At 46.0% G+C, this 539,263-nt stretch overlaps 1 protein-coding gene and 3 long non-coding RNA genes across 14 annotated transcripts; 2 read left to right on the top strand and 2 right to left on the bottom strand.

The window, feature by feature from the left end:
- Positions 1-96,097: 96,097 nt before the first annotated feature.
- LOC308199591 lies at positions 96,098-119,037 on the bottom strand. Of its 2 annotated transcripts, XR_013954724.1 has the most exons (4): positions 117,359-119,037; positions 98,927-98,994; positions 98,445-98,529; positions 96,098-96,652 (listed from the first exon to the last, which is right to left on the bottom strand). It is a non-coding gene; the product is annotated as an uncharacterized lncRNA (long non-coding RNA). The 2 variants fall into 2 exon arrangements; XR_013954725.1 differs by lacking the exon at positions 98,927-98,994.
- Positions 119,038-144,764: 25,727 nt separating this feature from the next.
- Positions 144,765-532,335, bottom strand: LPP (LIM domain containing preferred translocation partner in lipoma). Of its 10 annotated transcripts, none has more exons than XM_080603963.1 (14): positions 480,918-481,054; positions 458,224-458,329; positions 454,023-454,126; positions 416,383-416,482; positions 385,715-385,779; positions 361,865-362,066; positions 332,864-332,973; positions 314,393-314,515; positions 276,419-277,087; positions 230,303-230,426; positions 203,743-203,912; positions 164,646-164,824; positions 161,777-161,897; positions 144,765-159,706 (listed from the first exon to the last, which is right to left on the bottom strand). In XM_080603963.1, the coding sequence occupies exons 6-14, from the start codon at positions 362,055-362,057 to the stop codon at positions 159,578-159,580; spliced, it is 1,818 nt and encodes a 605-aa protein (XP_080460089.1). In that variant the 5' UTR covers positions 362,058-362,066; positions 385,715-385,779; positions 416,383-416,482; positions 454,023-454,126; positions 458,224-458,329; positions 480,918-481,054; the 3' UTR covers positions 144,765-159,577. The 10 variants fall into 10 exon arrangements, with proteins under 10 accessions (XP_080460089.1, XP_080460090.1, XP_080460091.1 ...); XM_080603964.1 differs by lacking the exon at positions 480,918-481,054 and adding an exon at positions 480,646-480,723; XM_080603965.1 differs by lacking the exon at positions 480,918-481,054 and adding an exon at positions 480,208-480,530.
- Positions 277,098-314,021, top strand: LOC308199593. The gene is made up of 2 exons (XR_013954727.1): positions 277,098-285,205; positions 286,038-314,021. It is a non-coding gene; the product is annotated as an uncharacterized lncRNA (long non-coding RNA).
- LOC308199592 lies at positions 480,963-482,218 on the top strand. The gene is made up of 2 exons (XR_013954726.1): positions 480,963-481,092; positions 481,775-482,218. It is a non-coding gene; the product is annotated as an uncharacterized lncRNA (long non-coding RNA).
- Positions 532,336-539,263: the final 6,928 nt, after the last annotated feature.

Below are 539,263 nucleotides of genomic sequence, written 5' to 3'. Positions count from 1 at the left end.
GGACACAGCCTAGAAAATGGAGAGATTTCTGTGTAATGCCTTTACTTTTTGTGGAGCTGCTTTCAAAATATCTCTAAAGTTTAGACTCTATATTCTTTACAGTTCTTTAGAGCACATTAAAGTGTAATCTTAACCACTTCCTTTTTTTTTTTTTCCTTTAATTTTAAATTAGATTTGGCTTAAAAATAAGTTCCCTCAGCTTTTCCTTGCAATGGAGCTGATGGGATGGTATTTTAGGAAAGCCAGCGTTGCTCCCATGCCTGTGTGTGAGAGTTGGGCTCCAGCAATATTTTTTTCAGTCACAGGGCTGTGTTTCCAGAGACTGCTACGAGGGAGTGGAGAGGTGCCCAGCTCCTGTAGCCTGAAGAGCTCAGCCAGTCCTTGATACAGCAGCTTCTGATGCTTTCCAGAAAATTGCCCTGGGTACAGCCAGCCAGTGGAGATAAATTCGGTATTAGGGAAGTAAAACCATGCTGTCCTACATTACTTCCTCCTCAACCAGCGTGTAGAGAAGGTTTGTGTAAGATTCACATGGGTCTAATAAGGCATTTGCCCTGGTAGCAAGTGGGGCTGTATCCTTCGGGCACTTCTTATTTCTCTCCGAATGTGAAGGGACCTTACAGCAGCCAGGGCAAAGCCCAAGAAGCACTCTGGGGCTGATGCAAAAGGACCCTGCATCTGGCAGGCTGTAGGAAGAACCTACTCATATCACTCAGACTGTGTGGGTTTGGGGTTTCAGAGGTAGTACTGATGAAGATGCCATAATTAGAGCACCCTAGAAGCTACTTTAAATTATGAAATCAGCTTAATTTGTCTGCTGCGTTTGGAAGGACAAGAAAACTTCAAGCCACCTTCCTCCATTCTGAGGTTGTGTATCTCCAGCACACACTGACAGAGGATTTCTGAGACAACACCCTGAGTTGCAGTGCTGGCAAGGCACAGGCCTAAGGCTCCCTTGGCTCTGTATTTGGTACCAGCACCTCCTGCCAGCTGCCCACCAGCACAGTGCCCTTGTGTTTAAGCATACAGCTTGTGATTGTTACCAAATTCAAAATCCCTAACTCACTAAGCAGCCCTAAGATGTCTCTTTTGTTGTCTTCGGTCGTAAAACCTAAAGCATTAGCTCATCATTCAGAAAATGCCCCATATCACAAAGTCTCTCTGAAGTATGGTTTGCCCCAGTTACAAAAATCAAACAATCAAAATTAACATGTATCCAGAATCATTAATTAAAGGTTTCCTTTGCTTCTCAGTTTCTTTGCTTTCAGGCAACACATGGTTCACCTTTTCAAGCTTCCCTTTGCAAATCTGGGAGCTAGACATTCACTTTGATCTTAATGAACACTGAGACTTGGGCAGAGAAATGCAAGTGACTGACGGGCCCCAGCTCCACGTGTAAGTGTTCCCCAACTGAACTGCAGCCTGACCACGCTGTCACTGCTCACCCACCCGGACCACGATGTGACAGCTCGGTTCAGTGGATGTTCTCTGCTCTGCACCAGGGGAAGCACGTTACTCTGAGAGCCTGAACCTTCTGCTCTGCTTCTAGAGGTGGCATGCTACAGAGGGGGAGAAAAAAAAAGAAAAGGGAAAGCAACATGAATTTCCCAATTCAAATCGCTGAACAGTGACACTGGAACTCAAAGTCAGGCTTTATTTTCAGCTTTGATCCATGAAAACCTACAGTTGTGAAACGGAGGAGAAAAACAAAACTGGAGGGGCTGTTGCCATTCGGTGGAGCTGCCTGATCATGAGGACCCTCCTTCCTGGCAGCTGTGGGTGCTGCAGAGGTGCTGAGGAGCCACACAGATTGTTGCTGGCGTTACTGCATCTCACGGTGGGCAGACCTCGCCAGCTGGTCCATCAGCTTTCTCCTTTCATCTCAAAGGTCCCTTATCTTCACACGCAACTGGAAAGAGAGTGTATCAGACAGAAATCAGTCTGTGCTGCCCTGGTACCTGTGGGTAGCATTCAATAATAAGTGCTGCAAGCACAGGGCTGCTGCTGCCCTTACCCTCATGCCATAAGTCTGTCAAGCAGCTGCTCTGTCTAAACTGTACCCTGCTTAACAGAGTACAGTGCCTTCCTTTTTTTCCCTTCTCCCCCTCCAGGGGCTCATATTTCTCACCTCCCACAAACACTTATTGGAAAGTATATCCTTCACCTCTGGCCTCAGTGTCCCCTTCCCCAAGCTGGAAAGTCACTGACGATGGGGGTGGAGAGTGGCAGCTTGTTCTCAGCTCATCAATCTATTACACATGTCACAAACCTCTGCAGAGGCAAGCTGGCTCCAACCCTCATTTATTTCCAAGTGCAGAGGATGTTTGTGTTTGATCGGATATGCTGGATAAATGATTTCAAGCCGTGGGTTTCATTTCATCACTAATCACAGATACGGGTTGCAGTCCTGTTCACGAAGTCAGCAGCTAAACTTCTGTTGACCTCCCTGGCAAGACAGGATACTGGTCACTCTGAAATAAATGATGGAAAATTAAACTAAAGGGGCCTCAGCAGGGGGATACGCAAAACAACAATGACATTGATATCATCTTTAACTTTGCTTTTGGTCTGTGCATTCACATATGAAAGGGAAATTTGCTTTCCCGGGTTAATAATAGCAGCAAAGCAGAAACATATCATTGGGGAGCCTCACAACTCCAGCTAAGACAAACCCCAGAAGTTTCTAAACAAGGGCCAGGATGCTCTTATAACATCAGCCGGACCTTCAGCTTAGCTGATAGCTTTGTTATCCCTCTGCCTCCCCACAAGGTTCCCTCCATCCTGATGGAAGTTGCACTGCAGCACTTAGGGCTGGTGGCACAGCTTTCTGCCTTCAGCATGGTTTCCTTCCCTTTTTCCCTGTGCCCACAGAGGAGATGACCCAGGCTCCCTTTCCGAGGACATGAAGGGACATTCCCCCTCCAAACTGGTAAATCTTTCGGGTGCTCAAAACAGAGCTCCTCCCACGAATCAGGAAAAGCAACAAACTCATTTTGTTTCTTACTCTTCTTTCCTTAAATGCTACTGACTGTGAGGTAGGAGCTATATATGAACACTTAGCTCTTTTTTCACAAAGACCCAAAACCCCCAGGTCAGAGCAGGAAATTAGTTACTAAAGCATTTCCTCACACCTCCTCCGTGCCGAACCAGGCTAGATGGACAGTTTTTAGTGCCCTGTACAAAATGAGCTGGTGAGTTCTCAGGCCAGCCCCTGAGCATAGCCAGGGGGTCCTCAGCCCCCTCTTTGAACAAAGTCCCTCTATCAAGTATAACATCACAAAGAAGTGACAGAGAAGAAAATGGAGGTAAATGGGCAGGAGGAGGAACAGAGAAGACAGAACAGCAAGGAAAAATCAGGACCTGTGCCTATTACTAGTGCAGTAACACACATCTGCATTTCACAGCTTGTAGTCCATGCTGTGGAGCTGCTGTGAAGGCCCTCTCCAGCCAATGTGCCATGACATGCCACATCCTTCCCTGTGCAAATAAAAGGACACTTAGGGAAGAGCTGCTCAGCAGGGCAGCAGTTCCCTGGCTTTACAGAGAAAAGCCTCAGTGGTGCAGCCACCAGGGACAAGCGCTCACCCACACCTCTCCATGGCGCTTCGCTGGCCTCCGGAGCCTAATTCCTGAAGTTAGGTACTAGGCCAGAGGTTTTTGGTTTCCAAAGCAGACAACGCACTGGAGAGTGGCCAGAGGCTGTGGGTACACCGAGTAAGGGTGGGGTAATTTGGGGGGAAGCTTTCTGCCTACAGGGAGAGCAGGATGCGTGAGAGCAGGTCTACAGCATTCAGCTGGAGCAAAATTACCAGCAGATCACCAGCTCGATAGCAGGATTTAGTGCAGGGAGGGCCAGGCCTGGTGAGTCACCATGCTGCCGCTGCCAATCGCCGGGGCTGCTGACTGCTGCGATACCCTGAGGAACGTGGAGCAGGGACTGGCAGGGAGATCGCCAGGTGAATTACAGAGCCAGGCACCCTCGAAAGCTGGCAGCTGCTGCCCATGTCCGTGCTCCTTTGCAGCACCAGCCCCTGAGGTGGCAGAGTACCAGCGCCAGAGACCTGCCTGCTTTTGCCACTTGTCACTTGGGTGGGCTGCGGCCTGTGCACGGCACGGCCATTCCCCAAAGGAATGGGGAGAGGAAGCAGGCTTTGCTCCACCACGAGCTCCTCCTCTGGGGTGCACACGAGGAGCTGAACTGTGCCCTACCCCGGTGTGGCAACGGCTGAACTTGGCTCAGTGAGCACTGGGGACCTGAACCTGCGGCCTAGCTTCTGGGCAACCCCAGAACCAGACTCTGAAAGAACTAAAGCAGAGAAAACAAACAAAACCAAGAACCGATCACTCTGGTTTTCAAGATCACAAGACCACTAGGCCCTGGTAGGACAGGCCCTTCTGGCCTTTGCTGTCTTCAGCTCAGTCAGCCCCTTGCCTCAGCAGATAATGAGCTCAGGTCCTTGCTCATTACTTCACACCTTGCCTATCCAGCAGCCTTCTCACCTCAGCAGGTACCGTCACACCAGCTATCATTTTGACATACTGCTATTTCACTCTTTCTCCATGCAGCGCTGGGATGGGCTCCCAAACAGTCAAGCTCAGCCTATTAATCAAGGATCACATCATGCCAGAGGGTGTGGAGAGGCCCTTGACACCAAAATGTTTTGACAATCAAACAAACATCCCCAAGCGACTGTAGGCATCGAGCACAGCTGATGCACGGGTAGCCAAAACAGCTTTGAACTGTCTAGCCACACAGCCACATAACAGAGAGCTCTGCAAATCCTCCCTGAGAAGCTGGGTGAACTCTTGAGTTACTGCTATGCGGGAAGCCAGCTGTCCTGCCTGCACATCCCGTGCTACCTATGCTGCCTGGTCTGATGCTAACTCCAGTCCATGCAAGCTGAAACCCTGGCACAGGCCAGTGTTGCTGCGTGGTTTTAAGGTATTACATCCACCCTATAGAGTATATTGAAGCCATCACCCTCTGCATGCCCTCCCACCTGGCCAGTGCTGCATCCACCAGGCCTTTCTCACCAGGAAGAGAAACACAGATTCTTCACTGGCTGGGGACACTCCTCTAGCAAGAGCTAAAGATTTCAGATTCTCTGTTTAACACTACTGCAAATCCCATTTAAGAGCAGAGCTAGCCACTTCCCCTGCCTTGCAATCAGGGTCTCTGCTCCACGGATGCAATCTGAGCCCAAATACACAGCCCACCCATCACTGGGGGTCCCCCTTCCTTCTGCTTCAGGTGGAGGTGGTGACTGGATGCAGTGAGGTGGTCCTCGGCCTGCAAAGGCTTTAGATGTTGCAGTTGGTTGCACAGGGGCTGCAGCTGGACTAGATTAGGTTAGACTGGGCTAACCAGAGGGATTTTTGCTGGGTTTCTCCAGCACCACGTTAACCACAAATCATGAAGTAGCAAGAAAGACCTAAGGAAATGCTCACATCTGAAATGCTTTCTCTCAGAGCAGGTCCAAAAAATAAAAAGTCCCATGAGGTCAAAACAGAAATGAAAAGTAATCATTGGGGTCTGAGGTTCTACAACACACAGAGTATTGAAATGACTCACCCAGCCACAATAGAGCTACCAGATTTCGTGTTTGCTCAGCCCCAATCTTTGGGTGTTTTTCAGCAACTGGAACTATGAATTAAAATGCTACACTAGAATACAGCTAGTGGCAATGGAGGTGGGGTAATTTCATGAGGTAACCGTGACACACCAATGCGAGAAGGCTTTTGATCCAGTTTTGGTTTTAATTCAGAGACTAAAGTTCACCTCAGTCCTTATTTTGTCCAAATGGCTTATTCAGCTCGAGTACATATTTTGCATCCCTATTTCCCCCTGCTGCACGATGGAATATGATGCCATGCACTCTGCTTGTCATAGCTCAGATCCTGTCTTACATTTCTCTAATGCTTTGCATGCTGGAAAGTCTTAGAGTGTTTCACAAGCTGCTGCATACGTAGCCAGAATCAGACATGCAGCCACTTCTGGGGTGGAAGACAGCAATAACTGCATGCGCTGCACTAGGAGGAATAAGATTCTGTCCCGGAAGAGATACTTTTGCATAACATGTCATTAACGTCAATCTCTGAACACCCCAGCAAGCTGCTAGCTACATGTTTAGCTACATCTGAAGGACTGGAAATATTACTGCTGGGATGTAAACTTGCAGTTCCAGGCAATCTATTTCTGCTTAACCTGTTGGCAGCTGTTTTCATCACTTAGGTACACCATAGACCAGTAATAGATAAACATCAGTGTAGACCAACCTTCTGTGCCCTCTGAGAAGGGTACTGCTTTCTTGAAAGATACCTTCAGTAAAGGATCCAATGCCAGGTGGGACAGGAGTTAAATTGCTGGAAAAAGTCATCTTCTCTCTCCCATCTCTGATTTGCTCCTCACCGCCCAAAAATGTGGGGCTGTAGGTGGTGGAAAAGGCATAAGTGCAAGTAGTCCTGCAGAAATTGCAGGTTGGGAAGGAAAATGCAGAGCTGCAAGGAGGTTCAATTTGTAGCTCGTGGTCTGGGCTGTGGTTCTCAATGAGCTGAATTAGCAGCAGAGACTGAGGAGTGTGGAGCAGTAAGGGTGTGACACCAGCTCTGTTCTCCCTGTGCCTCCTGCAGCCCTCTCAGTGCCTTCACATCCCTCCCCTGTCTGCTATAGCAGTGTGACAAGTCAACTGACTGTCACAATGCAGGTTTGGTGCTTGGAGCCGGCATATCCCTATTGAACAGACTTCAATTCAGGCTTCCAGTCCTATTCCTGCACCAGATGCAGGCTCTAGGCAACCTGCAGCTTCAATAACAGCCACCTGGAGCCATCCACCACAGCCTCCCTGCGCATCTCTATACTTTCTTCCAAGAACCTGCATGCCAAGAGCACATTGTGCCAATGGTCCGAGAAGGAGGCTCCAACAAGGGTCCTGTTGAGATAGCCACAAGTTACCTTGCAGCACTTGGGATGGTGGCAGTGAAAAGGCAGGTAAAGCTAAGCAGAGACGAGGCTGACCAAGAGCACTTGTGACCTACTCTTAATGCTGCTACCAGCTCCTTCCTTGACTTTTAGCTTACTTGGTGTCCTGTTTTTTGACAGGCCTACAAACTGACTATTCTTAGGGAAGGAGAAAGAGGAAATAAAATCCCTTTTTCTGTGCCAGCCTTTCTTAGTGTCATCCTGAAACAAAAGAGGGGAGAGCAATGCCCCCTTCTTTCACACCCCATAAGGCACAGAAGAGCAGTTCTCGTGGCCCTGAGCACTGCCTGGGATGGTGGCTGGCAGCTAAAGAAGGCCTAGTTTCCAGCTGCTCACCCAGCTGCTGTGGCATGCATCCTACCTCAGCCTGAATCACAGATGCTGGGAGCTAACTTTCAGGTTTGCAGGGGAGCACTGCCTTCAGCTGCACCAGCTCTTTGCTTTCAGGAAACCACAGCCCTGGTTTGGTGTTGTAGCTGTTACACGGGCAAGTGTCTTTAACCATATTCACAGGGGGCAGACTACAGCTGTTTTTCAGAAGGCATTTGCATTTTCGAGGGGCAAAGGATAAGAAGTGCTTGCCTAAAAAAATAGGGTCTAGCGCAACGCAAAAAATGATTGCTGCTGACACACAGTAGCCCTAAACACTAAGTCTGTCCCTGGGTCCATTTGTGAGCCCATGCACCAGCCCATCCTTCTAGGATGCTGTGGCTCAGCTGGGCTGAGGGCTAACCTCCACTGAAGCTGCCATCTGTATACTGATGCTTTCTGCTCCTCAACAGCATCTCTGACCCTTACAGTGTTCCCCTTCATCTTAAAGATGGGTGTGAAGGTCTGTGAGGCAGCAAGGCTCTTGTCTGGTGCCTCACAGACACATTTCTGCCTTGTGCATTTCTGCACAGCCTGAAAAGCCACTGATGGGGCAGCCCTGGGGTAGTCCCTACCTTCATTCCTGCCTCTTCTCTCCGACCACACGCAAACCCGGTGCCGGCTCAGGCCAGGATGTCCGTGCCAGCCTCCAACAATGTTATTTCTTCCATTGCCCAGACCTGTTGTTTTCAAAGGAGCAAAGGGCCAAGAGATCTATTTGTTGTTGGTGTGTATGTTGGTTACTATCAGGACTGGCAGTTTTAAGGATTTTCCACGTATCGCGTGTCCCTCCATGTTGCAGTGCACTGACCCAGACACAACACTGACAGCTGCAGGGTAAATAAATAAAAACAGAGTATTTTGATCTTGGAGGGGGAGGTGGTTCAGAGGGGAAGGGGGGGCCGGGGGTGTCAGCCAGACAGAACAGGGTGGCCACAGCTGTGATGGGAACAGATGCGGCACAGGGAGCGGGAGCGGGGAATAAAGTTCTGCAAATGTAAGCAATGCTGGAAAGTCTTGGAGAATGGCACGCATATTTGGGACAGGTGGGAAGTGTTTACATTGAAATAAGAAGGACAACGGTCTGAAAGAATGCTGGTCACATTACCTGTGACCCAAGCTGACCGATCACAGCTCCAGAACATCCCAGACCATCATTTCTCTGTCACAGCAGAGCCCATCGAACACACGTAGGGTCTCGGCCAGCGCTATGGGCATCCGGTGCTCTGCAGAGCTCGTAGGTGTTTGGTCCCTCTCAAAAGCAAGCTGACATTGGCTCTCAGCCAGCCTTTATCCCAGTCTAGCTTATAGCAGGGCTTTGTAGTACCACTATGTAATCCTTGGACCAGGCGGGTACGAGGCAGGATTGAGACCAGACTCACCTGAGCCAGCAAAGCTGGCAGTGTGGTCTGCAGCACAGCTGGCATTGCCTAAGTACACCTGTACAGCTGACCCCAAACAGCAGCCCTGCCGTGGTGGGGACCAAGCTTGGTAAGTTCTGTTTGTTTAAAGCCTAGCAGAAGCTCTTTCCCAACTGACATTTATGCATTTATACCGTGGTGCAACCAGAGTTGCAGATCTTTTAATTTCCGGAAGTGGCTCTGCTGGCAGGAGCCGCTCAGCAAGGCTCGTGCAGGGCAGGTAACCTGCTGCTAGCCACTGGCCACCTGAGATCATCTTCTGGTACAAAGCAGTTGTGCTGTGTGCTCTCTGCTGATGGTCATTACAGATAAGAGGTTGTGGCTTCTTCTAGGGGATCTTTGCAATGCTTCACTGAATTGCCTTTACCATTTTGGAAAAAGGACTCATCAGAACTAATGATATGAACAAAATCCTTCTTTTCTCCTGGCACATTTCATCCTTTCCCTAAAAGATTAAAGGCTGGATTTTTCAAGAACCCTAGAGGCACCTGTGACCCTATTTAAAATCAATGGAGTGCTAGGAACCCATCTCCCTAAGGTGTTATTGAAACCCCAGCTGAGCCCTGCCCACAAAAGCAAATGGTGCAGCTCTGGAGTGCAGGATGGAGTAACAGGATGAACACCTGCATCACACCTACATCATCCAAGAGTGGCAAGGAGACTTGTCCAAGGTCATTTCATGTGGCAGTGAGGAACAGAGACCAGGGGCTCTGCTTCCCAAGTGGCTGACTGCTGCCCCGTGTGACCCACGGGAGAAGAAATCCTTCTTAACTGCAGCTATTTCACCAGAGGATGCTCGAAGGCAGCTTGCAAGAAAGTTTGAGCATTTCTAATCAAGTTAAAGGAGGGCTTACAAACACAAAGTCATGTTGAGAGACATTCTCTGAATTTATTCACACCCTTGCTCCTAGATAAAAATAGCTTTATATGTTAACTTTAGGTCCACAGAGAGCCCAGAGGATAGCAAGGGATTATCACAAAAGGGCAGCAAGGCAGTCAAAAAGAGCCTGGGGGACATCTTGTACAATTTCCATGAAGGGAATAATTAATTCAAACTGTATACAGACTGCTCTGGGAGTGTCCACTCTGGAGATTTTCAAAGAGTCCTTTGCCGCTTTGGGCTCACTTTAAATCAAGTGTCCTAAAAAAACACTTCAGCTATGCATTTCATTTCAGTTATACGGAGTGTTTAAATGCCAAGGGATGAGGGAAAACTTCGTTATTAAAGGGCTGTAAGACTTTAATAAGGTACACAGTCATTAGAAAGTTGTTGAGTCATGAAAATAGTCTCAATAATTTGAAATTAATGTTTAGTGTATGCTCTACCATAAAATGCTTAGATGTTGTGGCCATGGATACTAAAGAAAAACCTTAAGGCCATGACTACACGAGCAAGTTACCGCAAGGTAAGCTAGGGTGTAATTTCAGAGCACACCACTTACCTCAAGGTAACTTCCCATTTGCAGGCTGTTGTCCCAGGACCAGGGGAGGCAGCGAAGCCCTTGCTGAACATGGCACAGGCTGCCCTTTGTGGGCTCCTGGCTGAGGGCATGCATGTGGCTGGGTACTGCAGAACACATAAGGTGCAGTAAATCTGTGCAGTAACACAGCTTTGAGTAACTTTGCTCTCCAGCATAGACGCAAGGATGGATGGACTATATGTAGCAATCAATACAGTAGAAATGGGCACAGTTAGAAAATCTAGAAGTTCAATGGGAAGGGCTAGAACCTGATATGGAGATTCTGCTTCATGATAATATTAAATATATACATTAAAAAATGCTTGCAAGTAATAATCAGGGCTGTAGCATCCCTATACCTCTGTCTCTGTCGAAGAGGTAGGGAAAAATGACTAACTACCAGAAGTTCCCCTCTCTCCTCTCTTTTCTGGAAAAATACAACTATTTGAGAATTGAGTCTGCTTCTACTGACCTGCCCTTTCTTTTCCATCCCTGCTTCCTGCCAAGCAAAATTCACCGAGTTCCACTTATGACTTTAATGAGACCAGAATTTCTGGATGTAGTTGTTGTGGAATGTGTTCCTGATAAATCATTTAAAACCCAGACAACAGAGCTCCTATCGCAGATTAACAATTCATCCTGGAGCTTGCCCTGAGCGTGTCCAATGCTGGGTGGAAAATCACTGCCCTTCTAACCCCAGTGACTAGGGGCATCCCAGAGCCTGGAGATTTTTCATTTCAATTCAGTAATTCAATTCACTGCACGACTTTTCTTTCCTTCCTCCCACTAGGTAGTTCAATGAAGGGAGAGCTGTAAACTCTACAAATTTTAGAAACTGTTTGTACCTCCTATTGTAAAAAAGGGAATGGACCTTCACCAAGAGAGCCCAGTTACTGCACAAGTGGGCAGGAGGAAGCACACGCGTCCTCCAGACCAGCACTGTAGGCATTGCACACCACTTAGTCCTTTCTAGATAGAAGGAGAGAGAGAAGACAAATAGGACAAAGAAGAAAAGTAAGGTTTTCCCACATTGTTTTCCTTCCTCATACTCATATGCCCCCTCTCCTAGCATCACCTTTCTGACCAAGAGGAGTAGGATGTATTTTGCAGCCATCACACCTTATGCAGCAGAGGAACATGCCATGGTGGGAACTGCCTCGTACCCCACGTGGACGCAGGGAACAGGTTGCTGATCCCAGTCAGTGCAGTGCCTGAAATTACATAGAAATTAAGCAGAAATTATGGTTCCCTTGCTAGGATAGAGTAACTCGTATTTCTACTGTTGCCCAGCTCTACAATGAAGAAACATCACTATGATGTTTATCGAAAATACTAGTCCACTGTCTGGTTGACTGTGGGCAGCTGTTTTCTGTAGGTAATCACAATATCAGTGTCTCAAGAGTTAAACTACCTGGAAGAAGGGGATTTTAGTAGAAGATCCGGAGTGGCAAACATTATCAGCAGTGTTAATCTGTCACATCTTTCCTGGACTGTACATACCACGCTCCATCACTTTGGCATGTCATGGCCTGCATTGTTACAAGATGTACTGAAGCTGTAGCCAGCCATAGTTTGGCATCTCAGTGAACCTTCTGATCCAAGCAAATACGGGAAGGAAAAAAAAAATGATGCCATTTTCAAAACAAAACAAAACAAAAAAATAACAAACCAATCCACCTCTAAAAAAGTAACCAAAACTAACCCCAAAACTTCTAAGCAAGTACTAAGATAGATTTTTTTTTTTCAGATGCAACTACAAAACAAATCTGTTTGAGTTGAGGGTGAGCTAAACCCTTGAATCCACACCACTTGAGGGATGCCGGATGGCCCAAAACCTACAGCTTTTCTTTGTCATGTTTCTCTCTTATTCAGACACACGCAAAGAAAAAAAATAAAATAGAAATTTGTTTTCCTGGTTCTGGCTAGAACCTGGCCCACAACCAGGCTGTCCTGAAAACATCCCATATCTGAGCCTGGAAACGCAGCAGACTCAAGCTGGACCAGTCTTTGGAGTTGACGCCACCGGGGTGCCCAGAACCCACAGCCCAGAGCCCTGCCCTCCGAGCAGACACCAGACTGCAGACACCAGATGAGAGAGAGGGAAAGCTCTTGGCTCTATTGTTGTTGTTGAGCTACTGGAAAGGAGCTAGGGAGAGGAAAAATGATCTGGATAGGAAGAAAAAAGTCTCACAGGAATGGATGATCTCACTTGTCCACACACACACGCCCAGACGTACAAATATATATAATTAACTGGAAAATACTGTGTGGTATAAAGGTTTCTTCAGCTTGGGTACATCATAGTTGGGCTAGTCAAGTTTGGTACAACCATAACAAAGAGTACTTCCCACACACCTCCTGCTAAGAGCTCTCCTACCACATCATAGCATTTTAGTATGAATTTACATCTGTTGATAGGTACCCCTAATGCTTTTCATACACAGAAAACTAGACATGTGATACAATTATTAAATGTATATGTAATAGCCTACGCAGTCATCAATAGAATATATACATTTTGTGCACATACATGTTGTTATACAGGCAATTTGTTGACTCCAGCAAACTGCCACAAGGGTATATAATGGGCAGGAGATGAAAGCAATATCCCATTCAAATACCATAAAGAAGACAACCCAAAGGTTTCATCAGCTTTTGTCCCTACGCAGGCCACACATGGGGGAACAGAAGGACAGCAATTCTAGTAGCCCATACTATGAGATTTTAGGGTTTCTTAAGCAGCCCCATGACAACTTGGACAGAATTTCAAAAAGCAGCCCAACTTGCAGCCAAAACTTATTTGTTTCATGGGCATCACAAAAGATTTTCTGAATCCTCATTTCCTAGACCATGCCTACTAAGGGACACAGCAAAAAGTGCTTCTTAGACCCTTACCAGCATGCCAAAGCAGTGAGGCCATTTCTATGCATTACTACAATGACACAAAGCATGATGACATATAGCGTTACATAAAGGCTCTTGTTCTACTTTGTCCCAAAGAGCAAACTTTTTTCTGGGCTTGTTTTACGTGAAGCACATGGCTTCAGACATGAGCCTCTATTTGTTTTTGTTTGTTTTATTTTATTTTAAGGACATACTGTTAAGCAATCCCATGTACTTTCTGCTCATCCTGCAGATGAAGTTGCATCCTTGAACACAGCTGGTGGTACATATTGTCTCCACCCTGGATGTGCACAGGTTCCCTAATGGGGACCGTCTGCTCTGACCAGGGCATACTTAAGTATACTCCGGAGCCACAGTCTGACAGCAGAAACAAACTTTTTCCTTTCCTTTCCTTTTCCTTATCTATTTTCTTCTAGAGCCAGGACTGTCTTAATACAACCAAAGAATGAGGGAGCAGGGAGGAGAGAGGAGCTGCGCTAGGTACCTCCAAAAGCTACAACATGGTTGCGGCATTAACGGAAATAGTTAACTACGTTCACTGTCTTGCTAGAGTAGGAGCTGGTATGTTGTTTGTTTTGCACTGAAGAAGTAGGCCAGTATTTCTCAACAGGAAGGCCCGTCTGGATCCCAGACAAAGAGGGCTCAGGAACACCAGCCCTCAAATAACCTAACCACTCGCTCATCCCGACCCTTTACACATTCAAGAAAATTTACCACCACAGCTGCAGAGTGGGTCCAGCTTCCCCACAAAACAGTTAACTTGATCCCTTAGCAGAGACACTAATAAGAGAAGCCAAGAATGGTAATTTTTTAGGTAACAAGAATGCCCCAAACTTTGCTGACCTTATGTGACTTTTAGCTTCTTGTTCCAAGCGCCAAGCTACTGAAAAGCTTGTCTGTTTTTTAAGACTCCAGGTCATTCCTTTCTCTATGTCCAAGCTGTTCTTCCAATATCTTTTTAAATCGGCTGCTTGTTTCCAGTGAGTAGACTCTGAGAGACAGGAAAAACTCTGTAAGAGAGATTGTCTTCTTGCATATAAATCTTACTTTGAAAGCAGACGGTATTTTTGGAATTCAAGGGTTGGGGTTTTTTTGCTGCAATATTTTTTGCTCTGTCACTTACAGGAACCCTGTGTATCTAGAATGAAGGTACTTATTCAACTCTAACCTAAAAACAAGGGGCACAAGATAAAAATCTCCTTTTCCTAAACATATTTTCTAGATTAAGGAGGTATTCCCCTTTAGTTTGCTCAGGACTTACTTTATTTGTCTACATCCAGGTGTGCAGGTTTCTGGGAGGGAATTTGTCACCCACCTAAACACAACATAGCACAGGTTGTTGTTTTTTTTTGGTTGGTTTGGTTTAGTTTGTCTCACTCTAAGATGCCCTGTCTGTTCCATGCTTCCCCTGCTTGTGTATCAGGAGCAATGTTAGTCACGGCACAGACAACTCAGAGGTGCTTTGAGGTTCAGTTCCACGTTTTAAGAGCCTTGACCAAAAGCATTATTTATTGCCAGTTACTCACAACAATAACAACAACAACAACAACATATGTAAACTTGCAAGAATGAGTTAGGAGTGTCAAAGGAAGAAAAGCTCTGCCCTCAAGGCTTACATTTTATAAAAACCTGATGGTCAGAAAGAGCACAACACAGTCAGATTGAAAAGCAGCCCAGAAAAGGGCTTGTTTAACACCACAGGTGGTGCACGGGTTTCAGATGTGTCCACCCATACTCACTAAAGCCAGCTCCTCATCCTTGATGCCTTCCAGCATCCATCCCTTGGTCTACACTCCACTGCTCCAGCTGGCAGAGCCTCTGTCACTGGGGTCTGGAAGCAGCACAGAGCTGGAGAACAACTAGCAGGCCCCTGGCCACATGCTTAAAGCCACTTTAAATCCCTTACAGTGACTGAAGCATGGTGCTGTGGGCTTTTCTTCATCGTGGGGCCCAACGTGCCCCTGGCACAACAAGCTGAGGCACGGTTTCATGCCTGGGCAAAGAGGATACCAAGAGATTTGAGGTCTTTGTGTGTTATTGATGGCAGCTCTCAGTAGTCTGACATCCTAGAAAAAGCAAAGTTTTTTCCTGCCCAGCACCTGGTTGGTTGCACTAGCAGCTGAGGCACACCTTGGTGTCCCCCAGCCACACTGGTAAGGTCATTATAAGGCAAAGAGGGAAGTATAAAAAATTGAAGATGGGTCACTGGCTAATGGCTTGCTGTTCCTTTCTCATCCTCACAGACAGAAGGAAACCTCTAAGATGGGGAGAAGGGCAGAACAAAGCAGCTTTCTCATCTGTTAATGCTCACGTAGCCACATTTAACACCAGAAGAGCAGCAGAGTCCAGTTTGCCTTGCAGTGCAGATACCTCTGCCTGATCTGAGCACTCAGGGCTCACGTCATTGCTTCTGGAGAAAAATAGGCATTTTTAGGAGAGATTAGCAAGGCTTGTTTGGGCTGTCAGGTTAAGGTGACTCAGCCCCTAGACACACCTCTTGCTCTCTGCTTAATTAGAAGGGGCGTCTAGACAGCTCGGGTCTGGGCATTGCCATGTCCACGTTTGGTGGAAAGAATCCCCCTCAGAGAACCACACGCTGTGCCAAGGAGGCTCTCTGATACCACCTCAGTAAGCAGGGCAGTGGACTACAATCAGGGAAAAGAAGTCTAGACCCTCATGGGGATTTAGCAGCCTCACTCCTGGCTGACTTGCAGAGTCAGTCGTGGGCTGCACAGGGAAACCAGCACCCAAATGCCAGCTTTCCTCCGCTCCTGGTCTTTCAGTAACTGCTGCTCCCTTCTTGGAGCTCTGCAGAGACAGCCAGGAGCCAAGGAGGGAGGGGGCCAGGTGCTGACGAAGCTCCCAATTAACCCTCCTGACGGATGGGCTTCTCCAAGCAACCCTCAGCATCTGGATGCAAACAGGCACGCTGCTCTCACTGCCGCAAGGTCTCCAGGGCAACATCCATGGATGTGTACACAACAGGACCGTCAGGTAGCTGCTTGTGTGCCACTGAACGTCATCACAACATTTTATTCTTGTCATCAGGCTCATAGAGATGAATGAGGCCGATATGAAAATGACACCACCCTGCTGTAACGTGTCTCCTTCTCCGGTGTCATTTTCAAAAGCCGATTGCATGTCTACATGCATTTATACACAGACACGAACACACCTCACTGTTCTCTTTCATAAAACCACTCAGTTGTACCTGCACTGCTCACCCAGGGAGTTAAAGTCCAAAATCTGTACCTAACACATTACAAGACATAAAAATCTCTCATTTTTATATATATTTTGTTTGTTTGTTTTCACTGCTTGGGGTCCAATCCTAGTCAGGGCCATATGTAGCAAAAGTCCGTAATCATCATGTTTGTCTTTTGGTAGTGGGCTTAGATAGCTTGGTACTGAATAATGGTAAGTGAACAATTCTCATTAAAATTTCTAAACGCAAACATAAATTTGGAGTCCAGTCCTGCTTCCATTCGCAGCCGACTCCTTGAGCAGACAGGCCCAACAGTAACTCTCCAGAGAGAAAACAAGTGAGGTCTAGATGATCCTGCAGACAAGCTGCATGTCTCAAACACAGGCAGGATTCCAAAGAGAGGATTTAATGAACGAGATTTACCGCCTCACACAATGGACATTCACATTAAGAACTTCACCCTCTATGAACCAGGTCTACATTTTACCAAGCACCCTGTACTCATGTCTGATTGCTTCTAGGCTTTAGTTTTCCAACCCTTGGAAAGAATTGTTAAAAAAAAATATTTTTATTCTTACCACACATATCAAGGTTCAAACAGATGAATCTCTTTTGGTAACTGGACCTGTGATGATCATGAACTTAACTGAAGAACTTTTCGACCATTAGGAGCTGTCCCAGAGAGATGACAAAAATGCAGCCCTGGAAATCAAGGGACAATGAATGCACTGACAAGTAGGTAGACAGGGATTCATGCAGAAATATCTGCATGTGCATGTGTGAGGGGAAGAGACAAAGATGAACTAATCCATTTCCTTGAGGCTACGTCTTTACTCTGTCAGACTGGCACGTGTCTCCTTTGTTTTCGATAATAGAGGTAATTATACCTGAAATGTTGAACTGTAAATCCATCACACAATTAAGGGAATTCAAACTGCACAGAACTATGGGAACATTTAAGGATGGATTATGGTCAGATATTCTGAAAATCACCCTCCATGTTTTCCATCCCTTGACTCAAAGACTCAGACAGCTTACTGCTTTCCCCAGGGACCTATCTTCCTGCCACAAGATAAGAGAACCACACGCTGATTCTAGCGAGAATCACTAGTGCACTGTGGTGGAAGAAAAAAGCCTTCAGAGAGGGGTTTATGGTTTGGGTTTCCTTTAGATTTTTTGACCCTTCTTATCACTAAACAAAAGCTTGTGGTCTTTTTTAGATCGCCTACAATTAAATTCTTATAAAACCACATGCCTGGATAAAGCTGGTCTTATGCAATTTGGATGAAGCATTTTTCCCACTGTAATTATTATTGAAGAAATCTATCATTATATTTTACAGGGAAGCCTAAAATGCACAGCACTTAGTAAAAATACAGCTGATCCTCTGTATTTCCAAATCTTCCCACCCTCTGCCATTTATATTTGAAGGCAAAAGAAAGAAAGACAGAAAGAAAAAGAAAATGTACTAAAAGAGGACTCATTCTTTGCACATTGGATCACCAGTGATGCTCACTTTCTGTGGGCAGTAAAGCAGGGTGTGCCCAGGCTTACCTTACAGTTTTATCTGCATGGAAGCCTCCACAGTTCAATACTGGAGTGATGGTGCTGGTGAAAGCATGGGTCAAGGGTGGTCTTAAATGCAGAGTTTGTTATCCTCTGTGCTTCTTCTCCGTATTTGTGGCTAAGAGCTTGGCTTTGGGCCCAAGGCGTTGGTCCTTGCTTAGGAAGAGTGAGCGTGGACTTTGTGCTGCTGGGCTGGTGCACAGCTGGACTGAGCTGCCAGGCCAAGTGCGGGGTAGGTACTGTGTTTCCTCCTCAGGAGAGGGGCTGCCATTTCATTGCTTGCTTAGAGGAAAGGAAGAAGAGACTGGTTTGAGCACAGCCTCAGGTTTGGGCTTCACCAGCAAAAGTGAGACAGAGTTCAGGACTAGAGATTGCTCTGATCCCGATGGGTCCATCTGGTTCCTGATGCACACATGAGCTGTATCTGACATTAAGAGCAGAGACGAAAGTCATTTGCACCTTTATTCCCAGCAGTACTTTCTCAATATGAACAAAGTGTGATTTTTTTGGTGATCTTTGGGGAAGGAATGCCATTACTTACACCACAGTCACTTGGGATAATATTTATTACCAATAGCGTTCTGCAGGGCAAGCTCAGGCAAGAAAGACCAAATCTTTCCTTGAGGGCATCCATTGACTTACAACTGCAGAAATGCCAACAACAAAAAAAAAGTCAAAAGAAAAATGGAACATGAGTGTACAGGGCTTGACTGAGTAACCATAAGGATTGAGGGAGGCTTTGCTTTTGTTTGTTGTTGTTTGTTTTGTTCATTTTACTTTGGGATGTACTTAGGTAACATTCTACATAAGTGTAAGGGCTAGAAACTTTTTTTTTTTTAATGAAAACTGAATTTCTTATATAATAACAGATTATTTTTTTCCAAAAGCATAGCATTGCAAAATTCATAAAATTTTGAGAATTGGCTACATAGTAAGTACTACTCCCACTTCTACATGCAGCATTACACAAATCTTTAGTTGATTAAAAACTAGATAACTTTCTTCCACTCACCACACTTGGATTGTTAACCAAACCAAATATCTGCATGTTCTGAGTGTCACCCAATCTTATTTGAAACCTTTTGGCCAGCTGGGTTTGTTTCTTTGCTGGAATGAGTGGGACAAGTACTCCACCCCTCCTTTTAAATAGACTTAAGCTGTATCATCTAAGCTACTTGGAACATGGTGCAGGGACCAGCAGTAAAGGATTAACTGTAACAAAATCTTTGTGAGGTCAAAAACTGGACAAGCTGGCCCTTCAAACTTTGTGATGGGCTATTCGCCTGTAACAAACCAACCTTCCAAAACCCAACCTAATTACATGTGTCTGCTTTAAAGGTGATGCGTGAAGGTTTCTGTGGTCAATGGAAGATGCCCCAGTGGAAATGCATCCAGAAAGCTGTTAAGAAGACACCATCTCAGACACAGTGGACAAGTGGACTACAGACTAGGATTTAATTAGTGAGAGGCGTTAAAAACCAGCAATCCAGCCCAGCATTCCCTGGATTTTGTCTCTGGCACAGGAAGGGTTTGCATGTTTCCCGCCTGTGGCTTCTATTTTCGCCTGTATTCATTGCTGAGATGCTTCAGCACAGCTGTGCTGGTTCATTAACTGAACAGCATGTCACTCAGACCAAGCAAATGGCTTTAGGGCAGTGTTTTCCTCAAAGGAAGGGTAGACCTCTGTGAGGAAAGGAAGGTGTTGGTGTAGGAGATATTTAAGAATCTCATGAGATACGTTAAAAAAGATGACCTGAGAAGAAGAGAAGAAGAGTCAAGCAAAAGTAAGAGAGCTTCTCACAGCAAAAAGGCTGGCACTCACATGGAGATTTCACCAATAATCCTCAGCCACTGAAACCCTACTGAGACACCAGTAATGAACAGACAAATGAACCATGATCTTCCTTTGCGTTACAGCCACCATCTCCAGCAGAGAACTCACCTCTCCTTCAACTTTCCCTACAGGCCAAGAAGTAGACACTTGGCAGACACTAAGGGGACACCAAAAATGAGAGAAAGTAATTCCCAGCCTCCCCACCCTCTTCTACTCATCGCATCCTGCTCTCAGGCAAGAGCCACGCACAAAATTATAGCACGCTCAAGCCTTGCCCTTGAATGCTTCAGTTAGGAAGGTGCCCTGCCCTATTCCAGAAGCTGCGTCAGAGATGTGCTGAGCCGTGCAGCTGCTCGTTGGGCACTGTTTCCAAAGAAACAGGGTCCCTATCGTGCCGCAAATGACTCATGCTGAGATCATCCTGCTCAGGAAGAGACAGAAGGAATGGTCCCACCTCTTCCTCCAAGGAGGGATGGAGGCGTGGAAGGGCAAAGCAGGTGCTACAACAAACAGGGAGGTTCGGGGCTTCCCGATGCCTTGCCCCTTGGATCCCTGTTTTGTGCAGGGCAGAGGGAGACAGGCCATGAGGAACATGCTGTCCGCCAGCACACGCTATGGCATCCATCACAGTGACAGGCCTTGGCCATGGGTGGCCTGGGAGGGGTATCTGCGGCACGCAGCCCCAGCATGCCGGCGTGCCTCCGCTCCTCTCCCCGGGCCCCGCTGTGACCACGGCGTTGCCCAGCCATGACTCAGTCTCCCTGCCTCACCTCATGAATGAATACAGCCCCTTGTTACCGCTCACTTCATCCTTCACACAGGTAGTGCCTGGAAGACCACTGTAGGTCCAGGTGGTGTAAAGGGACCTGGCTTTAAAGGGAAGAGATTAGGAAACCCACATGGCACTGTGGGAAGCACAAAGTCCCCATGGCTATTATCATGCTGGTACTGACCCTATCTCAATAACCACCTGTGGGGTCACTCATCAAAAACATTTCTCAAAGTATCTAAAACTAGTTTAAAAAACATGAGTTTTCTTCTAAAAACCTGGTTCAGGCTCAGGCAGCTCAGCAAGAAGGGACACCAGCAGCCCTAGCACTCCCAGCTCCCCCTTTGTAGTTCAGTGCTGTTCAGCATGAACCATTTATATGGTGCATATGCATTCTCCAGAAATACAGCTGCTTGAGAAAACAAGTCTGTAATGCTGTTTCTCAGTCCATCCTGATCTGCTCATCACTGGGTTGTTCCAGCCTTAGACTTGCATTGTTACAGCTCTTCCCAAATGGGTTTCCTTGGTAGTTGCCTCCCATGCACATGCACTCACACATGTCTGCAACATGCAAGCTGCTTACGCCTGCTCTTCCAGGCAACCATTGCTGTTCAAATTGCCCATTAGAAACCCAGCTTGGCCCCAAAACTAAAGAGATTGACAAAAACACATTTTACTGCTCTTCCTGCAAAACTCTTGAACTCCCGAAAGTTGAACACATGAAAGCAATCTGAGGTTAGCGTGTAATACACAAACCACATAAAAGAGATAATTTAGCATTAGACACATGTTACCAGAAACAGGTTGAAACTAATACAGGTTTTGCATTCAGGTCATAAAATACAGCACTTATATCATCTTGTGAGGCATCCCTACTTAGTGTGCCTTGATGGGGGATAACTACAAGAGCTCTTCTGTCTACACGAGCTGAAGACAAAAATGCCCTTCTCTCCCTCCCCCTGAGAGACAGACACATTTGCAGGACAGTCTCTGAAGTCCTTGATTGGCAACAGACAATCCACAAGAGATGAGCCAAAGCTCTTTTCTTTTCTTTTCCTGTTCCAAACCTATTGAAAGGTCATGACAATGGACTGAATCCAAACACTGCTTCGCATCCAGATCCCCCTCTACTCTGCTCACATGAAACGCCACCGGGAGCACTGTGTTCAGACTCTGGGGCCCCAGCACAAGAAGGACATGGACCTATTAGAACGAGTCCAGAGGAGGCCATGAAGATGATCAAAGCACTGGAGCACCTCTCCCATGAAGGCAGGCTGAGGAAGTTGGAGTTATATAGCGTGGAGAAGAGAAGGCTCTGGGGAGACCTTACAGTGGCTTTCCAGTACCTAAAGGGGGCCTAAGGGAAAGCTGGGAAGGGACTCTGTCAGGGAGTATGGTGACAGGACAAGGGGGAATGGCTTTAAACTAAAAAAGGGTAGGTTTAGATTAGTAAAGAATTTCGTCCTAACATCTATGAGGGTGGTGAGGCACTGGAACAGGTTGCCCAGAGAAGTTGTGAATGCCCCATTCCTGGAAGTGTTCAAGGCCAGGTTAGATGGAGAAGGCCTTTGGTGATAACACTGTTGTTTAGCACTGCCACAGTGTGTTTTAAAAACTGATGCCAATGATCCAGATGGAGCAGCAGCAGGGACAGTTGGGCATGGAGGGATGAGCACAGAGATCAGCCTACAAGAGATACTAAGCAACCCATGTGAGATCTGTCTTCTGTGTGAGCCCCATACAACCTAACAAAAATGACTTCTGCAAATTTTTGATCCTGTAGGATTCAACCATACTTCCTCTATTTTTACATATCTTGATGCCCAGTCTCTCACAGTAAACCAGAAAGAACAACAAATTCAACATATTTCAAACAAGATGGAGTTCTGAAAATAGATCTGTATTGCACCTTTAAAAAGTATGCTGGCTGACAGACTGGCTATACTTTGAAAGTTCAGTATGAAAGAGCTACACAGCAAAATGCTAAATCCCTCTAGAGAACAGAATGAAATAAAAGCATATTTTTCTTTCCTTAACACCTTGTCAGCAAAATCCTGTTTCCTGGGCAAGTTTTTTTTCTCTTTTGCAAAATTATGGTTCTAGTTTGCCAACGATGCTTTCCTAAGAAAAACTGCCTAAGCAACATAGCAGCTTTCTCATCCTGCCTCTTCCAACACTTTAACACTCCCTCCTGCAGCCCAAGTAGAAAATTCTTTGCCTTGGGGCCTGCAGTGAAACTCATACAAGTTACCAGGAGAAAATGCTATAGCGATGTAGAATCCACTTCCCTCTTTCTTTTGTCCCCCCACATTTTTTTTTTCCTTTTAAGTTCCTGGCCCCAAGTTTCAATTACCATTCCAGCTAGAGTCTGAGAAATTGGTTTGATTTGAGATATTTCTATCGATGTATTTTAGATTCATACAAACCCATTAAGGGGCACCAAAAATATGAAGACCTATGCTGAAAAAATTTCCAAAGTGACCAATGGCCCAACTTCCCTTTATTCCTAATGATAAGCTGGGCAAACAGGATGTTTCAACAGATTTTGTGGTCTGCATTCAACTTACTCAGCCATTTGAGGAAAAACTTGGATGGAAATGTGAATTTCAATCAAAGCATACTATCACTGAGAATGTTTAGGACCTGCCTGTAAACTGGGCAGTCACTGAAGACTACAGAAAAAAAGTCTACATCCTGTTTTTTACTTTTTTTTCCCTAGCCTAGAATAGCTGGAAGAACAGCAAAGATATCACACACTGACCTTAATTAAGAGAGTGATTCACCCTTTGCTTTCTGAACACAAACAGAACAGCTTGGTGCTGGAAGGCTTACTGGCAAACAGCGTTTGGGTGAAAAGGGCAAAATTACCATGCAGGGCCTCTTTTGAGGCAGAATAGGGTTCCTGAAAGACACGTCCCAGAAAATAAGCATTTTTTTTTAAAGCCCAGAGAAAAACAAACATTGAAGATACTGTTTTGATACTTTTTTTTTTTTTGAGAATTTGGAAATCCCAAATTAACATAACTTTACCCAGATACATATAAAAACTAGGCCTTCTTCAACCTGATGAAACAATACATCTATTTTACAATTAAAAAAAAAAAAAGATACAGAAAACAAACGTATATTGGGATTCTTCCCCAACTCTTTTTTTTTCTTTTGTTCAAGGCAAAATACTTCTCCAGAATATCTCCAGAAAGAATGTTTGCATTGTAGACAAAGTTCATTTCAAAAATAATCTTGTCCTTCACTAAGGAGACCCAACATTGACAATATAATGGAGAAGGGAAAATTTCTTTCCAGTTTTACCACTGAGTTGTTCCAGAGGTCTCCAGATGAACCAAAACAAATTTCAAACAAGGCTCTTTCAAAGAACAGGAAATGTGCTAGAAATATCACTAATGATATTTCTATGATTGACCTACAAATCTATTATATGTAATCATTACACGGTCTATCCTGAGTGTCTAAAAACTGTCAGTAACTAAAATATTCAACTCAGTTTAGAGTCATGAGAGTAAATACCTTCATATGAATGAGGGAACACGTTGGTAAAGAACACTTTCCTACTGTGTTACAAAGCTCCTGGATTTTGATTTTAAAGATTTCATAACAACAAGGGCATTGAGGACAACGTTGATAATTTGGTGTACAGTCCAGTTTTTGCAATCCAAGAGCAAATGCTCTTACATTGCTGTTACAGCAATGGCATGAACGCTTGACAGTGAGCTAGAGCAGTTAGCACAAACTCAGAAACTGCAAACACCAAGTTCACAGATGAACCCCTCCAAATTGTTGGCACAGCATGTGCCCTGGACAGCATCCCCATCAATTTGGAATTCTGGTTTGGACTACTTTCTATGAAGAGAAGATGGAGGGTTTACAGCTGACCAATACTTACATGCATTACTGATGAAAATCCCATGAAAAAATGTGCTCAGGGAGTGAAATTCAATCCCGGCCAGAAAGCCAGCATAGCGAGATCACCACTGCTGTTGCATGGATGCTTCCCAATGCTGCCACAGACATGACCTCCGTGGTGAAAGGCTGTTTGCTGCCTTGAAGAAGTGTGTATTCCCTCCTTAAATATTCACATAAAACAATGTTATATTTGGGATTTAAAAAAAAGAAATGAACAAGAAATAGGGAAAACTAAGAGTACAGAATCAACTCCAATCATAACAGAGTCAGAATCTTACAAAGAAGCTTCTGGAGAAAGCATTCTGACACGGAAGGGAGCGAAAAGCCTTGGAATAAAACATTTCAGGCCAAAATGTCAACAAAATTTCCAAACTTTGTATCTTCCAGGTGACAACGCCTTACTGTAGAAGGAGGCAAAGTGGCCTTTCCGGTAAACTCACAGCTCAGAAATCAAAGCAGCCCAGTAGGGAAGCGGGGAAAGCCACAGATCTGGTCTGATTTGAAGACTTTTAAGTGGTCCTAGAGAAGCAGACCAGAAAGTAGCATTTCTAAAATGGAAAGAAACCAAATTCAGGGCTCAGACATCCTCCAAATTTGAGGTTTGATCACATTTAAAGAATACTTGGATTCAATCCTAAATTCAGTGAACTGTGAGACATGGCATACCCATTTCTATTTTAAGGGTTGGGGAATATTTCAGGCAGACTTCCTTCTCGCAGAGCACGAACAGTGTGGGCAGCAGAAAGGCAGACTTTCTCACTGTGCCATTGCCAACGTGCTTTCGTGCTGCCCAGGAGAAAACCCCTTCTTAAAAAGAAAGGCAGGATAATGGCCACAGGTCACATGCATAGACTGCCCAGTAGTGGGACTGCAAGCATGGACTTTGTTAGAGGGAATGCTGGCACCAGACGCATGGGTCTTCTCTTCCCCGCTCTCCCTAGTCCACTTCACAAGTGTTGGTGGATCCTTCTGCCAGACCATGACTTCTTTGAAAAAAGAAGCCTGACTCTAACTGTTCATTTGAAACCTCCTGACCTGTCCCCTGCCAAAGCCCGCATGCTTATATGGGAATTGGAGACATGAAGAACTGACTTTAAAATGAAGATCTAATCCCTAAACTTTTCACGCAATCACACAAAATCTCACATACAAATACTTCCAACAAAATCTTGATTTTCCTATCCAATCCTATGGTGAAGCTGGAGAACAGAGTTTATCATCCAGATCAGACAGCAGAAGATGTATGAGAAGGATTTTGCTTATTTAGATTATTAACAATTTGGAGAGAGAAGTCTGATTTATAAATTATCAAAGCCAGAGAGAACAGCTGTGGACAGCTAGGGCTGGCTTCTGAAAGGATGCCAGCATCAAGGCTGCTCTGATTGAAAACCTGCATGAAGCAGGTAGAAAAAGCATCCAATCTCTACTTGCCAATGACAGAACAAATCACAACCCTGACTTTTGCTCCAAGAACGGTGTCCACTATCAGAAGTTGAAGGCTTATGTATGGTACGAACTCATCCAACTTTTGACTACTGATTCTCATTATTACTAATACCCAAAGGGGCTTCTGGTTTTGAACTTACGTTCCTTATATAGCTTGCTTGAAAACCGGACTTGAGCTGCTGCTTGGTAAGATAAGTAGATGGGCTCCACTCCTAAGGCATGTTTTCCAATCTTTCAGTCATTCTTGTGGCTCTTCTCTGAAACATCTCCAATTTTTCAACAACCTTCTTTAATTGTGAGTACCACAGCTGGATGGAGTGCTCCCAAAGCAGTTGCACCTATGCCAAACACAGCAGTAAAGTGATCCCTGGGTATATAAACAGGGAATATCAAGTAGGCGTTAGGAAGGATCCAAGTATTGCTTTAGCCCCCTTGGCCACAGCACTGGAGCAAAAGGTGACATTCAGCCAATTATCCATTCAAACTCTCAACTGTTTTCCAGATTCCCGTTTCCGAACACATTCTATCCCATCTGGTACATAAATCTCAAAGTGTTAATTTCCTTTACCTGTAGCATCCTGAAAAATTATTTGCCATTTCCACTCTATTGAGGGATCCAAACTCATCTAAGCCAGTCTTTCTGCATCTGCTAATGTCAACAGCGTGGAGTCAAAGTCTCCTTCCAGTCACTGCTACACCATTAAACAACTCAAAGCACAGACTAGATGACTGGCAGGATCCAACTAGGAACACAGCTAACTGATGTGTTTACACTTCAAATCTATCCAACAAATTCCACTTTGAGATCTGTAACTGGAATAACTGGAATCCATGTAACTTTTCCTGTTTGATACTCTACCATTTGAGTTTATGAAAAATACCTGTGGGAGCAAGTTAAAAGCCTATAGGAAGTTCTTACATCAAGATTAGTATACTAATCAAAGAGAGGTCTTTTTTTTCTTAATCCATCTGAGTTTGACTGAAGTTATTTTCTAATAATCCACACTAAACGCCTCTTCATAAGTCACATTGCTTTAGTATGTTCTTTATTGTATGAGTGCTTTTGAATTTCCAGGGATTAGTATTAATTACGGATCATAGCGATCTATTTAAAATATTGATCCAAAATTAGATTTCCTATGTCTCTAGAATTTCCCCACTATTGGAGGGCTTACTAGTAATCAAACTAAAAGGCTTAGGGAGCTCTTCATTTTTGTAACTCTAGGACTTAAATTAAAAAAAAAACAGCAAACAACTACTACAAAAAAATCCACCACAGTGATTTGCATACGTAACTTTAGAACGTGATTGTTAAGTGTACTCCCAAGTATCAACAAAGTGAAAGTTTCTTCCTTATCTAGAGAAAACATTCATCCTCTGTTTATTTTCAAGATAGGAAGACGGCCTTTTTTGTGCCCCTCTTGCCAATTCTATCACAGTCAGTCAACTGATTGAAAACTCAAGGATTATTTAGTTCAAAATCTATTGTTTTCTTCATTTAGCTGATTTTGTGACAATGCTCTAACCAGTCTTTCTTTGAAGCACCACAACACAACTGTAATTGGGCATTCATGGGCAAAAAAGCAGAGGCATTTTTCATACTTATGAAAGCAACGAACTCAAGCACCCTGAAAAGATCTGATGCACAGTATTTTTTCAGGCCACAGCCCTACTACGAATGTTCCCATATTTCATTATTCTCCAAAAAGCTGTAGGTTACCCTCTGTCTCACTGATGATTGAGTCTCTATGCTGTGGGCTGCTGCTTCCGTGAAAACACAGACCTTCAGATCACCAGCAGCTGGCTGCTGAGGAAGACACTGTTTCAGAATTGTTAAGCTTGCGATTTTACTGAAGGTCATTTTCTCCCCATCTGCAAGCAAGCATGGCCCAACTGGCGGGTGTATTAAAATAAACAGATGCTATCAGCACCAGCAACAAATTATCTTCTGAGGCTTTGTAATTTCTGGAGAGTGGCAGGTTGTGGCAAGTCAATTTACATTTAGGATGGAGAGGGAGAGAAACAGAGTTTACACCAGCATTAACATGTAATTCAGTACAAGGGAAAACGAACAGTAAATTGAAGCTGGACATCTAGACTATGAAAGAAGCTATTAGTTGTGCACCCACCTCACTCTTAGTGAGGCACACAGCACGCCATGTGTAGACAAGTAGGCTTCACACCTGAAAAGAATTTGTGTTTTGTGCTCAATTGATAAAAGCCCAGAAAAATCATGTGCACATGAATGCTTTCCCTGAAGATGCAACTGTTCACTTCAAACACTTCCTTGCACCAGAACTTCTGGGTGAGTTACAGGGGGCAGCTGGAGAGGAGCACCCACTGCTTTCTTCCCATCTCCAGGAGAGTACTTTTCTATGTATGAGATGCCAGTTCCAAAACCAGAGATCTTAGGTGGTATAACAGAATTCAAGAATCCTTTCCCTGCTTCTCTACAAGAATGGGTGGTTACATCTCCCTATACATCTTCAAATGCACGAATATTTTAGCATATACTATAATATATATATATATGTACTTGGAGAAATAGCTGACTAGCTACCGGAGTGCAGTTCTTCCTTTTTCAAAGCCAGGAATGCAACAGGAGGACTGAAGTTTCTCACAGGTTGTGACAAACAAGTTGGCTTCATATTGTTCTTGGCCAGGAAGCCTTGATTGATCTCACCTGTTAAAGTTGCTCTTTCTATCATAAAGCTCAGGATATTTAACCTTGAGATAGTTCCACACAGGACCATCCTCCTTCAGGTATCTGCAGGTTTCACCTGCTGTCCTGATTAGTCATTTCCCTTACCTGTCAGAGCACACTGAAACTTCCATTACAATTCCTTGCCTGATGTTCATTGAAGGTCTCGCTGGGGACAGCTGTAGACCACGGGTTTCAATGGAACAAGATCAATCCTTCCTTCAAACAATTCAAGGGAATTTGCAGGCCTTATCATTTTTCCTACTAAACAACCAATTCAGAATAAAGAAATATATTCAGTAAGACGACTCAAAACTAGGAGTTCTCAACCATTTCAAGTAAGTAGCCATTCAAATTCCAGGGCAGTAATTCATGTGCGTCTGAAAGCAATCTGGAAACATCTAGATTATTCTACGAAGAGTCAATCACTGATTACTCTGACATCTCCTTTTCAAACTCATGGTTCAACTGCAGCGCAAAACAAAATTAGGCTGCTGATTCTATGATTTAAAGAGCATCCAACGCTAGAAATCAATGAATCCAGTCTCCTGCCTCATTTATACGCCTCTGGACTGGTATCAAACCTGGGGTGCAGCATCTCATCTTTCTAGCATAACATCTACAAAAATCTGCTATTTCTCTCTCAAACACTGCTGAGGTTCCTTGGTTTTCAGTTCAGTAGAAAACAGGAGCTGTATTGTTTCCTTCCATCCCCTAATACCTGCTTGTATGTTAGGGAAATCTAGGTGACATGGCTTGTGAAATGGCTTTCAAGGGTCAGGTCTATATATTTTATTATAGGCAAATCACTACATCTCTCAACATTTTAAACGATGTTGAAAAAAAAACTCACCGGAGAAAGAAGTCCAAATATTCTCCCAAGAAAACTGGGCTAGCACAGTTAAAGCACAAAAGTTTCCATAGCCAAAAACATTCACATCTGGATGCTTTTAACATTGTCAGCGTGGCCAGACACCCACTTGTATTTGGGTGTTGTGCAATTCCAGCATGAAACTCAAACTCACACCATGAAACCAGAAGAAGCAGCCTAACACTCTGCCATCACACCCTTTCTTGTAAATATTCAGTCCTAGAGAACTTCTTCCAGCTCTAGGGTTTGGAATAACTTGTTTTCAGACCAAAGCTGTCTTCTCCAAACCAAGTCTTGTATCCTGGCTGAGTTAGCTGAAGTTAAATCAGCATAAAATTAAAATAGCACAATGGAAAGTCAAGGCCTAGTGTTAAATCATGAATCTATTTTTACCTGGCAAAGCATTTAAACATGTGTTTGAGATCCAAACATCTTAAGCATACACTTAAATTTAGTCCTGTGTTTACATACATTGTTAATCCGGATCTCATAAATCAGCTGATTTTGTGAATGCAGCTGAAATTTTGAGATTTTTAAAAGGAAACACACAACATTGATCTCCACATATGAAAAAGTACTCACAGGCTCAAATGCAGAAACTTGCAAATGAAGCAGAAGAAGCTGAGTACTTGCAAGTGGGCCAAAAGCTCAGGCAAACCTGGAGAAAGGAAAAGAAATATTACAAAGAGAACTGAGATGGCACAAGGGAAACCAAAACAGAAGCAGGTTCAACCTCAACAGCAAAGGGATACACAAATGGTGGTGCATGGCAGAGAACAGCTCTAGCTAGCCCAGCAGTTTACCTGCACCACCATCCAGAAGGCAATACTTAAAACATGCAGGATGCAGGCCTTGCACAGAGTGACCTTTTTTGGCCACTGCTTTCCAGTTTCTGGCCGTCCACAATTTAGGGATTTGAGGCAACATCCAAACTGATACAGGTCGTTGTGTTTAGTAGCCTATATGGATCCTAGGGGATTTTATTTGATCCTATTCTGAATTTATTTTCATTTTGCTATTTTCTATATCCATTACTACTTCCACAATATAATCACTAACAATACTGCTTTGATTTTATACTGTTGCCCTTTTAGTTTCTTTAGTACTCCTAGTTCTTGTGTTAAAAGGAAGAGGGAATGATCATTTCCTACCCACCTCCTCCATACCACTCACGATTTTATAAGCCTCTGTAAAATGTTTAAGTGTTCAAGGCTGAAAAGCACTACTTTATTTAGATTTCTCCCTAAAAATAAAAGAGAGACATTTCAGACCTCTGGTTACTCTTATTGTTCTTTTTTATGTCTTTTCTACTTCTACTGCGGTTTTTTTTCCCAGTTTGAGTGAGCAGTCCTGCACACAGCAGGAAAGATGCAGGAACATCACAGGGAAACCACTACCTCTTTATTTCTAATGGGTCTATTGCAATAGCATAAGCTATTAGTTTTCTTCTCAGTTATTCCCAACTCCAAGAATTCCTCTTGGTCACTTACATGGACTGCTAGCACTGGTCTGATATCTGTGGAAAATCAGCAACAAAGGCTTTACTGATCATGTTCCTGAACACAGAAACCATAGCTACCTAGAGGCATGAATGGTCAAGATTATTTATTTGTATTATTTAAACTTTTTGACATTGACTTTCATCTGCCACTTCATTGCCCAGTCTCTCAAGATCTAAAGATCTTTGTGTCTCGTGCTTCTCCAGATGCTTATTCATTCCTTCAAAGAACTTCACAGTTCGTGATGCAGTGATGCATGTTTATTTACAAAGGCTGTGTTCACACATCTGCAATATAACATATTTATGTATGCAGCCACTAACTCTGTTATAATTTCCTCCCATTTTTTGTCTGGTACTGAAGCCAGACTTCAGTAGTCTGCAGGTTTTTTTAATCCCTGCTGGAACCCTTTTTAAGATTGGTGTCACATTATTTACCTCCTCTGGGATCAAGACTGATTGAACCCAAAATTTCATACCAGAGTAATTTACAACATTTGAGTGAATATCATTTGTCCTGGTGATTTGTTATTGTTCATTTCATTGATCTGTTTTAAAAGCTCTTCTATTAACAATTCAATTAGAGGCCATTCCTTAGGCTCAAACCTTGGAGGACTTCCTATTTGCTATGCATCCATTGCCTTCTGCTATTTGTTACACAGTGACCTTATTGACCTCGATTGCTCCTTTCACACCTTGGTCATTTGCTGATCCCACCATTTCCAGGCAGACTTCCAACTCCTGTTGCGTTTGGAAGAGCTTTTGTTATTAGTTTTTGTCTTTTGTGAGTCACTCCTCAAACTATCTCAGTTTATGCTATTATGGTTTTACATTTAACTTGGCAGACATTATATTCCTCGCTATTTTCTCCATTTAGGCACGATCTCCACTTTTTAAAGGATACCTTTTTATTTCTAATAGTCCCCCTTGCTCTACTATTTAACTGTACTAAGCTTTTTAAGCTTTTTTTTTTTTTTTAGTTGGGTTTATTTTTAGAAGAAGTGAGATATGTTTTCTTTGATTTACAGGGATGCTACTTACACTCTGCTCATTTACATGCTCCTTTAGTGTTATTTAAACCACTTTTCAAAGAAAAAAAAATATTGTCATGGTGTTTGTTTCTTTAAAGGTATTATTCCTATGAAATTATTGAATTTGACCACGCATTGGTCACTACTGCAGAGCAACCTCAGTACAATGGTTATAGTTAAAACTAGGTCTCAGTCAAAAGTGTCTTTCCCTTTTACTGGTTCATGAGTTTCTTCAAGAAAGAAGTTTAAACATGTTGACTAAAACTTACTCTTTATATCCTACATAGGACAAATCTTCTCCAGTCTCTCTCCTTCCATAGTCTCTTTCTACTGCCTGTAATCTTTCTTAGTATTTCATGGACATTGTCACTGCCGTGGCCAGCTGTTGACAAGGGTAACCTTTTAAAACGTTTTTTTTTGATTTGGCATAGCAACTTTCAAGAAAAAGTGGGTGGTAAATGAAGATACAGATAACCGATTTATCTTATTGGACTCTGATTTCCAACATACTGTGAGTCACTCCACCAACGGCAAAATCTATTCTTGTCATTTCTACATAATAAGTATCCTGATAATACAGCTTCATACTGATTAGCTTCATTCAGTAAGATTACTGGGAGGCCAGTACATTACAATTCACCCATTCTCATTTTATATACATTTAACATTTATAGGAAAGAACAGATAGTTTTGATCTTGGTCTAGTTGCCAATATGTATGTGACTTGTTTAACTGTGGAATTGCTTAGACTGCTCTATTTTATTTATAACTGAACTTCATTGGTGGTTGTCCTATCCTGCCACAGGGGCACAGGGCTTTTCATGTTCAACATCAAGACAAGTGTGTTCTTTTCCAGGTCCCCATTTCAAATAATTTTTAAGGACTCCCCTACTATTTGTTTTTGTTTCCAGTGCCACTAACCTAGCTCTTGCTATTTTGGAAGAAAACAACTATCCTGCAGAATATCTCCTTCCATTCCTAGGGTCTCTCCTGTTCTAAATAGTCTAAATAATTCATTGTAACCACTTCTTCAGCTACACACTGCATTGCTGATTTTCTGGGTGACCTTGCACATGCTGCTGGAAGCGTTTCTTTAATACTGTAATGGAGTTCCAGGTCTTTACCATCCTTTCCTATCAAAATGTTATGTTTTGCCTCCTGGAGCCCTCCCCTATCTTTTGTCAGTGCTCATACAACCATGACCAGACATGATGCACGAAGAAGGTCACCGGCTCCTTTCCAGTATGCTCTAAAAGGCTGCCCAGACACCACAAAATACAAAACCTCCAGTGCTTAGGCAAACCACCACGTGCTCCCTTCCTGGCCTTGTATTCCCAGTTATCAACCCCACACACCACCACCGCACCCTGCCTCTTCCTACCCAGCGGCATTGTTACCCTTTCCTCGTGCCTTACTTGAGTGGATGCACAAAGTCACCTTCCAGCAAGACAGAAGGGTCACATGGACAGCAACTTTTGCAGACATTTATTTACTCGTTCCGTCTGAAACACAATTTTATGATTTCTCTTACTGCAACGTTCAAGTAGAACAGCAAATCAAGAAAATTTTCCTGACCAAATCCTTTCTAAAATGCTCACTGTATCCAGCTTCCAGAAAACAGAAAGCTTCCCTTACTGAACATCTAAGCCCAGCACAAAAACAGGTGAACCTGTGTTTTCCAGGAAGGAAATCTAGTGCTTGTATTTCCTGTCACCACAGTTCTCACTCTCCCGTGTTTAGGAAAGTTTTCTTCTGTCTAGAAGTCCGTGTTTTGGGGAACACAATCAGGGGTTTCACATTTATTTTATTTTGTAAAGACTGACCCTGAGTTTAATTTGCAGAGAATACATGGTATAAAACAGATCAGAGAGTCTGGCACAAAGACAGGAGGTGCCTTCACCCTTTGGGCAATTATATGTGAAACGTAAAACCCAGAAACAAGTCTTGCATTTAATCCTCTTTGCACCCCTTAGCCCCCTGCCAAAGACTAGAAATCCTTCTCCTTTTAAAAAGAATAAAAGATTTCAGAACACATAACCGACTCCTCCCTTCAGCCCTCAATACTGACAGTTTTATCTCTATAAACAAAGCTTCTCCCCCTTCCTCCAGCCTGGCAACAAAACCCAAGCTCAATGAATATTTTATACGTGTGTGGTTAATGGAGCATTCTGGCTCCAGTCCATTAGGAACCTTACACAACGGCGCATTAACTGCTTCTCAATGTAACATTTTGAGTCTGTCCAAAAGAGATGTGTGTTTGCCAGTTGAGCCAACATACTATTATTGTCTTCTTCAGCCTAGTTCCTGTCTTCAGTTCAAGAGCGGGGTCCCTTGCCACAGCACTTTGCCACCATTGTGCTCCCAGCAGCAACCCGAGAAGATTAGCCCAGATCCAAGCTCCAGTCTTCCCTCTATATTTTGAAGTCTGTGTCTCAGGTGGGGTGGGGAATGCCTGCAGTCTCTCCTTCAAAGATGTACACAGGGATAAGCAATCACATCACAGATTAACACAAGGGTAAATATAAAGCAATTAAGACGAGATCTTTAATTCTGATGGGAACCAGGCCTCCATATTCTTTCATCAGCTCTGAAATTTTGGCCTTAAAATCCACCTGATTGAAAAATTGATAGCAGAATGACGATGTTTGGCAAAGCATTTATCTTCTCACTTTAAAAACCTCCTCTGTTCTTTAGCTAAACAAGGGCCATCACAGACAGAACACCATCCCCATCAAACCCAGCACAAAGTTATCTCAACAGAGAGATGGGCACAGATCGCTCCCCTTACAACAAGTGACATTATAACATTACACTGCACATAAACAACATCCATGGTAAATGGGGGGAAGAATATCACTGATAGATTTGTCAGATGAAGAGCTCTGTGAGAGTTAGGGGTCTAGCTTTGGCCGCTCACCTATGCCTCCCTGACAGTTTGGGTAGAGTTCAGGCACTTCCAAAGCGTGAATCATCCCAACCTAAGGCAGATGTCTAGAACAGGTAAGATGAATGGCATGGGTTGTTTATCACTCCTCACCGCCCGAAGAGAGAGCATAGATGAAAATCTTAGACTTCATGTCTAAGTTTTAGATAACTAAAATCAGGTGAGATGATTCCCAACCCCAAGGTTTGCAGACTCATTTCCAGATGAGCCACAGAACCTGACAGACTAAGTAGGGCAGAAAACAACAAGATAAAGAAAAGTGCTGATGTGGAAGGACTGATCTCATTCCTTCCCTGCCTGAAAGCAGAAAAAGCTTAAGTTTCAGATGGCAAAGCCCAGCCTTTGCTGTCACGTCACAATGGAAGAAAGGAGACACCACTGTTTCACTTTGCAGGGCCTTGTGGTGCTTTCTACAACATCTCCAGGAGGTAGTCACCATTCACAAGGTGACTGGGTATTACAAGCCAGTGAGCAAGACCCAGTGGAGACACCTCTGAAGTAAAGGCTGCTTCTCCTAGGGGCACACACAGCAAATCAGTCATTCTACCAACAGATCCAGTTATCAGCCCCCTTTCTTCTCCCTCCCTGATCCCTCAGCTCCCCTCAACATTTTTTCCCCCTTCAGAGCTATCATCAATGGAAAGTTTTGAGATTTAGCCGAAAGCAGCCAAAGCACCTAATTGACTGAAGAAGGGAAATGGCAACTTCCATCATCTCAAAAAAGCTGCACCTTTCTCCTACTCATCTCAAAGCTGAATAAAGGAATTAAAAACATAGCCCGGGGCAGCCAGCAGAGATTTACAAGAAGCAGACATTAGTTCTCACTCTAAAGGCTGGGCGTGTATGCATGTGAGCCAGAAGGAGCAAACACAGAGAAAGGGAGCAGAAACGTACAGTCTTTGCATTTAAAGAGGAGGAAGAAAAAAAAAAGACCTTTAAACCCTTCCTAATGAAACAAAGATCATCCTGGCAACATGAAATGCTACCCTACTTTGTTTATTTATCGACACAAAGAAAGAAGCAAGTTGGCACCTCAGAGGGTATTAAATGCTGTTTTTTTGCTGACTGAATGACCTCAGCCGAAATATTTTCCATGACAAGAGCCCAGAAGACGCTGGCACAGAGTCAGACAATAAGATTTTCAGAGTGTATTTACATTCTATCCATGGCCCCAGGCTGTTCCAAACCCATAGGCAGGTGCTGCCTTTATCTGTTTTTTGCTCACCTGGCTCCCTAGCAAAATGTTCTGAGGCCTGCGGCTCAGCTGTCTTAACTGTTTGCTGCCTGGTGCTCAAAAAGCCAAGAAGCTTCAGAGACATCGAGGAGCCTGGCAAATGGAGACAGCTACTCTGGTCACCCTTCGTGCCTGACCTGAGTGATGTGTAAGGAGATTTTCCAACAAGCAGACAGAAGACAATGGTGGTGCAATAGAAAAAGGCAAGTAAATGTTTGTTGAATTCACGCTGAAGAGAGAGACCCTCTAAAAGAGGAAGGGAAAAGGTTGTTCTTCCAGGGATGCACTGCATTCTCCATCGCTTGGGGATCTTTAAGCTAGGTATGGATAGCTCCCTGAGAAAAAACTCAAGATCCTGCAGAAGACCAGAGGAGAGGGTCACAGTTGCACCTCCTACCCTTGAAATCTGTCTAGGACAACATGCCACTATCAAGAAGAGGGTGGCCACCAACCCACATCTCCACAGCAATGAACAAAAGGGACAGAGGCAGGCTAAGCCACAAAGAATTGCAGGCTTGCGTCTTCCAGCTTCGCAGCTCTAATTCCCTACATCACAGGCTTCCAGCTACATTTTCTCCCCATAGACCAGCTCCTGACCTGGTCTCCAGCAAAACGATCTGTTCCATTCCTGTGGTGGAAACAACCTTCTCTTTGCCCAGTTTAACTTGGCTCCCAGTGCACAACTCCTCTCTCTTGAGTAATAAGCCTCCAGGAGATGCTGCGAGAGGATACGCCCTTAATACCGCGCAACCAGGAAGAATGATAATTGCACTTTTAACAGCACTATGTACAAGGCAGCCACCAAAGCAGAGGAAGCATGAATTAAAGCAGGATAAAAAAGGAGGGGCTTTACCATCTACCTAATAAGGTATTATTCATGGGTTTGGAAATCTTCCTTGCAGAGAGATAGAGAGAGACATAATGGGTAGTCAGAAGCAACTGTGTCTGGAAAAGCGAAGGCCTGCCTGCCATCTCACAGCTCCCTTGTCATGCTGGACTCAGCATCTACCTTCCCAGCCTACAGCTCCCCTCCTTTTTCCATCTTCTTATCACACATCCTTTTAACCCATTTCATACTCAATTCTGCTCCCCCCTGCCCACATGCATGGCTCAGGTCTGGCCCGCTCACACATACCATTACACCAATTCCTCCAGTCCCGTTACCTACACCTAACCAAGGAATTTTTTTTTTTCCATTCTTCTTCCCTTTCTCTCATTCCTGTCTTCCCCGCAGTGTCATTCAACTCAAATTTGCTCCGGCTTGCTGTGGACAAAGCCTGTCTCTCTTCACATCCCTGCTCCAAACCACACTTATCAGCTCACTAATGCCACCCCACATCAGACACGATGCAGACATCTGCTAACTGTGCTTGTAATGGTACTTGTGTAAGGAAAGGCTTTTGTCTGGCTTCATTCTCCACCAAGAAAGCAGAAATGCGACCTGACTCTCCAACACGCATTTCATAATAAAAGTTTCATTCATAGTCCCAAAACAATGCTGAGCTTTACAAATCTTCCCAGAAGTAAATTAACCAATGATTACTTATATAATCTCTTTCTTTTTCAATCCTGACCAATTGGTTATGACAATTTATAAAGATCTTTCAGCCTTTGCCATTGCTGAGGCTGTTTCTATATGTACTCTGTGAGGGCTTGTCATGCTGGGAATTGCACCTCCAGGAAGCCTTTCCTAGCAGGCAGAAAAACAAAGGAAAAAAAAACCTCTGTCTACTCAGATCTTATTTCATAAGGCTCTCAGGTCCACAGCAGATGGACCCCTAGTGGGAATTTCAAAGGATCCTGTCCAAGTTAGACAATTGGATACCCCTTGGGCTGAGGCACTGTGAGAGCTCTGTATGCATCTTCAGGAACAAAAAATGCCCGTACAAACTGAAACTAGGTGTTAAGTGCTTAACCAGGTCTGTGGAAGCTCCTTAGTTCCTATTTCTGGATGCACAAATGCAAGGGGTAAGACTAGTACACAAGTAGAAGTGCAGAAAACACCTTTTCTAAAGGCTTCCCTCTACTGGCTCTGCACTACCAACCCAGCATCATTATGGACTGGCTGGAAAAACAAACAAAGAGAAAAAAAACACCACAACCAAACAATCTGCAGTCCTCCTCGGATGAAACAAATACGGTATGAAGAGCTCCTCTGAGTTGGAACAGTGAGGGTAAAAATGGAAGAAAACACAAGACTAAGGAGGTACTGCACATGGTGTCTGCAACCTCCCAGCCCCAGCAGGAACTGCACACAATGCTGCTGCTGTCCAACCCAAGGACATCCTCTTAAACAATGCCTCGCTGTGATAATCCTGGAAGGATTTTCAACTCTGTCCTGTATAGCGTTTTAATTACTCACGCTGTTTCAGGATCTCAATCATGTACAGAAGGTATTTTCATCCCACTAATTGTAGGTTTCCCAGAGGACTCAATACAGTATTCATATCCTCAGCGCTATTAGATGCTTCAGAAAAGCATCCAAACTTCCAGAAATTAATTTTTTTTAATGTATGTGGACATGGGGAAGGAGAAAAAAAAAATCAGGATAAAGGAAGATTTTTAGGCCTTAAACAGAAAAGTTATTCTGCCTGTCAGCTTTCAGGGAGAAAAAAATAAATAAATAAAATAGGATAACATTATAACAGCCTCATCTAAGTCAGCAGCAAGGAACCTGTCATTTCTAATGGTAACAGCATGCAGCTATACCCTTGCACATACAAGAGCAATTTAATTAGTCAGTAGCTAAAGGTTGTACCCATATCACTAATGGCATCCACCCTAGGAAGCAGTTCCCAGCCTCCCAGGCCAGGCAGTACAGAACATCCCATGCCAACACCGCCCCAGGCTATCTTGGCTCTAGAGCAGGCTGGCCATGCCCATAACGTACGACACTTGGCCTTGTGGCCACAAGACATGAGTTGCTCGTGTGCATGTGCTTTAAGTCAACAAGCCTAAAACAATTTGAGAATGGTGCTGCAGCCCGCGAAGGCAATGTTTTTACAGCTCGATGCCGACAGGCTGCGTTGCGTGCCCTGCAGAAGGGGGTGGTGTGGGTGGGGTGCACCCAAGAGCACAAGGTCTGAGATGGCGTGGAAGGACTGTAAGGGGCACAGGGAAGCCAAAGTAGGCACAGTGCTGTGCTGCCTGCTGGGACTAGGCGTGACGGTCTTCTTGTTGGGTTCAACCCAATGTTGGACATAAAAACGGCTGAGGGAGCTGAGATGTCCAGCAGTGCAGACTTATTTACTGCAGGCTGTCATCCTCCTGAGCATTGAAGAGTCAGAGACCTGCAGGCTCTGAGTGCATTAACTAGAGCCATGTATTTTGAAAGAACGGAAAAAAAAATGGAGATTTCTAAGTGTATCTGTACAACATATCTGAAAAGTAATAATCATACACTACTGCATTCCCTGGAGTAGTGGTAACATCATCCCCTCCCACCATGCCAAGGAAACTGAGACACAGCCCAAGGAAAAAACTGTGATTCTAGCAGAAAAAAGGCGGAGACCTGCCAAGTTCCAAGAGCTCACAGGGCTGGGAAGGGGATGAAGACTTAGTGGGTGGGGGGTCTGTAAACCGAAGTTGAGCTCCTTTTTCTAGCCCCTTCCTATTAGTTACAAAGTGCTTTAAAGTGAAGATAATGTTCGTCCCACAGATTAAGACACTTGTTTGTGCATTAGCTGAGCAGTGATAACCCTTCATACACATGATCTTAGTCATACAAAAGGTAGCTTTGGCACCTTGGCTTATAAGTGGGTCTGCAAGCTGATCAGAGAGATTTAGGTTGCTGTACCTTAACTGTGACCTCGAGTCCTCAGGAAAATAATCCTTCATAATTATGATCTCTGGACTATTGTGGTATGCAAATCCCACGAGGCAAGTCTGATTTACTCTGCCTCTTAGTGAACAAGAATCTGCGTCACAAAACCCATTATCACAGTTGGCATTAACCAGCAAGCATCCTGCTAATTATCTCTGCAAAAATACCCAGTTGAAATGGTCTGGGCAAGCCAGAAGACCCCTACCTGCACAAGAAATGTCCTTGCTGATGTGAACTGGCTGATCAGGACATGAGAACATGCAGCATCTCTGCCAGTGCTGGAGAAGGATTTTGTAGCTCATCATAAACATTTTTTCGGTAACAATTAAAGGTGATGGATCTTAGCACTGGTCAGGAGTTAAATTGAATGGAGCTCCCCAAACCAAATAAAAAATAAGGGCAAGACACTCTGCTAGGGACTTCAGAGATCTCAGGACTTTGGGCGTGTTTCCACTCAAAAGGATGATGTGGATTGAAAGAACAGGCCGACAGAGCCAGTCACCTGAAGCAGTGACCTGTGGGTCCTGTCTCCACCAACAGCAACTTTAGCTGGAGGGAATTCACTCATGCTGCCTGCAGCCCCAGCACTCTCACCCAGCATATCTGATTGGGGTGGACCATGAAATATTACAAAAATGGAACTTTTACATTCTCCGCAGGGGTACAAAGCACAGAGAAAATGGCATGACTCAGATACTGCCTGGAACATATAATGAGGATATTAAACTAGATCGTCATTTTATGGGTTACTTTATTTTTAATTGAAAAAAAAAAAGAAAAAAAAAGAAAACAGAAGCCAACCAGCCTACATATTTGGCCTTCAGATGAATTTTTGGTTTTACGTGACAGCTTTTTCCCCTACTTAAAAATTTGCATAAATACTGTCAAGACAGGACACGCATGGTAAAGAATATGCAAAAGTCAGAGCTAAGCCCAGCTGCATGCCTCTCTCACCGTGCTCTGCCAGGACAGCAGAAGTTGGCCAGGGCTGGCACTGGGAGCAGTCCCCATTTCTGCGCGTCACCAGGTCAGGGACTTGGTCCTGCCAGCACACAGCCTTCTCTTCAGTGAGCCCTTCTCAACTACAAGGACCCTAAACTGAGAGCCTAGTTGCAGTCCACTCAGCCCTTTTCCTGCACCATCACTGTGGTGGAGACAGGAGTTTGCTTATTTTCCTGCGAGGTGACCTCCCCAGCAGGAAGCTGCTGCTGTTCTCCTGCCAAGAGGGGAGAGCAGGAGCAACACAGTGGGGAGACACAGAGATGCTGGAAGGAAGGTGTCACCGTAAGGTTGTGTTTACCCATGCAAGGGCACCTCTTCAGCTCTGGGTGATTTCACGCAGATTTAAGTCAGCTGGTTCAAATGCCCATGCAGCCACTTAACTTGGGGTTCAGGATTTATTTCAGCTAACAGGATTAAGAAAGGTTTAAGCTAAAGCAAAAGAGAAGAATGCACACAAGCACTTTCACAGCTTAGCAAATAAACAAACACAGAGCAAATCTGTCTTTAGCCATGGCCAAAGTAACCACAGCTCCCATCCCAGCAACACTCCTCACAGAGAACATTTTATCTAATGCCATCCTCTTGGCTGCTTTTCCTGCTGCAACCCTACCTTACCACCCACTCGGCACACAAAATTGCTGCACTTTGCACCTACATACTGCTAAATAGCTTACATCACTCCAGAATTTGGCCCAACTAGCCACGCTGGTATAGGAAGAAGTGTACAAAACAGCTAAGCGAATGTTTTCTGTCCTGCTAAGATGGCAGCGGGCAGCAGTGCATGCCTCTGATAGGGGTGCCTGCAGAGGGAATGTGCTGCAGTGGGAAAAGCTAGAGGCAAAGAAGAGGGAGCCACTATGCTGCCTGAAGCATGGGGAGGCTTAAACCAGGCCCCACCAAGTCTTCCAACATCCCTACTGGTAGGAAAACACCTCCCATTTAAACAGTCCCTTTTCACTGAGGACACTTGCACAACTGAATTGAAAGGGCAAGCAATTCTGCTGCCATCTGAGCTCTGCAGCAGTTCAGCTGGTGGTACAACGTGACCGAGCAGTGAAAGCAAAGTTTCCTGCATCCTCCTGAAAGGGCAGGGCGGATCTCCATCTGCAAGGTGCGGTTGCCTTGGGATGGAATTTGGTTGGGACTCGGGGGTAATAGCAGGAGTCCCGTGATGCTCAATCTCAAGAGGTGAGGATGTTGGTTTTACATTTCTTCCAAAAGGTTAGGAGTTGTGGTGAGCCTAATCATTCCGGCATGTCAGCCTATGCCATCTAGGGGGAAGAGCACCACCTTCTGAATTACCAAGTCAAATTGACTGTAGCAATCAACTTTTCCTTCTAAGTCCCCCATCCAAAAACAAACAGGCCCAACCCTGCTTGACTTATGAGATAATAGCCCAAGGCACTGTAGCTCTCTGGGACATCACTGCCTCACCCATCATCTACAAACATCAGTTGTGCAGGGATCGTATAGATCTCTCCCAAATTTTACATACACAAAGATCTCTGACCAATGACACAAGCCCATTAGAAAGTGCCTGCAGCACCTCTCCGAGGTGGTAGGTAACCAGCAGAGCCATGGAAATAAGGACAGAGCGGTGGAGTCAGAAGGAACACGCACTGCACAGAGCTCTAACCTCTCCTGGCTGGCACCCAGTGAAAACCTCTTGCCCAAGCTGGTGCTTGTCATTCAAAGGCTGCCTTTTGTGAACCCTGCCACACCAACACTTTGCTGCTGCTCAGCTCCACTCTAAGTAGCATATTCATCTTCCCGTCATCACTTCAGAACCTATTTGCATTGTTAAATCACTAAAAGAAATTGTTTTTCCCTTGGTATCTTACAATCAAAGCTGCCTGGGCTAGAGATCTTTCTTTTGTTAAAGCATGTTACTGCCCTTAATGGGTTTCTCAAATGCATAATCCATACCTTACACTTCAGAAGTCATAAAGTCTTATTGTCCTGTAATTCAGGCCTGGTTCAACACCTACTGAAGAGAAAGCAGACAGTTCTCATTGATTTTTTTCCTGGGTCAGGCCTCAATGCAGAAACCTTCACCACTACTGAAAGAAACAACTGTACTCATCCATACCTTACAGGTGACTAAACAGAGGTACGACAAGCTACAGAGGTCTGCGAGAGGTCAGGTGGTGACTCTGACTCTGTTTTAAGACCAGAAGGTCTGGACTGTGGATCCAAGACGGCTGCTTTAAGCACTACCTGCCGCTTCCCTTCAGGTGCTTTGCAACATTAAGGGAACCATGAAACACAAAAAGAAAAGGAGAAAAGTAGCTATTAATCTTCTCCTAGCTAGGGCAAAAATGCTGCTGCCTGAAGTATGCAACTGGTACGTGTGATGACCATTTCGTAAGTGTCATAACCTTAGATTAGCCTTATACCTCAGAATTAGTTCCATTCAACAGCTTAACAAAAAAATCAAATGAAATCATTGAGAATATGAATACTGCTTCTGCACACAAGAAAGCTAGGAGGGGCTGACATTATATAGAGCAGAGGATCAGAATTCATATGACCCTGATGGTCTGGAAGAACTGAATGAGGGGAGGAGGCGTAATTCAGTAAAAATCAGTGCAAAATGTTACACTTGAACAGTAGTAATCAACTGCACAGACACAGGACAATAGACTGAAGGCGCGTTAGTGGCTCATGAAGTGAGCATCAGCAACACTGAATGGGCCAGCGAGACAGAAGCCACTGACCAGCACTCCTTCAGTAACTCTGTAATAATTTCAGTTTTGATTCCTGGTAATATTTCTGTAATAATTGTACACTTTATGGTTAAGAAAGAAGCTTGAAAAATAGTTTAAGGGTAATCTAAAGGTTAAAAAAGTTGAATCTTTAAAAAAAGCTTGAAAAAAGTTTATCTTATGTCATGATTTGGCTCGCGTTGGATGAGAAGATCCAGGATTTTTGATCACCATTTGGCAATGCTTACTTGCTTCCCTAAAGGGTTTTAAAATGGCACCAACATTACAACAACAGTGTTACCTCCTCCTATTGTCTCTGTCTTCACCACATGGATATCTCCAGCTTGGTGCAGCTCCCAAAGCACCCAGCCTGCACAGGGGTAAAAAGCACCTCCCTGCTGTACCGCAGCTCAGCACCAAATTATTCTTTCATTTTCTGCAAAACTTTCTAAAATCTGATCTAATTCACTCTGCACTGTTGTGTGTAGGTTTTGCAACACTCTCCACCTCCCAAATTTCACTCTCTGTACACAGCAAATGTTAACATTCACAGCAAGTTTTCCCTCCAGGTATCAGCCTGGCTTTCTTTCAGAGCAATCTCATTTTCCCACCTTCATGCACACTTGTATTTCCTTAAAGAGCTTGAACTCCTATTAATAGAAGAGTCTAAACAACAAGTGTCAAAAAGGATTTTTTTAACCTGTTTTCCTTCAGTCAGCACCCTCCTTCCCTGCAGACTGGGCACCATCTCCAGCCTACTCAAAAAGCTGTGACCTTACCGACATCAACATCTCATTTTTATCCTCATTTTCCATTCCTTGTAGACAACAGAAAAATATCAACTTGTGTGGATCACATCTGAAACCACGTGCATAAGTTCAAAGATAATTAGCCTTTTAGTTACTTAATGCTGTGCAAAGCACACATTTAACAGCTAAAACTGATTTTAATCTTTGCTTAATTCTTCTGCCAGAGAGTCCCATTCATAGTGAGGCAGCTGTCTAAATATCTCGGCCCCTTGGGGCGAGGAGACAAGCGAGCCTCTTGCAGTGCTCTTGAGTGACCCCAGCTGGCTACTGCCCCCACAGCACCCAAGAGCCCCTTCCAACTTTGGGGCAGAGGATGCAAACGGGGCTAGATCCCCCCAAAAGAGGACTTATCAGGGAAGTGCAAAAGCTGTCACTCTCCTTGGTTCAGATAACCCTTCTTAAAGCTGTAGCAGAAGGTTGGGTAGCAAGAGTGGTAAAATTCATGCAAAGCAATGTCCTTATTAGTGAGGAGTGCATGGATTTACACCGCTGTCACACTGGCTAAGCACAAAACTTCACCTTTGTCCCACAGGACAGTGAAATGGGTCTCTCCCTTCCGCCAAAAAGGCCCTGAAAGACCAGAGGGCAACTGCAGAAGGTGGGACAGTCACACGTGGTTGTACCCAAAGCCACAAGACTAATTTTTTTTCCCTTCATACCCCTTTGTATATGCTTTGCCATGCTACGAGCACCTGCTTGTAATAATACTCCCCAAAAGCAAGCAAATAGGCTATTTTTTAATCATCTCAAATGGCCTTCTGCAGAATGTGATTAGACATCAGTGCTTCCTCCAACAAGCAGCATGCATACATCCGCAGAAAGGGATGACTCGAGGACACAACAGCAACAAAAAATGAATGAATCTGTTCTCTGCAACAGGCAGTAGCCTACATCAAGGTTAATTTATTCTGGTGTCTTAATACACTCCAATATTTAGAGTACCAAGACATAACAGTGTAACCAGATGATTACCCTCGCATGTGGGCTATGTAATGCATGGCGATGAGAAGGAGCTGAACTAAGGAATATGCTTATGCCTGTGGTGCGATGACAAGATATACTTTGCTCCTTCTCAAGAAGGCTAATATGCAACTCATCTTCAGACCAAGGCCGACTATCATTTTGGGATTAAAATGCCCATTATCGCATTTTATTTCTGCTTGATCGGTTTCTCTCAGTTGGCCCTTACATTCTACAAAACAGGGAGTAGTAGCATAAAAATTGCATTACTTTCAATATGTTGCTGACTTTTAATCAGCAAGGCTGCCAGTTATAACCATTCGATAGTTTTTGCCTCCCTGAGATGTGAGGAGCTTGAACAGACAGCCCTGTGCAAGGAATTGATGCAGGAGCCGGGAGGTGAAAGCATGAGAAGAAAGGACCCAGATCGCAAAAGGCATTCATTCGGAAAGCAAACAGCCAGAAGAAGATATTTTACTTTCAGACTGGTGTTCAGATAGCCTAAGTGTCAGTGTCTCTGCCAAATTACTTCCCAGTGTGTGGCTCTCAGTGGCTCCCTGCTCAGTACCTTACTTCAGACCCAGGACTGACTCCTAAGAGACACGGCGCTGATCGGGAATACCAGGGGTTTAGGAGGAGTTCAAATGCCCTTCAAATGGCAGGGAGTTTTATTTACCTACTCATTTACTTAAGCTGTGCAGTTACCTAATAGCTTGCACAGCACTTTGAAGCAGAAAAGCTCTAGAAAGGAGCATTAGAATTAGTCATAAAAGCTATCATAAAGAAAAGGCTCTCTCTCCCCCTCTCCCCAGCTTCCCTATAAACCCAACATCTCCAGCACTAAAAGAGTATTACCTCACACAGAAATGATAGAAGCCTGATCTTGAATAAAACAACGAACTGGACTCACAAATCATACCTAAGAAACGATAGTGAGGCTTGCCTAGAAACTAAGATTTCAAAAATAACAAAAAATCCATTTGGGATCCTCCAGACTTGCATCTGAGCCTTTCAGCCCCCTTGACAGGAATTTGTACCGACAGTACAACTGTACGAGGCTCTTCTCTTGCAAAACCAAATGCAAAACACAGGCTATCACAAGACAGGTAACAAAACAATGAGGTTGACAGCTATACCCCTTAATATTGCTACTTTTCCAAATTTAAGAATTTTCTCAGTATTATCATTTAGGACACTCTACCCTTTCCTTCTCGTGTGAGGTTGACGGGTGCTAAGGGCCTCCTACAGCTCACTGAAGTGCTCAGCACTTGCAGGATTCAGTTTTGGATCAATGTTCTCAGCCTTGCAGATAAAAATACAAATAAATCAAGCCGCAACCAAAAAAATCCCTCTGGTAACCCAGAAGAAAGCTAATAGTCATTATATTCATCTGCAGGAAGTGAACTTTCCCTGTCCTTACTGATTTCTCTTATTAAGCACTCATCAAGCACTGATAGGAATTTTTTGCAGGAAATGGGAGTACAATGTGTTAGTAAGAAAAACACCAATAGAGCAGGCAGCCAATATGAGCCACTTGACATTTCAGGAAATTAAGTTATACTGTGGTCCCAGCTTATAAGTTCAGCAAGACCCACAAGGGAACCCTTCGGAGACCTGCTGTGCTTTCATTTCAAATGTGCCTGCTACATGGGCTAATTGAGGGCAGTAGCCGTGTGTGCTCTGTCACAGCCATCCTGCTGCCCTTCCCCTCTCACAGTGGCTCCTGTGCTGCTTGGAGACTGCATCCCCTCACAGCTTTGTTCTTTAGATGCTGAGCGTGCTCTTCTGGGGGTGAGGAAAAAGAGGATTTGGAAGGTCAAAAAAAAAAAAAAACAGTGAAAACAAGAAAAGAGTTTCAGAGAAAGACGCTGAGATCTCTGTCAAACAGAGCTGAATATATATATATATATATTTTTTTTTTCAGGATGGAAAGTTCAAAGTCCAAAGGATCTGGCCCCTGGATGACAGATCACTTGGGGACTGCGGGTACTGCAGGTACAAGCTGGTGTGCCAGGATCGAGGAGCGAAGCTCAGAAGTTGAGTGGCTTTATAGGTTGCTCTTGGTTCCATGTGATCATGGGCAGAAAGGAGAAGGTTGAGCAAAAGCAGTATTCAGGCCAGTAATGTAGGAGAGACAAGCATCCTGAAATGAAGGCAGCAGCCACCAAGGATGGTGTTTGTTCAGCCATATTCCCAGGGCATCTCCTGCTGTAGACATGGGTACAGATGACAGCAAACCACCTCATACAGACATCCTCTTCTTCCCCTAAGTCAAGGTTGAAGCCAGCTGGAGAAGCCGTGAGCTGCCACCCACAAGCCAATGTCCCAACAGGTTCTCAGCTGTGAAGATGGCAAGAGAAGGAGCTATAGCAAAGCCAAAACACCCTCCCTTTGCAGGGAGGACAGAGAGAGGAAGGAACTTTGGAAGCTCCTAGGAAATGTGCCCAGGCAGCCCCTCTCCCAAGGGGAGTGCCATGCTCTCTCTGCCAGCCGAAATTTGCTTTGGGAGACAAAGGACTGCACAGGTACAAACACAACTTGGGTCCCCAGGGCTCTACATTTTCCAGAGCATGCTTGGATCATTTTGGTAAGCCAGCAGGATTGCAGCCAATACTGCTGCTATTCCCAGTTAAAGGTACCTTCCTCTAAGGTACCACACAGGAAACTACTCCTTCCTCCTCCTGTTAAATTGGTGGGTGTTGATGATCTTCCTTTCAGCCCACTGAAGTGACCAGAGCTTGCAGGATAGGGCTTCGGCCTAATTTGGGAGAGGTAGCTGGCCCACTGTTGTCTCACTGTTGCTCTGTGTGCATAACCTGGCTAAGAAGGGCTTCAATACCCTGCTTAGCCATCAATCTATTCTCTGACACCAGGCAAGCATACAAAAGGTAGGCCTGAAGAGCTGAAAGGACCTGCTTGAGATCACTCAGCTGGTCAAGGGAGGGTAAGAAGCAGTCAAAACCTCCCCTTTTCTCTCCCCATCCTCCCAGCAGAGCCCTGCTCCTGACAGAGGAACAGTCAGGGATGAACCAAGCCCGGAAAGCTCCACCCGATGAAGCATTATGAGACTGTAAAACAACCCAGCTACTGACCAGCCTGACTGAGGAGCAGCCAAAACCTTTTTGGGGAAGGGGCATTGGGAGTCCCATCATCTTCCATCCCCTGCAACATCTGCTCCAGCATTTGCAAGGTGCGCAATACAGGGAAGTCACGGGAAGGTAAAGCAATTAAAACAGTAATGCTGAAAACATTCACCTCCATGTAGGCGTGGAAACCTTCAAGTTTCCTTTTTATTATACGGATGGGATCCTGCTTTTCACTGGCACAATAGAAAATAGCCACAAAAATTCCACACACACAGCATCAGACCCTGCGACCAGCCTCGACACGCAGAGCGTCAGTAATAAAACACACCCCTACAGGGATTTAGTGCTTTGGCTTGTGCTCAGCTGGGGGGCTTGGGCAGGACTTTCACTCTTCAGACACAAAAAATATTAATTATAATCAGCTCTGTCATTATTTCAGTCCCAACACTCCCCCTTCCCTGTCAGCAAAGGGGAAAGGAGCCATGCGCTGGTAGAACCATGGGTTTTGCATGAATGAGGCCATGCGCATGCGTGCATGTGCATCTGCCCTGGAAATCAAACAGAAGCTTTGGAAAGGGCATCCTGGGAAGGGTCCCCAGGTGCCAGAGGAGAAAACCGGGGAAATATTCTTTTATTAGAACAATTACAACAGCTGCTACATGTACTTCCTTGTGCGCACACAGGCGCAGCCCTCTTCCTGCCTGTCACACACAACCCCTCTACCACAGAGCCTCTTGCACAACCAGGTGCTAAAGTAGCTTTCAACTGAAATATGCGCAGAAGCCAGGGCCCTTCTCTTACCCAAGTTCCACACATCCCTGATATGTTTGTTCCCCCTGACACCTACCTCCAGTGAATGTCCCGCCCTGTCCTGTCCCACCACAAGGAAGCGAGTGCCCACAGTGCACGCTTAGGGAAGGTTTTGTGCTGGCACCACAACAGGTCCTGCAGTCATCAGGACAAGCTTGGAGTGCAGAGGGTCTGAAATGGCCAGCCAAGGAAAGGACATCCCAGGACTCCTCAATTGCTCTCCCTTCCTATAGACTCCCTTTTCCTCCCTTTCTAACTGACTTTTGCCAAGACCTGAAGTAGTGGTGCCTTGCAAGAGCAATTAATCAATGGCTAAGTTCAGGGTAATGCAACGAAGTCCAAGGCTTAGCTGTTTGTCAAACACCTCTATGCTTTTTCATTTGCATGGAAGAATAAAACAACAAAAACTATCAATTTCTCTATCAGAATTTGCAAAGCTGCTACCGCAATGCCTGGAAACCTTCTCCCCTTGGGTCCTGGTTAGACTAGTTGCAAGGCACAATTCCTGATTTTCCACTACACCCTTCCATTTCACTGTCACTTTCTCCTTCCAGCTCTACTCCACCCACCTGTCTGAGCTATTCCACTTCAGCCTTTTATCTGGTATCCAGTCTGAGAGTTTGAGTGGGATGGTCGCCTCAGTAGCTGTCTGTGTAGCGCCCACCAACGCAGCATCCTGATCCACATCTAAAGGCTCCAAGGGGACATCCGCAAACCTGTGGGGACACAACTGTGTTGGCTTTCATCAAAAAGCCTCCAAAGGCAGGAAATACACATAGACCAGTGTTCCTCCCCCCCCCCCCCCCCCCCCTTACACACACTTCCTTCCTTCCCAGTTAACCTGCAATGCAAATAGAGCTTAGGAAGAGCTCCAGGCAGGATCCCTGGACAGTCCAAACTACCCCTGGACGTACTACATGGTGGCACTCCTCCGTGCTCCCGCTGCATGTAGCTGCAGGGCTTAATCTGCAAATTGATCCAGATGGACAATTACTGGAAAGATGGAGCTGCGATACAGTGAGTGAGACAAGGGGGACAGCTACAGAGATGTGCTGGAGCCTATCAGAAAACCCATAGCTTAGAACTGCCAGCTTAATTTTCACCTTCAGTGGTGCTGCTTACACTTTCACCTGGCCGTGCACCCAGCCACAGCTGATGAGGTCCCAGATGCTGCTCTTCAGGTCTGTTAGCATGATGCCTTTGCTTTGTGCAGGTGTTGGCAACCACACTTGCATACAAAGCAGGGCAAGATCAGCCTAGTCTGGGGAGCAGCACTCCAAGATCATCACTGGAGGCTACATTTCAGCTTGCAGGCCCCACCCCACAGGGTATGGGATGTCCTCTCCCTTCACACAGTTGCACTCCATCCGTTCCCAGCAGGCTCATGTACCAGAAACAGAAAGATATTCTGATCAGGGCTCAGAGCAAGGCCCAATGAAAGTTTAAGTTGAAGAACTTTTCTGGTTAGACTTCCTTGGGACAAACCACTCCACTGCAACTCACTATGCCTCAGCTTCTCCATATGGATGTTGGAGGGATGTCAGACTTCTGAAGCTCCAGAAAATCTAAAAGGGTTAAAGAGTTAAAACGCTAAGGGCTGCTGATGAAGCCCAGTAACATCCCAGCTACCTCAGCAGCATCTGTCCATGTGCAATTGATATCCAACAAGCCTTCATAAAAAGAGGTTAGTAAGAAGACAGACAACCTTTTGACCTGTAAGACAACCATGATACTTCCAGAGGCTTGCAAAGTGCTCAAGCACCTTTAACAACACTGCGTCAGTTCTAAGAATCGAGGAAGAGTAAAAGCATTTGCAATGGGCTCATAGCAGGATGCATAAAGGTCTCCCAGAAACATGACACCTAGATAGGCAAAGCATGGGTGTCTACAAAGTGTTTCTGCAGAGGCAGAATATTGGCTGAGCTGTGAAAGATGTAGCTCAGCAGCTCGCCCCATTGCCCTAAATAACAAGGTGGTGGCATCTGGGATCCTCCCCCACCAGGCCCGCCAGCAAATGCCCCAGCAATCCCTGCCTGTGTGCACCCCTGTCATCACGCTCCGCCGGGCATTAGTAGAGGACAGCACCCCACCCCAAGAAGACATGGGGCATTCCTGGCACCTCGCCCCGAAGGCAAGGTCATCAGACTCTATGACAAATTCTTTGCCTGCCGCATCTCCGGTGGTATGCAGGGGAACACAATCCTGCCACGAGCAAGAGCCAAGTTTGATTAGGGCTGATCACTCTCAGATCCTTCCTGCGAGGATCTCGCAAAAACGGAGTTACTGGCCACCCTGAACGAGCCCAGAGGCAAGGACACGAAGGCTTGGAAGGGAGTTTGGACAAGTCTCGCGGAGATATAAAGCAGAGCTGCAGAGCCCATCAGAGCAGATGCTCTTCCTGGACAGAAGCACAATGGAAAGCTGCACTTTTCCCGGTGCCCTAGAACCCAGCGTGCACAAGACACCACAAATGGACATGGCAGAGCCTTCCAGGCATCCGTTCCGACTTGGCACTGACATGGACCTTGGAACAGAGCAACTCTGGCCTTTTCCAAAATGATTCACTTGACACAAGGCTCAAATACTTGGCTGAGCAGAGCAGGGATCCACCCTCATTCTCCCTCGGGCACCCTCTGTGGGACCTTGAGCGGGTCCATCTCCTCTACTCCGTGCTTCAGCTCCCTGTTGAGGACAGCAGCCCTTTCTCACCTCGAATGAAAACTGTGACTTAAATCATTACACAGAGGACACTTGGGCCATGGTGATGGCCTCATTCCCCCCAGCCAGCTCTGGGGCACATATCTAGTGAAGATTTCCCTCCTTGTGCTCTGCAGCAGCAGTGTACAAATGCCATCAACCACAGATACTTCACGGATCTGATGAGCCTATAGGGCTCCAGGAGTCAGAAGGGCCAGGCCAATGTGCAAAGCCTCCACAGTGCCTCTAACTCAACCAGCCCTGGGAAGGGGAGTGTCCCACCTCAGCAAAGAAGCCCATGAAATGATAGCACAAGTCTAGATTGTTTTTCCCTGTATCCAAAATGCATCTCTGTCGTATGTGCCGTCTGTCTTCTCTCCGTGATGCAAACCCACCCTGCTTCAGCCAGCAAACAACAAAGGCAACTATAGAGACAGAAAATATTAAGAAAACCCTGTCCTAAAGTCTCCTCCTGGCCACATTTTCCCTGCCACCATCTGTTTCGCAAATGCAACAAGCTATACTAAACAACCCCCCGGTAGCTAAATTCCTTGCATCTCAGAAAACTACATGCATCCCTGTGCCAAAGTAAACAATCTCACAGATAGTTTACATCAAAAAGAGCACTAATTTCATTGTAAGCAAAGGAACAACAAATTGGTTCAAAGCCTGCCACGGTGTGCTGCGAGGAAACTTCTCCCAGCTAAGACAACCATAGTTCAAGGCACACTTGTGCTTTCTTCATGTGGAGCTGCCTTTTCTCCCGTGTTCACGTGCAAGGTCAGAATTATGGGATATAAACAAATATCCAACAACTCAATCCCAAGCTGATCCGCAGACAGTGGAGACCACCAGGTTGAGAGGAAATGGTCAGGGGAGGGGAAAGGTGAGCCTCCTGTTTCCACTTGAGGCTGGGAGCTGGCCTAGCTTTGGCTCTGACAATTCCTGAGCTGGGGGGATCGTCTCCTCTGGGAAGAGTCTTGGAGCCATTGCTCCAGCTAGGATCCCAGGTTTGGCTGGATGCAGGCTGAGGACAACCCTGCTCAGACTGCACTGCTCAAGAAAGCTGGGGGATTTATGCTGGTCATTCATTAACTGGCTCTAGTACCAGCTTCTTTCAAGTCCTCCATGCTCATGGCATGTTTCAACCTCTGGGACCCATAAAAAGAGGCTTTTTAATCTGGACTATAAAGAGTTGCAACCTAAAAGCATGTCCCAGAGGGCTGAGCTCACCCATGGCACTGCTAGGCGGAGAACAAAAGGTGCCTCCCACGGAGCAGAAGCGGGCTGCTTGGTGGCACTCCCCCCGCAGATCAGTATGGCGCTTTTCAGAAGCTGTTATGGAGAAAAAGAAAAGGAAAGAAAAAAAAACACCCTATAATCACTTCAAAGTGCATTGATTTGGAATCAAAATGCAGAGAACAGATTATTTTCACATGCTCCAGCTCCGGCAGAGACCCATGTAAACCCGCGCAACACCCCAAGGCGAGTGCAGAGACTTGGGAAACAGGCTGAATCCCAGGGGCTTTGCTAAATATCACAGACAATTCTCTCTGGTACCAGTTACAGCAAAGGAACCAGAGAAGATGAGACACTAAAGAAGGGCAATAAAAAAACGTTTTTCTTTTTCCTCTCATTACGTACTCCTGGAGGTGGCATACTGCAGAGAGCAACTAAATTAAGCAAACTCATTCCAGTGCTTTATACGTATTGATTATTTGACAGTCTCCTGTTAAATCAGTAGCTTTAAAAGCTCTTATGTAAAGGACATAGCAGAAATACATAAAGCTTGAGTTTGATATTGTCTATGGTAGTGTAAATCAAAAACAAGTCCACAGATAAGAACAGAATTAGAGTGGATACAATAAGTACACAAAAAAGGACTCAAAGCAGCTTACAGATTTAATGCATTCTGCTGATGGGGTTGCGGGGGGGAGGGAGGTTGTTTGTTTTTTTAATCCACAGAGTTTTCATGCATACAGAAAAACAGAAGTAGATAAGGGATCTAAACCTAGATCCCATTGCAATCTGAGGAGGTTTGCCTATCAATTTCTGCGGCTTAAAGCACTTGGTTCTGAAGGCAAAGTTCAAATGAATATTGCCCAGGTGGCACTGCACAGCCCTCACTTCGCTAATCGTCATGCTGGAGCAGCCGATAAATTGGCAAAACTAGTTCGGAGGGCAGTCAGGGGAGGGATGGAAGCAGCACACAGTTGCCTTGGAGTTATCCAGGGTTATCTACACATCACGCTGTACGCTCCCTGCTTCTCATAATTAGAGTGTCTAGACAGGAGATGATGCTGGTGAAGCAGCAAGTAAAAAGGTTTTGCAGAATTTTTCAGAGGAGCCCAGCTAAAGCAGTGATTACAACAGAATGACAGGCACAAGACTTGCAGAACCCAGCTGAGATTAGAGTCAATTTTGACCTGAGTAAAGGTCCTTTCATAACCCTTCACATCCCAAAAAAGCTGCTGAATCAGAGCCCTGATGGCTCAAGCACTCAGGAGGGCTCAGTTTTTGAACCAGCCTCAGACTGGAGGTTTCTGCAAAAGTAATTGCAGCTGTGTCTCAGCTTCATCCAGATGCTGGCATTTAGCAGCCTCAACTTGTGTAAACCAGCTTCACTCCACTGAAGTCAACAACAATTGACACCAGCTGAGAATCTGGCTCTCGGTGCGGTTTAAATATAGTCTAAAGAAAGAGAACTTACAGAAGGATTGCCCAATTCCTCATGTCCATTTCTCCCTTGGGGTAGGGCTGAATAAGATGATTTTCTTCTTTTTAATTTAGCCCCAGTTATTTTTAACAACAGCATTATGAGCTCACATTTATTACAGCACCTTCCATCCTGCAGGAGCCAGGCTGCATTTCAGGCTTCACCAGGAATCACCAAGAGAGACGGACTTGATGCTCTGCACAGCACCAGGAAGGAGCCACCTCTGAATGCGACGTAGTGGATGCTCAGTGTGCACAGAAGCCTGGCCACAAACAAAACAAATCGTTGAGGGTACTGAAACAATTCAGCTTCAGCATTGCAAGAGCAAGCCCCAGCCATGTGCACAAGGAAGCAATCCAAGCAGCAGTTTCAAATCTTGCTTGAGCTGGCCAGGAGATGGACACGATGTTTTCACAGCCATGCAAGGCGCCACAATCACACACTATGGCCCTATAAGCACAACACAAGGACAGATTACCACACGTACTGCTGGGGAAAGGCAAACATTAGTGAGTTTTGGGAAAGGAAGAGTAGCTTGATCACTCCCTACTGTGACAAACCAGCACTCCATTGGCATTCCCTTGTCTCTCTACCTCAATCATCTCTGAGAAAGTTAATGGATCTGGCTCATTCATATGCAGTCTTCACGTAGACATTACCGGGTTCTAAAACTTCAGCAGCACTTATTGCCTAACTAAGGTGGGGGGCGTTGATGCCAGTGGCAGGCAGAGTGAAGGCGTAAGATAGATTTGATTCAGAGGACCCTTCAGAAACCTGAAAGGTCTGACAGCCCTGTTTGGGAGCAGGTGGGATAGTTGCCAACTCTTTTTTTCACTACAGGGGAGAAACTGGGAAATTGGAAGAAGAAAAATAAATTGTCTCATGGTCTTAAATCTGTGTGGTTATGCTAGTGATAGGGCGATGGTGACTTTTGTCAACAGCAGTACGGTTCATTTTTTCTGGGCTCAGACTAGGAAACCAGGGCCCACTTAGATGCTACCATATGGGAACTGCTGGGAAACAGCATCTTCCAGAGAGTTCCCCTCAAGCCACCACAGAGCAATGGAAATGCAGCAAATAAAAGCTGCAGCCACCACCCAAACGCTCCATCAAAGACATGAACTCTGGCCTTTTTTCTTTTTTTTTTTCCTTCCTTTTTTTAAATAAATAAAAAAAAAACACCACCACCACAAACAAAAAAACAGATCCATTAATGAAAAATAAAGCATAAGGCAAGGGGTGATGAAAACAAATAAAACTAAGGCTGTGAAATGCCTGGTATGTAAGATGTGTTGAAACTTGCTGCTGACAGCAGCTTGAGCAGACATTCACATGCAGCCATTCATAAGATGCACAGTAATTACCTTCTCCGGGAGACTGTATTATGATGATTTCTTTAAGCAGAGCACAATATCTCTAGCAACAGGATATAATTACAGCAAAGGATATGCCTCTTAACCTCCCTCCACCCCCCACAGCTGGCTCAGGGAGAGAGCTGAGAGCCAGGGGCTCCATGGGGAGGGCAGAAGAAGTTTACCCTGTGCTACCACACTCGTTACCTGGAGTCGAGCACACGTTTGATGGGAGATTGCGGTGGCATTGCTCCCACAGGAGCCCAGCCTCTCTCCCCCTTGGCTCAGGGTGGGAACACTCCCAACACAGCAGGACTTGGATAGAGCTGGCAGCAGCCACGAGGCCACCAGAGGAGTTCTGCACAGCCAGCCTGCTCTGGGCTGACACCTCGGTGGTAAATAAATAAATACCATAAATAAACAAGCAAGGGAATGACTCAGAACTGGAACGTGCTGGCAGCACGGTGAGGTGGCGGCACTTCCCACCTCCAGCCTGCAGACCAGGACCTGGCTGGCCCCAAATACCCCAGTGCAGAGCCTCTTCGGAGACCTAGCATGTACTAGAAAAAAAAAAAAAAAGAAAAAACAAAAAAAAAAAAAAAAAAACAAGGCTCCCTGATAAGGACTGGCACCGTGCCCAGTATGGGCTGGGGCATCTCTGGGGGATGGATGCCACCTCCTGGTGATTACCTGGCCCACCTGCGGCAGCTGAAATGCCAGAGTTGGTCCTCCCAGCCCAATTTCCTAGGACTGGCCATTCTGTTTTACGCCATGCACTTTTCCTCACTGTAGCAGTTCACAATTGTTCAGACATTGCTGCCATATACAAACACCCTCCTAAATGTTTGAATTTAGGAGATACGCAGTGGAAGCAAGTAGCACCAAACCCACCTACTTAAACTCCTGCAGTCCTGGTCCTTGAGAGAGGCACAGGAAATTCTATTGCTGTAACATGTTAGATTAATGCACGTAGTGTCCAAATGCCCAAGGCAGGGATTTCCATAGTGCTTTGTACTAGATGGATCCCAGAATTGGATGAAGTTGAAAGCAATGGCAGAGCCCAGACAGCTGTACACTCAGCCAAGGCACTCAACCTCTCGCTGCTGCCATCCCCTCCTGGTACTCACTTCTCCAGACACATCTCTGGGATGATGAAGCAGCTAAAACAGTTGATGGGGGTGAGCAAGATTTGTTGTGCTCAGAAGCTGCTCAGCATGGTTAAGTCACATCTGCAGAGCAGCAGGTAGGAGGACACAAGCAGCACCACTTGCTTCTTCTCGTTATTTCTGTGAGTCCTAGGAAGACAATCAGAGAGTTAACTCCCAGCCCCATGTCTTCCCACCCCACACCAGAAATGCAGCACTGCATCTGACCCAGGGCTGTGCTGTTTCTATCCCAGGCACTGATTATCTGAAAATCAAAACAGGAGCTCAACCTTCATTTTGCAAAAGCATCCAGAGTAGGAGCACTCAGTGGCTTGGACTGTCCATACCAGATATTGAGAGCAGAGAGTCAGGGAGGTTTTCAGATCCCCTTTTCAAGATCTAGACGAGTTTACTTCCCATTCCATGGTAGAGAATGTTTTATTTTAGATGGGAGATTGAAAAGCTCCTCTAACATAAAATAACTAAAATTAAACAGTAACCAATGTTTTCTTCATTGGCCTGGAAATTGTCTTACAAGTGAGAGTCAGCTTGGTGCAAGTCTGGAGGCTGTGATATCAGTAGGAGAATTTCCCTTCCATTTACAAAAGGAAATGATTTTTGCATCCACCGGATGGCAGTGTAGGGAGAGCAATCATATTAATCGTAGTATTATTTTCCTTTTAAGCCTCTCAGAAGCGATTGCAGACACAGTATTTCATTGCTTATTAAGATCTCCGCACGTTACAACCAGTGAAAGAAATCTAGGTCTCATTAATAAACTATCTTGTAGGATCTCCATAAGAAGACAGACCTGATTAGCCAACATCATTCAATACATGATTTGGCTTGCCTGACAATAAATAAATAAATAAATAAATAATAATTCATTGGAAGGGAGTGTGTTTTACACAGTCCACTCTTTACAATAAAAACAAAGCTTTTCTTTAGAAATACAAATAGTAAAAAGGCAATATCTCTAATACAACAGAAGATAACCTCGTGCATCAGGCTGGTCCTTGCTGACTGTACACACTAAGTTCAGTTCAGAGTTCAGATTCTGCAGAACTCTGAACTATTCTAAGCCCAAAAAGGCGACGTTTTCTTCAGCTTCTGTTGTCAAAACATTTGGATGAGCAAGAAAGGAAAGTCTATAATGCCCTGCCATATCTAAGACTAGAATTTATCTACCGTAGAGAGCAAGTTTTCTTTCCTGCGCAGCATTAAAGCTCTAAATAATGAAGCTGAATGCTAAGATCCAGGTAAGTAATATTACTGAAATCCATCGCATCAACAAGACGACTGCCCCAAGGTACCAAGTGGCGGAATACTAGCAGAAAACAAAGCATTTTAGAAAGCCAAGCCAGCGGCTGTCCTATTGCCACTAGAGGGCAATAGCAAACAAGCGACCAAAAATCTTTGGGTGAGAAGTTGTTTGCAGGAAACTGGTAAAACTGTCAAGCTGTCTTCAGTGGGGCAGCGATCCCGGGAGCAGCCTGTGATGATGATGAGCATCCTGTGCCCACCAGCACAGCCCCACTGAGGCGGGCAGGTAGCTCCTGCTGTCAGCTTCGGGTTTTGGTTCATCTGGGTCAGTCAGTGGAAAATATTCACTGATGGTTTGGAGCTAGAGAACAGCCACAAGTAAAAGAAGCACTTTTAACGGCATGTATTTAAGCATCATCAAATGGAAGGTGGTCAGATGCCGTTCTGAACAGATGACTGATCCAACATAGCACATCATTTGATTCCAGATGTGGCAGAGAGCAAGAAAGGAGAGGCTTCAGCAGCCAGATCTATTTGGCTTACCGAAGGGAAAGCTTGGAGGTGATTTGATCTAAATCTATCAACGTGTCTCAGCTGGGGTGGTGGTGGTGGGGAACACAACTGTGAGAGATGCTAAAAGGCTCCAAGAATCCAGCAAACAAAAATATAACTAGATCCAGAAGCTGAAATTAAAAGCCGGATAAAATCAAACTGGAAATAATACGAGCTTTTAAAAATTAAAACTTGCAATAATGCCAGTAGTTAATCACTTGAACAAATCATGTAGAGGAGAGTTTTATTCTCCACCCCTGGAGCACTTAAAACAAGATTTGCTGTCTCTCTAAAATATGTGCTATAGCTTAACAGTGAATTATTAGCCTTGATGCAGACATTATGGGTCCAGGTCTCGTCTGAATGAAGCAGAAGGTGAGACTAGATTAGCAAAATGGTCTTTTCTTGTAATTACAGTCTACAAATACCAAGGTTCTTCTTGCAGAGAATTGTCTCAGTTGTGGTGGCTGACTCCCACCTTTGGAAACTCCCTTCACAGGCTGTGTCAATGCAGAAGTGGCAGCAGCTCCAAGAACTCCACCACAAAAGGAACAGAGGTGGCCTCTGGCCGTTGGGGCAGCTTCTGTTGCCCAGTCATTACCCATCTCTTCAAAAAAAAGACCATGGACCTAAACAAACCATTCTCCTGGCCAAATTGTTCAGGGCCAACAGCTGCTGGGTCATGCTGTGCCCCCAGTTGGTGCACCAGTTCCTGGGCTGTGGTGCAAGCTGGGAAGAGACTGGGGCAGGAACTGACATACGACAGTGATGGAGAAGAGGTCTGGCCCAGTTTCCAAGTTTTGAGCCTCCGAAGACATTAGTCACACCGGAGTCATGTAGCAAAGAAAGTAATGTCTGTAGTGCTTACCCTCTTTGCCCCCAGACCTGGGCCACAGGGAGATCTTTATTGAAGGAAAAGGAATTTATACTGGATACAGCTCCGGGGGAGCTGCGCAGACAAAGACAGACCTGTGACTCAAGCATCTGAAAGCATCACACCGCAGAAACACCCCCAGCCTCAGCCCAGCCCTTGTGTGCTGTAGGACAGACAACACCAACATAAACAAAAGCTCAGCCTTTCCCACCAGAGGCACAAAGCGGTGCTGTTTCAGCTACAAACTATTTCCAACCTACCCAAATGTCAGTGCTTTACAAGAGTGGACAGTTATAAAACAGACAGCACGCGATGACAGCGCGCTGGCCTTTGCAGTAACTCATGGGCACTTTGCTGCAGGAGTGAGGCAGGTAGAGAGCACGCAGAGAGCAGCAGAAGCATACGGCGCTCGTGCTCCTCTGCGGAGGGAGGGCTTGCAGATGTTTTTAAGTGTTTTGTCAAGGCTGAAAGGTGCTGTCAGTGACGGAGGGCGCTCACTGCAACACACTGCAGACATAGATGTGACATGCTGCTCCGAGCAGTGGATGATGGCCACATGTGCTGAAGTGTGGGTGCTGGCCCAGGTGACGTCTGCGAGGCCTCCAAAAAGCTGTCTGCCTGCTGCAGTGAGGGGGAGCCCAGCGTGCTGGGCTGACGGCTCGGTTTTCTGAATTGGAAAAACAAATGAAAAACAACAACAACCCACAAATTAAAGCAAGAGGGTCTGCTGTGAGAAGGAATGTGACAGAATGTGTTTCTACATCACACTGTTTTGTAGGACAAGAACATGCCCTGGTCCAACCTCCTCCAAGCATCCCTCCCCATGAATCATGTGCAGCAAGTCTCCTCTTCTTCCTCCCACTAACCCCAGCCCCACGTAAGACCCTTATGGGTGTTATTCCTTTCTTCAAGCTTGAACTCCCATGTCTGTTCACACGTGATCTCAAATGTCTGCACCCTACCCCAATAAAGAAACCACGTATGAGGGGGGCTCCTGTTTAGCCAAAGTAATCAGCAGTTAAAACCCATCTTCTAGGATCAGCCTACAATGCCTCTCTTCTTCTGCTGGCGCGTAACCAGAGCAGTTCTGCAAACCAGCAGATCTGCAAATCAACAAGTTGTACTACTTCTCCTGGCGGGTCACCTCCAAAGCAGAAGGCCCAGAGTGACAGTGGTTCTTCACCTTTCCACGACCAGCAGCACAGGGGGTGCACCTTCGTGTGCACTTGCACAAAGCGCCCACCATGATCATAAACATAATTGCTGGAGATAAGACCATGCTCCTGCACTCCCCTGCTCAATTCACAGAAGAGGAGGGAGGAGGTTATGGGTCAGCGAGTCTGATACAGGCAGCTGTCAGACTGCCACAGCGCCGGTGCATGTAGGAAAGCGAAAGCATCTAGGTGGGAGTGCACAGCCGAATGAGGGGTCAAAGGGTTAAGAGAAGAGAGCCCATTATTCATCACTACCACTGTGTTCCAGGCATAAGAAACATTTGGAGCTAATTAGAGGGAGAGCAGAACAATGCACTAGAGAAAGCAACAATGCCTTGGTTCAACCCAGCAGATGAGCTCCGTGCTCAGAGCAAATTGGTCTAAAATGAGTATTGCTCCATCTCAAAACCAGGAAGGTGTGACCTACTTCTCTGACCCTGGCATCAGCTGGCAGGAAGAGAATTGACAGAATGACTCTTCATTCCTTTTGCAGGAGATTGAGCATATTCAGTCCCATGTCTCAGAAATGAAAGGCAGCAGCTTGTCCAGCTGATTTGGGGTAACTAATAACACAGATCTGCACTCATTAACTAAGCTGGCTTATATTGCAAAGATCTCCAAGCCAACAACTAAACAGGCTTGGTACGTAACTTAGGAACCTAACTAGTAGCCTTAATATTTTCAGATGTAAAATATATCCAGCGTTTAAATGATTTCATTGGACATTTGGTGAGACTTCTGCTCCTGAACAGCGACAATTTCCCCAGCTGAGACTATGGCACCTGAACGCTACGCTGTATGCGAGATCCGGGAAGCACTTTGGGCTGTCTCGGATGAGCACTCCCAGAGAATTGCAAATAATTAGCTGTAGTTCTGGAAGTTATTTTCCAAAGCCGCTTAGAATTTGTGGTGTCAGACTTGATTTTATTGCAAGCCGACTTTTTGGGTGTCATCTTTTAGTGAAGCCACTCTCAGACACTCAGTCTGATCACAGAATTCATGCTCTGAAGAAATGATTGCTTCAAGTTTTGATGCCTGGGAAGGAGGGAAAATGATGAGGGCTCAAAGGAAACCCATTTATCAGTGGAATTGTGGGCTGCAAGGAGGTATTTTTAGGTACCCTGACTCCCAAGTATTTGTCAACATCGAAATCTTGAAAGCTCCTGTGTCAGAGAGCGTCCCAGAGAAGGCGGCATGGGCACTACCTCTATTTGGTAGCCACTCAATAGGCAGCTTTAAAAACTTCTGTCTATGGACAGAAATTACAGCATCAACATCTGACAAACACCAATGACCTTTTATAATGAATACCCACCAAGCACTTTCAAAACTTACACGAACTACTGCTGTACTCGAACTAGCTTGAAAGCCCCTCATTGACATACCTTCACAGAACACAACAAAGCGCAGGGCCTGGAGGATGGCAGCAGGCTGTCCCAGGGAAGTGAAAATTGTCACATCAGCCAGCCTGACATCCTCAGCAACTCGGCTGCGCTTCCTTCACAAAAGGAAGAGCAGGTCACATCACATTTGCCCTCCTTTGCTAGATGGGCTATTTAAAAATAAAGCAAAACGCATGATCACTAGGGCAGACAAGCGCTAACTCAAGCATCATTGCTAAAAGGAAGTATTACCTCCACTGGTCCAGAATGTGGACGTGCCTGACAGCAACGAAGGATCACAGCACCATTCCCTACCCACAAGGGACCTGCACTGTCACTTCCAGTTGGCACTTAGCCTATCATTAGGCTAAGCAGCCTGCAGTATTTGCCGTGTAATTACACTGCCATGGTAGTATGCACCCAGCCATTACAAGATAATTTCACTGCAGTTACCATTATATGCTAGAGGCTTTAGTGTACGGATCATAGCCCCGGGGCTGCCACTTGCCAGACCAAACACCACTACGATATTGCAGAGTCGGCTGCCTAACTAATTTCTTCCCTAAAATAAAATTAACACACACACACAAAGAAGGGGAAGAAGTTGAAACAGGAGGCAAAATATTAATAGCAGGGATGAAATTCCAAAAAGGAAAGAGAAATGTAGTTTATGTGTGCAATGGAATCCACAGATCTGGATTCCTATCTCTGCCAAAAACTCCCAGCATCACAAAGCCTATCCAGTACCGTGGTACAGATCCTGGGGAGCAGCGATGGAGTGGACATTTGATGAGATGCCTGTGCTGAGGACAGTGTATCCCCAAAGGAGGTAGAAGAAGCCTAATGACAGTGTATCAAGTGATCGAACCACCTGTTGCTGGAATCCAGCTATATTCCCTACCCTATGCTGGCCACAACAACTGGATAATAGCAGTGTTTTTGAGTGCAGATACCCATGTGCACCAACATCAGCATGAAACTGGCTTACAGAAAAGGACCTCCTTTATCCCCTCTTTGTTTGGTCTGTTCCTAACGTAAGCTGTTTGCATAAGGAACTGAACAAGGCTTGGGGTGCATGTGAACACCATCTAGCACCAGGAGCTCCAGCATCAGCTTTGGCCTCCTGTGACAAGAATACATAAAAGACAGACTTGGCACCTTCAACCTGGGATTTAGCACCAAGGTGTTTCTGTGACATCTGGGATGAAAGCCACGTAGTACCGGCTGTCTGCTAGGTTGGAAGATTTTTATATTGTTTTTAGCAAGACCAGCATCTACAGGTGGGAAAGCCATTCACTCAGTCTTCTCTACTTTTTTTCTACCTTCACCCACTCCACTAAGATCAGCTGATGCTTTTTGTATGAAGTACCACTTCCTGCAAAAGCAGAAAGTGATTTTTGGTTACGGACTTGGCCTGAGCAGCAACCAGGTGTGAAATCGCTTGGTCCCAAGTTCAGGAAAACTTGGTGAAAAGTGAGAGGCATTCACCGCCACAACACTGCCATGGAGATAAATGCTTTGCACCATTTCTAAGCTAAGCTTTCTCCTTCTTTCAAAAGTCTTTTCAAGCACGTTGAATAGCAATAGTATGAGAGTGAGAGAATATATCAACGCCAGTTTTCCATCAGCGATGCTGGCTCCTTCAGCAGCTATCCATTCTGTTACTGGCATAAATGGTCACCTGCCTCCCAGCTACATCAGCCTCCACTAACTCAAGATCAGGCAGAGACTTCTGTTCTGCTCCTCTTTAGGATGACAAATAGAAATATGACAAGTTTTTCAGAAAGTATCACGGGGGAGCGGTACTTAAGAGTTGGAAAAAAGGCCTTCTCGCAATAGATGACATTTCGTGAATGATGTCTCATGCTGATATACAGCTGTTTAGCACAAAATGGCTTTCAAAAGCACCTAAACCTGATCCTGCCAGTATCTACTTCTGCACTTTTCAAATGGCTTTGGGAGACCTCAGAAGTGTCAGGAACAGCAATAGATGTTATTCTTGTCTCTGCTAAATCTAGGGTGCCACCTGCGAAGATCCTTAAGTACAGAACATTTACACTCCCAGACATGAGTGATGTGCCACCTATTAGACAGAAGAGTTGTCATTTGCCAACTGCTAGGATTTTCTTAACTAGAAATAGGCACTGCAGAGAAGCACCAAGTTCCAGCAAAAAGAAGAGCTCTGGCATCAACCTTTATTGTTTCCTTTAAAGAAATTGCTAGCAGAGACCTTTAAAGTGAAAATCAATAATGATTCAAGTTCCCATCTCTCCTTGCCAGCTCTAAGCAAATCACACATGCACTGACGTTGACGTATCTTATCTAAACAAAGCAAATAGTAATAACTTCAAAAATGCATCCAGAACTTGTAATCAGTAGGTCTCCATGTCCTTTTCAAAAAGGACAGTGTAATTATCTCAGTTTTATGGGTGATTATCTGTATTTTAATGGTGGAATAACTAAGGCACAGGAAGAGGAATTAACTTTCTCAGATGGCCAATGAAATACCAAGGAACAGAGCCAGAATTCCTGAATCCCCATCGAATGCCCTCCAGATAACACTCTTGTTAATATAATCAATTAGAAACATTATATATCACCCATCTTCAAAGAAATTCAGTGAACAGCTATCACGAGCATTAAACCACACTGCATCTTGGTATCCCATTGCACCACCTGCTTTGATCATTTTTGCTCTGTGCTTCTAATTCATGTAATTAATAGCTTCAATTCTAAGAGGAGTGATATAATTGACTTATCTAGCAGTCACTTCAGAAAGAACATTATTGGCAGTAGGTCTGCAGTCTAAACACATGCCTGCTTCTAGATGAGCCAGGTCAAATACCACCTCCTTGTGAAGCAACAGTAGCACAAAGACCAGCATAAGCCAGCCGATCAGGCATTTGTCCTTAGCTCACTTACCTCAAATGCACCACTGTGATGGATCTCTCCCAGGCTTCCCTTGTCCTCTTTCCAACAACCCATCACACATCAGCACCTCAGCCAGACTCCATATGTACCTTTGTGACCTCTCAGTCAACAGCTCTGGGAAGTTTACTCTGAACTCATCTCAACATAGACCTTCTATGGTTTGTTTGAACACTCCTGGCTAAAATGAGGGAACATTGCAAAAGATTACTAAAATAAACCTGACAATAAAAGATAACAGCTAAAATACGACTAGTTCTGCTTCAATTCCAGATCATCAGATGGATTTCATGTAAGCGGTGCCCTCATAGAAAGCCATTAACGTTAGTTTGCCTCACATCCTGCACTCTGTAGTACCCGAGTCAGAATGACTCAGCTAGCTCATCTCCTGTCCTCTATTTGACTAAAAACATCTGTGTCCCTACAGATCTTGTGCAGATGGCAACAGGGCAGCCATGACATCCTCACCGACAGCCCATCATAGGATTCATCACAAGGTGAGACATACCAGCTCTGAACAAGCAACTTCTCAGTCACCCGAAACAAAACATTAAGAACTACCAAAGCAGTCTCAAAGATCTTGCCTATTTCAACAGAACCGTTGGTAGGAGGGCAGGGAACCTCAAGAGTTACTGCAATCATCTCCTGTTGGTTTGTAGAAGTTTCTAATACATTTAACTGGATTCCTTGCAGCATGTTACTTTGGCAGTTTTCCTGAAACTACTTCAAATGAGAAGACAGAGGAGAGGCTGATTCTGTATGGAGCATAAACATCAACAGTTGATACCAATGACAGAGCCAGAGGGGAAGGTATGGAGCAACTGGTGGTCTCACCTGAGGTATGGGATGGTATGAGAGTTGTGTGTAGCCCCCAGACCCCACATGATCTGCCTCAAGAAGAGAAGGAAGTAACATTTTTGCATAGTCTCATTTTAAGACCACAGACCAGCTGCTCTCTGCCTAAAAAGCCCACAACTTTCAACAAGAGCAGCTTTGCAAGTCAGTAGCAAAATGAAGAACCAGGAGCATTTTTGATTGTTTCAGCCTCCCTAATACTCCTCCTGAACAGCTCTGATTTGACTGTATTGACCATCTTTACCCAGAGGAGATAGAACTACTTTCCACATAGATACGCAAGGTTAAAGGACTTGACAAAAAGGACCATAATAAAGCCATTTTTTTCTCTACTAGCAAGTAACATTCAGTTCTACAAGGCACTTTCTACACCTTTAACCCCCCAAACACCTCTGATACACCTCGCCTTTGATTCAAAGTCAGTAAATAATGAATTTCTCACATAATCATAATATTTGAGATTTTAACCATCTACATTTTAACTCCTAAAATGAAAGCTCAGTTACACAGGGGTTCATATATTTGATTTCATGCATTTATATTTTTTGACTCACACAGGCAGAGTATTATCTGACTGAGATCTCCAGATTGGTTTTTGGGAGCACGTAGCAGGCCTGAAGTGGCAAGATCCAGAGCTAAGCACAGGGAACTTGCCTATTAGCGTGTTGCTGCTTCCAGCACAGTGCAGGCTATGGCATGGCAACGAACAGCCATTAATCGGATAGTAGCAATCCCATGGGTTTAGCTTCATTCCTCTATACATCACATGTTCTTAAGTGTTAAATTCAGGGATAATTATTTCCCCCCTCCCTTTGTCTACTGGGTAAAATAGCTCCTGGACAGCCACTGATGGCTGCCTACAAATGATGAGTATGGCTCTCCTGAGGTGGAGTTTTGGAACAGCAGTCTCCAAGACAGAACTGAAGACCACATTCACAACATGCCAGAGATTAGTGGCTTTCAATGCTATTTTCTTCCTTCCAGAAAGCCTCTCCGCGCATCCCTCAGATCAGTACAGGAACTAAGCACACAGGTGCAAGGTGCCAAGCAACTTCTGTCTTCGGTGAAAGCAGCAGGAGTTAAAAGCACTGGGAACTGAGCCCTTGCAGTAAGTGGCTGACATGACAAATGGCAGCGATCAGCCAAGCACCCCCTAACACCACCCTTGTACTTTCCCACATTACTTTCACCAGCATCAAAGAAGAGGTCACCAGGTGCTGCAGCTTGTCACTGCAAAGTAATTTCAGTTCCCTCTACTGAACTTTGCTTCCTAAGTGCTAGGGAATAATCCATCTCCAATATAACAAATCAGACAGCAACATACGTTAGGAATTTGCTGCAACTCCAGCCCTCAATGACCAGTACAGTTTCAACTGTAAACAAACAAAAAGCTGCAATTTGCACCAACTGTTTACTCTGATTTTAAGTCAGGGTAAGCTTTGCCAGGACAAATTATGCCTTCCTTTGTCTTCAAGAAAGCTGGCCATAGACTAGAGGAATTGCGACTTTTTTAAAAAATTGTTTTATTACATAAGCCATCTGATTAGATAGATCCCTTTTCACCAACTTTTACTTCTCCATAAATGACCAGGGATTTTACAGCTGTTATTATATACCTCATCTTCCACCATTATTCATATATCAATTTATAGCCTGTATGCTCACTAGAAGTTAGGATAACAAAAAAAAATCAATTGCTGGTGAAAATCGCAGTACAAATGCCAGTGAATGAAGTCAAACTCATGGGCACTTCTCCCTGTTAATGTAAGTAATGAAGCTCCAATTCAAATTTGGGGTTGTTACAGCAGAGTGCTTATGATTTTCTCAGCTGTGTAAAAGCTTAGTATTCTATGTGAGACTCCAGCTCCCAAACAATTCCCAGCATAGATGGACTAGTGAACAGGGAAAATAAACTGTGGCAGGCTTTGCTTACCCTGGTTATGAAGAACTTCCTCAAGGCATACTGCTTTGCATAAGGCTTGAGCAGTGATTGGGCTGGGAAGTCACAGGTGAGGACATGGGACTCCCAGCTGAGAGAATCCAGAAGTTTCCCATTACCATCTTCAGCATGTTTCTCTTCCGACTGCCCCATCTGGAACTCTTGGTTGTTTTTACCATCTGACATTTCAACAGCCTAAAAGAAGCAAAACAACCCTTTTAAACAACCAAAACGTTTGATCAGATCTTTTATATAAATGAAATGCTAGTGTATGCCAGGCATCTGAACTTGGTAAAAATAAATGAGTACTTCAAACCCGCTATTGTTCTCAAGGTCTCTGACCTTTAAAACGCCATTCTATTCTATTTGTAAACAACTCTGACATGACAGAACATGTGAATACCACTTCACCCTTTGGTAGCAGCATCTATCCCAAGACCTCAAAGTGTTCTGCAAATATTAGCTAAGACTCATATGCCTCTAAAGAACTACTCTTCTACAAATATTAGCTAAATCTCATGCCACACTACTCACCTCATAGGAGGCCAGTGCTATTCCCCAAGTTCAGAAAGGTTCAATGTTCTGGTTAAGGTTACTCGAGAGTTCTGCACAAGACATCAGCAATAGAAATATGAGATTGTAAGACTTACATATGCCTGAACCTCCAGCAACTTGTCCAGGGTATTGCCCAAGTCTGCATTTCGCTTTGGACAAGTCTAGTAACACAGGATCCAAGTCTAAAACAATCCAGATTTAATCTATACAAGAGAAAGTAGCCAGGAAAACTAAAACAGTAGTTTAATTCTCACCTATCCCCCACCTTTAACTCTGATAGTCTTTTGTGCACAAGGGAAGCCAACAAATAGGAAGCCTCAACTTACATTTAGCAATAACCAAAAAGAGGCATAGGGGGCTGAGTACAACACACCACACTGTTACAGCAAGCAGTGATGAACTCTGAGATGAAGTCACCCAGATTTCAGGCAAATAGCAGTTTAGCATAGCTGCATTGGCACAGCCAGACTGGTTGCTAGCCAACAATGGACAGACTTAAAGATAAGGCCATGACAACATCTTCATGGTAATCAGCCTAAACTGCCTAGGATGACTCTTTGGAAGCAACTCATTTCCAAGGAAGAGAAAAAAATGCTTGACTTTCACTTCTGCCTCTCTGTTGTAAAACTGGTCACCGACATTCATGTAATGAAACTTTTCAACACCTCTTGTCAGAGGACGTCACTCCAAACTCTGCCCAGAACCACATTTTATGCTGATTTTGATTCCCTTTAAGGCTATGCTTCCAAACACCCTTCCCTTCACCTTGTTTCCCTACACCTTGTTTCAGGTAACCTAGAATTCCCAAGTGGCCTTTCTACTTCAGGATTACTGAAAGAATTGATAAGCCTCACAAAGCTGAAAGCTCACAGCCTGAGCTTGCAGAGTAGAAAAACAGTACAAACATATTTTTTTTTGCCTGTAAATGACAGTTTATTTCCATTAGTTTAAGAAGAATATCTTCCTAAAGGTGTGATGCTACTCTTTAATAACACAAAATTGTACCAGTCTAAGATGATAAATATGATGCCTAGTCTCCAATTATAGATATGATGTTGTTTGTGTTTTTTGTTTGGTGATATTTCTCCAGAATTTTCTCCTCTGTGTTTTATGCAGCCTGCAACACACATTGAATGTAAACTGGAAGTGCTGAGTGATGCAAGCAACAACAACAGCAGACAGCAGGAGGTTCAAGTTCTTCAGGTGGTTACTTTATTGTTGGATAGAAGGGGCTGCTCCACGTGGGTGTTGGCTGGTGGCCTTTCTGTAACATATTGTTGACTCATGGAGTGCACTGTGAAAACTAGACAACACTGATGAGTGTTCCCAGAGTCTTCCAAACACTGCAGGAGTAAAAAGAGAAGGTCTATGGATGACTTCATGACAGTACATTGTTCGTATCTGTTTCCCCAGCAAGAAAAACTATTTGTTACTACAGTGCATGTAATGTCACAGGCAAAATGCTGAACAAAAAGCAAGAAATAGGAACCTGAGACAGCCAGCCAAACTCAGAAGGAAAACAAAACCTGCATCAATAACTTGGGGTGGAGTGGGATGGTCCAAAACAAGCGAAGTGATGGCTTGTTTCCCTGAATGCGTGCATCTCAAGACTGGGTACCTTCCTGGGGCAGAACAGAGTTCTCAGCTTTTGGTGCAGTGGTAACTACATATTTTGGTGGTGACTTACGGAGTTGATCAGACTAGAACAATCTTAGTCTTTGATACAATGCTTCAAAGTGGGGAAGGAAAACAAACAAAACCAAAAGAGGTCTGAAAGCCATTTTCCTCACTCTACAACTCAAATTACTAGAAGGATGAGAGTTCTTCCATCAATAGACGTGATTTTTCAATCAGCAGAACTGATACGTAGGCCAAAAGGGTTGAAAAATGCTTCTGTTCTTAACAAGAAGACAAGACTCCCTCTTCTAAGAGATCTGCTGGAGATGCTCTCAGACTGTTAACTCTGCTCGCTTCCAGGTAGTTTGGCTTTGCCTCTTGGCCATTATGTGCCCTGCTCCCAACCCCTTCACCACCTCTCGAATGCAGTTGTGCAGCTGAACACGGCGCACCGCCAAACACGGTTACTCACTTTCATGCAGGAAATGCTTCTTGAGGCAACACGTTGGGGTTGAGTCTCACAGTCCTGGAGAGGTTCCTTTTCCTCAGAAATAGGGTAGGGTCTCTCTTATAGGTCCCTTCAGCTCATAATTCCCTGGCTGAGGAGCAGCTCTCAAACCTTGTCTCATCATGAGTGATGGAAAGTGTCCACCTTCTCATGCTGTCCCATGGTATACAGTGCAGAGATGTGCTCAGCTGGAATTACCCAGCATAAGGCACAGAAGGACTGACAGCCCGGCTGCTGTTCCTCTTCCCCTGGCTGCACAGAGCCCCAGAGACTGCCTGTGAACCAGCCCTGAGGGCCCCAGACTCGCGGTGTGAGCCCCCCTCCCTCCCACATGCCCAGGTTAAGGCCAGCACTGCCACAAGGCCCCAGCACCACGGCAGGTTCCTGTTCTCCAGGATACCCTATAAACGTGCGCTAAGACACTCCCTGGCCCAAAACGCTTTATGCTTAAGCAGACAAGGAAAACAAAAGATAAAAATAAAGGGGTGGCCTTAACAAGTGCACACAGTTAATCTGAGAACCGGGGCTTTTGTTGCAGAGCCACTCAAGGCTTACCACTGATGCTGCCGGTGACTTTCTAATAGCCCAGTGGAGCCGCAGCACACCTGGATGTCTCATGCTTCCCAAAGCCTGCGCGTGCCTCCGAGGAGCATGTGGAGCTAGGTGACCTTGTCTTTGATGTCGGGTATTGGGATGAACAGAGGATGCATTTGTCTTCAGAGAGGTATCTTTCTACCTATTAATTTATGCCACACCACAGACTTCTTTTGAAGCAAGAGCGGTTGCAATGCACAGCTTTCTCATCTTCGCTTTCCTGCTGCCCTATCCAGCTGTCCACAAGGAGGTCACATCCCCTCTAAAAATCTTTGCTTTGCAGCTTACTTCTGTTCATTTCAAAGTTGCTGCCAGTGTTACATTCTTTTTGGAGAACCCCAGGGAACTTCTAACCTCAAAATTAAGCAAAACAAAGTCCTTTGAATATTTTCCAATTAACCTGAGATTGACACTAACGTTTTGCTTTCAGTGCTCCCAGTATTTGAACAATTGGATTTCTTCTCTATGCCCCAGCTTCCTGGCCTTTGGCAGCATCAAAGATCTAAGTAATTCCTTTCCCAGAGATCACTCTGGTTTTAAAACAGAGAAACCCTTTTCTGCTAAGTTCACTTTTACATTGCTCTTCCAGGCTGTGTCATTTAGCTGCAGAGATCAGAGAAGCCTTGCAGCAGCACAAATCCAGGGAAGATATCAAAGAGGAGTCAGCACGGCACGTTTCTCACACACTAGCAATGAGGGCAAAGATAATACTGTTGAAAGTCTTCCAGGTTGCCTCCTGCTCTCGGTCTCACGGCATAACATCCAGAGAAAAGTCATGCTGTCATGGCAGAGGGTTAGTTCTGAATCTCCAGAGCCAACGGGGAGCAAAACTGCAATGCCATAAAAATATCAACATTTGTAATTCATGCAAGAGAGCGGGGGTACCAGGCAGAGTCCCAGGCTGCTGTGAGCAGAAGCACGCTGGCCTTTGGGAGCCTGCGGGCACCACAGCCCGCTAACCAACCTTCATTCGAGCTGATGGCGATGCTGGAACATGCGACCCTTGGCAATGCACACACAAACTCTCTCACTCAGCTGGAAATGCAGTTCTGCCAAAGTCACAGCTGGACTCTGCACAACCCTAAACAAAGGGAGAAGTCTCCCAACACGTAGTAAAACAACAGCACTCCCTGCAGATACACACAGCGCCTAGGGAACAGCCACCCCGTTACAGACAACGTGTTTATACCGTGTATTGTCCACTGTCGCTTAGGTAAGGCCCACCTAAATGCTCCTGGGTAGATTGCCAATGTGTCCCAACTGTGAAGTGGGGAATTTGAGAGCAAATTGAGTGCTAGCCTGCAAACATCCCTCTGAAGAAGGCAAAATTGCCACCCACACTGTATAGATAAGAAAACCGAAGCACAAGAGCCAAGTGTACCAGCGCTCCCCCTCCCTTCTTTCTAAACCACAGACAACAACAATCCTTCCCCCAGTTACTGGAGCCGAAAGGCTATTTCAGAAAAAGGGAAGCTGCCCCTTGCCTAGAACCAAGAAGCCAAGAGTAGCTAGAGGTAGCAGCCTGAAGCCTACACAGTGCCTTCCATAGTTTTACCTTGAGATCTTTCCTCCAGCACACCCCTGGGGTCCTTGCTTGTACTGAGGAAAACATGCTGTGCTCTGTATGCTCAAGGAGTTCACCTTCAATAAATAATCCAAGCAAAGGGAGCCAGTGCTGGCACAGTTGCACAGGTTGCTGGAGGGAGAGTTTGCAGCAATGTCAAACTCACCTTTGCTGGTGGCTGCTGCTGCCACTTGCTGGGAAGGAATCCAGCCCCCAAAGGGGAACACTTAGGAATATCAAGAGCCAAGAACAATTTAGCCCCCATTAACTAATATCAAATATAAAGGACGCGTTCCAGCACATAGCAAGCAGCCATTACCTCCTTGAAAGGCAGTTAAGATAGATCTGGGGTTTAGGACCCAGAAATGATAAAATGGAAATACATAGATTTTTTTTTTTTTTTTTTACCCCCCCCCAGAATGATTGCAGGATACTATTGCTCAACAAACATCAGTAGTACCAGTAGCGTGCAGATTTCTGCCTGGAAAAGTCCTGGGTCAGAAGCATATTGTTGGCCCAAACCAGAGACAAAGCAATGAGACCCATGGGCAGCACTGTTCCGGATGTTAGGCAAGATGAACATTAGCATCTCTTCTTGCCTTTAATAAAATCAAGTTGCATGCATTCTCCCTATCCTGAGGAAACAATACGCGACAGGTCATTCTGAAGGAAGAACAAGATCCAGGATTAAGCAATAAAGGCATACCAAAGTACTGCTGAAACTCCCAAAAGCAGCTATGAAGCAGGACTATTCAGCTTTCAGGTCGAGATCCCTTGGGGCACTTCGTTTCATGCAGCCCTGAGCATACTTTGTGTGGGATCAAGACACCAGCCTGAGACTCTTCTGCAGAATGCAGAAGCCCATAGGTTTTAGCCCATAGTTTAGCCCATAGGTGCACTACAAAAGCTTTCCATAGCCAAGGGTGATCCTTCCCAACGCTGACTTTGAGAGGATGAAGAAAAAGATGCTTTCACATTCACCTCATTGCCCTTGAGATAGTTGCAGCCCTACAGAAAAGCTTAGCCTTAAATCTTAAATCTTTCCAGAAAGTTGGTAACAGGAACATGAAACTTTATAAAGGTAATGGTAAGCCATCAAGAACAGCGACAGCTTGTCTGGAAATGTGAGTTTCTAGCCTGGTTAACACAGAGCTGATGGTGAAGATCAGACTCATCCTTTGACTCTTTAGGCCCTCCAGGGCCAGCAGCTGTGCCACACCACTGGAACCAGCCCCAAGCCATCTCACAGCCTGCCTTTGTTTGGGGCAGGTCAAAGAAAAAAGCTGGTGAAGGGGACATAGGAGTACAGCAAATATTCACAGACTAAGGACAAGGGACCCAGAAAATTCCTGACTTTGGGTCTCCTACGGACGCTCTCCATGGCCTTTTGCAAAACATCTGCCTTCCCATCCTTCTTCATCCTCTCTTCCTGCAATCCTTTGTTACTCTACCTGGAAAAAAACAGGAACAGAAGTATTTCCCTCTTTTCCATGAGTCAAACACACCGAGGCGTACAAATTTGTAGCTACCTAGAAGAGGAGCTTAAATGGAGCTACCACCACGCTACCACCACGCTCCTGGTGCGGTGTAGAAGTGTGAGCGTTTCTGACAAAACCTGGATCAGAAACCAACTCCACTGCTAAATAAGTGCTAGTAGCAGTAGGTAAACAGCCTTTCATTCCATCCTACTCCCTGAAAGGCTGAGCATGCCAGCAAAGACAGCACAGACTCTCCAGAGCAGTAAATAACCAAGTAGGCAAAGCAAACAAACATTTGAAACTCCATATGGCAGAAAACCTCTCTTTGGAGGGAGGGGGTGAAAACAGTTTTGTCAGAAAGGAGGAAGTTTTCTCCCCTCCCCTTCTCCCCACTTCCCCAGCCCTTCCTTCCCTTGTTTACTTTGTTTCCCTGATTCTAACCAAGTAAGAGAAAATCTAGTATTTGTGGAACTGGGCTCTTTCTGTTTAACTCCAGCTGTACCCACAGCCCACATACTGGCTTGGTAAAACTCGCCCAGTCTCACAAAGTGGTTTCTCTAGCTTGAAATAAAACCATAGTGATTTTTACACTACTAAAATGACTGGTTCTTGATGGGGCTAGCAATTATCCAAAGACAGACCATGTTGCACAGCTTAGGGATGCAGGGGCTTTCTGTGCTCTTTGCTCTGGCACTTCAGCCTCTTGAAATAAGACAGCACAGGGAGCTCCACGGCAAAACATAAAATCTCACAGAGCACAGCTCAGAAGATTTTTACCTGTCATAGGTGTGGGGCTGGAGGGAGCTCGCTGTTAGTCTCAGGTCAAGGAAGAAGCAGCATCCAATTTCAGAGAAAAGCTCTTGCCAGAAGCACCAACCGTGAGGCTCCTTGGAGAAGGTATCTCAGGTACCTCAGGGTATCTGTACCACTTTCTCTATGGGGAATGCCTGCTTGCATAGACACGGATTAGAGGAAGGCAGTTTGTTTCCTTCTGTTTGATTTAGGAGGAGTGGTTGTTTTGGGATCAAACAGCCAGCTCTTATCAGAGAGGGTCTGGGGCCTGCAACTGCATAATCTGGTATCAGAAAGTCCCCTTGGGCAGGGACTGTGAGAACAGATGCTGACCTCAGCCAGGCAGCACAAAAACAAACCTCAACACAAAAGGCAGAATGTCATGAAATAAAAGTGCTTGGGAAAGGAAACAGGGAGAAACCGAATCTGAAATCCTGATGCTTCTAGGAGCCATGCAGAGGGATTGCTGAGCAGAGCGAGACGCGGCCAGCACAGGGTTGCACGAGGGCAGGCTGAGGGTCTGAGCGTGGCCACAGCCTGGGCCAGCTGGATAAGGAGCAGCAACACCTCTGCTGCAACCCAGGGAGCTTCCAGGGTGGCAAGCGAAACCTGTCAGCGCCAGCCACGCTGCTGCTTTCTGTTTGTGCTCTTGCTGAGGTCTGGCAGACAGACTCGCCCTTTGCCGTCTGCCTGGTCAGCACCCAGCACAGCACCAAGGGCTCTCAGTCCTGCTTGAAGGCAGAACAAACCTCTGCCCGGGATAGCAGGGATGAGACAGGCATGGGGAAGGTAAAGTGGCAAGCCCATTTTGCTTTCATGTCTTTTCAGACCGAACGTTTTGGAAGGAAAGTTTGCCTCGGACTGAGCCTCTGTCTGGGATTAATTCAGCTCAAATTTGTAGTCACCGCAGGCAGCAGGGAAGCTGCAGTAGCTATTAGAGGACAAGCCAAAGAAGTAAAAGCAAGCAGGCACAAAGAATAGCCCTTGCCCTCCCCTCCAGAAAGGAGGGCACAGAGATACAAATTAAAAAGCAACTACTGGTCACCAACACTAGCCAGTCACTGCGGGCTGGCCCCCAGTGGGACGGCGGCCCCAGCCATAGAGGCTCTGGCACGGGGATGATGGCACACCCTGCTCTGGCGTTCGAGTCCAGCAGAGCCGCCCCGAGCTGACTGGGAAGGCCAGAGGAGCTGGGAGCAGCCTCGAGGGGAAGGAGGGGAGAAGTTCTGCCCCCAGCTCCAGCTGCTGCCCTGCCCCAGGGGATGGGGAGAAGTGGCCGGCTCGCTTCCTCCTGCCAAGATGCTGGCATTGGTATGGCGTTGGCCGGGGGACCTGTGGGGCTGAGAAGGCCAGAAAGAAAAAAGCGCAGAATGAAACGAGGCCGTTGCGTGGCAGAGACAGGGTAAACACAACAAGACAGCTCAGCACCCAGGCATATCACTCCAAGCGACTGGCCCCCTCACTGCCTTGCACACACAGCACTGTGGAAGCCCAAGGCGGTGGCCGTTTCCCCCCTGAAGGCTGTAGGATTTCCCACCGGCTCAGCGAGGCTCCCCTGGCTGCATGCGGGCACCAGGCAGCGCAGTGCCCCCGCAGCAGCTCCCCGCATGCCATCGCCTGCTCGGACAGGAGGTGGCAGCAGATGGCTGCCGATAGCACCCAGCCGGGCCCAGGAGCATCGCCCACAGACACCCTGGTACACGGGGCAAAAACCCTCCCCGGGCCCCATGGCCAGGGCAGGAGGTGCTGCCCCAGAGCAGCCGTCCTCCCCGGGGTTTGCCTTCCCCCCATCCACACGTGTAACACCTTGCAAGTGCTTTGCCTCAAAACAGAGATGTTTTTCAAATTCGGCCCCTATCACAAAAACAGATGGCGGCAGCCAGGAAGCCCTGATTATTATTGATTAACGCAGGATTACAGGCAACAGGAGATAGCGGGAGCAGCAGAAACTAATGCAGGTGTTAGCAGCAGAAGAGGACAAAACACAAAGTAAAAGCACGGGAATGAGAGGTGCCCTGCGCAGGTTCCCTCGCACTCTCAGCAATCAGGAGTCATCCTCAGATAACACCGTGCTCTGCAAATGTTCATCCCCTACATCACCTGTGAGATTTCGCCAGAATAAAACTTTTTCTGAAGTGTAAAAAAATTAGTGACTTGAATTATTTTCCAACACCTTGAAATTTCCATCTGCCATCTTAGGAAATGCCAATGGGCAATCAGCCCAGCTGAAATAGGGAGCCCCAGAAGTCCATTCCCTCTGAATGCCTTGGGCTACCTTCTTCGCCAAACCTCTAAAACCTGAAAAACATCTGGATTTCAGAGTGTTCCTAAGTCATCTCCCTAGAGCTGCAAAGAAAATTTCAGGGTTGAGTAACAGTGTTGTAAAACAGTGACACGAAGCAGAATGGAAACGAGCAAAAGGAACGGACTGGAACACCACTAGCCAACCACCAGCTTGACCCCTAACCTTTCATTCTGATTTTTGCCGTCTCATGCCTGGGTCATTCCAGGCTCTGGCCCCATTCAGATGCCCATTTCACAGCAGCTATCCTCCAGGCAGTGCAGCACTGGCTTAGTTTGCTCCTGCAGCATCAAATGAAACTTGATCTTTAGATGGAATGCAGTTGTGGTGATTGAAGTTGCTCCTTCAACCACCCCTTTTTTGTTTATATGCTGGACTCTACCTCTCACATAATATTTGCCCTTCCAACAGAAGAGATTCACACACTGTTGTCAGGAATGTCACCAAACAGAGAGCAACTTCGATATGCTCTTCCTAGACAAAACAGACCTACTTCCTGGGAGAAAGCCCTAAGAAACAAGGTGGGTCATAGAAAGCAGTGCTGACTAGTAACTCAACAGGTCACCAATACCATCCCCAGTGTCCTAAGACGATCATCTGCACTTAATTCGTGGTCTGTTTTTAAAGATCTCCAGCAAGGAAAATTGTATAATCTTGTTCAAAAATCCAATAAATATTAACTCCTCTTACCCACAGAAAACACTCTCTTGTCTAGGCTAAACCACATTCTCCATTTCAGTGTAAGCCCAAGATTTTTGAGCCTATCAATGGGCTATGTAAATGCTTTCTTCTTGCAGTATCTGTTTACATATTTGAGGACTACTCATGATTCCCCGGCTTGTCATCTACAGATAAACTGTTTAGGTAGAAACAGCTTGACGTAATGGCAACTCAAATCAAAACTCAAATCAAAATCAAAGTCAATACATTTGAACATTGCTGTTATTACAAATCGGAGGAAGCAGGGGGACAGATCTTCAGCCCACCAGCTCTTTAGAAGTAATAGAAGCCACATAACCCAAAAGTATAGTTTGTTTTCTTTTTTAAAACCAGATTTACAATCTGTTTGTTGAAGACAGTATCAGAGTGGAAGATGTAGACTTGCCTGCTTTACAGGTTACTATGGAGACATCCTTCCCTTCATTATTCTGTAAACAGATCATATTACACAGAAGTGAGAAGTTCTAATTTTTGGCCATTCAGAAATTGCCCATGGTCAGAGTGTTTCACATGCTATGAATGAACAAACATCTGTGGTGAATCGGTTTGTTTCATCCCAACTTTGGCTAAGGGGAACTCGGCTGACCAGGAGATGAAGTTCAAAGATACACGTCATCTTTTGAAGTCCCATCAGAGAACTGATGGCTTCCCTTGCTGTTGAGTACCCCAAAACTTTGATATCTGTCCCCAGAATAACACAGGAAAATCCCATCAAGCACGATGAATCACACTCTTCTGCTCAAGCATAATTCTAAGGAATTATTGTAAATTAATTTGGACTGTGTCAGAGTTTGAGAACTAATGATGCCAAACATTTGCTATCAATAGCAATGTCTGCTGATTCCCAACAGCATTTAGGCCACAGTTACAAGATTATTATTATTTTTTTTAGATAACTACAAGTAACTGACAGCCCTCTTCTGTAATCAATACCAAAGCAATGCAATGAACTATGATCTTTGCATCTCTAAAAATATGCCTTCAACTTTCCCATTTTTATTTCACCAGCACTCTTTAAATGCCCAAGGAGTAGCACCTGTTAATCTTGGACCTTCGTACTGCTTCCCTCTCTATCAGGTTCTAAACTGATCACTACAGTTTGCAGAAACTATGAGAATTCTTATCTATTTCTACCGTTTATGCTACACTTTTCTTCCTAGAAATCAGAACTAGAAATAGGACAGTCAAAGCTGCAGGGATAGGTTAGGATACAAACTGAATGAGAAATAGATAGCAAAAGTTCAGCAAAATTTAAGCAGAACAGCTAATGTACTGTGGAGGTGGCTCAAACAGAAAACTTCAGCTAGGTTAACCAAGATCGAAGTCACAAGCCATGTACCCAGCACCCCTGTTTGGCAGTCTCCGTTTGGAGAGATGGCCACAAACAGGGCTGCCAATTAAGCAGGGGTGACTCCTGTCAAAGGCACCCAAAGCCCGAGCATTTTTGGTCATGAGAAGTGCTAAAACCATCAAGCTGACCACCAGTGACAGGACAGAGGGGGTCTGCATCCACCTCCTCCCTGCATACCATACCTCTGCAAACCAGAGCTCTCACTTTTCAAGGCAGGGACAGCATTTAGGGCAGGGATTTAAGTCATCTGAAATGAACTCTGCCAAATTGAATCCACAAGCATTTGGGAGCTGAGAGCTGTAGGTATTTCCCCAGCACACAGTCCTATTAGGGCCAACAAAACCTTGTGGAGAGCCTCACAGGACTTGCCTGTCCTTGTCACAGGAGCAGAGTGGAGTCCAGCACAGACAGCTAAAGGTCTCTGATGACGGGGCCTGAGGATATAGGTTACAAACAAAGAAAACGCCTCTTCAGAAAATAATCCTCCCTTCTTCCCTCTCAAGATGCAGAGAGTTTCTGCTCAGTTATTTACTTTGCAAAACCACAGTTATTCCGATGATTTTTTTTCTTACATGGAAATGTGGACGATTACCAGAAAAACAAATAATTGGGATGGAGACCAGTTGGATATCACTGAGGCAACTAAATGAGTATGCCTTGTGGAGGAGGAGAAGAGAGTTACACAGTTAGGAACTGTCTGTTGTCACATTTAGGATAAACATGACAAGCAAGAGCTGCTTGTCCTCCTGCTACCGAAGACAAACTAACCACTCACAGTCAGGAAAAAAATTGACATCCAGGTTTTTTTCAGGGAAAAAAGGTTTAAGAATATGACTCAGGAAGTTATTTGGATATAACTCTTTTCCTACCCACATTCATGTAAACAAGTAAACACACATGCTTTTTTTAATTTTTTTTTTTAATCCCATCATATTTTTCAGGATTTAAACCTGTGCTAAATAGTTTCTTGAACTGCATTTTTATCTTCTTGGATTAAATTTGGATTAGTCACCTCCTGGGGGAAATGAGATGTGTCTTGGTATGCTCTGTTCTCACAATGGAGATTACCCTCATTTTCACCAGCCACAGTAAGCAAACACTGCGTACAGTAGCCTAGAGCTCAAAAAGGAGACCCTCTTAAATTAAGAATGTGAGGATTGGCCTAAGTAAAGGAAACAGAGGAAGGTGAGGTCGGGATGAACACACCTATTTTCTTTCTTCATGTAAAGTACAGACAGTTTTGTCCACGTGAACACACATGAAATATTCTGGCCATCTGGAACCGAGGAAGAACCAAAGACTCCCTCATCTGCTGGCTGGTCCAGGTCTGTGTCCTGTCTACAACAACTCCCTGAGAACAAACCCCAACAGCTTGTTTCCATCTTTCTCACAAGTTTGCCTACAGTAGTCCCCTGCTCAGAGTGCCACAGCATTATAGGTCAGGACTCTAAAATATCCCCCAAATGGTTTTGCAGGTATGAAAACTAATGACACAGCCAGAGCCCAAGGTTGGTAATATACAGTCTCCTAAGTCTTAGCTCTGCCAAGAAGAACAGAAGAGTGTAATAAGGAAGGAAGCAGCTATATTCAACAGGCACATTATTCTCACTTAAAGATAATATTGCCAGGAAGCACTTTGGGGTGCTACAGTCACTCGTAGCTTCAACCCCACAGGACTGAATCTTCCTGGATGGAGAAGTAGCCTTTGATCTGCTGCCACCTTTCACTCCTACATCTCAGGACTCCAGGTATTACAGTCCCAAATGACTGACATTACTATATTTCCAGCACTTCCCAACAACCAGACACAGGCCTCGACTGAAATAACTTCCACTCATAAGAAATTGTCAGAGAAGCCTCAAGAAAAAGCAGGTGTTAAGATCAAATGCACTCAATCACTTTTACTTCTGACCTCAGCCCAGGAGCTTCGCTCTAGGATTCTTCACGCATCAAAGGCACAGGGCGCCGAGCACAAATCGGTGGTTTTGCAAGTAAAAAAATAACATGAGTGTGCACAAGAACAGATGCTTGTGGTCCTCGGGGTGAGATTGACCAAAGAGAGCTATGAAAAAGCCAGAACTGCAAGCTCATGACTCAGATGCCCATGCCCCTGCTGGCCCATGATGATAGATTTCTTGCCTCAAATCCAATTCACTTCAGATACAGATTGCATCTTTTTCACTAAGGCCAAAGCCCTGAGAGCCTCAGGGAAGAAGAGCTGAGGACATCCATCAGAGCTGACAGTGAGAAAACACTGTGAATTATTCATAACACTCAAATAGCAAAATTAAAATTAAACTACCTTACAAGACAACGGGAGATATGCTAACACTGAAGAAATTCCAGGGCTGCTTTTATGTGCTGCGCAGCGAGCTACAGCTGGAAAGAAATACTTAATGGATAAAAGCCTTGTCTGTTTGTTTTCTCTGTGGATGGATGCATTTCTTGTTTTGCCTACATTTATACCCAACCTTTACATAACTGTTGGCTTCATACCCGAGGCTATCCTCCTGAATCAAAATCTCTCCCATATTGGTAACAGAAAGATAGGCTGCTTCTGGCTTTTTAACTTGTTAATTATGAACTTACTCGTCTGATTCTCTTTGTCCCCTTCTCCCTGTGCAATACCTGCCTTGGGAAGTACATGGCTTTTGCATCAGTGTTCAAGTCAGTTTTCTGTACTCGCTTAGCATGCTGTCAGGGCTAGTTTTCAAGGTACAGTCTCCTTTGATAGCTCCCGACAAGCTCTGCTAGAAGACAGCCAGTTCCTGAAATGTATTTCACTCACTTGTTTTTTAGGGTTCTCCACTCTGCAAGGATTGACAGTGTGGTAAAGAGAGGCACTCCAGACTGGATTTAATGCTACCATATGCTAGACAGAATGAGAATCCATACTGCAGGGGAGCAGCCGGTACATTTCCACGTTAACAGAAGCCTGATTGCAAATTACATTTAGTCTCAACAGCTCAGTTCAGTGCACACAGATGCCATGGGGGACTGTAAAGTTAGCAAGATGTGGGGGAGTACGGCTGAATTTTTGAAAAAGCCTTGGCTGATAGGATGCCACAGACATTTGGAGCTGATGCCACGGAAGAAAGTTGCTGCTGCATTTGTTCTGCCAGAAATAAATAATAAGAGTAATGTCATGAGCTGTTAGTCAAATTACAAATTCTTGCTAGGCTGGTGATTGTCTGATGATACAAACGGCAGTATCGGCACTGTCAAATGCTGCTCTTATAACTTGACAGCCAGCACGTAAATACAGTCGAAGCAGCAGCATTTACTCTTTCAAAATAGGTCAGTATGAGATGAGATGGATTTTCAGTCAGTGTGCCGTGTCTCTCCGGGCTGGCTGCAAAGTGCACCTTTTAGCTCTTGCAACAGAGTTCACGCAACCAGAGGTACGACAAGACTAAATGACTTGGGCAGGTTTTGCTTCCGGCTCACGGATCTGCTCAGTGCCGGTGCGGAGTGAGAGCTCTCCCCTGCTTACTTGGGCACGAGCAACCAAATGACTCGGGGGCCTCTGCCGCAAAAGTACTCAAGCTCATCCTACCGGGCCTTTGGATGAGCAGGCTGAACAAACAGGGTGGCCAAGGACTTTTTAGTGGCCTAAGCTCCTTGGGCACAGGTGCAGGACAAGGTAAAGATACCTGGAAATGTATCGGTCTGTGGTCCAGAAGCTTTCACTCCCTGGAGCTACCAGGCTAGCACCAATGCACAGGTAACTGCAACACTTTCAAATACGAAATGAAACCACAGGTGCACAAGTACTGTGTAAACACAGCCCTTGTGCTGCAGTATAAATGCTCTACTCCATGTGAATAGGGCGAGATCTCTTCATCCCTCCTCTGTCCTGCTCATAGAAGACATCACACAGCTCAGCTGCTCAGATCAGTGCTGGTAAGTGAAGCAAACAATCTCTCAAGGCCTCTTTTCTAGCATGACATCTCTATGAGGAATTCCAACATTCCTGAAGAATAAGGAAAAGCTTTCCCCACCCCCACTATACAGCCAGCCTGCAAAATTCACTGTTACCGAAGGTCACCAAGTCAAATGCTGCAGCTGGGTCATTTTATAGCCATTAATAATCATTGTAGCTTGGAGAATAAAGATAAAAGTGATCTAAATCCTGCTCTCCAGGACATGAGCCAATCTTCACCAGGGTCACAAAGGAATTGCTCCCACACATACATCACATAAGGGATTGCACTGCCTGCCAGGTGCATGGCGGGGGTTCCTTTTTCCCCCTCTTCCCCATTGTGTGTAACCAGAAACAGCAGGGGCGGACGGGAGCATGCTCCATACCGCACGTTCATATTTTCACAGATGAGTGACCACCAGCCAGAGCATCCAGGGCTCCAGGTTGCTCAGACATGAAGGCGTTCACATAATTTCCTAAAAGCCCGTATCAGCGAGGTGGAAATAGCTCCCATGTGCAGCGAACTGCCTCATACAGTTCCAGGAATAAAGCACTATGGCTCAGCAGTCCCCTGGGATGCTGGCTTTACATTTCTGGGCAACAACTTCACTGCTAAGCAAAAGGCATTTTTCAGACTCTCCGTCTAAGCACATTCCCAGGAATCAAGCATCCAAATGAAGACAGAGAGACAGAAGAGCTAGTTTCCCAGGAGGTCTCTCAGTCAAGTCATACTCACACTGCCGGGGCAAATAATGCTCAAATGAAAAACGGGTTTACAGAGAAGCTGGGGATTTCAGACAGTAAGAAGGGGAGAAGCACTCTCCAGCTCTGCCCACACCAGGGGCAGAATGGACACTGAAGATGTGCTGGCTGACTGCCGTGTCTAGGGAGCTAGGGTCTTTTTATGGGGAACAAGGATGGTTTGCAGAGGGCTACTGACCATCAAGCTTCCCCATAACAGCCTCTTTTCCCAAAAAGCATCTAAAATACATTAGCCACTTGTTTAGGGATGATCAAGGGACGAGGACAAAGCTCCCAAGCAAGACCTCAACCCCTCAGTGCACAAGCAGCAAAAAGACGTCCTACAGAGCACAAACATCTCCTGCAACACCCAGCCGTTGTCTTGGGAAGTCCCAGAAAAAAATACAGCAGTGGGAACTGTGGGAAGAGGAAGGCCAAGTCCCCAGGTTGGCTGGCCAGTCAGCATGAAGCTTTACATAGGAAGAAAACCCACTGGAGAAGGGAGCTGCTGAGCCGGCTGCTGGTAGAGCCACGGAGCTGGCAGCATCTTGGGTTTCATACAGCTGAGCAAATCTGTTTAGACCTGCACAGAAGATATGAACGTGGCACCCAGTTCCCAGCTGTAGCTGAATGTTCCCACTGACATTGTTCTGTGCTTCCAGACATCCATGCTTCATCACATGAAGGCAAAATCCTTGTGTTTTTGTGCAGACCTTGGGTTTTGTTTTCCACCTTGTGCTATATAAACTGGGGGAGGTTGGGGTTTCTTTCCACTGCTCAGACGTCTTTAAAAGACAGTTGACTCCTTTTTAACATGGACGGTTGCGTTGTGTTCTTGCAGCACCCTTTTTGCATGCTGAGCAAGCCAAGAACTAGAATGATGCCAATACTGAGTGCAATACTGAGTTTAGCGGTCAGCTCTCATCAGCTCTTTCAGTCACACCACAAAGCTCAGGCATAATCACAGCTTTCAGAACTCCAACAAGACACCCAGAAACATCACCCTGTGAAAAACAACATTTTCAAGACCAACCCCCTGTCCTGAATTCCAGAAGCATGAGGGGAAGGAAAGTGGCTTCCTGAAGCTCTTAGAAGAATTCTTGCTCCAAGCAAAGTTGTGAAGCTACAATGAACCATCTCAGAGATGGTGCAAGATCAACTTTTTTTTTCTCCAAGACTGCAAGCAGAGGAAACCAGAGATCTACTAGCATAGCCTGCAGCATGGAGGCCTCCTTCAGTCTGTGTCTTATCAGTGAATTAAGAAACTAAGAAGTTTAATTTAGGCCTCCGACACAGAAGTTCTCTTCATGATGAGATCCATGGTTATTTCCTGCACTGAGCCATTCTTCTTCTTCCCTAACCCATTTCTTAAAAAGTTGCACCAAACAAGGGAGAGGTACCAATAACCCTGGAGGCTTACCTGTTTATACTGATACCAGCAGCAAAACTCCTACTTTTTTCTTTCTGAACAGGAGCCTACAGAAGGGCTCTCCCTAGACTTAGGGAAGATGTGTCTAACCATCATGTAGGGAACGGTTGTTTCTGTTGTTGTTATTTGTTTGTTTGTTTTTGTAACATCTACTAGAAAAATGAGAACTGTGTAGCCTATATTCAGTTTTTCCAAACAAGATGTTAAGATACGGGTTTTCCACACTTTGGAACAAGGCTCTGAAATTTAACTCTAGTGCTGTGGTTGGGAGTATCTGTCAGGCCCCAACCACGTCCACCTGACTGACACATCCCCGACCCCAGATCCGGAGCCTGGCCCCACGATAACTCCCCTTCAGCTGGCAGAAACCACACCAAAGGCAGACCTGCTCAGCCTCACCCCTATTCCCATCTCAGTGAGGGAAGTCTCAGGAGGATTTGTTGGCAGGCTCTATTGAACATGCTGAAATGTATTTTTCCCCCTTCCTTTTGATAGGCAGGGGGAGGGAGTGAGAGAAGATTTATACTTTGGCAATACACAGCTTTCCATACATATGTCATACAAGGCACCACAACCTTAACACCATGGGGACCCCATGAACTCCTCTATCCTCTGAAGTCCAAGGTCCAGCTCTAAAATACAGAATTTGAAGAGAACAATTAAGCTTATTTTTGCTATTAGCAAACAATTTCCAGTCTTGTTCTCCAAAACCACTGAATCACTTTAAATGAACTTTCCAAAACAAAAAGAAAAAAATAAAAACAAAACCAAAATTGAAGAGAACAGGATTTTGCACAGTCGGCATCAGCTGAAGAAGTCAACTGCAACCTATAAGCCCCTGAAAACATAGGCTTCAGAAAGAAGCCTATGTATGTAACAGAAAGGCATTAGCTTTGTTGGTGGTCCTAACAGCTCCACCTGTAACGTATATGCCATAAATACTGGCAGTACTGGCTACCGAATGGTCTGCACAGCTCGGGAGAATTCACATACTTCTGCTGCATAAAGGATAAGTCCCAGGCCCACCAGTTTTCAGCAACTGTCTTGGCTGCAGGTGCAATGTTTGACTCAGTTGAGAGCAGCTTTGTTTCTGCCCTGAACGAAGTATTGCAGCGTGCCCACTGGACCACTATCACCACATTTCATACCACACAGAGAGAAGTTACCCTAAAGGTTACAAGTATGACAGATCTGGATGCTAGACAAGCTTCCTCATGAGATGTTTTCAGGAAGAAGAAAAAAAAGTGCTGTGCCTGCTGCAACTCTAGAAGTCAGGTCGCCATAACCCCAGTAGTGACCCAGCAGCAAACATCAAGCATCTCAGCTAGTTTTAAGTGTTTGCTTTACCTCTTCATCTGGTCTTTAAAACTTCTTTAATTTCTTGGACAGGAAAACTTTCCCTCCAAGTTGTACTCAAACTCCAAAGAAAAAAACAAAACCACTTGATACTGCCTAATAAACACCTGTCGGCTGTCTGCTTTGAACTCTTGCTGTCTGTTACCTACAGAGAGCATCTGTACCTCCTTTTGCCTCCTTTCTTCCACACCCAAACGTACCAGCAGGTCACAGTCACAATAACCAGAGCACAAAAGATGAATGACAAGTTGTACCTGGTTAGGTGGCAGAGATCAACTCAGACCGGATCTTTTCCATGCCTTCAGGGTGATACGCCAGCCGTGTTTCCACAGGACAGCCCGTTGACTTCCATTCTGAGACCTCTTTTAATACTGCAGATGCCAGAGAGAGAAAAAATAAACAAAAGTTCCACAAAGCGGAAGTTACTTCATATTACCTTCATTTATGCACTGAACAGCTCAGTCCGTGAGAGGTTTGGGTCCTGTCTACAGCACTAAAGTCACTCACTACTAAACCTCCCCATAAGTGAGTTTTGTGACTTGAGAATTTGCTTTTAGCTTACTGCTGGCTGAGCAGGTTGCCATATACCACCCCATCTTTCTAGGGGCACAGGAACCATTTTCCTACAGAAAATAGACAATTCTTGTTGCTCTGAGGAGTTGTCAGGGGTAAGCTCTCTGTTTTTGCTTCTCTGATGTCTAATAATGAGCTAGGAAATGTTTCAGTCTTTTCCCCACTTTGGAACTACTCATGCAGCATTTCTTTTGTCTCTGGCAACCCTTTCCTTGAAACCTTGCAGGAACATAATACCTCAGTTGAAGGTTCAAGAACTTGCAATACGGGACTGGGAAAATGTGCTCCATCCTTCCTTCCATTTACATCATCTGCAACTCATCTCTACAAACACATGCTTTTCAAGGTGCAAGCCCGCTGATCATTCTCCACCTCCATCTGTACGAAAGTCACATCATCCTAATAAAAAATCTGTCTTATATAGACTAAGCTTATCTAGGGATGGAGCAGGACATTCCTCCTGAGACAGTCTCTGGTCCTACACTAAGACAATAGACGTATGCTGTCCTTCACTGCTCTATGCATGCATTGTGAGCTCTAGACATAAATGCACCTGGCTAGAAATTCAACAGACAACTAAAGGTTAATTTGCACTTGTTCGATTGTCAAGCACCTGAGATATGACGACAACACATTGGCACACTGTAATTGCAACATATTATTAAGTACCTTCAGTCCCCAAGGGCTAAGACACTTTTAAAAAATAATAAAGCTAATGCACATAATAGCCTGTGTCTTGTTATTTAAGAAACCTCTTCCCGGCATCGGACGTCGACAGTACGTGTAAATGCACTTTCTCCAATAACTACGCACAAGGAGCAGTTTGACGGAGTGCCAAACAGCACAATGACTGTTCTACCTTAGCAATGTACAGCATATGACATGTTCCCTTTAGAACTAATTGCTTTATTTAAAATAAATAAATAAATAAATAACAAAGCCATTTGCTAAATCCTAGCCTGGTCCCTTCCCTTGATGAGCAATTTCAGACTCCACGTTGGACCTTCAGTTTGTTGTTAAAAGACAGGGACAGAAAAGTGTTTTGTTAAGCCATTTTAATTTTCTTATTTAATGGAAGAGTTCAGAAGGGTATTTTTCATTTTATTATTTGAACATCTGCATTATACATTCCGCTGAGCCTTCCCTTATGTGACTCAAGGCTGACAAGTTCAGGCTGTCAAACACAACCCTTTGCATCAAATAAATTACCCTACACCAAGATCCCGTTATAACTATTGACACAGACCAAGCCACACATCTGAAAGTCAGAAAATTCTTAACTTTATTATTACTCTTAGTGTGCGTTCTCACGTGCATAACACGAAAACACTTTCAGAACAGTTCCCAAAATTCATTCTTAGTGTCAGACTGCTTCTCACCTCCCCACGTTAAAAAAAAAAAGACAGGAATTCCTTTTCTTGTTCCTTCAAGAGAGGAACAGCTGTAATGACTTCACAGACAAATCAATGCCATTTCCAACAGAATTATTTCATTTTTCTCCCTACTTCGAAAAAATTAGAACAATTTCACAATAAGCCCTAGGGAATGAGCTCACGAAAATGCACAGAGCAGACAGCATGAGGAAAAGTCTTTGGTTATGTATTTCAGGAGGCAGCAAATAGGCCTCTCTGCTGCTCTGTGAGCTGTAAGGGTAATTATGTATGCATTTGCTGTATCCCATAATCATCACTATCACGGAGATGACATCTCATAGCAGAATTGGGAATATGCCTTTCCCAAAATTATTTTTTGTTTGGAAGGAGAAATTATTCTAAATAACGTCTGGGGAAAGATAGATATAGGAGAGCATAGATTTGAGAGTCGGACACTCTAGAGCCATAATCCTATCGCTAGCTTTCTAAACGATAGAACAGAATTATTCAACTCCACATTTGCAAAATGGTAACACATCTGTCTATGGCAGAGGCCTAGGCTACTGATGATTTCCATGAGATATTATGAACTGGCGTGTTAATGTGAACTAGTCAGATCACGTCTTTATGGAGGAATTGCTATGGGCTTTGTAAACCCTTGGCCAGATTGGAGGGCAAGGGGACTCTCTCCATTATCCTGATGAAAGTGCTCCAGGAGCCAGGTCATTGCCTGGCCATAGAACAATGCGCACAAGAGATGTAGAGCACCTGAAGAGTTGAGTTTAAGTGCACCTCTGCTTCCCTCAGACAACCCCGAGTCATCTCTTAGTTGATAGATGAAGGAAAGGACAAGGGGAAGGTGGAGCAGCTTGAGGCAGTGTGGGTTCAGGGAACATCCCCTTCTAAGGACTATTTCTACCCCCACGGGACCAAGGCTGGCACTCTCAAAGATGCACCAAAGGCACTGTTATCAAGACCCAAACCACAGGCAGGACCTATCCAGGTGGCTCTGGCTGTACACACTGCTGAATCCCTACGGGCACAGAGGAGAGGCCTAATGTGTGACAGCATCAGGCAGGCCCACATACCCTTGTCCATGAGTCTTTTCCAGTATCCTGGTCTGCCTTCCAAAGGAAATCAGTTTGTCCTACTAGTTCCACATTAGGCCACATTAACTGTTCACAGAGCCACATCTTGTACACTCATCCCAGTATTTTTCTTGCTGGGAAGTGTATAACTGGACATGTGTCTTCCTTTTGATAAGCTGGGCTGCCATGCAGGAAGTCATGGCTCCTTCTGATCATAAGGTCTCAGGTGAATTATTTTCCTTCTTCCAGTGACCCTGAAATATGGCTTGTGTATATTATTTATATGTATTGCTCGAGCTCCAGAAATCCTTGTAAAAAATCTAGTTTCCATTTTCACTGCTGTGGCAAGACAATGGGGCTTAATTATGAGAGGTGTTGGAACACTTTAAATAAACCTGAGTGTAAATGAAATCATTGCCTCTAGAAGAGCTGCGTTATATTAGGCATCACTCATTAACAGTTGCACTGGGTAAACATCACAGCACTCCTTTGCACAATATTCCAGTAGGATTTTGGCTTTGTAATCCCACACCATCTTTCCACATGCAAGAGGTTCATACATGTGCAGTGGGCTCATATGAGTCAGCTAGGATCAAACTGGGCTTGATCAAGTGCAATTCTGGTTTGAAAAGAGCTAATTAGAAGTAGGTAATGCCTAAATTCCTATATTGGGAACGCTTATCTGCAAAAACAGTCTTAATACACTGAAGGCTCTATCACTAAATTACCCATGAGCTTGCCTAACACACAGATCAGCAATCTTTGCTTCTCTGCTACCTAAATATGTAACTATGTGCAAATGCAAAGCATATTCTCCAGGTGTCCTGTACAGTACGTGCTGTGCAGAATACTGCTACCAAACTTCAAGCCAGGACAAATTGCTGGCTGGACAATAAAGCAACACTTACCCAATGACATGATGTCACTTATGCATATGGGGGAGGAGGAGAAAAATCTTTATTTGTTCTGGCCATAGATGAGGGCACAGCTTGAAATTGATTGATTGCGGGTGCATTCAGAGTAACAGCCTGATCCAGTTCCAGCAAAATCCAATGGCAAAATTCTGGTGCAAGACTACACCGAGTACAACAGACTTCCTTCCCAAAGACTCTGGCTCATACTTGACTGTGCAGAAGCAATCAGACCCTCCGTCACCTCACTCAGGGAAGTTCCGAGTAGGTATTTAGACCTGAGCTCTAGAAGAGGTAGAGGGATGATAGGCTGATGTTTAAAAGGTTTTCTTTGTTATACAAACATTCACAGTAGAGTGAGTAAGGTAACCTTGTATGAAGATCATTCTGTCAGGAACTCAGTCCACAGATCTTTCTTTCTAACTGTATCACCTCCACTACCCCAGTATCATAGCATTTTAAAACTTCATTTTCCAACTACTCCATGAGGCAGGAAAATGTTTGCTGTCCCCTTTCAACAGATACAGTTCTGCAGAATTAGCCTAAGTGTCCTACCAGTGGTATTCTGCAGAGTAACCCTTTTATCTCACACATCCAGTCTACATTTGATGCAACAGTTTTTCCCTAATGCTCACTTTTCCCCCCCGCTGATGACTTACATTCAACTTGGAAAACAAGGCTTAGCCGACCTGTTTCACTCCCATTTAAAATTATGTTAACATCCTGGCTCTGGAGCACCTTTTGCTATGGTCAAGACCACCGCAACACAGTTCTGTTTAAATCAAAAATAATACGCTGACATGGAAATTAGGCCATTGTTCTTCTCACACTAATAAAGCGAAGAGCTGAAAATTGAAATGGTCAACCTAGCAAAATGGTCAGGAGTAGCTATGTTTGTCATCTCTTGACAACTCCAGATGAAGAGTACTTAATTCATAAAAAGCCAAAATATGAGTTCTCTAAGTACCAATGTCACAAAATTGGAATCAGTGTGTTTTCTTAGAGCTACTTAATAGAGAGAAGTGCCTTTATTTAGCACCTGTCATCTCAAGCTCCCAAAATGCTCTCTCAAAAATTAAGTTTCCAATAAGCTTCCTAGCCAGACATCAGGCTCCAATTTGCAAGGGGTAAACTTGCTTAAGGTCACCCAGCATGGGAAAGAAGAGCTGGGAAGCAGCTCCAGGAATCCAAAGGACCACACCCCTCACTAGCCACTAGACCACACAACTGTCCCCATTTCACTCGAGCCATTATTAAGCAGGATAGAAGAACACTGTGGTTTTATTTTGTTAGCTGAACTCTTGCATTAATGTTTTACTGTCCCACTGATGTTTTGCCTAGAACATTCTGTAATCCACAAAATTAATATGTGAAGAACATCCAGTACAGTTTGGAGCAAAAATTTCAAACAGCAATAGAGTTTTGATTTCCAGCAGTTTCATAAATCAGAAGAGCTGGAGAAAGAAGGTTCCTTATTTTATCACACATTGCCTTGTGTAATGCCAGCAAAACCACCGCCCTTCCCAAAACCAAGCAGAAACACTATTGTTGCGGCAAACTCCATCTGGTCACTTAGAGAATTTAAAGCCTTGCATCATTCAAGTAGTAGTCTGTTTTGCATAGACAGAAAGGGAGTATGGCTCCAGATACATGACAAGGGCCAAAAATAAGTGTGCTCTACCTATGCACAGTATCTGACATTTGTTTCCCTGCCCTTATTCCTCATTTCATGCTTGATGATCTTGACTCTAGCTTCTGGGATAAGGGCTTCTCAAGCCTGTAAATCCTCCTCTATTTTGATTTTTGTTGAATCACTTTGTTAAAGGATTATTCCAGGTAGAAACAAATCCTCCCCTTTTACAGACAAGTCCCCACTTCACTCAATGCAGTGAAGTGGGAATCTAAGACAACCCTGTCCATGCTCAAAGTCTTTGAATAAAGTTGCAGGAAACTTATTAATGACAGTAAGACTTGGATTGGGCTTAGACCCTGCTAGCTAAGGGCGCAAAAGCAGCTGGGGAGGAAGTATCTGACCACAAAGGCATGCCTGGTCAAGAAAAGCCATCACTTGTCAATCAAAATCCAATGCCCCAGCCTGACTCTGGAACCCAGCATGGAGCTAGGCAGAGCGTAAACTCTAATCCGAACAAAATTATTTAAAATCTGTCTAAGGCAAACTAATTAGTAAACATCTCCCATCTGCCAGATAGCATCAGATGTTTCGCATCAGCACCGCCTGGAGCTGCGATCCCCGCAGCCCTCGCTCCGAGCCGAGCAGCACAGCCTGATTAATGCCCTGCTGGAGCTCTCCCAGTGCTGAAGGGGCTCCTGCTCGCAGCCAGCCGACGGCACGCGGAGCTTCAGGCTGAGCACAGTCAAACATGAGGTTTGAGTGAAGCTGCAGGGGAAAAATGCAACTACGGGGCTGAAACAAGAGTGAGTCAGTAAGATCTACTGACAAAAGAAGAAGGGGAAATGCCAGCAGGGGACATTGGTATGGCCAGAGTGAACTGGGTGGAGGAGAACAGGAGCGTGCCCTGTGTCATGACTTCCAGTAAGGTGCCTTGTGTCTTCTGTCTAGCCTCTTGTACCCTCTACTCACTAAGACTGTGCTCTCCCCTCGCAAACTCAAGAACAGCATAAAAAGCTTCACAATGACAACAGTTTAGGAGTAACAAAGCTAAGTTCCTCTGGCCATTGAAGGTATTGTACCACTTTACCCAAAAGCAGGCCTGTTAACGTTAGTGTCCTTGGCCAACTACCAGCTCAGGTCAGAGTCTGTGCGCCTAAAATCAAATCACTGCAGTAACCAGGGAGGCTGTCCTGCTTTATCTCTAACATATAAACATCGTTCAGTATCGTAATTGCAAACAGAGGTGGACATGTGTGCCTGGGCAGCCAGCACTCTGGATGAGCTTCAGGCATATCTACAATGGAATAAGCTAAAATACAGATTAGAAAGCCAAGAAGTAGTTTTAATGCTCCTCAAGCAGGCATGAATACAGCATAGCCTTTATGCCCTTTGCCAGGGAATAGAGGGGCTGAAGGAGTGTGACTCCTCTTTGGTTCACCTAGAATGACAAAACTGAGCCCTGATGTCCAGGTCTGAGGCAGCAACTTCCTTACCAAGACTTTCATTTGCTCACAATTTCTTCATCCTTTATGACCACCCACAGACTGACAGGAGCAATTGACACCAACACTTATATTCTCTGCCCTCGTTGGTATTTCCCCCAGTGATATTCTGTGTCTTAGGCCACTTCTGGGATACAGCAGCTGATGCATCCTCAGCACTACGCTGCTGAAAGTTTGGATTTTGCCAGCCTGCACCACTCCAGAAGCAGCATTGGTAAATGCAGAAGCCAAAGGGCTAATGCTGCCTTGTACTGCACAGAGGACTGGAACATCAGAGTAGCTCTTACATAACAGCCCAAAAAGGAAAACAAATTTGGAAACAAGTTTGAGCACTCTTGGGATCCTAACAGGATAACCACTGGATGATCAATAGTGTAAACTGATACAGGATTGCACCCGTAATCACTTCTTCAAATGGGAAATTGCATAATAGAAGCAATTTTAATAGGTCAAGCACACTGCAGACATCCCCACTGCATCCATCAAAAATGTACACCCAGTGGAAGCCAAAATATGACCTGCTCCACCTCTGGTTATTATGAGGTCTCAGAGCACAGGCAGCTACCCAAGTGATTATGTATATTACTATTGTGCTTGGAGGCTGCACCTGAGTTCTAGTGGCCTTATAATTAGACCTACCTAATATAACGAAATCTGTACTGTGAGCGAAAGTTTACACAAGTTTATAGGCTATTCCCCACCAAGTGACAAACTATGACTGAGTATTGCAGGAATAACACAGCTAACCCCTTTCTTCAAGGGCTTTAGCACCTAGATAGACAAGGGAGCCAGAAGACAGACTGGCAGAACAAGGTAGACTGAAGAAACAGTTGTAAAGAAACAGTATAAATGTGATGGTGATACTGCAAGCTGCTGGATTAAAATAAAACCTTTGGTGTAAGTAATAAAGGACTCAGAATCAGAGGCAATCAACATCATAGAGAGTATTATGGCTGGGTGCAACTGCAAGCCATCTAGGTGGCAGAGAGGGTATGGCACTGAGTTAGGGAAGTCTGTGCCAGTGACTCGATGGACAACAACACGTTATCCAGATGTACAAGGACTGCTTTCCTTATGACAGTAGCAAAAGGCAGCCAACCTTGGCCAAGTACATTGAAAGAAAGTGTCCAAATACTGAAAAAGGGGATGCAGTAGGAGTCTGGCAGCTCCTCTGCCAATGGCTAGGCACATTGTCCTCCCAAACACACAGCTGATGGCACCAGGGTAAAGGAAGTTTTGGTAAAGGATATGGATTTCCAGACTAATTACACAGTTGAAACAGGTGAGCATTATTTGCTGTTTCATGACCAGTAATGTCCAAGTGTTTGGCCCAGAAACCACATCTACTGCACTAGACACTCTACAGACATTAAGCAAGGGGTAGACTGTTCCAAAGAGCTTGAGATTCAAAAGACAAGGTCACAGGTACGTTTAATGGCTTGCCTGTGTCAGAGTCATCCGTAGCCTACTCAAAAATCCAGCTGATCTCCTATAGCATCTCCTGAGCTCCAGTCTAGCATATTGCCTAAACACCCCACCTTCTCTTTAGCCTTTTCTCAAGAGCAGACCACAAAGATAACAGTTCAAGCTACAGTACAGCCTTTGCACTGAAAAGAAAACATTTAAAGGAGGTCAGCAATTATGTTTCTCCATCCACAGTCAACTGATTCATTTCTTAGGTTTTTCCAAATCTCTATTTGCAAGTAAAACCTCCGAAAGTGCTGAATTACAGAGCACCTCCTACTGCATGCCAACACGCTCCTCACCCAAAGGAGGAGATCCATCTCCAACAGCGATGAAAAGCTGCTTCTGTAGAAAAGCTCAAAATTGCTATTCTTGCCACTCGTCAGTGGCAATCAGTAAGGTCACTGCAGCATGAGCTCCCATTGAATGTCTAAAGCCATTCCATTAATCTTAGTTTGCTGAGAAATCAGAGAATTTAAGTAAGGCCAAAGAGTTAAAAGATCAGGAGACTTTTCAGGAAGTATCATGTCAGTGGAAATGTAGAGCTGACACAGACATATAAATTACTCCACTGACAAGAAAATAAGGCTTTCTGCCATCAAAACCCTAGCCATATATACATATATTTGAGCACGTAACAAAACATCTGGGCAATGCACCTCATCTCTGCTTGCTGCCCCCCATTATTACAGTGGTCAGACGTCTTTTCGCGGGAGAAAGACTTTTGTTTTACAAATCATTTGTGCTGTAGTCACCAGAGGGTTATCCAGCCAAGCTCATTTGCTCCCTCAGGTGAAAACTGGACAGCCACAGATGGACTGCTCCAATCCTGGGGACATCTTCAGCAAAAATGCTATCCCAGACTCCATTTTCTCCACTAGGTCTTGGATAGACTTCTTAAATAGCTTGGAGCTCTTCACACAGAAAAAAAAAAGCAATAAATGAAAATAAAGAGCAGGAAGGGTACAGATCATAATGACAAAAAAAAAGAGGGGAAGCCACATAGAAAGCTCCAAGCCCATGGAAACAGCCATGCAAAGCAGACCCAGACATTCCACAGGTGCTGCACAATTGAACTTTGTCTGGGCACATTAAAGCATAAGAGACCTGAAAAATCTTCCCTTCATCCAGGCCCTGCTCCCCAGGAAATCCACCAGCATAACCCTTATTTCTCTGTGCAAGGGACAGACCATACAGCTGAGGAGCTGAGAAATGCAGTACAGAAACCAGGCAATCAGAGCAGGAGAGAATTCCCCACGGGGAACAGCAACTGGGAAAGAGTATGTGCCAATGAGAAAGAGCTACAGAACTCATGGATCCTGCCCAGACAGAGGCAGGTAACAGGACATGAAAGTGGCCTCAGAAATGCACCAAATCCAGGTGCTCCCATAATCACAACTGCCCCCTTGAGATACGCAGTACTCATGCATGACTCAACTACATGCATTTGCTTAAGCATGTGTTTGAACAGGCTTGTGCTCAATCTAGAGTTCACAGCTGGCATCCCAGTACAGGGGAGAACACTGGGGACTAGCATGGAAGATACCACCTTTTATGGCTTGCATTATATTGAAGGCAGCACTGGAACAGCCCAGCCAAGCACGCCTGCCAACAAGCCCAGCCAGGGGTGCAGGGATCTGCAGTCCCCTCCCAGGTCAAACCTCAGCGCATAAGAGCTGAACAAGACAGCATTCAGCCTGACAAATCATCAAGCTTTAACTAAAAGGATCTCAACAGCCTTCTATCAGGCTAGCTTTCATTATCACTGCTTGGACCATCTCCATCATCTGCTAATGCAGAACAGATTAGAGGGTCTATCTATATATTATGAGATTCTTCCTGCTGATACGGGAATGCATTTCAGTAGTTATTATAAGTGGCAGCCACAGAAACCCAGCCTTTCTGATCATCTTACAATTGCATCCTTGTAAACAAGGAGACAGATGTTGCTCTGATCACCAGCAATGGGAAAACAGCTCCTAAATGCCATGTTGAACACAAAGCGGTGCTTGTATCACCCCCGCAGTTGCATACGTAGCAGAGGATTCCTGGCAGCTTCCCTAACAGAGAGGGCAAGCCAGGGCATGGAAGAAAAGTGGCAGGAGTGTGATTTTACCAGCAGCATTTACAACAGAGCAGCCTACAGGCAGCTCTAGGATTAGCTAGGGTGGGGAAGCAAGGGATGTTGATTCATTGCAAATCCTTGCTCCAATTTCTATTTCTTCTCTCCTCAGCTGTACAGGGGAGCTGGGTGAAGGGAAAGTCTGCCCTTTTCCTGGGGACAAGGCAGGAGGCTATCGGGGAAGGCAGCACCTCCGTCTCCTCCACCAAGTGTGGGGGGGGAGCTGTTATTCTTCCAAAATAAGCATACAGGGCATGTAACAGCACTGATTGCTACAAACAGCATCCCCTCCCATCTACCGGGGAGAAGCAGCTATGAAGATGGAAAGGATAGAAAGTGATGGTAGGTGAAATGGTCCTGTGAAAGCAGCCCACTAAAAATATTGACAAGGGAAATCATTAAGCATGCATGACTCTGGACACAGCCAGTGCTCCCAGCAGGCCAACCAGAATGAATCCTTGCATCAAGACGACTGCTAGCGTTTATAAGCCTTTTGCCAGGAGATGCTAGTATCCACAACGTCTGGATTCACACAAGCTCCCTCTTGCAAATACAAAACACAATGAACAGCATCCCCAATGTACCTGCCAGCTCTTCCAGGACAATTGTATTTCCTTGCTGTCCAGCGTCATTAGTCAGGCACTGTTCCTTCAATCGCCAATGCAGAGCCTAGCAGAAAACAAGAAGAGCTTTATTCAGGAAGAAGTTCAAAGATGCAACATCATTTTGGGAGGACACAGCAATGATTTATCTCCTTAAGTGATAAATACCCTTATAACCTTGGCAGCCATCTGTCAGCAGCATTCCATGAATGCTAGTGGTCTCACAAGCAAACATTTCTTTCACTTCACCTCCTTCTCCCATCCACTAAACCCCACTCATGGTTTGGCATCAGTGGGCAGCTGCAGCCTAGCATAGAGAGGTAACTTGGGGAATGGCTCTGTAGAGAGTCTTACAAAGTATTTGCTATTTTGTCGTGAGAATTCACCACTTAGCCCAGCTACATGCAAAAACATTGTGAAGGGAGTCACTGGAACTAACTCTGCTCAGCCCTCTGTAATCTCACCCAGAATTTCTGTTCAGAGAAGTGCCTCTGCTTCAGCTTTTGTTGAAGGCTGCCATCAAATGCAAAGCCTTGAAAAGGAAAGAGTCAGTATTACACAAGAGCAGAGAAGAGCCCTTGCTACAGAGAATCCATATTCTGCTAGAAAGTAAAAGCTACTTCCTCACTTTGTAATTTAGCTTCCATCACCCAAATGTTTCTGAGTCACACTACAGCGATCCCAAGGCATCACAAGAAAATGTGAGCACCTGACCTGTATTTCCTCATCTTCCAGAGTTTGTTTGCGTAACATTTATGCCATTGTTTTTTTTAGCACCTCACATTTTTCAAAGCTTTTCCCAAACCAACCCCCCCCCCCCCCCCATTCTCTAGAAAGACATCTCATCTCTATCCTACAGTCATAGAAACTGAGTCATCAGTCAAGTGACTTCCACTCACCAAAGGACAAACAGGCACTTAGAGGACCCTCCTCTCAAAACCCCTCAAACACACAAGGTTGATGCAAGCCCAGCCCTGGTGTCTCTGGAGTAAAGCCTCCAAGATGAGAAACAACACCAAAAAGATGTTGCGTAACACCAGCACAGAAGGCCCTGGTGTCCATGGGTGTTTTTTTCTGGTATTTCAAGGAATTACTATCTTGCAAACACAAGGCTGCAGTTGCAGTGTGAGATTTATTTCAAGGGTGACCTTAGCACTCATTTAACAAGGCAGACCCAGCCTGGCAGCTTGGCAAAGGCAAGAGTATGGCAGCCGCTTAAGCAGCTTCCACATTACCGGTTCTGTTCAAGGCAGACCAAATCCCTGAAGACGAGAAGTGCAGTCTGCCACCCCAGGCACGACCACAGGGCTCACACAGAAGAGACCCTGCCCCAGCACAGCCAAGGGGTACTTGCGAGGCCTCAGCCATACCTTGTGTAGCAGAAACAGCTCCAGATACTCTGTGCCCTCTACACCGCCCAGGCTTCACAAAAATCCTCCCCCCCACATTCGCAAGCCTGCTCCATGTGTGTGGTTTTGAGTTGTGTTTTTTTTTTCTTAAATAGCTCACCTCACTTCACACCTGCCTCTTCAGCCTGAGGGCTGAGACCAAGCTGGCAGAAGCTGGAGGAGCTGAGAAGCGAAAATACCTGACAAACAGGACCCTCCTTCTCTCACCAAACAAACCAAAGCCTAATGCAATTCCCACCTCGCAGGCAACACACCCAAAGAACAACACAAACAGAAGCAAGCCTGCAAGCAACAAGAAACATCCAAGATTGAAAAGCGTGACTTGGCTTTACTGAGTCGTGGAAGCATTAACCTCCTTCAAGGTCAGATCCCACATGAGCTTATTATCAAAGGACTGAAAGAGGCATTGAAGAGGCACCAACACCTGACAAAAAGGTCTGAGCCCAAGCCACACTTACCCTTGGCCCTGTGTGGCCACTTGTCCCTAGTTCTCTTCCCAGTCCCAACTTTCTAAGTGTCTACACAAGCCTCTTGCCAGGCAGTGACCCCTTCCGTGTCACAGGTGCTCTTTGTTTCAGGAAATAAGCAGTGGGTTATTTGCTCTGTCAATTCATTAATTTCTACCTGATAGTTTTGGAAATAGCAGGCTTAACTTGGCTCCTAACAAGTCCCACAAGAAGCAAACCACAACACTGAGAAGGACGCCTCTACCCACTACTCAGATTGAGAACTCTGCTCATGAGCTGTTATTATAATCATTATGGGATGCTATACACCATTAGTACCAAGCTACAGGTGCATTTTCTTCCACAATTTTATCCTAAGCCTTGGCTGAAGTTCTCCACATATCCTACAGTGTGAAAGTTAACATCACAGTGAGGCTTCAAGCTGGGAGAAATTTAATGCTACTTCTCATTAATAGTAAGTAACACATCGGACAGCCAGAAGAAAGGTATCTACCCCGTGTACACTGAGCAAACAAGGTCACGCACACTCAGATATTAATATCAGTACGGTGTCACACTGAGCTGGAAAACCTCCTGAAGCTTCTCCTATCCTTCCTTTATACCAATTTGTAACTGAGGACAGACAGGAATGAAAGGACTACAGATATTGATTAGACCCAAACCGTAGTCTAATAAAGCTCATCTGAGCAAAGAGGGATTTGAGACCTGCTTTGGTACCTTTTCTTGCATGTTGGTCTATTCTCATTACGCTGCTGCCTCTTCTGTGACTGCGTGACAGAAATAACCCCCTAACCAGCTGTTACAGATGCCACACTGCTTTCTAAAGGCAAAACAGCAGGGAGTCAGCTGTGATATAAGCACTTTGCCAGAGCACCTGAGACTAATTGCTGACCCGCAGTTTTGTTATAGACCTGAACTACTAACTTCCAAACAGTCACTTATGTGCTTAAGCCAATTGCTTCAGTGTCACTTGCTGAACTGCATGCACACAGCATCTCTGAAACCCTGGCCTGAAACTAGAAAGCATGAGTTGAACTAGGTCCTACCCCCTGCTTCAAATCCCAGGTCAGAGCATCTCAGCAATTCCAGTGGTTCCCAACAGCAGACCTCAAAATAAAGTTAACTCACGTACACAACAAGCCAGCGACAAAATAAGAAACCAAACCCAGTTCCGATGCCCCAACTGTATGGAACTTATTGTCTCCAAAGCGTACAGGACCTTACATTTTCCAGCACTTTGTCCAATCCACTTTTAAATATCTCCCAGAGGGATAAATATGTCATGGTCTAATAAGCTTCAGAGTTAGGAAAAGTCTGCTTACATTTCCCTCTGGGGTTAATGTGAACTAAAAACACCATGAGAATTACACTTGCATCAACTTCATCTTGCATGATTTCAAAGCAAGCTCTCAGCTCAGGTCTCAGACCTCAACTCCTCAGCCACCTGAGCCTGGTTTGCTGTCTCTATGCCACCCTCAAATCCAAAATCTGATGAAGTCAATAGAGGAGGTAGTTTACCTTAGAATATTTTCTCTATTCTAAGGCTTAAGGTTTGCAAAGATGCAGATATTACTTTTTCACACCTCAGAGAGTTTGAGGGAAGTATTAGTTAGAAAATGATGTTCTAATCGAATATCAGACACCGCTGGTAGCTGAGCACAAGGTATGTCATTTTTAAACATGTTCAGGTAACTGAGTCTTTACCACCTGTAGTGATCAGGAACTCCATGATATTCCCAGGTGCTTCAAAGTGCTGCATCAACATCCTTACCACTAAAATTATGACAAGATAGATCAAGAATGGACACTTCGGAAAGTTTTGAAGTACATTATTTCCCATCCTACTTCCATTATTCTGGACAGCAGTGTTTTCCTCCTTCTGTGCATGAGTATTTCTATATACTTTGAAGCTTCTGTTGCTTTTTAATTCTCATTTAGTCATGAGAATTGCTTTGAGGTTGTGCTTTCAAGATCTCCAATTGTTCTCCCTGTTCTTTGGCATCTCCCCATAGTCCACATCATCCCCAAAGTATAACCAGCAAATTGTACACAATGCTCCAGCTGTTTCCCCAGGACTGTACAGAGTAAAAGAATTATAGCTGACTCTCCTGACACTACATGAGTACTTGTAGTTCTTCATGATTCTAATATTTGTTCATTCTCCTGCTGTTACATAGCAAATCCAGATACTGTCTTCTGTTCTTGAAGATCTGGACTAAGTAGGCAAACAAAGCTCTTCAATACTACAGCAACAGACATCGAAAAGAATCCCAATTTAAGGGGGTTTCATTAGAAGTCATCATCATCATCCTTTGTTTAACGGGGGGAACCTCTCTCCATCGTTTCACCAACACATCTGCGCTTTGTGCCAGGTCTGTTTTTAAGTACACTGAAGCCTGACAATACCACCGGAGGAGAAAAGAAACAAGCTATTCTCTGGAGAGGTTATTATGAATTGCATGTTTTCCTATTTCCTCTGGGCCCATTTTATGAATTAGACCCAAAAAAGCAACTAAGTCATTCAACAGTCTCACTATAGAGTTACTCCTGAGTTCAGGTTTTTAATTTTAGCAGGACAGAGCTTTTAATTCTGTTTCAGAATCACTGTTTCAGCATCAAACTGAAAATTTGCGTAGCACAGAACATGTAGGTTAAGCTTTCTTCCATATTCAAGGGACAGCAGCATTGTGCTCTAGCTCATCCTAAGATGGCTCCTCTGCCAGCAGCCCCAGCACAAAGAACAACAAACCCAGACTCAAAGTAGGTATCAAGAAGTCTTTGTACTTTACACACACTGGATTAGAAGCATTGACCCCGGATTCATCCCAAGACTTGCTATCTGTGTCTCTTATTCAGCACAAAGCAATGGTTAAGCTGCTGTCCAGAGAAAAATGCACAGAACTACTGTTATGCACTTCACAACGGGTAGAGTCAAAACAGGTAATAAAAACAATCCAATGTGGGTTAAAATATAAAAGCCAGGTCATTAGGCAAAAAAAATATAAAGTTGTTTGCAAGTTTCGAGGGGCATGCATAGCTACCTTCATCCACCACTTCAGTCCTGCAAGCTTGCAAAGATGCACAGTTCCCACACTTTGTTTTTTCTTTATATGCTTCATCAGCCTTTGAGGTGGGTCAAAATAGATTTTCAACAGGAAAGGCTAATACTGACTATTGTTATTCAATGGAGCTAGAGGATAAAGGAAAATGAGCTTCATATTTTGGGTGCAACTCCTAGAATTATGATCTAGATTCATTTAATTGTGCTTGGATCCAGGCAATTAGTTACACCCATTGTAACAAATTGAACCAACTGCAAAATTTGGAATCCAATCCAACCGCTGATGTAGGATTTGTTGCGACTCCTAACATTTAAAAAAGGAGAGAAGTTAGTAAAAAAAAAGATTTGGCACAACAGCCCCCTGTAAAGTCAAAATCCTGAATACCAGAACACCTCCTGATCACCAGGAACACAAGATTAGAATCAGAAGTGACACCAGCCAAGCTTTAAAACATGTTTTTGATTAATAATGTAAGGTACTAAAAGAAACATTAAAGCCATTTCTGTCTTGGTTGAACCCAATTCAGTAACCTGATAGGATTTATAACCTTGAATATAATCAGGGGCAGCCTAGAGACCTTTGGGTAAGCAACATGAACATCACCTGTACTTTGATATCATTTCATCTACTGCTGCTTCCCAAAGGCTCTCTTCATCCCACTCATCAAACCCAACTCATCCCAAACACCACCATTTCCATCTCCCAGTCTCATGAGATAGAGCAGCCACACAAACCATGCGGTGCTTCCAAACAGTGAGAGCCGAAAATAGCATGCATTTGGCAAGCAGAATATACCAAGTTTTGGCAACTCCAACTGAGTCATTATGTTTCAAGAAGTTCATCTTACACCTCAGCATTTCAGCAAGTTGTTTTCAAGCTCACAAACAGCGGATGGGAGAAGCAACAGTTGCCTACATAGGTGAGCACTGTGTGCTGGTTCAGATTCCTCTAATAAATCAGACCGGTAACTCAAGGACAAGCAGTGCCGCTGGGAGAGGAGGCACAAAGTTGGCAGGTACATTGAGCATGGCAGCAGAAGCCAAGAACGCACACATGGGGATGGAGGTGGGCAGCCTCGTCCCTTCACCTCTTGTGCCCTCCATGACTGGAATGAGACTAGTCCTGCTTACCAGGCAGCCTTCAAGGGGCATCAAAGCTTGCTAACGCCTGCACAGCATTCAGAGAGCCTTGAAGCTAAGATCTTTTACAAGCACAGAGTAAGGCTAGAATTTTAAGTCAGCCAGTTCAAACATAGGACATTTATTTTTAACAGGGGAGGCATAATTGACAGTTGGCACTGTTGAGGTTCTCACTCTGGTTGGGAGAACTTGCTGCATGCCATGGTCAAGCTCAACCACCAGACACGGCCTGCCTGTAAAGTGCCTGGCTGTGGATCTCTGGCCTGTGCCTATTAGCTGATGGCATCCTCCTGAATCCTGCTCTTTCTAGGCAGACCTATTTTAAAACTAACTTTAAAAATCTGTGCCACAGAGCCAGCAGCAGGCAAAAACCTTGGTTAGATTATAGACTGCTGCCTGCACCAGTCACCAACATTTCCAAGCATTTGGAAAAGTAAGCAGGCTGAAAAACAGGAAAGGGTGCAGGCATCAAGGATGTTTTAGACACAGGATTTTAGCACTAGTTTCCCTCTGCATGGTCAGGCAGCAGCAAGTGTTAATAATGCCAGGAGGCTCCCTGACTGTGCTCTACCAGCACTTTTTTTTCCACTCTTTCATGGTAATAAATAGAGGATTTCATCTTGTTCAGCTCCCAACCCCTGGGCACAAGAGGTTTGCTCCGCTCCAAGTTGTGGAGGAAGCTCTTGGAGTCAGAGGGTGGGAGCTATGAGCAGGGTTTAAATACCAGCCCTCCAGAGAAAACTTTGGGTTCTTGCAAACAGAACTACAGAGCTAATCAGGCACTCCAGACTGAAAGAGGAGCCTAGGTTTTGGCCTTGACAATTTGAGCCTTCTTTTCCCAGTGCCACATGTGCTCTGAAGGACTGGGAGACTTGCAGCATGCATTGGCCAAGGGTAAATTCAAAGTGAATTCATTCTGAGTGACGATGCTGCAAACAGACTGACAAAAATGAAAAAGTTACTGTGCCTACAAGATTACTGAAAGAAGATTAGGACCCCAAACTCTCTCAGCAGGCACTCCTTTGAAACACTTACCTTTTAAATCTTTTTTGTTGTTGTTGTTGTTTATTTTTTTAAGTGGGTTAAAACCATTAATTAGGAAAGCAGCCAAGATCACCATCCACACCGGAACTGTGAATGGTATCCCAAGTCAGTAAATGGAGAAGCCAAACCTCCAGACCTGAATCCCTCTCCTTAAGCACGAGGGTATCTTGAAATGCTGCCTCAGATAAGGCAAGACTTGTGCCCATCTTTCAAACAGATCTATTCCAGGCCTGGTGAGTAATGCTGGGTGAGAGTCAAGAGCACATAAAAAAAACTCCTTTTTCATATGTTAATTTGGCAAAAAATAGCTGAAATAAACCAAGGGACTCATAAATCTGTAAAATTCAGGGAAAAAAAAGATTTGCAACTAAGGATTTTGGACCGCTGAAAGCTGATTTTCCATGCGTGTCTCATGCTTTCTGCATTGCCTATTTGAGCTGAACTGCTGAGGGGATTTTTTTTCCCTTTTTTTTTCTTTATTAAAAAAGCACCACCCCAGCTTGCAAAAGGCAAGATTTGGGGGAGGACTAGGACTCACCTGTGCCAGCAGAGGGCAGCCTCGGTAGGCGCCTACCAGGTCCCCGGGCAGCAGCAGCCGGGCTGGTGGCACCGGGCGCTGTCACCTGCTGCCACCGCGGTCCTGCGCTTCCACCGGGCTCCCCGCTGAATTCTTTCATCCCTGGTTATCCCGCACAGCTGGGCGTTCATCTCCAATCCGATGGCTTTTTTTTCCTCCGCTCGCCCAGCTCTGTATTAACGCTCAGCTGCCTTACGTGACACCATGACCTACTTTTTCCCCCCCTCCCAGAGAAGAGCGAAGCGCTGCTTCAGCGTGGCTTGCAGGGAGGAAAGCGAGGCGAAGCTGAGGAGTGCTGGCAGAGCAAGCCAGGGCCCTTTTCAAAAATTCATGGCTGCTTGCGAGGAGTTAGGCAAGGAGAGGCAGGGCTGGCCCAGGCTCACCAAACCGTGCAGCTGAAAAGGCAGGAGCAACAGTGAGAGAGAAGGGTCTTGTGTTTGGAGTCTGAAAGGACAGCCCTACAATAGCTTCCCCAAAATCAGATTGCTTTCCCACCTGGCTCCCCCAGACAGAGCTTAAGTCAACTGATCCAGAGACAAGGGTAAGAAATGCTGTCATGGGCAGCAGCAGTGACTCAAGCAAGAGCAGAGCGTGGCTCAGGAGACACAGGCTCATTTCCATGCACCCCTACAGACATGATCTAAGGAAAGTGCCTAGCCTCAGAGCCTCCAGGATAATCAATTACATGCTTATATACCAGAAAAGTCAATCAGCTTAACCCTAACCCTAGGGAAATGCTGCTATCTCCACCAGTTTTCAGTGCAAATTACAAATCTACATTCCTTTGAGGATGTGGATTTTAGCCTGTCTCACTTCCCTGGTGTTTAGAAGGAGATAAGATTTCCCTAGTTCTGCAAGGTATTCTGTGCACCAGACTGCCAGGCATGCCTAATAGCTCAGCAAAGGGGTACCTAAAAGAATAAAGTAGAGACATCTACTCCTAAAATAGCTAGAATTTGGTCTGTTCTGTAAGGCCAAATAACCCTATGTACTTCAAGGACTTTTTGATCCTCCGATCCATCCAGACATCTCTAGTTCTTGAGCTATCAAAAGCTTATATAACATGATTTCAAAGGTACACTGCTCTGGCTTACCAAGGCTTTCCTCAAATACATGAATGGTTGTCCTTGGTAGCAAGCTCAGAGCACAACTGGAGCAAGGCAGCAGCATCAGTCTGCCCTCTGGCAAGACAGAAGAGAGGGATCACACTGCTTCCAAGCTGGCATTTGCTTTCTTCATTGCTGGAGAGCTTGCAGGACAAACAGAATGGATTCCCGTGCTTGCAAGTCAGGTCCACAAGGGTCCTCATGACTTTTTTCTATTTTCACTTCAGGACTCGGTTTGCAATGGAGCCAATACAGACACTGCTTGGCAAGAAGGGCACAAGCTTTGGAAGCAATTGGATCGCATTCGTGGGCCTTGGGATAATGCTCACTGCACTCACTGGTAGAATTGTAACCCTGCACCAGGTTGTAAATGCCTGACATAAGGAATAGCTCCAGTCACCTGCAGCAGCTGCAGGCTTTTACATCTTCACTCTCAGAGCTCTAATCACTACAGCACCTGCTGCTAGGGAGGAGCAGAAGAGCTCAAAGATGTAGCACTATGCTTTGAGAGCTTCTTACAGCCAAGTTCAGAACTTGGACCTGCTGGAAATCACTGTCACTGTACTTACTACCCACCGATGCAGAAGGGTTAGGCTGTTACTGCTGTTCAGGGAAAAGCATCTTCATTCGCTCACCTCCGAGGGTTCCCTTAGTGGTTATTCTGTGCTGAATATGTCAGTACCTGGAGCAAGAGGTGCTGAACAACCAACCTGTCACCTAACTACAACACAACATCAAAGCCCCATCCAGTTCCACCCACCACCTACCCCAAGCTGTGCTCAGCTGCACTGGCCCACAGGGCTGGAGCAGGAGCTGCTGCAGCTGGGAATGTGCCCCACTGGAGAGCCAGCTGCTGACTGCAGCCCCCTATCACATACCATCCACTTCTTCATATGCGCTTCAGTGGGTTCCCCATGTTAGGAAGAGTTAGAGGAAAGAGCCATCACTGATACTGAACTGCGTTACAGGATATATTAGTGAAAAGAAGACAGGCCCCAGAGCTCACAGCCTCACTTTTTTCTTCAGCTGCCACCAGCTCTTTAATTCCCCTGAACAAAAATAACCATATTTGGAATCTGCTTCCAAGTCCAGAAGACGTTGGTCCATTCTGAGCATCTTTCATATCTTTTGGAGCTTTCCTGGAACCCAGCTGCTCTGCTGGATCCCTGCTCAGGGACAGCACACAGCAGCCCAGCAGAAGCTGCTGTTTTCCATTGCAATTAGCATTGGTGGTGTTTATCTTATTTTAGAATGACCTGGCTCCTCTGGAGAAAACCCATGTTTACAATTCATTCAGAAAAAAAAAAAAACAAACCAAAACAGCAGTATTCTCCTCTCAGCATGAAGTGACCTTGCAAGTGGATGGGACTGATGAGTACAGGGTAAATGAGAGTCACTCCCACCTAGGCAGTCAGTGGCGCAGCTATGCAGTGAGCAGGGACTTACTGCACTTCGGTTCACGCCCCAGGGTGATCTTGGAGGATGCAACCTGGATTCCTTGCAGATGAATCCAGAGTGGGAGATCCATGCCAGAGCAGCTAAGGACTGGTCCTCCAAAGCAGAGCTAGTCCAAAGAACCCCAGCCCCCCTCAAAAACACAGATGGAACATCCCCACCACCACTTGATGTACTCACACCAGACCTCACAGCTCAGTGGGGCGCTCAGTCACTCAGAGCCCTTCCAGCTATGCTCTGCTCCCACCCATCTGACTGCTTTCACCTGTTTCTTTTGCCTGGTGCTTAGATGATCTGTCCTTGGAGACAATCCTTCAGCTTTTATTACATGCAATTGCAACAGCTATTCAAATAGGGCCTTTAGCTCTCCCTGCCTGAGACATCCGAATAAAAATCAAATTAATTCATTGCAGTTTTTACTGCTTCCAAACTCGCTTTCTACAGATGTTTCCCCCATTTCACCAAGAACCATTATACTTCAGTTTCAGTTGCAGAGACCATTAACCCATTATGAATTGGCAATATTGGTCTCATTTGAAGAGCTGGTTCTAGCTCCTCCGCCACAATAAACATTAGCAGTAAAGCTGCTTGGCACTAGCTGCCTTCTGAGAGGCTATTCATGTTTCAGTGTTTGTGCACACTGCATGGTTTACGGCAGGGATTTTGCATTGTTTATTTTCTGTTCTTCTGCAGACAGTGGCATTGTTAAACAGCATGTGTCCGAGAGAATCCACCCTCTCCATGGGATCTCCTCCCAGCTATTACAGCACTTCCCAGAAACCTACTGAGCTCTGGAATAAACAAATCTCAATGGGGGGACTGAGCCCACACCCAAGAAGTAGAATGCCATGAAGCCTCCATAGCAATGAAAGTAACTTGGCTTTGCATGAAACCTTCCTTTTGCCTAATGAAAACCCTGTGTTGTCACCCTTCCTAATGATGGTCTCTTGTCCCTTGCAGGCATAAGACTGAATAATGGACTTTTCTCTGAATTGCTCCAGCTGTAGCATGAGCCACGAGAATAGGTTTCTCCTCCTCCTGACCCATGAGCTTGAGCACCCAAAGTGTTTCACCTTGTACAGAAGGAGTAGCGAACAACCTTTGGCATAGATGAGCACATGGGGGGCATGCTAGGACTCCTCCCAGTGCTGAGAAGCCTCCCACAGCCTCAGTTGGTTTGTTTTTCTCACCCAAAGCCAGACCAATTACCAGCTTTGGGAACAGAACGGAATCTCCTCCAAGTCAGATTTCAGCAACCATTATGTAAATAACTTGTTAGTCCTTGTTCCTCCTGCAGTTTAGGACCTGGTACATCCTCGGTATCATCTAGCCATTCTCTCTTGGCAAACACCCTCCCACAGCAACGCTGGGAAGCCTTCACTGGCATTCTGCCTCGCATACATACACTCATCTTTTGTCATGGGATACGGAGAGATGCTTTGCAACATGCTATATTAACAAAGGTCAGGAAGCCCCTGCTGGTCTAAATATCCCACATGCAGTAAATTAGGGCTGTGGCAGCTTTTGATTCAGGCAGTGCATTTCATACTTGCATTCCTAGGTTTTTGCTCTGGCTGACAGCAGATGTCCAACATTTCTGCTGCACAAGCAAATCACTAGCAGCTAACACAGGCTCATTGTAGCATCTGTGGCTGGAAGCCCACCTCTCTTCTGGGCCAGAACAGGTCTAGACCAGCAAGCAGTGTCAGCAACGGGTCTCTCTATGGCATGACAGAGAAGTGTTCTCAAATCTCTTTGTAAGCAGGATGAAAAACAGCCCTCCATTTCTAAGCTTTTACCATCTGACCTTAGATTTGCTCTTTTCTATTTGCTTAGAACAGCATTTATCCATCTATCTGGATCTTTCGGTTTCGCCATGTTTACAAGGCATGCACGTTTTGCTCCCCCTCGTAATTCATTCACACTATAGTCTAGCTCACACACAATCAAAGCAGAAGCCCTTCAGAAGCACTAAATCCAGTACTAGGTTGCATAAAAATGATAGTTCCCATATGTCCTTGTAAACACCACGCCAAACTGTATTTGTACTCTATTTACATTGTGTTAACATCTACCAAATTACCAAGCCAGCAGGAGAACATACACCCATTCACATTTCTAAACAAGGCTTATAGTCTGGGTGAGCATTAATCTTGCCTTTTTTTTTTTAAAGCAACTTGTATTAAAAGAAAGAAAATTTTAGCATAATCTTGGCCTGTAGTTTCATGCTACTTGCCAGAACTAAAACATCTGCATCCTGTGGTATCAGACTGCTTGGGGACTTGGTTAATTCAGAGGCAGCTAAATCTTGGATGGGATTACCCCTGGGAGAGCTTCCCATTCTCCTGATGTTTCACATTGTTCATAAGAGGAGAATCTAAGCTACCACGACTAAATTCTTTCTTGTCCTTTACAGCTGAGTTTATTTTCAAGCATACCTTTCTCCCAAAATGTGGAACCAGGCCCATTAATACCATCTGAGGATCTAAAACAATTTGAAAAGTTCCTTTCCTATACAGGGATATTTCCTGGCTAGCAGACTTCTGATTTTTTCCTTGGCCAGTGCCTTTCTTATAGCTAGTAGCTGATCAATCTCAAAGCTTGTAACAAGAGACCCTCACTGCAGTTTTTTCAGTTGGCAACCAAACATGAAATTCACTCTTTGGGGGAGTCACAGGAAGTCAAGTGTCAAACAGATCAGAACAATAGTGTGTTAAACCTGCCTTACCCTAACAGCAGGGGAAGACAGATTAAATAACCTCTAGACCTGCCCAGGACCATGAAAGCTTTTCCTGGCTGTAGGAACTGGACAATCGATTGTATTTTTAGACAAAGGGCTGGGATCTTTCCTTTTTGAGCTGTATGGATACTGCCAATACCTCTATTACTCAGAGCTGTATACAGTAATCAATAAGATTCATCCCAAGACCTTTGCGTTATCTCCAGTACTCCAGCAAGCCAAGTCACCTAGCCCAGGTTAGAAACAGAGGCTGAGATCAGGATGCAGTAAAGTTATTTGGCCTTGTAGGGTGGGTATTACAGCTTGACTGTGCTACAAGTTCTGGCAATCACGGCTGCATCCTTTCTAAGGTCATCTAGGACTACCTTGCTACAATTTCTGCTAGCCAGATCCCTCTTCCTACTCATCACAAGACACAGACTTGGACTAAACCTAAGGCTGAGTCAGTATTGTGGAAGTGAGCAGCAGAAAGGCCAAGTCCTCCTCCAGAACTAGACAGCTTCCAAGAGTAAAGCTAAATGGTTGTCTGAGTTCGGGAATTAAAATGTCTTTAAGTATCACCACATACAAGGTACCAGCTTGTAATAAGTCTTTAAGCAGCAAGTTCTAGTACAGCTGCAAAAAAAGCTTGATGAGACTGCAAGGTAGACATTAGCTGTCTGTTCCCAGTAGAAAGGTAGTGTTTTTGAAGGGAGCTATGAGGAAAAGCCTGCCAGGAAAACCCTCATCCTGTTTTGCACAATATGTACAGCACTATTGCTCACACATTGCCACTCTACATTGGCAAGAAGACAGGTTGTCTTCTAGTTCTATTTAATTTCTTGGTATCCCCATCATTTCCTGGCCACTGGCAACACAAATGGCTCTCCCAGGGCAAAGAGATGGTCGGCAGGACTCAAGCAGCAAGGCCGTTGGTGCCCAGAGCAGTCAGGGCAAAAAGCTACAGACAGTGAGGGGCAAACCTGAAGCAGACGATAAGCAGTTCAGTGGGTCATACCACATTGCACAGACAAGCTACGTGACCTCAGAGTATTGATATGTAAGTGTTCCATAGGACCATTCAGGCAGGCTTTGATTATAGACTGGTTTTCTCGCTGTTTACTCAAAAGTCATTGCATCCTGGCTTCCCTCGCACAGCTTGCTGGATAGTGACAGCTTTGTCTGCTCTCTTGGGCTTGATGTAAATGGACAGGCAGAAAAAGATGAAAGACCTTCAAGTGTTGTGTAACTGTCCAATAAACCTGTAAGACCAGAGTGGAAGAGTGTTAATAGGCCCTGATTCTTCAGACACTGACTCCATGCATCATTGTGGCTTCTGAAAGTACAAATTCAAATTAATTTGTCAAACTAGTCCAAGTAGTACTAGTTTATAGCTATTATATTGATGGAGGAAAAGCAAAACAGCGATGTTTGGAATTCATCATATATGCCTTATAAACTTCCTGCTTATTCTTCACACTTGAGACATTTGTCAGATCTAGAACAAAATGAACAGACCCTTCTTTCAGGCCAATAAAATCAGGAGATGATTTTCAGATATTTCAGTTTCAAACTACACATGCATTTGGTAGACAATACAAGTGAAAAGCTTTGTAGTTAGGAACTCAGGGCACAATACACAAAGGGAGTTCCTGGGTGGTCATGTCCAACTCTCCAGCCAGCCATATTTTACACAGCATTTTGGAGCATCTCTGCAGGCAAGTTCATGCTTGGGTCTTGGATTTCAACCAGTATTTTGTCCTACTTTTCTATTTGTTATGGTGATGCTAATGCGTTCTCACTTCGCTGTCGGAGCAGCGTACATTCATTGTATAGGGAGAGCAGAGGCAAGGTATGGTTGAAGAAGAGATCTTGCACATGAAGGATTTAAGTATGACTATCAGTCTTAAAAAAAGACTGAATTTTGCCAGGAAACCTTAGCTGCATTAATGCTTACAGTTGTTTCATGCTACTTCAGTGCTGAACTGAAAAACCATACATGACAATGCCCTTTGCTTAGCCCCCAACACCCTTCTCCCTTCTTTCTGAAGAACTCAATCTGAAAAAAAGTGACCACAGGAATAGGTAGGACATGCCTGTTCTGACAGCCCCAGGCACGTAGGAACTGTGTGCCCAAGAACCAATTCACCCATTCCTCAGCGAAGGAAGCAAGACACAAAAACCTGCCTGTGGTCTACAGCTTAACCATAGCCACAGCTGCATTGAGAGCTCAGGTCCTCCTGGTCACTAGGAAAGCACGGTCTGAACACCATCCATCCATTGGAGGATTAGTTAGGTGGCATCAATCCTCCCCAGTCACCAAGCCTTAAAGAAAAATGCTTTTTGCCTCCTCCTGAGCCTAGATTTAAGTGCCTAACAGTAAAACTTTCAAAATGCCCTAGTGATTTGGGAGCACAAGGCATCACAGTGTCTATGTGAAATTACTGGGAAAGAGTGACCACTGAGCAGCTCCTAATATGGCAGAGTCAGATCACTGTGATTCCGAAATATGGAAAGGAAACAGCTAATCTCCAGAGAGCCTGAGTATAGCCTTTGAAAAACATCTTAGTAATACTTTGTCATGCATAGCATCAATGCTGGAGTTCCTAGAACTCATTCCTCTAGGACTGAAATTCTTCTCACCAAAGTGATATTTAAACCATATAGCCATTGGTTTTGGAAACAATTCCAGACATTCCTTTTCCCTTCACATAAATACCTGTTCAACCTAAAATTAAGAGCTGAGAACTATGAAGGACTTCTGATAGGTGAGCCTAACTGCATGAGAAAAAATTCAGTAAGGGGACCATGAAGTCAAGGAACATCCACTACCTAAACTGCAGATTTCAATTAAAGTAACAGAATATCTTAGAAAAGTTCAAATGTAGCCTGGTATTTACTTGTGTCTTTTCTGATGAACATACTTCTTAATATGGGAGCAAGTCCAGTTTTCTTAACACCTACCCTGTAGTTCTTTCATCTAAAAGGTCTAAGACCATGCAAGGAGGCCCAAAATTCTGGCGTTATGTTCACAGTGTAGAATAGAAATCCCACCCCTCCTCCTTCCATAAAAGCTTTGTGAAATGCTTCAAAACCAGGATTTGATGCTATCAAAAGCCTAATTCCAAGTAACCTCCCAGGGGCAGTCTCACAAGAGGAAAGGCTCTCCAAGACAAGATCTCTTCCAACCAGCTGAAAAAGCCCTTCATCTGCATGCTTGCAATCACTAGTTGACAGCACACCATGCAGACACATGGTGGGGACAGACCTGCACCTATACATGTTTGCATATCAAAGCAGAGTTGACTCTCTCTCATCAACACAAGTCTAACTCAGACCACTACTAAAGAAAACTCAGTGACCTCCAAGAAACAAAACAAGAAACCCTAATAATGAACTGTTTGTTCAGCAAAGAAAAGGCCTGAGCACCTCAGGGATGAAGGCAACAAGAGGCAGATCATAAAAATGAAAGGCCACAGCAGACAGACTTGGCAAGACCTCCACACCAGCTGAGCAGCTCTAACATCCGAGAGCCATGAGAACATCAGATCATGGGCTTACAGACATGTACACAACACTATGAGCAAAGCATTTCAAAGCAAAGAGTAAGGAGGGGCCAATGCTGAATTTACTTACAGGCTTTTACCAAACTTGGGCTGACAAAAGGGGTCAGGGAGCCAAGCCAGTCCAAGAGGATGGCCAGTTATTACTCAGCAGGCTGATACGGAGCTCTCTGGCAGCCCACTGTCCACTTCCATCAGGGTGTCAGCTCCTCCATTAGTGAGGCCAGGTTTGCTGCATTGGCACTAGTGATTAGTCAAATCACAAAGCTGCTCTCGTCAACCTACTAAATCAGGGTCTTTCCTCAGGGCTGGAAACAAGAATAGAAGCATTACAGCATAACTTCTCCACCATCTCAATAAAGTAGGAAGAGGTGGCATCATCAGTAGGACGTTTGTAGGTGTGCCCTTTCCTGTACTTCGTTCCTCACCAAAAGCATCATAGAAACAGCTGACATTGAACAGTATCAGCACCAGGCATAAGAAAGGGGCTAAGACAGCCACAGGCCTTCTTGAAACATGGTGCAGCCATCAGGAATAGAAACTAGAAGTTCTTTACCTTCCACATGCACAAGCACCACATTCTCTAGAAAGCAGATCTCTAGATCTCTAGAAAGCAGAAAACCAACTTTTTCTGCTCCTTAAGAACTGCCAGTACTTCCCAGACAGGGAAGGGGGAGAGGGTGTCAGTCAAATACCAAAAACCCCAAGTAACTTGAATGACAGATGTACATTTTGGCACACAAATTACCTCTCCAGTCAACTTCTGGAAGGCCTAAGCATGCTAACAAACATGTGAAAACTAAGAAAATTGCAAGTGACAATGAACTATGCTGCTCTGAATTCGGCCAAGCCTTCCTGTCCTGATTGCTGCTGATAACCCTGACTTCAGGCTCTGCCTGACATCAGGGAAACCTCCCACCATACTGCTCGTTTACCTGTGACAGAAGAGGGCTTTGTGATTAGACGGCACCCTAGGCTTCAGACAGGCTGGGGTCAGCTCCCATCCCAGTCCACTGCTTGCTCCCCATGGTCTTCCCACACCTCCACTTGTACAGGCAGGCAGTAAATACCTTAGCAATCTACACTGTTCTGGCTCAGTTATGACAAGGGCCATAAAAAAAACACTATAAATGCATCAGAGTCTGCAAATCTCTCCTTTCCTCCCTGTTCTGCCCTAGGCTTCTGTTTTGTTTTAGCCCTGTTTCCCCCCTCCCCCCTTTTCCCAGGAAATGTGATGAAGGAGGGTGGGGTGGCTCAAGCTATGTACAAATATTCAGACAGTCTCTTAGCAATAACTGGGTCTCAGTCAGTTCTATTATCTGTCTGGCTGTGGCTCTTATTATCTGCTGTGAATTGTAGCAGCGATCTCTGGAACAGCATTCAGACACCATCATTACCAACTTCCACACCCTCCAAAGACCACACTATAACAAGGCTTGCTGGATAATACTTGCCATTAGAAGAGGGAACATAAAGGATTCAAGCTATGACTAACACAGTAAAAGGCTCTGCATGAGGCTTTACATTCATTGACCCTGGTTTGTTATTAAAGAAAATTCTAGGTTCAAAACCTAGACCTGCATTTTATACAGCGCATCAGCTGATTTGTACAGAAAACTGATTTCATCCTGTTCTTGCTCACTCCTCTCACCATCCTACATTTTCACGGGGGACTGCAGCAGGAGAGGCCCAGCACAGGCCTTCAGGAGCTCATGGTGCCCAGTTGGGGCCAAAAGCCCAGGGTAGCAGCAGGGGCCTTCTCGTACCACACAAAGCAGCCTGGATCCCATAATGGGGCCTAGTAGTTCAGCACTCAGCTAACTCCTTACAAAGAACAGGAATCTGGGGATCCAAAAACACATCTGACTTCTGTGTGTTTCTCACAAGGCCTCCAGTTCAGTTGGGGCCTGCCTGCAAAGCCCAAATTGAAACCCAATACCTTCCCCCAGGGTAGGAGGAGGGCTTTGAAAGGCAACCGCTTAGGCCTCCCTCCCTTCTCACAAGGCAAGGCCACAAACATTAACTCCAGCAAAGCTCATTTTCTTATGGGTTCCTACCTAGCAATGGATTGGTTTCTGCCTCTAAGGCACACAAATGCTCAATGGAGGTTTTGCTGAAACTGGGATATTTCAAAAGCCTCCCTGCTGCAAATTCACTGGTGCCTTTTTCATTCAGGCACCTACTTCACAGCAGGCCTTAATGTCAAACTATTACACCCCTCATTCAGCATGGCTAAAAAATTAGTCATCGACCTAAAAAGTTATTAGGAAACACTTGATACTATGATTGCTTTCCTGTGGAATGAGGGAAAGGAAAGAGGTGGGGGAGGGAAGGCAGAGGAGCCCTTGCACTTACAGTCAGGAAGGTTTCTCCAGGGCCACCAGCACAGGCACACCACTCCTGGAGACCTCAGGATGGAGGACATCACCCCCAACACAGCTACCCCCACCACCAATAGCCCAGAGGGGGCTGGCAGATACTGCCTTAAATAGAGCCACCACTCCCTGCAGCCATCTCTCAGGGCAGCACCACCCATGCTTAACACAGTCCAGCTGAAAGTCATTTTTTGACCGGCAATTGCTCACAGGATCAGCCTGGGAAGGCAGCTGGGGCTGCTAGGGGGTCTGCCTGTAGGCATTGGGGTGCAGAGTGGGGCTGGCTGTTGCCTCACCCATGCATGGCGCGGGATGGGGATGGAGGTTGAAAGTCCAGGGAAAGGCTGCAGATGGGGAAGGAGCTCTGAGGTGCCAACAAAAAGAGAGGATATATCTCATCGAGGGGGCAGGGTTTGTGTGCTTGTCTCTGCAGGGAGTCACTTGGGCAAAGAACAGTGCCCTTGTCCCATGTCCTCAGATAGCTTGTGGCTACCCCAAGGTGTCACCGCTCCTCTCCAGCCTCCTGGGGGCTCCTCCAGCTCTGCAGACACCATGATGTGCAAGCCTGGGCTGGTGATGAGCAAAGCTGGGCTGGAGAGAGCATATGGTGCTGGATGGAGGGAAGTAGGAGTACTGAAAGAGGCTACATGGGGTGGCCACTGCCTCATCTGTGGAGAAATCACAGAAGGCATGACAGAACATAGTATTGCACCTCTCCATGGCCGTTTTCAGTCAGTGCTCAATCTAACTCAAGTCAACCCAAAAGCTGGGGTTGGAGAGAACTGTAAAGAAGTTACCTGTTGGTAACTGTTGTACAACAAACAAGACATGGCATCTCATTGAGCAAGCTTTTCAGTGAGGTGGAGCACAGCCATTGTATCTACCCACTCAAACCCAGCTGCCCTACAACTGAAAAGGCATTCGCTGGGCAGGGGCTGTGCTGGCTAACAGCTCTACATGGCCACAGCAAGGCTGGATGGAGCTGGCAGTCAAAAAAATGCATTTTAAGTGGCTTTCTGGCAAGCAGTGCCAAGCATTTGCAGAAGATGTTTTGGGAAGGCAGGGGGAAAAAAAAAAGGCCCCCTCCCCCATTTTATAGTAATAAAAACATATTTGATTTGTATACAGTTTATATGCTTCATAAAAATGCTAATTACTCTCCTGAAGAGAGGAGAAACAGAGCAATTTTGTGCATCCCACCCTTCCCCCTGCACTATCCTTTATACTTTTATGACGCAGCATTTATTTAAGTCGGAACTGTGCCCAGCTCTTTCTGCCTTTCGCACGGCACATCCTCCCCTCTCTTCCCACTCGTAAAAAAAAAAATAATAATAACTTGCAAATTTATTTCAGTGGAAATTTGGAAAAAACACTATTAGGAAAAAAGAAAAAAAGCCTCCAAACATAAAGCACACAAGGACTCCAACACTCCCCCCTCCCCGATATTTTTCCTTTGGTGCATACATTTTTCCAAGGTCACCTCGGAGGCTTTTCCTAGTTGGCTATTAAAACAAACAACAACAACAACAACAAAAAACGCCTGCCCCAAGAAGCACATGAAGCCATCGCTGTGGCTTGGACTGCTTCCCTGTGTACAGATGCCACGGGAGAAGAAGCAGAGCAGGGGGGGAGTGTGCTGATATTTTTCCAAGACTTTTTCTCTCACCAGAGAAGGAGGATGAAGATGGAGTGATGAGTGAGGTTCCATTTGTCCAGCAGCATGAGTCACTCAGCAGCAGTTTCCGATACACTTTTTTTTTTTCTTTCCATTACAGAATTTGGTGTCATTTATTCCTTCCTCCTCCTCCTCAGAAAAAAATAAAATAAAAAATCCCGCTACCGTTATGTGTAATTTATTCTGGGAACTTGTTTGAGGACCCACCAAACGTGGTGGGGGAAGGGTGATTTGAAATACAATCCAAAATATAATCGGCTCTGGAAGCTTTTAAAGAGACTCCTTTAAGGCTGTGCCAAACCTTAAAGAAGGAAAATACTTCCACTAAATCCCTCCCACCATGAATGGGATCCTGTATGTCTGAGGCTTTTTATTGGCCGGGTTTTTTTTGTTTTGTTTTGGTTTTGGTTTTGTTATTATTTTTTTTTTTTATATCAAAGATGTTACTCTTTCAAACAGGGTCTGAGTTCTGTGGCTTTTCAGCAGGCAGTGAATTCTTGCTCCTTGGGCACGCGGTGATCTGACACAGCCCTCCCCTAGGGTGGGTCGGGTTCTCATGCTAAGATCTGGCTCCTGGAGCTTGAGCTGTTGTTTTTTTTCTGGAAGCTGTTTTTTCCCCTCTTCACCCTTTCAAAGTAAAACTAAACAGCCCTTAAAAAGCTCTTAAAAAAAAAAAAAAAAAGGCCCAAATTCACAAGGCCCAAAAAGCCAGCCTGGCCTCCCTACACCTGAAATATCCCCATCATCTGCAGGATGCAGGGAAATGCAGCCCGTGCTCCTCTGTAGCCAGCTGGCACCGGGAGAGGAGGCAGGAGAGGGTTCCATCAGTCACGGGCTGAGGACATGCACAGGACATCACTGTCGCAGAGCCAAGACCACCACATCAACAGTTTTATGAGCAATGTGTGGACACGCGTGGCAACATTGCCTCTTAATTTCTCCCTCAAGTCAACCTGCTTGGTCTTGCTCCACATCTCAGATGAGCAAACCCAAGCAGTTGCTCTGCTGTGCCTCCCCTGTGTACGTTCTGACAGAGCTGGATCAGGCTTTAAATGGTGATGTTACCTGCCTCGTCCCCTGTGTTGGCAGAGAGCAAGGATGATTGCAGTGTTTATATGTTCCTTAATTTTGATGGAAGAGTATTTCAGGGAGCTCTGGAAGCAGTTATATTTTATCTGCTGCCCTGTAGCTCTTTCCTTCCAGCTACACTTAAGCCCAGGCCTGGAAACACATACCACTGCCATTTCTTTCTTGGAATTAATGGCCTTAACTCAGACACACAGCCTGCGCTGTGCAGTATTTAATCCTGATTCTTTACTCTTTCAGATGCTACATTTAGCTTCTGCGGCTCTGTCCAAGTCAGTGTGAGCTCCACCAGTCCACCCCATGCAATGAGAGTAAACAGGAAAACTCGGCAGCAGGAAAAGCAGTGCTCTAGGAGCAGCAGCCCCGCTTCCAAATTCAAAAGGCACAGAGAAAAGGCTGCAGGGAAAGTGGCTGGAAGCTTTATTGGAGCAAACCCCATTTTGTCTGAATCCAGACATACTCGGGAGCCAAAAAAGGGACCTTTCTCCATTAACCAGGAGGTCAAAGACCTCCAGGCATCTTGACTACAGCAGCCTTAGTCTTCATATGCCATAAGCAACTTCTCTTCTGCATTTCAACTTCGTCCCTAGTGCGACCTTGCCGAAAACTGGCAAGGCCCATCCTTGTACTGGTGGCTTTTCTCATACGGACTGGAAAACCAGTCAGGAACACTGGCACCCTGATGCTGTTTTCTACCTAATTAACATGCTTCTTATAAGGGACAGCTGCAGTTTAACTATTTTATCACCGTTTCTGCTGCTTTCCCTGGAGGGTCATGTGCTTTTGGAGCGCACTGGCAGCTTGTGCAATGGCTGCAGCAGAAGGGAATTGGCTGGAGCCGGAGCTTCCCTCGCTGGTGTGGGGTCACACCGGGGAACACAGCATTTCGCTGCCCAGCTCACCAAGCGGCCCCAAGCAGGCCACGTGTTATTTGCCATGCTGATGCCTGACTGCTGTTTTCTGCTTGGCCGTTTGTAAAACATTTGGTCATTTAGGGCCCCAGAACAACTTCGGAGACCCCACGAGAAATACACCCACTCGGTTCTGATTTCCTGTTTACAATTACGTTTTGGGATGTGTTTCCAAGTCTGTGTTTAATCCTTTTACTCTTTCACATTGATTTTGAATCATTCTAGTTTAAGTGTTTTGAGTACCAAGACAAATATTTTTCATGAGTCTCAAACCACAAGTATCTTTATTGACCATATTTTTAATTTCATCATGAATAATCCCAAGTCTAACTCGACAGGATACATCTTCCATAAGGTATCAGGGGCCTTCTGATTTAGAATCAGACTTGTGAAAGCAGCCATTTAGCGGCATTTCAAGGCAGCTCTGAAAGGAATCGGTTCAGAGCTCCTACCCCACTGTAAAAAAAGACTTGTAACCCCCCTCCAGGAATGCAACACAAACTCCGGAATAAAACTGTGTTCATCTAGCTTTACATTTCTCATGCATTATGTTTCAGTAGCTACCCAAATATGACTGGCATTTCCAAAACACAATCATTATTTATTAAAGGAAATTGGAGTCCCCTCCCGTAACAGACGAAAGTCTAATAGAGCACAACCCAAACAAAACCCAGAGCACTCAAGTACTGCTAAACTCTGAGCACCTGTCTGCAGGTTTGCAGCTGTTTGCAGCTCAAGACATGCTCAGTCCACTGGCTAATTACCTCTGCACAGGAACACTGTGGGTTCTCCATAGGGACAGCTTGAGGGGGAACACTCGGTGCATTTCCTTCCCCATTTAACAAAAGTTGTGACTTGAGGCTCCAGCGTGACCCAGCAGAATGTGCTTTTTGAATCTGTGTAGAAACCCAATTTAAACACTGTAAGTTAAAAAGGAAGAAAAAGAAGCCAACCTCACATCAGGCTTCCTGTGCCAAACCTCACCATATAGAAATGTGCAATTATGGAACTTCCTGAAATATATTTTTGCTAGAAAGCGAAATGGATGAAAGTTATACAGGACTCTAAAGAGCCTCAGGAAAGGATTCAGAATCATAACCAACCAACCCACTGAGTGGGGAAAGAAAACCACGGTGCCCAATTTTAGGCGGCAATCAAAGTCCGAGCTCTCAAATATATGTTATTTATGATATGATATACAAACTTATGATAAAGGAGGTCTACTCCACATGCAACACATGCCAGCATGTTTTCTTGAAGCACTGATTAGAACTGGAGGCTGTGGGCCATGCGTGCCATGCTGCGGATTGCGTGTTACTGGCATGAACCTGCTCATTCATTCCCAGGAAATATACAAACAATTTTATTTTATTATTTTTTATATTTTTCTTCCCCACAGCATGTTCTAATCTGAACTTCTCAGGCCTTCTCCTAAAATGTCAGCACTTCTGGTCAACTGCTCAGTATCAAGAGAGACCTGGAACCTCTCCCAGCACAGGCGCCCGCATCTCACCCCCTGCGGGGCCCTGGGACAGGCAGGATTTCTTCAGCCCTCGGTTGAGTTCCAATGTGCTCACTCACACAGTTGTTCATGTTATTTTTTTAAGGATTTTTTTTTTCCTCTGATCCTCATGAACCCTAATTATGAATCCAAGGTCATTTTCAGTGATGTCAATTATCCAACGGCTGAGCAGCTGCTCCCCCTATTGCTGGCCTAATAGTGCCATGTTGAAGTAGATGGCAGAATTTCTTGTGCCATTGAAAATTTGCTATATCATGAGTTTCCTTTCAATTGCAAAAGCAGAAAAACAGCTTGAGTACTTTTCCTCCTACATCTTCACTTCAAGCTGCTTTTACTGTCCTCAGAACATCCTTCAGCATCTCCTGCCTTAAAAACCTATCCCAAGGGGAATAAAGGCAAATTCAACAAAGAACAATTTTTCCCAGATGGTACCCATAGTCTTCTACAAACACAAAGGTAGGAACTGCTATAAAATAAACTCTAATGGAGATTTTGGCTGTGGGAGTGTAAGGCATATGGCCATTCACGTGTTAGGAATCGCTGTATTTGGCGCTGAGATACAACTCCTTCAGGGTGAGAGCTCAGCAGCAGTTTAACAGCGCAGAGCGGCCACAGATAATGTTGGAGTACTGGAAGCAGAGTGGTTATTTTGCATGCAACCGTAACGAAAAGAGCCTTTCTTCACCTTGATATATTTTCTAACAGTTTAGATAACTTGAGCGAGGTAGCCCCAACAGCAAACTATCACAGTTATCAGCGATTTCCTCTTCAGTGCACGGGGTGAGGAGTGTGGTGTGCCACATCCCACCACGTAGGAAGTGCTAACAAGCGCTGACTTGTTCATGGCAGGCACCGTATAGCTAGCAAATATCAAGAGAGACCCAATTCCTCCCCTTTCGCATCTTTCTCTTATTTCTTTTCTTCTTCATCTCAGCAGATGAAAGAAGGTAGGTGAATTCACACGGGGTGACCTGCTCCGTGACTTCCTTTGCATGGTGTCACACACTCGCACTGCTGGGAAACGCCTATTTGCCAAATCTAAAGTTTGTGGAGGGATCTGCTTCAGTGCCTCTTTTATGTAAAGCAACGCTAACGTCACGTTGTGCAGAGGAACAACGGTTGTCTTTTAGTCTGTACATCAAACGCTCATAAATTGATCTATCTTTTACCGAAAAAAAATACTTGCCTCCTCTTCCTCCCAACCTCCTTGCTTCCCACTCCCTATTTCTACCATGCAAAACTCCTTCTGAGGTTTGGGAGTAGAATTGGGCTTTTCCTTGTTAATTATTATTCCCAGCAAGGAAGACTGATGGGCCAATTTATCATCTCGTTGATGCTTGCACAATCCTATTGCTGTCCCTGTCTTTGCTGTGCCCCCTCTACTGTACTAATGAGGATAGAAAGCAAATTAAAAAAACTTGCCTTTGTCAGTGCAGCCAGCAGCTATGACTCAGAATCCAGAGAGCCTGCAGATCTGGTGAGTAAGATGGAACTTCCCCCCACTACCTATCCCCCCCCTTTTTTTTTTTAAATAGTCATGATGGAGAATAAAAGAATTCTATTCTTCAAAGAATAAACTTCAAAGAATTTGACTCATTCTCAAAATTACTGGAAGATTAAGGATTTCTGCTGTAGCCACCTCTTTGGTTAACTCCAGTGACAGCTGAGGTTCTCCATACTGCCAGCTTTGCATGGTCTAAACATTTCCAGAAGCTGAAGCACCTCTCCGAAGTCCTCAGGCTTTGCACATCTGGGCTTTAACCATGCGAGATCCAGAACCGTCGGTGTCTTCAGACTTTGAGAACTTCCTGCTCAGGCCAGGGGGCTGCTGTCAAAATAGGCTTCTTTACCGAGTGACTCAGTGCTGCTTTCAGGCCTTGCCAGAAGCCAAGTACAGAGGCACGAGGAAAACAAACAGAAGTTACTGAAGCATTTCTGAGCTTTCAGAGAAGTTTGGTTCAGTTTTAATTCCAGTAAAGCTCAGAGAAGGATGAAGCAGGAAAATATTTCCTAACCAAATTTCCCAGGCAAAGGCTCTTAGTAGACAAGCATGTGTAAATTTTACAACAGTTCTGCATTCCTGGTCGGGACCTGTGAGGCTCTGCATCCAGCCAGACAAGGGGAAGGATGATGCACATACAGAATGCGTGGAAAAATGCTCTGTAGATACCAGCTCAAGATCTGCTCCCCCAGCCAACAGACATCCCTGGAATTGTATGTTTTTCAGATCAAAATCCAGTCTTTTTTTTTTTTTTTTTTAAGCATTATAAACACTTTACAGAACTTCACAGAAGAGCCTGGCAGACTCTGAGGGCTGCACACACAAGCATGCTTGCTGGGAACTCTCCTCCAGGAATGCTCAGCTTGGATCTGGCCAGCTTTTCATCTAATTCAAACAGTAGAATACCAGTTTTGAAAACAAAACAGTCCAAATATACTTGTGTGAAAAACAAAGCTAAATTTGCCTTAAGTTAGGGAAAAAAGATTAAACCTCAGAGACATGCTCACAAAATACGCACGAGAGCCTGTCTTGGACTCCAGTCTATATTCACATACTCTGTTGTAGGTTGTTTGTGATTAACGTCAGTTTAGCACTGGGGAAAAGGAAACCATCAGATATATCGTCAGCTTCTTTCCCCTGCCGCCCCCCCAGGAAGAGTACCATAGCTCAAAGTAGGACAGCAGAGCAATAATACCGTCACCCCCGAGCTTGTAATGATGCCTCAAGGGGAGAAAGCACAACCCAAATGTTGATATACCATGTAAAATGTTAATTTCACCTAATCTGGGCCACAGAACGCCAAAATACCTTCTTCATGACGATACAGTTATTTCATAACACTGCTGAACAGCAGAGGGAAGCTGAAGTCCCTGAGAGGACTGCTACAACGATATTATTTTAACTTCACTCTTTTAAGATTTCTTTTAAATATGACTCTGTACTTCATGGGGTTTATGACACTGTGACTTGGAATATTTCATCTTGCTATTTATTCTTAAATCATGATTTTCATATGCACGTACACACGAACTTAAATCCATCTTAATGAGAATTCCCTGATCTTAAGAATTATAAAGAAAGCTACAAAACCAAGCAGAGAGCTCCAGCCTGCAAACCCTGCAGGACAACAGGCCCTGCAGATGGGCACGGCCACAGCACCTCCGGGCACAGCCAAGCTGTGGACATGCTCAGCCCCTACCTCCTTGCACCAGGCCCCCGACACCTAACGGCATCAGGCATGCACAGCTGCAGAGGGAGGGTGGTCGCATCCCCCCAGCTTTATCTTGATCAATGGCCCAGCTGCAGGTTGGTTAATCCTAGCAGACGGTAACCAGCGATAACATATCTTCACTGCAAGCCCACGTCTTTAAACACAGCTGTGCACACGGTCGCTCTTAATTTCGGCAGTACAGCAAGCCTAACACTTTTTGTTCCATCTTTACAGTTATTCAGAGTAAAAGCAGCATGTTTTCCCCTCCTTTAAAAAAAAATAAAAAATAAAGTTTCCTGTAATTCAAGCCTAATAACATTAATGAAGCAACTTTGAAGTTCCCTGGAAATCCACATGACATGCAAAGTCCAAGGGTTACAAGTTTAAGGAGACTGTTAGGCTATCATCTTCCTCGTGCAGGACAACAGGAGTTAAACTCCAGCTTTTGCTACAAAATAGAGCCTCTGATTCATCCTTGCACCAAGCGACTAGCACAGTAAGACCAATTTAGGCAGCTTCTAACAGACTACAGAACCCAATCCAAACAGGCAGCAAAATTAGACCTCTTCTTCAGGGATGGTTCTGACCCAGCTGAAAAATAGCAACCGCAAGTTTAGGTTGGTGATTATAGGATCACCCTTCCCTTATCAAACTCACAGGAGGTCCAGAAGACAACTTCAATGCGTTCTCCCAATTAAACAGCTCGTTTGGATCTAATACGATGTTTATTGACTCCTGGGCCTGTATTGATTCTGAATAGGCTACAGCTAAGGTTTAGTTAATGCCTTGGAGATAAATCAGCATGCAGGTAATAAACTGCAGATCGCATAAGCAAACATTACTTAATTATATTCCTATTAATATATCGAGTCTGTAATGAATTTTTGAGGCATTTAATTATCAATTTGACAAGATAATCTAGGGGTAGTTAATGATGGACCAGCAAATTGTTAAAAAACTACAGATGCTTAATAAGTCTCCTAACTGACAGTGAATTAACTTGCTTTAGCTGTCTGGTTAAATAGACAGCAGTTAATTACAGAGTGCTTAAACAGTCTCACAATTTTAATATATGACCCTCTTTGCTGTTCAGTAACCGTGCAGCTGGAGACATGGGGTTTTCTCTGTGCATTTCCCTCAGAGAGCTGAATTACTTGCTGTTGCAACCACTTTGACTTCAGTCAGATTCAGCAGTTGGGACCTTATTCACAAATGCAATGGACCACTTGGGATCAGAACTTGCTGTGGTTTAGTCCCCGCAGAATTAACAACTAAAGGGGAATTTTTCACTCATGGGAAGGGTGACACTTCGGAAATGGAGGGGGCCACCATCAAGCTCCAAGTGGTCCCAGGACAAACAGAAACAGTTCTCAGCTTCTGGGCTAGCCGTGGATGGCTGAATATCACTGACTAGATATTCATGTATATCCAAGAAATGCTTTGCCCTGTGTCGAAGCGCAGCTCCTTCTTTGGATAAAATCTGATACTTCACTTCAACAACTGGTTCAGCACTGACTCACACAAAGACGATCACTTGCCACAGAGTTTTAGGATTTATTTTTATTTATTTTTAAAAAGGCAAGGAGCCAGCAAAGGCAGCACCAGAGACGAGCATTAACAGTTCATCACACAGGTTAGTGGATAAGGGTAACCTACAATAATAGCTGTGACACCTTCTCTAGGAATAGCCTCGAGCTGCACTGAGGAAGCACAGCTTCCCTGAGCTGCTGCAGAAGTCTTGGTAATGGTTGGTTTGAAATGTAAAACACTGCTGATAATCCCAAGTTGTGCATGAATAAAACATTGTAGATCCTTAATCAGCTGCAGAAAACACATGCAGATCCTTTAAGAAAAAGTCATTTCAGGAAGTGGAAGCGATGTTGTTTGACTCCAGGAGTTCAGAGGCCCCGAGTCATCAGTCTCTCCTATCATTAGCATAAAGAGAAATTTTCAAGTGGTGGTTCTTTTAATTTATTTACTTTGGGGAGCCTTTAATGATCAAGCCTTTTTCCCTCAGTAATTATGCAGCCTAAAAGCCCTTTCTCCAGAAATAAATAAAAAACATTCATGCAATAACACAAATCCAGGAAGAAGGGCCACCAAAAAGCCACGAGACTGAAAAACTTCAGCAAGGACCCTTACTCAGGTATTTGCATCACAGGGCAATGACACCGGCAATGTTATTCTGGGCTGAAAGTCACTAGCAGCTGTGGTAGTGTTAAGTAGCAGAGTTAGCAGACAGAGTCCGTCCATCACAGCCTCATTAAAGTACAAATTTAGGAGAGACAAACTCTCTGTCTGGGAATGAAGAAGTCACCATGAGCACTGGAGCCTGTGTCCCCAGCTGCTTTATTTAAGTCACATCGTGTTCTTCAGAGCTAGGACAAGAAAGACCAAACAGGGCTCTTGCAAGGCACAGTCCCCAAGGCATCATTCTCCAGCTTCGCCCAAGTGAAGGGAAAACATTCCTGCCACCTCTGCTTTGCCAGCTGGGCTGACAGCAGCTTCAACATCTGAAGAGGCTCTGCTGGCCACAGAGGACAGCACCATCTTCAGCTCAAGCAGATGGAGCCCCAGAGGGGTCCACAGGCTCAGCTGCAAGAGGTACACGGCACAGCTCAGCATCCCTGCGAGGCCAGCACTGTTTTTGTGTTCAGCACTGCTAAACTGTTCCTGCAGACCTGTTCTGACCAAGGAAGGCAAGAGAAGCCAAGAGGCAGCCTCACCACCTCCTAAGTATTGCTCACTATATATTTATCACTGACACAGAGGGAGGAAAGGCCCACATCTTCAAACACAGGTGTTCTCAGGTCTTGCCCTCTCCCCCAGCTCCACCCAACTTACCTCTGATTTCCCGTCTGCTGAGCAATGACCTCCCTCCTAGAGACACCTGGTCAGTTTGGTTCAAATCATGGCAAGACCAGGATCCACAGTGATGGCTCCTCTTTCTGGAGCAGCCGTTATGGCTGGAAGGCATACCCAGCCCCTCAGCTGGTGATGGAGGTGATCAGACCATGGCTGATTCACAGACCATTCCCTGAACAGGGTGAAAAGGAGAAGCAGGGCTGAGTTTAACCCTTTGATTACTGAAAGCGAAGGCAGAGCTTTCCCTGTGCTGACACCAAGCCAGCGAGGTCACTGGCAGGGCCGTGCTCTGCACGATGTTTGCTCGTGCAGTGCCCAGTTGTTTCAGACATGCCCTTAGAGGAAGTGTTTTGCCAGAGACATTGTCAGATTTACTGCCGGCTCCGCATGTGAAACAGCACACGCATTACCACTGTGCAGCAGTGTGTTTTCCAAAGCTGCTTTTGGTCCCAGCAACCCTTGGGATGTCCAGAAACAGCCCCTCACCTCTCCTCCACCACGGCCGAGTGCTGCAGCCTCCGCACACCCCTCTCTCGCCACGGGCGGTTGCCGGGGTTTCTCTTTGGCTGCCGTTTTTGGGCCCAGCTGCAGGAGGGCTCTGCTCCAACACAGGCTCAGCTGGGCTAGCACAATGGGAAAACAAAGGCCCGCTCGCTCGGGATCTGAGCCTTTTCAGCCCCGTTTCCTTTTCCGATGCTTTCATTTCCTCCGCGTGAAGTGCTGCTGAAAGGAGAACAGTGTCGCTGGGGCTGCTGCAGTAGGCATGGGGGCTTGGATGCCACTGGCTGCTTCTTCATCTGGGTCACTGATTTCAAAGGGGCCTTCACTCAGCTCCTCCCTTAGAAATAATATTTCTTCTAAGAAGGCTTTCAGAGGCGATCAGCAGATACTTGAGCCCACTCCCCCTTAGAAGCAGCCGGCTTTGCCCGGCCTGTCCTCCTGCACCTCGTCCCACTGAGGTGCTGGACGTGGTGGTGTGAGTGCAGGTGAGACGGAGCCTGGCAGAGGTTTTTGGGTTTGGCGCTTGCTGTGCAGTCTTCAAGGCACCCGGCAAATCTGAGGAAGCGTTTGGGGAAGTCGGGAAGACCTAGGGTAGTCTCTGCTTTGGTGTTTAGGGTACGGGGTGGGAAAGGGGAGGAGGGAATGAATGTGGCTTGATTTATAGCACAGTTTTACTGCCATGCCTTTGACACTGAGGTGCTAGGGGAATAGTGGGGAGGTCATGTTAATTTAAAAGTTTTTGGCGGCTGACAAAGTTATCCTTGCTGGGAGGTGTTAATTTGCACATTCACTACGGAAGAATTAATATTCCCCGAGCTCACAAAAACTTTTACGCTAAACCAAACCATGCCGAGCCCTGTACTGCCTAGAGGTGGGCTTTCCCCAGACCCACTGGGGGGGAAGGCAGCAATCCCCTCTCTCTGTGGGGGCTTTCCACCGCCTGTCCCACTGCATATCCCGCACCGGGTCCATCCCTGTACACTCTTGAGGAGAGAAGAAGAACCGGGCCCGGGCCCTCCCCATGCCCTCAGCCGCCTCACACCCGGCCGGGACCCACCGGAGTCCCCCCCATCGGCCGCGCCGCCGGCCCCTGCTCCAGCCCCGGCTCGTCAGCAGAGGGCACTCGGGGAGCGGCATTGCGTGGGGCCGGGGGAAGGGGGAGACTCGGCCCTGCCGCCCCCGGCCCCGGCTCCGTGGCTGCGGGGGACGATGAGGGCACGTCCCGGCCGCCAGAGGCCGGGGAGCGGCTGCCGGGTTCCCTCGGCCTTTCTCCGGGCTTCCCATGGCCGCCGACACCTCAGCGCCCTCGGGGTGGCCTGGGTGCTGAGCTGCGGTCACCGGCTGACCCCAAAGCGCTGCGAGGGGCTGAGGGGGAAAAGACAGGTTCCCCGGGCGCCCAAAGACAAGCTGAGGTTCCCCAGGGGCCCATGGGTGGGCTCTGAGGGTGTGGGGAATGGCAGCGAATGTCCTCATCGCCAGGTCGGGCAGGGTGCTGTCCTGCTGCAGGGCCCCACGTGCCTCAGGGGTGCGGCTCATTTCCAACTTGTCTAACCTGGGTCGCACGGAGAGATCCAGGTTTTGAAGGCAGCGCTTTCCCCTGTCTCTCACTAGCTGGGAAGTGTTACGGCTTCTTTTGAAATGGGGGATGGATTAAGAGCAAAGGGAATGTGTGTTTGGGTGGAAAAACTCGTGGGGGGTCCCAACATGATGGCATCAGGCACAGAAGTAAGCTGTGGGGTCCTTGGAGAGCCCAGCCACGCAGTTTCTAAGGATGGATTTCCTCTAGAGGAGAAGGATGAAAACAACACACCTCTAAGGATCAAGTCCAGCCCTGTGACACCTTTATTCCCCTCTCCAATCCACCCCACTAACCTCCATCCTGTGATCTGCTCACCAGGCACCTAGTGTGGGTTGTGGAAAGATTTTGGAGATGTAACTCCTCCTCCAACCTTTGGCTACCCCTCACCAGGGGGTACCCCATACCCACCCACTCCCACACAGCAGAGGGCTCGTTTCCATCAGCAAACAGGTTTCACTTCATTCCAAGCTGCACCAAGTGGCATGGGGAGGGTCGTTTGTGCTTGAGGCCCTCCTTGGCACATCTACTGCCGTCTTGCCGTGCGGCACCCCAAAGGGGACTCAACCACTTCTGCTTGGCCTCAGCACCCGATGGCAGCTCACAGCGGTGGGGTGGCCAGAAATGTGGTGTGCAGCTCTACTGGGACAGTGAGTGGCTTGGCTGCCCACTCCATGGGTGGTGGCAGCGTCCCCGTCCCACCTCGCCCAAGGGTGGCAGGGGGCTGCAACATATCGGCAGGGCCCTTCCTCTGAGCCCCTCTAGCAACGAACGGCAGGAGCAGTGTGCCTCTGGAAGCGACTGGTTTGCTCCAGTAGCCTCTTTACAAGCACCAAGGGACAGCTCCGCGGGGATCGCTGTGTTTTTAAAAGGCCACTTATAAGCTTTAATGCTGCGCTGGGGGAGAGGGTTAGGAGAAGGGGGGGTCGGGGAGGGGTGGTTGCGTTGAGTGCTTAGGACTTAAAGCTGTAAACCTCTTCTTCCCTCGCTCGTTGCTGGGACATTTTTATTGGCGAGATGAAGGGAGACAGAGCACAGCTCCACAACTTGCTCTTCTTCTAGAGGTTAATGACCCAGTTAGCAGCTCTTGGCTGCATTTCCCGACATTTTGCAGACATCAAGACCCGTCTCCCTGCCAAGTACATTCTGTTCCCTGGAGCTCGGCCAATGCATCTCAGATTACTATGTAATGCGACAAAGAGGGAGAGCTGGAGGTGAGGGTGGGGGCTGGAGGGGAGATACAGGAGCCGTTGGGAAGGGGGCAGGGAGAGGGTGGGAGAAGGGGAAGCACCACTTCTAAATTTAACATCTGAGATGGAAATGAAGCTCCCAAGGTGCTTATTTGCTGGAGAAAAACGTGAATCCCAGGATAAATTGGAGTGATGCTTCTGGGAAACAGATGCAATCAGCAAATGATTTCCCCCTAGGGACTGTGCAGGCCTGCGCTTCCCGGCTCTGCTGGCAGTCATGCTCCTGCTTCTGATGCCCTTGTGCCCAGGACAAATACTGCTTGGGACCTGGGACTGCCTTGCCGAATCAGGGTCCAATATCCCAAGTGGAACATTGGCTTAGCCAGGAAAATGGGGAGTGGAGAGAAGAGGAATAAATTCCTGCGTGATCTTTTACTTATCCTTTTGCACCTGGGACCAGAGATGCTGCTGAGCTGCACCATTATTGGAGATCTTGGCTGGAAGATCCAGTCACTTGCACAGTAAACGGAGGAAAGTCAGCCCTTAGGGAAGGCTCTGTTGGCGGGCATTGAACTTGCAGCTCAGAGTGGCTGAGCTACCAAACCTATCAGCAGCAGGTGTCTGCCATTGCTCGAGGCCAATGTGATCAGAGACTCCACATGTGTCCACAAGCCTTTGCCCAGTGAGCAGTCTGGTGTCCTCTCCTGAGCCATGCTGGGTCTTCTCCTGCAGCTCTACCAAGCCCCAAGCCCCTTTGCACACCTCCTCTCCCAGGCATCCTGTGCTATGCTTCTGAGAAAAAAAAGTATATATATATATATTTTTTTTTTTTCTAAGTGGTTCCTTAAACCAGACGTCTTCACATTTTGGCATCAAGAATCAGGATTGGGGTCCTGACCTGCAAGGAACCCTTGCAACCCATCCTCCTTGGCTGGCATCTCCGGTACAACTTTCCCATCCTACCTAGGTGCAGTAGCTCCTGCTATTTCAGCTCTGGCCCTTGCTCCCATTTGCTCTGAGAGCCTCCCAAGCAGACCTGCAGCTCCATCAAACCCTGGGTTCTTGTGTAGTGCCCTGATGGGCTGCAAGCCTTTCCCTGCACTCACACACAGCTGTGCCAGCTCTCAGCCCCAGCCTTTGCCAGGCCTGGGCTTTCCTTCCCTCCTACCACTGTGTTAACTCCAGTTGCATGGCAGCAGCTCGGGGCTGCCACCCTGCTCCTGCCAGCTCGAAAGCCCCTCCGCACGATCCCTCAGGATGCTGTCTCATGTACTGCAGGAGCAGAAACATGAGAGGTCTGGCTCAACGGGACTGTTTATCTACCCGGAGCGGAGCCCTCCCTCCTCTTCAGGAATTATTTCCTTGAAAGACAAGAAGCAATGCAAAACTCCCTCTTGCTCAGCTCCATCTGCCATGTGGGGGCTGGGTACCGGGAGGCCACGATTGCTCATTGCACTTGCCAGACGTGGCTTTAGGAAGATTTTTCACCACTTGCAGCCCAAGAAAGAGATGAGTCGGATTTACCTGTACCAGGAACTGCCCAGGAAAAAAAAAAAAAAAAAGTGTGTGCCTCTGTGGTGAGGAGCTTCCTCAGAAACCACAGAAACTGCCAACATCTGAAAATCTGGCACTGCTTCACCTCACTGCTACACATCTGTCCTCAAGGCCAGCCCCACAGAGAGAGTCATCAGGGGCCAAAGCATCCCTCTAAAACATAAGCCTAGGCTAACCACAAACATGCAACCCTCCCATCCTCTAAGCCACATGTCGGAGTCCTCCAGTGGATGAGAAGGTCCAGCCACAGTCCTGTGATGTAGGGCAGCTGGGAGGAGGGACAGGTTGAAGGAAGGAAGCAGAAATTCCTCCTCAGGAGCACAGTTGCAAGAGGAGCCGGGTGGAGGCATACGTGAAAACTTGGTTTTCCAGCAAAGCCAGCCATATCTTCCTTGTCTGGCTCACATTCTTCCACAGCTGATGCCCTGCTATGAAGGTGAACCCACATCACAGCACGCTGAGTGAACCCAGCATGAAATGACAGTCCTGGCCCAAAGCATGTGCCATTTTGCCACACAGCAGAGTTGCTTGTAAGCAGAACAATGTTCAGTCAACAGGGAAGGCACAAATGATGATGGTATGCAAATGGGGAAAAAGTTGCCAGAGGCATCTCAGCATCTGGTACAATGCTGAGAAGACTTAATTTGGGACAACTACAATTTAGTATTGCCACTATTACCAGTGCCAGAAAGAAGCACTTGCCCCTTATCAGGGTAAATAATAGCAGGCAGGTGACTGCTGAGTTCATACTACTTGTTTCTACCCTTCCCTTTTCTGCACTGGAGTAGATACCACAGCGGTGGGCAATCATCTGGGCCAACAAGTATACAGACAGTGAAATTTTACAACCCTACGTATATGGAGCAGGTCAACTGAGGCACACACTGGCTGGGTCCCTCGTATGATTCGTCCTTATCCCAAAAGCTGAGACTTTTGTTGATTTAGAAGACTAAGGAAGGCCTCGGTCATCAGCTGGATCCTGAATTTGGCAACTCTTGGAAACCATCAGGCAGTATTTTTGTAACGACTGTGGCTAGTCCAGGCTAATTTCTCAGTGGATAGCATGACCCCCCCAGATCCACCTACCAGAGGAAGAAGTAACCCAGCTCGAGTTCAGGCTATTAGCCCATTGTGGGCAGGGCAGGAAATAATAAGCTTAGAGTGCATCAAGGAAGATTTAACTTTGGCACCATCTCTAAATGTCTCAACTAATGAACGCAGTTTAAGCACTGAAAAGATTGCTTGGGAGACCGTGCAGTCTGTAGCCTAGAGTGCTTTCACGAACAGGACAGAGGCAAACATCTGCCTGGACTAGTTTGGGTCCAGCTGGTCCCATCTTGTGGCAGGGCACAGGCCAGGTGACCTCTTGTTATGCATTGGCCTTTCCCATCCCAGTTTCTAGGTGCGTTTGTTCAGCTTTGCACCGTCACACGCCGTCCCCTCCCTGTGAGTTCACAGGAAGCTGGCACGCTGTTGAATGTGATGCTGAGCAAGCTGGCCCGGCTCGTGGAATCATTTTTTTTCTTTCGAGTAGGATGAGCTTTGAGATATACATAAATGTATAGAATACCAGAGAATATTTATTAGGGCTGAAATTAACATTGATTGGTTTGATTTTTGCTGATTAGGTAATTATGAAAACTAAAGGGGTAATCACCTTTTCAACGAGGAAATGAAACAATCATCCAAGCTAGACAAGTCCTGAGTTTCTAATTAGAGCAGGGGAAAAATAAAAGCTACGGGTGAAGATCAAAGAGCCATTTCTATGCCACTTCATCTCTCTCTCCAAGCAGACGTGGGGCTGAAACTTTTCCTGTCGTGCTCATCTCAGCTTTATGCATCTGTACAGTGCCTTGCAAGTGAGGGGAAACAGAAGAGTTAGCCCATGGACTAGATCACTGCAAGGAGCTGCTCTTGGCTTACTTCATGCCCAGAGGAGGAGGAAGTCTTCCCTAGGGCTCTCCAGCTCACCAGAAGCAGGGCCAGACCTATTAGGTCACTGACAGCTGAACACGGGACTCTCACAAGCCCTGCCCCATTCCCTTCCCCAGGTTTTCTCCCTGGAGCCACCTTGCACATCTGCAGTCCGTCAGGGGCTCTCTCCCCAAGGTGACCCCATGTGCCAGACCTGCTTGCTCGAAATCTGGTACATCTCCAGAGCTCACATCTCAGCACTCCAGGATTTCTTTCCCAGCTAGCGACATGGGAGGAGGCCACCAAGTGCAAACCTTAGCCTGACGCCGCGTGCCCTGCGACTGCAACCTCTCGTTGGTTTGTGTGTGGCTTGGACACCCATTCAAGTGCTGTAACTTTGTTCCCACCTGTGTTGTAAGCCTCCTAATGGAAACCAGGATGAAGGGAGGTTCTGGAAAGCCAGCTACCATCAATCCCTTAAAAATAAAACAAAGGTCTGTTCTCAGCTGCAGTGGCAGGAACGGAGCTTAGTCCCCCTGGCCCTTCCAGGATGTGGCTGAGATATATCAGGGAAGAGCAGCTGTCAGCATGGACGTGCCTAAAATTAGCTCAAAGAGAAGGTTTCCTCCATTTATTTATTTATTTGTTCATTAAAAGGCCCCCTTCTTATTAGATGCAAATTCAGCACAAAAGCTTCAAGCCAGTACAAAGGCGCTGCTAATATTTATCAATTACACCGAGAAGGAAGTCACAGCACCTTGTGTTTGAACTTCTGTTTAGTTCTAGATGATCTTGGGATAGAGGCGGTAAAGATAATGTTGATTCTTTGAAAGTCTGGCTGCAGGAATATCTTTGGAAGAGCTGTACTAAATGCAGCAGCTTCAGCTGAAGACCACTGCATCATTTATTTAGTGTTAGAGGTTCTCCAGGAAGGAATCACGGAAAATGAGTCTGTGACCTGAATTTATCTCCTTTCAGATATACAACACTTCCCCCCAGCAGGTTTCTTACTACACATAATGGCATTTTCTGCTTTCATCTGATAGCCAGCTTTTCCGTACCATCCATCTTTCCAACCTCCTGGTACCTTCAGGGCCTCCTTACCAATTTCATCCAAACTGGAGGGGAAGAAAGAAGATGGAAAGGTCGTGAAGATGCTAGATCCCTGCAAGTTTTTGTCAGAGAGAAGTACCTCAGGAAGGCCTTCTATGAGCAAAGAACTGCAGAGTGAATTCACTCCTTCTTAGACAGCAAAGAACCACATATGGCACAAATTCATAGGAAAGCAGGCTCGATTGCTTCTGCTGCTCAGGGGACCAGTTGTTAATTATAGAGCTCTCAAGAAAACCTTGGTTTCATCTCCTCTGTTTGGCTCATGCCACAGGGATTGAAATGAGAGTACCTATACAGACATTTCGAAGTAATGAATAAAAACCCACAACAACCCTTTGTGGAAAGACAAAGCAAAATTTCTTGTAATGTACCGATTGCATCCCACATATCCGTCTTAAAAAATACCATAATATTTCTTTGTGTTTATTCCTGGAATGAGCCTAAAAGGACACAAGTATCTGCCTTCAAATCCTTCCTGAAATCTCACTTTGTAGTGACCCACAACCATCTGAGAGCCAGTTTCCTGAGGCTGCTGCTTTGTACTGACTTGCTGCTCTCACAGCTGCCTTCTCCTGCTGCCTTTCATTTCCTACTGTGCTACTACTTTTTTTTTTTTTTTTTTTTGAGGTGAGGATTTGTCTTCACCCTTGCAATAAAGCTCTGGGCAAGACTGGGGCAGCTGGTTCCTACTGCAATATGAAGAGTCAATTAATGAAGCAGGCAGTAGTAGCAACAATAATTAATGTGGCTTCACAGCTGGAGATCACCGCTACACACGGTCGTGCTATCATACTGCATAGCCTGGACTAGTCTAGTGGAGCCATGCAGTCGTCTTTGTTTGCTGAGACTAGAAGGATTTGGACACAGGTTTTGATTTGTACAAGCACAAGAGGCCGTGGACTATGGCTATGTGCTATCAGAGTATAGATAATAGGTGGGCTGGAGGGCTGACTTGGGCCGGTCTCTTCTACCTAGAGCCAGTCTCAATATTCAAGGTCCAGGAGCAAAGTTTCCAGACCGCAGCTTCAATTCTTTTCTGAACTGCCGAGTCAAGGGGATGTGCAAGCAAGCTAGACCCTGAGGAGCTTATGGCTTTTTAATGAGAGTGGGAACTATTTATACTCTGCACAAGCTCTTCCCTTGAGACAGCAAGCCAGGTGAGGGCAAAAGGCCTGGTAGAGCTACCTGCCTGCCGTATCGTCATCCTCCTTTCCAGGAAAGTACATCAGAGAGCAGAAACTCAGGCAGCTCACGGTAAAACTGGCTTGAATAAAAACATCCCCTCACCCCATATCGCTCATCCGTCTGCTCTGATGGCATCAGCGTTGCTCTGAACAGCGCTGCGAGTAGTGCTGATTGCAGAGCAGCAGCAGGAAGATGGGAATCATTAAAAAGACTCAGCCAAAGCCCTGTAATTAATTAGTTAGAAAAGCATCTCGGCATTATTAGAGAGGCCTCAGCAGAGGAAGCGACACCTCCGTTCTAACAGACTCACCTTCCGCCAGAGCTGCTGCTGCAATGTTTGACATTGTGCTGGTGCAAACAGAAACTGGACGTCTGCGCAGCAGGGAGAGCAGCAGCTCGTGGGCTCTGCCCTTGGCCTGGGCTGTCCTGAGTGCTGGGAGGTTTCCCTGCTCTGCTGGTGTGCAGACAGCAGATCCTGGAAACGGCTCAGGTAGGGACGATTGCTACTCAACCAGGAAGACCCTGCTTTTTGCTGTGATTAAAAGCAAGCCCAGATTTCCCAGAAAGCTGTTTATCCAGGTGTTTGTGGTTATAAACAGCCAAGCATATACAAAAATGTCACCCAAGGCACTAGGAACTGATGTCTCCTGGGATCTAGACGTACGCAGGATGCTGCCATCCCTTGCAAACATGCACAGGCCGGCTGCATGGAGAACTGGGCCATGCTCAGAGCTGCATATTCATGGCATGCAAATGTTAAGCTACTTGCAAACTCCCACAGCTGTCATCAGCACACAGTATCATGACCATGAGCCCCAGAGATGGAATAATATCCTATGGGGAGCAGCAGGATGCTGCAAGATCCGCGTGTTGCCGAAAATAAGAGCATCAAAAGGAAGATGGAAACACAAGACTAAAATAGCCAGGATTGCTTTAAGGACTCTTAATTTCCTTTGGGGAAGGAGGCCAGACAATGTGGCTAGTACATGGGGCGAGGAGGCAGGAGGCCTGGCTCTCCCACTGACCTGCCGTCATACCTTTGGCAACCCTCTTTCTTTCCCATGTGCTAATTTTGCCCTTTTCCCACTTGGTACTGTCAGCCCCTAGGAATTCATAAGACTTCAGTTGGGCCTCCAAACACCATGATTTTGGCTTCAAAATCAAGAGTTATAAGTATATACATATGAATTATGGGCCTTTTTAAATGGTCTTGTGGTTTCTGACTCTTTAGCGATCGTATTTCCAACTGAGCGGGTCAGATTTTTATTTTATTTTATTATGATTATTATTATTTTAAATGAAAGCCAAGAATTTCACATAAACACAAGGCTCTGGCAGCTTGAGCTGGCAGTGCTGCCTGCTCTTCGTGTGTCCTGCCTTCTTAGACTGGGAGCGTCTGAGACATGGGCTGTCACTAGCCATATCTGCACAGCATCAAGCAAAACCTCCCCAGTCTCGGCTGGCTTCCCGCACTTCCCCTGGACAACTGAAAACAACCAGCCACTCTCCCAGCAGTTTACAGTGGGGATGGTATGGGGGATAGCTTCCCTGAGTTTAGCTTGCTTTAGGTTGCAGGTGACCAGCAGACTGGAAATGACCCAACAGTAAGCTCTTGGGGGAGATTTTTGGTGCATCCTATTTTGGCCCTGCTGCTGCAGCCTTGCCGAGGTGTTTCAAGTGCTCTTCAAGGCAGCAGAGATATTAAAAACCAAGAACATGTCCGTGCATGCAACTGCTGTTTTGTCTGCTGAGTTTCAGTCAAGTTCCCAGTCATTCTCTGGGCAGAGGTTTGAGTGGAAGACTGTGCTTTGCTGAGCTGCCTTGCTCATCCCATGATGTTGAGCAGCTCAAATCCCCCATGTTGTACCTTGCACATATGTAGATGTATCACGGGGAGCTCCCTGGCTGAGCAGCTGTCGCCTGCTCCACGATGACAAGAAGCATGTCTTCAGCTTTCAGCTCTGAAGCTCATCTCTTTACAAGTGGCTGCCAATGAAGATGTTCTCTGAATAAATGAACAAACTGCAATCTTTAAATGAACAACACATTCTTCCTCAGGTCAACTTTGCAAAGAAAGCAAATATTTCAAGAGAATATGGTTACTGCTCATAGCTCTCTGGAGCCAGCCTGCTAACTCTACTGCGGTGGCTGTAAATCTGACGGTGGTTCAGTTTAAGAACCTTACAGATGCTATTTCAGACTGATATAATGTACCATAAATGGGATTGAAAGCTCCCATCTATAGCAGACAAAGCCTTTCTGGTTCATTCAAACACTGAAGAAACAGACGATTGTGTATATGAGCATTTGGGCTCCATCCAAAAGTGAGTGATAGCCGAAAGAATTTACACATTCCTTGGCTGGGGAGCATGTTGATTTCAGAAGGCAGAAAAGGTAACACGAGGATACCAAGAGGCTGCCTGGCCTCACATTTCGTATTTGAATCTCACCCTTTGACTCACCTCAGACTCTCCAAAATGGAAGAGTCCCAGAAGGACTGAAGAGCCCTCGCCATAGATGAGGGTTTAAAGGCAACAAATCAGTTGGTCTCCACGGGGTGGCAAGTGAATAGTTAGCAGCTGCTCCCACAGCCTCAGGCTGGATTTGAGGGGGTACCTGTCAACTAAAGAGATAAACCAACATACGTAATATGTCAATCAGCTTGTGGAATGCGTTTCTATAAAACACCACGGAGAACCAAGTGACTCCTGAAAGGCTTCGGGGTTGAGATTCATCAGCTCTCAGTAAAGGCAGCAGCCACCAGACTGCCCTATAGCAGGAAAGGTTAAAAGCAAACAAGCAAGCCCAAATGCACACTACGGTGAGGGGCGCCTGCCTTCAAAGCGTGAGACCCCCCTAATTAACGGGGCTCAGGGGCAATGTTCCCCAGGGCAGACGGGAACAACGCGGGTACGAGAGGGCATCCTGGGAAGCCGTGGTCCTGGCGTCGGTCCCACGCGGGCCATAGAACGAGAGGGATCCTTGGGCTGATCGTGTCTGGCAGTTTCTGTGCAAAATGGGGCCAATTTGCTGGGAAGCTTCCCACCCCCAAGGAGGGAAGAGGTGGGCTGTGAGTTTAACAAACATTTTGGTATTTGGAAGTCATTCCCAGCTCTCGTTTAACACACAGACTGCATTTCCCATTGCTAACTGGCAGCAAAGAGCTCATCAACATTTAAATAAGAGGCTTGTTAATGCCAGCGTGAGGCAGGTTTGCATGCCAAGGCTGGCTAAGGTTTCGTGCCAAGGATTTTCTAAGAGAGAATTTCTCTAGGAAACTCCTTCAAAAGGAAGAACTCACTTCTGGTTAAAGAGAGCGAGGGCTTAATTTGAAGAGGTACTGAGCTGGTTAAGTCAAATGGATAGTGCAAGAGCTTGAAAGCCTGTGAAAATCAGACTCCAGCTTTTAAATCAATTAGCTGAAGAATGGCATGTGGTGTTTTGCAACTGATTATGCTTTCTGCAATTCAATAACTGAAAGAAAGAAAAGGCTGCACATAACCTCTTCCACCAGTGCCACTGATTTGCCCACTGATGCTCAATATGCTAGGGTGAGGCTTCAACTGCACCTGTTACCCTAAGCGTGGGATTATTATTTTCTACATATGGTCAAATGCACCTTAGTAAAGGAAGGATTTGCAATATTTGGCTCCGTTTCTAGATCTCAAATGGGTCATATGTATTGTGAACAATTTCCACTGTGACCTTCTTTTGAGCCTTCCCTGTGGAACCCGAGTCCCCATCTGAGCGCGAGGGGTGCAGGTTCTGGCAAAGCTAAATGCAGTCCTGTACTATACGTCTCTATAGCATGGTTTATTGCCTTTCCTTGTTCTGTCATATAACAGGAATAATGTCCGTGGTGTCGGAATATGCACATGGTAATTGGCTTTTGCTGTAATTAAATGCCTCGGTGCCAGCGTTTAATCAGCCGCCAAAGCCGTTTATTGCCTCATATACTGCTGCACCATGAGCATTACCCCTTAATTAGTTGCTGAAATAGTGATGATTTAGCAGCGTCTTTATATTTATACTTTAAGACAGCAGATTCAGTCCAACATCAACAATATTGCAAGATAAAAAAGCAGCACATTCTGCTATGCAGTGATTTGGCCTTATTTATTTTCCCTTACCTTGTGGAAAACAGTGTCATGTGCATCTCCTGGTGATGCTGCACTGGAGGTGCAGCTAGCACTTTGAAAGCAGTTGCTACATCTCTGCTCTGCTCCAGGATTGACCTCGTGTGTTTTAACTGGATTTAGCATCAATAAAACATTGCCTTTGTCCCCAGAAACTCTCAGCAGCAGCAGAGGTGCAGGCCTCCCCCACTTCGACTCCCTGTTACCCCGAGTGCCTGGATTTGGTCCAGCAGAGCAGGGGCAGCGAGCTCCCAGTCTTCCTCCCGAAAACTGCCTGGGAAAGGGAGCTCCCCTGTGTCGATGGAGGAGCAGCACCTCATCTTGCACAACCCCGGCAGGTTGTGACGGGTGACGCTGACAGCAGCAGCAATTCTACTGACAGCCTAATACAAACTCCTCTCCCCCCTTTCCCTGCTTGTTTGTGCAGCGGAGGTGGTGTATGCAGCAACTTGACGTTTGGTGAGAGTAGACAGTGGTGAAAGAGCCTGCTCACTGTGTCCTTTTGTCTTCTCCAGTTGCAGAAGTCTGGTCTGTGCTGGTCTCTCAGAGCCCCTCGACAGCATGAGAGGCATCTCTGGAGGACACTTCACCCTACCAGGAAAAGGTAATCCACGAGATGTTGGAGGAATGGCCCTTAGGAGGTGTCTCTCCCAGAGGGAGCCCTACACTCACACTGGACTCTTTTGTCCCAAACTATTAGAGATAGCAGAGATGAACCCCATCCAGAATGCCAATACTGCCTGCTAAGACACTCTCTGGGCAGATTCTCCTGGCTTTCCAAGTTTCACCCTGGCTCTGAAACCCCCAGGGAATTTTACAAAGCCCCTGCAGTCTCCTCAAAATTGTCTAGAAAGGAAGAGTCATCCTAGCTCCGTAATAAAACCCCACTTGTGATACAGAGGAAGTTAGCCTAGATACCTTTGAGACAAACATACAAGACCCATCTTTGTTTAAAGCCAGGTGGTTAAATCTGTAGTAGCAAGGATTGAATACAAGAAAGCAGCTGCATGATTGCTTCACCATTTGTCCAGGAATATCACCAACAGGGCAACATGTGGGGCAGCCAAATATTCTACACCACCTTCATCCCACGCTGAACCCTTGGTACAGCTAGCCTTGACACCTGGCTTAGATACACTTCACTCCCAAAGCTTTCATTGTCTTCAAAGGATTCCCGTTGCCTTTGATTACAAGAAAAGCAGCGCCAAACTATCAGACTGAGAGCTCCCCCACCCTTGGCCCTCACCTCTGGCCCTTGGCCTGCTAATGCATTTTGATTTGTGCGTGGACAACACATCCCTGGAACTTTTCCATCCTAACAAGTTTAGGAAAAAATACCTTGTGCTATAAAGGAAGTAATAATATTGAGTTTGAAAAAAAACTATACTGTAGTTTGAATTGACTTGAAAGCCTACAACATCACACTCCCTTTACTGCCAAGACAAAGCCCTTCAGACTCCCGTGTCCTGTAGGATCAAGCTGCGGGATTCATCCCTTCCTGAGGGAGAACACAGGCCCTTCCTAAAGTCCCCTGGGCACGGGGAGAAGGAGCTGGGAGTGAAGCTGCTGCTCGCACCTCCTTCCATGGCTAACAAAGCATCCCCTGACAAAACATAACCTACTAAGCAAGTCCTTTGTGTTCACTGGAGGTAGGAAAGGAAGCATGGGATTTAATTGCCAGCCAAGAATATTTAGCCTGGACATTAGGAAAAGCTGTCCAAGGGTGAAGACATTGCAGCTATGGAACAGACTGCAAAGGGAGGTTGTGGGATCTCCATCTGTGGATGTCTTGAAGGAGATGCCAATTAAATTTTGTAAGGAGGGACAAAGGGGAATGAGTTCAGCTATATTGTATGCCTTGGGATCTTTCCACAATGCTGCGAAAAACGGTTTTAAGAAAACTACCTTTGCTGATATGAATGCAGGACAGCATTCACCTCAGCTAACCCTGAAAGAAAAAAACCACAAAAACGCACAGCCCCCTCTACAGATTGGCTAATCAAACACTCACTTAACAAAGGGATGACAGACCTTCTCCACAGACTACAGAAGACTAGAGGGCCACCTCAGACATCAAATCTCTCTTCTAAGGCCACTGAGGTTCACCAAGATTAATCCCACCTGAAGACAGCCTGTGTAGCTCTGCACAGAAGATCTCTGAGAACAAAAGGCTTTTATAATAAGGTCCAAGGATAGAAAGTATAGGGAAACAGAAGTTAAAAACAGGGCACAGATATTTAACGAGTAAGAAGCAGCTTACCTGGAGACACACTGGATTCTCTCTCACTTGAAGCGTTTTGGTCAGGGAAAGAGCTCGGTGAGGGTTTGGTGCTGTGCCAGTTGCTTTGACTGGAGAGGTGAAGGTCAGGCTCTGCGATGAGCAGCAGTATTTTTTTTAAGCAGATTGGACTGGATGAGGAACAATTCAGGTTATTTACTGCAGTGAAAGCCTAGAAAAAACTTCCTAAAAGAGATACGCTTTGCAAACCACACTTCTACCCTCCCCGTAGTACTATGAATAATGCTCCTCCGTTCAGCTGCAAAGCAAGGTGCTTGGCTCTGCTGCCACCCCATCACAACTCAGCCTTGAGAATACTTGTGGGCAACCTCTGCATGTTAACCCACCTCTGCAGATTACCTCACGGCTCAGGAATGGAGTGCTCTCTTCTGCGAAAGCACACGTTTGTGAGAACAGCCCCGAATTTGTATGAGATGGTCAGTAAAAGCAGGGTGTAGCCTCTCTTGTGACATATCTCTAGCATCCTTGCTTCACCCAGCAGTGAAAAAGGCTCACTCTGGAATTAAGCATGTTAAAGAACCGCACAGTGAAATTTTGAATGTGAAAGAGAAAGATGAAGGATATGAAGCATAATTGCAGGTGGAGGTTGGGAGAAAGTAAATACCATTCGACTTGAAAAAATAATTTCACACACTAGCAAACAAAAATGAAATTTATAAGGAGTTTATTGGATTGGTAAAATGTAATAAAAAAGCATTTGTGATACTTCTTCTGCAAAGAAAAAAGGCATCTGGCGATTTTGCATATTTATTTTCCCTTACAAAACATTAGAAAAGCATAACTGATAAAATAAGGATAACAACTGAGAGAGCAGAGCAAAGAGGAAAATACATCTCAATATAATTGGATAATGCATAATAAAAATACAGAAAACACATGCTTAAAACAGCTTTCATTCTCTTACAGTAAAAAGTCATTTTACGTGTTGAATAAAAAATATACGCCGGTTGCTCTGAAAATTGCAGTTTAGAAGAGGTAACTAGCTGAGAACAAAATATATATATCTATATATATTTATAAATATAGAAAATGTGTATATGCTGTATCTGTCCTCAGAACAAACTGGAATAAATGGTTTTCAATTCATGCACACAAGTTACCAGAGAAAAAACTTCATATATAACCTAGCAGACCGATCCTGTAAGGTGCTGATTGCATTTCCTGAGTGCCCTCAAAGCCCTGTGGAAGTAGTCAGTGAAGGAGCCGAGTGGGCTTGTGGGTTCAGTGAGAAGGGAGGGGACTCAGCCTCTCACGGGAGGTGCATTCAGCAACTCGCAGGATTCGTGACAACTCCAATGACAGCAGGATCGGGCCCCTCACAGACTTGGGTGCTGCTTGTGCTCAGCAAGGGGTAACGCTCTGGTCCCCCCATGCTCTGACAGACAGGAGACCAGTCCCAAAAGCTCAAGTAATGTTACTTCGTTAGGATCTGAAGGCACGGAGTTTGCAGCAGAAGGCATCCCTTGTACAGGGAATGCCTCCTCGCACCCCTCTCTTGCCCAGATACCCAGGCTAGTGATTCACATTTAAAGGAAGATGCTTCCCATACCACTGAGAGCCTCTGTCTGCTGCTGCAGAACCAGGAGAAGGGCGAGCAGCCACGCTCCCCTCCCAGCTGCACCAAAGGAAACAACACAAAACCCACTCTATCTCAAGGGCTAAACCAACAGCTACCAGAAAGCTGAAATACCATCTCAAACCTGGCCTAATCATCCACGACCCATTAATATCCACCCAGTAAACATCATCACCAGCGAACCCTAGAGCAGACAGGTCCTACAGCTGGCAGGGATAGGCCCAAGCATAGCAGCAACAGAGGGCAAATACATTCCTGGGGGCATGCCCTCCTTGCAGTTTGGAATAGCTAAGCAGATCTCCCAGCCCATGAGGCATTTAGCCAAGAGGAATCCTTCTGGAATGACCCACATGTGGTTCGGACCCCCTGGTGTCAACCCACAGGTAAAGCCAATGTTAGGGATTAGGCTCTGAAATGCAACACATCTCTGCTGTTGGTTCTGAGCAGGAAGGTGCCGTTACCGACACTGCACTATCGGTACTCTGCCTCTCATTTCACTAACTGGAAGGAAGGCACCTGGAGGCTGCCCTCCAGGCTCTCTGGCAGTCTAGAACACAAACCACGGTGTGGGAAATTATAGGACCCTTAAGAAAGTTGAATTTTCACCAAGGCATATCCTATCTAGCAAGGTCAAGAGAAAATCCAAGCATGAATTTGCTCTGCCCATACCTCGGACGATTCTCAGTCCCCACTCTTCCAGAGGGACAACGGGGGTCATGGCGGTGCAGTCCCAAGCATCAAAGAATCACAGAATCAGAACCTTCCCTTTGCGGCATTTCCAATAAAGCTTGCATTTCCTCTCCAACTGCAGCTGGAAAAGAGCTTCCTAAAACATCTTTTTGGGGATTCAAAGTGAAAGCACATCAGCCTTTTTAACACAGTAGTGCCAGTCAAACACCCAGCCTTTGGTTCACCTTTGAATTTTCTCTAACGTTGTACAAAAAAGTGGATAATGGAGACCTTATAAAAGCCAATATTAAGCAAATAAAATCTCCAGATATGAATGACTCTGGAGCTCTGACAAGATTGAGATGTTGAAGGAGATACACCCTAGTACCTCCACTGCTGAACAGTTGTCTACCAGACAAGGTGGTGTAGTAAACAAGACAACAAGCTTTGCTCATCCCAATGGAGAACAAACAGATGCTCAAAATTAACCGCCTACTGCTTCTGTTCTGTATCACTCTCATGGTTCTCATCCCTGCTTGGCATTAGGGTTATTTCTCTGCTGCCCATGAACGACTACCACAGGTCTCTGAAAAGGCACATTGTGAAGAAAGTGGAATATATTTTTTTGTAAAGGCAACTCAGTTAATAACCTACTCCCCATCTTGCTGGTTGTGCTGCTTAGATGCTTGTCAGGTGCTTAGCTACTTGGCCACTGGGCACATTAGAAATACTACTTCTATATGGATAGATCAAAGAACTAGATCAGGCTCAAAGGACAAGGCAGAAAACATCCCTTTGCCCAAGTGGAATTGGCTTCCTACCCATGCAGAGCTGTCAGTAATGCACTGGCAGATGTGAAGCAGTGCCTCAGTTCTGTGCTTTCAGTCGGTACCATCTCAAATTGAAACAAACCACAACCTCTGGCTGTGCATTTCCGTAAAGCTGCTCATCTCACACAGCCCTGAATGAAACGTTAGCACAAAGGCAGCCTAATTGGAGCAGGATCCCCCTCCCCTTCCCTGCAAATCTTAATCACTGCACAGAAAACCCAGAGCTAACGGCAGAGAGAAAACACCTGTTTCTGGCAAAATACCTGCACTACAAAGACAGGATCAAGCCCTAGACTGGCTGCAGACTCAGCACAGGCAGCAGCTCTGGATATGGAGAGGATGAGGTGGGCCTTGGTTCATTAGGAGGATTTCCTCAGCCCTAGATCTGCACGGAACAGGCTACAGCGGTGTGGCAAGCCGGAGCAAACATCCGCCGAGGAGGTGCTGGGCTCTAGTTTAGGCAGCATGCCAGAGGGTGGCTTTTTTCTCATTCTTGATTGAGCAGCTGCCACCAAGGAAGAATATAAAAGCAATGAGGAACTACAATGAATGCCCATCTCCCTTTCATTTTGAAATCCGAGCACTTTCCCAAATGAAGGCATTCCTCCCACATAGACTTCATATTTGGAAAACTTCCCCGTATCAGAACTGGAAAATATTCTGATTGCATTTTCTAGTCCTAAAATCTGGGTGTGCTTTCCTGAAGAGTTCCTAACTTTGTTTTAATTCAGTGCCCAAAACAAAATGGTTCCGGACCATATAAGGACCAGATCAAGCCTAGGACCCAGCTAGAAATTGAATTAAAAAAAAAAAAAAAAAGACATCACTAAAGAGCACTTGGTCCTGACTACCAGAAATGCTGAAAAAGCAAAGCTTCTGTACAACAAAATTAGCACAAAAAGCAGAAACTTAGCCACTAAAAAAAAAAAAAGAGCAATTATAACCTTTAGTCTTTGCCATGTTTATTATTTTCACCTCTCTGCTCCCAGATGAAATGGGGCTGCTCAGTTCTCTTTCCAATTCAAGCCGGCCTTGCTCGCTGGGCTGTCCCGCTGCTGGCACGGACCTGCGGAGACACGACTTCCTGCACCTCGGGGGAATGCTGAAGTGGGGCTATTTTTTAAACATCAAACTATTCCTGTTCAACATACACTCTGCTACCAAAAATAAAACAAGCATCCGAGTCTTTAAACAAGCGGACTGACCCTTTATAGTTTCACAACAATATTTTAAACCTGGGGTAGGCGGGATGGGAATGGGAATACATTTTCCTACTTAGGGCAAATAATGAGGAAACCTACATTTCTGGATACGAAACGCTGGGTATTAACAAATCGGAGGGCTGTTGCTGAGCCCGTTCTGCCAGCCAGCCCCTGTGAGAAAAAAACAGCAAGAAGGGTTTTTTTTTTTTTCACTGATGAACTTAGAATGAAAAGAGGGGCAACACGCGGGAAGGGAAGAGGAAGCCAGGTACATGGCATGGAAATGACTTGCCTGGAGCAAGCACACAAGTAAGCAGAAAAACGGCAAATACAACCTGTCTCCTTATTCCCTTTAGCCTTGTTCCCCCAAACTAGTCTGGGAACAAACGGTGGGAAGAGGAGGGGGGAGCAGCAGTCAGAGCAGGGCAGATGCTCCAGTTTAAAGCGTATCTTCCCGAAGAGGAACCGAGGCTGGGGGCAGGGGAGATGGCTATTATTAATGTCCTTCCGTATATAGCAAAGCAGACATCCTGCATAATGGCAACACAATACATCAATAATAGCCCAAGAATAGCTTCCTACCGTTTTTTTCCCCTGACAGTTAGAAACATAAAGAGAAAAATCAAGCTGCTGAGATAAATAGCTGAGTCTCCACCCCCACCTCAAATTGCCTTGGCATATTTTAAGAGATAAATGGTTCTATGAGAAATTTAAATAGCTTTCTCTTTTCTTTTTTGGCAGCTGCAAGAACTGGGTCAGGTGTAGAAATTATTAATTTTGAAGCCTGAAAAACCCATGTTTGAAAGTAAGTTTTTTTTCCCTTTAAAGCATCAACTTTCTTAGAAGTAGAGTTAGAAAAAATTAAAAAATAATTGTGCTTTCTTTTTTTTTTATAAGTCATACCAAAAATAATTAAATAACAGTGCAAGCTGCAGAAAAGGGATGATTTGCATAACGCTTTAATGGACATTAAATGTATCCATAGTGGGTTGCTAACATTTTTTGCACAGAATAACAGTGTTTGCACAATGGCTTTTGTTCCTCTTGATCAAACATAGCGCTGGGAATATGGCTTGAAGGAAAAGACTGGGGGACACCCCTCTCAAGTTCTACCCTGACTCGAGAACACATTTTAAAAGAGAGAAGAGACAACCGTGGGAGCGACCAGCACCAAGGACTTTCGCAAGGAGCTCATTTCCTCATTGCCAGGCCTCAGGACTGACATGCCAGGGAGCTGACCTGCTTGAGGCCTGCTTGCTGGTGCTCAGTGCTGGTCAACCTGGTGCTGAGCTGTGGGTAAATCGCTGCCTTCCACTTCCACTCAGGTTACTGTTGTTTTACATCGGTATCAGCATTTGTAGCTCAGCTACTCTGAATGCTGCCAAAAGCCATCTCCCTCCTTGTGTCATATCTGGAAGGATCTCTTTGCAACCATAAGATCCTGAATCTTACAAAAAAGCAAGGCGAAATCCTGTAGAAACAGCTTGGAGCAAAGAAAAGCTGATACATAAACTCCCTTGCAGGATAGTACACTAGTTAAGACCTGTAAAAGGTTCAAATTTCCAGTCCTACAAAGACTCCGAGATCTCGAAAGATACACAGCTGGCGCACAGCCTGCTCCCTTTGCTACATGCCTGGTAAAAATCTCTTCTGTGTCCCAAAGCAGGCAGATATGTGAGGAGGAGCATGCCTCATTGCTGGATCTCCGCAGGGCTCGCCGCTTGTGCTGTTCTTCCCTTAGTGACCAATCAAAAATTTAAAAGGTGACAAAGACACATGTAAATAGAACTGCAATGCCTAGAAAGTCAGAGCACAGATAGGATCAGAAGACAGACTGTAATTACAGGCCCTGCTACTTATTACATAGGCCAGTTGTGTTACATGAGCTTTCTGTGGAAACTTCCTGTGTAATTAATAAAGGAGAAACAAAATACTTTTGCAATCACTTTTCTAGATTTCACTGTGGGGGTCCAATCCTGCCATCCTGGATTAGCTCTAATCATAGTCAATCTTTCTCTGCATAAACTGAAGGCATCTGTTCTGTAAGACGTGAAAAAAAAAAAGAAAAAAAAACTTATTGCAAACCTACACCACGCAATCAAGAAGGAAAGGAAATCGATCCTGAAAACCCCCACCCAGATTGTAATCTGACAATGTTTTCAAGACATCTGGCAAAAAAGGAGAAGAAAGAAGAATGTTATGAAATATTTAAAACCCTACTTCCGTCAGGAATACATGAGAGGGGAAAGGTGAATTTGAAAAGGCTGCATTATTTTTAAGCCAAAAATGAAAGCACCACTGTTTGCGTAGGAGCACAAGATGCCCTTGGCCCAAGCCAGAGCTGTCCTGAGAAAAAGCACCAGGCACTGATTTAACAGGGGCTGGCATGACGAAGTCCAGGCTGCAGATGAACAGGGCCAAAGAAGCTGTCCTGCACACCATGGCATGCACCATGGGACTTCAAGGATAAGGCAAATGAGAGCGTTGATAATACAGTAAAATATCTGAGTGTACACAGCCCATCACTGATCCTCATCTAAAGCTTCAGTCAGATTTTCAACAGAGATGGGAAACAGATGCAAGGAAGGATTTCTCCTAAAAACATTTCTCTTACTACTGAGATTCTTACTAAAGACCCAAACTGCCCTGCGAGATCTGAGATGCACTGAGTGGCACTTTGCTTTGTTCCTGCATCCAGGATCTTGCCCTCTCCACCTGCAAATCCCCACCAGCATGAAGAATGTCTCCAGAAAGATCTTAGCCAAGCCTGACCGCTGGGCTAACCGGCCAGGCTGAGCAACCTGCACCACCAAAAGCAGGTTGAGGCTGTACATCAGGAGGGGAGCAATGAGGCAGACAGATGTGCAGGAGTTAGGATGCTCAGCAGCGCCTTTGCCTTGGTTACATCCACCTGCCTGCAGTACAGTTCCAGTGGAAACCATAAAAGACTTCAGGACAAGTGCTGGGCATACAAATGGGATCAAAACGGTCCTGATAAGCTGAAACAAAAGACACTTTGGAACAAAACTGGCACGGCCACAATCCCCACAACGCTTGTGTAAGACAGCAAGAAAGAACGCCTAGAACGTATTTATCAAAAGCCATTTTATGCAGATTTTTCCTTCTGAATATTTAAGATGTGGTGAATATTAAACTTCAGAGATTCTTAATACGTTCCAAAGCCCCATGGACCTTTGAAATGCTAGCTCATCAATATGCAACATCTAATCTTGTCAAAAAAAAAAAAAAAGAAGGGAAAAAGAAAAGCTATTTATCCTTTGCTCGTAGAGGTTACAGAAAGAATCCCAAGAAAAAAAAAAAAAATACAAACAAAAAATCAAACTTCCAGCATCTTATGCAATAGGTTAAATTTGCACTGGTTAGGAAAGTTTCACTTTCTGCAAGGAAAAGGGAAAGTGCCTGTATGCGCGTTGCTGCTGGAAGCTTCTTCTAAAGTGTGAGGCTGAAACTGTGTAGCTGGATTACAGTAAGTAGTTTATTAAGAAACCAAGGCTTGTGGCTTTGCATCCTGTTTCAGTCAAATGTAGTCTCAGGATCCCCCCTCCACAGGCCAGCAGACAGTGCGCCACCTAAAAATCCATTCTTGTCCAAAACACTGTGGTTAAAATGGCTTTGCTTGTTTATAAAGTTTAGTGTTTCGTATCGCTTGCATCTGACCTTCAGCAGAAAGAAAAGCTCAGTTAAATTGTGCAAATATGTACCAAATGGGAGCAAGGGAAAGCGGCCAAAAATGCTGCATGAGCTTTTGCAGGGCTGCAGCCTTTTAGGAGCACCAGTGAGATGAACTGGATGAGAGGCCAAATTGATTTAGGCTGCAGGCAGGGGCTTTAAAACACCATGACATCCAAATTCACAAAGAAAATGTTCTGTTACTGCAACCCCAAATTTCCTGCACATGAAAACACTGTTTTCTTTCATCTTTGGGAGATGCTCATTCTGTAATCCGACATTTAAAAATGAACAAACAAACAGGAGTCAGCTGACAAAGGATTCTTGCTGGTGAATGGAAGTAGGTCACCGAGTGTTCTGCCTTTACAGCCTGGCTTAATATTAGTGTCGTACACAAAACAGTAACAAAACTGTGCTGGAGACAGGGAAAGGACTCTAATTTTGTCTTTTCTATGAAAATTAGCATTAACATTCTGCATTAATGTGCAATGCCTCCCCAGTACCCGATATCTGGATAATTAAAAAAGAAAAACACAAAGCAAACCACGCACTAAATTAAACAACAACAAAAAACCCTTACTGGTCAGCCTGCATTTAAAGACATCTAAGTATGAGTAATCGAGCAGAGAGGAATTTTCCTGAAGGAACATAAAAGAAAATGAAAGCTCCACATACAAGACCAAATAAAATCTTCTGTCTCTCACGAATGCAAATGTTGGCTGCCCTTTTACACAAACATATTAAAGGAATAAAACTGGAGGAAAAGAAATAAAAGAGGGAAAACTAATAAATTCATTTTTGGAGAAAAAAGATTTAAAAACAAACTATCCTTCAAACAAATTTCTTCATGATAAGTCCCTGCAATCATGTGGTTCTAAATTACATGGTTAAATATGACTGAAAAAGTAAGGCACAATTTCACAATCATTTTAAAAGCAATAATTATAATCATTTTCTTTGATATCCATATGGCAGGCCACTGATACTATGGATGCGCAAAACTACTTGATTAAAGATCTGGAAAAGTTTTTCCGACTACTAGCTAAGCCTTGCAATACCTCTGTGAAGTAAGTAACATACCATCTTCACTACAAGGACGAGAGCATGTTGAGCAAATGGAAAAAGAGGGTAAGATTGCCACTTGTGGACAAAAGGGAGGGCAGAGACAAAGCAGTAGAGCCTCCAAGCACCATGTTCCCAGTGAGGGATGTTAACCCCTGGAAATGTAAAGGTAATGACACCCCTGGGGCTTTTGTTTCCTTCCTCATTTTATGAAAGATCTACGCGTGATGAGAAATGTAGACAAACAGCAAAACAGGAAAAAAAAAAAGAGTTTGGACTAAGAGCTCTTGATATCAGCGATCAGCCCATGGGATAGTTGCCTATACACGTAACACGAAGCCAAAAAGAGACCAGGAACACACAGCCAGGAACAAAGTCCAGTGGGTATAAGTAGCAGTGCTTAATATTTCAGCCTAAACATTTCTTAGTTGTAGCCCCACAACCACCTTACGTGTGCACGTGAGTCCGTATGCCAGAGTGGTCTGCAGGTGTTTGAGCTTAGTGTTTGCAAATCACAGCAGAGAACCTGCAAGCTGAAATGAGAGCTGTTCCCCAAAGGCCTTCAGGAAACCTACTGAGCTTATGGCTTTCTCTTGGGTTTTTATATGTCAGGAGAACTTTATAATTCCACAAGTGTTAAGTCTTCTCTCTCTCGCAGCACTCGGAAGCACCAAATGCCAGACAGGCAATTGACTGTTGCAAACTCAAACTTGAAATGTTGAGGAAGACAGGTAATATTTCAAGAAACGTTTAAGGAGAAATGCCATTCCCAAGCCCAGAATGGTGAGGAAGTTCAATCGTACCTCTTGATCTTCATGGCAGCTGCAATAATGTGCTTATATTTTTCACTAATTTTAAGAAAAAAAATGCAATTGCCACATAAAAAGTCACAGGCACTCTCCATAGCCAGGCAGTCCATGGCTTTAAGAAAAACAAACCCAACAGAAGTAATGCTGTTATTTTAAGAAGAGTCACATTATTTGGATTGTTCTGGCAAAGGAAACAGTGACTTCAAAGTTAGTAAAGCCAGTCAAAAATAGGGGGGTAAAATACCTTGTGAAAAGTTTCAAAGCTTTTTTTCTTAAAATTTTACTTTACCAGGCCTAATACTGAATCATTTTCCAAGAACACGTGCTTTAAAAAAATAAAAAAGGGAATTTTTATCCAAAAAAGTTTTCAAAACCATTACAGAAACTTTAATTTACCAGCAGAAGAAACCCAAGAACTACAAAAAATGAGGGAGACATGGGTTTTTGAGAAATGAAAATATTTGTTAACAACTCTGAAATCTATTTAGATAAAAATTCAATATGGTTTTAATTATAACAGCTAGAAAAACTGTTGTGGATAACACTGAAAAGAGAGTATCTCATTTAAAAAACGGCACTTCTGACATCACATAATTTAGTGTAAAAATTGTGACCAGCTCTAACTGGAAATAGTGTTCTTGCTCACAGCTCTCTTAATTTGTACATTACTAACCTCCAGATAGTTCTAAGTAGTTCCTGCTATCCTTTGGCAACAAACCCTCAATTACCATCACTAGTGTTTTCTCTTGGGAATTTCACCACAGTGAGATTCTTCAGCACATCCCTCTGCTAGCCCTGACTTACAGTATTGAAAGTTATATCAAATGTAGTCAGCACAACTCTGGGAACAAATAGCAAATCAACGTGACGAACCGACTGCTGGAAACAGATATCAATAAAAAAAAAAACAGTTAAAAACTCAAATCCTTTCTCAGCCAAGGCATCAGGTGTCTAACACGGTTACTGAAGGAAGGTGAAGACACAGAATTTCCCTCAAAGACTGTCTCTGGGGGTCCTGTTAGCCCACATTTGCCGGACCGTCTCAAAATCAAAAGGATCAATACCATAAACCCAGCATTTATCAGCCCTAAGCTAGGCTTGGCTCACCACGGCCTAGCAGGAAGGAGCAGATTCAAAGAGATTTCAGTATGATTTGTTGCGTACTCTCTTCAGCTGCCACCAATTCTCTAAAAGACACCTTTTCCTCATTCTTCTCAGGCACATTTTGCTGGTAGGCAGAAAGTCAACTTGAGGCCTGTGTCTCAGGGAAGCCTTGCTCCTGCCGTCAGGCTGAACACTATCATGTAGAGTTCACTCTGATAAACACTTTGCTACTCCCACACCTCTATGATGAAGTCATTACCCAAGTGTTTTGCAGCTGTGATAAAAATCTAAACTAAAATATTAAAAAAAAAATTAAAGGTGCATTATCTGATATGCTAAAGCAATGGTGTTGCTTTCTGTTTTTAAAAGCAACGTTCAGGCAATGATTAAGGTAAGTGACAAAAAAACCCATCACATTCATAAAATACTAGTGTTAACCTTGGGGATATGCTTAAGGATTGGGCTGTAACCAAGGCAACCCAATCTTTCGGAGAAAGTTTAAGTAGTCACTTAAAGCCATGGTTCAAAGATACAGTAAATCTGGCTGGAGGGCTACTTACGACATAGGGAAAGTGCCACAGCCACCTGACACGAAGCACTGATCTTGTAATAACTCACCCCCCCATTCTCCACGTGTTGCATTGGGTCATCTCCTGTTTGCCCTCCTCCAGCCAGCATGAGGGCGACGCAGGAGCTGCATCGTGTGTTCAAGCTCATTTGACAGAAATTTGTGCCCACATCCTACCCAACTTGAATCTGCCTGACTGGGCGATACAGAATCAGTCTGGTATCAATGACTGTACACCCATGGCTTATGTCATACCATGCAATGGCTTTAAGCCTATGCTTAAACAAACCCCGTGGGCTTAAGCATTTTGCTAAATTAGAACCTGATCCTGGCCCCTCTTGGGCGCTATCTGGCCACACAAATCATCGGATCAGGCCCTACTCGCCAACAAATGCTCAAAAAGCCAAAGCAGCACAAGCAAAACCTCTGTAGACTCAAACAGAGATGTGTGATCTTCCAAATCTTTCTGAAAGGAACAGTTTCGACATTACCACAGGCACAAACGAAGTGATTTTTATCATGGCTAAGAAGTGCACCTTAAAAAAGCAAGGCCTCTTTGGCAAAATAAAGTCCTTCTTTGGAACAGATAAGTCAGGTTATATTACAAATATGTGATAAATATTGTGATGTAGCAATATCCCAGGGGTTCTTAATTACAGTTCAAGTAAGATAACTCCACCAACATTTCCTAATTAAACCCTGATGCATCAGAGGGGAGATTTCCATGCACAGGTGGGTGATGAGACCCTCAGTACATACGTGTACATATATGTATACATACATATATGCACTACCTTTCAAATATATTTATAGCAATTTTAGAAGCCAAAAGAACGTGCATTAGAGAAAATGAAGATGAGCTTTTTGGACACTCACTCCTTCCAACAGGCAGATGGCTTTGGTGTTTCAGAAGTAAAAACAAAAGCACGACAGTACCTTTGCCCAGATATATCAGGTAGAGAAATTAGCCACAGTACCTCATATAACACTGCCCAATCTTTGTCAACTGCTTTCCATCCGTGGGGTATTTTATGTGTGAAAAGTTTGGCTCTCACCTCCCTGCACACCAGCCCAACTCACCACAGCACCCTAATAACACAGAGATTCAGATCTAGACCTCCTGGCTGGCCCTTGGCTTTGAAATGGGCTGGAATCCCAAACCTACATACCAGCAAACTTTTCTGGAAAAAGAAAACAGAACTCCAAAATCGGTAGTTTGGGCCAATCCATGATTAGTTTAATTCCCATAGCATCCCTGGGAAGTTGTAAAGAAACCTCGTGCAGAAGATGAGAAGCCGTATGACTTGCTCCAAGTCCAGCCTATGGCAGAGCCATAAAAGCCCAAGGGGCTCTGGACTTCAGTACTCCTGAGTCGTGCCTGCCTGCAGACTGTGGCCAAATTAGCTCACTTCCATCAGTTACCCCACTGTTATTTATGAGAGTCTCATCAGCCACCTGATTTAACGCTAACAAGGAGGAAGTTCAGAGCTGTGTTTGCAGCCTGATGAATGGCTTCTTCTGTGCATGCCTGCAGAAATGTAAAATCCTCCATAGGGATACAACAAGTGTTAGCAATCCCAGCTCTGAACTCCGGCGTTTCTATGGGGTTAATTCAAACTGGATTTGCTCAATAGTTGCCAGGGTTTTTGACTGGTGGTGGTGGGGACTGCCTGTAAAGAAGCGAGCTCAGAAGTATCTTACGTGCCATGGTTCAGGGAGCAGGAGCCCAGATGGAATCTGGCAGAAGCCACAGTGCAAAAAAAGTCTGTTAACGTATAAGGCAGTAAAATTCTTGAAGGCCAGGGTAGAAATCTAGTATAAAAAGGCAAACTGCTTCAGCACAGTCACTACGGTGGAGAATGATTTCTATTGCTTAATGATGCCACCCTTCTACAAAGAAGGATTCATTTTGAGCTGTGAATTTTGGGAGTCTTCCCTGACACCAATGCAGCTTGCCAAAATACAGAAATACCTATCTGAAACCTCTGTTCCTTACACAGTTTGTATTTGAATTTACTGTATACAGCTAAAGCTATTACAGTTCACAGTGTTCTTCCATAAAGGTTAGTGCTAAACTGAAAGGAAATGCACCATTTGCCGGAGCTGCAGTGAGTATGTCATTTTTTTCTTCTTTGTTTCTTACCAGCCTAGCTCATCTAACTTTCCTTTTTTTCCAGCATTAGTAGGTATAATTATATCAGGCTTCTGTTATAGAGATTAAAGATGAAAGCACCGCATTCTCATTGCTTTTCAGTGGGTGCATGAAAAAAAATTTCTTGTAACACTGTTGAAAAGTGCCAGTTTGTCACTAATATGGTCAATCAGCCTGCAAATGTTTCAGTTCTGCTTCTTAATTTGTTAAGTGCAAATAAAGGTATTCTCTTTGATTACATCTGCAAATAAGATATTAATGTCAATTCAGTGATATGAAAATTACTCCCTCACTATGTAATTTGCACCTGAGTTATTAAGGGTTTCATAAACAAGAATATTATAGCTGCTCAGAGTGAGCTGCAAATTTATTATTTAATTAACAAAACAACAAAAAACACAAAAACTCCATCAACATGAGGGGAAAAAAAAAAAGGTTATCTGTGCCCAGCTTTTTATTTACCTTGGCATATGTATTAACTCCGGACAGGAGATGAAAGTGCTGCTCCTGGCCCAGCACTCTTTTGCAATGACATTTTACCAGCGAGAAGTAATAAGTGGCTGGGATGAAAATGAAAGAAAAAAATGCTTGCTTTTTGGGTTGGCACAGAGAACAGTTTAACACCTTCTTTAACTTTTTTAAAGATAAAAATTGAACGACTGCATGTATTTAGAAAGGTCCTTTTGCCGTTGTTGAAATAAGATACCTTTTTTAATGAGAACTCCAGATTGTGCACGTTACCATCAGAGAAACATCTATCCCAAGGCCTGCTTCAATCCCTGTTACAGTTGAAGAAAAATCCTCCCCATCGCAATAAACAATGGAACAAGACTGCACTGCTTAAATATCTACCCAGAAACCAGCGCTGACATTGGTCCCACTATAATGAGTGGCATAAGATGTTTTTGAGCATCGCTTTCTGCACTGCAGTTCTATGTAGTCTTTTTTTTAAACTACTGGGATTTTTAAAAAGTGTTTCCAGCCCCAGATTCTTAAAAGACCTTCTCAATGAACAAGATTGACTTATACCTCTAGTAAATCAAAAGCACATTGTGTGTGTGTGTGTGTAGTGTATTCAAGCTTATGTCTTTCTGTGATTGCTCATTTTGTGAATTGGAAGCATCACTACTGAATAAGTTTATGCAATAGCAAAATATAATTTCATAAGAAAAAGAAAAAAACCTATAGAACTGGAAGGGAATGGAGACAAGTAAGGGCCTAAGGCAAAAGATTCAGACAACAAATCTGTGTCCCAAATATACAAGGTCACATCTACACTCTTAGGCGCAGCATGGCTGAAGTTGTATTGTTTGTGATGTAATGAGAGGAGCACTGGTTCTACTCTCATACTGGTTTCATACCTTCTGTGACAGTGGAGCTACTTCTGCTGTGACCCAGATACTATTAAAGTCAAAGAGAAGCTCCCCTGTCTTCAGTGAGAGCTGATCAAGTTTTCAGAATGACTTAGGAAAAGGGTCTAGCTCAGCCACCTTTCACCAGTTCAGACCTCCTTCTACAGGCAGATAACTTAGGTGTTATCACCACTTGTCACCATCAACTGCAGAGACAGCTGGTGGTCTGACTTGCCACCATCCTGGAGAATCACGTCTAAATTAGGTGCCTATTGCAGGCAGTCTGAACGTGGCCTGAAGAACTGCCCTCTTGTTCCAACGCCTTCCAGTTTTACCTTTTTTTTTTTTTTTTTAAACAGAGTTTCAGACCCTAGGCTGGAAAGAAATCATGCAAAGCTTGTGCAATTCCCCCAGAAAGGCATCCTGGGGAGGGTCACAGTTGATACTCAGAGATCAGTGCTGGCCTTGGCAGTCAGAGCCTGGATCCGAGCCGAGTTGCAGGTCTTGCAAAGGATGTGCCCGTCCAGAGGGTAACAGCCCTGATTGTCCCCTTCAGACAGGAGGCCGCCGCAGTCCTAGGAAACAAGCAAACAGCAAAAGCAAAGTAAATAAGAAATAAGAACAAGATTAAGCAAAGAATCTCTTAGTCAAAGAAGCTCTCTCCTCACTCTCCACCTTGTAACAGGATCCAGCCTGAGTCAGCGTAAAGCAGAAGCTGAGGTACGTGATGTCTTTCATGATTAAGCCATTTCCTGATAAGAGACAATGCTGCAGAGAAGATGGGTTCCCAAGCTCTCTGCTGAATTTAATCCAATTGAAAATAAAAGGAGATTACTCCCTTCACATTTCTGAGGAAGGAAAGGTCGTTGCATTGAAGAAAACATCAAACTTAAGCACATATTTAATAATGCAAAAAAAGATAAAAAAAAAAAAAAGGAAGCATCCCCAGGAAGGAAGTTCAGTACTAATATCTGACTACAGGTAATCTCCTTGGAAGAGTTAATGCCACAAAGCTACAGCATCCTTTCCAGGGTGACAGCTAAGCAAACTCCCTGCCTGTCTCCCATGACCAGAACTGCCACCTGTGTTTGTATTGCTGTTGGTGCAAAAGGGTGTGCCTGAGAGGAGGATTTCGCTGAGACAGGAACAGTGGAAACCCCAAAAAAAGGCCCAAGCACTGTCCCAGAGAACTCTATCTATATATTTTCAGGCTGACTTAAGTATAGCTGCTAGGAAGACTCCTCATTGCTCCTCACGGTGTGTGTGATCAGGCAATCATTTGGGCAAGGACTACTGATGGAGCTGCAGCGAGAGGATTACAGTTTGCTTAGAGGCCATGCTTCTTCACGATAAATCTGTGTTTGTAAATACACCTGGCAAGCAAGTGGTAGAAAAAGGAATGTAACCATTGCTCCACTTGAAATAGTTGAGGCACGTGGAGGTGAAGGCCAAAACACACAAGGATTTTCAGAGATTGCAAAAGGCTTCTGTACCTCACTGGTGTGGGAGTCTAGCTCTCATCTTTGTTGTCTTACCGACATGCGGTGCCTGTGGGAAGACCTACATTATGCAGAGATCATAGCGCAGCAATCTCTGGAACAGCAAATCCACACGAATACTTCAGGTCAAGCCCGCAGCAGTTCAGTTGCCCATGAGATGATGCTCCAAGCTAATAATGTACTGTTTTGGGACCTATGTTGGACTTCACTGAGCCATGTGTCTGTCCTCAGCTATCCACTGCACCTACTCCTGACATTCATGTATGAAGCCTAGGTATCTCAACAGCCAGCATGAAGAAATGCTGTATGATGAATTAGACTCTGCAAAATTTAGTGTACGAATGCCCCAATGCATTATGAAAACTAGGCTTAAGTAATGGGCTGAACCCTGGATGCCAGTGTCAGACTGAGAAGTGAACCAGATGCCTCCAGTCTTAGCCAAGATCTTTAAGCCAGAGTCCATCCTTCTTTCCACTTGGATATTAAAACCTGCAACTGCGATAAGAAATACGTTCGGTCTCATTTTCTTACCCTGCCATCTGGCTGATATATTATCCAGCAAGTAACACTTGCATTGAGGAATTCTTGAAGGTTCTCTAACACAGCTGTTCTCACATGTTAATTGCTTTAAGGTGATTTTTCTTCTGTCTTCAGATTCTTACCATCAAAATTATATGAAGTGTGTAATGAAACTTAACAGGAAAGTAGCACAAAAAGCATTGCACTGAACAAGAATGATCATGTTTATGTGTCCATTAAAATTCTTCAACCCAGAGCCATATGTTGAGTTTCCTGTACAATCTTGCTCAAATTCTAACACACATTAGCTTTCATTTTAAGAACATAAACATGAGCAACGTTTGTGTCCAAGCTATAATTTATGATGCTCTCAAATATTAAGCTCTAATTAACTGAGTCACATTCTCTTGCTCTCCTAATGAACCTGTTATGAATAAGGGACCTGATTTTCTTCTCATTTGCGCTGATATAAATGAGGAAAAATTCCTTGCATGCTGGAGTCAATGAAGTAATTTGATTGTAGAGCCAGTGTTACAATAGGGTATGCCTGTCGTGTTTATAGCGTGAGGCAGCGATGAAATTATACCAGCCTTTGCTTTCTCTCCTTCATGTGATTAGAATACTAACCTCACACCGGTAGCACTGGACATGGAAGTCACGATCCAAGGCGACAATGCGGACAGTCTCCTCTTGTCCTGGGGCCGGCATAATGGGCTCCTTACACACTGAACATCTTGGTGCAAATTTCCTGAAGAAAGAAGAGACGGCCCCAGTCATTCTCAAGCTCAGAGCAAAAGTTTTTGCTAACTGCACCAGCTAGGCAGAAATATGTGCCTGTGTATAAATGGCATACGCACGTGCACGCATCACATTTTGCGGCTTTGCACAGCTGCCTCCTTGGAAAGAAGGCAGGAAGGAGCACTTCAGTCTTACAATGCAATTTCAGGCTTGCAGAGTATTAAAGAGCATCTTGCAGACTATTAGGAAAGGTCTTAAAGAACACCTGACAGTCAGCAAAGCGTATTTTACCTGCCCTAATTAACAACTGAAGTACCTGTTGAGTCACCCATGACCGTGACACCTATGCACTGCCACAACCCTTAGGCTCAACCCTCAGCCTAACTCTAAGAAAGTTCATCCAGTTCCTAAGGTTAGAAAGATGAGCAGGATCTGCTCCAAAAGCATCTCTTGGAAAAAATAAAAATCAAATATTAAAAACAGGTGATTGGTGAAACAGGCCTTTGGTAATACAGGCAAAACAGGCCTTTTATTTTCCCACCTTATATTGTCCACTGCATGAACTTCTGGTTACTTCATGTATGTTCTGGTTTTGCTCCCCCATCTGCCCATGACAAGGGTTGATCTCTGCTCCCAGGCAGGTGGGCGTGCATGGGAACATTTAGCCTGTGGTGAATCATTACTTGCTGTTTTGGTTCAAAACATATTGGTACCAATTCTCTGGCTTCAAATTCTCTGCTCAGAAAAAAGAAACTTACACCTACAGAATCTGCTGCCATTTAATGAGAGACAGGGTCATGGGCTATGGAGTGACAGAGGGTAATGCTTATAGCAAACATCAGAACACAAGGAGATCAAAGACCCTTCTCCTCTGAAATATCTAGGAAAGATTGACTTTGCCACCCAGCCTGTCACATGAACCACCCCAGAATTAACTAGCTTAAAAAAAAAATCTATCTGTACTAGGAATAAAGAAAAATATTAATTTCACTGGCAGCAGATGAAAGATGTCTGTGTAGCTGCGATCTAACAGAAAAATGAATTAAACAGTGGCGATAGTGAGCACTCTGAAAAATAACTTAAATGGATCAGGATATGACCGGAGCTGTAATCGCAGTTAATTATATGCTGCTTCATGCAGGCGCTTCCTTGTGCCATTTAGCTCAAATGCAGTGCTTAAAAATACTTCAACATTTCGCTGTCCAGGCCACTGCGGGTAATTCATTATGAGCCAAATATTAACTTCAGGGGCCCAGAAGTGACTCTTGCAGATTTCAAGGGAAGTGGATGTGCTCCTGGGGGCTCCAAGCTCAGGGGGTACCTAACTGATGGCATGAGCATCAGGTACCGTTTTATTATCAAAACAATATACAAGATGCAGAATGCTTGACCTCCAGACCAGAACATCATTGCTGATCAATTAAAAAGGGGCTGGCCAAAGTCCTGCTGAATGCATGGCAGCCGGGCCAAAGACCTTCTGAATGTCCCACTAAGTCTCCTGCTACTCCCCATTATCTTTCCCTCAACCTTTTGTTCAATGATTTTATGTCCTTTGCTTGGAGTGATAACATCCCATTTTCCACTCTCAGAGCCCTGAGGTCCAGATCTGTTCACTGCCAAAAGACTTGAAGATGGACATCAGCTCTTGCTCCCATCCTTTCTCCAGAAGGCATGTGAACCTCAAGGCCTCCAAGGACTTGAAGAAGGAGCAGCCTCCAAATCATACCTGCTTTGGAGGAAAACCTTTCATGAGCATAACTGGTGCTTTAGCCCCGTGTTGGGCCTCTGCTCAGGACCAATTTTTATCTTACTCGTCTTCTGACACAGAAAAGCAAACCAGCACACAGCCACTTCAGCACCTGTCAATTAACCCGACCTATCTGAGCTCCAGGGAACATCCTCATGTTGGATTTTAACATGCGAGTTGATCGTGGCTGCTTCCCTTTCTGTCAAGTCAGTTTGCTTCTTTGAGCTTTCAGGCCCACGCACCGATGTCACGAGGCTCTAATTAAGTCTACCCCCTTAGAAATTAAGAGATAAATGGTTGAGATGTAAACTCACATTTGTCAGTATTGATTTCCTCTTATAATTGAGGGGTGTAATGTGTCTGTCTTTTCCATACAGGGGAAACATTTGTGCTCTGATTATATCTACCTGTCTTCCTTAGATTAGCTGTGATGATGGGGGTGGTAGCATGGCAATGACAGAAGCTATTTGCAACTATACCTTTCAACTTACTTTAAATAGCGGTTTCACTATAAATTATTACCACAGCTGTATTTTTAGCAGCTTTAAAATCTAATTAGCAACTAGAAACAAGAGGAACTGTGAGCATCCTGTGGACACCTAGATCCCTCTAGCTGGTAAGCAAATACCTGCAGAGTCCAACTGCACAGGACCTCTCTTAATTGCTTGGTAGACAAAGGGGAGAGACATTGATGTGGAAGTGCAGGTACAGCCAGGGAAGGGAAATGTGCACGTGCTGCAGGGTGAGTGCAAAGCATTTAAAACAGACGAACACAGGGGATATTCATAAATTCAGATCTAAGCAAGATCAAGCATCAGCAGCTGCTAATCAATTAATCTTGCCTGTCAAAGCATGCCTGATTGAAGCAAAGCTCTGATGACTTCTTAAGAGTCTTCAGAGTAAGCGGCAGAGGGTCCAGAGCTTTTTGGACACTCAGCAAAAAGAAAGGGAGGATTTTTAAGAACAAAAGAGAAAGACAAGCAAAGCCACCGAGAGCAGCTTGGGACGTACTTATGGAAATCCTCGATGCAGTGGATGTTCCCACCGGCATCCACAGTGAAGGGGATCCCATCCAGGCTGCGATGGCACATCACACAGGTGAAGCAGTGGGGATGGTAGGCCTTCCCAGTGGCTCGGAGAATCCTTTCCATGATGGGCTTCGCACAGACACTGCATTGCTCCAGTGTGTTCTGCAAACCAAACATACACAACCAGACGTGAGCGTCATCTCAGCAAGACATTTACCATCAGGTGGGTGTATCCGAGACACTGCAGCTTCTATAGCCAAGAACACATGAGAGTTATGCAGCCCGTGCTCCTGGATGCTTTGCCTCCATACTGCCCAACCTGGATGACCTTTTGCAGCTGAGTTATCAGAGACAACCTCCATGATGTGCAGTGCAAAGCTGAAACTCACACTCCTGGGGCTGTACAGAGACGCCTTAACTGTTCTGCAAATACACGTCCCATAAAGAACCTTTATCTGCCTTGTTTGTAAATCTTAATCTTCTCCCAGGAGGGAAACTAGTGATGAGTCTGGGGAGAAAACAAAACAGTGTCCACAACAAAAGCACCACAAAGACTGTTCAGGATGACCTCGTGATCACTTATCTCTATCCCCCCGTGTCTGAGATGACTCTGAAATGCCCGCTCCAAAGCCATGCTCTTTTGCCTCACAAGTTTGATGTACCGACCTGCTCCTGAAGCACTAGAGCCAAAAAAACACCTTTCAAGTGGGCTGCATTGAGTGATTCATCCCATTTCATCTCTCACTCAGCCCTACAGTCAGTTAGAGAAAGACCGACACCACTGCGCTTCAAACAGTTGCCCAGGAGGCACTCCAGCCCCTCTGCCACCAATGGGCAATTTACTATTTCAAACCGAGCACCCAAAAGGCACATGCCATGACTTGAGGGTGCAACACACATAGATGCTACCAGTAAATCTATGGCAATGTCCTGGGTCATTTCACTGGACTTTAGGAAAGCAAATTTCTCTCAGTAGTCTTGCTTGATGAACCCTAGAGATTTCAAATGATGTTACCAATCAATGTTTGAATCCTGGATGAGACAGAACACCTATGATTACAATACTGATTATGACTGAAATACACAGAAATGAGGAGAGTAAAAAAAAAGGAAAGGAAAAAAAATAATGGCACAGAAATATAAAAAGCTGCTGAAAGGCAGCTCACGTTGACAAACACAGGAAGGCTGAAGTTCTGCTTCCTCATGCAACAAAATTCCCAGGGAAAATAGTGCTTTGACTGACCGCACTGTTATTGCTTCTCTGAGCCAATATTCTCAGGGGTAAGATCCAGTCCTTACATGTGCAGCCAAGACGTATTGTCAGGAGATGAATCACCCAGGAACTCAGAGAGGTTACTTCTGCACTCACACATACGCTGTTGGACATTATCTCTAGGCTGCAAATCACCAGTGCGATACAAACATATAAACACACAGGTTCGTATCAGAAGATCAAAAGGATTGTTTTTGGAAAGCCTGATACGAAAAGTCCTGAATTTCAACCCGTTTGAGAACTGTCTAACACATTTGTAAAGAGAGCACAGCCAGACTAGCCTTGGTTTCAGACTGGATTTTGCTTTATGCTTTGTAATAATGGGCAGGAAAGAATTATTGCTGGCCTTTCTGTCTGGTTACTGTCACCATCATCATCATTATAACAGTAGCTGGTATGCCAGAAAAAGCAAGGTCAATAATTTTCTCCTTGGAGGAATAACCTGGCAGAATTACCATTTCGCTTTGCATAAGCAGATCACATCATCTCAGTCCACATCCCTGCTGCTCTCTGTACTGCCAAGGAAGGAATGCTGTGTATCTGCAGATGCTGAGGGAAGATTGTGCCACTCGTAAGGCATCTATGACAACTTCTGAATACGTACAGGTACGGAGCATTTGCCTCACCAAGTCACTGCTTGCCTCGTTTCCAACGGTTGCCAGCAACAGAGGCCAAGGGCAAATGAAATCAGGACAAACACAGTAATTGCTGAGGATGTGCTCCCAGCCTCCAGTGATTTCTGGCTTAAGGACTTCCTAAGCCAGAGCTCAACTTCTCTGTGCTCAATAGCCTTGAGTGGATGGTCCTCCCATGGAGTTTCCTGATGGCTTTCTGAATTCTGATAAACACTGAGCACCCACAACCTGGAGTTCCATGGCTTACCGATGTATCCAGGAGCTGCTCTGCTAAGCAGTTTGCCTGGTCTCCAGACAGCAAAAGTGAGCACAGTCTATATGGTGCTGTGAGCAGAGCACAAACCAGTAGCTGCAACCCATCCCACAAAGGGATTTAACACCAAACAGTGTTGCCTGGAACTGCTCTCACTACAGACCTAACACAGCTCCTACTCACACATTTCAGAGAGAGTTAAGACTTCAAGGGGATAATTGCAATCACCTTGTCTGACATCTCATGCTGTGCTGGCTGTGGTAGGAGTTTTGCAGTGACCAGGACGGCAGGTAACCACGTTTCTGGATTATGCCTTCAGAAACAAGTCTTCTGCTCCCATATCTCAGCTCAGTCACACTGTTTGACATTCTCACAGCCAAACACGACAAGCATTTTAAATTAACCAACTGCTGATTAAACCTATACAATCCGAAAATCAGACCTGAGAAATTTATTCTTTTCATCCTTCCAAGTCTGTACCAGCGAGGAAAAACAAAGTCATTAGTTTCAGACTACAGCTCACTCCCTGTCTGGGAGTATATTTGCTTAAGCCTTTTCCCTGCTAGAACCCTGGCTCGAACCCTTCTCTTCAAGGTGTTACCACAAGATGCCAAAGGGAAAGCTTCCTTGATTCACGCCCATTTGACATCGGGTTGCTGTAAGGCAGGATTTGGCCTGTGGAGCTAACAGGGTTTTCTTTGATTCTCTAATCAGGTTATCCCACATGCCTAAATGCTGCCCCAGCAGCTAACAACCTGCACAAAGGTATTTCTGCACATTATGGGAATAGCAGCGCTGTAGGTTTTCAAGTTCGGCTTCTTGATTTTGCTCTTTCATAGTTCAGCTGACTCTCCTAGCACTTCTTGGAGCTTTTAGGCCTTCAGAAGGCCAAGCAAGAGGAAGAAAAAATAAAATAATGGTGCTGTTTTTTTTTATTTACTTTTTCTCCTGAGCTTCCACTGCCAACCCCAGGATGCACCTGATGAACTACACAGAGCATCAAAGTAAGGCAAAGAGAAGAACCAGCCAGGAAACATCAGACCTAGGTGTTGTGGTTGAATTCATATCACAAGAATACAGCCCACTACCCAGGAAGGGCTGAAGGGCAAGTTTACCACCGTTTTCTCATATTTTTGGCTAAAAAGCAGAGAGTGACCATCTTTATTGGAGACACTTGTGTCTCCAAATCTGATTTGGGGGGGGGGGGTGTTAAAAAGGCCAGGGAAGGAACAAGTGTCATAATCCCTTTCTACATGGGAGGTTGGCCCCGCATTAAACATTGAGTCTGGGTCCAGGCCTCTTGTGAGCAGAACTGCTCATCTGTGGCAAGGAAGAAACAGCTCAGCTAGGGAGAATAATGCAACCTAATGCATCTGAAAAGCGAAATAACCCCAAGAGAACATGCACTAAGATGCAGGCAATGAACAGGTGAAGTGAGCAGGATGTCAATTAGTAGCTTGTAGGTAAAAACGCAGAGACTTAAAGAAACGCAGCCCAACCAGTAACAAAGTGGGAATACCTACTGGAAAATAAGTAGTGGGGGGAGTCATTCAGTACCTCCCCGTAGCAACACTTGGCCCTACAGAGACACAGAAAGCCAAAGGGAGCTGCTCTGCAGATGGTGGGATTAAACATGGGAAACAAAATGAAAATCCAAGCTGCTGGGGAACGCTTCTGGGGTGCGAGGGCTATTAAAGACTGGAAGCGGTTGAAACCCCTCCTGAAAACTGAACGTCCCAGATGGAAAGCTGGCAGACAGCTTCAGGAGCAGAGCTGCAGTGACAGCCAAGCAGCCTGTGGGCTGCAGCACATCCTGCTTCCCTGCTCTAGATTAAAACCCCCCAGAACCAAAGTTTGGGTGACAGCAAGAATTCACAATATGGTGCAGCGCACGGAACCTCCCACAATGACCTAGCAGTGAATGCAGAAGAAAAGCCACCGAGATTAGTCACTGCTTCGTATGCACTGGCAACTCATCTGGAATGCTAATGAACGTAACCTCTCCTGCACTCCGCGTGGCAGACAGAGGAGAGCTCATGCACTAGGACACGAGGATGGTATAGCTTGTTTTGCTGGGAAAGGGGAGGGAAGTTGCTGGAATAAATTATATTGGCAATTCATGCGTAGGGACATGAACTCATTTTGTGAGCACTGGAGAAGAAACATTTTTGGAGTGACTGCAGAGGAGATGGTATTAGCTGCGGGAACCAAAAGTGACTGTTGTGCTAAAAACAGGCACACGGTCAACTACTGTAGTTGAACTGTAACTTAGTAAAGTGTGGTAAGTGAATTGCTTTAAATCTTGTGACTCTGTCCTTCATTTCCTCAGACTGTGAGGAGAGCGGAGCAGGAGACATTTTCCCCATTGTGGGATGATTTTTGAGGCTTGAAAATATTTCCATACTTAAGTGAAGACAGAGCACTTTAATCTCAAAAAGTCTGGTGAATTTATAAACCCCATATTAGATCAGGTCAATTGAAACGCTGCACTTCAAATGATTTCAAATGGTTTCATTTAGGGTTTTGGTCTGCAAATATATAGTTGGATTAGAAGTTAAATATAAAGCAGACATTGGTGGAGGGGTTAAGTGTCAAGGTGTAATTTCAACACTTTCAAAACTTTTTTTTTTTTTGGTAGAAAAGGAACATTGAAGACCAAGACCCCAGTTCCCTTCCCAAAGTCCTCAGCCATCCCCAGTGATGATTTACCATCTTTCTCCATAGATGGGTAAATCTTGGCATTTGCATTTAATTCACTGATGATCGGCATGAAATTCTCTCCTCTGAAGAGAAAATCTGGGCACATGTGGGTTAACTTTTCCTGCTTACCTTACCAACTGGACGCATTATTAGCAGTGGGTGACACTCTCCTGCCCTTCGTGCTGCTCTCAGAGGGGTAGGTGCTGTAGGCAGATCTCAGCTGGATGCCTGACACTCAGGTCACATTGCCATAGCTGTGCCAGTGCGTATGGGGGGGGAAGAGGCATGACCCCGACAGCCAGAAATAATCTGGATAAAGTCCCAAATTCAGCCACAGTGGTAAGCAGTGAGGGTGCTCTTTAGGTGGTAGAGTTTGTTTTCTTGGGAGAGGGGAGAAAAGGTGCTGGGATAAATTACCTTGGCAGCCCTGCAATGCTACCAGTGTGATGTGGGTCTGTGCTGAGCACGCAGCTGAGCGCAACAGGCTCAGGCCCTGGAGGTTGCTGTTTTCAGTGGCTTTCAAACAGTTCTTCCATTCGGCTCAGTTTTCAGTGGCTTTCCCAGCACAGTAGCAATACCATGGCTGGCATGTTTCCCCTCTGCTGGAATCTGCTTTTCTTGTTAGGATCAACCCAATGCAGCTTTGTGTTTTTGGACTCTGAGCAGCTGGAGGTGAATCTGGCCCAGAGTCCTCCCAGCATACATTGTGAGAGTCCCTTCCCCTTGCCCTGTAACTATTAGAGACAGACTAATGTATTTTTATGGCTTGCGTTAGTAGTAAAAATGACAACAACAGGCAATCGAGTCCACAAATGTGCGGTAACACCAAGGCCGTGATTAAAATGGAGCAGGGTTCAAGAAGAGCTTCATGGAAGATTATCAGGTATGAAAATAGGCTCTACAGCGAGAGGAAGGAGCTCTATTTGCTCTTCCCTAAGACAGCTATCTTACCAAACGGAGGTTAAGGGATTGCTTTACTATCATCTGAGCATGCCCAAGGGTGGAGAGGAGACCTAGAGAAGGCAGCTGCTGGATCTGGCAGGCTCACAGGCTGCCCATGCTAACTAGACGTAGATATTTTTAACAGTGAACGTAATTAAAATGAGGAACAGGGTGATGTCTCTCTTGCTCAGCCCTGTTTTATAGAAGACCCACGGCCATCTCCAGCACCAACAAGTTGAGACCCATGCTGGAACACCAGGGTTAAACGATCTGCTCTGCATTAGGCTCAGCGTCCGACCACAATCACACTGACTCCTTCCAGCTAAAAATCCACAAGCTGCCTCATGTTGGAAGTTACTTAACTGCTCTCTGGCACTCGAAGCTACTCATCTTCTGTGCATTCCTCGCTCTGACAACACTGGGGTCTTTGTCACTTTAACATGGCAGCGCTTAGAAATGTAACAAATGAGGGACTCGTACTGTAAATTTTTGGGCTGGAAGGTGAAATGCCTGATTTTACTTCTGCTTTTTCTACCATGTAACTGACAGAGACAAGACTCCTCTATGCTCTCTGCCTCAGTTTGCCTGTGAATTCAATGGCTGTAGGAGTTGCATAACCCTGTGAGAAACACGATGCTGCTACGTTTGATAAACACTTGTGAAGCGGTCTGTGTGCCCAAATTGTTACTTGATGGAAACGAGATATTTAACAGCCACAATTCCAGCTTATCTTTAATGATTGCATGCATCTCAAAAAGTCACCAAGGTCTGACTTTGGGAGGTGCAGGATGGGGGAATAGGTGTTGCTGTGCTCCAATGTGGCTGCTGCAATTTGCAAGAGTAAAATATTTAAATCTTGAGGAAATGCTCTCTAACTCACACAACTTTTTATTTTTTTATCCTCCAAGTGTAAGAATTTTTTTTCAACAACAATAATTGTAATCACACAATTCTACAGTAAATCAAGTAATTGTTAAGGATGCTTTCAAGTGCTGTGTAGAGGAACTTTGTTATACAGCTTGGTAATCAGCTCCTGTTCCTTCAGTAATTTTCCTTCTCACATCTTGACATGGAAAAAAGAGGAGCTGCACATTCCTCACAAAAAAAAAAACACAACAACAAACCAGTGCATCCTGTACGCTGGTAAGCGCTGCTCATGCTTTCTGTTAGCACTGCTGACCACAGGTACAAACCCCAGTGTAACCGTGTGAAGTCGGTCGTGTTGTGCCAGGACTGCAGCTGGAGCAGCAAGCATCCCACCGGGCTTTTGGAGCACTGAGAGACGAGCATCAGTAAAGCACAGCAACACCAGCAGAGCACCAAAGAGGACCCTGACTTGTCTTATCGGATCACCCACCTCAGATTTCTTCAATCCGAGGAGATCCCAAGCTCACGACAAGCCCTCCAGCCCTCGTTCCAACCTGCTGCATAACACAACGCCTGGAGTGAGACGCTGATTTTCCAAGATTTCTGATTTGAAGGAAATCCCTCACAATCCCTCCCAGAACACCGGAGGTAAACAGCTTGTTCCAGGCTTCGGTGGCTCAGGAGACCTGGCACAGAGCTGCCACTAAAATCCCTGGACCCCGATGGCAGCTGCGGCCATGCCTTGGAAGATTAGCATCGCTTCAGACCCCAGGGTCACTACCTAGGGATGAATCACCTGCCGGCTGTGCTGACTGCAGAGCGACCGTCTTCAGCTGGCTCAAGGATTTGTTGGGATTCCTTCTAAAGCTACTGAGGTTCACTCCACTGTGAAATAAAATGATGATATGCCATTAGCTTTGCTCCTCAGGGATGGGAAGAACACATTGCACATCTTGATAGCCTGGGCTTTTACCTATGATTAACAACACGTCGGGTGACAGCACCTACAACCCAGTCACAACACTGGGCTGCACCGTACAAAGTGCTCTAGGGGACAAAGCAAAGCTGTTCCCTACACCCAAGCGCTTCCAGTCCTTGCACTACAGATGTTGCCTTGCTTGCCTTACATGTTCTCACCATCAAATCCATCTCTTCCCTCAAAACACGATGTGCCTGACCTCGTATGCCACCCTGGGAGTTTTGCCTAAATAAGGCCTGAAGGATCTGTCCCATCGTGATTGCTTTCCGCGCAGGCAGCAGAATTACACGCAGCTGGGAGATGTGGCAAACAGGGAGCAGCTACACTCTGCTCCTTGTTTAGATACCATTGTGGACAACACAGAGATTTAAAGCTTAATTAGCAACGCTGAGGAAGCTGTTAGAGAGGCATTTTAAACCGCTTGCAGTTTAAACTGATTAGAACTTTGTGAAAACAAAACAAAATTGTGTAGCAAATCGTTAGGCCAAAATCCAAGTCCAATTGAACCACATCAAAGGAAAAACAAAGAAGTTACTATCAGCAAGAAGTGGGCTTTTTTTTTTATTTTCTTTTTGGTAGCGAATTTCATTTCATAGCCTTTAATAAACCTGATGCTCCAATCCAAGCTTGCCACTCTGGCAAAGCGCTTAACCAAAATAACACTGGAACTCATAGTTGGCAGACTGAAGAGGCTATAAATTGGTCAGATCTGGGTGGAATACAAGAAAAAAATCCAAAATTCCATTCAATCTTCCTGTTTTAGAATTTTGATGTAACTGACCATTGACATGGAAATGTTATCTTGACCTTAACTGCTAAAGCTGACTTGCGGAGGAAAAAATGACTGACTCTGTGACATTTCGGTGGTTATTTATAGTTCCCCTCACCCTCCTCTTTCTTGGTCTTCTTACATTAGAAATGAATTCTCGCCTGCCATGCTTTTCCTGAAGGACTGAGCAATGAAAGAACTTGTGACAAAAACTATCAAGAAAACTGAATCTCGATTAGCATGGAAATAAAATTTTAGTTGAAACTGTTTCTGTCAATAAGGCAGCACCCAGCAAAGATGAGCTTTCCTATTTTTTGTTACGGATTGAACACCAGTAGCCTTTTAACCACCACCTATTTAAAGCTGGCATTTTATAACTCCCATGTTCTCCAGGAGAGATTTCATGGAAAAAACAATGGAAAAGACGGGGGAACTGCTTAAGAGCCTGGATATTTCTAGAAGTTAGAAGGAAAAAAAGGCAGAATCCTTCCCCCTCCACTCTTCAAGAATAAAAACCTCACCTCTTTAAGCCACAAGGAGAGGCACACAATCCATTTTCCCCTTCCTATTTCAAGGCACAGATAAGGGCATGTCTAAGCTGCTTCTAATAGCTACCAAAGGTTCAATATTTCAGCTGAATATCAGTTTAACATCTCTGCTTTCCACCTAAATTACTCAGAGAATGCAAAGCTCGTATTCCTCTCACCTAAGTCACAAGGGACAGTCATGTTTTCTAGTGGCAGGGAAAGAGCACTAGGGACTAAGGATGCCTGGCATCTGTCCTTGGGCTCAGCAGTGACTCAGTTTCATTTTATTATTTTCCATCTCTGTGCCTCACATTATCTGCAGAGTGGGTTCAGTGTGATATTGGGAGGCCTGTGATGCTCTGACAGAAGTAATGTCACCGGTTTGAATGCCGAAGTTGACACCTAGAAGTACCAAGAAGTCAGCAAGTCGCCAGACCAATACAACCAAAACCAGCAAGAAGAGTTTTTTTTTTTCACAAAATTTCATAGAGCTGCCACTGAAGCACCTTTTGAGTGCAAGAGAATTTTTTCAGTGTATACATACAAGTTGTGAAATACAGGTCATGGCATCAGTTCAGCATAAAAATAGCTGCTTTTAATAGATAACGTAATCCAATATAAAGCTTGGAAAAAAACTCAACAAAACTCTCAATGCACTTGGATGCTGCTGCTACCTGGACTGACAGTGAAAATATGATTCTTCCAAATCTCTGAAGTGTTCTTCAAGAGCTGCCAAATGCATTTAAGTCCCTGATGTGAGGAGAACATGTTAGAGCCTTTAGGGCACTAGGAAACTTATCTGTGCCTTGAACACGAGGGCTGAAACCTCTGTAGGTGCTCTGAGATCCTTCCAAATTGAGAGATTTTTTTTTCTTGAATAAACTTTCTTGAGTGAAACATATTTTAAAGACTTTGGAAGAACATTGGGCAGGGATGACTGGCAACAAGCACTGGCCACTGTCGAGGATAACAGCAAGAAGAATTTAGAGAGTCAACATAAGGCAAGAGTTGTGTCTACTCTCTTTCCCCACCATGGTGAAGGGGGCAGGTCATTTTTATTTTTTTTTTTTTGGCCAGGATTTCTTCAGAGGCTTGAATCGAGTTATCCCCTGGAGCGACACCCATTCTTCTGTCTAAAGTCAGGCTCCAATTAGAAATAAATGCAGGCTGCTGAGTAAGTCCAGGGTCAAATATATCCCCTAGCAGGTACTGGGATTATTTTTAGATGTAATGACATCCCTAGTTCTTTTCATTCAGGTGACCTGGATGTTTGCTTCAGTTCCTGGTCTGGAGAAGAAAGTTCCAGCTGCCTGCTGAGACGAGAGTGACAGAGGAGAGAGGGATACAAAGAGGAAAATGGAGACAGCTATATAAGGAGAATCCAGACAAGAGATGGAGCACATGAGAATTACCCAAAGAAGTCTACAGTAAGATGTGAGAAAAATGAAAATCAACCTGCTTTCTAGCTGGAGACTGATACTCCACCATAAGCATCCATCCATCACCTTCCTTCCTCCACTACAAGATATTCTCAGCCAGAGAAAGATGTGGAGATGTAGACATCAGCCCCTCTGCAACTCCAGCCAACCTCTGGGGGCAATTCTGCCAGAACTCTACTGCTATGGACTTCACTGACAGACAATGACATAGGGTTAGGAGAAAAAGGATGGTACATAATTTCTTCTAACCCTACAAACCAATACCTGTGCTATAGACCAGATCCTCTGTGCCATCCTTGGATTGATGTGTGAGAAATGACTCGGAAGCTTTGGGCTACTCTTCCATTCAAATACAGGGGTGGGACTGGTGGGCAAAAGCTTCCTCGCAATGCGATTGCCTATCTAGTTTATCTAACATCTTGGTACTGTTCTGTTACTCTTGAACTGGAAAAATTAAAGTTCCTTGTGAAAAGTTTCCTTATTTTGGACAGACAATATGGATACTTGGACAAATTCTGAATGGCAAAACCATCAGAATGCAAATAAAAACAGGCTCTGTGATTTGCTGTCGAGAGCAGATGGACGTATCTGAGTAGGTGGTAATTCTCTGGTGTCAGCAAGGTTAGTCAAGGATGTTCGCTCTAAGTCATTTCTTTCCCTTTCATCACCACAAGAAATTCTGGATTAATTTGGAATATGAAGGACACTGGTCTGAGCTGTCAGGAAGGTTTATGTCAGAGCAGAACAGACTGAAAATCAAGCTGACAGTTGGCATTTCTTTACCCGGTCTTTTACATCACTTGAGGAGGCTGCCCTGTGTTTTATTTAAAGTTGAAAAGCACAGGCACTGAACATTGTACTAGTCAGCTAAGTGTCAGCTCCTAATATACATTAACCAGATTACTCCTTAGTTTGTGAAAGCAACACCACCAAAGGCTTTCAGCCAAGTATTACATTAAAAAAAGAAACAACAGTCGAGAAAATACAGTAAACCCCAAAGGTGAATGGAGCGTTTGAAAAGAAGAAGAGATTAACTTGGGCACACAAAGCAGTAACAAATGCCACGGTCCTGTGACAACGCTTGAGAATCAACAAGCAAAGCAATGCAAAGCAGCAATGGAAGCAGCAATGGAACCAACTTGTCCAGCCTCACTGTTCTCCTAGTGACACAGTTACATAAGGAATGTGCATTTATATAAACACGTTGAATGTATAATAGATATTATATAACGTGCCCATTCTCCAGTCGATAGCGTCCTCCTGGCACATGGACTTGTGCTAAAATCACAGTGCCTATGGAATATAGAGGAAAAATGACATTATTCCAGGATGACTGTTCTGTAACTTTTCCATTCTGTTCTGGGGATTTTATTTTCCACAGTTGTGGAAAAAAAAAGTGCTCTGGTGCTTCACATAGTATTTTAAAACGTCTGAGATCTTTCACAGTCACCTGCACCAGTGGTTGTTTCTTATTAACTGCTGAATTGCTCATTTCCATCCTAAATCAAGTTACTTCCAACTTTCCTTTCTGAATTCCAGAAATTGTCTTTTCCCCATCAAGAACATCTGAACACCCAAACTAATCTAACCCTTGCCTTCTGCCAAGCAGCTCATGCAAAGTAAAACTGGTATGGTTCATATCTTTCCATAGCTGCTGATTTAATGGCTCTCCTAGGAACAGAAGGAAAGGCCATCCTTCACCACACACTAAATATGGATCAGGTCCAGGTGCAAAGGTGCGAGACATCCTGGTAGCAACACGTGGCTCATATGCCTGACCAAGCCAGCTACACACATAGATGAGCACCGGTGGTCTCCTAATGGAAAAAAAGCATTTTGTTGCTGGCACCATACTACCCTACTGTGCAAAACGATCCCTCCTGCCCTCCCGTACTGCTACACCAGCTTCCAAAGAGATGAGGGAAAAGGACAGAGGGACAGGAAGCAGTGGTGAAGGGTGGGGAGCTAGGAAGTGACCTAGGACTTTCTGAGTCATCCTCTTTTTTCCGGGTTTGCTACTAGGGCAGCATAGCCCAGCTCTGCCCTACCTGTAAGCTTTCCTATGGAAAAGTTAATGTTGGCTCCTTCATATGCAGTGCGAGTCCAGCGAGCATCCTCCTGCCAGTTCTGCAAGGGCAGCTAAGGAGTCTTGCTGGAAATCTGGCCCCAGAGAGAAACAGCAATGGAAAGCAGCCATTTCAGAAGCACATTATTAAGCCATCAGACCAGTAGCTACAGGATCCCCATGGAAAAGTTGATCCAGGCACTTCGTATAATTACTTGAGCCCTCCCGGAGTCATTTATTCCCCTTTGTGGTTGGCAGGGAAAGTCAATATCTTCTCGAGCTGCGAAGTCACAGGGCTTTTTAAGAAGCCCAGTTTGTAGGTGAAGATGTTTCTCTTAGCAAAGTCTTCACTTGAGTACGCTGCTCAGGAGCGATCCAGGCATTTCACAGAGCTAATGCAACAAGTTCAGATGAGCATGGCATGCAGTCAGGTTTATGCTTTCCATTTGCTTTACCTACATATGTTTTAACGCTCACATTTTTAGATGAAGAGGAATAAAAATAGATTAATTGTACATACTGCCTACAGTACTGCTGGACTCCACCTGTGGGAAGGAATTGGAGTTTAAATTTTATTAAAGTTGCACATGTTTCCAGGAGGCTGCTAATTATCCTGTGTCTTTTATACAGTATTTCTGGCTCCAGGGTCTCTCTGTACTTTTCTGAAAGAAACCCAACACAAAAATATTTGAGCTGAGATCTGGAATGCGTGACTGAAAACCTTGCACTCACTCCAGGGTTCATCTGACCCTACATATCCTTGTTCTTACCAAGCTTTGGAAAATGCTTTGAGATCTGCCGGTGAGAAAATACTGCCTGGATACCAAAGACCTGTCTTTCCAATTCAGTTCTTCTGCTTCTATGAACTTTAAACTCCACTGTTTCTCTGGCATCCCTAGCCTTACAGCTGGGTGTAGAGCTGATCTTTTCAAGGCCTGATGTGTGAAGTAATTCACTTTGGGTACAGACTTCCTTTTAACTGCTAATCGCTCACAGTCACACGCAGCAGTGTCCTCAGGGATGGGGTGTTCTACATTTTAGGGTAGTTAATTTGAGCTGTCTTTTCTTAAAGACATTCTATGCCTGCAGCTTGAGTTGGGGTATGTTCAGCATCTTAGAAAAACAGAAAAACAAAGCAGCCCATAGTCTCTCACAGACAAGACAAACCACAAGATGGCCAGAAAGAAGGCCAATTTTTGGATACATCAGCCTTTACCTCTTCTGACCGAGGTGGCTGACCACTCCAAGCACCACCTCCATAAGTGCCTTTCTTCTGCTCCTTGAACAAAGGCAGACAAATCCCCAGCAGCCATAAATCATCATCATTCAGTGGTATCGGCTGGATTTAATGACATCTGGACCTGCCATGGCAGAGGTCTAACAGGAGGAACGTGTTAGCTAGCACCCTGCACAGGACACAGGGACCATGCCAGCATACGATGTGCACGCTTCTCATCTTCCAGCCATGCCTGGGCTCTCTGTTCTCCTCTGGGAAGATGACAAAAAGAAATCAAGGCACCACCCTTTCTACACCAGCTCCACAGTTTGTGAGGTCCTTGGCACCATCACAGCATTTTTTCTGTGCAGAATCCCTGGCAACCAATCCACTTCAGACTTGTAGTGCTTTACAGGTTTAACATCAGCAAGCTGAGCTTCTTGACAAAAGATCCATTAGTCATCTCACGGGACCTCCTGCACATCACAGACCAGAGCCATCACCCCAGCTCTAGCAGAAATTCATCGAGAGCTGTTGAACTAAGTCAGGATTCCATGACAGCGTTCAGGCCTAGTCTAAAACCATCAAGAGATGAAGACTTATCACTTACCAGTCTTTTGTACCAGTAGTAACCGGTCATACTGTTAAATTGTCTCATTTCTGCTGTGAATGTGTTTGGCTACTGCTTCCACCATTGTTCTGCCTTTCACCACTATAAATGCTCCTTTAATAGCCAGTACCTCGCCTTGCACATTACATCATGCCACCTCTGGGAAGCTAAACTGTCTGAACTCACTTTCAAGTATTTTTTTCTCCCACCTTTGGCTGCTTTCTTCATATTCTTTGGTTTTCAGTATCCTCGTAAGAAATGGGGAGCAGACGAGATAGGGGATTCCAATCTTCCACCAACACTGAACTTGGATGTAAAACCACTCTTCAACTTACTCCCTTACGGCCTTTACAAGTAGGCCTTTTGCAAGAGTTGGTATCAGCCCTTTTTGCTCCAACACTGGAAGGCTTCCTTAGCTGGCTGTATGGAAAGCTCTGCTCCTTCCTAAGGCAGGCACTTTGTAGGATGAGCCTCCATCTGTAGATAGAATTGGTGTGCCAGATTTTTTTTTTTCCCCCCTGGAAGAATAGAAGGCCTCCCTGTTGGGTGCATTAAACTAGTTTTGCTCAAATGAGCCCAGGATGTTCTTCAGTCCATGCCTCTCTATTGCACTGACCTCTTATTAACCTGCTATTTTCATCAGAATTTTTTTCCAGTGTTGTTAACAACAGATTACAGATAAGTCTAAGAGTACTCAATGCTTAACAGCTCTGCAGAACAGCACCAGGAATCGGTTTTAGCCATGTACTTTCACATGAAGGGACATGTCCCTTTCTCTTGTAGAGAGGGTCACACTGGCCTCAAATACGTTGTTGGGAGAAAAGATGACATCTCAGGCTTCCTAGGTACTGTCATGAGGAGTCTTAAGCAGAAACCATTAATAAGCTGTATCATTTAATGGCATTTCTAGGTTTGTATAAAGAGAGGCAGCTACTTCACACGAGATAAAAAATTCAGCATATAGGTTTTGCAGAAAGATTTAAGAATTGCTTCAACAGGAGAAAAAAGTGTTTTCCCTTACTACAGACAAAAAACATGCTAACCACTCTGACAAGCCCCTGAAAAACAAAAAGCCAGCGCTGGTTACTATCCTGTAGGTGATAGCTGCAGTTAGGCATGTCTGAGAGGCAGCATTTTCAAAGCTACTCGTCAAGCCTACTTCTGCCATAAACGAAGGACTCAAAATCAGAGATGATCCTAGGGTTGGAAGAAGGGAGAGACCTTGGAGGCTGACTGTTCCCCAAAAGATAAAGCTGCAATATGAAAGAAAGTATATTCCCAATGAAAAACCTTTCACAAACAGAAAAAGATGGAAAGATCCCCAGGGAGAAAGATGGGAAGCATCTGTCACAGCTGATACAGAGGAAGGGGAACCTCTGAAACTAATCTAAGTATACGGGAGTTTTAAGCATATGAAATTTCATCTTTGTAAGTTATAGCGTTATAAGCCCTTTTAATTATTCAGTGTCTTTTGGATGTTACACTTTTGTCTGCTGTAACCTTAACTCGCTTTGAGTTAATGGTGATAATACTACATCAAGGTACTTAAAGCTGGAGTACCAAGAGGCTAGTGATGGCCTCTGTCAATAACACACTGCTCCAGCAAGAACATTTTCCCCAAGCTGCTCCGACTACACGAGCAGACAGCAAGGCGTAGAAGAGAGGACCAGCTAGGAGAAGCTCCCAGCACCCCATGAACAAAGTGCTCAGCTGACTGGATGGCCATGATGTCATTCCATGCACATCTCAATCGACAGCTCATTAACACCAACCCGTTTCTCAGGAAGGAAAAACTGAGGCATACTGAAGCAACTCAAGCTGAACAAAACCAATATAAAGCAGCAGTAGAATTCAAAGTAGGAAACCAGCTGCGAGATATGGACCCAGGACCCTGTTCAAATAGCTGAGCTCCAGCTACTTTACCTTAACCACCTTTCCCATTTCCTTGCTCCAGGAGGCTTTCAGCAGCATTGGCAGGCTCAAAGCTAGCACACAGACTGAATTAGGGATCCTGGAGCTAAGGGAAGAACCGGTAGGCACCTGAACAGCCATAATGATGCTCAGGGCTAGGTGGAGCAAAGGGCAGGAGGAGGAAAAAGCTATTTCCCAGCTGCCTCCTAAAGCACAGACATTATAGGGTACATGATACAACTCAAACACCAGGAAGACATTCAGAGAACAAGGACAGAAAAACTCAGCTGAACACAGCTCCTGCAGCCCAGCCATGCCACCCCAAGAGCTGGTGCTGACAGTGGGGCCTGAGATAGCTTACTTCTCCATACATCCCACACAGGGTAAAAGCAGCACTATAGGGCCTCTTTCCCATGCTGGGACCATTTTGCACTGTTTCTGCCCATGAAGCACCAGGAATTCCTTCTTTTGACAGACATGTGAGTGGCTGGTGATGTTTTCCTCTCCCCTTCTCACAAGGGCTGCCATTTGGCACACACAGGGGGCACCTATCAGCTGCACATGCATCTGAGCTTTGTGCGTCTTGCATAGGAACGTGCTACCTCAGACACGCGGGATGAACTCAAGGTGTAGAAGAAGAGTGGCTTAAGTGGATCCCCATTTTCCAAATCTTTGGAAAGGATTTCAGAGGGTAGGATAGAGCCTTCACCCTGTTCTCATATGCCAGGATAATTTTCTAAATGGCTTGTGTGTTAGAACCCATATACTTAAAAAAGGAAAAGAAAAAAGGACATTTTTTTTTTTTTTACCCAAACCTGGCTGGAAAAACAATCTATCAACAGAAAGGGACAGCTATACCATGCACATATGCACAGCTGAAGATCTTTTCTGTACGACTCCCCCGACCGTGTAGAGAGCTGTTAAGATGTCAGATCATGGTTTGTTGCTCTCAGGGAGGCTGCTGCAGCACTCAGTCAGAACAAGTTTACGTCTTGGAGGAATTAATTTGTCTGAATAATGTCATCCTGGTTAAACAAAATGTTAGGGAAAATATTGCAGTGTTCTGGTGCACCTCCTTGAACTGATGCCTATATATGGGGATTAGCCAGCGTGAAAAGGATCCTGCTGAGTCAAACTAGATTATAGCAGCATTATTTTATAGAGGCAGAAGAAAAGGGGAGGGAAGGAGAGAGGGAAGGAGGAGCTAGGGAAACCTTGCAAAAATGCCAGCTGTTTGACATGTTAAAGCAAACAGCAAGGAGATGAAAAATGCTACCCACTTACACAAGTGCAGAGCCAGGTCGGCTGACAGTAGCAACTGAGGCTTTTATTCCTTCCAGCTTTACAGGCAACGGAGTTGTCAGAAAGCAGAGTAGGCTCCAATCCTTTCCTGGGCATCAGGATGAGCTGGCTGGGTTCCCACTGGGTACCGGTGCCACAGCAGCATCTCGGTGGTGAGGAAGTTCCTCGCACAGGGAGGATGTCCCCGAGCGCCTCGCAAGGCGCTGCTGAAGAGGCACGAAAGGAAGGAGGGAGCTTGCAGGCTCAGCTCTCGGAGCCCCCGGGGAGCTGGTGCAGATGGCAGGGAGGGAAAACACACAAGCTTTCAATAAAGTCCCCGAGGTGCCTCCATTTTTCATCACCAGGCATTCGCGCAACCATTCACGCGCTGATGGTTCAATGCTGGCTGGGGACTCGGGGCTGGTGGCAAGTCATAAATGGAGCATGCCCTTGGGGGTCTTGTTTGCAGAGCTGGGTCTGCAGCGTATTCTTAGAGCGAGCCTGGAGGGCTGGCCCCCTCTCTCCAGCAAACAGCTTAACCTTACAGCCATAGCATCAATTCCTCTGCCTGTCTCTCTCTGGCCCAGCAAATATTTACCTATGCAAAGCAGAAATGCTTGCCCAGGAGAAAGCAAGAGCTGCCTCCATCAGCCATCTGCACCCTGCAGCACAGGGTGGAAGGCTGGAAGCTGTCTAACTCTCCCTTCAAAACCAGCCCTAAATATCCTCTATTTAGGTCACTGCTCTAAACAGCGCAATCATGGGAAGGGTCTGTGGGTAGGTGAAAATCCCCTACCCTGATTATGTTATTATAAGAGAGACCCCACCCTAAGCACAGAACTCAGGCTGGGAGGAAGTACCTCTTTTTCAGGCCAGAAGGAGATGTCAAAGCAAGAGGTGAGGCTTGTGCCTCTCTTTGAAGCGCTTATATTCAGCAGTGCTGGCCTCAGTGGATCAAAATCCCTGTGCTTGGTTCTCCTGGAGAGTGACAGAGCATAACTGAGCGTGGTGGATCGTGCAAAGAGTTGTGCTTTACAACACTAAGCTGAAGACCACTGTGGTAGCAGTGGAAAAACACTTCTCCATCCTCTACTGCCCAATGCTAGAATATCAAATGCAACACGAGGCTAGCCAGAGCATACAAACACATGGTTCAGGGGGAAAAATTCAAATGGATTTGAGTCATGGGAGTAGAACAACAAAAAAACAATTCCCAAAAATACAAATAAAACCTATCAGTCATGTTGTAACTTCAAAAGCCAGAATTTCCTCCCAAAGCCAGCAGTGAAACAGAAAATTTCCATGATTACAGGATACATCTCTCTCTGGAGCTAATACAGGCTTTTTTTTTTTAAATCCAGGTTTTTCAAACCCAGTAAGATTTGTGTCTGACAATAAGAATCCCTCCTGGCCAGCTAGCCAAAGCAACCTTGCCACACCTTTTTGACCCCCTTTTCCTACAGGTGGCATTGCAGCTTGTACAGCTGCACCTCTTCAGCACCACTGCCCCCATCCTGGTGCTCGCCATGGAACAAGACCCACATCCACCTCCTTTTGCAGTCAGCAACATTAACCCTGTGCTTTTCTAAACAGAGAACTGGAGCAGGCTGGAAGCCTGTGGCAGGAGGACAAGAGCCAGGGATGTTCCTGACCCACATCTTCCCGAGGATCCCTCCCCACCCCCTGCGCATCCCCAGGGCACTTTCTGCACGCTGGTCTCAGCGAGACCTCTCCTCCAGGCAGCCTCTCTGCTCGTCTCCCCCACATCTCCAAGAAATGGTAGCTTTGGGGTGATTTTGCCCTCCGACTGAAGAGGTTTCAGAGGCCAGGTCAGCCATCTCTAGGGAATGCTTCCTAACCACACAAGTCTCATAAAATGTTCCGGGCGTACCGCACCTCCACTTTCTTTTCCTGGCTGTGTCTCCAAAGAAAGTGGTCAGAGCTGCCTTTTCTGGTGGAGTCAGCCCCGAACGAGGGTGAATTAGAGCATGACTAAACAACCAGGCCACTGAGGAACTATAGGTGGACGAAAACCTACTTTCTAGGTACTCAGATGGGGTTTGCCTTACATACACCAAGCAAACGTGACACCGACACCAGGGCGATTGCAAGAGGGTTGTAGGTAGGGCTGGTTAAAATATTCCTCCCTGAGAGCTGCCAGCAGGTCTCCACCCTCACTCCTAAGAGCCATGCATGTTCGACCAAGTATGCAGCTTCCAGCTAGATGAAGTTATCTGGGATGAATCCCACCACAGGCATCAGACCCGTTTAATAGAAATCCAGTTGTCTCTGAATCACAGACAAAAAATGTGCTCCCTTAAAGGAATAACAACAGTAAAAAACAAAGCACCCCCCCCCAACTCCCTGTGTGTAAACATCAACAAAAACTAAGTTGTTTAATACATTTTATACAAGTAAAACCAGAATAAATGCTTTGCCTCCAACACATAAGGAACATATTACTACCACATTGTCTTCAATGATTATTCAAGCAATGCATTTAAACATTCAGGGAGAAGAATGTTTGCTAAAATATTGTTATGTAACATGGGGAAAATGACTAATTCAGCCCTTGATCTTTTCACATTTCGCTCCAAGTAAGAGTCGCTAGATCTTATTCTCTGGTCAAAGCAGCAGCATAGCCGAATTCTGACCCAATTCCCCCGGTGGCTTTTACAGTGGGCCATTCCTATCCCCCCCCACCAGCTGCGTTCCTGAGCATAACTGATTTCTGAACCAGTCCTTCAGGGCTGCACATTTCCAAAGACAGGTGGAATAAACAGAACAGACTTCTCTCTGCTTCCTGATGGAGGTCAGAGATCATTTGCTTCCAGTTCCTCACGGCTTGCATGGAGTCGGGAGCCTTGCACGTAAGTCAAGCAGCACCGACTCCGTAAAGCCATCATAAGCATACTTCAGCAACTGCTGATTCAGAGTGGGTTTGCTGCATAAATTCCTCTCCTGATAGCAGGCAGAAGTTATTGAAGATCTGTCCCGTGGGTATCCTTATTTCCAGTTCATTTGCATCAAGAGTATACATAAAAGACAAATAGACTTGTCTGATCTTACGGACACCTACTAGAAACTTTCATTTTCCCATCCCAGTGTGCGTGTGTGGGGAGGGTGATACAGAAATTCAGGGCTTATAGACTTAAAAAGCCATTAGTTTTATCTTGAAGTTTTGTTTGGTTTTTATTTTTATTTTTCTTTAAAGCTGTGACTGAGTCCAACTTGTATTGGAATGAAACCTGCTCCACATCCACAGAATGAAGTTGACACTGACCCTAAAAGGGCCATAGTTAGGGCTGGTGAAAATACTTTGATTATAGCTTCAGAAATGCCCTAAACTTCCCATTCCAAATGGAAACTTCCATGGGAAATATCTGATCCTGACATGCTTCTGAGAAGCGCTTTTTCACTAGTGGGGAGAAAAAAAAGAGGCTGTTCTTGGGGTTTTATTTCCAAGCTTTTAGATTCCATCCTTCAAAACATGTGATTTTCCCTTTTGCGGGAAGGGGGTAAGTGGGTGAAAACATCCATTCCCAACCACCTTCAGTTGAAATCCGTTTCTTTTGCAATTCTAAGTACATGTCCCTGAGTGACTGGAGAGGCAGGGGGAGGTTTCAGTCCTCACTCTGATCAACACTGGCCGTGTTGCCCCATCAAGTGATGCGGTCACAGCTCAGGTATCTGCAGTCCTCAGACTGGGATTGTGTTTATCCTTCCTCTAACCTCCAAATAGAAGCATAATGCCATGCGTGATGAGATGGGCTAGATAAACCTAGATCTTGTTTAGCTTGGAGTTAGGAGGGAGGAAGGTTATTGAAATCAAATGTTTGGGATTTATCCAGATGTTCCCACAGCCAGAATCCAGGCCCTTGGTGCCAACCCTATAAAACATTCGCCATCTTTCCCTAAGGGCTTCCTCAGATTGAGGTTCAACAGTACTCACAAGGCTCTGTCACCATACGAACCTGTACCAGTGTGATTTACCCAATCTGCCACAGGGGCCCTAATCATCACCCACTGAACACCTGTTACAGCACTTTTGTTATTTTTAATTAATGACAGCCAAAGTAAAATCATCAGCTCAGTCCTCCCTGAATCTGCCCCGAATCCATGCCCCCCTCGGTAACAGCCAGATGTCCTGGCAGCGGATGAAAATGCAAAAATCTGCTAACAGTGAGGCAGAAACCCCCCAACCACACTGGAAAAAGTTTCAGAAAGCAAACAAGGTTCCTTCCCCAGCTACAGCACAGCTTATTTTGCAATTAGGAAAGAGAAGATAAAAGGATGAGTGAATTTCCTGCTGTGATGGGGCATTTGCAATAGAGTCCCTATAACTACATCTTGTTCCTAGCGGTACCAATCTACACAGTGCTGGGTTATTATGTAGTGTCTTGGACTGCTTGGAGGTAATAAGCATTCACCGAAAATGGACTGCTATTAGCCACCGGCAAAAGCTGATTATAATAGTGCCAGCACTGGAATATGTTTTCCACCCATTTACAAGAGGAGTAAAATAACAGGAGGAAAAAAAAAAGATTCACATTTGCCAGTGTTTGGAGCGTAGTGTGCTCTACATACAATTATCGAGAGAATGACAGGAAATTGACCCATTTACGCAGAAAAGTTCCTATCGTGTTCTGCACTATTTCATTTCATGCCCATTTGAGAACAAGTCATTTCTCTTCAGGGCAGAAGATAAATTGTCAGCTCGTACACACATCTCTTTTCATTGCCAAGCACAAAAATATCACAAAGAAACATTTCCCTGCCCTCTGCTTAATTTTCTTCTTCTTCTTCATCTTCTCTAATAAATGGTGCTAACTATAAAAGTCAACGGACTGTAAATAAACTCAATTCTATTCCTACCTTACCTTACGATTGATTTTTGGACATAATGTATTCCACCCACAAGGTCTCTCGTCTGATTCAACCACTTTTCTCAGCACCAGAGAAAAATGAGATAACAGCCTTGGTGGAATAGCTTTATATAAAAACAGAAACATTTGGCAACTACGGTTTTCTTAACAGCACACTGTAATACATGCTGCACCACGTTACAGCCCGGTGGACGGGCTCTGTGTCAGTACCGAGGATGTTTGTGCTGCTGCAGGAGTCTCTGGTGCAGTGCCTTTGGTGTGCGTTTTGGCAGAGGTGCTGTCAGCACTGCCACGGCAAAAGAGGCAGCGTGAAGTGGTGCTTAGCCTGCAGTGGATTTGTGGGACAAAGCCAGGGAGCCACAGCCATCTTCCCAGCTCCGCCTTGCGACTTCACCTGCTATATGGGAATCAATCACCTCTCTCATCAAGTACTTGACTGGGGGCAAAAGCAGCGATGGGGTCACCATAACAGACAGAAAATGCATATGAGAAGAGGGAGCAGTGACCTGAAGACAGCAAGATCCAGGGAGAGAAGCAGCACGTGTGGGTGAGAAGAAAGGACATCACAGAAACATCTACCTTCTGGGCTCAGCTTTCTAGAGAACTGAGCGCTTGCTCTCTCCCTGCTGCTTTCAAGGGACAATGCTCAGTCCTGGTTAAAATCAAGGACATAGACGAACGCAGGATTAAATGCCACACCTGCTGGAAGTGCCAGCAGCCCAGGTCTGCAAGCAGAACGCAGGTGTCTCCCGCCTGGTATGACCAGAGAACTGCTAATGTAATGATGAGCCTCAGGCACAGAAGAGCCAGCGTGGCAGTGGTTTTGTGCTTCCCAGCTCCAGCCATATCCTTCAAACACCCTTCCAGTCCTCAGCTTTCTTTTCCAGTTCTTTTAGGTTTAAATTAAAGCAGCCCAGCAAGCCCTGCATTCACACCACCTTTCCTGCAGCTGGCGTCCTAGCTGGCACACCGCAGCTCATCCTCCCAGCCTCTCCTCTTCTGTACATCTGCAGAGCACAGTGCTGAACACACTGTTCATTTGCTCCAGGACTTCATATTCAGTTTGTTCTCTTGCCACAATTCCGTCACCTGGATATTGGCTTCGCTGTGCTCTTCCATCCTGGAGCATCATTGCCAGGAGTGAAATGCAGTGACCATTTGGAGCAGGAAATGAGGTGGGGAAGGAAGCCCGGAGTCAGAGCCACCCTCAGCAGTTGCAGCATTTCATTACTATGCAAAGGGCAGAAAGCTCATGCTCTACACAGACAGCAGTCATGGGAAATGCTGCTCTGAGCAGTTTTGACTATGATGGAGCTATATAGAATATGAACTTGGGAAGCGTCTTGGGAAGGAAAGAGCCTTTCTTCAAAAAGAAGCAAAATGTTCAAGGTCCTGGTAACTCACACCCAGACTATATTTCTTTCCAAAGACTATTTCCCAGTTAAGACAGGGGATTAGCAAAGTTACAAAAGGAGGAGTTCCCAGGTCAAGAATCATTTGGAAATCATAGCCAAAACCAAATTGTTGGGGTCTGCTCTTTGTCCCAGAGAAATGCTGTTTGCTGCTGCTTCACACAGAACACAGCTGCCTCTGAAACCCAGAGTCTGTGTATGCCTACAGGGAATGTGAAAAAGAGGTGGGGGAGAAAATGAAAACATTGCTCTGCCTTTCAGTGAGAGGGTTTTGTTCCTCCCTGGCTGACAGCACGGACACTTGGACATGTTGCAAGAGAGCAGCAGAGAGCATTACCTGCTTGGAAACTGTACCGCTGTTCCCCACCGTGAGGGCAGATTTACTCAACTCCCTAGAAAAACAGTGAAAGCATTAAGAGACACTTTTACCTTCCTGTCTTCATCAGCTGAGGAAAGAATTTCCTGTGGCTAATTACACATTTTAGCACCAAGATAGTGATTGTCCTCTAACTGCAAACATCTGCCTCCAGCCTGGGGTAGAGCCCAGCTCTGACCACAGGACCTTGGGCACCAGCACCGGGACAGGATGGTGGTCCCCTGCCTCCTGCCCCGTGACGCAGGCACAATTACGGGAACGTGAACCTTGCTGAAACGGGATACAGTCCTGGAGGTGCCAGCTGCTGACTCTGCAGCCTCCTGCTACATGCCAGCCTCATCCAACCCTCACTCCAGCCACCCTCCCTGCCTGCTCAAAGCTCATACGTGAAGCCTCTGGGTTTACTAGCTACCAGGAGGAGCTGAGCTGTTCAGCTCAGGTCAGACTCAAAGCCCACCAATCCACATACTGGTGACAGTTTTTCCACTGGTGGGATTTGGCTCAAGTTTTTTTCTGGTAATCACTCGCTGCTTATCCACAAGCTGGGTTTGTTGGGCTCACTCTTGGAGCTTCAGAAGGTAACCAAGCTCTTCCTAACACTGAGGAAAAGGCAACAGGGTCCTTCACATGCATACCCTATGACCCTTATAGACGTATGAATAGGAAGCACTGGGAGGGGGAAGTACAAGCCAAACAGTGACTGCTGTCAGAGACCTGAAGTCACATTGATCCCCATGCAAGGGTTAGAGCTGGGATGGGTCCCATCCACATCCATGCAGGAGCAAACTCCTTCGACGCAAGGAAACTTGCTTCTCAGTTCCCTGTCTCACTTCAGACATCAATGCTCACCTTCTCAACGCAAAAGAAAAAAAGCAAGAAAGGTAACAAACATCTTCTGCCAACACCTACGTGCATACACATGCACAAATATTTTGGAGAAACTGAAGAATCTGTAGATGGAGGGGTTAGTGCCAGATTTTTAAAAATTATTAAACATTATGTACAAAGAAAACATAATTAGCTCCTACGGGATGTAAAAAAAATTACCCATGAATGAGGGGAAAATGGATAACCACTCCTGGGCTTGCCACTTGTGAATTATTTAATAATCACTCCCCAGCAGATGGAATATATTTATCCACCCCATTGGAGCACATTTTGCAATTTATTTACGCTGCTTTAAAATGATTATTTATTTAAAAAATAAACAAGGTATCCACAAGGGAAAATGGAAGTAAACACAAACTAAAAGAGAAAAATGCATCTTTTAAGCTTTTTCAGTTAATTTTAGGGAATTTCCACTGAAAATCACTTGAATCCTCCTTACTTATCTTTGGCTTTAGAGAACAGAAATTGAAAAATGTTAATGGAGTCAGTCTAGAATCCTCACAAGAGGGGCACTTTATGAGATAGGAGTCTGTGCCTCTTACAGAGTCATTAGCCACATTGTCTTGGGTAACAAATCTGATTCAGCTCCCATTACTATAACAGAACACATTCACATCAGGATCACTGGGAGCAGGCCCATGGCTTAGACTACTTTGCTTTGTAGGAACAGCTCTCTTGTCTAACCTAGACTGACTCTACACCAGTGGCCCAAACAGCGCTTAGCCTTGCCATTTGATTAGCTTCTTATTCTAAAAAAAGGGTGCCATTTAGCAAACATTGAAAATGCAAAAGGTATTATTTAGTACTGTGTAAGCGTATGAGTTTACTGCCTGCTTCTGGAATTAAAATAGCAATTCTGAGCAAAAGGCCTTGGCCACCCGACAGCAAAGTGTGCTACTGGTAACTACAGAGTAATTGGGACAAACTTGAGAGAGGTCCCCAGAAGAAAGACCTGATCCAGGCAGATAAGTCATTACAGATGGATTCAGGCTTCAGACTCGTCCTGTGCTGGTCTCTGTGTACGTACAAGTATGTATTAGCTCTGTAAGGTTGCACAAAAGCTCTACTACTCAAGTGGGCACAGATTGTTTAGGAAACAGAAGTCATCTGGGAGAAGTCAAGAGACTTCCTGACCCAGAGCATAATACAAGTTTCCATACTTTGCCTGCACTAAACAACAACAAAAAACCAGCCCTGAAATACTATCCCCTCACACAAAAAAAATGCAAGGAAAGAACAACCAACAACAAAACCACACACAAAACTAGCTGCTGTTGGTGAAACCTTTTCAAATCTAATTTTTCCAAGAGTCTACTATAATTTTCTTGAAGACCAGGGTACGTTATTAATGGCTATCAAATGCAGGAAAGTCCCGTGACAAGATCATCATCAATGGCTGCTGGAGAAAATACTTCCAAAAGTGAAAGAACCACCAGATGACTTAGTTGCCAAGAGTTCAATTCTCATTGTCAATAGCAAGTTAAGAGACCAAAAAGCAGCAAGTTCATCAGTCACTTATGTGCTTTGCAGAAATGCTTCTCCAAGTCCCAAAGATAATGGCTTTTCTCATACCTTGTTTCCCTTCCCCAGACCAAGAAAACCCACAACTAATATAGAGCAAAATGTATTTTGTAGAAGAGAGAACAGAATTGCAGACATGGATGCCAGGGCTTTGTCAGATGACTAGTTTGGTAGAAGGGCTATGCTACTTTAACTGGTATAGTAAATGCTGTATGGTTTTAATCTTAAAATGAACTACTAGAATAATACTAGTTAAAAGAGTTCTGACTGAGAAGAGCAAATTAATGTGTTCTTCTCTTTGCTAGGAAATGGCTCAAACATAAGCAAATCTCTTGAACTTGGGCTTCTACACTTTTCAACAAGCAAGCCGCATGGACCTCAAGAATTTCAACATCCTGGAAGGGCAGAAGCAAATTCACCGCATATTACGTTCGGAAAGGCAAATCAGATTTTAGAAGTCATTTCCATCACAACAATCTAACGTATGATTATGGACACAAATACAGATGTGCACTTCTCCATCTCTGCCGGGATGCGGACGCTGCAGGCAAGGGAGTGCAATGCTCCTCTGCCCCCTCCTGAGAATGCAAAATGCAAGTGTCAAACGCTTCATGTGGAGTTATGTGCTCATTCATTTTAAAGACAGAAAGGATTAAATACATCTACATAAAGGAAAGAAAAAGTGTTTAAACAACAATAAAAGAAGATTTAGTGGTATTAATAAAGAACTCCCTTAAACCAGCATGTCACCATTAAAGTAATTAATAGGGCATGCAAGACACTTCAGCAGAAAGCGAGCAGAGCTCACATTAGAGCCTTTTAAGTTTTCACATGACCTTAAGATAGACTATGGCATTTCTGTGCAGAAGTACCCTCTAAAATAGAGATGGGGCATTCAAGTCCATAAAAAAGTGATTTTAAAATTTAACTGATATGGTGCAAGTCTAAAACGCAAAGGTTAAGGGAATATTAGAAGGGCAATAATTCTATCTGATTAAACTTTTATCTGAAGTGACAATAAAATGTTCAGAATGAATTAAGGATTTTATTAACAGATGCAGCAGCTCTATAAAAGAGATCAAAATCCAAGTGGCAGAGAAGAGAGACTTTACTTTTTTTTTTCCTAGTCTGGATGGAGGTAATATTACTATAAAACTTTAATCTTATTGCCATGCCACAGTGAGAGTAAACCTGTCAGAGGTAAAAACAAATCTAGACAGCTTTCTCTTCCTCCTCTATGCTGCAAGGACCTCTTTTCAGCATATAAGTATGAACACACATATTCTATGTATGGCTTTGATCCTAGAGGTGACAGACAGGCAGACAGGTTACGTGCTGGCAATTCACCTGGACTTCTGCGGGTTGCGACATTCCCCGGGTGGTAAGTACAGGTAAGTTATATGGACCGTTCCGAATGAATACTGAGCAGAAATCGGTGCTATGCCACTGGGGACCCTTCAGCACATTTCAGCCTTTCCAGAATGGAATTAACTGTTTGAGGACTACTTCGGGTATTTTAGTTAACACCTCTGTGCAATAAAAGGATCACACTGATTTCTGAGCCCTTGAGCAAATGCATTTCACTACCGTAGGCGATTAAATTTACACCAGCCATAAATCTGTGGAACAGGATAAAATAAAAGCCTCCTGTGAAAATCCTCAGCCAAAGCAAGGCACGTATCACTTAGAGCAGGGCTCAGTCCCATCAGGGTGGTTTAGGTTCGGCAGTATTTGCCAGCCGTGACTTAGGCCATCACTGGTTTTTCCCTCAATTCTGGCAACTCGGTTGCCTTGGTGATGGCTGCAGTGCCTGTGGGAGGTGTGCTGCAAAACGCCTCCCACCCGTTTGGCTTTCCCAGGAAATCCGGAGCCTTTTGCTGCTGGCAGCAATACCACAGTGGCTCTTCCACTGCCCTCTGCACCCACCAGGGGCACAGCCTGGCCCCCAACCCATCCATCCCACACCATAGCCTCCATGCAAGGACCCAGGGCTCAACCCCTCTTTAGCTCCCTGCAAAGCCACACCACATGCTACAGCCCTACCAAATGCTGAGGAGTGAGCCCAGGAGAACCTCAGGGATGTCCAAACCTGATGTGCATCCTTCTTTTACTACTCTATCCACATGGAAAAAAAAAAAGAAGAGTGGCTCCAAAGAAGAGCAACCAACTGCAAATTGCCAGGGAGACTAAGATGTCAAACAAATATTTTTCTTTTCACAACAGAACATAAATATTTGGCAGCACATTTAATTTAAAAAGTCTAAAAGTTACTCAAATAGAGGGAGGAACGTTGCTATGATGTTCGCTTGCTTCCTAAAATATGACCAGTCACAGATGGCTTGCTGTAGGAAATATTAAATAAATTTTTAAAAGTGTTGTCTGGCTTATGCACAGATTGCATTTACACAGATACCTCTGTTGGTGGAGCGCCAAGATGGTGTATTGGTTCAAACATGTCCTTAAACAAAAAGCTACGTTGTCAAGAGCTAATGGAATATTCATACTTAAAAGTCTCAATTCCTGATAATAATCAGTGTTGAAATGTAAATTAACTTCCAGATGTTATTTTTTTCCCCACTTGCTGTATTTCCCTTTACAAGCAAGGGAAACTACCCAGGTCAGTAGCAACTTTTTAGTTTTGGGCACCGTAACCATTACTTGTTCAGAATTTTGGAGCAGTTTGAAAAGGATACCTGTATGAAGAGCACCAGGTAACATTAGAGTTGTACAACAACCTAAGGCCCACGCAGCAGCATTAGAGAGCCCAAGAGCACGGATGTAAAGACAATGAGCCACAGCACTGGACTATCAAATGTTAGCAGATTAACTACAGCAGGAAAACGAAAACCAAAACAATTGACGCAATACAAAGATCTTTTGCAGTCCCCAGCATTTGCAGCAGTCCATTCCTATAGTGCTTGAAGAAGCCTATCAAATTCCCGCTTTATACTTGATTACTGTTCTAAAAACAACCATGTTCCTAAAGGGTCCTGTTCTACAGAACAAGAACATGTCACAAAGCTTAGTTTTTGATGACAGCGAAGCCTTGGACGAGCTGGGCATGGTGCATAACATTTGTAACCAGTTTCCATGTCCCTGCACTTATTGAACCGTCTCAGAGAGCTGGGCAGTAAATCTGCTCAGAGGGCTACAGCGTCAGGTTGCTGTGAAAAACCCATGTGGTGCTTGGGTGTGGAAACAACAGGCAGGGGAAAAGAAGGGGCAATGCTGTGCAGATCTCATCACATGTTTTAAGCCACCCAGATGCCATGCCAGCTCCCTGCAGCACGGCAGGCTTGCTGATGTGCCCACCGGTGCCATTGTTGCCCTGACACACACGGATGGTCCCCAAATGATGGACAAATGGTCCCCAAATGATGGGTGCAGACACACTGACCACAGGGCTCATTTACTGCGTTAACCAAGGTGTACTCTGCTGCAGTGAGAGCTGCCACCAACCAGCACAGTCATCGCTTGTCCCCAGCAAACACAACAGCTAAGCAGTACCAGATTCCAGCTATAATCTGGTCTTCCTTCTGCCCGAAATACCCCAGCAGATGATTTACCTTTTCTGTTAATATTGTACTTGGCCCACACCTTTGTGATCAGTGCAGCTGTGAGAGAAAACACTTGCAATTTGCTTTTACCCTCTATAAGCACCAAACACTCATGGTACTCTTAGAATCAATAAACTTTCTCTCCTGTCATCATTCATGCTTGTTGTGCTTTCCCTAAACTGGCATGAATTTGTTTTTCTAACCAGAAATCTACCGAGCCCATTGGGGTTTGTGCGTGTGTGCGATGGCAAGTTAAACAGTTTCCTCTACTGCAAACAAACATCGCACGCAGGCAAGCTGATGTCCTGGAGTGAAGAAACAGAGGCAGGACGCTAGAGGGAGGATCGACTCACAGACTGAGCTTCTGCCAGAGCAAATTCCTCGGAGTGTGGCTTCACCACGGAGACGGGTTGAAGTGGCAAGCTGCAAACGCCTGCTCGCCTCCCTGGCAGTCGGGCTTGCAAATTGCTGTCTGGACCAAAGCACGAGGACATCTTGAATAAGAGCGAGCGAGACAAGGCTTTCTGTTTTCTGAAAGGCTGCTAAAGGTAAATTGTACCTGCTAAATCCACACACAGCCCAGGACAGAGTCAGCTCTGTTACTGGCAGCTATCACAGCCTGGCTGCAAGGCCCAGACTTTACCAGCAGCTCCACAAGCATAAGAGCCATGGTGTAAAATAACCAGAAGGTTTGCTAACTATATTAACCCTCTATTTTCTTGTGTGAATTCTGACTTATCTGTGGACGCTGGCATTTTGACATTACTGTGTTGAGCAGGACCGAGCAAATTCAGTAACACATGGATCTGATGGAAATGCACACCTAAATTACAGGACCTATTCCAAACAAACCACAGCCCTTCAAAATAACTGCCTTCAGTGGTTTGAAGGGACAAATAACTACGTGGGATTATAAGCAAGCAGTAAAACTCATGGAAAGGAATACTGTCACAGTACCTCCCACCCTCCTGAGTTTTTTGAGAGCCCTCACTCAACTTCCAGCTGCTCTTCACATTCACCTCATACCAGTGCCCAAGTCCCCAGAGTGCAGTTGTTTGAGGAGGGGAAGAAAAGAAAGGTAACCCCTTCACTTGAAGATCTCTGCAGGCTCAACTGCAACTAGGCAGTGTGTTGGGACGTGGAAGACCCACACTGCAGGCTGTGCCTGTGGTCCTGGACAAGTTGCTTGAGCTCAGAAGTGGAGCACCCAGGGCTAGGAGACGACCCCTGGACCTACCCTTACCTAGGTCAACCAGACCTAAACCATTCTTTAGAAATGCCTGCACCGCCTGTCCTTGAAGGCTTCCAACAATATTCATGGCCCTTTCTAAACAAGCTGCATTTAATCTCCTTGGGGACAGCTGACTGCTTGCAATAAGCTGACAGTGCCACCGCCCTTTCCACCTACCTGCTGCTGTTTACCAGTAAGTTTGTACTGAGGTGGAGGCCACTGCCTGTCATTCACTGGCTCATCATAAGGATAGTTTATTAGAGATGGATCTCTAGATGCTACTCAGGTAGCAAAAAGGATAAAAGCAGTAAAGAATATGCTGAGAAGGCAGCAAGTTACAGCTGAAAGTAAAGCAGAGGTGAGTGCTACAGGCTTGACATCTAATATTCATCCATACTTAATTGCAAATGAAGATTCTCCTACTAATGCTGTGCGTAAGACTTTCTTCTTGACTTATAAGCTGTTTCTGCTAGTTCTAGAAGGCATATGCAAGAGTTGGACTACCTTCTAAAATGAAATCTCAACACACAGCTTGAAGTCATTGCTAAATGAATTCACTGTCCCCACTACTGCAGTATGATCCGTAAGCAGATGTATAGCCAGGAGCCGTAATGGCTCTACAGAAAGGGAGACTATTATCTTCCTAAGAATACACAATTAGTCAGTGGAGTTCACCCTGTGAGGTGAGAAATTCACTGAGTGGCAACAGCTGGTCCTTCACAATGTCATCTTCATTCAGATATGACAAGAACTCCCTCCACAAAGTTCCCAAGGTCTAATTTTTCTAGATTACACATGTCAAAGCAATGCTTCCTTTACATAATCAAATATGATAAACATCCCTAATTATAGGAGCTCAAGGCAGAGACAAGAAGACAACTGAAGATTTTGGAGATGCCAACACACACAGGAGGAAAGATCTGGATTTTACTAGGAAACCACAGAAGTCCCATACAGAAACCCTAGTGTAGAGCAGGAGCCTTCACTTCATAAGGACATATAAATGTCCTTGCAGATATCTGTCCATGCAGATAAACCACGCAGAGGAGTGGTTTCCATCCATCCATCCTTAGCAAAATTTTGGCCTACCAAGACATCTCCCACCTAGTTAATCAGCCCTACTTCATGGCCAATCTTGCAACACCGCTGTACATATTAAGATGCTATCCAGCACTGTGATGACTTTTCCAGAAATATTCCCCTTATAACACTGGTACCATCACACTGTTTTAGCTCCGCAGTCCACAGCTGGTCTTTCTCTTAAGCAACACTCCACTCAACTTTCTGGAAAGTCAATTATACCAAGGTGGGGCCTGATCCCCTTGCTATCTGTTTCAATGTCAATCAGCTGCATTTGCAACAGTCAACAACATGAAGGCAAACATCAACTGTAGGTTGAAAATAGGGTGCACAACACCTTTAATCCCATCCAGTGATTCAGAATGGTTAGCCAAGCAGATCCTGCTGTGCTGAGAAGAGAATAATTTTGTCTTTAAGCCACCCTCAGCACAGAGGTGTCTGGTCTAGCTCAGAGAATCCTCCACCAAGGTGAGCCCAGTGCAATTCTTGGCAGGGCTGTTGCTTCAGTATCTTCTAAACTTATTAGGAGTTATTTCTTTTACAGCCTCAGTTCAGACACTTCTTTGTCCTGTCCTTGCTGGGCAGTGAGATGAATTGGCCCTGTCCTCTTTGATATGCCCCTCTGAGTCTCCAGAGGGGCTGCTATCACCTCAAGGTATGCTTTCTCCCCTTCCTTTATCATCCTGGTTTAGAAAGGAGGTTACTAAAAAAACCCTGCCTTCTCACTCAAAAAGGAAACTGGAAACTTTTCCTTCTGATTAGAGACAAAACAAGAGGCATGACCCAACCCTTAACAGCTGATAGTCCACTAAAAAAAAAAGTTCATACTTCACATGGGTCAGCTAAGATCAGCATCTGCCCCAGTTTTGATAGAAGCTGTTTCACTGACATTCTCTCAGGCATTTTTGTACCTCCTAGACTTGAACTCCTGAAAGCTCCAGGTGTAGCTTCTGTAACAGCACCCTGTCCTCCTCCATTTTATGCTCTGATTGCTGAAGACCATTTACCAAAGCAGCAGTACTGAGCCTATGCCCCCTCCCCTACCTCAACTTCCACCTGTATTTTTTTAAATATATCAAACGAGTTGAGTGGAAACTAACAGAAAGAGCTGTTAAACTCTTATGGATTTATTCATTTTCAGTTTTACAGATGATCAGTTTACCAGGAATGACAGTCATCTTTACCACCTTTTTTTTTTTTTCTCCAAAGACATCACCAGTTGGGTCTAGACTAGCAAAATTATCAAAGCTAATAATCAATAGGATCAAAATGTGCCTGCAAGCAAGCCAAGACTCTGGGCCCGTTTTATGTCTGCTATGCCCACAGGCTTCCTCCGCCGAGGGCATGAAACCCAGGAGGCAGGAGCTGGCTGCACCGCAGCAGCAACGCTTTTAGGGTCACAGGTTCAGCTCCCTGCTGCCAGTGACTCAGGCAGGAGCTCAGCACTAAAACAAGCAACACCAGCTTTTTTTTTTCCTAGGAGAAGACTGAAGAAGAGCATTGATCTCAATGAAAAATTTCGAGGGCAGAAAAATTCCACCACGTAAAGAGTGCGTGACTTCTCTTTATTTTATATTTTTGTTCCAGTTGTCATTTTGAATTCAAACTCTTTGGAAAGCAGGCATAATAGTCTTAATGATCCCATTGAGCAGTTTAAATTCAAATTGTGGAGCACTCGCAATACCATGCTGGCAGCACTTTCCATAAATTACTCTCAAATTCAATACGTTGCTTGACAAAAACAAGAATAAAGGGCTTTTTACTTTAAAAAGAAGAAAACTTGTATCATGAAAAAAATCTTTAAATTATAGTTTCTCTTTTCTGGTCCAATTTAAATTGTTACATGGTTGCTAAATTAGTGCTGTAATCTCTGCTTACAAATTGCAGAATTATTTTTAAAAATAGATATAATTTTACTGCAGGGATCAACCTCACGTTCAGCTAGATGTGCTGGAGGTGCCTTCTCTGGAGCAGGTTTTGAACAGCCACATTCTTGTGCGCGCACAGGATGAGGTTTACGACACCAGACACGTGAGAGCCGACAGTCGCTTTACCAGAGATTTCCAATGAGCACAAATTGAGTTAACACTGAGATTTCCTAATGATCAACAAATTTAAGCTTCCGCAGGATGCTCTGTGGCACCAGCGGCTCTAGTTGTACCGTTTCATGAAATATCTGGATTTCTCCTTATTATGGCCTGACCTATCTCCTCCTACTGCACTACAGCCTCAACAGGCCAGAAAGTTAGAAGCTAGTAAGAGGTAGAAACCTTCCATTTTTTGTCTATGTGCACCCCCAAAAAAACCTTAACTGATGAAAGTGGAGCACTATAACCCTGCATTTAAATCTGGGAAATGGTGATCAAGGCATGAAGTCATGCGCAATTCTTCCTCCTTCAAGCCCTCCCAGTACTATGGAAAGACGAACCTCGCCCTGCAAAATCCCTGCAAGTGATCTCTGGGGTAGGTTTTAAGGTTATATTCTCATATCTGGTAGCATGCAGCAGCACCTGGAAGCTTCCATCACTGGGTCTCCACATGCACTTCCCTCAGGGCCCAGCAGTAGGTTGCATTAACTTGGGCATGACAGGAGAAGTCCTCCGAGGCCAGGAGCATCTGCCAGAGCTTTCTGTGCTAAGTGCAGGTGCTCAGCACCTCTCAGCCCACAACCTCACAGAAAGTTTATCTCCTACCGTCAGCCACTGGACTGAGGGGAAAGGGGATAAAGAATGGAGGGAAATTTCCATGTTCTGGAGAAAGTCATCGGGACATCAGAGAACACCCCATTCACAAAACAGCAGCATCACTCTTGCCAGACTGGTGTGTCTGGTTAACCTTGTGTTCAGTCCTTACAATAATACTGTATTTGGAAAGCAGACAGCTGGCACTGCTCTAACATCTTGCTCTTCAATCTTTTACAACAACAGTTCTACTGATATTACTCTTAACCTTTTCTTTGCACCGAGCCCAGTGCTTAGATCTCTTCAACTACAGAGGAAGCAAACCAAATGTTTTTTGTCAGTAACTTGCCCTGTAACAGAGGAGCAAAGTATACTGATAACATATTGCAGACAGCATTCTTCACATGTACAGCAGTAAGCTGGTTACACTGGAAACCCTATCGTGATATTTCAGATGTTACTTGCCTGTCGTAAGGACTAGGAGACATCTGCCTCCTATTAATGCTTTATTTCTTACAGTTGCTTTTGGTTGAGCAGAAGCATCTTAATGGAGAAGACTGGTACTCTTTTAGAAATAACATTAATAATGAAAGAATCCTTGGATGCAGAGCAAAACCAGCAAACATTGGCAACAAAACTCTCTGCATTCATACAGAAGTGATGGTGACTGGCTTTTGGGTGTTTTTTTTTTTTGTGAAAAAATTAACTCTGGTACTCACGTTTCTCTTAGTAAATGTTTTTACACAGGTGATTGACTTCCTTGGATGTTAGTTCAGACTTTTGGGGAACTTCATCTTAACTGGGTCACTAATAAAATCAGAAACAAAAGCAAAATACAACACTTCTGCAGGCTATTTAAGCCTGGTATTGACTAAATACTAATTAAATACAACTCTCCACAGTAATCTTAATTACTCCACCACAACTAAGAGTCACATAAACTGAGAAGATTAGCCAACTCTAATCGTTGAAAAAAGTGCATTTTTGATTTTGCACATAGTTTTTGTGTGTATGGCCATGAGTCACACAAGGGAATTATGAAAAACAAGAATTCATGAATTTGTATACCAGGTCTAGGCAAATATTAGAGTCGACCTTCTTTAATGTAAATGCAGCAGCTTCGTCTAATGGCCTACATAACAGACCAAGAGTTTTGAACACAGAGAGGTGGGGATGTGTGGTGGAAATCAGCATGAATTAGACCAGTAAATAAGCATCATGGAATTATTCAGATTGATACCAGCTGAGAACCCTGTTCCCAGAGCTGGCTGCAGCCGCTGATTAGCTGTGAAGCCTTGGGCCAGCCAGGCAGGCTCCACCTTCCATGGGAATTCAGGCCCCCAGGAACCTGGGTCTGGGATCTTCAGTCCCATTGATTTCCTACAAAACTCCATGCATCCAAGTTATTTTCTGATAGCAGGACTTGGAAAAGCTCAGAAGAAAACCAAACTAGTCTTCAACTCAGCAAAATCCTTAAGCGCAGACTAGATTTTAGGCAAGTGATTAACTCTCATTGACTTCAGTATGACTGCACCCCCAGAGGGATATCTCATGCCACTTGGTATCATGCTCAGCTACAAAAGCTGGGGGAAGGAGGAGGAAGAGGGACATGCTTGGAGTGATGGCATTTGTCTTTCCAAGAAACTGTTACAAAGGATGAGCCCGGCTCTCCTGGAAGTGGCTGAACACCTGCCTGCTGACGGGAAGTAGCAAGTGAATTCCTTGTTTTGCTTTCTGTGTGGCTTTTGCTCTACCTAGTAAACTGTCCTCATCTCAACCCATGAGTTCTCACACTTTTACCTTTCTAATTCTCTCCCCCAACCTAACTCGGGAGACTGCGCAAGCAGCTGCATGGTGCTAAGCTGCCTGCCAGGTTAAACCACAACACAGGCTATAGAGTTTAATTTTTACTTGTGTTATTTATTTTTGCTAAATCAGATTGCCAGATTCCTGCTTTTCCATTTCCCATTCATGGTACCAACCGTCCAGCTACCCATCAGTAGGACAATCCCTTCCCCTTCATGTGCAGCAGCATCCATCAATCCTAAAGTGTTTTGGGTTGAGTCCATAACCATTTTTTGTGGATTGTACGAGTGAACATTTAAAGGCCCCTTCTGATTATATAAGAGAACGCTATTAAACGTTTACTCATTCCTCTCTACTCAGAGCTGCAAAGCCGTATTGCAGAACATACAAATGCAGATGCAACCAGGCAATTATCATTCCTTTATCCCTTAAATAGATAGAAGACAAATTTGAAAGAAAATGAGGAACAGAATCCTTCTTCCTTTCCTTTTTTTATCCTTTTATCTCCCAATGTAGGAAGTTTACTGAACCCTTGCCAACAATTCACTCAGGCTAATGAAGTGTATAAGTAATGGGATTATTTAATCTTAAACCATTACTACAGTGGCTAATGCAGATGTTTTCCCAAACTAAAGCAGATGAGTGGCAAAGAATGCGTGCTTGATTTAAAAAAGAAAAGTATCAATCTGCAAGCAGATGAAGTCATTTCCATCCTGAAGTGAATAAAATGTTTAACTCCAGTTGTATGAAGTTGTTCCTATCCCCTTATGAACGCACCTTCCTGAAATCTGCAGTGCTTTGCACGTGGTCAAAGTTCCCACAAAATTAACCTTATAGTTTTTATGGTACAATCATTTCAGTGCAAACAAAAAATGGAAATGTTTAAGAAGTATATTTTTCAATCAAAAAATCACTTAGTTTTTGAAAGTCAATTCCCATGGTTCATCTATCACTGCCACTGTAAATAAGACAGAATCTTCCCTTTTTATATTCAATATTTCAGCAATAATCCCACTGCAAAGACTCCACAGAAACAGAACGAATAAAGGGATATTGGTAGCATTTACAGAAATACCTATTATTTCTTTAATTATTGAAATACCAGAAATGTCAAGAAAAGCAATTTCTGCTTTCAGAAGTGCAGTCTAATTCTGGAAAGGCCTCACCCTCCCACCCCCTAAAAAACAACAACAACCACCCATCAAATATCTCTATAAATAAAAGATGCAATACAGCATACTGGTGGTACATTGGCCTTCACAGAATTTTACCTTTTTCTTGCAGAGTTAACAGGTAGAACTTGAATGCTACAGTTACCAACCTTAAACTAGACTTTGGTTTAAAACAAGCTTAATTTAACAGTGTGCAAAAAAAGTAAGGGCTTATAAAAAGGACTCTGAATTTGAGGTTTACAGGAAGATCCATCAATGCTTTAAGAATGTTCTGGTGCTTTCCTCATTCTAAATTATAGGGATTATCCCAACATATTGTATGCTAAGGTCACAGTAAAGTAAGGCCTCAGGTTAGGTGATGTTCCTTTAATTTGCAACTGTACAACTGGTTCCAATTGTCTTTTATATGAGCCTCTTAAAAGGTGCAGCTCCTCAGAGCAACTGTTGATTGTTTGATTTAAGAGCTTGCTGGAAGCATAAAATGAAATTTTAGGATAAGGTAAGCTTCAGAAAAATATCCAATCCAAAAGTTCAGTGGAGAGACTTCCATTAATATTAAACAACACGAAGGGCAGTTTTAGAAGTTTTAATGCTATCTTGAGTCCCATCTTTCATTTTAGTGCGCATCAACATCTGTACGGGTTTTGGTATCAGGTTTCTCAATGCAAAAAGCTTCTGAGAACAATACTACCTCTTAAAAAAGGAAATAAATTGCTGCACAGTCCTTACAGGGCTGAAATAATCACAAAAAGCACCTCTTTCCCCTGCTTTGGCCACTTCATTTTGCAGCTTAAATAGCACAGAAAGTAAAGTTAACCTAAGAAGCTGAAGAGATCTGAGTTCTTCTAAAGACCACAGAAAACTAGTGCCTACAGTATTGCCATGAGATTTAACTGTAAACTGAGGCTTTAACTGTAAGGTGGGAGTATTGCAGTGAAGGAAATAAATGTTTCCACGTGTCTGAGCATTAAAAATCAAAGGGCAAATAAGCACGGGTACTTACGATATAGCAGGGTTCACAGTAGGCTTTCTTCTCCACTGCGTAGAAAGGCTGCCCCCTCAGCTTGTTGTTGCACATCATGCAGGTGAAGCACTCCACGTGGAAGACCTGGTCCATGGCCGTGCAGCCAGTGCCTTCCCCAACAACATTCTCCCCACAGCGGGCACAGCGGCCTGTCACCAGAAGGAAGGGACACAAGTCAGTGCAAACTCCCATCCTCAACTGGGAAGAGGGTGCTCCTGCATGTCTGTACTGAAAATCCTGAAAACATTATTGCTGGTGCTAGTAACCAGTGATTATCATAAGGAACCTGAGCCCCAGATGCAAACCATTCAACTATCATCTAACCCAGCTATATAGTCACCCTCAGCTCCTCAGCTAGATGGGATAAACCTGTGTTGAAAGACTTGCCTCTACATGAAAGGATTTTGTGGTACGAGGCCTCATAAAGCTGCCTGGTGGCAGCACAATTGTTACCATTTAAAGAGTAGTTTTTGCTTGTACAGCTTAAACCAATTCTCTCAATGGAGCCAATTATACCAGCAAAAAGACTTCACTTTTATGATATTGCTAGTATAGCAGTATCAATCTGTGCTCTTGCTAACGTGCTGATGCTGACATAGTTCCTATTTTGAATAAAAAGTAGTAGCTAAGGACCGAGTGATCACAAAGAGCGCAAAATCATCTCCTACATAGAAAAATTACTTTTTTGTGCTTGAAGATTATTAATATGGATTAAGACACTATGTCTATTCAAAGTAAAGAAGCTGATCTATGAATACTTGATTCTTACTATAATTCAAGAAAGGTGTATCAGAAGCTGCTAATAAGGACTCTAAGTAAAGAGAAGCTCTAAGAATTCTGTTTCTGAAAAAGGTCCCTAATGCAATACACAAATACGTAACACAAAAAAATCTGTGTGCACAAACATACAAGGCTTGCTACCTTGTCTACATCGATGCTGAAGAAGTTACGGGGCAGAAGTGAAGAAGGGTTTTTAGAGAAAGAGGATTTCTTAGATCGTGGGGAAAAGACATTTTCCTATAGAAGACTGTAGTGCAGAGATGATGGAAAAGAGTGGGTGAAAGGCACACCTTTGCAATTTTGCTCATATGCTGAAAGGCAACAATTCATTTTAAACTGTGATATCCCAGGCAGATTTGAAGTTCTTGGCCAGCAGTGTTGAGAGTAGTTCGTACACAAAGCCATGGAGGGAAGTTAGGATAACAACCTCAGTCACCCTGCACAAGATAGCCCTACCAAAGGCAATGGAGCATCTATGGTCTGGGGCCTTATCCTACCCAAACCAGTATTTTTCATCTTAAGAATAATTGTGGTGTCCCCAGCTGTAGGATCCTGCTTCCCTCTACTGTGCATGGAGTAATGTGGTCACTGAGGGTGGGAAGGAGGGGAAGGAAAACAAGACCTGAAGTGAGAGAAGGAAGGCAGATTGAGCTCAAAATGGAATTACGCAAAAAACATACAAATAAGATGTACCTAATAATATTTGAGTAATCCAACAACGATACAGCGTTCTCTCACACCATGCTCTGTGTTTATTGACTTTTTCCAACAAATACTGCAAAACTTCCTAAGAGGACTCAGACACATCTTGTCACCCGACAGCAGGGCTGCTGTCCCTGCATGGAACAGCTCCTAGCACCCATGTCCCCACGCTCACACCTTTCTTCCCTGCCTGCCCCAGCCTTCAGCGGGCTACACCCAGTAAACGAAGCACGTAAGCTGCTTTTGTATCCCTCAGGAATGTGGCAAGATCATATAGATACACATTTGAGATGCATTAGGAGAGTTTGGAAAAGAATCCAGATCATTCTGATTTGCTACCGTGGCATAACTGTAGTTGGCACAACACTGGGCAGATAGTTCCTACTCCAACAGCTCCCAGTCTGAGCAACGTGGAGAGAGAAGTTACCAGATAAACCAAGACCAGCCTGGAAACCCCTCCAAAAAGGAATTAATAGATGTTGTTTTTAAGCTTAACTTTCTTTAGCATTTGTTATTAACGTTTTGATCGACAGTGCTGGGCTTTAATCACTCCACTGTAATGCTTCTTGTGAGGGCTCCTTTTTTACGAGCAGAGGAGGAATGCAAGCTTCCCAGCATGGTGATGAGGCCACAGAACATGGGGGAAGAATGGAAAAAACCATGAGGACTAGGACCAAGCGAAAGAAAATCCCACTGGAGAGAACCAAGGCAGCAGTATTGCTACGGGGAAGAGGCAGGAGAAGCCTACTGTATGTAGCACAGGAGTTGCATGTACGAGGGGAGAGCGCTGCTTGGTCCTGCGTGCAGACAAGACCGAGTGTGCTGCGGGGCCTTCTCCAAACTGCTCATGTAGCTGGGCTGTAATATGAAGAGACGTCTGGGGAGCAGTTAATATCTCTATATATAAAACATGAAATTGAAAGCCATTAGTGTATTACTTTACACAGTGTTTTTCCAGCGGGAATATTCCGCTGAAGAATTTATTTTCCCTGGTGTGCCATTCTGTGATCATCCGGTATTATTTTTATGAGGCATTTGGACACAGAATAATGTAGTGTCTATGCAAACACTTCTCAGCTTTCTTTGTTAACATCAGAGTAGAACATGTGGGAATCTTTTCTTCCCCTCCTCCTCTTCTCACATTCATAATTTAGCCACTCTTGCATACTTCACCATTTATCTTCCTCCTTGACCAAGGCATCTCTCCGTTTGCTGCAGAAACTCTATATGTGGCCCATACTTCTGGCTGCACTTATTACGTCAGGAATTTTGGTTTGCTTCCTAACTTAGATACGCACTCTTGAAATGCCTGGCAACTCACTCGGTGCCTTTGTAGCTCTGTCCTCTCTTTGAGCAAAGGGCATAAAGACATCTTCTCTGCACCAAAAGGTGCCCTGAGGCTACATTCCTCCACGGCTCTGAGGCATTCCCCAGCTTCGCTGCTGGTGGCCAGGTACAGACCAAAGAACAGCACAACAGAAATCTTAGCCAGCTTCTCCCCTTGAAGTTGGTATTTCCTTAGGCTTTCCTTCCTCTTTCTGGGTTTTTCCACAGAAGATTCCCATTCAGGCAGCAACAGACTTAATTCATCTACATTTATGAGAAGTCCGGCTTCTGCTATTATGTACACAGACAGAAATGCTACTGTAAACGCTCACATAGGAAAGCTTAAAGAAAGCTTCCTTTTTCAGAAGTTTATATGCAAATCGTAACGCTGTGGCCTGGAGCAAACCATGTTTTTCATGAGACACGGCCACTCCAGTGAGAATCAAAACACAAGCTCCGTGCCTAGCAACACCACCGACTGACTCACTCGCCCGAAGCGTAAAAGCAAGTCAGCCAAAATATTCAAATTTGGGAGCTTACAGCTGGGCGTCTGGATCCATGCAAAGGCACACGGGCGAATGTGGGACTGATCTGGTTTGCAGGGATGCAGCTGTTAGGGCCTGCGCCTTCTGCGGGCTTTGGTGCAATCCGTGAACTCACGGGACTTCTGTGAACCCCGTCCGCTTCTCCTGCCTCCTGCCTCTCACTCAAAGTTGGCTGAAAATGGCTATCGGTTTCCAGAGTTGTTGGTAAGGGAGGAACTGACAAACAGATAGGCACATGCACACAGGCAGTGCGATTGCTCAAGCCTCATTTCCTTAGAAAACCAGAAAAACCCCACCAAAAACAATGCATCTATCATTATGTCTGATAAAAACAAAACAAAGGTCTGCTTTTCCTGTGTGCCAATTACCAACGGCGAAGGTATTTGTGGTTGGATTTACCACAATTAAGTGCCCACACATGTTCCCCATTTTAATATTTTCACACTGGTTGAAATAACCCAGTCCGTTGTGTGCAGAATGCCCATGAGTGAACACAGAACAAGTTGCGCTGCTTATTGGGAAAGAAGTAGCAAAGGCGAAGCTTGCAAGACTCAAGAACAAACAGATTGCACAAAAAAAGATTACACAAATAATCTAAGAGAAAAATAGCAGGCAGCGTATTACAGTAGAAACACAGAACAACGTGACCCATTTGCTTCCCACAGAGACAAATAGCACTTAAAAGGCAGCTTAAAGACAAAGGACAAAATTAGTACTAAACTGCACGAAGACGAAAATCTGTCATTTCAACATTCTTCTTCTGCCCCTCCAGTCCTTTTTAGGCCCTGGTTCAAGATCATTTCAGCAGAACTAGAAGGTGATAAGTTGGCAACAAGCCTGGGAGACCGGAGTCCTCTATTTTTGCATGAAAGAGGTTCGTAACCTTGGCTGTGACCTTCCTTCGTCATAGCCCGGCTGCCACGTGTTGGGCTTACCTTGGGGGGACAGATAGAGGTGCCCACAGAGGCTTCCCTAATAAAACTGCTGGAAATGCCATCTTTACTCAGTGGATCATGGGGAAACACTTCAGCAGCTGAAAGGGAATGTCAGCTCCTACACTTTATTCTGAAATCTCCTCATTTACTGTACTTCGTAGTATAAAAAATGTGAAATATTGCAAATCTGAAATGAGGGGGAAGGGAGAAGAGGAGCTCAAATTGCACGTGATGCCATGTTCTAACTTTTTGTTATTTTATTACTATTATTGCCTGTTTTTTGCTTGTACTACCACAGGCCCTGGGTGCTCAAATTGTGGAAAAGCCCCCTCATGCTGGGTATCAGACAAGCACAGAATAAAAAGAAGGGCCCAGCTGCAGAAGTTTACAACCTATTACAAGCAATAACAACTGCGCCCAGATAGGAAATACAGAGAAACAATCAGATAGAACTGGTCAGCAAAGAAAATTGTGGTCTCAGCACTCTAAATGTTTTACTGTTGACAAGCAGCCTTTAGACAGCCGAGCCAAGGAAAAGGTTAAGAAAGAATTTGAAAGAGGATCTGGAGGGAGTTTGAGGGAAGTTTAATGGGATGCTTCTGAGGAAAGGACAAAGAGAGCACAAAAGGGAAGCGTAAGTGCTTGAAGATTGAACATAGATACCTGCAGATGGGACGGATGAGCTGATATGCCTCTGGAGATTACGAGAGAAAGAAAGGGTGGGAATAGGTCATTACAGGCCATGCAAGTAAAGACGAGAAGCTTCTGTTTGATACAACACAAAAATGAAAGCGGAGGAATGATTAAGAGGCAGGGACAATCTGGTCTAAGTGACAAGCTAGACGGCGATCTCTGCAGCTGCATGCCAGTTGAGCATGAACAGGGAGAAACTGCATTTTTAGAAAAGTATGTTGCAGAGATTCAAGGTCACTGGAGCTTGGATGCAGGTTTTATCTGTGAAGATGAATAGGAAAGGCCTTAATCTGAGCTGTTATTCAGCAAGATTCTTAAGATTTGGCTAGAGTCTGGGTGTGATCTGGAGATGAGGAATTAGGTACAGGGTGTCCAACCTTATCTTGGACATGAGTCACTTTTAAATATCAGATTAGGAATGTGAGCCAATCAAACAAACATCTACCACCGAAGATGGATGATGGAATACGTACATGCCATACTAATGCTTATGGCATAATATTCCGATAGCAATCACATCGGAGCCAAATACAGAGGTAATGTAACTCCATCCAGCTAGCTTGAGATGGTCCTGTTTGTACATCCCAGGGCTTCATTAACCTTTTTTAGGCTACAGCATTATCTGTCTGTCATACCTACTTAGACACTAAGCTGTTGGGGGCACAGATCATCCCTTGCTATGTGATTTATAGTGCCTAACAAAGATAATTCAGGCAGTAATTAGAGATACTAAGAGCGAAGAGAGCAGAGAGAAAATGTGCAAGCCTTCTCTCTACAAAAGGTTTAAATTCATGAATTCAAAGCATGCGTTCTATATAGAGAGGAGATAGGGGATAATTTTCTGATAAAAGCATAAAAGTAGGAATGTTTTGCATTTGCTCAAATGTGGGGAAAAAATGTTGATATCTCAGAAACTTCTGCATGATGGAAAAAACTGTTTCCCACCTAACTGTACTGTGGGAATATACCACAAGGTCATATCCTCACTGCCTATCAATTACACAATTTCCCTTGATCAGCTAAGTGTATTCCCTGGTTCTCGCTGCAGCCCTGATACAATATGCAAGAAAGAACTAAAGAAATACAGCATACTCCTTTTACAGAAGTGTACTAAGAACATTTTTAAAATATGTAAATACATTGGACAAAATATCTCACTAAAAGTTCCCCTGGCAGCCTCAAGACACCCAGTATTTCCGCTGTGTTATTTTTCTAACCATCTCTGTTTAGAGTCCGCCAGCGAATGCATTTTAGAGATTCATGACACATTCTGCTTTTGGACAGCTTTGAATCAGCTGGCAGTAAATGTGGAAAAATCATTATTCCTAATGAAGAAATATTGATGACAAAACAGCATTTCGAGGACAACGTTGACCATAAGTCAACAATGTAACAAGATTTTCCCCTCTCCCCCTCCTCTTTCCTAGTGACTTTTATCCAAGGGTTTTCAAGCATTTCCCAAGCACATGGGATTCCTCAGGGCACCTAAGCCAGACAGCACAATTATTCCATTTTAAAGGGATACATGAACAGAGGTTAATCCATTAGGCCAGGAGTGTAAAGGAGACCTTAACTGCCAGGGCACCTTAATTGGGTTAAATCTCAATGGCAGAGGTCCTGTAACTTATAAGCATCCAATGGGTTCCTTGATTCATCCAAAGGGAATAAAATAGGAATCTTTGATCCATAAGGTAGCGTTTATTCCATTTCTGTGGAGCATGGGAGGCATGTGTCCAACTGTGATTATGTTTGGGAAAGATGCCTTGACTGTATCTGTCCTACAGCTATTCCAACACTCCGGCACCCAGGGCCTTTAAATTTCAGGGTGCAGGGAAACCTAAATGTAATTTGTGCATTTTGTAGGAAATTATGATACTTTTCTCAGTTTATCCTTGCCTTCCTTACCTATCCTTTTTTGTTTTTGTTTTTGAACTCAGACTTCTGAGTGGGAAGCCCTTGGCAATGGTTTATTGTGCCAGGATCCAAGCTTGGAGTTTCGCCGTTTGACAGTAGCAGGCTGTATGCATCGGTTGTCTTACACAGCCTTTGGACACGAGACAGATTAATCTTAATTCCTTCTTCTTCAACAGACGTCAGAAAACACAGTCTTTCACAGTAAACAGAGTTTTATGCTGCAACGTGTGCCTGTAACACTTCATAAATTAAATCCAAGGCCGTGATTTAATTACTGTGTCCTGGTTATTCTGGTTTAGCTGCGTTGCACTTGTACTCCAGATGTACAGGTCCCTGCAGTGACCTCCTTGTCATTTGTACTACGCTCGTCCAGTAGTAGCTGCGCTCTCCTGTTGTTTGCATCCCTTTCCTCCAACCACAATACAACTTCATCTCCTCACTTTCCTTGGCTGCAAACCTGACACATTCTCAGTATGCCCCAGAGGTCTCATTCCACTCCGCACAGCAAAAGCACTGCAACTGTGTGGGCTCAGGCTACTGACACTTTACCGTACCATTTCAAATGCTTCTCCGTGCTGCACAGAGCTGAGCTTACTGTCAGAGCTGGTCACTAGCCCTAACGGTGAATCCTTCCAGCTCCTGGGGAAGGTGGAGGACTCTTAGGACACCCAACGTGCAGATGGGGAACTGGGACCCACGTAAGTTATATTACTTGCCGAGGGTCACACAAGGAGTTTGTGACAGAGCCAGGAACTGAAACCACATCTTCTAAATCCCAGTCTAGTCTCTTTAACCACAAGACAATCTCTAAAAAGGCCTGATGGTGAGACAGGCTTACAGCACAAAAACCCCTCCAATTCAGAGGGATGTCCCAGCCCTGCTGGACAATCCTACCCTGGGACAAGGCCCTTGTACAGGCTGTGCCATCGCTCCCCAGCAGCCTGGCTGAGCAACACAGTGATGGAGCATGAAGAAGTTCGTGCCTCTCCAACTGGTTGGCCTCTGTTCAACAACAGAGAAGGGAAGGTGTGTATTGCCTTCAACATCCAGGTGCTGATGGCCCTTGTCCCTTACTCATCTGCATCATCCTCTCTCTGAGACACGAGAGACAATTTAGCCTGCTTACGATATAAAACAGATTACAGCATGTGCTTACCAACACGATAGAGGCTCCTTCCTGAATTATCAGAACTTCAATGCATCAGTGCCAGAAAACAAAGGTTCGGAGAGGAGCCTTCCTGATTTTTCCACAAAGATATACAAACTCAAGTAGAAGAGGATCTTGAGAGATTATGGAAACTGCCTTACTGCCTCGAAGGCAGGATCAACCCTCTCTACATCATTGTTGGCAGGTACTTATTTAACCTGTTCCTAAGAACCTCCAGCAATGGAGGTTTCACCAACAACCTGGGCAAAAGGTTTCAGTGAGTACCTGACCTTACCACGAGCAAGTCTGTTCTTCCATCAAACCAAAACGCCCCTCACAGTTATCTAAGCCAATGCCTTCTTACTCTACTCATGGTGGACACATGGGACACGTGTGGGCTTGGTTTGGTCTAACCAGTCTTATGGGAAGCTTTTGAAGGATGGATCTGCATGAACCCTTAAAAGAAGTTGGCCCCCCTTCCTCCCCAGGCAAGACAGCTGCTGAGGTACTTTTTTAATGCTTTTCAATGCAGGCAAATGTTGATCTGATCGCGTTCCCAACTCATCAGTGAGGTACCAGTGACCCAACTCGGGTGATCTGCAGTGAGTGTCCCGGCCCAGTGGGGGTCAGTGATGCTCTACAGTATTTACGGTCCCAGATACTTTTTGAAGCACGCTTTTTTTTTTTTTTTCACATTGTGTCAACTTTTTGGCACATGTTTTACCATGTGCAAAGGGGTTGAAATAGAGCTTCAGTAACATCTGGAGATGCGAAAGAAAGGGGGTGAAAAAAAGTGTGAGACAGGAAACATTCCTCTCTTTGCTGATTGATCAAGGAAATGCAAGGGAGCAAGTAAAATGTACTGTATTTCCTTTATAAATGTTCCCTTTAATGCTGATGAAAGTTGCCAGATGACAGAGACTACAGTTGTATATCCACTAAAGACCCCCGGCTGGGGAAACAGAAGAGCAAGCCGTTTGCATAGCTTTGCCAGGCACTTTTGGCTGGGGCACCAGCTGTTGTCTATAGAAGCAACAGCAATTCCTCCTCCAGCCAGCCTGCCCCACGGCTCTCCAGGACTGCAAACAGGGTGTCATGTCCCATATTGCCTCCTGGACACTACCTGCTTCTCTTCACTACTTCTCCCACTTTGGGCTCAGCATTAGGCGTGGAAATGCCAAAGAAAAGGAGCTTTAAGTTGCAAGTATATAGCTGGATGAAAAGAAGTAGAATTTTGCAACTACATTTTAAAATTAAAAAGATTTTTGTGTCTCTGGGTGAGCACTGATTTGCACCCCAAAAAATCTGCCAATGAACACTTAACTAAATAAGGAATGCAATCATTTCATCTGGTAAAAAATAAATGAACGAATGAATCTTACTTTCACAGAAATCCCCCATCTTTCTGTGCCCATCATTCCTCTCCATCAGGGACATCCAATAACATATAGGAAATCAGAAAAGCAAGAGACATTAAAAAAAAACCACCTCTGATTTCCCTCTTTACTTTTTCCCAAAATAAAAATGGGGCAGAATCTTTTAAAGTTGTGAAAAAGTGGGGCTTTCCATGCTTTCAAAAGCTGAGAAAGCTCTTCTTCATTTTACTTCTACAGGAAAATGAGAGTTCTTAAAACAAAGATGACTCTTCTCCTTGGAACATATCGCTAACACTGAGATCTCTTTTTAAAATTTTTTTTATTTAACGAGACTTTACCATTACATGGCACCCAGGGAACAATCTCAGCAGCTCTTCACTAACTTCTGGGTAACAGGTGAAGGTGAGGGGATCAGCCAATTCCTTGTGAGGCTGGCAGAAAAGCTTTCTCTGGGCAGTTTATCCCAAAGCTGGTACTGTGGGGTTTTGCCTTTCCTGGGAGGGACCTCAGCAAGGGAAACTGTTGCTGGTAGAGTTGTGGATTAGACAGGGTATTTTGGCAGTTCTGGTGATCCTAATAGCGGCAGCCACTGAGCCAGCTCCCTTTGTATTCACACTTGCAAAGCCACATTCCCTGGACAGAGGAAAGGACAAATATATGGCGGCACACAAGCTGTACATTTGCCTGAAACTCCCACAGGAAAAGGAAGGCAGGATGGGTGACAGAAATCACTCCTCCTTTCACCCTCATCTTGGGCTGATGAGGAGGGAGGGTTTTCCTGGGTGATCCTCCAGCCCACCGGGCTTACTCTGTAATTCTGCGCCAGATTTCAGGATCCTCGCTGGGAAAAGCACCTCGCAATTATTGAGAGGGCCAGTGGCAGAAGTCCCAGCCAGGGACTAGGTGGGGGAGCTCTCCCCGGCCTGTCTGGGCTCCCTCGCAGGTGTCTCTCCGCGCGCCGTCCCAGGCTGCTCACCCACCGACTCAGGATACCAGACGTGCTGGTCGAGCAGCGGAGGGTAGTTTCAGGGGCTGTTGCACCCGACCCCGTAACATAAGCGGTAGTTGCAAAACCGAGCAGGTCTGGAGGGCAGATGAGCCGGCCTCCTCTTCAGATGCCTCGTGTTCGTTGTGCAACGGTTGGTGCACCTTCGCCCACCCACTCCTCCAGGTGGGGAGGACCAGCGACCGCCTGCCCCCGGGATCATGCCGCTGCTCAGTGCAGGCGTGCCTCAATTGTAGATCAAATTCTCCTCAGCATTTGGTTTCTTAAGAGCTGAACTGAGAGTGTAGTTAAGGCTCAAACTGATATGGGTAAGCAACCTTTCCATCGAGGTCAAAAAATAAGTTGCCTTGTATTGCATGCCCAAAGGAGTTTTCATGATGAAAGTGGTCCCCAGAAGCCCAAGCAATGGGTCAAGGCCCTGCAGTGTTTGGTGCTGAACGAAGGCAGAACAAACCATGTCCCACTGCCCAAAGACTTTCACATCCAACTGTTTCTGTGTTGCGCAAGGGCACTTCAAACCGCTTCTGTCCCCCCAGCCCAGCCAACCCATTTCATAAGCCCAGGATGGGCGCCATCAGTATGTTCACCAGACTCGAATCCAGCCAAAAATCACATCCGCTGCTGGGCATGAATGACTCAATTCACTCTTCCATAGCTTGGCTATGCTCCAGACAGCATTCGGCGGCTTGTCTCTGCCTCTCTGCATCACCGTGAGGGTGGTGGCACGAAGAGATTTTTACCAAAGGTTCTGTTCAGTGGAGAAGGTGAAAATGCCTGAGTAATGGCAAAGTTTTGAGTCAGAGATGCTTCCCGTGCCAATGCTCCGGCCTACCAGCCTGGCATGCCTCCTGCATGCCTGCCTGGGGAAAAACGTCTGACAAAAAACAAGAAACAGGGAGGGAACCTGTCTTCCCCCTGCCAAAAGTAGAAAGGAAAAAAAAAAAAAGGTGGAGAAAGGCTGGATCCCACAAAGAGCAGAGTCCTGAACAAATGATAGCTCTCATATTCCCCGCGGCTTTGAGGCTTGGAGTTTTCAAAGGTGTCTGACTGCATTAGGAGAAGATGTCCCACCAAATTTCAACTGGCACCTCATTTATTTAAGGTCTTTTAAAACCCTGCCTTTCACAATCCGGCACCAGCCCAAAGCTTCCTCGCTGTTTTGAAACATGCGCTGTCTGCGTGTCGACAGCAGCCTTGCCGTAAATCACATCCATCAGGCGCTGGAAAACGCCTCACCTGTACGCTGACCATCTACCACCCCCTGCACTGAATTCCATCATCCCAAATTTCTCAGCAGCTGGAATCAACTAACTCTGTTTTTTCTCATTAAACCAACCTACCGGACAGAGGTTTCCTTCTTTGCCCCAAAATCTGGGACTTTTCCAACCAGGTGCAAGGTCCAATATTTGTTTACTCTCTTGGACAAGCAACAGGAGCTTTACAACCTGGGACGGAGAGGCACTCCCATTCTGGCGGGGATGTGCAGCGCTTGTTTCTACTCAGGATGACCAGACATGTCATATCCTTAAAATGGGACACTGGTATTGAGAGCAAAAGTCCTTTTAAAATAACACTCGATGTCGGTAACACCATATTACTTATACTCATGTAACCATGCAATAATTACAATTCTGCTCATCCTCTGGTCATGGGACCTGCTTTTACTGGCTGAGGTAGATGGAAAGTAATACTGAAAACTCTCCCAAGTATTTTCAAAATGATCTCCCTGTGGCACATGCTGCATATCTGGAGTCCATGATGGCGCAGTTTGGTATCAAGTATCCACAGACCATTATTCTCACCTGATCGTCACATTCTCAAAGTTTGATCAACAAGAAGTTTTCTTGCCTGGCCTCCACTGGCATTGAATTAGTGCAAAATATGAGATACATATTTATAAAAATTATTTTATTTAAAGAAAATCTGTGGAAAACCCATCTGCACAATTGCATGTGTCACCCTCACACATCCTACAGCTTTTGATTCATAATTAGCAAGGCTTAAAAATAATAAGAATTAAAAAACAAAACAAAACAAAACAAGAAAACATAAAGCCGAGCTCTTTAGTGGCCTTAAGACTGCTCTGTTTGAGGCTAGGGCCTGTTGACTAACATAGGAGACATTGGGAATGTCAGTTAGGATCCAGGTTTATCATGATACTGGAAGGGCAAAATAAAATCCCAGTTTTGCCAGCTGTACAGATTGTCCTGACATTCAACCCGAAGTCCTCTATGAAGAGGCTCTGATGTTGATCAGTATCTATGAAGACGAGTCCAAAGTATTACTCTTATCACATTTCTAAGATGGAAGGTTCTTGCTAAATTGACTTTTGCATGAAGGGCACCAATTCCTGTCTCCTGAATTATTCACACAATTCTTGACCTGAGAATTTTGCGCTGATGGAAACTGAAACCCCAAAAGCTTTCGCTCCTCGTGATAGGGCAGAACCAATCAGAAAGGACCGATCCGATATCCAGAGGTCATGGTGAGTCCTGCCAGTCCAATGTCCTTCAGCGGGCATTAGAAAAGACTATCATCAGCAGGGATTATATGCGTTTGCCAAAAACTCAGCGTTGAAAAACCTCCTGAACATCCCGAACCAGTCACGGTAACCTCCATACGGAGAAGGCTGACAAATCGTTGTGCTCTGAACTTTCAGGGTGCTCTTTATCATTGTGCTCTGAACTTTGAGGGCACTCTTTACTGGTTTCCTTCATACAAGGCAGTTCACTGTGAAGATGGTAAGTATATTTAATCCTCATTAAGTGCTTTGGTATGACAGCAGGGAAAACTTATGGACTTGTTTACATGTGATAACAGAATCATCTGAAAACCACTAGACCTCCAAATTTAGATCTGAGGTATGTGTAGAGACACTCATTTCAGTTTAGCCCAAGCCGGATTTTAACTGATGTCAACGTAGGCAACTTCAGGCAGTTTTGAATATACATGATCAATCCCAGAAAGTCAATGCTGGTTTATCTGAGTTGGTTTCCATTTGCACCTAAAATGATGCAATTTTTTTATGTTGACAAAGTCAGATGTGATGGGTAGATTGGGGAAGCTATTATTCATACCCCGACATAGGAAACCGTGTGGGAGATTTTCACCCCAGTAAAAGGCTACGGTTTGCAGAAGCTAGCATCCAAAACACAGAATTGCAGCAATGTAAGGTGAGACCCAATGCAAATGCAAATTTTTAAAGCTTCAAACATTTTGGAAATATCTTTCATTGTTTTGTACTGCTCTAAGCCTCCCCTTTGCAGCCCCTACACAGTTGATGACCTGTGAAATAATGTGTATAATGCAGCTCCTGGGAAGTCTCCAGCCTGCATTTTAGATCAGATGACTGATGAAGTGTTTGAATTAAGCTTTAGATCCATGTCTGAACATTAGAAAACCTGGAAAAAGTCTGAATTTTACTATCCCAGTGCTTATCATTTCAGTATTGCTTCACAAGAAAGTTGAAGCAACTTCTCTATAACGAGGAAGAGACAGGCTCGTGTTTTGGAGACCACAGACTAAAGACCTATCAAACTTCTTTTCCTGCAATACAGTAAAAGGCTTTTCCATGGAAAAGCTGGGTTTGAGGTTCTAGCGGTCACCATAGGATATTCCTAGCTAAGAGGGAGATAAAACAAGTAAAATGTTTGCCCAGGGGAAAAAATATGACTCTCTCATTTTATAGTGATATTTCCACTACGTATTGTTTTGCTCTCCCCTGTCCCCAGAGCACAAGCATGAAGCCACTGCACACACTGATCTCCTGAGAGCTTAGGCTATATTTAATCAACCAGACCTCTAGCCAAGCTGATGCCAATTTGAACATCTTCTAGTCAACACACACCTATTGAGATGTGACCCACTATGTGTCATGATTAGACCATGCTCCAAAATATCATCCCGTAAAACCTTACTCATTTTTCCGAACAGCTGCAATTTTCCTGGGCCAGAAGAGCTCTTGTAATCAGACATTTGCTGGATGCACACCATTCCTAACAGCTGTTATTCACGGTCTTGGGACTTCGGTCATTTACACAAGACCTGAAGTCACAGGTCAGCCCCTTTCCCTCCTAAATGAAATAAAGTTGTTCTGCAATGGGCAATAGGCAGTGAGACTGTGTGAACACCTTGCAATTGGATAAAACATAAGGAAAAGCCAATGCTGGCACACCTGAAACAGTTTAGCTACAGATCCTCACCTGATGGCCTCTTATTTCAGAACAAAGATGTAACAGGAAAAACATCAAGATCCTAAGACTAATTGGCTTTTTATGAAGTATTGTTTTTGTTTGAAAGACCTAGTCAGACTTAGATCAATGGGCCTTACAAACAATGTAATTTAGTCATGAACATGGCATGACCAGGACTAGCTCAGGGCACAGATCTGTGCCCCCAGGACACCCGTGTCCCTCTGCACTAAGCCTGGAAGAGGTCACTTTTCTGACACTCCTGCTAAGGCTCCTGAAGCTTGTGTTATCTGCACAGTCTTTCATCTGAGTACTCCAGACCTGAAAGTATGTGTCTATCTCCTTTGTGAGCAAACAGAGCCGTTTTCACTCCTCACTTGGTATCCTCATGGCTTTGCACAATGAGACTGAAGGAGTTTAAATGACAAGCTTTCACTAGGAGCTGCCCATATGACTGACATAGCCCCTCCTGGCTCTCCTCAGATCCTCTTCTGAAGGAGGGGTGCTGTAGAGATAGCAATGCACCAGCTGTGCACATCTGCAGTGCATGTGCTTCATTTTCTTCACCTTTTGAATTACACATGAGAAAAAAACGTGCAAATAATTCTGATCGTTAAGCAACCTCCCTGTTTCACTTGCCTCCTCTCCTTGTGGCCTTGCCTGGACATTGAGCATACATAGTCTAGGAGGTTATGGCTGTTGCAGCATCAGTAGTGGCTAGTTAGGAATTACACAAGCACAGTGCACTGAAGCCTGTGTTTTGGCATTTTATCTTTAGGAGAAGCCATTACTTTTGACATACACAGCCAAATAACGGAATGTTTAAAAATAGCCCAACTCACTTCCACATCCATTCTTACTGTAGCCATAGCCTTCTCAGTCCTGTCCCAATCTCCAAACTTTCCTCTCTGCTTCATATGTGCATGTCAGACTTGCCAATACTGGAGAGATATTCACACTTCACAAGGCTCTGTAGGCACCAAAAGCTGGATCAGTTGATGTGAGATGTTGCGATGGAGAATGGGAAAGAGGGGAATGCCATTAGAATCCAAGGTCCACGCAGCATCCTGCACTATATATACACACGCCATACGTATGCCTTTTAGGATTCTCACTACTTCCAGCCACAGGAAAGAAATGAGAAGCAGCTGCCCAGCTTGTGGACGTGACAACGAGAACATGTGACCAGAATTAGCTCCACGCTGGCAATGACGATTGCTAGGACTTTCCGGTCCAGAAGAGCTGGCTGCACGTGACAGTGCACTGCAGAGCATAAGTGACCTACAAGAGCATCCCTTCCAAATGTCTCCGTCTAGGAAAGCTTAGCTGGACACAGTTTCTTAGGTCACGTGATGACACACAATCCCTGAGATAAAAAGAGGTGGAAAGTCAGTATTGTCATGCCCCAGCCAACCATCAACTCAAGAGTAAAGTCAAGATAGAAGTCATCTGGCTTCCTGCAGGTTTTTTGGAAGCCAGCAGCTGAACTCACCTGGCTTTTAGAGCATGCAGATAATAAGGAAATAATGGCATTTAAAAAAAGCTGTTTTTTTCAGAGTATAATTTTAAATGACAAAAAAAAACAACAACAAAACCAACCAAACTCCCCACAAAGACTTTCCCCACTCCCTCCCCACCCTCATATGGGTGCGCATCATCTGTTTGGTCTACCCCAACAGAGCAGACAGAAATCAGAACATGCACTTAGTAGATAGAAAGTTATTAACCTCTCAAGATACTGTCTGGAATCAGAATTTGTTGAGTAAATTGCATATTAAGCTGAATACTGCTGCTAACTGAATACAGCCTGATTCAGAGCTTTAAACAAATAACTTTGCGTGGCTGGAGCAGTGATTTGGAAGGACCTATGAGAGAAAACCATTCATATTCCAAGTCCAGGTGCCGGTCTTTAGCTGTGGAGGGTGTCTTACACTTTGGATGATGGTTGCACCCCTCTAAAATCTCCACAAATGTGTCTGTTATTGCCAGGGTGTTTTACTGAACCACTGTGCTCAATGGGGAGACTCATTTCCTCAGCTTCTCAAACCCATACACTAAGCTGTGCTGTCCCCTTTTTACCCTGGTCCTGGTGCTGTGAACATCCTTTTTTCAGGGGTTAAGCTCTCACTCTTAGCTCATACCCCCAGAAGTAACTATTCCTACATCTCTGTGCATGCCTGGGAAGGCACAAAAGAAAAAAAAAAAAAAAGAAAAATTAATGCAAATAAGCAAGTTCATAAAATAAAGTTTTTATAGCTTTTTTTTTTCTTTTCCCTTATAAAGAGAGCATAAAAGAGGTATCAGGTGTGGTCTCCTATCTCTAGTTTACACTTATAGTGATCCTATAGCTATTTAAGTTTTCCATTTCCCTCAGTAGGACTGGCTCAGGCGAGGCCATGGGACAGGCACAGTGGTTTGCCACACTGATAAAAACTGCGCTGGCACAGTCCAGGCAGGTGACATCTGACAGCAAGTTTCACAAGTCACAATGGGTTTACCCTCGGCTGTTGGTAGCGTCCCAAATGTCTGCAAGGGCTGGCTGCTCATGATTTCCCTGTCAGTTTGCGATGACAGTCTCCTGACTTCTGAGCACAGGCTGTGACCTAGGGTTGTAGCCAGAGACACAAAAACTGTGTTCATGTCCAAGATGACATGACGAACAGCAAGGTGCGTCTGCAGACATGAAAACAGCGCAGCCCACTAAAAGCAGCAGGAAAGTTTGGCTACTTCTGCTTCTTTTCAGTCTTCCAACACTCCCCTACCTCTTTGCACCACTGAGAAACACTCTGTATTGATTATGCTGACACTGACAGCAGAGTTGGAATTTTCTTTTCTTTTTTTTTTTTTTCTTTTCACATCTGAGATGAGAAAGTGGGTTATGATTCATCTCACACAATCTGAGTCAAAGTGATTCCTTGAAAAATAAAGAAGAGAAAAAAACCACACAAATAGTTTTGATGCATTTCTATCAGAAGAGAGCAGGCTGGAGAAGAGCGCTCAGCACACGAGAGAACCCTGCTTAATTCTCTTTCACCACATTTCACTCAGATAAAATCAGGCCTTCCCCCCCCAGCTAAACTTCAAGTGACACTCAAAACACCCCCAAAAGTTACTGGCAAGACACTAACCACCATATCAAAAATGATAGCATGAGGCAAACGCCACCAGAAGAAGAAATAATAAATGCCACACCATGCCCCCGCCCACCCCCATGGGATGCTGCTTGCTAGACTGGAAAGTAACAGATTACTACGGTGAATTATCAATTTTCATAATAGCCATGAACTATCTAAATGCTAAAGTGCGATAGCATTAGTGGGTACATTATATTAACAGCAGTTAAGATTACCAAGTGTGGTCCTGGAGCGCTTTTTTTCCCCTTTCTTATTTTCGCAGCCGTGTTATTAACCCTGGAAAATAGGGCCTGTGATCTAAATGCTGGGAAGAGCCTTCAGAGAGTTGTGATTTCTCATCAGACAAGGCTCACAAGCCCATTTGGTTGCTTTTCACATATAATAGGAGTGAGGCCGTGGCTGTGGGTAAGGCACGGGACTTGGAGGAATTCTCGGCTCAATTCCCACTCTGCTACTGTTTCTCTGCGTGACTGTGTGTGACTCAGCTCAGCTCAGCTCAGCCAGTCAGCCCCTCATTTGTGAATTAAGGACAATAATAATTTCCTGGTCCTTGCTGTATTTTGAGCTTGGAAGCTCAGAGGGATGCATACTGTTTCCTCCTTCATGGTTAATTTGCACATAGTGCAGCACGACTGCAGTCTCGCTAGCAGGCCTCAGATATCGCTGCAGTAAAAAAAAAAAAAAAAAAAGCCACGAAATAACATGGAAGCAATGGCAAATTTACTGCAACCAGCTTCAAACAATAGGTGAGCTGTTTTCAGTTGTAAAAAAGCAACAACAAGAAAGGTTCTTCTGTGCCAGGTCATGTGCATAACTAACTCTAAACAAAGAAAAATGAAACTGTTTTCATGTCGCTGGAACAAAGAGTTGGCCAAGACTGCATGGTTGGAAGCGTGGTTTCTAACCCCAGCTCCAAAACTGGCTGCCTTAATATCTCTAAACAACTCAGCCTTAAGTTATTACCAAAAAAAAAAAAAAGAAAAAGAATTTTGTGGCTTAAAACACTCCAAACCACTATCTGAAGTGAAAATTATTTCTATAAAACTACAATCCAGAGAAACATTCTCACTCCTTCATAGACATACAAACATACAGCCCCTTTTAAAATACCTGTCAGTGAGAATTTAGTGATTATGGAATCCTGGGTGGAAAATCCTGGTTTCACTTGTCTCCATACAACAGATCAAAGAGGAGGAGAGGGAGAACAAACCTCCATCCCACCTGCTCCTAGGCTAACAGTCTGCCTTCAGCTTCTGGCCTCCTCGTGGAGATTCCCAACGAGGGGTCCTCCGGGTGCCACGATTTATGTTTTTGGTGAGGTGATGACGTACCCACAGAGAACCCCCCTGAGACCAGCCAGCTCATTTCATATGGGGCAGGAAGCAGCCATAAGGTAGGTCACACTTTCGGTTCTTAATGACCTGAGTTAGCTACGGACTAATGACCTGCAGACGAAGTCTTCATGGCTCATTGTCAGTTCTTCAGCCATTTCAGTCCACATACAGTTCAGTTTGAGCATGTAAGTTTATCATGGAACAAGCTGGATTCTCTTTCAACTGCTTCTCAGTTCGAGATAGAAAGGTTTACTTTGTTTGCAAATACGAGCTATTAACTTTTGGGGGTTTGAGTATTAGCCTCATCTTTGGCCAAAGTCTTTTCAGAAGGAGACTGAGCTTTGCTATCCATTTGGTACAGCATCTAGCACAGTAAGGGCCCTGTTGCAACATAAGAAATGACTTCCAACTTCACAGAATATGTTTTTTCATGGATATGTTCATTTTTAAACATGCTGAAGAAATCTTGTATAACACTGCTGTACTTTGGAAAGACATTTCACTATCATGTTTCACCCCTCTTTGAAGACACCAGGAAATTGTCAGCTTTCATTTTCTGACTGTTGCTTCAAAAATAATTCCATTCACGACCTGAAACCCACCTTTGTTTCACAGCACATAGGTGATCATCAAAATCCCTTTGCTAAAATGCTAGCTTGGTACTCTGCACTTATTCTCCATTAAATGACTTCTGCATCAAATCAGTGCTATTTAAAAGTAAAAAATATGTCTAGATTGACTGCCAGCAATTCAAGCTAAACGAGGGACTTAAAAACACCAAGGTTGTCATGCTGCCTTTTACCTGCTTCAGCTGGCATTTTATCACCTACAGCAACAACGGGTAATTTTATTTTTGACGCAAGATTTAGACCACATCTGTGAAGCAGTGCTGGTCTCTGAAGTGACTGTACTTCAGAAACACTCATGATGCAAAGTCTCGTCCACTCCTGGGTGGATATGAAAAGAAAGAAGGGAACACGAGGCTCCTGCCTCATGGCACATGTGGGTAGCAGGTGCTCAAGGCTCACAGGAGTGCAGCCTCTCCTCAATCCTGACCGCTACATCTGCTCGATCTACATTAAAGGACATACGCTCAAGACTTTACAAGACTAAGATCCCTAGCATAAAAAGATATGGGTGCTCGGCTTTCCAAAACATTGTTCCCACAACTACTCCAGAGTAGGATGTGGACTGCATCACTAGCAGGAACGATCAAACTTTTGCACGCTTTTGAATGCTGAAAAACAACTTAAGTCAGTTCACAGGCTCTGCATCCATGTTTTCTCATGCCTTACTCATGGCTGGAGATAAATGCATGCAGACATGGTATGCTTTGCTCTCCAGCCACTCATGGGGCTCCTCTTTTTCACTCCGCACTTAGGAACTGCGGGCCAACTGTAATCATTGAGACTACCTGCATAAATTCACTCTCAAACACCTACCTGCACTTGCTATTCCAGCAGTCACAGGACTCCCTGAAATAAAGTCAGATGCGGGTGGCAAGCACTGACAGAAGTGAGACTGAAGAAACAGGCTCTGAAAGCCATTTACCAGGGTAATTAAAGCCCCTGGGGAGCAGAGGGAGGATGTCTCCCCTTGCGGCAGGCCACAAGAGGGCAGCTGGATGCTGATGGTACTGCACCACGACCTACCCGAGCGCAGGCTGCTCCCAGACACTATAGCTTGAGCGTAAATACTAGAATATGGCTTGAGCATAAAAGACAATAACTTGAACTACAGTGGAGGAAAGGGTCCCCATTATATGTATGCTTTTCCTGCTTTTGTGAGTGGTTACATAACAGAAAATGACTGTCGGCTCATCAGTTGTTGAAAATCTAACCTACTATTTTCTGACCCAGATGTTGTTCAGATGAGGATGTATGCTCTCTTGCACCAGAAACCCTGCCTTTAAACAAAAGACATGATGACGCATCATGTTACATGGCAAAATTACAATGCAATTATGCTCTTTTAATAATAGTTGCATCTCTTAATAATAACCTTTTCAGAAGAACCTGGCAAAATACATCGACTTTCATTTTCCTTTTCTGGTGGGAATTCAGATGAAACTAAGAGGCTACCTGAGCAGGCCGAAAGTGATGTCTTGCAGAAATACCGAGTGAAGACAAAAATGTGATGCAGACCACGTATGGTTTAGAGACACTAGAACTGTTTAGCCCACAGAGCTATGTCAGGAAACAAATATATGATGAACTGAAGGAAGCCATACCTGCACAATCTCTAGTGAGCCTCCTCATCTCCAGCTTCTGTGAAGCCATCACAGTCTTTCCCATACCTACCTTGGTCTGCTACCTGTTAACTTGTGTCCCATACCTTACTTGGTCTGTTACCTGCTAACCTGTGTCCTGCTCCTCAAGCAGCAAAATGAGGGGACACCATTCTGACATCAGCCATTCTGACATCACACTTAGCGCAGGCGCAAAGCCAGTAGGTGGAAAGGTTGACAGAACAGTGACAGGTTCAATCCTGGTGGCACTTACCGTTCTTTACTGTGACAGTGCATCTCAAAGAACTGCTGGAGATGAAGGCTTCTCCATGGGGGATATTCACCGAGCTGCTGCTGTGAATCAGCTCCTGTCTGAAGGACTATGCACATTAAGTGCACTGAAAATTGGGTGAAAGGGCAAAAATGGAGTCTGCAAAGGTAAACTGATCTGCTACAGGTCTCACAAGAGGTCAGGATGAGAATCAGGAAAGGAAACCAAGCATCCTGCTTGCTAGCCTTGCTCCTCACCATGTTCTGCACCACCCCTACCATTGCTGAAGTCAGGACGTAATGTAAATATGAAAGAAGAAAACTGTACCTCCAGAACTGTTAGCTCTGAGACAAATCGAAGTCCCTTTATTGCACGAATTGAGTATTTTCAACAGGGCCATCTCAATATCTCTCTTCTCCCCATGTGCATCCCTACACTACCTTGGAACTACAAGAGGAGACTGCCGTGTTATCAACTACATAAACTGGTGGCTACTTTGGTAGCTCTGAGTGCTTACGGTAAAATGCCAGTGAAAGTTTCTTCCCACCAGTTAGGGTAACTCCTCCGTTGTGGGGAGTGACTCAGCTGGGACATAGTCCAGAAGGCAACAGGAGATGAGGGGCCCCGATGGCAATTTTCCAGTCTTAATCAGCACTGACTGCAGGGCGATAGAGACTGATAAGCTGCCAGAAGTCATTTCTTTCTATGAGATTTGAAACGGTGGTCCAGAACAGTTGTGATCTTTGTGTGTGTGTGTGTTTTAACAAATGCAAAATCAGGGGCTGTAGTTGCCCACGGTGGCCAACAAAATACTTTGACAGTTTCATCCTAATCTCCTGTAAATCGCCGTTTCTCCTCTTCCACCCTTATTCAATTTCCACTCCACACAGTATTCTATTTTTCCTTCAACATGCCTATCTGTAATCATGCATTTAGCAACAGGAAGGGCTGTGACAGAGAGAAAGCATCCTTACAGCACAGTGCATAACACGTGGGAATCCTTTCTAATAAAAAGGGATTTGATTAAAGACTGCCAACTACCACAGATCAGCAACTGAATCAGCAGTAAAGAGTAGCCTAGACTTAGGAGACTTCAATTTGCTGATCTGCCAAGGACTTCTGAGGAAAAGTCACTCCATAAGTCATTCTGTAACCTACAAGAGGGTAGAAGGTGATATAGACCAAAGATCAGAGCTCTTAGATGTAGTATAGTAGAGTGGGCTTTCAACAAAACGGAGGAAGGCAGAATAACCAGCATGCATGTTTAACTCCTAAAATATATATTTTTTAAATTATGTTACTCAGTTATGATACTTCTGTGCTTAAACCTTGCCTTGTCAGTGGCAGCTAGAGGATTTCCCAGTGAGTAGATCGTGGTGGGGCCCTACGTCTAGGCAACAAGCAGCTGCAAACTGTGATCTTGCTGTTCCCAAGTGTGCCTACAGCACGCTGCTTTCTGGTTTACCACGCACCCTGGCTCCTCAGGAATGCAGCGTGAACCCTGCCATGGTGCCAGCTGTGTGTGCTTTGGTCAGCGATCGCTGGCTAGAGCAGTTTCCCCGTCTCTGAAACCACCTTCAGTAATTTGCACCCAGGGAAGCTACTGAGAGGTGCTGCGGTGAGCACAGACGTGATGGAAGTGCGGGTTGTCCTGCTCCTGAGCTCAGCTCACCCAGTCTCCAGCAGCACCAGCTGGTATTTCCAGGGCAACGAGCCTTTAGTGGCTCCTACTCCTCTTCCCTCCCCAGGAGCCCCCACTCTGCCCACGCTGAAACAAAACAGCTTGATTGCAAACCAGAGATACAGAAAGTGAAATTGCAGAAGGAAGATAGTTATAGAAAAGACCCCAGAGTGCTGACGGGCCAAGTAAAATGACCTTTCTCCAGCCTGACAGTTCAAATGTAATTATTCCAACAAATTATTTTCATGACTTAATATAACGCCTTGCAGCTTTCTAGCAAGGTTAATTAGATTCCTCAATTCAAAACCTATCTGTTCTTAACCAACTTTTAATATGCTGAAATCCAGTTTTCTAAATTCAAACTAATAAAAGTGATTAGCTGACAGCTATCTGGTATGCTACAATTACCATGGCATTTAGACCTCAGGCAGAAGATATTTAATGCAAATCAGAGTCAATGTCTCTGCCCATTTGTCCCTTTTCTGATAATTGTATCAATGTGCCATATGAATCTTGTACAATCCACGCTACCATGCTAAACAAATAAAGAACAAAGGCAGAGATACTGGTTTAGACAGTTAACCAAAGTTGAAAGACTCTTTTTTTCCTCCCACACTTAATTTCTTCCTTCCGCATGAGCATGAAGTTGTGGAAAGGCACTAGGCTGACAGCTCAAGTAGATGGGTATTTAGCTCTGACATAGCCAGAATTAGTACAGAACTCCTGGCCCGCACTGCCATATCAAAAAGCCTCAACCATTGTGATCCCAGAGACCATTTTCCCCTGAGAGTAGCTTGGGCTGGCACAAACCTAAGAGGATGAGGGCAGACCACCTCTTTGATTTTATCCAACCATAAAAAGCAGTTGTGCCCCAGGACTGCTGGTTTTGTTTTGCGTTTTTCTTGGTAGGTATATAATTAGTTGTGGCTATGCTTCCCAAATTGCTGCATGGGGCACAGCATGCTTAGAGAGCTGACGAGGAGTTCAGCCTGACATGCAGTTCATCTGCACATCAAAAATGCCAAGGCTGGAAACCGTTTCAGAGATGACCTTCAGTGGCATAGATTTAATGCAATTAGATCAGTCAGGTGCAGCTTGTAATTAAGCATCACCTGCCCAAGATAAGGACTAAGGTTGTTGGGTTTTCATCTTCCAGCTTGCATCATGAATCACTCTTTGACCATGCTACTGCTTGTAACAACAGCACTCTTAACATTTCTGAATGATGTGGAAGCTTCTTTCCATCTCCTGTTCTCCTGCAGAATTAAGAGCTATTGGCATGGCATTGGTCTGACCTCCCATCTGATAGCTAAATTGATGACCTAACATTGAGAGACTTTATGTTCCAACCCTCTGAGCTATGCATCCTTTTTGGAAGAAAAAGCTTTGATGTACCACACTCCCAAACGGAGCAGAGCCATCTTAGTGATACATTATTAGTCTGCAAAACCCTAGCATTTTAGCTTCATAAATACAAGTGCTAAACAAAACTAAAGCTCCACTTCAGGAAGCAATTTCTGAGCTGTGAGGAAAATTAATCACAAGAACAGCTTATCAGGGTAGGTGGTTGACTCACCATTGCTTGAAGTCTTTAAGATAAGATTAGATTTTTTTTTTTTAATTTTTTTTAAAGTCATGATTCAATCAAGCTTTCTGGGAGAAACTGAGACTAGGACATTGGGCTGTATAATGGCAAGGTCCTTTCTGACCTTGGATCCTGTGAGTCTTCAAATTCTTTGTTCAACTTGACTACTTTCTTAGGCTATAGGAAGAGTGGGGTGGGCTTCAGTCCGGCTCCTGCCACTTATGGTTCTGCATTAAGAAAATGACTGTAATCAAATCTCATGCTTTACAGCCTCAGCCATTTGCCTGAAGGGAGCAGGAAAAAGGTTTCTCCTTTTTGCCTGCCCACGCTAATAGCTAAATACATGTTATGTTTGTTTGGTTGCCGTTTCCCTTTTAAAACATCAGAGAGTGAATGCAAACGGGTATGGGGCAGAGACGAAGTCAAATGCAGCAACACAGAAAATGCTCTCTGGTTATCCTCCTTTCAGTAAGTTGTTCTCGCTTACATCTCAGATCCGTGCTTCTCATCAGCCGATGTTTACAGAGAGGACATTTTGGCTGTGAGGGTGGAGGCCATGGAAAGCAGAGGGTACTGATGGAGCACAGGGACTGATACCTACTGCATCTCACAGGGCAATATTTATCTGATGAGAACATCTTGACCTTCTCATGTAATCAGATCCTTGTCACTGCCAGATCCTGTTTATTAGCTAAACCTTGGTCCTACCTATTTTTCGATTACACAAAACCACTGAAGTTTCTTTAAGCCAGAAATGCTTTTGTCCAACCAAAATCTATAACCAATAGACCTATGGGGCAATCTAAATGAAATTTTTCAGAATTGCTGAAATAAAGGAAGGCAGAGAAGACGAAATGAATGGCCTCCCCTAGCATTTAACTCTACAAACTAAAGCAGTTTGTTTCCTAACAATTCTATCACCCAAGCCTGTAAGAAACTAAACACACAGGCAAGATGTATCAAATATGCCCAAGTCTCTTGACTTTAATGCAGAGTTCAGCCTGTACCACCTGTGTTTCATGTAGAAGTAAGATATGTATTTTATCCCTATAGATGTCTGAGATAATTCAGTTATACAGCATTTCAAAAGGAAATCAACTGCTTATCATTTTGCCAGGCAAGGAGGATGACATGGTTATACTCAATCGGTTATACTCAATCAGTTCAGATTTGTCTTCCTCATATTTGCTGGACCCAGTTCTGGGCTAACGGGTGTCCATATAAAACTAACTCGATTGACTCAAACTGGGTTTCCTTTTAATCTATGCCAGCACAGAGAAAATGAAAATCCATGCCTCAGAAGCAGAACGCATTTACATTGCCAGGCTTTCTGCAGATGAAATGAGAAGGGAGGAGTGGGGCAGGTGGGCAGTACAGCACGCAGCACCTGAATTCAGCCTGGTAATACAGAAGCTGGGTACAGGTGGTGTCAAAATGAACCAGGCATTAAAAAATTCCACTTTATAACCAGGAAGACTGTAAACATACAGCAAGCGAGCATGAGATTTATGCTGAAATTACAGAGGAATTCCTATGGATGATTACACTTCCAGCCCAAGCATGGAAAGCAAATCTATCAATAGGAATGTCACTACATTAATAGTGCAGCTGTCAGGCTTTCCCGTTACCAAACCTGGTAAATACTGAAAGGGGCTATGGACAGGCTGATTCAACGTGGCATAGCACTGCTCACCAAAGTAGTCATCAGAGGGAGGATTCTCCATGTCATACAGCATTTTCTTGGTCAGATGTTCCAGCTCATCCTCAGGCCTGAAGGCAGGAGTGCTTGATGCGGGTCCAGAGCTTGGATACCCACCCTAAAAAAAACAGAGAACAAACAGTCTGTGATGTGGTATAACAGAATTCCCCTACAGTAAAAGGGTCTATTGACTGTTCAGTGTTGAACTTCATTCTTTGTCTTTTTGCTTTTTTTAAAACCCAAGGGATTCATACAAGTAAACATCCCATTTAATGTAATGAAAATGGACTCCTAACACATCCAGTGAAGTGCTATATATCCTATTAGAATGAGAAGTACTCTGTGCCTCATAATTAGGTGTCTGCTGGGTAGCACATAGCAATAAATAAAGAAGAAAATTATTCCAAGGATAACTTGATACAAACATTTTCCAACGCTGAAAAAGACTTTGGAAGCTTTTCAGTTTGGATTTGGCAAAAGCTTCCATCATTTAACAATGCAATAGAAGAGATGCTAGAACAATCATTCCTACAGTGGTGGAGTATATAGACAAAGACAGATAATTCCAAGCTGCTAGTTATGTTCTCTTCTTGTTTGTTTTGACACAAATCCCGCTGTTAACATTAGTGAGAGCAGGAGCTAGTCCACAGATTTTTAGTACTGGGGATACAAAGGTTTTAGTACGTGCTTAAAAATTGAGACCTCTTGGCCTTCATGTACTAACAGCTGGCATTAAATATTTAAAGTCTGTCTCAGTGAGTCTTCTCCCTGGAAAACAGCAGAAGTACAGGCATATTTTGAGAAGCACAGAAATAGTCGCATGCCTAAGAGTTTCTTAGAAGAAGCTAAGTTTGGTGTCTGCAGCGAGAAACTCGGTCATTTCAGGATTAAAAAATGCTGACAGGAGCTTTCCTCGTGTGCACTGCTTTCTTGAAAGAGTTGCATGGGAAAACTAACTTATTTATGAAATGCAGTACTCAGTACAGGAAGTTATTTAATTGATCAATTGCTCTCTTCATCAAAGATTGGACCTTATATATGAAACTTCTGAACACCAGCCTATAAGGAAGCACTTTTCATGTTCTTTACCTATTTACATGGGGAGAAAATGTAAGATTGAAAGAGAAACAATACATCGGCCACCTCCATCTAGCTTATACAGACTACACCTGAAATGACAAATCCTTATTGAGCCAGTCATGTTCAACAAGAACAGCAGCCTTAAAGCACTGCAAGAGAATTACCTAAATGTTTTCATGCTTTTTTCTTTCAGGCAAGAAAGAGATTTCAAATGAGACATCAATCCATGCAGAGGTCTCCAAACAGCGCTTAGCAATAATATTTCAATCATCCACTCCAAGAAACCAAACACTTGCACGTTCCTGACCTTGTCGTATTTATTTTTCTAGGGCCCGTGCTAAACTGCACGCCATCACTCACCCCCCTTTGCTTGTTGACCTGACCTACCTCGCATGTGCTGCACCCAGGAGTGCAGTAGCATGACTGCACTTCTTGGAAGTGCTGGATTTGCTGTGCACACACAATAGGACAGCTGTACCTGCTGCCTGCCCATCTCTTGCTAACGGAGCAGCATTGCACAAAGGAGATGAGTGGCACGGTCCCCTGGAACAAAGGGCACCTGGAAAAAGCCCCAGGCTGGATGAATGTCCCTGTAAGGCTGTGCAAGGTCTATCTGCCATGCGTCCAGCATCCATGACTGAGAATACAGATTGAACTGACCGTACATTTAGGTTTTCCCAGGGACGTTTTATTTTTCTGCTGAAGACTTTTTCCTGAGCAATACTCAAGGATTTTGTACCCTAGTCCAGGATTTCTAGATGCCTAGCAGTTGTTCTGAGTAAGCTGTTGAACATCTGGAAATCCTGAATGTCCACACATAGCTCCATAAACTCTATTGTACAAATGCAACCATGCTGTGTTTGGGTTACCACAACTTTTTTTTTTTTTTTTTTCATACGGGGAGACATGCCTGTATGATGCACAGGGTTTGCACTTGCTTTCAAAGTCATGTAAGTGCCACCTTGGTGGGATATATCATTTTGGTGTGGATAAGGCCATGCGCATGACTAAGTTTCAGAGCCAGGTACTTGACCCAGCATACCCAGATGCCCTTGGCCAGTGTTTTGTGACTGTTTTTAGAAGGCTAGTTAACAACTGTTTCATTAGAAATAATAAATAACATAACCCTGAAAAAAAGGGTTTATTAATAAGCCAATTAAGGCTGCCAAATATAAAGCATTTCATCTTGGAAGAACAGCATTTTTTTCCTTTGCTCTCTTGTTCCTAAGAGCTGATCATGAATCTTGCTTGAACATATATTTTAACACAGCAAGTGCAGCCAAGGATTTATTAGCTTGAGAAATCAATCTGGCAACTGAGCATCTTAAAATATTATTCCATCCTCTTTCAGTTTCCGTGCAGAAAGGAATGACCATTGCCACCCCGTTGACTGGGACTTCTTCCCTTTTCACAGAGAGGATGGTTTGCCCAAGCTGATGATGGCTCCCGCCCCTCTCTCTTCCCTGTTAGCGATCACCAGCGTGGCATGAACACGTGCAAGCACCACGCTCCAGCCTCTTCTGCTGGGCTCCGTCCACACAGCATCTAAAACATTGCTTTTACCCTCAGGCCTGATAACATAAATGGACCAAAACAGAAGGCATGAGCTGCCGTCTGTTCACAGAAAGGGAAGCAAGATGCGTGGAGCTGAAGTGATTTGCCACACGCAGGCTCTGAGGCAAAAACAAATCCATGCTCAGGGTGCTGCAAGTCCTATCCCCATGTCTCCAGCCGCAGAGTACTTGGGCCAGACTCAATGTTGTAGACATGCTCGGGCTGTTCTCCAACCCAAGGCCACCCCACACGCAGACACCATCAGCACGTGCCTCCTGGCCCTGGTGCCAGCCAGGCTTTGGTGGGACACCCGCGGCAGGCGATGTGTGACCCCTCTCCCTCTCCTTCACACCGGCTTCCCACTTCTCTGGATCAGGGAGCCCATTCCTGTCTGCTTCAGTAGGGGCTCGGGCTGTGCCATTTAAATTGAAAGACCCAAACCTGCAGATTTGCAGACCTGTCTGACTTTCACTGGTTTTGGAGACCACATAGTATCACACACACAATAAATAGGCTGCTCTCGTATTTTATCTACATTGCACTTTCCCAAACTGGGCAGATTTCTTATCCAGTATCCACGATCAGCAAAAATACCAAATATGAACCACAATGTTAGAAAACAGTTCAACTTATTTTGATTAAAATGCTATGCTTTTTTGACCAACATTTAAGCAGTGCCAGGCACATCTTTTTTCTCCTAGCATGGCACACGCTGACTATATGCCTCCAGGAAAATGCACTTTATGCATATGAACATGCTGTTGAGTTTGCTGGGACATGCACGCACACAAACAGAGAGAGAAAAGTGTATCCTTAGTCGATCTAGAGTGCTTGTTTCAGCAAAACAATTTCCTTCCTCCTCCTTTGTTAGGTCAGGGTACAAATATAACTCTGGCTTTCCTTACAAAACAGAGCTATGTTGTTTATTAAACTTCCTCTATTTTTTCCTGATCTGTGCCATGATCAAGGCTGTCTAGAAATCCAATTTACTGTCTAATCTAGCACAGTTATCTTCATGCATTTTCTTTTCTCCACGACGCCTCGATGCACACACTAATGGACACTGCCTGAGCTACAGAGAGCTGTGGCCCGTGCCGAATGGCAACCTGGCCTTCCAGACCCTCCGAGCATCACTCTGGCTAATCCCAGCAACATCATAGATGATAAACTGGCCCACAAAATAGAAAAGAGCCATGGTCTGCAAGCAGGGACCATACTTTGGGAGCAGGAGCACCCGAGTTTAATCTTCACTATTGCCATCAAATACAGAGCAACCTTGGGGAAGAGCGTGACAATTGTGGTTGCCTTTGCAGATGCAAATGTATTCATGAGTAAACACTGTCCTGCGTGCTTAATTAATGGTATGCCTAGGAAAATGCCAGCATCCCTAGGGTTAAACCCCATGGCAGAAAATATCTCCTGCTACAAATGAAAGGAAGTGAGTTAATCGCTTGTGCCACTCCAAGCGCTGCAACAACATCTGGCTCATCTTCCTCATTAAAGTTCAGTTCCTAAAAAGCCAGGTCAAAAGAAGCAGTCGCATGGAATGGCTGCACGATTATTTTGGTACATGGAGTTTACATTTGCTTCAGCACTTCTCTGGCTTGTGCTCTGTACACCAGACCTCACTGGTAATCAGTTGTCTGGTGCTCTGCTGCCCAGAAAAGGGAGCTCTGGAGGCAGTGCGTTGCATGCTCCAACACAAACCTTCCCCACCTGCACATGAAGGTCTACCCGAATGGGTAAAAATCACAACACAAGATCTACAAAGACATCTGAAGATCACGCTGTCATGAATGCGCCATCACTCAGAGTACACTGTATGTGGTCATTTTTCTTGTCCATTTGCAAATGCTGTAGAAGAAGTTTCTTCTCTCTGAGAGAAAATAACTTCAATTATGTGTTCCCAATTACAGAAACGTGGAAATTATCTTCTTTTCAGAAGGTAGAATTAGCCCAATTTGGAATTGAAAAGCAGCCAGAAACATCTCTCACTGATACTTACTTTCCTTTTCATTTTTTTTCTTTTTGTTCATCTGCATGAAGTTAGCACTTTCCTTTCACTTCACTCACCAAAACTGATCATCAGTTAAATAAACAGTTAAATAACATCTCAGCACATTTTTTGTTCAATGGCCTGACAAAGACCATGCTTTTTCATTTAAGTTATTGACTGTCCAAAACAATCGCAAACTTTCAGACCAAAAAATTCAGCATGGTGCCACATCTCTCATGAGCTGAACTCCCAAAGAAATATCAAGATTGCCTGCAGCTGTAATTCAGTCTGTAATTAAGGCCAACTGAACCCTCTTACAGAGGAGATGCACTGGAAAAAAATATTTTAATTCTTGATTTATTTTCCCAGTGAAAAGTCACAGCTGTCCAAGTACATACACATTCCTGAAAAGACGACTCTGCCTAGATTTCTGCCGCATGCACACTCCTGGGTTTACTTCTTCTTGAAGAACAATTTGTCGCATCCCTTTGAAGAAGGTGCCCTGTACGAGGGGATACCCACCAACCTCCTGAGACCTCCTGCCCATGCTAGTGGCCTGAAAACACAAGTTTTTGGGCAGACAGAAGAGAGGTCTCCCTCGGGTTGAGCCGGAACGGGGCAAGCCCTCGGTCCCCTCGCAGGCCATGTGCCTTGCCACTGCTTCCCGAAGCAAACCAGGAATCCAGAACGGGCAGCTCTGGCAGCAGAGCCCTCATTTATTAAACACTGGCATGCTTTGAAATAGGACAGTTTTGTAACTACTCCAAAGCTCTAGAGGATATTTTTCTTTATTTTTAAACTTCATTATTGTAACTCTATCCTCACTTAGTTATTCACGCACATTCCTGTCCTATTCAAATCCTGCTAAGCTTCTAGTTTCAAAAATCTCTTGTGACAGTGTTACACAAAATATGGGTAATAATAATATAAATGAATTCTTTCTGTCTGTTTTAACTTGGTCAGCCTGTGATTCTGGCCAAATGTCTCTTTTTCCTACACTTTGAAACAGGGATGTGGACAGGTGGAAGGGGAGGCATCTTGTCTGATAGTTTTAAAAGCCAGATGATAGAGCCAGAATGCAAAAACATTAAATAGCTGAGAAGTTCCCAAGCCTTATGAAAATTAAACTGCCTATTTTGACTACCTGGAATCCAGCTTTTAGCTCACGGTTATGAAAACCAAGTCTTGGCCTCTGTGCATCGATACTAAATTCAACAGAATCACCCTAAATAAACCTCAGTTACCCTGTAAGATGGGTCTAACGATATTTCTCCATTAATTAATCAGTGCCTACAAAGCTCTCCAAGCTTCTATGATGCAAGCAACTATACAGAGACTGCTTTATTAATCATCAAGCACGGTAATAAACAAGCATGACTGTTTTGTCCTTGGATTGTTTGCATTCTATTATATGCAAACAGACTAAACAGCTTTTCTTGCTATTCTTCACGTTCTCACTTATGTTTTGAATGGGGAAGGGCTGGTTGTTTCTGCTAGGTGTTAGCGAAGTTGGATAATCTGTAAACACCGCTGGCTGGTGCTTGCTTCTGCGCTGAGCACGATTTTGTTAAATGACAGCTTCCACTTCTGCTGTGGAGGGTCATTGTTCCTGCTGGACACTGCGGTTTGTTTACAATACCCGGGGTTAACAGGAGATGAGCTAGGCTTTTATGGAGCAACATTGGCTGTTTCTAATTAGGAAATGCAAAACAAACAAATCTCCAAGTAATGCGTCTTTGACATGTGATAACATGGAAACAGCAGATTTAAACTACATTTCAAATAAGAACACCTATACAGCACTACATGTTAATGTCCCATTGCTGCTTAAATGTATATACAGAAACAAGTGCAGCAGTGCCTGATCTTGCCTGGGGCCTCCTGGCTCTATCATTACACAAATACGCTTTACCTGTCAAGGCTTATCTCATACAGAAAGGGGAGCGGGCTATTTTGTTTCATGTTTTCCTATTAACCCTACTTACTTGGGTGGTAGACATTTTAGTAGCCAGGAATTCAAGGCACAAGCTGGATAATACTATTGAGAGGGGGAATGAAGCATCACTGCTATGTCAGTATATGGATAAGTAAACTGCATTGTTTTGGCCCTATGTTTTTGGCTGTAAGACCTTATTCTGCTTCATAAAATTAGATCAGGAAGTCCTATGTTTACTCTTTTATTTGTTTCAAGATAGAAAGCTTTATTCTGCTCTAGCTGCTTGCCTTGCCACGTCTTTGGGCTCAGTCATGTACTCTCTCATTCCCACAAATCATCACCAGCGGTAAAGACCCTATAGCCTGCTTATCGACTCCCCTTCTCTTGATGTCATAACAATGTAAGCTTCCAGTGGTTGCCTTTAAAACATTAATTAATTAAGCATTGTATTTACTGCTATCAGCAGCTCAAAATATGCATTTCACAGCAGGAGCCATAAGCATCCATAGCAGATGACAGTCTCAAAGCCTTGGTCCCAAGCTGCATAGGGAAGTGCTGTAGATGGGCTTGAATTAATTTCTTGTCATTTTGGCTATATATCTCGGGGTACATAGTGCCATCTAGGGCTTCTTATCTGGGGAGATGATGTACAGAACATTGTTGTAAATCCACGCTAGCACTACTGAAAGACATAGGGCTGTGGGGGTCTCTGGTCACAGCGGCTGGCACCCTGTAGTGGCTCATGGTCTCCCAACCAACCAAGCCACATCCCTATCTCATAGGTCAAGCACAAGGACACACCTGGTGAAAACGAGAATGCTCCAAAATTTGTAATGATGAAAAGAGACGTGTTTACTCACACCGAACACAATTAGCCCAAACAATTCATCACCACAATAAAACCACTTTAGAAAAGGACTCTCCTTCCAAACCCCATCCTTCCAGAAGCATCCCTAACCCACAAGGAAATAACTGAGCTTTGCTCTTTCTGAAGTTTTTCTTTGTAAAGCACTTCACCAAGGCAGAGCTCAACCATTCTCGCAGACGATGGGAAACGACACGACGGGCGTGCGTACACACACCTCGGGTGCAGTGCCCTCCCTGGTGGACCACAGCGACGAGGGAGCTCACCGCCATTCACCAGGCGGTGACGGGGGTTTGGCAGGGTGTTTGTGCAAGGAGCACCACCTGCCCTGCGGTTCAGGTTCGTCGCCCGCTGAAAAAATACGCTCTCCCAGCTGCAGTGCCTTATCAGGTAACAAAACCAGAAGTGCTGGGGCATCACTTGTTTCAAAAGAAAAATAAATCTCACCATTTTAATGGTACTAATTTTGCATGTGAAACTTGCATTCATACTGTATTAACAGTTTAAATATAGCTTTCTTGCCAGATGCCTGAATATGCTAGAAAAGATACTTAAAATATGCAAATGGGTTTCTGTTTTAATAAACAAAGAAACTTAAAATCACATCACTTTCCATCATCAAGACAGGTTTCAATCTAAGTTTTTTTCATGTGAAAACTATAACAGCAAACAAATGGTTAACCAAATGTGTTTAACCCACTATCTGCAGTCTCACTTTTAGTCAACTGTGACACGGGCCATTACACTTCCCAGGACGCCAGTGACTTAAATGAAGACTACACATTTTGCTTAACATTGAAAGACTATATATTTATATATATATATATAAATTACAGTAAGAAAAAAAGCTTCTCAGACTGGAGCGGGCACTTGGTTCAGCATCCACAGGATTGGAGGGCAGGATTCCTGAATTTTATCCTCAGCAATATGCTTAACCAGTCTGATCCTGCACCCTGCTGTTTTAAATGGTCTTCAGAATGCTTGGCTGTCTCAAGAGAGTTTGAGAGCCTCAGTGAACTCATGATTACAAAATGCTTTGAGATCCTTGAATGAAAGATGCTGAATGAGTACAAATTATAACTATTATTAATTATCTTTGGTTGCCAAGTTGTGCCTCCTTCCACTCAATGTGTCTACGTTTTGTCTTGTAAGATTATAATGTCTTCAGAAGAAACACTGCTCTCCCAACATGCCCCTCAGCTGCCCAGGAGGTGTCTTGTTATATAAATAAAAGCTGTAAGAATAATATTAGCTAAAACAATAGCGTGGCAAAAGCAAATTATATTCCTGCAGCACTCAGAAATGTCTTCCTTTTCTCAGGACAGGAAGATTTCTCTGTTTTACTCATGTTCTGATCCCAAAATCATCTCTTCTCTGTCCCTCATGTGCAGCTGCTTTCTCCCTAAGAGCTTTGCTGTTTTTCTTTAAGGTTTGCACAGACCCCATCTCTTGAAGTGGTTACTGCATGGTCCGAAGCCCTTTTAACAACACGAGTATGAGTTCCTTTGGAAAGCAGATGGGGAGCTCCGAAGACGTCAGAGAGCGTAAGCACTGAGTACGAGTCTTCATTTGACTTTCAGCCTCCCAGGTGACTGAGTCAAGGGAGAGAAGGCAGAAACGTAACAGACTGTCCAGACAGCTGGATTCTGCCCAAGCCATATAACTGCCTGGCTCCTCAGCCAAGCCACACTTCAAAGGTGACCAAATACATCCAAATTGATACCTTTTCTAGTGATGCAAGAGAAAAGAGAATTTGCAAATAGTAATGAGAAGACAGACTGCTATTCTTCAAAGTCAAAGGACAGCTCATTTGCTTGCACCTCAAGACGTTGCGGTGAAAGATCATGGAGAAGAGTATTAAAAGGGCAGTGACACAGCTCAAGACAATATGTAAAGCAGTAAAGATCAGAATTCATTCCCTAATTTCTGCCTCAATTAGAGTGTCTCTATATTTTATCCCATCTACGTGGATGGTTGGATGGTTTTGTTGCTGAATTGCTTTATACTGAAGCTTTATTGCATTTAGAACAATTAATTCTTCTCGTGAAGAGCCCTCTCCAGGTACCTCTAGGTTGCCTGAATCCCAGCTCAGCCATCTAACATCCCATCAAGTACCACTTGCAATGACCATCTGCAATTTAATTCAAGCAGAACAATCTCCCTGGACGTGAGCGGTAACTCGCAGCAGCTCCCATACACCACTTCTACCAGCAAGCCCTGGCCTCTCTGCATCTCCAGCCCCAGCTCTGACAATGGCCTTTTAACAAAATTACCCGACTGCAGTTGATCTTAATGACCGGTCATTAAAAACTTTTCAAAGATCTCTCTCCCTTTTGATGAAACAGGGGTGTCCATCAAAAGTGGACAGTTTGCTTGTAGACAAAATGCTTTTTGCCTGTTACAGCCCAGGAAAGTGTTCAGCAGCAATCTCGTGGTGCAGCCCGCATCCGCGAGGCATTAGATGTACTTGCAGATGCTTCTGTAATGCCGAGCGCTATCAGGCAGAGGATACGACACATTAGCAGTAAGGGAAAAGGTGGTGAAACTAAACAGTCCCATCAGGAGCAGAGGGAGTAATGCACAAGAAAGGAAGCAGGAGAGAGTGAAAGGCTGCAGTCCCCAGTGAGTTTCATCTCAATAGCCTGAGCACTGCTGCTCTAGAAGGGACTTGTATATGATGTTTTACTATCAATTACCCCAGGATAATCAGAAATAATATTTTCAGAACAAAGCAGTGCCAAATTCTATACTGCGCTTGGCGAAAAGGCCAGGGCAAATGCCTGTCATCTAGATGATCATTTATTTCATCCAATGTACTTATGAAAATGATCCCTCATTTGGCTCACAGCAGTAGAAATTTCTCAACAAAGTCATAATTCTCCTGTAATACAGTCCAGGGCAGTTAAGTATTACTCAGATAAAAGCTTCAAGTCTCCCTTGAAACACTGCCCCTGCTTAGGAATTTCCCACAATCAGTGGGAGGTGGGAGCCGAGCAAAGGGCAGCAAGAGACGAGGAATGATTTTCCCTTGGAAGGAACCACGGGCTGAGGACCCAGCACGTCCCACCTGGTGGTCAAATTGTGCCAGGGAGGCAAAGAAGCAGAGTTTATAGGCTACCGAAAAATGCTGCAGGAAGCTTCACTGTGGGTATTAAATATTCAAGGGGTCTTTGCAACGTGCAGGCACAGGGGTGAAGATCGGAGATGGCTGTGCTGTTGCGGTGATCCTGCTTGCAGAGAGAGAAGGAGACGGCCCTTGGAGAACAGCTGCAGGAACAGTGAGGTCAAGGTCAGAGATAGAATGAGGGCACTGGCAACATGGGGAAAGAGCCAGCGGAAGGAGCAAAACAACCTTTTCCAATGCAAAAATAACAATTAAAAAAGGAAGAACTACAAAGGCAAGAGAGAAGTGTTGGCAAAAAGAGGAAGGGCACTCTGAAGGCAGTGTGCAGTAGGGGATTTGAGACAGACCCCAGCGTTGGAGGAGAGGATGTGACGAGGCAGAGAGGAAGGAGAATAAAGTGCAACACGGCTAGGAGCTTCCAGAGCTGGCAAGAGCCCATGGAGAGCCAGCTGTGTGCACCCTGTGCATGAAGGAGAGTGGCTGAGGGAGGACCAATGTGCAATGGAGCAGTACGAAATAGAAGGATGTACTACCAGCATCCTCAGAACAGGGAGCAGGCAGGAAAGCAAGAACAAATGTGAGGTATCAGCATCAGCTATTTTACTGAATCAGCTCCCCCGTATAAGACCTATCCAACGCTAACCAAAAAACGACCAGTTTCAGACTATGGGATTGGTCAGATGCTTCTGGATACATGCACAGCAGGACACCTGCAGGCTCACTTCACTCCCCCAGTGAAGGGTTATGCGGCGTTCAAAGGGCACAGGTTCCCCTTTGGTTCCCCCGCTGCACCTACTGCGTGATCCCACATCCACCAGGGGCACATTTTTCAAACGCAAAACTACTTTGTGGTCACAGTGCTCCAGATGATAAGAGCATAGGTGCTTTTTCTGTGGTGACTCTGCTGTGTCCTGCAGAAGTACCTCTGACCTCCAAGCCAGATCAGGTTTGGAATGAAGAGCACGGGGTCCTAGACCAGTGCTAGGAGCCAGAAGTGGATGCAAGGCTTCCTGGATTCAGAGCCATTCTGCTCCTTTCCCTGGTCCCCTGCTTTTCCACTGGCCTCTTAAAAAAAAAAACAAGACCTTGGCAGCCACACAGGCTGTGCACTAAGGGAGGGAACGTGAATTTCCCCAGCTGCAGCCTCCAAGACCACTGCCAGCCCGGGGGCACAGCCACTGCTCTGACTTGGAGACCTCACGATCTGCGCTGTTCAAGGCATGAAATGCTTGAAGAAATTTGCCCAGCTCAGAAGGCCACGCTCGAGCTGTATTTCTGTGCTGTCTTTTCTGCCAGGCTGGGACTGACTTTGAGGAGGTCAGGAAGAGCCTGATGACTCAATAAATAAGAAACACTTGGGAGAGTGAGCAGAACTGACAGCTCAACAAGATCCATGTTTAGCTGTCAAAACATTCCTCCATGTACAGAGACGCAGCGAAGAAGGCTATCCACATAGCTCCTGGGCTAGAGACGAACTTATCCCGCTAATTGGCCAAGCAGTACTTCGTGCAGGATGGGGCGCACTGGAGGAGGCGGTGGCATGTGCAATTTCAGCTGAGGAGGCCGAGGGCTGTGGCAGGACACAGCGTCGTGCCTGGACCACTTTGATGTATTTAAAAGCTCGCTTTGTCCGCGAAACGTTTTCATGTCCTGTTCAACCACAACAACAGCAGCAGCCCCCTTCTGTTTTTTAATGATTAAGCAGCTCGCAGGTTGACTGAGCAAAGGCTGAAGGGGAAGAACAAAAAGATAAATATAATTCTGCTTGCAGAATTTACTTGTAGAGGATGGGCTAGACTTTCAGACAGTGCAAATCAGTCGCTCTAGGGAACTCGCTGATTTACACAGCAGCGGAGGGTCTAGCTCAGTGTGCCAAAGTGAGCAATGTACTCAGGTGTACATAGGCTGGTCGAGAGGCACTATTTGAGTCAACGAGGTCAACGCAGGGAGAAAACCGGCTCCCAGTCTGCCAGACCAAAAGCAAGCACTGCAGACTTAGACCCCACTCTCTCTGGGGATATGGGTGATTGAAACCTGCTTCCTTGCAGGTGACACTCTAGGGCTTACTTAGCTAAAGTCCCTTGTGCTAACTGTGGTGCCCCTCTCAGTCTGGCTTTCATGAACTACCACTACCACTTCTCAGATCAGACCAAGCTGGTCTTCAGGGCTTCTTCTCTCCTTGCTCCATTTGAGGAGCCAGTTTCCCCTTGGAGCAGCCCTCACAGCAAGCGTGCCTCATCCACCTTCCTTCTCACCTACCTTCGTTTCCAAGGGTAGCATATTATAAAAAAAAAAAAAAAGCAGATTTCAAAAGCTTATCTATAAAAATGCCGTGAACCTCAAACTCTTTGCAGACACCTCCCTCTTCCCCCCAAAACTACGTAATCTGCTGTCCATGTTCCCTTCCTGCCCCCCTGCATTTGTTTTACACTATTAAACAGGGGACTCACGCCCCTCCTTGTGCTGGACACGTATTTGACAATCACCCAGGCATTTTGAGGGGGTTTGCAGTGTGGAGGAGGAGAAACAGCGAGGACAGCAAAGTGCTGGAAGACATTGCCTTGGGAGAAGCTGTAATTTCCGTGACAGAGGCTTTTCTGAGTAGGAACAAATATTTCCGAAGAATGGCTTAGGCAGAGTTGATCCTGTGTCTGAGCAGCAGACAGATCTTCGAGTGAGTTCCAGCCTTATTGTTTATGCTTCTGTGATTGTGATAACGGTTGTGACAGATTCTGCAACGGAGCTGAGCAAAGCCAGCTGAAGGCCCTATGGATCATCTTCAGGGCTGAAGCTGCTTACAGGAAAGGAAGCTCATGTGTGAAGTGGCTTTATGGTTTTGTTCCAGACTCTAAATCAAGGAAACTTTGCTCAGAAGTGGTATGACAAAGAAGCTGGGTCCTAAACAGGCACAGAGACTGCCCTCCTTTTACCGTCTCCAAAACATTGCGTCTCCAGCTTAGACTTCAGGTACAAAAGGTTGCTGGAATTCAGAGGACCCACTGTGTGGGCTGTAAATACTTGTGTTCGACAAATGAAAGGTTTGTCTTGTCCAGGTTCCTGGGAATGCTCACCTGGCACTCGGTGCTGAATCTCCACTAAAGCCTCAGAGGGTGCAGTGAGCCTGGCCAGGAAGCATGCGGTAAATGAGCACGAGCGCCCCAGACAGCAGAACGCTCCGCGTGCCTCTCGTGCAAAGACCCACGTGTGTCTGCAGCAGCTGGCAGGAAAGGGAGTTACTCCAGAAACATCCATGCGAGCCCATCCCTGTGATGCCACCTTACAGGGAAAAGGAACGGCAGGGGAGCTATCTCATCTACTCATCGCAACATCTTTAAGCCACAAGATGGTATTTACTAGCCGGCACCAGACAACATTCAAGCAAGAACAGAAAGTCACTTTCCCAGCCCTCCCTGTGAATTGCTCCCATCTGTGCAAGAGAGCAATCCAAAAGTCCTTATGCCCATGACAGCGCCGCAATCACACGCTTCGGTTTCTAAACCCAAAATAGCGCGAGCCAGACCCCGGCGAGGCTGGTACATCGCATGCAGCTGCGCTGATAAAGAGGAGACGTCGCGAGCGGCTCTCGGGGCCGCGGGTTGCTAGGGAACGTGGCGAAGCCCCGGCAGATTTCGCTGCCACTTGCTGGCTCTTTCCCCTCTTCCCACCTCGCTCGCGCTGCGCCAGCTTCTTCGCCCCGCGAGCGCCGTTCCTCCCGGCTGGAGTGCGCAAAAACAAATCTGCCGGCAACAATGGAGCGCGATTGCTCGGCGCGTGGTTCCCCAGGAAAGAAAGCTCGCTGGCCTTTCATTTTCAAAGGCAGCCAGATGATGGGCTGGGGAGAAACACTTTCGCCATTTTCTCTCCGTCGCGGTATTTCGTTCAACCCGCGCCATGAGGAAGGGTGGGTGGCAAGGCCGGGTGGTGCAAGGCAGCGGGCTGACTTCGTGGGGGCCGTGCCGGCATGGAGGCAGCGATGCGGTGCTGTGCCCTCCGTCCCCCTGCTGCTGCCCAAACGTGCTGCTCTTTGGGAAGCTGCTGCAGGAGCCAGCGCAGCTCGCACCGCTGCACCTCGTTAGCAAGGGCGTATGTGCAAGAGGTGGGCTGCTGGAGAACCAGGAGAGCAGGAAAGGAAAACCTCTGCCTTCCCCTAAAAGCGCTGCGGTAAGGAGAGACCGGTGACCAAGGTGGAAGCGAGAAGCTTTCCAGTATTAATCAATCTTTAAACAATTTGACTGAATGATTAGGAAATGCAGTGCTCCCTACTGAGGCATTAGGGATTTATATTTACGTGTCGCTTATTTCTTTCCACCCCATGGTATTTTTAGCTCCCGGTTGATGTCAGGCCGGCGGTGGCTGCTGCCGGATCGATGAGGCTCTCCCACGATGGCAGCTGGGTGAGGGATGGCAGTCGGGAGCGGGATCTTGCTCGCCCCGGGATGCTGCCTGTCTCTGCACTGCATGCAAGGTGAAGCAGCGGCTGCTTCCCCAGCCTCACCTGCACGCCGAGGCTGCAGGCCTGGTCAAATGCCCTTCAGTACCAACGGGGACTTAATTAAACTCTGAAGGCAGCAGACACTTAACAAGCCCATACACCTCCAAGAAATAACAAGAGAGAACAGATCTGGAACTGACTTAGATTGCTTCACAAACTTCTTTGTCCCACGAAGGAGGAAAACACGGTATATGTTTGAGGACCTATTAAATGCAGTTAATTCTGGAGAATGAGGAAGTAGCATTTCATTTTCCTAGTAATTGCACAGCACAAGTCTTGTGTGTCCACAGTGCTTGTACTCACCATACCCTCTAGGCAAGGGGAAACTCATATAATCTCCAGGGCAGAGCAGATCTGTGGCTTCCACCTACTCTAGGCTCCTGTCTTTAAGAGGGACCATCACCTTGATGATGTACTGTACAAAATACATGCAGCACAAAACAATAAAATACGAAATAGTGTGTCAAAAGCCTAACTTCCTCCCTGAGTCCAGGTAATTTGCAATTAGGCTGCTTAGGGATAGGAGGATTTATGTTTCGTCTCAAAACCAGAGATCTTATGCAGTGTGACAGCACACATTCTTCTTCCTTGACAAGCCAGGCAAGGGTTGTCAAGGTCTCATCTTGAACTTTGCTCAGCAGCCCGGCAGCAGCATGCCAATACGCAAATACCCTCCACGGATTCATGTTCTGCATCACGTGTTGTGCTCTACACAAACAAGGATGATTCTCACTTTATGAGGGAATACAAAAAGTTGCGTGCAAGTGTATGTCAATACAGCAGCATTCCTACAGAGAACTTGCCTGCACTGCTTCATCATCCTCCAGCAAGCCAGTGGCATGGCCTTAAAAATGTGAGGCAGTGCCAGCATCTCCTTCCTGGTCTATTTGTGCTAACAACACTAACCCACCTTCATTTCCCCTTTAGTCTACACTTCAAAAATGATATTCATCTGCAGAGACATGCTAGGTTGATACATGCCAGGCGCAATTTATTCCTCAGCTCAAGCCATATGGTTCTAATAATAGTGGCTAATAAAGGAAGAGTGTGTTTTCACCTGTAATTTTTCAAATCCCATCAAAAAGTGGTGCACCACAGAACGCAGCAGACTGCAGCACAGCACATGTGCTCAGTCACATTCTGCACTGCTCTGCACTTACTCTGCTAATGGCTCTTAATTAATATGCACAACCAACTCAGCATCAAGGGCAAAGAGAAAGCGGTGCAGCTTTGTGTTTGCAGAAATTGCACCTTAAATTAAAACAAACAAACAAAGCAACTGCAAGTTTATTAAAAGTGATTTTTGGGATCTGAGCCCTGTAGCAGACCTTGGAAATAACCAGCAACAAAAGACATCGAGTTATCTAATGGGGTTTTGGCAATCATTTTACTTGCGAAATAAATTTTCCGGTAGTACGGAGACAAATGTTCAAGGCCAACCTTGACATCTTGGTCTTGGCATGTCTCAATAACCTCTGTAGTTAAAATCATCCAGTGGGCACTTCCAGGAAAAAGAGCCAGTAGATTTCTCACAGAGGAAAACGGGCAAGTAGCGACCATAGCTAACTCAATAAAGCTTAATGGAAAGGAAGCAAGAGATATGGTTGGTATTAACACCCTGATCAAGAGCTAGGGGATTTCCACCTGATTTACTGTGGAAAAAAGTATCATTCACAAAGTCATCCACAGAGTACACACTACAACGCAGCGTTTAATATAATAGCTTGGCATCATCTGACTCCAGATGAAAGGGTAGGAGGATATATTTACACCGCACATGACTCCAGCCTCCAAGAATGCCCCTCAAGGCAGTAGCAGTGTGGTCTTCTACCCAATGACACCCTAATCCTGCCACAACTGCTGCGCTCATCAGCCCAAAAGCTCGCAGGGGGGAGGCTGGGGTCTGGTGAGCAATACAGCATGCTGTGCTCCACCAGTGGGGCACTTGTCCTCCAGCTGCCTCCCAAAACTCCCTGAATGAGCCTCAGGGCTGAACAAAATCTTCCAGGGGGCCTTTTTAACTGTGGAAGAGAAAACCAGCAAGTCACAGAGAGGCAGAGCTGACAGCCCCACAGGCTGGGGCAGCTGGGTGCCCTTGGAGATCCCAGCACCACACACGTGGCCAGGGAGGATGCGCACACTCACGTTTCACTGTTCACCTCTGGGCTGAGCTAAAACCATGTTCCTCTGAACCAGACAAACCCAACAGTCAAGGCGGACTTTCTTCAAAGGACTGCGGTGAAGCACAAGGCCACCTCAACAGGATGCTTTTCAAGTAAAAGCTGAGCCATCAAGCTTTCATGCCTCAGCGCAAAGAGGGGTTTGTTTAGGGTAACTCCAGGATGCAAATCTCCACGGAGGTCCGTGTCATGAGTCCAACCTGAATGTACAAACCCACCTGATCAGACAGCTGCTTTCTCAGGGGATGCGGAATACGTAGGATCAGACTCAAATCTCATTAGATACACATTTAATTGCTCAGGGTGTCACAAACTTCAATGTTGCATCTAAAAATTGATCCCCTCCTTACTGCCGTGCTTGGTGGTTTAGCTATTTAGGAGTTGAAATCTATTGTTTTTCATTGCATGGGTGAGGAGGCCAGAAGATAGTGGAAAAGGAAAGAATAAGATGGCCATCTGCATTCTCAAGACTGAACTGAAGATTTTTTCCTATCATTCTGTGGGTCCAGATAATTACTACGCATACATATTGCTTTAAATTCAGAAAAGTTCCCCTCTGCAGTAGGGAGAAGGTGCACAGAAAGTGAATGCCAGAAGCTTACATTACTCACTTAGGGGTCTTATCTCCCGATACACATGACCCCTGCTGAAATGCATCCAACTGAGGACGCTTCTTGCTGACATCACAGGAAGAATTATCATTAAAAAGAATGCCTTCTGGATAGGAACAAAGGAACCAACCAATAATGTAAAAGAATAAATAAAAAAATCACATTCCCAATAATCCGAGCAGCTCATTTCAAACTATATATTTTTAGTCCAAGATCTATTTTTCTCCTGTTGGCAGCTTTTGGATTTTCGGAGCAGATTCCCACCAACACCTGCTCGCTCTGCTCAGCGAGTACTAGTGAAGCACGCTAGTACTAGCTCTAGTACAACAACGAGCTGACGCGCAGTTCACGGCTGCCTCCACTTTGCATCCCATGCACTTTCCCAAAGCTAGCTGCTGTGTTTTCAGCAACCTGAGAAGAAATACTTGTTCCCTTCGTAATTAGATTCACAGTAAATGCGGGAAGCGAAGCAAAAAGAACACAATGTTCAGAGCTGCCACTCATGGTTAAATAATTAGTCAATATTACGCTCAAATGCTGCCTCCAGTGTTCATGCCAATCTGTACGAGGAGGCATTTGTCCTTACATTACTTTGGCGCCTCGTTTCAGTAATTTCTATAAGCTGGCAGCCTGGCCTCTGCAGAGAATGGGTCACACCACTGCTAATTCAGATAGATTACTAAATACAAGCAAAAACAGAGAGGGATTAAAGATGGTGAGATGTTAACAAAGCTTTGGTAAGTAATATATGTAAGAAATCCTTTCACCTGATTTTTATAAAGTAGGCCTTGCCTAAAAACAAGGGGGTTAATTAGTTTATAATTAATGCACAACCATAATCCTATTTGGTCTACATGTCTGCTATTGTTTTCTTACACGCACACACAAGCCCTATCAGTTCCCAGCGGGAAGGATTCTGTTGCTTGGCCACCCTGCATAGGAGCCCGCTCCTCCTGCTTAACAGTCAGTAATACTGTGGGCCCTGGTAGGATCCTGAAACTCTTCCCCAGACTGGAAGCAGCAGTTCACCGAGGTACGGCTGCATCTAGGTATTTGTGTCACTTCTCCCAGGAGAACATTTATCATGGCTGTATTTTTCCCCAGAGCACTTGCGTGTGCTAGAAGGGTTTCTGACAAAAGGAGTCATGATGGTTTCTGGCTGATGTAGAACTGAACCAGATTCTCTTGGAGCATCAGGTGATGCCTGAATTAACGCTGTCGCTTGTCTAAATAAACTAGCTTACAAAGAAAGTATGGAACATTTTATGAGCAATGGGTACAGACTAAGTCCTGGAACGTTTCTGCATCATCTGCACTGCCTTTCTAAAATGCTTCTATGAAAGGAATGGAGACTACATCAATATTTACTTTAATCACTTAGCAGATGCATGGCTGCCTAGCTAATACGTGGTTAGGCGGTGGAAGTTTCACTTCCACCTCGTGCCAGCCAGCAGCAGGAGGACTACAGACATGAATGAACTTACCCTGTTGTAAAACAGAGGCAGGAAGAACAGCCAGTGCTGTCACACAGCACCCCATACAGCTCTGGGGACTGTGGAGCCCCTTCCTGGAGGCTGTCCACAAGGGACAACACGATGATCTTCAGAACAAATTGATTCCAACGCATTTCACCAACCCTGAACTCAGGAAGGGTCAACGGGACAGCCGCGCACCACAGATGTGGCAACAAATGGTGCTCTGCAGCATGCAGAAGCCTGGCCAAATACCAGTCCCTTTCCATAAGGCTGCTTGCTCCTGGAAAGGAGCCACTTCTCCCTCATCTTTGCCTGGTGCAGATGCTACTCCGGCCTGGGCTACTGAAAGCATCACTGCTAAAACCCTGAGCATGTCTCACACGCAGGTCCTGCAAACCGATCAGATTGGCTCAGCTCAACTCTAATTTACAGCACCTGCGGGATATGGGAACTAACGAGCACTGAGATTGTGCCTGAAGAACCTGCAAAACCTTTTAGCAGGAGGAAGACAGGGGAGAAACACCAACAAGAGAACTCTGAAGTGATTCATTTTGTCTGAGTTTTACTACGCACGCCTGACAGTGACTTCATTAATCGCACAGCTCGTCTCTGAGTTGCCACCCTCCCCTGGCTGCTCCATCCATCCATGCAGCTTGCTGGGGGAAGAGGGAGTGAGACGGGATCCAAATTAGAAACTATTTATTATTGTTGAAGTAGAAAATTAATTGCTTTTCTTCTCCTTCTTCCCCCATTCTGAAACACCCCTCCTAGGGAAACTTGTGCTGAGAAGTCCTTGTGAACAAACACATGGAGAGTAACAGAACACGGTCCATATGTAGTAGCAACCAAAAATAAACCCAAGTCTGAAATGCGTACAGTCAAGTGGATTCATAATGTCTCTCTCTACGCCACAGTAACAGATGGTCAGTGAACTGTTACAAGACAGACCAAGACTAGTTAAACAGATGGGGAGTGTTATTTTTATACTGGTTTATAAGAGAATATTTAAATTTCCACTGGGTTATCTGAATTATCATCAGAGGTGCGCGTTCCTGAAGTCCCCATCCAGCCAGAACTACATTCTGGAGAAGCTTTTCCCCAGGGAAGCTGCTGTGATTTCTTCTTCACTGGTGCTGCTTTACCTGTGATGAAACTCTCCCAGATCTCAGCAAGGTCTGGCCCAATGCTACATGCCCCTGGAAGTGTTTCTGGTGCCCGACACAGCCCGGGGAGTTCGCTCTCCCGTCCTGTCCCGGCCGCCCTGCAGAGCTCTGTCCAATGCTGAAAGAGCCGCTGCCGGCAGCTGCGTGCGAGCCGCAGGGCTGCCCGGCCTCCTCTCCTCGTCTCTTCTCTCAACAGCTTTTGTCCCTTACGTTTGTCCCTTACGTTTGTCCCTTACATTTGTCCCTTACGTTTGTCCCTTACGTTTGTCCCTTACATTAATTCACAAAGCAGGAAGGATCTGAACAGCTGGAGCTCAGCTGAGGGGCAGAGTGGATGTTGGTGGCTAGCAAGAGCCATTTACAGTGGGGTGGCACTTAAAAAAGACATGCCTTTAAAGACTTGTCTGTGTTGAAGGAATGCCTTAGACCATAGACTTATCAGATTTTTCTCCATTTGTGCAGTTTGCATTACTTTTTTTGCAAGCTTCTCATCTACAGATAACACTGGTTGGGTTCACTTTCCCCTTCTCAGGGTTTAAGCGCAACATCTGGTTTCACAAGAGGGCAGGACAGACTAAAAAATAAGTTGATTAGCACCTCGCAGCACTTCGAATCACGTTAAAAAAAAACTAAACCAACAGTTGATGAAGACACTGATACGCCTTGCTGCCAGACATCTCAAAGGAACTTGGCTTTTTAAAAACCACTGAGCACCCTTTGACAACCAGAGTGGTTCAGTGTTTCAAGGTGAGCAGAAAAGCATGAGAGACATCCACATTCACTTAATTGCAAGCGAGGAAAATTAAAGTGAAGCAGAATACTTGTGTTTTGTAGGCACTCATACACTGAAAAAATCAGACATCTGTCCACAACTTGTCTGGCTGATACTGCCCTGCATCTTTTTAGCAAGTCCTCCTGGTAGCAGTTGAAGATTATATTCATTCCCCACTTTAAAAACCTTTTTTACAACCATACAGATGCACTAAGCCTTTAAGTGTGATTTGACCCAGGCCTCCCTTCTCTGTGACTCTCCTGCAGCCAGCTGTGGTCACAATTGCTGGAATGGCACCTGGCTTTGAAATCCCACCACTGAAATCCAATTCTCACCTTTCAGAGTGACCATTATCTTCTCACTGTTTGAAATACTGCTGACTACTGATATGAAGCTGCAGGGTTCTGCCTGCAAGCCTCAGAAGAGCTCCTACTTGCACTTCTTTATAAAGGAGTTCCACTTCGTGGCTGCATTATCTGTCCAGATGCCATCACACAATAGTGCTAAAGAAAAATGAAACTATCTTTGCAAGTATTTATTCCTAATTTACTAAGGGCTAGCAGGAACCAGTGACAAAACCCCCAAAAGTTCTCATTGAAATATTTCATTTACCTAACAGCTTGAAATCTCCAGGCTGAAGATTATGTGCGCACACAGGCTTGCGTGCTAAGTCTTCAATTAAAGAAAATAGAAAAGCCTTGCAGTTTAGCCACTGGGAGACTTTTAAGCATTCGCAGCCTCATCTCTTTGCACATGAAATGTTAATGGGGCAACCATGCGCGGCTGGCTCCACAGATCCTGCTTCAGATAGCAGTGGTTTTTTTGTGATACCTATCGCTGGGCTTTAGAGGTGAGGGGGCCTGTCCTGCTTCATAGCTGATGACACCTTGTCAGCATGCCACGTTCTCCACGTCAGTTCAGGAGTTCATTACATCTAGATAACACCCTTTTTGCTCTCTGGCTCATGTTTTTTAATGCCATTCGCAAGGCGGTGATTCATCAGAGAAGATGGAGCGGTGCTCTGCAGCAGGCAGACAGCCTCCAGTTGATCTACTGCCCTGGTTGGAGTTCACCACAGGGCTTTTTATTTCACGTGTTTGTTTATTGCAGTTCCTGAAAGTCCGGTGCTGTTACAGAACAAGCTCATAACTGCACCTGACAGAGGGTCAGGGCTTGTCAGAATTGGTCTAATTTGTATGTTGTGTAAACAACATTAAGACTTTGGAAGTATAGTATTAAGCCTTCAGTTATTAAAATTATGTTTTAAAATATGCACGACTAGAGAGGCATTTGCAGAACTCGTTATTGTTAGCGTGGCTTGTAGCCAGCACAGACCTGCAGTCTGCTCTGCGCTGCTCGGTGTGCTGTTCCACACGCAGGATAGCAAGCTACTGGCGCTCTCTTAAGCCAAGTGTCATAGTTCACTGCACTCTGATGTGGAAATTAGTTTTCCGAGATCCTCTAGCAGTTACACAGAAAAGGCTTTATAGGTTTGCCTTGTAGTTTAAAGTAAACTCATCTGAGGCACTGGTGGTACTGAAAATGCTTTCAAGACCTACGAAGGGCCTTAGGCCTGATACAGAAGAGGTCAATCTCTGGGAACTCTTTGCATTAAACTTACATTACTTCTTTCACTTGGGCATGCTTGCTATGTCCCATTTTCCCTCCTTCAGCCTCAGTCCTGGTAGCATACCCTTTCCATGCTCTGCTTTAGGTACCCACAGAAAAACAGTTGTTGGGAGAACAAGACCAAGATTCTGCAAGAATATAGTCCAGAGTGTGCTGTATACACACACACAATACATACAGTATACAAACATACATAAAGTAGAGATATTTACAGACACACACACACACACATAACAGCATCTGAATTATGAAGCTGTGCAGTTCAGTGAAGCTTGCTGGAAATGCTATGAGACCAGCATTTAGAAGATTGAGTCACTCGTCTTGGTGCCTAACACAGATGCAGAAAATTGTATCTTGGGACTTTGTTTCTAAACTCATCTCGTATATAGAAGAGCATCCAGCTACTGGAACTGCAATCCTCTGAGACAGCAAGGCAAAAAGGAAGGAATGGCTCCGCACACTATACCAAGTGTGTACAGTTCTGCGCTGCTCGTTTCTGGAATTAGTGCAGGCACGTTTTATTGGGGCTCTGGTCAAGTATGAGAATGGAATTTGCAGGAAGAATAAAAAATACAAGGATGCAAAAGGCCTTTGATCTGACTCAGTTTCACTTCAGAGGAAAAAAAAGGTGCGTACTATATCACAGGTGAAATTTTGGCTCGTTCAAAGTCAATGGGAGTTGAACCAAAGACCAGGTTTTCAAACTGTAATTTCTCCTCAGAGGCTAGCACAGTCTGGTATTGGATTTATCCAATGGTCTGATTTTATCCCTGGAGATTGAGTGGTTTTTGGGGAAAACACAAGAATGAATGTTCCACTAAATGAGTATACAAAATATACAAAATAACTATTGTTATGACAAAAGATACTACCATTATATTTTACCTTATTTTGACTGATAAATATACTACTACAGAACCTGTTTTCAGAAACAGCAGTCGGCTGAAACCTGGAGGGCGAGCAAATCCCTGCTTTTCAAGAAAAAGGGAATGACACCTACAATAACTTCAGAAACTAAAAACAGCTAAAAACCGTTCCTCTCTGTTAAATAGAAGTTTATTCCTGAAGCATACTTTTTAGACAGTTTATTTTCAATCCAATTTGCAGTTTTATGAACCAAACTAGTGTTATGGTGGTTGCTAAAGCAGTTGTATTAGTTGTTACAATTATAATCTTCCTTCTTCCCAGAGCCATAAACCTTCCCACTTGTTGCATAATGGAGCAATTACTCCATAAACTCTGCTAGTCTGTTCGTTGACTGCAAAATAAATAAGCGCCAATGAGAGCCATTGGCCTGTACAAAAGATGAAAATGCAAACAGAAACCAGGGAATTCACCAGATTTATGGAGGAGATTTTATTGGCCATTATCAAAACATCCACAAGATTCAAACTTTCCTCAGCATATAAAATTTGCAATTGTAAAACAACAATATCGCAATGGAACTTTCCACTGCAGGATGTGACGAGGGGGAGAGTGCTCCCAGAGCAAGAAACGCTGCTGTGCTCGTGGAGGTCGTGCTCACCCCTGTTCTTGTCCCCTGAGCCTTACTTCCCCTCCTCTAGCCCCCAGGGTTAAGAGCATGCCCTGGGTGTAAGTGGTGGCTGGCTTCAACACGGGCTGGGAAATGCTCAGGCTCTGCTGGGGATGCAAAGGGAAGCTCTTGCTCTGACTAGGAAGGAGGAATATGGACAAAATGCCAGCAAGTTGCTTTTTATCTTCAATTTCTTGGACTGCTGCACACTATCAAAAGTCTTTTGCTTCCTCAAACCCTGCAGTTCCTCTTCAGCTGAGCTGTGAAGTTGTTTCATCAACAAACTCAATATAAACTCTCAATGACAAGCCTGGAAGATTTATGATTTTTGTCATCTTTAAATAGCCATCATAAAAAAATACCGAAGCTGCTAAATTCGTTTGCTAGAAATTGACACTTATTGATGGCCGCTGCTCAGGGATAAACGTGGTGACCTGCTACAGTAATGACCAGATAAGAGCCCACTATAAAATGAAAGGCAGAAAGAACTCTAGGTCAAACATCTTCAAAATTCACGTGCGTGAAGTCAAGCTTTGAAATGCATCTGTAAACATGAAATCAGAGGTCAGCTTTTCAGAACTGCTGTGTTCCTGCAGCCCCTACTGAAGTTAAATGCATTGTGCCATGGAAAAGCATACCTCGGGCTGCTTCTTCAGTAGCCTAAATATAGATGTATACACCTAATGCTGGGTGCCAGAGAGAAAAAACTGGCATTAAAGGAAAGAAGAAAGAAGACATTACATGGTACAGCTGTGTCACTGCTGCAGTTATCACTCTCTAACTGCAAAGTTATTTCTAAGGAGAAAGATCTACTTCCAACTTGTGTTTTCAAAACTAGGGTTCAAGGCCTTGATTTTATATCACAGAAAGAAATTCACCATTTGGCAACAGAACTGCAGATTTCCTTCTTTATAAAGAACAGAGGAGACAAAGCAGCCCAGGTCTCAAACTCTCCCAAATCTATTCCTGAAAGCCCCACAGCTCACTGTGGCCCACGGAGGCCTGAATTCCTCTCGATATCAAACTTGGCACAGGGAGACATGCCAAACACCTTGACAGAGCTGGCTTGACAAATGTGTGCTGGGTGAGCCTTGGCTTCCTCATGGCACCACACCAAGAGGAACCCGGATCGGGAGCCCAGCGATGTTTGGTAGCAACAGCATGCTTCCCAACCCGGAATGGCCTTTGCCAGGAGCGGAGCTGCTCCCTGGGATATACTTAGATCTGGTTCACTGACGGGCGCAGGATGAGATAGTCTAAGTCCCTCGCAGCCTTTACATTTCTAAGATTCAATGAACTGAGGCATCTGGCTGTTCTCTCAAGAATGTATGTTTTTGGCAGAGAGATGCCCAAATTGCTCCTCTCTGCCAGCAGGAAAGACTTTTGGCTTCTCCCGCCGCTCTCCATGCTGGAAGTCAACACAGAAAGCGTAGCCAGAAAGGGCAGACAGCTGCAAGGACCTATTAGTTATATTCCACTGTCACCTGGGAATTTCCCTATTACCTCTCCCTACCTCTTTCCATCGAGTCCCTTGCTGTCCCCAACTTTCCCTATAACTGTTGGCCAGAGCTCCCTCTTTTGTTCCACACTCCCCGTTGCCGCAGGACAGGGCATGTAGGAAGTGATGCCCCATCGCTAACAAAGGTCACGGACGCACAGAGCTGGGTTACCACGACTGCCCATCTCCAAAGCACCTTCCCTGTAACACCACCAAAAAGCAAGCAGGGCAGAGGCTGGGTGGCTTGGATGCTGTGCTATAGAGCCGCTGTCCTTTGACGGAGCGGAGTCAGGATGGTAACCAGATTGTTGCACCCTGGTGGCATGTTGGGTGCTAAACACTTTGGTCTGTCCCCACATCACGACCCCAAGGCCCCAAAATATCCACTTTTAAGAATCTTGCTGCTTCATTTGCTTGACTTTGTACCAAACCAAGCCCCATAGGCATGTCTGTCAGCACAGGACAGCAGCAGGGGGGGAGTGGTGGGTCCTCCCTGTCACCAAAAAGCAGGCCGCGGATGTCCAAGCTGATGAGGCCAAGCTGTGGCAGTCGTGACAGGGTCCAGCCAGCAGCCTGAACAGAGGCGGTGTCAAAAAGGAGAAGGGTGAGGAGCACAGCAAAGGAGCGACTGAAGCTGCAGAGAAGTGACTAAGTCATGGACGCTGGGGTGCGAACTGATAACCTGAAGGAAAAGGTGGCAGAAATGCAGCGAAAAAAGCCAAAGCTAACCTAACCGAGTTCAAAGAAAGGCACTATGCTTTGGGCAGTCGCAGAAATAATGAATTAAGGGGAAGGAAGAGAATGAACAGCAACCTTACAGGCCATGCTGGACATACTGGGAAATGGGCAGCAGCACCAGGCTGTCACTGACTGGGGAAGGGCCTGGCCATGCCTCGGGTCAGGGCACGGGGCAGGTGGCACCGGGGCGGTGACTGGCTCTCGTGGCTGGGTCACAGGGCCCTGCAAGGCACAGCACTCACATGCTCCAGCACGAGCTCTGGCCAGCTGCAAATCCTACGGGACTTAAATAAAACGTGGCTCTTAATCAACAGATTGAATGCTGAGAAACCTGAGCGTGAGGCGGCTGCCAGAACCCGCAGCCAGTGAAAGTTGTTATGCACCAGAAGACATGGCCAGACCAGGCTTAGAGTCTGAAATGACTGTGATGGGAGCAGCAAGTTTTCTCTTTTTAATGCACTGCTGTTTCCTGCACCGTGTGGTTACAGCAGTGCAGGTGACGGCGCAGCCGAATGGTGACACCACATACCACAAAGTCTAACTTCTCATGGCTCTTCTTGGGGCCGAATAGGTGGAAATTGACCATTGCTTTCATCTGATCAGTCTTAGCAACTTCATCTGGGTTGCTAAATGAGGTGCAGAAGTAGCAGAAGGATTGCCCCTCACTTGAAGGTGTTTCAGTCTCTCAAGCTCAGGGCTGGGCTCTAGCACCCAAAGCAAAGTGCAAGCCCTGTGCCTGTAAAAACGGGCTTGCAGGCAATAGTGTTTCATTAAACAGCAACTCGGCAGCTTGCACATGTGCTGTGTTTTGTAGTGTTAAAGTTTTAGGAATAGCAATGGTTGATGTAACCGGTTTGGAAAAGACATAGACTGGAAAGTTTCTCAGAGCTTTTGACAAAGGGGTTTGCAGTCATTTCCCTGTGGTTTCTTGTTTCTCACACACTTAGCAGAGGAGTCGCATGCTAGAGCTCTGTCAAAACCCTTCAGAGTCACTCTACCCTAGTTCCTAACACTGGGGTACCTAAAGCATGGCCCTGTGTAACACCCATTTCAAACCTTCTTCTGATTGTGGTAGACACAAATCCTTAATATCCTGCTTTCTTTGTGTCCTTCATTTTCCAGCCTTGGTTGGCTCTGGGCAGAATAGGGCTTCTGTGCTTTTTCAGCCAGGCAGGTCTTCTACTTTGGCCAGAGTTTCTGCTTTTTCCTGCTGAAGCCTTCTGCCTTCGGATAGGAACTTGTATCAATGGTTCAAAGGGCAGGATGTTCACCTCTAGAATGACTGCTGCACCAAGACCTCGCTGTCCTGTTTATATATCTACATTTTATTTCTGACTGTAGCCAAGGATGCCAGAAAACTAGAAATGTATAGGCTCTTTTGAACTGCAAGATCTCAGCACCTTATAGCAGTTTAGGTGCTATAAGGTAATAGAGAGACGATATTGTTCTTGTTCTTCTAAATGCTGAAGGCTCTGCAGGATCTCTCTCATAGCCAGCCCCACAAATGGTAGATAATGCTGTTCATGCATGTAGCCAGCTCTGGATAAACCACGTCTAGTCATGCATCCCTGAGAGAGCATTTTTCAAAGGAGATGCAAAACAAAGTACTTGACCCCCTTGTGATCATTGCTGCCAATACACCCTAACGCTACCTTCCAGATCAAATTACAATTGTTAACATTCATCGCAGGGCACCATCTCCTAAGCTCTGGGCACCCCAAAACAGGCAAGAGCAGCTGGGTGCGCTCCTTTTGAAAAGCAGGTGCGCGGGCACATCTTCTGAACGTTGCAAGTATGCAAGAGAAAAATAACATTCCCTTTCTTGGAACTTGTTTTCAGCAGTTGAACATTTCACAAAGAGAAACTGTTAGTACAAACACTCAAAAGGTCAAGCTCTAAATAAACAGACAGACAGAGTGATGAAAGGGGTTAGTTGTTATTAATGAAGCTGAGATGATCACAAGTCAAAAAAAAAAGCAAAGCAGCAACGAAGACAGAGAGCTATGAGCACGCTAGAAATTTTGGCAAGATCACATGTGAAGATACAAAAAGCAAAAGTTGCATTCCCCAGCCTGAGATGTAACATGGCCCAAAAAATCCTCCTTCACTGTTCCCTGGGACTGTCAGCTACTTTGCAGCTCCTTTCACTGACTTTAGGAAGATAAACAAACTGGTTTTGCACTAGAAATGTGCACCACCTATCCCCACATGAATACTACACTCAAACTGAGGCAGAGGATGCAAACAAATCCAATTTGTATCTACTACACAAGCCTAATTTTATTTTCATGCACGAACAGGACTTCCCTCCAAATCAGGTGCATGTTTTTCCCTGACACACAATACTGATAAAACCTGGCATATAGCTCATATGAGAAGAAATCTGTGCAGAGTCAATCACCAGCCACGGGAAGATGATGATGACAACATCAGAATAAAGATAATAATTGAAAAAAAATCATGGAAACTTCGATAAACTAAATCCTGCCCAAAGATTTCCTGTTTTATTGGTGTTTACTTTGGGGATTTGCTTGTTTACCAGCAATGTGGCAGTGTTACACTGAATATTAATACGTACTTTACAGAAAATAGAGAACTGTAGAAGCTGCAGAGCAGCTCTTGGCTCTGAAGCGAAATTCAGATCTGATTATGTATCCCAGTTTAGGACTAGCCCTCCTTATAATGAGCTGAGCCCCAAACATGAGCACAGTCGAAATTTGGCTCTGTAGTTCGTAGCTTGACCTTAGGTAAACCTCAGACAGGATCATTTGTGGTTCAGAACAAACAAACAAAAAAAAATCCCTTGATGTTTCTGAGTCATCACATTGCATTAGTTCAATTTTCAAAGGTGGATTTGTCTCAGTCGGTCAGGGAGCTTTTGGTGGGATCAGTAAGTGCTTCTTGGCTCAAAACCGATTCGGCACTGAGGACACGATGCGCACAGAGGGAAGACCTATCCGAAAACAGCCACGTGCTCATACCACGCAGGGCCTCATGTGCAGAGTTACACGCAGGTATTTGAACTGTTTGCTGCCAGTGCCCAGCTCACGAAGAACAAGGAGAGCACTTCCGACATTCCTGTGAACATTAAACAGTCGCTGAAAGGGCAGGATGAACTCCTCCCTCGCACGACTGAAACCTCTGCGTGCGGTCTCACACGGTGTGGTACATCTTGTCCTCCTCCTGCTGGCACCCATCTGGAGCAGTGGCATTAAGGGACGAGTGGTGTGACAGGAGCAAACAATAGGGCAGACACACACACACCAACCGTCCCCGCTGCACGAGTGCCAGTGGCCCGGCACAAGTGAGCAGAAGGGCTCAACAAAGCCAGCAGCTCCCTAGCCACTGAATGACGATGAGAAAGTCTCAGAAAGGAAAGACTGGAACCTAAACAGCTCCCACACCGATGGGAAAATGAGCAGGTCTCTAGAGAGGCTGATTTGTGCACATGACACCAGTGGATTTGCAAACAACCCGGAAAAAGTGAGCCAAACATCTGTGGATATATGCAATGGCCTTCCACAACACACGGGACTGCAGGCACTGCTGAGTCTAACAGTCTTGGGGAAAAAAAACCCAATATATATATATATATATATATATATATATATAAAGCAAGTGCTGCTGGTATTACAGATCAGTGTGCTGAGGAGACAGGAAAGGAACGAGCTGGGACTCACTGCTGCAAGAAATAACCAGGCCATACTCTGCTGGGTCACCAGAGCATGAAACATGACGGAGACCTGGCCCTGGCCTTGACCTGTTGCCTCGCTGTGTTGTTAAAACGTGAACAGCAAGGAAGGGAGATACTGGAGGTCGACCCTGCAAGGAGCAGAATGCTTTCAACAGAAGCCACCTAGCTGCACAAATTATTTATTGTATGTTAAGAGATGCAACGGAGGGAGATGCAGAGTGAGGAGGAGAGAACATGTACATTCATGAACAACATGTACATGTGTGTGGTGGTGGCAAGAAATGGAAAACAAAGAGAGCAAACCGGCAGGGCTGACTATGCCTTGAGCTACACTCAAAGCCTTTCTGGAGGTTTGCTCTTCCAGCGCCATCCACAGCAGCCATTGTGGGCTTGCTCACTTGCTAGGCTGCTGTAGTCTTTGGACTAAGACAAGGTAGGGATAAAAACTTAGATGCTGTGTACAAATTGCTGCACCCTAATAAACAATACAATCAATCACCTTTTGCTAAGGAAGGCCGGTGACCTCCAGCAGCGCCCTTTCCCTTGTGATCTGAAACACGCAGACAAGGCCGCTTGGCTCTGATGTGCAAACACACGCACAACCATACGTGTTTGCTTTGCTTACTGCCCCGTGACTGCGCATCCCAGCCAGCGAGGCAAATGTCATTCAGTAGGATCACTTGAATGACACTGAAAATCCAGCTCCTCGCCCAGAGCCAGCCCTGGTGCCCAGCAGCTCCCAGGACGACGCATGGATGTGCCCTTTGCCCTCAGAGCTTCTCTAACCATCTAGCATGTCAGGAACACAAAGGAAAACCCAAAGACTCACTGAAACTTGGATATGTCAGTTTGGATGGCCTCACACAACAGCCCTCAGACCTGACAGGTGCCTTCGCAACTTCTCCTTTTAAGAGGAAGCACAGACCACTGCGTGTCAAAACCCCTGGGTTCACTTCCCCACTTCAACACCAACTCACTCTTTGGACCTGGGCATGTTAATTAACCCAAGCAAGGTTTGATTTCCCCGTCTGCGTGAAAACTGCCAGCTCTTCAGAGGCATTCTTACTCAGTCCTTCACTGCTTGCAGACAGAAGTCCCCTGTGTGCAGACTTCAAGATCCCACCATGAATGAGCCATCAGTATTGATGCAAGAGGGCTTAGATGGAGATCTGTGTGGGACAGTTCACCCTTGGTAACTCCAAGGGGATAGGAAAGGAATACAAGGTTCAAGCTGTCAAAACCATGCTGACAAATTCTTTGGTCAGTGTGCCAAAGACTGATGTTAAGCCACTTAGACTAACCCATGTTTTGGTTGAACACTTCTCATTGCCCATGCTCGGCTTAACGCAGTAAGCTGCAGTCCTTGGATTTACAGCGATTTGAACTCATCGGATAGGATGCACAAAAGGAGAAGAAATCATGGGTGATGGCAGTGAACCTAACTCTGAGAACATGGGTAGAGCTCTAGAAGTGCAATAACGCAGCTGCTATATGCCTACATACACGTGCATGTGGGTGTTTAACAACCCACAGCAGAACCCAGGCTGAATGTAAGCCACACAAGTGCCAGGCCGCTTCTTTTTGACAGGCAGGTTTTTACAGTCGTTCCTGTAGTCCCCTGACTTACGAATCCTCACGGTCTTCCCAGCACTCAAACCTCCTGGGCTTCTGCCAGGCTAAATCTATTGAGTGGCAATCACACAGGTCCGAGGAAAGCTGTGCACCTCTGCCAAGGAATCGTGCTTTCCTGCAATTCAAGTGAAAATCAGTGCCGGGGAAGAAAGGCATCTGCAGAACAGCTGAGGCAGATATGAGCAGATATGAAACCATCAGCAATAAGCTCTCATCAGGACAAGCTGAGCGAGACTGCCTTGCTCACTGTCATCACAACGCTCTGGACCTTGTATATTGAGCCTCATACACAGAGCCTGTATATATTCATCACTGAGGAGGAGTGAACAGCTGCCTCTTGCGCAGCGCATAAGAGAAACAGGAAAAAAACTCTCTCCAAGAAAAATAGGATGTGAGATACAGAGAAATCCTTCTGGGAAAAATCAGAAGCAGTAGGCTTGGAAAGAAGTCTTAGAGAAATATATGTCTGTAAAGCTGGCTCAATTTTTTAAGCAGAAATCTACTTTGTATCTGTAAGGACGCATGTCCACAACAAACCTGTTCTGATATCCACCTTTGCTACCTACCTGTAGTGCCCAGTGTCCTTCCTGGCTGGTCCCACATTGCTGGTGGTGCTAACCCCAATCAGCACACCCCAGCAAACCCCTCCGTAGGTGGATGGATATCCACGCTGGGGTGCCATTCACCTGAGTGGTTCTCTTACTGCGTTCCTCTTCACGCTTCTTTACCATGGGTACCTTCTTATATAGCAAGTAAAATCTGTTTGCTCAGAATTTCTAATGTAATCAACGTCTCTTCTGTCCTCACAAAAGAAAGTATCGAGAAGTGTTAAGCATACAACAGTCCAAGGTCTCCTGTGTACCAGTGTGCATAAGGTATCAATTCCCCTGAAGCTAAGTGTAAAGCCACTCTAACGCCAGAATTAGGTTCACTGTGTAATTGTTCTAGGCAGGCAGGGAGTAACCAAATAAAGAAGCTACTATGTGATTTACTCAGTCTCCTAGCTGTTGCTTGAGAACCTCGGATGACACTGTGTTAGCCTCTGATCTACACTCCCAGCTTTTATTAAATCAACATAGTTGCTCCAAAGTTAATATAACTATACTGACATTACTCTGGCCCTCTATACACATCACAAAATGGTAAACTGCACTGTAACTCCATGTGCCTTCATAGGACAGATCAAACTCACTGCTAAAACAGCATTCCATACATCTTCTGTATTTGGACTTTGGATATATATGGTGTCATATCTGCTAAGGCTTTCTTGGGTGTTTGTGTGTTTCTGTTCCTAGTTTCTTGTCTCATAAAATCCCAACAGTTGGAATTACCATACAGAGATACCCTGATTCCAGCTGCAAATTGCCTCCTTTCATAAACGAGTTTGTTTTACAGCCTTCTAAATCTGAATGGGGATAACATGGCCACCAAATGTCAAATGAGCCATTAGAGATTGAACACCAGTGGAAAATGGCTGCATAACCTTGAATGCTGGGGCAACAACATTTATTCTCATCCTCACTTCCCATTCTTTGCATCTGGTTCACTACAAAACATGCAGATGCTTCAGTAATAGGAAAGCCCAGGATACAAGTAGTCATGCCTGATCTCACTGTCCTTTTCCCCTGCTTGGCAACAAAACACGTACTTCAGCCATGGCAAGGACAGTCTCTTCATGCTCTAGCCACATGCTCAGCAGATGAGGGAGTGGGCTACACTCACCCTAAATTCCAACAAAGTCCTTAGACACAGCCAAGGTCAGGACGCTGCATTGTTGCACTGTTCCTCATGTCTAGTGCTGTCCGAGAACTAATACATCCTTAAAACTGTACGACTTGCTTAATTATGTCATTTTCTTGTCTCTGAAGCGACCTTTTTACCCCCTCAGCACAGGCACCTAGCTACCCCTCTGACACTGCATCAAGACACAGACCGGTGGAGGAGAAAACCACATGGCTGCTGCCTTTCTGAGCCTGGCTGAGTTACCTTCTCCTCCTGTGAGTACGGGGAAATGACTATAAAAGTGGGATATTGCCGCATGCCTTTCAGAGGCTTTGCGAAGAATTTAGTTAAGATCCATTGGAGGGCTCTGAAAAATATAAAACACTACATAAATGCTAAAAGTTAACTGCTTTTAATGATGAATAGCCACAGATTTAAGAGAGGTCTTTTCTTAGTTTCCATACAAAGGTGCAAAAATATCCTTCATTGCAAATAATCACTGTGCCTGCTGTGAGAGGCTCTGCACATGATTTCAATTCCCTTTCACATAGAAAATAGGAATAATACTTTGCATTTATAGACTTTAAAACTACTTTGCAGACAATCAAGTTTCAAAACCCCCACTGTGATACAGGAGGCAAATATTATACCTGATTTACAGAGGAAACTAAGAGGCAAACATTTTCGACTACCTAGCCTAAAGCCAGAAATGAAACATTTGAGAATTTAGGCACTCTAGCAAGGTCTATCTAGACCCATGTTTCCTCAGTTGCTCTTCTTAGTAAACTCTTTACGCTTCTGCCCCCAAACTTTGATACAGCAGGGCATGCTCACAGCACAGCAAAAGTGGCCATGACATTTATCTGCATCACCAGTGCATTTAGCTTTTTGTAGATACCTCTACTGACCACAGTGTGCCTGGAATTGCATGAGGCCACTTATTCCATCTTCTAGCATGTGTGGCAGTAGAAAAGTTGTTGACAACTCCGAGTTAACCAAACATGTATTTTTAGAACCTAAGTCCGACGGTATAGTGTCTGGACTCATAACTACCCATTTCTCTGACATTAAGCTGAGCTACCACATGAGAAAATTGCTAGAATGATAGTATTTCCAGGGCATACTGAGTCATTGTCCAACATCTAAAATGGGAAATAAAATAATTTCTCAGAAATTGTCAGCACAGTGGGAGGCAAAGTTTGCAGGAACTCAGTTTGTGTAGAAAAATTCAGGTTTCTACTCTAAAACAGGTCCCTCAGCACTAAACATACTTTTTTTTCCCCTTTTTTTTTTAATTTCCAGATGATAGAAAACCAATTAGGTCCCATGGTATTGATTTCCTGGCATTATCTCATATTTAGAACAATTATTAAGCAACACCAGCAAAATGATAATGGTGATGACTAGGGAGCAGCAGGAGAAGAACTACGTAGACTCAGAAACACGTTTCATTTTTTTGCTTTGCTTTGATCCGTCCTAGCAATGAGCTGAGGTCCTTGCCTGGTGACACCTTTTGCCCAGTCCCTGGAGAAGGATGCTCACGTGCCTCGTCCCTCTCCACAGCAGCAATTCCTTGCCCGAGTGAGACCACCTTGGCTTGAGACCTCCTCAACGGCCCGTGGGGAATGCTAATGGGGAAGAGTAGGAAAGTCCCTAGGGCAGAGGTTTTCAGCCACTTAATTTGCATACCATTATTTTTTCTCTCCCTTGGAAGTGCAGGCCCCCGCATAATGAATTTAAGCTTCTGACAACAGGCTTTCATAGATCGGGAAGTGCAGCTCAGAAGTAATTTGCTGACACTTGGGATTTCCAAGGTGAAAGCCACCGACCTACTGTCCACGTATGGGACAGCCGTCCTCAAGAGAAGCAGCCGCCTGTGGTCCCACAGTTAATAATTAACTCCTAAGTGGAAGCAGAAGGGTTGATGAGGGTTTATAACTGCATATCCTTCGTATCCTTCTTAAAAGGAGAAACAGATGTTTCCAAAGACCACAAACCTCCATTCCACAAATCGCTTGCTCTGCCTGTTACCTTGAGGCAGTCAGTTCCAAAAGCTGAATTAAAAAACAAACAAATTAATTGTTTTGCTGGAAGGTTCAAAGAAGAGCATGGGGTGGAGAGGCAGAGGTTGTACAATTCCCTCACACCGCAGCACGTCTCCAGCCTGCTCAGAAGGCAGCAGACAGCATGGGAAAACCCTGTCCTGCCACTGATTCTCCTGCTGGTAATCAGGGTCTTCAAGACCGCAAATTCGACTGCAGAGGAGCACTGGAAAGTCTTCCGCTTCGTCAGCGAGCTGGGTCTCAAGCAGAGACCCCGTTTCATCTGTCAGACCAAGGACACGTCTGGATGTTTTTGCTAGCATTCATTTAAATTTATAACCAAACAGCAGACACTACCCAGTCGTGTAATGGTGAAGCAGTTCATTTCATCTGAGATGTTTGGTTCCCCTCCCTTTTATCTCACTTTAAATTGATACCATCTTGATTTCCAAAAAAAAAAATAAGGGGATGGCACTTTTGAGTGCTGCCTTCAGCTATGCATTTGTATGCATTTTCCATCTTTTAACTAACAAACAGGAGGAAAAAAAGTTAATTTTGCTAGCAGCCTGCTGTGATATAAATAAAAATAATAGGTACATTCACAGATTTTGAACTTTTTACAGCCACTGCTGCAAAAAGCAATTTTAATTTATAACCACGGAGTCTTGCAAAACATATAACGAAGACATAATAAAATGGAATGTTTATCCTGTGGCTCCCATTAGACCTCTTCCGTTCGATGGTTGTAACTAATGACTTGTTTTTCCACTTTTGTATTGGAAGCCTTATTATTGGGCGGCACAGAGCATACCTTATTTGATTTCCCTAGCAATGCTTGCACCTCTTGCTGAAGCCTGCAATTAGATGTTTATGAAATAATATTAAAAAGCTGCATAATCTTGTCTGTGGTCAAAAATTAAAAAAAAACAACAACAACAAAAACCAAACACAAATGCCAGCAACAAACCAGCCCTGTTTGTATAATATTATACTGAGTACAATAGACTAATGTTCACTCCACTGCATGTGTCCTTTTGACTAACCACTTCTATCTGACAACCTTTTTTTGGCAGCAGAACACATTGTACTTTTTGGATAATTGACTGTGGAATATAATGTTGTTTATTCAAAAGCAGGTCACACAGAACGGAGCTTCCAGTTGTCTTTATCCTTTTACCTTTCTTATCTTCACGATGTTTAAATTTATGCTGAACTTCTTTTAATTACACATATGGTTTTAATTGCTGCGCTGTACTTATTCAGCAGAAGGTGACCTGATAGAGAAAGGGTAAAGAAAGGTAGGTGGGATGTTGAATTCAGATTTCAAAATTGGGTTTGGGCATATTATTGGTGAGAAATCTGACAAAGACACAAACACAAGGACATGCATTTCCAACACCCTCTGTTACCTCCAGGGCCATATTTGCCTGCAATATAACTCCGTTGTTTCTTTATACTAAAAATCTCCTGGACAGAATCACCCACCTCTTTCTCACTCATCTGGAAATTCAACAATGGCAAAGCCCCAGTTTTAAGCTTAAACCCTGGGGACACGCAACCTCATGGAAAATGATGTGGAAACACGTAGAAGTTGTGAAAAATCTAAATTTGGGTACATGCAGTTAAGGGAATGGGTTTAGGAGAAAGTTTTAACTGAAGTGCAAGATGAGGCAGTGCAAGAATTGATGCATTTCTAAAGCATACGCTTGGTTTGCAGCCTGGGGGAAGGCAGGTCACAAGTAAGTGTTGCTTAACAGGAGAGAGAAAGGGCTTTGATGCTGCAAAGGAAACAGAAGAGCCTGGAGAAGGAGGTGCGAGAGAGCACCTCTGTGATGCTGATCATCAGACCAGGGGACCATGGTAATCACCTGAGACTTTAAGTCTGCAAGATACTCATGAAACTCAGCTTTGCAAGAGTACACATTCTCAGGGCACTTCACAAGAGACTTCTTCTGTAGTCAGACTAGGACTGGAAAATACCCTTCCCAGCCTCCTGGTGACAGCCTAGAAGGAATCCATCAGTGGCAAACACACAGGGGGAGCTTCCCTGGTCATTTATGCAGTTTTTGCCCTGAAAAAGCCACGAGTTTTCCTTTCAGGCTCTCACAGCAACAACAGAAAAGGAGGTGATTCACTTAATGAGCCACCAGTTCTCACAAAGCTGGAGGAAACACCTGAAAAAGAATATCCTTCAGGTGAGGGTAAAATACAGCCTAACTAGGAAATAACGGGATGAAAATGATTATGTCTAATTTGCTCTATTACAGCCCAGGTGCGGTTCCATTTTCCTGATGACTAAAGTAATCCTAATATGTCAGTCTAAGTTACTGCCAATTCATTTGAGGAAATTTTGTTTGTTTAGAAAAAGCTTTAATCGGGGTGGGGGGGGAACGATTCTGACAGTAATAATAATTCATCTGTCTGTGCTGGTGCTAAACCACACGGTGGAAAATCCTTGCTAATGCTAGATTGATCACCTAACACACAGCAGCTCCGCTCTTCTAATTTGTTTCATGTAGCTGACTTCAGACAGCACATTTCACTCTGGACTATTTTGAGGATCCATGCAAAACTGAGTAACTGCCCTATTAGTGTGAAGGCATATGAATAGTATTCTGCAACAAGCAAGACAGAGTTTGTCTGATATTTTTTCAAGCAGAGAATACACTGTGTTTGGAACAAAGAAAAAATGCGATTGGAAAGTTTAGAGCCCTTAAATTAATTCCCTGGACAAAAAGTTGAGGCACCATATTCATAACATCACGTTATGTAACTTGCACTGGAGCCAGGCAGCTACTAAGTGAAATAGTATGAGTTATAAAAGCAAAATATTATTGTGAAAAGAATTTTACAACTTTATAATTCACTATTATTTTCATTTTAAGAACAAAACTGTCAGTGTAATTGCAAATTCTGTTTGCCTTGCAGGAGTTCTTTCAGCTGGTGATAGGAAACCTTTTTTTTTCCCCAAAGGCTGATATTTCACTTAATATATTGCATTTCTTTACATTTATCCAGAGGTAAATCTAAACAGGAAGCCCATTATTTGGGTGCCTAAGCAAGTTTAATATCAGAACATTTACGATCAGTAAACGTACCCATATATTATCAATTATTTCTTACCATTACTCTTGGAGGAAGAAATACTATATCAGCATCCAGTATAGACTATTCTCTACTCTTTATAACTGAGCATCTATTTTAAGGGAGATCCCACATGACTTGCACTTCTCACTGTGCACCATGACCATTTTCTACCTTGCCTGCTCACAGAAGGACTAGGCCCAAGAGCCTAGCTGTGGACAACCACAGCTATCAATGGAGAAACGAATAATCTTTTGAATTGTGCACAGCTCCCTGCACAAGGTTGGTGCTTTGGTAATAAGCCATTACTATGATAATGTGTGCACACTCCATTAAGAACTGGATTGAGACCACAAACATGTTTCACGGAAATTCACCCCAGTATTTGCGATCCACTCTGAATGACATAACCAAAATATCACATTAGCCAAAGCATCACTATGAACTGGGCAGTTGCTTGCCAAAACACCGGCATTACCACCAGGTTGTAAGCCGAGTTTCAAACCAACAGAGCCAGAGCCCTTCTCGCCTCAAGCAGAAGAGCCATCCAACGACACTGAGATGCTCCACATCTACTCTTTCTCCCCAGCTCTCCTACTGGTTTATTGCCTAAGGCTGGGCAAGTTACCTTACTCATTCACGTCCTAACTTCATGTCCTAGCAATCATCTTGATAACACAGATTATTTGATAGATGCACAGCTTCACCACGTGCTTCAGCACCTTGGTTTTGGAAGAATTACAATGTGGTTGGACTCAATTGCATTTTAAAACAGAAACAATCAGCTCTTCCAACAATCAGGCATCACCATCACATACAACAGCCACAGTATGACTGTGAATTACTTAAGTGGTACTCACTTGTATGGGTGCTGCTTTTTGAACTGAAAACTGTAAACCAACAGCTCAAGTCCAACCGTCCTTGCCTCATCATGCCTCAGACCATGCCATCCACCAGAGACCCAAGCTCAGATGGCCCCATGGTTCAGACAAGCACCAATTCCTGCAAACCAGACAGCCTCCCCATTAGAGGTTTCTTCTTATCCACAGGTAAATATATGCTGACTATATTTTATGTCCACAGATAAAAAATCATTACCCATGAGAGTGTAACACAACCTGACAGCATCTGTCAATGTAGACATTTGGTTATCAAGAGTTAAACAGCACACAAACAGAGCCCTTAATTAACTTCAGGGTTGCCCCATTCCTTATCATGTATGGAGGCATTGTCCTCAGCTTATTTTAAGAAGGAGCAAGAAAGAACATCCACGTATTACACCAAAAGCCTCTTTCTCAATTATTCCTCTTTTATTACTAACCCAGTGTGGCTGAATAAAGGCTGAAACTGAAAAACCTGCATCCCGAAGCTGTAAATTTAAGTTGGTTTCTCAGTATTTGCTGACCTGACTTACTTCTGTAACTACAGGATCTCTGTTATCTTTAACTTCAAGGTAACTGTTTGGCAACTTGTTGTTTCTCTCTGATTCCTAAGAAACAAATCCGATGAATTCCTCTGTCATCAGCCAGTCCTCCTAATAAATGCAGTGCTTAAATAATAAAATATAATACAACGAACTAACTGTAAAGTTCTGAAACAAGAGTGGTAAACACATTTTACAGTGCGAATTGGGCTCTTTCAAAAGTTTAAGGTATAAGAGAGAGCGTGCCAGATTCCTGAAGCAAGCTGTTCTGGAAACATTTCTTTGCAACTCTTGACAATACCTTTGCACCTAAAAATTCTGAAGAAATGCGCAGAGATCTTGATGCAGAGATTTGTATTATCTCTGATTGGAAGATACCATTCTCAGTGCCACAGAGTGCCAACAAGTCCCAGCTCTGAGCTTCTCATCGCAGTGTTAGACACCACTGCCTTCTTCCCCTCCTCCTCATTTTAACAGAAGCAACAGCATTTAATTTAATCCACCCAGAAGCAATGACAGAGTCAGCAGCTGATATACAGCTAGTGCTGGTTAGAACTCAGAATTACTGTTTTGTGAAGAATGTCAACATTTTGACATTTGTTACTATTCTCAGGGTAGAACTTGCATATTCATTTGGAAATTTTGAAATTGAAATGTCACACTGAAATCACAAATTCAATTCTGAAGTTTGGAATTTCACCTTTTATTTCACTTTACAATATCTTTCTCTTTTAATTCATTCAATTCCAGACTGCAATATTTTAAATAACCGTTTTTAATTTTACTATTATTTATTTTAGCATTGCAAAACTATGGGCAATTACTAGCTCACGTTGTCAGAAAACTGACTTCAACCATCATTTTACACTGTCTCTGAATCCCATCCAATGGAAATTTTTGATGTGTGACTTTTGACTTGGGTGCAGATGGGAGATTCTGGGGGAGAAGACACTTGGGGGGAGGCAGGCTGTGGACACTAAGCTGCCTGCTTCTCTCCACAGCAAAAAGCAAAGCTAAGAAAGACTATATCCCTGTGACAGCAGGAGGAAATCTGGCAGATTGCATTTACTCATCTGCAGAGAACAAAAAATTCCTAGCCACTAGATTAACAGCAAACAGCAAGAGCATTAGTCTCAGTTCAAACGCAAGTGCCGGAGGTATCTATTTTATGTGAGTGATAGCAGACTGTAAAAATTATTAAACCAGTACAAGAGAAGTGCATCAGTCATAGCAAAGGACACTGGTGAGCAGATGTTTCTGAGGCAAAGATGAAACTTCCAAGTGAATGTCTCCATCGCAGGTATTAAATCAGTGGAAAAACTGACAAAAGCTGTGTAAAATGAGAAAACAGCGAGCCGTCACAGTCCTCTTTTGGGTACTGCAAGTTTCATGAGACCGTGTCAATGCTGGTTGCAGCATGCAGCAAAGAAACACCACCTCCAGCAGTGCGGAAAGGATGCGGTGGTTGAGGTCTGCTAATCGCGAGCAGCCACCACTGCCTAAACCATGCCAAAAGCATGAGCTGCCTCGTTAATTTTACCTCCCGATCTCCCTTTGTCTTTCCATTTAATTTCCACGGTGATCACTTACAACGGTGCATAACACTGAGAGGCTGTTTGGGGTGGTTGTCCTGCTCCACGCGCACTGCCACCTGTAAGTACACAAGCAGGGACAAGGGGACTTGTGGCCAGCAGATGCTAAGCACGTGAGGACTCACACACTTGTGCCATGGGAGCAGGCATGAACAGACACAGCTACCGAAAGGAAAATTACTGCAAATTTGCAGTAAAAGAGCGTGGATTTGGATGCTGTACTAGATCACAGCTACAAAACACTTTTGTCCTCCTCATATCAGCAGATTGCTCTGAAGAGATTGATGCTTTTGTTGAGATTTCCACCATTCTGGACCAAAACCACAAGCTGTCCTCAGGTGATTTCAAGTGCACTCAGTCTGGAAGCTGAAAATGTGCAGATCCCTTTGGAAGGGAATGTGGTTTCTCAAGACTATAAGTTGATTCAGAAAGAGGAAGGAGAACCCATGGGATCCAAGATCTAGGAAGGACAGACCTCCTGGGTGCCTTCAGCTGCCACCTCTCTTATATACCAGCTGCCACGTGTGGTCCCTGAAAGTGTGAAGAATTTTCTGTCTCCTGCTAAATTCTTAAAATCTAAGTGCAGAAAAAGGATCCCCAACTGCCAAACTACACACTATCAAAGCTAAACATTTGGACTGAGGCCCCAGGTGCCCATAGCTCCTGTCATTAGACAAAAATAGCAAAGGTTAGGGCCACGGGGGACTGAGCCTTTGTAGGACTGAAGGGATGAGACAGAATGAGAGCTACAATGGATGCCAACAAGGTCAACACCCATAACGTATCTTCTCCTGACCCCTTGGAGATATGCAATCGTATCTCAAAAACACTCAAACATAACCAAAATGAAAGGACCTAGAGTTATTTGAAGATATGAGAGCGTGACAAGGGTATTTGGTGAGTCAACCAGTTCAGCACAGAAATATTTGATGATAGCTGTGTCGGTCAGTGGTGGTAGTTTCTTCAACTCTATTTTGGCCACAGGGCAAACTTGCAGGAATTCTCCATGTCAGAAACTGGCTTTGCCATTCTTTTTTTCCTACTGTGGACGGACATCTTGGTGTCAAAAATCAGCATACCTAATGAGTCACTCTGGTCTTGTGCTCTCTGACCTTTGGGAAGGGAGAAGTTAAGAAAGAGGCTTCAGACTTGGACTTGGTCTGCGAGGACACAGTACCATTGGCAACAGGCATGAAGGCAGCTGGTCATTTCACACATCTCTGTGATGGTCTTGTGACAACCCCCCTGCTGCTCACACAGAGATCCCTACTACCTTCAGCTAAGAAGAGAAAGCTACTGAGATTTTTGGCCGGGGATACCCCTGAAGCACATGAAGGTTTAAATGAGGACACGCACTCTACTAGTTCATTTCCTAACTAGGACTTGGACACTAATGCTACGTAGAGTGCTACAAAAGACTAAACTGCACAGAGGTTTCACATGCACCACTCTCACTTCCATAACTGGCCCAAGGACAGAATGCACCAGTTGTGTGTGAGTAAAACTCATTGTTCTCAGCAGGCTTTAAGAGCCCGTACAGATTATTTGCTGTTCCCATACCAATCCAGATTTATTTTGGATCAGCGGCGACTTCAACATGATTAGCACACAGCGATAAACATAGAACCACAGTACTGTCAACCTCTTCGTAACCAGAATGCAAAATATAAACCATGGTGGTTTTTTTACCCATTAAAAACCCTAAATGAACTAACTGAAAATTTCAGCTGTCACAGTGACAGTTCATGGTATGTATTAGAATTAAGGACCATGAATTGCTAGTCTGAGATTGATTTGTTAAGACATCCTTAATATTTTCCACACAAAGTGTGTTCAAAATTCAGAATGCACTTTTATGAATACATTTAGGAAGTATTCTATATCTTGCATTTTAAGTGATAGGTATCAATGCCTGTTTCTTAGCCTTGTCTTCTCAAATCATTCTCCTTAACTGAAAGGCCTCAAACTAACCTTGAAAAAACAAAACACAACGAAACGCAGAAGCCAGTTCTGTGTATAAAAATATACTACAATTCACGTTGCAGCCAACAAGTAGAATTACGGTGACAGCTCTCTATCAGAAATCTGGCACTAACTAATAGCCTTTCACTTTATCCCTTTAAATAAAATCATTCCAGAAGTTGATTTTATGAATGAGTTAGACTGCAAAGGAAGAGAACATTTAGCAAAACTGGACAACACTGCTTCGTTGGCAAAGCACACGATGTTTTATTACTGACCATTTCCTGTTAGACTGCAAGATCTTCTTCGGTTCTTCACCAATTAAACGGTACACCTTACGAAGCAGAAATCAAGCAGTCTGCCACCAGTATGTCAGAGAACAGATGTAAGTTCAAAGGTGAAATAGGCAATAATGCCGATATTTAGCAGGCTAGAAGATAAAGTATATTCTAGAAGAATTTATCACCAAGCGGATCATGGTCTGTTTTGCCGGGGAACGGAAATCATTTCTATATAGATATATATAAAATATTTCTGTATGTGTATTTGCAAATGTCACGTGCACACACACAAACACATATGTAAATATACAAAAATATATATTTATGCATACGTGAAACCCCAAACTTGAGCTAAATTAAATTGTCCCTCCAGCTTTGTAATGCAAATGAGACTAACAGGCTTGTGCTGTTTGTGGTTCAAGATGATTTGCGTTTCCATAGAGATGCTGACTGAATTAAAGTTTTTAATTTTTTATATATATAGGCCTACTTGTATCTTTAAAAGTCTAAATATGTATCTGCTATACCTCAGCATTTCCTCAGTGACTCCACACCAATTTCCACCAGTTAAGGCTATGTGCAAATTTTGTACCCTTCGCTACTTTCCAATCTAAGCTCTATACCAGGCACCTGCAGAGCTGAGTTTATTGCTTCTCTCCCCACTCCTAGCTTCTTGGTGAGGAAAGGGGAAAAAAAGAGGAAAAAGAAAAAGCAGTTTATTAACTGCTAGTAGATAATATTCCAAGGAGTTATTTATTTATTGCCCTCTGTATACTGCCCAAGAAACATCTTTGCCTTCACAAGTTCCCACTGTCAGAAAATCTGGAATCCAGGGAAAAACAGACTGTACGCTTCTAGTGAGGGAAATGCCAAAGGACAGACTTTTTCTTACGTGTCAGAAGCTTTTAACCTTTTCTCTGTGAGCAGTCACAGGCTGGAGAGCAGGGGCGTGCTGAGAGGAGCTAGGGGGGCCCCGGCCAGCGATGGGTTCACCACCTCCCTGCCTGGGCATGGCTGTCCTCGCCCCTCAGTGGAACTTAAGCCCGTCATACACAAGGATCGCACAAAGCTCAAGTCTCCACATGCCCCCGGAGCCACATTAGAGATGGCCGCCAGCAAAAGTGACAAGGGTTGGTCAGGGTTGAAATTTGGACAAAGAAAACAAGCAGATCAGCTTAACTTTCTGTTTCCAATCAGCTTTGCTTTATGAGGCCCGGGCACAGGCTAAAGTGGCTGGATGCCACTCGCCCTGCCACCACCTGAGAGGAAAGTCAGAGAGCCCGCAGCACTGTGTGGGAACTCATTTCCATGTGGTTTCAGCAATATGTGATTTTTAAACAGCGACACACAAGAGGTCAACCTCCGGAATCGCTCTGAACCACAATCAAAAACAGTGTCTTTTGTACCTCCCATCTGCGTAAGAAGAGGAACTATTTCTCTGGTGAACCAAAGATGTCCATAAGCACCCGTAAGACGAGATGTTGACACCCAACCTCTCGTTTGATCCTGGGAGAGCCCGGAAGGAAAGGCTATGGCACTAACGCCATACAGACGTATTGCCTACGAGCTTATCGTGTAGGGGCATGTTGCAGGCTCCCTCCCGCCCCGCAGGGTGAGCTCCTGCAACTAAGGCTGAGCCTCTGCACGCGAGGCTGCCTCACCCTTCCATGCTGACACAAGTCCTAAGCCCCCAAAAGCCTATTTTCGAACCAGATGAGAGTTCCCTGTTTCCAGCTTTTTGGAAGCCCCGTGGAGGGAGACTCCTTTCTGTATTCCTCCTTATTTTCCTCCCATTGATGTGGGGTGTGGAGACAAGGGGCAGAGGAGGCAAGAAGCTGAGTCCCTGCTGCCAGAGCTAACGTGCCTGCAGCCCTGACCTCCTGGGAAGAGGAGCTTGAGCTGTGGCCACTCTGCTGCTTGGGGCACATGGGTGCAGGCAGAGCCATTTAAACCCACATGCTGCTTATGTGGAAGGGTCCCAGGGCCCTCTGCACTCCCCCACAGAAGCCTGTGAGCGCTGGCGTCTCCTACCTTTTGCTGCAGCGGCTGCGGGGCCATCACTGGGTCGGTGATGTAGGTCTTCTTCGTACCGGGCGGCTGGTACAGCCCGGGAGGAGCCTGACCCACGGTGTTACCGGCGGGATACGCCGGCTCAACCTTCCATGTGCTCTGCGGCATGTAGGGCGCTTCCGAGCCGTTCCTCCCCCCGTACCCGCCATAGTACGGGTCCTGGTACCGGCCCTGCTGCGGCGCGTAGCCATAGCTGGGCTCCGAGGGCCGGGCGGGCGGCGGGGCGTAGCCGTAGTCGGGCCCGCGGGGCTGTGGCGAGCCGTACTGCGGGGCGCCAGGCGGGCGGGACGGCGGGGCCGCGTAGGGCTGGCCGGGCCCCATGCTGCCGTAGTGCGCGGACTGCGGGCCGGGCGGCTGGTAGTGAGGGCTGGGCTGCGCTGTCCTCACCTGGACGTTGAAGGTCGGGCGGCTGGGCGTGGAGGCCGTGGTGTAGGAGGCCGGTACCGGCTGCGGCTTCAGGGTGCCGATAGGAGTGACCGGGATGGGAGCCGGCTGGCCCGGGCCCTTGGCGGTGGACTTCTTGGTGGCGGTGAGGGGAGGCTGGTTGGGAATGATCATCCGCTTGTGGCCGGTGACGGGGGTGGACACCGACGGGGCGGTGGCAGCAGAGCTGCTGGAGGTCCCGGAGCCCTAGGAGTGAACAGAGAGAGCCGCGGCGTCAGCAGGAGGGGCCGCTCGGGCATCGGGTTGTGCGCGGAAGGGTTAAGAGGGAACAGGGTTTTACAGTAACATCTGCACGGCAACTCAAACTGCTTAGGAAAGCAGGAATGTACCTGAGACCACACTTTATAAAATGGTAATAGCAACCTTTTCCGGCTCTGACAGAACAGGGACAGCGCTGCTGCAGCCGAGCAGAACTGCCACGCACGGTGTTTCGTCTCTCCTTGGGGTTTTTTCCTCTGCCTCAAAACAAGCAAACAAACTCAAAAGCGATAAATGGGAGGAAAAAAAAGGGGACTCGCTGGAGAATAATTAGGGGGGAGACTCGTGTTCCTGTGAAAATGAGAGCACTAAGAAAAAGAAGGAAAATGCAAGTACAGTCTCTGTGGAGACATGAAATTCCTTGGGTCCCCGGAGTGCTTGGAGTGTACTGCCCCCGATATGAGACCATCTTTGACACAACACAGGAGGCAGCAAAATGGGATGGCACGAAAGCAGCTCCCAAGCCGTAAGAATAAGCTTGGAGCAAAGCAAGATACAGAAGTGTCCCTGCTCCTGGCTCTGCTCCTAAGCACTGCAAGTCTGGAGTGACCCCAGTGAAGGCAAATGCTACTCATGGCACATAAAAGGGCAGAAAGCAAGCCAAGATTCCCAAGAGCTTCAGAAGTCAGCTCCTGCAATGGCAACCCTGTAACCCTGCACCGGCACCTGGGCACAGCGGCGCTCCGGCAGCCAGGGATTCGGTTCACAGCAAGCACCGCCACTTCCTGAGATTTGGCGACTGAATGAAGATTTAGTGCGGTGACACTGGCCTAATGGGTACCTTACATCTTTCTGTCTAATGTATTTGTTTGTCTCTCTTTCTTAAAATTCTTGTTTAACTCTCATGTCCAAATACACCGGTGTAAAAAGACAGCTTTGTTAAAGAACTCACAATATGAAATGGTTTCTGAACAATACTGAAGATCACCATTAAGCCTTTTCACTAAATCAAAGAAGAGCAAATTTCTGTCTCTGGAGTTCAGGGCTAGGTAAAATTTCTTGCCTCTCTTTATTTTCCTTTATTCAAAAAGGATACTTGAATTTCATGCCTTCTGTATGGAAGGGAACATGTGCAATTTGATGGTATTTCTTTGCTGTTGCACTTAGCACAATGGTTCTATCTCATCCAACCTTCCTGCACGGGGCTTGATCTCACCCCGATCCCCTCAATAACCTCTAAGTTCTCAGCATCCCGAAGTCAGACAAACTGAGCTCTCACCAAAGGCTGTGTTTAAGCTATGACATCCACCTCTTTTCCCTAAATGCTCAATCTTGTGTTTGTCCCCAGGCACTGCCGCTCTGTGCAGGCTCCCTGCCTGCATGTGCTGCCTCCCCACGCTCTTGCTGGCACTGCTGGGCAGGGGAGAGGGCAGTGGGGGCTCAGCAGGAGCACCCCACGCATCCCTGCCCGGGCCAGAGAAATCCTCTGCCTGGTCAGCAGGTGGCGGCAATAAATTGCTGCCAAACCAACCCAGGCCAGTGGCTGGAGAGGAACTTCAATCACCCATTTATTTCCCTGGGCCTCCAAAGGTACCAAACTCACCGTCCATACTAAGGTGGGAGAAAGGCAGGCCCACCATCACCATGTGGCAACCACCACACACGAAGGGAGGTAAGAGCAAGCCACCCAACTTCTCATTCACAGCCCACAGCCGTGTCTACGTGGGATAAGGAAGCTGAGCTACACAACTGGTAGTTCTTCACCGGTGACAGGTGCAAAGACATTTTTGCTGATGCACTGGAAAAGAACTTACTTCTGCAATCACACCTTCATGGCAAACCTCCCACAAGGAATCACTATAAATGAGCAAAGCAACAGGAAAATAAGAGCATCAATCTAGTTTTAGAGGTGTAAAAGGTGTGCATGCAGAGGTGGGGAAAAACAATGCAGCAAACTTCCGCTGGAGAAAAAAACATCTCAATGTATTCAAACCCTGACCTTACAAACAGATCCATGACAAAGCATAGACAGACTGAAGAGATTTTGAAAGTGAGAAGAACGAAGAGATTTTGCTGAAATGCAAAGACAGAGACAAGTTAAAGGTCTGCAGCTCTCTACTAATATTGCCTGAGTCTTCTATTTCTGAAATACCTGATAAGGAGCAGGCATTCCTCTATCCCTGCCTTCAGAGCACAACTGTGCTCAGTGCCAGCATGAAAATTTGCTTCCTGTTGGAATTATTCTCCCATGTCAGCCTGGCGTTTATGTCCAGGAGTGCTAGAAACTCTCCCATTTCCTCACCTATTTCATTCTTATAAATGACAGTAGTTTGTCCACTTACTGTAATGGGATGAAAGGTCCACAATGCGGCACTGTGTAATTACCACCAGAAAAGCATTTTTTTCCCATGTGAACAGGCAGAAGGTAGATAATGTTTTAATGACAATGGCACATCAGTGGGGAGGGGAAAAGCTCAAAACAAAACAACAAAAATGAGCCCTTATACATCACATTTTATGTTTCTGAATGCGGACTCTGGAAGCAAATGATGACAGACTGCCAGTAAAGCTCTTGCGATGGAAACCTGTCCCACCCCAGGAACCGGGGGATTTTGATCTTACATATAAGCATCCACATAACACATTTTGTGTACTGGTGCCAGTCTCCTGCCAGGACTGGCATACACCTTAACAATGAATGATAACCTCTTCCTCCAAGATAACCTTTGCTGCCTATTGACTGGCACTCTGAAAAGCTCTGAGCAGCTCCCATGTCTGACACCACAAAAGGGATGCGCTCAGTCTCCCCTCCTGCACCAGGACCCAAATGAAGGAAAGGTGGCAAGCCAGGGCGCCTGGGCCAGAGACCCAGCTCTGCCATCAGCTTCAGAGCAAAGGGTAGAGCTAACAAGTGCCGGCTGCATTGTGGCATTCAAACCACAGCCTGCCTTGAGGAGGAGGAAGTTTGCATCAGTAGGAGTCCCCAGAGGCACCCTGCGTGACTCATTCTGAATTCCTCTGAGGGTGCTGGGCAAGTGTGTGATGAAAGCTGGGCTTGAGTGGGAGGAGGAGGGTGTAACACTAGTTAACATGGTGTAGTAGAGATATGGGACAACTTAGAGGGAATTTAACACTACTGGAGCATTAACGATTTATGGGGACGCAAAGAGGAACTTTGGCTGTAGATCCTGAGCAAGGGCACAGGTGAGGTAGCACCATAAATCCTCTGCCCTTTTGCTTGGGAGAGAAGGGTGGCTACAGTCCAGGCTTCTGTATACCCAGCCACGGACTCAAATATCACCCCCGGCATAAACCTCTAGATCATTAGTGGATTAAGAAAAGACGCTATACATGCACATGAACTATGGACAAGATTCCTGCTCGGAGGACAGGCATGTGCAGAAGAACGAGAAAACGACACTCAGATACCATGGAGAAGAGTGATTTCAACAGATGTCTGTTAGGCACTGGGAGGATAGGAGAGATGGATGAGGCTATAAAGATGTCGGCTAGATGAAGAGGGAGTAACGAACAGAAAGCTGGAAAGGACTACCTATATCACTGGGTACAGTCCCAGCAAAGCAGATGACTGTCACAAATGTTTCATCCAAACGAGTCCACAGAACATCTAGTAGCGCAACGAAGTAGACTCATCCAAAAGCACACCGAAATGACAGCCCAGAAGTACGAAAACAAGTAGGAATAGGAGTTAGAAAAAGGACAAAGACAAAGAAAAAGAGTGGCTTCACAGGATTTCAGGCATCCCTTCCTCCAGCAGCTCCTGGACAGCTCATTTCAAAACCGTACTGCATTTGCAAGTGACTATCGCAGCCAAACACGCTCTCTGACATCCTCTAAAGGCTGTTTTCAAAGGAAGACAGGCTTTCCTCTGCTCGCCATGCACTAGATGAAACTGTCTGACACACTTCGCAAGTGCAAATTAGAACCACGCTACTTACCATCAACCCCTTCTTGCAAATTCATATTTGCAAAGAGAGAGTAAACTAGAAACCCCAGGTGCTGATAACGCAGAGTTGTTAAGAGAAACTAGAGTAGGAAGGAGTTAAATTCAGAACCTCAACTACCACAAACATTATAATACAAAATCTTTTTTTTTAATGGGGAAAGCACAAGAGCCTTGTTTAAACACAGATGGAAGTACCTAAATGTACTGCCTCTTCTACAAATGAATTATCCAGCAGTTCAAATAAAGGTGAACTAATACTGACAAAATCGAACAGAACTCATTGAATGTGGGAGGAAAAAAACCCCAAAACACTTCTCCTAAATAAAGCTACCATGTGCAGCTGCGAGGGGAATCATTTTGTTTGGTAACTCCTGTCATGTCTACTTAAATGCAGTGAAAGTTTATAAACATTTGCAGGAGTTTCTTGCACCAACCACCGTGTGAGAAGTCTGTGCCGTTATCACAAATCCGTGCGTTTCTGCGGGTCTGACTGTCAAAGCTGGAGATCTGGATTCAAAGCTACCCTAGCGGGGAAACCCAGAGTTCGGAATATCTGTGCGATTCTTCGTTCTGTAGAAATTATTTACATAGATCATACATTAAATTCAGCGTACACCTACAACAAAGTCATTAAATAGGTACTAGAGATGAAATCTGTTCTACAAAAAATAGCCTATAATTCTATACCATTTTTCAGGGTTAAATCCTAAGAAGAGTACAAAGTAACTGTAGCGTACAGCACGAGCATGGTTCTGTATGATCAGCTGGAAGCCTTATGAAAAGGACTTGATTCTCCTTTTATTTTGTGTATTTGTAGAGTATTTTCTATAGAATCCCTTCAGTTATTCAGTTTCAGAGACTGGATCAAAAATGCCTACACAAAGTTTATCACGTTCTATTCAATTCTCCAGACATTTTTCATAAAGGTACAGTTGAATAGCTCTAGCCCTTTAGCTGTCAAATTATCACGTATAAAGATACATTACTCCAGCTCAGTGGTTTTCAACCTTTATGCTCTGCAGCCTCCAAATGTTTTTCAGGAGAGACAAGTTCCTTTACGCAGAGAGTTAATCTACTGACAATAAACATGTTTTTTTTTTTAAGTAACCTTTCACAGAATTCTTCTTAGCTACCTTAGGAGTGATCCAAGGACCCCCAGGGTTTCCAGAGCACAGGTTGCGAACCACAGCTTTAGCTGGGGCTGTCTTTTTGGAGTATTTTAGTCACATTTACTCCAGGAGAGGAATGAAACAACCCTCGAAAGGCAAAAACCTGGCAACTACCGGTGGGCTGAACGCAGGACGCAGCGTTCCCAGGAGGCTGCCAGCTGCCAGTGCCTGTGCAGCACCTCTCTTCCTAACCCAGCTCTCTTCTACATGGTCCACGAGCGCAAGCGGGACCGAAACATGGGGCCAGCTCAGGCACGCACCAGGACCAGCTGCAATCTTCTCAGTGGGGCTTGGTGGCAGCAGTGGTTGGAAGAGAGTGTGGCAAAGCCAGCGAAGGGTGGAAAATTAACTTGGCTTCTCCTGACACTAAGGATTGGCATTCACCTCAGCTAGATGAGGTGCTTAATGCTGTGAGATCAGTGAAGAAATGCATCTCCACGGGGTCATTTATCCCATTCTAATATTGAAGCTTAAAAGGGGGAGATGAATCATTCACTGGGGGAATCTACTTCTCTCCACCGACTGTAAAAGAAGCACAAAAACAGCCGAGACAAGTCGCTGAATATTTAGACAGCACAAGATGGTTGAGACAAATCCCACAATAAGCAGGTAGTTTTGACGTGACTGTTAGAAGCAGAGATACCTTTCCCCTGCATTAAGTGCGCTGCCACTCACGCTCAGCTCCTGCTTTGCACCGAGGGGACTGTGGAGTGCCAGCAGCTCAGCCGATGAGCCAGGACCCTGCCGTGCCTGCAAGCCCAAGAGGCTGGGCAGCAAAGGCATTTCCAGCACACGAAGGGGGTGACGTGGGTGGGCTGCACTTTTCCACCTATGTGCTGAACAGCGGCTCCCACTGGAACTGGAGCTGCTGCCTTGCCACGAGAAGCAGCTGGGCTGTGCCTCCTTCCTGCCTGAGGCAGCAGAGCCCAGCTCCCTCTCAATTTGGGAAGGAGAGCCCCAGGGAAACATTAAATACCCTGCTTTGAAACCCGGGCCTTTAGGTACCTGAAAACGTGAACAGGCATTTTATGGGGTTTCCTGGTGTGCAGACACATCTAACACCTGCTGACTTCAAATTCTGTATTTGAACAAGCGGCTTTGCTAGTAATAATGTATGCTCAGGTTCCCCTCAGCATATCCTCTTTTTCTGTCTGAAATACCATCTGGGTGAAAAAGAGAAATCTGGCCTTTCAGTTGGGACTTGCAGATACTTAGCATTCTGGTAGAGCTCTAGCTGGGTTGCTGAATGTCCAGAGATCGTGGGCAGATGCACTGCCCCCATGCAGCATATCTGATGCATTTTCAGTATCAAGGACTTTCTGGCCTTCTTTATAATGTCCATATAGGAGACTAAGCACACTGAGGACACGTTGGTCCCCTGTGCACTGATGCTATGTGATGCACATGGCTCAGTTGCTAGCACAGGTGTCTTTAGGTGTCAAAATGTCCTTAGAATCTCATCCAAAATTTTGAAGTCTGGTCCAAAACCATAAAAACCTCAGCCAAAACACAGTTATAATCGGATGAAGCTTTTCTTTGCAGTTTCATCATTCTCTCATTTCCAGTTTACAGCTGCCATGTGAGCATCACGGAGGCATGGGCTGTGCGTGATCAGCAGCCACACTCATACTTCCCAGCAGTGTTTATATGGGATTCAGCTTGTTGGCTTGACTACCAGAAGCTATCAAGGTATTCGAACAGATTGCTCCTAGGCATTACACCAAAAGAAAAAGAGGAGAAATCTAATAAAGTGTTCATCTCTGGTTCTCAAATGAAGAGAATGCCTTACAGATGCCATAAAGTGTTACAAGAACACAACTGCTTCTGAGCTTTGATCTGTTTTTCAGCTGCTACCAAGGGTGGAAAAGGAGTCAATGTAGTTGTTAATGTTTCTGTTCACAACCTCTTTTGCACTCCTTGTGACGGCCCAACTTGAAACACAAGGGAGAAGAGGGTGCACAAAAGAAAAGGTGATAACAAGTTGACCTCCAATATTTTATCATGGAAAAAAGCCTTTCACAACAGATGTGCGCAGTTACAGACAAACACCTTGGTTCAGCTTTCAGTATGGGTGTCAAGTTTTCTAGGCAAGCTGGGTTTCCACTTTCCAACACTCCATTAATTCCACAGAACCTGAGCACATCTGAAAAGTTTGGTCTCCAAAACACAAACGTAATGCCAAGGAGGAATTTTGCTTGTCCTTCTCGGTTTCATATTTACTTTTCTGTTTACCCCAACACTATCACTACAATAACTACTGTGAGACTTTTTATTTGTTTTTCCCTTTCTGATGAGTGATCATCTGGTATTTATGAGAAGGACTACGTGAAAGACCATCTATAAAGATGTGCAAACAATTGACCTAAATACTTCTAGCTCTGGTAGACAGTCAAGGGCCATAATTTGAGCTTAATTTGTTGAAAAGGATAGCTAGAATTAAAACTCTCCTGTTTAAGCAATTCCTCTTGACCAGTTCAACTGCAGTAGCCACTTCATCTACAAGGACATCTGACATCTGCATGAGAAATATCATTGTCAGAAAGCTACAGAAGATGTCAGTTGTGAGAAGTTAGATGTTTTCTGAATTAATCTTGGGATATTTCTGTAATTTCCCACTCTCATGACTAGAACGACAAATTTGCGCCAGTCTGGACCTCAGGAAGACGCAACGGCAGCCCCCCGCGCGGGCTGAATCTCTGGCACATCGACTCAGCAATAAATTATGTAAAGAGCTGTGCACCACGGCCCTTTGGTTACATCAAAATGCAGAACTACTGAATACAATCCCGGAACAGAAGACCACAAAAAGGGTAGAGCAGTACGCTGGGAACACAAGTGCATGGTGCAGAGAAACCAAGCTGCTCAAGGAGCACCTTCGCCAAGGTTTAGTAAGGCAGACACATCCAAAGCATTTCCATTAAGCAAACCGGGCACTTCAACGAGTTGAACGAGTCTCCTTGCTTAACTTAGGTAAGACGTTGCACTGCCTGACAATGGGGAAAGCCCCCACTCCCCTATAAATAAGAACTTTGGGTGAGCAAGGTATTTTTATGACTTTTGCTATTACTAAGCTAGTGAAGCTTAAAGTATCATAATTACAACATCCACAAACTTAAAAACGTTTTTTCTTCCTTTTATAACTCGCTATTTGTAATGGAAAAGAAGCTCATGTGCATGATAAATATGGGCAGGTTGGAGCGTTATACAGATTATGCAGCTATCCATGGATGTGCATCATGATTAACATAAATGGATTAAAACAGTATAATGGAAGATGCATGAGTGAGGGGAAGGGTTGTGCAGCTGTGAGTGACACAATGAAACGTTTTCACGAAATCTTCTGGAGAAGTCTTCTACAGCTTAGATGGAAAAGTTAGCATTTTCCATTGTGTGTTGAACAACAGATTTAAAAAATAGTCCAAAAACTCTATAAAGGGTTCTCATTTCCTACTAAATTGCAAAGGAGTTTTAGAGTGTTTATAGAGTATGCAAGCTTTCTTCCTTTATTAATTTTAGAGGATATTAAAAGTGTGCATATGCACACATAAAATAATATGAAATACATATGCACTCAGACTCTACTTGGTTTACTTTGCTTTACTTGTTATTTGTTTACGATTCCATTTAGTTGTTGCATTGCTTGCATTTATGACCTATTTATCTTTTCAAATTCCAAAAGTCTATTAAACCAGATTAAAAAAATTATCCTACCACAGGGCATAAACATTTTCAAATGTTAGTATTGTCTCTATTTCCTGTGAAAACCATGTGTTTTTATTCTTTTCTTCCCCACATTTTAAAGCCTGCGCGAATAGTAGTACAGAAGAGCAGAAGCATCACTGAACAATTCCGTGTTCGTACAACATCTGCTTTCTTATGGTTCATTTGAGGTCCAGAACCCACCATCATCCGCCAATATTTTTAGTGGGATACAAAAATGATTCAAGTTAGTAACTTGAGTGGTTAGCAGCAGAGAAAAACCATACAGCCTCACCAAAAAAATAACGCTTCAAGAAAAACAAAAACCAAAAAACAAACAAAAAGAAAACACAACACCATAAAAGGCAAGCAGATACGACAGAGCGGTTATTTTTCCTGTTAGGTCCAATGTACACCTTTCCAAAATGCTGACGAGCTCCAACAACAGGTCAGCTTTAACTGTTTTCCCAGATGGCTCCTTCTGGGAAGTGGAGTGGAACGTTCCCTCATTTATCCGTCTGCTTGGGTTATCACCACTGCCCGAAATACCTCCGTCTTTTCACAATATCACAGACTCCAAATTACGATGCTGAGAAATATATACGATTGGAAAGATTTTCTTTCACCCTCTGTAGCTCTTAAGATTATTCTGTATGTATATAAATACATACACCAAGATGCATGGAATTTACCCACTACAACAAGTCTATTCAAAACACCAGGGCAATACTGTAACAAGCCAGGAAAGTGAGAGTATTAATTTGTAGCACAGAAAAATACCGTCTGTAACACAGCAATACTCAAGTAAAAAGCAATATAGAAAGTTGGAGAGAATATTTAGAAATTAAGGTGCTAACTCAGAATAATCAGCTTCCCCACTATTTTCCTCTTTCCATAGAAAACATAAAATTACATTAAACATATGGATAATAAAGTACTTACTTAAAAAACATGTTGATAAAAATTTAGAATAAAAATTTAGGACTGGCATTTTCCATACTTAATATCAAAACAATATTACTCTAAAAAGCCCATGTACAGCAGTGTCAAATCCATTGCCTCTGCAGGCTTGGTTCTGTTGCAAATGGCATTATAAATCAATCCGTTTTTCCTAATATGCCTGGAGGAAACAAAGTCACAAATAGCCATTGTAATTTTTAATATAAAAACACACACACACAAAAAGGAACAAAAAAAATCTCTTCTTCATTCTTAAGCAGAACGCAAGAGCTGTGTTTTTCAACAACTCGTATTGCTGAATAGGTTATATACTTCTTCCAAAAACGACAACTATTTTTTGAAGCAACTTAATGCCACATACTAGTTTAATACCAGGCTTTCTTGTATGCCACGCTCCTCTCAGCTCAGCAGTTTTAGGAAAAAAAAAAAAAAAAAAAAAAGTCGTTAAACTTCATCAGTGATGATCTAATGAGCCCTGTTAAGTTATGATTTATAATTTTCCTCACTTACTCTGTTCTTGGATCAAAATAACATCTCGAAACATTTGCTCCATGGCTGCTGATCGGGTTAAGGTTATCGCAGACACAGCGGAGAACCAGAATATTCTTTAAAACCTCGTTCTGCCCAAGTTACATTTTTAAAAAAGTGCATTATAAGAAGCCAGATTCTGATCTCAGTAACACTGGTGCCAGCTTAAGCAAGTCTGTTGACTCCAGGAGATTTACTTCAATGCTGGCTGTGGCCGATCAGGATTCGGCCTGCTACTGCCAATGAATTTAGAGGGTTTTTCTCCACACCGGGAGCACATCGGGGGTTTCTATGCAAACTTAACAAATCTTAAAAATGAACATGTAAGGAGATCTTGGCAAGTCATACCTGAATGAAAGCAAATGAGATTTCTAACCTAGGCTGAGCACAGGCCAAGCAGAGGCCTGGGCCGGCCTCCGGCTGCAGCCCCTGCGAGCCGCGGCCTGGCGAGCCGACCCGCGGCACGCTTCGCTACCGGGAATTGGAAACCAGCTGCCTAATTCAAAACAAGCACACGTATCCTCCCGCTCTCCTCTCTTCTTCCCTCGTGGTGGATGTATAAATGTATACTGATGGCTCCTGGGATTTATAGCCTAACCTATTTTGACATTTTTAACTTCAGAATTTGAAACAGTGACTTTTTAGCCCTGGGGCAGGAGTGCTAAATGCTAAAAACTTTGGGACTAGGGAGTATTAATTTAGTCCTTCTGAGCAGCTTGGCTTCAACAATGTTCTAACAAGGGCTCAATGCTATCCAAAATTCAGCAGTGGACGCCCAAAAACTGCAAGGAATTTTGGATCCAAAGTGGAGTTTTGTGGCTTTAGTTCTTGTTTGTCACAGGGCAAACGAAGCTCCAGACCTGAACTCGAGGGGAGTGGGGAGAACTCAGGTCTGGGTCTGAATTTACAGCAAGATGAACATCACTTCTAGCTCGCGTTGCTTCTTTTTTGCGGTTCATGACATATTTGTATTTTAAGAAAAAATAAACTATGCACGGAGCAAGCGTCCTGGCATCACAAGTCATCAATAAATCTCTTTTCCATAACAACCCACAAGAATTCACTGCAGGACCCAATTGTTAAAACACAAAGCCATGACACTCTATAAGCTTTCAGAAGCATCATTCTAGCCCTTGTGGACTCTCTGAATTCTCTGAATGAGTCACTGGCCTCTCAACGGAATTGTCAAAACTTAAGTTAAGCCAGGTTAATTCCCTCCCCCCTTTAATTTAGAAGTCCAGCTGCAGCGTGTGGCTTTCCAGTGAAAAGACCTAAACGCAGAGCTCGTTCACCCCGACCAGGAAATCTCACGGGGCGTAAAGCTCGTCTTTTCCTAAAAACTAGATATAAGCCATGCTAAAGGGGAAAAATGTGATTTTCAAAGCCTCATGGGGCACGTGATGTAAAAATCAATATCCTACTTACACAGCTCAAAGCATTTTCTGCTGAAGGCCAAAGGATCACAGCTGAAACTGTTACGGTTGGGAAGGGTAAGCTGTAATAAAGGGGGGCGGGGGGAGCAGACTCTAACAGAGCAGGGACAAGGGAGAGGCCAAACCCGAGCACTTTCACCAGAGCAAGCGAGGGCTTCAGCTAGGTGGGACACGGTGAGGACATCCCCTCTGCCCTGAGGCCCTTTTTGGTGGAAGGTGACGTGATGGTTAGACTCCTTCCCTCTGCCCAAGGCTACGTGTGACAACTGCAGCTCGCAGCACAGCATCCTGCTTGGCTTTAGCTACCTTGCTCTAACTAACCACAGAGTATCAGCTACTCTGGACACCCAAAACAAAGGCTTTTACTGGGCTGGGGCAGCCTGCCAGCAGCTAAGCCCCAGCCACATGTCCCTACCTCCAAACTCTCCAGCGTGCACGTGGAGCCATCTCTGACCAGTCTCTGTCTGATGAGGCTTCACCCATTAAGTCTGCTTTAACATGGAGGCAAAGCAGGGCTCCAGCATGTGAGCATCTTCACAAGAGATTTCACATGTGTCTCACGCACACAGGGCCCAGTAGAATTTACCAGACATTATTTTATATATATATATATTTTTTTTTTGTGCACAGTTTGCTAGTCTTTACAGACTTGTCTCTGTCCCCCTCTGTGCTGCATCATACTCTGCATAAAGGAACAAACTATCCTGAAAATTGCTCAAGTTTTTGTACCCTCTCCCCCACTGCTGGAAGATCATTTCAAAACACCACTTTGTAGTTTGTTAGAAAAAACCTTAAATTTCCAGGCCAAATATTTCATGTTGTCCTGTTTGTCCTTAAGAACGGGTACAACAACAACAACAACAACAATTAGTCACAGAAGATCATTGTGTTGATTTCAACGGCTTATACCAATTTGGTAGGAACCGGTAAAGGCTCCATAACCTTCCAACAGAACTACAATTTTCACCACTGAGGATAGATCACAAGGAAAAAAGGTGTTCCCTCAGCTGTAACTAATTCTTTCCTTAATAATAAAAGAAAAGCCTACCAGCAGTTCTTCTGAAAATGGAAAAGATGGAAAAGGAAAAAGGAAAGAAAAAAAAAAAAGAAAAAAAAAGAAGGATGGAGGAGAAGAAAAAAAGTAGTTCCTACTACTAATACAGAAGAGAAAAATTTAATTGAGGATTTTGGACTTTGTTAAATTAAAAAAGTAGCTTTCAAGATTGCAGAAAAAGTTTAAAGCATGATAAGAACTCAAAAAAAAACAGATGGAAAACTAAGAAGAAACTGAAATTAGTTGTGGGTTGTTGTTTTTTTGTTTTGTTTTTTAAGAGAAAATATAAATGATTTTAAACTGATCCCATGATACTTTTAACAGATGGAATTGATAATGCTGAACTCAGCCATCGTTGTTCTATATTTAGTTTCATATCTATCACAGTCCACACGACTTTTCCATGAGACAGACAGATATATAGGGTGATACACAGATAGATACATAAAAAGAAAAAAGGAAAAATATCATTAGGAAAGGGTACATTTTCTTGTCTGCTCTTTCAGTATGATTTTTTATTTCAATTTCTACCTTATTATTTCCTATAAGTAGAAACAGATTTTTCTCTCTTTCAAAAAATTCTTAAACAGAAAACCTCTTTTGACAGTTTCAGCAGCAGATTAATCACTTTTGCAACCCACAAAAAAAAAAGTTTTCTGGAAAGCATAACTGTCTGTAAATGTAAATGACAGAATTACTCTCTCTTATGCTAAGACGCCTACACATTCTCTCACTTCCATGACTCAGCACCAGATAAAAGTATGTGAGATAATACGCAGTGAATTTTCCTTTAGAACAACAATTAAAATGGTTAAAAAAACAAGTCTTGTTATCCCCCCCCTCCTCCCCGCCAAATAAACAGAAACCCCCATGGTGTTAAACCAAATTCTGCCAACAGATTCCCCTCCCACGGGAGTCACTGGAATCAAGTACAAATATCCCAACTTCAGAGAGGAAAGGGACCAGGCTCGAACAGCATCAAAATCAAAACACATGCAAACACGAGAGGCTTTTCTTTTTCTCCAAATGAGCAATAATGGGTCTGTTTCAACAAAGAGGAATTTTATTACTGTTCATCCCCTGCCTCGCTCTAATTTGGTAGACAAATGAGTTGAAATTTTGCTCACCTATAATGAAAATTTCCAGGCACTCTAAGGCAATGCACTCATGCCAAAAATCACAGAAACCTGTGGGGAAGGGAGGGGAATTTCAGTGGGACTTTCCCTCCTGCCCTGTGGTCGTCGTCTGAGTTGTGCGAGGAGCTCGTCAGGAGCCCAGTTATTTCTCCTGCAGCACACCAAGGCAGTGGCAGACCCTTCAGACCAACGTGTAACTCTTATTTTGGACCAATCTTCATAAAGAAGACGACTTCAGCTAGGCTCTGATGGTGTCTCTGAAACAAGCAGCCACGATCTGGACGCAGTAACACCGGCAGCCAGTCTGCAAATGCTGCTGGAACAGGGACAGCCACCTCCTCCCCACACGCTCCCTCAGCCCCAGCACGCAGGGTGCTGATCAAGAGGGTTGATTGTTTATTAAGCAGATATACTTAATAAAAGGGGGACTTCCCAAACCCCCATACAGCCTGGAGTCCCCCTTGCCCAGCGATGCACATTTCTGCTATGAGCTTCGACCACCTCGTGATGAGCAGGGCACCAAGAGCCCACGTCCCTTGGAGGCAGCTCCCTCCGCCAGGACCTGAAAGTCATACAATTAGTTAAATTATTAAATAAAGCACCAAAAAGAGCGTTCATGCCTGTCACCTTCAGAGGAAGCCCCATCCGGGAGAGCCACACCAAGGAGTGCTGCCATCAGGCCATTGTGCTGCTGATGGCTCTTAAATATTTTATTCTGGAAACTGGAAATTAATGGCATTAGCCATTAAAGTTTTAATTTACAGGAAAGCCCCAGGGTAAGGCTCCTGCAAGGCAGCAACCCCGTTAGGCCCCAAATCTCTGTGCTGTGAGGATGAATGTCCTGTACACGGTACACACACACGCAGCCAGCTCATGCAATAGCACTGTGGGCCACCGGTGCGGGGCATCTCGTCGGAGGGATGCTTGGGGCTGAGCCAGAGGCAGAACCTAACCCTTCGGCAGACGTTCATTAATAAAGCCCCTCTTCTATACATTGGGGTTCCTGGAAATCTGGGGCAGGGTCCCCCAGGCGCTGAATGCTTCCCATAGACAGAGACCAGGGCTGGGAGAGGCGTGGGGAGTGGGGTCCTGAGCACCTCAACGCCACCCCAACCCAATCCACCTTTTCCCCCAGCAGCTGTGTCTCAAAGGATAAGCCCTGTAAGTTCTAGATGGGAATTTGCAGGCCCCAAAAACCCAGCACTGGCCCGCTGGCATCTGTGTCTCGAAACCGTGCGTTTTATTTCATGAATGACAGATTTCCAAGCCCAAATCCGACTCAAAGCAGGTGTAGCTCCAGTGGTTTCTGCGCAGCCACATCTGCTTACACTCCAGGGCAAATGCCAAACTATTTATTGCTACTTAAAGTTTATTGCATTTTTAGTCCTCCATCCCCAAACAGCTTTTGTTCAAAAATTCCTTTTAAATCCTTCTATGCTGACGGGGTAAATCAAACCTGACAATTAAAATGGTAAATTGGTCAGAACCTCACAACTTCCACCTGAGGATCTCCAACCGCTTTTGGAACTTAAAGGCACTTAATCACTCCCATGCCTCTTGCAAAGAGGAAAAAGAAAAAATGAAAAAAAAAAAAAAAAGCATACTTTAAATTCTCTTTTTTTAGTTAAAAAACTGAAGTACTGGGAGCCCCAAATGCCCTGCTAGGAAGCAGCCTGCCCCAAATACTGCTTATCTAGTAAATCAGAGGCAGGGCTGGGAAGGGAAACCAGGAGTTTCAGCAACTCTCAGTCCTCTTGTTCTCACCACTTCATCAAACAACAGGCGCAGCTATGTGATCATACAGTTGTCAGTGTTTTCCCTCAAGGGGCTGGTCAGAAGATGCTGAAAGCATTTGATCCACATGGTATTAAATGCTAGCACTGAACATTATTGTTCAACGATGAAAATTCAGACATAAATAACTGGCTTGTTTCAAATGAGTAAAAGGATGTCTGTGTTTGCAGGAAACTCACAAGAGGGAGTAAAGAACCAGGGTGTTCCTTTCCTTTTATTATTACCCTTTTTTTTTTATTTCTTTCTCGGCGATGTCTGGAAATAAACCATCAGACAGGGGAGCTGCTCCCGGTGCTGCTGTGGCAGATGGCAAGCACGGCTCGAGACGGGGGCTCTGCCTCGGCGGGGCTGCGTGGGGAATTCTGCAGCGGGAGGCAACAAGGCGCAATGTGCAGGCTGCCGTCTGCATTCATATAAATCGCTGTCTGTTGCTAGCAGCACAAGTTGTTCTGAAAACAAGAGTCAATCATCTGTAGCCTTATTTCTGTACATTTCCTGCAGGGGTCTCATGAAATAAATGAGAATAAATGTAAGGGCGAGAGTTCCTATTAGGAGCAGCCTCGTCAGCATCACCCAGCCAAGCATTTACGTCATCAGCATGCTAATTTAATCAGACCTGAGCAGTGATGCTATAAATGGATTACCATCCCAGCTAGTGTGGTTACCGAGGTAACTCAGCCCTTTGTGCCACGGATACAATCGGCTTAATGATAATAAAAACCTCAGCACAAATGAAACAGAAGGAAAAGCCTGACAGGGCTGACGCATGCACGACCCTTTCTCTCCTCTTCCCCCCCACCCTTCCTCAACCTCAGCCGCTTACTGCAATAAAATTAAGTGCCGCTGTGATCTGTATGCACAGCATTCCCATAGGGAACACGCAAGTAAATAGAACCCGCGGAAATAATTAATACAGGCCAACAACTAATGCCGTCAGCACTACTTAGTCATTCCACAAGCCCTGAATGGGAGAGGGACACGCAGAGACAGAAATGCCGCACGGCAGACTCCAAAGAGCCTGCAAAGGACTTCAGAGAAATAGTTGCTCGCCCCCATGCAGCATTAATTATCCCAATTAAGCGCTCAGGCCAAGAGCTGAGCGCAGAGGCGAGTTTCGTCACTGCCAGGAGGGGGATGTGCCCGCACCGTGTCCTGCTCGGCCGAGGCTGGAGGTCACACGAGTGCGGGCGGGCAGAAGGCCGAGGACAAACCCAGCTGCAGTGCCCCCAACCGCAGCTGCGGAGGGGAGTTGTCCTTCGTGGGGAGGGCTGGACGGGGCTCTTGGGCTTTTCTGCACAGCCAGCACCTCCCGGCTTAGCCTGGGAAGGGATGTCCCCCGTGAAGCCTCAGTGGGCTGAAAGGCAACGGTGCCACTGTCCTAAAATGGCTGCGCGAGCTCTTCACCCAAATGAGCCCAAAGCTCCCCGTGGATGCTGAAAGCCACATGTTTTCTTACTCACCTGCCAAGGAGCACATTTCCCATAGCTTTCAAGATTTGATTCTCTTTTCTTCTTGCCCAGAATCTCAGCAACTCTGAGCTCCAACAGCAGCATCTAAGTGCCCAGCGCTCAGGCATTTCACCTGCCCTGACGGCAGCTGCCCTACTAATGCCTCATCTGAAAGCACCAAACACTGCAGATGCATCAAGAGCAGGACAGAAATGCACCCGACAACCTCAGCTCATCGGGCTCCTGCTGGGTATTGCTCCAGTCTAGGCAGGATCCTAAGGCATTAACACGAGACCGATAACTTTCGATGGATTCACCAGGATTGCAATGAATTTTTAGCTGCCTGTCAAATAAACACATATATCAATCTTGATGCTTTGTAAATCCCCAAATGCAGCCTATGGAAAGAAATCCAGAGTTTTCCCAAGGTTTATAACTGGGCATGTACAGAAATGGCTTTGGCCTTGCCTTCATTTTGCAGATTTCTTCTGGAAAAGCTCATCTCGCCAATTCCCGTTATGAGAAGGACCTGAGAACTGCTGCATTTCAGTGTCAGCAAGCAGTGGACAGGAGGCAGCATCCCAAGACCCACTCCCAGAACCGGCCTTAAGACCACCAATAATGGAAACTATTTTCCAGACACGAATAAAAACACATCCCCTTTTTTCCCAATCCTGTGCCCTATTAGCTCTGTGTCAGAGCTGGGTGTGTGCAGTTGGTGGGATCGTGTGAGGGAAGCCCATTCCACCCACAGGAGATGGTCTCACCAGGCCTACCCAGCCCTTTTTCAAAGAGCAGAGGTACCCAAGGGCTTGGGACCAAAACAAGGGTTAGTGGGACCAGCTCTTCCAGAAGAGGAAACCCTTTCTGAAGCGACAGAACGCCAGCAAAGCCAAAGCAGCCTCCGTGCACTGTTGCATGTCCCTGCAATGAGCAATAATAGCAGATTTGTCTATAGAATAGAAACATTCAGGCTCATCTCTTGGGAAATCTCGCTAAATACTTTCTCACTCCTCCACTAAGCAGAAGAGCACCAGTCCTCCCGGGAAATTTATTACATGCTTCTAGAGAAATAGTTAAACGGTTCCTTTAGGAGCCCTTTTAGATCAGATTACAGGAGCACACTTTTCCCTGGAAGGGAGAGAATCCTATGCAAATGACACCAAATTAGTATGAAAAGTTAAACTCCAGGCTGGAAAAATGAGTCTGGCTGAAGGACCACCTCTCACCAGGCGCCAGGCCGGGAGCTGGGAACAACCCCAGGAGAGGTGGCCGGGGGGCACAAACCCTCGAAGCAAAAAGCAGACGGCAGGGCTGTAAACCCACAGCCCTAAAAACGGTGTGCCACTGTTGACGTGAAAAGGAAACCGTCACCTTTGCTTAAACTTAAAAGTCACCGTGACAGCTCGAGGGATTGTAACCTTTCAGTGACACAACGGCAGGCTTGACGCTTCACAGCGCTCCCTGCGTGCGCCTGGGGGGGCAGAGGGGGGTCCAGAAGCGCGGCATCCCGGGGTGCCTTTATCGCTTCAGACAGGTTGATGTGTCTGTGAGTTTAATCAATAACAGAGATGAAATCAAGAGGAGTATACGGTCATGTCAGCATATACCATGCGTTCCTAGGGCTGACGGCAAAGCCTCAGGAAAGCGTGGAGGTTGTTTCAATGTGGAGCAGGGCTCTGAGCTGGGGGTACAAATACTAGACATTTGAAACTCTCCTCACATGGTGTTTTAGATCACCGAGCTGCACGTAGCTAAGTTGGATGCTGGTTGTTGCACCCCTTATACCTGGGGCAATAGTACTTCATTTTACGAAGGGGTGAAGGACAAAAAAGGGAGGTCACGACTTTGCCTCTGGCTGACTATGTCAGCATAAAGCCAGGGGCTCAAACCGAAAACCCCAATGCACAGACATGCTCTAAGCACAAAACTGCAGGGTGTAAAGCAGCTGGTCACTTCGGAAAGGAACGTACCAAAGGGATGTAACGTTAGAAACACTCCTCCAAGACGGTCTCTTGACCAGTTATTCTGCATATACCGTGCTGGTCAGACTGGGCTGGGGCTCCCTCCTCCCATGGCACAGAAAGGATCTGAGCAAAGACTGACGGATGGGCTTGGAGGCTGAGGACGCAGGCAAGCACAGGAGCACACACGTGGAGTACTGATCTCTCTGGAGGCACCGAGCCACGTCGGACTGAGAGAGGGATGGGCAGCAGCTCCACATTTACATGCATGGGTACGCCCAGGAGAGCACTTAGGAGCACACTTAAATTTCAAGCATGTGATTAATTTCTAGCAGAGACGCCGGAACTTCTGTGTCTGGGAGTTTTTTTAGGTTATGGTTTTTAGGAAGTCTGAAAATTACAGCACAAAACAACAGACATTTCTAAGAAAAAGGGAGGAACTGGCAATGATGTTGAGTGTTTCCATTAATTTCAATGGGAACTACAGGTGTTCAACACTTCAGAGAAAGCACTTAAATATCTTTGCCACCATAATCAAGCAAAAATCCAAGCAGCAGCCTCCTTTTTCCCCTTACACCTCGCTCCTCCTGCCAGCCAGGTGGGCCCTGGGGTGGTTACAGCGATGCAGTGCAGTGCACAACAGCCCCATCCAGCTGCAGGTGTCCCAGCCACATTAAAAAGAGAATGAGGTGTTCATTAAAATTTACGGTATGTTTCTAACCTCTTTATAGTTAGGGGCTTGTTCTCTTGGCCATAAGGTTATATTAGGTATGCTAGGCCTAACAATGGTGGTGGTTTTGTTTGTTTGTTTGTTTTTTCCCTGCTCCTTGTCTTGCTTATACAATTTCGTACTGTGGAACGATGCCAGGGTAACAGCCCAGGCACCGGTATCTTAATTTCACAGATGCAGAACAGCCAGTGCTGGCATTTCTTTTCTTCTTTTAGGACACCACAGCACGTCTGGGAGGGGTTGCTCTGAGCCTCTCTGGAGATGACTTCTCAACACAGCAGGAGCTCTGGCATTTCCAAGTGGGTCCTAACCCTGGGCACCAGTTAAATCAATGACCAAGAAGGAGATACAGGAGAATCTGTCTGTGAAAGAGAGTCACTGGGTCAAATACTTATTTCACTGCTTACAGCTGGGAAGCTGAAGTCCTACTACGCCCTTTCCTGCTGCCCAAAGGCCTTGTCATGCACAGGCAACACCAGAAGAGTGATTTTGTTATTTTCATTATTCCACGACTCTTTCAGTGACCCACAAAGGTAAGCTGCACAACACACGCTTGCCAACTGTCTTTGCTCCACATATACTCTAATGCCTTCAAAAAACCCCAGGTCTCCTCTCTGTAACAAAGCTCATTTCACTCTCTCATGTTGGCTCAAAATAAATAAGAAGCTGAAATATTTTTGCTGCTATTTAGTTTCCTAAAGGGATATTATATACTTAAGAACCATTAAGACAGTGACCATTTTGATCAGAGAAACCAGCAGCTACAGAGCTTGCTGTCTTTGGAACATCTGCTGTGCTTTTCGAGTCCCTCGGATTGCAAAGGAAGCCAGAAAATGAAACCTTCAGGAATGGCTCATTTCCAAGCCTTTACGGGTGGATCAGTGGCAGGGCAAGGAATTATTCTTCGAGAGAAAGCAAGGCATCCTCGGCAGCATCCTCATCCACCAGGGCTGTCGGTGGCTGCAAGGCAGCCCCTTGGGGATGTGTGGGTCTCAGATGTGCGTGGGGAGGCCAGGTGCTGCCCCTGCCTGAGTGCACCCCAGCCCCAGCCCCTTTGGGTAAGGGGAACAGGTCAAAGGCCACCAAACCCACTGGTGATTTTGTACAGCCTTAAATTTCGTCAGCAAATCTTGCCACAAGCTTCCCTGCAAAACTGTGAAGAGAGGCTGAAAGGGTCATGAGGACAGCATGCAGTCCAGTTCTCTCTCTTCAGCTAGGGCTGAGCCTATCTGACTTGCTCCTAAGAGATGTTTGCACAACCTGACCTAAATCCCCTCCAGTGATCGGGGACCCACCATTTCTCTCTGCTGTCATTTTCTGGGGTTACCTATTCCTCCTACCGCAGTTAATCCCAAATGGCTAATCTAAACCTCTTTACTGGATTTGAAGTCCCAGACTTTGTACGTTCGCAAGCAGACATGCAGAACCTTTTATTCTCCTTTTCTTTGCAGTTGGAAGCAGAACAGACCCTGAACAATTAAGAGGCGAGTACACCCACAGGGAAAAGGTTATTTACATAAACAGGATCACAATGTGCGTGTGTTTATGTATTTATTACTTATAAGAAAATACCGCAATCTTTTCTCTTTTCTAATTAAAACACCCAGTTTGCCCTGCTGCACAATTGCTAAGCAGATTTAAAATGGGGACTTCAGTAGCTATTTTATGGCTAATCAAATGAGTAAATATAATGATCTGCTCCAATTCCCATTCTGATTACACAGTGTAGCTATTTCATTCCCTAAATAAGATCCTTGCACCCAAAAAGAATAGTTTAACAAGCTTAAGAGCAGAATGTTAGGCTCAATTTCTCTGAAGGGTAATAGAGTGGGAGTGTCTGTATAATTAGCTTTGTTGGGCTTCCTCCCTCACTATACAATACCTTCTATACAGAGCTTTCACCATCTCTACAGGTCCCCATGTTAAAGCTGCAAAATAATGCGGAACACATTAGATTCACACTAGCTTGTGCAGAGGAGTATTGGAAGACAGAAAAAGAGCTTGAGAAGTGCTAGCTACTTCAGCCCAAAAGAGCTCCACTTTTAATTTAGCTTTTGCAATAAAAGCACACGTGTTCATGCACATATCTTATTCATCTCTAATGTATTGAACTCTTAAGATGTTTCTGAAAGTTAAGATCCTCCAGACTACTAACACACTGATCAAATCAAAGTATAAATCACAAAAGTACACCCAACATTTTCTTCGCTACACAGAACTTGAAATTAAATTAACATCTCACAATCTATAATGTGAAACATTAACTAACTCATTTGGAAGAGTCTGATGTTCAATTCCCTTATAGAAAATAAAAGTATTTGAAATACTGATTTTTCACTGCAAGAGGCAGTTTTTATAGAAGCTGGCAAAATCATGATATTTTGTACTTGCAGAAAGAATTTTCAGCTGAAGATCTGAAAATGCTTTCTGAAGTCAGACAGCCAGGTGGAATGTTATTATTACCATCTCTGTTTTACAGATGGGAAACTTAATGCTAGAACAGCTCAAAATCTCACTGAAAATACAGGGGGCATGTCAGAGATCTGGAAGGAAGGGGAAAACAACAGATCCCATTTGGTTCCAAAGTACTCTGCCTACTTCAGACCTCTCCCAGTGAGCCATATGGTCACCAGGTCTCTCTCCTATCACTTTCTATTTGGAAATACCACATTGTCTGCAGATACTATCTTCAGAAACCATCATGCAAAAACTTTGGCAATGAGGTTAAAATCTAGTCAAATAATTTAATTCTGCAATGACTGCAAACATATTTGAAAAACAAAACAACAGGACGCTAGGGAAGTTACTCTGAAAAGAAAGTAAAACAGTGGACTCACAGGCTTTACCTGTAACAAACAAAATGCACAGTTAATCCAGTGCTTCACAGTAAGTTAACAGCAGATACCAAAGGACATAATACAGGTCCAGCAGCCACTTCCATTGTTACAGCCTTCAAATTCTTCAGTTTGCACTTGGACAGCAATTCCTGATCAGAAACATATGGATACTGCACTTAATTTTTCAAATTACTCTGAAACAACTAAGCATACCAGGACTCTTGAGCCTTGAGAAGAGACAGGTAAAACTACGAGGGGTACAAAAAGGAGGAACGATTGTCCTCTCTCTTCCAGTGCTTGAAAGAAGCAATATGGAACAACCCTAATGGGAGGCAAATGGAGAACATACACAAGGGATTGAGTCTCCTTTGCCATGGGATGTATTAAATTCCAGAAATTTACCTGAGTTCATAAAACAATTAGATGACGTGACAGAGGAAAAAAGCCCAACTGAGTATTACTGGAGGACATTTCCAGTACAGTAAAGTTATTCTCTTCGAAGAGCAAGTTGTTGGATAAAGGGAAATATCCTGGGGCAATATTGCTATAAATTTGCCCCATTTGTCTTCTTCCTTTAGTATTTACTAGGAAGGACACTGAGCTGGAGTGACCGTTCACCTGAGACAGAATGGAGAATCTTAGGTTCTTAATTTCAGGCCTACATACACTGACACTTGACAGAAAGACACTGGGAAGACAAGGCTTAAATTCCAACTTTGGTCCAGGCAGGGTGTTTTTGTAGAGCCCAGAACCCAGACTTGTATTTCTGTCTCTGGAAAGAGAAAAAAACAAACCAACCAACCAAACAAACAAACAAAAAGAAAAAACAGCAATAAACCAACATTAAAATGACAGGGGTTGAGACAAAAGGTACTCAATTGACTATACTCAAGGTAGGACTTCCCTCCAAGCTCAGTTGCAGACTATAAGGTCCTACAACATTACAAAAGCATTCATCTGAGTCCAGGAAGCAGAATACTTATGCTTTTATCAATTGAGCTAAGCCGGAGCTGAAGCTGGTTCCTCACAACAGCCATCACTTCAGATGCTGAATGCTGAAGAAAACTTGGCAGGAAAATTAGGTATTAAAAATTCCCCATGAGAGAGTCTTCCAACAGAGTGAAAACTAGACTCTTCTGCATATGAGAAGTCCAGTCAATGGAGGACCAGCCAACAGCACGTGATGGAACCAGACTTGGTATATCCACACAAGACAATGCAACTTCAAAAGAGATGGCAGTTGAGAGCATAAAGCTCCCTTATACCGTAATGCACTTCTCTGTAGGAATACTTCCCTGCTGTTGGGCACAACATCCCACCTGGGAAGCCAGTTCAAGCATCTTCACAGAACAAGAAGATCGTCTTCACGTTCCCTTGAGACATGAGCATACAGCTCCTCAGAGGTGTATTAGCAGAGTGAGGGACCTTGTTTGGATGTACAGGGAATTTCAGGCAGAGAACAGCTTGAAAATGGAGAACAGCACCCTGGTAAGTATTTTAAAGACAAATAGATACCTGCTTTACTGCCAGCAGTGCCAGCTTAGCCACATAGAAAAGTGAACTAGCTGCACAAATTTTCAAGGTTGTGCTTGACATAAGCCTTTGAGAGAAAGAAAACTTATCCCGATCCACCCATGCAGTCACAGAAGATCAGGAAGGTCCAGATGCAAATACGACAGATCACAAGCTGTACAACATTACCTACGCATCTTCACTGCACCAGCTACTGAACGCTCACCCGAACACCCGACAGTGAGCAGACAGGCAAAGACACGGGTTTATCCCTCTTTAACAGAAGCAGGAATGCAGCCCTGAGACAAAAGATGGCTCAGCCAAGGTTAGACAAAAGCAGGTGACAGATGTGGGAGTCTCAGCGACACACCTACAACAAAGGTCTGAGAAGAACTCGCCTTCTCCTTAGGGTCAGGGTGGGACTACATTAAAAGGAAGTCAAGGTTAATGACAGATGCTTCAGGCTATTTCTTGCCTCCTCTCTTTCAGTATAGCCTTACTATCTTCAGTAAGCTTGGAGGAAACAATTAGAAAAGCTGATGCCAAACAGTCCAAACTGTCCCTTTCTCAGGGACAAAACCCCAAATTCCCACCTGGTAAAGCTGCCTATCTAAGAGTCCTGCAGAGTACAGCAAGAAAAGCCCTTTCGGTGCTCAAGCTGCTGTTTTACAACACGAGACATTTTTAGTCTACAATTTTATCTCTTCCATCCTTCCCCATTGCTTAAAATTAAAATAAACATGGACCAGGGCCTAGGATTTTATTTTATCTGTCACATATTGCTATCATTAAACACACTCAAAACGAGTGGGTTTAGTTCAAATAAAACTGTCTCTTCCCTCTCCCTTTCTCAGCTCAACAAACATAAAATAGGAAACTGCACTCCAATACATTCAGAAGCAATACACGTTACATCACGAGTAGATGATCCATCTGGCAGGCTGACATGGTAATAAGTTTGCTTAATTGTCAGGTCAGGCGTATTACAGATCCAGCCTGTCAGTTCTTTTATTACAGCTTTGTACTGGGGAATTTAAGCCGCCTTCTACTCTGTATGTATACATGAGGTATGGTAAGTGAATGCATCCACATGGCACAGGCACACATGCACGGACACATATAGGAAGTGTCACTCCGAACAAGGAGATTAAATTAAGCAAAGAAATACTCGAGTCAAATAGCTCTTAGCAGCTGCATGCGTTTCAGTCTGGAATAATCACCCAAAGAAAGCAGCGAGATATTTACATTTAATTTATTTGAAACTGGACTGGGGAAAGCACTGATTATAGGGGATAATCCGGCACTGGCTCATAAGCGAAAGAGCCAGGGATCCTCAGATGTTCCTTCCATTTATACTTTGTAAGTGATCGGTCCATTACTTCGGTTTTGGCCCTGTGCAGTTCCCACCATGCAGACAGTCTCCTGAGACTGTCCGTATGTCCTCTGGAGATACCACTGAGTACACTACTCAGCAAATGATTGAACTCACCAAATGCCTGTTTTGCCTTTAAAAAAAAGGAAAAAAAGAAACAAAGCAACCCTTTTTCATCCTTTGCTTTTGTATCTTACTTCATCTCCTTTTCTTCATTAATATGAGCTCAATTCTGAAATTACTTTATTTACAGGAAGACTTTAAAGTGTTCTGAAATACAATTTGTAGGAAAGATGCCAAATATGAATTGTATTCTCTAGACCTGCATGCATTTGTGATTTTACATGAGCACGCACACATATGTTCAATATAGAAACAGCAGGTGTTCCCTAAAGTTTTATTGCTGTTACTTAGAAATGACCACATTATTCAACAGTGTCAAAGCCAAGTCTTGTCAAACGCAAGTCTTGCCAAAAAGCTAAAAATGGCTGTTGTGTTATACAGCCCTGCTTTGGGGTACTGATTCTTCCAGATACCTCCAAGACCTGACAGTGATCTACACTTAGCCTGAAGAAGCACTAAACGATTGCATCCTCCATGCGATAGCTCTGCAGCTTTTCATACTAAGCAGAGTGCTGTCTCGAGCACAGTAGCAGCTCTCTGTCACCAGGGCCTCATAAAACACTGTGACCTTCACGGCCACCTTGTTCCACAGCCAGGTCCCCCTTTCTTGCACTTTGGACGTTAGCCTCCGATGTGGACTCGAGTCAAAATGTTTCCAGAAAAAAGATTAAAGAGAGTTCAACATAACATTTGTACTATATCCTCTGCTCAAAGAAACCCAGCTTAAAAACAGTGGCTTATCCACCACTTCTTAAGACCGCAGTGTTAATTATACAGCTATGTCATGGAATACGCAGTTGGTCTTTCTGCAAACCAGCCCAGTAATCAACCCCAACACCTTCTCTTCCCCTCTTGATAATTGCGATTTGGAAGTGCATGCGTATCCTGCCTTTCTGACAGGTGGACATAGAGCTGTTCCTCCCATCTTTCCTGAATCCTTCTTGCATCACAACCTAATGGCTTTGGAAACGGGAATCAAAATTGCTTGAGCCCCTAGGAAGACTGGAGTGCTTGCTGGTCTGCAAGATGGCAGTTCTTCAGGGCTCCCTCCTTGGGACAGCAGCAGCCTCTCATCGACTTCTTATAAATCATTCCAAAGGGGACAAGATACCCGGTCTGACATCAACCCAAAGATAAACACCGGTGCTATTTATGACAAGATAGCAGGGTCACTGACCTGGGCTATGCTAACAACCAGATAAGATGACTGCAACAATCCGACCTGTCTTTACATGTATAATGCCATAAAAACTGCACAAACTGCCCTTGTTCTTGCTGTACTTATCCAAAAGAAACTACTACTTTCTGTGCAAAGAATTCATGCTAAGACAAACTATTTTGCTCGGGCAGTCTCAGATTGCAAACACTGGCAAAAATATTTCTAACACCTGCATCAAAATCTCATTTTTTTCTGGCCAGGTCTGCTTCTGTGTTTTTTTTTTGTCTGTTTGTTTCTTGGTGTTTTGTTGTTTTGTTTTTAAATCTGCAGGAGAAGACAGTAATACTCATTGGAGCAACACGTTATTGATTTCCCATAGAAATGGCAGCTAGAGTACTCACTGTCAGCTGTGAAGCAGCATGTTAGGCTTATCTTGCTGTAATATTTTTTTCCATTTCATCCTTTTACATACTCATAGATGTCTCCTATTCACTATTGAAGCACCATATGGTGATAATATATGCTAACACAGGCACAGTGACACAGTCCACAAGCCTGTTATTGAGCAAAAGTTGACAACATAAGGCTAAGAAAATGGTAAGTGCTTCCAAGCCACAATATGTACGTCATCTAATTGCATTTTACTGTGATGCAAAGAAGTCTGACTCAAGGAAGGAACCTCCTTACAATGAAACTCTAACAGCCTGGAGTAATTTACAGTTATTTGAAGAGCTATCTGAAGAATCTATCAATTCATAGCTTTCAGATATGGGCTGGGTTTCAGTTGTGTTTTTTGTGTATTTTTTTTTCTTAGCCTAGGCAGCTTTAATGTACAGAGACGGTGCATCTCAGCACCACAGTCATCTCTCAAAGGGTTCCAGACAGGAAGGCAAAAGGCGATCAATAAGAGAAAATATAGACACAGCCCCTTAAACTATCCGCAGATACATCTGTCTCTTCCTCTAATGGTTAACGGTTTTGAACTAGGAACATCTTGCAACAATCCTGAGATATGTTCAGGCCATAAACGTATCATGTTTATTTATGCACTGGTAGCAGGGTCTAATGTAGAAAATGCATTGCCAGCTCTTACTTTTTTTGTAGGGCACTGGTTGCTTCCAGGCAGCCCTCTTTTTCCCCTACCTGAAAGGAGGCTGGGAGCAGCTCTGCTCTGCCTTTGGGCTGGCCAGCAGGGGCTCCAGGGAGAGGTCCTCTCTTGCCAGTAGGACAGACCATTGTATGGATAGGACAGACCAGCAAATGACAGAACTACCCCAGAACGTCACAGATCTATGTCCAAAGCCCTCCTTTACAATGAGCTGCATTTCTGTGCATCAGCTCTGCTTCAGCTTTTCGTTTGTAGAACAGAAGAAGAATCAAATCTCTCCTTCCTTAAGGCATTACAAAGATAAATGTGCGAAATCTGCAACAGCTTACGCAAACTGGCACCAGGAAGCAACCAAGATAAACTTGTAAAGGCCATACTATAAATGCTAGGGCTCCCTAGAATATTTAAGCCTTCACCTTTCAAATGTATTTAGAAACTGCAACCACAGAAATTAGTTGCCCTCCTCTTTTCAAGAGCACAACTCAACAGGAACTCACATCAGCAGCATCAGTGACAGCCCTTTGGTGGTCTCTGGATAGAGTTAAGCTGAAAGGCAACTATTGAGGCAACGCTCTCCTTGCTGCAGGCGTAACACACAAAGCACAAAATCATCACTCCCATTGTGGTGGGAATGGCCTGGGGCAGACATCCAGCGCAGGCACAGTGGGAGCAAAGTCCCAAGTGATGCATTGCCATGCAGGTGTTTCTCTAAGTTGCTGTGCTGTTCCCTTGGCTCTGAGCTATTTCCTTTCCCTGACTGGGAGGGAAACGCAGCTGGTTCCTAGGGTGTGCAGAGGAGAAACAGCCAACACAAAAGGAACAGCAACCATCAAGAGCAGAGCAAAGGAAGCCTCATTTCCTATGGACTTGTGTCTTGCATCTTGAGCAGACTGACCCTTCCTGTTCTCCTTCCTTACCTCTCCTGACCGCCCCTCCTGCTTCCCTTCTCCTAGAATTAGCCTTGGCACTTATCTGTGTGTATCAGCCAAACAATCCGCCTTTCAGGTCAGGGATCCTGGTTACAGTACAGATTGGAAGAGCAAAAGTTCAGGTTGACACGCAGTGGGCTTGGAGCTTGGAGCTCCCTGCGTGTGCCTGGGGCCAGCCCATGGGCCATGGGGAGGTGAGGATGACCAGCTCCACACCGCAGCTCCCCGAGGGACACAGGTCTGCTCCCTCCTCCCCAGCCACTGATTTTTACATGCACGTACCCCTCCCTCAGACCCTTGAAAGCAGATGCTGGACTCAATTTGTACATCTGGAGGAGCCAATTGACAGACATTGATGGTGGGAAGAAATAATCCATGTGCTTTCATTTCCAAATGTGCCAGCTATTACTTTGCAGAGGGCAAAGAAATCACTGATTTGTGCCACAGGACTAAGTGCAACTTCTTAAAATTCCTTCAGAATTACACAGGTGGGGAAAACAACTTCCCACTCCTCAAGTGCTGGTGACATCAGTGATGCTATAGGTCCAGGGGGCTACAGCTTTCTGGGCCTGGGGGTTTGAATCCTTCAGGATTTACTCACAAGACACGGCAGCAAGATCACAAAACTGTAGCTGTGTATCAAGCAACACCCTCCAACAGAAGAAAGCTAAGGGTTTTTATTGCCTCTGCCCGGTTCACACACTCTGAGAGAGACACTGATGTATCACCCCTCACCTGAGACCCCTCTCTGTGTCTCTTGAGAGGAGATGTCCCCATGTACTCTCTGTCCCTCAATCCACACGTGCTACAAGAGGAGGATAAATCAGTGACATGGTGGCGGGGAGCCCACGGTCTGCCCTCAGCTCCTCTGGTGACCCTGCACAAACCAAGTCATCTCATCTCCCAGTGCCTCAGTCTCTCCCTCACCTGGGAAAGAGCAATGCTTCTGTACTTCACAGGGCTGTCGCAGTGGTAAATCTAATGCCGCCGAAGCACTCAGATGCATCGACCTGTGTAAGGATGCGAGCAGAGCCAGCGGCCCGGCGAAGCGCAGGTCTCTGCCCCAGCGGCGGCTGCACTTTGCTGGCCGGACACGTGGACAGCTTGTGAAGTGCGCTGGGTCCCTTTGAGATGAGTGCCAAACCACTGCGAGTGCCAAACACTGAGGATGGGGAAATGATGACAGGCTTCCTGAGCTGATGGTATACAGCAGCCTGGTCCCATTGTGGGGAAAAAGACAGAAAACAAAACACAACAATAGGTAGAAGGCCTTGAACAGCTCTAGAAAGCAAGAGCCCAGCTCTCAACCACTCACAACAAAACAATCACGAATGCAGAAGGAAAAAAGACCAAATTATGAGGTACTATTTGTTTTTTTATCACTGATCCCAAAGTAAATGTTTGCCTTTATCCACACACAAGTTTGAGATGCCTGCACAGATTTTAAAGTCCAATATATCCAACACCAGTCGTCATCTAGGTGCTGGAGCCAAGCACGTAGGCAGAAAACCCAAATGGATGCAGAAATTAAAAAAAAAAAAAGAGGGAAAAACAAACCTTCCCAAGATTTCTGTGAACTTGGTTATCCAGAAAAAAAGAAAAGCAGGAGTAGTGGTGTTTTATTTTCACTCTGATGATAGCACAACAGAAAGAAATAATACCCTGCAAAGGTCACTCTTATCCTGTTCATCTGTGATGAGCTGATAATCTTGGATCTTTTTAAATTTCCTTTAAAAACCTTCATGGACATGCTCTTATCAAAAGGATTATGCTTTAATACATACCAGCAGATGCAACCGATTCAAGCATCTGCTAATCAGAACAGTGTCAGCTCGCTGCACGCGCCGGCTGGAGCTGATGAGCGCAGGAAGGTTCCCCTGCTTGTACACGTAGGCCAAATCCAAACATCCATGAGCTCATCTGTTGGCTACGCCTCTCAACTCACACGTACGCGGCTGAACATCCCTGCCTTGTGCACGCTCCTCTGCCCGCAGGCGTGGCAGGGACAGCGTGACAGACGTGCCCCGCTAGCAGCCAGCACGCCTGCGGCAGCGCTCCTAGAAAGCTTTAACCTTGGGACCATCTCCACCGCCACCCACGCGAGGCGGGATTGTCACCGCCTTTGGGGACGGGAACTGCGGGAGGAAGAGAGTTTCCTGGATGTAAAGGCTTTGCTTCTCGCCTGCTGGGAGGAACCCACTGAAATGGCTCCAGATGGGACACTTCCTTTTCTACTTCTGTAATCTACACGGGTTTTACAAAGAGTACAAAGCCGGCGTGCTGCAGCCAGGAGTGCAGCTCTCTGAGGTGACCCCGTTGTTAAAACAGCCTGTGCAATTCCCAGTCCCTGTCACCACTGCAGAAGTGTCACAGCCTGCTGAACACAGCCCCCGTGGTCAGCCTGCACGAGCCCTGCAGGACCCATGCCACACCACTATGAGCTCACCAGCTCGGGCACCCCTCTACAAGACACTTTTGTCCCTCTGTGTCCACTCATGGGCCCTCCAAGTCAGTGGGGAAACGCTGGCAACTCACAGCCTTCATGGAAAACCTTGCACGGCACGTGGTCCTACTAAAAGGTACACGCAGTTCAACTGTCATCGACATTTTAGGATGGGCAGAGGATGCTTCAAATGGGCTTATTCCAAATGAGGCTTTCCATCCCACAGCCAAAGAGATCAGAAAGCCCACAACAAACAAAATGCACCTACCTCAAGTGAAAAAATACAGAGCAATGTGCCACTGGAAAGGCCTCACTGCGTATTACCACCCTGTGCAGATGGAACCAGAAGCCTCCTTGGTGCAGCTGCCCACAGATTAGATGTGCTCAGACTAGCAGAAAGCAGCCTGGCCCTTTTATTTACCCCAAAGATGACTTTTGAATACAACAGATTAGCCAAAAATTTCAGCCCAAATAACACTGAAAAGACGCAGCAACTTTCCGAACACCTAAAATAGCCAAATCCCACTGAGCCCTGTAAATCAGGAACCACGAACTCTTTGTCACGTAAATGCTACAGGAGGGGGCAATTAATTCAGAACCTGTGAAATTAATCTTAATCTACTTGAACCCCTGAATTTTCATTCTTAAAAGAAAGAAGAACATTCCTGACAACTGAAATAGTAGCAAATATTCCATGGACTGTGCTGGCAAAACCCTTAACAATCCGGGCTCAGTCAACTAACAGGAACAAGGAAATCTGACTCTGAGTCTGGACTAGGGAATTTGCATGGACTGTTTTTGAAGAGAGCTTTAGCAGTCTGTTATTTACAGTGCCCATATGCCAATCCCACAGCCCACACCAAGAGCAATCATAGGGCTTTTTTTCCCGATGCTGGGGAATGCTCTGCTCTTTGCTGCCTGGGAAGCTTCATTCATGGCTGGAGATCCAGCTCCGCGTAAACAAAGATAAAACACCCGAACCGTTAGCTGCACATTCTCGGCCCAGATATAAATGGGACACTAAAATTAGAAATGCACATGAAAGAGTGCTCCTAAGAGTCTTCCGTGCCGAGCGTTTTGCCTTGTTTTGTGGTTTCCAGTCCTATAGCTGTTCAATCCTCTTCCATCACTCTGCAAGAAAATATATCCATTGCCTTTTCACTGCTTTTGTAATCCCCAACTGGCTGTCAAAAGAAGTGATGGAATAACAACCAATGCTGTCAAACATTTAAATCCCTTTTAAATTCCAGTCATTAGAAGACATTATTTCCCAGTATGTTTGGAACTTAATGAAAATGTATCACTGATTTTTAATTTAATTTTATTTACTTTTTTATTATTCTGGAGCTCACACTGAGAATGAGCTTCTTTCCCTTCAAAATATTACTTGCCTTGGCTGACAGCTTTGGATAGTGGCAGATATCTAGCACTGGGGGCAACGATACACAGGCAGAGAGATACAGGCATGAATCTTTAAGATACCTCACCTAACTCTGCCTTCATTTTCCCATCTGTTGGATGAAAAGAAGGATTTAGTTCTCTTTTTCATTATTTGTACAACCGCATCACCTAAAGGCCTTCAACCCAGACCAAGGTTTCATTTTGCTAGATGCCATACACATGGGTAGGAGGCAGATCACGTTGAGGTAGTTGCCAAGCTACACAGCCAGAAGAGATTCTGGGAGGAAGCAAAGCAGAAATGCTACGTTTGTGGTCATTTTTACAGTGGTGGTAGCTGGGAACGAAACAGGTCTCCTAAGTGCCAGCTCAGGCCCCTCTGGATCAAGCAGCCTCTGAGTGCTGTACACAAGTAGATTTGATCGTGACCATCAAAGCAATTTTTTTTCTATTTGAATACTCTATAAATTTTGGCCACCCAGTATTTGCTTTTTAAAAAAAGCCTAATTACCATTGGACCAGGTACATTTTATTACCTGGTACACCTCCCACAAAGTCCTATTTTGCCAAACAGACAATCTATACGAAATTCAGGATAAAACCCAAGAGTTTCAGAAGGTAGGTGTCTGATTCCAAACAAAGCAATCAGCATTCAATACATAATTCACAGCAGGGACAAAAAATCCTGAGCTTTCATATGCTGCTATTTCCAATATTTCATTTTCAGAGCCTCTGCTGGAAGCTTTCTCTCCAGAGTCACAAAGTTTTCTTGTTCTTTTAAAAAAATGCAAACATTTATTTTATGGGGTGAAATTTGGCTTTTTTTTTTTTTCTTCTCTTTTGCTTGAGGCCTTGCTGCTCTCATCTCCTATGCTAGGATTTCAAGAGAACAGTTTAAAAAATCCCTGTAAGTTGGGGAAAATACCCTTTAACAGAAGAGTAAGATGACCACAGCATCCACCAAATCCCCTATCTCCACCCAGTTTAGGAATTGCCCCTACTCCCATCCACGGAACTCAGGCACCTAAATGCCTTGTCTATACAACCCCCTTTTACTATTAAAAGGCACAGCGGGTTCTCTGCCTCTGAACTTTCCAATGGGTTACTGTAATTTAGAGGTGTGATATGTAAACAGAAAACACGTCGCAGCTACACAAGAGGATCTCTGTACTTTATACATCATACTAATATTTCTGAACTTTACCAAACAGGAGGAAAATATGAATACATTTTGTCATAACGCATCTGCAGTTCTTCAAACAATACCTATGGCTAGCTGATTTACTAACACACCATTGCAAACACAGCAATCTCGAGATCAGGCTAGTCTCCTCTGATTCACCCACGACACTGGAAGCAGCAGCTCTGGTGAAGATCACACAGAAACCTCTCAAGCTCAGGTGCTGTTTGATCCTTTCTAAAACCCTAATTCCAACTGATTTTGTGAAATATGGCCTCTCCTACCAGCTCCCGTGACAGAAAGCATCCTTAGACACTGCTGTGTTGCAGCTAAAGATGACCCAGAGTTATAATTTTCTGTTGGTTTAGGTGCATGTGATTTCAAAAGGAATAAAAGAACAGCATTTAAATCAATTTTGGCTGCTCCTGTGACTCAGTCAGTGAGACTCTCACAAGTCATGGGCTCAGCTTGGGGCTGAGGTGATGGTGACCAAAAGCTGCTTCTCACCCACGTGTGGCTGATGGCCAATACGAAGTAAATTACTGATGCTTAGAGAGCCTCTGCTGCGGAGGACGCTCTCAACAACGGCCTCAAGACCAAGGAGAAACGACTGGGGATGATGGGAGCCTCCCTCAATCTGAAAAGTATTTTGGACTTCCCAAACCTACTGAGAAGGGTACAAATCCCTCTTGTCCAGAGGCACCTCCCATTGCACTGTTTCTCACTGCAATCCTGAAGTCGTACCGAGGATCAGAAGAGATCAGCTCCTCTGTGAACGTACGCCAGCGAAGGTAGGGTTTGTTGAGTAAACCACCTGCCATTATCCTGACAGCACTCCTACTCCAGCATGAGAAGCCTATTTTACAGTTTAGTTTATGTTGCTTTAAAACTATTTTAAAGATAAAAGAAAATAAAGAAACCCAACAATAAAATTTCTCTTATTCCAGAATAGGAGTACCCCCAAGGGCAAGGTATACTTATAAAATTATTATAATGCTTTAACCGCACAAGCACAACTAGAAACATCTTCCCTGAAAACAAGTCGTAACTCTATTTTCCTATCTGCAGCCATTATTCTGGTAAATTTGGGAAGGTCAGCTAAGGTGTAATCCAATAAATGCGCCGATGTTCTGAGTAAGTACCTCACAATTTGCAGCCTAATCTATTATCCTACTATAAGACCATCAAGTGACTCACCAGTTTTAATACTTAGTACAGATCAAACAAAGAAAAATATCAAAGCTTTACCTTCTAGTTCCACCCTTCAAGGACTTGTTTGAGTACTTTTTAATTACAGTAGATGACACATTCAACTCTGGCATTTTGTTTTTGTAACAGCTATAGGTAAAGTTGCTGCAGCTGTACTTTTCATGGGACGTGGTTACGTTAACCAATGAATACTGACAAGTCTGAGAAACTGAACACAGAAAGTTGGCTTTTGGTCCCAGAAATGAAATTCAGCTTTTCTGCCCCCTGTATCACACAGTGACTGTAACACGCTGGGAGCAGCACCCCAACATTTTGAGAAGGGGGGACAAATCTGCAGAGCCCCCAACAGAACTGCGGGCACAAATCCCCATGAAGGAGCGTGTGCAGCTGGCAGCACGTGTCATCCTAGGGGCTGATGAGCTTAAAAAGTCAGATCGAGTCCAAAAGTCGGGCTTCCAAACTCCAGAAACTCGAATAAACCTGCAGAAATTTGCATTTGAACTCCGTGAGGTTTTTTTAATAGTATGGGTACAAAATAAAAGCAAAAAAAAAAAAAACACCAATCTGTTCGCACAATGCCAGATCCCCAAGAAAAAAGTATCAGGAGGCAGTCAGCAGTACTGTCAGAAAACTGCAAACGCTCAGAGAAGTGGTTACACGAGTTGCATGTCTCTGCTAAGACACTGTAGCTGACTGCAGGCACTGCCAAGGAAAATGGGTAAGTACAAATCTCTTTCAGTTAACTCTCTCACAGGGTTTTGACACTATAAAGCATCTCCCCATAGCCTTGTGCCTTCGTAGGTGGTTGGTCTGCACAATCACAAAATGAACACGGATTATTCGACATGGTGCCTGAGCACAATCACTGTTAAAACTTGTCTTGTTTATCGCAAAAAACAAAAATTCCACTGGGAAAACGGCCAAATTGTATCTGGTTTGTGCCGTTGCTGTTTTTGACTGACTGACCCAAATGAGACTGTTTACAAGGGTAAGGCTGTTAGCTTATGCAGCCACCATGTAGATGCAGCTAGAATGAAAGAAGAGTTTATTGGGAGGTCCCTGCAGAAAGGACAGAAATGGCACCGGCCACGACACCAGAGCTCTGCTGGCAGGTGGACACCTGGGCTGGAGTCTTGTTTGTACTCAAAAGTACTCTTCCTGCATTACTTGAAACAAATGTAACAACGAAAAGAACCAAAAGAGCCACAAACTAAAGAGATGGCCTATATGGATAATGGGTGTGCACCACGTCACTCAATTTTCCCTTTGATTCTGTTGACTTAAGGGGTTTTAGCCACAGCTCACACTGGTAAGGCAAACATAGCTGCAGACATGCCTACAGATCCAGGCACATGTAAGAAATGTGACCAGCCATGAGATAGGGCATGAAGGAGCTGCACAAATAGGCCCACACACATCTGGGATGATTTTAGAGATCTCATGAACTGCCCTTATAAAGTGCCACTAGGGTTTCACCTTTTTCTGTGATAAAGAGATGACATCTTTCCAGAACTGAAATAGCTCCATTCAAGCACTACCTATACTAGTGACAAAAATTAGCCGAGCTATTGACACTCCAACAGTCCTCACCTCGACACAGCAGAGTAAGTGGGAATTCCTATCTGTCTTGCTGGGCTAGAGCCACCCTGAACACTAAGCTATTATCCAAGACACTTTGTCGCCACTGATTAGATGACAAAAAAAAAAAAAAAAAAGAAAACAACTTGAGATGCAGATACCTGGATCATTCTGGCAGTATGACAGATAAAAGTTAACAAAACAGAGGGGAAATAAATAAAAGTGAAAAGTACTTATGAATTGATCAGGTTTTAATTCACAAGCTCTTGTTGACGGAAAGTTGGGGCAAATGAAATGCCATTTTTTTACAAGTCTTTTTTCTAACAATCTCCACGGCAAACTAACAATTGGGATCAGAGGCCCTTCTCTCAGAGGTACTGCAGCTTTTGAACTGGTGCCCCCTTTAGAGCGGCTGCACCCTTCCTCCCATTGACAGCCACATCTGGATGCTATCAGGGCAAGCTGGCATGCCTGCTCGCAACAAATACCAAGCGGTTAGCAAATTGACTCCAGCAGTCGATTCTGGCCACCTTCCCGCTCAGTTTACGCAATGCGCCACTAACCTGTTGAGTCCGAGGTTTGTAAGGAGAGCTGCTCTCTAGGTCGGCCAGGATGCTGGTCAGGGAGTCGATTTCTGCGTCTAAGCTGGACCGCCTCTCCTCTAGTGTCTTGCCACCGGGATTCACCTTAAAGGAGGAAGAAGAAGAGTTCCAGTTATTCAAACCACTTGGCCCAGCGCATGGTTTCTTACTGTCCTCAAATGGAGCTACTACCATGCCCCAGCAATAACTCTCGGGTTGCAGGGACAAACATGTTGAAATGCTATAGCTCTCTCCCAGAACCAGGGCCGAGCAGAAAGCCTCCATCTCACAAGGATTTAGGCTGCTTTGGGGCTTTTCTTCCTGCGTTTCCCACAATGGTCCCATTGTGTTAAGTTGACTTGGAGGATTATGCAACTCGGAGCGCAATCTGCTGCCGAGGTGAGGCAGGACAAGCCCCACAGATGGAGAAGCTGTATTTTAACTGGATGCCCAGCTGGGCAGCCAAAGCTGGGTGCAGGTTTGGAGCACCTGGGTACTGAGAATATCTCTTCTGCAACATCCCAACCCAGATGAAGCTCACACAGAGCATAGCTGCAAGCCACTGGGGCCAGCGACCGGCCACCTGCACACCTGTTATTATTTTAAATCAATCTGTGGTAGCTGTACCTGGACAGTTCAACACTTCTTTACAATTTCCATCGAAAAAATAAGCTCCTTTGAGGAGGAGTGAAAAAGTTCAATCCACTTCTAGCTGACTCAAGGTGAAGGGCATGATTTGCAGTAGGCAGTCACGGAGTAACATAAAGAAGGTCCTTGGGAGAGGGGCTATTACTCAGGGATACCCATGCCCAGAGCAGACAACAACCTACAGCCAGGACACTTTTGGATCCAGTGCACCTCGCTTTATCTTTGTTTTCAAAGTGGCCTGGCCCTGCTTGTACCAGGCTGGTCGGGACACTCGCTCTAGCAGGAATACAAGTTCAAGAAAGCCTGCAAAGGATCCCCACCAGGTGTGACATAGATGCCAGGAGCTTACACACCTAGCCAGACCACATTTAGGGCATGCACAGAGGCTGAAGTTCTTGAGTCAAGTAAAGCCTTACATATTTAAAGTCTTTTCTGAACCTGAGTCATAGTCAGTATTTGCCTTCTGTCCTTCCATGTCTGACTTATCTGCAAATTCCCCAGGCAGAGTCTTTCCATGTATGTGCAACGACAGAGCTCAGTGCAGAAGAGCACACTCGCAGCTTGACTATTACAATAAGAAAAATATAAAAGAATTATACAACAACTCACCTAATTTCAACTGTAATGCCTGTTCAGACCATACCAGCACTTCCCCACAGACAGTCCAGCTCTGTTTGCCTTCATTCTCACCAAGTTACTTCAATTTTCCGAGCCAAAAATTTTCCTTTCCCTTTGGCTCGCTGACTGCTCCAGATAGGTTTTATTTAAATTTCATTTCAGGAGCACTAGATCATTACCTGTTTTACAGAACTCCCCAGTCATCAATCCGACACATAAATGGCAAGTTGGTCAAAGAGAGACAGCCTATGCAAAGCAGGAAGGCTCTGATCTGCCAAGCTTATACGTGCGAAGGCATTCATTAGTTCCTAATGATTATTAAATCTTATTGGATTACAATAAATTTGGCTTGACTAACAAGAAAATGGAATCTCCAAGGTGCTTTATGCAAGAACACATCATTTAAAAGACTGAAAGTCAGGTTAGAAACTACTTTCAAACTCCATTTTTCTTGCTTCTTTTTATTATAGAGGCAGTGTTTTTCCATCCAAACTATTGTTCAAAAAAGAAATACCTTAGACAGGAATTACCCCAGATTGTTACTCCTAGCCAGCTGTAGGTATCCAGATTTTTAAATCTGAAAAAGTCCACTTTCCTTTCCATTACTAGTACACTTCATGGCTCTTGCTTGGTTTTCTCCATCCTCCAGTTGCCAGCCTACAATAACTACAGGGCAGCCACAGGCTTCCCAGCCTCAAAACCTGAGATTGCGCAACTCCAGAGAACGTTTGAGCTCAGTGTCCAAAAGCCAGCCTGGAAAGGGAGGAAGATGTGGAGGGCACCCAAGGCGCCACCACTTGAGGTGGTAAATCGTGCAGAAGGTCAATGGCAGAACCAGGAATAAAACTGGGGCCCGCAAAGGGGCTGCTTGGTTTCCTGGCTGTGCGGCTGTGCTGACCCTGGAGAGGAGGGATGGCAGTGGATTAGAAGATCAGCCGATTTTATTTCTGCTTCTTAGCATTTCTGTGCCATATTATTCCCAGGTTCTCATTCCCCAGAACAATTATGCAATAGCTGACTAGCAAATGCTGCAGAACAAGTTGTAAGGTTGTAAAAGTTAAATGTCCTTAGGAAACCTAGAAAAATAAAAATAAAAGCATGGAAACATCTCCATTGATTTTGAGCTCTGCAAAAGATTTATTTATTCAATTAAAATATAATCAACATAGATTAAGAGCCCAATTCTACAAATGCTAAAGCACAATGCAGTGTGACAGTGCCAACGAGTAATCCTGCCGATGTGTGGAAGGGCCTGTTGGGAAAGGACTAGACTTTGAGGACACCGGAGAGATGTTAATTCTCACAAAGGCAGGTTTCCGCTTGCTCTTTCTACCCCATCTCCATGAATCCTGCGTTTTTCTCCCCATAGCGCTCCAGTCTCCATCGAGGGATTTGTTTCATGTGGAAACAGGAAAAGAATTTGCAACTCTACAACTTTAGTAAGAGAGGGTTAAGTTATTTCTGCTCTCATGCTCTTCGTCATGACGCTGCTATGAAAGTTTTATGATATTGCTCTGGAACAAAACGCAAGCACCAGCTCCCAAGGCACAACAGGTTAGTGCAGACAGGGCTTTGCTCCGAGGAACCCAGGCTGGTTAAGTCCAGGACGTTGCAAATATGAACACAGGAACCAGAAAGAGCTGCTCCTGCTATTTCTGTCGGGATTTACTGCATTGTTGCAGACAAGTCACTTGTGCGCCCTCCGCTTCAGCTAGCAGTATATGGAAAAACGGGTTTAAAAAGGGAAAAGGATGCTTTCTTTGGCCTGGCCAACCTGAGTTCGACAAAAAGCAAACATAAACCAACCCAATCCAACAAATTACTCATGCCAGAGCCTATCCACTCACGTGAATTTCTGCAACGCCTACACTCCGATCCCCTGGCTCAGTCCCTGCTGCGAGGCAGGAGGGAGAAAAACAGCAGAGCCTCACTGCCGGGCCCATTTGGCCGCCCCTGAATTCCTGGTGTGCAGCTCAGAGCAGCTGTGACAGTAATCCACTCCTGCGCCCTGTCAGCCCACGCTGTTCCAATGAAAACTGGCTTTAATTTTGCTAATCCTACCACCCAACACCAGCCCGTGTCACAGGTCCCCCTCACCGCCCCACGGGATGTGCGGTGCAGAACACGCGGTGCAGAGGGCGACGCGGGGCCTCACAGTTCAGCTCACTGTGCTAAAAAAGGCCGTAAGACTATTCGCCAAGCTGGGAGATACAAAAAGCACGATGATTTCCCTAGGGGCACCGTTTCGTACAACCCAGATCACCTGCTCTTATCACACGTCCCAAATTAGGGCGGAGATGCAAGCACCCTGCTGTCTGCCCAAGCCAGCTCCTCGCAAGGGGCTCAGAGAGACGAGGCAGCGCAGGGCAGCTGCCTGCGGGCTCAGGCACCTTTGGGCGACGGGAAGGAACCAGACTGGCAATGACACACCACGGCGTTTGACACTGGCCAAACTTTCTTCCACTTTCCATCCCTCGCAGCTCTTTGATGGCCGCCTGCTTCCTCCAGCTTGCGCCCACTGCTGCTGCCTGCCCCGCTCTGCTGGCAGGGGGAATCCTCGGCGGAAGGCAGAGCAAACGAAACGGCTCTCCACACAGGGAGCTAGCATCTCTTTCTACTCCACGGCCCCAGGCACTGGGCTCAGACGCAGCTGCAGACAGGGAAAGGAGGACGGATGGGGCTCTCATTCCCTCTTTTAGCCCGGGGGCGGGCGGGGGAGAGGAGGGGAAAGATGTTTGGTTTTGATGGCATCCACTCTACCTACGAGAAGAGACTGTGAGAAATTCTAACCAGGAAGAAGTGATTCAGTCTTGATACACTTCAGACTGCTATTTGGGTTTGTTTTTTTTCTCGCTTTGCACTTTCTCCAACAATACCACTGCCAGAGGCAAAATCCTTTTCAGACACACACCCTTGCTACCCCATCTCCCTCACTGTACGATTTCCCACAATTTCTTCTTTCCAAGGTTACAGAAGCCATCTAAAGCACAAAAAGCCACTGCAGTGGCAAAAAGATGCATCCTCGAGGGCATATATCAGGAAAAATGAGGCACCCAGAAGCTGAGCTGCTGTGACTATTCTCCCCTGAGCCTAAAGACAAGTGCAAACATTTTGTTTCAAATTCCCCGATGTAAATTAAAACAGCTCGAAGAAGCTGCCCCACCAAGCACACACATGCTGACAAGAGCTGACTACAGCATTTGGGGCGAGGAGGGTCTCGAATGCTTGATTGATGCAAAATTGCTGTTCCAGGAGGGGCTGGAAAAGTAGTCTTGCCCTTTAAAAACAGACAGATTGAGTCTTTTGAAACAAATCTGAAATGATGGAAGATTTCAGCAGATGTGACCGCAGTGATTTCACCAGACGTGATTGTATCACGGATCTAATAGAAAAGAACTTCCCTGCTGTTCCATCAGGCTGAAGCCAGGCCTGAAATATCCTTTTTAGTCTTTTGATGACATCAAGGATAAAAGCCAAAGGGAAGTTAGGTTTTGATTTATTTTTTCCCCTGCTCTTTCTATTTTAAGTCACGGAATAGTTCTACCTGGTTTATGTTTCTGAATATTAGCCGGACCAAAGAAAAACACTTCAAGAGTTTGAAGTGGGCTGTTCAAAGGTATCGCTTTGTGTCTCTCTGACACAGCTGTCACTTAACGGAGTGACGTTTCTACAACTCTGGCCACTTTTGAAGATAAGGAGGCAGGTGGGTCTGCCTGCACCCCACTTAAAAAAGGGGGTTCAGGTGCCAACGACCACGCAGCGCCAGTCCCCTTGCTGCCCCAGCAGCCTTCAACCTACGTGTCAAATGCCTCCCATCAGCAAAGCTCCCGTCAGCAGCAAACCGCAGGAGATGCTGCAGGGTAAAGGGGGCTGCCCTCCTAAGATGCAGGCACAGCTCCATCCCGGACTGATGGCATGGGTCTGGGGCAGCCACGGTCCCACTTGCAGATTCTCCACCCATGTAAAATGTAAATAGCTCTGGGTACCTTCAGGGTTTATTTTCTCTCTGAAGCAACACGGTGCTGTAAAGAACTACACGGTTTATAGCTGGGGTAAAGGAACAAGGAGAGAAAAGGAGTTATTTGTTAGCATTGCTAGGAGACATCTTGCAAAATCTTTAAAAAAACAATTTATAACCTCACTGTTGTGTAGGAGGCTTACAAGAAGGACAAATAATAAAAAAAATAAAAAAGATAATAGAAGAAGAAAGCAAGAAACTGGAAGGTATCGGTCTCAAAGCAACACAAATGAGGTGTCTCGTCACACAACAAGCTGCTAAGCTGCAGAGCTACTTTTGCTGCATGACACTGTGGTTGCTATGAGTTTACGTGGATTTCAAAAGCAGCTCGAGAAACACGTGGACCAAAACTCTACCATGATAATTCAGAAAAAAATATAAAAAATACTCTGTGCTTCCCTCTTACATTTCTGTCTGGCCACTCACTATTGACCCTTGCTGATCTGATTTGGCTCTTCATAGACATTCACACTTCCATCGAGCCTCCACTCGTGCTTTCTATCTGCCAGCTGTCACCACCCTGGAGTCACTCCGTCTGGTGGTGGGAACACGTCAGTCTCTGCAGGTTAATAACTGATTATTGCCTCAGTGCCAGGGCTTTGACCAACACCTGGAAACCCACTTCTTCCCTCCTTGTAGCTGAGATGACAGAAAATGCAGTCAATTGCACTCAGCCTCCTGGGACCCATGTATGAAGGAGAGCAAAGACTTCATTGGCATTATGAATCTGTATTACACTGAAGTTTTTATATTTCCCTAGAGATCTGTCTGATAGGCTCTGCTCACATATCATAGTCAGGAAACATCCCTGTCCCAAGGAGCTTATTGGATACCAGCCCTGGAAAGGGAATACAGGCAGAGGGCTGGAAGCGAGGAGCTGAAGATGCACCTAGCTGGGCAAGTAAGAAACTCAAATAAGCTCCTTCTGGCCACCAGATGAAGACACTAATCCACTGGGCCAAAACAACTCCTTAATGGGCATCTCATTCCCTGCATTTGCTGTCCCAGCCCTGACGAAACAAGCCAGATGATGACAAACCACAGTCCAAGCCATCAAATCGCCAGCTGCAACTTCACTGCAGGATCGTCCTGACTTCACCCTTCCTCCACCATTTAACAAGCCTCTGCCCTCTGTGCATCTTGAGAGGGGATCCGATCCCAAACCCAGCACCTTGGCTCTGCTCAGGGGCAGGATACCACCGGTGTGGACGGGCAGCAATAATGCCAGGGCAGAGCCCAGAACTACGTTCCCTTACGAACAGCTCCTGCCCCTAACCCTAGAGAAAAGCTTTTGCCACAGCTTACAGGGTTTATCCAGACTTGTTCCCAAGACCACAGAAGAGAATTTGGCCCTGGATTTTGGATGAGTACAGCCCAGGGAGTAAGATGTCAAACACTCCCCCTCCCATTGCCACCCTGAGGACAGCCAAAAGCAACTCTGTGAGGAAAGAGGATGCAGCATATAGGTCAGAGCACTGAACAAGAGCCACCTCGCAGCCCCTAAGCACACGTGTCGGTGTCCCCAGGCTGGAGATGCCAACACAGAGGTGCTGTGCTGCCTGCCACCCCCAGGCCCCACCTGCTTGGCTCCAGGACGATGTTATCCAGCCCCCTGCTCCCAGCATCACAGACACCTTTACTTACGGCATTCAAACCTGCAGCAGGCCTTTTTGGGTTTCTAACCACTTGCTTTTGCTCATGGAAGGAAGTCTTGGAGACTTCAACATTGGCTAAGTAAGGCTTTCAAGACTGCATCACCACTAAAAAAAGAAACAAAACCAGCAAAATGGCACATGCCATTTAGGCAACAGGAGGATCTTCACACTGTGAGCCAGCTAGCACACAAGGAAGAGACACCAAGATCCTCAAGCACATGAAAGCAACAGGATGGATTTGATAAGGAACAGTCCAGGGATGAAGGGAGAGGAGGAGTCCCACCAGCTGACATCTGCCAGAGCAGCAGAGCCGACAGTCCTGATAGTTTACTTACGATGTCTGATCAAAAGCTTTGGAAGTCTTGTCTGTGTTAAGTGCTACCAGATGCAAAATCAGCAGCAAGATGAGAAGTGTATTAATAAACTAAGGAGGCACATAAAGTTATTTGAAAGCTGAATGGGAAAGATGGGGAGGGAAGGGGGAGAATAAAACCAGTTTATTTTTCCATTAAGGCAATTTAATATTCTCCGGGTGGAGTTACAATCACTCGTCCTTGGGAATTAAATTGAATTAGCAAAATGTTCTTCTTCATCAGCAGAATATACAATATAAAGTGGAATATATCAATTATTTCTTTATGTCTTCTGCAGGACAGCACTACTTCTCTGTTCACAGGGCAAGAAGAGTTGGCCATGAAACCCTTTTGACCCAGCGTGACTTTCAGTGACTGTAACTAACTTTATGGCAGCAGGGAATATATACTTTTTCCTTTAATTAATGCAATAATATTAGGACTCTTTATTGATAATTATGGTGACTGCTAAAGTTTCCCCTTTCTTTGCCCACTCCCCCGCCAACTTAAAATCTGCTCCAATATTGTCACAAATTAACATTTAATTAGCCATCTAGCAGAACTGATGTTCCCCACAGAGTATCGCTACTTGCAGAAAAACCGAGAACTAAGAGGAGATATTGGATATTTCATCATCTGCCTCCAATGGGAACCATAACCAAAGAGTAACCAATTATCCCAATGCAATTCCAAAGTTCAATCAATAACAGAAACCAAATAGCTCATTAGGTGTCCACTGCAGCAAAGGACGGCCTTTCCACTGACTCACATTACATGGAAGTTACGTTTTTAAAAGATCCCATGGCGATGTCCAAGAGCAGAGACTCCCTTAACCTCCACATCCTGGCCAAGTCGTAATCTTCCTCTTTCCTTTTCTGGCGTAAGAGAAGAAGGAAGAGGAGGATGCCTCCAACTGTACAGGACGTGTCTGACAAGCCACGAATTACACACGCCTACACACACACATCTGTTGTCCAAGGCACTGCCTGAGCGAACCCAGCAGCCACAAGAGGAGGTGAGGACACTCTCTTGCCATGTTCCCCTGGAGCAGAGTGGCTTTTGCACTCCATTTTGTTTCCTCCTCATGAAGACTGTGACAGCTCCTGAAACTCTTTGAAACTTCTAAGTGAACTACGCCGTCAAACACGAGCAGGCTGAAAACAGTGAGGGGCAAGAAAAGAAATGCGTTTTTGACAAGGTTTATCTTGGATGGTTTTCCACGCAAGGCTATCTGAATGGAAGCCACATGTTGGAAATTCACCTCCCAGAGCCAGCGTTGGAAGCCCCACCGTTGGAATACGGCACCCGGAGATGCAACAGCCAGGGAGCTCACCTCTAGAGTGATGGGCAAGCCGTTCCAGCCAGCCCTCATCCCAGGACTCATGGTCCAGAGGGAGAAACACCGAACGCCAGCTCCTTCCCGGTGTCGTGCAATCCTGAGGCAAGGGAGGCTGAAGATTAGTGATTTCTCTTCTTTCAACACTTCCGGCAAGGCTGACGCTGAAATACTGTGTCCAGGTTGGAAGGCAGCGTTTTGAAAACTTGAGAGACTCCCCAGAAAAGCAGAAACAGCTGACAATGAGACACGTACAGAGCTCACTTGGTTTCACTTATAAAGGAGACTGAGTAGCTCGACAGCTATACCTAACCAGCTTCGCAGAATGAAAATGCCGGATACCAGAAGGCTGCCCCATCTAGCAAAACAGAACAGCATACAGCAGCCAGGAGGCTGAAGGCAGACCGATTCTGGCTAAAATAAAAGAGATATTCACTTTATGCCTAATAGCGCAGGTAATTAAATACTAGAACCAACTTCCAAGACTTCTTCATCTCTCGGTGTCTGCTGATCGAGCCTGGGTACCTTTGGTCTCTCCAGGTGACCGGGTGAGGCTGTGATGTGCAATAGGCAGAGGGACACAGCTGGCAGTTTAATGGCTCTGCCTGGCCCCCAGATCCATGGAGGGGAGAAAGCGAAGGCGCTGCTGTGCTCGCAAAGATCTGCTGAAATCACTTTGTATTTGTACCACTTTAACTGGAAATTAAATTTACATGAACAAACTCTATCCCACACAAGACTGTATATTGTGACAGTTAAATGAAGAGCTTTTAAAAAGGGACACGTCTCAGGCAATTTTAATCAAAAAAGATAGGTTTTGTTAAAGCTACCAATTTCAGAAAATTAAGGTTGACTAAAACTGTTTTTAAAAACTCCTTTTGGAATTTAATCACATGTTGGAAACCCATATGCAGCTGCTTGTGTCACCTGCAAAAAGACTGTATACACCATAAGCTTATGCTTAATTTTACACGTGTGCTGAAGTTCTATCAACTTCAATGAAGTTTAAGCACACAGTCAAGCTTCTCTGAATTTGAGAAAGCATTCCTGAACACGGGCTGTGAAGCTATTATGAAATCACCACCAAAAAATAAAAAATAAAATAAAAATTGGCCATTCAATTTTCACAGCCTGAATAAGCTCCAAGCGCAGAAGTTAAACATATAACATATTTCTGAATTTGTTTGCTTGTTTTGCTGTAATAGGAAGAGGTACATGCCAAAAAGTTTGCAAGGATTCAAGAATCTCCCGGAGAGCCTGGCAAGATGTCAGGAAAATGGATGTATAAAACTACATGAAAGTGGATGGCCTGGGTTTGGCTTTCTCAGAACTGAGTCAAGTTAAAAAATTTACTGTATGTCTCTCAAAGCTGAGAATGGGAAAGCCTGGACTCTGCATCAGTACACATGCTTAGGGCAGATGATGGGTGCTGGCTCGGAGGGCAACCTGTTGCAGCCCACCAGCAGCCTCAGATAAGCATCAGCTGGGCAGACCCATCAGGGCTTATACACTGAGGAAGGTCCTCACCTTCAAGAAGTTGGCTGTCTCCTTTTCCAAACCATTAGGCCTGCATTTCCATTCCCTTCAAGGCTGTAAGATGTTTGCCTAGTACTTGATTTGGCTGAATAACCACAGGTTTTCTTTCTTTTTTAACAACAAAGTCCTGTTTGGATACCCTACCTTCTAGACTTTTCCTAAGAACCTCGGGAGAAGGAAAACTACCTGAATTACACAAAGTCGGAAAAATGCACAACCTGCACTGCCCAGAGACCACCATAAAACCTTGCAAAGAGTCTTCTCAGTATGCAGGTCCTTCCCAGACGAGCTCTGAGGTTTGTTCTGCTAATGCCCACATGCAGATACACGAATTAAAGTTTTTTGTTTGTTTGTTTTTATCACGAATTCATGCCTGAAAACAGATATGCATCAGAAATCATGATTTCTACAGTACACATTAGGCCACAGGAAAATATCTCCTAACTCTGTTTCTGCTTGGAGTCAATACAGCCATAGAAGCCAAATGGCATTTACCTCAGCACAGAAAACATCCTCTGTCTACATTTCCTTATGAGGGTCACCCAATTTTAGCACCTGCTGCATGCTGCTCCCAGCAGGCAGCCCTGCCATCAGCCATGGGAAGTGCTGACACCCAAACACCTGCACAAACCCCAGCAGTGACATCTTTTGGGAAAACACAGAGCCATATTGCATGAGCACGGTGAATTTGCAGAGCCCGGTATGGGGAGAGCAAGTCACGAGCGAGGGGAGTAACTGAGCTGAAGACAAAAGCTAGACCTGGGATGCGACAAGACATGAGGCTGTTCCCATGGCAAAACAGAGACGCGGAAACGATGAGATGGAGAGGGAAGGAGCAGTATGTCGGGGCTGCTGAACGAGAGGCGCCTGTGCAGCACCTCTGACAGAGTCCTCGCTCGCTTGCTTGAGCAACACTTGGAGCTGCTGCAGCCTTCCCAAACATTTCTACTTTACTTTTCACACAACTAAAAACAAAGCCCTAAAAACATTCTGTGATGCTTTCCAGATGCTCTTTCTTACCTGTTCTTTGTGCATTAGAGCTCACCAACATCCTGCATTTTCATCAGCAGATCATAACGGAAGAATACAATTGTGGGGAACGGTCCTCAAAGATAGAATTTAATGGCAGCAAACATGTAAAATCATGCCTGCTTTTCTGTTCTGGAATAAATTCTTCCAGCTCTGGCTGCAACATTTCTCACTGCTATTTCTACCACCTCTCAGCTTGCCCAGTCACTGTGCCACATGCTCCTCGCAGAGACAACACTTTCTGACAACAAAATCACCTGGCATGGCCACCAAAGCCTTGTTTTTCACCTGTGATAGGAACTAAAAAATGGACAGGAGCCTGCATTTGAGCCACTTCCCTTCTTGGTGACTAGATGCACTCGCATCATCTCCATATCCACGTCTTGCTACTGCCGGGCAAAATTTACACCTAAAATAGGATGAAGTTTGCCTTACACTTTGAGCTACTCCAGGGCTGCAAAACCGAATTTAGACAGACAAGAAGAATATGTGCATTTCCTTTCAAGTTGTTTGACCAAAGCTTACTTCACTGCCCCAAAATATTGTACTACTTACGGCATCAAAACCAAGGTGGGAATCTGACTTCTGCCTGCTGTGTCACGTCCCAGCCTACCACTATGACCAAGCTTCATGGAAAGACTTTGTCTTTTTAAACCACATCTTCCAACCCCAGCCAGCTTCATAGAAAAGGCAAAATAATTTGTATCCGCTGCAATTTTTAGAATTTCTTCTTGTTACTGACAGCTTGTTTGTCTTAGTCTTGCCGCTGCATTACAGTTCCCTAATGCAACACAGCCTACCCAGGATTTGACATGAGAGCAACCAATCCTGCAAAAGATCTTTCCTAGGACCTGCTAATCCAACAGAAAATGTGAATAGCACTCAGAAATGAGAAGAATGGAAATGTCTTCAGTACTGATCATGTTATCTCACTCTCTTCCATCACTTAGCTCATCGGCTACAATGGGAGAATTCCCACGTCTTCATTATCTATTTTCCCCGTGTTTAAATAATTCTACCTTGGATACAATGATGTTTTTGCTTCCTTTTGTCTGTCACAGCCCAGTACTAGCTCAGTCTGACAGGACCAAATTGTCTCCTTTTTCTCCACGCCTCTGGAATTACACACCCCATTCAAGCCCCTATTACCCATGGGAGGATAACCCAGGTCACAGATCAGCCTCCCTGCAGGTGTGGGCACTGGACCTGACTCTTGCCAGCAGGGTGACAGTTTCCCACAAAGAGACGTACCCTCATGAGCCAGGACGAGCCCACCAGGGCTTGTAGCCTCGGGCACAGCCCCGGGGGACCCACAGCCACACTGCTTGGACCACGTGCGTAACACCACCTCGAGTCTTAACCTGGGATGGTTTTAGCTTGGCGATCTCAGAACACGCCAATCAGCAGTCTCTCTGACCTTTCTGTTTCCTATTACAACCTTTTAGATGGGCCCATGCCCTTATTTACATGTGATCTGTATTAGCTGCTGCTTTCTTCTGCTCCCTCACCTCATTACCCGTCGCATGGCAGATTACCAAAAGCTGCTTCTGTTCCTTCTCTGAAAGCGTTTCACAGCCCCGTCACAACCCTCCTCCTCCCAGGGAACGCACGAGTGTGCACCAGCACAGGTCCTGGCACATCCTGCCTGCTCTGTTACTATATTAAACAATAACATAACAAATACATTAAATAACATAGTAATAACCATGATGAAAATAATGAGAACAGTTAACTGTTTGGATCCTTGCTTCCTTTGTAGTCCTTGCCGAGAGGTTTAGCTATTAAAGGCTGTATTGCATTATAGCATTGCCAAGATATTAATAGCCAGGCAGAGAGATGAATGGCAGGCTTACGCTGTACAATTAAAACTTTTCCAGTTCACCCTTTCAGTAAAATTTGTGGTTTATAATAAGCATCTTTGTCTATTCTGAAGAGAGTAAGGATTGGAAAGTTACATAGATGGGAACAGAGGTTCATTAAAGATTTAAAATAGAATGTGGTTTGGCATTGTAAAACAAACATGCGTATAAGATGGGTTACATCAAGAGCCGACTGAAAGACATGCTTAGTGTTCCTTTTCTCTTGTGATCCTGGATTTACTGGTCATGCTACCCACAGAAAGGATAAAAAAGCAGCAGGGATAAAATGTGCTTGCTTGTTCCCCAAGAACATGGAGGCCTGCTCTATATCCCTGCTCATTATGCATTGCTCATATATATATATACACGTATGTGTGTATATATATATATAGTGTGTCTGCGTGCATATATATATACGTGTAGGTATATGAGAAAAACATATGCAATTTCATATACTATGCATCGAAATATTCATCAACATAAAGACTGTGAATTACCGATTTTTCTTACCTTAGTGCCCAGAGACCTCTATAACAGAACAAACACACATCGACCTGTAGGGAGCCGGTGAGCATTTACACATGCAGAGAGCATACATGTTATTTGTTCAAGTCTAATTCAGAACACAGCCCGTTCCCGTTTCTCAAACACACAAGGACGGCAGAAGGAGGGAGACAGATCAAAAGCATTCCTGCAAAGCCAAGGTTTGAGTAAGAGGGTTAACATTACCAGGTAATTTATTTATACTGTTGGACACGGCTTCAATTTAGATAAAAGGCTGTTACTTATCACCCAGATTTTAATAAATCACATTAAGAGTCCCAGAAATCCGTAAAAGCGGGCTCTCAAACTGAAAGCCATACACACAGACCAAGGTTTTATTTACAGAGCCACCGGGAGCGACTGCTCCTCGCCTGAGCCCGGGGAGGCAGTCAGCTAGAGCTGCGCGGCGCTACGGATGCTCCTCGCCAGCGAGCACCTAAACCCAGGCCAATAATCCCGATGATTAACAAAATCTAGCACTAGAGGGAGGCTGAACACACTTTCTGCTCTCTTTGGCCTTTTCGGCTCCTCCAGCCATTCAAAGGAAGGCGATTTCAAGGCAGGCCAGCACGCCGGCAGAGCCCAGCCGCGGAGATGTGCTATTTAAGGCAGCACCCCCTGTTGGCAAAACCCGCGCCCTTCCTTCCCCAGTGGTTCCTCAACACACGCACCCAAAACCGACAAATACACAAATTCCTCCGTAGCGGGCGAGTCGGAGCCCAGGAAGAGGCAGAGGCAGCAGCAGCACTCGCCCAGGGGCCGGCAGGCAGCGAAATGCTGAGCCACAAGGACGGGGGCTGGCTGCTCGCACCCGGCACACGTTGCCACGAGCTCCCAAGACTGGCTCCTGGAGAAGAGCTCTCCTCTGAACAGCCTGGCGGAGGAAGGCGTGTATGCCTTCAGACCACGTTCTGTTATTTCTCCTCCCTAAACTCCCCCGGTGAAAGGAATTCCCCGTGTATCCCTACAGCTCATACAAGGGCAGGTGCCAGGCTGCTCTGCGACCCGAACGTGCTGAGAACTGGTGCCTTGGCTTCTGCTTTACGCTGCACCCCATGCAGGCAGCACATCTGATCGCTTCTTCACTCTAAACCCCATCCTCAAGCCCTTCTGCACGTCCCCTTTGCCACATCCCAAGTTCTTTCTGGTCTCAGCAGCGGATGGTGTTTATTCATTAAGTCGCCGTTTTCACAGCACCGAGGCGGCGCGATGCAGCCAACAATTGCTCTGGGATGCAGGAGATGTGGGCACTATTTTTAGCCTGCTGCTGGCCATCCTGGTGACCCAGGCAAATCACTTTCCCTGCTTCAGCTTCCTTATCAGAGAGAGACCGGTATTCCTTTTGTGAAGTGCTTTGCGGCCTGTCAATAAAACACGCTGATAACGGCCGGGGGCTGTTGGGAAAGAGGTGATCTCCCGGCTGAGCACCGTCCGTGCTACGGTAGCAGCTAGGGTCCCAAATTAAAATCAGATCCGGGCCGCAGACACAGCACCTGTGGGCAATTAGCAGCGATTTGGAGACGCGTGTTTTACCGAGGTGGCCCTTGGCGGGTCTGCAGCTCGGGGTCACAGCTGCTCGCAGCCGCCCAGCTCCTGCCCCGACAGCTCCCGTGGGCGCTGGAAAGCTGCAAGGCACCGTGTGAGCCTCTGCCGGACAGCCCCAGCCCTCTGCCACCCCAATTCCCCCGAGGAATCTGCAGGATGCCCCCTGCAGGGTCCGGCCTCCCTCGGGATCGGACGCAGCGTAGGGAACCAGCTTTACACATCACGCCGCACAGGTCTCATCCCAAGCAGCCTGGCCTGGCCAGGAAGGAACCAACGGCCGGTGCCGTCGGCAAGGGTCCTGCTGGGAGCAACGCCAGGCACTTGGAGAGGTTTTCTGTAAGGGTTGCTCACGTTTGCTTTCTTTCAGAATGCCTTTTTGTGACTAGAAGGCAAAAAGAAAAGAAAAAAAAAAAAGCTCCCTCCCTCCCAGATCTATCTATTTCCCTTTGACAAACAGTGATTTCATTTTTCTTCCCGTCCAGGATTTTTTTTTCTCCTTTTTTTTTTTTTTCTTCTAAACTGAGCACAAGCCAACGTGGCAAAAAGCTCTTTGCTTATGTCCTTATTTGTCAAACACGCCATCGCCGCGCCCTCACCACCATTCTGGGAACAAGCCCTTGCCTCCGCTGCCTGACTTCAGCCGAAGGGGAACTTCCCAACACAACTGGCCCCCAGCTCCAACACACTGCTTTTTTAAAATAAACATTTCCTTTTCTTTTATTATTTTCTTTTTTTTTTTTCCAAAGCATTACAGTTAATAAGAAAAGAGTCAAAATTTCCTTCCCCTTTTCTCCTGCCCTGCTGTGAATCTGAACGTGATCTAGATGAGAAAACAGAAATTACAAGAAAATGCCAGATCTATTGCGAAGTTATTTCATGGCCCACTCCTCCTTTGATTTCAGCCAGTGTAGGCATCTAGAGGGAAGTTAGCTACTAAAGTACCTTTTTGGATCTGATCCTAAGTGGTCAGCTCCACTGTCCAAACAGAGATCCAGAGATAAATAGGCCTATGAAAACCGGGCATTATTATTTTAACTGCTACTCCATAAACTCCAACTTAAACTGTAATAATCTGTGCAGCTTGTAGCTGTCTGCTAACGGTAATGCATGAAATGATAATAAACTAAACATATATCTATCTGCTGCTGCCCTCATCAACTTAACACCTAGTATAAAAAACTTTACCTGGAGCCACAGTGCACATTTTTCACGAGCTGTCAGCGGCACGAAACCCTCTGCCATACAGAGAGAATTTCTGCTGCAAAGAGCCTGCTTTGCTGGAGATCAGTTTCCAGCAGTGGAGCAGACCTGGAGGGCTTGCAGCGAGCCCCAGGAGCAGATCCTCAGACCTGCCCCACACTCAGCAATGGGATCGTCTGCTCCGGTGTATGCATTTAATGGAGGGGGCGCAGAACTGAAGTGGCCCGGTATCAGAGAGCAGACCCAGGTTTAGCTTGCAACACGAGATCCTGCAAGATCCTAATTTTCCACTGGCTTAGGCCTGTTCCCAATATATATAATTGAGGATGGAGGGAAAAGGAAAGGGGAAAAGGAGATGAGAGCAGACCGAAGGCAGGGGTCTGTGTCTGCTGGGTACACCTGGCCGTGGTGACACACAGGACTGCAGGGATGCAGCCCCAAGGCTTGCTTTTCTCCCACTAGGCTGTCATCGGAGGAATCCTGATCCAACCAGATCCCTGCCAAAACCGAGGCTGTTAACGCTGCCCCAGCCCTGGCTTTCCAAAGGCAGAGGGAAAGGGTGTGACAAATAACAATTTCATGAGCTCAGCGGGGAAGAGCCAGTCCGTTTGGTGGTTGTACCAACAGGCGGGTTTCAGTGAGAGCCCCGTGCCGCTGTGGCACGTCTTCGGACAGTCGGAGGATTGAGGCGCGAGGATCACAAGACACAAACCCCTTCCAAAACATGCTGCAAGGTTTCCTCCTTGCAAAAGCCCTTCCCAGGCCATGGCTGAATCTGGAGAAGCACAGAGGCACCACCACAGCCTCTTCCCATTGCACGGGGAGCCAAGCTCTGCCCCGCGGCAGGCGCCTGCTGCGCTGCTGCTTCCCAGCACCCCGGCTCCCAGGAGGACCACGCTTCTTGGAGAGATAAGAGGCAGAACAACACTTGCTGGGGAATTACTTCATTCCCCCAAGGCTGGGAAAAGCCATGCTCCTCACTTGGCTGATGTCTCCGATGGCTGCAGCCTTTCCTGGCAGTGGGAAACATAATTGTCATTAACCCCTTCGCTCTCCAAGGATGCTGAAACCATCACGGGAACATGCTTAGACTTTGCGATAGCCTCCCAACATCTTGCTACAGGCAAGAGATCACAAGAAGCCCATGAGGGAGGGAAACATTTTCTTTTTACGAAGGCACAAGGTGGATGAATTGACTCCGGAGTTTGTGGCGGGGTGAGTGAGGAACGAAGTCAGACCTCTTGAATCCTGTTTAATGCCTGCCCACTGGGCTGCTCCCAGGCTCCATCGAGGGACACAGCACTGCCACCACCTTCCTGGGCCATCAAGGGCAGCCCCATGCCACGGACACCTGGTTACACAACTCTGACCAGTCTCAAACCCAGATCACGCTGGCTTTGCCCTCACCACTGCTCCAAGAAGGCTCTTTCAGACCTTTGCAGCCCTGGTGCTTAGAAACTTGCTAAGCACCAGCACGGAGGTACTCCGGGCAAGCTCAGCGCCTTCTGTTCCTGCCTGACCTAGCACAGCAGTACCCGGCACTCTGGTGGGACGGCGATGTCTGCACAAAGCTGGTCATACCTCCCGATCACACGGGACATGCCGCTGCCTCATGCAGCTTAGAAGTTGTGCTTTCATCCAGATGGCAAATCTGGAGGATCCAACCTAGCAAAAATGAGGTGGAAAGGGTCCCAGTGACATCACTGGAGCCCAGGCCAGGGCTTATTTGCTTCATTTAATTTTAGGCATCTAAACAAAGCACTTTTAGGATCAGATTACTGCCCTAAGGTCTCTCCACAGTCAGTGGAAGGAGGTGGCCCTTCCAGAAAACAATTCATTCTGGGAAGGTTTCGCTCCCATCCACTATCACAAGGACGTAACGCAATTAGTTTTCTAATTCAAGCCGGATGGGAAAAATCCTTTAATAGCCCAGCAAGTTTTGAATGGAAATATTCCCTGCTTGGGAAATGGAGCTTGCTAATGCTGACTTGGTTGTTCCTGACACGTGATCGCAAACCCTAGCACTTTGCCACCTTGTTTTATTAGCATCCACTTATTTCCACAGCCCCTTTGGATCAGTTCTGCACTCACAATACAATTCTTGTCTTCTTACCTGCACGTTGAAAGTAACATCATCCAGAGGGGGCGGTGGGGGAAAGGCACCTTGTGATGTGATATTCCCGAGGTCATCGACAGGAGGTGGGGGTGGAGGAAGGAAGTCTCCTAGGAGAGAGAATCAAGAGAACTTAGACTCATCGCAGAGCACCAGCATTTTCCTGAACATTTCAGAACGTCTCTCTGCTGCCCAGAGAGAAAGCAGGTAGGTAGACAGAGATGGGGGGGGGGTGGACTGAGTATCTGGAGACTGGCTCCTGGGATGACTCGTGTGATACTCAGCTCTGCCACTGCTTTTATGGCAGTCAGCACACCATTTAACCATTAAATACTCACCTGCATCCCTTGCTGCCCCAGGAGATGGCTGTGACAGCTCAGGGACACTTGCAGATTGCTTAGAGGTCCTCGGAACCCGCAGCAGCCTGAAGGCAGCAGCACCCAGACCAAAACTCACATCTCCTTTACCTGTGCCACAGGGGGCTGCAGAACTTGCACTACCGAACGCCCCACATTCAGCCTTGCGACAGATCCCAAACAATTCACTCCCCTCCTGCGGCTCTTTTTGGTCATTCTAAAGACTGCATCAGGTGCTGACTGCAAGTCAGGACTGCCTGCCTGCTGGGGAGGACACTCGGAGGGCTGGGGCTGGAGCCCCAAATCTTTGCCATGCTCTTTGCGTTTCCCTTTCCTACAGGGACCTCATGGCTTCACATAAGGAGCTGCTGGGAAAACCAGAGGCTCTCCTCAGTGACAACGGCCAAGGAAACAATGGGCCGGTTGCAAACCCAGAAGCATCCACCTCCTTCAGCTCCGAGGAGGCTTTGTATGTGGGGCTGATGTATAGATTATCTCCACTTCAAATTTGCTTTGTCTTAAAGTTCTGACAACGTAGATGTAAATATGAATACAAAGCAGCACACTGGCTGCAAAGCCATCCAGCTTTGCACAGAGATGGGAGACCTCTCCTAAAGAACATCAGAGAAGGTGGGAGAACGAAGGAGAAAACATGGGCAGAGCAGCGCAGGCAGCAGGACACCGGGCTCTGAAAGCACCTCCTAAAGATGGAAAAAAAAGGAGCTTGCCATTAGCACTGGATTTGGCTCCTGGGGAGGCAGCTACCTGTAATTTGGACCACTTTGGTATATTTTTATTTCCTCTCATAAAGCTTTATGCTGCAAGCAGAGCTGTTTACTGTTGGTTCTCCTCTGTGCATCTGTGATGGAAGTTTAAGATAAGTGAATAAAGTGTTGTATTTCACATATCTCTGAGCTGTGGCTTTTGGAGAGTTTTAACCCTTTCTGTGAGGAAACACAATCTCTCTCCTCGACCCAGCATCGCAGCAGCTCCCAGCTACTGGTCCCCCAGCACCATCCCCAGTGACCAAACCGCTCACAGAGGTGCTGAACCAAACCCCAGTGACCTGCAGTCCCCGGGGCTCCCCACGCCGAGGCTGGAAGCCCAGGGCTGAGCCACCGCAGGGCACAGGCACCAGCGGGGCACTTCAGCCTGCACGGCACCTTCAAGCCATTTGGCACGGGAAGCAAGCTGGGCCTGCAGCCCCAGAAAGGTTTCCTGTTCTACTGCAAATCTGCTAAAGCCACGAGCTCTCTAAATGGCACAAACTCCCCCTAGAACTTTTAAGGATCTTATTTCCCAGGAAAGTAATTTCTTCCCAGTTTCCCCAAAGTGAGCATGGCTAGAACTCAAAAAAACAACCAACAAAACAAACAAACAAAAAACCCCACTTCTGAATCCCTAAGAAAGTATTGTACTAAATACAGATGCTCCGAGACAGCTTGAAAACAACACACTGAAAACTAATTTAAAACAAACATGTTGCTCCAATACACAAAATCCTATGAAACCTACTGGCTCGTTGTATGGCAGAGTTCAAGACTGATTTAAAAAAAATACACGCACAATAACATCTGCAGTATCTCCTCTTTGCTCCATAATTAATCCAACCTTTTATTTCAAATCATATGAAATTCAATATGGAGTAGAAACAAAGGAAATATTTTGAAACAAACATCTTAAGTGTTTCATTCTAGAAGTGCTGGGATGTCTGAGTGCTATGTAAACTTTTGTCCTTTGCTTTGAAAGTGAACCTTCAACCAACCAATGTGGTTTTGCAAACAAATGCAACTCCAGCGGACGCACGCTTCCCCGAGAATACACTTGAGATGCTGTTGCTCCAGTTAGCCCCAGCTCCAAAGACTCACCTCCCTGCCAAGCCAAGCTGCTTTTATTACAACCCTTCAATACACCTAAGCGGAACCCAGGGGGAGAACGGGGCGAAGGGGATGACAGGGGAAGGGCCGGGGTTTGTGCATAAGCAGAAGGCTGAGGGGGAAAATAACAATCGCTGTAACAAGTTCAAAACAAATACCAGTTTGCCACTTCGGAAGAGCCATTGCTCCCCAAAGAAAAAAACATTGGCAAGATGTTTCAGAAAAGGAGCGAAAGGACAGAAACAATGAGAAAAGCTCTTTTCAAGAGTATGGAAGAAAACGCTTCTCTCTGGAGCAGGAGGCAGCTGCTGTACCGCGCCCCAGCCCAGCTCCGCTGCCTCTCTCCTCCGCGGCTGATAAGCTGCTGGCGACTGGGAAGGTTTTAGACTGGGAAGCAGAAAGCAGATGTGTGATGAACTGGGGGGACCTTGCAGATGTTTGGCCTTTTCCTGGTGCTCTGTGAACAGATGGACTTTCCTCCTTCACAGCTTTAGTTATTTATCCTGCCACTGCACTTTCCTCTTTCCCACACACGGCCGTAGGACCCCATCCTCCTCCCAGCGAGCTCACGGGAGCAAATCCTCCCAAGCGCAGGAGGCAAAGCTGTTCCTCTATTGTTATTGGCATTGCTGTTCGTCTCCCTCAGGCACAGAGGGAAACACGCAAAGACGGTCAAATCTGGGTCCTGAACAGCGCGCGGTTTTATATGACATGTGGAAGGAACAGGTCTTCGTTTGGGGGAGAAAAGGAGGAAAAAAGCTGAGTACAAGTACAAGCTGAGAAAAAAAAACAACACACAAAAACATCCTGTTTCATGCTCCAAGCACCCTTCTCACTCGCAGGCAAACCTTCAAATTCCTAAGTGCACGGAAGTTTTTTGCAGGATCAGACTCATCTGCCTCAAGCCTTTGTTTTCAGGGAGATGCATCTGCCAGTCAGCAAATGAATTGCAGCACAGTAATTGCCTCCCCCACTGACTGACACAGTTGTTTAGACATCAAGATTTGCAGCTTTGAAACTTCTAGACACGAAGATGATCTCACACGTTCAGTAAGAAGAGACTGTTTGGGGGAAAACCCTCGGAAACACACAAAAGCAAAACATCATATTTTTCCCTGAAACAATAACTTAATGAAACCTATCAAGCAACAAAACAGGATTCACACTGGTATTCCCAGATCTCTGGCTGACATCTGAAGACGATATGCCCAGATGTTTTTCATTTTTCTTCCTCCAAACAAAAATAACCCTTTATCGTCATTTCTGACTCTGAGGCTGGTTCAGAATTGGTTTGAATCACCTGAAAAACCAAGCTCTCCCCTGGCCTCGGAGAGCAGAGCACAAACAGAGATGGAGCAAACCCCCACTGACGTGTTTCTCTTCTGCTCCCAACAGCTGAGCAGATACAGTCATCTTCCATTCCCTGGTCAAGTAGTTAGCTTCTACTGCAGAAAGCCAAAGTTAGAAATCTGGGGGTGATCTATGGTGAAACAACTAAGATTTACACTTAGAACCTAATCCATCTGGGCTAAAATCCCTTTGATTAAACTTACCACAAATGTTTCTCCACACCCATAGACCTGTATCTCACAACAGCCACTGGAAAACCCTGCAGAATCCTGCAGCGTTGCCAAGTGGTCTGGAAATTTTCATATTGCAAAAGCAACACTGCACAATTTTTATAGAAAACTTCAGCTCGATATGGCATGGTGACTCGTAGGTGTCACCAAGCCATACGTTTACATGCTACATTTTCCTGTAACATCTGCATTTCACATCCATCACTGGACAAGGAAAACACACGATAAAATCATGCTTAGTGCTGGCACATCTTTGGTCATACTCATGTCCCAGGTGGTTATCGACACCATGTTGGTACAGGGGAACAGTCACACCATTACACACCAGCTACACAACCCACTTAAATACACCACATTCACCTGCCATGAATCAAATAAAGCCAATCCAAAGCACTGCTCAAACTACCATTTTCTTACCAATTACTAATTCTACCATTTGAACTACTTTTGTTAATCAGCTACTGTATTAATAAGCAGGGGGAGAAAAAAAAAACACAACACTGGCTAATTTTATTCTTAGCATTTAAAAAAGGAATACTGAATCTGTCAGGTAGTTGCACTAAAAATTTACTTCACCACCTGCTAGCTGAAATATTGCTTTTATGGATTTATATTGTATTAAAAGGTCACTGGCTGTTTAAGTCTTAAACAGTTTTAATCATTCTAAAAGTCTCTTAACAGTAAGAAAAGGAAGCTCAGAACAAACAGCAGCAGGGATTCTAATTAAAAGGGCCAATTCATCTAATTTTATTTGGGGTTAATTATTCAGGATTCACTCTCTGATGTGTAAGGAATAGCAATTAGTAATTTTAGTGATTTGAGGAACATTGGAGGTGTAATCAGTTAAAATGAGTGAGTGTTTACAACACAAGATGTTGAATTAGTTTCTCCCAGCTGGAGAACAGGAACATTAGTCCCCTACAGTTCAGGACTATGAATCGCAGTCCTGCTTAAAATATTCCCTTCAAATAAAAAACACACGCCAACGATCATTTGGTAATTCTGTTTACTACACGGCAAGTCAACAGGCAACGTGTACCATGGCAGCCTGTGTTCCTCACGCCAACCTCCATCCCATCGTCCAACTGCCCAGGCCCCTGGGATCTGACAGAAAAAATTCCCCAGCATTTCTCCCACCTGCACAACTTCAGCCAGGCTATCAGCCTCCTGTCACGCAGCCTTCTACTACAGCTCGCTGAGGTAATGAAAAGAAGCAGCCTGTGAAACTTTCAAATGTTAATTAACTTCTGTGTTTAAATATACAGAGGAAAAATGACCGTGCGATTAACTTAAAACCTCCAGGTACAATTCCTCCTACAAGCGCAAATCCAAAATAGCTCCGCTGGAATCGCCCTGGCCTTCTTCCAGCGTTACTAGAGCAAGGAGAAGTCGCTACAGCTCGCAGGAGCAGCAGATGAGGCTCTGCTGGGGACAGGGGAGCTGCATGGGCGAGTGCCAGCGGGGAGATCCAAATCTGGCTGCTTTGAGGTTCGGGTCTGAGCGGAGATGGCAGCTCGAAAGCTGCTTTTCCCACCTTGCAAGAAGTAACTGGGGTTTATCGGCATGTAGCACAACCACATAGCCACTGGGACTGGAGCTGGACCCCTAACCTGAACGGTTTCAGCTTGGCTTCATCGCTAAGAGGAGCAGAGCTGGCACACCAGAGCAAGTCTCCTTCAAATGATTCAGCTTTTATCAAGCAACTCGATTTAGCACAAACAGCTGCTATTTTTGGTGTTGTGTACACAGATCTTTCATCCCAGCTCTGGTCACCGGTGGGGAAAATCCCCCTCCAACTTTGGTTCACGTTAGAACTCATTGAACTCCCTCTCAAACACCCGCAAAGGCAGTAATTAGCACATGGATAGGAAACGAGGGCTCAGTTCCCCAAATTATGCAAAATCTCAGCTGCTTCACCGCACTGGATGCCCCTCATCGTGAAAACAACACTTGTGTGATGAGGCTGCGTTTTCAGTCGGCGTGTGGCTGCAGACACCGAGGCGTGCCATCTTTTCCAGCCACGCAGTCGATGTTCCTGCAGCCTCGGTGCTCCAAGTATATGGGTGTACGGGGAGGCAGGTGAAAGCGAAGGCTTCTTTGTGTCCCCCGTGCACATCAGCCCAACATCCTACACGCCGTACGCTTACAAAACACACCACCAAGTACAAAGACATCTACGCAAGGCTGCGTTATGATTCTTCAAGTCATTTTTCCATGTGACTACGGGGACAAAACATACCAGCTAATGTCCCACGCCGAGCTCTCTGCGGTGGAGATAAGATATTTTGCTCACCTCGACAACACGTTCTCTGAACGCCATGCAAATGAAGCAGTTCTGCTCCCACTCGTGCCATTACACCTAACGGGTATCTCTGCGACACTGGTATCTGCACGGAGATGAGGTCAGCTAGTATCAGAGCTCAGCTCTCAGGCAAACAAACCCGTCCTTTACTAAAGCTTACTGAGGCACTGCAAGAAACAGCCCGTGGCACTGTAAAATGTTAATTAAAATCTGCGTTAAAACAGAGGGAGGAAGAAGAGCGGTAGGATTAACCGAGAAGCTCCAAGCACCACTCTTTACCGCAGACTTCTTTCAGGACTTAGGGCATGTCCCTTAGCCCCGCTGTGCCTCAGTCCATGGGCACACAAAGCCGTCCTTTTCCCGTCCTTACAAACACACTCAGCGGAGGGAAGTCTGTCCTGCTTGGTCACTACTATGACAAGATCCCACTTGGAGTTGCAGCTGCTCAGGTCCAATGAACGTGGACAAAAATAGTTCCGAATGATTTTAAAAATGACAGAAAACAGCCTGCTCAGATGGAAAGATTTCAACACAAACAACTGGAAATAGGCTGGAAATCAGGGCATCTAAGGCAGAAGAGCAAACCCTATCCTCAGAGGGGACACGCGCTGCATTCCTGCACACCATCCCGCTCGGGATGGAGCAAAAGGTCCACGAAGCAACTCAGCAAGGGAAGCACTGCCTTACTCAGAACAAAACCAAAACGGGTTATCTATTTGTTTATTAGATTATGGTGTTAAACTCGTTTGTTCACTGCTAAGAGTGCCTGACAGGAGTTGACATAGGCATTAATTTACAAAGGAGGCTGTTGTGAAGGAGTTGAAAAAATGAGTTATATCACTGGGTACGACCTCCTTCTCTCTGGCTGCGGCTGCGTGGCCCGATCAAAACAAATTTCGTTTTTCGGCACAAAGTGCCACGGGTCAGCTTTCTCCCCTGAGCAGGCAGCTGGGGAAGCTGGGGACAGCATCCTTCAGAGGCATCCTTTCTTATCACCAGTCAAACTCTCTCTGTGCCTGGTGATGAAATACAAGACACTGCGCAGATCAGGAAAGCTACCTCCCAGAGCTCTTTATTGCCAAGGGACTTCCTCAAGTTTCGGAAGCTGCAGCCAACAGTTTTTAAGCAATCTTGGACTTATCTTTGCTTCTAATTGCTTTTTGCTTGTTTGTTTGTTTTCCCGCTTTAGGGGTGAAATGAAATCTGAATAGTCAGAGGACACCCTACGTGTTGCAGCCTTGGAGCCAGCAGTGGCCCTTGCTGCAGAACATCTGGAGGCACTGGATCCATCCTGCTCACCCAGCACGCAAAAGAGAGAGCCAAAAGAAAATAAACAAAACCTGCTGCTGCTAGAGCACTTCCTTGGGTGCTGGGGTCAAACTGCCTGCGAGGCATCCTCTTCACATAGTCTGCTGCCACTGGCTTGATAGAGTGGAACAAAATACCAAGTGGGAAATGCATGGACAGCTCTCACAGACGAACAGAAGAAGAGAACACAAGCTGATTCTCAAACTGGCTCCCTCAGTTCCTTCCCTCCTCCCTCCCACCCCTCCCTATGTAACTCTCATAAACATCCACACTTGGAAAGACTAAAGCAGAACTCATGTCTTTATCAGATATGTCTTAGATCAGTTCACTGTTTTCAGCAATACAAACAGCACTGGCTTTCTTCCTTCTGCTGCAATTAGTCAATGCTACTGGGGAGCAGAAAAAGGTTGCTAGATTTTCTTCATGATATAAAATGAATTTGCTTCTTATTCACCAGTGTAACAGTTGAATAATAAATTACATCCATAATCCTTGAAGATTATTCAAGATAAAATGAAACGCTAGATAAACAGAAATCATTTCTATTTTCCTCTTTCAAAGTAAGTAACTAATGCTCCAAATCTCCATATATAAATACAAACTTATATTTATATATAAATACATATAAATGTACATAAGTATATGTTTACACACAGTGGTGTTTTTTTCTCATGGATGGAGTTTGGTTCTTTTTGCCAGTTCCTGCTGGAAATGCCACACATGATCTGGCTAGATCACGGAAGAGAAATGGGATTATGACCAAATGCAAAAAATAAAGGAGGTATCGGGAGATGCTTTACACCCTCTCTGCAGTAGTTTTGGATAGCATGGAAAGCAGAGGAGAAAATATGATGTAGGCTCTCTTCTTTGAGATCAATTTTACCCTAAAGCACTGATCCACAATGTTTCTCTACTAATGATCACTATCCAGCACCCCAAAGTTATTATACACACATGTGCAGTTACCACCGTATTTTAAACAGAAATGCTTTAAAATTTACACTTTCTTGCGTAATTCAGCAAAGTAACTGAGCTTCACTTATAGTGGCCTCCTGGCAGCTCCTGGACCTCTCTAGTTCAGTAGCAAACTGCTAAACTGACTTTCTAAATAAATAACTACATTTCTGTTCTCTATATCCCACAAAATCCTCTACCAAGTATCCCCTTGCCCCATCCTTCTCCTTGCTGGTCAGTGCCAGCACTATGGTAGGTAAAAGAAGAGCAGGCAGAGCAATTGCACGCCTCTGTGCCACTTGCCGTCAGGAGGATCCTAAAACGTGCAAGGGAGGACTTGCTCAGTGTAGAAAATGGATGTAAGAGAACTCAGCCCTGGTGGGCATTTCTGAAAGCTGCAAAAAAGCAGAGGTCAATGCCAGAGGCACAGAAATGGCACGTTAGAGGCACATCACCAGGATGACAATGATATTTGCACTCATGACACTGCTAAAACCCATTAAACTAAATTTCTCTCCCTAAACTGACCCAAGCATGCTGCCTAATCTGCAAACAAAAGCAGGCCATAAATGCCAGCACTGTAGTTCCTGTGCTGGTTTGGGGGAAAACACGTCTCTCATCTTGCATTCCCTACACCCATGACCACGATATTGCAGTTATTCAAACTTCTGACCGTTCTGAGAAAGCAGTCACTCACACAGCCAGCTTTGCTGTGACCCAGCTCAGCATTAGGTGCCTCCCTTCCAGAGAACAAGTCCCAGGGTCTGGCACCAGCCCAGGGGAACGGCAGGAACTGCGAAGGGGCCCTCGCAGTAAAACACACCACACCAAAAGCTGGGTCAATTATTTAGTGTAGAGAAACCTGGGTGAGATCATTTTCAGATTGAGTTAAAACTTTTATCTTTAACCAAGGCTACAGAAAATGAATTACTGAAATACTTGTGGATATTGTTAAAAGGAAAAATGTGGAAGAAAATTAAAATCTTCTGCAAAGATTGTGGTTTTCTTTGAAATGCCAGAGATTTTTATTCTTGTAGAAAAATGTTGTGGAAAAAAATGATAACAAACTGTAGTAGCATACTGCTACAGCTTCAAGGCTGGACTTCTGAAATCTTCACTCTGAGGTTTGGTTTTCCTTCGGAGCTGCTACTTGGGCAATTTTGGGCAAAGAATTATGTTAAATTGAGTGGAGAATCTCTCTTGATTTTCTTCCACCCTAACTTCTTTCCCAGCCTTGCGGCAGGAAAGCACAAATCCATTCTTTTCAGCTGATGATTGATCTTCCATCTAAATCCCCACTTCAATATTAATAACCTCTCAGAAAACAATTAAAATAGATATATTGTTTTAGTGTGTGCTCACGGAACAACTGAAGAGGATAAATCTTCTAGGAGCACAAAACCCTCCTTTTATCATACTTTGAGACCTCTGATGCCTGCAGTGACATACACGTTATTCACTGTAACGTGCCCATCTCCCTGTGCTACCTGAAGAGCTTGCCTGGAGCAGTGAATGGGAAGGAGAGAGAGTGCTTAGCAGCACAGGGGGGAGTGGATGGGCCATCTCACCCTCAAACACAAAGCTCTGCATCAGGGACACTCTCCAAGGGTGGACCTTTTCTTCCGTCAGACAGAAGATGCTGCAGGAGGGAGAACATCTTCCAGTTCCACATCACCTGGAAGCCACGGAGAGCCCAAGCAGGGGCTTTGTTTGGGAATTATGTTAATGGATAGAGATGCACGATATGCTGGGATTGTATGATGAACAGTGGAACCTATGTAATTCATAGCTGTTTATGAGCACGGACTCCCTGAGCTCTGAGAACTTTGCAGTCAATGTCTCTTGTCTCCATGATCCACAACAAAGAGAAAAGCACCTCCTGGGCCTGCTGTTCTGGACTGCCTTATTTCGGCACTGCTCAAGGTTAGGGCTCTCTGTAGCAGACTGGTTGCACCTACACTACCCAGCCTTTGGTCTAGACTCCCCCCATCCTCTGTGGTGCCTGGAGCTGAGGGCTATCACTACTCACTTGCCTTTTTCCAGTCCCAAGTGCAATAACAATAAGGCCGTGCTGCTGCCTGCCAACACGCTGCTCTTGCAGCACAAGAATGAGAAAGTGTGCTGTGTGCCATGGTAAGAGCGCACGTGGAAATCTTTAAGAGTGCAAAGTTTTCTCGGAGGACCATCTTGGGTAGAGGGAGACAAACTTGAGTCCTAATCCTAGTGTCTGCCTAGAGAAGAAGAGACAGCCATGCTCCTTTGGAGAGCGTTAACTAGCTTTGCTAAACAAAACCGAACGACAGAAGGTTTTGCAAACTCACACCATCAGATTTCACCCCTCGACAATGTCACTGCAATTTTGCAATGCATGAGTTGCAGCATACAGTCATCCAAGGTGATTGCTTTATAGTTTCTTGTAGTCATTCCAAAAGTGAAGCTCAATCCTAGAGGGTTTAAAGAATCATAGGCATGTCTCTTTGATGAAAGACACCCAAGTGAAGAATAACCCCATTTAAATAGAAAACATTGAATGTTTGAGTCTGTCAAGAAAACACAAAGTAATCAAAAACACACCTAAGAACGATCTGAAATTAGCCAATATTAGTCTTTCTACACAAAGAAAGCATTCTGAATTTAGAAACAGTGACATAACCTAGCTTTAAAATCCAGTATCACATCTAAACAAAACTTAGATGTGGCTGCTGAAGATCACTGAAGAAACAATATTCTCTGCTTTCAAGAGACTGTGGGATTTACTCTACATCCTAATCAGGTCATATATATCACATCATGCCATGGCGATTAGCATCTTGCTTGATTAAAATCTTTAACTCCAGTGGATTTAAATGGCTGATTTGAGAGCCTCACAGATGAGAGCCCAAGGCTGGATCTGATCACAGGCAGAGAATGGCATGCTGCGATTACAGAGTTGATATCTGCTCCCCAGCTCTTGAAAATGTTGCAGCTAAGATCACCTGGCCAAGATGGGTAAACAAAGGTGTGTGTCAGGTCAGCCAGCAAAATTTTTTCAAAGCAATGGCTCTGCACTCGTCAGGAGAAAGAAGACAAAACCTGCTTTGGCTCCCCTTTACTGTATATCTAACATTTGCAAGAGAAAAAGCAGATGAATGCTTAAAGCTTAGGATGATGCATGCCATCTTCAAGCTATTCTTGAGCGAAACGTTTAATGTTTCATGTGGTTTGGAAATGGCTTAAATTCCCTGCTGAATTTTTCATGCCCGTACACAATTTAGCCTTTATCAAAAATTCCCTTCAATTACGTACTCTGCAGAAAACGCAGAAATTCTTCCGAAGGATCCTGGGTGATGCAGTCAGTTGCATCGGTACGGCCTCTTTTTCCCCCTTTTTTTGTTTGTTGTTTTTCAGCTCGGGTTTGCACAAAACATCCCTACTTGGATAAGCCCACTGCAGCTATCTGGACCTCACCATCTGTGCTAATCATAAAAAGTCAACACCGCTTTCTCTTCCCATGCCTGTGTTTTAGCTGAGGAGAATGGGAAGACAGACAAGCACTGGAGAGGCTATAAAAGGCTGTAAACTTTTGGACGGGCCCTGCTTCTTACCCTGTTACGCAGGGAGCTGTAAGAGAGCTTTAGCACGATAAAGCCTGCAGAAGGCTCGCTGTTCCTGTGCATGAGATGCGGCGGGGAAACAGGCGTAATTGGAGCACTGCAACGTGCCAGCTATTCTTGGAGGCAGAGCAGCCCCTCAGGAGCTCTCGCAGGAGAGCGGAGCGAGGACAGCCCTGAGACCGCTGTAACCTATGTCACAGACATCCCCGAAACTTCGAGCCATCCTCCAGCGCCCTGTCTGCCAAGCAGCACAGGCTAAAGACACCGTCTCTCTGTTGCTTTTGTTCTGTGAACACCTTCATTTTGCTGAGCCTACATCCCCTAAGGTTCCAGAAATATTAACATAAGCCACATACAAATATTATTTCAAAGAAACTATCCCCATCGTTCTATTTCTGGAGATGCATCTTAAAAAAGCTTCCCTGAAATACTGGAACAGGACCCATATTATCCCTTCATAAAAGGAATACAACTTCTAGGCTTCTAAAATCATTGGTAAACAGTTCAGACTTCCTTTTATACTGTAAGATTTCCTTCCCATAACACACAAGATATATTGCCTCAAGGGAAAAGCAGCTTTATGAAGAGGAAGCTACGTGTGCCAGAATTGTTCTCTTCCATTATTTGAACATCCTTTCTCCCTCCCATTGTTTTAATAGAGTTGGTCACCAGATGAACCTGCAGCAAAACACCAAATCCCTCAGCAGAGCGTCTATCTGCCGAGAACCCCAAACAACCTCTGCTCCTCTGCGGAGCCTTCCTGATGCCCAGAAAATATATGTTTTCTGCACACACCCCATATATAATTTTGATAGAAAAACGGCTTGGCTAATAGGCTTATGCTCTGCTGTTCCCACCAGAACAACACTTGAAGAATGGATGCCTCACCAGTAATCTTCCCCTTCCATTTATTTCTGAGGAACTTTGTTGAATAGAAGGATGAAGAAGGAAAACAGAGAAAGAGAGGGAGAAAAAGAGAACATATTCGGTAATGACCTGTGTCACAGGGAGAAAAAAGAAATAAATCTGGTGTCTGATGTTCCTACACGTGACTCAGAGAAATGTTCCACTCGCACATGCACGTGTTAGCATGCAGCACAGAGTCAGTTACACACAGAAGTTCAAGTGCATGCTTAAATGTGACGTCCCATGGGACCTCAAAAAGCATGTATCATATTAGGCATTTGGTGAAATGCTTTGCTAAGCAAAAGGATGAGTTTACATACTTTCCCCAATGCCTCTGCTGAAATGAGGCTGAATGGTTGCACTGGTACATCCCAGGAGATCCCGAGCTCTTCCCCAAAGCATCCATTTACGAGGATTTCACTCTTGCACATTCAGCTCTGGGGAATCAGTATGGAAAACTGGGACCAGGGAATCTGTGTCCTAGGAATGACAGTATTGCCAGGGGTGGCTAATGTGACCACAAATCCCTTCCACTGATCCAGATCATGCACCCCACCAGGGGCCCTGACATTTCTCCAATTTCTTTTAAAAATCTCCTCTAAAAGGTACGATCTCCCCGAATCCAAGCAGAGGAAAATCCAGGGTTCCCCCAGATCAGAAACTATTTGATTTCAGACAATAGGGATCTGCTTCTAGAAGGCCTGAATGGAGTTGCTAAAAATAAGCAAATACTCCCAGTCTTTCTGCACTCCTCTCCCTGAAGTGAAATGATCAAGAGGATTAATTTTAGAGTATGCACAGTTTTAATGTGAAAAAACACAAGTTGCATCTTAGCTTTTAAGCAAAGACCAGATGGAAAGTCTATCATTAGAAATGCCAAAGGGAGAACACACTCAAAGTTCGCTCCAGGATGGAAAGGTCATTTCTAGTCATCCTTGTTTTAAATGTTCTCAGAAGCACTCAAGCTTTTGTAATAACACGGTTTTCTTTCAGTTTATCAACTCTGTTTCCTCCAAAATAAAACAAAAAACTCCAAAACAAAACAAAAATCACCAAACAATACAAAAGACAGAAACTTTAAAGGAAGGTGCCAGCTCTCTTTTTTTTTCCCTCTACACAGCAAAAGAATCATTAAATTTTTAATGAATTATTGTTTAGATGACGAGAAATGCCACAAAGATGATCTGTTGATCCCACACAGGGTTGTTTACTTAGAGCTTCGTGATAGGCAGCAGACAACGTGTCAATGAAGGCTGAGAAGCTGTTCTTGGCTTAGCAGGTAGCGATGCTGATAAAGAACGTGTCCAGCTGCTGAGGTACAGATCAGGTTGCACCCATGGGTTGAAAGCAACTTCCCAAACCCCCAGCAGAGACCGTGTGCCAGCTGACCGATAGAAATCCGCCAGCCCACTTGCATCGTAACTACTACTGGTCACAAGATCCCAGCAGCTCAGGAAGGATCTCACTGGTGTTACAGATGCACTCCAGTAGCTCGCATATGACGACTAGGAGGAGGCAAAATTGTGACCTGTGATTCTCACCTGAGTCACTAGGATGACCTAAAAATAATGTAGTGCTCCACTCCACTTGCTAACACAGATAAGAGCAGCTAAATACACGGCTTCAGCCAAGACTTCACCAGCCACTGGTCTCCACTTGCCAGCTAACTGTGGAACAAACTTTTCCCCCACTAAGATAAGCCCACAGCTGAAGTACAGTATGTGAATAAGCCTGCTGGGATACAGCCTCCGAATCCTAACTGGAATATATTTAATCAAAGACAGAAAGCTTCATTCTCTTTTATTTTCTCACAAATAGAAAAAAGGACATAGATATTATGATATAAAATTGGCATTTTCACAGTAAACACATCTGTGTCCCAGTGCAGATTATTCCCAATACGAACTGGAGCTACTGGCTAAAGCTGAAAGTGTTTTCTCCTTGCAGGCTGTGCCTTTTCTCAGCTGTACTGGGCCAGACCCGACAAGAAGGATCTGGCTTCAGTTCTTCTTTGTGCATAAATAACAAACTTATTTGCAAGGTCCAGACAGCTGCTTTTATGTAAAACCACTCAGAGGAGCCATCGCTGACCTAACTTTGCAGCAACCGGGCTGCAAAAGTGTCAGAGTGAAACGTCACCTGCAGTACCGCTGAATGAGGTACAATAAAACAAAAACAAGACTTCACTTGCAAGTACCATGCTAAAATTTTGGGACCCACAAACAAATGCTTTGTCATTTCTTAGCCACTTGCAAACAGCGATTGTTCTATATGAAATAATCAACAAACAGGAAGCACAGAATCCTCCAAGCTCCTTCAGAAATCTTCCTTTCAAAACAATACCCCCGCTTTAATCATTTAGTATTTGCAATAGAGAAGAAGGAAAAACAAAAAGGTAGGAAATCTGAGAAGATCAAACCTTCCCTTGTTCCCACAAATAGACATTCTCTGCCTTCCAATAGACTTGACTAATCATTTTTCTAAGTAGCCAAAAGATTTCGCAATTAAATGCTTATATAAATAAGATGCATCTTTCTGCTGCTTCTGATGCCTCATGAGTTTTCCGGCTCCTCTCAAAGAGCTTTCATTGCTCTGGGCATGACAAAGCCAAAACCGCTAGAATAGAAAGCTCTGGTTTCAACTCCATCCCAGTGACCGAACAAATTCCCAGAACCTTCATCACCGCTCTTGGAGCACGAGAAGGAAAGGAAAAAAATAAATGAGAAATGAGGACTTTGATTCCTAAGATCAGAACCACATTTGTTGGACAAGTTTGTTAGAAACACTAGCTCTGGACATAGCGTGAATTAAGCATATTTGGCCAGGTACACCGAGATCAAATAAATACAGAGCCTCACAATTCCCTTCCTGAAGACTCACGTTTGTGGTGACTACTGCACTTTCAGCCAGCGAAATGTGACCTTTAGGCCATGACATTTAGGCCCTCATTTTCCAACTTGTGTTACCTCCGCCTCCAGTTTCACAGGTGGAATTCATAGCACTTGAATGTTTAAATAGTTGGCGGTGTCCACCAAACACGAGGCCGTGTCTTACCCAACTGAGTCTTAAAATGGAATATTCCCGCTCTGGAGACCCATGCCATGCTGGATGGTCAACTTACAGGAGGTACTGGACATGCTGTATCTCTTGGGAAAATCAACATGACAGCCGAAAGCTCATCTCTCAAAATAGTTACCACGCTGCTTACTTTTTTCTCTCTTATTTGTTTCCCTGCCACAGTTACACAACACATTCCGGCTGGGGCAAAAGGGATAATTAGCAAGAGCACTTTTGGACACACACAAACAGGCAGCGCTGAGTACAAAGTGTACAGTATCACATGAGAAACGGGAAGATAACAGTCTTCTCACATGAGAAGGAATAATAAGGAAAATGGATCCTCCATTAGTTGGTCTCAGGAATACCTCAGGAAAGCACCATACACTCAGAGTGGAAACGCGGTGGTTCAGCTATTATTTGTTTAAAAAGTCCAACAGTGATTGCAGGGAAAAAGAGCTCAGCTGTAATCATGCATCACAGCTCCTGCCTTGGATTAGCTGCTAGGTTTGAAGTATTTTCTGTCTGGCCAACGAGAGCAATTTACTGGCGTGGAGAAATATTTTACAAATCGGAGTTTTCAGGCTCAGCCAAACCAATCATTCCTGCAGCTCTCTAAACGACTCCTGTCCCTAACGAGGGAAGTGAACAATTCCACAAAACCTGGAGATCTGGTGGCTGGAGATCCACCCATCCGACCCCCTTCTGCTGCCACAAGGTCACTTCTCCCTCTTGAAGGCACACATCTTGTTCTTACCCACACAGGCTGAGTGCTGATGTGCACGGAGATGTCGGTCAGGTACTCTCACATCACAAACCCATCTGCCTGTCCTGCTGCAGAGGAGGATTAGAGGCTTAAACTCCACAGGCCCACTGCCGGCAGGAACGGGTTAACAAGGAAAATGGGATCTACAAATTTAATCCGAATCTAAGGCATTGGGATATGGAGCCTTTCTGAATGGACTAAGCAGAAGACGAATACACTGCAACATCTCATACGTTACCTGTTATGGCTGTGTGGTCTCATGTCCGGGCTGGTATCAGAGGAGATTCAGGCCAGCTGTGATTTTACCCAGGTCACGCTTCTTTCATGTGTTGCCTCTTGTCTTTATAAATTCATTTTTACGTAAGACAGCTGTGTCAGACCTGAGCTCCCAATGCAATTTTCCTTCTACACTTGCAGAATGAATTCAGTCAGCCAGGTCTCGCTTTCCCTTGGGTACCACACAAGAAATTATAAAACGGCTCGATTTGTGCCCAAATGGAGCACAAAAAGCCAGTGCAAAAAGTGATGTCAAAAAGCACGAGGGGAAAGGACCCAATGACAAAACCAGGATCTGTGAGAGAACCTCAGTCCCAGGACAGCGAGGGGTGGTGATTGGGAACAATGCATCTGTTCATCAGCTGGGGCCATTTGATGAGCCCGTTACTGAGAGGACACCATGGCACCACAAAACACCAAAACACCATTTACAACAGAATTTCCAGACCCCAGCTAAACTTCAGCCTCCCCCAGACCCCTGTGCTTTCACTTCTAACATGGCAGGAGGGTAAGCCTGAGCAGCAGGGAGGCAGTTTCCAAGAAGGAGCTTAATTGTACTGCAGTTTTAAAAACCAATACAGAATTAATCATTTTGCAGAAGTTGTGCTCTCTGCCTGGTGGGCTGCTTGGCTGTGTTGAGGAAGTGCATGGTGTTGACTTCCCAAACTGAGTCACCATTACAGGCCCCAGGCGGTATTTATAGAGCTGGGGGAAAATTTCCAGGAAACATCATTTACTGGCACTCCTAAAAATAGCAAAGGAAACTCTTCAATTACTAAACTTTTAAGGAAGAAAGTCTTTCTTCTTCGTGACAAGACAGCAAAGCAGCAGCCTCTCTGATTTGTTTGGAAGCAGTTACAATTAATATTGTTCCTTATCTCACTTTTCCCTGACAGTAGTAGATGTTGCTCCTAAGCTATTAATTCTGTACAGCTGCAAGGTTGCTTTTTTCTCCTCTCTCTTCCACTGATTATTTCCAGGATAAGATGCTGAAGTCAGCCTCATCTAAGGAAACTTTAGCAATTCTCTCCTGGAACACGTCTGCAACACAATCCATAGGCTGAGCCAGAGATCTCTCACGCACGTACTTGAGCAAAGCCAGGTACCAACAACAGCACAAGTTTGGCAGCCCAGAAGTTGGCCCAAACCCTTTAGCCAACTGTCCTGGACCCCGATTTGGGGGAATGGTTGCAGCCCTCATCAAACCACCTAAATCTGCAGGTTAACCTGTCTCTGGAAGTCAAGCTATCTCATGGAGGGACGAGCCAATTCCTCCACACAACCTAGACCTACGCTGGGATGGAAAAGCAGACAAAAGCACAGGGAGGGCACGATTTGTGGCTGGATTAGTCACCTAAAGGTATCTGTTCTCCTCCACAAATGCAACAGTTTCTCTGTCTCCTCAGAGCCAGGCTTTCAGGGAGGAAAGTGAGGCTTTCAGAAACATTCTCTCTCCTCAATAGCTTAAATGATGCAATTGCAAATCTGGAAGAGGCTCGACCATCTTAACCTTCCCACTAAACACACTTGGATTTATGCTCGTGCTTCGTGATGCTGGGCAGACCACCCCAGACCCAGTCCCCTTTCCCTTGGCAGTGGCATACCCCATCGAGAAGGACGTAAGCTAGCTGACCACAGAAGCGCAGCTTTCTGGGGGAAAGAAAATATCTTTTAAAAGCATAAGAGATGAGTCTACGAGCTTCTCCCCACCCTCTATACAAAATAAACATGACAGAATTTATTATTATGACTGCCAAACTGCCCTCACCACCGCCCTCCCCTCTGAGCCATGCGGCCAACGTCAGCCAAAGAGCACAGAGGACGAGGAGGCCTCTGAGGCCTTCCCCTCCATGGCTCCCCCAGACCCACACCGCGCACAGACTTGGCCGGCACCTGCCCCATCTGAGTGCCCAGCCCCAGCACGGCGGCAGGGAGGGCACATTGGCCCTGGCTCTCCTCAAAGCCATCCGTCAGCCGGCATGCAGCCCGTGACACTCACGGGGCGTGAAGGCCCGTGCGGTGCGACTTAGGCCCACCGAGGTTGTTGTGCGCATGCCACCACGGGGCCGGCAGGCACAGCAGCGTGCTTCGGCTGGTTCTGACACGGGAGGCATGCAAAGCACTCGTGCAGATAAGATGCTCCCCTCGTGTCTTGCCTGAGACGTGCCGACCTTCCCCCAACCTCTTCTCCTCGGCATTGTTAAAAATAATAAAAAAATATGCTACTTATTTCTCCAAATGTCTCTGTTTTAAAGGTCTGTCCCCCCCGCCCCCCCTCCCGCCCTGTTTTTCTGAGGCCAATTAAAAATAAAAGTTTACCAGGAAAACGACAAAAAAAAAAAAGTGTCTGATATCATTGGATTCAGCCTGTAAGGATCTCACACATAAAAGAATTATGTCCCTGAGCACTTTCCAGCAGACTTTCAGAAAATTTCATCTTTCTACTTCCCTGGCTGGATAGTCTGTTTGAGTAATTTTCTCTTTCTCCTGGGGTTGGTTGCTAAGAGACGCACTATTACTTCTCCCTCTCTTATGACCCGATTACTGTGATCAGCAAAGACAGCGTGCAGACAACAGCCTGACACAGCTCATACAAGGACATCGGGCTCGTTACAAAATGATGGACTGTATTAACACTCCGCAGCCCCTCCGCTCGCCGCGGCCTTTGCCGAGTCTCCAGGCACAACTGGGGGCTTTTACTTCCCCGGCTTCTGAAGTGTGCCTTCAAACATTTTAAATCACAGGACTGGGAAGGGAGAAGAATGGACTTTTACCTCCTGTGTTTCACTGCCTGTCAGCCGGAGCAGTGTTAATGGATCCTTATTGAGAAACGCTCCTTTCCTTCCCCTACCTGAGAAGCGGCTCGGGAACTATTATTATCCCTTTTCACCCTCCTGCAAAAACTTTGCAAATACACAACACGCTTTGGGTTAGCACATTCCCTCGGACAATTCGGTGGCATGTTGTAAAGCTGGCGCTGACACATCAGGGGTTGAGAGGTGCCTTGGTCCTGCAAAGAGCAGAGCTGCATCGCTCTGGATGAGCATGAGATGAAAATGCTTCCACTGTAGGTGCACCGGGGTCCCAAGGAAGCCACCGGGACCCCCAAAGCGCTCCCAGCTTGTGCTGAAATGGCCACGGCCTGGCACTGACCCCGAGTGTCACGGCTGGCGGGGAGCAGGCTGAGATGGGAAACTCGGAGCTCAGACTGTGAGCGTGCGTTGAGGGGAACGTGGGACAAAAACTTAGGAGAGTTGATCTTGTTATGTTGCTACCAAAGAACGGGTCCACTGCTAGCAGGTATAGCTCAGGATAAAGTCACCAACCTCACAGACCTTCAGTCTACACTTTGCAAGAATTTAACCCTCATCAGATTAGCTTTTCATAGTATAAATTTTAAATGTCATTGATTATATCAAACCTACTTTTGAAAAGACTGTGTTTACCAGCACCGTTCTAGCACCGTTTTCCTACCCATACCAGCCCCTTCTCTCCCCATCAGCTTGCCTGTGGCAGACCCCTGCACACCAGGCAGCTGGATCAGGCTACCGCAGAGTATCTAGAAAATGCACTGCTACATCTTTCAAAATGGATTTCAAACAGAGGTGGCCCAGCTGTCCAGGCCCCTCCTCCTACAATGGTTCCTTACCTCCATGGCATTTCCCATAAATTCAGTGCTCAACAGAAAAAAAAAATCCAGCTCTTATGTCAGCATGATCTCTACCATGCTACGAACGAGCCCTTTACGCCAGGCTCTCCATTATGGTTTGGTCATGTCTAGACTAAACCAAAACCTTCCCTGAGTCACTGTCATCTCAGGAATTGGAGTTGAAAAAGACCTATGAGTCTTTTGGTCTGTCCCCGCTCCAGGCGGCACTCTCCTCTCTGGAGAGGAGCCTTTGCAGTCTGCTCGGCACCCAGAGCAGCCGGGGGGAGCTGGGTGCTTCTTGGCACGTGGCTGTGCCAAGAAATTGCTGGATGTGTAACTCCAGCATCGTGCTCTGCAGCTCCTGAAATAGTTCAGGTAAATCCCCAATCCCTGTGTAGGCTTTGAGAGCACGCTTGCACGTTCTTTCGTGGCTACAACCTTCCAAGGTGCATGCTAGTTAAAGATGTCAATAGAAGGGGAATTTTTTAGATAGCGATGTCTGTTTATTAGGAACTAGACCTGCTCATCCCCTTCTACTTAAACTCTCTCCTCTGCAAAGCCAGAGCTGCAGGACTCTGGGTCCTACCCTTGGACCCTCAGCTCTTGCACCTAGTCCATCTTCATGTGCTTCGCCTAAGTGACAAGCATTTCAGGCCTCGTATATTTATTCCAAATTGTAATTGTGTAGTGTTCGCTGCCAGAAATGCCTTCGCTCTGGCCACAACTACAGCTTCTGTGGCTTCAAGAGTTGCTCATTCATTCTTCTAACCTTTTATTAGACCAACCTGTAATATAATCCAATAGACATTTATTGGTTGCTCTGACTTAGCAGTACTCCGTCTGGCAGAGTAAAAAAGCTTTAGGCAGAGAAAAGGAAAAAAATATACGTATAATCCTTTATTATAACAGTTAGTTTTCAGGGCATAAAAAAAGCTGCATCGAGTGAACAAGGGCAAAAAAATAAGAAATGTTACTTGACTGTTAACTGTCATATAACAATTGTTATTATTTAACAGACTAGCATCTGGAGGATGTTAAAATTTCAGATTAAAATAAAAGGGACAAGTGCTGCCTGCTTGAATTCAAGCTATTTCAGCATTAACATTGCTCTCTCGCTTTGATTGGGCACCACAGCCCTTTAGAACTATATAGAGAACAAACATTATCTTTTTAAAAGTAGGTTTGATATAGTCGATGACAGATGTTTGCAATTTGAGTTATAAAAAGATGGCTTCTTTCCAATCCAGTGTATGTCAGATCCGTCTTTTTTTTTTCCTTCCCTTTTTTGCCCTTTTTCTTTATTCTACCCAAACTATTGTGGTTCACAGAACAGGCCACTGCAAAGATGAATCACTATTCAATGTTTGAAATAATGAAGTGGAAAAATTAAATATAGTATCTCGAAAGAACAGACAGACAGGAGGAAAGGAAAAAGAGAAAAAATATGCATGGCAGAAAAAAATTAAAAATCTACCTGCTGAGGAGTGTAATGTTTGCTTTACGATACCAAATAACAAAGAAAATACAAGCTCACTCACCAGAATGAAAAACAAGGCTAGGTATTACTTCAAGCAGTTCCCAAATAAGTGGCAATATGTTCCAAAGCCTCTGAAAGTTTAATATTTGTAATTCTAACAAAACACAGTCAGAATTGTTAATAAAACCCGGTGGCTTGACTTGACATTTTGTGAACTACAGATAAGTATACTGGTTCAATAATAGTCTTTATGCACCTGTTTTATGTTGCATTTTTTCCCAGTGCCGTTATCTGAGGTGGTATTTCAGAAAAGAAAATGTTCATCCTGAGAGCAAAGCCAAGAGCACAAACCTCCGTATTTGTCTCCAGCAAAAAAAAAGCAGACTCAGACACTATAATCCAGCCCAAGCAGTAACTTCTGGTGAGATGACTGCAATCAAAGCGGTAGGGCCCACCCAGCGCTGGTTTATTTCCACCAGGGAGAACGCCAAGTCCTGACGCTGGTCACTGTGCCGCAGACACCGCGGCAAAGCTCGGTCTCCATTTAACTTTAAACACAAGAAAAGAGATAAGAGAGGAAACCGAGGCAAAAAGGTGGGGGACCAGCAGAAAGGGATGCTACTGCTTTGCCAGCACAAAGGGTATGGGGTCTGTCTAACCAGCATCAAGGTTTTATAAGCCGTGGAGCAGAGGGGCCGCTACCTGAGCAGAGGGGCACAAAGGCACTAGCTTGGCCTCACACATCTTCAGCGCCACTCGGCTTGCTCGGGGCGATTTAAATCCACTATTACACAAATGAGAACCACCACTAACTTCCAACTGGTTTCACTTGGTTCTTAACCAACGGGGAAGAGGATGTCATTAAAGGGAAATCAATAGAGACTTCCGAAAGGCTGCTCCAAACTGGTTCTCGGCAACCCCGTAATGAGGGACCCCCAGCTTCCCACGTGTTCTGCAGGGTTCGGGGGCTTGGTCTGCCCGTTAAATGCTCTTGCGTGGAAGGTAGCAAAGCCACCACAAAGAGGCCTGCAGATTCAAGTTCATTTTCCCTGGCTGTATTTTGTAAGTGCCTGTGGATGATGCAGTCCTGACGCTAATGAATAAAGTATTGCTTCATCTGCTCCATTTCATTCAGCACGAGAAACACATGGAAGAACGAGAGCAAGAATTTAGAAGGGCTTTAAAAGTTTATAATACTCGTTTCAAAAAAGCTTTCTTTAAAAAACAAGCACCGACGTGGGGGCAGTGCTTCGGCAGTCAGGATGATTTGCAGCAGTGGCAGTCCTCTTTATTCCCACAACATTTTTCATCTCTGCAAGTGCAATCCTGAGAGCGTGATAGGAGCGGAAAAGGGTTACAGCATTTCTCAGCCTATTTTCCTGTCCCATCACCGAGATGCTGCCTCACCCCCGGAGCTTGAATGCTTTTATCAGCTGGTGGCAGAGCTGGAAGCAGACTAGAAGGTCCTGCTGGAAACTCTCTGGGATTTGCAGGACCCAATCCAACATCAAAACGAGTGGATAACTGCACATTGCCGTGCCTCATGTGGGCTGCAGCAGCAGCCCAGGTGCGCAGCTCACACCACGTGCAAGATAGCAAGCCTTTGCTTCTACCACAATGAAAGGGGGTTGAACTAAATCCTATTATCTCATGTTAGTTTGGGGCTGAGTGCATGGAAAACACCACCAGAGCACAGCTGGCACAGGGCTCCCTGCTCTTGTCCGTGAGCTTCCTGCCAACTACGAGTAAAACTGAACAAAATGCCCCAAAAGCTCTTGGGAAGCAGTAAGGAGAGCAGGTATGCCTCTGCCACAACCAAACGCAGCCCTTCCAGCAGCAGGGCTTGCTCATGCCACGCTATGGTGCAGACCCAGCACAGACAACCAGAAAAACAACAACATCGGGGAAAAAAAATGCAGAATCTCCCAAGTCAGCCTGAATTTATCCTTTCAGGGCTCTCATCCAAGTAATGAATAGACTCTGGAGCGGTTTAGCTTCTACGAACTGTCAAAGATTGCAGAGCAGGGAACAGCACAGCTAAAACACTGAGTGTCTATTCCAATAAATCCATACCCAGGCTTCAAAAATTAGACAGAGATACTGATAGCAGCTGCTGTAAACAAAACCCACTAGGTATATTTGCCTACAAGAAAAAACAAACAGCATGATAGTTCACGCTCCCAGTCCCTTACAGACACAGCAGAATATAATTAGCCACTGCTAGAGATTCTCCACATAGATGAAGAGGAGGAGGGCAGAGAGGGTCAGGACCTGGGAAACCTGCATCAGCCAGGTTCAAGCATACACAACGTGGTGTCAACTACATAAGCTTGCCCTGGAGCCAGCACTGCTGCTGTGCCTTGCCTCGTGAGTCGCAGCCCGCTCCTCCAACTAGGGTAGATGGAAGGAGGTGATTTTAAAAAATAAAAATGAAGATGAAAACCACAAAGACCTGCGCATGAGCCTTCTGTCATTCACTATACCTGAAAGTGCCCCAAGGAAAGAAAGGAGAACGAAAGAGTTTGCATTAATTCTCATCTCTTCGTTTAGTTTCCATTATTAAATCCATATTAATCGTTTCTGCAGGTATTACATTCACCAGGGATGGCAACTGCAAGGAAAAAAAAACAGCACTAACAAACACGGAATTCAGAAGGAGTCGGCAGCATAAACTCAAGTGGCTAATTTTGCAAAGCCTGTCCCCAGAGCCTCTGGAGGGGTGACAGAGAAACCTGCCCAAGTGCTGTGCAACCCCATAAACTCCACGACAGTCCTGGGAGGGATGTTATCTGCACGTCCCTTTGTGGCCAGGGCTGGACCTGTGCTATCTGTCTCGCACACACGCCTGGTCGGATCCCTGCGAATGAAATATATTGCAAGACCATGAGGAGCTTGGCTGCTTGTATGGGAAGGGCACCAGAGATGGAAGCCTTCCCCGTGCTTCCTAGCCAGGCGGTACTTCTCATCCCAGTGCTGGTAAACGCTGGGCTGCAAAGCCCACCCCTGCTTGGGGAGCAGCCTCCCAGGGCTCGCAGGCTGCGCTCGATTTGCATCAGCACCGTGCTGCTCCCGGGCTTGCACTGCTTCGTGTCTGCGGGGTTTTACTTGGAGGGGAGGGGAAGGCAAGGGGGAAAGAGCTTTTGCGGTTATGAAAACCAGCTTGAAACCAAAAGGATCCAAACCAAAGGCAAATCACACCACAAAGCCTGACACTGTGACTGCGCTCAAGCCATCCGATAACCTGAGGAGCCCCGACTCGGGCTTTCTGAGCACCCGAGGCTGACAACGGAGTTCTGCATGGTTTTGAAACCCCCGATTTTGGCCTCACAAGCTCTTTTAGAGCCACTGCTTGAACGTCTGGACACCTAATTTGGATTTCCATTCTTGCTCATTTTCAGCTACGTTTCCTCCCCACAGACACTTGCTTTTCTTGTACAAAACCATCTTCCCCTAGCTCAAGCAGCTCTCCTTCCTCTGGGGGATGCATACGGAGCTGTGTAGGACATCAGGCACCTGCACGGGGCAGGATCACAGCGCTTACACCTCTCAGGATCAGGCCCACGCTGAGCAGCAATGTTTGCGCCCTTGGGTTGAACTTACTGAAAACAGACCCCAGCAGCAACTCTTCCCACGGAGAAAGAGCGTGCAGGGATTTTGGCAGGGTGCTGCAGAGGGCTGAGAGACGGGGAGAGGAAAGCAAGCATCTCCCTCTCCCATGTGCCGGGGAGGAAGGATCGGAGATGAAGAGCAGCAGCAAGGGACCATATGGAAGGGGTGGGGAGCAGATGAGCCCCAGCACACTGCCGTGCCAGCACGGCTCCTGCAACCCAGCAAGAGCTGCCACCCGCCAGCCTGAAACCCCAGCACAGAAACTCATCCCTATCCCCAAAGAGAGAGGCTAAAACAAAGCAGGAGGTACAGACCCCGCAAACCAGGGAGGGAGCATTTGAGGCGAGCAAGGTTAATCCTCCACGAGCTGCCACCACAGGGAAGGCTAGCACAAAATCCTCCAGAAAGCGAGCCCAGATCACAATACATGGAAGTCCAGTCTGCTGTTTGTAGGGTCTATAAAAACACAGCAGTCCCCACCTCTCTGGCTAGCTGTTAGGCAGAAACCCATGCAACACATGAACACAGAGTTGTGTTCTTATTTATTACTAGTAGTATTATTACTGTAGTCATACCCCAAGGTCCCCAAACAGATCCCTGTGACAGCAAGACGTGGCCTTTGCTCTGCTGAGGTGACAAATCTAGCTCACAACAAGCCTCAGCGAGGCAGTGTGGCAAACAGCGATGAGGGGGACTGGCACCACCGAGAAAATTGCTCACTTAGCTGGTCTAAACCACGCACGTCTTGACTGCTTCCAGCACATTAAAATGCTCCTGTTTTATAAACCGCTGGCTGATGAGATTTCTGTTTTCTTTTTACTCCTTTAGCTATTTCTAACTTGCTTCAAAGTTCTCTTTTCATCGGCACCTTTCTGGCTGGCTTTTGTGCAGGTATCCGGAAAAACATAAAAGTCAAGGTGAGACCAAGGAAAGGCCACCGCAGAGGCACCAGAGCCACGCGAGAGGCCAAAGGCTGGAGGAACTTGGGTCCAGCCCTTCCCTGCTGCACACACAGGCGCCTGACTCAGGGGTTTGTCATTCTGGTGTCTTCCCAGTGGAGGGATGGAAATGCACTCGACTACAACAGGGAGCTGCAGCACCTCCGCCTACGGCCTTGCAGCTAACCAGATGGGAAAGCCCCAGCTGAACGCATTTAGGTGGTGCCCCTTTAGGCAGCGGGGCACGGAGCTGTCTCCGGGGCTGAATCATTGCTGCAAAACCAACAGAGGTCGTTGAAGAAACAATTAGGGGGCTCGGAGGAGAGAACAGAGCCATAAAAAGTGAATGAGGCATGGTGAGCTAAATATTTTCTTGCTGTCCCTCCTCACCTGCCAGATCCCCAAAGCCTCGTGTTCTCAGGGTTATATATGGCTGAGCTAATGGCTTTGCACCAGCTGCTGACGCCGAACGGCAGCGTGTCACCTTCTGGAAGTGGATTAGCTTAAGCTGCCGGTACGCCGTCACATCGCTCAGCCAGTCTCTGACCAGCTCTTTGCCACCCCTCAGTTCTCCCAAGCCTGTCAGGTGACAGTAGCATCTCCAAAAGCCCAGAATAATGCAAGGCAGAGGATTGATACGGGGAAAAAAAATAAAAATAAAAATAAAAATAAAAATCTGCAAAGGCCTCCTTTACGTTCCCCAAATCTCCCCATTTCTAACAGACCAGACGCTGGCAGGACCAGGTAGCCTGTGTTGCATGAGGAATGCTTGCATGGCTCACCTACCCTTCGCAGCCTGCAGAACCAGGGTGCTGCTTTGCTCGTATGGGAAGTCTCCTTCCCCAAATGCCAAGAAGCAGATTTTTTTTTAGAAGGTGGTGATGTTCCTGAGTCACTTATTATCAAATCTACAATAATTAAAGCATCAACAATTAAGGCATAGTGACATTTCTGACAAAAAATAGTGGGTGATCAACAACAGTTTTCCTGGAGGAAAAATAAAAGTGTCACTTTTCATTATTATTTTAAGTTTTAGGGGAATTAAAAAAATAACAATCTTATTTTTTTAAGAATTCCACTTTACTTGAAAGTGACATTTTCATTGCACTTCAGAAATGGATTATTTTTACTTTTTTTTTTTTTTAATTCCAAATGTCTTTCTCTTCCCCTTACTTGCTAATGTTTTGTTACTGAAGGCAACAGAACAGGTGCATATGACTTAGCTTCTCCCCTCCAACACATTTTCTTTTTTCGTTCCGAATTCTCTGAAGTTAGAGTGGCAGAGGGAAAAAACGAAGCACTAGTCAGACTATTCCAACTTTCCTACTAAACGCCCTTAACTTTAGAAAATTGCTTAACTGTGAGATTTTATATGTTGCTTTGTTTTTCTTTCTCCTTTCCATTATTCTATAGTCCTCCTGAAAATGCACACAATTTGAAAAAATAAGAGTAGAAAAAGGAAAAAAAAATACAGATAAGATTTATGTTACGGCACTCAATACAAAAGAAGGAAAAGTGGAGATGGAACAAAGTAGAACATCCAAAATTGAAAATCAAAAGCTAGTTTGGCAATTTTCTTGAATACAACCGAGTTTGTTCCTGCGTTTATCCCTGCCTCCACATGTCCATGGAACAGGAACCCAACAACTGTGTTTGCTGCTCAACTGCAAGAAGAGAGCAGGACTGTTAAAGCAGGGGGTAGAGCATGGCTGACAAGTGGTGATCGGTAGGCTTTTGTTTTACTGACAGAACATCTTTAGAGGTTACTGTAACAGTCGTGTAAATATCCACATAATTATACCATTAAATTATTTCACATTCAAGAGCCTGCCACAGTAGACAAAAAAGAATAAAACTGAACCAAACCAGCAGGCTGCAGAGGAAACATGCCTAGAACCATTCTGTCAAATCCATGCCCTAACACCTCTACCCACACCCCCAACTCCATCCCATGTTTGCAGAGGATTCCCATTGTGCTGACACACAAAAAGAAACAATATTGAGGAGAGTGCTCAAGCTCCAACTCCTTGGATTAACATGTACTGGCAAAGACAAACAAAAAAAAAAGCAAAACTCCTTGAAAATCACCAGTCTTGGAGATGTGACATCTGCTTCCAATTAAAACCAAGAAAGATCTGTCCCCCTGTCCTCCTCCAGCCCTGTACCTCTCAGGAAGGTAGCTAGCCAGAGGAAGGGGGAAGAGATACTTCCACATTCTTCTTGATTTAAACGATCTCAAAAAGGGAGGCTGCCACAAACACACGAGCCAAGAGAAAGTCAAGCACAGTCTCTGTTAAAGGTTAACTCCCTTGAATTAGACAGTTGCGGTTCCTTCCTAAAAAAATGTACTCACCATCACCTCCTGGTTGCTTGTACGGGTTGTACTTTGGCTTGGGGGCAACAACGGGTGCAAACTTCTTTGGCGTCTGCTGGGTGGACACCGAGATGCTGGGAGTCCCAAAGGCATGCGTGGTCTCCATCCTCGCTGTAACGTGACCAACAGGCTCGTTGGTACTCTTGGGCGGCAGCCAGGACGGGTGGGACATGGTTCAGATCTGAGGAGAGGCAAACAAGGATCAATCGCACACGCATTAGGAATTTAGGCGGGGGAGCTAACAGTTGTAAACTTTGCTAAATTAAACCCACAAAATATATAATGTGTTTAACCTTTGCATGTTTATCTTTAAGCATATTGGTCCCACTGCACAGGAATTCAGATCCAAACTTGCATTTCTTTCTCCAGTTGGTTGGAATTACTGATCGGCTCCTTGCTCGTGTCTGCAAGAGTGTTGTTATTTTCCTCTTCTAACCAGAGTTGAGGCAGGCCGATACCCTGGAGAAGCCCATCACTCCCACCATCTATTCAGCACGATAGCGATGTATTTGCCTTTCCCTGCTAGGTTTTTGTGAGTACATTAACACAGAGCACTGCAGGTGCTTTGGGGACAAGTGTCGTTACAGGCAGCCAGACACACTTCCAAAATATACCTTTAGCACTTTTCAACATGTCATTTGTGGCCCCAAATCCCACTGTCGTTCATTTAAACTTTTAAGAAAAAGGATTTCAAAAGCAGCTAATCCTTCTTGATGCCTCCATTTCTGAATGCCCAGCTTAAGATATTTTAAAAGCACGTCAATTTTGAAGAAACGCCAGGATTCCAAAACCACTGACAACCAGGCTCCTTTTAGACATCTCAACTTGTGTAACAGAAAACAGAGGCAGCCCAAATCATTACTTATTTATGAAAATCTTGGCTTTGGTCTGTTTAAAAGCCTACATCACTTTTGAGAACTGGACTCAACGCTGCTGAAAATATTGCCCATAAAAAACCTGTTTGTAATGGGCTGACCTGCAATGAACAAGTGCTTTCCACTGCACACAAGCCACAGCCGTTGGGGAGCAGCGATGGTCCTACGGCACCAGCGCGTTATGCCTCTAAGCTGGTTTTGAGCTGCGGTGAGGAAATAAAGACCCCAAACGGACAAAAGCCACTGCTAATTTTGGAGCCCTTGAGTGCCCGTCACTTCTGCCTCTGCCCTGCTTCAGTGTCGGGACTCGCCAGGGCTCTGGAAACCAGGCACAGCTGGGACTTGATCACGAAAGATTTGTTTAGATCAGAAAGGCTGGAAAAGGATCAGTGCGAGAGACAGCACCGGGCCAGGGAAGATATTAGCTGACTGCTGTTGCATAAAAGCATTTCCAGCTGGGCACGGCAGGGCAAAGCAAAGGCACTGCTGGATTTGCAGAGGGGTCTCTTGCTGCTGCCAGGGCAGAGATGCTCTGGAGTCCCAGCTCTGCTGAGCACGGCAGCAAAGGGCTTTGGTGGCTGGTGCGAGCAGTCCTCTGAGGTCAGGGTGGGGAAGATGAATGGGGACAGATGAAGGATGGCCTCTGGCAGATGTACACCCCCTCGGAGTGAAATCATTACCAAGCCCCACAGCGCTGCAGCTCTCTAGCTGTTCTGACACAGCTCTGTGGTCACGCAAGAAGCCATCTATTTGAATGTCTCACGAGGAGGCATTTCCAAAGCTGAGAAGTGCAGCCACATATAGCTAGCTATAAAGGTCAGTGCTTAAAATCTGAAAGCAAACGCATGACTGATATTGTCACCTCCGCCACGTCCCATCAAACAAGGAAACCGAGGATCTCCTCATTGATATATGGGGGAATGCAGCTGCAGGGCCACCTCCTGCCTACCTGGGCATGTTCTTGGTGCCTTCCAGGCACAAGTCCATGCACACATGCTTCTCAGAAACATGTAACATTGGAGCTCTGCAACCAGCCCCTGGGATTATATGGAACATTTAGGCATGAGGAAGTCGTTTCTGACAGCGCATTTAAGTCTACCTAGGAAAAAAAAAAGGAGAAATCACACTTCATTTCCCCTTTCTCCTAATTTGGGCTCAGGTGTCACTAGAAATGTCAAGACCAAGCGGTTGGGGTTTAGGTATGGAGCTATTTTGCCAACTCACCCTGGCTGGCAAAGCCTCTGCCTCCTAGAAGCTTTATGGTGGAGCAAGATCAGTTGAGTCCTTTATTGAAGGAGCAGATAAGGACTCTTGGATTTGAACCAGAGAAAGTAGTCTGATGGGCTCCTATATGGACAGCCATGTCCTAGTAATTTGCTATTAGACAGTAATGCTGAATCAGTGGGGGCAGAAGTTGGGAAGGAGCAAGGCCTCCACATGGAGACAGTACCTCCAGCTGCCAGCAATGCTTGTTAAAACTGTGTGCCTCTTCTAGCCTAAGTTTCCTCCAGGTAACAAGCTTCTTACTGGAGGAGTCATTTCTCCTTAAAGCCTGCAAATGAAAGCCAGTCCCAGTGTCTGACCCAGCACTAGGAAATGGACAATTTGTGGTCATTTTCCACCTCCTTCACTCTTCGTGTGTGAGAGAAACCACCATGCGCCAAACATCAGCCCAACACTCCCTCACCATGCAGTTTGACTGCTCGTGGTCACAGGTTTTGCAATCCCTACCGCTGGAGGACGAGCCCGTTAGGCCGGACATCCAATGTCAGTGACAGGAGGCCACCGGTGCCAGCACAGAGGGACTGGCTCAAAACGAGGCAAGTGGAAGCGTGGCAGGGGCACCCTGGAGTCAGTCAACCATCGAAGGCCGAGCTGCAAGGATGCATCATTCCCTCCCACATACGGCTGCCGGCCAAGCTCACGATGACAGAGCAGAGCATCATTCTGAAAGCAAGAAGTGAAAGGCAGGTCCTCCCCGCAGGGCTGCAGAGGAAACCAGCCGTGACGGGTGGGCCGAACCGCGCTCCCGCCGCCTGGTACTTCCCGTTACCAACACCAGCCCTGTCGGACCTAGGAAATGACTGCCACTAAACACAAAGATTCACCTACCCTGCCACCTCTTCCTCACACATTGTTCAAAAATGTAAAGGATGGCAATACAAGTCAGGCAACTCTCTGTGTTTTCAGAGCAGAAAGCAATGTGGGCACTCAGCCTTAGCAGGACAACTCTGAGAGCTGTTCTCTTACTACATCCGAAGGTGACTGTATCTTGCCCATTGCTACAAGCATCCTGGAGTTTTATTCTGACAGGTTTTCAGCCACCGGTTTGACATCTCATATGAAAGATCACCCCGCTGTAGAAAGCTCCCTCACACCACTGGCATTACCTCCACGCTACTTCAAAGCAAACAAACAAACAGCTCTAACAAGATTATCATTCCTGCTCTGGCAGCTCCCCAGTTCTTCCTCACCCACCTCCCAGGCAACGTGCCTTGGTCCCACTGAGCTCTTATGGTCTGCCAGGTTCATGGCAGGGCCGGGTTGAGCGATGCACGGAGTATCTGCTTCAGCAGCCGGGTTGCACAGTGCTGGGGACAACCAAACATAACGTGACATCCCAGGGAACGAGCTTAAAGAGCAGCCTGTTCTGATGGGCAGTTTGGGAATGTGCAGACCACACTGCTGTAACTCGGTTGCTGACTGTAAGCTGGCATGCAGCTCCATCCCGGCTACCCTCTAACACATTTGTTTTGGCGGCAGTGGTGTATTCTAATTGTTTCCCCGTTAGCCTTTCTCTTCCTCTTTCTCCCTCTCTCATTTTCTGTTATGTATTTGCTGTCACTCGTTTTTGTTATCTGTGCCTTGACAATGTTTTCAGCAACTTCCCTTTTCCTCGTCTGTTCCAGCCCCAGCTCCCCAGCCTCAATTAAATTTAGCCAGACTACTTTACAAAATGATGAAAATGGAAAATGAATTAACTTCTTTTTAACAGCTGAAGCTGAACTTCTGGGTTTGTTCTGGTCTCCCCTCAGCGTTTTTAACCTTTTCAGTGCACATGACTGCGTGCCTAGGGTAAAAGGCCAAGGGCAAGGCAATCTAAGGGTCTGTGGCTTTTCGAGGAGCACAGCACCCCATCTCCCTGCAGGCTGCTCCATAGTGGAGCACTCTGGCTAATTCAGACAAAGCACTCAGTGCTCCCTCACCATTTCTTACAATATTGCCTATTTTTCAATCGGAAGCTTCTTTGGAGCAAAACAGATTAACATTTTTTGATGTAGACAAGTAATCAGAACAGCACAGGAAAATCTGTCTTACCCTAAACTTACTCTTACATGTGTCACTGCCTCGGCATCGTTGTGGCTCCTGCACTTGGATGAGAACCTCTAAAAGGTAAAGGCAGTGCTTTTCTGGATGGATAGCAAACCTGACCAGCAAGTTGCACATTTCACTTTTGTCTTAGAAGTGTTTTCTTCCATAAATATGTATAAATATATTTCTGCCAGCTCTACAATGAATAGTGTAGTTTTCAGAAGTTTCTAGCTGGTTTGGTATGTGGGAGATTGCAAAAGTCGGTGACTGCAAGAAGGCAGAAGTCACTGAGAAACTCAAAAACTAGAAAGGACAAAGCTGTATTGGATATCACAGGCTTGAGAGAGGTAAGTAACAGGAAAAATGCAATGAAGGGACCATCAGGATGGATGGATTGGGGGAACCCAAGGAGCAGGCCCAGAAGAAAGATCCTGGGAGTGTGCACACTGGCAGTGGATGATGGAGCTGTTAAAATAGCTGCATTACCCATTTCTGTGGGTGAACACAGCAAGCTCCTCCTTCAAGGTTAATAGCGGCTGGAATGAAGAACCATCAAATCCAGTATGAATCACCAGTTCTCCAAAAAACAATTCCCCCACTGGAGAAAAGTGACTCTCATCAGCCTTTTGCTGTCCAAGCCAGTTACTGTTACTCCTTGTATGCCAAATGCAGTGCATTAAGGGCCTGATCCCTCTGCTGCTCAAGTCAACAGTTGGATCACAGAGCTCTCATCGAAAAGCTGAGGTGAAGGCTAAATCTATGGTTGCCTCTCATTTCTGTTCCAAGCAAATCAGGCAATCAAGTCAGGCATGGCTTCGCTTCAACGAGTCCCTTCCCAGCAAATCTGGCCCTCCAACATTTAATACAGCTTGTCTGGAACGATCTTTGTCATCAGAGCCTGTGTCCCTGGGAATCCTCCCACAGCAGCAGCGACCTCTTGCTTCCCAGTTTGTGCCCTATTTCCCTCTGTTTTGTCTGAAGTCTTCTGCATTTCTGCCTGCCTCTCACACAGCCACCCTCAGCAGTAACTCAACAGGTTCTTTCCCAGCCTGGCTACTCTTTCCTGCAACTCCTTACACTTTGGCAACACGTCTTCTTACCAAATTCACAGACCCGCCCCATCGAGAACTCCCCTAAATCTTTCTTCTGCCACTGCTTTTGAAGTCCTGTTGACCATCTCGTCTAACCCCCCTGCACGTTGAAGGGCGTTGAACTCCACCCAACTTTTTTTCCGTGAAGCTTTGTTGGGCTGTAGAGTATTTGTTAGAAAGTATAAGCAGTCTCTACTTAAAGAATGCAAGCAATGGAGAATCCACCGCAACACTAGGTAAATTGTTTGGGCAAGCAATTAAGCACCATAATTATAGCTTCTTTATGTCTGGCTTAAATTTATCTAGCTCCACTTCCAACCACAGGATTTTGCTACGCTCCTGTCATCCACATTACTGACCTACCTCTCCTCCTTAGGCAGATCCTTTCACAACAGAGCCAGGTCTTTGGTGAAATCAAATTAAAACATTTAAATTAAGTATCAATTAAATGTACTGTTAAGAACAGACTTCTCTTGATTTACTCGTGTATTTACTCTGAACTCTCTTCAATTTTCCAGCAACCTTTTGTGAAATGGTGGATGCTAGCATATGACCATTTTTTCAAGAATGATAACTTAAAATGGAAAGGGTAATACGATGGATAATATCAAAGACAAAAACCATACTGAATTCAGCTGTGGCTGCCTGAGGTTCTGTTATCCTTCCTTCCTTGGAAGCATTAGTCATCATCTACTTTTGGAGGTAGAGGATAAGACCGGACTAACCATGATAAATAACATTAAGAGCAAAGAGTGAAATCACACTGCATAAATAAGGAAAACAGCGTGCTCTGATTCTATCATTAGGACAATCTTAATGCTGTAAATTCAGAAAATTCTAACCATGAAAGAACACACTGCAGCAGAGGAACTGGAATCCACGAATCCCAAGATGAGACCACACTATCTAAAAACATCAGACCAGGAATATCAACAGAAGATAATGCCAGGCTAATAAAATCCTGACAAGGCTTTTTTTTTTTTAATGTTTTAAAAAAAGCACATAACTGCTTGGGGTTTTTTTGCTTTTAATTACAGGATGTCATTCATCTTTGAGAAGCAAAGGTAAAACAGAGGGTTCCAAGTCAATTTAGCCTCATATCAGATAAACAATGGAAGGGTAGAGTACCAATTTGTCTATTCTGAAATTGTTAGTACATTTGTCTCTGAGGCAGGCTGGCTTTCCTGTGATTAGACTGTTATCCAAATAAATCTTCATTTCATTTTCATATTTTTAACACGAACCAAATACTCCTTGGATGTTGATGGGCTTTGCCAAGACAGAAGAATTTGTCCCTGAGTTAATTACGCTAATGCTATGCAGTGGGTAGCAACAGTGTTTAACAAAAAACGAGCAACAACAGTCTGTTCTTCCAGACAATCCGCTCTGTCATCCATCCTACCCCTTCCTAAATCCACTGGCTTGATCTAGATCCATAATGTTCTTAGTATCACCCATGCACAGTTAACCATCAGCCATAAGGCCATGGGGATGACAAGATACAGGGAGGCCACTACCTTGTGTGCTGACACAAGATGCAGCTGGAAGCCCTCCAGTGGCTTCTCTCGGATGCTATTCAGGAACAGAATTGCGGCCTCTCCTCCCCGGGATGAGCAAAGTTCATCTCTATGGGCTTACAAGAGCTACATGTAGACAGGCAGATTGCGATCTCCCCACTCTCCCTTCTCTTCCAGCCACACAGCAGGACTCAAAAGAGAAAAATTCTGACTTTACTTCATCTTCCAGCTGAGTTTTAAAGACAAGTTCTAGCACTGAACCAAGGAGACATCCTTCCTGCTGCAAAACCATGCCACACATTGCTCTTTTCAGTCAGAGGTGCAATCCACAAAACTGAACATTTCTACTCTGTCTTACTTTTTTTTTCCCCCTGAAATTTCCAAAAGCAGAACCCAAATGCTCTGTTGAAATACAGTTATTTGCTTCGTCCTTATCACCTCCACTCCACTAATTATCCAAAAGCAGTAATTGAGGCTGACCAGAGAGATTTGCTCTTTATAAACTCCCAAAGCTGCTTGTTTCTCTTGGCTTTATTCCACTCTGAATGTTAAGTTAATTTATTTCTCTATTTAGGGCCAGCGATCTCTAGCCATGAAGCTTTCCTGCTTCTTGTGGTCTCCAAAAGAGGACATAATGTCAAAATTCTGGTCTCATTAGAGGGCTTTAACCAAACATAGGAAGTACCATAGCTACTTACAAACTCAGCCCAAGCCCTCTTGGGATGTCTTTCCCATATGGTACTATTTATCCTCATCAATTTACATCATATGGGAAATTACGCGATTTGGGGAAATTGTGATCCCTTTTGAACCCCCTTAATTCTCGCTGATCTGCACAACATCTCACAAAGTTTAAGGCCTGTAACATTAACCAGTCCAAAGAAGCTCCTCCTTCAGACCCTGCCAGTGGCAAATTGACTTGGGTCCTCAAACATCACATAAGCAACCAGGAGAAACAAAAAGCCACAAGAACAGCTCTGAGCACTGGGATTACTTGGGGGGATGACGTGACCCTGATCACTGCTTAGCAGCAGAGAGCTAGCAGGAGTCATTGAGCCCAGTGACCATCTTTTTAAACCTTACACAAAAACTGATGCACATGGACTCCAATTTCTTGGGGCAGATCTCTCCCTGAGATTAATTTCTTTGCTTGCATACATTTTGCACTGTTTCTGGACATTTGTTCATGTTTTGCTTTAGTCTTTTACAGCAGCTGTCAGCTGGAGCAAGTTTAAATCTCTCTCTCCCCGAGACCTAGATTTTCTTCCAATTGCTTGGATAGGGCTGGGTTTTGTATCCTCAGCTCAATCCCCTTAAAAATAAAAAATTAAAAAAAATTGAAATCTCTTCTCCAGTTAAACAGGGCTGAAAGCATTCACCAACTTCCTGCTGTGGGACATCACTAATGTAATCACAGGAATTAAAGGAGAAAGAAACCTAGTTAGAGCACTGCCTGTGCTGAATTATTCCTCGATTCATATAATCTAGCATCATCTCACTCTGGCTTTAACAGCTTCAATCAAATTTCCATGGGATCCTTCGGAAGACCAGACTTAAATTCAGCATTCGCCCTGCTTTGAGCAAGGGGTTTGCCCAGATGACCTCCAGAGATCCCTTCCAAAATCAATTATCAACACTTTAAGACCTGAGACTTCCAGCTATGGCTTTATCTGCCATCAAAAGGGTTTACAGCAATATACGTCTCAAATACGGACTGAGCCCATTCTTCTAACTAAATAATAAATACTTGGAAAATAACTTCTTTTTCTAACTTCTACAGGATCAATCAGGCATAACAGGAAGACGGCAAGTCCATAGCGGAGATGGCAAAGATCTGTTAGAGATCTCTGCTACCATTGCTTACTGCAGGTTAAAGGCACCAGATACCAACTCAACACCACTTTCATCTTACAACAAAATCCTGCTGCTGGGACGACAGTATCAACCAAAACCTTACCCTTCTCTAAGTTTCCTTCTTGGTTTGTTTCTCTCGTATCAGCCTCAAAGGTGGGAAAGGTAGAAGGACAAACTAAACATAAAACTCCTTTTTTTTTCCCAATATAATTGCATTAGTAGTTTTGGGATTAGATGCAGGCTATTTGAATTTGACTGCTGCTGCAAAACACACCCATAAAAACTGATGAGCAAGATCTTCCTTTTACAGCCATGTCACATCCCGGTGTTGGATGACAAACTAGGCTTTAAAAAACTAATAAATTGAACTTGACTGGCCCATGTGCATTGAAACAAAGAGATAGTACTGGCTCCCTGGAGATAGATAGATCTATCTAATCTAATACAACTCTAATGACCGCATTACAATTTCGGCAGAGAGCAGGCTGATTTCTGACTCCTGTGGTATGAGACAATCCTCAGCAACTCCAAACACAATCATATTGGATAAAACGTTAATCCGAGGCCTTAGCTACTTGTGGTCACAACAAACCCCAGGGCAATTGCAACGGAGGAGGTAGACCTGGTGGCCTGCCCAAAATGCTTACTCAAACACAGCAAAGTTTGTGGTTGAACCTTGAGAGCTGAGCCAGGAGGTAGCTCTGAGCCAGACAAATTTCTTCCAGTTCTTAAGCTTCTCTTCCTGATAACTTGACCTACAAGTTTGTGAGGGGGATGCTGCACTGTCAAAGGAAAGTTTGAGATGGATGTTTGAGAATTTTATGTAGAAAACAAACAAGGAAATACACTGATAGGGACAGCAAAAAATCAGGCGGAATGATGCAGAGAGCTTATTGTGGGGAGTCAGACCATGAGCTCCCTTATGCACATAATTTATTTTCAAGATCCTTTTGCCAAAAAAAATTGCCTTTATTCTCGCTGTGACCCTAATTGTTGTTGTGCCTATGGGATAGCTCCATACTTGGGTTCCTACGTCAGCAAGGCGCTGCCAAACAGAATAGAGCATATCCAACCGGTGCAGACATACTGGAATCCAACCAGCGCACACGTCCTGGATTCAGGCCTATCCCACAGAAGAGCAAAGAAACCAGGACAACACAAAGATGGCAAGGTTAAAGCTTTTAAAGCAAACCCAGGCAGTTTGGATGCTGATGATGCCTGTAAACAAGAGGGAACCATACGGAACTGGCATTCAGCTCAGCAGCGAGATATCAACAAGACCCCGGTGGGACCCAACAGGACCGTGGCAGCGTATTGACACGGAGCTAATTGTATTAGCTCTGCAGAGAGCTGTGTACACGGCTCAGCCTGGGGAGAACAGCAGGGACCTGAGCCCAGCAGAGAGGGGGAAACTGATACAGGGCGAGCACAGAAACAAAGCAGAGCTTGAGGTGCTAACCCAGCAAGGCTGGTGGGGGTGTAGGTAAGCTATTGCTTATGGCAGGTTCCCTGTGCTGCGCCCCTCTTCTAAAGAGCTGTGGGGGGTGGGAAGAGCCAGCTGCCACTTCCCTGGAAGAACACACATTTACAATTTGCCGTCTAAACCCCAAGCTGTCAAGAGGACTTCTGCGAATGGCAGAGGAGCTGCAGCCCAGAATACGGTCACAGCAGGGGCCCTGCTCAAGTGGGATGCGAGCACAGGGCCAACACACCACTATCACCTTCTTGCAACACCTCAAGGGGCTGGCAGTATGAACCAGAATTTGAAACCATAATGCCCCAAAAAAATCAATTAATGGGCAGGAATTGTGCTGAGGATCAAAATCTTTAATCCCTGATTCTTTCCCTCCCACCTGATCCACTTAACTTTTCCTCCCCAGACCCCAAGCCATCCTGGAAGTCACAGCCTGGTGTATAACAAATCCTTGGATGCTTTCTTCTCCTTCCTGAGCACCGCACCAACCTGTGCCTCATTGTTGGCAGCTCAGCCCATGGCACCTCGCAAATAATCAGGGGAAATAGCCTTTTTCCTATGGAAAATCCTATATCCTAAAGAGTGATTGCTGCCAGATGGCTGGGAACTGATGCTGCAGAGAGATTGCTAATGGAAGCAAGATATTTGAGTGCCTGGAAACTGTAGGAAAAGAACACACACGCCTTTGTGCAAACAGTCAGAAAAAGACTACGTTTCTCTAAGTTCACAACAGGTGATTTGACATTCTCAAGAGACCAGCACCCTAATGTATTCCTACCTCCCTTTTCCAACACAAAGCAAAATTAGAGATAAAAGTGCTTTCTTCTTTAAGAAACTGAAAGCCCATGGTACTCTCAGGAAAGAAAGAGGATCTCTGCTGGTTATCGAGTCCTGCTTTTAGATAAGGCTTGACCTAACACTAGATAAGGCAAGCTGTGCCTTTGTCATTGAAAACGTCCAAAACAGAGACTTGAGGCTTGTAAATTGTTCAGGTGTGCACTATTTTCCCAGTGAACACATTTTTCCAGCGCTCCAGCTGAATCTCCCAATCCACTACGTATGTCCAGGGCATTTTATTTTGCCTTTTGGACAGAAGCTTTTGGCTCTGACATCTTTGTAATGCCCCCGGCAGTGGTCGCAGGTTGCCGTTGGGTCACTGTTGCCTCCTCTCCACCAGGCTAAGCAAACCCAGCTCCCTCAGCCTTCTTGCAGCCCACATGTGCTAGGACCTCGAGTGTCCCACAGCCCTCCTCTGGGCTCTCTCCAGCTCTGCAACACCTCACTGCAACTGGAGGACTCGCGACGGGACAGCAGCCTCGCCAGCACAGAGTAAAGGGGAGCAATAATGCCTCCAGATACCTCCTGTAGTCTGCCCTCCTGGGTTCTCCTGAAGTAACCCAGCACACATTTTGCTTTATTTGCAGTCACAGTGTACAGTAGACTCGCATTTGATTTGGCATCCACTGTATCCTCCAGGTCCCTTCACCAAAAACAGCACACAGCAGAAAAAAGGGTGTATTTTGAGATCCTGCGTAAGCCAAGGGAGCCCCAGACTGTCCATGGACACGTGGCTAGAAGGAGAAGTTACGAAGTGATGTTAGCTACCCCGGGCTATATGCAGTAAGCACAACATGCAGCTATTTGAGAAGACGGCCATTCAAAGAGGGATGTTCTGGAACTGGGGGAAATGGGCAAAGAGGAACATTAAGAAGCGAGGCAAGTGTGCTGACACTCCTGAGCACACCAAGATAAAGCTCTCTTTTTGTATCTCCTGGGCATTAGTTCTGCTCTGAATAGAAACTGGGGACTGAAGACAAGTGGTCGGGATTTAATTTTCAATTCTTCTTTCAAACTCATCAAACTACTGAGGTCCATTGTAGTAAACTATTGCTCTTCCGCATCAGGTCAGTGTCTGCTCACTTGAGAACTGCTGTGCTCCGAGCTCTGGGAGATAATTCCCCAACTGAGCAAACCACGGGGCCATCAACGAAGCTAACTCAACCAGGCATCCGCGATGGCCTCGTACTTGTGCTAAACAACTGCATCATATCAAAGAAGTCATTCCAGTTGCTCCACCACTATCACATTGGCGTCTTCTCATTGTGACGAACCACTTCAGCCCTTTGTTCCCTTCCCCAGCAATCTGTATCAAGCCTTGTGACAAAGAGCTTCCAGCCGAGGGTGGTTCCCCAGGTGTGACATGGATGAAGTGCATCATGAGCGCAGGGAATTTTTGGAGGAAAGGAGGAACCAAACTTCTCATAAATCTGGAGCTGGCGCTACGCTGCCTCATTTCAGCCGCGGCTGGCAGCTGCTTGGGTTCTGTTTTCGGATGCTGCTGGGGCAGCTGGGCCACGCTGCTGGTAAGTGCACACAGCTCAGTTAATCCCATGTCCTCCAACAGTTGCACCTGCCAGCGCGCAGGTCTAAGGCAAGGCATGTTCCCCCACCAGTAAGTGGTTGCAAGGCCACAGCACGCCTTCGCTGTGTAAAGCACGTATTTCTCTTTCAAAGTAACGCAGTTGCCAACACCTTAAACACCCCAGGGACCTTCAACCCCACCAGCCCCTCTAAGTGCTTCATTACCTCCAGCAGACTCTTGCAGAGCTCACATCCCAGGTGAGCAGTATGAGCGAGGCTCTGTCAGCTAAAGAAAGCACACGGAGCTGCAGGAGACCAGAATCTGCAAATCAGGGCTAATGGCTTATCTATCAGCGCTCGTCGTGCCTGCAAGTCCGGTCTCTTATACTGCAAAATATCCAGGACAAAAACAAACACAGCAACAAGAAACCACCTCTGAGTTAAAAATTATTTCAGGTTTCTTTTCATGACATCTTACGGGAGGGAAGACTCCTTCCCCTCTTGATGGACTCTCTTACGGTGCTATGGGGACCAGCCAAATAATGCAGCTGAGGCACCTGAGTTGTGTGCACATCCCCAAAGCTTTCTTGTTTCTGAGTTAGAAACTGCTGCCTCAAGTTATAAAAACACCATGTTTTGAAATTGTATTGATATGTTCTTGGCACTGAAAAACACAAAACAAAACAAAACAAAAAACAACTGCGAATGCAACCAATAAGGAAACTTGAGCTGCCCTTTGTTTCTGCAGGACTTAAAACACTAAGGGGAAAACCTAAGCAACAAAGCAAATTGATCCGTGGAAAGATGCAGTCTGTTAGGACCGGTACACAATCTGCATTTTGAAGCTAGCTTGAGCATACGAAGGCATAACCAGTGCTCTGTAGTTCCTAGGTTGCTGCCATCAGGTTCCCTGAGATGGCACTGCTGGAGACATCCCCCTGAGGAATCACACCCAAGACACGTCCCTCCTTAAAGCAAGCAACCTCGGAGCCACTCTTCGTGAAGCAGCCACCAGGGACCAGCTTCACCCGCTCTCCTCGCACAAGCACAGCCAGCTGTGCCCTCTCCTCTGCAGCCCCCTCTGAATTCCATCGCTCTCCTGATTTCCAGTTGAAGCTATGATCTAGACAACAGAGGAAGGTTATTTAATCCTGCAGGGAACATACATGCCTGCACACAGACATGTGTACACATGTGCACACCACTTCTTTTCTTTTTTTTTTTTTCCCCAATGCTACATCGTTTGCTCAGGAAAGTGGGAAAGAAGAGAAACCAACAGTTGCTCACATGGATCAACACTTCCAGGCTCTCTCTTTTGCAGCTCATCTCACTCATACTTGTGGTTTTAACATGTGATTCGCATTAGGCCCCTCTGCTCGCCATTTGATGGTTCTGCTAAACAGATGTGAATTTATTTAGTCACAGAGCCTGCTCCTTACACTGCCTCTTTGTAAAACAGATGGGCTTTTTTTTTCCCTGTTCAGCAATATTCAGATAATGATCACACCCCATGCGCAGGTTTGCTTTATGATTTTGTATGACAAGGTACAACACGTGAACAGAGACAGGATCTCATACGAGCCCTCTCCAGCAGCCAGGACACACTGCAGGACACGATGCCGCTGACGGACAACGCCAAACCCCAACACCAGCGACATCTCGAGAAGACCCCATGGATCTCCAAGTCCAGTCCCATAACTTGAAGAAACCGAGTGATGCACAACGAACCTAGAAGGGTCCAGAAGACACAACTCCACCAAGCGCCCACCTCAAAGCACGTCTCCCCACGTGAAAGCTCCGGCGGAAGAGAGCTGAAGGGTAAGCTCCCGCAACGTTCACGGGGACATGAAACCATGCGCATCTCCTGGGACTCCTCAGCATGGGGAAATAGCCTGGAAAAGCTATTCGCTCCCTGTGTGGGCATTCTTCTCTCTGCTCTGAGAGCGCCTTTGGCAATGGATAAAGCAGAACTGCACAAAGGCCCTCTCAGAGTAGAATAAGGCTGCCCACATGAGAAGTGCGCTCGGAATAGCTATTGCACTTTAAATTCACACCCTGGCTTTGTTTCGCAATACTCCCCCTGTGCAGAAAGGCCCTAGGCTTCAGATTCAATTTCAGCCCTTATTATCAATAGCTGAGGACTGCTTCCATCTGAAGGCAGGACGTAGCCTATACGAGAGGCCGAAGTATGAATAGAGGGGAGAGGGATGAAATTCACAATTCCGTTGTGCTGTCCTGTACATGGATGTGCCTCTATATTGCTTTAATAACCGAACACTGATGACTTCATCCCAGCAAATGGCCTTGCTCTGGGGGTAAATGATCTCTGCTTCACCACAGAAACCAAGCACAGGATGTGTATACATGGCACACACAAATGTCATGCCCCCACCTGTGCAAGGATCTAATTCCTTTCCAAAAGCTGCAGTCCTGCCCCTCAGTCACAGCTCTGCCCTCCATGCGCTGCCCACCTGTTACAACGATGACCTCAGTTTCTACAAGAAGCTACTCAGGACGTGTATAAATTTGCCTGGGGGGCGGGGAAAGAAGAAAATGAAAAAGCTGTAAACACGGCCATATTAAAATTTGGGTTATCTGGAGAATGAGACTCCAGGTTTCAGAAGGGAAGCAAAAGGGGAATTCTCTGCTTGAAAGGAAGCCAGGACACAGCCCCTAACAGCCCTCCCCCCCTGTGGGCCCTAACACTCAACATTTACAAGAGCAAAAAGTATACGTGCCTTTATTTTTTGTGCGACGGGCTTACAATAAAGCACATTAAAAGGCCAGAAGATATTAGGCAGTAAAATTTCCCCATAAGAGAAGACCAGTACTGAGAAGGACAGCTGAGTCCTTGCAGGAGGACAGGCACTTCAACTACAAAGCACCTCATGAGGTGCAATTTTCCTTCCTGTTAATGATCGTGCCATCCAAATATTCCGCCTATGGATCATACGGCAGCACTTCACTTTTGTGCATCTTAAGAAAAGACAACAAAGCGAAACACTGCTAAAGAGAGGCTTTCATAAGCATAAAGCAAATTTATGTGTCCAATTCCCAGAGGCTGGTTTCCTAACCTTCATTATGAGCCCTCAATAACTTTCTCTGAGAAACAAAACAATGCGCTCGTTTGACTCCATTCAAGTAAAACCAAATTCCCCCAACTTCACCCCACCTGCTCCCCAGCCCCGGGGCCGGTGCTCCAGCCGGGACAGGACCGATGCTGCACCGAGGCAGAGCGTGGCATCCTCCGAGGTGCCACCTCCTGCGTCCTCCCTTCCTCGTCACCACCTCCCTTCCTACACACTGGGGAGAAGTTTTAGCCCTTTCCTTACGACGCTTGGAGCCATGAGATGAGCAGAGCTCTGCAAGTGCCATCCTGCCACACGTACGGAGCTGAAAAGCATCTAAAAAGCAAAGGACGGATACACACGTTCTCAGTGCAGGGTTAAAGCTAATGGGGAATGGAGCTATCCCAGCTGGCGAAGGCTCATGATGGATAGCAGTGAGATGTTCTGAAGAAAATTAAGAAAACATTTTGAACGCCCTCCTAAAAGGGAACAAATAGGTCCAACACTCCAACAGACGGGGATTTTTTGCATCTCTGAGTGATAGTGCTTCGCTTTTATGGCCTGCGGCTGCTTGGAAAATTCAAAGCTATTTCTCTGAAGAATTCACTTGGACAAGCTTTATGGCTTTGATCAGTTAACTATTTTTTAATGCTAATCTACCCCAGTGATATTTGTCCTCCTTTTCCCCATGTGCACAGAAGCACAGATGCAGACAAATACTACACAAAAGCAAACGTTACCCAGATGAACAGACCGGAACAATCACATCCAGAGCTGATAACCCCACACCAACTTGGTTCTGTATTATTCTCTTCTCATCTAGCAGCCCAAGATCCTTTTGCCCAATATGACCTGCTAATGGAAATTTAGGAATCAAATTTGGTGGCCAGCAGGTATAATGTACATGCAGTGGTCTGGCCACAACTATTCTCACTCAAGTTAAAAAATAAAATTTGTATTGCCTAAAAGCTGCAATGAGACCTGTGGCTGAAAGGCCTTGCTTCATTAACAGAGACCCTGCAAGCAGCCCAAGAGATTGCTCCATCCTCCAGATGAACAAATAAAGGTGCAGATATGAGGATTTTTTTAAGTGTATGGAGCAAAGATATAAACAGAACCAAGAACAGGACTGGAGATACCTGACGCCCATCATCCTCCTGGAATTGCTCTGACCTTCCCTGCAGACTCAGGCTTACACCCTGAGCACGATGCTTAGCAAACTCCATTTTCAGTCTCAGCATACGAACTTGCCTCCTTATTTAGAGCACCGAATACTGGAGATAGGTCCAACCGGGTACCAGGAACACGCCGAGTACATAAGCCCATATGCAATTAGCTGCCCCATTAGTTGTATCACTGTGACCTCCTATGCCATACAGAGCAGCCATTACACCTAGAAAAGGAGGGTAAGGAGCAGTCCCTGCTCTGCAGTACCTCTGCTCTTCAAGTTGGTATCTAACTTTGCTTTCTGTCTTTGGGTAACAGATTCAGGCAGTATTTCCTGTGGCAGAGAATTACACAGGCTGATTACCCTCTGCGGAAAAGTGAAAAAATCCTGGAAGCAATTTTCTGTCTCAATTGTTCCCAGAGCACAGGAACAATCTTTTCGCCCTCTTCCTATTTTCGGCTCAATGCCGTCCGGGCTTGGCGTGCAGAATTCATCACGCTGCTGCCTCAGGTCCGGGTCCTGCAAACACTTACCCAGGTGAAACTTTGCACATGAGCAGTCCTAAAGACTTCCACTTGCATCAGCCTTGAACGTGGCCACAAAGTCTTCAGAAGTCATAAAGCTGGATGAAGGTGGGTGTGAAACTCAAAGTACCCAAGAAATGTTCAGTCCTAGGTAGGACCAGGCTTACCTCCACGGCATGACACAGACGAGCAATGTGTTTGTGACAGCCATTTCTTAATCCAGCTCTTTTAAAATTCATGAGTACATTTTTAAAGACAGTCATGGAAGAGCAGCTTGAACTGAGAACTGTGAATCTCGGGTAGAGCTCATAGGCAGGAGGAGCATTTTCTCAAACAAAAAATTTCATTTCCATGAAAAAAAACAAAAACACATATGCTTTATGTGGGGAAAACAAACAAAACCCAACAACTTTTTTAGACAAAAATCTAAAAGTCCATTGCTTTCTACCGGGGTCTGAAAGAAACCACGCAAAAAAATAAACTAAAAAAAAAAACTGTTTTTTTTAAAACCAACTAAACTAAAAAACCACTCTACACACCCCAGGAGGCAGCACGATGCTCTGCTCTGCTCCAGCACCCAGGTGCCTCGGGGAGTCCCAGGTTTCACAACCCGAGGAGCTGAAATTTGGCAAAAGATTGCCCCACAAGACAGGGAGAGGACCAGGGACTGAGCAGCAACCTGCACCTCTCCAGGCATGCTGCAGCAGGGGCTCCAAACATATATTTTTTAGCATTTTGACAACAAATACATTCTACACGTGTACACACCCCCACTCTGAATGATTCAATCAAAACCTTATTGTCCAGCCAGAAGTGTTTTGATAGAAAATGCTCTATTTGCCCTCATCAGCTGGGCTTAAGCATCAGTAAAAATATTTTTTTGAATTGACACCGCTGGTCCCAGAGTGGACGAACAAGCTCTTTGGATAATTTGCCTCCAAAGGCAGGTACTGACCTTTCAGTTGCATTATTATTTTTTCTTTAAATAAAGCTAACTTTTAAAAGATTGTTACTTTTCTGCTGATGCTGCTGGGAGAGGGGGAGCAAACAGGGCTGCGTGCCCGCTACACAATCTCGTGGCCAATCTTAATATCGCTTAATTTTCAGATGAGGAATTTGGTAGTAAACAACCTTTTCGTTGTACACAAACATTTTTAATTTCATGCCCTGCTAATCATACATCTGTTAGAGTTCCTTCTCCATCCATTGCTGTAAGGATAATAGAAGAAAAATCATCACGCTAAGAACGTGGTTTGTCTGAAACGAAAATTGAATAATAATCGATTTTCCTCAGCGGGATGAGGGAAGGCAGCGAGCAGCACAGCTCGCCCGGTGAAGCTGACAGAGGTATGGTTTTGGAAGTGACACCTTAACATTCGTCCTGCCGGTGGCTCCCAGGGCCACCACCCTCGGAGGTGGCAGCCCCACTGTCCCCCGGATCGCAGCAGCCCCGTTTCATGGGCACTTTGTCACCATTCCTGTTTGTGTAAGAGCCTTTTCTGAACTGCTGATACATCATTTTCGCCTTTTTAAGACTCCTCCTATTCCCATAGCCGTGCTAGGCCAACTCCAGATGAGAAATGCTGTACTTGTAGGAGTCACACAATAAATAAGCGACGGGAATCCGCCTGATGCCCCGGGCAAGGCGACCCAAAGACATGGGCAGAGGTAGGGGGCTCTGCTCCATCCAAGATGCGTCCCCAGGCTCCAGTCCTCATATCAGCATCCCGTACGCCTCTCCTTCCAGAGGCTGTTCTCTAAAGCACCGTTATCTACATAAGCTCCCCCTCATCTTCATCAAGAAGCACAGTTGTTTGAGTAATCCAGCTCTAAGGAGACTCCCCCGGGTTAACCAGTACCAACTAATTACTCCCATTTCGCAGATAAGCAAACAAAGGAACACAAGAGAGCACTGAGCGCCCTGGTCTACATTTACAGAGCAGAGTTCATGGCACAAACACGCTGACCTGGCTCAGGGGTCAGAGTAACCAAAGCCCCGGGGAGAGGAACCTGGGATCCCCAGCCCCTGCCTCCTCCTGCCGCAGGAGCAACACCAGCCTGCCCCGCACAGCCACCACTGCGTGGCACAAAACCCACGAGGCTGCAAAGGATTTCGCCTGGCCCATCATGCTGAAGCTATATATATGTAATATATATATATATATGCCGGGCAGCGATCCCCAGGCTGGTGTTGGGAAAGGTACTGTGAATCCCAAAGCAAGGCTCGCTCTGCTCACCCACAGCATTTTATTTCCTTGCAGCACTCAGCACTCCGAGATAACTCTGCCAGGCCCAATTCTCCCCTACTACCCTCCACGTGCACGTTATAGCCACATACATCAAAACCAGAGCATCCTAGCCTCCTAGCCACTCTAGGCTTGGGGCAAAGACTGGGGAAATTCGGTGAAGGTGATCCTAACCAGCTTCTACCACCTGTAAGACTAGGTGACCACGATCAGCATCAGGACAGGCACTGATACCTCCCATCTGTAAAATGCAAAAGCATTCAGCTCCGGGCTTTTCAGACCTCTAACCAAAGTGCATTCAGTCAAACAACGCTACCAGAATTACCAGTGTAAAGGGAGGGGAAGGAATAAAAAAAGACTTTGTTGAGCAAAAGTACTCCGAGACACATTTGATGTAATAGTCATATGATTAACAAACTGTCATATCAAAGTTTTCTGCAAAGTAGGAACACTCTGACAGTTCATATTTTAAAAACTGACATTTTGATTCATTACTGTAAATAGCACTCTGTATTAAATATTGTGACAAGGCATACAGTGTATTTTTTGAGCTCTGTAACATTTAGGAAGTACCGGATTTTTTTTTAAAAAACACGTATAATATCAAAAGCAGTTAAAGCAGAACTCCAAGACGGCTTCTAGAGGAGAGGATCGTTATTTCTGAAATAACCTACTTCTTTGCCGTCATCTTGAGCACTGCTGGGAACTTTGGCCCACAAGGATCTTAATGTACTGTTTGCATAATAAAACAGGGAATTGTCTCACGGAACAGAAGAGCTAGAAGGAAAGTGGCTACATTAAATAATGTAAAATTACTCAGCAGCTGATCATCTTGGAGCTGGCATAAGGGGAAGAACGCTAAAAGGTGCTGAATCTCAGGATATCTGAGAGTGCAGGATCACAATCAAAATAAACAAAGTGATGTCCAAATGAGTGCCCACACGGGCGCCTCGCTTATCCCTTAGTCTCCAACCATGTTTTGCCCATTGCAGGCAGAGGTGAGAGGGAAGGGCTGCCCAGAGGGAGCTGTCAAGGACTTTTTCTTGCATGGGACCGCAGGAGAGCAACCCAAGCCGCAGGGATGCTGTGAGCCACCAGAACTGCCCTGCCAAACCAGAATCTTTCATACCTTTCATCCCACCCCCCCGAGCCTCTCTCAGCTCATGGGGCCCTTCCCTGACTCAGCAGCACAACAGCAAACAGGACCGGGCCCATAAGCAATGCAAATGGTTTGCATTTCCTCAAAAGCTGTGCACATGATAGAGAAATTCAAAATAAAGCCCCAGCTAGCAAAGAAAGGCCTGACAAAGCAGCAGCAGCAAACTCGAGGCTGCCTAGCCTGTTTGCAAGATGCTCAGGTGTTATTAGGACCGCAGTCGAGGGCTTTAGGAAGAAAAATGGTTCCCATTACCATTACTTACAGCCAGCTGCAAGTGGAGCTCTGGGCTCAGTCTGCTGTGAGAGAATGGATATGCTGCCACAGACACGAGCAGCGAGCCCGGCCCGGGACACGGTGAGGCAGTCACGCACCCTGAAGATGGATCACAATGCTATTTCCACGTGGGTCTGATCCAACACAGCCTGCGTTTCCCTAGGAGCAGCTCCATACCACTCATACGCTGGAAATCTTGCGGATGGGTTTGCATGCCAGCAAGTGTGGTAGTAGTAGTGGTCTAGCCAGACATCCAAAGCATATTGGCACCGCTATAATTTGTCCATTCACCAATATGTTTTCCTAAAAACGCCCATATGCTTTTCCTGCAGTTCCCATATGCTTTTGCGAAGAGAAACAAAAACATTTTGTTAGTTGCGAGCGATTGATCGCTGCATATTTCACAGAAGTCAAATAGAAAAACAACAACAAAAAAGCAGTCAGCTGCTTCCCCCTCCCTTTCCTCTCTGCTCACGGAGGGAACTGTGAAGAGCAGGAAAAATTCAGCCCACAGCAAAATACACACACGGCTCATTTTTTGCACTGCAAGATATTCTAGGAATTACAGGAGGAATCTTCATTAAAAACAAGCTATCAAAGATCTGGCAGCCGGTGGCATTCCAGGCAGTAATTCAGCGTTGGGTGTTTGTCTACATGCTCAGTGCTAGCTCGGGTCCTCAGGAAGGAGCAGCGCCCGTCGGGTAACGCAGCCCGCAGGAATCCAGGCTCCTGGAGAAGCACGTTAACCGCGCCTGGGGGCTGCTGCCACAAAGACGTTACAACCTTCCTGATGTGCAGGACAGCTAATTTGATGCCAAATCTATCATAGAAACCCCCTGCCGTGTGCAAGGCTTCCTAGGAAGGCACGGGGCTGCCGCTGCAAATCCCAAAGCAGCGAGTGCGTGCGCGGAGCGGGCAGACTGCTGGGTTCAGCCGGGAGCACGCGTGTGGGTGTGCAAGTTTGTGGGTGTGCAAGTATGTGGGTGTCAAGGCTGGAGCATGTGGCAACCGCGGCTTTTCAGTCGGAGACTCATTAAGAAACGCGGCAGACCCGGAGCCAACATTCAAAGAGGAACAGTGTGAAACATTTCTCTGGAGAAAGATTAGTGCATGTCCTTCTTTACACAAATAAAATTAAAGAGAGAAGCATAATATGGACAAATCAATTAACTTCTGAAAAGCCAAGGGCACCGAACGTAACAGCAGAGGAGATGGGAAGAGCTTCGTTACAGGGACACTGAAGCAGGGCACAGCCTTTCTTCCTTGCAAAAGAAATTCAGCCACTGCTGCACGAAGTTCTGATTCCAGCCCTGTGTGCCCCCACTGTTACTGGAACATTACTGGAATTACTCGACTGTTACCGGAGTTTGAGGCTGACCTTCTGCACGGGACACCCCCAGCTGCATGCACCCTCCTCCCAGCATGAGGACTTCCAGTGGTGCAGGCCAATGTTCTACGGTTCTCCAGCAAATTTAACCAGAAACGTTCTTCCCAAAGCTTGGGTTTCCTTACCATGATCTAATCTCACACAAATGGCCTAATGAGAGACCAGGTACAATAGGGCAAGAGCCCAATTTTCCGCCAGAAAAAAAGCTGAAAAAACAGTCAAGAGAAGAGAAATCAATCTCTTGCACAAGGCTCACAGTAAAAAATAATAAATTTGTCAGAGACAGCTTGCTTGGCAAGATACATTTTATGATATGCTTTTGTCCTGAGAGGAGCTGTGAGCACCTAAACATCTGACTTCCCAATTCACAAATATATTGATGCTGTTGTTTAAGCTTTCAACAGAAAGCAAAAAAAAAAAAAATAATACCCTCTCATTTAGTCAACAGTCTACAAGGGTGGGCTTCTCCCTAGGTTTCATATTTACAGCAACACACTGGGACAGTCTATTAGACTTAGCCAGGAAAGCTGCCACAGAAGGAGCGAGACTAAGAGAAGTGCTGCCATTAATCTTTGATAACCCAGCAAATGGGAAGACCAGGCCTTGAACCAAATTCTACTCTCTTGCTATTAATCTCTTGTCCTCTACTTATTAATCCCTTGTCTGTCTTTCTCCTTCAACATTTATTAATGCCCCCAACTGTTTGCAGTAAACAGGACGCTGAAACCTCATCTCTAGCCAGCCATAATTCACCAGACAGAAAGAAAAGCAACAGAAAAACAAGAGGGTAAAAAGGAGGAAAGGAAGGATGTGGATTGCCTTACTGAAATGGCAGGATGAGTGCACTTCTATGCAGTGACACAGGAGGGTAAAGAAGCACTCCCGATTTCTGCATGCCACACAGACATCTCACAGACCTCAAGCCGGATCCACATCGAGGCAAATGAAGTAGCTCCACTAGTCGATACAGGGTAGCTGGGTTTAGTGGCCCGTGTCCAGAAGCAGCCTCTGGCATGAAAATAACCCCCCAGCAAACCGGAGCATGAAGGCCAGTGCTGTGTATAAACAGCACAATCAAAAAGGATGACGAGGCCAAAGCTACCAGCTAACCTTGTCCATTTATTATCCCCTTCTCCATATGGGGCCACTCGCTGCTTTCTCCCCACAGCTGCCATCACTTTGTAGCATCTCTAACACCTCTTTTGCCTCCTGGGATGTTTCAAGCTGACGGAGGCCTGAGGACAGACCCACTGCCCCGACGCCACTCCTTTTTAGCAACCTCACCTGAGGGCTCCCCCTCGCTACAATTCAGTCATCGCGGGTCCACACCTGGACCCAGAAATAATAAAAACCACACTGAGTCTCCTGGGGTGCCCTGGCCTCCACCACCACGGGCTCTGGAGAAACGCCTTCATTTGCTGAAGGACCAAATGACACTTTGCAAAAGCAGCCCTGGGGTCTGCAGGCTCTGTCCACACTCAGCTGTTTGCCAAAGCCCCACGAGCTGATGCGCTCCTCACCTGGAAGCCAGGCAGCCCCGTCAGGCCCCGGGACAGACGTAGGGACAGGCTCTTCCGAGGCACCTCTGCGGACGGAAACGGAAAGGGCAGAATTAACCTTTTTGCTCACAGTGAAAGCAGAAAGTAAATCAAGCTGGCTGTGACACCTCACAGAGAAAACAGCCCTAAAAGGGCCTGTAGGCCCGCTACCTTCCCTCGCAGAGCAGATCATGGCTATTTTTCCTCTGATCCTGCTCCCGTGTCAGCCTGGCCCTGCTTTGCTCCATGTAAGGGCTTTTCACACGTCGGCAGGGCAGATTAAATCTGAGCGAGCATCAGAGCAACTGAGGTTTATTTGAGAGAGGAGCTGCTTGTTTTAAATCAACGCGGAGCTGGTGAAAGGCACTGACGTAAGGGCTCTAGGTAACAAAGCCTCTTTCAAAGCCCGACCAGACACCCTCCTGCCTCTCGTGCTTAAAGGGCCTCTTCTTCCCGAGCCTCCTTCTCCGCTAGGGCCGCAGTGAGTCACCCCGCGGCGCCGGGTAGGCATGTGAGCACCAAGGAGTAGTGAGGCCGAGATGGGATGCGTTATACACGCATCACTTGGGAAAAAAAACAAGCGGCAGGGTGGGAAGGTCCGAGTCCCATCTCCACCTCCTGCCCTGGCTTCCTTTGGGTGCCTCCAAAGATGCCTAGCAAAAAGAAAAACACGAAAAGTCGGGTTTTCGAAGTAACCACAGGCTGCTTTTAACCAGCAGCCTTTCATGCTTGCAGCTTATTGATATCTGAGCCTCCTCTTGTGTTTTCCATTTCCTTTCATCTCAGTGCCGGGGAAGAAATAAGCAAGTACAAAATACCAGCGAGGATCGGTGCGAGGCCCTGCACACCTCCACCTGCCCCTGCCCACTCCATCGCCAGGGTCAGAGGATTCCCAATCACCTCCAGCTTCTGCCCACGTCCTTCCCCTGCGTGCCTGAAATTAATTATCTCTTAACAAACGCGGCCGAGATTAACTAATGAGTTAAAAGATCCTTAAAGGCAGGGAGGAGAAGAGCCCACCACCGGTGTCCTTGCCTAGGAGAAGTGGGTCTGGCAGGGCAGCAGCTTCGCCCTCCTGCCCCAGGTGGAGGAAGGGGAGCGCAGGGAAGGAGAACTGCAGAGGTTGCTCCAGGCCCTCACCAAAGCGCAAGAAGCCCGGAGAAATTTCCTGAGGATCTGCCTGCTCCGACGCTGGATATTCCTTTCATATTTGCCATGACAAATACTGCATGTTAACATTTTTGCGAGCACTGTAAGCCCCGTATCGAGTAACAGCAGAGACAGACAGGTGTCCTGACCACAGAGGAGGCAGCATATGCCAGCGGTTTGGAATTTATTATTATTGTTATTTTTTAAAGGGGGAAACAAATCCCACGGATTATTCTGTGCACGATACATTTTCTGCTCCCTGTTTGATGTCGCTTTCAGACTGAGGACTTCAAATAGCTAACGCTAACCTATGCCTCCAGCCTGTTTGAAACTCATGCCCCTTGTGTGACCGGCCATGAATGCATGGTGAATCACTTCTACCACACACGGAGGGCGTGAGGAGTGGTGGTCCATGCCTCCTGAGCACTGCACGGACACGAACACGTTGGGGGAAAAGAGATAGCAGCCCCCTCTGCCTCGCAGCCTGGGAATTCAGCGCTACCAGCTTCGTATTTCTGGAGCTGGAAAGCTCAAGCTGCAGGTCAGCAGCCCAACCACGAGCAGTGAGACGAGAGAAGAAGAGAACTGCTGGCGTTTTCTGCAGAGCACACACATACAACCTGCACAGGCTGCACTTCCACTCTCCCTGCCTGCCTTTGGGAGACGCTTAAGAGAAGCTGCGTTTTAATTACTAGTCCTAATCAAGGGAATCTAATCTTGACAGCGAGGGAGAGAGAACTAACCCAAAGTTACAGATGTGGGGGTATGTGGGTCCCAGCTCTTCGCTTCTCTGCTGACATTATGGCTTCCAGGAATTAAATCAAAACCCCACTTACCTTCGGAGAGGTTGCAATTTTCATCTAAAGCGCTGCCCAAACCTCAGTTGTAATAACCAGTTAGAGCTCCACTGAAATCAATGGAGTTACTCCGACTCTGTCTGGTTACAGATCTACAGACCAATAAACATTAAAGCTCTTCCAACCTGCAGCTAAATATCTTCTAATAGAAGACCATTATCTTTGTCAGATTGATTTGGACACCTTGTTTACAGCATGCTTGAAGACTCGTTAGAATCTTCGGGGTTTGGTAGCTGTATTTTAAGGATAAACCCCGGCAGCAATTAACCACTTGAATACGGCATGTTAACAGTTTACAGACAAGCTGGAGTGGAGCTAGAACTTCACTTTCTGCTTTTCATTGGGAAATCGGTAAAATGGAGGGAGCAAATAAAATGCAGAAAAACGAAAGCGAGCTGTGCACACACCAAAAAATCATCCGCGTTATTTGATAGATACTGAATTAAAAAGAAATACAGGGATAAGAGAGACAAAATCATAACAGAGAAACCCAGTCCTCTCCTCCTTGTAAGCCTTACTAAATATTATGGCATGCACATAAGGCGATGCTCACCCCAGGAAACGCAGATGTGCGTCCTTGGCTGCCTCTGGCACTAACAGCTGGGCTCAGGTTGGGCTCCTCTCCTTTGAGCCTTCCCAAACCCCCTGCCACAAAGCCTCCCAGCAGTGAGCTCACAATGGCCAGGCTCCCTGGCGGCAGTGATGCTACCAACACGTTACCAACACGTTTTACAGCTCTCTGTCCAAGGGTGGATGCTACTGACACTGCCACGTCCCAAAGAAAAAGAAATGCAGCCCTTCCTTAGCCTTTCAATCAGCAAGACAGCGCCGTGAGCGAGGAGGCGGCACTGCCCCGGGAGCGAGCGGGCTGCTCCGCTGGGGCAGGACAGTGGCAGATGGGAGCCTCCTGTCCCAGCCGGACTGGAATGTCACCACGCTTGTGGGTATGGCTGTGGCACTTGCACCGTGCTCCCTGGTCACACACGCCTGCCCCGACCACAGCTCTCTGCTGGCTCCGAGGACAAAGGGCAGACAGCAGCGCAGCCACCCCAGGCACCCAGCACAGGGCATGCACCAGTCTGGGCATCAGTGTGTGGGCAGGGGTGGTGGGGACAGGGTCGTGCACAGCCCCATGGGTGCACTCCATCGTATTCCCTGGGTGCACTCCATCATATTCCCTTCTGCTGTTCCAGTTCTGGATGCAGCTTTGAAAACCCACAGTGCCAGGCACCTAACCAACGTGCTGCTCCAGCTACATTATGGCAGGTTGAGCTCAGTTTTGCCAGTGAAATGGGAAAGGACAAAAATAAACGAAAACAACAACAACAAATGAGTAGTAGCAGCATTTTGTTAACATCAAACAAGCCCAAAAGCCCCAGCAAATCAAAGACAAAACAGAACAGGGGATATGGAGAGACACTCTCAGTCTCTGCTATTGCTTCAGCGGCAGAGAGCAGCTTGCAGCCACGACCCTTCGAAGCTCAGGTAGCTCAGGTGCTGGAAGCAAGACACCACGCTCTATTAACACCATGCACGGAGGTACAGTGCTCCTGTACCGACGTGCTCCTGCACCACGAGAGCAGCTCATCAGAGGGGATGAGCAGGGTGCTCGGACGGGCTGCCTCTTGCACTGCAGCCCAGCAGGCAAGCCATGAGGACCCCGTGCAGGCGAGCACGCCGGGTGCCAGCCCCGTGCCCACCAGCAGGATGGATGCTCCTGGTGCTCCCACCGCGGTGTCGGGCACCTCCGACGAGGGTCCCTTCCCACCAGGCACGGCTCCCCGCCGCCACGCAGGAGCTTCCCAGACAGACCACAGAGAAAGTCAGGCGCAGCTCAAATAAGCACCTGGATCTACAAACAACAGATTAAATTCTCAAGCTACAAAAGTATGTTTTAGCAAAAGTGCAATTGAACTCCATGTACTTGTTACATTTCTAAATATACTCCGGTTGTCAAGACAACAAAGAGACTGATGGATCTCTAAAGTGTACTGTATCTATTTAATTGTCAGCATTTCAAACTGACTCGAGGAGGGAAAAAAATGCTGCGTGATAAGTCTAATCGTCATGGTTACCACTGGCTAACCCCATAATAAAAATATATATATTCTAGCTGAATGTGCCAAGCCATGTGAGGAGCAGATGGGAGACATTCTCATTACTGCGACAGCCTCCACTGGAAAACTAAACTTGAGGAAGGATGCGAGAGACTTTACAGCGATCTCAGACACAACAGACGCCGTGGGCTGCATCTTCCCAGCCGTTTGGCAGCAGCCGCTCGGGCTTTTCCGCCGCGCTTCTTCGCCCCTCGCGGGCTGGGGCAACCCACGGGGCTGGGGCTCCCTAATTCGCTGGCGTTCCTGCTTGGGGAATCTCAACCCTCCCCGTAAAAAGCCTGGGACGCGAGCTGTTACTCCTTAAAACCCTCTGACAAAATGCAACGTGCAACCGCCTGGCGTTTGCGCTCCCGCCCTCGCCTGCTTCTCTCCTCCCTGCGGGCAGCCCACGGGCATCGCTCCGGCAGGAGGCTGCTGCAGCCCGGCCCTGCTGCTCTAACGCTGTGAACAGCTCCAACGAGAGCCATGTCCTGCCTTGGAGAAGGGCCATGAGCAGCAAGAAGCAGCCAGCCGCTGCTGCAGGTAGCATCACATCAGCCAGAGGTTGGGCTGGGCGCTGTCATGCACCCCTGCCAGCCTCTGCTCCCGGTTTGACAAGCACAGTCCAGCACCGCCGTCCACGTGCGGTCCCTCCTGGAAGAGATGCTTTCCAAAAAAAGCCTCAGACACCGGCTTTTTACATGGAAGACCTCCACAACAATGTCTGAGATATCTAACTGGGTATGAAATGATTGTAAAACCCAGGCTTTCCTTCTCTGAGCAAAACTCATCCAACCACACTCGTTTCTCACCGTGCCTTCATCGAGCTGAAATTTAACTTGTAAGGGAAAGGCACAGATCTCATCCGGGCATGAGAGGCAGTGGGAACCAACTCATGTTCACCTGACCAGCACTGATGGCAGTGAACGACCAGGTTTCCAATTCGCCTGAAGCTTCCCCAACATTTTTTGACAGAGAGCATGTCGGAGTTGAATCACCCTTAAAAGTCTCCCCCGTGACGCTCAGCTTCCTCGTACAGATAAAAGCTCTGCGTCTCCGCCGTCAGACGCTCCCATGGAGATCGTAGGGCAGCGCCTAAATCCATCTCCAGGAGAGAGCCACAAAATAAAACTCAATCTGGTTGGAAACCACTATTTAAGACAAACACACTCCTTCCAAGGCCTCTCGAGCGAGGTGTCTGAGGCTGTGCTGTATTCCCTGGAGCTCGCCCTCGCTCACTACCAAGATGAACAATTTCTGAATTCCTGACCTGAGATTCTCGGTGACAGATATCTAGCTTTCGTGCCTACCAATACAGTCACCATGCGGTTCACCATCACGCGCTGCTTCACAGAGCCCTATGTGCACGGAGATGGGCAGTGAAAATCAAAACAGAAGTAGCACAGAAGTGTTATTTCCGGGGCTGGTGTGAGAATTATTGCAGCTACCACTAAGGCTAGGAGCCAAAAAGGAGTGCCAGGCACAAAGAAGTCTTCAAGTCACCAGGACTTGGAGGTGGCTGGTTTCCCCAGGTACATGCCTACACCTGGAGTGAAGCAGCACCAGCATTTCATCCCGAGGTGCCTAAGTACTTCTGAAACTAAACATTTCCCATAAGGAACTCCAAAGAGCTTACAGCCCTTCTGCAGGCTGTATCCAGAGCTTAACTGAGCTGAAATACCAAACAACCAGGAGCTTAAAATCACGCTCCCAAGTGCCTGTTTCGACATCACAGGGGTGCAGGAACCTAACTTTGGTTTTCCTGTTACTGAAAGTGCTTGCCTAGGGCACCGGGCTCTCAGCTATGGCTCTGGGACAACTATTACATTCTGTTCTAATAAAGTGCACGCTCTCAGGAGCAAACTCCCCAGGATGACTCCTTTGCTTTGGCACAAATGGACTCATTTGGTTGAGATAAAAGGATGTTCTCTTGCATCACTTTCATTTGATTTTTTTTTTAAGATAGAGAAACAGTTAATTTTGCTAAATGAGTGCTCTGTTGCCATGACTTCACTGCAGACAAACACAAAGCCATCAAGCTCCTTTTCTCTGGGCGTTGTTTTTTTCAAACAGGTATTTGATTGCCTGTATTTTCTTACTTCTTTTCCCAACATCTGGATTTCCAGCAACATCCCCCAGCCATGCAGATTCATAAGGGCTATACCTGCTCATTTAGAGAGATTCCTGCACATATTTGTGCCCTCACAATTCATCTCTGCCAGATGCGCCACCATGCCTTCTGCGACTCCAGCTTGCAGGACGCCGCTACCTACAGCAGCAGGCGGTGAATCTCTCCAAAGGAAACCCAAAGTTTATGGGATTGGTCCCTGAAAGGCAGAATTCCCACCGAGGACTAAAGGATGGCTCCATCCCGCCCACTGGCGACCCAGACTGTTACCAGAATTTTGCCCCAGTCTAAAACCAGAAGCCTCCCCCAATTACGAGTCCTTCCCAGTGCCTCGGTTTCCCAGGCAGGTGAAGACTGTGTGTACATGTCATCTGCCTCTGCGGGGAGTTGCGACACTGGCCGAGTTAATATTCACGAAGTACACTGGGGATTAAAAATATTATTAGACTTGACTGAGGTAGACGCTTTTTTCTTCTTTCTTTCCTTTTTCCTTTTTTTTTCCCTCTAATGTTTGCATTGAATAGACAGACTAAGCAGAAACAGCATTTGTAGCCTGCAGCCATTATCCTAGTAAATGGCTTATTACAGCACGCAGCCTACCCACTCACCTCCAGCCTGTCTCACTTAGAGGCAGGTAGGTGGGAGCGCTGCTCATTCCTGAGAACTTTCCTTTTTATTGTCTCTGCCTGATGGAGACTCTCGATAGCCGGGCTCACAAGACAGGGATTAGGATATAAATGCTTCAGTAGAAGCTTGTTGTTTGGTACCTATTTATGACAATCACGGAACAATTAATTACTTCCTGGCTAAGACTAATTCCCATCTCTTCCAAAGAGGTGGGGGAGCTGGGGAGTACGGAATTGTCTCAAGACTTTTGATTTCCTGATGAGTCACAGCAGATCCACTACAACGCGCTCGATACTTCAGCCAGGCTGTTTCTTATCAAGGTATATTCATACATTACCAAGATGTGGAGCGGGCTATTTCAAGGGCTCATTTCAGGCCCTGTAGGCATAATGCTGCTTCCGAACGTGCGTTTGGTCCCGGACAAGGCAGACTCACCTCCTGCTCCACCGCCCCTTCCCACACCCCCCCGTAACCAGAGATAAACAAACGCTGCAAGAGACAGCAAACCAAGAGCCGTACACTCGGTGCACTGATTTTCACAACACGCAGCCCTTCAGTAAGTAGCCCTCTCTCCCACTTCATTAGTTCATTCCCTTCCCTTTGGCAATGAAATTACTTATGTGACAGCAGCATCTGACAAGAAGAAAACATTCACAGACTGCGCGGGTTGCAACATGTCCGCAGCGTCTTGCTTTCTTCGTTCTAGGGCCAAGAATCATACATTTATTTTTCCGCCCCGGGGAGCAACTCGGCATCCCTGTACGAATCCTCAATTGTCCCCAGTTCCCACGCCACCCACTCACAAGCTCCCAGGCTCCGTAAGGCAGGCGGGAGCCACCTTGCCCAACCTCTGAGCAGCAACGCAGGTTTTGGGGACCGCGGCAGGTGCCCTCTGGTCCTCCTTAATTCCTTTATTTAACAAACTGTTAGACGTAATTTATTGTGTCGATTGGGCAATTGATCCCAGGCGGGTCCTTTGAGTTCACAGCAGGTTGCGTTCTGCATCTGCCTGACTCCAAAATGTGTTTAAAAAAAAAAAAAAAGCATGGCCATGATAATAGATGTGCTCAAGACCATAAAGTATGGGTGACAAGGACTGGGTACCACAGACAGACAGCCATGCTCTTGCTTTTTGAGTCACTAGCAGCCACTGCCCAGACAGCACCTCAAGGCTATGCTTGAGCTCCTTATTGCCAGTGGTTTTCCCCATGGCACAACCGGACTGTGCAAACAGTTTCTGTGCAAGCAGCTGCAGTGCCAGTTTCTGCCAAGCCCATGCTAATTGCGAGCGATTCCAGTTCAAACGCTCTGAAGCCAGAAAGTATTTCGGTGACATGTAACCCAGGTCTCATCTGTCACCAGCTCTCCAGCGGCGAACAAATCTGCAATCAGCTATGAAAACTTGTCAGTGTCTCTTCTTTCCTCCTCCTTGGAAACACTTCTGTGCAAATTCTGATTTTATGCAGCTCATTTTTGATCCTTGCGATGTTTTCAGCCTGTCAGTGTAATTGGACTGCCAAAGCAACACAAAGGTGTGGCCGTGGATGTCCCATGGAAGTCGATAGATTCTCCAAGCCTTAGCAGCTCCTCAGGTGCTACTTTAAAAGTATCATCGCCTCTCCTTGGATCATGTTCATCTAAAAGCCTCAAGGCACCTTAGAGATACTCAACCAGCTTCACAGAGACTCCGTGAATGCAAACAGCACGTGGTCAAGGACCGTTTCACATGGCCAAGTTTGATTTGGAAGACCCAAGGAAGGAAATACGCTGAGCTGTAGGTTTAAAGCACGGCAAATCTCCTCGAGTAGGCTCTGTTAGTCAGTCACCTTAACTAGAAGGAGAACGCTCACGCTAATTTTATGTATTTCCATGAAATACGCTATCACCTCAGTTTGGGTGTTTATAGGACAAGCAGTGGCATTCACTTTGAGCTGCAAGGGACAGAGCAGCACAGCTCTGCGTGTGCGTGAATCCACGCTGGGAATTTCAGCGCCTGCTCTCTCTGTTTTACAGTACCCTTGATAAAGTCCCTTCATCACGTTTGGGCTGGACTGCCAGCATCTGCTTCTAACTAGATCCGAAATGCCTGCTAGACTGTGCAGCTCTCTTCTTCAGGCAGCAACCAGCTCCTTTAAAGAAAGTGCGAGGTAGCAGAGGGGATCATGAGCTGATGGCCTCTGCCATGCCATGGAAAAGCAACCGTGGAGCCGCTGCCTCGGGGCACAGTGCAAGCAACTTTCTTAAAAACTTGTGTTGTGAGCAAAGGGAAGATACAGGACCATATTAAGAAAGATGACAAAAAGAACTTCAAAGGAATTCTAAGTTCTCCTTTTTTTGGACAATAACATATGGCTCCGACAGCTCAAACAGACAAATTATCAGACTCGGGCTCATCTCATTTTCTTAAAATGTGTAAGCCCGGGATTCTCCCATGCCAGGCAGTTAAGTTCCCATGCTTTCCCAAAAAGCCACTTGGAAAGTTTCTAAATGCAGAAGGAGAAAAATAATCCAGCTCGGTCCACGCCTGTGTCTCCCTCTCCTCCCATTAGCACATGGGGAGAAGGTTGGCTTGGAGCAATACACCATTTCCATTTGAATATGAATCACTCCTCTGGTGAGAAAACAAAACAGAAGCCCATTTCACACGAGCCTTATCTAAAGACATAATGAAAACCGACACATCTAACAGGAGCAATGGAAATAAAGCACGGTGAAAATACCGGCTCAGACAAACGAACAACAATACTTCTGTCCCAAAGGGTCCCAAAGCAGTGTACAAGCTCACGGGGGCAGGAACCACTCCAGCTGCCACCGAAACGTCATCACCTCTGGATGGTACTCGGGCAGCACCGCCTGGAGCTCACGATGGAGGGAAGAACATCATTGACCTGAATCTGAGCGAGAGCATGATCCTTCTGGGGGAACTGGACCACTCTCCTGGAAAGTGGAAGCTGGTTTGATTTTGATTCATGTAATTCAAAAATGGCATTATGTGGGCTGAGCACCTCGCACACACGATGCCATAGTAAGCAGCGACTGGCTGGAAAAAGGATGGAAATCAAACCTGTGTATTCTGGCGCTCTCCAGCTTCTCGTCCAAAAGGTTACAAAAATAGCAGTGAGGTGGGGGATTGAAATATATGAATCTCCCTGCAGAGTACAAATGAATTTCTTACTGTCCACAGAACGGAGGGAGCAGGATTCCCTGCCCCTGCTTCAACTGCTGGCTTCCCGTGGAGTTTAGGGCAAGTCACTTTTCCTCTCCCCAGCTCGGCCTTCCCCTGCCCTACAAGCACAGTGATATTCCACCACCATTAGGAACAGCCTGGAAGAAGGCAAAGCATTACTATTTAACATTGCTACTGAAAAGCCATTCTTCAGAAAGCAGCAGGTCTTGTCTCTCTCCAGGTTTGCTGAAGCCCTGCCCGAAGCACTGCTTTCACCCTCTCCTTTCCCACCAGCACAGCTCACGCGGTCACCTCCCTGGAGGTGGCGGTGGCCTTTTGTTCCAGCCCTGTTCAACAGAGACCCAGCCCAAACTCAGGCCCTTTGCATGCTACCAAAATACAGGCAAACAAGACATTCAGAAATCCTTCAAGAAAGAGGCCCTGAGCAACCAATCTGCACGTTTCCAGCACTAAATGTTTGCTTCTCCTCCTGGCAGCATCTGGAGGCTTGCAGAGTATTTACCTGCATCTTGGCAACAGCTATTTAAACCTACAAACTCATCAACAATTCACCTTGACTCAAAGCAATGGTTTTCCTGAGTGCTGAGGAAACAATGAGCAGAATCATCTTTTGCTTTTTCTCTATTTATTTTTTTTTTGGCAAATTTCTGATAAAGCTTTTCTGAAAGGAACTTACTTAATCTTTTCCCACATTGCATTCTGTATACAGTTGCCATTGCAGAAACAAAACAAAACAAAAAAACTTTGTGCACAAATGCAAACAAATCAGAGAAGGGTTTGGCCCGCTCTGCCTGAAACGAATGCCAACCTCCTCTTTTACTGGCTCAGCGGCAGCGACCCAAAGCCAATACGTTCTTAGCATTTCTGACAGGCTGACTTTTGGAGGAGTTTGTGCAAGTTTGTCTTCAGTGCCTTGGGACTGCACGACAATTCAAGGGAAAATTCCCTTAAAAGGAACGTGCACGGTGATGCTTCGATGCTACCGAGCTGGTTCCCTGTGCAAGTGACCTCTCTCCAACCATGCAGTCATGTTCTTGCAAGCTGGAGGCTCCCCCTCCTTTTGGTTTAAATATAACAAATTCATTTATTTTTATTGAGAGGGGGGAAAAAATCAACAAATCGATAAACACGGAAGGAAAGTTACAACGAGCTGAACATGATTTACAGGTAAAGTGAATTGCCAGGGGATTCAGGCAAAGATTCATCGCTGATTCATCAAACAAGTCATTGAGATGTCTAAAGAACAAGCCATCAAGAGAAGTCCCTCTTCCTCTCCACCTCGTATTATTAGTTACTGTTGGAAGTGACCTTTTCTGCAAATCTCTCGACCACTCTGAAGTGCCAGAGACTTCAGGAAGCGAAAATTAGTTCTTAAAGGAACTAAAATGCTTCAAAAACAGTTTATTAAAGGTTGCATCTTGCTTCTCTCTCTCATCCCTTCCCTTGGGCATTTAGGATGAACTACCCGCTACAGGAAAACAGCCACTGTGCAGTTCTAGCTGAGAATCCCCATCTCCTTCTAAAATGCCCTTCCAGCATCCAGCCCAGGACAGCGATGACACGGATGCTCATCATGTTGTAGGAACCAAGGGATCGATTGCGAAGCTGCCTGATGCCACTGGAGCGAGCCAGCAGCGAAGCCAGGAGGAGAATCAAGGAGCCCGGTCCCTCCGCTCTGCCGGCAGCCTCGGGAAGAGCTTATCTGGGGAGCTGGCATCGCCTGCAGCCAGCAGAGATCTCGCCTGGCTCCGGAGTCTGCTCAGCCTGGCAGAAGAGTAGGAGGTGCAATTGCTGGCAGGAGCAGGCAGAGCAGCAAAGCTGGTGGAGATCATAAATGAAACAGTGTTGTAAAACACAGAGGTGAGCACAGACCGACACTCACCTTCACAGTTCCCCCACAGACAAGCACACCACGCTAGGCTCTGAAAGCTTTGAAACGCATCCAGCCCTCGCTGTGTTGATCCAGGAACCTCATTCGTATGCGTGTTTGTTCTCACACACAAACATGGCAAGTTTTTAAGTCGCACACATTTTGCACATGTCCCGCAGGCTCACACTTACAAGTTACTTGGGAAACCCGGTCTTAAATGGGATTGTAAAACCAAAGGCAAAAGGTTACAGATAAAGGCAAAGACCACAAAGAGCCACAGGTGCATTTGGGTTGGAAGGGAGCTTTGGAGGTGCCCAACACAAAGGTTCCCCAATACCCCCAACTTCCAGAGGATCATTTTCTTAAAATAAGATATGCTTAAAGAAACTGAGCATCCAAAAGTGATTAGTCACATGAAAACATAGGCTAGACTCTCTTCATTTCATATCACTCCAGACTGGAAAGTTTTCATCAAGGCTATAATATATTCCGTTCCAGAAGAACAATTAGGGGGCATTAGACAGCCAGTTGTAACTCAGTATTAAAAGGCCTTGCTACTTATCAGTATGTGCTGTGCCTTTAAAAGTTTCCAAAAATGACGGTCTTTTTTTGTGCATGCTGGAATATTCAAGAGCATTTCATATCTATTCTCATATCAAGAAAAGAGCAATTAGATCAATAACGAAACAGGAGTGCTCCCTTTTACTTTCTGTGGTTTGCAAAGAGGTTCATGTTTCTGTGTGAGCACAGCTCTTGTTTTAGTGATGTGAAAGTGTGGTTTGTGCGATACCCAGTTTCTTCTAATATTTGAGTTTCTGTTGTTATCTACCTACAATTTACAGTAAAGTATCTTTTATTCTCACACCCCTCAATCTCAAAATTAGACCAATTTTCCCAACAACAAGATTTTATTACCCCGTGTAGACCTTTTACAAATACTGGAAAGCTTGCCGACAACACGCTCCTTGGTAATACAGCATGAGTTCATGGAAGAAGGCATCAGCGTTACCATGCCTATCTGTGTTTGAGGCTGTGTATACAGACACATAAAGAAGAAAGTAAATGCCGTTCTTAGGGGAAAAGGACTGATTTTGAGTTTGGAAAAACAACTAGAGATGGGATGCAACCCATGACAGGGGTCCCGGGGCTTTCCACGCAGTGGGTGAAGATCACTGAGCAACATTTGAACCTCTGTTTACATATCACTGTTGTGCTATTTGCTAACGTTAGATTATTATTTTCAAAAGTTATCAAAATATTTAGAACTGGTTTTGTTTTTTTTGTTTTGTTTTTATTTCTGTTTGTGCTTGTGTGTTTTTTTTTGTCCCTGCTGCAGAGCATGAATCTAATTCTTCTAATTTAAACAAAAATTTCTTAAGAACTCTTTTGAATTGGAAGGACACTGCCAGTACTGCAGATGGATAATCTGCTGGCTCCAGCATCAAACAAAACCATGCCATTTATAGCATTTTGACTCTCTATACAACAGATGAGAGCACAGATATTTGAGCCAGAAAAGTTCGTTTTCCAGATAGCTGTTTACAGCCACGTGCTCCACTCCAGAATTCTCAACTGTGCCGTTTCTGCGGCTCTCAGGGAAGTGTGCCTTTGTCAAATATGCTGAAGGTCCCAAAGAGAGACTTCACCTTCTGCTACAAAACAAACATCAATCCAACAACAGAAATAGTCAGTATTCTGGTTGTTTTGATATTTCTGCAGAAGAAGAGAAAATCGCCAAGAGCAATCTTTTCAGCCCCATGGCAAGCCATCTGACGAGCTCTGCAGTCTGAACCTGCAGGGTTTGCTAAGGAGACTCCATTTCGCAGTGCCGCACCTCTCAGGACTAGCCTAGGAGCTTGTACACGAACATTTTTAATGGTCAGAACATTGCCATGCCCTCTGTGGCATTGATTTAACTCCGTGGCCTAGCAGTACATTACCTCCAGCCGCTTTGACTAGGATTAGCTCAGGAAGCCAGGACACACATGTCCAAGCCCCTTGGTGCATCTTGCACACACCCAGGCAGGACCAGATTTCGGCCAGCTTGCATAAACCCTGGTGGGATTAGCCAACGTTTGAGAGGTTCCTATACGGGATAGGTAAGAAGGTCAAGAGCTGCCACGTAAAAAGGGACGTGATGGGTGTATACACTCCCCAACGAGGCACATCCCTCCACCCATTACAGCCAGTAACAGAGATGTGTAAGAGCACACAGCAAAAGCCATTACAACCGAGGCCATGGAAATTAAAGTGGCAAATATATCACTTACATCATGCAGTGAACTGATCTGATTTTGTTGTCAAACATGCCCAAAAGGACTTGTTGGGAAGAGAAGCGCAGAGAGGAACTGTAAGAACATTGCTTACTTGGTTCTAAGCTAGAGCAGAACTGCCAAAACCCTCCAGTTTCGTTCCTTTGGATTCCCTGTGAATAGCCCCAGAGCCTGGGAAATGGCAGTAGCCTGATCTGCACCAACACGAGGCACTTTAAAACTTGCTTTTTGACTGTTTGGGCAGTGCTCAATAAAACCAAGACACGGCGCACCCTGCCCAGTGAGGTGTTGTCACCACGGGCAGCTGTAACCCAGAACGCGCCGTTTGATCAGACGTTTGAATTAAGGGTAGGCACTGAACCAAAAGTATTCTTATAAATCAGTGTTGTAGTAGATCACAGTGACCACGGAGCTCAAGTATGCCATGTTTAAAGGACACTTGGTTTACCCACTGCTGCCTCCACACAGGAGACCTGACCATGCCCAGCTTCCAAGCCCCTCCAGATCCAGGGATTTCTCCAAGTCTGATGAGATTGCACATGTTGCAAAGAATGAGCCCACAAAGACAGACCTGATACGGTAAACAGACCAGGGAAAGAGCGTTGTTTGTTTTAATGCAAGCTCCCTACACACCTTAGAAAAGCCAGCAGCCGGCCTGTCTCTCACCAAAACACCAGAAAAGGGCTCGCGCTGCTGCTGCAGCTTAACCCCCTGCTGGGAACGGCTCCAAACGTCTCGATGGAAACTAACGTGAGACTAAAACTTCTGCTGAAGTCATTCCACTCTGAGACAGCTATCGGGAAGCGAGACCTACCTCCAACCAACCACCTCCTTATCAGAAGAGACTCCGGCTTGCAACGCAGCACCTGCTACTGCCCTTACCTGGGCACGTGGCCACCAGAACGTGGCAGGAAAGGCAAGCTCACCAACCACCGGACACCAACTGATGACCTGAGCAGGATTTGGACCACTGCAGATGGGATGAAAAGTTTTCTTCCCATCCTCCAGTCCCTGCCGAGTGCCTGCACACCCTCACCCCCATCCCAGCAACAGCAGCGCCTGGCGTCAGCTCATAGCGACCTTGGTGGGAACGATAACTCTTGCCTCTCTAAGCAAGAATTTGGAAGACCAACTTTTATTGGACAGATATGTCTGGCTGAGATTTGTGATCAGATACAGTGCACGCTACAGTATGTGACCTGGAGAAATATTGCCATCAGCTAACTACAGCATCAATTTCTCTCTTCCCCGTCCTTCATTAGCCTCAGAAGCTGGCCTTGCCAGCAGCAGTCATGCAAGCACAACAAAGCACTTTAATGATGAGCCCCACCGTGTTCTGTATTAATTACTGTATCTGGTAGTAAACTGTTGGTTATAAATTGTATTTTGGTAAGCTGTCCTTTCTCTGACAAGCCAGTTGCAATGCTTAAGGTTTTACGGAGTCTGCGGGTAACACCCCAGGAGCCCTCACTGCACCCAACACTGAGCCAGAACGACCTTCAGGAGGCTGGTGTGGGGCCCCTTTCCTACACACCCCAAGCTGAAGCTATCATCCCATTACACTGAGCGCTTTAAAGGCCAGCTCCAAAAGCTGAGGTGCCAAAAACAGCAGCAAGGGTCCTTCAAAGGTGCCCCAGCACTTCTCTGGGCAAGAGCAGGGACCAAGGCAAAAGCAAGTGCAGGGTTCAGCAACACAGCCTTTGCTGAGCTCCCTCCTCCAAGCAGCACTTTGGGGTGAAGCTGCAGCTAAAGCCTGTGGCACTCATTCCCAAAAGCTAAAAAAAATAAAAAAGTAGAATTAAATTAAATAAAAGATGAGTAAACTGTAGCCTATTGCCTTTGATAGCTTTCTGACAAAAAAGCATTTCTCCTGCAAGGTTCTACCTTTTTGTGCAGTAGATGGTAAGTGGATGCCTCTATTTTGTGCTCTGCAGTTGAGTGCAATACAAGGAGAGCATGCTCATGTACACAGAAAACAATTTTCCAGAAATGCTGCAGTATTACAATGTTCTGCAAGATAAAATAGCAGGGTAGCGATCTCCAGAATATCTCAGAAATCAGAAGAGAGGAGGATTTCTTCTACCTGGGATTGAAATTGTCAACTAGAATTCTTGTTCTAAAACATCACATTCTTCTTTCCTTCTCTTATTTTGTTTCCATTTAATTCAGTGACATTTAGCTAGCAGAACAGCTGCTAACAAAGGTCTCCGAGAGGTGGGATTCCATTTTCTACATAAAGAAAAATGTTTTGGAGCAAACTGCAATTTGACAAAAATACATATTTAGCAAAATACATTTTAAAAAGTGGGAAATATATTGCTTTTTTTTTTTTTTGGGTGGTGGTTGTTTTGTGTGTGTTTTTTTAAAGGCAGCAAAAGATGCACTGCAGCTTATGAAAAGGATCCCCAGTTGTAGGAACGAAGATACAGCATTATTTTGGAACACAAATCCACGAAAACAAGGAGGAGGGAGATGCCCGTTCAGAAACTTCATCCCCTATGCCGGAGAGGGATGTGAAGCCCTGTGGCATCCCTGCAAGTTACAAATTAGAACTGCTTGCAGCAGTCCAGGGTTTGGTCTGGTTCTTACCCCACTGGTGGCAGATGGCGCGTGCTATTCTTAAATCTTTATTTCCAGCTTATAACAGTAATTGTATGAAAACTTCTGCCCTTGGACAACATCACTATCTTTATTTTGGGAAAAAGCAGAAGAAGCCTTGTAGTTGAATAACTTTCCTATTTTAACAATTAAAATAAAATAAATAAATCTAACATACTTCTCCTAATTGGAAACACACAGAAAATAGGATATGGATGTATTAGTTAAAGGTCAATGCACATTTAGCCACCTCTTTCGAAACTTACAATATTCTCGTGACAGCCATAAAAGCTGCTTTGAATTTTAGTTCCCTAGAAAGTAAATATAAGGAATCCCAAAGCCGTAACCACAAGTGCCACAACTCTTAACACTGATGTCATACCCAGCTTAATGTGGACTGCAGCAGCCAGTATGGTAAAGCTTCAAAATCGCCTCCCCTATGGTATACGGGAAGAAAACAGCAATTATCCCTCACCCGAGAGCCCCCGGGCATGTACCACAATGCCTTCATTTGGGGCAGCATTAACAGCAGGACGGGTTTTGTCCCCCAGCATGGGGCACGGTGGGGCTGGTGGCACCGTTTACGGCATCTGCGAGAGCCAAGCAGCTCAGGCTGCCATACATTTTATTTCCTTTCACAACTGCTCCTTCTAGCTCCAACTACAAAGCAAAATTTCATTTTCTTTAGGAACCGGTTTACTTTCGTTTGCGCCAATTTGTTTTTGTATCAATTAGCGAGGGCAAAGGGGCTGCCTTTCAGAGCCCTTTCTGCTACATTAGACGTACGGGGACGCTGTAATTAAAAGATGTCAGGCACGGTCTCTCCCGATGCATTGATTTCTTACTACTTAGGAAACACTCGGGGAGAGCACAATCACCCCTGACTGTCAGGGGTCCTTATAAAATCCATAGGCCTGGATTTACAGAAACTGCTAATCACTTCGGATGCTGAGAAGGGGTAAGGCGGAATCTGAGTTAGGGAAGCAGAGGAAATCTCTTATTAATTCTAACGCCGCCATGTACTTCAAAGGCAGCTTACAGGGCTGCAGAGCCGGACAGCCAGAAGACTTCCAGAGTAAGGGGCCAGCAGGAAAAAACCCTCCAGGACCCCAGTCCAGAGCCACATCGAGGGAGACGTGAACACCCTCCCTAAGCCCAGAGCACCTGCACCCTGCAGCACCCATTTGATTATTTTCATCGCCCCCTCCTTGTACTCAGGACTGTGCAACTAACAAACCACACGAGACCAAGGCTTGTGCGAAGCCAGTTCAAATAGCTTCATTTCCCCTATAATAAATCCCCCAACACACACCCCACAAATAAAAAGCACAGAAGGAAGAAGACAGTTCACCAGCACGACAGGCAATGTTGCTGAACATTATTTTAGTTTTGCACAAGCAATAAATAATGCATTTTTCACTATGCACAAAGGATCAAACCCAAAACTGGCTACCCAAAACTGCCTGCTCCTACCCACCACAGGAGACCAATCCCAGATTTAAAGGAAAATCCCCTTTCTTTGGTTTGCTGGGTGATGCCCAGTCTCTTTGGAGAACGGCACTTTGGCGGGGCAGCACGTTTCAACACAGGAGGGCAGAGGGAGGAAAGGTTCTCCATGAAAGGCAACAAACCAATTATCTCAAACTTATTTCAAACTTATTTCAAACCAATACCAGTGGCAAATTGTGACAGCTCTCTCTGTACAAGCAAGAAGTCAGAAGACAACCCTCTTCGGTGTCTACCTTAAAAACACTGCCCTGTGCAGGCATCAAGGCAACTCGGTAATCTGGTCTAGGACACAGAGAGGTGTTTGGCGGAGAGGTGAAGGAAGCAAAGCCTGGTCTGAAGCAATGCCAGAGGTAAGCAACGCCAGAGGTCCTGCACCACCCCCCGCCGAGGACACTTCTACCAGCAGCCCAACGTCTGCAGCCGGCACTTAGCGAGTGCCTTTCCCACTGGAAACCTCACTGTTTAGATTTCCACAATGATAACCCACTACAAAAGGAAAATCACTAGAGGAGGACACCCAAGAGTTCCCAGCCAGAACACAACACGCCTTCAGCGAGGCCTTTGATTTCCACAGGCACACACTGAAGTTGTTCTTCACAACAAAGAACAGCCCGGCTGTTGCATAACTAACCTTAGGCTGCGTTAGATAAGTCATGCCTTCTCACAGATCAACTGACCTTAAATAATGTCCCCAGTGTACTCAGAGCCAATAGGTTTCTCTTTTAGAGCTCAACTGACAGGTCTTCTCTCCTTCCAGCTATTTCTTCAGAAAGGCACACGAAGGAGGTTGCAAGAGAAATCTCATGCTTACTGTTCCAAGAGCAGCTTTCCAGGCCAAAACCGAAGCACAAGATCTCAGCTCCAGACTCACATCTCCCTTTGAAGGCTTCTTCCACGCTTCGTTTCAACAGAGCAAGTGAGAGCTTTCGCAGGACTGAATGGAGATTGAGGAGGATGATAACTGGAAAACCCAGGATACATTGGGAAATTTTGCTGCAGCTCCGCCACTGAATGGAGGCAGAACCAGACCAGGCAGGCATGCCGATGAAGCACCGCTTTGTACTCGGGGCAAGGCAAAACAAAGGGCTGGTGATGAGGGGCTCTCGCTTGTCATGCAAGGGTCAGCAGCAAAGGCAAATTCCACCGTGGCATTTCCGTTCTGCCGCCCATCCCATTACTAACAGCAGATACAGCAGGGTCTTTCATTGCTTATCCAAAAGTGCCATTTATCATAGCAGTGCAGCATCACCCCACTGCCATGTCTCACCCGGGAGGTGGGAAATCCATCCCCACGCCGAGTGAAGCCACAGCATGCTGGCACAAGACCACGCTGCAGCAGCACGGGCAGCAGAGCCTGGTCATTCCCACTACGGTGATGTAAAAGAGCAGATGAGGTTTTTTACATCATTTCTCCACTGTTTCTGGGTGCAAGATGATGTGGTAGCTCTGCAGCAGCTTGAGAGGTAGAAGCACTGGGGGACGAGATAGAGACGGTGTGAAAGCTGACAAGCACGGCTCTGCACCGCTCCTGGAAAGTTGTTTCGTTGCCCAAGCAGACGTCTGTGCATTCCCCACTGGTGGGAGCGATGTTTTAGAAGTGAAATGTTCTGCAAAGCAGGGCGATAATCCTTCGGGAATGCAAGTGCCAAAACAACTGGCCGGTGAACCTGCAGCGAAGGCAGAGGCACTAAAAGCCTGGCTATTTTCTGACACCGGTTAAGTTGTCATACATCCTCCACTTGAGCAACAGTTTTCCCACGTATAAACCAGGGCCGTTAAGGCTGCACATCACTCCGCTCATTCAACTGGTGCTTGATGGGAGCTCTGGTACCAGGGCAGACGGAACACACAGCCAGTAATTCCCAAACCCCTTCCCATGGCGCACTTGAGGACAGGAGCCCTGCCTCACCTCTTGTGATCAGCCAGACCAGACTTCATTGATAAAGCTCTGCCATACAAAGCAGCCATGCTATTTCCTATATCAGCCATCATCAACTCTCGCTGTAACTGCAAGAACCCAAATTTGCAGGGATTGTTTGTGCCAGACAGCTCAATGGCCACAGAGGAGCTTTCTAGTAAACCGAGCCCTGAATGCTAAGCAAAGGGCTTACAGAGCCGAGTTACTGGAATTTATTCCTTCTGCATTAGTCAGCATATATGAATACATCCTCTTGCTTCATTAAATTTTAATTGGGGTACATGTGAATAGGTTTTACTGGTTACTTTACCAAAGGGAGCCTGAGCACAAGGTGTTCACATGAAAAGCTAGAAAGCAGCATCCTTTCTAACTTTTCTTTCTGATTTTTTAAAGATCCATTGTTGATTTCTTCAGGTCAGTTAACGTTTTGGGGCTGCTGCAAAGAACCATGAAAAACAGCCACAAAGTGCAAATAAAGCACTTTGGAGGGAAACCGGACACAGATCATTAACCCTGTGTTCCTCGTTATTATCCAGACAAAAATTAAATGCAAAATCCCCGAGCAGCTGTTGCATTAGCTAGCTGATTGGTAGTGCTAAGCACAATGATTGCTTTGCTGCTCTGGGTCATGCATGTTTGGGCTGGACTGTCTGGAGCTTCATTATTTTAAGCGTCCTTAGGTACTCTGAAACCACAGCAGATTTGAACCTATAAAGAAATCCTACTTGTAAACTTTGAGATTTCCTTGGTAATTGCCTTCTCTTGTACTTGAACACAGATGTTTGTTTGTTCACACACACTTTTCTTTAGCTTAGGGAGACTTTGCATGTACTTGCTTGCCTACCTAGAACAGGACAACCATCTCCAGAGCTCCTTCCTTATAAAACACGGGCTGTTTGACCAGATTCTCAAGTCCATAAAATCCACATGGTCAGTACAGCTTGAATTGACTTACAGCGGTTTACACCAGCTGAAAATCTACCAGCAGAGCAACTCCACTGCTTTCCCCTTCTTCTGCACCCCAGCCTGCAAGAGGCACCGCTGGGGATGGGGCTTCAGCTTCTGACCGCACGAGAAACAAAAGGCGGCTGTGTTGTTCTGCCCGGCACTGTTTGCTAAGTGATTCAGAAAAAAAAAAAAAAAGAAATTGCAGCAATTTAAAACCACAACAAAGAACTTACCGGACTACTCCTGCACACTTGCTTAGAAACGTATATTCTGTAGGGTGATACGTTCTGGCAGTCTGGGACTCTGACACACTTTCTATGGCAATGTCCTAATATTAGAAAAATCTGGTCATAAGCTAAAAATGTTACAAAAATAGCATAGGATCGTAAGTTACCAGCTGAGTCAGAATGCGATCTGCTACTTGACTTTTATACTATTTTATTCTTTTGGAAAAAAAATAAATCAGGCACATCACACTTTTTTTTAAAACAGTTTGTTTCTGCCATTGCTTGTGAAGGAGAATGACCCTTTGTAGGAGGGAATTTCTTGTGTGCTACGCAGAAAAGTTATCCAAAATGGCAGAAATCAATCTGCAAAGGAGCAAAGGACACAGATCCACTCATGTACCATAGCCATGTGTGTAGCAAGTCTTTCACCAAGAACGCAGGTCCTCTTTGCACAAGGTCTACAGGGCAGGAGGCTGCCTCTTGCTTGTGGATGTACAAGGAGTCCTCAGTAAGAGGCTCAGAGATCACGACGGGATTGTACCTGGCAGTACAGTGGCATAAATACCAAGAATCTTATGCATTCAATACAGCCTTCACCATGAAAGCATTTCATTTGCATGCTGTACTTGTAAATCATCGGTAAATAATTAACAGACAGTATGAGCATGTAACAGAACTGAGTCGCAGGTGTTGGCTAAGGAAAAATGCTATAAATGGATATGTCATAGTAATAAGCAGCCTGTTCACCTGTTAGATGCAGAAATTAATTACACAATTTAGTTTTCATAAATTAACCCCTGACACCCGGAGCCTTACTAGAAAGCACAGCCATATTCTTTCTGTTGTTTATGACCATTAATTTTCCTCCTTTCACAGATGTGATAGATTCTGAACGAAGAAACCACGACCGTCGCCTGTCTGCCAGGCTCCGGTTTGCTGGGGAGAGCTCGCAGCCGGTTCGTGGATCCAGAGGAGGGAAGGGGCGGTGGGAGCCAGGGAGCCCTGCAGTCCCTGAGGGAGCTGCTGGCCTCGCTGGCTGCAGCAGCCACAAGGGATTTGATGAAGATGAACACCCAAACGTAGCCGAAAAGGAGACCCCCCTCTTTCCAAATCTCTTCAATTCCTTGCTCCTTCCTGACGCTGTTTGTGGCCTACAGGCTGTGTGTACGTCACCGGAGCTCGGCGCAGAGCTCTCCAGGAGAAGCTGTAGGGCCGAGCACAGCACCACGCAGCTCAGCCCTCCCCTGCAGCCCTCCTGGCTTCTGTGGGATCTAAGGCAGCTTCACCTCTCAGCAGGCCTGAATGCACTCAGGCAATGGTGCAACTTCCCAGCTCTGAAACTGCCAAGCTTTTCGCACGCTTGGGCATCCTCTGCAGCGTACTTGTCTGTGAACGTGGCCTGAGCCCCCTCGATGGATGGAGATGGGGGGCTCTTCCTTCCCCACGGCGGGGTGGCCAGCAGCTATCTCCAGCAGCCAAGCTCGAGGAGTTGCTTCTGCTGCACACGCTTCCCAGAACAGCCATTTCCAGGCCTGCTTTCTGCAAACATGGCCTAGGAGATTTTCCTATGTGAAGGCAGAGGAGCAGAAAGCAGACGACGAATCAGGAAATCCTCCTGTCAGGTGTCGTGCTGCGAGGAGGAGCAGAACACAGCTCCGCTATCAGACTTCTCCATGCTCTGTAAAACACCGACGACGTTCAACATCACAACATTTCAGCCCGAAACACACAGCTGCTTGAAGAGCAACATGCAGAAGCCTGCTAAAATGACGAGGGAAGGATGACTCTTCAGAGAAAAGCAGATGACTAAAAAGTTATTCAATCCAAAACAGTGCACTCAGGGAAGTAAATTGTCAATGCCTTACAATTGTTAGCAACATATCCCTCGGAAAACATGCTGATCCTGGCTCATCTGCAGCTCTGCCTGCAAACAAAACCTAAAAAAGCCCTTTTCTAACAACTTCAGAATGTTTAAGCTCATTTCACCAAGTTTGTTTTGGTTTTGAATACAGTAATATACAAGCAATGAATTCTTGATTCTTCCCCCCCAAAGTGCAGCTCCCATAAGTTTAAAAGTAAATGGGAGTGCTTTGCTTCCTGGGGTATGTAACTGGAACATTTTTCTAGCACCTAATAAAACATTGTTTGGTTGATACTAACCATTAAAATATGTGTTTCAAGTCATGTAATGTTCCCTGTGAAATTTGCCTTTTTGCTCCATGAAAAAAGGGCACTGAAAGGAATCCTGCAGCCATAAGGATCTCACTTATTTCATGGAAGTATCATTTTAAAAGCCCCACAACATGATCAAAGCATTGTCGAGAACAGATGTTCCAGGCTTTACAAATTCCAGCATAAGTATTTTTATGACATTTATCACTGCTAAATTCTTTTAGCCATTTTTTTTCCTGCAAGAAGCATGCGTGCACTTCCATCCTCCAAGGAGACGTGTCATTGCATGGCGTCAGCTGCTGACCCTATCCCTCTCAGAACCCCTCAGGGGGAATTTGGTGCAGTACCTGTGCCCTAGAGCACCCGGACTCCGGCTCTGGGCTGACTATTCATACAAGCCCTCTCCCAAAAAGCTCACTGTTCCACTCCCTTGACACCACACTACAACCACCTAGGCCCTCCATAAGCCTTCTTCTTGTTGGCCAAGGCACATGCCACCATCCCTGGTGATGACACCACCACTGCCATGACCAGCCCCAACAACCTCATCTAACTTCGAAGCTAACCCTGCTTCGAGCCAGGGGCTGTACAAGAGACCTGCCAGCTCCTTCCTACCAAAGCTGTAAGAAGATTACAGATCTCTGGCGGGTGCTACGTGGAAATGCCCTCAATCACATCAATACTGCAAAAAAGCACCTCCCCTGGTGCCCCAGCTCTTCCTACAGATGTGGGATCCCTCTGCACATGCACAGCACCTAGAAGGGGGCTTCCCTGGCCATGGTAGCAAGCACGCAGCACTACTGAGCTACAAGGCTAGGTGGAAGCAGGAGATGCTCAGGGACCTAACGTGTCAGATACTACTAAAGCCAGACGAGCAGAGACAGAAGGAGCAATAGCAGGGACCTGCAGGACTGCACAGGAACACGTTTCAACTGCAATTCAAATCACAGCCAAGTTTCCCCTGTGACTGAAGTTCCCTGGAAGTTTAGCTCTCCACAGCTGGTTTCTGTGTATTCTATCTTCTTCCCAGGAACATCACCAAGCCCGCTGGCTGCTGAGAAAGTCTAAACATTGTGCAGGACTTGGCAGTTTTGTGAGAGTGAGCTATGTACCAACGCAAAACTCCCAACTATCCAGGAGTCTGAAATGTACAGTTTCTCTCCATGTCTGAAGAATAACATGGGTTTTGGTACCCCCCAAAGAAAGGGGATCTGAAACAACCAACTCCTTTGAAATCTCACATATTCACAGAAGAGGGTGTTTGTGAAGAAGACCCCACAAGCACATCACTTCTCTAATATGTGCCCAGTTTAGTTTCACCTGTTTCCATGTGCTCCCTTCTCAATTCCTACAACCTGCTTGCACATCCTGTTTCACTATGAACATGAGCTTCTGTCCCGGGGCAGCGCTGCCTTCACTTCTCCTCGTGGGGTGAGCGGCGATAACAGTCAAACTGGGAGCAAAAATAAAAAACAGATACGTTTACCCCTCTCGTTTACTGAAATAGCAAGCAGTGCGAGGTCCACCATCATCCCTATAGTCAGACGATGGAAGAGCAACTGAAAAGGCAGCACAAGCTAGGGGAGGTCTTCCAGAAGAAGGGAGGAGGAGAAAAAGGATGCCCAGAAGATACAAGAGGAGAGAGACCCCAGGCTTCAGTGATGGGGGGTGGGAAGTTGGGGATGCTGGAGACAAACAGAGGTCTGAGGAGAGAGAGGGACAACCAAGGGTGCCTGTCTGAGGAAGTCAGGCAGAAGCTGGGAGGTGTGGAGGAGCCAGCTCCACACAGAGCGGTCTGAGAACACCCTCCAACAGCAAAGCGATCTGCGATGGAAAAGGCCGCACGTTTCACTTGAATAAACACCACAGCTTGCCTGTCTCTGTCAGCTGCCACCTCACAGGACTGCAGAAGACTCATGGCTGCGCGTACCCACCTAACCCGGAGCACCTAGAGCAGACACGAGCTGAGCTGAACCACCCTCTGCAGGAGGCTCCATCAACTCTTTCACAGCAAGGCCAGGCCTCTGACTCCAGCAACGTGTGACAAATTTGAGCCTCAAGAAATAATGGTTTCCAACAAGCTTTCTAAGGTCTGTCTCCCGATTCCCCAACTCCCAGAGCAGGCACGAAAGCAGCCGAACTGCAGTGTCTGAAGCAGGCAGCTCCCCTGCATCCACCGCGCATGGCGCCCACAGCCAGCTACCTTCCTCTCGCCAAATGATTGTCTTTTCCTTGATGGACTTCTTCTTCTGAGGACTTCTTTCATTGTTCAAACCTCAAATGTTGTTTTCTTCTGTTTTAATATGGTATATTGTGAGCTTATTTTGAATGTCCCTGGTAAATTTGCCCCCCCAAAATGCCTTTTGTTGCCAATTAAAATACACACATGAAATCTTGCCACGCTGGCCGCAGTGACTGCGTGCACACACATGTGCGTGCAGAGGCAGGTGCTTGCACCCAGACACGTGCACATTCACATCTCAGCTACAGATCCTCTGGAGAAGACCTGTTCCCCAACGCGTCCTCAAAGGGAGAAGAGAAACAGTGGGAGCACGCAGCACTGTCACGCAGCCACACCACGCTCCTCTGCTCCGGCCTCGGCGACGGCCAGCGCTGACAGCCACGTCCCGTGTCCCTGTGGGTCCCATCCCATCCCTCCCATCTGTGGGCACGTCCCTGCATAACCTCCGGGTTGTGGCACCGGCAGGGAGTGAGGCTGGGACACCTCCGGCCCTGCGCCGCGCCGCTGACACCAGCAGGCTCCGGACTACCCATAGTTGCTAGGCCAGCCCCGTCTGTCCTCCCTGGGGCAGAAATCTTGCTTTGAAAACCAACACCAAGCCCCAAAGCCTCCAAAACCAAGCCCACCACCCACTCATGCACCTTTGGAAAGAGCATCATTGCTGCCTGAGCAACCGTCATGGGACGTGTCTTCAGGCCCCGGCACATGGTGAGGGGACTTAAAAGGGCACCTGAGATGGTTCGAAGAGTCAGCAGGATTATTCTGCTGAGTTATGAACATCGCAACCCTACTCCAGACCTGAAGTTTTGTTTTCTCTTCCCATCCCAAGTGAACTTGCCGAGCATTTTTAAGAAACAGAATACAAGGCTGCGACCAATTTTCAGGCCTTCTGATTCAGCTATTAAAAAAAAAAAATCCTACATCAGTCCCCTCTTGTTTTTCTAAATAAAAATAATGTATAGCCCTAACTTGATAATAAATATGCTCAGAAGCTGTCCTTAAGTAAAAGCTTTTGATAACAAATTGCCTGTGCTAACTGCTATTTTACTGTTGAATTTTTTATTGTTGCTTAAGCACTGCAATTATGCTAATAAGCCAGAGAGGATGGTACACTAAAGCATTGAATGTGACAGATATAATACTCAATAAAATGTTAATCTTACCTGAAAATTGGAATCAAACAGCCTTATTAGTATTTATGGATATGGCATCTTCAACATGTTTCTTAAGAGGAATACATGCAATGGATATTTTCAAAAATACCCTGCTATTTCTTATGCCTCCATACAATTTCATTCAAGGTGCCCATTACCCCTGCTGCTAACTTTCAATCCCTTTTAGAATACAAAAAAAAGCATTTTGGTGTTTGAGCCACAGAAAACTCCTGCACCACCAAATGCTTTTCCCCTCTGTGCCCCAAGGACGGGGACACCTCTCCTCGGCCCGCAGCAGGATCCCTGAGGGGACACAGGGCTTGGAGGGTGCACAGCAAAAGCATTGCTCTGCCACACTTAGTGGCCTCTTCTTGCACTAGTCCTAGCTTAATGGGCAAGGCAGGTGAGTCCAGCAAAGGGTTAAGTCACTACCTCATTTACAGGCGCTGGGGCTTTTGGATTTTAAGCTGGGAAGGAACGCTAATTTTTATTTTTGTTTCTAAATTTTTCAACCGACTCTGACGAGGAACCGGCCCCATCTGTTTGGCTGCAAGTTACAGCATTGCAGAGTCGGACCCAGAACTGCTGGGCTGTCGTAGAGGATTTGTCACTAAGGTGCCACATGACTTTCCACAAGTCGCATTGCATCTCTGCACAGTTATTTCACCACCCAGTCTAAGCCTGCTTTCTCAATCCATGGCATAATTTCTTCAGGGAATGAGCCACCTTTCACCACGTGCCTTTTTTCTTTTTTCTTTTCCCCCCTTCCTTCCTTCCTTCTTTTTTTTTTTGCCAAACCTATGGGTGAGATGCTCTCAGATCCACCCTTGGGCTCCGCTGCTGTGCCTTCACATGCTCATCTTTAAAAGGAGGAATAAAATAACCTCAAAATATCCACATGCTTCTGACATGAAGTGTATTTGCTTCCATGATCAGGCTCTATAAACAGACCGTTTCAACACAGCGCACTGGTGTGGCTTTCAGACACTGCAGGTTAATGCTTAAATAACAGCCTGCTGCCTTGCAGCCTTGCTCCTCCTGCTGCTCTCACCCAAAGAAGTTAATTCTGCTGACAGGACCGCAGAAACATCAATAATACACCATTACACTTCCTGACAGACAAGCAAGGTTCTTGCCGCTGGATGCTGCCAGCCTCCTCCAAAGAAAATCTTCGTTAGGAGCCATCTAGGAACTGCTTCAATGAGTATTCACAATGGGGAAAACCCAAGCGGCTGCCCACCAAAACCTGCAATTCCCAAAGTGCTCAAAAAATCACAGTGAGCTACCCACACTCCCTACTCACAACACACTGGGATTTTCTTAAGCAGTGCCTGCAATGCACGCTAGCTTGCACGCGGAGCAGGATGTTTGTTCTCAACTGCATGGAAGGAAATGGGACTGCTTTGTGGGACACGGAGCTCACAGCAGTTCCACAAACCTCGTCTGCAAGTGGAGGCAAGGAGCATAGCATTAGAAAAAAAAAAAAAAAAAAGAATTTTCAGTTGCAAAATCATCCCAATAAAGCTAGGGAATTGACTGAGCTTGCACCTTGGAGACCTGGGAGATGCACCTCAGGGCTCCTCTGCCCCAGTTTTGCCCCAGCACGAGATGCCACACTCCAGATCTTCAGGTCCAGCCAGCAAGTTCACCAGCTGCACAGCTGCCATGTGCTGCGAGGCTGCAAGGCAACCACTCCCATAAAGGTGGAAAGACTCATCGCTGCCACGTTAAGTGAGTCTTGTCATTATTTTCAACCCTACAGGGAAATCTAAATTGGACCTTGGCATATTGCTTTCTTTTGCTAAGCAGCAACGTTTGAATGTTAACTCTGATCCTGACAGGCATATTTATGGAGTATTCTTTGCAAATAATCTTACCCTGACCAGTCCAAAAGGTTAGAATCATAAAAAATAACAGCAACAACAACAATAAAAAAAGAACAAGGCTGGAAAACCATCAGTGCCATCGGCACAACCCCTCAACTTATTAGCTGTCCTTGCAATAAGGTGAACAGCAAGGTCTTACATTTATTTGATTGATTGAGATCAAAAGATCAGGGGGCATACAGTAAATTGTATCCTCCCATGAATGCATTTTGCTTTCAAGATTTGAGCAGGTAGTTGCACGAATTTTAAAGCTCAAGAGGAAAAAAAGACATACAAAGGTGACTTCAGAGAAAGGCATCCCCTTACTTCTCTCTCTCTTGACACCATCTGCATTTCTTAGAGCTATTTGAAAGTTTCTTCCACGTTCCTGCACCACTGGGACACAACAGCTTATCTCGGCTAAACAGAAGATGCTAACAAACAATAAGACACTCAAGTAACTCTAGGGGAGATACCAGTATTTGCTGACATTAAGAATGAAAGGCAAATGTTAGAGAAACCAAATGAATCCCAAAGTCCAAAAGGAGGCTGAAGAATTTCCCATTCATCTTCAGGCGTCCTCAGACACAGAAGACATATCTCACTATCCTTCTTAGCTGCACAAGAAGATGAAGCACCCAAACTCTGCTCCTCTGGTGATGATCCCTCAGAAGTGCCAGGGCTGCCTGACCCCTGGCCAGGTTTGTCATCTGCAGCTTCTGGGGGAGCAAGGGAGAAGCGAGGGAACTAAAGGAGCAGCCATCCTTAGGACATAATTTCAACACCCAGCTGGTGAGCTAGCATTTCTAAACACAGAAAAAGCCTGCTGTGTTCACTGTCAAGGCAGGACAAAGAAACACAATGGAGAACAGGAACAGAAGAAAACAAATATGAAACTGCCATCTCATCAGCCCTGGAAACACAGAAGAAAAACAATCATTTGGTTCCTGTGTATGTGTTCCACATGTTATTTATACTTTGCACAGTATACCTCAACCTGTAGCATTGTCCTCTCACATCAGAGCAACACATGAGACTACCCACCTGAAAGTAAAACGCTTAACAAGGATCACAGATGAGACCCAAACTTGCAAGAGCTTGCTACAAAGGAACAAGAATTGACACAACCTCCTGTTTTTATCGCAAGGTTGGATTACATGCCAATAACCAAGGACTGAACTCCTTTTCCACGCGTTTGCACTTCACTCCAGAGGGACATCACCATTCAGTAACAAAGACACCGAGCACAGCTATTGCCATAGATTCAAAGCTCATCATTGGACCAGGCAGCTCCCTCTGCACAGATACTTCTCTTTTTCTTTTCAATCTGCTGCACAGAAAGCTTTCCTTTTTAGCTTTTAAGTTTTGAATAACGTTGTCAAGATAAGAATTACACTTTCTCTGATTTCTAACATTCAACAGGTTAGAAGGACTCTCCAGAAGTCATCTAGTCCATTTCCCCACCACACGGAAGGATCTGTTCTCTTAAAACACGTCTAATGGAGCCTTTCTAACTCATTCTTAAACCCTTCCAACAACTGAAACTCCATGAGCTCCTCAGGCAATCCATTCCAGTGCTCGGTTATTCTTAATGCAAGAGATCATTTACTAATGTCTCATCTAAATTTCTCCTGCTGCAACTTAAGCCTGTGATTTGTCTTATTTACAGTAAGTGGATTTACGGTTTGTTCCCTCTCTCCACAAGAAGTTCACTGTTGTCAAAATTTACGAACTGAGGCACCAGTGTGGCTTGCCCTTTCTTTGCCATTCTGCTTCTGCTCAGAGCAGATTCTTAGTCTTGTGTCTCTGCGTGTGTATTTCTTTCCTTACCCCGTGAGAACAGGCAGCTAGGATATCACAAGGCTGTTTCAGGAGAAGACACTCACATCCAAAGGCTGATGCATTCAGGCACACCCAATTATAAAGGACTCTGAAAAAAAAAAAAAGAGGTTTGTTTTTAGGATGGTAGGCACAGGGTCCAGCAGTAAACCGACAGCTCTGAACTGCAACTTCTTCCACCCTATTATTTAACATTCAAACAGATCTTCAAAAGCAACATCAGCGACTACAGATACATCATATGCCACCACTCAAACTTAGCCACATTTTCTCTGACAGCCACCATAAGGGTTTGATAAATCTTTGTTCCAGGAAACAAAGTGCACCGCTGCCTTTGCACGAAGTCCTGCCAAGCTATAAGCAGTACCCAGTACACACCAAAATCAGATGGCTCCGACTCCAGCCCTGTGACAGAGGACAAACCTGAATATTGCCACCGGGGACTTTATTTTCAGCGTCACTGAAACCAACAGGGCAAGACTGCTCATCCACTCTAAGATCTGAGTGTGTGTAACTATGGGATAGACCCAAAGGAGAAAAGTTAGATTTGATTAAATACTGAATAACTTTTGTGTTCGCAACATATGTCCTACCTCTCAATCTTCCGAATGCTCTACGTAGCAAAAAGAAATCTTTCTCCTGAACACAAGGGTTTGGTGGAAAAGGAGGAAGAACAAAGAAAGGATTTATATGAGCAGCACTGTGAAACACAGGGGAAGAGTTCTGAATAGCAAGAATGTCCCAAATTTCAGGAGATAACAAGCAACAAGGGAAAGCAGGGATAATACATTTGCCTTCTTACATCTGGGGGCTCTCAAAAAATGAGGGCCACGTAGTAGCAATCAATTTGCCACAACAGTGGATCACTGTTCAATGGATCACTTTTCACGTCCCACCCAGTCTAAATTTCTTTCTCCCCTTAACAGCGGCTGCTCTTAGCCTCAAAGTACCAAGTGGAAACTTTTTTGGCCAAGATCCACTCCTTCCGCCATCTGCTGTGAAAGCAAGATGTCTGCTGCACATCAGGGGGTGAAAGTGCCAATGCAACAACTCAGTGCCTTCTCTCTTGCCCATACCACCCACCAACTTTCACTACCTTTCACTACCGTACTTTGTCCATATCCAGATTTCCACTTGGGATTTTTTTTTTTCCTTAATCCGTCTCAGCTGTCCTGGACTTTTGCTTCCCTTGATCATCTCTCTCTTACCAGTACAGCACTTAGAGCAAGCCCCACTGCTGTCAGCACAGGAAGGTGACACTCTCCTATTTAGCACAGATTTGATAACAGAAGTGGTGTTTCCAAGGATAAAGACAAATACCTGCACCAATAACATCCCTACAACACAGAGTAGCTGCAAAGAACCAGCAATAAATGCCTTCTACTAAAAACGAAGAACTCAAAGTAACCTCAAAAACTTATATGGCCAACTAATGAAAGAATTTAAATGCATGTCCATCCTTAGGAATGCAAGTAGCTTTGATGATTTCAACAAGACCATTTGTAGGATCAGACACATTACCTCCCAAAATACCAGTGAGAGCTATGGACGTTCAGCAAAGGATACAGGTGTGAGGAGTGCTTCCACCAAGAAAACACAACCATTTCCACAGCAGGATTGTGGCTGTTGAAAGCCATGGAGTAGTACTGAATGGCAGCCCAGGACGGGGAGCCAAGAAGACTACCACTCGCAACTGAAACTGCCAAGGGATTAAGCTAGACCAAATGTAATTACACAAACTGGAACCTGGCCAGGGTACCGGCTGGTTTAAGAAAATTAAAAGAGGTGTTCAAAAGTTTCAGAGATAGAGTCCTTCTTCTGTTAATTATTTGGTGAGTCAGTCGCTGAAGTCTCGGTACTCTGGGAGGCTGTCTGAAAAAGGGGAAAAAATGAGGCGTAAACTTAAAAGGCATTAGAAGCGATTAGCAAAAGCCTTTGTTCTCCATGGCAATGCTCACTGCGCTGGTGCGCGAAAGCCTTTCATGTTCATGCTGAAAAGTGGCCTTAGTTCCTTTGATACTTCTGGGAGGAAGCGTTTAAGTTTACAAATATCCCGCTGTCAGAAGTTGCAGACAACAGTCGAGGAACTTCTGCGTGTCCCAGCCGGGTCGCGTCCAGCTCTCAGACTTGCAGCGTCCCTGCTGCAGGGACGAATGCAAACAAGGAGGCAGGGAAGCTCATTTCGACCTGGAGAAAGGTTCACCCTACTTGCTGGGGATGCGGGTGGCGTGGAAAACCAGGTTGCAACCATGTGGGACAGTGGGCTCCTCACTTTCCTGCAGCTTTTGGAAGATAGGGAGCACGTAAAGTGGGCAATGGTAAGGAGACCAGAAAGGGTGCTTCATGGTCAATACAATCCTCCTGAACGGTAAGATGGAAGTCACATAAATCGTGGAATTTTTTTCCAGATATTTATTGCTGTGCTTTTTCTAGTGAAATAAAGAAACAGAGAGACCACATCCAGAAGAGATGAGCACTAACTGATTGACGTGCTCTGTTCAATCTCTGAGATTTGTACTACAACCATAAGCAAAACATGGAGTTCTTTTGAGAAAAAAAGTTGGCCTTATAACTCTCAGTTTTGGCACCTGAAAGTACTAGATGTAGTAAACGCCTCTGCTACCTCTGCATGTAAATTTCATCATTAGAGCTACACTCATTACTGTCTTTGAAGCAGTTGGATTTGACAGTAAAAGCAGTGTGGAATTGGAGATTAACCTCTTTGGGTAGTTTATTTGGTGAACTGTTCAGCTGATGCACATTAAATACACCCATTTTTTGACTGATGTGAAAATAAGGGAAAGATTAAACGGCAATCTTCCCAACAGGTGCCATACACCACGCGTGTTGAGTGGCACCGTTTCCCCTGGAAGCGATGGCAGGTGGACACACAGCCCAAGGATGGCCAGATTAATTTCGTGCATTTCCCCCAAAAAACAAGCCAGGAAAAGGCAGGCGTTTCACAGCACAGAGCGGTGCAATTTGTGAGAATGGTCTACACATAGACGGACGCAGCAGCTCTGCTCCCTTTGTAAGGAACAGACAAGGGGGACAAGTCCAGGAGGGGACAAGTGCTGCCGTGCACACCTTGCCCCAGCCCAGTGGCACCTCGTCCTCCCTGCGGCACCCCCACTAAGCAGCACCGGAGCCACGGGCACGGGAAGAAGTCCCTCTGCCGTCTTGCAATGGGGTGCAGAAGCCAGGGGCAAGCAACCGCAGGAAAAGTGCAGTCTTTGCTGGTCCTGTGCAAGCCGACGCTCTTCCAAAATGTCCACGTGTAGCCAAATGGTCTTCGAGAAAGCAAAACCACACATGGCCCCAATCCCTCATCTCTGGCACTCCTCTGACAAAAGGGTTTCGTGCTGGCCACCACGGGGACAAGATGGCCAACGTGGCCAGAGCGCACACATGGAGGTCCCCCTGTGACCACAGCAGTAATTAACCAACCCTGCTAATGGCCTCCGGCACCTGGTATGGAGCACAGGGAAATGGCACGGGAAGCACTAATGCCAGGCAGCAAAAGATGGAGTCGCGGCTGTTTCTCAAATAAGAAATTTTTGCCTAGATTACTTATTATTTAAAAAAAAAAAAAAAAAGTTTCAGCATGCAGGGACATCCTGTTCGCTGTATTAAATTAAAGGGATGATTCAAGAGGGAACAGCTTTCAGGAGGCAGAGGGGGAAAATCAATTTCAGGTTGCTACGGACAACTGGGCTGGTTCCTGTAAGACTAAATCTGATTCAGCTCCGTGAACCTGACAGCGAAACATTCCCTGAAATACAACGCGCGCACGCTCTCTAAATAAATAAATACAATAAAACACACGCTCGTGTCACCTCCTGACTTCTTCCTGCTGAACTGAGGACATGCTCGAGCCCGCTAGTTGCGGCACGCCGGCCTGGAGCTTTGGCTCAGCGGTGACTTTCTGACTGCAAGTTCAACACCTACCGCTGCCTTACAGGGAGAGAATATTCGGTGGCAGGGTGGCATTTGGCAAAAGGAACCAGAGCAGAACCGAAACAGAAGTAACGACCTCCATCTGAGCAGCCGACCGAGCACCTCGCAGGGAGGGATCGCTGGGGACAGCGCGGTGGCCACGACCTGATGGGGGTCTTCTCTCCATACCTTACACCACGATCGTTTTGAACAGGCTTGAAGCGCCATGCCCTCGCCCTGCAGCGAAGCAGGAGCAACAATCGTGCTCCACAAGCCTCTGGCCCGGAGCTGGCAGGGAAGCGGCTTTGTTCCTACAGCCCCGCAGCACCCTGCTGCATCGCAGCCGGTCCCGGGGCAGGACACCAGCACGTCGGGGTGGGGAGCGCTGGACGCTGGGCTCCAAACCCCTGCTCGGAGGGGCTGGAGCAGAGGAGCTGAGGTACCTGCTTTTGCACCAGTAGCTGTTAAGAGACCAAATAAATCCATCTCGATCAATCCCTCCATCGAGACAACAGGAAACATTCCCATCCTACGGTACTATGAGTCTTAATTTTATGGAGCAGCTGATGTTTTTCCAATGCAAGGTACCATTAAAATACAGGATTTTATTAGCAAAATCAATGATGTGTGCTGAGACAGTCCCTCATGGCTTTTAAAAAACATCTATGAATAATTATAAAACTGATAGCAACAGAGAACATTGTGCAATTATTGCAGCTGTTTTACAGGATTCTCTAATAATGATGGCCCCTACTTCTGGTAAGACACCTTATGGCAGTACCACAAAAAAATATAAATAAGTAAAAAGCAACAAAAGCTCAGCATTCCCCTGCACTTAGAGGGTGCAAACATGTTGCCTGCTTTGTGTTTATTGAATTTTTTTTTACTTTTTTTTTTTTTTTTCCCCAGCAGGAAGAAAACATTCTGGAAACCAAAACATCACAACACTTACGGAAATATTTACCAGTTGCCTGCCCGGTTCTCCTGCTCCACCAGTTCCAATGCTTTGTCGCTTTAGAAAAACAAGCGGGGGAGATTATTCCCTTTTAAACCTAGCAGAAATGGAAGCAGCAAAGAAAGGCTGTGGCCCTGCAGCAGCCACAAAACTCATGATGCTCCACAGCCACGCGCACAGGTCAGGTTAGCTGCAGCACCTGAAAGCCCTCCGCAAGCAAACCAACCCCTGGGGACACTGGAGGAGAGTCCCAGGTATGGCAAAGTGCTCAACAACGCACCTACGTGGAGCCGAGCCAAAAAGTGACACCTGCCAGTTCTACTCCAAATGTTTTGCTTTTCACCCATAGCTACACGTTTGCAAGAGCCCAGGGTACACACTGAGGGGGGGGAAAATAAAAAAATCAAGCCTCTTTACTCCACCTGGCTTTAAACAACCTCCGGATGTGTGTGGGGATGGATGAGGAAAGAGTGGCAAGAATACTCAACAGATGTTTTCATTAGCATAAATTTGCCATTCATTCCTCTTTCTTCTACCATCACAAACTCCCCTATTATCCTCGCCGGATCATTTACAGTGCTTGTTGCAGAGTACAGTCTCTGAGAACAGAGACAGCGCACACTCGGTAATGTACAAGTTCAAAGAGCTGAGCCACGCATGACCTGCCAGCAGCTTGTTGCTATTTTCTTGCATATATAAAAGAGCTTTGCCTTCATGCAGCGCTGGAACTTGTCATCATGAAACACCCTCCTATTACAACATGGCCCAGAGGAGCTACTATTTCGGGTCCTAATAACGTGCTTGGTTTTACAGGAAAGCATGAAGGCAAGTAACATGGAACAACCCAGATGTCAGGCACAGAAACAGATGGGCTCCTCACAAAGCTACACAGATTGCCTCAGCCGAGCGCTGTCACAGCCCATCCTCTAGCTGGGAAAGCACGGTGCTGAAGTCAGATGAAAGGAGCACGTGAAATTAAGCAGCAGCATCACCTCCACGAGGCCTGCGAAGAGACAACAGAGGGCTGCTTTCCAGGCAGCCTGAGCCCAAGGCAATAAAACATGACTCAGTCGTGAGGCTGTTCTTTCCCTGACCAGAAACACCTGCTGGCTAAGCGACACTCGCCCGGTTCTCCACCTGCTTGGCCCCACGAGACGCAGGCAGCACCCACGGAAAGGTGCACGAGGACGCACGGGTCACATCCATGGTCTGGGGAAAGCTCTCACCAAGTGAGTGCACGTGGGGCTGGCTGGAGGAGTCTCTGCTAGCGTGGCCGCAGGCGGCGCCGTGATTCACTCCGCTGTGGCTTCCCATCCCCAATTTGCCTTCCAAACAATCTAGGAAACCACAGCACCTGCGGTGGTGGTTCGGCTCCGTGTCGTGCGAGGAGGTGTCTGCGCACACGCTGAGTCAGTGGCAAAGCAGGGAGGTGATGGACTGGCCTGACCTTCCTCATTCAAACTCACGAGAGGATGCAAAACCCAGGCTCGCAAAACAATGCTTCCGAACCCCAGGCACGTCTGGAGAAATCAGGACCCTTGGTTAATACATACAGGGCTGGTGCTTCGTACCTCGAGGTCTGGGCTCGCAGCACAGCCCCAGAGCAGCCGGCCATTCATGCGGGCAGCTATCCGCTACCGCAGGCTGAAGCCAGATTATGAATGAAGTCCCAGGATCGATTCCCTTATCTATCCTCCGCCTACCACTGACTGGAAGATGCTATTCAGGGAAAATATAATTTAAAGGCGGAGGCTAATGATGAATCAAGATTGATTTTTTTGACAACCAGGACAAGAAAATAAATGCAGTTGGAGTCTACCTGCTCGCAGCTTGCCAGGAGTCATAGCCAGTTTCAGGACAACCTGGCTCCTCTCCCCTTCCTCGTTCCAGCCCTTTTCCCTGCTCTGTCCCCCACCAAAAAAATAGAAAGACCCTTGTAGAGGAGAAATTCACTTACACAAGACAGTCAGTGTTCCCTGGAGCCAGCCCGATGCTGGCCCTGCTAAACAGTACAGAGTGACTCAATGGATGTGCAGAGGGCTCACTTTCTGGGGAAAAGCAAATTCCAAGAGTGCAGTTGCAAGGAATGCATTGTATGTCTGGTATTCACGCTGCGCTCTCTATTCCTGTTCCTTTTTTTTGCCCTATAAGGAGCTGAGCACAGCCGGCTGGGCTGGGGAGGGCAGCGCTGCGTGCTCAACGCCTCCCCACTTCCGACTTTGTTTGTCTTTACTGGAAATGCAATCGATCCATCTAGGAAAAAGGCTAGTGCATACACAGCAGGGTGTCAGCCTCAAACATCGCGCTGCTGACACGCAGGACACAAAGAGGAGGAAAGCTGAACCACGCCAGCCTAGCAAGCGTTCCTGTGAAGACACATGCACATGTGCACATGCACGAGCAGTAATTTTCTTAATTATATTGTTGGGAAGGGGGGTGCTGACTTAAAAGCCAGAAACTATTGTGGCTACAATCCTAAAGGGCTGTTTCCCATGCTAGCAGCACTCCAGTCCTATCTGTGCTGGAAATAAAAGGCAGCCTGGCCTTCGGCACATGCAGCTGGGGCTGGGAGGGTTACGTGACCTCAGCACGGAGAAGCACATCCTCTGTAACGCACACGGGTTGGAAACAGGAGTGTGAGACTGCATTAGAGATGCAAATTGCTGGGAGTTTTTCTCAAGTCCTGACAACCTCCAAGTTAAAGTCCATTGCAGCAGCTTCAGAAGCAGACTGGGATTTCCGTATCCAGGATGCAATTAAAATATTACAGTGTAAAAAATAAAACCTTTTTGCCATTGCTGCTTCCTCAGTAATCAACAGACTATTCCTGGGGGCACTCAGGATTTTGCAGAAGCAGAAACGCAAAGACAGAGACACTCCACCTCCGAAGGCAGGAAATCTTGGATCACAAATACCCAGGAAGAGTCTGCATCAACTCCCATTTCTCAGCACGTCAGAAGAAGAGCTCTCTCATTTAACCCTGCAGAGGAGAGCAGTGGCAACAACTGCAGAGACCATGCTAAGCCATGCTGGGCCCAGCGAGGCCACGCTAGAACTGACCAGGAAGAAGTTGGAAAACCTTGAAGAAATCAGCAGCTTGGCCCATTTCCCCCCATGTCTTGCCTTCGATGCTGGCTGGTTCTCGATGCCTTGAAGAATGATGCAAAACCTCCATCACAGGCAGGCATGCAGTACAGATGCCATCTTATTCCAGTGTCCAAAAGAGAAAAGACTCACTAAATCCTGAGGCAGGAGGCTCAGTATTGTTTCCAATTTTATTTTGTTCTTTTGCCAATGGTCATTAGCACTGACCTTGTTCTTTACGTGCACAAAAGCATCCAGGCTACCTTTGGATCTTACGTCATCGGCATCAAAAAGCCCCACACTCAATTACAGGTGAGGTGACAGAGCTGTTTGTTCTTGCTTTTGGTTTGTTGTTGTTTGTTTTGTTTTTCTCACTTGTTTCAAAATTCTCATCTTTCAGTTTTGACTATCGCACGTGTCTGCATGTCGGGACAAGGAGAACAGACGGACCAAGGCCGCCTTCCCACACTTCTGCTTACATACTCTTCACTCTGTGCTTTGAAGAAGATGATCCCAGTGCTTTCAGTCCCTCTCCAAACACATTTAGAGGGCAGGACATTGCCTGTCCACAAGTGGGATGCTTCCCACCAGCACCACGCTGGCTTCCCTCCATGGGAAGTGAAGGATACTGTCCCACCAGACTACAACATCAGATGCCAGCGCCCTTTGCTCGGCACCAGGACCAAGCCCACCCAACCACCCCGTCCTGTCCTCCCTCCTCTGCCAAACACGCCAAGTCCCACGCCCTTCCCTGCACCAGCACCGCTGGCCCCAGCAAAAAAAGAGGAGTGGAAATATTTTGCCATAAACTGGGTGAGCTGGAGGAGAGAACAAACCAGGACCGGGTGGCAGGACCAGAAGCAGACGGGAGGCACTGCAGGACCAGCAAAGCTGCGTTCCAGCCAGGGCAGGCACCCTCACCAGCCAAAATACCCATCCCGTGCTGAGTTCCCTGCACCAGGGAAGGGGCTGGGCAGCAGCCAGAAACCTCTTCACCCAGTTCTGCTGCTCACAGATTCATTACACCAAAATACGTAATGGTCTACCTGCAGCCCACTGCCTTCAAACGGAGCCAGGGATGCTCAGAAGCACCCAGTGGACCGGCTTGGATGAAGACACACAGCTGAAGCTCCTCTGGGGGAGGGGAAGGTTTCTAGCCTCATTAATAACAGCCTGAAATTAAAAGCAGAGCCTGTAGTACAGCTGTGATTCCAGCTACCCCGCTGCTTGTGTTAACAGTGTGGCTTTATTATGGTCAGGGATTAAAACCAGCTCCAACAATTAAAAGAAAAGAGAAAAGAAAAAAAAAAATGAGATGGAAAGAAAAAGAACCACCACCACCAAAAATCAGTAAAACACAAAATTCCTGTGGGCTGGAATGATTAGCAAAACAAAGTTGCGTGCCGCGAGGAGCAAGAGTGAATGCTTCCTCCCCCGCTGCCCAGCAGCCCCCTTTCCACACCCGCCCATCGAGCCGCCCGGTCCCCCTGTCCCCGGGGAGCCACCCGGTGCCCTGCGAGTCCAGCACGAGCCAGCAGCGCCGGTCCCCGCAGGATGTCACCTCCTGCCCCCGAGCGGGCGCCCCACTAGCACGGCGCTCCCACTGTCTAAATGCTGCAGCATTAAAGACCAAAAGGGAAAGGTCTCGCAGTCGGTGCCTAACGCGCCTGCAACTTCTCAGGAGCCACCAGCGCTCCCGGAGCAGCCGGAGGAGGAGGGAGGAGAGGTGGGGAGGATTAGCAGGCTCGCGTGGCTGCTCGAAGAGCCTGGCCGAGGAGGGCTTGCTCCTTCGAGGTGAGCAGGTTGCCCAATCCTTCCTCAAGAGGTGAATACCTGGCGTGCTGGACACGCTCCTGGAGAGCAAGAGGACAGCGATGGGATGGCGCGCATCAGGAGCCCGGCCGGGTGCCCGATCCCTGCTGGGCTGGGGGAAACATGAATAGGAGAAGGAAGCAGCACGAGTTTAAGCATCTCCTCGGATGGTCTGTTCTCAAAATTGATGCAGTGCTGATCTCCAGCAGCCGAGAATTTGTCCCCTCTTCCTCTGAAGTGAGGGGCTCGGCTGCTGTCGTTTGGAGCAGATCCAGGGTAAAGCTGTGACAAGGCTGCCTTTGTCGGCTCGGATTTTAAACAACTGGGAATTCAGAGTGGGAGAAAAACAGGCTTAAGCATCTTGAAGCGAACAGAATAAAAAGCCAGTGGGAAGTTATGCTAGGAAAAGGATGAATTAGCCTTCCCTCAGTTTGTCGCTGGTTGCTATTTTCACCTATTTATTTAATGGTGACCCCAAAACCGCAGGTGACCGAATGCCCGTATTTCTTCACTTGTCATTCAAAGCTGATGGGAAATATTGGTAAACGGGAGAGAAAATCCTTTCTTCCTACGCCAGCCCAGAGCAGGGAAGCCTCAGTTTGTTGTGCCTTGACATGCGAGTCAATGTCTTCAAGGGCTTGGTCAACACTGGAGAGAAAGCAGGCTCACATCTCAGCTTTATGTAGATTAAAAGCAATAAATTCACGAGAAAGAGACCTCCCCGCACCTCAGCATGCACAGCAGGACCTGCTGCTCCCCTCAGGTTATGGTGGGCACGGAGGCAGGAGGTCCAAAGGCAGCAAGGAAGAGATGATCGTTTATCCTTTGTTTTACTTTTACCATCATTACCACCAAAATCGCCATGGTTTTACTTTGACACCTTTCATCTCCACCAGGACAGGACAAAACCAAAGGCGATGTTTCCAGTGAAATCACCAACATACACTGCAAAGCTACTGAAGTCCGCAAGTCCTTTATGGGCCCAAAACCTCACACAGACGGCTCACGCTTGCTTTCCCTCAACAGTGCTTCTCCTGTCTGCCCTCACAGGTTTGTCGCCCAGGAGCTCTGGAGTTCAGGATTTCTCTTACCTCTTTTGTTGTCGTTGGTTTTGATTTTGAACAACAGAAAGCGCTGAAGCTTCTGCTTTGCATGGAAAAGCAAGGAGACAAATGTGGTCCTCACTTACAGAAGGCCTTCTCAATCCTTCTTGGCACCCCTGCACTCCTGCAGAGCCCAAGGAGGTCCCCTGGGTGCACAGGAGAAGGGGTCCCCGCTGGGTCCCCGCAGAGGTGGCTCTAGCTGCCAAACCACGGCACTTAGCAGAGGTGACAGCAGACACCACGCAGGACACGGGGTGGGCAAGCACAGCCACAGCACTGCGGAAGGGAAAGGTCTGGTCAAGCCCAGCCTGCCCCACCACCAACCAAAGCCACCTTCTTCGCGCTGTGGCTACAAACCCAAGGACGGACACAGAGTTGTGCCCGATGAATTCAGAGCTCCCCCACCAGCGACGTGGCTGTGGGATGACACACAACGTCTCCGCTGTCTCTGGAGGCAGAACGGTAGATTCAGGTGAGGTTTTGCTGCTCTAATGAAGGATGATGATCCTTGAACCAAACAAAGAGGATCGGTTATATGACAATGCATGTGTCTAGGCAGCTGTTCTCAAAAGCATGCCAAGAACATTTTACACCAGTTAAGCTCAGAAGCTCTAAGCCAGGCTGTGCGAACCCTTTAAAATTCCCTTCCCTGTAGGGCTACAAAGCGCTTCAATAGAATTGCACTTAAAGCCGTGTCTGCAAAAATATCACAGCTAAGGTGGCAAGTCCCCAGCAACCACACAGCTGTCTGCACCATGTCCAGGGCTGGTGTGATAGCGTAAGAAACCCAAAACCGCCTTTCTTTTTCCCAGCAGAAGTCTCCAGACCTTTGAAAGCATTTAAACTAAAACTAATAAACCCCACGACACACTTTCCTTCTCAGACACCAGAGCACTTTCTAAATACCAAGGTGACTGCAACCAAAAGTCACTGTGGCTTAGCAAATTTGGGTGAATTGACTTCCCGGTGGTTTCAGCTGAAGCGCTTTGCCTCACGCTTGCAGCGGGCTGGGAGCACACGCAGCTGCTGCACCGCTGAGCTGCGATGGTGCACCACCTCCCTGCAGCATCCCCACTTTGCAAACGGGAAAAATGGAACAAGAAACTACAAAGGAAAAAGGAAACGCATCAACGACGACCCCCACACACAACCCAAGAGATGAAGTCAGAAGCTATGCTGCCCCACCGTGCTCACTCCTGGATGGAAAAGAAGGGGATGCTTGAAGGACGTGGGATGATGGCTGCACCGGGTACAGGCTGGCAGGAGGCGAATGTGCCAGGGTTTAGAGAAAGCGTTTTGGGCCAGGAGGAGCCGAGCTGCAGGCACAGGGCACGTGGCAGGGCTGGCATGAAAGCTCAAGAGCTCTGCTGAGGGAGGAGAGCTTGTGGTGGGGCTGGAAAAGGAAGCAAGGATGAGCAATAATTGGCCCCCACACTCCTCAGCTAGTCCCAGAAAAGTTTCAGACTACTGCAATCAGCCATGCTTTTCATCAGACCATTGGTAACCTGTACCAGAGGCAGAAAAAATAGGGTGCCACCCAGCTACCCGTGAACAGGAGGTGGAGCCCATGGCGTGTCTCATCTAGAAACGGCCAAGATGTGCTGCATAGGCATTTGCACTTGGATGATTCAGATCCTGCCCTTACAAAATAGACGCTACAATCTCCATCTTACACAGAGAAATTGCCTTGAGAAAGATTTCATCTCTTGCCCCAGGATTCATCAACTCTTTACATCACAGACTTTCGGATGCAAGTAATGTCCAACCCTGTACAGACTGATGGGGATCAATGCAGGGGATGGCATCAGAGCTGCTCCTTCTCTCAAGAAGCTGCACTGTCAGCACCAGTGGAAGAATTACACTCGGCACTGCCTTCCCTTAGAAACTGCACCAACAAACATCCGAGCAACCTCAGGATGGACCATATACACACAGTCCTCATTGCCCCCAAAATTTCTTCAGTTTGAACCCACCCCTCCCTCGTCTCCTCTGAGAGGGACCCCCTGAGAGCGTGGCCTTATTTTCTCCATTAATGTTGAGGTGCTGCTGACCCGTTGAGGAGGAAGGTGATCCCCTTCCCAAGCTTCCAGCTCTCAATGAAAGAACCGATTATAGCTCAGGGTGGAAATCAAGACTGCAACCAGTGGCCCTCGTGATCTTAAATAGCTCCAGAATTAGCTTGATAGTGTTATTAGGATTTATGAGGTTAAACAAGCTAATATATCGATCCTACCAAGGGCGTAAAACTTTGTACCTAAACAATGGAAGAATACATTCATTACAGATGTCATAACACGCCTACAATAAACTATTACCGCATTTCCAGGGAAAGAGACTCAGGCACCTGTAGCAGTAGTGGGTTGCCAAAGAGACAAACTACCACAGCCAAGGAAAGAACTCATCTCTGCCCCATTTTCCAGCCTATCGCACAGATGTGTGCCCCCCAGCTACCCAACTCTTTTCTTCACTAAATGGCAAACCAACAACCCTTCTATGGTGAAACCTCAAGCTTTGTTTTCCTTTCCCATTTTCGGGTGTGCTGGCCTGGAGGAGCTAAGGGGACCTGTGATTTGGTGCTTCTCAGGGACGTGGCAGTCCCCGACAGCACCTCAGGGCTGGTACCTCTGGGCGAGGAAAGCCCCGAGTCGTGTCCTTCTCCTGTCCAAGTGCCACTTGTATTAATGGCACTTAAAATGGACTTTAATCATCAGCTGAGGACGTTCCTCAGGAAAGGGGGTCACCAGGCACCTCTGCATGAGCAAACACCCTTCTCAGAGCGACCTGAAGCTGGAAGGTCTTGTTTGGGCCAACACTGGTGAGGAAATACGATCAGAAAAGCACCTAACGTCACCACCGGTCTTGGCAAGGGAGGATTTACTACAGTGAGGACTAGAAAGAGGATCTGCCTGGTCTGGAGGCCAGAGGTCCAAAAGGCAAGCCAAAAAGTAACTCATTCCCTTTCCTAACAAACTGTGTTTTCAGCTGGAAGTCGCTTGGCAGCTTTCCTACCAGAGGATGCGGCAGGTCAAGACGAGGGTTCACTCGCGGCCAGGCCGAGCGGGGACACGAAACACAAGACCAGAGAGCGCTCTGCAAACAAGGGCTGCAACGCCACGAGGACTGCGTCTGCGGGGCTCCCCACGGACAGCAAGGGACGCTGCCGGCCGTCAGGAAGCGCCGACTCGCAGTAGCACGGGGACGGGGTTAAGCACCGAGGTTAGGCACCCAGCTGCACTGCATCTGCCTCGTGAGCACCTCTGGTTTTCTCTTCGCCGGGAAAATTAAAACGCGGTGGCATTCTGTAAGAAAATTGTCACTTAAACTCCTTATTAAATGTAATTTCCTCTCCCACCCTTTTTCATTAGCGACACTCGAGCGTTCATCAAATCATCCTGTTATTTCCCGACAAAATGTTAGTCTTGTTATGGAGAACTTACATATTAGCACTCTGCAAGTGCAAAAAGTTCCACCAAGAATCAATTCAGAAGCAAAGCGTCCCATCCACCTGAATGGGAATTCACTTAAATAAGCCTCACACACAGGGAAACCCATAAGTGCTTGGGGAACAATGGTTCTATGGGAAAAAGACGCAGCAGTAACCGCATTACTTCTCCCTTTGAGGCAGTAGCTTTCCACTTAAATATGATACAGTGCACCTGCTTATTATTCTTGTTACACAATATCACATTCAAATCCATGCTGCAAGCATCCCACTCATTGCAAAAAGACTTCAGGAAGGGGAAAAAAAAAAGACATTAAAGGAAAGCAATCTATAGTAGCACATTACACCACACCAATTTCAAGCAGGCTGTCATTCTCATCACACCAGACGGCATTTTAGCTCCAACAGTATCCTTCGGTGAAACATCCTTGTTACTGCCTTCTACTTGCTATGCTGCGCCCTCCTGAAATGAATGGTACAAATTCTCTTAGTCATTTCAAAAGGACGGCGCTGCTCAGAGTGCTTTAACTTTTCACATCATCTTTCCCAATAACTCGCAAAGCACTAAGGCCAAAACAAGCATTTTTAAAGACGGGATTAAAAATAAATAAATCGGCACCTGCCTTGGGAAGGATCTACAAAACGGGGCTGGGGATCTCAGCTCGAGGGAGCCGCATGTACAATCTCAGATCCAGGCCAACTCACAAAATCACTTAATTACATGATTAACTTTAACACGTGCTTAAGTTGCTTTGACTTCCGTGGGACTTAAGCATATACTTATGTGCTTTCCTGTACAGAAATACTCTCTTAAATCAGATCCTGTTTTGAAGGGATGCTGCATACATACACCCACGCACACTCACGCACGCACATGCAGCTCGTGCCCTCAGGAAAGCTCTGGCTCCTCAGCCCAGCTGCAAATCAGACTGCCTTAATTTTGTGCCTACCTAGGGATGGAAATGTTTCAGCCCGAGCTTTAAATACCCAGCCTGACGTTTAGAAACACCTCATTTGGGACAGGGGCTTTACGAAGGGCCAGCTCTAGATTTTAGACGCGGCGAGTGGCAGAAGGCGCTGGGACGACCTTCTGGTGGTCACTTCTGAGCCACTCTGCCTGCTGGGGCACGGCTGTGCCACGGTGGAGAGGGCGCAGAGCACAGTGCTGAGGCCAGATGTGCACAAAGAACCACAGGGAACCAGCAACCCACATTGCTCCTGCAGTCGCTGCCTTGTAACCCAACACACCCCCCCAAAAGCTAGCGCTGCCTCAAGTAGGCAACTGCAGGGCTAAGAGTAAGGAAGGATGCAGAAACCGGTAGAAAGCATGTTTTAGCCCTACGAGGGGGGCTGAAGGACTACAGCAGTGACTGAAAGGCATCTGAACCGGCCCTATCATTAGGGAGCTCTGGTTTTTCAATACACAATTTGAACCTCCCCAAAACCCCTTTGCCCAATCCCTCCCCTCAGCAGCTACTCTCTTGCTATTACAGTTAATTGCAAGCACATCGCTCCGACAGCTCGCCTCATACAAAAGAACTCCTACTATGTAGGAGCCTGCTTTTCCCACTTTGCCCATTCTCGTTGCGATGTAATAAATTATTATTATATATGTCGGTTTTGCAAACAACTAAAGCATCCACGCTGCGTGCCTGCGTAGGGGCATGCTGTTTCTCAGTGTGATCCGAAATAGCCAAGATATTAAAATCCCACAAAGAACTGTGTTTCTAATGGAAGAATTGATGGGCCAGATGTTGACACTAACGATTATTTTGCTTAGCCCGGGGCAGAGCCCAAACCCTCTAGGTCTGAGGGCTTCGCCCTTCCCCGTTCCTCTGTGCCCACACCGGGGTCTCGCTGCCCCCACAGCTCGCGGGGTGCTCGCCCAGGAGAGCGATGCACAGCACCCCTCCCAGGCACCAGCCCTTCCCCAGGGTTAATCATTGCTCCCAAAGCACCCCGAAAAGGGATCTACGAGCTCTTCAGTGCTGAAGTTAGCACGGGAGAAGAAACACTGGGCAGTAAGTTATCCTGTGCTGCGTTCAGGTTTTGGACTCCACCAGCCTGATGGCTCCACGTAACCTTCCTCCGCTTGGGGAAGCTCCAGCTGAACAAAACCCAACTCTCCCAGGAGCCCAAGATGCAGGCTCCTGAGCAACCTCTGGATTTTGTGTCCACTGCACTAGCACCAGAAGTCAATTCAGTCTCAAAATCAAGCCCTTTGCCACGCAGCAAGAAGGGTTCAGGACAGCAAACCACCCACTCCCAGTACGTGTAAGACTTCTCTGGGATTGGTGTCTGATTGGAACCCTCACTGGCCTTTTTAAACTGCTTTTCCCCATTGCTCCCCAGCTCCAGGATCAGTGGAGCTGCCTGACACAGCAGCTTTGCGGGGCAAGCATCAATTACCAGGGCTGCTGCATGGAGTGGCCCCAAGCAACACCGTTCCCTTCCCCAAGGGGCCTTTCCCCCGCTGTGGGAGTCGCTGCACCCCGTGCAATGGGCTCCTGCATCTCCAGCAGCACAGGGGCTTGTGAAGTGAGGAAGATGACCCCTGCGCAGTGACGAGGGGGTTTGAAACTGGGGGTCCCTGTGCATTGAAGATTAGATGCACAGTGACGCCGTGTTGCTCCAACTGAAGGCTAAATGCCTGTCTTCTCCTCTCAAAACACACAGACGTGGTATTTCTGCCGGGCAGAGGAATTCCAGGAGCTGTGAGAGCCCAGGAGGAGCGCAGGTCCCTGTCTGAACAGTGCCTGACAAGTCGCCCTGGGGAAGCGCTACTTGCAGAAGCCAACCAAGGAGGATGAGCCCATCCCATTCTGTGCATATACCAACTGCTGAGCCCGCTCTGACCCAGGACCCGTTTACATCCATTCCACGGCGCTGTCACCATACCCCTCTGCAACTTTCCACTTCAAAGCCTATCAAGGAAAACTTGATCATCAAATTCAACCAAGTATCAATAAATGGTAAGACCTGAGACAAATATAGGTTGTTTTTGGACCTGTGTTTGTGCCATGCCTCCTGCCTGCATTTTCAGTATGTTAATGAAAAACAAACAAACAAACAAAAAAAAACAGAAAACAAAAAAACCCACACACCACTGTTTTTCAGTCGTTTCTCCTGGCTGCTGAGGGAAAGATTTGCTCAGAGTATTGGAGAAACTGACAACTCTGAAACACAAAAATGATAGCATAAATCTATTCAACATGAAACAAAACCAAAACACATGGCTTCCCCAAATTATAGTGTGAAATTTAGATAGAAGGGAATGCATTTCTTTTCTCTGAAGCCAGTGCTGTCCTTTCAAACAGCGCTTTGCTCGCCTGAAGCACGTGCCCAAGCTCCCCAACGCTATGCAATTTCCATCTTCAGTCTTTCAGGATTTATTCGCTTAAGCTGTGAGAGAAGGAAGCACGTTACGTCCTGCTGACAGCACACAATCATGCGTGTGAACACAGATGAGGACGAGGTGAGATTAGGACACGCTTGCAGGGATTTAGCCTGGTAGGTTATTTATTCCGTGACAGCACAGATTAAGAGGGCTGACCGCCCCTTTGGCCTCACAAGTGCTCATGTGAGCGAGCGAGCACGTTTTATATTGGAGGGAAGGGGAGGAGGTGTTACCATCCCGGTAAATATCTCAATAAAATAAACAGAGAAGTGGCACTTGGCACTTGATTAGTGGGGCATCTCCCAGGATCCTGGTACAACTTACCAAGAAATGCTCTTGTGAAGCCTCCCAGGGATGGATCGGTCCCGGCTGACAGGTGGATACGGTGACTCAGAGGGACCGAGTGCCCAGCCCAGGATCTCAGGGTCCTCACCACCTCAGCACCACCACCTGCAGCCCCATGCTCCCAGTCCCACGTGGCACAGACCTGCACAGGACATGCTCCCAGCATCTCGCTCGTGCCCCGTCCTGCTGGACCAGGCTTTGCTGAAGCTCTCCAGGAATTAAGCAGTAGCAAACGGGCAGCCTCATTCCTCCTGCCCTGTTCTCACCGTAAAGTATTTCTCTCATTTCTGAGCGACTGGCTGTTCTCTCTCGGTTCTGGTTAATATTATTTGTATCTTAATGCTTTCTAGGAACCATTCCAGCTTTACAATACAGCAAATACCACGCAGTAGAGGAAACAGCCTGCCTGGCCATGCTTCACGTACATCGCTTTAGGAACTGGTTCATGCGGCCAGATAAACTGCCTGCCCCACGGCCACGGCTCTCCCCACGCACACAGCCCCACTGGGGCCGTGCCCCGGTAGGTCTGAAGGTGCCTTTCACCAGGGGTGACGCTGGGCTGAAGTCTGGAGCTCCTCCAGAAATCCTCCAAGGAGCATGAGCAAGCAAACTGAGAGAAAACCACAGAAGCTCGAGATCAAAGGACTTTTTGGGTTCCGCTTCTTACTTGCGCACGCATTGGGTATTTCCCGTTTTCTTCCTCTTGCTCTCACCAACAGCAGGTCTTTCTTTCCACAGCCATCGCTGCCATGGTATGCACCTGACCGAGGCTGAGCACAACGCCCAGGAGGAGGTTTCCAGGGCACCACTTACCAGAAGGGGAAGCTGAGGCACAGAAAAACCTGGGAGCTGGGGGTTTGTCTGTTTTGTTTTTCCCAATCTTCAAGAATCAATTCACTTGAGACAACTGATTCCGGTACTGTGACCCTTATATTTTACACATTTCCACTTGAACCCCACCACATCACAACAACAGACACAGGCCTTCTGGGAAGCACTGAAAGAGCCCAAAATTACAAGAGAATACAAGACAGGGCTGAAAACAGAGATCTTGGATTTTGCGAGTTCTCAATTCAGCTCACCCTAGAAAAATCTTCCTCTGTCCCTCAAAGATGGCTGTTATATGAGATACCTAGGAGAATCTCTACAGAGATGTTTTCCCAGGCCATAAAATAGCTTTTGTTTTAAATCAGCCAGAGCAGAGGAACTTTGGGGTGACGTCCAAACCAGCTGGAGGTAGCGGGCAGTGTCCCAGGTCTGTATGGAGCAAGGGGGGTGACACTTGCACACAACAGAGATTTGGTGTACAGATGAAATGCACGCAGGAGCTGGGGCTGTTCGCTGTTTCACGAAGGCCTTTGGGTCAGATAGAAAAATAAATAAATAAATAAAAAGGGATAATCCAGGACAGCAAGCAACTATGTTCACAGCCTAACCCGTACCTACAGCCCGGAGCGCTGGGGAGGCCGCATTGCCTCTGACAACCTCAACACAGCACTCCCCAGCAACTCCCTTGCCCTGAGCTTCTTCATTACCCTAAGGACCACTTTAATTCCCATGAGGAACTTGCAGAACCAGACTGGAAGGGACCTCTGGAGGCCATCTGGTCCAACCCTCCGGCTCGGGGGGGGGACACCCAGAGCAGGCTGCCAAGGACCACGTTCAGGTGGCTTCTGAAGATCTCCAAGGAGGGAGATTCCACCACCTCTCCGGGTGGAAATCAGACCCCAGCCACGTGCAGCTTTTTGCACAGGCTGGGTTTGTCCTGGCACCCGATCGAGCCAGAAGGACTCATTTTACTTTCTTTCAAGCAAGAAGCTGTTTCCTCCACTGAGCCAGGATGTAACCAGATCAAAGATTTATAGGTCAGCTCCTCGTCTGCAATTCCACCTCTCGTTTGCAGTTTTTGCATTATTTACTCTCACAAAGAGGAGGTAAAAGAAAAAAAAAAAAAGAACGAAAGAAACTGAACCCAATCAAGGAGATCCACTCTTCAGGACAAGGACAACAAGCTAAAAAGGAGAACATTCACTGTCACCGGTCAGCCTCGGGGAGGGGAGCTCAGTGTTACACCACGTTAAATATTTACCCACAAATTTTCTCAGGAACTTGTAACCCACACCCAGCATCTTCGAAGCACATCTGCAGGGGGCAGGCAACAAGGAAGTCGGGGAGGTAGAGGTGGAGGAGATACCTTCAATCAGCAGGTAAGCGTTACACTTTGAGGCCAGACTGTCGGCTTTACAGACTTACCCAGCTGCACAGCTGGGAGGAAGGTAAAAACCCAGCGGAAGGCAGAAGGCTGCTAGGTTCCCAAATACACAAAGTACAGACGATGGCACTACTGACCACGGGCATTACATTAAAATAATGAGCGTTAAACAGTATCTGGCAGCATTAAAAAAATCCTCAAAAAACTTACTGTACCAATTTCCAGCAAATCCACACATTGCTGTGGAGCAGCAGGGAGCACCTGAGCCCTGGGCAGTACCTGGAGGTCTCCTGGCAATTTATTCCCCAGGAAAACTCTGCTTACCTCCTACCTCAAGTAACAGAACTTGTGCGTGATTTTTAGACCATGTTTTGGTGTTTTGGAAGGAACAGAGTTTTGTGTTGTACTGTTTTTCTTAAAGCAAAGAAGAAATAGAAAGTTCAGATTCTGGAGAGGTCTGTGGGTTTCACGGGGGGTAGGGGCGAAGGTGTTTAGGAGTTATTCTTTGTCAAAAACAGGACGTGCTTTTTCCTGTTTCTTTCTAATTCTGCTCCCCCCCCAAAAAAATACTTCCCATTTCCCAGCCAAGCTCTGGTTTTGAATTCTACGCAGCAGCAGCCTCTGCTCCACCAGCAGTGGTGGGGAGCGTTTCAACAGGCTTGCGTTATCCCAGTATTTGCAATGCCCTCTTTCTAAGCTCCAAATTCATCCCCTACTCATGCTAATCTTTATTTTTTCCATTGAATTAATCTTTGGTCCCCCTGTTAGGTATTACTAACCAGTGGACTGAATCAACACCTCTCAATGTGGGGAGGAGGAACTTTTTACACTGCCACCAGAACCACCAACGGTGCCACATCCATCCCAGGCACACGGCTCCTTCCTGCGGCCAATCCAGCAGACAAGTCCACGGCACTGTTTTTGTGTAGGTCCTGTAATTCCACCCACCACCCACTACAGTAAATGCTTGCTCAAGACTTTTTGGTTGGTTGGGTTTTTCTTTTTAACCAAGTAACATTTTCAAACCAGGTGACTTTTTCCACTTCAAATGTTAACAAGATAGCAGGGGAAAAAATGGTGAGAAAATTAATCAGCTTATCTCTCTCCATTAGTTTGATGCAGCGCTGCCTTTGCTGTCTTACAAGGCAGCAGCACTTTTCCCTCACCGTAATGTTTCATTATCACCAAGAAATCACCTACTAAAATGCTTAGTATACACATTCCTTCTTTTCTACCACTTTTCAACCAGCATTGCTGAATGCATTACAAAGAACTGTTTTCTTGGCTTTTACCAAGTTTCTTCACCTTTTAGACAATATCCCTCCAACTTTTAAAAGCCACAAGATCCAGAGCAGCTCAGACAGGAACACAGAGCAGATGAATCCCATAAAGCCCCTCCAGGGTAACACACAGGGAGCAGGCACCCATGGTTTAGGACTAAAATTTGTAACTTTTGAAGTCTATTGTGTTTGTCAATGGTCAGCCACAAACTAAATGAAGAGTAAAGCACCCAGGAGGTTGCCACATCACCTCCTCAGTCCATTGGAGCACCAGCAAACGTCTGACACAAGACAAAGGCAATCTTTGTCCCCCCTCAGGCACAGTAATGACTGAAGTTATCACTTCTGGCCCAGTTCATCTTCCTGTTCAAGCAGGAACCACATGCCGGTCAGTCCCGTCAGGTGAGATCACCTTGTGTTTGCCAAGGTACGTTTTTGGGAAGGAAAGCTTCCCTACAAGAGAGGAAAAGGCACAGTCCTGGACTCTGGGCTGCTGCTAGGGGCAGGGAGACCACTTCAAGAAAGGGTCAGGCCTCAGCTCGGACACAGCAAGAATGGGAAAGAGAGCCACTTTATATGCAGAGTGACTTCTAGAAGGGAGAAATGAAGGGGGTTGTTCTGACATCACTTTCTTAAGCACAGACACTTGTTGTATTCCTCCCTTTCAGAGGCGCACCCTTCTCTGGAGATGGGGCTTGCCTGGATGGGAGATGGGGACAGAGCTGGACCACAGGCGTTGGGCACCGTGGAAATTCAGTTTTACCTTTCCCCTTCATTCCTGCTCTGTTCTTTTCCAAAAGAAAAGAAGACAAAAACCAAACACGGTCAAGAAAACCCGACTGGAGGTGTCGCACTGCTCACAGGAGATGAGATGAGCCGCGGCACCCAGGTGTGGCAGGGCAAGGAGGGAGCCTTGCCACCAACCCAACCGCCCCCTCTGATCCCAACGCCAAGACGCGAGCAGGCAGTTAGCCCAGATGCAGATCCCGTGCCTCTTTCCCCCAGGAAACGTGAGATGAGGGGACACAAACGTGTCACCGCAGAAGCGGTGGCACTTGGGCAGCGCCACGCTACAAGGGAGAGGTTACGCAGCACCGTGGGAAAGCCAAACTCAAGCTCAGCGTGCCCCGCTCCCCAGAGGATGGGTCATTTCACAAAGCCAGGATCTGCTCCAGGGCATCACCTGCTGCCAACGTGCAGCCTGAGCTGCTGGCCACCAGCTCCACAGGGGTCTCTGAGCAGCCAAGAGGCTCATGACCGCTCGCAATGTCACGCTGTCCACCCGGGACGGCGGAGCTGAAATCTACTCCTGTTTTCCATGAGCTAAACAAAACGGTTTAAATGTTAGCCAGCGCTGCCAACCCTTGTGATGGGTAAATGCTTTCGGGATCAGGGGCACATCTTTATTTAAATGGCATCTGTACGGCAGGTGGAACATCAGCTTCAGCACCCCATTCATTTGTGTCAGCCCCTCGTGCTACCAGGTGCAAGCACGGCCCGGCACTCACCCAGCCCGCTCGGACGAAAGGATGAGGTGCCAAATGGGGCACAGAAGGCAAGCACGCCAGCCCCTCTATTAAAACCAGAATCATCCAGCTTTTTATAGAAAACATCTGATCTCCTAAGAACGCTGCGTTAGCAGAAAATGAATTGCAAAAATTCCAGGTTGTCACGGGCCTGCCGCGTGGCCTGCGATCTGCCCGCCCAGGTAGCAAAGCCAAAACACAGCAGCTCGCAGAGAAGATGCCCAATGCAGATCATCTTACTTCAGGAGGAACGGAGCATTTTTCCTCGCTGTTTTAGTTTACTCCTTCCAAAATAGCCTGAACGAAGTCAAAAAAAAGGCATGTTCATTTTGGAATGAAGTTGTAGGCATATGAGGTGCTCGCAGAAGAGCTATGGCAGAACAACTTGTTCCTCAATAGTTGTTCTGATCCACGGCTCAGCAACAGATCCAGAATCCCTCTCTGTAAACGAGATGTTGATCTGACAAACCAGTTAAAAGTGGTGGGTAGAGGCTTAAAACCTCTACAAAAGCGTAAGCTCTCACCGACAATCCCCTTGAACCAAGGGCACGCTGACCCCATAAAAATCAAACAACATTCGTCTCTTTTCTAGTGCCCTGCTTTCCAACCTCGAGTGTAAGAAATCATCAGTCCAGCCCCAAAGCTGATAAGACTGGCTTAAAAATTAACACAATAAGAATTAGCATGCTTAAAGTTTCCCCCCCATTGGCACTCTGTATGGAGAGCACTTTTCCAAAGCGCAAGAAACTTAAGGTTCTTTCAAAGGAAAGATTAGATATTCAAAGTAATTACAGATTTAATGGAACAGGGGTTGTAAAAGACATCATATGTGGCAGAGCTTACAACAAGATCACAATCAATAAAAATCACTGAACATCTTGAACATCAAAGCTAAGATACTGAACATGTCAACTAAACCTCCATTCTGTTGTTGCTATTATTTGTGATTTCAATATCCTAAATCAAAAAGTACTTCAGAAGAATGACCTTTATCCTCCGTGGTTTCACACTGACTGAAACACCTAAAAAGACCTTTTGAAGAGAGACAATTTCCTGAAATATAGTGTTACTGTTTTCCTTTTTCTTTTCTTTTTTTTCCCCTTCAAAACTTTGTTCTGTGTTGTGAGCAGTACTTAACGGGGTCATTTTCTGTGCTCTCTCGTTCACTTTCAGGCTCTTGTTGCCACCATGCCCGGGTCCCCAGGTAGACTGGGAAAAATTTTTAGAAAGTGACGTTTAAATAAACCAGTGACATTTTTCCAAAAGGTTTCACAGGTTTAGGGTTTTATTCAAGAGACTGTTTTTACAAAGCGTAAATTAAGGATCCGGTTTAAACCTCTACCTAATTTCCAGCCCCCCTACGTAAAACATGCACTTATTTCCTTTTCGGCAACGTGGACCTGCTGATGATGGCCAATTCGCGCCACATCCATAGAGGCATACACGAGCTAAACACTCCCACATATGCTACACATATAGCTATGACTGGCACGAGGCTTGTTCAGCCCCGAGGAGGGTTACTACAGCATTATCTGCGCTCAGAGCGGTTTAGTGTTACTGGGCTGAAAGGAAACAGAGAGACATCCTGTTTATAGGCTGTAGAGCCCCAATGGATAAACAAGCGTACCTCAGTTAAAACTAGAGTGGAAAAAGAGAGAGAGCGAGAGACTCAGCATGCACCCAGATAACGCCGTACCGGCTAAGCTACATGCCTGAAAGCGAAACGCACGGCTGCAGGGCTGCTCCCGCGGCCCCACGTGCTGCGGGGCTGCAGAATGTACAGAATGTGCCGGCGGCCCCGCCGCCCCGGCCCCTGCTCGTCTTTCACCCCGATGCCGGGCTGCTTCCTGACACCCAGTGACACGACACCCCAGCTATTTTTCCACCGCCACCCCCCTCCGCCCTCCCAGCGACGCCCACGCTCCCGAAGCTTTCTATGCATTTTGTTTTTCATCCGGCGCCAGCGCCCGGCGGGGCCGCACCGTGGATGCCCGGGGTTTTTGCGAGGTCGGGAGCGGGAAGGGCGTCGTGCAAGGTCAGGGGCTCGCCGCGGCCATGCCTTGCTGCTAGCGGGATGGGGAAGTCGAGGGCCTTCCCTCGGCATCTGCGGCTGGCCACCGGCAGAGGTTGTCCCTCTGCAGTCGGAGGGAGGTGCCGGGCTTAACAATGTTTGGGTTATTTGCAGACAGGGCCAGAATTCTGGGAGGGATGCACGGAACAGGACATCTACAGAGAAAACCTACAAGCATCCCCCTGCTCGTGACCTTAGTGATGGACTGACAAAGTGACAGAGAACATCGAGGACCCAGAGCCCTGCAGAGCGGACCTGTGGGGCTCGTGCTCCTCCTGTGAGCCTATACCCACAACACTCACCTGTTCATGGGTTGGCCCTGAAGGGAAGCAGAAATCCTCAGGCTGTTTGACACCTCCGCTGGCAGCGATGCCATGCAAATGGCAGCTCACCAGGCCAGCTCCTTGTAGCTGCAGACTACAAACCTTCCCCCAGCAACACTGCAGTTCTGCACGGAGCCGGCAGACGAGCATGCCTGGCCAGCGCTGCCAACCCCCTGCCAAGCCATGGGCAAACCAGACAGGGAACACGGCCCACCCGCCAAGCTCAAGAGGCAGGAACCAAACCCCAGACAATTAGCCAGTCCCACGGAGACTCTTCCTACCCGGTCTATAGTCACAGGAAGACCTGACCACTTCTAACCCCACTTTCCACACATCCACCCTTGCTGCTCCACTGACCAGTTCTGCCCTCACCAGCGTAGGCGGGAGATGAAGGTATTACAAATTCCCCGGACCCACATCCAAAGCCTCCATCCTCAGCAGCCAACACAGAAGGGAAAGTTTTGGTTCCCAACCTTTTCCTTACAGGACAAGCATCCCAGCCCCAGCACGCAGAACAGGATTTTAACGGAGGGCTGACACCTTGCACGGTAGCCTGAAACAAGAGACCTGGGTCAGGCATGACTCCTCACAGCTCTGTTGTCTTTTCTTTTTCATTGCCTTGCTTTATTTACTGGAAATCTCTGCAATGGAGGTACAAACCCCAACATGTTCTCTGGCCCTGACAGTCTGAAAGACTCCACCCAGAGCGGGTCCAAAGCCTGAGCAATGGAGAATTACTCCTGCGTGTACGAGCAGAGCTCTCTGGCAATGCCAACATTTGCTCTCCGAGTGTTTCCACCAGAACATGCCTGGCACAGCCCTGCCAGTGCTTCACGACTGCCACACAAGAACAGGACTTGTCCCCTCTGACGGGTGCTGGGGATGAAGCAGCACCGCCAGGTCCTCGGACGATGAGCTGAGGTCCGGAGAAGCACAAAGCTGCTCCCAAAAGCAAGTCCCGAGCATGTCATTTCTCATTTGTTTCCTACCCTGCCATGTCTCGTGCAGCCGAGACGGGTCTGACTTACGCTGGGTTTCCAGTGCCTGACACAACAGGTCTGCGGACTCGCCTTGAAATAAAACAACAGCGAGTGTGAGGCGACCGTGTCTTGGCCGGGCAGCCCATCCAAACAGGACCCTAATTCTCAGAGGCACGACTCCAAGGTAAATAATTGTTAATGAACTCGCTCATTAACTCCGTGTACTCTTGAAACCTTTATTTTGCCTCCCTTCCAGCCGGGAAGAAAGTTCATTGAGAATGAAAGCTAGAGACTTGCAAGGAGGAGTGACAGATGCTGCCTGACTGGATGTGTGAAAAAACTGACAGGCAGAAGTAATGCACCTCACATGTCTCATGGCTGCAGCGAAGCAATAAATAATCTAATAGAGTACTGAGGCTCGTAGTAATAACGCTGTGCTCTCTTTTCAGAAGCCACTCCCCACGCCGGATGACATCTGTCATGGTATAGATGTTCCTGGAACAGGGAGATATTTTTAAATCTCTCAATGTGGCACAAAACTGTGAGTGTATCAGCCAAAATACCAGCCACCAAAGCGTTTATATATAGCCTTGCACATACCGTATATAGCTGGGAACACAGACAGATACGTGGTATCTCGCAGCATTGCAAACAGACATTCTTCTGCCGGTCTCCAAGCACTTGACAAGAAACTTCCCGGGCTGCAGCTCTACCCGTGTCACCTTGCCTTGTGCATCCCTCTCCGTCAGCTCTTGCTCCTCGAGTGCTGTAAGCGCTGTGTCTCGGTTCTTAAGGATCACCAAAAGGCTGTCCTTCCTAACGGATCTGTCAGGCTCTTCTTGCACCTCCTCGTGTTGCCCCTCTGCTGTAGGGCACTGAAGTCCCAGAGATGGTTTCCCCATGCCCTGAGTACCTCTCCACACACACCTTCCAAACCAGAACCCAGGGGCCCCCAAACTTCCCTCGCCTTGCTGAGATAAGCCCTGAGAAGGGATTAGAAGATCCTCAAGGCAGTCCAGTTCCCTTTGGGCACACCTCCCTCCAACGTGCACAAGTTCTAGGTATGGTTCCTAGGAGAGGTACAAGCAAGGTGTAATCAAAACTAGCAATAGCTCCCCATGGAGCACCTGTAATCGCTTCTCAGGAACTCCACCAGCACCAAAGTTATTGCAGGGGGAAAAGGAGAAAAAAAGCGGCTTGAGACACTGCGATATATTTTCTCATAAGCATCAAACATGCATCAGCATTTCAACAGAGCCGCAGCCTTCACAGTGGGGTTGCTGTTCGAGTTCTTGATACAGTTATCTGCCTAATAATAACCCCAAAGAGCTCTCCTTGCCTGGCTGCGTGCCAGACCACATGCAGCCTCTGCACTTTTTTTTTTTATTATTGTTATTATTCTTTTTTAAATTTTGTCAGACGTGGAAATGTTGACTCTGACAAATTCAGACTCTCCCGTGCCGCTGACTGGCTGAGGCTTCTGTTTTGTTGTTGAAGAAACCGTGACGGGGGGCTGGGGAAGGGAGACAGGGGAAAACTTGTGTGTTTTGCTTTTGTGTGTGCTTTATTTTCTCCTCTGTCAGGAAACAGTGAGAAAGGATCTGACCCAGTTGCCATCAGCTGCGTTGGAAGTGATTTTATCAGCTCCACCTGCTTAACGTGGGTTTTGTTCAAGACTGCAAGGACAATGACTTGGAGACAAATAAGCAGCGACTCGGGCATTCTCGAGGGACAATGAAATACACTCGTGCAGGAGACAAGCAACCCACAATAGTGGGACAGTCTCGAGGCTTGGGGAGGAAGGAAATGGGGGGAGGGCTGAACATCTCCCCGCATGTTTGTCTGGGGAAAAGAGATATTACGAGGAAAACTCAGCTTGTTCAAACATTTTGGAGTTTGCTCCACATTAATTTCAGCCGTCGGAAGCAATGAAAGAACTGCTCCGAGAGATACAGCGGCGACATCTCAGGAGGAACATGTCCATGTCAAGCTTTCAAAGTCTTATAAACTGCAAAGAGTTCAACACAGCTCCTTTACAAGCAGTGAAAAACAGCCTTGACAGACCAGACTGTAAGGTACCACGCTGCCATTACACCTGCTATGGACCTGGCCCTGCCTCACCACGCTCTGGTATAGCGTAGCCTCAGCAAAGCAAGTCCTGCAGACCATTCCTTACGGATGCTCTACTTGGGAAAAAAAAAAAACACCTTGCAGCATCAAAATAATATAAGCCCCCATTGAGCAGGTGGACAATGATACAGGGTGAAGAGACCACTGCTGAAGGAAACACAAAGACACTTGGTGTTTAAAAAAAAGATAAAAGAAAGAAGGGAAAAGCATGCCTTTTCATGTTCCAGCATAAGAAGAAAGCCCCCAGCCACTGCTACATCTAACCATTAGGGTGATGGCAGCTTTAAAAACGGCAAACTAACTGTACATAAACATGAACAGCATCACGTCCACAGCAGGCTGGTGGTTCGACACCCGTATCACCAGCAAGACCCTGTGAATTTGTCATGTACGGGTCATACCCACAAAGATTTTGTCACCGTCTGTTCTGTCTCCACCACTCAGCCTGCTCCCCAAAGGCTTTACTACGACAACTTCACGGGCTTTCAGCAGTAAGGCTCACGGACAGCAGCCCACACGCAGGCTGAATGGAAGAAAAGCCCTTCAGCGTGGGGACTGGCAGGGACAGGTCTGTTCTGCACCTTGTCCCTTTGGGATTTGAGGAAACCATGACACCTGGTATCTTGTCTGAAGCCCTGAGAAATGCCAGGCTGGTGCACTTGCCCTTCTCAACTGCTGTATTTACTTAAGCACATGTACCTACCCATGTGCAGCCATACATACACTCCATGAGGTCAAAAAACACCCCCCCAAAAGAAACAGCAGGCACTGACCCAAATGGTTCAACGTACAAAAATTCACCACTTTTGCCCTTACACCGTCACTGTCCATAGAAGAGGAGCAAGCCATGACCCAAGGACACCAATGCCCCTTCAGCAAGCCCTGATCTAAAACCCAGACGCCTTTTGGCTGCATGGCTGGCCATACATCAGCCAACGGGCACCCACCCACCACCACTACACGCGGTGAAGCAGCCTCTGCAGCACCTCACAGAGAGGGGAGGGTGGGGAGAGGGGAGTCGGTTTTGACAATGAAAATGTAATGGAACATTTTGCATCGATCTATTGTGGGATGAGTCATTTTTAGAATGACTCGCCTCCTCTTCCCCACCCCCAAATTATGGACTACAAGAAGCGAGCCCAGATAATGGGCAATTTCAGATGTTTTAAACTCAAGTTTTTCTCGTGCTGGAGCAACATACCATGACAGTACACGGAGCTCCAGAGGAGATGTCCTTCAAGTTCCCACAACTTTTATTGGCTACGAAGAAGTTGGAGAAGAAATAAGAAACCAGAAGGAAGATCTGGAAAGCATCAGCAGAGGAACGAGACTCCCCCCCAAAACACACACACACAAAACAACTGTAGATCAGATATTTCTCATACACACACACAAAGTAAGCAAGCTAGAGGAGGACTAGATCTGGGAGGAAAGTTGAAGTTATTATTGCTGCTTCAGGAGAACTCAAGGGGCTTTCCAGTCCATGGACACTGGCTACAGCGTAAATGCCAAAAATGAAGGGCAATTATTTTCAAAAGCAGAGAAGAAATCAGAGAAAGGGAAGTAAGACTGGTGACAGTAAATTCTTCCCTGACTCCTTCAATCCTTGGGACTGGAACAAAACCCAGACAGAACCTGTGGAAGTCCCAAGCTCTTTTTCGAGAACTGGAAGCAGGACACCCAGGAACCAGCTGACCAGTGAGTTTTTGCCATCTCAGTTCTGTGGAAGTCAGTGCCCAAAGGTTACCGCTCTTTTACTGGGGAGTGGGTAAGACACAACAAAAACATCAATCCCACCCACATCCTCTCAGATGTCACTGAAGTGCAGCCTCACTTGAAAACCTACTCATAATATATATACCCATATTACATATATATATATATATATATTTAATCTCTGACTTGGTTTCTAAGTCTTTGGAGAGCTACCTTTGATGACATTAAGCAGAAGGTGGCAATTTACTTATGCACATGCCTAAGCCTTTTGCAATGGCACATGCACAGGATGGCGTGGCATGTAAGTTCCCAGCACCCCACCAGATGTACGAGGCATTCGAGCCCAGCCAAGAGATCTCCCAGCCCTGGCATTCAGACTGGACCACCACTCTCCATTCAAAGAAGAAACTGGTGCTTCATGCACTGGGAGATGACTAATCCCAGTAGCTGAGTTACAGCATAGCTTCTAACACACAAAAAAAGAGATGTTAAGGTCATCTCAACTCTCATCTACAGCATCCCACAATATCCCCTCCCACAGCGGCCTTGTTGCTCTTTTTTCCTCCTACTACTTTTCTTATTTTCTACCCTCCCCCTTCAACCTTCTTTCCTTTCAGGTCTTTTCATCTCCTTCCATAGCAATTTACCCTCCTCTGTCTATCCACTCCTCTGGCACCTTAAACACCCTTCTCACCACCCACGACTCCCACCTGAGAAGCCCTTTTCTTCTAGGAATCCACTTTACCTGGATTTCTACCTCCAGCAATCACCCATGCCCTCCCTAACCGGGCCCTCAAGTGCATATTTGTCCGTCTTGGATTGCATTCTTTCGGACAAGGACTGTCTTCTTCCCCACTTGTAAAACACAACACACATTTACGGAGCGGGTAAATGATAAACACGCGATCTCAGCATTCCAGGGTAGCTCGGTGTCAGCTCCCTCCACCGAGCTCCCTCGGTGTTTGCCTTCCCTCTACAGCAAACTAATCTACCCTTAAGACTTTTTCTTCCTTATCTCTCAGCTACAAGGCTATTACTTAAATCTATCAGCATTCTTCAAAAACAGTTGAGAAAGGGAGGAGGGCAAACAAAGGGCCTTCAGCAGCACCGCTCACCCATGAGCTCACACCACGAGCCACAGAGGCTTGGGGGAGCACCGCACACGCTAGCAAGGGGAGAGCATGGCCACAAATACCTTACCAGCATTATTCCACCTCATGTGCCTCATTTCTATTCAGCTGTCAGTCGGTTGCTGGACCAGCAGACACACAGATATTTGCTGGAGGAGTACCTAGCACACCTGCATTGACTTTTACCAGTCAAGAGTCTCTGCTTTTGGGAGAGGGCTGGGGAGGGGATAAATGGACTGCTGAAATGGAAAAGTGGGGCAAGGAAAAGAAAGTTATGAAGAGAGGATTACGCACAACACACAAGGCACGAATTGGTGACTAAGAGGCCCGTGGTCCACGAAAAAGACAGTGGAGGCAAAACCCTGCTCCGCGTCAGCGCTGAGCTGATGCCCTGCAGCAGCTGGCTGTTTGGCAACACTGCCCGTGCGTGACGGGGGATTTGTATTGTGGGCGTAGCACTTCTCAAGAATCAGCATGGTAAGATGCTCATTCAATAAATAAATTTGAAAAAAAAAAAAAAAAGAAGGCAAGAGCACTGGCTAGACAGTTCACAGAGTTGATGCTATCAGCTGGTTCCTTATCTCAGGAGAACGTGAGCTGTCTGGGGTTTCCTAACGCCCCAAGTCGCTGCCCTCTGGCCCTTCTGCCCTCCTCCACCACGCGGACTTCGCCCCTGCCTCCCACCGCACGCCAGCCCCTCGCCCACACGAGGTCATCACCGCCACGGCCTCGAAATGTCGATCTTGATACCCTCCCCGGTTTAAGAATTTCTCACTCACCCACTCTGAGCGTGCTCAAGAGCCACGTCCCCCTCTGTCCCTACAGCTTGAACAGCCTCTACGAGATTATCTGATACGGCTTTCTTGCAATCGTATCTCTGCAGATGGTTAGCTGATAACCAATGAAGAACCGTGGATAGCATCTGTGTCAGGATGTGTAAAGGATAACGCTATTATCCTTTTAGAAACCTCACCCAGACCCTTATGAAAAATTACAATTTCTGTTACTGGTTTCGTTTGAACTCACTAGCTACCCTCAGAATAGGCAGCAAAGGGGAACACGTTCAAGTAAATAACTTGGACGGGGAGCATCAAAACCCCCCTGCGATTAAAGGAGACAGCCACTGCAGGCGAGTCGGCAACGGGAAAGATACGAGTAAAATTAAAAACAGGAGCACCGCTGAAGACGAAGCAATCACCTAGAAAACAACAGAACATCTTGTAGGAACAATCAAATCGACAAGCAGCCCTCCCTCTGCTCCGAAGGCTCTTGTCTGTGTGGCAGCCTTTCACAAGATAGAGATTGAAGAGCTGGTGCTTAACGCTGCCCCTGGAGACTTGCCCAGGAGTTTTGACGTGGCTCAGGGCCCTGTGCATAAAAGGGCAGCAGTGGCTACACTCCTTGTGAACTCCTGCTGGCCGGGCTGTCTGGCAGGTATAGCTAAAAAGGCCATTTTTGGAAAATATCGCTTCTTTTATAGCTTATCTCGGTGCAGACAGCTGCCTCGCTTCGCCAGAAATAGAAGAATTTAACAGCCATGTTTGCAGGGACAGATTTTAAAGGTTCCATCTTCTAAGAAACAACCTACACATCCAGAAACAGAAGGCCAGATTTGTTTTTACAATGGAACCCCCTTCCATATGCTAGCTGTGCCCACGGATTTGCAAAAACCCTGCTCTGAAAACGGGATGTTCATTCAGCAACAGGCGACAAGCAACTTGCCTTTGCCTTCCTATAGAGTCTGCTCCCACCGAAACCAGTGGCAAAACAGCACACGGCTAATTGCATTTTGCTGAAAATCGCTGGCATTTTATAAGCAAAACAGTGGTGAAGGAGAGCATTAAACATTGGAAAAACAAGCCTAAGAGGTTCAGTGAAAATACCCCACAGCTACAGCTGATCGGCACCTCTCTGTTGTTCCTTTTCGGATCCCAAAAGGCTGCTATGATTTGTTCTGGGTGATAAAGACAGACACGGGCAGTGTTCCTGGGTCAGCCCTAGCTGCAGAAAAGGCACTTCCCCTGCCCTGGCACTGGGACCACGCTGGGGAGGACCCCGAGGAGCAGGGACCTCCCCAAGCATGGCTGCGAACGCCCCATGAGCCCGGAGGAGCCCCTGCAGCCATTCTGCCTCCAACACGTTTGTGAGTGCAATAGGAATAATGTTATTTCCCTGCCTTTTAGAAATAGCAAGCCTGACAAGCTTCTTTAGATCAAAAGAGCTGGATTCCCAGAATTCCCATCAATTTAACACTGGAAGAGCTGATGCTAACGAAGTAAACAGCTCTGAACCTAACAAAAGCTCGCAAAATTTCAGTGGTATCACCTTTTACCAGCAACAGTTGGACCAGTTGTCTGCAGGATCTTTTTTTTTTTTTTCCTAAAAGTGAATGAAGGGGTACTAAAGACAGGGGCCTGCTGCGAAATGACCGAAATTCCCATGCAAACAACCCATTAACAGTGCTCAAATGCAATTTAAATTACTAGTTGTTAAAGTGCTCCTCAATTTCATGGTAAGTTTCCAAGGAAAATTACATGCTATGTACTATTTAATTGATTGTTTTCTACTTCTTAACATCCATTTATTCCCTCCTCCTGTCTTTTCCTTAATTTCAAGAGATGATAATGACTTTTCAGGGAGGAAGGGGGAACGGCTGACAGAGCTGACGAGGGATTTACCTGAAGAACAAGCATGTAGGAGGGAAGTGGCTGCCAAAACGGACAGCTTCTCTGGGACTCCTCTGTGCAATATTTTCACAGTAGGGGTGTGAGACAGCACAGCACAAGAACTCCTTTCCTCCTCAATGCAGGCAGCCAGGCTCCCGAAACCTGACGTTTCTTCAAAATGCAGTCACCCCCATATCAAGCAAAAAGCAACTGGGGAGACTTCCACAGTGTTAACTGATGCTGCTGAAGGAGCAAGAGCAACTTGTTTATTCCTCCTGGGCATGCGAGTCCTTGAACTGACATGCTCACTAGAGGCAAACAAGTTCTTCTCATCTGAGAGATCTTACCCCAAATGCAAATACCTAGTTCACAGGAGCAAATTTCCCTCAGAGTTGACTGAAGAATTAGGCTGAGAGTAAGACCTCCTGCTGCTTGCAACAGCTGTTACACAAGAATGTGCGTTACAAAGCTAATAAGCACAGACATCTCTTAAAAGACTGCACTCTGCTCAGATACTAAGAGGTAGCAGTGGCACAATTAGGTGAGTGCCATCTGGAAACTCCAGAAGCAACGATACACGTTGGGATCCTGTCACACACTAGCAACATAGATCAGCTTTATCAAATACTCGGTATGACTTGGTTTACCTTTGAGCAACTGAAACAGAAATATTTCACGCTCAGAAAAGTATGACTTTATTAGAGTAAGTGTGTTTAACAGCACTGTTCAGCATGAGGTTGTAAAACACCTGCCTGTCTGCAGGAGCTGAACATGAACAGTCACACGGAGTCAGGAGATTTGCACTTTTCCCAAATTTGCCACACGGTGCCTCAGTTTCTGCACCCGCACCCACCAGGATAACGCAGCTTTCCCCAGCCTGCAGACACGATGTAGTGTTTCAGAGCTCTGAAACCTCTGCCTACAGAAATGCAAAGCATCAGACACAAAGAGCCATCCAGGCTTGTGATCTTGCCTCTCCTTCCTCCCTTCCACGCCCACACGTTGCCCCCATGCTATCTGGGGCAGCTTCTGGGGCACGCACACTTAGTGCCTGCCAAGCCCCCTTACAGCCCCCAGGTCACACAGTGACAGTGTCACCACCCTGCCACGTCCCGCACGGTGCCAGCCCAGCGAGCTATGCCGTGATCATTTGGTGCAACAGCCGGGACGAAGGACGGGCTGTGAACCAATCCTCCTTACATGGGAGCTAAAGCGAATCTTCTGCACCTAATGCATCATTAAAAGGGACCGAGAGGCTTAAGAAACAGGCATGGAGCTCTCCGAATGTGCTCGAGGTCCACGGAACCCACCGAAGGCTTCTCAGGCTCAAGTGTTTACAGAGTGCCAGGCTGCAGGAGGAAAATCTTTAGCCGTGTATTAGTTTACAGGTCAGCCCTTAATGGCTCCGTTCCTGGAACAGAAGAAAATCCTTTGTGTGGCATCCGCTGCAGATCCTGGTTAGCATCAGCGATCACCGGATCTGTCCAGGCTCTGGAGACACACCAGAGAAGAGCCCTGGCAGTTTGCGGCCCCAGCCTTGGGCTTCCTCCAGGCAGGGGCTCTGCCTGGGGGGGCTCAGCCTTCAGGTCCATCCAGCGGAGACGTGTCCGGGAGAAGGATCGGCACATGGAGGTTTATCAGCCCCAGCGTGCTTCCCCAGGCGTGCCCGACGTCTGCCCGAGGCCTCCCGAGGAAGCGCCTTCGCTCTGGCGCTGCCTCCAGGCCTGGGGACCCAGTTGGGCCTCGGCACCGCTGGTCCTGGTCTTCCAGCAAGCATGGAAGGGAGGAGACTGCGAGGGGAACAGAACATCGTCATTTCCAGCCCTGTCCCCAAAGACCAAGCTGGGCTACAAGCGGCTGGCGAAGCCTGGAGGCGCCACATCTAAGCACCATTGAAGCAGGGGCTGCTCGAGGCACGGTGCAGGAGGCGGCATGGCCCGGGGCCGCGCGTGCACACGCAGAGGCAAAGCGCAGAGCACGAGGAGCAACACAGACCTGGACTCACCGCCCTCCACGGCTCTGCACCACCGCACACGGCAAAGGGAGGTGGCTCCTCAAACAAGTCATCGTGCTGAGGCTTCGCATGCTGCAGCAGCTCCATGCGCCTCCCCGCGCCCCGTTTTCCAAGCCGTCACCTACGCTGTCTGCTCAGGCTGTGAACTCCTCAGGACAGCGGTTCTTTCCCAGCACAGCAGGGCCCTGAGCCCCGAAGCTGCACTTCATCCAAGCAGCTTGTTGAAACAACATGGATTAAAATGCAACTGAAATCTGCAAACTCGAAACCCGACCTGCCTGCAGGAACACACCGCTGCAGTCCCTTCGCTGCCTGCTGGGGTACAACGCTTTTCTGCTCACATCCTATCCTTGTGCAAACTATGTCACGCATTTTTGTCTTCCCCCGAATAACCACGTCAGTTTTGCACCTAAAAGGCCTGATGCAAATCCGTATCTCTAAGAAAACCAAACCTCACGTTGAATATTAATCCCCATTTAAAAGGGCAAAAGAAAACCAAGCAAGACCTCTGCTAGAAAGTTACATCCTAAGTTTAAAACAAGGAGAGTACGATAACAAGTTTGAATCAGCCTAAAAATACCATTTAGCAAAGCAGATGCACGCATCACTAACCAGTGGTACGAGCTGTACACCGTTTTTCACCAACATCCCTTCCCAAGTAAAAGGACAAAGTGCAGCGCTTTCTATCTGAGGCGCAGGACTCGCTGCTACGCAACCCCCAGAGCCAGCACTAAAAGCACTCTATACGTGTTACATGCTCCAAATGACAAGAGGAATGCGGGATAGTGGATCTCCACTCCAGATTCCTGGGCATGGCTTTAGTTGCCATGAATAAAACAGGAAGCAAAACATGTTCCAGGTTCCCCCCCGCTCCCCTGACTTTCTCGATGAACTGCAGTTTCCTTTCAGGAAGGAGAAAGGAAAAGGGGAGAGAAAGAGAGGCAGACAGCTGCAGTATCAGACAGATAAAAAACCATCACACTAAGGAAAAATAAAGAATAACAGGAAAAACCACACACTGAACCTTCATACAGTTAAAGCTGTTAAACTTCTGCAGTTCCCTAACAAAACAGTTAAATATTAACGTCGGAGATAAATATATCCATGTGTTACACAGCCTTTTTAACACACACACTTGCTTAGGAGACAGAAATCTTTCTTAAGCTATACTTTACTTGCTGACCACATGCATATAACCGTACCCATTTAACCCTGCAGTGCTTTGCTGCCTTGGTGCATCAGCCAGAAACTACAAGGAAGAGCCTGACTGAATGGGAGCTGGCTTAAATTATCTTTGTACCTAGGCCTGAAGAAACATTTTGCCTTGGAGACCAATCTATTAAGCTAAATTTCCGAGCTCGAGAAAGTTTCATTGGGTCCTTTTCTGTCGACTGGCGATCCACATGCCTGCCCCTACCAGCAGCCACGCACACACTTTGATGCAATCCATCTGACTAAACAAAACAGAAAATCCCAAGTTGCTTGCTAAAGCAGCAATGATGCACTTACCAGCATCCAGGCAAGCTCCTTCGCTAATACGCTTCCCTTTCGAGCAGATCAAATTTGGAACAAGGTCCAGGAGCAAAAGAGAACTGAAAACTGACCACAAGAAGCTTCCAAAACAAGAAGGACAAAAAAAAAAAAAAAAAGAAAAAAAACCTTACTACAGGAATTCAAATCCTGCTTCCACCAGACCCTGAGTCACCTCCCCTCCCTTGCAATAGATCAGAGCAATGGGTAAACATTTCCAAATATGGAGATCAAAACTCCAAAGGATGTCAAAAAAAATCACCCTTCTCTCCCTGCCTTTGGCATGGGGATGACTTGCCCCTCTCCAGCCTGAATTCCAGGCACCGCGCACATCACCGTGGCCGACCCACGCGCAGCCTGAACTCGGGGCCACGCGGCGCCGGCACGGTCCTGGCCCATGCTTGGGCAGCTCCCGGCTCGCTGCGAGACACCGGGCATTTCCGTCCCCTCCCGGGGATGCCCGGGGAGATGCAACAAGGCAGCTCCCGGAGCCATCGCCCCGCATCCACAATTGCTGCTGCAAAGCTCCCTCTCGTCCCTCGACTCACCGGCAGGAGACCTCCCAAAGCTGTTTTTTTGAGTACTATTTGAAGGCAAATAGGTGAAATGGGGCTGTGCATATAGCGACACTAACTCAGCGCCATTAAAGGTGAGACCCAGCAGTCAGAGCCGCCTGGCAAGCAGGGCGCAGGGCACAAGCAGGACTGCGCGTGGCCTCAGGCTCCTGCTCCGCTCCAGCTGCTCACCTGGGGCAGGGAAAAGCTCCCTGAACCTGACTCATCCAGTCAGCGCCTTGCGAGAAGCGTGCATGTGATTCTGCTTCATCAGAGGACAAACAGCTCTGCAGAGAGGAACACACCCTGGACGAGCAGAGAGCTCCCCGCAGGGAAAAGGAGCCCCAGGCCAGCAGCATCCCTCGATCCCAATGCCATTCTTCCAGCCTGTAACCAAAAGGCTCCCTGCTCCAACAAACAAGCCCTCCAGGCTCCCTGGGCAAGCAACACGATGAGAAAAGGCTCACTGCCACCTGGGCAGGTTCCCTGCAGGGACGTGTGACACGGGGATGCTGTGGCAGATGGCAACAGGGGAGCACCGAGTGTCCCCACTCAAATTTCAACATCCAGCAAGCCCGGGAGGCAGCACAGGTACACTTACAGAGCAAAATCTGCCTACAAAGAGGGGTGAGACCGCTCCCAGCTACCTGCATCTCCCCTCTGCCACGACAGCCGCCCTGCAGACAACCGGGAGGCGAATATGCAGGCTGAAACCCTCCCAGCCCCTCTGCCCCGGCAGCCTGCTGGTGGCTGCAGCCATCGGCCACGCTGAGCACGCAGCATCTGAGGAATGTGCAAATCAGGACGTTTTCAAGGGGAACGGGCTGCCCAGGCAGCGCTGCCAGAGTGATTCCCCAGCACCACCCACAAGATGCTATTGAATTTATAGGGAAGGAATTCCAGAGCTGACTCTGCCCATGTATGGCCAAAATAAGCAGTAAAAAAAAAAAAAAAAAAAAGTGACATTAGAGTACATCTGGCTCTCACTGATACCGAAGCACAGGCTTCAGGAGAAGCCAAACCCCTGCAGTGACAGAGGCTGCACAATTACCTCCAGTAGCCAGGCAGGGATCAGGGGCCCATGACAGCCTGAGTTCAGTCCCTGCTATCACAGGTGACAGAAAACATCTAAACCTTTGTTTCTGAAGAAAACAAAGCTTTGTGTCTTTCAGATTAAGAACATTTAACTTTGTGACCCATCACTACCGCTACAAAAAATAAACCTAACAAGGCAGCACCAGCACATACCCATTACATGTTAGTCATAAAGACAGCTTTGAACAGCCAACAGCTCCAGTGGCACTAAGTGCTACACCAGGGTAATGCCAGAGCAACATCTTCCCAAAATGCAGGCTGGGACTAGCTCTCTGTGGGCAGCCAATCAATTATTCTTTAAAAAAAATAAAAATAAAAACCACTGAGACCTTCCCCAGAGCTACGTGCCCCAGCCAACAGCTAGGCCATGAGGAACATCCTCTGTGCTCAGAAACTACAATAACCAGAGAAGATGATGCTCCAAAACCATGGCGAGACAAGTTGTCAAAGTGCCTGGGAAGGCTCTGCAAACTCCGATTCCGTTTTTCAGTCTTTCACAGAAGACAATTCCCAAGGCACTGTCTGTGCGAGGACACGCAGCAGGATGAAGCGGGGATAAGGTAAGGAAGGGAACAAAGCCAGGGAGGAGGAGTGACTGGGACAGCAGAAATCCTGCCCCAGGAACGCACCAGCCCTCGCAGCTCCGGGCTCCGGCAGCATTAAGAGATCAAGGTTCTCCCTAGCAGCTAAATGCCACTACCCCGCTTGCCCTGCCAGCAGGGAAATATTAGCTGCGTCAGCTCGAGAGGCAACGGGCTTACCGAGCCGGAGAGGAATGTAGGCGGCAGTGGCACATACTGGGGACAGGGAAACGAAACCCCAGGGAAGGCAGGCTGTTAACGCTGCCTTTGCGCAGGGGTCAGGCAGGGTATGTTTTATGGCTCCCGGGGTTGAAACCTGGCTTCGTGACCTTAGAGGGACTCCCATGCCAGAAATTAATATAGCTGTTAGAGGGGCTGGGAGCGCAGGGGCCCGAGCACACGAGGACAAGCCAGTTCCCGGTCCTGGCAGGCAGCCCAGCACGGCCTTTCAATACCCACCGGGCTGGGAGGGAGCGCTGATGTGCTCTGGGGACGGCCCCAGGGACGGGGCACGCTCAGCGCTCCAGCCACCCAGCATCCAGGAGCGAGCACACACGTCCCCCTCAAGCAGCATTCGCTGACTGCAGTCCCACCGCCTGGAGTTACGATGTCCTTTTGGGGTCCCAGCTGAGATGGCATCGTGTCTTCTCCTGCCGCTGTGCTTAAACAGCGGTACCTAAGCATAAACCGAGGTTCAGTGCTCCTGTTTTAGAGCACCTACCACTCCAAATGACAGAGGACAGAAAGCAGAGGGATGGACAGATCCATGTCCCAGCACAGCTGAACCAGCAGCTCCCTACTACACTGTGCCACGAGTCCCTCTCCTTGCCACAGTCCTAATCCTGGAAAGTAAAAGCTCCAGGGCCTGGGAATAAAATCCAACCCGAGCCTCCTGCACAGCAGTATAGATCATTATCACTTGGCCACTGGGTCAGGCGTGACTAATTTCATTTAAACAGCATTACACAAGCAGGACACTCAGAGCATTTGATTCACAACAATGTCTCAAAGAGGTGGAGACCACAACTTGCACGACAGACGTAACGTGGGGACTGCTGCAGCATCACGGGGAGACAGAGCACAGAGAATGCCGTAACGCAGGCAGCCAGGACCAGGGGTGTTCATACACGCATGCACGACTACATAAACCTACACTCCCTCCCACACCATGCACGAAAGCAAGCTTAGGACTTGCAAGCTGAAGTCCTGTACAGCCAAAAGTTAACACAAACGTTTGTGACAGTTCCACTTTGCGGGCAAAGGCAAAAACTGTGTGCAAAGGAATAAATATAGAAAGCAAGGCAGGCAAAGCAGGTGCTGGCTTGTAAAACCTTGGCCAAAAAGGTTTCCCAGGAGGTTGGATCTGGTAGCTTTGCAACAGCTCCACAGAGAGACAGAAGAGACAGAAAAAGAGAAGAGAACATGAATGCATATGCATTCTTTTATTACCATATATAGTATATACAGACTTTTGGTATACACACCCCCGAGCTCTCACACGCCGCTGTATAGTATATACTATATATGCACTGCACATCTTTGTTTCCATGTGCCCGGATTTGTACGCTGTGTGTATGTACATGTACATATGCATTTCTTACGCACGCATTTGTCAGCGCCCCCCACATCACCTACAAACGCACGCTGTCACACAATGCTCCACGCGACAGAACGTACCCACAGCCCCAGTGCTGCAGTCTGGGACGACTTCTAAACACTCACAGCTTCTGGTGCTGAGCCCTTCCCCTCCAAGGTCTCTTTGTGCAAGCAGCACAAGGGAATTACCACTTCACCTCCTGTTTCCCAATTATCGCAACCCCCCTCCACACTCAATTAGGAGAAGCCTTTTTTTTTTTTGTCCCCGAAAAGAGAGGCATGGAGAAGGTGCTACTGCTAGAAAAGCTGCAATTCCTTCCACTCCCCTCGTGTCTGTGAGAAGTGTTTACGTACCGGCTCTCGCACTGCACAGCTTTGCTGGTGGGATGAACTCAGAGCGGGGCTTCTGGAGACACGCAGGGTGCTGCTGGAGTCACGACTTCAGGTTTCTTTTCCAGCCCTGCGAAGAGAAAGAGTTTCCATGTGATGCACGCTGGATGGGCTTCCCGACAGCTCTTCTCCAAAACTTGCAGCTTAACCCACACAACTTCTGGGAAACGGAGCATTTTCCTCCCCAGCTTTCGTAGACAGAAGCCTCCATGCTTCTGGACTGTTTTACAGCAGCTGCTCTACGCACCCTGTGAAAGCGAGCATTATGACCCCAAACCACCAAGCTTTAAGGTGTCACACTAGGAATACAACAAAATATGATTTGTAAAGATACGGATGTGAGGGGGACATAAAACGAGGCACAAAATGTGAGGACAGGTGAATCTGTCCCTAGTCACCGTGGCTTGGGGCACGACAGGGGAGCTAGGAGGCATCATTTCAATCAGTTTTGAAGCTTACAGGATTTTCTGTTTTGACCAAGCTGACACTGTTTTTCCCTGTGCAGAAGATGCAGGCAGACCAGAGGGGCCAGCCCGTTATCGGCCAGGCCACGCAACCGGCATCCTGCACATGTCAAGCGTCACGCCAGGACACGCTGCCGGGCGCATCCCGTGGCGATGCACAGCATCTGCATTTTGCACTCCTTCCTGCCTCCCGCCCGGCATCCCATCCCAGCCACAGCCCCGACACCCCCACGTCCCTCTCTCTGCTCGTGACAAGCACAAGCTCGCCTCGTCACCACCACAACACAAAAAGCTATTGCTGTTTGCTGCCGTAACGATGGAAACGCTCGGTTCAGGCTTGCGTTTGTTTTACCTGCGCTGCTCAAGGATGCATGCGAGCCCACAAATCTATAACCAACGGATGGCAAAACACCAGATGCGGCTCACAGCCCAGGTCTCCCTGGTCTGTCACCTGGTGGGATGGCATCCTGCCCCTGCCACCACCCCCTTGTCACTGCATGTCATGCCTGATGCTACAGCAGCCAGGAGGGACACACGACCCTCGCCTCTCCAACACCATAAGAGCACATTGGGGTCTACCCTAGCCCCATCAGCACCTTCCCAGCTCCATCCCACAGATGCTTTGCTGGTGCCCAGCCCCGACTGATTCCCCACAGGACCCAGGTGCGGGCAGAGCAGGTATTCAAGCCCCCAGGACCCTCAGTGCTGCCTTCAGGCGCAGCGAGGACAAATTCAGCCGGCGATCGCAACGGTGTCTCCCACTCACCACAGGCTGGGGATGAAGATGAGTTACTGCAAGGTTTTATTGCTGCTGAACTCAGCCAAAGAGCAATTTCTCTTCATCCATCAAGGAGGAGACAAGTACAAGCAAATATTATGGTTCTGCATGTTTACTTTTCATTTTAAAATGATGTAGAGTTATACACAATTTAGGTCCTTCCCACAGGCTCCTGGCAAGATGCCCTTCGGTCTTATCTGCAGAGGCAGAAGACAACAACATTCCCCTCTGGTTCCAGCCCTGTTTCAATTCAATTCACAACAGCACCTCCGGGAGCTCCAGGTAAGACAATATTCTTGGGACCCAACCTGTGTTTAAAAGACCTTGGCTCAGGCTTGTCTTCCATCAAGTTTAACTCACGAGATGTTTATAAGACCGTTTATGGGACTCTGGCAGCCTCAGCTAACTGAAACGCATCTGCCTGGCTTTTCTCTCCGCGCTGGCTGCCCCTGTCAGCTCGTGGCTGGGTCCCGCAAGGTGAGCAGGACCCATGGGTGCCATCCCCAGGGCAGGCAGCAACCAGCTGGCACCCAGGCTCCCACCCCTCCTGGCCACCAGGGCAGGGAGAACCTGGCCGGCCACAGCAGCACCCACCTGAGCTGGTCCGCCAAACTCCTCCGTTTGTGACCTCAAACAAGGCCTGGGCAGAACGGAGTCATTTAGCCCCGCTGCTTTAGCGGGAGGCTACAAAAAGTCGGTCCGGGCTTGAGAGTGCAGGGGGACCCAGGAGGGGGACGCAGAGGACGAACCCACGGTGCCGGCAGAGCTGCCCAACTGTTGCATCACAAGCCACGAAGCCATGAGGTCTACACCCAACCAGAGATCTGCGAGACGTGATCTCAACAAGCGTTTCTTGGTGGAGAACGTTTCCCAAGACTCGAGGACCCCATGCCCCAAGCTCCTCTCCCCAGATCCCTCCATCTCAGTGCCTCGTGCACAGCAAGGAGCACCACAGCTTGGCAGCAAACCCGCTCCCTGTCTGGCCTCATCTCTCCCGAGTTCATGCCCACCTGTGTCCCAGGCGAGCTGATGGGGACCAACAGCACAGCTCCCTGCCCCAAAAAAGGGTCTGCCCCTCTCCCTGTCACAGCTCCACAGGCCTCCTCTCTGCCATGCTCATTCCCCTTTTGGCTTAGGTAGGGAAAGATGAACCAGCACACCGTACGGACGTACCCACGTCATTGCCACCGATTCCAGCACAAGTCTTTGCTCCGCTGGAGTGCTCAGGGAAATACGTCCACAGCCCAGCCCCGAGGAGCCCCCTCTGGGTTTCACACAACTTCCCCCTACAACCTCAGTGGGAAATGTTCAGGTGCTTTTCCAGCTCGCTGCAACAGATGCTCAGCAGCCAGCATGCGGCTAATTCTGATTTTAATCTTGCACCGAGAAAGCCCAGATTGCTATCGTGGCCGTGCATGAGGTAACAGCAGGGAAGTCTCTCTGGTAACACAGCCTCACGCCACCCAGCTCCCCCCTGGCAGGGCTCAGCACCCCGCTCGTGCCTTCGGATCACAGCTGCAGCCACCGGGACTTCAAGGCCGTCCACGCGTACGTGCGCGCATGTGCATCTTCGTTCTTGTGCTTAGTGCAGTGCAGACCACTTATTTTAATGCACCCTGAAGCATTTCAACGAGCAATTTATCTTTTAAAAGTAATTTAAAGCAAAAAGCTGAACAGCGGGGATCAGCCATCCCATTCACAGCACCGAGCCATCTCGGAACAAAGCGCTGGAACCAGAGTTTACTGAGAGCGACGTCTTTCACAACGGATTGTTTTCTTCATTTGGTTTTTTCCAACTAGTTAAGTTTAAGGTACAGCTCGCAAAAAGCTGAGAAGGTGATCAGAAGTTATAAAAGCCATCCCAGGCCGAAAGGAAAATTAGGTGACAGGTTGAGATCTAACTCTCAAATCCTGAAAGACGCGACGAGCAGAAGCAGCCTGCTCACCCTGCCTGATAACGCCAATGCCGTATTATCGACAGCGAGAATCAACATCTCACGATAAGAAAAGCCATTAATTTAAAACACTAGTATGTAAAGCAACATTTCCTGTTTGCTGATTTAAATCACAACAAAAAGCAGTAGCCTACAATGCCTGAATTTAAACGTTGATTCTCCAGTATGTTTTGAGTTTTCTTCTTCACATTTTTTCAGAAACGGACAGCTTGAAACCTCTGCAAGAAAGCTGTTCCAGAGAAACAGTCAGCATTTTCAGAAGAAAAGGCATCTCTAGCATAACATTACAGTGGTCACTTGGTAATTGAAGTAACAAGAATCACCAATCCCTTTAAGAGAAAAAGAAATAATTTTAACGGCTAAGATTAAGTGCTAATTACATTTCTCATCCAGCAGCCTGGCTGAACGGCATATGTTTTTCCTGACTGGTTGAAACTTGCATTCACCTTTAAATCTGGTTTACACTTGAAAGTCTTACAAATACCCAGAGCTCCATTCTTCTTATTTTTTTCTCCTTAAATCAATACGGCTGTACTTGCAGAAGCCCCAGTGTGAACACCAGTTAAACTGGGATAAAGCAGCCTCGCACTGGGAAGCTCTCATTCCCACCCCAACGAGGAACACATGTCTCAGCCTGACTGCTACAAGGAAAATTGTAGTTTTAGCTGTTCCAGTCGCCAGTTTTCAAGCGCCAACAAGTTCTCAGGGAGTCAGCCATCAGCACGGGCTGACAAGGGTCCGCTCATGTATGACTGGCAGGTGCATGTACAGGTCCCCAGCTGACAACCCCATTCAATCTGACCTTTTCATTTTAAACGAAAAACACTTAAAAGCCTGCACTGTTTTGACATATGTATTTTTATGCCTTTCCCACACTGTGCCAATATTTGTTTTCTGCTGGCCAAAGTCCTCAACTCAGAAATCTTGAGCTATTTCCTCTGCTACAAGCAGCCCTGATCCTCAGCGCTTCTGACCATCACTGACTGGTACACCTGAGCTCCCCACGCACTGTACACTTAAGAAAATCAGACCCCTTCTATGCAAACTTGAGATTAGAGTCCCACCCTGACTTCAAATTCAGCTTATATGCATGGGCAGCTCTACATTTGAACACACCTGCTCCGAGCCGCGGACCTATCTTGCTCTACCAGGACACTAATGCCTGCAGGATCCCTACCAGCTTTCTAACTTTGTTTCTGTGCTTCTCAGGCTTCATTTATTAAACCGTTCAATTCAGAAGCACGTTGCTGAAGTTATCTAATACAAAGATCATGCAAAATAACAAAAGCTGGAGACGCATTTCCTCCGTGCTGCGGCTCTCCGGCGCTGCCAGCAGCAGCACCTGCTCAGAAAGCCATCGATACAAGCAGCACCAACCTGCACGCCGGGCTGCTGCTTTTTTTTTTTGGAGGCCAGATCCCGTGCTGGTGTAAAGCAGCAAGCACGCTACGTGAACGCAGAGTTTCGACCCGCAAGGAAGCACACACCCCTTGTTCATTGTCCTCAGCGCTGAGCTGTTCTCAAATCCACCACAACCCCGCGCGTCAAAATTGTTCGTAACGGGACTTAGCACTTCCCAAGTCCTGGTCCAGCCCTGGCGCCAGCTGCAGCCCGGACCTGCAGCATCGGCTGCGATGGGTGAAGTTAGCTTGGATGAAGGAACCAACTCACCAGCAGCCTCGGCACGCTGCAGGGCAGCAGAGCTTGGCCTTCAGTCACCACCCCGCAGGAGTCCCCGTTTCCTAGAGCGGTGGCACACCTGGCTTCGGGGCCAGGTGACTCACCTTTATCTTTGCTGTCACACCTGATTTTCAGGTTTGTCCTTGGGTTCATAAAATGAGATTAAAAACAAGTGGAAAAAAGGAGCAGAGGAGGAAGAGGAAGAGGCTGAGACTGCTCCAGCGTGCTCCTTCAGGCCTGGCAGCACTGGTGCAGTTTATTCTGGCCTCTCCAGATAGCGACTGCTGTATTAAAATACATGAAAAATTATTTGGGGCACAACATATTCAAGCAATGGCCCAGGAAGCTGTGAGACAACCCTACCTGCAGCACTCAGGAGCCACCCCACCGGCTCTCAGCTGCAGCAACTGGACAGCAGTGGAGGAACAACCCAGCTCCAGCAGCAGCCATGTCACATCCCTCGTCCTTTAACTGCACAAAGCGCTGAAAAAGATGGCTAGGAAAGCAGGGTGGCTAAGGAATGAGAGGAATCAGCATGCCCATGCCAGAAAGCCCGCGGGTCCCATTCTGCAGTGACCTTTCAGCAGCTCCCCGTGGCTGCCAGCGGCGCTGCCTGTGATTTATGGGTCTGTAATTGACACCAGGATCGGACCCTGTATTTTCAAGCACAGACTACCGGCCTCATGCTGTTCACACTCCCTCAGTCTAGTGGAAGCGGAAGATTTTCAAAACAGCCTCATTGATTTCCCCCCAGCACACACACACTCTCAGGCCCCGTTTGCTGGCTGCATTTCACTAAGGCTGGTTGCAGCGACCTCGAGCAAGAGGGGGGCAGTTTCACTTTCTCACTCGAATGCACCCCGGCTTCTTGATCAAAGAAGGATAATTGATTTCGCTTTCCAGTTCGCATGCAGTATCAGAGCACCACAGAGCCTGGGTTTCAAACAAAGCATAATGTTTTGCAATTCAAAACCAAAAAAAATGTCATTTTTTGCCCGAGGAATGGCCGGACTCACTAGGCAGAACGCTGCCCTAACACGATTCCCGAGTCCTAAGACACTCGGTAAAGAAAAACAGACCAACGGTGACCAAGAAGAGAACAGGAGAGCAGAGGAGAAGTGCTGTGCCCCAAGTCATGGGGCCACAAAGGCATCCGGATCCCCCCAGTTGCAGCCCCAGGTCTCCAGCAGCCCACGCTTAGGCTGAGATCTAGAGCAAGATGGCATTTTTGTACACGTTTGCTCAGTCTAATGGTGCCGCTTAGCAATGGAAATGGAGAAGAAGTTGAGTTGTATTATGAAGTAACATCTCCTTTTATTCATTTGGGTTTTAAATGGCAAGAATTTGAGGGGAAGGTTACCTCCACCCAGGTCTGCTTTGCTTTGGTCCCGCCACAACAAAACCCCTGACACCGTGGTGGGCTCTCACTGCTCGTCTTAAAACCCTTTGTAAATTAAACCTTTGAAACTTTGAGCCTACAAGACAGTCTTCGTGGTTCAAAGCTTCTATTTTACCCAACTTCTGCCAGGTCATTTGAAAACAGCAACAGACACCTGGCAGGAAAGTGGATTCCCTGCTCCCGTGTCCGCTTGGCCAAGCCAGGTATCTTCAAAAGCATTGTAACCCATCACGATGTTTCAACAAGAACAAACATCCAGGACCAGTAAATCTCTCCATCTGCTTCAGAAATGTCCATCCCCTTCTCACCTCCATTTCCAAGGATGCTTAAGTGTTCGTTATCATCTTTCATTTTTATATCTTAATAGCAAACTGTTAGTTTCAGACTTGCAACGAGTACCTTCAGACGGAGCCTCGAACGAAAAAGCTGCTCCGCTGCTCCTCTTTCTGAACAGCTGGATCAAGAGACCGAGGACACGAGTTCCTTCAAAAACAGAGGAAAAAACAATGGGGGCAGAGAGGCAAAGGTTAGAATGGAAGTGTGGCAGTCAGCCAGCTGAGGGGAGCAGCCTTACCACCGACCGCTTGTCGTGAAAACATTCTCGTTTTCAGCAAATGTTGTTACCATCACAAATGGAAGAATAAAATAAAAAAGTGCCTTTTTCCTCTACAAAAGGAGAACTGAGTTGCAGGCTGGTGCTTCCCACAGAAAACTCCATTTTCAGAAAAGAGTCATTTATACCAAATATAGATAAAAAATTCTGGAGACATTCTGACAAGCCCTAATAACTGCTCTTACTACTTTTCAAAACCGGGAGGAACCCGGATGCCTGTGGATACATCCACCTTCTGAACAAGAAAGTCCCATTACTTCCATCGTAGATGGGGACTGAGACAACGAAAACATATTAGAAAGCTGAGTTAGTTCCTAAATTACCCTGACTTCAGCCAGAATCCAGGTCACTCACTGAATCCGGCCCTCTGGAGGCAGTTTTTCAGGTCACGCTTTGTACCAATACACCTTTCCTCCCTGGGGCCGGGGAGGACCAGCGACGGGCGCAACGCCGCTGCTCCTCGTCTCCCCCAAAGGGCACCCGAGCATCTCTCCCACCACGTGCAGGGTGCCCGAGCCTCAGCCCGGCACTGATGACTAAAATAAGGTGCCGCATGACATCCCTGGTATTAAAACAGCAGGGGCTCAACCGAGGCGGTGGCGTTACAATGGAAAGGAAACACGAACCTAATCCCCGGCTCAGCACCATTGTGAGCGCCGTCCCACGGCAGAGCTGTCAGACGCCCATCCATCTTCACTCAACGTGGTCATCTGACGCTGGGACGGCACGCAGCTCAAAAAAAAAACAAACACTTTTTTCTGCTTAAAAATTGAGAATAAGAAGTCTTTTGCCACTCGGTGCCATTTTATCTTGGCCTAGAGAAGTCAATACGCTGGACTTGTGCTGCAGTTCCTTCGGTTTTTGCCTAGCACCAACAGTGGCTGTAGCAATCGCACCCCTGGACCAGTGCAACTTATTTTACTTCGTGTTTCTCCATGGAAAGAAAGAAGTTCCTGGTTTGCAGAATGGTGAAGTTATCAGTTAAACACCTCTCAGCTCCCTCGCCAGACGCCCTCGGTACTCAGGGAGAGAGCACACTTCTGCCCAGGCACCTGGCAGTTTCTCAGCACCGAGTTTTCTTGACTACCAATTCTGTGTTCTTCCAAGAGTTTGCCACACGATATCCTCCAGCCTGCTGCCCTGAGCACTGTATTTTGGCCCATTTGTTTGACAGGCCAGCTGCAGCGTGCGGGTGCAACATCACACCGAGGTACGGGACGCTCTGAGACCAGGGAAAGTCTCCTCACCCCCCTCCATCCCGCTGCTGTGATTCACGAGGGCACCAGGCAGAGCAACGCCGCGGCCAGACCCGTCCTCACCTCCTCCTACGGCACCGCGCTCAGCTCGGCAGTGGGAATCTCGTCGCTGGCACCGAAGCTGGCGGTTAAGTTTACAAAGCAACTGTTTTACGTGGCTTTTTTTTTGTTGTTGTTTTGTGTTGGGTTTTTTTTGTTTTGTTTCACTCGATGAGGGGGAAAACCAGAAAGGAAGTGCAGAAACTTTTGGAGACCAAGATCTCTCTGTCAGACTTGCCAGCTGATGTTTGCAGAGACTGCCTTGGCATGACACCAAGGCAGCAGGCATCCAAGATGGGAACAAGCAAGACCAGCTCCACACCAGCCACCCGCCAGGCTCGAGGAGAGCTAGCAACTGCACTCAGGAGGAAAGAAGGAGAAGACAGAAAGATTCACACTGCTCCTATCACAAGAGTCACGGCCACGTGCCTGATCGCCATCCGAGAAGGAACCACAGGGCATAAAATGATGGGGAAAACGGTACCTCTGGGAGCAGCCCCAGCTCAGAGAGCCGTGCGTGCGGCACCGTGAGATACCACCCAGCCTCGAAACAGGAGACACCTGCGGGGGCAGAGCTGGCAAGGGAAGACAATTTCCTACCAAACCAGCAAGGCCGCACGCTGCGGAGGCTAACAGCAGCCTTGCATAAGCCGCTCGCTCGTAGCCACCGTATATCCAGTTACATCCCTCACAAACACACAGCTGACTCCATCAGCAAGCCTTTATCAGCATTCACAGAGACCAGAGAAGGTCAACAGAGTCGTCATCCAGGAACAGAAAACAAGCAGAGCAAGCTCAATGGGAACTTGACAGGGCAAGAATGACTGCAGTCACGGAGGAGTGAGGAGAGTTCACCCGCCTAGCCCTCTTTTGCTGAGGCTCTCAAAGAAGACAAAACCCCTGACCTTTGATTAAACTACGCCGCTCTCAGAAGAGGGGGTGGTTTAGGGGCCCAGGGACTCAATAAGAAACCATTTATCTCAAGGTCATGAGTTCATCCACCCTTTCCAAGTTCTTTTTTCTTAGTCAATTAAAACAGGGCACTTCATCTGCATTAAAAAAAAAAAAAAACATGTTACTAAGGGCACGGCCAGATAGCGCCTCGGGAAACCGGCAGGTTAAGGAGCCACAGCAGCAGCTCTGCCGCTCCTTGCGGCTCCGGCAGGCTCCTGGGACGCAGAGGGCTCAGGATGATTTTGTGCCCCGCGCGGTGAAGCTGCGGAGGGGACCGCAGGCAGCCGGCACCAGCCGCAGGGTGGATGTCCCCGTGAGGAGCTGCAGGGGGAGCCGAGCCTGCCCGGTCCCCAGGCCTGGGGTGTGAAGACCTTTGTCCGTTCCCGTACGGAGCTACGGGGCACCGGAGGGGCGCGAGCACTTCTGGGGACACCTCGGAGCGGTGGAAGGAAGGGGGCTCTGCCCTCCTGCCCGCGGCAGTCCCCAGCCCCGGCGGTGACAGGATGGGTGGTGAAGACACACGGAGCACACCGGGAGGAGAGGACACCTTTCTTTGCATCACCAGCCCTGAACGATACACGAATCGAAGTTAATGTGTATCTGAAACCCATTACTGAGAGAAACCAAGCTGTCTAGGAACTCCAGCTGCTGCATTCAGAGTTCCTGGTAACGAGCACACAGACGCAGTCAAAACGTCGGGTTTTTTGTTTTCTAACCCATAAGAAGTCAGGACAAAACACGCTCCTGCGCACGGGGTGCACGCACGCCCCTCTGCTGCTTTTAGTAGCTTCCCACCAAGCAAACACACCCCCCCCATAAGTAACTACAAGGCTTCATAAAACGTCCCCATCCTTTTGCCGTATTTACCCTTTTGTCCAAAAGCCACAATTTCAGCAGAGAAAGGGTTCGACCACGAACTCACAGCTGCTCCGACAGCGAGGGGTCGGAGCTGCCGGCACGTCAGGGCCAAGGTGAGAGCACAGCGGCAAAAGGGAGGGGGCTGGAAACAAACGGGGAGCAAGCGGAGTTTCCTCCCGTTCACCGAGGATGGTAATTATTTTGGAGAGGGCTGCGGATCCTTTTGGCTTTTAATTAGCGGCAAACCAAGTCAATCTCTGTTCGTATTAGCCAGAAACTATTAGGGGCTACGGATCCGCAGCCAAGGAAAACAAATCTGTACCAGTCCTTCACCCCCAGAATAACTTCTGATTGTCGAGCACAGTTACCAGGGGAATGAATAGCTTCTCCCGCGAGCGCCTCAGTCAATTAAACTAATGCAGACAAAAAGGCCAGGCAGCAGCGGCAGAAAGCACGGGGCGAGTCAGATGCACGCGCTTGGCACACAGGGAGCACCAGGAGCAGGTTCAGGATGATGACAGAAGAGCTGCCCACGGCCTGCGTGTTAGCAGGAGACACCGGAGGCTTCTCCTTGGGACGCTGAACAGCAAAGGGTGTCCTGAGGAGCCTCCGTGAAGCTTTAACTGAGAAGACAAAGCACATGCTGCTATCCTGAGCTGTGATGCATTTTTAACAGGGACTGACAAAGATCTGAGCAAGGACATACCTGCGAAAAGTCCTTGATTTATTTATTTAATCCAGAACTATCCTATTGCTGCCTCCCCCTCGGCTCAGCAGCCTTATAGTAATTATAACTCTGCCTGGAAATCAGGGCAGCAATCAAGCCAGAGCACAAAAGAGAAGCCAGGAGAAGCGAGTAAAATCCTTGGCCCTTTTTGAGCGAGAAAGCCCAGAGTTTAAAGCATTCTGATCATCTTTCAAAGCACCCAGAAAAAAAATCAGATGCAGCAAGAGCTTGTTTTGTTCCCAGTTGCTCTCTGCAGATGGGCTGTTGGGGCAGTAAGAATCTGTACATGAAGAGGATCGGTTCCTTCTTCCTCCCTTGTGCAGCTGAACTTTATTAAGAGGATGAATATCGGCCTTGGAGGCTACGGTGACTTACAGAGCTTTCCTTACCCCTTTCTCTTCTGTGATGTGCCACAGCTTTATTTTCCCTTTGAAAACTGTTAGCCAAATATCCAAATCCCCTTAAAAAGGGGCAAAGCAAAGCACCAGGCAGCTTTTGGCCCATGCACCACTGAGCAAAATTCTCCTATTAAAAAAAAAGGCTGCAAGATATTCATCATTTGAGACCTCTGAATACTCCACGCAGGCCAAGCCGGTGTAGCGAAGTGCCCTGGTGCTCAGTGTTATCTCTGGCAGCTGACGGGGCGTCACGGATCTCAAACCTAACCATTCCTGCCTGGGGAAGGAGAGGGAGGCGAGCAAATGAATCAGGCTAGCCACGAACACCGTGCCTTCACACAGCGCCAACAATGAGCCGGGCACGTCAGCACGTGGAGAAAGGCAGGCAGCAAACAAAATCCACCGCCACCTCCTTTTCTTCGGGTTTTGATGAAGTGTGCACGTGCCAACGTAGGTCTAAATCCCATCTCCCCCCTCGAAAGCTGAAGGACGCCGTGCATTCGATGTCAGTGGGGACACACTCAGCCTGCACACAGCCGCGATGTAACGGGGGCAGGTGCTATGCAAAGCTGAGCCCACAGAGCCCCCAAACCATCCCAGCTCAGACGTGCTCTTTGAGCAGGTGCTGCTTGAACCCCGGGCACCTCTAGCAAAGCGCGATGATATTTGACTTCCTTGTGGGCTCACCATGCTGCCAAACATCTGCTGGGATTAGTTGGTTCACGTTTGCAAAGTGCACACGAATGCTGTCGTAAGGAAGGGCCTGACCTATTTATGGACGTGAGTGCTGGACCGAGACCTAAACCCACAGGCTGTATTTGCACATATGGCCCTATCTCCCCTGCCAGATTTCCCTTTCTGGAGCCAGGACAGAGGCACGAGGTTCTCCTATAGTTTACAGCCTACTTTCAATCGCAGGCAGTTTAAGTGAGCCCTGTTGCTCCCCTTCTCCACTTCACCCCCATCCAATTGCACAAGTTAATTTTGTAAACGAGCTGACATAGGGCAAATCCACCAGGAATCCCCAAATGTTGTATGGGTTGACCTCTTACAGAGAAACCCATGTTATCTCAAGCCCCTGGAGCCCCAGGGCTGCAGGTCACACAGACTCACAGCCCCACGGGTCTCCAGCGGGCTCCACCAGGCCACTCTGTAGCAGATCAGCCACCCAAATTCCTCGTGGCAAGGGACTTTGCATCAAGTTACACATTTCTCATGGGTGTCCCTCCCTCCCACAAAAACCTCCTGTGACTAAGCGCTGAGGAATGAACGGAGGAGCTGCACAGCTCAGAAGCCACGATAAAGAGCACTGAGGGAGACAAGCTCCCCGGGAAGAACAGAGAAGAGCACAGCTATGTCTCAGATGGACCTGAGCAACTTTGCAAAAAGGATTATGCACGGTAATTGTCTGTGATGGCAGGGCTACAGGAGCCTTATATTCCTGTGACTCAGAATTGCTTTGCACCCAGCTGCAAGTCCTAGGCAGAGGGCTTTGCTCTGCCAGCAGCTACCGCTCTCCTTCCCTCCGCAGAGACATTTCAGTACTTATCAGGTCTCCATCTTAGTCACATTCTGCTAACACACACTTTTTACATCCTTTTCATCTTCCTTCACAATCAGTCTCTCTGTCCCCAAGCCAATTGCTCTGCTCTTCTCTCAGCACTCTCCGGGTTGTCGTCACCTCCCGGGGCTGGAGCTCCCCTGACCCCCACGCTGCTCTCTGCGGGTGCAGCCCCTGCTCAGGTTTAGGTTTCCGGCAGGCACGGCTTGGCAGGCTCGCTACTCTCCTGTGGGTACCATCACAAACAGGCTCACCCAAGACGCTACCTTCATAGCTAAGAGACATGGACAACGCAAGACAACGGCGACCGTGGAATATGGGAGCAAAAAATAAAGAGAAGGGTAATCAGGAGCGCTGGGAAGTACGAACGCCGTGCCCACAATTACTCATGTCATTCATGAGATGGATAGGCCTTGTCTTGCTCTGGAGATCGAGAGCATCTGGAACCGTTTCCATTCATTACATGGCAGGTAGAACGTGCACAACTAAAACAAACAGAGAATATTCCTGTCCTAAAAGGTGCAGTCACCGAAACAGCTGGAACTAGACCAGATGATCCAACGTGGGGCTTCCTGATAATACAGAGCTACCTTTGTACATCCAGTTCCACCCATGAAGTAGGGCACACCCTTAACCAGGTATGAATCAACCCATCTGAGACATGAGAAATTTATCAAGAGCTGTTGAAAAAAAAAAAACCTAAGGTTGCTCCTGCTTCACTGCAATTTACCTCCAAGGTATGGGGAGCAGCTGACACAGGCAGACAGCGGCCTTCAACACAGCAGAGCTGGAGCAAGCAGATCACTTTCGCGCTTCTTGCACGTGACAGCACAAGGCAAGAGCTAAAACACCACCCCAGGCAAAAAAAAATGGGTGCACACAGATCAAAGGCTTGGGCTACCGCACAGATGAAACTCCAGCAGGCAGGGAATGAGTGGTGCGGGTATGGGTATGACACCCCTGTGAGTGTCCTGACCCCAGACGAGGTGGGACACCACCTGCACAGATGATCACTGGAACACCCTGGAGCAGGACGGCTCTCTTTTTTACTCTGGGTTACATTACAGGCAGTGCAAAGGGGAGGTGATGCCAACCTGTCTGCCTCGTATCCTCAGTGAGATACCTACATATAAAACAAAACAAAAAAAAAAAGGAGGTGGCGGAAATCACAGAAAGGCGCGAATCTATTGGGAGTGCTATGTGGGGATGGGAGCTGACCTCACGCAGAATAACTCACAAATGAAGACACCCTGCAGGGATCCCTGTGTGCAGTAAGGAAGCGAGCACTGCTCTCATAGCTCCTTCTCCAGCTCTCCACTGATTTCCACAGCCTCCAAACACACGCACACCCCGAGCTCGCAGCTCTCCCACGCAGCAGAGTAAAACACGCTGCGCCAGGAACAACGAAACGAGGAGCTGAGGCACTTCACAAGCTGCCATCCTTTGCCCTGGACACTTCGAATACCGGGGTGGGTGGAGCGCCTTGGAAAGGCACGCTCACTTGTATTGCTTGAAGCTCACCTGCTGCTCTGGCCTCACTCCCAATTCTCGTATGCCAAGGGAGACACTGGAAGAGGCGTTATGTGCCAAGAACACTGCCCTCACCCCTACAGTAGCACAGAGGTGCGAGGTTCCTAACTTCTGAGATACACTTCTGACTCACAATTCATCGCTTAATGCCACTATTAGAGGTTTGCAACTTGTCTGCCTCGTTCACAGCGTCATCTCCTGCACCGTATGAGGGTGTCTATTGCAACAAGGCCACTGCCAGTCTGCATGCTACAGCATTGTTTCATAAGAAACCAAGCCAGACATCTCCCGAGCTGACTTTTAACACTCCTGCCCTTTGTTTCTTCCTTGTCTGCATTTGAAGCAAATTAGGATTTTGTTTCGGGAACGTACTTAAACCCTTGCTTATCATTAGGCACACAAGTAGCTGCAGAGAGTTCAGCTGGATTACTCACGCACTTGAATTTCAGACTTACTATGCAGACGGTTCACCAAGCCCTCCTTAAATGGCAAAGATGCAGTGCTGCGTTTCCCAAGCACTGCTCTGCACATCCCCGGGAACTCAGGAAAGAAGAGGAGCCTCTGTGAGCGCACCAAAGTGGAACTGTGCTAGGGAAGGCAGAACAGGCATCGCAAGAATAGGCAGTTCTCCCACAGAATAGTCTGTTGGACGAGAAGCGACAGAGAAGCACTACAGCTCTAAAGCAAGCCTAAACTACCTTAAAAATGGCACTTTTACTGTACACAGGAAAACAAGCCACTGAGAAATGTACAACAGATGATCTAAAGTCTCCATTATCCCAATTATATTCCTCGAAATACATTATTATACATAAATATCACCTGGACCTTAACCATTTTTGTGGTTTATTTCTGGACTTCCCCTTCCCACTGCAGATCCAACAGCAGTAAGCTGCCCTGGTTTCCAAACGCCAGAGGCAAAGCCCAGCTTCCATCCTAAGCCAGGTGCTTTGAGACCCACACACAGTACGTACGGCCCTTGCCCCCAGTCAGGGATGATGATAACACATAAGAGGAAGATAAAAGCAGCAGAGATGAGGGAGATGGACTGTAAAGATAGATGTAACTGCACTGAGCGGTTCAGAGTAATCTCCAGAGCTGGGTGAAAAGGATGCTAAACTCAGTCTGTAATTACAAACAATTCTTTTCAACCGTTTTTCTCTGATTATCAGTTATGACTGCAAACTAAAGCAAGCGACCCTGGTCTGACTGGCTTCTTTCTCTTGGATTTCAGTGTCAGGGATGATGTGAGACTCCCAGCTTCGCTCCTCACCAAGCCTCGGTGTCCCATCAGTAAAACAGCAAGAACAACTTTCCTCCACCTCAGGAGGGCACCGCAAAAATAGTCACCCCGACTTGCAGAGCGCTCCAATGAAAGAGCGGAGAGCTCTCCAGAAAAGCAGAAAAGGAAATTAATAATTCTGCTTTCAGCCCTCTGTTTGAACGGTATGTAGTAAATAAGGCTTGGGGCCATACGCTGCACAGAAAGAAAAGAAGCTGAATAGGTGCTCATTAAGCATCACCTTCCCTTCTGAGCACAAAGAGTAGGTGCCCTGGCAATTAAGTGGCTATATCATAATACCCACTTTGGGGGGGGGGGGGGGGGGGGGAGGGGGGAAGAGGGCAGCAAATTAAGGCTTCATTGACAGCCTTCATCCTGGCATCTTGTAGCTTTGAAGCACTTGGACTTTGCAACTTTACCACCGTTCTTTTAACCAAGTGCATCACTTGTAATTAACTACAGAGTTGCCACGTGGCTGGGGCAATCGCTATCTGCTTCTCTTGGGCAAACCAGATTCAAGGCTTGTCTTGGCCACGCTAATAGCTTGAGGTATCTCTCAAGATTTGTCCAAACCCATGAAAAGCAAATCAAGCCTCTACCTCAAGCCATGAGGTGTGTTAAACTGAAGCCAGCTGATCTCCTTTGGGGCTGAGCTGCAACACAAACACCGGAGCAAGCCAGGCAGGGGAGCTGCGGCAGCTGGAGCTGCAACCACTTATCAGCTGCTAATCCAATCACCCTCCCAACCCAGTCCCTGCAAAGCGCACTGTCTGAGAGACTCCTCGCCTTCATTCAAGCTTGCCTCATTAAGTAGAGTAATTCGAGTCTGTTAAGGTGAGGTAATAAACTGCTGAAACAGAGAGAGCTCCTCGGGGTACGTGCGCGCAGCACATGGAAGATGCGCACACGCTGCCAAGACACAAGGCACAGCGCTCTGGGTGCAACTAGCACAGGGACCGCAGCAGCACCAGCTGCAAGTCACCTGTGAAACAAACACTCTGAGTTTCCCTGCAGAAAACTCACTGACCTGAGTTTCACGCAGACGTCTTCGTTGCTGAAAAAGCCCTAGAGGATGTATTTTACATTTGTTCTGCTGTGCTTAACTAAAGCATGGAGCTGGGCTGCTTTTAACTCATCACGCAAAGCACCTGTACCCATCCCGCTGGGCCCACAGCCCCTTCTCGAAGGGCTGTGCCAGGATCTACCAGCCTCCCCCATCCTTCCTGCCTCGCCCAACCGGCCAGGCTGCCAGGGAGCCCCCAAAAGCAGCAGGGTGCTGGTCACCGAGCAGTGCTACGTACGATCCCCGCTTCGCAGACTTGGCAGAGGCTTGGGCTGGAGCAGAGATCAGGAGCCCAGGAGGAGGGAGAAGAGGAAACAACTGCAGCTCCTGACAATGGCATCCAGCAGCCTGAAGAGGAGGGGGGAGTTACAAATTGATGCATAAACAAGACCTGACTGTGTAATTCAGAGCTAACAGGGTAGATTACTGAATGTTAATTAAATCCTCAGTGCCTGTTACCAACTGCGGAGATCAACTTATTTTTAAATTAAATAAGCAATAAATGCTTAGCTGAACTTCTATTAAATTTCACCCGGTCAATGAAGTATGTGGGGCTTTTAATAGACATTAAACAAGATAGTTATGGCAAGTTAGTTGATATTTTATTACCTAAAGATAATGGCCATATTAAATCTCAACTAACTATTCCACTGGCGGCACAATCATCCAAGATTTGGCAGAAGTTTGCCTGCCTTGAAGCATCACTGGGCAGTGGTAGCAGGGAGATGAAGGCAGCCGAGAGCTGAACGGCCCCTACTCAGAGGATGCTCAAATGTGTAAGCCCATTTACGTGCAAAATGGGATCCCTTCCAACTAACCTGGAAAACCCAACGAGGGCTGGTCGGCTCTATCACACTGAGCCAAAACTGGCACAACGCTGGCGGAGACCCACAAGCATCACGACCCCCTCCAGACCAAACAAAGTTATTTATGGGGTTATTGAGGAATCTCTGTATTACAAGGTTCCCTTACGGCATCAAGGGCTGCAGTAAACATCCTCACTGAGTCTGCAATGCTCAAAAGCTTGTATCTTTTTCTAAGAAAAGGTTATCAGCAGCCCACAACTCCACCGATGTTTGTTTTCCTTTCTTGAGCATATTGCAATAGTTCGGGAGCGCTTATGAGTGACTCACACGTGTGTCACTGTCACCCACAGATCCCAACAACAGATACCAACAACCTAAAATGACAGAGACTTGCTGACAGCTACTTAAAATGATGATTTTCATGCCAGCTCTCGCGCTTGCTCAGAACGTGATCGAAACCAACTCTTCTGAGATAAAAGCCGAGTCCCTACTGAGGTGTCTCTACCAGTAACCTTAATAACAACGATTAAATGTGGGTAGTATTTTTTTTCATGTTTGGTTAGAAACATTATGAACCCTACCTGCTTGCTGTGCCCAGAAGTAGGAGGAACAGAAAGACTGGAGCCCTGCACCCAGCTAACCCCCATTCCCTGGGCAGGCGCGAGCTGTCAAAAGCTTTTTAACTTTGTGGGGTTTTTTTGGTCTGTGGTTTTCGGTTTGATTTGTTGTTTTCTCTTCTCTGTTTGTTTCTGTTTTACAAAACAAAAAGCTCCCAAAATTAAAAGGAGGAAAATATTGAGCTCTTCATACTTTACCGGCACCGTCCTTCGGAGAGGCCCAATGTACGTGTGGAAGTTGACTGCAACATCTTGCCTCCAATACCTCCTCTGGAACTGTTGTTCATAAAGTTAATTTCAAGCCCTCTGTTTTCCTATACGTAACCCACACTCTTTAAAGGTATTGTTCCTTGCAAATCCGTCTCTTAGATAACCCACATCCTCAGATAAGCTATGGTTTCTGTCTCCCCCACTCCTGCTTGCTTTTCAAACGTGGCTGCAGTTCCAGTAAGCTCTCTAGCTTTTAGCAGAATTACCCTGCTGTGAGAGCAGAGGGAGATAATGAAGTTACTGGGGTAAGAAAACAGGCTGTGGAGGACTGCAAGAAGGTGAGAGTCCCGCTGTCTTGCTCACGCATGCATATAGCGAGCACAGGTACTGGATCTCAGACTCCCAGCAGATCACATAGACGGGAATTTGTATTCATGTTGCTTCCCTGCCGTCTCCTCAGTCTAAAAAGTAACGTGCCTTAGAGACACAGACGTACCTAAAGGAAATACACACCTTTGTCATCACTATGTCACCTCTAAAACCTCTCAGGGCATCCTCAGGGATGACTGTTCAGACTTCCCCCCGCACCTGAAGGGTTTCCCAGAGCTGCAGGAGTCTTCAGGCAGCCAAAGGCTGCAGGGTGAAGAGCACAGAGGACCAGCCACCAGCCCGTGAGTGAATCCCAGCGGACAAGTGAGTTTATTAGGAGAAAGGCACTGCTTTCAGACACCCGACAAGGACTGAAATGCCACCGAGTATGCATTGTTCACACAACCATGATGGGCAAAGGAACAGAGAAGCCACTGTAGGCACCCTGAGGGTATGTGTTTCCACAGACGCATGGAAACTGTCTTATTGCAAACCATTTGTCACTCACCCAAGCTACTGCTTTTCTCCAGCTACAGTCATCAAAAGTTTCAGAGAAACCTGCGTGAAATGGTCTCTTCTTTCCAATTAGATGTTTAGGATACAAGCGGCAACACTATTAACTGGCAAACCTCTGAATGTACCTGATAGTCGTACAGCTGTCCTATCTTCTTTCCAGACTTGGCTACATTCTTGTCCTCAGCAACGTTCTCCATGATAAATTCCACCTTTTAGTTACACCTACATGGAAAAGCATTTACTTTTCTTCGCTTTCAATCAGCCGCTTTCATCTTGGCTCCAACATCTCACAAGCACCACTACAAAGGAACAGAGACCCCTTTTTCCACAAATTCATCATTCGTTCATCAACTCTGTGACACCTTTCTAATGCGTGTTCTTTCCATAGGAGCAATCCCAAACTGTCGATCAAACTCCCTTGCGTTTTCCAGCTTCCCAGCATTTCTACTATCCCTATTCAAGACCACATACATTCTCCACCAGACTTCACAAAGTAGGAGGGAGTCACTTCAGTTTTTCGTCAGACATTACACTGATGAACCCAAGCAGCGACAATAACAAGCAAGGCAACAGTCAGGCTTTGAAATCAAGTGACTGGTGTCTCCACTCTGACCATACTGTAATTGGTACTTACGTTGTAATCAACTTACGTTGTAATTAAAAATATATACTGATGATCATTAGGTATTTAAAAGCACTTCAGCTCCGCTGAGACTGTAGCTGAGCACCAACTCGCTGCTCCAGCTCTGGAGCTTCATCCCCTAACATCCTAGGGGAACGTGTGCTTTGGCAAGCACTGCACAACTGAATCTGCACTTATTATTTGGAAATTTGACTTACGCTACACCAGATCCTGATTCTGGTAAGAGAGCAGCCCATCACCTGTCAGAAATGCAGCACAGCTGAAAATGATTTTCAGAACAACGCACTTTGATGTCCAATTTGCTCTGCAAGTTTCCACAACACAAGGCAGCAAAACAGCACCTGGGATCTTCTGTACCCTTACTGTGATCGTTTGGATATTGGATCTGAAAACCACTCCTGGCCCACCAGTCTAGAGGCACATTTTTGCTGGTCTGCCCTGGTTTTACATGAGATTGTAACAGCAGCGAATCACTGCAGCTTGGGAACTTTTTTTGCAGTACCCACAGAAGCTGCCACTAGAAACTGTTTTAGCTTCACTTTCATGGACATGTCCCGCATTTACACCCAGGAGCTTACCCTGCGGCCTACACGGGACATGCACCTCTGATAGAGACTTCTGGACAGCAGGACCGCTGGCACCATGGGACGCACGCAGGGCCTGTAGACCCGTGGCCTCCATGGAGCACATGGGGTGGGCCTGGACTTTGGCAAGCAGGCCTAAAAAAATTACCAACGTGCCAAGTCACTTCACGCCTTCCGCCCATGACCAGGCACCAACCAAGAGGCACCCAAAAAGCCTACACCGACCTTCAGCTCCGCTCGGGGCCTCCAGCACCAGGGCGGCAGAAGAGCCCATGAGGTGCAGCAGGCAGCTGATGGCAGGAGAGCTGCCAGCGCCATCACTGACAGATTTAGCACCGCCACCATCCCAGACCAGGTACAGAACTCAGTGATTACAGGACAGCAGGACTGAAGGCAGCACCACCATTTTGCAGGGCAAGACAGCAAAGGTAGGGGCTCACTGCCAGGCGGCCCTAGAGCCACCACCCACACTGTCACCCGCTGACAGCCTGTCCCATTAGGGAAAGACCCTCCAACAAGGGCTAAGGAACTGAAAGAGGGGAATAACAGCACTAACAAACTCAGGAGCAACGGGATGAAGTGTCACGGGTGAGGTGAATGGGATGAAGTGTCAGCGGGAGACACAGTAGGCCAACAGGCAGCGAAAAGTTTTACACAATACATTTTATCCTCAGATGGAAATATTTCCTGAGGGAAATCCCGTCTCCTGGAGCATTATTTAGCCTTGTCTGGGCTAGTCCTGCTGCAGTGAGGGCGTGGAGAACCAGAAAGTTCCTCGCATCCTGAGCCCGCTCTGTTGCACAGCAGGCTGGGCTGCACGCAGGACAGCAAGCCACATTTTCCAGTGCGAACAACTGCGTTGGTAATGTGCAGATGAAATGTTGTGTCCTATTCTCTGGCTCCAGGTGTTCCCCTGCCTTCCTCAGGTCCCACACTGGCAATTACTTGGTGGGCCACCACCTGCTATATGACTCCCAGGTGCGCAGGAACTCCCTGCTCGCTCTCAGATTTGGTCCCAAAAACCACTCCTGGAAGGTATAAGCATTCTACAGGAAAGTGGGTCCCGTAAGGAAAGAACCTCTCAAATCTAGAGCATTTCCCCAAAATGAAGACTCCTGTGTGAGACCTCACACTCCACAGGGGTCAAAACCACTTTCTGCACAGGGGCCAAGGTGTCGCGGATGTGTAGGAAGACGTATCAGCCAGCCTGGCAGTTTCCACAAACTCTTAATACTTCGTGTGACCAAGTCACTCAAGTCACAGACAGATACCAAACAGGAACCCAACCCCAAAACCAAACAGCTGGGCCAAAAAGCCACCTCACGTGGGTGCAGAAATCAAAGGAAAACAAATCAGAAGAAGGCAGCACAACCCAGCCGTGGGGCCATGCTGCACCTCGAGGTACAGTAGCCAGAGCAATTACAGCGGGAGCTTTCTCCATCAACACCTCCTACTCCGGAGCACTGCCTTCTCCCAAGCACAGCCCCAGGGCGTGGAGATCGCTCCCGAACAATGGCAGGAATAAGATTTGTCTGCTTGAAAGGGGAGGGCAAAAATTAAATGGGGGGGGAGGGAAGAAAAAAAAAAAAAAAGAAAGAAAAAAGCTCTGGGTGACGTAAGGGTGTGGGAAATTTCTACGTACTTACCTGTTTGGGAAGGGTGGGCCTCCCCGGGTGTATAAAAAGCTGCTGGGGCTTTGCTCTACTTATTATTTACTACCGACAGCCGGCCGGGGGTCGGGCCGGGCGAGGTGCCCGCCAGGGCAGCGCCACCCCCGTGCTCCCCCCCACCCCCCCCCGGGGCCAGGTGCACCTGCGGGCGGCAGGGCCCGGGGAAGGGGCTTTGGGGGGGCACCGGGGGCTCTTCCCACCCTTCCCCAGCCCACCCCGGGAACTGCTCCCGCCCCACCACCGAGCTCGCCCCGGGTATGGAGGGGGGGAACTGGGGGACGGGGAGGAGCCAGCCGCTGCCCCCCCCCCCCCCCCCCCCGCCCAGCTCCGGCCGGGGGCTCCAGCTGCTGCCCAGCTGCCTCGGCGGGGGGGGCGAAGAAGAGGAAGGGGGCAAGTTATTATTCGCAACGATACCTCGGGGGGGGAGGAGGAGGAGGCGGCGGAGGCGAGCGCGGCGGCGGCGGCGGCGGCGGGAGGAGGCGGCGGGGGTGGGCCCCGGGGCGGGGCTGGGGCCGGGGGGGCGCCCGGGGCCGCCCCGCTCCGCCCCGGCGCGGCTGCCCTCCTCTTCCTCCTCCTCCTCCTCTTCCTCTTCCCCCGGCCCCTCCGCAGCCCCTCTGCCCCCCCCCCCCATCTCCCCCCATCCGGCATCCCCAGCACCCCCCCGCTCCCCCCCGTCGCCCCCTTACCTCCCCTCCGGGCGGAGGAGGTGGGCTGGGAGCCCCGAGCTCCGAGGGACGCCCCCGAAACAAAAAGCGAAAGCGGCCGCCGCTGCCTCCCGCCCCGCCGGGCTGCTGAGCTCTGCCCGGGGCTGACGTCAAGGCCCCAAAATTCCTGCCTTTCCCCGCAGGCACATTTGGCCATGTAAGGGCTGGGGCCGGGGCTGGGGCCGGGGCGGCCGCACGGCGGGGGGGGGGGGGGCGGCGGCAGCTACCGGCACCGACCCTGCCGGCATCGCCCTAAAAGTCGGGGTGGGGAGCCCCAAAAATGCCCTCGCTATACCCCCCACCCCCCTCGCCCAGCCCCGCGGCATGCTCGTGGTATTCAACTTTTTTTCGCGAGGAAGTTTTGTGCTATGCTTTTTGGGGTGTTTCTCCCGAATTTTCCCCTCTTTCTTCCCCAGCCGCGTTAAAAAAGGGTTGGGGGGAGGGATAGGATGGAGGGGGTTGCAATAAAGGGTCTTGTCTTGCTCGGAGATGCAAAACAAAACCTGGCGAGCATGCTAAGGAGAAGGGGGGAAGGGAAACTGCATTTTCTGATCTCTCGGTGTGATTGTTTTGTGGCTATTTACAAGAACTGCAATTAAAATAATTCAGATTTTGAGTGTGATCGTTTTTATAATGGAACGTTACCCCTGGCGTAGCGAGGTTGGGTCTCTGCAGTTTTGTAGCCTGGGACTGGGTTTGCCCTGAAGAGCAGGGGAAGGCAGAAGGGTTACGCTGCGTTCAGGCGGCCGAGGGGAGAGCTGCCAAGCCTTACTCATTTGGAAAGAGATTTCTGGATGAGTTTTTAAGCGCTCTAAATGTATTTCGCTTTGACAATAAAGGGCTCTGCTGTGTACTTTCAGAAGATGTTTACAATCTTGCCCCATTACCAGCTTTAATGTCCGCAGTCGCCGCTTAAGAGCCCCAGGAGGGAAAGTCTGCGCGTAAGGACCCAAAAAAGGACGTTAAGTGCCTAAAAGACTTGAGAAGCTGAAGTATGGAGTTCTGATCCAGCCTCCCCCGCCCTTCCCTGGCTGCTCAAGTGTCTAAAACAAGGAAGGATGGACCCGCGCACTCTGGCGGATCGGAGACCCCAGAAGCTGCTGCTGCACCCTTAGGGGCACCCCTTCCCCAGCAGGCCCCACAGCACAGGAATTGTGTCGTATCTCACATTCAGCCCTTGCTGCAAATGATCTGTCTGTGGTTTATTTGGTGTCCTGTGCTGGCCTCCTGCACCAGGGGTGCTAAATTCCTGTAGAGGGACGGGGAGGACTGCCGAGGCCAGATGCCATCATGCAGCTAAATCCGTGCGAGCCTTTCAGTCCCATCACAGAAGTTTTCTAAGCACTGTGACTAGAAATACCTTAGCCTTGTCCTAGCCGCCTACCCCGTGTTTAAACCCTGCTGAGATCCAACACCAAAGCAGAATAGCGCATGAGTCACTAGGGCCCCATGCTGTAGGTGTACCTAGAGTGCCAATAACACTGCGAGCGTGGCCTGTTGTGAAAGACAAACGTGGCTGCTTCCTAAAGCACTGCTGGGCAAGGCTGGAGCACTGGCACTGGCTGCGTGGCCAAAGGCTTTGCCCAAGGCCCTGCAGGCCTGGCTTCAGTTCCTACCCGGGGGATGCTACAGCTCAAGTGTCTCCTTCCAGACCACCAGGCTGCAAGGCCACGCTCCTTCATCGCACTCCGAGGAATGCTCCTGATGGTATTTTCTGCTGCAGAGGTCAGGCAGTCATCACGAGGGACTCGCTCGCGCTAATGGCTGTCAGTCTCAGCGTGGTGTGGCTCTCGCCAGAGTCCTGATTTGTAGTGCTCCAGAGAAGCGGATTTACAGAGGAATTGTTGCGTGTTTTTTTTTTTTTATTTTCTTCATGAAATTCTCTTTTGCAAATCTGCAACAGTCCTTGTGTTATATCAACTAGTATCTAGGGGAAGTGGCTGAAAACTAAAAGAAAACTGTTTGGCCCAAGATGAGAGACAAGTGTTCTCCATTTAGTATTTCAGAGAAAACCAGTGGTCAAATATTTTCCTTGTCCCATATCCAACAATTATTGCTTCTTTATCCATCAAGCTTATGCAATTTTCCAGTCGCGTTAGCAGAAGAGAGGATACTTTGCACGTCCATAGCAGCCTCCTTTGAATGATCTCAACAATTTTAAGCTTTGGGCCTCCAAACTGTGAGATAGTACTCCCACTACCTCCGTTTTGCAGGTAGGTGAACTGTGACTAATCCTCTGCAGCACAGCGGTGGAAGTTTGATTCCCAGCCCATTACCCTTGTAACATGCAGCCCAGAACGGTCACTGCCTTGTCAAGCACTGTGTGAATTTTCTATTTTTTCAATTTCCTATCATGACCAATATCATACATTTTGGAAATGAAAGTAGAAACTTCAAGGTGTTGAGCCTGGCTGTGAAAATCTACTCTTTGCCTGGAAAGAATCAAAAATACTGGCAACGTGCGATCATTCCTTTGGTAATATCTACCGCACCCTGCACCATAGCAGCAAAATGAATTAAACAGCAAAAGACTGAAATGCCTTACATTGCATAGGCACTCAGGAGGCAGTAATACAAGAGTCAGCATGGGCCAATATTAATTCAAGGAAATGAAGTATTTTAGTGGTTAAGGTACATGACTTGAAGCCTGGAAACCTGGCCTCTGTTCCTACTTTTCCTGTGTTGTATGACTTTAGACCAGTCAGTTCACCTTCCTGTGTCTCCAGAAGCTCTTATAAGCCCAAAGCACGCATGCAGGCTCTGTGCTGCACTCTTCCTGTGCAAGAAAGGACACACCACAACCAGCCTGAAGTAAAACCTCCCACCAGATTATTTGCAAAGGGATTCTGTACAAAGTTTCCAGAAGTCAGCAGATGAAACCTCATTTTTCAGAGTCTGGGTCTCTTCTTCTTGGTGAAATTCTGGATGCAAAACCATGAAAAAACAACAACAACAAAAACCCCACACACAAAAACCCAAACAAACAGAAATAAAACACACACAGGATTGGAAGAGCTCTTGGGAATCCATGGTAATTCATCCCTCGCACCATAAAGATGGAGCAGCTTTGCCTAAATCGTACTTGCCAGATGGTCACCTGGTCTGCTCGTAAGGATATCTTCAGGATCCGTTCCAGTGCTTCACAGTTAGAAAAGCTTTCCTTATCTCTAACCTAAGTCATTTTTGCTGCAATTCAACTCTTAATCAGATGAAATCGTGGGGATCTGACGTGTTCCCTCGCTAGCAACAATTCCAGAACAACAGGAAAGTCGCCCACCTGGTGAACTAATCCTTCCGTGGGTAAAAGCCAGAAAGGCTGGAAAACACACTAAGTGTGTGTTTTTTGGGAGAGTTGCTGCCTAATTTCCAGACAAAGATCAGATCCAATTAGCCTTAGATCAACTGGAGACTTCTCTGCCCCCAACCACAGCACTTTTCACCCACCTTGCCATGAGGATGCCTCTTCCCATCAAGACACGCTGTGGTGGTGCATTTGACCCTTCGGTCTCCAAAGGGTGTTCTTGGAAGCACATGCCAAATGTGAGTTCACAGCAATAGCATTCCTGTGGTACTGGGGAAGGAATGAGGAAACACCAGCATGGATGCTAGACAGAGAGGAAAGAAAACACTCAACCTGCAAGCCTGAATTCATTTCTAACCAGGGTACATGCTCCTGATTTAGAGATACATGCATGTTTGTTGCCTGTTAAAGGGAATCTAGGAATAGCAGTGGGCCAAGTTTTGTCATTCTCCATTTTGCAGGTATGTCTGCATCCAGACAGGAATGCAAGGCATGTGCTGGGCAGGCATTAGGATGTCACAGATCACTGACAGTGATCGAGTCTGGGCCAGAACCCCGAGGGAATTCTCACTGACGAGAAATACAATTTCCAACAACCCCTCCTTAACTTCATTAGTATATCAGAGATAGCGCCCGTTATCAAACCCTTCTGCATCTCTGTACACATCTTTCAGTTGCACATGGTTCACCAAAGTCCCCATTTTACCTGCCAATTAGTCCTAATTAATTCCATGTCACTTTACTCTTGGCAAAGATAAGCTTTGGGTAGCTCAGGCCCTTCCTATTGTCTTTCAGAAATGTATAGACCCCTCTGCACTCATTTCAGGCTTTGCTCCCAGCCCTGCTCCATAGCTGTCTGCTGTAACTGTGCCGCACTTGGAAAGAATGGTAAAGCTTTGTAAAACTGCTAAATCTCATCACTGAAAAAGGTAGTTGAGCAATGTGCCAGTGTAGCATACTTAATTTTAAGGACATACTTAAATCCAATTTGAGTCCGGTGAGATTTTAGCTTAGGTTTAAGCGTTCTGTTGAACAGGGGTGGATTTAAGGATTGAAGTGTTTTGCTAGACTGGATCTTTGGTTAATGAAGAAGGAGGGTTGCTAGTGCCTAGAAGAAAGAACTGCCTAGCACTCTAGGTCCACAGGCAAGCCATAATACTGCTAGTCCCTGCTGCTTGACCATTTTTCTAATGAAATGTGATAAAATTAGCAGATACAATTAGTAAAGTTGACAATTTCATTAAGAATCCTCACTCTCTGGGCATCAGTTTAGTGGGGAAATTGGAAAAAAAAAAAAAAAGTAAGTTTATAGTATCTCATCGGAGTAATGTGATATAATTAAAGCAGAAGTCACTAGACTTTGTATTTGCACCATCTGGTATCTTGCAGGATATCTTGCTCCTGCAAGAATGTGAATGTCTCATGTCCAGACTTTAGCAGTGAAATCATGAGTGCTTTGTTTTACAAGAGAATTGGTCAAATTCTTTAAGGAATTTACACTGCATAACGAGTACCCCAGCTTTAAAAGAAATGTTTGTGGTAACAAATAATTTGGGGGACATTTTTGCATAGGCTCTGACCTCCCTGTTGAGAATCAAAGCAAAAATATTGAATGTACTAAGCAGATGTCTTCTCCTAGTGACAGCAAGATGAGCAGAGACAGCTGGTTAGAACAACAACAACAACAAAAACACATCATCATTCCTGCTTTGGCTCCAAAAAATCTTGGACTTGTTGTCAAGGAAGAAAGCTATGTATGTAAGAAGCCAAGAAAGAGACAAATATTATTTAATCTGGTAGCATTTTAGTGAATGTGCTGGAAATAACTTAAGTAGGAAGAAAAACTGGATGCGCTCCATTGTTTATTAAAAGAATGCCTTTTCTTATTTCCACGGGGACCTATAGCCCATGTAGTCATTAACACATTTACAAAATGTATATTTTAAATATGTTGCCTCGCTCATCAGTCTTGTGGGCTCTACTAAAGTAGAGTTCCAGCACATAAAAATATGTACAGCCACATAAATATATCTACAAGCTAGAGGTGCCAACTGTGAATTTCACATGTAACTCCCTCAGTCAGGGAAGATGGGTGTAGTACAGAGACAGCTACAGAGATCAGAAATATTAGGAAGGGAGGAGAAGAGAAAATTGTATTCCCCCTAGTGAAAAATGAAAAGAGAAGAGAAGAGAAGAGAAGAGAAGAGAAGAGAAGAGAAGAGAAGAGAAGAGAAGAGAAGAGAAGAGAAGAGAAGAGAAGAGAAGAGAAGAGAAGAGAAGAGAAGAGAAGAGAAGAGAAGAGAAGAGAAGAGAAGAGAAGAGAAGAGAAGAGAAGAACAATTCTGGATGAAAAACAATCTGAACTGTGGTGAATAACATATCAAAGAGCTGTTTGACAAGACTGCAAAATAAACCAGTGACCTTCTGGCCTCCCTGCACAAGGGTAGCATAGTCTTTCTCTTGATGATTTTCACGCGAACAAAACTTGAACTCTCTGCTTGGCTCCTGGACAGCTCCGTTTCCCTAAGCTTTGGACACCCTTGAGGTAAGAACTACAGGATCGATGGGAAGAGTTTAAGACATCAAAAGCTGTGCAGTTTGGCTAACACCAAAGATGAATGACTTGAGGTGGATGTTCCAGGATGTCCCACATTCCGCGCCATAAAACGTTGCCTTGTGCAACAGCAAAGGTCTGGGTTTGCTGACTCAGGAGGCCTCTTCCATGGAATGCATCTAAATCCTTAGCCATCTCCTACAAAAGTCCTAAAGAGTTTAAAGCCTCAAAGAAGCAAAGAGTTTAAGATGGCATAAGGAATGAATAGAGGGGTGTGACCAATTTGACTGACTAGCTTCTAAACAAAGAACAATGAAGGTGGACAGCCAAAAGGAAAGTGCTGAGTCTCCCGTTCTTGGTTGCCAGCTTTGCCCATTCTCAGCTTAGTGAGTGGGCAACCTGTGTACCATCATTTCCATTGTAGGAAATCACAGTTAAGTATCCTGCTCTGCAGCAGAGCAGTTGTGGGACTTTGGGAAAGTTGCAGATTGAGCTAAGCTGGAAAGAGCTTCCTCCATTTGCCAATACCTTTGAGAGTCTGGAAACTTTCCCATCTCTACTGTGACAAAAACAGGAGTTCTCAACATTTTTGGAGGACTTTTCTCCCTTACAATAAAGGACAAAAAGCACACAATGAAAAACAAATCAGAGTGCCAGAATCTACTGAAGATCACCATTCTGCTTTAATTTCCTGTCTTGCTAGCCTCAGCTCCAAGGCCTGACCTGCAGTCTCCCAGCCACCCCAATAATTACCATGCCACAATGGAGGACCATCTTGGCCAGGAATTCCATTCTGATGCCAAGAAAATGATTCCTAGAGTGTCTTGCTGAAATGGATACATTCCCACATACACAACACGAAAGGAATCATGTCTGACAAATAAACATTTTCTAATGAGAAACATTTATCCAACATGTTCCTCCCCAGTGACTCTGGAGCTTTGTGCCTCAGAGCACCATCTATAAAAAGGAGACAACTACACTTCCAAGTCTCTGGGAGAATATACTCAGATAATAATCCAGACTCGCTACCTCCATTAATTACTCTAAGATCTCCATATACCTCATAGGACGTAAGTATAGACCAAATTAAGGCCCATTATAACCCACGTGTTTAACCTTGACCAACAGCATCTCTGGCCAAAGGCTGCTCCATCCCTCTGTGGGACATGGAGGCAATGCAGCGTGCCCCGGCAGCCCTGGACTCAGCCGTCCCCAGGAATTTGGATCACCAAGGAGCCAGCCCAGCCCTGCTGCCAGTGAGGTGACAGATCCCTGGCACTGGAGCTACACTCGAGCTGCTCATGAGCTGCTTGCGGCTGGAGAGGAATGTCTGCAGAGAGCTAAACCAGATTGCTCATAGATCTCTTCCAAATGGCTCGCCTCTAATCTAGCAGACAATTTGAGAGTAAATGTGAACTGGGAGCAACATCTTTACCCCTGCTGCAGCACAGCAACCTGATAGGAAACACAAGAACATTGAGTTTATGCACAGATATTAGGAGTTGGCTGCACGGGAGAAACCTTGGAATCTCGCTGGTCCCTTGAGAAGTGCATAAAATGCCAGACCCTCCTATGCATATTCTTTCCCCATCTCGTAGGACACGTCTGCTTCTGTTACCTGTTGGGTGCTATGGACCCACAACAGCCACAGCAGCTGCAGGAGCACAGTCATGGCCCAGGCAAGGGCTGGCACTCCAGACTGAGCTTGTGAACATGAAGAAATACGCTTACAAATATCTGTTCAGCACAGACCTTTCAGAAAGGGACAAATGGTTTCAAAACTTTAAGAAGGCTGAAAGCAGTTTGACATCACCCATGTTTTTCAGGTCCACACCTACCACAGGGGGGAAAAAGAGTTTTTCAGTTGGTATTTCCATTATCCTGCCCACATTTCAGCCAATCGGTTCTAGCATTTGCAGAAATTCTGGACGCCCATCTCACGTGTTCAACGTCTCACTCTTCCAAGCGTGGGCTGAAAAATGCCACTTTTCTCCATTATTAAATCAAAAGCTGGCTACACCCATGTGTCAGCTGTTTACCACTCTCTGTCCCCTCCCTTTGGGCAGCTGACCAGGGATAATGATCTATACCCTTGAAGTATTTGTTTTATTTAGTATTACAGAGCAGGAGGGTTGAAGGCAACAAGCAACCTAAGAATATAACCATTCCCACCCTATCTTATTACAATGAGAAAGATCAGCTCGTCTCTTTGCTTGCAGGAGCACAGTAGAACCAGTCATCTCAACTCTTTGTGGCCAAGACTTTATCTGGGCTCTTTCCTGCTCTGCCTTTAGCCTAGCCAGACTGGAGCCTTCCAGTTAAGACCACTCACTCCCACTTCATCTTTGGGTATGAACACCAAACTACTTGTTTTTGCTTTAGCTGTGTTGGCGCTGCTCCAGAGATGCCTAGATGAGGTGGCCACTCTGCACAAGTGGTACCAACAGAGAAGCCAAATGTCACAAGGAAGCATTTGAAAGCACTGAGACATTGTCGCAGCCACCCAAAGAATTGCACCAGTTGACACTGCTGGTGTTGAGCCCCAACTGCAAGCTTTGCATGAGAATCTGGGAGTGGTACACACCCTGTGTCAAGCCTCACCCCATGATGAGACAGGCAGGCAAATGAGAAAAATAGGGCCCTGGCCCCTTCCTGTGATTAGATCATTATAATGGGTAAATATTTTCCTAGATAGAGAGCTGAGATAAGGAACTTCTGAGTCTGAAATGGAATTTGAACAAGACTCAGAAGGACTATCCCTACCTTGTAGTTCTCTGTAACATGCTTTTATCAGCTGAATGGCTTCTTCCCCCAAATACCTGGGAAATTAAGTGGGAACTTGTTAATAGCTAAAGGTGAAGACATGGGTCTCATGGAATAATTTTTTATTGAAGAACCATAGCTCAGTTTTAGTCAGCAGTGAGATCATTCACCAGGTAATATACAGAAGTGATTTAGAAATAGGTACCAAGGGTTAATTCCCTGACAACATTATAGCTCTACACCATTCAGTCTAAATATTTACTGAGGAGTAAAAAAAAGCATCTGAGTTGTAGAGTCACAGAGATTGGCTTAGTGAAGTCTCTAATGAGAGCCTGTTGCAGTACAGAAAAATTATTGTGATTAAAAAAAATAAATAAACCAGTGTTCTTGTGCTATAGCAAAGAAAGATTAGTCATTCCTTGTTCCTTTCTCTGCATTATTCATGATTTTTCAACCTCTGCTATATCTTCTCCCTTGGTGTCCCAATCCCACTCTGACCTTTCTCAGAGTTTGGGGGCTTTTGAATCAGAGATGTTGGTTTACGAGCCTCCTTAGTGGCAGGTTGTCTTTGAGGAACAAGTCTGACTTAAATCTCAGTTAATATCCAAGAATGTTCTCCGGTATTTGACCTCTTTGTGGCTGAAACAATATTCTTCTCACAATAACCTTGGTGTTTCCAAGCTGTGACCAACACCTGTGGAGTTTCCAAACAAATGGGCTCAGCGTTCCTTGATGCACTTCTAGTTACTGATCCCATGTTTGATTGCTTTGTAATTATACTTGTAAAACATGCTATAGGGTTACACACGGGGGAAAAAAAAAAGTCACATTTCAGAATGGTAGGGGATTTATGGGAGCTGCAAGACAAAGAAAAACCCACCTTTCTTTCTTCATTGTTTTCCTTGGAAGCCAGCCACCCAAGTTTCCTTGTCAGTAATACAGGGATTTGTAAATAGAACAAAGAGCTTCCTCACACCGAGGCTCATTATATAACCCCAGTGAAGTCATGGTGTGTCTTCACATGCAGTTCCCTTGAACTTTGCATCTTGCTCCTCCTGAGAACAGTCTTGCATGCCAGCTTGAACAGATGTGGTTTCCTTTAGGAAAAGTTTTCTGTTAGGGTCATTCTGACTTCCCTTTCAGAGCTTTCCAGCTTCATGTGCTCTTTGCTCAGGGGATTACTGCAGTGACCACTTGCTCCATGTGCTACTGTTAAGCTTCTCCTCACCTGCTGGCTGAGCTGAATGAATGCCGAAATCTCTGTTCTGCAGAAAAATCTGACATTTCATGTTTTCCTGAATTGAACCGGAAAGTTGCAATTTCCTTTGAACCCAAATTCTGAGAAACGTCATTTCAGAACGAGCAAAATGGCCTTACTGCAGCCTTTTGTTTGGGTGTTATTGACATGTATTCAAACAAGATTTAAACTAGTCTAAAATGCCTCAGGTTCCAAGGGCTCCCCAATGCACCAGGGCAGCACCCACTGTCCTGAAGACATCTAGGGGGCCATGGACTCTGCCAAGAGTGTTCTGCTGGACAAAGTCAGGAAACACGGCTGGAGATGTGACGCTGAGCGAGGTGGAGTTTTATCTCGCCCCATGTAAATATTCTAGAATTGTTGCCACCTCAATGCCACCAGTCCACCAATATACTCTTTTGCTTAAGAGTATCTAAGTTCTTGTTTCCCAGCCTCACTGAAAGCAAAGGCTTTTACTATATTTCACTGAAGATATAATTCAAAGACAGTTGTAGAAGCTGATATTTCCAACACACTGAGTGCATATCAAGTGAAAAGTGCAGCTTTAAGAAGTTTTAACTTAAATCAGGACACAAGGTTTTGCAGACCCCTATATTTAACTATCAGCACAGCTGATCTTTCAGCTTTGGTTGGTTAGAAAAGTTTTCAAGGGAACAAGAATAAGACATTCTATGGCTGATAAAGAGCATCAAATGAAAAAGTTCACACTGGCTGAACTAAGCTAAGATAAGCTTGTGTGTAGGCAGCTCTGAAGCAGCAACGATATAGCAGGAAAAACAGCCCTACCCTGCGAACAAATGAGAAAAACAAAACAAAGAAAACAATGGGGGAAAAGCTGCTTCTACCTGGCCTTCATGGAAAAAAAATGGAGAGAAAAACAAAAAACAACAGGGGGAATAAACAGAAACACACTTCAAGACTGAAATCTCATCAGCTTCAAAGTCAGCGTAACTCCCGTATCACAACAGTTTGCAGGTCTAATAGATACAAAGCTGTTCCTTCACCCGAAAACCAAACACAGAAGTCACGGAAACCCATCATGCCAATTCTGTGGCTGCTTTCCGGAGCAGAATCTCTCTAAATGTCAATGTTCCCTTTGTTCTGTGCACCCTTTATAATGAATCTATCATCTGTTTGGTAAAAGATCCCATGAAATATGTAATAAGGTTATCTCACCATCTCTGTCTATTGTAAAGCCATATCTCCTCTTCCACTCATTAATTATTGTCCTCCATTTCCCGTGTCAGGTCTAAATTAGAAAATAAAGACTCAAGACTTACAAGCTTAACAACTTACCATACATCAGCTGAGCTGTTTTAACTCTCCGTGCATTCCCTCTTAGCCCATAATAAACAAAACCAGTGTGACTTTGCAGTGTGTAGGCTTGCAACCTATGCAATTTAGCTTAACTATCTTGTACTGTCAGCTAAGCTGACAGCGATAGTTACCATGGCTAAGCTGATATTCAGTCCTCATATTGCAAGACTTTGTCTTAAAATCTTGGGAGCAGAGCTCTACCACTACATCCAGAAAGCTACAATGATTTATGTGCTGCCAAAATATGCTGAAAGAAAGAGAGAAAGAACAGAAAATAAAGAAAGGAAGGAAAGAAAAGAGAGAGAGAGAGAGAGAGAGAGAGAAAGAAAGAAAGAAAGAAAGAAAGAAAGAAAGAGAAAGAAAGAAAGAAGGAAAGAAGGAAAGAAAGAAGGAAAGAAAGAAAAAGAAAGAAAGAAAGAACGAACATAATTACAGGATTATCAGTCAATGTCCCTTGGTTTGCAGTTTTTAAAGCATGAACTGCTCAAACTTTGGATCAAGAAGCGAAGCAATCTATTTCTGAAGTGCAAACAGGGAAAAGTTATATGAGTCTTCTAGCAATTTCAGGCAAATATATCACAGAAGCAGCATGCTTAGGCTTTTTACTGTGCATCTGTCTGAGGTTTCCAGTAAGATTTCCCTGATATATAGTAAGAGTCAAAACTCTAATCTGTTTTAACTCTTTTTTTATTGTCTCTGCAGCACTAACTTTGAAAAATGGCCTCGTCCCCAAAGAACTGCACACAGTCCGTGTAGGGAAGCTGTTAAAATAAATGCATTACATAAAAATATTGCAGGGAAACTCAGCTCTGAGGGTTTGGGAGCCACAACATATAGATATAAAACAGAACAGCAAAAGTATGAGTGGAGGTCAGAGGCAGAGAACAAGGGAAGTCCCCTGTCTGGCAGTTGTTGCACATGATCTCTGAAATCAGCAATTCCTACTCTGCTTTCTCAGGGCTGCAGTGTTTTAATAAATGGCTCTGCTTATGTTAATGTCCTTCTGCCTTCCTCCTTGCTGACCTCAATGCGCATGGAGCTGATTCATAAAGTTTCTTCTTTTTCTGTATTTGAGTGCTTTCTGGAGACCTTTTTTGTACTGTTCTGCCTGCGGGATGTCTAGCTGATTTATAGAGACTCAGACACAGCCGAGCACTGCGTTGGCTGCCCTACCTGAATATTGTATTTCCTACACACCATGTTCCTATCTCTGTCTACCACGGTCTGATTTTAGATAATCTGTACGTTGTTCAAAGAAGAGAGTGTACTTTCTCCCTCCCAGAAAAGCTCCTGAGATACTCTGGAGTAAAAAGGTGCTTTTCCACTTGTCTTCCTTGCAAAGCAGTGATATTTGTCTAGACACCGATTGTGGAAATTCAGGCAAAGAATAACGTGCAGATGAGAACATGATTCAGTTGTGGAAAAAAACAGACAAATCCCAGGTTGCCTCAAAAGGCTGAATCACAAATAAGATGGCAAAAAGATCTAAGAACGCAGGAGATGACAGAGGAGCTCAGCTTGGCATTTGTCTGTTAATTCCAGCAGAATATGCAGATTCCACCCTCATGACACCACTGCATCATCTCACCTCATCAGTGCCTCATGATGCAACCCCTTTCTGTAGTGTTGAGTCAGCATCGTTGTGCGATCTCATCTTGGTCATGCAAGAAGAGAGAAAGGCTGCCCAAAGAGGTAGGAAGCTGTGACCGACCTATCGAAAGGTCCCCGGGGGGATTTAAATACTCATGGTCCTTTCACAAACACTCCTCCCAGGAAATAACATGGGCTTAGAAAACTTTCATGGGTGGGATGTGAAATGACACAGCACTGTGCTATAGGGGAGCTCCCACGGCAGGTGGAAGAGTAATTAATATTGTGGGTTGAAATGAAGGACCACGGAATGCCTGTGCTTAACTCTTAGAGCTCCAAAAGAAGTTGCAAAGGACATTTTCCCTGAAGTGACAGGTAGTACTGATTCTGCCTGCACAGCTCTTCTAGAGGCCTGGAGCTGAGAAAAGTCTTCTTAAAGCATCACACTCAGTGCAGAGTAGTAAGCCTCTGCTCCCCCAGCCAACAAAAGCTGTTTTCTATTTTGACCGAAACATTGAAAGAATCTAAAAACTCAAACAAGGGTCCACTTCCAAGAGGCAACGTGAAGAGTAGCTTTATGCTAGAAGAAACCCAGCCACACACAGATTAAAATACTGGGCCACTAGCCCTGAGTCTGATCTTAGACAATCCCTGAGGCTTAAACACAACTCTAAAAACACACCATGGTGCACCGAGCTGCGCACTTCTGTAATACCACAGTAAGAGTAAGAGCTCTTCCTGGAAGCACCAGTTCCAAATACCTGATCCCAGTCAGAGGCCAGGTGCTTCTCGTCATATTTGCATGTACTAGTCCCTTTTGTTGGGGGATTTAGGTCACAAGAGCGTAGGAAAGGCAGTTCTGAATCACCTGGCTTTTGCACGTGTTGCCTACACATTGTGCAAAGGTTTCTGAACTCAGCCTCCTTTCAAGACACACCCTTTGTTTGTTACTTTCTCTTAGGGCTTTTTCGCAACCCCATCCACTGCCAACATAAACAAGGTTTCAACATCTTCCTCCAATCTGTCTTGCTCTGCTCTGCTCTAAATGTCAACCAGCAACATAGCGCTGTTCACTTGCTTAATTGGGCAAAATACTTGCCATTGCAACCCCGCGCCGTGACTCCCTCCGGGAGAAAGTTTCTTGGGAATTATAAATGACAGAACCTGCAATTCAGTGTTAGTCACACTGCTACCAGATACCAAGAGCCTTGCGCAGGTAGGACTGCGGCTGGCATTGCTGAGCAGCCATCAAGCCTCTGTAGCACACTGGACAAGGCTAGGAAGAGTAATCATCAAGGACTGCAATGTCTGGTAGTTGTTTCTGCAGTTGTAGTGCTTTCTACTACTTGCACCCTGTGCATCAAGTGCTGGGGAGACAAGATGCTGCCATCTGAAAGCATTTTCTCAGCTGGCATGAAACAGTGGGGACATGCTTCCACTCCTAACAACTGGGATAACTAGGGTAGGTTCCCTCTCACTCAAGGGACTCCACAGTAAGTGCTCTGAGACCAGCGTCTGTAAGTGGGTAGGAGACAGCCACCACAGAGACCTTCTTCATTCCCAAGTGTTGTCCACAGTAGGAAGTAGGCATAATGCACTGAACAGGGCACATCTAGCAAGCCACGGAACATGGAGGGTTGCACTGTGCCTACGCTCAGCCACTCCACCCGGCCCGTGCAGCTACGAGATTAGCACGGCCGCCCCAGGACTCCCTGCGCACGGTGTGTAATGTATGTTTGCATCTGTCCACGTTTTTGGCATGGCTTGCTGCTTGTCTCAGAGGGAGCCATCCTGTGCGTGGGCTGGGACAACATCCTGTTATGCTCTCAGGCGACAGGCACACACCATGCCGGACTGTCATCAGCCGCCTGAGCCTCTGCCCAGCCCAAAGCCCGTCTGTGGGCGGTGCTGCTCACCGGCTGAAGGCGGTTGCTTTTATCAGCAACCTTGATCACGGGGATTTTCTCTTATTCCATGCTCTAGCTTCCTCCAGCCTTGGATTTGCATAAAATCCTGGGTTAAGACCAGTCTGATCCCAGGATGAGAACATTGCATCATGCCCAGCAAACCATCCCAAACTGGCACTCGACTGGGTGTAACTCCGCTGGAAACAAAACCGTGCAGGGACAACTGTTGAGTTTTCCTTAGAAATAGGAGGTGCTTGCTTTGTAGATCAGACTTCTGCATGCCGTACTGGATTGTGGCGGCAACTCCCAGCCAAGTCTCTATTTGTTTACAACCCGTGTTGCCACAGTAGCCAGGTGCTTTCCATGTTCAGTCCCCGGTGCTGCAGTGAGAACCATGTCCAGCCTCCAGGGGCTGCCACCAGCTATTGACTAGTAAGAACACGCTGACCTTGGTGATGGAAGGCAGCATCCTGCTTGCTCTATGTGTTCCCTAGCCAGCAGCAGCTGCAGAGAAACAGAGAAGTCTCACAGCATAGCTAAAAGTATGAATTCAAGTCTCTCTTTGGACATGCTGGTGGATACTCCTGGTTGTAAAGAAGTACATCATTCAGACCAAGGAATTAAAGACAACAGGTTGCAATAGTAGCCATGATATTTTCAGAGAAGTTATACTCTACAGAAAAGTGCCTGATAGGCTCTTCTAGGTCCCACTTTGCTAAGTCCAAATACGTGTTTGAGGAGGTGGGGGTGGTCATCCAGGCAGGGTTCACAACTCTTAAGTTTTTGTCTGGGTAAAATAACAGAGCAGAACCAAGGCTGAGCAATGCCAAGTATTCAATATAGAAACCACCCTCTACCCTGTTCACCTTTCTATTGCCACCGTATGGCCAAGAAGATGGCTCAAGCTTCTTCCTTGCTGAGCACCAGATTCACTTACTGCAAGCTGCTTTTACAAAGCATGGACACAGACGTACTATCACAGGATGTAGTATCAACATGAGGTTGTGAATGACACTGGGCTACAGACTGCCCCATGGCCTCAAATCCCTCAAAGCAGTGCTGATCTACTTGTAATACGTACATTATCTTGCTGCAATATAAAAAGATATACTTCCTGCTAAAAATGGCATGCTCCCCTTGCCAGCTAGACGCAATCTAGATCTGTCTTTGTCATTGCAGTATCCAGTACCTGGCAAGCCAACAGCTGACAAAGTCTGAAACTGAAGACAGAAAAATGACAAGCGGAATGGTGCTAGTTGGATCAGAGGTGCTTGTACACGCAGGGAAATCACCCATCCACTGCCATGAACCATCCTCCAGCTCACAGCTGGACCAAATGGGTTCATACTTGGCAGCTCATTCACTGCTGTCATTGGCTGGAAATGATGTTTTTTCAGACACTGTTGTATACCCAGGCTCAGCCAAGATGTCACATCATGAAACTGAGTGTGGAATTGTATTGGTGGGAGAAAACTCCAGTGCTTTGTAACAGCAGTGCTCAAAAGCCAAGAGCTCCTGCACCCAAGAAATACAATACCCCATACTTTGCCCAGTTACAAGCAACGCATCAGTTCTGTCTCATACCAAAATGTCCATTCCCCAACACCACAATGACCGGAACAACAGGAAAAGAGAAAAAGTCTGCAGTTTGCAGTCTTAAACCAGAAATCTTGTGATTGCAAGCACTGTAAGAGTTTTCCCACCTTGCTGCTGAGATTGATTTTTTGTATGTGATTTCAGTGGAGATTTTACTCCATTGAGAAGTTTTCGGTTTGGGGATGTTTTTGTCCTGATGACGATTTTGGATCATGCCAGACCTCCACGTGCGCATCTCACTTGCACAGCTGCAGCCCCACCTTTCTCCCAAGAAACACCGAGAGCATTCCTCCTCGTAGACAAAGAGAGTGAGCTCTTTGCCCAAAACAACAGAGGAGCCTGCCTTCCTGGTAGCAAAAACCCTTTCATATAATCACCTAGAAAAGACGACAAGTTGGTGACAAGTCTTTCCCCTTTTTTGTTCTTTTCCTGGGGAAGGGCATTGTTTCCTACCAGAATTCTGATTCCCTACCGCTCAAGGCTTAGGTGGTTTTTGTTGTTGCTGTTTTCTGAAAAAGACATTGCTATGTAAAGGTCATTATACTGTTGCTGAACTGAGATGATGGTGGGAGGATGGCAGTTGGTTGTACCTTCTTCTGCAAAGCTTGTTTACGGAGTTGCGTACTGACTTTTTGGGGGTACGTTGCAGCTCTGTGCTGCTGTACAGGGTTGGCTCAGCATTGTGAGCCTACCCTGCATGGCACAGGCTTGTACCACCAAGCAAATGAAGCAAGCTAAGAAAAGAGTTTAATGGCTAGCGTGAAGGACGGTGTATGATAAAAAATAAAGAATATTTATCAGTGCATTCCCTCTGAGGACCAGGCTAGCTGTAGTTAAACTTTTCTAATCCCATTTAAAAAGTAGTCTACATTTAGGTAAACTAAGTCAGAGATTATTCAGTTGGCGCAAATACACAGCAAAGCAAATACTCCCATCTCTCACTACTTACTTCATACTCCTAGATGCCAACCTTTCTTCTCCAGGAGGACAAAAAGAGAAGTTGGCTCTAGAAAATATAGTCAGTGTTTACATTTTATTGATCTACAGACTTTGCCGTTGGCCTCAACATGACAACAGTGCAGCAAAGAGAGCCTTTCATTTGCCTGTTCCTGGCAGAAAGTGTCTTTCTTTGGTTACTCAGCTGAAGTTGACAAGTTGCCCAGTATTTTTATTATCAGTTTGTCAGCTCTATCTCACTACTGCCCTCTTAATTTATTATTTTGCATTTCAAAATCACAGGTGTGACTCATTGCGCAGCCAGAGGTTATAATGAAGTGTCCCACTCATATTTTAGCTCACCCTTTGTTCAAGACAATGCAGATTGCAGAAGGTTTCTGAGGAGGTAAGAGGATTGCAAAAGAGCCGAAGACTCTTCTTTTATCTAACCAACGTGTGGGCAGTGAAACTACCTGATATGAAACCGGCTGGGTGCAAAGGTGGGCATGGAGGTTCATCTGTCATTATTGTGAGGGCTGAGAATCAGCAGCTGTAACTGAAGATAGGCAACCAAACACAAATCACCTCACCTTGAGGATGAGGCCAGCAAGGGAATCCTAGGATAATACACACCTCTCAGGATTGCCTCTACTCTTTAGTTTCCAGCAGGACAGAAGATGAAAACCAAGCAGACAGTCGCTTTTCAATTAGCAAGTCTTATCGTCCGCGTCCTATGATTTAAATCAAGAAGTGACTTTAAACACAAGATTTTGAACTATTTGTTCTGCCAGCATTGTGCAATTAAGAATCTTGTTGCATTAGTTTTTGAAATATGAAAATATGTTTTGTAGCATAAAATGACGCAGCCACCTTCTATGGTGCTGGCAGAAAAGAAGATGGAGCACGGTTCTATTGGAAAGAGCGTCTTGCTACTGACTGGGAAAATGTTGTGGAAATCATGGATATGAATCAAGGGTTTGTCTATATGAAAAATTGGTGGGAATGCTTCCTGTTACCTGTTCCTCTGCTTAGCACATGCTAAGAGAAGAGACCCTTTTATTCCAGAAGAGTCATCTCCAAACCCAGAGCTATTCTGAATTAATTTGCTCTTTTAATTGTCTCCTGCATGGAGCTGGCCCCCACAGCAGAGATGCTGGTTTCACTCTACAAGAAAGCAAACCACATGAACTTGAGAAGGCATAACCACAATTTGTTCCTAACACCGTGAGCTTCCAAAGTCACCCTCCGCAGTGTCCTGACAAGTCTTATCGCCCTTCCCAGGGGACAAGATGCATGTCCTATTGCCAGAGTACCCAGAGCAGTGACAAGCTGGGGCAGAGCTGTTAGCAACATTCAGTTTCTTTAAGGCTGCAACACGAAGCACGTAGTCTGCTCTCTCTCACTAGAGGGGAAAACTGTGACTCAAAGGCTGTCCAGTGGCAACAGAGAAAACTACACCAAGAGCACTTGTTCAGCTCTGCCATATCCAATTTCTGTCAAGTAGAATAATAGCTATCCAGCGAGCTGGGACATGCTTTACCAGCATCAATAGAGTTGTGCTTCAGAGCATCCCTCGAGGTAGCAGAGAATTATCCCCATTTTATAAATGAGGTAACTCAGGTACAGGGATTAAAGCCAAAATGTTCCAACCTGGCTTCCTACTGCTAGGTACCTACACCCATATTTACGCAACTTATGTGGCCTGATTTTCAGAAGGGCAGGGCAATGAAAATTTTGGCCTGAGGGATTTGTTCACACACAGTTTACTGGTAACAACGCCCAGGATGGAAGGCTGGTCTCTGCTACCTGTCTTACTCCTTAACCACTAAAAACATCCTTTTTGCCACTAGCCAGCAGTTGGCAAAAGTCCCTGCTGTCCCCATTCACCATGCAGGAGCTCGGAATGAGCAATGCAGACTCGCTGCCTACATGCTCACAACTAGATAGTTGGAAAGAGCAGCAGCAGGAGTAAAACTCCTGCAATTTCTTTGCTTCCCTCTCTGCTCTTTGGACCTTGAGCAGCCTTGCCTGCAGTGCTTAGATAAACCAGCATGTCTGGTGTGCAAACTTCTGTTGTCCCATGCGTGCAATCTTCCTCCTCTCCTTGTCAGGGCATCTGTAGTGCCACAGCACAGGTCCAGTGCAGAACCAGTTACACAGAGCAGTAGGAAATGGGGAAATCCAGCCACATGAGCTTCTGAACTGCTCACACACAAAAGCACCAACAGGAGTGAGCTGATCCCAGTATCCCACCACCTTCCTCTTGCACTCTCTTTCTGGGCTTTAACTGAGCTTCAAAATGTGCTGTGGTTTATGGAGAACCCTTAAGAAGAAAGAAAATTTAGAAAAAACCTCCCCCTGCACCAACAACCAGCAAAGCCCAGCTATAAGGGAGCCCTGCAAGTGTCCCTGCTAAAATCATCCCTGCTAGGAGCTAATGGGGTGCTTGTCTTATCTTGTTAAAGAGCCTTGCTGTCTCGAGAAGTGCACTTAAAAAATAACATTGGTGGTTGGTTGCTACAGGAGGGAAGGAGGACAGAGGACTTCAATCATCTCTGGGGAACAATTGCTGGCCAGGTCACCTCAAGCCTGACCTGCAACACCAAGTCTTTGCTACAAACCTGCTGCTGTCTGCCCTCGTGCCCTATTTCATCTGCCACAGAGTCCCAGCGACCTCCTGTCTTCTTCTTTCCCCTCCCTGAGGTTGTGCCCTGTGCACGGGGCTCCCGCTCGGCTGCTCTGTAGCATCCTCCCACCCAGAGGGAGGATGGCTGAGAGAAGGCGACAACCTCCAGCAAAGGTTAAGGCTGCAAAAGAAGGAAGTGTCAGCTCAATCAGGTCAGCTCAGTCAGCCGACTGCTGCTGTAATCCCTCTGCCCTGGGTCTCCCGCACTGCCCTGCCAGTGTGCTGGAAGCTACCACACAAGCAGGACCCCATTCACCCTGTCTCCATGGCGCTGCCAGCCCGCGGGCTCCAGGGAGAAGGGGTGAGAAGGAAGCAGCTGATGCCAGGAACCTCCCAGAGCTGTTTCTAGCCCCCCTCTTTGCAACGCTTGTTACTATAAACGGCTTCTCTGTATTTTGGGAACGTGGACTTTGAGAATGTCCACACTTGAGAACAACCTGAAGTTCAGAAACCAGACTCAGCACCCTCTGGTTTCTTCAGAAAGCTGAGAGCCGGATCTGAACCAAGTCCTGCACTCCAGCTCAACTCCACATTCCCAGCGGGCCCAGAAATACCGAGAAACGGGTCATGAGATGGCTGCAACCAAGTCCCTCCGGTCTGCTAGCCACCAGGAGGAAGCCAGCAGAGCACATGCCTCCTATCTGATAAAAGCCGGGGCTGCACTTCATGCGGCAGCCAGTGCATTATTCCACAGTGAAAACAAACCCTATTCTTCTCTGCCAGATAAACACACTTGATCCTATAAAGAGCAGCATTTCTGACTATTCAGCAGCAGCCAAACTCACGATGGGAAAAATAACAGGTGTTTGTCAGGCACTCCTTGTTTATTCACAGTGCTTAAAATAATTGCTTAAAAAAATCCAACAGAGATTTAATTTTCTATGCTCCCACATTTAAAAAAAAACAAAAACAAAAAAAACCCTAAGCTTGGCTCATGGTAGTTGAAGGCAATTCATTATGAAAGAGGTGTTCTTTCTGTTGTGGTAGCAAAGAAACCTGCTTATGAAAGCTCCAGAGGAGCAGAATAGCAGAGCAAATTCCTGTCTAGAACCAACACCTCCCTGTGCTTTTCATCGAGCTCTCCAGGTGGAAGCTTTCGTTATCAAAAGGTGTAATTTCACTGTCAAAACGGGGCGAGCGGGGATTAAGCTCTGCCAGTCAGTGTCTTTCACTGCCCATCTCCATCACTCTGCCTTTTATAACGCAGCGACAGCCTTGGGCTGGCGTGTGCCCTTCCCTCTCGTTCTGATGGTGGAGCAGGAGGAAAAGCACGCTGCCCCAGGGAAGAAAGCGTGCATCAGAGGCACGAAGTGTGCTTCAGCCTCTGCTTGCTTCTCCGGGAAGCAATTGGCAATGTATCCTGATCAATAGACCACTCTCCAGCGAGTCAGGCTGACACACAGTGGGGGGGGAAGAGAAGAGAGACTCCGTGTCTCCATCCTCTCTCCCCATGCCACGCTTACAGCACAGATGGGGGATGTCCTGAGCTCCCTGTGGTACTCCAGACCAGGGGTGAGGGACACTCAACGCCTAACAAAGCTTTGTAGCAACTCAGTGCAGGGCTGCTGCAGGGGTTCAGTCCTAAGAGACCTTATGGTAACAAATAGACCACTGGTAAGAGGATATAGCAGATACAGCACCATTCCCGAAAACTACGAGCTGTCAGGACAAGTCACAGAAACCTGGTAGGCTCCTTGGGAACCTGGGGGGAGAGGAGCCCACACAGGAGCACCCCAGTGCTGTCCCCAGCCCTGCTGTTGCTCCTGGTGGCCCCCAGGCTGCTGGTAGAGGCACGGGTTTGTGTAGCCACTGCTTACCCGCTTTTCTCCAACGTGGGGCCGAGACCCCCAGAGCAGCCAGCCCCATGCTGGAATAAACACAGCCACATTTTTGTCTTCGCTGTTCCCATAAAGGTGCAGGAGAAGCCACCGAAGTCAACCCTTCGCCTTGAGGGGCACATTTATCTCCAAGCAGCTGCCACAAGAGGCAGGCCGGACTGCGGCCTGCAGAGACAAGGGGCAAAGCAGGGACACGGTGACGATCTTCTGCATTACAGCTGAGGCCAGACTGTCACAGTACACAGACTGTCACAGGCTTGTCGCACACAGCAGCCTCCAGCCCAAGAGAAAAAGGCAGATGAAAGCCAGAAAGAGAAACAGAGGCACAGGGGAGAGCAATGACTTCCCCGAGGTCACGCAGCAGCGGCTAGGCGAGCACCCGCAGCCCCGTGCCCTGCTGCCACCGGGCTCCTCACGGAGCAGTTCAGATGATGGGCATTTCCACCAGCCGAGAGAAGATGATGAAAGAAGGCTGGCTGCAGCCTGTGCGAAGGCGAGATGAAAGGGGCTTAGAGGCCGGAGGAGCAAAGAAAAGGGACCGACTGTGAGAGCAAAGTCGGTGCACGAAGGGCAGCAGCAACCACGGTGCGAAGAGCGGCTCCGGCGTCAGACACAAAGCAGCAGCAAAGGCACGGCTCCTAGAGGGCAGCCAGCGCGATCAAGCCTATCCTGAGCCCAACCAGACTGCAGATGTCTGTGCAACAAAAGAGCGAGCACTTCTTTTGTTGGAGGCCTGCAGGGCAAGGCAAGGCTTTACGCACGCAGATGAAGTACAGCCAAGTCCCGTGTAGCTGGTGTGATGACCTGAGCAAAGAGTCAGGGAAGAAAGGCAAAGGAATGGAGAGGTAAAGCTTGTCTCTCTGCTTGGCCTCTAAGTGTTTCCCTCTTTGCGCACACCGTTCAGGCACCAAAACCCATGAAGTTACCCAAAACCTGCACACGCCAGTGGCATTTCCAAGTCACCCTGTGCCTTCCCCATCTACCCGTGAGCTACGTGCCTTCATGCCCCTGAAGCGGATGGATGCACACACGAATATCCTTTGCAGGGCAGGCTGCCAGGAGCCCCATGCCACGTCTCACCCCAGCTGCAGCAGCGCTGGTGACGCATCGCTTCCCCTGCTCACCAGAGCCCCGCTCCAGCCCTGGGGACCGCAGCAGCAAGCCCGGCACAATAACGGTGCGGCTCAGCAGCGGGGATTTATGAGCAGGCAAAGAAAATGAGAATTATAGGTGTCCGCTCTCTATGACAGAACCACCATATATTTCCTCTAACAAAGCGTGTGACAACAGCTCCATAAATTCACATAGTAACAGAAGCGAGCGCCAGCTCGTCATCGCAGCTATTTAAGGAGCCAAGTAGCACTCTGTACTTATTGCAGAAGTTCACAGTTAGTTAAAAATAAACATAAAAAAGTCACTTTTAGACCCTGGCTGAGTAAGGCTTTTTGCTTAAGATGCCCAGCGTTACATCCCATCTCTTTTCCTTTTATGCCTAGACAAGCTCTCCTTTGCGGCATTTGGTGCTAGGCACTGCCAGATGCCTACCAAAGTAGCTTAGCTTGGGATGTGCCATAATCGATTGTAAAACTTAGCAGTGAGAATGAAATACTAGATCCTTCTCATTTACCAGCAATGCTGAAATGTGCTTTAAAAGTTATTTAGCTAAGACCCATTAAATATCTAAGGAGAGCTTTACTGCTATGTAATTGCTAAAGAAAATAACCCCAACGTCCACCACATGCTGAATTTGTTTTATTTAATGCTGTCTCATGATTAGATTATTTGCAGTACCTGTCAGTTAATGTGCTGTTTTCATTGCTAATTTAACACTTCTTCCTAAAGGGAAAAGGGGGAGAGGGTGAAAACACCTCTTCACAGCGAGCTGCAAATCAAAAAATAGCTGCATGCTTCGTTGTCACTTCTGCTACTCTCCTTTCTGACGTATAAAGAGAAGCTCACTTTATAAAGACAAACTCACCTTTTAAACATGAGAAATATCAAGTTTCTCTGGATCCTGTGGCTTTTCTCTTTGTTCTTGAAGCTTTGGGCAAGCTTTAGAAGAATGATCTCAGCTAGACAGAAAACTTGGAACTTCCTTAGCTTAAAGCTTAACTTCAGCACCAATTGGAATACAATTTTTCTGTAGGAAAAATTCGGCTTTTCAGTGAAAATCTTGAAAGATAGGAAATGGAAATTAGGACTTGCTCTCTGTGGAGCTAGAGCACCAGAGTGCTTGGTCCCATTTTCCCCCAGAGCCCTGCTCAGACTTCATTTCCCAGGTGGCTCTTCCAGTCCTGCCCACTATTCCCCTTCTTTTGGGAAGCCTTTCCTAGCCTCAGGGCAGCGAGTGAGGGACCAACCCCTTGGAGGGTGCTGAGGACTTGAGGCCTTTGAACTAAAATTTTGCTGAGGCACATCCTGTGACATTTTCCCAGGGTCAAAATTATGCAGATAGCAAAAGAGAGAGGCGATTCTTGTTTGGTTGGTTCAGTAAGTAGTTGATGTTTTGTACAGAAATGACGTAACTTTGGAGGAAAAAAATAAGGTTAGTCAAGAGCCAGGTTAAAAGAAGAGTGTATAATGGAAAATTTTCAGCCAGCCCCACTAAGATCCCTACTTTATCTCAAGGTTTGGAAGAGCTGCTGCTCTTTCTGTAGTGCCTGGTGTCACATTGCACGGCTCCCCAAAAGGCAGCAGATTGTTTATGCATTAGTTCTTTTGCATAATACCAGCAGCTATAGTGGATTTTTTTTTTTTTTACACACATTGTTCACAGCTAACAAACTCAGGAAGGAAATTTACAGTCCTGAATCGCAAGCGAGGTCTGCGAGGCGTCCCTGACAGGGCTGCGCTGCTGAACTTTGCAGTGACTCACGCGGCACAGGAAACATTTGTTCAGTGCAGCCCCATCTCCCCTCCATCCCCTTTTTGCTTGAAGTGCAGGGCTTAAAAGCAGGCCCCAGGAGCTTCTTTTAATTTTGCTTTTGGGGTCTTTTTAATCCTTCTTCTCAGAGCATTTCGCTGCTTTCTGCGTAAAGAGAAGTTATTTACTAGCGATAAGCAGTGTTAAATGGACAAAGTGCTTGGGCAGAAAGCCTTGGGAAGGGGAATGCCAGCTTTTATGGCAGAGAATCTGCTGTTCTTGGTTGGATGCTACTGTACCAGCTAAGCTAAATTAAATGCTGTTGTTCTCTACCTCTGTTCCCACCTGGGAGGCTAAATAATGCATATGCACAATTGGAGAGCTGTATGCGAGGGTGCAGCAAACACAGACAACAGAGGAAGATTGAAATAAAAGACCACCAGGACCCAGGTTTTATGCAGAGGAGGGTTCAACAGGGCACCTGTGACATTACTGCATTTCTATGTGCCAGCAGCTCTTAGCGTTCAGCAAGTTTACCCCACCTCACCGTTCCCGCAACCAACATGTAACGAAACCAATTAAAATACTTGTTAAAGTAAATAAATAAAGGTAGTGCAGAAGATCTGGCTGTTCAAAGCCTAGCAGCTTTTACTTGTGCATTTTTGTCTCCTCATTAATCTGTTTATGAAAGGGTTTTGATTAGTTCCATATATTCAACTTCTGAAGTTAATACCTTAGCGGTCTAAGGTGTTTATACCAAAGCTAACACTGAGTTTTCTCTCAGCTGCAATAAACATGTAAATCTGAACTGATTCACGCATGCAAAGCAAGTTCTAAAATTGAGGTCAAAAACGTTTTTCAAATAATGGTTACAACCCTATGGTAAGAAATGGCTCGGGACACCTGTTAGTTTATTCTGACCAGAGAGACTTCGTACATCCCTGTATTTGTATATGCCTGTTTGTCTGCTACAGTGACTCACACCTTTTTAATTATTATTCTATAAGATAATTAAAAATATGCAGCAGCTCCAAAGTTCTGTTAAGCTGTTAACTCAAACCCATAACCCAACCCCTATCTGATGCGATCCTAATCTGCACATACACGATCCCAATCTGATTACCACTACGTGCTCCTCTCTACGTGTTCCAGCACAGCTAAACCTTGTCTTAAAGGAGACTCCCACCCCTATCAGCACTAAAGCATGTGCTGAGCCTCATTCCCATGACCGGGGTGGGATGGTTTGCATGCAGACAGTTAAGTGCATGTATAAATATTTACAGAGTTTGAGACATGGTCTGACTAATTAGGTTTCCATAGCAATTAGCCCAATATCTTGATTAGGACCTGAGGCTGCTTCTATTATAATAAAAATATAATAATATAAACCTCATTATGTTGAGATGATGAAACAAGAATGCTCTTACAAGAAAAGAATAAATGTCGGTTCAGCAGCAGGCAACGGACTTAGCAGGGACACTATAATAAAGCAAATAAAACTGACATTCTGCAGTGTGTGAAAACGCTCTGCATCTAAATACATGGATTTAAGAGGAGAGGAGGAATTAGACATCTGTTAAGAGCAGCCATAGCATTGCTTTTCCTGAATTTTAAGCCTGCTTTTTGTTGTTGTTTTTTCTCCAGTGTTCTTCGAAAAAGGTGTTTGCTCACATGATGGAGACGTGCCTACAGCTTTACATTTATCTCAGAAATTTGTGTGGTTTTACCAAAGCTCAAATTCAATATTATTAGAGGACTCTCACTGAAAGTGGAAAACACAGGGTCAGCGGAGCAGTAACTCCTTCCCTGAGAGCGCATTTCATGTCTCAACAGTCGCTAATGTTGTACATATTAATTATCATGAGCAGCAACCCATGAAGAGATTACATCCGCATAACAGTTGTGCTTGTGCCGTAGGTCTGCCGCAGCCACCACCAGGGAGGGTCGGCACTCCCGGCTGCCGGGGACTGATGGACCACATGCATGCTGGACGGACAGATGTACAGAAAGTTGTAAAACCACCCAGCCTTGTCTTCCCTGAAGTCCATAGGAGGGCAGGTGCTAACCCTGTGAAGTGCCAGTGACAAATTCCTGCTTTATATACACTAACGCCGCTTCCCACTGAAACCAGCCTCAATCCAGAGTCACACTGATGCTGAAAACGCTTTGCCTTGTTTTGCTGTTTGGACACCATTATTGTTCTTTCGGCATTGTGAGTTTTCATCTTTTTTCTCTTACCTTCACAATTCAAATTAAAACTGTTATACCCTTGGAGTCTGGATTTTCTTTTTTAAAAAGAAGATACTGCACAGTATCACTAGATACACAGCAAATCTAGATTAAGCAAAATGGGAGCTCATTAGCCTTCGTGGACAGGCATTTAAAGCACTTAAGAGGGGACATAGAGCGCTGCCCTTTACATTTACTTTGGCACTAATATCAGATTAAAAAGCAAAAGGTTATTAAGTAAAGGTAATTGTCTGTTTTGTAGAGGGAATCTTTCTGAGGCACTGCCTGAGGCACTTAACTTTAAGAAGGTTAATTGTCTCATGGTGGAAGTCAAGCTATTACTGTTATTATGGACAGTTAGGAAAAATTCAGCCTGACATCCAAAGTCCAATAACGAGCCTCAAAAATGGAGCTGATTGGCTGATAGCCACAGGTCTATAATTAGAAAAATTGGCATTAGGAAAACAAAGCTGAGCCAGTGGTGAGCCCTGTCTGTGCAGATGTGGTACAGCAGCTGCAGAGCAGCACGATGCTGCCGGGGCGGTGGGTTGGGAGCTGAGCTTAGGAAAAGCCCTTGAGCTGGGTGAGCAGAAAGCTCAACCAAGCCTGGATTTAACTCTGAAAACACATTGAGAGGCAAGACAGTCTTCTTCTGTACCTGTCTTGAGGACAGGTGGGGGAAAACTGAGCATTTAGACATGTAAAAATGCCAAAACATTCCTACATATAGCTCTGGCTCAAACTTGCATGCTGCTGGCATAAAGCTCAGCAGGAAGCCCATTGCAAACCACTCCAGGAGCAGTTTCCCTCCGTTTGCAAATATTTGATTTTGGTAGGAAGGCTTGAATAACGAAACTCCCTCTCCTGGACATCAAAGTGCTGGCTCAGCAGTTTTCTATCCCATCTCCCGGGAGAGCCCATCACATCCAGCCCCAAAGGAGACGTTTGGTTTACAGCTCTCAGCATTTCCATCTGACTTTTAACCCCAGGCTAAGGATCCCTCCTCAGGCACAGGAAAGCCTTTTCCTCTGTGAACCCACCTCTCTGTGGTGCTCAAAGCCTTCCCTTGCTTGGCTTCCAGCTCTCCGGGCTGAAGTGGGCACAAGATGAGTGGTTTTCACCACCACGGTTACCATGTGCTGGTATCACAGAGGAACAGCTGTGACCTAAGCAGTGTTGGCAAAGAGCTCTGGGAGGTTTTACGCTGTAAATCCTTCACCCATTCCGGAAGAGGGCAACTATTTCTTCTATGTTTGCATCAATATTTAAACACCTCAGCACATCCTGCTGACAGCTTAATGGTAAGAGTCAGCTTGGACATTTTCCCACCCCAAGCCAATTTTCATCCTCCAAACCCCCAGCAAACAGCGCCTTGGTAGTGCTGCTGGGACCGGGAGCTGTCACCAGCCATGCTGCATGGGTTGGAGGAACCAGGGGACACACAGGCAAAGGGCTGATCCTCAAAATGTGTGGCACAGCCAGAAATAGGATGTAGAACTACCATGGTCCTAGGACAGTCTTGCACATTGGAGGGACTGCAGCCCTGAAGTCAAGGTGTGCAGAATCAGAAACAGTCCTGAGGATTTGCATGGCAAAGACACAGAAAGGAGCAGACAGAGAGGCCAAAAGAAAAATAAATCAGTCACGGGTTAGACAGGAGAAGCAGTGAGGCACGGACTGATTGAGGAGCAAGCCTCCTGTTCCTTTCTCAGACACCACGGTGTGCTGCCAGGAGGCTGTCCCCCAAGACCCTGGATGTAAGCTGCCTGCACACAACTGGCCGAGGATGAGAAGCTGGATGAACATGCTTTGATGACAGGGCTTGACTCATGCCCAGAGACATGCTTTGAGTAATCCCCCTGGACAGGGCAGGCCAGTGGGATGGCTGTGCTTGGGAACAAAGCGCTGGAGTTCAGGCTGCGGAAAGAGTCTGGGACCCAAACCCGTGCATTTCCCATGAAGAATGGGGAAGAAGAGGAGCAGAAGCTGACATTGGCTTATACACTTAAGTTCTCCAGGGATAGAGCCATCCTTTTGTCCCATGCTCCTCCAAAACACGAGCACGGCTCTTGAGCTACGTGCTTCAGCTGTGATGTGGATGACCGCAGCACGGAGAGGCACTGTGCCTGCACAGCGGCTGGCAGGGCACCTGCAAAGACACAACTTGGCAGTGGCAACAGGAAAACAAACTGGAGAGGACCTTGGGAAAGGCTCTCCTCTGGAGCAGAATAAACTCTCCAGAGGTCATTCCTGGTTTCCTTGTTCCTTAGTTAAGACCTTTGTTTGTTGCGTTTGGCCCCACGCTAGGGCAAAATATCACCATTTTCACTGTAGTGCGGCCGAGAAGAACACCAAAACCAAAGCAGTGCAATACGTTCTTGTTTTGGAGGTGCTAAGACGTGGGCTAATCAGAGGCAAAGCTTCAGGATGCCTTCAGGATGCCCACTGACTGCAGCATTTACAGGGTAGGAAAGCACAGCCTCACTCAATATTAGACAGCTCGTACGCTGAATCAGAGCTTAATTATAACTTTGGCTTTAGTGCCTGTACTAAAGGAGGGTCCCCAGGGCTGAACAGGACCAGGTGAGTGCTGTAGTGATCTGCAGTGTTATCTCAGCTCAAAATTCAGAAGGCATCTTATTACTAATGGAGTAGACTCATTTAACAGTTTTCTTTCCTTTTTTTTTTTAACGATAATTAAGCCATCTGGAAAGAAGACCATAGCATCAAGGCAAGATCCTCTTGCACATGAGGTACAATAGTAATTTTTTTTTTCTCACAGTATCAACTGTGCTGATTCATATCAGTGGAGGGTCTGCCTCAGAAGATCAACCTGAAAAAGTCAGCTCAGTTAATCCTTCCTACTTCAGCTCCCAAAATGGGCTCCTGTTGTAGGACACTAGCATACAGGAGTATTATTTTATTGCCAGAAAAAAAAAAGGCTGAGTTGATGCAGCAATTTGCCAGTAGCCCTACAGCTCTTTTTAGTGTCATTGAGGACCAAGGGTCAGCACATGGGGTGAGGTGATCACTGCAGTGAGGTGATATTTTTCTCATGTAATCTAGGATGATGAAAGCCAGGTCTCCAGACTTCCAGCACAACACCATATCCAATAAACTGTACTACGTTCCCCTTGCTCCTTCTCAGCTGATCAGTCCCATCCCTGTGACTGCTTTCCTTGGTGCTTTCCTACAGCTCCACATCTAGGACCACCATCTCAGCTCAGGAGAATAAGGTCAGAAGGAAGCCATGAGCAGTAGGTAACAGTTCCCTTGCAGCGTATTTCTGCTGCCAAGGAGAGAAAAGATGGTCCTACGAGTTATGGAAATTGGCAGGGTCCCCGTGAGGCCATTCTCTGCTGGCCAGCCGTGACGATGTGCTGTAGGACAAGAACTGGCCAGCACCCACAAGGCAAACTTGCTGCAGATTGCAGGAGAGCTTCACAGAGGTTAAAACACTCACCCCATTTCACTCTGACACCTCTGCAGCCCCTTCCTCCAGCCAGAGCTCCACTTAATAATTAATTGGAGAAATATCCCCCTTACCAAATAGCAGCTAGAACATTTAGATCCTCCTGAGAAAAGCTACGTCTGTATTTCTATCATGACTGGCAGCAGGAGATATGAGGCATTTACAGAAGGAGGGTGGAGCGCTGTCGTCACTGAATCAGACTATCAACCTATTCTTGCCAACTATTTCAGGGCTTGGTGCAGGAACTTTTTTTATTCCTACCACATCCACTTACTGCTGAGCTGTGCTAGTTACAAGCAGGTGTATGGAGGGGTTGGGAAGTGGTCCTTCCCCAGAGAGCAGGGACAAGGAGATCAAAGGAGGACACAGGAGACTTGAGCAGACGTGGATCCCAGACATGGTTCCACTGCTGTGTCATGCTCCTCTCGTTCCAGCAAAGAAGAAGAGATCAGAACACAAAGTTCAGGAGATTTGAGCTCAGAAATAATCAACAAGTTTACCTCTTCGAACATCCCCATCCCAGGAAAACCATCCAAAGAGACCTCTTTCCTTATTCCTTTCACACGCCACACAAGTAGCCCATTCTGGCACACATCTCCTGTTTCTGCACTGCTTGGAAGCTGTGCTTACAGGAGCATGTAATCACATACATGACACTGCCTGGTCCAGTGAGTGGGGCATCACGCTAGATATATAAGGAAATTAGATTTGTACTCCTGTATCATGTGATGGCTTGTTCAAATCTTGGATGGTCACTAAATCTCCCAGATACCAGTTTTCACTACCAGTGTAATATGAGCAAGAATTCATTACAGAATGATCTGAGATCCTCTGATCAAGAGCATTAAGTGTTATCATCATATGGTCCACTGATGTATAGGCAAAAGATGTACGATTAGTTACAGCACAGTCCTTATTATTCATTTCACTCATGCTCTTCTCACCAAGAGATATTTACTGCTTGGAACATTTTACACCCTTATACAGCCTCATAAATTCTACTCAATTTTGACTGAAGATGGGCAATGTTATGTCCTAAGCTAGCAGCTAACCTAAGTTTTAACAAAGCTAACTACAAGAACTTGAATTTGATGGAGAGCATGTAATTCATGTGTTACTAAATATCTATGTGCTGTGTAAGGGTGTGATGTTCAGTAAACAGGAAACATGTAGCTGGAACTCAAGCTATGTAGAAGTTTGTACACTTAATAGTTTTTTAATTGACTACCTCATCATTAAGGTGGCATAATTCAAAGTATCCCAACCCAGGTGCTCCAAATTCTTTCACAATTTGTATCAGACTTTGTACTCAACCAGGCCAGATAACAATGACTTTCAATGTTATTTTAAAACTATTGTGGCTATATATTCCTAACCTCCTTTTTCCTTTTGCAGGTGTTGGGCTAAGGGTAACTAAGGATCCTGAATTCACAGACAATGGGATAAATGTATAACTAAATGTTGCAGTGAAAGCTTCCAGAAACAATATTATTTTCTGGCAGTTACTTGGTATTAAAAATACATTAAGGCACAGGGGAAGAGGCTATTGATACTTGCTGGAGGTGATCTCATGGGTATAATGGAGGTCACGCCAAGTCCCAACAAGAAATTGCACAATAAAATCCAGTCTTATTTCCCCAGTACAGGCTGTGCCATACTCACTGTTCCCCGCCTGCACTCCTTTTGCCAGGTCACTTGCTGCCCAGTAGCACTGAGACCTTTTAGCAGATAGACTTTCTCTACCCAAAGGCTCAGAAACTTTCACAGCTCTGTGGCAAGAGAACAGATAAGTAGAAACACAGCTGAGCACCAAGTCCTCTTTTCCTTCTAACCCTTCAGTGCACACCCAGGCACCCCAGCCCTGCAGGCTGAGCTTTCTGCTGGAGGGGGGAAGCCTTGGTGGTAGCAAAGAAATGATCAGCCCTAGCACAAGCATCTTCTCATCTGGGAGGTTTTGCCTGTGAGCATCTTCTGACTTAGACACTCAAATACTTTTTACCCCTAGTTGTACTGTTCCTGGGTGGGTAGAAGCAGCTTAATATCAGCCCTCACGTAGGTGACCTGGCTTTTCTCCATGACTAACTCAGTCTCTTCCTGTGTCTACATACAATACCTGCCCACCCATTTCTTCTGTGACCCAAACCTTGTCTGCTTCGCTTTCCACACTCCTACCATCTCACCATACTCCTGAGCACCACCCACCTTTCTCATCTTATCCTGGTAGCTGCCATCTATGCCTGACTGCAAGATATTGCAGTGCAGATGAACCCAGAGACTGGCTGGCATTACTGAATTGTTTTTATTCCGATCAGTTCAGCTTTATGACTGAGTTTAGGATAAACAACTCACAAGCCAACTCAAGCTTGCGGAGTATAATTTGAAAGCCATCACAAGCTCAGTTTCAGAGCAGTGAGAAGGGAAAGTATTTTTCACCATAAGATCAGAACTTTGCATTTTCTGTTCCCTTAAGGGATTTAAGATTCCTTTTGTGGGTCTGAAGTCTGATTTCTGGTAAGTAGCAACTGTGATATTCCTGAACACGTTTCAGCGCTGGATATGTTTGGTTCCTTCCTTTCTTGGATGACTTTGCTTCTTCCCTGATAACAAAAGCTTTCCATCTGGGGCATTTTATCCAATTTATCCTTTTGTCTTTTTCACAAACAGAAAGAACAAAAGGAAAAGTGGCTAAGAACATCATGACTGGGCTGCTGTCCCAGGCTGGCAGAGATGTTTCAGAGAACAAGTAGATTTTCAGGAAGTCCTTTCCAGGGGAGATTGCTCATCTGTAGCCCTCACAACAGGTTTCCTCCAGTGCTTTGTAGGTGCCACTAGTGCCCCAGGAAGGTAAGATTCAGGATCAGGGGGCATAGTTCCCCAAGCTCTGCTAATGCACATCCTTGCGCCACATTGCATCCAAGGGGATTTAAAGTTATGTGGGTTCACTGGGGATGCAGATGGATAGGTGACAGCGGCTCTGGTAGGTCCCTATGAGCTGCCTTCCTGACCAACAATACTGCAGCAGCAAAGAGCTTGGTGCAGGCAGAAAATTCGCCTAGGAATCCATTCAAGCTGGAATTGAATCCCGATGCCAAGACCACAGTGATATCGGTACCCAACCCCACGGGTCTGGCACCAAGCATGTCGTTGCTAAAAGCTCTGGTCATGCCGCAGTGCAGAAATAGCCACTCGACGTGGGTGCCCAGCCAAGGGCTGCATCACACAAACCAGAGCTGGGGTCAGGTCAGCACGAAGATGGGCAAGGCAGAGAATAAGAGAAATGCCCATGTTTTACAATGGAAAAAAGGCAATGAAAACAAGCAATTAGTATACAATCATATTGGAATCCTGAGACAGACGTGGGAATCAAACAAGTTCTCCAGAGTCCAACGCCAGGGCCCCAGTTGCAGTATCAGCCCTACACACAGACACAAACACAGCCTCTCTGGCATCTGCCCTACGGGAAGCAAGGAACTTAATATTTATCTCTTAAAGACTCCTTCTTGGCAAATAAAATCATGAATATCTGTACAGCACTTTAAAAGCCTTGAACAGAAGGCTCTATCAAAGCACTGTATTAATAGTTTGTTTGTTTTTGAAAAAGGGAACAGATGGACAAAATCTTGGAAAAAGAAAGAGAAACAAGATGTGATTTTATGTTGTAAAATTCCTTTCCCTCTTCCAGAAGTGACTAACACCCTCTACTTGGTGCTATTGTACAACAAAGATAAAGGTAATTGGTTTGCTAGATTTTTTGGTATGTGTAGAAATCCCTCCACCAAGTAAAGCTGCAAGCCACCAGCCCCCCTCTCCACTAGTACACGAAAACCTGATGTAGACTTGCCAATTGATAGAGCCATTTCTGGCACTCTTTTATTTCCTCATCTCCCTTGCTCTTTGGGAAGTGATGAGGCATTGTCAGGCACAAGCACCTGGATGCTGGATCACAGGGGGCACTGCACAGCAGCTCTCGACAGGAAGCTCCATGAAGATAGATTTCCACTGACAGTGTTCTGCATCACTCCAGACAGACTCGGGCTGATGTGCCTTTTCCTTTGCTTCTCCAGGCTATACTTATTTCAGAGCCACTTCATTGCACTCTTCCCTGTGGATATTCCCAGAAAGCAAAGCCAATTTATCTTGGGTTCATCAGTTCATCAAGGATTTTCTTTTAGATCTGCAAAGGGCCTGTAGCACACAACTCTGGGCATGCCTTAAACATAAGTTATCTTATGGTACAAGAAGCAAGTGAGGGCCACTTGAAATCACAAGACAACACCAGGAACAGTTGTTTCACTGCTTCCAAGATCCCGTGCTTGCAACGAGGTAGTCCCCACCTCGCATTTGCACCAAGCAGTCCACATAAGAAATAGATAAGCACAGAATAGAGCAGGCTCCAACAGTCAGCAAATCCCTTCACAGCTATTGAGACAGCTTTCATTAATACCCACATATCTCCTCTTTCCTAACAGCTACCAAAGTCGTTTTTAAAGTCAGAAAACTGCTTCAGCCCCATCCAGCCCTTTAACAGGCCGGGGGGCTGCAGGCTGTGCAGTAAGACAGACATTTGGTTCCACAGGAGATTTTGAAATGTTACAGCATGGCATGGTTTCCAGTCCCAAAGCAATCACAGGGAGATAACCTCCAGAAAGGAGAACTAGGCAGCTATATTTTTAATTTTCAGATGCAACCCACATACATATATTTACACATATGTAAGGCCACTGCAATTAAAGTTGAAAGGTTTCATTAAAAATAGTAAGTTGGACACAGAGAACTTTTCCTGTGTAATAAGAAAACTGAGACCTGGGTGAACAATACAACTTTCACAGCTTTTCAGTTCTTTTCAACAAAAGGTTCAGCTCTAAGTGCAGAAAGTCCCTAAAAGGAAAGGCAGCAAAATGCACGTAACAAACCCTCCTCCTCTAGCACAGAGCTCCATGGATATGGCCATGGGTAGCTGGGCCTTTCCTCAATCCAACAGCTCAGCCCCTCACACCCTGCCAGGGTCTGGGGCTCAGCACCAGCCAGCAGTGACACTGCCACCTCTCCTGCCTTGCTGCGGCACATGGGATTCCTGGGGAATCAGCAAGTTCTTGCTGCTGACTGGAGAAATTTGATCAGATGTGGCTTGAGATGGTGCAGCTGGACCTGAACGTCTCTGCTATTAGATGTGCTAGCTAGAGCACAGAGCTAGGCTTCCAACTGGTGGGGACAGCCAGCCTCCCCTGGAGCACATCGATAACCCTTGCATGAGGTTTGAACACCACATCATCGTGGGCAGAATTTGCCCAGCAGCTCCAAAGATGGGAAGGAATAAGGTGATACAGACATCCTTCAGGAAAGCCAGAAGGACAGAAGTGCTGGATTTCTTCAGTATCTTTGTGCATCTGAATGTGATGATAGCTGGCACCGGGAAAAGGTCTGCGTCCCCCCTTTCCTGCCGCCACCCCCACTAGCATGCTGGGGAGCTCCTTGTGAAAGGAGCGGTCCTGAGCTCTGCAGAGCTGTGTGTATGAAGTTTTTGGCATTGCCATCGTGACTCCCTTGGTAAAGGCAACAAGAGCACTGCATTACTGCTGGGCACTTGGGAGGAACTAAAGGCCCCAGAGAAACACACTGAAAACAGAGCTGTGCGCCTCAGACTTCGGTTAGCTTGCAAGCACAACTAGACGGCCTCCTTCCATCCCTGCACAAAGTCACCACAGACAGGGATAAAGCTCCCTTTTGGGGCATGAGAGGGTTCCTTGTGTCCTGCTGCCCCTGACCCAGCTGGAGCAGCATCTCCCCAGGCATTCAGCACCAGCGGGATGAGGAGAGCACTGCCAGCAGCAGCCCAGCTCCAGGACACCTCCGGCCTCCCCTAGGAGCACGAAGGAAAAACTGCCGAAAGCATCCTCCCCGACAGTTTCTTCAGGTTCATCCTAAAACTACCTGGGATTGTTGGGTTTTGGGGTTGACTTCAGTTACAGTCCCAGGGCTCCTGCTTGTCCTGCTCTAGAGGCTTTTTTCCCGGAGCAGTGCTGAGGGCAGAACAGAGCAGGAGTGCTGCCCTGGCCCCACGCTGTGCTCTAACACACAGAAGCAATGTTTGTACAGAAAACAGCTCAAGCTGCTTCTGCAGAAGGGAGGCATGAGTCAGCAGGTCACCCACCAAAGCAATGGGGCAAGAAAACATCTGAGCACATCGCATGTGTGGCGAGGATGGGATTAGAGCTCCAAACACAGCTAGTTACAGTAAACGCACTTCTATCCACACTGGAATCCAAGCCTCATTATAACAATGAGTGCTATAAAACACGGAGAGGCAGTGCCCATACCAGAGTGCTTCTGCTCTAGGTACAGGTCTCCAGAGATGCGTTCTCTGCTATGAAACCAGTTTTGCTGACCAGGCTGGAGTAAGTCACCCATCCTCTATGTCAGCAAAACAGGATTGCTGTACTCTGAGATCCTTGGATGAAGATCATCACTCAATACCAAATTCTTTACAGTCCCATTTCACCATCTGATTTCTACAGCAGCCAGTGCTCTATATAGAAATGTCATTTGCTTCATCTCACAAATCCACTGATGAGCTGTTACGGGCCCAGATGTCAAGCTTTACAGCAAGAAAAAGAATTAAGATATTTGTAGCAGTTTTGTATTTTGTTTAATACAAAAATAAAATAGACATTTGTGTTAGAAAGGCAAAAAACACTGGGCTAGTGGATGGATCTTCTCTACGTGAAAAGGAAGAACTGTACCAGCAGAAAAACGTTTTAGTTCTCACAAGCAGTAGGAAGGAGGATGGGAACAGCCCAGGCGCTGGCACATCTGGAGGAAGAGATGGACACAGCCACTGCAATGTCAGGGATACAACACTGACAGCCCCAGCCTCTGAAAAACCATGGGTTAAAGCACTCAAACAATTTGAAATTAATGGAAAACACAAATACCTTGCTCTGACAGGTGCTGTAATCTTACCTATGTGCTTTCTCTCAGCCACCATGAGCATTAGGGAAGAAAAAGTGAGATTTGCCTATTTGCACACCTGGCTCCAGGGGCAGGGACCCCACAGGAAACCCAGAAGTGGGGTGATAAAGGGGTGGGAGCTGTATGTGCTGGAGATCTTATTTCACTTGCTCTAGAGTAACTGCTGAGGAAGAAAAGCTGCAGTTAAATATATTTTTTGAAAATTCTTTGCTGTGAGGGTTCATTATTAAAGTCAAGATTTTTATTTTGAGTGCAACTTTTGACATTGTCCAGTCCTGGACACGTGAAATCATCTGTATAATGGGGATGTGGAGGGTGGGTGAGGGGGTGTCTCTGGAACAGGTCCTCCCTATAGGTACCATGCCAAGTTTCCAAGCATTCATTTTCATTTTCCTTACACAGTCCAAGCATATGCATAGGGGTGGGAAACAACCTCACGCTTCTACAACTGAGTGCAGTGATATAAAAACCTCATTCTCTCTCCTTTTATGCTGCCCATAAAGCTCCAAATGTTGCTCTTATATGGAGTCCCCCTCATGCATATAATTGAGTGATTTCTCACCACCTGCATTATGGCATCACTGGGACAAATATTGCCCATTGCCTATGTTAAAACGCTTTTTGCTGACTTCTCAGCTGCTGCTAAGCATGAATTTTTCAGAACCAGAGCAAGGGTAGACAGGAAACAGTATAGGACAATTAATATTTCCAGTTGACCTCGTTAACTTTCATTATGCATCAAGTAGACAATACAAGACTTGGATGGACAACACTTGCCACTTTCTTAACAACCCTGAAAGTCTTTTTGCACTCTTTTTCTGAGAACCTACATACAGCAATAAACCCAATAGGCCTGGAGTTAATTCATTGTCACCACACTCCAGTGAATGCTATAGCTCCCTGACAATGATGCATAGGAAGGCTCTCTTCCTCCTGCTCCTGCCAAGCCGGATTTTCTGATGTCTAATAAAGTAGTGAGCTCATTTTGTACCTTTAGCTGTAAGATGATTTCTCCTCCTTTCAGGAGATAGATGCCAAACCAGGTAGAAAGCATCTATACAAATTAGCTAGAATGATTTAAAAACACATTTCTTCATTGTTTATTAAACTATCACTGTCCAACTTTCAAAGAGTTTGGAAGAAAAAATACAGAAATCAGGAAACTGAGGCACCAAAAAATAGTCATGAGAAAAACTCACTCACACAGCCTGCCATAGGCAGATCAAACTTTTTTGCAAATTGGTGTTCTAATATACCAACAGCTGCATTGTCTGGTACTTGGTAAAAGCAATGGGATGAAATTACGACAGATCTGTGATGAAGTTGCTTCTTTTTTAAACAAAGTTTTTCCTCAAAGTTAAGATTTAAGAAAGGGGAGTAAACTAGATTTCCTCCTACATCATTAAGACAAAGTTGCATTAAACATTTAAGTTATATCAGTTATATCTACAAGCCTGCTCTAAAGGGCAATGCAACACTCACCCTTGGGTTCCCACAGATCCCCTGTGCTTTTTCCACTGAGAAAACATCTTGATTACATGTTCAGATTACAAATCTGAGATGTTCCAGTTTAATTTCTACCTACAATCAACTTCTGGAACAACAATAAAACCTTACTCTTCCTAGCTGCATTTTTATACTTCAGACCTTGCAAAGCCACCCTCAGTACATCATAGCTGTGCCTTGGATAATGATCTAGCAGTACTCATATTTTGCTGTCTTCCTGGCTAGTTTAAATGGATGTTTTGATTCCTGGCAAATTCACAAATTAGGTGGCAAGGGGTAAATATGCAGTACTTAACATGCAAAACAAAATCAAGGACACGTTGATCTTAGTCTGGCTTTGCATTGTTCAGTGTAAACAAAGTCCTGTGACTTCCATAAAGGAAAGCTAAAAATGAAATAGTATGACTTTTTTGTCCAGAGAATATTTTGTGCCTCCTTGTGCTAGGATTTAACCCCTTCCTGTTGCTGCGTAGGCAATTTCTTCCAAGTTCAGTGATGCTTAGGGGGAGATCTGGCATCCCACCCAAACTGACCTACTCACCCACTCATCTTCTTCCAAGATTAGAGCACGGGTTACAAGAACTGCAAAAGATCCGGTAATCCTGCTTTATCTTCCGCCTGGTAATGCTGAATTACATCCTATAATCCCTGCCGCAGGGCAGCACTTATGTGAAGAGACTGGACACTGAATGGATGCTACAAGTTTGTGACAGACTGCACACTGCCCTGGATGGTACCAGAGAAGTGGCTGCTACAGATCACTCATTCCTTCTCCTCCTGGAAATCACTGCCCAAGTCCCACGAGGTCAGTAGCTGCTTGAGATGGTGCAAACTGCCTGTGAAAGGCTGGCTGAGCACTCGGATGCACACAGTACCCAGAGTTGACAATGGTCAGGGTAGACAAACTATCCCAGGGCACAACTGGGAACCTTTATCATGTTTTGACAGCTTTTGACTTCACAACTTGGAATAATGACTTCTGCAACCTAATGGACCAACCTGTGGACATTGAACACTTACACTGATTTTAAACAGAGATATGGTAGAGAAATGACTCTTCCATAAATAAAACCAATTTTCTCCAGCTTCATTTCCAAAATACTGGCAAAGCACAGCTGACACTTTCTGCTGTAACTTCAGCTGTAGCTCTAACCCCACCATCTGGGAAGTGCAGCTGCATTGGCCCCAGCTTTGGCAGGAGGTGCTGGGGAAGGCAGCCCCCAGCCCAACCCCAGCAGTCACATCAGGAAAGGGCAGCAATGACCCTGTGTCCAGCAAGGGTAGGAGCAGGTGACAGGTAGCAAGATCCTTGAGGTTATTTGGAGGTAAGACCATTGGATGACAAATAGGAAAGAAGCATAAATGTGTATATTTTTGTTGTGCGATGAAATGGTGAGTTGGAGAACAGAAACTATTCCCTCTACCAGATACTGCAGTTGGATGAAGTGGAACAGGAGCACAGTGAAAGAAAGGAAGAGCAACCAGGCTGCTTTGGGATGAGACTGAAGAGAGAAGGGGTATGGCCACACATGGACATAAGCACCCACGGTGTGAACAGCAAACATCCAAAGATGAAGACCTAGCTCAAGTCTGGTGCTCTTTGAAAAATAAGCCTTATTTAGCTGAGACTTCCAGCTCCCTGGGGAGGGGTGCTGTACAGATAAACTTTACTCTTTATCCACACACTGTGCCAGAAATCACAGCAAGCAGGATTCAGAGCCAGACCCATTTTTAACCACATTCACTAAATTGATCCTCTTTCCTCTTACGGTAGTAAAACCTACAGGGTTCAGGGGACTACCTAGTGGGACTAAACCACTACATTACCATAGTCCAAACCTTAAAGCATTTAGGAAAAAATGGGTGTTATTTTAATACTTCAGTACTAAAACAGCTTGGCCCCACTGCCCCCAGCTCCCATCCCACGCCATAGGTGTCAGGGTCAGGCTTGCTCCCATGGCATGAGTGAGGCTGCCAAGAGCCTCACTGGCAGCTGGTCCTCAGGCTCCTGCTGAGCTGCCTCACCTCCTGCATGTAGGGCCAGAAACCTATTTGGGATCAACACAGCAGGCAGGAGGAACAATAGGAAGATGAGACAGGTCCCGCTCACACTGCGGCTTGCTTCCCCCCCCCCTCCCCCTCCCTCCAACCCCAAACTCTGATTTACTTTAACTACCAGATTTCTGCTTTAACCACAACCACCAGATGCACCCCAGATGAAACCCAGGCCCTCGTACAGTTTCTCAGCAGAGCTTCCTTCCAGCTCAGACACCACTTCACACTCAGCAAGTCACTGGTCACCTGGTAGACATGCCATAAAATTACAGTTATTACAATTGCACAGTTCTTTCCTGGCCATCCAGTCTGGGCAGCTGCAGGTCACGGTCTGCAGTGCATCCCCAGGCTGCCTTCTCCCTCCTGAGCACCTTGTGGTTATTTATCTGCCTTGCAGACTTTTTACCCCACCCCACTGCTCAACCTGCAGTAAGGAGACCTCCCTCCTGCCCAGCAAGCCCCCAGTGGCACAGCTCCCAGCACTGACTGCGCTGCAGCCCATCGCCCTGCCCACGGGCTATCGCCCCCTGCCCGGGAGGAGAGAGGCTCTGCTGTGCTTTTACAAGCTCAGGACAGCCAGTCCAACATGAGGTTTAGGGCAGGGGTTTATTCCCTCACAGCTCCTTACCAGACTCAGCCCACCTCTCAGTGAGCAGCAGCCCTTCCTGCTAGGCAGCTTGATTTCCCACCTGTTTTGGCAGTGCTATCAGAAAAGCAGCCAAGGCTAAACACGTACAAGCATCGAGACACCCCCTTGGATCCCTAACAGCCCCTGTTGGAGAAGGCAGCCCACTTCCCAAAGACAAGCCTCTGCCTCCCAGCAGCGTGGAGAAGCTGGGAGACACCCAGGTTTTGTTCTTTTTCTGCCTCGTTACTCTAGTGAGGGGTCCAGCTGATTTCTCTCACCCCTGTTCATGGTGGTAAGCAGCACGCACCCTCAGCAGGCTGGGGAAAAGCCCAGTTTCTACCTGCCCCCCCTTCCTGCGTTATCATTCACCTTCCTCTCTGCAACACACTGTGGTATTGTGCCCTGTCTTGGCATGGGTGCCTTCCTGCAGATGCCACTGCCAACCAGATAATCAGTGCTTATTGCCATGATGGTCTCTAAACATCAGTACCCAGGGGAAATCCTAGGGTATTTATTAGGTCACGGCCGTTTGAGTGCACAGAAATGAAACTGGGGTCCCTCATCCCAATGGTCCAGACAGAAGTCCCTTGCACCTGTTAGCAAGTCTTACTGCCAACAGATAGGAGCTATATTTGATTTTATTTTATTTTTTTTAACAGCTCAGTAGATCATGTCAGCAGACAACAATGTGCTCACTCCACAAGACACAGAATTTGACAGGCAAAACAACCTGCCAGTTACTTATCATTAGTGCAAATGACTGATTTTTCGGTTCACTGGCAGTTCAGAATAATCTGAAGGTTTTATTTTGAGTCAAACTGAAGATCTTCTTTCCTGAATTTTCAGTTCACCTTGATATTTAACATTTCAGCCCCAATCTCTAAGAGATTGAAAAGGTTCTTTTTAAGACAAAAAGAAAAAAATGATTTAATCTAAAACTATTTCTATTAGTTTTAGAACTTTCAACTAAAAATATTGAGATTCAATAGCAGATGTTCCTTCCAGCAAAGAAACTTTTCCCAGTTGAAATCCAGACTTTCCTTGGACAAACCTCTTTTATGAAAAATTTGGAACAGCCTTGGCTTGCCTGCTTCCCCCCGTCATGCTGCAAACGCTGTCACCCACATCTATTTTTCATAGGCTCAGCACAAAGCAGCCACAATCAAAAGGGGTTATGGGAAATGAGGGGCATTTCTTCTTCCCCCCTCCCAATCATGCCTCCAAGACCTTCTGCACACCAGCAGAATCCTGTTCTGCCTCATCCCTGACTATTTTGCCTACCTAAAGTCAGCTGCCTTATGCCATCCACTGGCTTGGAAAGAAAAACACATTGAGGAGTCAACCAAAAAAAAAAGCAGTAGGTGTTCAGGCCAACCCTGCAGGTGCTTCTGCAATTGAGCTTTGGCTCAGGGCAGCAAGTGTTAGTGACTTTTAATTTCCTCTGTCCCCAGGCATCCTGGATAATATCACTCAGATAGCACCAATTCAACTCCTGACCTGGCAGACAGTGCTGGGTGTCCCACCACGCTCCGTTGAGTACAGTAAGCTTCGCATAAGCCCGATAAGCCACTAGGCTAGTTTGGTGAGTCATTTAATATCGCTGCACATGCTTTCCCCTACAACTTCCAAAGGATAGGAGGAATCTACCGCCAGGGGATTAAAGACCCCCAAACAAATTTTAAACACAAATTGAATTTTTTAATTGGACTGGAGTGCTGAAGCATATTCAGATCTTGACCTCAAATCAGATCAGAAAGGAGAAGTAGGAAGTCAGTTGGCTCTGGGGGTTTGTGCGGGGTCACAGGTGCCTTTAATAACTGATTCCACAAGTTAATAGCTTGGTTAGGGATGGGAATAGACTAAAGATGATACCAAGGAGCTGAAGTTTCAGCCAGGTCACTTTAAAACAGGAGCTAATATTGGAAGATCACAACTGAAACAGGAGATAGGAAAGATCTATATTTATATTTAATTATTTATTATTATTTAATTATTAAATATTTAATCTATTCTTATTGCAAAACATAATTGTGACAAATTTCTGAAAATTTGTCAAGCCACATCCTATCCTTAGGGAGGACTTTCTTGCATTCATTGCTCCTGCTGGGGAGCAATTTCAAAATCAGAGGATAAGAAATTTTCTCCTAATTAGCAGCCCAAGACTGTGGTTAGAAAATAACTTTCTTCTTTAGCTTTAGTAACAATTATCTGTTTAGGAACAACCACACCAAGGGTGCACAGACCTCTGCAACACCAAGGACCATGTTATTTGTCCCACCTTTGAGAAGACAGCCATCGACCAACTGCTTCACCACATTGTTTTATATGATGCACATCAATCAGCTGTTTGATACTCTGAACAAAATGTTGAACCACTGCTTGATCTCCAGTCACCCACAGCAACATTTTCTGATGCAGGTTGCCCCAGTAACCTGAAAAACCTACATACAGCAGATTGCTGTGTGTGTATTGGGTGTTACAGGGTCCCACCTTTGTTCATAGCAAGGACAGGATTTAATGTTAAGGCAGAGGGGGCTTCACAAGCCTTTGGCCAACTGCTCAAGCAACCACAAGCTACACTGACCCAGCTTGGGAGATGCTCTACTGCCCTACACTGTCTCCTCCTTGTTCTGTCTCAGCTGCCTGGGGGCACACATTTCCAAAGGTGTCAAATGGAACCGAACCACGTCGAGAGTTTGTATGTAGCTTCTTGGAGCTGCTCTGAGAATTGAAGAGTCCCAGCAGAATTTCAAATCTGTGTCTCAAGTTCAGCACTTCACCAAAAGATCAACAAGAAAATCTTTGAGTGTCTGAGAGCCACTGGGTTGCGAAGTGCTTAAAGATTTGGCTGCTACTGGGAATCTTGTTCTGATGTTTATTCAAGTCATGGCCTGAGCACCCACAGCTCTGATTGCAGACAGCAGGAACCAGGAGCACTCGGCATTTTTTGAACATCTTCGATCTGTTAACTGACATTTTCTGAAGATGAAAAGCTTTTAGGTTGACTGCCTAGGAGAGAAAGCCCCCTGCCACCCCAGCCAGCTCTTGCATGGGCATTGGGCCCAGACAGCATCAACAACCTTTGAGCCTGACTTACAGGACTGAGGCAGTGAAGAAAAGCTCCCATGACACCATTCACATTCAGGTCCTGTTGATGAAACTACCAGTTACTAGTTCCAAAAACAGTTTTTTATACCATGCTGGCTTCAAAATTCACACCAACAGGCAGAGTGGCATCTTTCACATAGCTCCTTAAAACTCTTCCGTACCACAAGCCTTACACCTCACACCCATCTGGCACCAGGCTGGCCCATGGCAAGGCACAACTTCCTCCTCATTTCGTTCTCCTCCCGACACTCATTCATTTTGTCCACTTGTTGCATCCTGTCTCATTCCTGTTCAGGCGTTTGTCAGGGAAGGGAAGGTTGTTTTTGCTACTTGCCTGTGCTGCACCCAAAGTAATGAGCCCAGAACTTTATGCAATCTCCTACCTGATATTCTGATTTAAGCTAGGACAAGATTCCACCACCACCCCCGATGACCAAGTACAAAACAATTTTAATAAAACAAGAATAATTGGGAAATCTCCTTTAGGGTCTGTCCAAAGCCTTTAAGGAGAAAATTTTTGGGTTGCAATGGTTTAACTCCTCCCCTCACCCCCCTCCACCCCCCCTTCAAGAGCTCTGCACATAGAAAACATCCTTTTGAAAAAAAAGAAAAATTGTCTGCAAGCTGTTGGAAAATGTTTTGTCAACATCCCTATCCTTCCCTTGACCAAAACCCCAAACCACACCAAGCAGCGAATAGGTTGGGTCTTACAGAATCAGATATTTCAGGCAAGTTTACTCCTCATTCACAAATCCAAGCCAGTTCTTCAGGCAAAACAAGTAGTACAACCATGACTTCAGGTCATTTGTGACCTTGGCCTTATTTGAAACAAATGAGCGCCAAACGCTTACAGATTCGAAGTCTTATCCCCAAACATCCAAAACCTCATTTTGTTTGCTTGGTATTAGAAAAGTTTGTTGTTTTTTTCCTTTCCAAACAAATCCTTCCTGCCTTGGACAAACTGACATTGTGCACGCCCTTGAGCATTAAGAAGCAAGGCAGAGTGTTCCTTTCTCATTACATGGCTTGGCTTATCAGCCCAGCAAAGGTTTGGGTTTCAGGCGTGGCTCCGTGCCAGGTGTGACAGACCACTTGCCATTCACACAGCACCGAGGCAGGGAGCACAAAGCAGGGCTTACAGACTTTGTTATCACAAGCTCCAGGAAGCCACGCTCCCACCTGCTGATCCTAACAGACAAGCAAACAGCCTCTAACCCCAGAAGATGGATCAGGAGGAATTCAATTATATTTAACAGGTTGATTGAGAGATATCTTGTGACTTGCCCACTGGAAATAGGAACAGATCCTCAGCTGCTGTACTTTGATTTCGCTGCTCTATGGCCAAAATCCACAGAGGAGAGGGACCGATAGAACTGGGACAAGATGTTTGCTCTAACATATTATCAAGAACATTAATGCAGAGAATTTATCTTCTAAATAGATTGGACGTTATTTAAAAGTGAAGAACCAGCAAGAAGTTCATTCCTGGACAGGGTGATGAGCTGATGTGCTAGATAATGCCACAGAAGAGAAACTCCATCCCAGGTTACCTATAAAAGCATGACCACCTTGAACCAGTGAGATGGCCTGTTAGTGTACACTACTAATAAAAAAACAGCAACGCATCTACCACCTATGGGTTTGGGAACTGCATGTTGCATATACATAAGCATGCAAAATACCCTACCTGTGAACTGTTTTCATTCGTTTCCTAGCAAAAATTGGCTCCTTATACTGTCTGGATGTTCAACAAAACCCATGAGATGTTTTACCATGTTTCCTTGTGCCACTTCAGACCTCATGAGCTTACTGCTAGGATCCTTCAGAATATGCATCTCCAGCAGGATTTGCAGTGAACAATCCCATAAAACTAGTGCCCCATTGGCATGATCAAGTAGCCAAATCAAATTTTGTCTGTAGTGGATTGAAACACGGTGCCATTGGCCAAGGGGTCACCTCTTTCCCCCAGAATGTCAACTCTCAGACAGCAGCAAGGGAGGGAAGGAAGAAGAGAAGTTCCTACAGGTGTGGAGCACGAGTACAGGCTTTGAAAGGGCAGTTAAAAATGTTCCCCAAAGCATTCAGCAGGTACAAGAGCTCAAGTCACTTTTTCATACATTAGGTGCTGAAGTGGCTGTCCTGATCACAGAAGCACAGCACCTTGAAGTCCTAGAGGTGTTTATCACCAAACTAATCCCACAAGTTAGAACAGCATTGCTATTTCCATTGTACTGCGAGGGAACTGAGTCACTGCACTGACGTAACTTGCCTGAGGCAGAAGATGAAGTCTGGGACAGAACAGAGAACTGAGCGAGAGTCCCTCAAATTCCTGGTATGCACTCCAAGCCCAGACCATCCCCATAGCCCATTACATTTGTGAAAACATCTGAGAGGGCTTTCAGTAGAGAGTAAGGTTTTTACTAGCTTGAGCACACACAAGTGCCAGCCATGCCTATCTGGGTGAGTCTGCTGCAGCAGGACAGCATGCCATTGCATCACAACCCAAAAACATGCTGCAAAGCCCACAGGAAGAGAACCTGGTGCCAGGCACGGGACTGCCTGGCAAACTACAGGGAGCTGAGGAACCTCCAGCACAAGCAGCATCATGCAGCACCTGATCCAAAGCCCAGCAGCAGCCACTGTCTCTAGAATGCTTTCAACACACGTGTTTTAATGATCACTCAACATGAGAGGTATTTGCAAGAGATCTGGTTTTCCATGTAATGAGGTCCAGCAGGTGAGGAATAGCAATTAGATTTTGCACTGCTCTGCACACTCTGAACCAAGCAAACCAGGACCTTAAAGGCATAAATCCTAGCCCTCTGTTTTCCCTTCCAAGATGGAGCTTAACTGCTAAAAATCCAGCTGCAACATAATGCTCAATTGAAGGTGCTGAATGCATTGGACAGCTGAACTTCGTAGAAATGCTCACCAGGACTTGGAGAAGCTCTCCATCTGTTCAAAGATGAGTCAAGAGATGACAGTGCTCCATCTCCAGCTAACTCCAGCGATATCTTGGAGCTGTTTTACCTGGGTAACAGTGAACATTGGGTGGAAACCCTGTTGAAACTGATGGAAGTCATTTAGCACACTTGAACTCAGTTCTCTAGCAAGAGAGCATTAACCATGAGGCACCAGGGTGGGCTATGGTAGCTGTATTTTACAAAGATAAAAAACACTGAAGTTTGTGCAGCTGGAAAATGAATGTAGTCATTGCACAAAAACCAGCCACCACTGGCAGCAGCAGAGAGATAAAAGTTGCTAGAATTTGATTGCGCTCATTATTAAAACTTATCTTTAACCATCTCTGTCTATTGATTTCTAGCCAACTATTAACTAGCAATGACCTTAGCAGCTTGAAAATAACTGGGGAAGTCAAGTAAACAAAGGGGAACCCAGCTGCATACAAAGAACCGAGATATTTACAGAGACCCTCTTTGCTTCTGCTCATTGCAATAAACTTGAGCTGGGTATTTTTCCATTTAAACATCTGAGTCAATGATCCAAGAAGCTGAGGGTGTGGACAAGGAACTGAGTATAAAGAGGAGCAAAAGGAAGGAATAGGAGCTAATTGCAATTGTTTCTAGAGTCTTGAATTAAAATAATCTGAGGTAAAGTCAGAAGACAAAGGTTTATATTTTGGGAGTTAAGTTCCACCGCCTGTAAGCCTTCTCATATATTAAGCAGAAGCACTAGTTATACACAGGTCAGTTTTACTTTCCTGATATACCATTATACTGTACCTACTGCCAAAGAAAGACACCATCTTTTAAAAGTCTGATGAAAGTGAGCATCAGGAGTCCTAGAATGAGAAACCAAGTATTTAATCTCTCACGTTTTATCATCAATACCCAAGCCATTCCAGGCATTAGCATTCCTCTTTCCACAATTTAAGAATTTACATCCTGTGTGACTTCTCTTCACCAGCACATCTACCCTGGTGTCCCCCACACTTCCCTTCACACAGTGCTCCAAGATCCCCTCTGCAGGCCCTATGACCTGCCCCTTTCCCAGCCCATGCTTCCAGGACTGATGACATCCTCCAAACTCTCCCCCCTTTCCAACAAGATCAGCTCCTTCCCATGTCCTGTAACTACCAGCAGAGCAAGAAGCAGCTTTTGCTATGGCATGTTTCAGGCTGGGTGCCAGCTGGACGCTCATCCAACTGGCCAAGCAGTATCTAACTTCTGATAACTCCCACAATCTCGTACACAGGGCACACTATTGCCTGATCATTGATTTTTGCAAGAAGCTTTTAGAAACAGGGTTGTTTGAGACTTCAGCTTCCTTGTTTACAATGTTTGAAGAAGGTCAACAAGTTCTTTTTTTTGAAGGAATACAATAGAAACTACCAGTATTACTGTTCGGGAAATAATTAACATTCTTACACACCACTTTCTGCACTACCTCATTTTTGGCCTTACGATCAGAGCAATAGTTCCTAAGAAAAATCTCAAAATCCTGGAAAAACCTTGTTAGCACATAAGCCTGTTGGATCTAATGGCCACTCTCTGCAAGAGGGAAGTCCAAAATTGGGCCAATTTGTGGTGACTGTACAGATCAGAGCGGGAAATTCTGGAGAAGCGTTGGAGCATTGGGTTTCAGAGGTCAAGTGTGGGTCTGTTTCTCCTTGGAGAACAGAGGTGGGGGCATTCACATATCCAAGTTCACACAGGGCATTGTCATCTGTAATGAAGCAAGAACCACCAAGGTCTATTTAGTCATAGTCCCACACTACAGAAGAAGATCTTGCAAAATCCTGGTGCTTCCAGTTTGTGGGGAAATCCTTCAGAAGAGCTTTGTGTGCTCTCATCCTCACCCTAGAGGATCTAGAACTGCCAGTGCAGCATGAATGAGCAAAATCATTTGAGACCAGAAGAGGAAGCTATCCAAGTTCTTCTGATTTCCAGACATCTGGACTTCAGTAAAATATTTTTGGCAATTCAGCCATCCACACAGATGACTTTTTGGACTGACACTCTGACGACCCTTCAGCCATCCAACCTTCACATTGAACTTCGTAACTGTTGACCCAATTTGGTCATATCTAAAGGACTAGTAGAAATTTTGGCAGCAAGAAGTATCCAGCGTTTGGAAGAACCCTGGAAGTAGAGATAAAGACCCAGATGAGGTCCTTGTTGTGGAAAGGCCTATGCTACACAACCCTTTGGAAACAGGGTGTATGTCCTGCCTGTCCAACAAGCACTTGCACGGTTCTGTCCCTCTACAGCATTACGTTATCTTCTGTGCTGTAGAGTCACAGGAAGAGCCGTGTGAAAAGAGCTGGGGTTGTTATGGCAGAAACAGAAGTAGGATGAAAAGGCCAAAGGACAAAAATCCACAGGAGACTGCAGTAACTCTGGTGTTCAGGAAACAACAAGGCTCTTTCCCATCCCTTCATCTTCTTCCTGTGAAGGGTGAAATTACCCACCCTAAAGACAGGAAGACACATACACCTCCCTCACCAGAAGAGGCACAGTGTTATAATAGCAGGGCTATTTTTTCCCCAGGAAAAAGGATGAAATCAGCTATTTACACTGGACAAATTACAAGCTCTGGAAAGCACATGAGGCACACAAAGAGAGCAGTTGTATCACAAATAAATATATGGTGGGGGTTAAACTTATTGATTAGCTTTGTAAACGCAGTTGCCCAATCAATAGCAATTTCTGGAAATGCCTGGTACTTATTTGGTGCAGCTTGTACAATGAGGATAAATAATAAGAGTACTTAGGGAGCACGTCTCCTGACACCATTGCCAAGCCCCTTACAACACAAAAACAAACTACGGTACAACTGCACAAGCCAGGATTAATCCACTACACCTTTAAAAAAAGAAAAAACAACAAGCACAAATCCAAACATAACCACACTATCAAAATAAGCACTTGGATCCCAAAGGTATCTACTTGGGTTCCTGCTGGTTTTGCTGTATATGACTAGCACTGGATCCAGAACAGTACAAAACTCATTCATTTGCTCTGCCCTTCTGCATGAGCCATGGATCCTTGCAGGACCCCTGTTCTATGGAAGTACACAACACCTTCTTCTCCTCCCTCAACAACCAGATTGCTGTAGGTATCCCTCTGGACACAGCCTCAAATTTGGGGAGAGAAAGAAATGCAAAAGCAGCTTGCCAGCCCCAGTGCCATGCCATCACTAGCCCCTGCCCCTCGCAGCCTGGGTTTGAGCACATTGCTCTCTCACACCACCTTGTTCTTTATCTGGACCCAGCCATGTGAGAGCAGGGTCCCGTATTTAGGTAGCATGACCCCAAATAAACCATGGCACACACTGCTGGCACAATGAAGATGCAGCACAGACACCAAGCATCCTCACGAGTGGGGCTGCAGAGCTCCCCATCAGCCCTGACCCAGGCTTCTGGATATACCTCAGCTCTGCAGTAAAAGTAGCACCTGATGGGAAGGAGGGAAAATCCACTCCAGCTCCCCAGAGGCTCCTCTGCTTCCCTTCTTCACAGATAGGAAGTTTGCTCACATTGTAGCATGAGATCATAGCACAGGAAAGACTGAGGAACCAGACACTCATTTAAGCTGCAGCTTTTTTAGTGCAGCTGCCAAGGATAATGATGTTTGCGTGAAACGTGTTTACAGATATTGCTCACAGCCCTCCAGTGAGGTGGCCTGCTCAAGAGCCACTGGCCAGCTCATCACAACAAAGACTTTCACCCACCCTACTTACTTTACCTGGCTGCGTCACTGCAAACAAGACAGGGCAGGCAGCTCTCCAGTCTATCCCAGAGCACCCAACACAGCTCCTGATGGCGGGGGGAGCAAAAAAGGAAAGGTCCTTACAACCTACTTTCTCATATACTTTTTGGCTGATAGTGTATTTACATGCAAATCGCTGCCAGCTGCATGCTGAGGGGTCATGATAGCCGTTCTTCTCACTGGGAATAACCTACAGGTGTTTCTCATTCTCGCCAGGGCTCTGCTGACTTCTCCCTTTAGCTCAGCCTTTCTCATGAGGTCTCAGGACCCAGTGGTCTAGGACAAATGCTAAAACCTTGTCTTTCCTGCAGGAAAAATATCATTTACTCCATCCCTCAGTGAGAGATTGTATGGGACTGCGTTGGTTTGTAAATCGTGGCAGGATGAGAGCAGTTAATGTGGAGTAGGAATGATTCATTTTTCTGCTCCTAAAATGCTGGTATTACTCACCAGAAAACTCCCCACATATTCTGAGGGATTTCAGTGCTTTGTGCCTTTTATTAACAGCTCATCTTGTTTGCTTCCTCGTCACAGCATCCTTCTCATAAGGACTTCCTGCATCCTTTGTCACCACCTCACAACATCATCGCGGTGGCCAAATGGCCTGTGGAGGCTGGAAAAAACATTAAGCAGTTAGGGATCATGATCACTCCGGCACTTCCAGAAGGCCACGTTAGCCTCCGTGACTGCAGCCAGCATCCACCAGCACCGTTAGGCGCTGAGACTGTGGGTTGCATGGATCTTCCTTGTGACTCAAAGCAATTTTTATTTACAATCTAGAGCTGAACACACGTTACCAAAGAGTGCATAAATGAAAGCCTTCAGGCTTATTGCACAAATGGGATTTGTGCCCTTCCTTGAATTCCGGCAGCTCCATGGAGGGAGTGCACGCATGCTGCTTTTGGGTAGGATCATGAGATAGCCGGTATGGGGAACTAAAGACATAGCCAGGTTATTTCAGCTATCCATGCCCTAGTGTCCCCAGCTGTAAAACATGTTTCCCTTGCATTGACCTTCAGGCTAACCAGTATAAATTTGTAGGCCTGGAGCTGCTACACACAAAAGGCTACACCAAAATAGAGGAAAACTGGGGGCTATTGAGAAAGTTGAGGAAGGGGACACATTTAACTTAGGAGCATTGTGTGCAACGTCTCCCCTTTTGCTGCATCCTACCAAAACCTGAATTTGCTTCTTGCGTTGTTTTTTGTTGTTGTTGTCGTAAATAACTGATGTGTGAAATGCTGACTCATAAGTCTGGGGTTACAGGAAAGGAAACTTCATTTCTTGGTTAAAAAAAGTTAATTTCACAGCATCGGTGGCTTCCTCCAGGGCTGGCTGGTGAGACCTTGGCCACACAGCGCGCCCTGCAGACACGGCTGGTCGGCCGGTGGTTGGGTTTGTTGGTTTGCAACCGGGAACTCAAATGCCCAGCCAGGAGGCTGGTGACCCCTCTGAATGAAGAGGAGCTTGGCTGAGCTCCAGAAGCAGACGTTGGCCTTCCCCAGTTGCCGTTGTGTCAGATAACAGTGACGAGTCCTCACAGAGCTCAGGACTTGGGCTGCTCGCTGCTGCAGCCTTAGCACGAAGCTCTTCGCTCCTCAAACACCTTGCCATATAGGAACCGAGGGCATGTTACCTGCACCTCGCAGGAGAGAAGAGACTAGGCTCCTTACATTTGTCTCAGCACCTGACCTGCACCGGTTTGCACAGCGCTCAGGCACTCGCGCTCCTGCAGTGAGCCACACGCCGGTGACTCACCCGGCGTCAGACGGAAAGTCTGCAGCAAAGACAACTTCAACTCTTCTGGCGCTCACGGAGGCACTTCTAGCACCCGGGGCGAAGTGACACTTCCCCTCACTCCCTTCAAGCAGCATTATTTCGTCGTGTCTGCCAGGCACAATTTGCTGCTGGGATTTGCTACTTTTATCTCTGCTCTTTGATGGACACCCCTGCGACACTTTTGACTCATCTTCCTTCTAATATTGTCGTGATAGGATTCAACGCCCCCTCCTTTCTGCCCAGACTTTGTAGAAAAGGGGAATTTGGAAACCTCATTCTTGAGCAACTGATGATAGCGGCTCCATTGTGCCTAAGAAAATCAGTCACAGTCTGTGCCTCCAAAAACCGTAGGAATTTTGTTGCTATAGCTGTGCATTGTGTTGCCTATGGCTGCGCGAGGCGCACAATAGAGAACCAGCCTCTGTCCCGCAGAGCTTGAAGTCTTAACAGCAACCCATACACCAAATGTTTACTGTATAAATATTTAGCTAAACAAAGCATCCCAGTCACATAAAAGCTCCATAGATCAGAAAGGTCAACGGAGAAACAAGTTTTTCAGGAGGCTGGGTTTATCCATAGCGTGGCAACGTGCAGAGCTTCCTTGTCATGTCTAGAGTGTAGTGAAAGCTCAGAGGGAAAGAAGGAAGCTGAGATGTAAACCCTTCCCGTTCAAACCCTTCTCTTGCAAACCTTTCCTAAGTAAAATGTTCCCCACCAGATAAAAAAAATAAAAATAAAAAAAATAGAAGCTCCCAAAGTTCAGCAGCATCTTGGGCTGATGGACCCGGGAAGTGCTCAGTGCTCAGTGCCTGTTGTACAGATAGATAGCTCAGATGTGGGGTAGAAAGGCAGTTATACTGGCTTGAAGTTCTTCTATCATGACAGATCAGTTCCTTGAGTACATGTCAACAGGTACAGATGCTGCTGTGTGTATGTATGCATAAGAGAAAAGAGATGGCATGACATCACAGGCAGCATTAGAAGAACCCCCTAAACCTTACTCGTTTACTGGGAGGGAGGTTTCCTTGAGTTCTTGATACTAATGAGAGTGAGGAAAGAGTGTTTCTCTTAACTCCTGAGGAATGTTTTCCTATTTAAATAATAATCAACTCTAGACTGAAGTGGGATACTCCTATGCAGAGCCTACACAATAACAAGCTGTATATTTTTCTTTCTTTCTTTCTTTCTTTTTCTTTTCTTCCTTTTTTCTTTTTCCTTTGCCAAGCAAAGTTCAAAACACTAGAAAGTGCTTATGGTGCTTCCCTTTAGCACTCATGCTACATGCTGCAAAGTACTGGAAGAAGACAAATAAGGACTCTAACAAACTCGTCAGGTTCACAAACCTACACCTACCACAAGGGCTCTTAGGGGTGACTGAGGAACCAGCATCCATGCCCTGTAAGACCACTCTGTGGCCAGGCTTGAATTCCTGCTGTTCCTCCAAGCCATCAAAGCACCATCCTCCACGGGTGCAGCAGGAGGTGGCAGGAGGCAACCGCAGGATCCAGTGGCAGGACATGAAATGTGGATGCATGATTGAAAACAAAACAAAAAATAAATAAAAGAATAAACAAAAAGAAAAAAAAATACAAAGAAGAAGAGCTTCATTTCCTCTTGGTCAGGCTAGCTTTGTTAGCTAAAGTGGTTGGAGAAACTGCCTGTGGGCTTGGCAGTGGTGTTGGGGACTGGCCGAGCAAGGGCACAGGTCTCTGGGCAACAGCCAAAACCACAGACATTTTTGTGCTTTTCAGCTATGCCAAGGACAGGTCATGACTCTGCCCTTCTGCCTCGTAGGACCAGGGGTATTTGGGTATCCCTAGAAATGCCATCCCCTGCCTGGCTCTCTGCTACGAGGATCAGTGTCTACAAAACATGCACACATGCATCAGCATCTCCCTGTGTATAAACATCTTCATACAAGTGACTTTGAAGTAATTTATCTCTTGCTGTTAATTTTTTCAGCCGGTGAGAACACCTCGTATGGCTGAGCTCTCTGTGTGTCTTCAACAAATTTAAGTTTTGGAAATATGGTGGTAATCCAACATTAAGACACCGCTGTGATAGGTATATTTCAGTAAATCTCATGTTATTTTCCCCCTTTTCAGACCAGCGTGGCCACACAGTCGTGCATTATGTAAGAGAGGAGTCAGATGCCTGACAAAGCTCTTGCTTCAGCAGAGGAGAGTCACTGCTGTCTGCACATGTAAGCGGTGCTGCCTCTCAAGGGTGAAATGAGAACAATTCAAAACAGATGATTTATGAAATATTTTTGTTTTGGTGCTGTATTATTATTATTATTATTATTATTATTATTATTATTATTATTATTATGTTTTCTTGCTGATAAAGGCTTGTGGTTACTGGGCTTTTACTTTGTATTTCCTGTCTTACGATTTGGGTTATTCCTACTGTAAAACAAGACTGAATGCAAGATAATTCAAAGCAAATTGATTATTGCCATATTCTCAATGGCTGTTATGACATCCCAGCCTCCTTTTCTAATCTCCACCCCATCCTGTGAAGCACAGACAACCAAAACTTGTTTTAGGGAGATCCCAGTCTTTCACTTTTTCACTGCACTTGGGATTACCTTGGTCTGTAACACACTCTGATTTTGTTTCGGTCAGTGTTATGCAAGATTTTTTGAAGATACACTTCTGGTCAGCATCAGACGCAGTGTCTCATGGTAGGTTATAAACTGTTCACAGAGGAGAAAAAATGATGGTCTAACAAGCTTAGAGGCTGAGATCCAGATTCTTTGGCACCTCAGAGTTTACCCAACAGCACTTCCAATACATCCCATCAGCAAAACCCTTGAGACTGCTACAGCCACGTGTGTTTGCATTACTGTAGCACAGAGGATGCCACTGTTGGGGCAGGACCTTTATTATGCGAGATATTGTAACACAGGACAAAAATGCTTGCCCCCAGAGCTTGCCATAATGCAGTCTGTGGGGCAAGGGGTGCGGGCACGGGGGGTGCTCCAAGGAAACACAGAGTGGCACAGGTCGGTGTGACAGCCAGTTGTCTGAGTGCAACCTAGCCCTCATTTTTCCAAAGAGAGGCCTTGAAGGAGGTCAGCGAGGCATCATGTGGGAAGTTTTGGGGTGCTCCCCCCAAGCCCGCCTGTCTGCATTCCCAGCACCCCATGGGAGAGCTCCTCTTTCTCGGGGAGCATCTGGACCAGTGGTGCCTATGATGTTTGCAGGCATTCCTCTGATGGGAAATGTGCTGAGCTACTGAACTTGTCTCTGCTTATTATAATGGAATTATGATGACTGATTACAGCCTCAAATCAACACTGGAAATCTCACCTGGAGGCTGCATAGCTCTCAGAGGTCTCCCTTTATTAAGTCAATACCATTTGAGCCTCACTGAGACCTCATCCAGCTGGGGCAAATCAAGCCACGTCCATTTCCTCCGTGGCATGGTCCAGCAAATTATCTGAAATGTCTGGTGTGGATTTGCAGCTTGTAAATATGTGCATAGCCAGATACCTCTCCTGAGGAAAGAAACAGTCCTTTGGAAGGTGTCAAGAAGACAAGACAGCATATCACAACCATGTAACAAGGGGGTGGTGAAACTGCCATTACGTTAAGGCTGAGCAACTTATGATTACTGTGTCCTGCAAATGTTTTCAGTGTTTGAGCATTTTTTCTTAAATGCACATGTAGGTGATGATAAGTATTTTTACAAATAAAGTGTGGAAAAAAGCTCAATGGGGGCAATCAACACTGCTTCATTTTGATAACTTTGAAGTGTTTTGTGTTCAGCCACTTAAAAAGAAAAAAAAATCTCATTAGCTTAAATTGTGAAATCAAAAGTCATTTCGAATGAAATGAATTTTTCATTTTGGAAATGACAAAAGGGCAATTTCCAACCCTTAAAACACAATTCAAATTGAAAAATTTGCCCAGTACAACCCCTTTCAAGGAAAATGTTCCTTTTTTTCATAAATTAGCATTTTGGGGTGATAATATGGTTCATCAAAAACCTCTGCGCCTCAATAATCTGCATCCAGGCTTCCCCTGATTGCATGGTGATTGTGCGTTGCTTAATTGTGTGTGACTAATACAATTTCATGTGCATTTCCGTGCACTGGGGATTCATTGTTGCCACATACCACCATTGGGAAATCGCTAAGCGTGTGCCTGTGAAACAATGACAGGGAGACAAGAGTGCCTCCTCCGGAGAGAAGACCTAGGAGGAGGCATATGACTGGGAGCAGCAAATTATCTGTGCAGAATTGACAGAAAACAGAGCGGCTGTGTCTTCTCCCTGGTTTGAGGAGCACCAAGCCTACTCTGTTGAGCAGGACTCACCAAGATGGTTTTTAAGAGGACCTTCTTAGATGATGTGAGCAATGAATCCTAAGCAATGCTTGAGAAAGAGGGGAGTGGAAGAGAAATCGCTTTCTCAGGGAGAAATATCCTGGCTCCAAAGAGACAGGTGGACCATGAGTCCTCAGCAGCGTGAGGAAGCAGTTTAAGAGGGACCCTTTTCCCTGGAAGTGGGAAGCCAGAGGAAAGCTTTGAGCAAACTCCAGGCTCAGGGGCAGGGTTGGGACTCTCCAGGAAACACGTGGGAGCCTCAGAAATGGGATCCAAACAGAGAGCATCCTGAACAATAAACCTATGGTGGCTGAGCCAGAAGGAGAAAGCAGGAGTGACTGTGGTTTTGTGTTGCTGGGAGGAAAGGCTTCGCCATCCGCGTATTTGCATAGACGAAACACATCACATTTGATCCAGGAAGGCGGTGCACGTGAGTGCCTTAACCAGGAGGCTGAAGTGATTCACCACTTCACTAGGAGAGCCAGGGAGTCAAGCCTAGACAGCCTGTAGCTTGGCAGCGGGGATGTGCTCCCGCGTGGTGGTACGTCTCATCAGCAAGTCAGGTGAGGGAGAGGGAATGTGCAAACCTCAGCCCTAAAGGTGCAGCGGCTTGTTGGGTGTCTGTTTTGTGTTCATAACACATCTTCCAGAAAGTGTTCCCCTGGGAATCCAGGCTTTTCTCCACCTAGTTTCAGGATGTTGGAGGTGTAGGTTGTGCTCTTCAATGCTACCAAGAGTTAGAAGCTGTTTGGGAAAGGGGCAGAAACATAAATGTGGGTGCTGCAAGAGTTGGAAGCTGTCAAAAACCTTTGAGCTGAGGCATAGTCCAAGGTTAGATGGCAGCTGAGTAGGCTGCTTCCAGATTTCAGGTTTAGATTTGTTCCCTCATTTTCGGTCCTGTCTGCCTG

The sequence above is a fragment of the Anser brachyrhynchus genome, assembly GCF_964034855.1.
Source record: "Anser brachyrhynchus genome assembly, chromosome: 9".
Taxonomy (NCBI): domain Eukaryota; kingdom Metazoa; phylum Chordata; class Aves; order Anseriformes; family Anatidae; genus Anser; species Anser brachyrhynchus.
Note: the sequence above shows the minus strand (reverse complement) of the source record. Positions and strands in the feature narration are given on the sequence as shown.

Bases quoted from the DNA above. Each gene is read 5' to 3' on its own strand.
- LPP (XM_080603962.1), bottom strand. From the start codon at position 362,057: ATGTCCCACCCGTCCTGGCTGCCGCCCAAGAGTACCAACGAGCCTGTT. The intron at 332,974-361,864 runs GTGAGTACATTT...TCTCTCTCCTAG, and splicing joins CAAGCAACCAGGAGGTGATG to GAGACTTCCTTCCTCCACCC. The intron at 314,516-332,863 runs GTAAGAAGACAA...TCCTCCTTTAAG, and splicing joins ATGTTACTTTCAACGTGCAG to GTGAATCCCGGTGGCAAGAC.